Genomic DNA, 576,459 nt, shown 5'->3' with positions numbered 1-576,459 from the left:
TCAAAAAATATTTAACTGTTATAGTACTGCTGAAAATTGCGATAACAATTTTGATTATGATTTATCAACATTTTCAGGACACTCTTTTTTTGTTTAACACAACTCTCCCTGAGGCTTAGCTTCTCAGCCGCTAAATATAGGGATCCAATGTAGGCATTAGTGACAGTTGGCATCCATTCAAGTGGGTGCAATTTCGATATTCAACACATTGATATTGCGAAGATGATTACGATTCAATATATTGTGGAGATATACTTGGGATTTAATTTTCTAATCTAACTTTCCTTTAAGGTTTTCACTTAACTTAACCCCTGACCTGTACACTGTGTTCCTGTGATCTTGATGAAAAATGAATTCAAAAATGACTTGAACTTTGGAAATAGTTTTGTAAAACAAAAAAGAAACAAATAAAACAAAATCACCATCATATTTAAGTAAAATGAGACTGATTAATACGACAGCAGGTATTACACTGACATTTTCACAGCTGATTGTGTTTACAGGCAGACTCTCTCCTGCCAAGCTCCATTAGTACCTATTTATGTAATTCAATTAGCCACGCTCTGTTTCGCCCTGAGGAATAATGTCCTTGTCAAACCAGTTAAGCTGTTGGTGTTGTTAGCACAGCCGCAGCTCCTCCACTGATTCCTCCAGCTTATCTGTGCAACTGAACAGCAGTCAGAACAGCGTCGTGTGACCTCGTTGGAGGCTCATTTATTTAAAAGAATAACGGCTATTAAAAAACAGAAGATGTTATTTAAAACTCAACAATGCCTTTGGCACAATTATAATATTTCACACACGTTTTACAATGTGTTGGACGCGCAAGTATCACACAACTCTAATCTGTTCAAAGAGTGCGCTGTAATTTTTAAGCTTGGTGCCATTGAAAAATACCAATTATGGCAATTAAGGTTAAATACAGCTTTTAGCATAAATTGTGCCTTTTCTTGTTCTCTCACAGACCGCATGGAATTGTTGATTTAAATGATAGCTGATGGTGTAAGCTAATATGTATAATTGTGCAACAGTTAATAGAAAAATCACATATGACTTAATCATAACAGTGATAAAGAAATAATGGGTTGTTTGGAAATTCTCAGGGCACTGAAAATAACGAATTGATGTGGCTTTATGACTTAATCTTGCAGAAATAAATTTACCATGGATTCAGATTCGAGGCTCTTTAATAAAGTTTATCTAAAAACATTTTCAACAATGGATTCAGGTATAGTTGACCGTTCTACTAAAAACTCAATATCCTTCATGCTCTTCCTATTAAGCTGTAGATAGGTGTTTCTCAACCTATGGGGTGGGGATCTTCACAGGGTTCAGAAGATTATGATTGGGTTGTGAGAAGGAAGCATAATAAAACTTCATAACATCATTATTTATACGTTGACATTACCTGGAAATCTAATATAATTTGTGTTTGGATAGTTTAAAGTGTGACTCAAAAACTGAGCTGACTATTTTAAAGGACGGAGGAGCAGAGTAAATTTCTCTTCTGTTTTTGATGTGTGTAGAAAAACCGTGTGCTTCCATCCCTCCATTGTTTTCCAGTTGTCAGATACAAGGTGTAGGGATATCAGATATAGGAGGGGAAACCTAGACATCCCTTTCCCCTGTATGTATTTCCTAAGGAGAGGATCACAATGCTGACGGATCAATTAAAAGAGGAGCCTTACTTGTTGACTTATTTCTTTCTTCAGCAAGAGACACTGAAGCAGTGTCTGTGTTATTAATAATGGAGCCTCAATTTTTCCATCTCCTGCTCCATCCTAGCATCACTCATGAACAAAACACCAAGATACTGAAACTTTCTGACCTCAGTATCTTGTCAGAGACTGATCCCCAACCCAGAGGGAGCAATCCACATTTTTCAAGTTGAGAACCATGGACTCAGACTTGGAGGAGCTGACTCTGATCAACGGCAACGCATTCAGCTGCAAACTGCTCCAGTGCACTGAGCAATTTTAGCAATAGTAGCTACACAGAAGTTGCATGTAGTAATCTTTACAGGCAACCCCCATGGACCTCGGCCCACGAAGACAAAGACATGAGGGTGGATCCCAAATCGATTCATTAAATAAAACTTAATTTCAGTAGCTATTTTTTAATATTTATTTAGGTAGATACATAGAGAAATTAAAAACAAAATAAGATAGAACCAAGACTGAGTTTTTTTCCAGTTTCTTGCTTGTAATTAGGGGCAGCCAGTGAAGTCATCAACCTGCAGGTTCAAAAACAGTCACACAGTTAGGGAAGAGAGTAGCCAGGAGCCCCAGCTGATACACTCAGCATCAGTCAGCTGTTGGTGTTCATCAAACAGGCCCTGCGGGGACTCTGACATGTCTTTTTCTCACTAACCTCTCACTACACATCATCCACCTAACCTGTACTTGAGAGGAGGGCAAAAACACTGCAGCAAGCTCAGGCTGGTTTCTCCTGTCTTCTGCAGGGATTTAGGAAGTAGAGCAGATTTGAAAGAAAAATGGTTAACTGTGTAGCAAGAGAACATGGTTAGATTTTTTTTAAATGAGATGTTTTAATAATTTAAAGATTGTTTTTGTCCGTGGGGTATATTTTTCCTTAATTGCCCTGCAAAAGCATTCATTTTCTTTACGAGTATCTGAATAAGGTGGGAGAATAAATATTTTTCTGATTTTAAACTGAAAAAAATGTTAAAAACATATACCATATTACTTTGACTTCATAATTATTCTGTACTTTGTGTTTTTCAACTTTAAAATCCCAACAAAACACAGAAGTCGCAAACGTTTAAGTTGTATGAATATGCACTTACATTTTTTCTCATCTTCTGAACATTATTTTCTCTCAGTATCCCCTGATTTGACCTTCTCTCAAACAACCCCTTATCTTTGGTTTAGTGTCTGTCTCCTGTTACAGTTGCCAATAGTTACTGTAGCTACATACAAAAAGGGTGGCACATCGCAATTAGATAGCAATCGGTTGCTATGGTGCAGTTTCTGACTTAAACAGCCCTGGATTTTGTTTTTTGTGTCTCTCTCTTTTACCCCCCTTTATTTGCTTCTCTATGAATGATGAATTGTGCTTGTTGCCGCTTGCCTTACGGGAAGGCAGCAAGCTTTTCTGCAAAAAGTCCCATAGTTTGAAACATCACCATACATTGCCTGAGAGAAGAGAGAACCAGATCGGGGGTAGAGGCAGAGATTATAATCGTCTCATTAAAGTTGTGTGTACAGCTGTTTTTTAAATAACTCAGTGTACAGTGAGCAATAGGCTGTGAAGAGCGACAGCGCTGCTCCTATGTCTAACAGCAAACTCTTTGTGACTTGTTTTATGGAAATAGCCTGCTTGATTACACGCAGCCTAATAGTGAAAGCATTAAGAGGCAATTGGGCCAGGTCCATAAAAAGATTTGGCTGCTAGAATTGGATTCTAATGAGAGTGGAGGAGGAGATGATGATGTTGTGTACTTGAGAGGAGTAAACAACATCCCAAAGATGAGTTGACAATTAAGCAAAGAGTAGCAGTGTTGGAGCTGTCTTTGCAGTTCTGTGGGTTCAAGTTAGAGTCAATAAGATTTTCAGCTGGAAAATCAGTGATTTCAGAACTTTGGGATTGTAAATGGAGCTATGTGACACTGTGATTTATTTTTATTTGTTTTGCATGTGTAGAAAATGTTTTCATTTATATAAAAAAATGAATATAGTTAAAGTCACACAGAAACCAGGATAATTAAATGGGTTCTTTTAACTAACCAGAACTTAGCTCTTAAATTTCACACATTGTGTTTGATTCTGAATTAGATTGCAAAAAAATCACTCAAAAAGTCTGATATAAACAACGTAAAACATAAAATGTCCAAAATCATTGCAATTTTATGTAGAATATTTAGAAGAAAGACATTATGTATTATTTTTTTTTCTATACATGACTTGTGGTACAGAGGTATGGGATAATGCATGTAAGGCTCACACTTAACTTGTTAAGATCCTTCAAATGTTACTACACAATTTCCACATGTGAAACACGTGTTCACGTGTTCCTAGAAGAACATCCCTTTGGGATTCAACCACACGTGGAACGTTTGACGCCATGTTTTTGCCATCTGATCATGTGTCTCCACATATGACAAACATGTGAACGTAACACTGTTCTGATAATGTTCAAGTCAAATTTAATAAGATGCCTCTTTACAGTCCAATGTGAGGTTTGTAAGGACCGAGGCGGTGCAGAGGTACTGAGAGGTCACAGAGCAGAATTGGTGAGCAGGTGTGAAGTGAGGAGCAGCACAAGCAGTGCTACATTTAAACCAACAACTGGCTGATGTTTTCATTCATTTAAGCACGTTTAATCAAGTGGTTGGCTCGTGAGAGACGTTAGGCAGCTTAAAGAAGAGGCTATTTTAGCAGCCATACCATAAAACAAATACTGGTAAAACTAGGAATGCAGAAGACAGATTTCGTCATTGCCTTTAACAGCATTGAAGGTGACATATGAGGTTTTTTTAGTTACAATATTAGTAGTAGTTGGAGGAAAAGGGTAAGTAAAATCATTCAGACATTTAGACGCCCCGAGAGATTTGAGATCTCAGATAACTTTAACCCAACTCTCAGACTTAGCCTGTTTGGTTTATGCCTGGCTAAGAATAATTATTAGGAAAGACCAGGTGGTACAGATTTTAATTCTTTAAAAGAACTTTTAGACCCCAGAACAAACACGCAGAAGCCACAGGCATCCCTAAGTAAAGTCCATTAGGAGCTTTACTGAACTGAAGAACACCTCTATGGATAATTTAGCACGTTTTCAGAGTTGTATAGCTCTATGTGCAATTACACCTGCTGGAAAATTTACATGAAAAAGAAAAACAAATTTTCAGAGACCTCATAAACTGTATTTCACATGTTCTTTTATTCTGTATGTTTTGTTTTTAATGTACTACAAAAATAAATTTGACATTTGACAAGCTATAACAATGTGTTCCTCATATTAGCTTGAAAACTTCATTCAGAAAATACTGTAGATTTATATTAATCAATTGTTTACGTTTATTTAGATGTACATAATTTTGCAAACAATAATAGAGAGGTCATTAGTCATTTAAACAGAGAGCTCAATATGAATGTGCAGACGTCTGCAGGACGTAATCTATTAAAATGACTGCACAATATCCTAATTTAGTCCAAAACATTCAGCAAGTATGTATTTTACAAATGACAGTCCTTCCCAAAACTGGGGTTTATTATTTATGCTTAAAATCTAATCACCTCTTGCTTTTCATATTTTCTATCTATGTATAGTATTTGACCAAACTTTCTGTTTAACGGAAATTGATTTAAACCCCAGGAAACAGAAAGGAAACCTTGGATAGAGAGAAGAAAACATATGCGGCCAGTCAAAAGGAGAGGTGTGTGGGAAGGTCGGAACTGAGGTAGGCAGCCTTAGGGTTGTGATTACGGAGTGACAGCATCGGCGGCGCTCCTATGACTCCCTGGTAATTACAAGGCAAGGTGATCTTTGGAAACCTGGGCCGTCAGCATTTTCTGCACACGCCGCACCTACAAAAATAATAATAAAAAAAAGCTTGGTAAAGTTTAATAATCTCTCCGAACTCAAACAGACGCAGGACATTAACACCAGCTAAAAGCATTAACCACTGTCCATGAATAATAAACTTCTGGGGTTCTGGTGTGAAGGTTTTAGGTTCAAATGTAATGTTTTTATAAGTTATGTCAGAAACCTGAAGAGAAGTCAAAGTGTTACCATACTTTGACTCTTAGTCTTAACTGAACTCTGGCTCACAGTAATGACCCTGTAAGTATTTTCTGTAACTCGAGTCCCAAAATGGTGGCCAGTAACTGCCAGATAAGCATCCAGCCAGGTTTCGCAAATGGAGCATGCCGTTCTTACCAAATAATCATTAGAAACTGGCAACCCATACTGAGGCTTAATGGAGCTGAGGCACAGGGTAAGAGGAGGGGGAGAAGTGTGTGTGTGTTGTTGGGGGGGAGGGGGTGTATAGGAGAAAAAGGCAGAGCAGAGGGCAATTGGCACAAAACAGTACTTTAAAGGAGGTGAACATGGGAACTGAGACATGCAAAATTTGACTCACAGGAAGAAAAGATAAAACTGCAGATTTTCCTTTTTTCCTGTCTCTCTCTCTCACTCTCTCTCTATCTTCAGCTTTATGGGCTGTGGATCCGAGGCAGGCACTGTGGTCCAAACCAACACTTTCACAGCTACCAAATGATATAAACAGATTTCATGTGCTGTGGCTGGAGCCTCGCAGAATCGGAGTTCAGGAGGGTTTGATGTGTGTGTGGGAGCATGTGTGTGTGTATAGGTGTGTGTGTGTGTTGGTAAGATAAAGTGGCAGGCAGAGTGCAGTGCCAGCACTAACACCGGGGCCTCAGCCAGGATGAAAGGAGCTGTCATGATGGCTCGTGGAGGAAAAATCTATCCATTCACGCTTTTCCTCTCTGCATTTACCCTCTTTTCTCTATCTCTCCTTCCGCATCTGTTTTGGCTTTGCTTTTGGATCTTCATTAAATTAGCAACAGCTATTCCTCTCTAAAGAAAGTTAGCTGGATGCTACTGTTTATTATAAAACAGTAGCCTCCAAGTGTAAACTGCCATGCTAAAGAACTCTCTTCCAGGACTTCCCTATGTTTAGCTCCAACTATATTCCCATTAACTCTGACCAGCTTTCCTATCCTGGTGAGGGAACGCACCCCTTATAATGATTCTGCCACCGCCATGCTTTACAATTTGTATCTGAAAAGTTGTAGTTTGCTCTCATCTGTTTTTGGACTGTAGGAGGAAGCCGGAGTACACGGAGAGAATCCACGTGTGCACGGGGAGAACATGCAAACTCCATGCAGAAAGACCCCTAGCCGGGAGTTGGACCCATGACCTTCTTGCTGCAAGCTAATAGTGCTACCGACTGCGCCACTGTGCAGCAACACATTTTTGATAGTAAGAAAACCTTGAGCTTTTATTCTGTATTAGCATCCACACTGAAGTCTGTTGCTACTGCAACCTGGTAGTGTTTATGAATGGTGTGTTCACTGTTTGAAACAATGTTGGATTTTTACATTTCTGACTGGCTGATCACTGGTCAGGGCCAATCCAGCTGTACATGGTGTGATTCAGGTCCCCAGCAAATGTCTCTGTTCACGTTCAATACTCACTTTACTTTTTCCATTTCTCTCTTTCAACAAATTTAGAAATACAGCCGTTTCCATGTGCAACATTTCTTAAACATTTTCCCAGAACTAATAAGGTCAACTGAATGTGCCCAAGTGGAGTTAAACCCATAATGACTTGTGTATCCTGAAATATTTTGCTTTAGTGATCAGCATCAAAAGAAAAGTTGAGTGAAAGAGCTTCTTTCATTTACTCAGGCTCTGGCTACAAGCCTTGGAGAACTTGCTGTTAAGTGTGTGTGTGCATGTGTGCATGCATGCATTCCAGGTAGACTGTGACAGCTCAGTGATCAAAACCTATGATGGGAGTGTAGCAGGTAACAGACTGGTTTGAGGATGTGCAGTGAGGATCTCAGGTAACAGCCGTTGTCAATCTTCATCTCCTTCCTGAAAGTGTTGCGTACGTTTGTGCACCTGTATGAGTTTTGGTTTACACTGCGACTTTTGTGAGCAGGCACAGTGTTTGAATTTGCTCTTTAACATGTAATCTTTACAGCTTCCATCAACAAACAGTGACTCCCGGTCTCCAAACAGATCCACGTCTGTCTGTTGGACTGTCACAGGGGCAGCAGTTAAACAGATCTACGTGCCTTCATACTGTACACACTGTTTCTGTGCTGCACTGCATCATTTATATATGGTTTTGCTTCAAAATTCAGGATAATTACACTGAAATATTTAATGGGTGCAGTATCTGATTAAGATTCTTGGCAACATGTGACTGTACTCTTAAATTCCTGAGGTGAAACTAAGCAAAAATAGAGAAAAAGTAATCAAAGCCTAGATGTGTGGTTCTTAAATATGATCAGACATGATCCAGGGGTGGAAACATTTCCCAGCACCGTTGTCTTCGCTCAGAATCCACAGCACAAAAATCACAATGGTTTAGTTTTTGCCCTGGAATCTAAGGCCTGATTTTCCTATGCCTGGTTTTTGTTAAATTTATGAACAATAAGTATATCTGCCTTACTCTGTAAAATCAAAAGAGATGCTCATTTTAAATAGAACACAGGTGCTGATACAAAACAAGTATCTAGTTTACAGAATCATAATCTTAATAAACAGTTGCACATTCCTGTGGGATTAAATTAAAGTTGTAAATATTTCAACCCATTTTTCATCTGACTTCATTGCTATTTGTCCAATCTGCCTCAAAGTGAATATAATAGTTTTTTTTTTTTTGAATGTGCAAACCAGAGACAGTCTGAATGTGAGTCTTTTTCATGTTCTGTGGGTTAAAGTTAGAGGGCTGTATGGCAGCGCCACTCATGAAGGCCCTTGTGTGTTCATCTGGGTTTTTCCTCATCGGCCTTGGTTTGTTTCTGCTTGATATTTTAGAGAAGTTTATAAAAGCGCTGCAGGATCTTCTGTAGAATTTTGATGTGTCAGTAAATTCAATGCTTTTATCATCTTTTGGCTCAACATTGTTATTTCAGAATTTTTCTTAGAATTTCATTTTTAGTTTTTTTTTACCAATCAGAGGAAGAAATGTCAGTTTAAAAAATATATATATTTGTAGTTGTGTAGCTTGGGTAAGCCACAGCTGGAGTATCAAGAGACAACAATATTCTGCAGATATTGACCAACTGTGGTGGTTCTCAGAAGGACGCCACTTAGGGCAAGTACCTTTCCTGCAACCCCATCCCCAAAAATTAACAAACACACACCCACTCCCCAAATGAACACCATTAAAAAACATATTACCTAAGCTAAGAGACACATTAAGAATTAAAAAGGTATGGATCTGTTTGATACTAGTCTTGTGCTTTGCAAACATAATTTTATAGATGACCAAACTACACTTTTAGGTGAATACACTTTTAGGTGGAGTAGGGATAAACAGTGAACTAGCCCTGTTATTTAGTACCAGCTTGGTAGCTGTATACTTCTACTTCAGAATAATTTGCCAGCCATGATGCAAAAACCATTTTTTGTTACAGTGCTTACATGGCCAAATCCTGTGGAGTGGAGTACTGCTTCTAATGACTGGATATGGAATTAGGGAAATTTTAAACCTATTAATTCCACCCCTGGGCCAAGCCATGTCGTTCATAACAAAACCCTCCACTGTTGACAAATCAATGCTAGTTTTGTATAAAGATGCAACTAGGTGCCTCACCTATAAACCTCACTGTAAATGCTATTATGGAATATGTATGAATGCCAGATGCAGTACAGTTAGGTTAACAGGTTAAGTGCATAAATGTAACCAGTCATTAGCGTTAGAGCGTTAGACACAGCAGCCAATCTAAAAAGTAGAATGAAGATTGTACATCTGTGTGTGTGTGAATGTGCATGCATGTTCCTGCACACGCTGACTTACTGGGTGCTTCATGCATGGCCTTCTGGGAAGCCACACCCAGTAGCTGTGGTACAAAACCTGTTATTAAATGGTAAAATAATTTGAAAAAATGGGGGCTGTGGTACCCCTACTCTCTCTCCCTACTAGTTTTTTTCTCTGATTCAAACCAACACGCATGAGCTTATATACATGAACCACACAAACCCCACATCAAGTGTGGCTTCCTGCTGCATGCGTCCAGCCGTGCTCGATCCCCCCAAATGCTAATGAAATCTATTGATGTGGAGCGTGGGGGACATCAGAGCAACAACGGGAGGCAGAATGGAACAAGGGTAAAGAGAGGATCAAGTGAGCAAAGCTGCCTCTCAGAACAGGGGGAAAAAGCAGCCGAGTATAAAACAAACTAACCAAAAGTTTACACAGGCCTCAATTACAACCCAGAGGCAGACAAGAATAAACAAAATAATCAAAATACAGCACAATGAAATTTGGCCCCCTGCCCAGCCACCAGGCAAGAAGCACAAACACGGTTATTTCCACTAAGTCACAAACAATGTTAATAATCTAAGGCTGTTTGTGTGCAGTGCTGCTACACATTAGCACACAATAATACTCTGTTTGGAAGCTGGGAATAAGAGTTTTGGATCAGGAACCCTCATTGGGTTAAAAGTAAACCCCCAAAAATGTGTTAATATTTCTTTAAATAGCAAATAATCACTCTTCAAGGGCTTATATAGCTCATATTTCTCTACACATTTCCAGAGTTTATTTTTGACCATCTTAGTTTGCTGCTTATGCATTATAAAGCTCCCCACTCTTCAAAGATAGTGAAATGTGATGCAAGTGTTTAATAAACCGCTTTTCTAATCAACAGAATTGACAGGCCACACATAGGAAGTTGACAGAATTGCTTTCTCATGTTTGTTGGCTGTTGGGATCAAAGTCCAAAATGTTTTGTCACATCTCTGATTTTGAATAGCAAAACAGTACCTTGCAAAAAATGTTTGCCCTTGGAACCTTTTTCAAACTTCATTGTATTTATTATTTCACAATGTATTTATAGTAAAAAATCTAAATCATGTGGCATGCATTTGTATATATATTCAGTCAATGTAGAACAAAGCCCACACCTTTAATGCTTATTTGTCAGCCTCTCTACAGTATGTGTAAGTTTGTGACTGCTTGGTTAGATTTTTTTATTTTCTTCCCTTTTTTACACTCTTGCTAATAAGATACAAACTGATGTCTTGTCTTGACCTTGATGAAGGCCACATGCTGAAACTTGTTGGCCTGTTAATAATGTTGGTTTCTCAGGACTTCAAAGTGTTGCAACCCCACAGCATGACCTTATCAGTACTATGTTTCACTACAGGGATGGTGTGTTCATGGTGATGTGCAGTGTTAGTTTTTTACCACAATCAGAATTTTGTTTGATGTATTTCTCATCTAACCAGATCAGTGTCATCCACATTTTACAGTGTGCACTTCATGGCTTGTGGCAAATTGCAAACAAGGCATGTCATGGCTTTGTGTCAACATTGTCTTTCTTCTCACCTCATTTCCATAAGGGGCAGACTTGTGGAGTGTGTGACTAATAGTTAGGCTCTCCATGGGTCTGAGGTGTGGATCTTTGCACCTCCTCCATGGATGTCTCGGCTGCTTCTATGAGGACCCAGATCTCTCTTTGTCAAAGAACTTTAACATTGATTGCTTTATGTTTCTCACAGAAGCACAGATATTCAGGTTTCCTCTCAAGAGACTGGCTCTGTCAATCATAAAGCTTTTTTGTCATTTAATTTTTATTTCAGTCATTTTCCAAGCAGATAAAAATACTTATTATGACCACAAAACCAAAGTTACGAAAATGTGCAAGTTGAGGCAGTGTTGCAACCAAGATAGCTCCTTTTAAGTTTTCCTCAATATGACTCAACACAAACACATACATGAAAAACAGTTCCTATGCACTCTGCAGGTAGTCATTATTAATGCGTTGCTTGCCCTGAAAGTCCCCTGCATGCCAAACACTGTTTGGCATGCAGTGTGTCTTAGTGCCTGTGATGAATTTGTACAGGTGTGTAGGTCTAGACGGTCGACGCGGCTGCATTGTGACAGAGACCCAAAGGTATGTGGCCTCGCGTGTGACGTTCTTTGTCCCGCTCTCAAAGTCCCCAGTCAGTCGGCAATCACTTCAAAGAAGACAGGTCAACGCAGAGGTGAAGTCACACCGCCTACCTGTCCACACTAACCCTTTCTTCTCCTCTCTGTTCCCATTCCTTTAATTGTTCCGACCACTCGTTTTTTATTCTCTCTCTCATCTCAACTTCTCTTGAACAAAAATGCTGACTTGACTGACTGCAACTCATTTTCAGTTATGTAGGAAGATGTTTTTGCCAACTGATAAATAGGCCAGTTTATGTAAGTTTAAGTGATCCACGTTACTGAATGCACACATCAATCAGCCAGACATTTGCAGTAAATACTACTGAGCATCTCATAACGATTTAACATTCTTCAAATAAACTTCAAGTCCTGGCATTTTTACTTCGTGTTTTACTACGTGTAGCAACTGCCTGAACTTTATGAACCCCCACATGACAGCAATACCTCCAAGCAATAGTGTCATGGATCACAGTTGAAAGAATGCTGGTAATGCTGGAAAGTTTAGGTCTCAAATAAACACTAAAATAACTATGCAAAGGGAGGACAAAGTCAGAAATGGTGTGACCAGGCAACACACCGTTTGGTTGAAAAAGCTAAAACAAGGGCAGACAAGCAAGTCAGGTGGCAATGACAAGACTTGTACAGAAACATGGAGGGAAATCCAAAATGGGGGAAAACCCAATAAAATATCAACAGAGAACAATCTAAACAGTGTGTAACAACATTTTCTGATAAAAAAAAAAAAACACAACTCACCTCCATATCACAGTGTAGCAAGTAGAACCCCTCCTCGCGATGTCTCCATTCCTTTAACCAACGCCTTTTCTTTTTGCAATGTTTGTACTCTGTTAAAATTAGTCCACAAACTATCGCCATTGCTTCTTCCTTTTCAACCATGTTTATTTACTTAGAACTTTGATCTCAAGAGATTTTGCGAGATTTCCAGTCTGAGATCTGAATGTTCGTGAGTGAAATCTGTTTGTATTCGGTGTGTTGTGCTTGCTTTGTGGCTGTACACAACACCCTTTAGAAACCAAACCTGTTATATTCTCATCATGTGTGGGGTCTCTCAAGTTTAGAAAATCAACCGATAATTTGAAAATCTTGCCGAGTAAACCAGACATACCAAAAGTCTCCAAACTCACAGAAATAGCACCCAGGTAACAGTGAATGACTAAAATAGATAGGTTTGCTTAGTGAGTAATCACATGAGACTGGCTATTTACATCAACTTGTAAACAAACAAAAAGTGAACAAGTAAAATGCACAATATCCATCCAAACACACTTAACAGCACACAATGTAAAGACAGAATCAACAACAACATCCTTTGCAGCTAATTGCCTCTGTGCATATACTACACAATAATGCAATTCAATTCAATTCAGTTTATTTATATAGCGCCAATTCACAACACATGTCATCTCAAGGCACTTCACAACAGTCAGGTACATACATTCCAATTAATCCTAACAATTGAACAGTGCAGTCAGAGTTAGTTATTTATTCAAATTGGATAAAACGTTTTTCTATCTAAAGAAACCCAGCAGATTGCATCCATTCAGAGATTTGTAGCATTCACTCCTCCTGGATGAGCATGTAGAGACAGTGGACAGTCACTGGTGTTGACTTTGCAGCAATCCCTCATATTGAGCATACATGTAGCGACAGTGGAGAGGAAAAACTCCCTTTTAACAGGAAGAAACCTCCAGCAGAACCAGGCTCAGTGTGAGCGGCCATCTGCCACGACCGACTGGGGGTTTGAGAGAACAAAGCAGAGACACAAAAAGAACACAGAAGCGCTGATCCAGGAGTACTTTCTATGGGAAGGAAAAGTAAATGTTAGTGGATGTAGCTCCTTTAGTCGTTTCACCTAGAAAGAAAGAACAGATAAACTCTGAGCCAGTTTTTAAGGATAGAGTATGAAAGAGAGCACATAGAGTTACTTACAGTTAAGCTCAGTCAATTGCTATATCTAGCAGAGAGAAAGGGTTAAACACTGAAAGACAGGGCCATGTGGATCATGGGTAGAGGGTGAGCATTAAGTTGTTGCCAGCAGAAGCTTGGATGATGCCCCTCTCCAGAAAGGTGTCACAGGTAGACACAGAGTCAGGCCAGGTGTAGCTTCTAGGAAGAGAAAAGAGAGAACAAAGTTAAAAACTGAAATAACAGCAAATAATGCAAAATTGGAGAGTAGTGTGAGAATGTAGCGAAGAGAGTGAAAGTGGTCATTATGTCCTCCAGCAGCCTAAGCCTATAACAGCATAACTACAGAGATAGTTTCAGCTTATTTATTCATATGTGCTTATTTACAACAATGTCGTCTCATGGCACCCCACAAAGGGTCCGGCACGGCGCGGGGCTGCCGGGGAGGCCTGACCAAACCACCGAGTGCCAGAGCCTGGCCACCCCACGTGTAGGGGCACTAAGTAAAATAATAAACTGATAAAGTTTGTCCAACAAGAGCCCACTGATGGCCATTGTTATACTAAAAACCACAAGGATCGGGATACCTCTCTCTGTCTGACTGATTATAACCATTGGAAAAGAGAAGGGGTGTTACAGGTAGCAGAAATGGAGGGTGTGTTTGCACCTCAACCATAACTGAGCCGGTTTAGGCTAAACCTGACTCCCCCTTACTCTATCCAACAGGAAGGGAGGAAGGCGGAGGTAAAAATGCAGCAGGGTTATCTTATTTCTAAAGATATAATAAATATATAATTGAATAAAACATGTCTCAATGAAATGGTTCAGCACTGAAGATCATAAAATGAACATTTGTAAAATCTGTTGCTTCAACATTTCTTTAAGAAAGTAATTAATGTTGGTACAACTGTTTTGTTCTATTTTTTGAAAGGCCTTGGTAGCAGTACCTTCTACCTGAGGGTATCATAAAAGCATTAAGGAGTGGATGTTTCTGATCAGCAAGAATACCTTTTGCTTTGTTAAGGGATCTCTCTTTATTGATTTGTTCTAAGTTATCTAAAGTGTTTCACTCTTTTCCTCGGTGTTCATTTGTGCTTCTGTTGTGCCACTAAATCGGTACGTAACACAAAAAGCTAAAACACCCTCCACAGAAAGGCTGTAAAACATCTTACATTGTGTTTTACAGTCAGTCAGTCAGTCAGTCAGTCAGTCATTTTCTACCGCTTCTTGAATAGTGGGTCGCGGGGAAGCTGGTGCCTATCTCCAGCAGTCTATGGGTGGGAGGCGGGGTACACCCTGGACAGGAGTATTTTACAGTTAACATCAAATAAAAACACCAGTCTGTCAGGGTCAATATACACGGCTAGGCTGCTATAGCCAAACCTTTGGTCACTCATGCCAATGCCAAACGTTGGTTTCAATGGTGCAAGGAGCGCAAATCTTGGGCTGTGGACAATGTGAAACATGTATTGTTCTCTGATGAGTCCACCTTTACTGTTTTCCCCACATCCGGGAGAGTTACGGTGTGGAGAAGCCCCAAAGAAGCGTACCACCAAGACTGTTGCATGCCCAGAGTGAAGCATGGAGGTGGATCAGTGATGGTTTGGGCTGCCATATCATGGCATTCCCTTGGCCCAATACTTGTGCTAGATGGGCGCGTCACTGCCAAGGACTGCCGAACCATTCTTGAGGACCATGTGCATCCAATGGTTCAAACATTGTATCCTGAACGCGGTGCCGTGTATCAGGATGACAATGCACCAATACACACAGCAAGACTGGTGAAAGATTGGTTTGATGAACATGAAAGTGAAGTTGAACATCTCCCATGGCCTGCACAGTCACCAGATCTAAATATTATTGAGCCACTTTGGGGAGTTTTGGAGGAGCGAGTCAGGAAACGTTTTTCTCCACCAGTATTACGTAATGACCTGGCCACTATCCTGCAAGAAGAATGGCTTAAAATCCCTCTGACCACTGTGCAGGACTTGTATATGTCATTCCCAAGACAAATTGACGCTGTATTGGCCACAAAAGGAGGCCCTACACCATACTAATAAATTATTGTGGTCTAAAACCAGGTGTTTCAGTTTCATTGTCCAACACCTGTATATCAAGGAGGAAAACTTACATTAGTGAAGATGTTTTCAAAAAGGGAAGTGCCCCCCTTCACATGCTAAACTCTCTGATGAAGACAGATGAATAAAAAGACTAAATGTTACAGATTAAAATCATCACAATGAAAAGCCACTTTCTCCAGACTGAATGATCCTACACAACCAGAACTTGCACAAGAACATCTGAGTCAACATGAGATGCCTAACCAGCATCTAAAATACAATCTAGGCCTTTCCCACCAAAGTGGTTCCAATTCTGGAGATGAACTGGTACTTTCTTTTGTTCTTAATTGTTCCTAAAGAAAAATCAACTGTAAAGAACAGACTTTTTTTTTTTCCACAGCCAGAGGGCAACATTGAAGACACATCATGAGGAGATATCAACACATGCTCAGCAACAATTTTCTTCCATTTTTGAGATAAGATTCTATTAAGAGATTATTGTCATGTCCAGCCCGTGTTAGTGTTTTTGAGTTTGTTTTCCCTTTTGCTCTGCCAGGTGTTTTTTCTGTTTATTCTACTTTAGTTATTCTGTTCTGTGTAGTTGGTTACTCCCTAGATTCTTATGTTTCATGTGTAGATTCTATTTTCCTATTGATCTGTTTTTCCTTTGGTTTTGTTTTTAGTCTAGTTTCTTGTTTTCTGTTCAGTTCCTCATGACCCAGCTTTCCCTCTGCTCATTAGTTTTAATTAGACACATTCTCCTTAGTTTCCCTGCAGCCTGTTCCACACCTGTTCCACGTTTCTTCCGATTAACATGTCTCGCTGCTCATTGGTTCATATTCCACTTCCCTCAGTACTTAAGCTTTCTGGTTTTCATTTGTCGCCATTGGTTCCTCCCATTTTGCACTCTGTTTTCATCCCAGTACTATCCTGAGTTGTTGTCAAGTTCCTGTTACCGGTTTTGTGACCTGGCTTTCTGTCTGTCTACAATGCTCTGGCTGGCTATTGTAAGTTCCTGTTACAATTATTATTAAAAAAAAAAATACTTTTGACTCGCCATGCGACTCTCGAGTGTCAGTCTGCGCTTTGGTCCAACCAAACCACAACAAATCATGACAATTATGGCCTCTTTATTTAGCCTCTTTTTCTTTCTCTGAGAAATTTAAATGGTTTCATGATAAATGATAAATTTAATTTGCTTTGTAAAGGTACAACTAAATGACAGATTAAATGACCAAGTTATTGGTGTTTGATGTATGCTCACGCCTCACAGTCAAAGTTGTCACATGGAGTGAAGCGCCTTTACTGCCTTTTGAACCAACCGAACAGAAAATCTGGAGAAAAATTGTACTTTCAAACAAGGTATATTTCTGTGGATGTCAGAATAATGGAAATAATCACGAGGACAAAATATGGCGACAACAATAACTGGGAAACACAGCATAGACCAGCTAAATTGGTGCTTCTAGATCAAAATGTGTACCTTAAATCAAGGTACACTTGCCAGTGATTCATAAAAGATACAACCTCAAGAAATGTAAGTGCAGAAAGGAAGTTTTACTTGAAGGAAACAATTTTAAATCACTGTTTCGGGGGTTTCCAACATGTAGGAGTCACAAAGCTATGTTTTGTTAAATGTTTGTTATGATGCCTCCTGTCAGTTTTATCTTTATATTAAGTTATTTTGTTAACTATTATTAATTAGCACATAATTGCTGTAAAGTTCAGTGCTTATATTTCTTTTGAATTAAAAGAAATGGTGTTTTTCTCTTCAGTAGAAGATAGTTCTGGTATTAAATTTTCAATATTCTTGTCCATATCAGTGGTTGAAGGGATCAAATACTAAAATGCCTGAACTGCAACAGCATCAAAACCAATATCTGATGTTCTGTTTATTTTGAGGATAAACAAGTAGGAATAGTAACCGCCGAATACTAAAAACAGTAAAGAAATCTTACATTGATTGAAGGAAAACTATTTGTCCCCTGAAGCAGCCATTTATGCCCCAAAAATATGGAATAAGCTCCTTGTACTCTGCAGGAATTCTCCCACCCTGAGCTCCTTTAAAACAAGGTTAAAACAGTTTTTTAACAGTTTTTTATGTGTCTTATTTTAAAGTTTGTTTCTATTAACTCCTATCTATAAGCACTTTGAGTTGCCCATGGCCAAAATGTGGTATATAAATAATGTTGCCTTGCCTTACAAATTTCTTCTGTTTCTGCTTTTAACACATTCTAATATCAAACAACAATAACCAGAGTAAACAAAAAACTATAAATGATCATTTTAATCATTAAGGTAAAAAACCTATCCAAACCAACATGACTTAATGTGAGAAAGTAATTGTTTCTCCTTTTTTAAATCATAAATTAAGTTTGGTTTCACACACTTTAACTAAATTTAAGTGGCCTGACTTCTGAATGATCTGTTAAAAATTACTTCTATAGGAGCTGTTTAACAACATGAAGTAGGCTAAAAGATCTCAAAAGGCATCACATATTTAAAGGAATTCAAGAACAAATGAGAAACAAAGCCATTGACATATATAAGTCAGGAAATGTTTACAAAGGCATTTCTAAGGTTTTGTGAACCACTCTGAGAACCATGTTCCACAACTGGAGAAAACAAGGAACACTGGTGAACCTTTACCGATTGGCCAGACAACCAAAATTACTCTAAGACTGGATCGACCACTCGTCCAGCACGTTAAAAAAACATAGACCTTGGCCAAGATCACCGCTGACCAAAAAGAAAACAAAGTCCCCCCCCCCAATATTTACTAAAAAAAACATCTTTATGAACCCCAAGGCTTTTGGCGATAAATTCTTGATGACTTCCTAAAATTGATAGAATCATCAATTTTGCTATTTGGCCAGCGGTTCTTGACTTTAAGATCAAGCAGACTTGAGTTTTGCAGCAAGACAATGATGTGAAACACAGCACTTTTTCTCACAGGGTCAGATTAATTTGGATATTTTTGTTGACTCAATAAATAAAATAATCATTTTAATGATGATTATCCAATAGGAACAACAACTACAGCTCTAATCTTTTGTACTATTTAAGCATGCAGAAATCAAACTGCCCACTCTGTTGCATCCTACTGGTGATGCTTCGGTAATTTGGGTAAACTAGCCCTTTAAGTGGAGGAAGAGGAACACGAGCAGGAGATGGAGGAAGGGGAAGGAAGGGGAAATATTGTTAAGAAAGATGTATTTTGAGTTGCGGTGCCTTTGGCCTGTCAGGCGGACACAAACAAAAAGAACCGACCCAAGGCGACAGGCTTAATTAGAGAGACGGAGAAAGAAGAAGGGAAGGCAGACCCGTACCTCCTTATTAAGTTGTCTCTCTTGGGATGGAAGAATGAGGAAAGGGGAGGACTGAAGGAAGAGAGGAGGAGGAAGCGTACCAAAACAGTGGGGTGTCTGAAGCCAGAAACAAGGCCTAGGCACCACCCTTCACCCCTCCCCCTCCTTGTGATCGCTCCCATCGGTACTAAGAAACACACACGAGGATTTTCCCATGACATGCAGAAACGCATATGAGTTAGGATGAGACAAAAGCAAGAGATTAACCAAGAACAAGAACACTTCATTTGAAGCAGGGTGGGGAAATAAAGAGACTATTGTCCTTACTCTCTCACCCTTTTCTTATGAGGACAGCACAGGTGGGGGGCAGGTAGCCATACATGCAGGTAGGTGAGCAGGTAGGTGGTGCGGTGAAGCTATGCAGAGAACCAATGGGGTGTGACTCTTTTCCCCAGTGGCCTAGCCAAGAGTGAAGCTGCAAATAGACTCTGCAACCCAGACAAGGACAGGGTGGGAGCTTCCACTGCCCACCTGCTGGCAGCACACAGGAAATGAGACAATAAAGACATCAGTAGAGAGGTGGAGGACTATAAATCAGTCAGTCAACAGCTAAAGAGATGTTTGACAGGAGAGTTCTTGTAACATGGCAGAACACACAGAGAACTATTTCCGACCAGTAATTTATCATCTCACAAAGAAAAATAATAGACAAATAAATAAATTATTTGTCTCAACTGCTGAACTGCTGTTCTATACATCACTCATATCAACTAAATAAAAATAAAATAAAAATGTTCAAGCAAAGTTAATCTTGCTTGTTGAAGTAATGCACAGCTAAACAAGATATACAGTTAGGAATGAAAATGCTTTACAGCTACAGGGGTTGGACAATAAAACTGAAACACCTGTCATTTTAGTGTTGGAGGTTTCATGGCTAAATTGGACCAGCCTGGTAGCCAGTCTTCATTGATTGCACATTGCACCAGTAAGAGCAGAGTGTGAAGGTTCAATTAGCAGGGTAAGAGCACAGTTTTGCTCAAAATATTGAAATGCACACAACATTATGGGTGACATACCAGAGTTCAAAAGAGGACAAATTGTCTGCAACTCTTTATGATGTATTAAGAGCCACGGTATCTAGGTTAATGTCAGCATACCACCAAGAAGGACAAACCACATCCAACAGGATTAACTGTGGACGCAAGAGGAAGCTGTCTGAAAGGGATGTTCGGGTGCTAACCCGGATTGTATCCATTAAACATCAAATGACTAATCACGGCAGAATTAAATGTGCACCTCAACTCTCCTGTTTCCACCAGAACTGTCCGTCGGGAGCTCCACAGGGTCAATATACACGGCCGGGCTGCTATAGCCAAACCTTTGGTCACTCATGCCAATGCCAAACGTCGGTTTCAATGGTGCAAGGAGCGCAAATCTTGGGCTGTGGACAATGTGAAACATGTATTGTTCTCTGATGAGTCCACCTTTACTGTTTTCCCCACATCTGGGAGAGTTACGGTGTGGAGAAGCCCCAAAGAAGCGTACCACCCAGACTGTTGCATGCCCAGAGTGAAGCATGGGGGTGGATCAGTGATGGTTTGGGCTGCCATATCATGGCATTCTCTTGGCCCAATACTTGTGCTAGATGGGCGCGTCACTGCCAAGGACTGCCGAACCATTCTTGAGGACCATGTGGATCCAATGGTTCATACATTGCATCCTGAAGGCGGTGCCGTGTATCAGGATGACAATGCACCAATACACACAGCAAGACTGGTGAAAGATTGGTTTGATGAACATGAAAGTGAAGTTGAACATCTCCCATGGCCTGCACAGTCAGCAGATCTAAATATTATTGAGCCTCTTTGGGGAGTTTTGGAGGAGCGAGTCAGGAAACGTTTTCCTCCACCAGTATCACGTAGTGACCTGGCCACTATCCTGCAAGAAGAATGGCTTAAAATCCCTCTGACTACTGTGCAGGACTTGTATATGTCATTCCCAAGACGAATTGACGCTGTATTGGCCGCAAAAGGAGGCCCTACACCATACTAATAAATTATTGTGGTCTAAAACCAGGTGTTTCAGTTTCATTGTCCAACCCCTGTACATCCTTTAAAGGCATTACCATTGTGCTAGTTTAGAATAAGGAATTGAAATAACAATTAAGTTACATATTGGGTCAGTGTTCTAATGCTTTTGCTGTTGACAGACTTATTATTATTTGTTATGATTTTGACCTTTGCCCTGAAGAAATGGTCTAACCTTATTAGAACATTCTGCAAAAAGAGCACTATTTCATAAACTGAAAAGTGGGTCAAACTCCTGAACAACAATGAGAGAAAGATACAGACTGATACAGAAAACTACTTCAAGTAGTGGTTCTACAAGCTACTGAACTATGAGATGGCATCCTCTATTGTATTCTAAGTCCAAGAAAACTTTCCTTTTCCATGACTAAATATGTAGGGGGGAGAGAAATAGATGCTGCCCAGTGATATCAATTGTATTGTTGCTTAAACTTCACTTTCTGTATACAATGACGAAATCTATTTTTCCAGTTACTGATGGACCAGATGGGTGAAAAGTGAGAATCCTTCCAGCATCTCCACCAGTGAGAATAAACTATGTCCAAACAATATCCTTGACATCATCATCCTTGACCTTGTGTTTCTAGGACGTATGACAAAAACTGCAGGATTGAGTTAGCAGGGCATAAACAAACTGACACATGTAAAAAGAATAACAGAGAGAATGAAAAAGCAGGATAAATTATTTAAAAGAGAAAAAATAGAGAGGACTAGCAAATAAAGCTATGGAGAGAGCTCCAGTTAGCTGGCATCCAGCCCCTGAGTCCAAACCACAAGGGCCTAAAGTGGCTCATTGTGGCGGGACTGGCGTCTGTGTTGTGCTGGGCCCCTCTGCTTTCTCCCATTTGGCCCCAGCCTGGCCAAGTCTTCGCTGTAGCACAACTGACTGAGAAGGAAAAACTCCTCAGCTCATCTTACTGGATGTTAGTATGTTCTTCTTTCTTCTCCCTCTTGCAAATTGCTCTTGTTAGTTGCTTATTACACGCGACCTGAAGCATGTTTAACTTTCATCAGGTTTTCTGGAAGATGTCTCTGTTCATCCTAATGTCTGTTTAGTTTTACGTGTGTGGTTTAAGACTTCATCAACATCTCAGAAAGAAAGTCGAACAGTGCTTTGCCTAATAAATTATCTGTGACAGAAAGTTGCTTGCTAGCTTTGTTGAAACTTTAGTTTGAACTTCTGAATGTGACCATGACTGTTGAGTAGTACTGACCAAAGTTCCATTTCCCTCCAAACCTTGCATATTTTAGCTGACAAACCTGGTTTAAATCAGATAATTGAAACAACATCTGAACGTATTACGTTTCCTATTCATGCCAAAAACAAAAACACATTGTTTTGGATGAATAATTGCATGTGAACGGAAGGAATTGTTATTCCTAATGTTAAATCTTTGTCCGTTGTGACGTTTAGCTGAAGAGAATATGAGGAAGTGCAACATCTATTGATGTGGAAGAGGAAACCAACAAATGTTCATAATCTGTGCCTGGGCCAAGTTGTAGGCAGGGCTCCTTCCTCCAGCTTAACTTAAACTAAACCAACATGTCTGGTGAAGAGAAAGAGACAACAGAGAGTGAGACGTTTCAAGTTACTCTCAAAAGTTATTTGATCCATGTATCACCAAGTCCGTGACCTCCAGATCAATCTGTCTGATGTTTCACAACGATTATAGACACTTTTTGCCTTTGTTCACAGTGAAAATATAACCGCGTTCACAAATCTAGACCTTTGCTTCTATCACGTCATCCAATTATAACAAAGATATCTCATTTTTGGACGCCTTTTTCCTTAAAGCTCATTGAGAGTCCCAGAATTCCCAGGCTCTCAGCGCTCTGGGAATGCCAAAGCCTCACCCAACACTCTCCTGTGGATATTAGGGTTATTTTCACTTACATCTCTAATCAAGGGGAGTCGAGAGGACCATTAAAGTATCCCATTGCTGAGAAATAATAATCAGGTGGTGTATTGGGCAGGGGTTAGAAATTATGTGCACACTGGTCCAACCACAGAGCAGACTCAATAAAAGTGGGGGAATCTGAGACATACAGTTTTCTGCCATGAATCGTAAATGATGAAGACTGGGATTGCCCTTTTTAAGATAAACAAGAGGTCCAGTTGGACTTGGATGGAAAGAGGAATCTCAGGCTTTGAAAAAGAAAATGAAAAAGTCTGCTTTAGATTCATTATATAGACATTAGAGAAACCTTTGCTGGGATTGCTCAGAGTGTTTCTCTTAATAAATTAAATATGGGTCCCATAAATAGTCTAAAGCCAACTTTTAGTATTGCTCACGTTACTGATTCTCAAGTTGCGCAGACAATAAGATCATTTAAACCTTCCAAAACAAAGGATATATATGGTATGGATACATCCATGTTGAAAGATCTTAGTTCCAAATTGACAAGTCCATTAACAAAACTCTTAAATCAATCCTTCTCAGAGGCAGTATGTCCCAGTGTTTGGAAGGCATCAGCTGTCATTCCAGTCTATAAAAACTGAGATCCTTTATCCATCAGTAACTACAGACCAATTAGTATTATACCTACAGTCTGTAAAATAGCTGAAAAACTCATTTTTCAACAAATGATTACGTATCTAAACGCCTCTTCCTTTTCGCTTCACCCCATGCAATTTGGCTTCAGAGCTCAGCGTTCAACGGAGACCGCAAACTGTTTTTCTGTTGAAAATTTAAAATATTTATTGGGTAAGGGTGGTGTTGTTGATGCTGTATTTCTTGATTTGAAAAAAGCTTTTGACACTATAAATCATAAATTACTATTGATCAAACTAAGTAAATTCAATTTCTCCTTAGATACAATAAAATGGATAGAATCATATCCATCACATCGCTCACAGTCAGTTAGAATCGGACACTACATTTCATCTTCTCTGCCTTTGTCAACAGGTGTTCCCCAAGGTTCCATTTTGGGGCCATTTGTATTTGCTCTATACATAAATGACCTCCCCTCAGTTTGTCCTAATGTCTTTATTCAAATGTACGCAGATGATACTGTTATTTATACACATGGTACAAACATAATTCAAGTAGCCATTGAACTTACACAGTCCATGGCTAATGTATCGGATTGGTTAAACCAGTCCTGCTTAAAACTAAATGTAAGTAAAACAGTTGGAATGTTCTTTTCCAAATCAAAACTTCTAAATTGTGAAGCAAATATTTATTCACTGCAACTAGTGAATGAATGTAAATATCTCGGTATCATAATAGACTCAAAACTTACTTTTAAACCTCAGATTAAAAAAGTTTGTAATTATGTTAAATTTAGTATGTCCTTATATAGTATAAGTTAGTAAATCTAGTATGACTTTTTATTGATTGACAAATTTGTGTAGTTTACTCATTTTAACCTTGATTGTATAAGCTTTGTTTGTTTTTAGCAAGACAAATTGCGCTTTGTCCAGGGACATATGGAGGTAAATTTGTCTCAATATTATTCAATCAAACAAAAAACTAATTTCAATCAAAAAAATAAATTGTGGTCAAAACTTTTGGAATATTCAATCAAAAAAAACTAATCTCAATCAAAAAATATTAAGTTGTGATCAAAACTTTCAGAGTTGTAACGATTATTTTTTTTTAAATGGAATATTTTATTTTGGGTAGAAAAAAAATTGTTTGATAAAACTTTTTTTTTATTAAAATGACTCATTTTTTCTTACGAAGAGAAAAAAGTTATTTGCAAAACATAAACTTTTATTTGTACACGTCAAAAATCTTTGGTTACGAGTCTCGCTTTTTTGGTTTTGACGCTCTCAGTTTTTGGTTGAACTCAACAAATTTTGAATTCTGGAAACATGAACATCCTGGGCGGGGCCTAAAGACGAACGCTGTAAGACGTTTCCCTATTGATTAGCGCTGACTAAAGCGGCAGACTCTGATCCCCTCCACCTCTGAACTTCTGTTCAAACTGCAGGGCTTGCAGTGAGGAGACATCAACTGTACAGAAGAAAACTGCGGTCAAGTGAGCCGACAGTCAGAAATACGCGGTCACGCCAGCCGACACCAGCTCTCTCATAAAGATTAGCGTCACGCATACAAGGTGCATTACGGTAATGGAGCAGAAAGGATGCTGATCCTGGCAACGGTTGAGAAAATAAGAGGAAAACAGAAAAGTAACCTACAGAACATTTATATTAATTACATTTTTACAACTTTCACATTCATGTTTTATGTAAAAGAATAAATATTTAATATTTTACTGTACAGTTTTGGAGAAATATCTTGTCAAAATACCTCAAAATGCTCAACCATTATATGCATTTGTCCCAATTTATTTCTCCAAAACCAAGAGAGGTGTAATTTCACTGTAGGTTTCTGGAGAAATACACAACTATCCCAACAAAGTACCACAAACGCTTCTTTTTGGTGAGGTTCTGTGGGAAGTGGTCTGGACAGCTTAAAGTGCAAGAGCATCCAGATCTCCTCTGACCTCTCCTGGACCGGAAACGCCCCTCACCTGTTGAAGAAGGTACAACAACAGCTCTTCTTCATCTCCTCAGCTGCTTACAGATGTCTACAAGGCCACGGTGGAAAGCACTCTGTGTCTCAGCATGACAGTGTGGTGAGGAAACTGCACAGGAGAGGAAGTATCACGGGTTGTGAGGACAACACACAGGATTATGGGATGCTGTCTGCCCGACATGGACTCTGTTTTATACTACACTTGGGGTAGTTGTGTATTTCTCCAAACCTTTACAGTAAAATTATGAAATACTAATTCTGGTTATAATATAGATGACCCTCTAATAAAATCTGAAGATATTGTGTTGTTGCCTGTCATGGTTTTGGAGAAATAAATTCCTGAAAGTGGGACAAATGCATATAATGGTTGAGCATTTTGAGGTATTTTGACAAGATATTTCTCCAAAACTGTACAGTAAAATATTAAATATTTCTTTTACATAAAACATGAATGTGAAAGTTGTAAAAATGTAATTAATATAAATGTTCTGTGGGTTACTTTTCTGTTTTCCTCTTATTTTCTCAACCGTTGCCAGGATCAGCGTCCTTTCTGCTCCATTACTGTAAAGCACCTTGTACGTGCGACGCTAATCTTTAAGAGAGAGCTGGTGTCAGCTGGCGTGACCGCGTATTTCTGACTGTCGGCTCACTTGACCGCAGTTTTCTTCTGTACAGTTGATGTCTCCTCACTGAAGCGACGCTGCAAGCTCTGCAGTTTGAGCAGAAGTTCAGAGATGCGGGGGACCAGAGTCTGCCGCTTTAGTCAGCGCTAACCAATAGGGAAACGTCTTACAGCGTTCGTCTGTAGGCCCCGCCCAGGATGTTCAACCAAAAACAGAGAGCGTCAAAACCAAAGAGACTCGTAACCAAAGATTTTTGACCTGCGCAAATAAAAGTTTATGTTTTGCAAATAACTTCTTTTTCTTCGTGAGAAAAAATGAGTCATTTTAATCAAAAAAAAGTTTGATCAAACAATTTTTTTTATCCCCAAAATAATATTTTCCATAAAAAAAAAAAAAAATCATTACAACTCTGAAAGTTTTGATCACAACTTAATATTTTTTGATTGAGATTAGATTTTTTTGATTGAATATTCCAAAAGTTTTGACCACAATTTATTTTTTTGATTGAAATTAGTTTTTTGTTTGATTGAATAATTTTGAGACAAATTAACCTCCATAAGGACGACAGATTAAAAATTTTCTTTTGGCTCATTCTGGCGCAGATTGTTAATTAGTGTGCATTGTCCCTACCAAATAAATACATTTAAATTTAAATTGAAATACAATACAGACCCTAAATCCAAAGTTTTGAGGCTTTATAAAAAAAAGTCTAAATAAAACCCTGCTGTTGCCAAAGTTAATAAAGATGTATCCTTTTTTATAAGCAATGAATAAAGACTAGTACCGAAGAAGTGAAAGTTATTGTTTGAGTAGAAATCTGGAAACAAGACAGTTTACTCCAAGACTGAGAGGAAATTATGTGTTTGTACATGATTTTGAGTGTTAAGCAAAAACTGTGTTTTAGAATTAGATTCCATAAAGCCTCTTTATCCAAAGTCTAAATCCAATTTATTTATAAGTACATTTAAAAACAGCAATTTTGCCAAAGTGTTGTACATATTTAAATAAATCATAGCTAAAGCATGCCATCTAACACACATTTAAAACACATAAAATTAAACAGAGACAATATAGGGCATGTCAACTCACAACTGGCCAAATACTATTGAGAAAAGACGTGTTTTGAAAACAGACTTAAAAACAGGAAGTGAAGATTTGTTTTTTTTTTTGCAACAAAAATGACGTTTAAAAACAGTGTGTCCCAAAGTTTGGGAGCCATAACAAAAAAAGCTGAATCTCCTCTAAATTTCCACCTAGTTTTTTGGGAAAACTGAAAAGAGCTAGTCATCTGATCTATGCACCTGTAAAGGAAGATAAGGCTGGAGTAGATCCAAAAGGTACACGGGAGTAAGATTCGAGCATTTACAGTGCCTTGTGAAATTATTCGGCCCCTTGAACTTTTCAACCTCTTGCCACATTTCAGGCTTCAAACATAAAGATATAAAATTCTAATTTTTTGTGAAGAATCAACAACAAGTGGGACACAATCGTGAAGTGGAATGAAATTTATTGGATGTGTCAAACTTTTTTAACATATAAAAAACTGAAAGGTGGGGCGTGCAATATTATTCGGCCCCTTTACTTTCAGTGCAGCAAACTCACTCCAGAAGTTCAGTGAGGATCTCTGAATGATCCAATGTTGTCCCAAATGACTGATGATGATAAATAGAATCCACCTGTGTGTAATCAAGTCTCCGTATAAATGCACCTGCTCTGTGATAGTCTCAGGGTTCTGTTCAAAGCGCAGAGAGCATCATGAAGACCAAGGAACACACCAGGCATGTCCGAGATACTGTTGTGGAGAAGTTTAAAGCCAGATTTGGATACAAAAAGATTTCCCAAGCTTTAAACATCCCAAGGAGCACTGTGCAAGCAATCATATTGAAATGGAAGGAGTATCAGACCACTGCAAATCTACCAAGACCCGGCCGTCCGTCCCTCTAAACTCTCATCTCAAACAAGGCGAAGACCGATCAGAGATCCAAGAGGCCCATGATCACTCTGGATGAACTGCAGAGATCTACAGATCTACTGAGGTGGGATAGTCTGTCCATAGGACAACAATCAGTCGTACACTGCACAAATCTGGCCTTTATGGAAGAGTGGCAAGAAGAAACCATTTCTCAAAGATATCCATAAAAAATCTCATTTAAAGTTTGCCACAAGCCACCTGGGAGACACACCAAACATGTGGAAGAAGGTGCTCTGGTCAGATGAAACCAAAATCAAACTGTTTGGCCACAATGCAAAATGATATGTTTGGTGTAAAAGCAACACAGCTTATCACCCTGAACACACCATCCCCACTGTCAAACATGGTGGTGGCAGCATCATGGTTTGGGCCTGCTTTTCGTCAGCAGGGACAGGGAAGATGGTCAAAATTGATGGGAAGATGGATGGGGCCAAATACAGAACCATTCTGGAAGAAAACCTGTTGGAGTCTGCAAGAGACCTGAGACTGGGATGGAGATTTATCTTCCAACAAGACAATGATCCAAAACATAAAGCCAAATCTACAATGGAATGGTTCACAAATAAACGTATCCAGGTGTTGGAATGGCCAAGTCAAAGTCCAGACCTGAATCCAATCGAGAATCTGTGGAAAGAGCTGAAGACTGCTGTTCACGAACGCTCTCCATCCAACCTCACTGAGCTCGAGCTGTTTTGCAAGGAAGAATGGAATTTCAGTCTCTCGATGTGAAAAACTGATAGAGACATACCCCAAGAGACTTGCAGCTCTAATTGCAGCAAAGGGTGGCGCTACAAAGTATTAACGCAAGGGGGCCGGATAATATTGCACACCCCACTTTTCAGTTTTTTATTTGTTAAAAAAGTTTGACACATCCAGTAAATTTCATTCCACTTCACGATTGTGCCCCACTTGTTGATTCTTCACAAAAAATTAGAATTTTATATCTTTATGTTTGAAGCCTGAAATGTGACAAGATGTTGAAAGGTTCAAGGGGGCCGAATACTTTCGCAAGGCGCTGTATGGAAGGACGGATGGATGGATGAATTCTGATGTAATGTTTATCACAGGCTGTCCAGGGTGTACCCTGCCTCTCGCCCATAGACTGCTGGAGATAGGCACCAGGTCCCCCGCGACCCACTATGGAATAAGCGGTAGACAATGACTGACTGACTGTTTATCACAGGACTGAGAAATAAGTCTATGAAGTATTTTTCCAAATTGATAGTTTTTTTATACTAACCCAGTGCTGAAAAATCAATGTCCACGTGCTTTTACACTGCGTAGGAGCCCCATTTATTGTCTGTACCAGATAAGAAATCATACCTTTGAAACCTCAACACATTCTTTAAGATAACATCCACAAACCTCTGTGTATTTTATTTACATGTCATGTGATAGACCAACACAAAGTAGTGCATAAATGAGACATGGTTTTCAACATTTTATTTACATTCATTTAAAAATGTGTCTCACAGCAACAAATTTAAACTCATAAAAATGGTCCTGACATACAGGTGTTATTACCAAAGGGTGTGTTGCATAATAAGGGCATTTGTGATTTATTTTACCTTTACTTACATTAATATTGCTCTGTGACTTGGTTGTGAGTCACAAGTAGAAGTGCCAAAGCACATCAAGGACAGCAGCATAGAAAGTTATGGATTTTAAGAGGCCGCTTCAGTTAGTTGTAACTCGAGACGTTTTCTATTGTTGGGTGAAAAATGAACAGGTTGACTGCAGGTTGGCTTACAGTGGTGGAGTCAGCATTGTTTGACCTGCTTTATTCAAAGAGCAGCAGGCTGGGATTGTGACAAAGTCGTCCTACATTGGAGCCATTCACCCTGCTGAGGCTCAACTTACCCTCAAGGTATTCTCCCTGATTCTGTCTCTCTCTGTCTTACACACACACACACACACACACACACACACACACACACACACACACACACACACACACACACACACACACACTCTTGTTTTGCTATATGTAGTGAGGACCATGTGTTGACTCCCATTGACTTCCATTGATTTTCAGTCATTTTCAACCCTTTCTATGCCCTAACCCTGACAATAACCCTAAACCTAACCATTACCAGTGCATGCCTAACCCTAACCTGAACCTAAAGTCAATTCATACCTTAGTCCTAAACCTAACCGTTAGCAAAATAGGTCGTGAGGACCAGCAAAATGTCCTCACTTTGGTACAAACGGTCCTCAATTTGATGGTGAAATCGGGAAAATGGTTCTCACTGTGATGCCAAGACAGGAACACACACACACACACACACACACACACACACACACACACACACACACACACACACACAGATCTATAATTATGTGCAGGCAATATTCACAAGCACCTGAGACAGCTTTCTGAAACATCAGCAATATAAATAAACACAGACAATGATTTCTGTCTGCAGAGATCAGAGATCTTCATACAGTATTTTAATGTTATTTTAATGTGTTGTCTCCTAAACTCAAAGACATACATTTGACTCTCTCTGCTGGAATGACAAACAGGTCTTTCTGTATCTGTGTATGTTGAAACACAGTCTCTTGGCAGTCTAGCCTAAAACTCTTGATGAAAAGAAAGCTATATCAGCGACCTAATTCAATCAGTCAAATACAATACTACTATTCCAGATAAGTTTAATTAACTGCATAGACTGTTATGTCCATATTTTTTATTACAAAAACGTTTTATTTTTCAAATGATTCGTCTTAGAACTAAAGCTTTCAACCACAATACTTCATTGTCGAAGAAAGTTGTTTTAATCATTAGAAGAAAAATCTGATTCTTTTTGTGTTTCAAATTCTTACACTGCTGATCAGAATAAAACCCAAATTAATACGAAATGTTTGGGTTTCAGCTAAAGATAATGAATTGATACCTGAATTCGTTATTTGAACAGATAAATAATTGTTTGGTTAATTTTTAATACACTGTGTAGGAATAAATCTGTACAATATTAATCTTACCTTTCAATGCAATACTATATTTAATGGTTCATTAAATTATTTCATTTATGCTATAATTTTTCTTTCGTAATATCTTTATTTTACTATTACCTACTTTTGATTATCCGATTAATTTGTGCAATTAGGCTGCGGCTCAGTTACATAGGGCAACTTATACAGTGACCATAAATATTCTATTCTATTCTATTCTATTCTATTCTATTCTATTCTATTCTATTCTATTCTATTCTATTCTATTCTATTCTATATAATTACATAGTGCAACTAATTTTACAGTATGTTAGTGGTTTTTGGTAATATTAAACAGCTTCATAAGCCTCTTAAATCTGACCTATCACCCAGAGTGGTTGTAACCAGAATTAACACTTAGCTTTGTTTTGTACAGAAACACGGCTGTAGAAAGTAAAAGAACAACTGGAGAAGTTGAAAGTAAACATCTTAACTATTTTAAACAAAAATTAAATAAACAAAAAAGTAGCAAATTTAATTATAAAACAACATAAAGCACAATTCTAATTCCTAAAAGCTATAGAAAAACATTTGCTATGAACTGTAGCAAAGCAAGTATTTGATGGTGAGTTCAATGGGTTTTCCCATTATCTTCAGAATTACTTCATGTTGGTATGTTGATAATCCTTTAAGATGTTTCACAAAAAGTCACAATAAAGGCTTAGCAGTCCATTTAAACCAATAATGTCAATGAGAAAAAATGAAGGTGTACAAAGGACAGTGGTTGTAAAAGTCCACAGAATATTTTGCCAAATGTTCTTGGGATCATCAAGACATTTTTTGGAAGCGTGAGACAGACTTTTGCATTCTTATCGATCTTAATGATCAGCATCTTGAAACTCCCATGGAGGTCATTTTTTGCCCAGCCTTTCTTTTTATTGCATTATTAACTTTAACCTTACCAGAAGGAAGTAAGATCTGTAGTGCTTTTGATGGGTTATTTTGTGTTTATCCTGGATGAGTCCATGCCTTTTTGGAGTAATTTTGGTTGGCTGGGCACTCCTGGGGAGGTTCACCACTGTTAAACATTTTCTCCATTTGTGGATAATGGCTCTCACTGTGGTTCACTGGAGTTCTGAAGCCTTAGAAATGGCCTCGTAATCCTTTCCAGACTGATATACTGTATATTAATGATCTTGTTTCTAATTTTAATTTCTTTAAAATGGATCATGATGTGTTGGTTTTTGAGCTCTTTTTGCCTAATTCATTATGTCAGAAAGGTTCTATTAAAATGACTTCTTGATTCTACTGAAATCCTGGCAGCTCATGTCTGGAAAAGGTAATTTAAAACCAAGGCAAAAACGTAATTATGGGAGTGTCCAAAGTTGTGATGGGAGAAAGGGGAGGAACATCTACTGCAGATATAAGTTGGGAACGACTGGCATAGCACATCTGAATACTCGATTCTGAACTAAGACTTATTTGATAGTGCACTTGATTACTTAAATATTCATTACCTGCAGCCCCAGTCATGACTTCACCAAAGTCAGTGTCACCTTAAAGATACTTAAAGATAAATGTAAAACTGTTCTCTCATGTGGTCAGTAGGTTCTATGCTTAGTGTGCATTTGATGTCTGCATAAAAGATTTACGGTAATATTTTTGGCTGCAGGCATTTGCTGGACCATTACCATCGCTAAAAATCCAAATTACAACAATTTACTGCCACAAACTAATTCTGCTGTCATTGACTGAATTAACTTTTTATTAGAAGTCTGACATATGTTATAAGCTCCTATAACCCACTGAATAAGATGTAGTCATGATCTTCTATGTACTCTGAGGAGGGTCAATCAAAGTCATATTCTACAAATATCTTTAATACTTTTGCAACAGTTTGTTACGTGTGCAGCTTTGTGTATGCATTTAAACTCTGTAATACTATGTCAAAGACAAAACAGTGGCCCATAAGCACATAAGGAATTAATCAGGATTAATACGCATCTGTGCATGCTTGGCTGTATAATATATTTGAACGCCTGTTGCAGAATATGCCCACGGTACATGCAGATGTGTGCACAGTGTGTTTGCGGGCCAGGCAGTAGTACGTGGGGCTGAGCACTTGCGCTCCCCATGGGAAGCCTAATGATTCAGGGAGCGGAGGGTGGGATGGGTGGTGGCTGTGGAGGTCTGGCTGGCTCTGAGCTATCATGAGGCGAGCCAAACTGAGGCTCAGTTGCCCATGGTGGGAACACCCTATGAAGCTAAGAAGCTCTTGGCCTGGGTCGGGTTGGCTCCACACCCCTGATAAGACTTCAGATAGCATCATATGGCTACACTAGTGGCCCAAAGCCATGTGCAGAGAGGTCACAATGGTTTCACAAAGACAAGCAGAGAAGGAGAGGGAGTCAGAAAGCAAAACAAGGATGGGGGAAAGGACGACTTACAGCCAAGAACCAAAGAAAGGAATGAAAGAGAGCAAAAGGTTAAAACAGTAAGGAAGAAATGCATTTAAAACAACTAACATACAGACAAAGAGATATAGTACTTTAAAAGTGTTTATAGTCCTTTCATTTTTCACATTTTGTCAAATGACAACCACAAACCTCAATTTATGTGACACCACCCAAAGCAGCATATAAACATAAAGTGGAAAAATACATTGTTTTCAAAAATGTTTTAGCAGACTTATATTTATGATGCCCCTAAATACAATCCAGTGCAACCAACTGGCTTCAGAAGTCATTTAATTGGTATACAGAGTCCACCAGTGTGAACCTTCATCAGATATCTTTTGTGAAGGCCTCAAAGGTTTCTTAAAAAAATTAGGAAAGAAACAGGATCATGAAGACCAAACGACACAGCACACAGGTCAGGAATAAAGTTGTGGAGAAGTTTAAAGCAGGGTGAGGTTATAAAGCAATATCCCAAACTTCGGACATCTCATGCAGCAAGTCATGTTTGCAGTTTGCCACAAGCCATGCAAGGGACACAGCAAACATTTGGAAGAAGGAGCTTTAGTCAGATGAGCCTACATGCAAAACACTAAGTCAATCGGAAACCTAATTCCACAAATCACCCTGAGCACACCATCGCTAAAGTGAAACTTAATGGTGGCAGCATTATGCTGTGGGGATGCTTTTCGTCGTTGGAGACAGGGAAGCTGGTCAAAGTTAATAAGATGGATGGACCTGACTACAAGGCAGTAATGGAAAGTTTGACTATTGCTTAAATTGGACAAAAATGTCATTCTCTTGATTAGAATAAAAAATAATAATAATACTTGCGACTTAAGTTGATGTTTGTCAATCACATCAAATATTCCAAAATACATTTAAATTTGTGATTGTGAAGTGACAATACCAAGAAGGATTTAAGAGGTATAAATACATTTGCATGACACTGCACAGTATGGGATGGATCCAGCATGTCCTTTTAAATGCCACCTGGTAGGAGGAAAACAAGGAGACACGTTTTCGCCAAGTTTTTGCTAAGCACACAAACACACATAGCTTCATTATGTTGCAAATGTTGCAGGACTTAGTCAGGCCTCTGTGTATGTGATGACTGCAGATTTTTTTTTACCTGTAGAATTTGTTAATATAAAGAGTTATTTTCTCCTCTTCCACCTTAGCTGACCTTTAGAGCTAAGCAGCAGCCAGTTGAGAGGCTCTAGGTCTTTTAATCAGCCTCATGTTGTTGCCATTGAAGTAGAAGAAGGCGACCTGATGAAATGTGCTGCCCATTGCAACATAGGCAAGAAACAAGAGGTGTAATTTAGAAGCAACAGAATCACCCACATCAAAACCGAGCCTTGTCCTGTAGTCATGCATGTAGATATTATCATCAGAAAATTCAAGTGAAGAGAAACGGGACAGGTCAAGAGGAATTCTTGACAAACAACGCTGCCTAATCAGCAGCGTTCCTCTCCAACCATCGCTCCACGGGGAGATGTAAACTGGTTTCAACTGCTACTTTTTTCCCACCACGTGACTCGCTCTATCTCAGGGAGTTTAATTAACTGCGTTTATGAGGTGGAGGAAGTGGTAAAAGAAGAGAAAATATAAAAAAAAAAGGTAACAAATTAAAAATAGACTAAGTTTGCGAGGAAATTCCAGACAGACCACAAACATTTTTTTATGAGAATCCTGGTCCTCTTTTTATCAAATGAGCTTTTAAAGCTTATAAAGGGGAAGCTCTAGGTTGCTTTTTTAAAGAACCGTTGTCTTTAAATATGTTTGATGAATCTAGTTTATGTCAGATTTGCTGCCACTTTGAACGAGTCGAGTGAAAGATTTTAGATCTTCCCTCCACTAGATGGCACTGTTTGCTTTACAGACATTAACAGACAGGTTGCATGGTGCTCATGTCTGCAATGAGGAAATAAAAGATATGGCTTTGGGTGAAACTGCCCTAACAGGGAGACAATTTTGCAACTGTTCATATTTGTACAGATCTTCTCATGACGTTCAACTGAAAAGAAAGGAAAAAATGAGAATCTTTTAGAGAGGCAAAGAAGTGTGACGCTTAAAATTTACAATGTTTCGTAAGTGATTTCGCAGCTTGTGTTCTGCCATGATGCGTCCTTCAATGTGTCTGCGGAGTTTGTGGGAGTTTTTTTGTTACTAACCGCACACCGAGGTGTCTGCTCGGTGAGGTAAACACTGCAGAGAAGGGGAGAAAACGACAAGACTGGGGTGTTTATGAAATAAGGCAAGACCCGAACATTTTGGCCTGTAAGGCAACGACATGACGAAAAAAACATTGGAGTGGCCGAAACCCAGCACAGAGATGATGGTCTGTAAAGCCCCAGTCTCCATATGCATCTGTCTCTGTCTTCCATTCAAGCTGGCCTGCTCAGCTTTGACACTGCCAGAGAGGTTAGACTTAATGACACGTTGGGAGAACGACGGAGACACACCGAGGGGGAGGAAGAGGGGGATAGAGTGAAAACAAGAGAGAGAAAGGGTGGGTGAAGAAAGACAAAGAGCAAACAGAAAAAGTAAAGAATAGGAAGACAAATGAGAACCATCTCTGGTTGTGGTTGTGAAAAATTATCATAACTTTACACCTTTTTAAGGTAAAAGCTGGAAAAATGGTTTTCTGGCTAAACGCAGACAAGCTGGTGCACCAGTAATTTGGTTTCTTTCTGACATTTATTGTGCCTAATTTTACACCACATTTCAGTTAAATAAAGCTGTTTCAATACACACAATGTCCATATTTTCTTATCATCACCTCAACCTCCAAAGGTTTATTGACTTATTATTTTAAAGTTGACTCTGGCTTTGGTGGATGGCAGTAGAACAAATAGATGAAAAAAACAAAACAAAACACAGAGCCAAACAGATAAAACCTGCCATGAAGCCATTCCTCATTGTGAACGGCACATGCGGGCGGATGGTAACCATGAAGTCCAGCAGGGGGATGAAGCAATAGCTGCATCTCTTGTGGAGACAAGAGGAGAATGGATTCGGCTTTGGGTGGAGGTGTGAAATTGAACATATCACATAGAAAAACATTTAACATGCTTCCCTGAGCCTCTTCTCAGCCAGTGTTCATCCAAGCCTCAGACTCTCTTCTTCAACATCAGAATGCCTACTGCAAGGTTTCATTTGGTAGTTTGGATCTAACCCTTCTGATATTAGTCATTGTCTGGATACCAGGATCAGGGTTGCAAAAGGATAAAGTTTAAATTTTTTTAGCATCCAATTGCAACTCTTTAAATCCCTTTTAATGAAATGCCAGAGAAAGTGAAAAAGTGGCTGCTATAGGTTTTCGCTATCTGCATGGACTATGAGCTCAGCCCCTCCCGGAAGTGTTGCTGTGCACTGCAGATCAGGGGGCTGAAAGTCAGTTCCAAAATTACAGTCACAGGAAACTAGAAACACCACCCATCAATCTTAAGGTAGTGATGCTTTAAAACTACTTTTGGCAAGTTAGGTTATCTGGAGCTGATCTGACCCACTAACCAGCTGCTGAACAACAAAAAATTATAATATTCAATTGCCACTTGAAAAGAGCCATTAAATGTATCAGGTGTTTGGTGTACAGGTCTGTGTATCAAACTCAAATTCAGTTTAAGAGTTTGTGTGTTCATTGCATAGAAGAGAGTGACATTAGAATTTGATTATTTCCAGATAAATATCATCACTGAGGATGAATAACAAGAAAGCAGAAGCTCCCCCAAAGCTCACAGACTACATCATAACTAATCTATATTTTTATTATTTTAGCAGTAGTTTGAAGAATTGCTGCTTTCCTACTTTAAATATAACCCTGTGTTCAAAATTTTAGTTTGTATTTTTTCTCTTAATACAGTTATAAATAATAAAACTGGTATCTTTTACCATAAACGTGAGCATGTCATGCAGGGCCATGCTTAGGAGGGAATCATAGAAACACGCATAGACGTACACAGACATGCACACATGGGCAAGACAAGCTAATCTCCCAATTGCTCACTTTTTTTCGTCTCTCTTCTTGCTCACACAAAAGGTCCCTCTGGAGCAACAGCAGGCTGGTGGCAATGGGGACGGATCCCACAAGGCCTGTGAAATTAGCAGCCATTATCAGTACCTGCAACCACAGGTCTACGGAGAGTAGCTGTAAATAAACCTGCCTTCTTGTTTCCCCTGAATTGCAACAAAGAGCGAGGAAACGCCAAAGGACAGGGAGTATAAAAAAATGTGTTTTAAGTGTTTTAAAATGTAGTTAGAGGCTTTAAGGTTTGCCACCTGACTGATCTGCTATGTACAAAGGGCTAAAAAAAGATTATGTACTTTAACCCAAAGGGTTTCTAAAATATTTCATTATGTTTCCAAAAAAAAGCATATTGGTTGTGTTTTTGTTGTTTTTATGAGATTAAATTGATCAAACAAGTCAAGCAATTTCATCCTTAACTACATCAGAAGAGGAGTTGTTTTTTTTACTATTCAACTATCCAGGCTAGGGCCCAATGACAGAATAATTGATTGACAAAATAAAGAAAAAAAATTCATAATAAAATATCATTTGCTACATTCAAGAAAATGATAGGAAACCTAGGAGTAGGGGAGTGTTGGAAGATTTATGAATTATCATTGCTTAGTCTAAAAAGATTCTTTATCTTTATGATTTACCATTAAAAGACATTTTCATTTATTTAGTTTGGTGATAGAAGTGGTTTGAATACTTTTTAAATTTATCTTTGAAGTACTTTTATAAACAATTAACCGAATTGTCATCTTGTCTTAGAGTTGCATTTGGGTGGTTGCTATGCAGACTGAGCAGGAATTTGTGTGTGCGGAGGAGTTTGGGAAGCAGGCTGTTCGCACCTCAGCCAATCTACGCATCCTTGAATGCCAGATGTGGATGTGTGAGCTGTATCAGTATCTGACCAGAACCAGTTTTATTCAGTAGGACTTGTATTTGTGAAACTGTGTGTAGCCACACCCACGATGCTGTACCATGAGTGTTTTTGTCTTTCTTTAATCAAAGGCTGTGACACAGGGCAGCTCATTAGGGAATGGACTGTCTCTCCCTGGCCAGCCAAAGATAACTTTGACTCGCTTGTGTCTTCATTGCATACCTTCTCTGAGTTTATTAGTGTGTCTAACTCTGACAGGGAGTTAGGGAAGATTGCTTTTTCATGACATTTCCTTAGGACAATAAGTAAAGATAGTGAGTCAGTTCAAATGCAATGATTATCAAACTGTCCAAAGAAGAATGGCCTTTTTTTTCAAGCCAATCACATCGGAAAAAATATAATGCCTGGGGACCGATTAAATCTTGGCATTTTAGGATTGACTGATTCAGAGGGATTGTCATTGTTGCGCAAGGAAGTCTAAAAAAAAGTGTTATTACAGCAAAACAAAACCCTATGAGACTGTTACTTATTGTTTTGTTGCATTTGAGTGATATTTCACTGACAGCATAACTGATCGAACTCAAAATTTGAGGCACCCAAACACAGGGGGGAAAAAACTGAAGAAGAATGACATTTGCACAAAGCTAAGTGGAGTTAAAAAATATATAATAAAGACTAGACATTGCAACAAAAGAGCCTGGATTTGTTAGAAAAAACAGCAAATGTAGCAGACAGTGTGTGAGTAGGATCACCTATGTGAACAAAGATGGGGGGGGCGGGGGGTGGAAGTTGCAGGAAAGGAAATGAAGGAAGAGTCAGACACATGTAAATAACCCAAAAAGTTTATATATTTGGGTGTCAGCATCTGGAGAGTCGTCACTATCTTCTCTGGTGGAGACTCTTCGCTGAGGAATAAACTCTGAATAGTAAAGATGAGCTTCAAACCTACTGCTAAAATAAGGTGAAAGTAAAGAAGCCACTTGTTTTTCCCATTTACAGCCCGTGTGCATATTTAAATGTGTGTTTGGGTCCATCTGTGGATGAAAAAAAATGTGATCGGAGCTCTGAAAAAGCCATACTGGAAAACCACACGGAGCAACAAAACAACTGTGGTCCAAGCAAGGCAAAGTAGAAGTTTATGGTCCTCAGCCAGCTTAAAAACCTTCACGTTTGTTTCTGGGGCCTGGTTTTTATTTGGAAGGCAGAACGCATAAACTAGGGGGCTTAACACTGGCCAACAATAGACCACCAGGGAACTGAATGTGAATCAAAAAACACATGAAGACCCACCTCTGTGATTTAATTTTACACTTTACACCCTCCGCCTAAATTTAAACAATAAGGATGTTTCCTGCCTTCCTTGATTTTTGCTCTCATCTTACCAGAAGCACAACTGCCCATTTCCGTGTTTGCCAGTCAAACATATAATTGGGGCTTTCTAAAATTTGACTAATGCCACCAATTTACCATTTTGAGAGCATAAGAAACAAGTGGGACATGTAACGTCCCCTCTCAACGCATATCAAGCCCTCTGCTCGCTTGAATTTATAACACAAGCTTGGGCTTCTACGTGCCACTTCCCTGGACATTGGTAATGCCCGTGCCAGAGAAAACACTGCACTGACAGAGCGAACAGAGGCTTTGGCCGGCGTCCACGCATGAGACGAAGGGAAAAAAAATGCATGTAATTGGTGAGAATCTCTGGCTTCCATCAAGACAGTAATTGGTCAGAGAGAGCCCTTGTGAGAAATATGTGCCGTAAAAAACGTTTTCCCTGATAATCCCATCTTGTGAGCATCTGGTAGTGGCATGGTCAGAGGCAGGAAAAACAACAAACACATGAGGGAAAAACAGCAGAAAATAAAGGATGGGAACATTTGTTTTTGGGGGAGGGGGATCTAAATGACATGCAGACTGTGATGTGCAAGTCCACAATAAAGTCTTACAACAGCATCGTTTCTTTTCAGTAATAAATTATACATTTGAATCTCAATAATCTGCTTTGAGAAATGTTGGAAAGTGGAAGGTTGGAAATTTTCTAAAACCTCAGTAATGTAATCAGTGTTTTGACCAATTATTCTTGTCAAAAGTGCAGTCTTTTCCAGATGAGTATTTCCACAAATCAGGATAGATAGATGAATGGATGGATGGATGGATGGATGGATGGATGGATGATAAACAAATTATAACATCTAGGTAACTGTTGTTTTATTTCACCATTTATATTAAGAAGAAATATTCAAGAGAAATATCCCATAATACCATAAAATTCACTGTCTTTTGTCATTCATTAAACCATTTATCAAAAGCTATGAAAAATGATCAAATACAGGCAGCACAGGCAGAAAATGTGCATTCATAGCTGAGCAGTGAGTGCTGCTGGCTGCTGGCCTGCGGCTGTAAAGAGCTGGAAACCACTGACTGGAGAAGGGATGGGTGGCTGGGAGAGGTGGTGGGAGAGGCATGCTGTCAATGCAAAGGCACAGCATCCCAGGCCACAAATGCCACACATCTGTACTTCAGCTCACACAGGCAAAAACAAGCAAGGACACAAACACTTACATAAAATCTGATGCGCTGAGTTTGCATGCTACAGCTTGAAAGCACCTCACTACCAATATGCACATATAACAATGATCCAATATGCATGTACGGCTGCCCACTGTGTGCAGGCCATCTGGTCTAAGTTAGGAATAATAAAAAAGCTTATTCAGATACATGGTTAGTGTGGATGCAAACCTGGCACAGCTCAGGTCTCTCTCTCCCATCATTCCTCCACCCCTCCCTGCTAAGGCTTGATTTTAGTCTAGACATCGTATTGGAAAACGACACACATGCTACAAATATACAAGAAATAATCCAAGTGTTTCTATTTATGAAGGGAAAAATGTCTTTCTGCCTGCTTTCAGAACGCTGGATGTAGGTCGACTAATGGAAAACAAATACAGAAAACGTGCCAAGTACATAACCTCAGTGTTTCATTAATAACTAATTTCAGCAACATGGACGATTGTGTGTTTGAGTGAGAGAGCGAGAGAACATTCGACAGTGTTCACGCATGAAACACACCGAGACAAATACTGAAGGTTACAATTATATGATGAGACAAAAGCTAAAAGTGAGGATGAAGCAAAGCGTATGGGTGTATAAATGCTTATTTTAGTTCTGACTGCTACTACAATTTTTTGGATATGACTGCTGGCAGCAAACATAGTAAGTAGAGACAGAAAATGCCAACTTGGTGAATTTCTGTATTTAACATCGGAGGGAAGCTCCATGGAGTCAGATGTTTCTACTGTCAACAAACTGGGAACCTAAAATCCCTCCAAATAAAGGGTAAGTAAGAGATTTTATACTTAGTAAAAAAGTTAAAATTGCTTATCGAAACAGAATTACCTAAATGATGACTCTTATACAGCTTGTGGTACAAACACATCCAGATTTCATTGTGCATTGAAGCTGGTTGTTTTAAGATGCAAGACAGAATTAAAACTATCAAGGATAAAGGATGGGAAAGAAAAGAGAAGTGAAAGGATCAACTTCTCGCCCATGAAAAGAAACAAGGTAAACGTGCCGTGGCTGAGCTGCTTGTCTCTCTTAGTGCCGAAGTTCAGCCCAATGAGCCCTTATTTGAGGGAGATATGACAGTATATAGTGGTTTGTGTAAAACCTGTTTCACATCCTTAGCAGTGAAGATAAAAAGCAAAGCCTGATGTATTGGCGATTGTGTTAAATATGGAAGCAAAACACTAACATTGACTATGCTATTAAAAAATATTAGAACAGAATACTAACTACTGTGATGGACTGGCGACCTGTCCAAGGTGTACCCCACCTTTTATCCAATGACCACTGGAGGAAGGCACCACCCTGTAAGCATAAGCTGGAATCGACAATGCACAGCAAATCTGAAATCGCAAATTTAACACCCTCAGAGTTAAAATGAACACTTTCCCAGGGTTTATATGGGAACCACTGGCAAAGTGTTAAATTAACACTTTTTATTTAGTTAAAATTATTAACACTAGGCAGTGTTGTTTAACAAACTCTTACAGTGTTAAATATTAACACTACAGGATGACTTAAAATTATTAACACTGTGACAGTGTTGTCTAATAAACTCTTACAGTGTTAAATATTATCCCTAACCCCTAACCCCCTAACCCCTAACCCTAAACCCCTAACACTAACACCCGCTACACGACCGAGGACGCTTAGAAAAAAACATTTAAAATTAATTGGCTACTTAATCTAAATTGTTCAAAACTATATTTTAGAGAGCAATTTCATTTAACGTTAACCCACGATGTCTTAACATGACATGAAATAAATGCTAACGTTCGGGCAGGTCTGCTTAAAGTTAGCAAAAAACGGCGACAAAAACTTGTTATAAATGCCAATAAATTTTAATCTGTCCCCAAATTTAGAAACAACGAGTCAGCGTAAACACATTTTAATAAAAGTAGCAATGGCACGATGACTAATTTGTGAAATTTTACTCACCAGTCTCTCCTTCTCATGCGCCATGTGAGAAAATGGCTGCTCACAAATTCCTTCACGGAGGGTACCTGTCCAAGTACCCGGATGTTCAAAGTGTCACTCATTAGTGTTAAATACCGTCAACTCCGTGATTTGACACCAACACTCTTATGTTTCATTAGTGGAGAGTTGATACTACCAAAATCAACACCAATACATCAACACTTCACTCTGAAAAAGCCTAACACCAGCATTTTAACACTGATGAATTTGCTGTGTGGCTGGATGGATGGAATTCTGACTAAATTCCCTGTTTTGTTGTTGTACTTATAGTGTAATTTTATGTTAAGTCACACCTATACAATTTGTGAAGAAATCATAGAAAATGTGCTACCTTATTTTACAGCCGTGCAGTCTTGCATGATTTTGTGAATCTAACAAATTCTTCCTGGATTTTCCCTTACATTCTAAGTATTGTGTCCACCCTTAACAATGACATTCACAGAAAAAGAGAGACTGTGTTGGCTGCTGCAGATCCCGTCTATCATTGTCAGTTGACTGCAGCTGAAACACTAATCATTTAATTTTATGACATTTAATTCAAACCTCTATGTTTATGAACTAAAATCTTATGAAGATTTTAATTTCGGCTTCAGGTTTTGTCTGAACTAAATTAGACCTGAATTATCAGTAACTCATATCAAAACATTGAGCAAACATGCAAGCATTAGCCTGGCATTTAGTTTAATGTAAATGCATGAAAACAAGATGTTAGTTTTTAAAAGGGGAGCTGTATCTGGCCAGAACAAAAGGAAACTTCTGGTGGGATAAAATTAAGCTGTTGCTGGCAAGAGAAACCAACAATGATGGGACTTATGACTCTTTAAGCAGAACTGAACCTTCTGGATCCGTACTTCAAAGAGGCGTTTAAATAATCAGTTTTTGAAAATGTGCATATTTCAAAGAAGAAGCCATTTTATCCCCAATATAGTGTTAAATATATTAACTTTGAGAAACCTGGCATGTCTGGGTGAAATTTACAAAAAAGTTGAATCATCTGTATTAATTAAGGTCCAAAATAAAACCACAGTATGTTCACGCAAAATATCTTTCTTTGTGTGACTTGGCTGTCCTCCTTCTTCCCGCTGCATGTAGCCTGGATCAGCGTCGCAGCCAGATCGCATACAGTGTCACACGCGTCTGCCGCCATGACATGTGACGAAAACAGTGAGCAATGAGCAGGCGTGCTATATGCTTATACTTACCCTCCCTTTCCGTTTCTCCATTAGTCAGCTAAGTAATATAATTTTACTTGAAAAAGTAGCATTATAAGCAAGCAAAGTAGTAAAAAGAAGAACGCCTCTCACCAACTAAAACTTGAGTCCTATTATTTGAGGGAAAGAGCCGTTCAAAAGGATCGGATCATTCGCGAACGTCACATCTCTACAGACCAACACTCTTAAGCATTTGAATGGCATTGATGGATGTAGTCTGGAACTGAGACTTGTTAATTCTTATTTCTTATCTTAACTTATTTAAATTAATTTCCGAGACAAAATATCCTTATCTTAATAACATTATGAGATATTTTTAACACTTTGCTTGGATACTGAGACATTTTTGGTCATGTTAATGAACCAACTTAGATGTAGCAACTCTTACATCAACATGTCACAATGAGCTAGATCAAGAGACAACTATGATTCAAGTTAAAGTTGAAAATGTTTCTTAAAAATCAATTTCAAGATGAGATGATTAAAGTAAAGGGAAAAAAACTGTGTTTCCACCAGACACACTGACTGGTATTGCTAATCACTTTTGCAATTGTTTGGGCTGACTGTCCTTTCATAAGACAGGGCAATTCATTCATTTTCTTCTATTACTTCTGCAAAGAAAACCTTTAAAATACTACAACTGCTTCAGATTGTAGCTTACTTAATGGGTAGATAAAACATGTTCCTTTTATATGCAGTAGGGGGGCAATAATAAATACAGTCATTTTCAATAAATTCGAATATGCGTTCCAAAGAGGCTCTTTTATCAGATTAACAGTAACTTTAGAAAATTACAACCTTTAAGAAGGTAATAAACATACTCGTCATTAGGCTCACATTTCTGTATTAAAATGTTTTTTCACTGGTCTGATGTAATATTCTAATCCTAAATTTTGTGTTTTTAAAAGCTGCAGGTGGAAAATCATCATAATTAACAGACCTAAAGGATGGAAAACATCAGTCTGTGTGGAATTAATCTGTATTATGATTCAAAAACAAATTCACTGTCAACTTTTCAATAATATTCCAATGCATTAAATACTATACTATTGGTCAATAACAACAAAATATACTACATTCTTGTAATTGCTTGAGTTGATAAATTCACAGAAGAGACTTTCTAAATAAAGAACCACCTTTTTTTAGTTTATTCACAATTACAAAATAATTCTTATTTTAGGAGTTACCAATATTATTTATTTTACTGGGTTCAGGTTTTTATTTTGCACTAAATCATGGAGTCAATTGGGACAAAGTCTTCTCAGTTAAGCCTTGAAAAAAAAGCACATTTTCTATCTTTTGGTTATCGTAAGTAATTACTTGATTTAGGGAAAGCGGAGGGGGAAGAAAAAAAAAAAAATCATAGATTGTTTCTGTCAACGGCAATCTCCGGTGGCCAATTCAGCTCTGATTGAGCCTTAAGTTCCCTTTAAATCAGTCTTGAATGACACATGGCAGAACCTGTTTAAGATGTGTATGCTCCATACTGAAAAGCAAAAGACTTGTCTTCTTGCTTATGGACACTCTGCAGCCAGCGGAGTGGAGAGACACTGAACATGAGTCCTAAATTACAGCCCTACTGAAGAAACAAAAACAAACCAGTAGAGCGACCTGTTTCTTATTACCAAACAAGCTGAAGGAGTGGAGAAAGGGAAAGAGGGATTATTTCTGAAGGCAGTGAGGGAAATAGAGGAAAAAGGTGATATTTACTTCAGCTCTTACTTACCTTCTGAAGGAAGACAGCCTGTGTTGATTTTATTTTTACTCTTTAATGAGGCAATAAATATACAGCATTAAATTCTTGAAAAGACAGGCTCCGTCAGAGTGTGGCGTTTATATTATCAGCTTTTATAGACCTGTCAACACTCAGCACTCATTCTTTTTTTTTTTCTCGTTCTTGATTTTCTGGCTGAGCTACAATTGGAAGACATGTGCCAAGTTATGTTTTTATGAACTCAGCGTTGCACCAAATCGCACATTAATGTTTCACATGCTAAAATTCTTGAGCCGCCCGTACCTCTGATGCGAAGACCGCGATTATTACTGAATAAAAACGGCTTTACAGAAAAATGAATTGGAAAATAGGATTCAGTGATTGCGTATGAACGCAAATGGGGCTTTAATGTGACATAAGCCGTGGCTGTAAATGTTTTTAATAGGTTATGAAGAACAAGAGTTCTTTAGTTTTCTGCTTTGGCAAGGCTGTTCAATCAAATGAATGACAAAGTGGAAGAGAGAGCTCAGGGGGGCGAAAAAAATCAAGCAATATTCTGTAGTGTGTCACAATAAAGCAACTTTGACAAGTCTATAATCTCAGTCACAAGTTATTTGCTTTTTTGTGAAAAGATAGCTCAATCCTGCAATCGCTGTTTGTGCGCCATGTTTTTCATACAATCTTCCACTTGTGAACAATTCCAGTAACACATCACAGACACAGGGGGGTTATTTATTAACCTTTGGGAAAGGCAGAAAAACACCAGACCTTTTTAATTGCCACCAAGACAACATCACTCTAATTGATCCTTTTAAATATGAAAATTTACATATGTGCATATATAATCACCTGCAGCAATCTTGCACCCTGTCGACAGCAACAATTAAAATGAAATTCACTTTACTCTTTCGTGTTTTCCCGCAAGAGGGGGGTGGGGGGGTGGGGGACGCGCGTGCGCTGCATTTGAAATCAGGCCTAATGTGCCGATGCATCTCCCACACCTACAGAAAGCTGGCATTAGACTTGTTTAAATCAATTAGGCAAATGTGAAATGAGCAAAGAGTACAAATGTCTTCCCTTTTTCACCCCTAAGCTTCCAAGCATCAGAGTAATGGTGGCAATCACACACACACGTACACACATATGTACGGCCACCCACCCTCTCCTCCATCTTCATCTGCATCCTCTAGTTGCCTCTCCACCTCCAAGCCTAACCTTATCTCGGCCACGTACAGTATTTTTGTTTGTGGATAACAGAGTAGATGGGCTGAGGTCAGACCCCACACATAAACACAAAAAACTACTTTCTGAAAACATCTTTTGGGGCATATTTAAGAGGAGCGCAGTCAGGGTTGAGGTTAGTACTCTATCTAAAGTCTTTGGTAAATGTCATGGAAACAGGTGCGGTGTTCACATCTGAACTTTTATTTTAGTTTACATAATGATATCAGAGTAACAGCTCATTAGCAAAATTGTCACTGCTGCAAAGGCGGATTCCTGATTACGTTAATGAGTTGAATTTTTTCTGCTCGTCAGCTCGATTTACTCTCAAGACTTTTTTTAAAAATAAGAATGCAAAAAAACTTGGTGATTTCCCTCATAATATACAATGGCAATAAGAGGTTGGAGTATTTTTATGAAACAAGAATGCCACATATTTTAAATTAATTGGAGCTCATGATGTGTAAAAAGGCTTACATTGTTAATCATTTATTGCAGTGTTTTTAAAGAATTTATTATTTCTAAAGGTGAGATTTGGAGATTCTTATCTTACTCCTCTCTCTTTGTCCTGGCAAGTGAAACTTTATTCTCATCTAGATTAGTTCCAGTTGTTTTAAAGTTTTCAGTTATTTCTTTAACTTTAGGTACAGGCAAGTTCCAGATGCTGTTTCCATGACCCCATTTCCCAACTTATGAAAAGCCAACACATATATTGTTTTTACCTGAAATGTTCCCATAATGTTCTATGCCTTGACAAAACGAATCTATTTTGACCCCAGGGAAACAGGAGGCCAATAATCACAGCACCAGTGTTTTTTTAAACTCAATTATTTTATACATTGCTTAATAAAACACAGAAAAAACTGTATGCAGTTTGAAAATAATAATTGTTTGACAATGGGACCTGCACATTCCAACCTTAAATAACATTATGCAGGTAAACAGGTAAACTGATCCTAATTGCCAAAGCATATTCATGATAAATTTCCCATAAATTAATCACTTAAAAATTCTGTTAAGCTTATGTGACACATCAGATACCCAGATATCCATGTCTCTAAGGTTCTCAGTTAATTACACAGACTGGCTTTAAAAGCACACCATTCATCACTTCTTGTTACTAAAACAGGGATGTGTTTTATTTAAAAGTGTTCCTATTCAATGCAGGTATATAGTATGATCAAATATTAATTTTTCTATGTATTGTTGCCTTGCATCAGCAAACATATCTTTTAAAGTTTATTTTTAAATTCAATAAATTTACAACTAGAAACATCTGTTTCTATATGATAGACCAGCACAAAGTAGTGCATATGACTCTGACCAGCTTCCCTGTCCCTGCTAAAGGAAACCACCCCTGCAGCATAATGCTGTCATTACCATGTTTTGCAATGGGAAGGCATTGTTAGTTTTCTGTCACACAAGGCATTTTGCATGTACCAAAATGTTCAGTTTTAGCATCATCGGACCAGAGCACCATCTTCCATGTTTACTGTGTCTTTTACAGGACCTGTAGGAAATGTATTTTTCAACTGGGACTTCCTATAGCTTTTTGCAATAGCTTTCTCTTTTTAATTCTTCCGTAGAGGCCAGATTTGTTGAACGCACAACTAATGATTGTCCTGTCCCCAGATACTCCCACCTGAGCAGTAGATCTCAGCAGCTCCTCCACAGTTACCATAAGCCTCTTAGTTGCTTCTCCGATTCATGCTCTTCTTGCAAGGCCTCTTAGTTTAAGTGGACTGAAATGTCTTGGTGTGTTTGCAGTTGTGAAACGTACAGTGCTCCTGTACTCTAATCTAACATTGCTTTGATATCCTCTGCAACTTTTATACATGTCCATGTCTGACATGTTCCTTGGTCTTCATGATGCTGTCAAATGCTGACAGCAACTGAACAGCTCTTTGTGAGACAGTCTTCATTTTGACGAGAAATATTGTGATGTTTTAATTTGGAAAGATCTTGAGCCATGAGGTCTTGTCACACCCCAACGAGGCACTGCATGAATGACCAAGAAACTATGCATGGGAAAGAAAGACTACCAGAAGAATATTCTCTGGTGTTATTCCTGAAGAATAACGTTTGACTCGTTAGTAAGAGACCTTGGAGAATGCAGCTTGATTTGAATTTTAAGGTTTTTGGGACTTTTTTTGTTCTGTTTGGCAGCATGGTTACAGGTAAAACAAACTGCTTGAATGAGGTCAGGAAAAGATCACAGGTCTGGATTTAAATCCGCTGTGCCACAGAGTTAACTCTGCATGATGAAAGTAAACCATGATGTTACCCAATATGCTGCAGTCTGTTTCTAATTGGTCCTGGCAGTGGAGCACCATCAACTGGGTGTGAGACGGGGCTTGTATTTTATTCTGGATATCTCTTAAAGCACATTACGTGCTAATGGTGCTGTGTATCTGTAAAATCTGACTAGAGGAGATTAATCTGAAACTAAATCAGAGGATGAGTTACTGACTGCTTGTTTTGTTCCCAGCTTTGTAAAAGAGCAGGAGGGAACCATGAAGAGGATGTCTGGGCCAATGCAGCACTCTTGAAAGCAGATTAAGGTGAAAACCAGAGAAGAATAGAATAAAAGAAGTTGGACATGGTAGTAAAAATATATTTTCAGATGTTTAATTTAGCTACAGAGATTGATTTTCAGGTCCCCTGTATAAATATTTCACCAGCTGTGAATATTGAGTTTTTGCTATTAAATCAGCCACAAACACCTATTAAAAACTTAAGCCTAAATTGCTCTAATAAACTGAAATATTAAATTATAATAACAATCTATTCAAACCCTGTATTAAACTGTGGACTCCATTGTAATTACTGCCACGCAGTGGTAGCCCTACACACTTAGACAACCTATCAATCCGTGCTACAAGTAATTCAAACAGCCTTTTTATCCAGAGGCCCGTTATTCTATATGTAATGTCATAAACTTACTGAGTGTGACAGCGAGAAAATAAAACTTTTTAAAAGGCTCTGTGTGTGTTCCCGCTTTACACTGGCAGTTAGTACTGAGGAAGGCAGCTTTGCACCCAGCACAAAAGAAACCTAAATATAAAGTTTTAAACTATAGAGTGATGCTTTAAACAAGTAGATGTTTAAGGACTTTAGGAAGCCTAATGCAAACACTGTACAAAATTAGATTTAACATGTTTTTTTCCTTGTTGCTTAAGATGAAATCAGACTAAACCTTTAATGTATTAGGTCGGTTAGGATTACCAAAATTATTTCAGTTTTCTATTTGGCACAATAAAATACAATAAAATACTTTCTTTAAAGACAATTTACCTAATTTTGTAAAATTGGCTTTTAAACTGTATTACTTTCACAAACTTTTAACAACAGTTTGCTGGAATTTTGTCCCTTTCCTCTTGATAGAAGTAGTATAACCGAGGTCAGGGCTTTGTAATAGCCACTACAAAACATTGACTCTGTTGTTTTTAAACCACTTTGTAATTAATATGGTGACCAATTTTTTGCCAAGCGGTAATATACTACCTCCCTGCTTCAGTATTTTCACATAATGAACTTTACTCAGGATGCTGATGATCTATTTTCATTTTCTCTCAGTTCAATTCAGTTTATATATTGAATGCCAATCCACAAAACATGTCATCTCATGGCACTTTACAGAAAAATGTCAATTCAGTACAGTCATACAGATTTCAAATCAATAACATACATTCCAATTAATCCTAGTTAACAAAAAACTGTGACAAATTCAGTTTATTTTTTAAGTTGGTTTGCAGTTTTTAGTTTTATATCAAAAGAATCCCAGCAGACTGCATTTAGCCAGTGACTTGCAGCATTCACTCCTCCTGGACGTGCATAGCGATAGCAGACAGTCTCTTGCATTGACTTTGCAGCAATCGTCATACTGAGCATGCATGTAGTGACAGTGGAGAGGAAAACTCCTCATTTAAAGAAACCTAAAGGAGAACCAGGCTCAGTGTGAGCAGCCATCTGCCACAACTGACTGGTAGTTTGAGAAGACAAAGCAGGCAAAATAACAAAGCACTGATTCAGAAGTACTCTATGTTGAAGATAAGTAAAATGTTAATGCGAGCAATGGCTTATTTAGTGACTATGTCTAGGAGAGAAATACAGCTAAGCAGATAAGCTCTGAGCCAGTTTTAAAGTCTACAGGATGAAGGAGCACATATAAATACATGCAGTAGAAGCTCATTTAATAGCTATGTACAGGAGAGAGAGAGGGTTAAACACACGGCCAAGTGTATCATCTATAGAAGGAGAACATGATGTTGTTGGCAACAGCAGCTCAGGCGATGCCCCCCTCCAGGAAGGTGATACAGCTAAACAGAATACCAGAGCAGTTGTAATCTCAATGAAGAGGAAAGAAACAAAGAGGGAACATGAAGTTAAAAGCTTAAATAACAGCAAATAATTCAAAATTGGACACTAGTAGGAGAATGTAGCAAAGTGAGGGAAAACGACCATTATGTCCTCTAGCAGCCTAAGCCTATAGCAGAATACCTACAGAGATAGCTCAGCATAACCTAAGCCACTCTACCTATAAGCTTTATCAAAAAGGAAAGTTTTAAGCCTAGCCTTAAAAGTAGACAGGGTATCTGCCTCGCAGAGTAAAACTGGGAGCTGGTTCCACAGGAGAGGAGCCTGATAACTAAAAGATCTGCCTCCCATTATACTTCTAGAGACTCTAGGAACCACCAGCAAACCTGTAGTCTGAGAACGAAGTGCTCTGTTAGGAACATACATAAGCAGACCAATGTGTTTTGGCGCATGGCCTTCAGGGTCATTAAATATCACCACACAAGTTGTATTTAAATAAAAGGTACAATCAAGAAAAATTCAGATAAACAGATGTACACACATACACCAACTGACCAATCAGCTTACAGGGGGATGATACTTGCTGACTGGTTAAACCAGTGCCCAGTTAGGATCTGGCTAAAAACACTTTGCCTTGAAAGGGGACATAACCTCCCACACTTACAACAGCACCTCATTCTCAGAAATAAATTCAGCAAAAGAAATAAATCGGAAGTCAACAACTAACAACGTCTTTGAAGAGAGAGATCTTATGTTCAATAAGCCACATTTAATTGTTTTATTTTATATAATGACATTTTCACGATTTGCTAATTTTAGGTTAGTTTTTAATGTATTTGATTTTGGCCATGGGCGAGACACTGTCTCAATAGGGTAATGGGAGGATAACAGTGCAGAACATGCAGAGAGAAGTATTAAACTACGACTCTGCTTCCTGGTCTGAATCCTGGGTTGTCAGGGACTTGGAGTACTAAAATAATTGCCTGAAAGAAGAGCTGCTCCATGGGATGGATGTCATCTCTTTGGATCAGTCAAGGTTTTCCCCAAAATGTTCACCAATTATCAATGTAGCCCACATCGTTTTCAGGACCTAGACAGCCAGCGGTTGAATGACAGCATGCAGCTAAACATGTTGTCACTGGCCTTACCACGCCAAGTAAAACAATCTCAAATGTATAGGGGTTCCAAAATGTGAATTGCAGTAACAGAAAAATAGGTGTTTTGATGTGCCTATGTGTTAGAATAATGCAGAAATGTCACAGTAAAGAAAATTGAGATCAAATCGAGAGTCTGAAACACCCAACATCCACAGAGTGCAAACGTGAAAACCGGAAGTAATGCAAAACGCCTTACCCAATCACAGGAAAACTGATTATGTAAAGTGTGACATGGTCAAAGATCAGACCACACAACTTGTCTCCAAAAAAATCATTTGAATTATGAATCTTATAAAGCCACGATGTCATCTTTTTTAAAATCATAGAAATCTGACTGTATGTATACTTCGTTAAGTAAAACTCAACACAAATTATTCTGGCATTTAGCAAATTGAAATCTTTTTGGTAAACCTAACTGCCCTCAAACAGGAAACGTAGAATCTAATTCAATGTAAGACAATATTGAAAGAAGAAGCTATGTGTTATTTTATACAGTGCATGTAAATATCTGGTTTCATCTGAATTTTGGAGTAATATGTAAAAGTAGATATGTCAACATTGTATGGCAACTGAAACACAATTTTCTCATTTTCCTACCTCCTCTCATTGTAACTCTTATGGTCTATACTGTTATATATCATTTTTATCTATACAAACAAAAAATTCATCTGGATCATCAACAAAAACATTACTGGTACTAAGTAAACTCAGTAAGAGGCTCATTGGTACAATCCCACTGTGCATAACTGGACCATACGGCCCAGCCTTTATCTGGGCCCTGCTTCCCTGTTCCCTTATGTCCATTATAAATTTCACAAATGGATCTAATAATTACAGGAGGGGTCAGAGCTAATGAGAGGTCCCCCAAGCATTCATCTATTAAACCTATTTCAATTTCTGAGGGGGAGTGTGGCGATAGTGATGGGAGAAGGGGGTGTGATGATTACATTTTCCTAGTTGTTGTAATTAATTATGTTACAAATACAATTTTAGGCACTTGCAAATCAGACTTTTTAGGTTTGATTTTCTCATAATTTTTATATCAACACGTTCACAAAAAATGTATGGATAAAATACAGTAAAGGCAAAGTGACATTAGATTAGTTCCAGGTTCTGCCACCGCTGCTGTTGATGTTAGTTTGAAATCTTTTTAAGCTGGTAAGGTTCAATATACAAAGAAGGAAGATTAAAACAGCAGAGGAACAGAGTGTTTTGCTGGAAAAGGAGGTACTGAGTTAAAATCAGACGTTGCCTTCAGGTGAGGCTAATTGTTTTATTAACTAAGCACGTAGAGTGCTGCTAATGGCAGGCAAAAGGAAGGAGGCACAAAAGCACGCTGCGGCAGTTGTGAATTTGACGTCAAAAACAAAACCAATGCCGATGCCTTTAACACTGCTGGAATGTTTTAAACTCCCTAAAAGCCATCATTCAATTGAGCCAAAGGTAATATACTTTACATTTATACCTCAGAGAGTGGAAAAAAGTTTAAGCAGGGGCAGGCTGCAACCAAAAGTACTCAACAAGCATGTTCTATAATATAAACCTTAGCAAAGACGGTAGGATTTATTTCCTTCTTACTTGTCTTTCTCTTTTGCGTTGTTGCATCATTTACATGCAAACTGATCTTCATGTCTGTGTTTTTCTAGATGTGGCTAATCAACATACTGCTGTAACTGAGAGGGCTGTTAAAGATTTAGACATTGGGCCAAAGTTTAGATGGTGGGACTCTAGACAAGATGCAGGGGGCATCATGGGAGATCATATTTCAGGCTCCACTCAGAAGCTTGGGTTAAAGCTCATGATGGTTGGTTAGCAGTGCCATGAAGGCTGCAAAATGATTACCGTGACATAAGGAAAGTCAACGTTTTTGCTAAGCAGATGCAACCCATGTGATACACTCCTTAATCAATTTAGTCGAAAATATCTCCCAACCATCAAATGATGATTCCACAGCTCATCTTAAATAGCTGCAGTTTAGGATTACTACTGGATTCAAAGCTTTTGTGATACTGTATGGAGATGCGTAATTGCTCAATAGGTGACTGCTATGGACCAATTTTCAGCTTCAGCATCTATACTGGTAATAAGATAATCCAACTCTCAAAAAACTTTACTTTGTTTTTTCTCTGTCTTTGAAAGTATCATGGCTAGATGGTTAATTTGCACATCGCCACAGCTATCACATCTGCACTTGAATCTTTCCTGACATGGTGTAATATGCTATTTTTCTATAGAAGTGGGAGGTTTCTGCACTTGCATTCTTGCTGGGCAGGAGAAAATATCATCAAGGCTTTGAGGATACATCATCAGAAAGCAGGTAAGTGTTTTTGGTGTAGAATATGCACAAACGTTTACAAGTTTCGTTAAAAGGGATCATCAACACAAAATAGAAATTACATTTGTTTTACTAATTATTGTAAAATGTTCACAGTGGGGCTCTGAATCCTGAAGTTGTTTTTTTGAGTCATCCTGTAGCTATTGTAAAAATATACTATAAATCATGTAAACCTGTTTGTTCCTGCATCATCACTAAAAGCAATGCAAGAACTTCTCACGGCAGCGTGACAAATTCATTTAATATTTGAATTGCAGCCTGAAAAACACACAACTTCCCTCTGTCTCTCTAGATCCAGCATATATATATGCAGTGAGGGCGCTTTTCCCCAACTCGGTGGGTGTGCATTGCATGTGCATGGAGCCTAAGCACAGCTCTTTAAAATCTTGTATTTGTTTATTTATACAATTTCTACATTGTTTTATTCATTGCATAAGAAGTGGGGCTTTTTTTGTGTCAACTGCTTGCGGCAGTTAAAGTTACACATGGCAGAATGCCATATACAGGTCCTTCTCAAAATATCCTTCTCAAAATATTAGCATATTGTGATAAAGTTCATTATATTCCATAACGTAATGATGAAAATTTAACATTCATATATTTTAGATTCACTGCACACTAACTGAAATATTTCAGGTCTTTTATTGTCTTAATACGGATGATTTTGGCATACAGCTCATGAAAACCCAAAATTCCTATCTCACAAAATTAGCATATCATTAAAAGGGTCTCTAAACGAGCTATGAACCTAATCATCTGAATCAACGAGTTAACTCTAAACACCTGCAAAAGATTCCTGAGGCCTTTAAAACTCCCAGCCTGGTTCATCACAAAAAACCCCAATCATGGGTAAGACTGCCGACCTGACTGCTGTCCAGAAGGCCACTATTGACACCCTCAAGCAAGAGGGTAAGACACAGAAAGAAATTTCTGAATGAATAGGCTGTTCCCAGAGTGCTGTATCAAGGCACCTCAGTGGGAAGTCTGTGGGAAGGAAAAAGTGTGGCAGAAAACGCTGCACAACGAGAAGAGGTGACCGGACCCTGAGGAAGATTGTGGAGAAGGGCCGATTCCAGACCTTGGGGGACCTGCGGAAGCAGTGGACTGAGTCTGGAGTAGAAACATCCAGAGCCACCGTGCACAGGCGTGTGCAGGAAATGGGCTACAGGTGCCGCATTCCCCAGGTCAAGCCACTTTTGAACCAGAAACAGCGGCAGAAGCGCCTGACCTGGGCTACAGAGAAGCAGCACTGGACTGTTGCTCAGTGGTCCAAAGTACTTTTTTCGGATGAAAGCAAATTCTGCATGTCATTCGGAAATCAAGGTGCCAGAGTCTGGAGGAAGACTGGGGAGAAGGAAATGCCAAAATGCCAGAAGTCCAGTGTCAAGTACCCACAGTCAGTGATGGTCTGAGGTGCCGTGTTAGCTGCTGGTGTTGGTCCACTGTGTTTTATCAAGGGCAGGGTCAATGCAGCTAGCTATCAAGAGATTTTGGAGCACTTCATGCTTCCATCTGCTGAAAAGCTTTATGGAGATGAAGATTTCATTTTTCAGCACGACCTGGCACCTGCTCACAGTGCCAAAACCACTGGTAAATGGTTTACTGACCATGGTATCACTGTGCTCAATTGGCCTGCCAACTCTCCTGAATGAACCCCATAGAGAATCTGTGGGATATTGTGAAGAGAACGTTGAGAGACTCAAGACCCAACACTCTGGATGAGCTAAAGGCCGCTATCGAAGCATCCTGGGCCTCCATAAGACCTCAGCAGTGCCACAGGCTGATTGCCTCCATGCCACGCCGCATTGAAGCAGTCATTTCTGCCAAAGGATTCCCGACCAAGTATTGAGTGCATAACTGTACATGATTATTTGAAGGTTGATGTTTTTTGTATTAAAAACACTTTTCTTTTATTGGTTGGATGAAATATGCTAATTTTGTGAGATAGGAATTTTGGGTTTTCATGAGCTGTATGCCAAAATCATCCGTATTAAGACAATAAAAGACCTGAAATATTTCAGTTAGTGTGCAATGAATCTAAAATATATGAATGTTAAATTTTCATCATTACATTATGGAAAATAATGAACTTTATCACAATATGCTAATATTTTGGGAAGGACCTGTACATAGCAACCTTGGAGTTGTTGCAAACCCAAAGTTAGTCTAAGCTGTTTGTTCAGTGTAATGAGGCCTCCCCTTCTTCAAAATCTCTGATGAGTATCCCACGGTGTTGTCAGTTGGCCCCACATCATAGATGAGCTTCCCCTGTTGCTATCAGGCTTCAGGAATGTTGTCACCACAGTATTTAACCACCACCATCTCACACCCACCATTTAAAGGGACATTACAAGAAGTCACGTTTTCTCATTAGTCCAGAAAAATATTTTCCCAAATGTTTTTTGGGTTATTAAGATTAATTTTGGGAAATCTAGGATGGGCATTAGAGCTCTTGTTGGTTTCAAGGGATTTTTGCATTGGAAGTTTTTTATTTTTGCATTTTTTTGGATCATGACCACTGACCTCAACTAAGGTAAGTGAGGCCTGCAGTGCTTTTGATGTTTTTCTAGATTCCTGCAAGCAGAACAACTTGGAATAATGGGCAGGGAAACAAGGAATAATAGGAGGCTCCGATGGAGAACAATGAGGAGAAGAGAGCTTATGTGCAGAAGGAGATGTGGAGAATGACAATACAAGCCGGTGAGTAATCAGAGGACAGTGAGAAACAGCTGAGGCAGGAAGAAAGCTGGGAGCTGAGGAAGGGAGACTAATTAACCTGACTGGAGCAGAACAGAGATAATCTAAATGTACAGAGAACACAAGAATTAACTAAGAAACAAATACACACAGGAATTAACTAAAATGGGAACAACTAGAAAACATAAACAACAGGAAACAAAGAAAGGAGACACAAAAGAAACTCGAAACATCCAAGAATCAAAACAGTGATTGGGTAAATCCTAGGTTCCTGGCACTGTGCCTTATCTCACAAGGCCTTTTGCCTGTTTTAGTCAGAAGTACTTTGAATGACAATATAGGGAACATTTGCTTGTGATTGAGTTTTATATTATTTCTGATAATCTGATATACAAATAAACACATACCCTTTATGCTATTGTTTCAGCCGTAATGCATCCAAGTGCATTTTCTGAAATTGATTCCAGGCTTAAGAAATATACAAGTAATATAAATGCAAGGTTTTGGTTCAACCTAGAGGGGCCTAGAGGGGCTCCGATAATCACATGTCCCTGGCAGGTAAGTATTGCTGCTGACAACCGTCCACCCACCATAATTGTGCATGCATACACACATACCCAGGTGAGCGCTACCTGTCAGTATCGGTTTAGTTTTGCAGCACCCAACACCCACCAGTCCGAGCTCAGAATGCCCACTGCAGCTGGCAGACTGCTATTTTCCCAGCACGCTCCCTTAACAAAGTTTTTTGTCCCCTTTTTATCAAACCTCTAAGAGTCTCTGGAGGAAAAGTGTGTATTCTTCACACTTGAGCAGATGCTAGGAACAGAAAAGCAGTGACCAAGAGAGCTAAAAGCGTCACATAAAATGGGGGGAGCTCAGACTGTATTAAGGTTAATGAGTTTTGGAAGCAGGATCAGAGGAAATGAAGCAGTGATTAACAAACTGATAGGGAAAATCTTTTTGTTCTGAATGTCATCTCTCCAAAATGAAGCGTAGTTCTCCCTCAAAAGACCTGCCTCACTTTCACTCTCCCCTGTTCGACCTACCTTACTGTGTCTCACTGACAATACAAGAGTGTAATTTCCACATAACAGATTGTTAGGACTGTCACTGATTTACTCAGTGATGAAAATGGTGGAGGCAGGCAAATGCATTTCTACTGTTTACATCTGGCCATGACAAACAACACATCAAACCACTGAAGTAAGTAAAATCTTCCACACACATACAGCCTCCAGGTGGACTCCAGGGCAATGTGACCCCCTGCTAAATTCTATTACCCCCGACTCACCTAGCTGAAATGAAGTCCTATCTGGCAAAAACAGCAGCAGGCTTGCCAGCTTCAAATATATGGCACTCAACTAAATCCTATTGTTCACAGAGATATTTGCATGTGATCAGATGATACAGATAGTACATGATTCTTTTTAAATATTTATAACCCCTCTTTTTATCATATTTGCATAGATGAGTGCACCTGTCTCATATAGGTGCATTTCAATAAATTAGAATATCATGGAAAAGATGGGGCTGCACGGTGGCGCAGTTGGTAGCACTGTTGCCTTGCAGCAAGAAGGTCCTGGGTTCCACTCTGCATGGAGTTTGCATGTTCCCCCGTGCATGCATGGGTTCTCATCAGGTACTCCGGCTTCCTTCCACAGCCCAAAGACATGCCTGTTAGATTAATTAGTCTTGCCAAATTGCCCTTAGGTGTGTGCATGGTTGTTTGTGTGTTGCCCTGCGATGGACTGGCCACCTGTCCAGGGTGTACCCCACAAAAAGTGACCCCTTCATAATGAATAGATTTATAATGCACAAAGTGATAGATTTGAAGCGGAAATTACTATATGACAGAAGATTTAGAAGTATATGCACTCAATATTTGGTTGGGGCTCCTTTTGCATGATTTTCTGCATCAGTGCAGCAAGGCATGGAGGGAATCTGCCTGTGTCTTTGCTGGGGTCCAGGTTGCTTTAACAGTGGCCCTAAGCTTGCCTTGATTGTCTCTTATCATCCCCTGACAATACCCCCTAGAAGCTCTGTGGGGTTTAGGTAATACCAGTTTGCTGGCCAATCAGGCACAGTGATACCATGGTCATAAAACCAGGTATTTGTACCTTTGGCAGTTTGGGCAGGTGCTAAGTCCTGAAAATGAAATTAGCATCTCCAAAAAGCTTGTCAGATGGCTCCACTGACTTCATAAAACACAGTGGGCCATCGCAGCAGATAATATGTCTCACCCAATTCATCACAAAATGTGGAAACTTCACACTGGAGTTCAAGCAACCTGGGTTCTGTGAATCTCACTCTTCCTCCAGACTCACTGATTTCAAAATAAATGTAGAATTTCCCTTCATCTGAAAGGACAACTTTGGATAACTGGGCAACCGTCTAGTCCTTTTTTGATCCTTAGCCCAGGTCAGATCCTGCTGATGTTTTCTCTGGTTCAGAAGTGATTTAACAAAAGGAATGCTGCAGTTGCAGCCCATGTTCTGGACACGCCTGTGTGCAACGGGTCTTGAAACACTGACTCCAGATGCAGTTCAAGACTTGTGAAACTTTGCTTCTCTCAAAGGTTGCAGTCACCCAGTGATGCTTATGTGTATTCTTCTACCACACATTTTCCTTCCACTCAACTTTCCATTGATATGTTTGGATATAGCAATCTGTGAACAATCAGCTTCTTTAGTAATGACCTTTTCTGACTTACACTCATTGGTTAAGGCAAATGTCTGCCAAGTCAGCAGTTTTCCCTATGACTGTGTGTAGGCCATAACATCCAATAATAAAAATATATTTTTATTTAACTTTATGCAACAATCATATTTTCTTAGAAAGTGTGGGTTTTCAGTAAGTGTAATCTATAATCATTGAGTTCCTTCCTTTTTCGATAAGTTGGGGGTCAGTTTGTAATTATAGTCCTTTTCTTGGCAGAAATGTGATCAAAATACGAAAAAACAAGCATGATCAGTCAGTGTAATTAATCTATATAACGGAGTTTCACTTTTTAAATAGATTAATTGAAATAAATTAACTTTTCAATGATATTCTAATTTGTGGAGATGCACCTGTTTGCTCTTTGATCATAAGATGCAGGTCTGCACAATAATCCATTAGACTATTTGTCTCATAAAATCCTTTGATCATAAGGAGAGCAGTGCATCCCAGCAGGACCATCCTTAGACTTTCACGCATTTTAATGTTTTAAAAATATATAATGCATTTAGCTAGGGTGTAAAAAAGTGTTTGAGAGAGAGGAAATTTATGAAATGACTTATTTTTCATATATCTAAAATGAGGTTTAGATACAAAGCCAGGACTATGGGTTCCTAATAGATTTACCCCGATGGCATGGCCGCCATTTATCCTGCTCCAAAGCTGCACAATGCAATGCAATGGAGTGCTCCTGAATAGCATGGGCAATTACAGTGCGAGCGTGCATGCATGTGTGTGTGTGCGCACTTTGCTCTTTCTCCTTTTCCAATTACAAACCCCCACTACTCACTCCCACCATACTACACGTACACACACACCTTAAAGCAAATGTAATAACATGAAACTACGCAGCCATGTGCACTTTGCTCTTTGTAGAAGCCTAGTCAGTTACCATGGCGATGCATTTTTTCTTTTAATCTTTTTTTTTGACTTACCCCTAACATTTTATTACCCATCATTATGTATCATTAAATACATACATATTAATGATAAAAAACAGGGGTGGTGTTGATGGGAGGCGGAGTAAGTGTTAAATTAGGGGTGCATCTATAAAAGAGGAACACCTGAAAGGGTTCCTGATGGTTTGATGTGTCATGTGTGACCATCCTTCTGTGTATTCTTGCATAAAAAAAAACTCATAAATTTGTTTATAAAATGCAAAATAATGCTAAAAGAGTAGCCTTAGAGGACCAAAGGGATGCACATTTTCTGATTTTTGTTGTATATATCTTTCAAAAACTAATGAAGATTTTCCTTAGATACTCTACAACTCAATTACTAAAGGCTTTTACAACAAACATTCTCACCTCTCTTCCATTGCTCTAAATCTGGCCAGTATATGTGGAAATGTAACAATGACCTGTCATTTATTGGTCCAGCTCTCAACTTGTGTCCCTGGCAGAATGTTTGCACCAGCAGAGCAGTAAAACAGATGTAAAAAACAGACAGATACAAAAAGGTCATTCCACCCAATCACCATTTTGCAGTTTTAGTAATTGTGTTCTAAGTATATTTTAGGTACAAAAGGAAGCAGGTGGCCAGGAAGTGTTTCGTACCAACGTGTATCAATATAAACTCCCTCTTGGAGAAGTTTCATACCCACTTCGACATACAATGATTTAAAGTAATTTTCTGTAATCCATTCATAGTACATACATACATAGTACATGTATGAAAACGTGGTTCTGTGAATAACATTTCCAAACAGGAGGTTGTTTATAGGTCTTGTGGTTTGATCAGGGGTCATAATATGTTGTAAGTCAATAGGTTCAAACAGAACCACAATTACTGGAAACAGGTGTTATACAATTTTCTGAAAATAATATTCATATATAAATTGTAAATGGGATTTAAGTATGTGTAATATTATTTATCCAACAAATCATTAAAATTAAAACTACCAAACAAAATAAATCGACGGAAATGGTTACGGCTAAAAAATGGTTTGTTTCCATGAAAGGGAAGTAGGAAGAAACAAAATGGCAACACATGGATGAAAATAGAGATGCAAACTGGCAGAGACAAATAAATACAAAGATAATAAAACATGTTAAGCTTTAGAAAAATAACAAAAGCAATCATAAATGAAATATGTGCAAAATGTTTGTGAAAATAAATTTACACAAAAGATGTTACAGTGTTGTGACAAAAACATTACAAACATTTTTAAATTACAATATTATTTATTAAGAGAAAAAAACATATCCAACCCAGCCCAATGTGACAATGTATTTGAATATAGCAATTGCCTAAACAGAACCTGTATGACAACCTGAAGTAGGCTAAAAGATCTCAAAAAGCAATAAATAATGCCATAATCATAAGAAATCCAAGAAAAAATAAAAGTATAATGTCACTGCTATCTATCAGTCTGAAAAGGGGTACAATGCCATTTCTAAGCCTTTTGGGCTCCAGTGAACCACAGTGAGAGCCGTAGTACACAAATGGAGAAAATATGGAACAGTTGTGAACTTTCCCAGGAGCGGCCTGTCTACCAGAGTTATTCCAAAAGTGCATCAGCAACATAATCAGGAGCCCATAAAAATCCCCAGAACAACATTTAAACACTACATCTAATGCAGTTGATGTCAATGCTCATTTTTCAACGTAAGAAATTAAGGTTTGGGCATGGCTAAGTCAAAGTCTGGACTTGAATTAAATGTTTAAGGAGATGATGTAGTTTCATGAAACCCTGTCAGAAAGCCTGGTGGGAAGATAACCCAACACATGAAAGTCATGTTCTGGTGCGGTGAAATGAGGATGAAAGAGGATCAGCTATGCTGCAGGGAATGATGGATCAACAAGTGGAGCGCCTAAAAGAAAGGTTGCAGGAATCTTGCTAATTTCCCAGATTAAAAAACTATAAATACGTAAAGTCACCATTTTTGAACAACCATCATACCTTTAACCACGTCATATTCACACCTGTTCAAACAGCCACACAAGACCCATAAAAATAAAAATTCAAAGCCATTTGTCTGTAAAAAATACTTATTTGTCTAAAAGTTCTATGTGTTAACTTCTATTGCTATACTTTGTTCACTTTTATAGTGTATAATAGGGTTCCTTGTCTTCATGACAGACAATGACAGGAAACAGGAAGGCCTTGGATTTAGCTACATCCAACTTCCCATCATCTCTGACAGCCTCCATGTCCCTTCTGAATAAAAGCTTCTTCACAGCATCATGCTGCCACTGCAATGTTTCACAATGGGGATCATATCTTCAGGGTGATGGTTATTGATAGTTTTCCTCCACTCATAACATTTTGCATGTTAGTCATAAAGTTTTATATTGTTCTAATTTGACCAGAACACCTTCCTTCCCCCACATGACTTGTGGCAAACAGCAATTCTTATGAGTTTCTTTTAACATTAGTTAACTTCTAGTCACCCCTCCATTAAAAAACAAGCAAATGGAGTGCATGAATAATAGCTGTTCTGGCAAACAGATTATCCTACCTTAGTTGTGGATCTCTGCAGCTCCCCCAGAGTTACCATGGGCTTCTTGCCAGCTTCTTTTATTAAAGATGTTCTTGCCCAGCTTCTCAGTTTAGTTGTCAGCGATACAATTGTGCCATACTCTTCCCACATTTCAGATGACAGTCTAAACAGAATATAGGGCCTTGAATATAAAATGCATGCCATATTTTTCATGTTTAATTTGTTCGAAAGTTTTTCAAACCATGCATTCTCTTCTTTTCACTTTACAAATATGCACAACTTTGTGTTGGTCTGTCATATAAAACCCCAATAAAATACATTGTAGTTTTTGGTTGTAACCTGACAAATACTATTTAGTTTTGGTACATTTAAACATGATTACATAAGAATTTTTCCTTCCTCCTCTTCTTCTGAGGAGTAAAATGAGCACAAAACCCCCAGTTTTTCTCAAAGCTTTTCTCTCCTTGCAGTAAATAGTTCCTGGACTCTATTTCCAGCTTTTTCAGTCGGTCTGTGTTTTTGTGCACAAAGGGAAAAGGTAGAGAGCGAATTTCATGACTACAAAAGCAAAAGGTTAACATTACTCACAGCATAAAAACAATTTAAAAGGGAGCAAAAGGCCTCTAATGGCCCGACAGTCTTCAAAGAAAATGTATTTTGTGCTCAAAATAATTCATAGCTTTTTGCCGGTGGCTTTTCAGCTTCCAGGAGACCCAGCATGAACCACTGTATTTTTCCCAGCAGGCTCGCCGCTCCTCGCAAAATGGCCTTCACCGGGGCATACTTCGCATCCCCTCCAAATATTGACAGCACCAGTCCCATCGCTTATTGGAAAAATGACTGTAAGTAATGTTTTATCAGCCAATGTAATCTCCACACCTGTATTTTCTCCTGTCGCATGACAATATTTGACAAGATTAATGATTCGATCCGGTGGCATTTATTTTCCATTACTGTCAGTCTTGCGAACAAACAACTTGCTTGCCGGTGGCATTTAGTGTGGAAAGCATGTAGTAGAATTTGCCCTGCCTGTGTGTTATTTCTGAACAGCAAACTTTTCTTTAAGGCATGTAATAACAGCTTAGACATGAAACTGTGGTCTGTTTACGATTCTTTATAAATTACTCCCAGTTAAATGATTCCTGCTTGTCACGTTTAGACCCTATTTTTAGCCATCAAACCCACAGAGATTGTGTCAGCCACTAGAATACAAGTGAGTCCTAATAAACCTTGCAATCTTTGAACTTCCTTTGCTTCAGGGGTCTCCTGTTTACATCCCCAAGGACCCACGCGTCCTGACAGCTTGACTGATGATCAGCGGACGGTTGTCCCAGTGTGCCTCCTCCACCTATTTTTAACCTACACCAAACACAGAGCTCAGAATCTAGGTCTAAACAAATGATTAATAGGGCACTCGGGTCGCACCGATGACCTGCACTTCTCTTTAAACAGCCAATAATGGAGGCCCTCCAGGGTCAAAAGGTTTAACAGACTTTCTAATAAAAGTAACAAGACATGGAGATGTGTTTTTTTGAGGAGAAAAAGTTGCGCCTCAGTTTGAAATGCTGACAAGTTAATAATCCCTTCTCAAATGGCCCTACCACAGTAAAATGGCCAGTTTGTTCTTACTTTTATCGCTATCATCTGTCAGTCAATCACATCTTTTCTCTGCTCTTGTTTTTTTTTTGCCTTACTGAAAGTGGACTGAAAGAGCTAAAACAGCTTTACAGTAATGATCTGGCTGGGGCTTTATTCTCCTTCCTTTTCTCTCTTTTGGTTGAATCTGAATTCTTATTGTAGTTTTTGGCAGGAAATGCTTAATGGATTCCAAAGGATCTATTCACGACATGGTAATGAGATTCAGATTTGTAAAGCATTTTTACCTGAAGAAACAGGCTTTGTCCTGTTTTCCTCCACTCAAGTATACAGATTTTCAGTCAGTCTAGCTTTTCATAATAATATCTTAAAACTTACAATACAAAAGAGTGCAAAGGGTGTACTAAGAATACTCAGTTACTCACTTTATTATACTTGCAGTAAGAATCATCGGTATATTTCATGTATTTTTTTAAGATTAATATACTTTACTGTGCCATTTGGTACTTGTTTGTTTTCTAAGCACATTTGAAACTGATGGTAAAGGAAATTCTAAAATGAAACAAAAATACCAGTAATGTATTGTATTGTATAATGTATTGTAATAATCACATAAATAATCAATATTTATCTGTAGTATTTACCCAAGATTCACACTAATGCTTAATTACTTCTATATCTATAGTATTAAGAAATTACATCAATAGAACCTGTCTCATACAATGAAGTAGGCTAAAATACTATATCTCAACAAGCAAAAAGCGTCCTAAACTAAAGCTATTCAAGAACAATTAAAACAAAGTGATTGCCATCAATTAGTCTGAAAAGGGTTGCAAAACTATTTCTAAGGTTTTGGGAATCCAGCGAACCTCAGTGAAAGCCATAATCCTCAAACATAGAGAAGATGGAACAGTGGTGAACCTTCCCAGGAGTAACCGGCCTACCAAAATTTCTCCAAGAGTGCAGCAAGAATTCATCCAGGAGGTCACAAAGGTAATGTTCACATAATGATCCCGACAGTCACGACAGTCAAAACATAGTGATGGTGGTGTGATGGCCTGGGTCTACTGTGCTGCATCAGGACTATGACTACTTGCTGTACCATGAGTGCTGCTCTCCAGCAGACAATCCGTACTCCTTTGGGTCATTGAATTGTGATCTTAGCACATGAACACTTGGGATATGAAGAAGGACAATTATCCAAAGCACACCAGCAAATGCATCTCCAAATCACTCCAACTAACTAAAACGGTTTTGGAGTTGCCAAATCAAAGTTTGGACTTACAACTGATTGAGCTGCTTTAGTTTGACCTTAAACATGGTGTTCATGCTCAGAAAGAGTGGTCCAAAATAAATTCACCTGACGTAAAACACTCATTTTTATTTATCTCAAACACTTGTTGGCTGTTGTTGCTGCCTAGGGTGGCACAATCAGTTGTTAGGTTACAGTGAAATGTGTTTGGCTGTCGGAAACATTTAAGTGTGACAATAAGCAACATTAAGGGCGTAAAAACTTTTATATGTATATATAATTTTGATATGGCTCTCAACAAACTATGGCTTTACGAAAAGGATGCAAATGATCAAATGAGTGGAAATCCTGCTAGGACAGCTGAACTACATTTAATTTTTTTTACAGGATGGCTTTAATCAGTGGCAGGTATGAGCCAGAAAAGACTAGAAAAAAATTAACAGGGGTTAAAACATTGAGCTCCTGTGAGTATTTTGATAAATCATAGAGATTTTGATTATCGTAAAAATGCTTAAATCTTATGTAGAATGCTACATTATTTTTTTAAAGATCTTACATCCATTAGTCACGTTAGTCTCATTGGGAGATTATGACCCATTGATCAAACCAAAATATGTCTGACAAACCTGTAGTTACGTGACTAATATAAATTATTAGTCACAGAAGTACACTTCCTTACAGTACACTATGAGTAGATTATAGAAAATTACTTTAAATCATCGGTGGTCAAAGCGAGTACAAAACCTTTTTAAGGCAGGTATGATTTGACTCAATAGAATATACTGTGGAGGACTGCAATAGTGGATAATTGTAAATTGGCTAAATGACCTTTACAGTCATCTGAGTTGCTTCACTATCTACAGTGGAGACATCTGTTTAGTGTACTACAACAGTGATTTTATGAGGATTTCACTCTATGCTGATGACAAGGTGCATCACTTTATGTATTTTACTTGTAGTACCTGAGCTGAAAGGCATGAAGAACATGTGTCTACTTACGTTTTAATAATGGTCAGTGTGTTTTTTCTGTGGGATTAAATTATATATTAGAGCCAGGCTCTAATATATCAGATTTACAACCTGATCTTAGTAACTAATTACTTGTTTTTCTGAAATAGAGCAAACCATTCCTTTTTAGTCTGGAAAAAGATCTTGAATTTACCCAAATCTCAATTGCAGCTACTTTTTTTTATTTATTATTGCATTCTACTCAAGGACACATAAGCAATCCTACTGACAGACAGTGCAGTTGAAAATGTGCCACCATTTGATTGCAACCACTTCACTTCCCCTCTAATTAACCAAGTTCCACCCGAGCACAAAGACTCATGCCAGTTTCGTCAGGACTTTCTGATTTCTGAAAATGCAAGTGCGGAGTGAAAATGCTCCATTGTGCAACAAATAAACCGTTGCACTCGCAGAACTGTCACCAAAACCACACAGATGGAGCAGGGTGACTCAGACAAAAATCTGTTCTGCATAAAGGGCGGAAAGGTGGTGAAAGAAGGAATTATGTGACCAATTTTTATGAAATCAGTCTCCATCTAATATATGGAGTGTGCTGAATTTGCTTTAAGGTCTGTTTTAGCATTTTTAGGACTCAATAAAAAATATATTAATTATGTTTCTTCATCAACAATATAGGGAGCCCATTAGCAGGCTAATAGACACCTCTCTCATTGCTCTGACTCACAATTAAACATTACGTCTTATAATCTACTGACTTTACCCAAATCAGGTTGTCAAATAATATTCTTAATCATCACACATAACATGCAGTCAATTAAAGTGGCATTCTTGTAAACACCATATCTATAATAGCGTGTGACAGGCCGCCTTTGTTTACACCATAATAACTGGGTGTTTGAATAACTTCTCAGTTACTTTAAGTAACAAGCCAGACTCACTCTGCTTCCATTCAGCTGTAAAGCACGATAACCCGGACTGACATTTGGCACAGAAGGGAAAGTGGACAGGCGTATCGGAACATAGAGCCGGACAGACTTTTCACTTGCAGAAATGAGACACATGAAATGGTTTCGTAGGCACATATTTTTGAAATGTATGGATGCTGTGCATTTGTTTGCCAAGTTATGCAGATGCAATTATTCATGCATGTTTAGAAAATCAGCTTTAGTCATTGTCACATGCATGCATATGTTTTCTTTAAAGAGGTTTTGTTTCTCCTGCATGTTCCACCTTTTTTCCATCTTCTGTGAATTTCTCCTAAGCCCAAAACAGGCATGGCTTCTCCAGAGCTCCTAAATTAATCTGCTGAATCTTTCTCTTAGCTTGGATGAAGTGCCACACTAACCCTGCTTCACGGTATCTGGGAAGGACTGTGGACCTGGCGAAGAGATGTTAGATTTGAGATGGCCCAGATCGACTAGTGAGCAACAAGAACCCATACTGGGGTCTGCTCAGATTCTGCAACCTGAGAGGGCAAAGGGGTCCTACAGGATGCCTGGCTTGGGATAAATGAACCCAGATGCTTCCCTGCAAAAGGAGAACAACCAGTTTTAGGAAACGAACGGTTTGAAATGAGGCTACCCAATTTTTCTTCTTCTTCTGTCGTCTGTCAGGTTCCTGCGCTTTCTCATAACCGCTGACCACAAGGGCCTCCATGGAAGAAGCATTGTGGGGAATTATCTGAGGGGTGTTTTGTCTTTGAAGGAGAACGAGAGCAGTAGCAAATCTTTTTATTCCTTTCCTGTTCCTCTTCCTGCTGGCCTGCCACCTGGGTGAAGGCAGAGGGAGTGAGAGGAGGATGGTCGCATTTGTCTAAATGACTTAATGGAAGTTCAAGTTGGTGCAGGAAGTTTTAGGATGTAAGATGTGATTTGATGTGTTTAAATTATGCATCCTGCTGAATGCTGTCACTTTTCAAAGTGCTGCTGTTCTTGATCCTAGATGCTGAACTCTCATTTTGTATCACTCACTTTATTTGACTGTTTATCAGACTAATCACTGATTTGATTCTTAGTTTAGGTTAGTTTTGTTATTTCACTGTTTTTGCTAAGTAGTGCCGACTAGGCACTAGTAGTACCATTTTCCTTTATATTTTGATACATATTTGACAGAAACTTTTAAAGGACATGTGAATGAGGGAAACATGTTCAATCCAAGGACTTAAGTTTCCCAAAAAAAAAAAAAAATCAGAGTTGGAAAGCAGTGTTATGATAAAACTAAATTGCCTTCCATTTGTTCAGAAAACTTAAAGAAAACATATGCTTACTTCAAACAATGGAGCTTAACAGCATTTGGAAAAGGAGCAGCACTTGTTATATCTCTTGTTGTTAAAACTCCTTGGTCAGTAGTTACTCTCCACTAGCTAACGTTCAGTCTGCAAGGTAACTAACCATGCCAACCGATCACCCATTGGTAGTATGTGGTCGTCACTATTACACCACAGATCTAGGACAGAGATCATATGAAGCAAAACCACTGCTTTGTCGCCTGCATGAAAGCACGTCCATTTTGACTCAGAGATATGGCTATGAAACTGGCCTAAAACCAAATCCCACCAGTCTCTTAAGTCCATGTTATGTGCTGTGAGTGTACGTACAGGTGTAAATAATCCATTGGATTTTCTATGGGGCACACATTAGCAGAAAAAAGCTTTTGTTCATTGAGCCCTATGCGGCACTTCATTTACAGTTCTGCTGCCCAGCCTTCATCTCCAAGCATCATACATTCTGTACGTCCTCACTCGGTCAGCTAGCTGCCCCTCAGGAGCTGGCCATGCAGCATCTCCTTCATTAAAAATCAGAAGGAAGATTATCTATTATCTTCCATAGATCACTAAAATATATCCTCATCTCCAACAAAAACATTAGAAAACTAAAAAGATAAACTGAAAATATTTCTGGAGCAAGAAAGGCCTCTGTGGGCATCAAGCTTTATTATCAAACTACAGCAACATTCATAAATTTTGCTAAGTAAACTACTCTACCCCAAAAATTCTTAAATCTTTGCATGTATCAGTTACACCCTGACCAAGAGATGTTACTGACAGAACTTTCTCTGCTTTGTTTTTTTGTTGTTGTTGCTGTTGTTATTTTCAGAGCAATGGTGCTGCCCCATGACAGCAGGCTGCCCTTGCGTTCAGTCATATTGCTCACATCAAAAACCGACCCTGCTAACCTGAAAACACAGAACCCTGCTTGTATGACTATGTTATACTGCAAGAAGGCATCCCATTGAATATTTTATTGAATGTTATTTTTTTTAAAAATAATAAAAAAAGTGTTTTTCTTTAGTAAGTCTACACAAGAGGTTTTGAGGATTTGCCACTGCTATTGCCAAACCAAACTTGTGGCATCATAGTAAATTTACAAAACAGTTAAAGAGGGCATCCAGAAGTTGTGAAAAATGTAACTAGTTCATTTGCAATAATTCTGTCAATGATTTTGCCCATCTGCAATACCAAACTGCTTAAATCAGAGGTGGGTTGGCATGATGAAAACAAAACAATTGCATGACAACACAGGAGTGCTGCTTCAAAGCTCCTTCCTAACTACAAACTGCAACAATGTGTTGCTCACCAGGGACCTTGGGAGTAACCTGTGTCACGACTAATCTGGCTTGCTCTTCTGATGCCATCCAGATCCCTCATCCTGAAACACACACCGGCTTCTTTGTTTGCTTCTCTTGGGGTTTAGACAGCTTTTTTTTTCCACCGCGGGGGACATGCAGTAGCATACACACACATATACAGATGCATACAGACTTACAGCAATTCACAAAACAGACACTTTCAAGTCAACATAAATGTTTAGCCATATGCTCAGATTGAACAAACCACACATCCACATGCCTACACTCACAAACCAGCCCCCTGTCTGAGGACGATGCAGCAATAAGGAATAAATGACAAATTTCCTATTTCATTTCACCAAGTTCTGTCTGCTTTGGCTCACTCTTAACGTTTCCTGCCACCTTGGAAGGCCAAGAGTTAAATGAAGGAGTACTAAATTTCCTGACAAAAAATGACTGTCAACTTGACTTTGCTCAGTCATTTCAGAAAAGTAAAAAACAAATAGCAGTCTTTCCATTTTGTTTTCATGCTACTCACAGCAAACCGAGTGTGAAAACTCTAAAGGATCACTGACAAATAGTACAGATTCTTGCATGAATGTCACCCTGGGCGGGACCCTCCTTTTTTACAAAGATGTATTTTTCGCTTGCAAAAACTTAAATTTACATGTTATTTTTGAGAAAACGAAGGATACCATTTTTTTTCCAAATGGCCATTCCAAATCAAACCTACATTTAAAAAATGTGTTGTATGCATAGAATAATTAAGTGAAGGGTCTGAATAGTCTGCATTGCAGTTTTTATGATGGCCTTATTAGAAGATGATCCTGATTACAAAAATACACAAAATACAAGAAAGGCTTCACAATTCTCAAAGTGGGTTTTTAAATAATCTGTGTACACTAGAAGAATCCAAGGAAGGATTTGGAATATTTTAGATTTTTAACTTGAGATGATCAGATGCAGTCCAGATTAAACAAAAAAAAAAAAAACTTTTTCAGAATCAGATACCAACTTCAAGATAATTGTCAGGCATGCTGACCAAATATTTTTGCAGTCAATTATCCCAGCTGAATGGATATCTCAAAAAACAACTGAAAACCAGTTTAGGCCCAGCTGACAGAATTTTATTTTTCCAAAGAGCTTATGTCACCCACTGATAGAATGGTGCCCTGGGTGTTGAGCCATAGCGGCTATGTCAAAAATCAGCACTTCTTTCAAATGACTTAAGGGAAGTTGTTCATCTTATAAGATATGTCATCACAACATCCACCTGATTAGTATGACACAGCAGTAAGGACCTGTGAGCTTTCTTGCATCTGCACTGCAAAATCGAATTCCTGTCTGCTGTCCAGTATGTCCATGAGTTTGCATTAACGTGATTTCTTTGCATGTGGACTTTAACACTGCAAATGTGAATTATTTTCAGAGTTTTGAGAGTGCGTCTTTGTTCTTCTTCCCAATGTGTGGGAGTGTGTGAGGATGGGTACATGCCTGTTTGGTGTGCTGGCTCTCCTGCCTTCAAGGGAGATAAATGGCTGAGTGTTGTTGTTGTCCAGAGAGCAGTCGCTCAGACAGCAGATCACACATGATTAATTGTTTCCTTGTTGGGACTGGGACCAGTCAACTGTGGTTGCATGGGCCAAGGCCTCCCACCCAGGATTGCCAGACGTGTCTCTCTTTGTGTGTGCGTGTAAAACAGAGCGAAACAGTGATGAAATGAAAAGATGTTGATGAAAGCTATTTTCTATTATCTCAGTTTGTCTCTATTTTCCCTTTAGCCTTGCACACACTGAGATTTAAGTTTTTTCTGAATCTCTGTATTCACTGATGTAATTTAGGTGTTAAATCTACCCTGCAGTCTTTTCATGTGCACTTCCTCTGTTTTGTGCAATGTTAGATGTCTTCAATTGACTTTTTCCGGCAATTGTTTCCTTTCTGTGCAGATTTTGCAACGTGTAATTACTCATGCGGATCCACCTCAGAGATTTCACATAAATCTGGGCTGAACATTGATTTCACATGGGTCAGCACAGCTCAGGTTGATCTCCAAAGATTTTGGGTTTCATAGAAGTGCATGAGTGGACCTGATGACTGATTAATTACAATTTTTTACAGGCTTAATAATTCCCGATGTATAATAATAACATCAAGTCTGCTTTGTTGCTCTGGCGGAAAACTCTTCTAAATTGTCCCCCCACCCCTGGTTTAATTTCTCTTTCTTCTGAGTCCGGGCTCATTAAGTGCAGCAGGACAGGTGGATAGCTAAAGCATGTGCATTCACATTTTGAAGATTTGGGAGGGGACAGGGCTAAAATCTGGGAGCAAAAAATAGAAAACAAACTCCCTTAATTGCCAGGTGTTATGGGGACACACAGTAAGGAATCTCAGCGGGGGGGTTGTTGTTGCCAGAGACGTCACAGTTAAAAACATGCTGCCATCCTGGCAGGCCCATTTGGCTCGGTTGCACATTATGGTTTAATGATGGCACGAGGATGACTCACATGCAACACTGGTTCGTCTTACATTAGACCCCTAATTACAGCAGCTATTATCCACACTCTGTGCTCATTAAAGGACTGGACTGTGTAAAATAGACAAGAAACACTATCAAATGTTAGGCTCTTTTTGAAGTTTATATTTAAATTATTAAATTTGACAGTGTTGGCAATTGGAAACCTAGTAAACAGAGTTTTTTTTCATTATCAAATGGGTAATTGCTTTGTAACTTTATAAACTCTTTTATAACAAGTAACAGGTAACAAGGTCCTAAACAAAACCTTACAAACACATTTGAATCTAGATGTTAGGACAACAGTACTGTCAGATGTTATGGATTGTGTTTTTACTTTCAAGGATTGTGTATTTATATTTTTGTTGTGATTTAGTTTTAATTTTTAAACCTTGTTTTATCAAGCACTTTGTGTTAAATTTATGATTTCGAAGTGCTATATAAATAATACTTAACCTAATTGTGGGCTGCAAGCAGTTGGTAGCACTGTTGCCTTGCAGCGAGAAGGTCCAGGGTTCGACTCTCGGCAGGGGGTCTTTCTGCATGGAGTTTGCATGTTCTCCCCGTGCATGAGTGGGTTCTCACCAGGTACTCCAGCTTCCTCCCACAGTCCAAGAACATGACAGTCAGGTTAATTGGTCTCTCTAAACTACCCTTAGGAGTGAATGAGAGTGTGCATGGTTGTTTGTCCTGTATGTCTCTGTGTTGACCTGCGATGGACTGGCGACCTGTCCGGCGTGTACCCCACCTGCCACTCGTAGACTATTGGAGACGGGCACCAGCTCCATGACCCACTATGAAATAAGCGGTATAGGAGATGAATGAATTCATGAATTGAATTGTATTGAACATACTGATTGATGGATTGAAATTGTTTTGTATTTGTTAGGACTACTTTGTCCATTTTTGCATTTTGCAATTGAAAATCTAAGCAAACAAGCATCTCAAGCAGGGTTCCTCAAGGTTATATTCTCTGCCTATTTTTGTTAAACATCTACATGATCCACCTAGCTCTGACAATAGATCATTATTATAATTATTATTATTATAATTATATCTGAAACTGATGAGGATCCCTTGCTGATGCACACAACTTTATGTTTTTGTGTCACCACATTCATTTGATGTCTTTGGCAATCTGTAACTTAATTTATTGAGTTTTCTTCTGAATCGGCACATTATTGTTGGCTTTTTAAAATGGTAAGGTTTTACTTAATACCTTATAAACTCATTGGAAGCTACGTTAGAAAATTCTGGTAGAAAATTCTGATATAATTTCAATTGGCATCAACATAAAGATGATTTAACATTACCTCAACTCTCCTGTTTCCACCAGAACTGTCCGTCTGGAGCTCCACAGGGTCAATATACACGGCCGGGCTGCTATAGCCAAACCTTTGGTCACTCATGCCAATGCCAAACGTCGGTTTCAATGGAGCAAGGAGCGCAAATCTTGGTCTGTGGACATTGTGAAACATGCATTGTTCTCTGATGAGCCCACCTTTACTGTTTTCCCCACATCCGGGAGAGTTACAGTGTGGAGAAGCCCCAAAGAAGCGTACTACCCAGACTGTTGCATGCCCAGAGTGAAGCATGGGGGTGGATCAGTGATGGTTTGGGTCGCCATATCATGGTATTCCCTTGGCCCAATACTTGTGCTAGATGGGCGCGTCACTGCCAAGGACTACCGAACCATTCTTGAGGACCATGTGCATCCAATGGTTCAAACATTGCATCCTGAAGGCGGTGCCGTGTATCAGGATGACAATGCACCAATACACACAGCAAGACTGGTGAAAGATTGGTTTGATGAACAGGAAAGTGAAGTTGAACATCTCCCATGGTCTGCACAGTCACCAGATCTAAATATTATTGAGCCACTTTGGGGAGTTTTGGAGGAGCGAGTCAGGAAACGTTTTCCTCCACCAGTATCACGTAGTGACCTGGCCACTATCCTGCAAGAAAAATGGCTTAATATCCCCATGAACACTGTTCAGGATTTGTATATGTCATTCCCAAGACGAATTGATGTTGTATTGGCCGCAAAAGGAGGCCCTACACCATACTAATAAATTATTGTTGTCTAAAACCAGGTGTTTCAGTTTCATTGTCCAACCCCTGTAGATCACATGTGGGGTTCCTCAAGACTCTGTTCTCGGACCACTTTTATGCAATATATACATGCTCTTGCTAATTTATGGAGATAATGGAAAATTACAATATCTCTTACATACCTTTGATGATGACAATTTTATATTGCTGTGTCATCACACAGCCACAGTTTGGTACAGTCACTAAATCACTGTGTCCATATTATCACTGAGTAGATAAGCTAGAATTTCCATCAGTTTTATGAAGAACACACAAACGTTATTGTTTTAGATTATCAAAATACAACCCTTATGGTTTATATCTAGTGATTAAATGTTACTATTTGTTATGATTTGGGGTTGTTTGGTTTTTGGTTTCAGGTTTTTTCTTTATATGTTATTTCACAGTTGAAGTTTTGAATCATGTTTCTGTTTATTTTTCTGGTCATGTTTTAGTCTTGTTAATGTTTTGTCAAGTTTGGTTTTTGGATCTGGTCATGCTTTAGTTTCATGTTGTTCTAGTTTCTGTTAGTGTGTATTCAAGAGTCTGTTTTGCTCCAGCCACGTTTTGTTCTGTCTGTCAATTATCTTTATTCGGTTCACCTGTTCCAAGCTAATCTGTCTCCTTGCTCCACCTGGTTCACATTCCATATATACAACTCCGTTCTGTTTATTCCTTGCGGAAACATGTCTTGCTTTCTGGATCATGCCCATAGTTGTCTCGATCATGCACACGTCTTGTTTTTCTCGATCAAGTCATGCCTGTCTTGTTTGCCTCATCTGCCTGTTTTGATCCTGCCTCATCAGGAGTGAGATTTTTGTTAATTAAATCCTTTTGCTCTTACCGTCATGCTGCCTGCTAGTCTGCATTCTGGGTTCCTCCGTTGCTCTAAGCCTAACACTATCATTCTCTTAATGTATTTAACGTCTAGTGTTGACTGCACAGTATAAACCTCTCAATAATTGTAATTTTTCTATCCCTCTTTCTGTTTCCTTATGATATAATTTGTTAATTAAAAAAGAATAAATTTTTTACAAAAAACAGATTTCCTGCTACACAATGTACGGTAACATTTTTGTCAGTTTACTCTGGTGACTATAGATATACACTGTGGGACCTAAGGCTTATTTGTTGGTGCAAAAATACTGTGACGTATTACAATTACAATTTTAAGCTGCTACTGGTGTTTTATTGCAGTTTTTTTAAACCTTTTGATTTTCAGTTGTCAGTTCAAGCTTTAAAACTCAAATAAAATCCCTATTGTTGTTGAGACTGTGTCACAGAAAGTAACCAGCAACATACTTCTGTATAAAACATTACACGCATACTTGTAGTGATTTCATTCAACCTAAATTCAAAGAGGAACGTTATCTCTCATAAACATGTATGTAGATGTCTGAATTGAAATTGAAGAGCTAATGATTTCTGAAGTCCACTACACAACTTAAATATGGTTGTCTTTTAATTAATATGTATATTAGGAATATTACGATATTAGAAAGCCAGATTTAGTAAAAATATAGTTATTATAAACTTTTCTTTTCAAAGTTTTTCAGCTTTGAAAAATAAAACATTTTGGGGAAATTTCTAACAGAGCTCAACAGAGTGAGAGTAGTCCTAATCTGTTCTGACTTCAAACCAGAGTCTTGTGTTTTCACAGGGATCGGATTCAACTGAAACACGTCCATCTGTTTCTTCTTGTGTGGCACCACGTCAGACTGGGTTAAAATCTGGATGGATTTAAGTGACAGTGAGGCTGTGGCATGATCCCACGTTGTCTGAATTATCCAGTCTCATGTTCACATGCTCACATGAATTTATTCATATTTTAAGCTGCACTGCAATGGCATTCATAAAAACACTTAGTGGTATTAGAGGAAAGCATGAAATGCAGCCCAGATTTTGTATCTGTTCGTTGTATGTGTAACTAGGTGGAGTCAGATATTTCCATTTTAGATGCTCCGTTCAACCACAGCTTTGGAATCTTGGACCAAAGGAGCTCAACAATCACTCTAAGAGAGGTCTTCAGTTTTTCTGTAGCCTTAATAATGGCATAAGACTATTTTTTAGATCACAGCAAAGCAAAACAATAATAATGTTTGTCTTGACACATAAATAGATTGTTCTTTTTCTTTTGAATGAATAAATATGTCTTGTTCTAAACCATTTCAGTGTAGTTTCAGGTTTTTTTTTTTCCAGAATTGCCCTGTATTCAGCTCCATCTGTCTTTCCATTAACTCTGACTAGGTTGCCTATCCCTGCTAAAGAAAAGCATCCCCACAGCATGATATAGCCACCACTGTGTATCAAAGTGGGGATTGTGTCTTTAAAGCAAGAGTAGTCCTCCTCTCTGCCGCAGTGTTTTGCATGTAGTCCAAAAAGTTAAGCTTATGTCTATTCTGACTATTCCCACATGTTTGCTGTGTCTGTACATAACATGTGCATATGCTTTCTTTTAACATTGGCTTTCTTCTTGCCACTCTTCCATACAAGTAGGATTTATAAATTGCTCGACAGATAGTTATCCTCTCGACAGATTCTCCCACTTGAGCTGAGCCCACCTGGATCTCAGAAGCTCCTCTAGAGTTCCCATGGGCCACTGACTGCTTGTTTGATTAATGCTTTCCTTGCCCTGCCAGCCAGTTTAAGTAGATGTCCGTGTCTTAATGGGTTTGAAATTGTTCCTTACATCTTCCACTTTGATCAGTGCTTTGTGAGATGTTCAAAGCTTGGGATGTCAGTTAAATGAAGATAAAACAGAAATTATAGTGTTTTGAGTCAAAGAAAAAAGATTAAATGTATCTTTCCGGACTCCAGTTATGGATCCAGAGACCTGATACATCACATCACCCCCCAACATTGGCCAGACAGAGCCAGAGAACCCAGGTCCCAACAAGCAACCAGACCCACCATAAAGACACACAACAATGGACATTGTAGACTCATTCGCACTCTTCATACATACTCTATACATACTCTACACTCCCAGAGTACCTAGTACCTAGAGTATCTATTGTTCCAGGTACCGATACCCCAGAGGGGCAACCAGCCCCAGAACCCAGGAGGTGGTCCCCTTCATTCTTCTCTTTAAGTTGTTACAGCATTGTCTGAAAAAGATCTACTAAAATTAATTGTCTTTTAGGGGCGGAGTTCTCAGATAAATTAAATTTAAAGTTTTTTTTTAAATGGTCAGACAGGACAGGGTTTTGAGTAAATACTGTTATATTTTCACACTGGACTTTGTTTTGGCAAACTTACATACAGAAGAAATTGTTACGCTGATTGGCGTAACGAGGTGTCATTACCACCAGCATGACTTACAATCTTAAAGCATTTACGCTTATCCTTAGCCAGAAGTTTCAGGTAGGATTTAAGTATGATACTTTTCTAGGGACTATATAGTTGCTCTAACTGTAAACTCAGATGATTTTTGCAGACGTGACTAAAGGAATTACAATAAACACTGTGTGTCAATGTAACAAGTTGCTGGTTTCAAAGTACACAAATATTACATTTTAAAAAATTTGCAAGTTTGTATTTATACATTCCTTGAGCCCTCTGTAGGTTTGTATTTATTACCTTAACAAACGTTGTCCCTTTTCCAGCCCTTCAGTAAACCCTTCAACCTATTACACAAGACCTCTTTTAAATATAACAAGAAATCACTGCTGAAAGCATCAAATCAGAAAATAGGGGGATGGCTAAAGATGTTTATACGGTAAATATAGATCTTCATGAGCTATTAAGGTATAAATATGTCAGAGAGGGGTAACATCTATCACTTTGTAGGAAAAAAACCTGTTTTACTAGTGTTTTTTGGCATTGCTTCACAGCAAATATTTATTTGAAAGTTTTCTGTATGAAAATTACTCGAGAAAGCCAGTTTTGCTTGTTCCACAGTTGGTATTACCTTTGCATGACTTTGTACTGTAGCGTAGGTAGGCTGGTCTGATGCTTACTATAGATTTTATATGGGGAAAATGAGTAAGTAAAATTATATGTTGTAGTATGCAGGAAAAAAGAGTTATTTAGTTTATTACATGATCTCATCTGGACAATCAATAAGATAAACAGGATATTTATAAGAGATTTGCAGCTGAAGTTCTGAGACTGACCAATGTAGATGTTTAAATGATTTAGATGATTTTTAAAATAAATTTGGATTTCACTTTGTCCAAATTACAGATCTCATCCAAAGCTTTGCAAACCTCAAAACTTTACAGCAGATGGTTAATTGACATCTAGACACACAAAATTCATTCTCATCTTTTGAAAACACTGGCAATGAGGGTCTCTTCTGAAGATCTGATCAGAGAGTTAGCTGTAATTAAACCTTTACTTAAGAAACCTTCGCTTGATCGAGATGACTTGAAAAATTACAGACCTATATCCAATCTTCCATTCTTATCTAAAATTCTTGAGAAAATAGTTGCTAATCAAATGTGTGAGCATTTACACAGCAATGACCTGTTTGAAGAGTTTCAGTCAGGCTTCAGAGCTCATCATAGCACTGAAAAAGCTCTGCTGAAAGTCACTAATGATATTCTTATGGCCTCAGATAATGGACTTGTGTCTGTACTTGTCCTGTTAGATCTCAGTGCTGCATTTGATACAGTCGACCATAATATTCTCTTAAAAAGGCTGAAATATGCTGTAGGGATCAGGAGAACAGCGCTAGGCTGGTTTCAATCTTATCTGTCTGACAGATTCCAGTTTGATCATGTAAATGATAAATCATCTTTAAACTCCAGGGTTAATTGTGGAGGACCACAGGGTTCAGTACTTGGGCCAATTCTCTTTACCATATATATGCTTCCAATAGGTCAAATTATCAGGCAGCATAGCATAAATTTTCACTGTTACGCTGATGATACTCAGCTTTACTTATCCATAAATCCTGATGAGCCCAACAGTTAGATAGACTACAAGCATGTCTTGAAGATATAAAAACTTGGATGACTTTAAATTTTTGCTTCTAAATTCAGACAAGACAGAAGTTGTCGTCTTTGGACCGGAGTCTTTAAAAAAGAAACTGCAGTCACTGCAGTCAATCATTTAACCTAGATGGCATTAAATTGACCTCCGGTAATAAAGTAAAAAACCTTGGTGTTATTTTTGACCAGGACATGTCATTTAAAACCCATATTAAACAGGTTTCTAGGATTTCCTTCTTTCATCTCCGGAACATTGCCAAAATTGAAATATCCTATCCAGGAGTGACGCTGAAAAACTAGTCCATGCATTTGTTACTTCAAGGCAGGACTATTGTAATTCTTTACTATCAGGATGTCCACAAAATGCAGTTAAAAGCCTTCAGCTGATTCAAAATGCTGCAGCAAGAGTTCTGATGAAAATTGAAAAGAAAGATCATATTTCTCCTATTTTTAGCTTCCCTTCATTGGTTCCCTGTTAAGTCCAGAATATAATTTAAAATTCTCCTCCTCACATATAAAGCCCTTAATGATCTAGCTCCATCATACATCAGATATCTGATTGTTCCATATGTTCCTAACAGAGCACTTCGTTCTCAGACTGCAGGTTTACTGGTGGTTCCTAGAGTCTCTAGAAGTAGAATGGGAGGCAGATCTTTTAGTTATCAGGCTCCTCTCCTGTGGAACCAGCTCCCAGTTTTACTCTGTGAGGCAGACACCCTGTCTACTTTTAAGGCTAGGCTTAAAATCTTTCCTTTTTGATAAAGCTTATAGTTAGAGTGGCTTAGTTTATCAGGGAGGGAGCCTTCCTCCCTCCCTGTTGGATGGAGTAAAGGGGGAGTCAGGTTTAGCCTAAACCGACTCAGTTATGGTTGAGGTGCAAACATACCCTCCATTTCTGCTACCTGTACGACCCCTTCTCGATTCCAATGGTTATAATCAGTCTGACAGAGGGAGGTATCCCAATCGTTGTGGTTTTTAGTATAACAATGACCATCAGTGGGACCCTTTGTGGGGTGCCTTGTGACAACATTGTTGTAAATAAGCACCGTTTAATTAAATAATCTGAACTGAAACTATCTGTGTAGTTATGCTGCTATAGGCTTAGGCTGCTGGAGGACCTAATGACCACTTTCACCCTCTTCGCTACATTCTCACACTACTCTCCAATTGTGCATTATTTGCTGTTATTTCAGTTTTTAACTTTGTTCTCTCTCTTTTTTCTCTTCCTAGAAGCTACACATGGCCTGACTCTGTGTCTACCTGTGACACCTTTCTGGAGAGGGGAATCGTCCGAGCTTCTGCTGGCAACAACTTAATTCTCACCCTCTACCGATGATCCACATGGGCCTGTCTTTTAATGTTTAACCCTTTCTCTCTCCTAGACATGGCGATTGACTGAGCTTTTACTGTGACTAACTCTATGTGCTCTTTTTCAGACTCTAACCTTGAAAACTGGCTCAGAGTTTATCTGTTCTTTCTTTCTAGGTGAAATGACTAAAGGAGCTACATCCATTAACATTTACTTTTCCTTCCCATAGAAAGTACTCCCGGATCAGTGCTTCTTTGTTCTTTTTGTGTCTCTGCTCTGTTCTCTCTAACCCCCAGTCGGTCGTGGCAGATGGCCGCTCACACTGAGCCTGGTTCTGCTGGAGGTTTCTTCCTGTTAAAAGGGAGTTTTTCCTCTCCACTGTCGCTGCATGCATGCTCAGTATGAGGGACTGCTGCACAGTCAACGCCAGTGACTGTCCACTGTCTCTACATGCTCATCCGGGAGGAGGGAATGCTGCAAGTCACTGACTGAATGCAATCTGCTGGGTTTCCTTAGATAGAAAAACTTTTTATCCAATTTGAATAAATAACTAACTCTGATTGCACTGTTCAATGGTTAGGACTAATTGGAATGTATGTACTTGACTTTTGTGAAGTGCCTTGAGACAACATGTGTTGTGAGTTGGCGCTATATAAATAAAACTGAATTGAATTGAATTGAGAAACACATCTGACAGCCTGGCTGCTCTGAGCATAACCTAAGCTTGGACCAAAGAATTAGCAGAAAAATATATGGAGTTCAAACGAAAATTCAGAATGAAAGACTCACCCTCGCCGTCTCCACCATCCAATGACATCCCTGTGCGTCTCCCAGCCTTCCAATCAGCATCCTGTCCGCCTGATTCATCATCCAATCACCTTCCGACGCCTTGTTTTTTAAAGGACTTCGGCTGTGTTCCTCCTCGCTTGTCAGCTGAGCTCATCCCTCCTCCACCCCACCTCCACCATCTTCCTTCACATCTACTCCTGGCTTCCTCGTTCCCTGGCCGCCAATCCACCACCAGTGTCGGATTAGGGGGAAGACATCTCTAAATCTAAACCTTACAAATATTCATCTTAGCTCATATCATTCACAGCATTCATGTCTTCCTCCCATGTCCGAGCGCCAAAGATATAATAATTTAATTTTGCATCATTAAAACTTTTCTAATTGCCAACCCTCTCTTTGTGAGTCTTTTCAGATTGAATTTATTATTTCATGGTGGGTTACGCGTTAGATTATTCTTGGCTGCAACAAGAAATTTCTTGACTCCTATTGCTTTCTTGGCAAATGCTACTAAGAAAGACCCCTCTGACAAATAACACATTTCTGGCTGTACACCTAATTTTCTGTAATAAAGTTGAACTAATAGGAAAGAATGTGGAATTTATTGGGGTTTAGCTCCCAGTTAACCAGGTTTGGTCTAATGTGTCCCTTTGTCTCCCAGTCTTTTAGATTAGATGAACTATTCCTATGCTGTGTTTGGCTTGGTTATCAGGAAAACAAACTCTGTAGACTCTGCCAGGAAATGGATAAACATATTTCCCAATGTGTTTACCTTTGGTTTACCTAAACACTGGCTGTAGTGGTCGCTGATGGACAGTAAACACACAGTGTGAATAGCACCGGACATGGGCCGGATATCGGTATTAAGGTACACCAGGATTTTAAAAAGTTATGGTTTAAAATCCACAAACATTTTCCATCATTCAGTTTGTCCAGTTTGAAGTCCTTCTGAAGACTCAAAGAAGGAGCAAGATGGACCTGGGTTTTCTCTGGATGCATAGAGCAGTGCTGCCCCTCCTCCACATGTTGCTGGTACTGCAGGTCAGCTACCAAAAAGAAGGCTACTACACTTTTCCATACTTAACAGAAAGACAACTTAAGTTGTTTTAAAATATTCCCGGAGAGTCTTGGCATAGAAACTACTCGGACAGCAGACTCTACCCAAACAGATAGCCTGTCTAATATCATTTGTGTTACCATATGAAGAGCAGACCTGCAAACTGACATAGCATTCCATGCAGTACTAAACTACAAATACAATCAGTGGACATTTTGTTTTTTGCTAAAGTATTTGTATCAAAATCAAAATGGCAACTGAATGTTATATATACCATTGTTATAACTAATAATCAGTATGTCATATTTTTCAGCAGGTGTAAGAATAATCTTTGCTTTTCTGTGTTGCAACATTTACTTTATCTTATTTATTGAAACTCAATTAAGTATACCAATTTTAAAAAAGTACTATAAAAGTTCAAAATACCTCATGCTCTATGAATGGAGGACGTCTTTAGACTGTAATGTTTAGGTCAAATTCTCTGTTGGATCTACGTCTGGACTTAGCTCAGATTTTTCAAATGCATTAGGATGATTTGATCCAAACCATATTATTGCAGCTTTAGCTCTATGTGTAGAGTGCTTGCCCTGTTGGAAGGTGAACCTCTGCCCCAGTCTCAAGTCTTTGCAGCCTCTAACAGGTTTTCTTTCAGGATTGCCCTGTATTTAGCTTCACCCAGGTTCCCATAAACTCTGACCAGCTTCCCTGTTCGTGTTGAAGAAAAGAGTACCCACAGCATAATACCACCACCATGTTTCACTTTGAAGTTGATGTTTTCAGGGTAATGTGCAGAGTTAGCTCTCTGCCACACAAATCTTCTTGCATGTAGGACAATAAGTTAAAACTTGGTCTCACACGACTGAAGTGGCTAACTGCAAATAGGACTTCTCATGGCTTTCTTTCAACAGTAGATTTCTTCCTGCTCCACTGACTGTATATCTCAGCAGCAGTAAAAGAAATAAAAATAAACAAAAACATTGCTTTTTTGTTTTTATGAATAGCAGATAAATTGTTTTATAGGCTTTTTCTTTTATTGTTTAGTTTTTTTACTCAAGGTTTTCACATTCTAAGAATCTCATCGCGACTCATGCCTTTTTAACACTTTTTCAAAATAAGGTTACTGCTTATTCCTTTGACTAATATATCTACAACCACTAACTTTTTTCATCTCTTATCCATAAACTATAAACTTGCTTTAGACAGTATCCACATTGAAAACCATCTTCTCACTGCTTGCATAAATAAATAGATATAGCAGATGTTATTATTTTGCTTTTAAGAACTGTATTATGTGTTTCTTCTGATCTCATATCAGCGAAGACAACACAGGATCATTTTTGGAGCGGAAAAAGTGGCCTGTGGTCAGTCCATACTGGTTAATTGAGGCAGTTAGAGCAAAAAAAAGACTCAAAAGCCTAAGTCCCCCCTGACACTGATGGCTGTCCTATAAGGGGCTCTCAGTAGGGCCCTCAGGTCTTTTGATAGGGCACTCGCCATCATCCTTTGGGGCCGTTTCACCCCCCACAATAAACAGGCAGCCCTTTGTCACCAAGAGAAGGGGGGTCTTAAGGGTTCCTCCTCGTTATTATTTTCTAAAGTAATTATACCTTATTATCTGTGTTTACTTTAGCGGGGGTGCGAGTATGCAGGTGTGGGCCATTCTGCAATGGATTGGCAGTCTCTCTGGTAAACGCACTCCTGAGCTTCTAAACAAAAAACAACAAAAAAATCCTGAGTTTCTAAACAAAAAAAACCCCTCACCCTTCCATCTTTACTTGGTGATTTTTTGGGGTTTTAGTAGTATTGTAGCCCCACTGTTAAATTCAGCCCAACAAAAGAAACGTGCAATTATAGCTATTATAGTAGCAGCTGCACGATTCCTAGCTGTGCAGCGACAGCTTCATCCTCACCCCGGCACACTGGTGAAGGGATCGGAGAGGAAGGGGACAAACGGAAAGAGGGAGAGCAGGGCCTGTAGCAACGAGAGAGCAAGGGAGCTTGAGCAGTCACACTAGCCTGCAAAATAGAAAAAGAAAATATAGCCTGAGAGGCTGGTGTGTTTCTACAGTGCAGACACAGCAGGGACTCTCGCCCACAGGCTTGTGGGCCTTGAGAACAATGGATCTGCCATCTCCCAACATAAAGTGTTATGAAATAGTCTTCGCCACAGTTCCATTGGCTGCTCTCTTGCATGTAGTCTCAGAACTGCGTGGGCCGAGGGAAAACGACTTGCAAATATGAGAATGCTTATAGAAGACTCTGGAAGAAAAGAATCAGTTTGAAGCATTTAGGAGCTCAGTAATGCAAAGTTTCAGTTTTGCACCCATTTTCTATGGAAATTATTAAAATTATACCTATATAATATGTTTGATCAGTCACAGTGAGCCATTCTAGCCAAAGATAATCATGCAGGTCACGAAAAGGCAACTACAGCAACAATAGATGCAAACATTAAGGTTTTGATTGAATGAGAAAGAAGTATAGAGAGATTGACAGGCTTGCGGATCTTTGTGAGGCTGTACACTGATGGGCCCGTGGAGGCCCTCAACAGCATCAAACACAAGGGAGCAATCTTACGCTCCCAGCACAAACAAAATGGTCACAGGTCTTCTTCTGTTCCTCTCACTTACCGATTCTTTCACTCGAGTGACTCCCCTGCCCTTCGAATAATCATCTGAGCCCAAGTCCCTTAGTTTCATGAGTATAAGCAGATCTTAGCAACCTGCATGACTAAATCAGACCCAAAACACGAGACCTTACTTTATTTTCTGCAGCATGCTTCGACACAATGTTTATTTTGTTCATTATTATGTATTTCAGTGGCAGCTGGAGCACGCTGTATGGACTCTGTGCTCGAGAGAGCTGTTTGGGTGTGACATACAGATAATTGAGATAATAACTTGGGGTAAACAGGGATTTGGCATTTTCCCTGAAGAGAAGAGAGTCAGATGCTTGTCAACATGCTTAGACTTCTTCAGTCTTTCAACATGGGAAATAAAGCATACAGATTTCCATTTCCAGAGTTTTTAACCATCGGTACTTAATAGTTAAAAGTGCAGAATTACATTTTTCTTACTAGCATCTGGTGCAGTACAGCAATCGGCTCTGGTGAAACAAAAGCAGACCCTGAAGGCAGTGGAGAAAAATACACGCTTATTGAATTTAAATTGGAACAGCCATAAGTGATCAGTTTTTTTAATCTATGTCACAGTATGTTAAAGCATGTATATGTTAAGCACATATAAATACCTCAGTCTGGACTCGAGATCCAACAGTGAAGTCATCTACAGACCAGAGCAGACTGTACTTCTTCAGGGCGTTTGCAGCAAGATGCTGCATATCTTCCATGTGTCTGTGTTGGAGAGTGGGCTCCCTTCTTTCATAATCTGTTGGGGTATCATCATCAGAGTCGGTGACCTACAAAAGCTCAACAAGTTGATAAAGAAGGCTGGCTCTGTTCCTCTGGTTTTGCAAAGAGAATGTTTTTTTTTTAATAAAATGAAGAACATTACGGAGAACCCTTGGCATCCACATGGAATAATCTCTTTTGGTCTCAATGTCATAAGGATGTAATAATCAGAATTAGTAACATTTAATTGGTCTGGGTTTTTAATACTGCAGATGTAGTTGGGCTCATTTCTGCAACAGGAATCACAAAAATACTTGGCAAAATCCACAATATTAAATAGTCAATTAAAAATGTACACAACTTTGTTACTGAAGGGTCAAGTATGCCAGTTTTTCTAGGTTAATTGTTAAAGCTCTTACCTCTTATTAAGCAAATAAATTTGTCTTTTAACATGTTAAGATCTGGAAGACTTAAATAAAACAATTTTAAAAAAGGAAAAATGCAATTTAGCACAAATTATATCAAGCCTAATATTCCTAGGGTCCAGTAATCAGCTGCTAATCTGCCTCTCGCTCGATGTCAGTCTGAATATACTCTATCCCACCTCAGTGTTAGCACAGCTTCAACACTTTGGGTCCCAGTCCTAGTTATCCCTAACCAAAACCATTCCACCTCCATGCTTCTTGCTTAATGTGTTATTTTCCCTTGAAAATCTTTGGTATGAACTAAAGTCTACCTGGCAACAGAACTCTTTGATTTGACTGTCCTGACAAAACTGAAATGTTTACCAAACAGCCATTTGAGGCAGCAGGTTTTCAGACACATAGAGAATTTCTTGTTTTAGACTTTTTAACAGCAGTATGTTCAATGTTGTGTGAAAGAGCTGATATTCTATAATTGTGCTGACCTTACTGACACACCCAGTTCTGGATAATTGGTCAGTCAGTTTCTACCGCTTATTCCATAGTGGGTCACGGGAGAGCTGGCACCCATCTCCAGCAGTCTATGGGCGAGAGGCAGGGTACACCCTGGACAGGTTGCCAGTCCATTGCAGGGCAACACACAAACACCTAAGGGCAATTTAGAGAGACCAATTAACCTAACAGACATGTCTTACATGTCTTTGGACTGTGGGAGGAAGCCGGAGCACCTGGTGAGAACCCACACATGCACGGGGAGAACATGCAAACTCCATGCAGAAAGACCTCAGGCTGGGAATTGAACCCAGGACCTTCTTGCTGCAAGGCAACAGTGCTACCAACTGCACCACTGTGCAGCCAACTGGTTAATTGGTAATTATTTAATTTGATTATTCAATTTACACATTAGTTTCTTTGGGTTTTTGTGTGTGTGCATTTGGGGTGATTTTCTATCACTGAGATAAACCAGACAACTCAAAAGCAATGGAACTTCCAAGTACTAATAGGCAGTAGTATATTAAGCACTTTTAAATACATTGAGCTACAGAAACTACAGCTCTAAGGCAATCAGATGCTTTTGTTGAAAACACAAAAAACAAGTATGTTGAATTTGTTCCATTTTCTACTCTCCACAGTAAGTTTTCTATTTTGCCATGTAGATCTATCATGTCCTAATTACTTGTTTTCTAACATTTACCTCGATAGAAAAAAAGCTAACCTGACTTATGCGTAACTCTTTGATTTTCACATTTATTCTGTAAAACAAGCCTTTTTTTGGTAACTGCGGCATAAAGAATGTCAAAATACTAAATGTTCCTCAAATATTACTGTGGTACAAAAGTTGGTTGCACAAACTGAGAATGGATATTGTTTTCAGGAGGAAGCAGCCTTTGCAACCTTGGTCTTAGGTGGCATCCATTTCACCTCATTGGGACCCTTGGATCAAGAGTGGTGAAAACACAGAGAAAACATTTTGCCGGGGATAAATTAGCCTCTGGTTCAGTATGAGAGTCCCCGCTGTGTTGAGCAGAAAGGCCTGGCTGGCAGTAAGGGGCAGGCCCAGGCATGGCAGGCCCCATGCTGAGACCCCCTTCCTACCTCTGACAAACCCGGTAGTGGATAATCTCTCCTTCAGGGGCTCGGCTCAGCAATGTGGGTCTGAGAGGGGAGGGAAGGCGTTGTGCAGCCTGGCGCTGAGGAACTAACCCTTTTACTGAACCTTTTATGTACATCTCAATATTCTTGTCTCATACCTTTTGTTCCCTCGTTTGTCAAGCTGTCATTTCTTTGACAGTTATCAGTAAAAATACTGAAGCTGAAAAATAATAAATGTCTGCTCATCCAGCATTTCAGTCTAGTATCATCCACAAGACGTGTAATCCAAACTAAAGAACTCTGAGGAAAAAGCAACCTAAGCAGGCTCAGCAGAGGTGTCTTGGAGGCTTTTTTTTTAATAAGATCAACCTGTTTTACAAATGACTAAACTGTACGTATTTCAGCCCAAAATAGGGTTCTCTTCTATACCTACAACAAATGAATGTGTATTTACCAAAAAACATAAAAACTAATATTTCTGATCATTTCCATTTGAGCAAGCTAAACATATTAAGTCTTTAATTAAAAAAACCCAACTGACTACTTCAATTTAAAATGGATGGTAATAAGCTAATAAAATGCTAACATTTCTAATTAAAAATCACACCAGGTATAAGCTGAAGTAAAACCTGTTGGCAGAAAACAAAATACACACAAACCTTTTTCCCCCCAAAACACTTTTACAATCAGTTTTTATTACAAAAATGAATGAAAGAAATTAGAATCCTTTAAAGTCTTATTGTGGCAAATGGTCAGCCAATGATAATCAAAAATAAATGTCCATGTCCAGCGTCACTGAACACTGAATAGTGTGAGCCACTATGACGTCTCCATCTTGTAACCATGTTTTTCCAGCTCCGCTCTGCAGGAAGGAGAAAGAAAATAGAAAAGATCAAGTCAGCGGAGATGATTACTGGTGGGCGGTTGGGGCATAAGTACCCTCTGGTATTGATTGTAAGAACCATTAAGAGATGGAAGTAAAAAAACACAATTACATAAATATTAGATAATGCATGCAGCTATGGATTTGATGATTATACATACAGATGGCAGCTGTGCCCTTAAACAATAATGATATCTTTAACAACTTAATGGTAGGTTTATTGTATTGAACTAAAAAAAAAGAAAATAGCATATTACTATTACTATGTCCCAGGTGTAGTCAAATGTAAACACAGCCACACACACACTTATCTGTCAGTGGTTATTGATTATATGTGCCTTGAAAGCATTACAGATCTGAGGGTGATAACTCTGCAACTTAAACCCTGTTGATCAAAATTACTTCATTTCTTTTGGATATTCTGTATACTTTTGGCATGATATAAAATTCATGAAATATGCAGTAGTCCACTACCATTAATAGGAAACTGAACTATAGAAAAGTATGATGTCAAAAATAGGTTAGAAATGGTGGGTTGTTTACAAGAGTTTACATAAAGCAGGTTAAACCAAAAAGTGTTCATTTGAATTAGTAAGGGCTTCATTTCAAGCATAAAGAAAGACCCAGGTTTTAAAAAAAAAATAATCAAGATTTCATAACAGCAAAACAAACCCGTATCATACTTTTCCTGCTGTAGTCACCAAAGCTGAATGGAGCACAGAGTAAAGCAGTGATGCCTTTCCCCTTCTGTTGCCCCACACTGCTGGTCAGCTGGCTGAAAGGTGGGCACTTTATCTGTTTGTTCTATTATTTTGCCTAAATCCATGTATTAAATTAAGTATAATAAATATAGATGCTACATCATTGTCAACTGTAGCGGCAGAATTAGTAGTCATAAAAAAAACAATTAGATCATTGTGTACTTTTAATTTTGATGAAACATAATATTTTTACTCAAGATTATTATACCTTGAGAATCCCATACAGCCACTTAGTTTCAAACTAGATTAATCTCATTTTTCATGTTATTATTTGCAGATAAAAAAACTAACAATTTCAAACATCCTAGTCTAATTTAGACATGAACAAGACAAAAATCTAAGAGAGCAGGACAGTAAAGACCCCCACCCCTGACATGTTTCGCCCCACATGTATATTATAGTGCTTGATTGTCTGCTAGACAGTATGGGGGTGCAGGTGTACCCAATAGGTAGCACCCTGATATAATTTTTTGTTTTGGTTGGTTGAGAATAGCATGAGGCTACATTATTGGTTCTTGTATTTTGCTACCACATATTTCAAATCAACACTATTACACAAAACATAGACCACAGTCATAGCCATACATGTTGCCACATGCCACGCCTTCAAAATATCTTCAAAATATTATAAATCAGTGAAACAAAAGTTATCACTGTAACTTTACAGCAAAATATGGGTCAGGTGTCTTCCCTGCAATATTGTGCATACTGATATTGAAGTGAGGAATGCAATCAAAATATGGGTCAGCCCTAAAACAGACTAAAACTTTATATGTAAATACATGTTTTTGGGAGGGGTTAGGGAGTCAGTGTGTCATTCAGGAACACTAGGAAGAGAAGGGCTTAGGATGCAAGTCCAATTTATTAACAGACACTCGTCAAGAGAGACAGAAAAGAGATACAGGACTAAAAAAAAAGAACATTTACTCCCACTGTGCCATGCAACTTGGTATGTTGCTGTGCTTAGTTAGCGCAGAGCATTAATATAAGTGAACCTATTTGTAGTGTGTCATATTAGCATTACCTCAGCTGATTTGAGAAATCATCCTCTACGTTGTCATCATCCCAGTTGTCCTCCCAAACATGAGCATCTTCATCTTCATCCAGGCCCGTCCAATCTGACAGTTACAGCAGAAGTATATTTTATTTTAAACTCTCAGACAAAAAGTTGAACAGGTGGAGGCCCTAAAACACAGCAGGAGCCACAGTTTATGAATACCTCTAATAGGTGTGTTACTCTCAGCAAGACTGCAGCTGAGGTTTTTTGGTAGCAATTGGTGATTAAGCTACAAATAAGTCAGTGAGCACAGGCTTAATCAATTGCTGCAAAAAAACATTGTCTATGTCAAGCGCTGCAATTAATAGCATAAGTAGAGCTGCATGCCACATTCGTACCCTGAAACCACAGACCGTTTGACTGCTTTTGACAAAAACTGTAATGGTAATAATCCTAATCTTTATTTCAGAGTATAAATAAACAGTTTGCCTTTAATCAGGATTGATGCAGAATGCCTTTTTTCGATTCAGGTTTCAATGCTCTTTGCTGATGCTTTTAAATGTTGTATACTATATTATGTATGCTGTATGCAATATATCTATATAAATTAACATTTTGGCCTAATTTGGACCATTAGAATTTAGTTGATCGTTTATTATTTGCTCAAACCACTGAAAAAAGTAGAACATTAGCTGAAAACTTCATGGCAGCATCTAAGAAATTCTGCCTTATTTTTGTGATGAATTTTATGTTCAGGATCACAACTTTCACATCGTTTCACGTAAAAAATAAATAACCCCTGAATTTCAGTTTTTAGAATGCAGTACTTTTTATTTTAACCCGCTCACACATTTTTGGTATGAATTCTGTAATTTTAATCATATCCATTTAACTGACGTTTTTAAGTCGTTGTGACACACTGCTACTAGCAGTGCTAGCTGCGGTTAGCTACAGTATACATATTATGAACAGTAAAAACGAGAGGTGGTATCGCTGAGACACATTAGATGGACGTTTTCTGATACACTAGATGCCACATATCGAACATAATTGTAATTAATTTGGTTGAATAAATCAGTTTAAGTGGAGTGATTGTTTTTTGGTAGCTAGCGAAAGCTAATGCGGCTAGCCTAGCTGAGTCACTGTTCCGCTTCGCAGCGGCGTTATTCGAGCTACAGATAAGCTGTTGATGGTAAATAAAAACATTATTTATTCACAAGACGCGCGAAATATTTACCCTCAGCTGGGAATTCTTCAAACTCATCGTCCTCCTCCAGTAAGCCCAAGTCTACGGTTTGTTTCTTGTCTGACATGTTTGCTCTGTAATGAATGGCTCTCACACCGGGGAATTATGGGAAAATAAGGCTGTTCAGGCGGGTGGTTACTGCGCAAGACAACGCAGAAATCTTCATGCTCAATCTCGAGTAAACCCAGTGTATTTTAACATGACAGAGGAAGACGGCAACACAAATATTAAAAGCAATTGGTGCTAGAAGGCTTTTTTCTAAGTAATTTGTAAATTCACCATTTAGCTTTTAAGTAATTTGATCATTTATAAAAGCAGCTTATAGGATTTATTACTGCTCATTTAGAATTATTATATAACCATAGCTGATGTACAATGGATTTTTGGGAAATTATTGTCAAATTGAGGACAAAACAATAAAATTTTGGTTTAAATTATTGAATATTAAAGTTTAAAGTCTTTCTTTAAGCATTTAATTAAGTTAATTATGTTAGAATTATTGAATTTTTGCCAACTTTAGGTACCGAATTTACTAAATTTGGACAGACACTATAAGAGAAAGAGAAAAAAAGATAATAAAACAGTTCTGACTATGACAATTTTTGTAAATATAAGGTATTTTATTGATATATATTACCCCTAATGTTTCAGTGTTTCAAATAATCTGAAAGAACATACATTAAACAACTATTGTAGTATAACCTAATTATGTAAATAAAATATTTTTATGACGAAATTTGTCAGAAAAAAATATGTTCATGACAACTCTTTTTTGCAGTGTGAAACATTGTTTTACAGGAACAGAGTAGTAACTGAATTGTAATTTGATCATAATCAATGGACATTTACTAAATTTCTTCCTGACTTTAAAGAAAAGGTCAGAGAAAACTTTAAAGGGCATCTTTGAATGCATTATTTTTATAAAACATTTCTCATGTTTGATTTTTATTATTAAATTACAGATTATTTGATAATTACATGTTATTTGATAACAAATAAAGATCCAAATTTGTAATCTATATATTTTAATTGGACACATGCTGAGGAATTAGACATTGACAGTACTGAGATGTAATAAATGCAATGGCAGAATAAGCCTCTGCGCAACCTGCAAATGTTTTGTAAATGTTTACTTCCTGGCTGGTGTTTCGAGATGTTGCGTCAACATTTTCACATAATGTTGCCTCATGATTTAGCAAAATGCACAATACCCCTCAATAGCCTCACAACATGATGCTTCTTCTCTCTAAACCTTGCAAACTTCCCCCTTTATCCTCTAATGTAAAGATGATCATTATTACTAAACACTTCAATCGTAGCTACATCAGACCACAAGTCAGGTCTTTATAATTTATGGTATTTGTCCCTGAATTTATCGGCAAAATGCAATCTGTTTTTTTATGTTGCTTTTGGATTTATGACGACTTTATCACTGAGTGACCTTTCAGCCTGTGTTTGTACAGGACTCATTTCACTGTGGATGATGAAACTCTCTTACTAGTTTCAACCAGCATCTTAACCAGGTTTTTTGCTTTTGTTTTGAGATTGATTCACATGTTGATTCACATTTTGCACCAGAATGTATGAATCAAAAATGATTAAAAGTTTATTTATACAACATATGTTTATATCAGGTTTGAACTGCAAATGTTAATTCAATGATTTAGAATTCTAACCATTTTATTACAGTAAATTATAGTTAAATACATACATCGTCTCATAAATTGATGTATTTTTTAATGTTTTCAGCATGAAACAAATTCACGCCAAGTGGAAAAGGTGAAGAATATATATATGCAGACATTTGAATAAACAGGCATCTCTTCTTTGAATTTCTCGGTCCTTGTTTCACTCTTCCACCAACTGACACACACACTTTACTCCACACCACTATAGGCATTTTTCCTCTAAACAAACACACTCCAGTCATTCAAATTTCTGTTTTCATTTGGGAACAAATGCACTTTGTAACCCATGTGGCTTGCTAGAATAATGAAGCAGCAGCCACAGCTTAGGATGTATTTTAGATAAATAGGAGCGCACATTTACCACAAAACCACTCACACCACAATGAAAATTGCTCTACTGCTGTCACATGTTGACAGACGGAACAAACCTCAAACTTAGGCATTGCGTACTTATTCTATTTTCAAATTATTTTGTAATCGTCCTAAGCCTTTGCACATGACAATGCCACAACACACAGAGGAAGGTGGAGGAAGACTTGCAGAGGCTGGTGTGTTTAAATAGTGCCATCCATGTGGATGAAAAATGCATAGTAGCACATTGCAGGAATAAAACCTAGCCTTAAGCCCAAACTCTTTAATTTCATTATTATTTTCAAATTGAAAGATTAAGGAAAGAAAGCTGATATTACAACTGCTCTCAAGGTGATGGATGTCTTGTACCCGTTCAATTTTAAACCATTTACAGTGTCTTCGTATAAGTATTAATGTCCATGTTTCCACATTTCGTACTGTTACAGTCACAATTTCATTAAGATTTTAAAATCAACAGACCACATCAAAGTTTTGCATAATTGTTAAAGGGAAGCAAAGTGATATTTGGTTTTCAAAACTTTACAAATAAAAATATGAAAAATGTGGTGTTGCTTTGACTCAGCCACCCTGAGTCAGTACTTCGTGGAACAACCTTTTAATGCAGTCCCAGCTGCAAGACTGCATCATCTGCAGCTTTGCACATCCAGAGACCGAAACTTTTGCCCTTCTTTTTTTTGCAAAATAGCTCAAACTCAGTCAGCTTGGATGGAGTGTGTCTGTGCACATATATTTTCAAGTCTTACCACAGATTCCCTATTAGATTTTGGGCTGAACTTTGATACGACCATTCAAGCACATGAATCTTCCCTACCCTTTCTACTACAGCTCTTTCTGCACTTACTTCTATGCCTGTGCTCTACTTCTAAAGTTATACCCTTGTCAGCACTGACTATTGGTCTTCCTTCCACGTACTTTATTGTTAGCTTTGATATTAACTGAATTGTTATATCTTCATTTGTAAGCTGCTTTGAATAAAAGCATCAGCCAAATGCATAAACATAAAATGCAAAAACATGAATCTGCTTTGATCTAGACCATTCCAATGTAGCTCTGGTTTCATGAATAGTGTCATTGTCCTGCTGGAAAGTGAACATCAACCCCATTCTCAAGTATTTTGCCGCTTCAGGATTTCTTCAAGGTTTTAGCTCTATCCATTTCTCATAAACTTCTTGGGCCCACAGCATGATCCTGCCACCACCATAATTCAATGTAGGGATGTTCTGTTATCCTGGACCTGTCTGGTGTGTTCCTTTCTACTTCATGATCCTGTTTGTTCTCTAGCAAATATTCAAAGTCTTCACAGAACAGCTGTATTCATACTGAGATTAAATCACAGACAGGTGGACTCATAGACTATTTTATTTTAATTTTTGGCATCACATTAAATGGGGCATCTGCATGCCACAACTTTCTGATCTTTAAACTATGTTTAATTTTCTGATCACTGCACAATTCACTATTTTGTGTTCATCCATCCCATAAAGTCTTAATAAAATACATAGATATTTGTGGCTGTAATAAGACAAAGTGTGAAAAGGTTGTGAATACGTTTTCAACACCCTATTGTTTTGCATTTAAACTTGAGAAATTAACTGAAATATTAACTGACTGTCAGAATTAAACTGGTTTACAAAGAGCAATGGTCACATGAGAGGCATTTAGGTTCCTTCAGTAGATGGGACATTTCTGATAACAGACTAAGCGTGTGTCCCTATGTCCTTTTTTAAGACTAGAAGATTGAAATGATGGGATAAAATTTACTTAAAGTTACCAAAAAAAAAAAAATGCAGTTTCATTCACATCATCCGTTATGGAGCATTTAACTATGAATGCTGCTCTGTCTTGTGTTGAGCTCCCCTCCCTGAGGTATTGCTGAAGTCTGGTTCCCGTGTCACTCAGTCTCAGGTGCAAGTGAAGTCCTGGGAAGTGGCCTCAACGTCCGTCCAGCATACCTGAGACTGCAGTTACACTGCGCCTGGCGCCTGTAGTCTCTCTGCTCAGAATAAAAAAAGAGAAAAGGGAAGGGGGGTTCAGAGACCAGGAGATCCAACATGGCCACTGAAGACGGACTCCACCATGACTTGTGTCTGTGTAGCAGCATCACATTTCTGCCCTTTCACAAAGCCCTCTGGGAAAGGACAGGTCGGCAGACACAGTAAGTGCACCTACTGAGACAGAGGAAGACTCCGGCTGAGGCCTGCCCTTCCTGTCTGTCAGTCTGCACCCCTGTACTCCCAACTGAAGCCATGCTGTTTATCACAGGTCATGCTATTTGATGTATCCTTCAGGCACTGCGGGGGAAAATGGGAATGGATGGAACAAGGAAAAGAGAAAGTTGCTTCACCAAATAATGCAGATTACCTCCAGCATTGTCCACTTGTCAGAGAAAGTGACAGGGCATTGGGAGCCACCTGTCTGCTGTGCTGTCTAGTAAAACAGGCCCTACCTAGAGAAACTTATGATACAAGGCACGTTCATTTGTATATACTTATTTACACTCAAGGGGGTTTACAGAAAAATGAAGCAACAGCATTAAAGGCAATTACGTTAAGGACAAGAAAAACTTCAGGTGGAATAATAGCACAATTTAATATGTAAAAATGCATTTTTAAAACTGCAAATTTAAATCAAATAGCTACCTCAAGTATGACCAAAATCTGCTGATTAAGTAATATTTCACTTTTAGGGAAAATTTGCAATAAATAGTCATGTTTTCTGCTCTGATTTAAAGAAACTGACAATTTCTGCAGGTCTCAAGTTTTGAGAAAGTTGGTTCTAGAGCTGAGGAACATAAAAGCTGCCTCCTTCTTTAATTTCAGGAACACTTAGGAAGCAGGTCTCTAATGACCTGAGTGGTCTAGATTTTACCCTTGCAAATAACCCTAAAATGTACTTAGGTTCAAAACCCCCAGGTTTGAATTCAGATTCAGATTTTTTTTTATTTGAAACAAGAAAAATGTATAACAATGAAAAATTACAAGTGTCTGTTAATATACCAGATTGTAGACCAAGCCTAATTTTTCATCTGCTTTCCCTCAGCAGGCTGATGTTAACATATAACATAAAACATACATACATAAGACACTAGATATATGACAACAGTCCACACAAAAAAACGTAAAACAATAAAACACAAGGTAAAACACAGCTGACACAGAGCTCTGTGGTCCTCACCTTGAATCTTGTTGAGTGGTGATTGCTAATACTACCTACTGACTTCTGTCTTTTTTGCACCTAGCTGAAAAAAGTTGGACCCATCGCTTCACTGAATTTATTGACATACTGATCCAGTGAGTCTGGTGGACTATGATCATGTAATGACACAGACCTTTCATTAAAGTAATGTTGTGTGTCATCAGCATAGTATAGTAAGAGGTGTATTACTCCATAATCTGAGAGAGGGAGAATATATAGATGGTGAATAAAAGTGGCCCGAGGAGGCTGCTTTGAGTGACCCCAACATTTGTTTGCTCATATTAATAATTGCCTATAAACACAAAGTAGTCTCAGTCTGCCAAGTAAGACCTGAAGAACTCTAGCAAAGCACCAAACATTTCCACCCACTTCTCCATTCTATCAATCAGTATTTTATGATCAGTTTATGCTCCGTGTTGCCATCGCTCCTTCACTCTGAAATAGATGCTTCCTGTAGTGACAATCAAAATGTTAGATATAGATGGTGAAGTCGTCTAAGGTTAATACGACACTGTAGGGCAGTAAACCACAAAAGATTAATACAGCATAAAACATTAAAACGCTGTAAAGAAATAAATAAATGATCATTGTGGATTAGCAAGGTAAGTAATAAGGCAAAATCCCCTCCATAAAAAACCATGCATACTTGGATCCTATAGAAAATCTCCAAGCAACATGCTTCCAGGATATGTCTGTCAAGATCCTGTATTAAATTTAATCCCAGCCAGTCAGTGAGTCTACTCCATTGTGTGTTGTGTGGAGGTCCTGTCTCTGTTTTCATATAAATACATACGCCAGAGGAAAATAATGGATATTCGATAATTCATGAAGAAATTTGATAGGAAAGTCAATTAAACTCCAAAAAGAATCAAATAAAAATCAAAATACAAAAGAATGAGCCTTTTCAGGCTCGTTTTGTGTTCACATATCCATCTTTCTGGGGATCCCTTTCACAGAGAAATCTGTCATGATAAATTTAAGTTTCATATTTTTCCCCTCTCTCTGTCTTGAAAAGCTCTGTCATCTTGGGCTTGAGGTACAGTTTGCCAAAAGGCTAATGGCCCTTTATGACAGCACAATCTGATGCCTGTCCCGGCGAGCCTCCAGGTAATCCGGCCACCTCGGCAGCTAAGCCCTGCTCAGGTTTAAGTTGCATATTTTGTTTTTATCAGGATGCTGCTGATAAATGCTATCAGCGGGGCAGAAATGAAATATGGGGGGTCAAGCTTCATTGTGTCTAAGCCCCCTTGTTGGAACTCAAGACCTGATGAACAATGGCAACTCTATGGTTGGATCTTGAACATCTGGAATAAGAAAGATTTTATCCAAACCTTTTTGCATGTGCTGCAAAATTTCCCCTCAGGAGCTTTTGCAAACTATTTTAGCTTGTCAAATATCTTTGCATAAATGGATTATAATCCAAGCACTCAAAACACCTCAAATTACAATTATAGTAGCTTTACTTTTGGACCTCCAAAATATCATTTAATAAAATCATAGAATTACATGCTAATTTATTTCCAGTAATGCACGCTAATAGTGTGTTACCTCTGTGTCCATGGTCCATTGCTGCCGACCTATACTGTATGTGAAAAGCACTCACACACTCTTACCATAGGTGATAACCCCCTTGGTGAAAAGCACTCTTATGGGAAGTGCCCATTATCTCCAAAGTCTATCCTCACGCTGACACTAAGTCATTAGCTTAATCTGTCCTCGGTAAAATCATACTTCATTTCTTTGGCTTTTGGTGCAATATGAATGGAAACATTGACTGTTATAATGAATTACGCGAGGAAATACTCTCTACATTTTACTCTAATATGTGTTTAGATGTAATTTTTCAGTTGCACTTGATAGAGGTACTGCTCTTGATCCTTCATTCTTATGGAGCCTTTACTGAAATATAATGGCTCTAAGTAGCATAAAGATCCTACTCAAATTTTCAGATTTTTACGACTTAAAAACTTGAGACCTGTACAAATGATTTGTTTTTACATTTTTATTGTGACATAAAGTACCATTAAAATAAAAAACAAAAACAAATCATTTACAGGGAAAATATAAAAAAGGCGCTATAAGCTGGCAGCATAAATGTGCACACCCTCAAACTAATTTTGTCAAAATTTACTTTGATTCAATTTCAACACTTTTGTCTTCTTTGGTACTAGTCTGCAGATGTTTTCCACAACTATGAGATTGTAGGAACATCTCTTTTTTACCACAGTCTTCAAGTTACTGCACTGTTTTTCTCGGAATTAGTTCTGGACTTAGGATAAACTTTTCTAAAACATATATTTTTTTGCCCAGTGAAGTCATTTTTCTATTGTTGATTTGGACTTATTCGGTTGCAAAAAAATAAAATCCTTCATTATCTTTCAAGCACCTCTTCAGCTTTCCAGCAGACATCTGGAGTGTTTAGGTCAAAACTGAATACAGTTTCATTCGCCTTGATAAAAACACCAGATCCAGCTGCAGAAAAGCAGCTGCGAAGCATGATGCTGCCACATCTTTTACAGACATTTGACTGACATTCAAAACAACCACCAACACGCCAAGGTGTGGCCATCCAAGGTAGTTTATTCAAAGAGCACACCACAAGATGCCAGAGGAAATCTCTGCAAACCTTCAAATGTAATCAATGGACCTATAGCAAGGTGTTTGCTACGTTAATGTCAAATTGCATGCCTCTGCAATCACAAAAAGACTGATCAAATTTAACATTCACAGGTGTGCACATGGTGAAATTCTTTGCTCTATTAAGACCAGACTTCATTTTTATATTTTTCAACATTTCATTATTGTGTTGATAATATTGTTTAATTTTTATGCTGGATGCCTTTTCTACATCAGGCACAGAGACTACCAATGATAACTAGCCTGTTGTATCTGCGATTCATTACAGTACAGCTGAACGTATGTTTCACTTGGTTATTGATTTATCAGTGTTTGCTATCCCTTTTCAAATTCTAGAATAATTTTATATAAACAGTTTTGTCTAAAACTTAATTATATGGACATTAGAACAGAGGACATGTTTGACATTAGCTATGCATTCACAGAACTGGCTCATCACCCTAGAATCCACCATGAGTTTTACCAAGTATCAGAGGGTGCCTCAGGAAAATGTTAGACCATCTTTATACTTTAGTTTATTTCTTTAAGTTTTGTTTCTTTCTTGTTCTGTGTATGATGCACTTTATGTTCTGTTACATTTGCAAGTTTTGTCTTTGGTTAGATTGTGTCTTTGGATTTCTGTTATGTCATGTTATAGTCACCACTCCCTGTCAGACCTTAATCAGCTTCATTCGGTCCACCTGCTCCATGCCCATCACTCTCTTTGTTTTCACCTGTGCCATGCTCCATTTATGTCGTTCTGTTCTGTTTACTCCTTATGGGAGTATACTGTTTGTTCATGCCAAGCCAAGCCTGTCCATGTCCTCGACTGCTGCAATGCCAAGCCTTTCCATGTTCATGCCTGCATCTGTTACATCCTCCCTGCTAAGTGAGTTTTACCTTTTTTGTTCTTTATTAAAACCTCCATTTATACTCATCGAGCTGTTCCTGCCTGCCTGTCTGCATTAGGGTTCTACTCCAAGAGCCACTTCTTGACAAATGGTCTCATTTTTTTAAGTTTCACAAAGCTGGAAATGTTAACAGGGTTGTGTACACTTTTGACAGCCAATGTAGGTGAGGGGGCACTGATTGTGCTCCAAGATCTGCTACACAAAACAGCTTAGTGAAACATGATACTCATCATGAGCCTATGGAAATGTTCAAACTGCATTCATTTCTACCATTTTTACTAAAACAAGTAATATTCAGCCAAAATCCAGGCAAAACTTCTTTGCTTTAAGAGTCTGCTTCATATTTCAAGCTGATCAGTTGTGCTGTCTCTTCTTTCTCCTCTTTCATATCCTATCTGTATTTCACTATCTATCTCTATCAGAAACAGACACACCTCCCTCCCCCTCTCTCTTGTTATAGTCACATTATGTCAAAGTGTGCGTGTCCTACAAAGCAGTGGGGGGCTGAGTTTAGTGAATCGTTGACAAGACCTACCCAGCTCCTTTCTGACAGCTGTCAGCATCTTGTCTGTTACCTGTGTGCAGAGATGGAAATGAGCAGGAGTGACACAACATGCCAGAGGTGATGTGACAGCTGAACTCTCTCCATTGGTTTCTAAATCTGCTGCACATTGGCTCACAGCTTGTACACAGGCAGGGCAACAACAAATATCTGCTTTGAAGCTTCACATGAGTCTCATTTGTAATGCGGTGATGTCATGGCACTGAGGAGAAATCATGTAAAATCTACAGCATGTCTATCGGTTCTTTGGAAATTTTTAGGCAGCATATGATCATGAATTGATGTGGCCAATTTAGGGCAGCATGACTATTTCTTTTGCAAAGCTGCTTCTAAATTGTGTTGCAAACTGCAATTTATTGACTTGAATTTTATGTGATAGACCAACAAGCTTTTACAAATACAAATCAACACGTTTTGCATGCATTGGTATAAATACAGCTATTCCGTGAAGGTCTCAGAAATTTGTTAGAGAACATTAGTTAACAAACAGCATCATTAAGGCCAAGGAACACAGTAGAAATGTCACCGATAAAGTTCTGGAGAAGTTTACAGTAGAGTTAGATAATAACGCACTGGTCCAAGTTTTTTAATCTGGAATACCCAGAACACCCAAAAATAAAAAGATAAACCTACAAAGACAGGGTTGTCTACATAAATTGACAGACAAAGCAACCAAGAGACCCACTGTAACTCTGGAGGAGCTGCAAAAATCCACAGCTCACAATCACAGGAGAATATGTTGGTGCGTAAACTCTTAATTGTGGACTCTACAAATCTGACCTTAATAATGGAGTGGCAAGAAATAAGCCATTGTTTAAAGAAAACAGGGCATTCCTGAAAGAAAAACTCTTACAAGCTGCAAAAGAATTGAGAGTGGGACAGAGGTTTACCTTTCAGAAGGCCAAAGAAACTAAACATACAGTCAGAGCTACAATGGAATGGTTTAGATTAAAGAATAATTATGTGTAGTCCAACTAAGTATCAACGATTTTGCAATTGTCCGCTGTTCTCTGTTGATCTATCACATAAAATCCCAATAAACGTTTATGGTTGTAATGTGACAAAATGTGCAAAGATTGATGCTGTATATTCAAGTTGAAAATGTTATGGCACTATGTAAGCACCAAAACATAGCACTGCTCAGACTTTTTTCATTTAAAAGGTTTTCAAAAATGCCCGTTTCATGACTTTACATTATTTTCTAACCATCTAGTTCCCTGTTGCAATAGTTTAGCCTCTGCAGCTGTGTTGGCTGTCAAAGTTTAACTTTAAACCTAAATTTACATTAACAGGTAATACAAACAGCTGCATCTGAAGGGTAATCCAACTCTTTAACTGTTGATTTTGCTATAATCTCCAACCGACCGACTCCGCAATTTAGTTGTACTGAATTCCATGCAGCTAATCCCCAACATGTGGCTGTCCCCAGTCCCGGAAAAGTCTGTGATTGGTCTGATTGATAAATGGAGCCCTCCTTATGCTGGTGCTCGTCCGTTTTGAACAGGGCCTCTGCTGGTCTGGACTATGTCCAGGAAACCTTGGACAGCCACTTATTAAGTAGTTAGACCCTCAAGACAAGGAGGCAGACAGAGACTGCTGGTGGTCACCTGGGCTGGGATTTAGCTTTGCTATCCTTCAGCCATCAGTCAGGTCTAAAAGACTTGCTGCGGCCTCTTGTTATAACTGGGGCAACAGTAGTTGCTTTTTCTCTAAGGTGAAGCTTTGTGTGTTTGTTTAGCCAAGACAGAGCCAGAGGTTTATAAACTAAAAGTCAACTTTTTCTTCTTTTTGTTAACACTTTCACAACTCATCGTCATTAAGAAGATAAAAGGATCCAAGCAGTTGGTTATATTGAAGCTAAAATCTTTAGCAGATTTACTTGTCAACAGTTTACATGAAACTGAATTCCTTTACTAAGTCTGTTCCTCCTACTAGGAAGGTTAATGAAAAACAGAAAGCAGCCTATGCAAAGGAATCATTAAAATGTTTACTTCAATAGTCAAAGTGACTCTATTCTTCATTATTTTTTTAAAGTTTTAACAGAAAAGAGAAAATCAATTAAAGTAAAGTAAAGTAAGTGAGTGTGTGTCATTTTGCCCATTCACCAGTTTGTACTTTGCTTTGGCTGTTTCATAGCCAACTTTTCTAGAAGGAAAACTCATTCCAAACTTTGGGCAGTAATTTCCAACCCTTGTTAACAACTAAATATTTATGTTTATTCCTGTAATGTACAGTGTTCAATAAGCAGTATTAGTGTGTTTGAGTTTTCTCTGAAGTCAGACCTTGAATGTGTTCTAACTGCAATAAAACAGTGGGGTTTGCTAATTGTTAGCTACTGTTAGCAAAACAAGCTGATAATAATGTGTTTTTTTTGGTTTTCTGCATTCAAACACTTAACGAGAACATGTTCACAAATAGACTTTATACAGTACTATGTGTGCCACAGTTTCAATGAGATATTGTAGGCACAGCAGCCATATTAGAAAATAAACTCCAGGCTGTTCAGTGACTTTCTGAGTTGAAATGACAGCTTCTGATTTCAAACATAATCCTCCATATTTACTTTCAGGAAGTTGATCAGAGTTAATCTGGTTTGATCAAGTTCCATATACTCCCTTGCTTCATATGAGCCAGCTGACCTGAACAGGGATTAGAACCAAAAAGACTGAAAATGTGGTGCAATAGATGCTCTGCAGACTGGGTGGTGGAGCAGTTGGTATTGAAGTTGTCTTGCAACAAGAAGGTCCTGGGTTCAAATCCAAGCTGGAGCCATTGTAAATGGAGTTTGCAAGCCCTCCTCGTGCACACAAAAGGTTCTGTCTTCCTCCCACAGGACAAAAATACTGTTGTTTGTAAAAGTATTCATACCCCTTGAACTGTTCCCCATATTGTCACATTACAACCACAAACATAAATATATTTTATTGGAATTTTATGTGAAAGACCAACACAAAGTGGTATACAGTTGTGATGTGGAACGGAAATTATACATGATTTAAAAAATGTTTTACAAGTAAAAAAGTGAAAAGTGTGGTGTGTAAAAGCCCCCTTTTCTCTGAGTTCAGCCAATGGCCTTCAGAAGTTGCCTGATGATTGCTAATGACTAAATAGAGTCCACCTGTGTGTATCTAATCTCAGTACAAATACAGCTGCTCTGTGACGGGCTGAGAGGTTGGTTAAGAGAATATCGGGGAGCAAACAGCATCATGAAGTCCAAGAAACACACCAAACAGGTCAGGGATAAAATTGTAGAGACATTTAAAGCAGACTTAGGCTAATAAAAGATTTCCCAAGCTTTGAACATCTCACGAAGCACTGTTCAACTCATCATCTGGAAATGGAAAGGCTAAACTGTAAACCTACCAAGACAAGGCCGTCCACCTAAACTTCCAGGCCGAACAAGAAGAGCACTGATCAGAGATGCAGCCAAGAGGCCCATGGAGACTCTGGACGAACTGCAGAGATCCACAGCTCAGGTGGGGGAATCTGTCCATAGGACAACTATTAGCCGTGCACTGTACAAATTACAAATGTTATCTTTATGGAAGAGTGGCAAAAAGAAAGCCATTGCAAACGTGAGGAAGAAGGCGCTTTGGTCAGATGAGACCAAAATTGAACTTTTTGGCCAAAATGCCAAACGCTATGTGTGGCGGAGAACTAACACTGCACATCACTCTGAACACACCATCCCCACTGTCAAACATGGTGGTGGCACCATCATGCTCTGAGGGTGCTTCTCTTCAGCAGGGACAGGGAGGGTGGTCAGAGTTGATGGGAAGATGGATGGAGCCAAATACAGGGCAATCTTGGAAGAAAACCTGTTAATAGCAACGTGCATCTCAATTTTTTGATAAAAAAACAACAAATGCAAAAATTTCAATTCCTGTTTAAAAATGTCTTAATTTAGGATTTAGTGGAGAGGTCTTTTGAAAAGTGTGAGAACCACTACCCCAATCCCCACTGACCCAATGTACCCTTTTAAATTGCAGCACCAAGCACGATAACAGAAACTATTTCTATCATAGAAGTCCAGGCAGGCATTACACCATAAAATATTTGCTCCAGAATCCTGTTGTAAGTAGATTAAAGCCATCTCAGCTGGTGATGTGGTTCTGCAGAAAGGAAGCAGAACAACCTGGGTAGAGTTCAGATGAAACACTAGGAGGTGAAAGGAAAAGTGGTGATTTGTCATTAAGACTTTTCAAAACAAGGCCAGTGCCAAGGGTCCAATTTCTGCTTGTTATAATTTTGCCCGATCACTCCCTTATGTCCCTAAACACATTTTTCTTGCAAGTACCCAAAGAACACCATGGAAGTTACAACTTGAATGGATTGATTATAAGCAGAAATATGACAATACCAAATTGATATTTGATGCAAACCCAGTCTTTATTTTAGGTTATATTTTAGCGTTTTTTTATTAATTTTGATTATTAATTTAGATGCAATATATCCATCTGTATGTAATCTGCTCTGGCATTAAAATCCAAGCTGTTTTTGGGCTCGTTTATGCCGAGAGCAGGTTAGGAAAGCCCTTTTCAGTATGACTGCCAGGTACAGTTTCTCTTGGCCAGGGTAAAATTTGTAAAACATGCTTTGTAAAGCCAAAATCAAACGTGCCAATTCTTGAATGGGATGCTGGAAGATTATTCACAAGCAAATAAAGTTGCGTGCGACCGGCGAAAAAGCCGCCCAGTTTTTATGCCTGGTTCTGTTTAGCACAAATCATTTTCACTCGGATATTTGGAAGTGTCGGCTGTGATTTGCAGATTGTTGCTAATCCCCTGCACAGATTTGAAAGTTGATCTTCTAAATTTGACACAGCCTTTGCCTTCCACTGTTTGCAGCGTTTTATGTTTTCTTGCACATAAATTTTCATGTCTCGGTTTGTTGCGGCTGAGGACGCTTTACTCTTTTGTTTATGGGATTCAGAGAAGGAGGGGAACTCTTTGCGGCATACCTCCCTGCTCACACACACAGATGTGCATCGTCACTGGTTGATTGTGGTTGACCCTGGCTGATTGAACGGGTAGAAGGGGCAGCCAGTTGTGCAGCTGGGCCGGCTGTTCTAGCCGTCTGCAGGGTTGGGGCGCCAAGGGGAGGAATGGTAGCGTGACTGGGAGGGACTGTCAGGCTGCCATGCCGTGACCCCGGCCGACACACTCCCAAGTCAGTGCACTGTGCTGCACTTGTTCCCCCGGCAGAGATGGTGGAGACAAAAGAGCAAGGAACTTCCCCAGACTTTCATTTTGGCTGTTCGGACAACTCTGAGGCCTGCTCTGTGCCTCCAGGGCCCACTCAGCTGGCCTGTGGAGTCAGAGCGGAGCAGAAAGACAGCAAGACAGCAAGGCTGAGCAATTATAAGAAGGAGAGGAAGCCTGTATGGATGTGTTAGGATGGTATCCATGACATCATTCCTGGAGGGAATTTCTCAAATGCATTGCTGCAGTCAGATACCTCATTATGATTTAACCAAAAAAAAAGATTTTAACCTAAAAAAGCTGTGGTGTCTCGTTCATTACATATTGGTAAAGGGCAAAAAGTTGGAACATAAATTGCCTTGCAAAAGTATTAATATTCCTTAATTTTTTCACAATTTGGCCAGTTACAACCACTAACTTCACTGTATTTTTATTGGTATTTTATTGATAGATCAAAATAGATAAACACTAGTGCATTATTTAAGTTTTTAAATAAAACCCTGAATAATATGTTGCCCCCTTTACTATAATACCTCTAAATAAGATCCAGTGCAACCTTTTACCTTCTGATGTCATCTAAAAAACTATGATTTAATATCAGAATAAATCCAGCTTTTCTGTTAAGGCTTTAGAGGTTTGTTAGAAAACAATGAACAAACATCAAGATGACCAAGCAAGACAAGCAGACAGGTCAGGAAGAGAGCAGCAGAGAAGTTAAAGCTGACCATCCATGTAAACTGATACAGGAAACAATAATCAGAGAAGCAGTCAAGAGGTCCATGGTAACTCTGGAGGAGCTGTTGAGATCCACAGATCAGATGGAAACATTTATTGACAAGACAACTATTAGTTGTCTGGCCTTCATGGAAGAGTGGAAGGAAGATTTGCAGCTGCAGTTGCTGTGATAGGTGTATTTACAAATCATTGAGACAGGGAGGCTGAATCCATGTCAGACCTTTTAGATTTTTATCTGCCAAAAATGTTTAAAATCGTTTATCCTTTTTTTTTTTTTCTTTTCCATAATTCTGCACTACTTTGTGTTGCTTTGACACTTAAAATCCTAGTAAAATGAATTGAAGTTTGTGGTTGTCATGTGACAAAATGTAAAATGGTGTAAATCCATGGATGTGTTTGAAAGGCACTTTAAATCTTTCCTTTTTAATCAACCGTGTCTCTGAATTTTACAGACTGATGAAGTCTGTTCTGCTCTATTATTGCAACTCAACCGAAAGTATACCTAAAACTGAATACTTGAGCAGTTTGGGTTAGCATATCTAGGGTTTATAGGAATGTGACTCATGGTTTCTCCACTGCATGTTTACTTGTTTGTTTATATGTTGTCCATGTACTCTAGCACATAATTATCCAGTTCAGCTCAGACGTATAAAACAAACGAGGAAATATTTGTAATAGCCAAAGAACAGCTCATTTTTCCAGCGAAAGTAATGACCAAAATGAGGAATAAAGCTGGCTGCTAGTCCCCCCTTTTTTAACAGCAACACAAACATTAGTCAACGGGAACCAAAGTTAGCTTTGTTTCATGACTGTCCATTACTGCACAATTATTCTCATATGGAGAGACAAAAAGAAAACAAGCTTAAAACGTTTGGCATAGAGGCTTTTGTGAGTTGAGACATCAAGGCTTCAAGGAAGTCGTTCAGAAGGCTGAGTCAAAAAGTCATCAGAAGGGTAGAGACAAAGTAGAGAAAGGTTTGGGTGTAGTTACATGAACGCAAGTTGGCCTTGTTGGATGACAAATTGTACGGTGCTGGGACGGGACGGCTCAGCCAGCTGGTTGGCCCCTTCACTGGGTTGATTGATGGTGTTGATGTTCTAAATCGGCCGCCAACACGCCTAGTACAGGACTCGTAATAGCGCAGCCTTAGATTGGCCCTGGAGATAGCAGGAAGTGGATGGGGGTATATGAAGGGTGGGGGGGACTGCAAGGGAAAAAGGACACGTTCCCATGCAAGCATATGGGATATGGATGCATGGAACTGTGACTGCTAAATCCAGTCATCTGAGCTGAAGTTAGGGCAAGAGACCACAGAACTTTGTGAAAATCTCTCTTTAACAATTATGTTGGTTGCTGTACAAGTGGTGAGTTGTAGCAGTCCCTAACACTGAGGGATCTGCCTTAACTCACTTCTAGTCTCAAGAAAGCACATGCAGGGTCATCATCGCTTGGACAAAAAAGCTGGGAGTCAAAGTGCAATCATTACTGTCGAGGAGAGGTCAAAGCCAGTGCTCTCATGTCCACAGTTATCTGACCAATGTGCCAACAAGTCAGGGGAGAATAAGAGGGGAGGGGGCTGTGGTGAAAAAAAAAAAAACAACTTCCCCTTAATTGTAACAGGAACCCCTTTATCATAATTTGACTGAATAACACATGCTACCTTTGATCAAGAGAAAGGCAGTCTGGGATTGTGTAGGAAGCTCTCAGATCTCGACACACGCAAAGGGGAAACACGGGGCAGTCTGTGGGGTTTACTGGAAGCTTTCCACCATCACTGTGGGACAAAAGGGAACATTTTTGAAGAATTTCAATTGTGTTCAAGATGTTTTAAACAAAGATTGCTGTTCATTTGTTGCAATAATGGGTCCTCTCCACCTGCTTACAAAAAAACTAAAGTCACTCCATCTATGATCTGAATATTACTGTTTCATTACTTATTGTTCAGCTTTCCAAGAAACATTTGAGATTTGTGACTTTTTCATACATAAGAGGCTCGGTTTTTACACAATTCTCCTTCAAGATTATTGAAGGTCCTTCTAAAGATTTGTTTTTGCCCTTTTTAGTCTAGTCAAAAAACATTTTACAAAGATTGATGAACGGCCTTTACAATGACATATAAATCATTCAGGAACAAGACAACCGTACCTAACTCAAGGAATAAATCAATGATGTGTCTACAAATAACAGGCATATTTTGCAATTGTATGTTTAAGCACTTTGTAACTGGCCTTGTTGCAAAAACAGAACTATAGGTCTCATATCTTCGCTTGCATCTACGAAACCGTCCAAAGGTAGCACAGCTCAACAATGATAAATTATAATTTGGTAACTGATTGAGGGATTATGCAACTCTTGGGTCTTGTGTTGGGTATTTGCCAAGTTTTTCCTGGAATATGTTTGAAGTTACTGTTCATCTTCTATAATATATTTTTCAAACCTAGGTCTTCTTGTCCAGTTTTCTTATTTTTGTTTAACAACATTCTTCATAAAAATCGAATTGATCAACAACAGATGTGGCAGGTTTCTGACTATATAAAAAATATATTATCTTATTCCGGTGAAGCTGTAATATTTCCAGGCTTTTTCATAAATGGGTCAAAAGCAGTGAGCACTTAGAAAGGGAAAGGTGGAGTAAACCGTAAACAGGTCACCTGTCTTTTACAGCTCAAAAAAACACAAAAGACATAAGTGACAAACAATCATACATACTGTACATCCACTCACACTTTTAGGGTAATTTAGAGTAATCAGATAACCTAATATGCATGTTTTTGGAAAGTAGGAGGAAGCTGAAATGGGCCCTAAAAACAGCCTTGGGGTACCACGCATATTGGATCAGACACAATGTGGTTTATACAGACACTGAAGCTTCTAAGGTAAGCTCCAAACCACTCTAAAACAGTTCCAGAAATAAAATTTTTTTTAATTTAAATCTGCCAGCTGTATGTACAATTTTGGGCTTACCTTCATGCATCCATGCTGGCCTGGAACCCTGTGCAACAGCTTAGTTCGCTTGAAAACATTGCTTGTTTATATTAACTTTAAGATCAATCTGTTGGTCAAAGTGTGGCTTGCAGCCTTGCACTATACACTTAGCAGCTAAAAGGCTGAAAATATCTTCATTTAAAAACACTCTTCCTCAAGTGCAAACTAAAGTCATTAACACAATGCACTGACATTAACATTATTAGCATAATTTCACCATCTTTGCCATTTTACCATCCATTTGTTAATTCACCCTGTGGAAGAAGTTCAGTAGGGTTTGGTAAGGCTGTTGCATAGTCCAAACAGGCAGTTTGTTTTTATGCAGTAATTGGTCAAAACTACCCAGTTTTTGTGCTAACAGCATAAACCCTGCTTTTAGATTAAATAAATAACACAGCAAGTTTTCTGTGCAACTATCCCTGTAGCGTTGGGATAAATCTGTCCAGCTGTTGCAGTAGCAGTCAGGTTATATCTCTTTTCTATTTGTTTTAAGAGATCTTATAGATTGATACCACAGAGTGTCTTCTTAAAAAAGAAAGACTTGAACATATGGTGCAGATTTCGCATTTAGTTGTTTGTACATGGACTAAGTAATGCAGACTGCTGCTTGGAAAAGACTATCAGCAGCAGTACACCACCTTACAGCATGGTCTCTCATTTTTCACTAGCACCAACAGGCCACAGTATCTTAATAAAAACAGCCATGTAAAGCTTGTTTGTGTTCAAGGGACTCCCTGTCTGCACGGGAGAAGAAGCTGTGCACTGTGGTTTAAGAACATTATCCCCATTTAATCTACTTTGCCTTCTGCTGCATACAGGTGGACAGACAGCCAGATGGAGCTGGGTGGCACAAACACCAGCTTCTACGCTTAATTACCACAAATTATTTACCTCCAGGACAAAATCAACTAATTCACTCCGAATACACGTTGACAGTGCATTTCATCTGTTGCTTCTATACCCTCCTCTTCACAAGCTGTGATTAGGTGCGATTCTTTGCTCAGCTATGGAGGACCCTGACATACGACAACAAAAGCTGGACAACCAGGTACACGCACTAACTATTATGTTCTTCAGATCAATAGCAAACTTGCAAAATCTGTGATATAACAAATTTATATTTGAGTTGAGTTTTTTATGAATAGTGTTCTTCTAGTTTTAGCCAAATTAAGTAGCTATGATTACGTTGTGTTTTTCTTTATATCATCTTGGGATTTTCTTTGCATTTGTGGATGACCTGTACACAGTCATCTGAATTAGATTTTCCTTTGGGATTATTAAAGTGTTTTTTATTGTAACCTAAAATTGTACAATTAATCTAGAATTAACCTCTCTCGAGTGTCATTGGGCCATGACTGTGTAAAATCCACCTGGTGTTTAAGCATCTGCTCAAGCTGTGTTTATTCTTCATTGCATTATAATGTCTGACTTACAGTGCCAGTCAGGAGTTACATGCACTCATCATCTCCATGAACTCAATATTTATTTTGGTCCTTTAATGATGCATTTGAGAAGCTCTTTTCGTATAGCAAACGACTGCAATAGGATTTAGAAACAAGGGTTAGGTTTTAAAAGCTGGAATTGATTGAGGATTTGTTTGACAATCCCCACATGTTCAAATTTATGTATAGATGTTCAAAGTATACATACACACTCACCAATATTTGGATATATATACCTTAGCAAGTGGCAATAAAAAAACATGCTTTTTGTAGCCATAAACAAGCTTCAGACATAATTCTGCGTGGATATTTGACCAATAGTGAAGATTTTTTGAATGAGTTGGTTTCTTGGCTTTTATGCATAATCCACAACTACACAGCATATGAGATGCTATGAAACACTGGTACCACCCCGCTGGCCAGAAGGGCTTTTCCACCAGCTGCGCTTTATGGTGCATTCAAGTACAGGGGTTGGACAATGAAACTGAAACACCTATCATTTTAGTGTGGGAGGTGTCATGGCTAAATTGGACCAGTCTGGTAACCAGTCTTCATTGATTGCACATTGCACCAGTAAGAGCAGAGTGTGAAGGTTCAATTAGCAGGGTAAGAGCACAGTTTTGCTCAAAATATTGAAATGCACACAACATTATGGGTGACGTAACAGAGTTCAAAAGAGGACAAATTGTTGGTGCACGACTTGCTGGCGCATCTGTGACCAAGACAGCAAGTCTTTGTGATGTATCAAGAGCCACGGTATCCAGGGTAATGTCAGCATACCACCAAGAAGGACGAACCACATCCAACAGGATTAACTGTGGACGCAAGAGGAAGCTATCTGAAAGGGATGTTCGGGTGCTAACCCGGATTGTATCCAAAAAACATAAAACTACGGCTGCCCAAATCACGGCAGAATTAAATGTGCACCTCAACTCTCCTGTTTCCACCAGAACTGTCCGTCGGGAGCTCCACAGGGTCAATATACACGGCCGGGCTGCTATAGCCAAACCTTTGGTCACTCATACCAATGCCAAACATCAGTTTCAATGGTGCAAGGAGCGCAAATCTTGGGCTGTGGACAATGTGAAACATGTATTGTTCTCTGATGAGTCCACCTTTACTGTTTTCCCCACATCCGGGAGAGTTACGGTGTGGAGAAGCCCCAAAGAAGCGTACCACCCAGACTGTTGCATGCCCAGAGTGAAGCATGGGGGTGGATCAGTGATGGTTTGGGCTGCCATATCATGGCATTCCCTTGGCCCAATACTTGTGCTAGATGGGCACGTCACTGCCAAGGACTGCCGAACCATTCTTGAGGACCATGTGCATCCAATGGTTCAAACATTGTATCCTGAAGGCGGTGCCGTGTATCAGGATGACAATGCACCAATACACACAGCAAGACTGGTGAAAGGTTGGTTTGATGAACATGAAAGTGAAGTTGAACATCTCCCATGGCCAGCACAGTCACCAGATCTAAATATTATTGAGCCACTTTGGGGTGTTTTGGAGGAGCGAGTCAGGAAACGTTTACCTCCACCAGTATCACGTAGTGACCTGGTCACTATCCTGCAAGAAGAATGGCTTAAAATCCCTCTGACCACTGTGCAGGACTTGTATATGTCATTCCCAAGACAAATTGACCCTGTATTGGCCGCAAAAGGAGGCCCTACACCATACTAATAAATTATTGTGGTCTAAAACCAGGTGTTTCAGTTTCATTGTCCAACCCCTGTATATCAGATACACTAAATACCTAAATATTCAAAACATGTCCAAAATTATTTAAACCCTTTTTATAATCAAATGTCAGCATAGTCTGCATTCACCATTTTCGTGTAATTTATTGTTGTGTATTATCCATCTGTCCGTCTGTCCGTCCGTCCATCCATCCATCTGCCCCCTTCATAGGAAGATGGATGCATGTTGTACAAAAACGTATTAAATCTTAACTTATTTTGTTATTTTATATACTGCGATCATGTTTGATCAAATTTTAATCTTTATTTGTTATCAAATAATCTTTAATTTAATAATACAAATCTGTCAGTGCATCCTGAGAAACATCCTTCTAATTGCAGCATTAAAAGCCCAAAATTCATTGATGAGTATGTAAACTTCTGACTAGTTCAATACTGTGGTATTCATTGATAATAAAGTGTGTGCTCCTGCAATTTGAATTCAATAGATCACCTTTAATATTACATAAAACCTGTAGAATTACATAGTGTAAAAGAATTTGCATGTATGGGTAATGTGTTTTTTTTCTTCTTCAAATACCAAGAAAAAAATGTTTATTTTTGAATCATTGGTTTTTCATTTTTGATCTTTAGCGAGCGCTTTTGATGAAAAAGCAGCAAAAAAAGAGAGCAGACACTCAAATGGTGGTGGCCAATAGAGACGCTCGCCAAAAGAATCGAAAGCACAAAACTCTCAACTCAGAAGAGATGCCTCTGTTGATCTCTCAGTCCCTGAGCACCACATCTCTGACTGGTTAGTGTTTGAACAATGTTATATTGTTTGTGAACAAATATACAGTGCCAGGCACAAGTTCATACAGTGTCATATTGATTTTTTGTGTTCATAAATGCATTTTAAATGCATTGTAATTTTGATTGGTGTAAAAGTTTATATTTTATGAAACCTGGTGGCAGTTTTTTATGCATATAACTGCCCAGGGTAACATTAGAAAGAGGTGTGCATGAAATAAGATACCAGATAAAAAAAATTACATATCTGTCAGATCTTCCCTAAGCAGGTTTTCTATTGCTTAAATGCATGTGCAGTCGATGGGTAGTTGGCAACCGCATGTTTTGACTAGGTGTCCCCTGCTTGTTCGAACAGCTTACATGCAGCCAAGAATCTTTGATACTTTTCTGCATTTCAATTGGCTGGGAGGCAACAAGTGGTGAGGCTCACAAGACCCACCACTAATCAAGCCAACAGAATTTTGAAACCAAACATGCTGACAAATATACCTAAACCCCTCCACTATTTAGGTAAATGTCCCTTAGAAGATCTGTGGAAAAACAAATTATTTTTTGAAGCTAACAAGGCCCAAGCAAGATTCTCTCAGGATAGTCCACCACTTTTTTTGACAGGATTGGTAAAGTTTTTTGTTAAAATGGTTGGTTTCCTGGCATAGAGATGCAGCTTTTACTCATAATACATGAACTTGAATAGGGTTGAGGTCAGGGCATGCTAGAAGCTTAATGTCAGCATGTTTTATGTTTTCCAAACCCAGTTTTGATGTGTGTTTAGGATGACTGTCCCATTAGAACAACCAGCAGTGTCCATGTTTCTCTCACCCCACCAAAACTGTAACCCTCAGATAAAGGCAACAGAGTTAGGATGTTTAAGAAAATCCCAGGAACCACCAAGGCTCAGGACTATCATTAACAAGATGCCAGGAGTTTAACAGTTTTGTTGTTATTGTTTTTGATATGTTGTTATTGTTTCTGTGAAACTTACTAAAGAGCATTTATCCAAATATTGGTAGGTGTATGCAAATATATGAGCCTGTATTTATAATTTTGACTTTTTGTGGATTAGTAAAATCCAAAATAAATATAAAATATTAGTTTTTTTTTAAATCACTGAAGTTGTATCTTTAGTTCATCCTGAAAAAAGAATGGTTAAATTAAATCATTAAAGCCTCAGAAATGAACATGACGTCATGCTGATGATCAGCGCATCTACACTTCAGACCAACACTGTTGTTTTTTGTTTCTCAAAGATCAAGTAGAACATGCCCATGACAACCCCCTGGATGAGATCACACTGGGTGAGGGTGACATGAAGGCAAGCTTGGTCTCAGATGAAATGTCTCCAGAGAAGCCGGTTGCTCCCAAAACGATGGACTTAGAGGTTGACCAAGAGCCTGAGGTGAATGGTCAAGGAGAGAACATAGCTGTCGAGGAGGAAAAAAAGACAAAAAAGAATGATGTCAAAAAAGACAAACCGAAACGTAAGATTTTTCACAATTTACGATCTCACTGAGCTGATACTGTGCTGACATTTTATGCATTCCTATGAAAAACGTCAAGGGGCTTGTAGTAATTGATTATCAGTGGATATTTGAATATTTCAGTGGTGGAACAGACAGAAGAGGAGCTAGAAAAGGATAAAGAAAAGGAGAAGAAGGAGAAAAAAACTAAGAAAAAGGACAAAGTCAAGGAATCGGTTGACACACAGAAGAAGACCAAACAAGAACGTAAAAGTAACCAAGAGAAATAACCACTTTCATGCTATTTATTCTGTGATCTCGATGCTTCAACTTTGTATTATCCTGCTAAGTTAATTTTTAGTTTATTTTGCAGAGAAACATTTGCAAGAGGATTCAGTCCCTGAAATAAAACCTGAGGTGAAGGATGCAACTCTAAAGAATAAACACAATGAAAGCGACAAAGAAGATGGGGAAGATCCTCAGGAGCCCGATCCTCCCTCACCCATGAACAAAAAAACCCTGGATACATGTGAGTGAGGGTGTGATCTAATCTACTGAACAATCTACAATTATATAAAGCTAATAAAGACTGTTTTGTGGGAAAACTTACAGCTAGGTGTCAAATAAGCGACGAGAGCAAAGATGAGGAAATTGAAGAAGAATCCAAGCAGAAGAAGGACAAAAAGTCAAGAAAAGCAGACAAAACTCCGTCTAGTCTGGCATCATACAACTCCAACTCCAGAGAGACTTCATCCTCAGGCAGTGAACATAACGAAAGGGTAAGACTTTAAAAGTAGAATATTGTTCAAAATATCTTGGGGGGAAATAGGCACCAAAAACAACACTATGGGAATTAAATGCCTTTCCTGCTTCAGGTTACTTCTCCGATGTCCGTGGAGGACCTTGAGAAGTTCTCCCTCCGTCCCGCCCCAAGAGACGTGACAATCCAGTGCAGGGTAACCAGGGACAGGAGAGGCGTGGAGAAGGGCATCTACCCAACTTATTACCTCCACATGGAAAAAGAGGACGGCAAGAGGGTTAGCATTTTTGCAAGAATCTTCCTGAAAATGTTAAGACTGGTTTTAACACAAAAAATTATTTACGTCCTGGAGCTGTCCCAATTGTGGTAAATCTTTTTTTTGTTTTTTTGTCTTTACTGAAATCCATTCTTTATTGTTTTCCCTTGAAGGTGTTTCTGATGGCAGGCAGAAAGAGAAAAAAGTGCAAAACGTCCAACTATCTTATTTCCACTGACCCAACAAATCTATCCAGAGATACAAACTCCTACATCGGAAAACTAAGGTACAATTGAATGTTTAATGTCTAAAGGAAGGTTTATATAAATCATATTGAAGTTGTTTTATCATCTCCGCTAGTAACACTCACTTGTTCTAGTATTTATTCGGAACTGCTCAAAAGTAAATTGGTGTAATAGTGATGTAATGAATCCAGGCTGTTGTTTGGCAACGTCTTCTCTGTGAAAAACGCATTGTCTTGAAATTGGTCCAAAACCTGTATGCACTGCTCATTATTAATGATTCTTTCCTGGACAAACAAATTAAAGCAAAAAGGATGTTGGCTGTATACCTTTGCAATAAAAGGTCTGGCGCCTATCTCCAACGGTCATTGCTCGAGAAGCAGGGCACATCCTGGACAGGTCGCTAGTCCATCACAGGAGAAAAACAGAGACACACAGGAAAAACAACCACGCACGCACGCACACACTCACTCCTAAGGACAATTTAGAGACACCAATTAATCTAACATGAATATTTTTGTACTGTGGGAGGGAGCCAGAGTACCTGGAGAGAACCTATTCATGCATGAGGAGAAAATTCAAAGTCCATGCACAGGCTGGAAAATGAATCTGAACTTCTTGCAAGTCAACACTGTGTAAAGATACACACTAATGACGAAAGATGTAAAAGTCCATCCCTTTCTTATTTTTCAAATATTTAGCAAAAAACAAGGATTTTTAATAGGAAAGAATGAATCCCCATTGTTATTTGTAGTTTTAATTTATAAATTGCCATGTCTTCACAAGGTTTTACAATTATTTAAATCTTAATGTGCAAAACCACTTGCCTTATATTCTTTAGTGTCTTATTTTAAAGAAAAATAAAGAAGGAGCCAAATTTGAGTGGTATACCTTAATTATTCTGGATCTATACTACATAAAACTCTTAGTTTACACTTTGCAGAGGGTGTACTGTCTTTGCTTTTCTTTTTGTATGAAAGTACTGTTGGCTTAGTGCTTCTGTGTTTAACTGTGTTTCTTTCCTGGATGAAGCAATTGAAAACCATTAATGCCATTGACCTTGTGTAGTGTCTTTGTTTTACCATAGAAAGTACTCCTGTTTCCATACTTCAGAGTTTAGCTGCGTCTTTCCTTGATGAAACTATGATTAAACAATTGTTGCCATCAACTCTTTGTACACTTTAGATGCGTTTCATAAAGCAAACTTCTTTGTTTGTCTGTGTTTCATAACTGCACAACCTATTGAAAATTCTATTGTTTCTGTTACTATTCTGGACAAAGCTTTTGAATTGCTACTCCTGACTTTGGGTATATTTACCTTTTTCCTACAGAAAGTACCCATAGCCCCGTCCTTCTTTTAACCCCTAGCTGGTTTCAACAGATGGTCACTCATACTAAAACATGTTCTAATGGAGGCCTTTACTTGATGAAAGGGAGTTATTCCTCTCCACTGCTCGAGATAGGGAACTCTATGTACTGCTTATAAATTGGACCGTTTTGTCTTGTAAAGTGCCTTGAAATTACATTTGTTGTCAATTAGTGCTAAATAAATTACCTGAATTGAATAGCACTTCCATGACGTTACTGTGTTGTGGGATTTTCCTCGTGTTTTTTTTACCAGTTTTCTTCCATCTTCCATTCTAAAATGACCAAACATTTATCAGAGGTGTGATACAAATCTGATTTCTTATTAAAATTAAATTAAACCATGCTAAAATGCTCCAATACCAAATAGATTACTGATATGTCACTATTCAATGGGCTTGCAATGTCCAACTTATTCATTTTAGATTTACCTGGTTATAACATTAGAACAAACAAATAAAGCCAAATAGAAATTCCCAAAATGCCAAACCGAGTGCTCCAATGCCTGACATCCTCTTAGTATGTCCATCTGTTAAAATTGAGACCGTGGTGTGCTTTTGCACACATGTTATGGTATTACTTTTAAGACTTTAACTCTCAATTGCTTCAGGTCTAATGTTCTGGGCACAAAGTTTACGGTCTATGATGGAGGTGAAAACCCAGAGAAAAAACCTTTCATTAAAGAGAGTGAGTCAGTGCGGCAAGAACTGGCAGCCATATGCTATGTGAGTCCTAAACCCACAAACACACACACACACAGCGCTTTACACAATATAACAAGTGGTAAAACCTGCAAGACACTTAAATTTTTCTGTTCCAGGAGACAAATGTTCTGGGTTTCAAGGGTCCAAGAAAAATGACAGTGATCATCCCTGGCATGCTGGAGAACGATGAAAGAGTATACATTTGCCCCAAAAATGTAAGTCTTTGTTAAAAAAAAAACAATGTACAAAATCGGTCATGCAGATATTTCAGCTGAGGTGACATTCAAGTTTATTTCAGGAGCTTGAGACTCTACTGGTCCGCCATTCGAATGGAAACACAGACAAACTGGTCACTTTGGTGAACAAACCCCCAAGCTGGAATGAACAGACTCAGTCATACGTGTTGAACTTCCACGGACGTGTGACGCAGGCCTCTGTAAAAAACTTCCAGATTATCCACCCAGACAATGGTAAAATGATCACGCTACTCTCTTAATTGCAAAACTGCCCGATCTATTTGCCCTGATGTCTTCAGGAGCCTTTTAATGTCTCTTGCAGAGGATTACATTGTGATGCAATTTGGCCGAGTGGCGGAGGACGTTTTCTCCATGGATTACAGTTTTCCTATGTGTGCCCTTCAAGCCTTTGCCATCACTCTCTCATCTTTTGATGGAAAACTGGCATGTGAGTGACCCTGCCCCAAAGTGCTTAACAAGATGGGTAAACTACACAGAAAATATACTAGTTCATACTGAAGCTACAGTCATTGTTTAACACGGGACTATGTTTAATGATATCTAACACATGCAACATGCCACAGACATGGAAGGGGAGTTTTATTATAGGTCCTGTAATTGTTTTACAATTTTTTGTATTTTAATAAAAAAATAAGTTATTATATAAGTTCATGTCAGGTTTTCCATTTCATGCTTTCCAAATGTGTAAATGATTTGTGCAATTACACTAATAATGCTATCTGATCGGAAATAAGAGGCCAGTCTTTGAATGAGTATTACCATTTTTTTTTTAAATAGAAAAATAACACAGATGTCTGAATGTTTAATTTGATAATAAAGTCCTTGATCTTTATGTGTGCACTAGTTGTTTTTTCTCAGGCAGAGGATGTCCACTTAAAAATCACCTGTGGGACATATGAGCCCTCAGGATGTGGCATTTCATCTATTTTATCCTGCTTTCAGGTCAGGTGCAAAATTTCATCTTCAATATTTCAGTTTTAGTCAGAGTATTTGTATCTTTGCTGCATAAAAGCATAGACTTTGAGGACATCTGATGGATTTCTAGCTGGAGGCCAAAGTTTCTGTGTGTAATCTAGACTACATGTGACTGGCAAGACTTTATAATTGAAGTTTAGAGATGCTCTCCATCCAATTTGCCTGATTTTGCTCTGATGTTTTTTGGTATATAGCAAAGAAGAAAGGGTGGAAATGTAAGTCTGTAGGTGTGCAAAGCTGGTAGAGACACACAATTAAAGACTTGTAGCCTTGATTGCAGAAAGTGGTTCTACAAAGTATTCTCAAGGGGATTGAATATCAAAGCACGCCACCTTTTTTAGAGTTTTATTTGTTAAAAATGTTACATTTTCCTTTCTCTTTGTAGTGCGTAAATTCCACAATTATGCACCACTCTGTGTTGGTCTATCACATAAAATCTCAAAACAACACAGAAATCTCTGGATGTAAGGTAAGAAAAATAAATTAATTAGGAAAAACATAACAAAGGGTATGAAGGATGTTACAATCCCAAGAGCTTTATTAAAAAGCAACAGGACTTATTTTGTTTCTATCCTTCATTTGGTTCTATACTTTGGTCCACTTGACATCCAAATGTGTCACCTTACGTTACCAGCATGTGAGTTGCTTTGGTCACATGTCTAATGGTGTCAGTGGCTGTAAAACCAGCATGGCATCTATGGAGGGTAGGGTCAATGACTCATATGACCTTAATGGCCCCAGTAGTGATCCTAATGTCCCTATAATTTTGATCTACAATTTATAAACCTGAATCAATGTTTCAACTGAAGACGCCTTTTGGGTGAGAAGTAAAACATCTTTGTGAAACAAGAGAAGTCTAGTTAACTTCTATTTCAGCACTTAGGAAACAGAATGAATGAAAGCTATAGCCGTTAAAGGCCAGAGAACACAGAATAGTTCTGGTTGTCTGTCTGGAGAAGGATAAAGGGCCTGACTCCAAGGAGTCGACTGTGTTTGATGTTGTTGGGCTGACGTCTTTCTGGCCTTGGGCAGCTAAAAGTGGCGTCTAAGAACCAGTTCCATTGTTTATGCCTTACATGCACAGACACAGGCGTGACGAGATGCACAAAAGTGCGCAGCCAGTCATGTTTGCTTGCTCATTAAATACAGTGGCGCAAAACTCTGTGCTATCCCAGTCAAGGCGACATAGAGCGTCTAACTAAATTATTTATACCTCTTTCTACATCTTTATGTTATTACAACCTAATACTATTTTAAGTATTTCATACGGATTCTATGTCATAGGCCAATGCAATGTAGCACATATTTGTGAAGATGTGGAGACTGCTCCCCATAACATCATGCTATCACCACCATGTTTCACCATCCGAATGGTGTGTCCCCTACTTTCAGCTTTAAACTTTTCCAATGGCTTTTTTCTTGCCACTCTCTCATAAAGGCCAGATTTTTTAAATGCACAACTAATAGGTGTCCTGTCAAACCGGTTCCTCCCAGAGCAGGTCAGTTTATGTGGGTCATGTCTTGGTAGGTTTGGAGTTGTGCCATACTTTTTCCATTTTCAGACGATCTCTGAGATGTTCAAAGCTTGGTTCCTTGGTCTTCGTGATAGCGTTGGTTCCCTACTGTTCTTTGAAAACTTCCGAGGCCTTCACAGAACAGCTACATATATCTTGAGATCAAATTACACATGGGAAACTCTGTTTACTAATTAGCTGACTTTTGAAGACAACTGGTTTCACCAAATATTTTGGTGAAACCAGCTATTACATAAATTCAAATAAAATATTTATAAGTTTAGGGTTTTAACAAAGTGTAAAATTTTTGTGAGTGGCAAAATGTAAAAATGTTTAAAAAGTATTGCTAGTTTAATAAAGCACAGTAATTCTGCACTAAGTCTACAAGTTATGGTCTGATTCTGACCATGCAAATAAACCCAACCAGCAAAAAACACTGTTATCCATTTCCTAGGGGGCTTTGAACCCACCTGCTGTCTGATCCACTCTCAGGACATGCATACAGAGATGCAATTTTTACATTTCCCTCTGGCTATAGGACTCCCCCTTTTAAAAGACGCATGCAGGAACATTATACATTCAAACACCTCTGAATTTGTAGATATTTTTTGCCTTAGAAACAAAGCTAGTTATCATTGTTACAGAACTGCTCTGCTAAGACATAACCTACCTCCTGAGAAGTACTTACTGTAGTGGCACGCAGATGCAAACACACACACTTATTCACACATACCACCTACTGGTAGTAAAAAATTAAGACAGTGCTAACCTCACCATTTTGTGAGTTGGTGCATGTGTGTGCTCAATTGTCTCTGTCTTCTTTATCTCATTCTCCCCATGCCTCTTCCCCCCTTCTCCTGTCCTCCTCCTCTCAGATCCTTCTTCCTCTCCATGATTTCACAGACCTCCACTTACTCTATTGTGCAGAGAAACAAAAAAGAAGAAGCAGGAGAATAAAGAAACACAATCGCCTTGTCCTCTCTCTCATCTTAATAAGCAGCTCCAAGTTTGATAATTACACGTTCAGCGCGCCGCGTGAGTTCCTATGCAGTGTTCACATCAGGGAGAGAGCCATTGACTCCGCTGTTGAGGGGAGCCACTATTAGGAATGACTGACAACTGTCCCCCCGCCACTCCTAACTCCCCTCCCTTTTGGTCCGTGGAGGCTGTAAAAGCAAGAATAGATCCGATCAGTTTCATCTCCCCATCAGAGAACGTGTCCCTGAAAGTCACCATGTAACTGCCGGAGCAGCCGGCGGACCACATACGTTGCAAGGCCCCATAATCCATCCCATAACCCATCGCCATGTGCTGCCAATTAACAGGGTTTCTACAGAGCAAACGCTGAAGAGACGGCCAGGCTGAGGGTTTTCTTCTGCGGCGGAAGCCAATCTGTTTAGGATTAAGGGAATAACTGGTGTGGCTGACAATGGGGCATCCAACAAGAAGAAAGAGGGATGAAGAGAGAGAGAAAAAAGGAAGAAGTGTAGTGAATGTGTTGACAGGGAGCTGATTGTGTTTTGGCAGAGGTCCGGTTGCTGGTGATGCTTGGAGTCTCTTACTGTTGATTGTCTTCTGAGTCCATTGCTGCACGTGTGAAAAAGATCTTCTTTTCTTGAAATAAAAATTGACCCTATGAAGTTCAACTTTTCCTGATCATTACAACATCCGTTCATTCATACACGTAAATTGCCAGGAGTTTTAGCGTTTCATCTTATCTCAGATCAACAAAATAAAGGCAACACTGTTTTCTTGTGTCTCCAGTCTGTTTGAAGCAGAGACACACCTTATCTGTCTCCTCAGCACAGAGAGGCCTTCTTTTGTAAACCATCGGCTCACTCACCCATTCACCCATTATGATGGCAATCTTAGATGATTAAAGACCTGTGGAACAAACTGGGCTACCTGTTGCCATGATGTCATGTCTGGTCTAGAGCAACTGCAATGATTAAGATTTAGGGCCACTGGAGCTGTTTGTGGAAAAATATCAATTAGTTGCTGGCCACAGGGAGGCAGTTTATGTTTTGGATGTGAAGTGTGGCCTTTTACTGATCATTAAGGAGTACGTGTGAGTGCAAATGCTGACGCTTTTCAGTTGTTAATGTATAAGAAACAGCTGTTTCTTGAAACAGCCCTTGTGTTAAGACTTTAAGAAGCCATTTACGAGTCTTGGTCTGCATTATTATTTCATAGTACATGGCCATAACAATCGAACCACACCGTCAGAGGAATAGTTTAGATGAAGGCATACTAATTTGCTAGAATGGTCCAGCCAATGTCCAAATCTTAATTTTGATTTTTTTTAATCCAATTTTAAAAAGTGCCGTTTAGAGATGCAATCCATACAATTTGGCTGAATTTGAAGCTATTTTGCAAAGAAAAATAGGCAGCTGTAATCGCAGCAAAAGTTGGTTTTAAAAACTATTGATTTGGGGGTGTTATATGCATGCCACACTTTTCAGTTTTTATTTCTAAAAAAATATGTAAATCATCTATCCTTTCTTCATTTATCGTAGAAAGTAATTCAGTTCAATTCAGTTTATTTATATATCGCCAATTCACAACACATGTCGTCTCAAGGCACTTCACAACAGTCAGGTACATACATTCCAATTAATCGTAACCATTGAATATTGCAGTCAGAATCAGTTATTTATTCAAATTGGATAAAAAGTTTTTCTATCTAAGGAAACCCAGCAGATTGCATAGAGTGAGAGATTTGTAGCAGTCACTCCTCCCGGATGAGCATGTAGAGACAGTGGACAGTCACTGGCGTTGACTTTGCAGCAATCCCTCATACTGAGCATGCATGTAGCGACAGTGGAGAGGAAAAACTCCCTTTTAACAGGAAGAAACCTCCAGCAGAACCAGGCTCAGTGTGAGCGGCCATCTGCCACGACCGACTGGGGGTTTGAGAGAAAGAACAGAGACACAAAAAGAACACAGAAGCACTAATCCAGGAGTACTTTCTATGGGAAGGAAAAGTAAATGTTAATGGATGTAGCTCCTTTAGTCGTTTCATCTAGAAAGAAAGAACAGATAAACTCTGAGCCAGTTTTCAAGGTTAGAGTCTGAAAGAGAGCACATATAATTAGTTACAGTAAAAGCTCAGTCAATTGCCATGTCTAGGAGAGAGAAAGGGTTAAACACTGAAAGACAGGGCCATGTGGATCATCGGTGGAGGGTGAGCATTAAGTTGTTGCCAGCAGAAACTTGGACGATGCCCCCCTCCAGAAAGGTGTCACAGGTAGACACAGAGTCAGGCCAGGTGTAGCTTCTAGAAAGAGAAAAAAGAGAGAGAACAAAGTTAAAAGCTGAAATAACAGCAAATAATGCAAAATTGGAAAGTAGTGTGAGGATGTAGCGAAGAGGGTGAAAGTGGTCTGTATAACCTCCAGCAGCCTAAGCCTATAGCAGCATAACTACAGAGATACCTCAGGAAAACCTAAGCCACTCTAACTATAAGCTTTATCAAAAAGGAAAGTTTTAAGCCTAGCCTTAAAAGAAGACAGGGTGTCTGCCTCCCATTCTACTTCGAGAGACTCTAGGAACCACCAGTAAACCTGCAGTCTGAGAACGAAGTGCTCTGTTAGGAACATATGGAACAATCAGATCTCTGATGTATGATGAAGCTAGATCATTAAGGCCTTTATATGTGAGGAGGAGAATTTTAAATTCTATTCTGGATTTAACAGGGAGCCAATGAAGGGAAGCTAAAATAGGGAAAATAGGATCTCTCTTTTTAATTTTCATCAGAACTCTTGCTGCAGCATTTTGAATCAGCTTTTAACAACAATTTGTGGACATCCTGGTAGTAACAAATTACAATAGTCCAGCCTTGAAGTAACAAATGCATTGACTAGTTTTTCAGCGTCACTCGTGGATAGAATATTTCAAATTTTGGCAATGTTCCGGAGGTGAAAGAAGGAAATCCTAGAAACCTGTTTAATATGGGATTTAAATGACATGTCCTGGTCAAAAATAACACCAAGGTTTTTTACTTTATTACCGGAGGTCAATTTAATGCCATCCAGGTTAAGTGATTGACTAAGCAGTTTCTTTTTTAAAGACTCCGGTCCAAAGACGACAACTTCTGTCTTGTCTGAATTTAGAAGCAGAATATTTAAAGTCATCCAAGTTTTTATGTCTTCAAGACATGCTTGTAGTCTATCTAACTGTTTGGGCTCATCAGGATTCATGGATAAGTAAAGCTGAGAATCATCAGTGTATGAAAATGTATTCTATGCTGCCTGATAATTTTACCTGTTGGAAGCATATATATAGTAAAGATAACTGGCCCAAGTACTGAGCCCTGTGGTACCCCACAACTAACCCTGGAGTTTAAAGATGATTTATCATTTACATGAACAAACTGGAATCTGTCAGACAGATAAGATTTAAACCAGCCTAGGGCTGTTCCCCTGATCCCTACAGCATATTCCAGCCTTTTTAAGAGAATATTATGGTCGACTGTATCAAATGCAGCACTGAGATCTAACAGAACCAGTACAGACACAAGTCCATTATCTGAGGCCATAAGAATATCATTAGTGACTTTCAGCAGAGCTGTTTCAGTGCTATGATGAGCTCTGAAACCTGACTGAAACTCTTCAAACAAGTCATTGCTGTGTAAATGTTCTCACATTTGATTAGCAACTATTTTCTCAGGAATTTCAGATAAGAATGGAACATTGGATATAGGTCTGTAATTTTTCAAGTCATCTTGACCAAGCGAGGGTTTCTTAATTAAAGGTTTAATTACAGCTACCTTAAAAGCTTGTGGTACATATCCATTTACTAAGGATACATTAATCATATCTAAAATGGGGCTGGTAATCATAGGGTACACTTCCTTAAATAATTTGGTTTGGGATTGGGTCTAACATACAAGTTGAAGGTTTAGATGAAGCTAATATTTCTGATAACTCAGGAAGCTCCACAGGATCAAAACAGTCCAAACACAAATCAGGTTCTACAGTTACTTCCAATGTTGTCTCACTTGCTGAGGATAAAGTAATCATCTTCGGGAGTATGTCAAAGATTGTATTTTTAATAGAATCAATTTTATTTAAGAAGAATCCCATAAAGTCATGACTGCTGAGAGCTAAGGGAATGGATGGCTCAACAGAGCTATGACTCTGTGTAAGTTTAGCAACTGTACTAAAGAGAAACCTAAGATTAGTCTTGTTCTCTTCCATTAATGATGAGAAATAAGCTGTTCTGGCTTGGTGAAATGTCTTTTTATACAACAGTAGACTATTTTTTCAGATTAAATAGGAATCCTCTAGGTGTGTAGAGCGCCATTTATTCTCCAATTTTCTAACATTGTGCTTTAAAGTACACAGCTCTGAATTAAACGAGGGAGCTAGCCTCCTATGAATAATTACCTTCTTTTTCAAGGGGGCCGCATTGTCTAATGCACCATGCAATGATGAAGTAACACTATGAACAAGAGAATCACGGAAGAAACAAAATTATTGCCCTCCACTGTGTTTTTCTGTGACAATGAGGAAATTAAAAGTGGAACAGATTCTTTAAAGGCTGTTACAGCATTGTCTGATAAAGATCTATTATAATGAAATTTTCTTTCAGGTGTGGAGTACTTGGTTAAATTAAACTCAAAGGTTATTAAAAAATGGTCAGACAGGACAGAGTTATGAGAAAATATTATGTCTTTACACTCAATGCCATATGTCAGCACAAGGTCCAGAGAATGAAGACAAAGGTGGGTAGGTTTGTTAATGTTTTGAGCAAACCCATTTGAGTCTAAGATAGCATTAAAGGCTATATTTAGGCTATCACTTTTAGTGTCAACATGAATGTTAAAATCCCCCCACTATAATAACCTTATCTGTATTTAACACTAAATCAGATAAAAGGTCTGAAAACTGATCTAAATATTGAGAATTAGGGCCTGGTGGACGGCACAAAACAACAAACAGAAGTGGTTTTAGTGCTTTGCCATTTGGATGAGGAAAACTGAGGATTAAATATTCAAAAGAGTTGTAGCTATTGATTGGCCTGGGACTAGTCAATAAATTGGACTGAAATATGGTTGTTACTCCTCCTCGCCAGTATAGTAGGAATGTGAAATTTTAAATAATTAGTAGGAGGTGACTCATTTATAGTAGCATAATCCTCTTGCTACAGCCAGGTTTCTGTGAGGCAAAATAAATCAATCTGATTGTCACAAATCAGGTCACTAACTAGCAAAGGCTTTGAAGAGAGAGATCTTATGTTCAGTAAGCCACATTTAATTGTTTTATTTTTATTTTTAGTCTGAGTTGTGTTTATTTTTATTAGATTTTCCTGATTTCCTCCTTTTAGATTATTTTTTAATCTATTCAATTTTGGCTGTGGACGAGACACTGTCTTAATAGGGTAATGGGTGGGTAGCAGTACAGAAGCTGCAGAGAGGAGTGTTAAACTACAACCCTGCTTCCTGGTCTGAACCATGGGTTGTCAGAGTTTTGGAGAACTAATAAATTCGGCCAGATTCCTAGAAAGAAGAGCCGCTCCATCCAAAGTGGGATGGATGCCGTCTCTCCAGATCAGACCAGGTTTTCCCCAAAATGTTCGCCAATTATCAATGTAGCTCACATTGTTTTCTGGACACTGCCTAGACAGCCACCTGTTCTGGCCCCTGACAGACATTTGACTATGATCGCTGGTGTCTCTAGTGCCACGTTTCTGACTATGGAGCTGCCAATTACCAGAGTTGGCTTCTCAGTGGGTGTGTCGCTGAGCGGGTCAAATCTGTTAGAAATGCAGATGGGTTGGTGGTGACCCATGGAATGGGAACTAGGACAATGCTTTCTACGTACCGTCACCCAGCCGGCCTGAGGGCCCGGCTGCGCGGGCTCTGCTGAAGGACTGCTACGGGGAGCTACCCTCAGTGGCTCCCCCGTAGCAGCGCGGAGCCGGGCCTACAATTCCGACACCCTCGCCTCCAAAGTTACAAAAATGCTACATTTATTACACGTACCATTATCACTAAAGTAGGCAGAGGAGTAACTAAACATCTGACACGGAGAGCAGGACAGGAGAGTCAGAGAGAGAAACAGCAGAACGGGTTGTTATGGTGGAGTTAAAGGTAACGCTAAGCTAGCGACCCCTTATCACTGCTAGAAAAACCGTGTAAGACACGGAGAGTCCCCAAACATTAAATGCAGCCACAGAAAGTATGTGTTTAAACGTGCTTATGTATTATAACAAGTAAGAGATATCACAGTAGAGAGAAATCAGATCAAATGAGAGAGCCTTCACACACCAAACAATCCACCAAGTGCAACAGCGAAAATAGGAAGTGACGAATACGCCTTACCAATAAAATACCTTAAAGTTGGTTATTGTAATGTTGCAAATACGGAAAATATCAGGGAACAAGAATACTTTTGCAAGGCACTGTAATTCTGCGCAATTTAACTTGCAAACAGTTGCTACATACTGTACTTTAAAACAATCAGTATTTCAAAACTCAAAATGTTCTGTCACTACAAAGCAACTTTTCCACAGCTATAGCTCATTAAAGCTCCACTGAAGAAAAGGTTTTGCATTTTAAAGCAATTTAACTCATCGTTTTAGTTTTATTGGCCACATCTTTAGCGTTCAGAGCTATGCTTTACTCAGATAAGAAAAGGGTAACTCCCTGGTAAACACTGTGGAGCATTTCGCTCCTAAAGAGCCAAATACTTCTCTCATGAGTCATCCAAGACAAAAGCAAGTGTAACACTAGTCGGACAAAATCTGATTCTGACAAAGCAGAGAAATACAACTGTGTTTAGATCTGTCATATTTGCATGAGGAAAAGGTGCAAACTGATCATATGAGATCATTAACACCTACTGACTATTTTTTCAATGTGCCATTAAAAAAAACACAGTTTAAAACCTTAAAAACTATGAATGTTATTTTAATAATGAACCTAAGTTTGGAGCTCATACAAAATGTGTGCGGAATTTAACTGAAGTCATGTTTAAAATGTTATTGCGAGTCTACTTACACCTACAAGCTACGTAAAGTGAAAGCAGCTTGAGGGAAGCTAAACTAATTCCCAGTTTGAGTATAATTGTATATGTGTGTCACTGCATTAAAGAACTGTTAATTCGTACAGTTACTGCCTGCTGACATTGCTAGAATTGTTAATCAAAGCTATTCCCCCTACACATCAATTAACCGACAAAATAAATAGTAAAGAATTTTCACTATTTGTTGCTTCTAACTCCCAGTTCTCTTTACAACCAAATACAGCATTTAAAAACAAAGGTCTAAAGTTGTTATAACTGATCTTCTCATTTTAAATAAGGGCTGGGTTATGTGAATGCACTCAAGAATCTCAACCTGGCAAAATAATTTTTCACAGAGAAGAGCAGCTTATTGCATTAAATATAATATGTACAGTATCAGCAATCCTGTAGAAGAAGCAATAATATGGTAAGTCCAGTGAATGTGGAGACATTGATTATAAAAAGAAGAAAAAACTACATTTAAACCATGTTAGATAGGTATATTGTTATTTTACTGATGTCATCATATTCCAAATGCTTCTGTTGCACCGCTATATTTGAGGCACTCACAGTGATTAGAAAGGCAGTTTTTGGAATGGTGTTAAGATGTTTTTGGCACAGTATAAAGATAAAAATTAGAATAAAGCACCAGCTCTACCAACATTTCTGACTCAGTTTGGAGAAAAGAGAGAAGGAACAGTGGTGTGAAAAACAGCATTTAATTGGTAGTGAAGGTCCGTCTGAAATGACTGGTTGGAATTGGAAGTGAGAATTTCTCCTTCACATTGCAAATACAGATATGGTTACAGTTTTGGTCTTCTTTTGCAGTCCCTGTTCCTGAGAAGACATAAAGTATTTTAAAGACTAAATTTTAAATAAATAAATACAAGAAAAAAGAAAAGAAAAACAGCTATGTTGTGCTTGGCATGTGAGCAACACTTGAAGCACTCGAAACATGTGGAAGTATGCAGATCATTCATTGTCCCACAGCCCATTTTGATGCATGTTTTTGAGATTTCCCATGCCTCATACATGGGAATGGTCTACCTCTGGTCTGATGACATTTATACACAGTCTACAACATGACTCTTTAAATGGTATGTGTGTAAACAAACAAATAAATCTAATTTGTAACTTTGAATATTCTTTGAGCTTATCAGCCAGCTTATTAGTTGGCAACCTATGTCAGCTAATGTTCTAATACCATAATCAGGGATTTTTAAAGTAATGTTGTTGTGAAAATGTAGAGATTTTACTGGATAATGTTGGGTTCTTGACGTCTATCGTGCTGTTATAGCCACTATGATGTATCAGACCACCCCCTATTCTAAAAAACAGAGGCTTTTCATAATAATAAACATCCAAGCCACCATTTTACACAGTATCACATTAAACTGGGAAGTAGCTTTAAAGTGACAGGAGATAAAACAATCGGCTTCTGGTTCCGTCTACATGGTATTGGTTTTTGGTGAAAGTTACAGTTTCGGTCTTACAGCATTGGCATTTATGAGCCTCGGAACAATATCTTTTGAAAACAAGTTCTAGAGGGAAAACAATTTTTGATAATATCACTCCTCTGCTTTCATGTTGAGAAACCAATGCAGCTTTTTCAATTCAACTCAATTCAATTTATTTATATAGCGCCAATTCACAACACATGTCGTCTCAAGGCACTTCACAAAAGTCAGGTACATGCATTCCAATTAATCCTAATCATTGAACAGAGTAGTCAGATTCAGTCAGATTTTTAAAAATTGTGATGTCACAGCCCCACCATGAAAGCTTTAGGCCTTTACGCCTCTGAACCGCAGAGCCTGTAACATAATATTTTATCATTCTTACATACCCACTGGGATCCTCTATGACTCCCCACAGATGTGTACTTACAGCCCAGATTTTAAAGTAATACTCCCATTTAAAGGATGGCACCACACAGCATAAAAAGAAAACAACAGGTCAGTTCGTGTGCAGAAGAAGAAAAACAATGTTTTTAGTAACTACAATTTGGGGAGATCTGCAGCTTCCACCGTTTGGATAGGTTATTGCTCAGAGTCAACATCTACCTCTGAGTAGACAGTGTATAAAGCAAAGGCTGAGCTAAAAATAGTATGAATACTGGGGCATGCTAGTCAGTGAGGTCCAAGGGGCTTGCTTTCGAGGGTGCCGAGAGGTACGTCAAGGTCTTTATTGGAAGGGGTCTGAATCCAGATCCTGTACTTAGTACAGCTGCATTTGTAGGCAGACACATGTAAATAAGAAACACATAGTCTCCCTAGTGGGAATATTTTTATTTTGAATGAACTTTATTAAAAAAAAGATGTTGGACAAGAAGAGAAAAAGCCAACAATGACCAAAATGATGACGTTTTTCAACCTTACGGAAAAGAGAATTAGAGCCACTGTTAAAAAAAATATGTTCTTCAAAATTCTGACCTTTTTGTTCAGAGTTCTGAGAAAAAAGTCAGAAGAATATTTTTTTCCACATTGGCCCTAATCCTCTTCCGTACAACCTGCTCGGGAGAACTCCTGCAGCCATGTGCTTCCTCCACACCTTCTCCTCTGTTTTTGCCCTCGTTCTGTGGCAACATTACAGTGCCACACACAGGTGTGGCATAGTTACAGCATTTTGCACAATATGCAGTGTTTCAGTGTGCATAAAGAAATTTTTTTTTTAAAAGCAATGCCGTTTGCGCAGAGAATTATTTGAAATGATGAATGGAAAGAGTGTTTTGGAAAAAACGTAATTTTCGTGTGAAAGGAATATCAACAATCTGTTTCTGGTGCAATGACAACAGGTGCCAAAACAATCTACATTAGGCTGGAAACTTCTTCTATTTACCCATAAAAGTTTATAATAAAAGAAATGGACAAAGTACTTAATATTTAAATAAATAGAACTCAATCAAAGCTTAATTGTCACCCCATAGAAAAGATTTATATTTACCCATTTATATCTTTGTCCAGTGCACTACACCAAAAAAAACAGATTGTCCCAGACAGGACTCTAAAATTTATTTACTTAATGTTTTTGATTGAACCTTCCATGCCCTCCATTGTTACTTTTTACTTGGTAAAAAGTAACAATGGAGGGCCTTCAGTTACCTTCAGTTTCACAGCTTCCAGTGTCAAGCCTCATTGAAGATGAATGACGAGCCAAATAAAGGGTGTCATTGTTTTTCCAATAGATCTGACCCACATACAGAGAAACACTCCAAAGAACAAAATCAGTAAAAGGTTGTTTATTTAAAGGAAGATAATCAGGAACGTAATGGTCGAAACTCCAACTGTATGGAAGAAGGGGAAGAGAACAGGTGAGAACAGGGAATCGAAAAGTTAATGAAACTAAGAACGATAAACTAATATGATCGATAGTTCTGCTTACCAAGTAGCTGTGGTCAGGTCGCCAGGGGTAGAGAGATTCAGGATCCAGGTTAGACGAAGGTGAGTCTGTAGGAGGTTCCTTAGGTGCTGTTCAGTGTGAGCTCGGAGCGAACGGGAATTAGTTCGGTGTGCAGGTGTTTACGTTGGAGGGTGGACAGGTTACGCTTACGGTTTGGTGCAGGAGACGACGGGAGCAGGAAACTGCCAGCTTGATGTGAATCCAAACGAAGACAGGAGATAGGATATGAAATCCACAAAGCATACAGGTCCTTCTCAAAATATTAGCATATTGTAATAAAGTTCATTATTTTCCATAATGTCATGATGAAAATTTAACATTCATATATTTTAGATTCATTGCACACTAACTGAAATATTTCAGGTCTTTTATTGTCTTAATATGGATGATTTTGGCATACAGCTCATGAAAACCCAAAATTCCTATCTCACAAAATTAGCATATTTCATCCGACCAATAAAAGAAAAGTGTTTTTAATACAAAAAACATCAACCTTCAAATAATCATGTACAGTTATGCACTCAATACTTGGTCGGGAATCCTTTGGCAGAAATGACTGCTTCAATGCGGCGTGGCATGGAGGCAATCAGCCTGTTGCACTGCTGAGGTCTTATGGAGGCCCAGGATGCTTCGATAGTGGCCTTTAGCTCATCCAGAGTGTTGGGTCTTGAGTCTCTCAACGTTCTCTTCACAATATCCCACAGATTCTCTATGGGGTTCAGGTCAGGAGAGTTGGCAGGCCAATTGAGCACAATGATACCATGGTGAGTAAACCATTTACCAGTGGTTTTGGCACTGTGAGCAGGTGCCAGGTCGTGCTGAAAAATGAAATCTTCATCTCCATAAAGCTTTTCAGCAGATGGAAGCATGAAGTGCTCCAAAATCTCCTGATAGCTAGCTGCATTGACCCTGCCCTTGATAAAACACAGTGGACCAACACCAGCAGCTGACACGGCACCCCATACCATCACTGACTGTGGGTACTTGACACTGGACTTCTGGCATTTTGGCATTTCCTTCTCCCCAGTCTTCCTCCAGACTCTGGCACCTTAATTTCCGAATGACATGCAGAATTTGCTTTCATCTGAAAAAAGTACTTTGGACCACTGAGCAACAGTCCAGTGCTGCTTCTCTGTAGCCCAGGTCAGGCGCTTCTGCCGCTGTTTCTGGTTCAAAAGTGGCTTGACCTGGGGAATGCGGCACCTGTAGCCCATTTCCTGCACACGCCTGTGCACGGTGGCTCTGGATGTTTCTATTCCAGACTCAGTCCACTGCTTCCGCAGGTCCCCCAAGGTCTGGAATCGGCCCTTCTCCACAATCTTCCTCAGGGTCCGGTCACCTCTTCTCGTTGTGCAGCGTTTTCTGCCACACTTTTTCCTTCCCACAGACTTCCCACTGAGGTGCCTTGATACAGCACTCTGGGAACAGCCTATTCGTTCAGAAATGTCTTTCTGTGTCTTACCCTCTTGCTTGAGGGTGTCAATAGTGGCCTTCTGGACAGCAGTCAGGTCGGCAGTCTTACCCATGATTGGGGTTTTGAGTGATGAACCAGGCTGGGAGTTTTAAAGGCCTCAGGAATCTTTTGCAGGTGTTTAGAGTTAACTCGTTGATTCAGATGATTAGGTTCATAGCTCGTTTAGAGACCCTTTTAATGATATGCTAATTTTGTGAGATAGGAATTTTGGGTTTTCATGAGCTGTATGCCAAAATCATCCATATTAAGACAATAAAAGACCTGAAATATTTCAGTTAGTGTGCAATGAATCTAAAATATATGAATGTTAAATTTTCATCATTACATTATGGAAAATAATTAACTTTATCACAATATGCTAATATTTTGAGAAGGACCTGTAGATAGGCTTGATCATCCAGAGTAATTTCCGAAGACATAGTCAGTACACAGTGACGTAGATCCAAAGCTTAGGTTTCTAAATCACTGGTGGCGAAACACTCTGGCATCGAAGTGCTGGCAGCCTCCTGCTTAAGTACTCCTCAGCGTAATCAGTGGAATAAGTCACCCAGCACACCTGAGAGCTCCAGCACTGTCTGAAAATGAACACATGAAGCAGGCAAAAAAACACAAACACAACCCACATCCTGACAAAGGGACTGTCTATTTGTTTTAATCACCTCCTCATCTATCTCTTTTAGTAATTTTTTCTTTTTTGTGCATTTTTCTTCCCCACTTTCTGGCAGTCGGCTGTGCTCTGACTTTGCTAGCGTGCAAGTCTGATTTTCTCATCGATTAAGGCCTGAAGTAATCTGGGCGTGTCAGCCTCCAACCTAGTTCCAGACTCTTAAGGCAAACGTACAGCCACACTATAACACAAAATAAAAGAGCCTGTGGCTATTGGAACATAATTTTTTACAAAATAAAAATATGGTAAAAAGACAAAATAAGGCTTATAACACAGTGATTCATGAGCAAGCAACTTGGATAGAGAACACCACCACCATTCCTCCACTGTGGTGTTATTTTTGGCTTCCATTAGGAAATATGTCATTGAGGAGTGCGTGCAAAATCTGGTTAATTAAAACAAGCTCAAAGCAGGCATAAAAATGAAGGCCATATTTAGTAGGCTGCATTTTGAAATAAGTGCATTTCAGAGCCGTAAAAATTAATTTTGTATAATTAAAATAATATTCTACAACCATTTAATGCTACTCTCGAGTTCATAGATTGATGGATATTTTAATATTTTTTTACATAAACCCATTTGGAGTTTTGCTTTTTTTGCATTCTCTCAGAAGATGTATCCTTCTCCTTATACTATTTATTTGTCATAATCAAGGGTACAGAGCCGTACTTGTTTTGAACAGCTTGCTAGAAATGGGTTTTTTATAACACAAGAACAACACAGTAACTCACCAGAAGCATATGTTTCTGGGTAATAATTTATCTGGCACATTTCAAGGCAGTTGTTTTGAAGTCCTTCTTAGGTTTATAATGAAAGCTAATAAATCTCGGGGGCAGTGTGAGTTAGTGTTACAGTAACTTTTATTGTGATGAAAGCCAGTTTCACTCTGGAGGTGTTGATGGATACTGAATGTGTGTTGAAATTATATATTCCCCTTCACACGTTTCTTTATTTCTAAGAGGTTACAATGTGAGGTTGGCCGCGGTTTGTAGAAGTGTACTGTTATGATCTAAGGCCCTGTCCACACATATATGCATTTTGCAATACAGAACATTTCTGCAGTTTTTTTCTTTTGGTCAGACCAATTTAGATTTGTTCTTTGCAATATGTAAAGGTATAAATTAGATATCTGGAGAGGTTTAGAAGAAATTACAACAATGGAGCTGTATTTTCCACATACTCTTTGTCCCATTTTGTCTTGACCATGTTGAAAACAAACTTGAAAGGTGTCCTGAAAAAATTATTCATTTAGTGCAAAAGGGGAAATGTCACGTTTAAAATTATTTCTTCAAAACATTTTTAGCCAATCGCTGCTTTAAGGCCCATATATGTTCTGCAAGAATAGAAAAATTGTCATCGTTTTTCTAGCTGCTTTGACCCACATGCAGAAATAAACTCATGAAACAGGAAAGGTTTAATACATTTATTAAGAAGTGTAAGAATACTGGGAACTGGAACTCGCCAGTGTATGGAGAAGGGATAAATAGTGTGTGACTGATATTGCTGAGAGTTATAGATCTTGGTATAATTCTGCTTACAGTTGAAGACTTGAAGATCCGCCAGGGAGGGGGAAAGTTGGATGGGAACTCTGAAGTTGTGTGAGGTGAGTGAATTGGTCCAGGTAATCCTGTCTTGCTTGCTCTTGAAATGAAGGTGGAACCAGGTGGGTCTTTCTTGGAGGGTGAGCACGGTGGAGGGTGAGCTAGGTTTGTTTGCAGAGTAGCCTGAGGAGCCTTGGAATCAGAGTGTAGCCAACTGAGAAGATAATCCGTGAAGTTTTCTTGGAAAGAGCGAATCTGGGTTTTCTGCATAAGCAGACTGGAGACTGAGACTCTGGACTGGAGATAACCTGGGAAGGAGGACACGAGAAGGTAAGTACTCAGAAGTAATCACAAAGAGATTTGTGTTGGCAGCTTGGGGTTCTTATGCTCCTCTCCTGATGAGGCTGATGGAGAACACCTGTTGGCTCAGCTTCTACCGTGCATCTGGTGCCATCTAGTGGTTGGAAATGGTTAGTAGCAGGCAAACAGGTGGACAACAACTCCCAGAACTCCGACACTACTCCCCCCTCAACGGCCACCGCCTGGTGAAGAAGAGGTAGAAGGAAGAGAGAAGAGGTAGTCGGAGATGAGAGATGGATCGCAGATAAAAGATGGGGGCACCCAGTTACAATCGTCAGGACTATAGCCCTCCCAGTCAACAAGATACAGCCAGCCGCAACCCCGCCGACGGGAGTCTACAATCCGTCGGACCGCATAAACTGGGTGCACCAGTCCGTCCCAGGTGGGTGGAAGGGGTTCGGCCGGAGGGCAAGAAGGATTTGTGAAGACCGGTTTGACTTGACAAACATGGAATGTCGGCTGAATACAAAGACTCGAGGGAAACTTTAAGCGGACAGCTGAGGGGCTGATGACTGCCTCGATGTCGTAAGGACCGATGAACCTGGGGGCGAGTTTCCTGGACATTGATTTAAGAGGAATGTCACGTGACGAATGCCAAACCTTTTGGCCAGGTTGATATTTAGGAGTGGAACCTGTCTCTTGTCCACGAACCTCTTGTTCTGTGCTTCAATGAGTTTAAGGGCTTGTGAGGTGGCTGTCCAGATGTGCTTGCATCTACGTATGTGGTGACGAACTGAAGCGACAGAGATATCCTTTTCATCGGTGGGAAACAAGGGTGGTTGGTAGCCCAAGGAGGCCTCACAAGAGGAGAAACCAGTAGCAGCAGATGTGTGGGAATTGTGAGCGTACTCGACCGAGGGCAGGAATTGGCTCCAGTCCGTGGGGTTGGTTAAAGTTAAGCAACGGAGAGTGGTTTTGAGTTCTTGGTTCATGCACTCTGTTTGGCCGTTTGACTGTGGATGATATCTTGAGGTCAGGGACACTTTAGCTCCCAGTGCAGAACAGAATTGTTTCTAAACTTTTGCTGTGAATTGTGGTCCGCGGTCAGAGAGGATCTCCAGAAGTATGCCGTGGAGTCTGAAAACATGTTTTACTAGGAGTTGAGCTGTCTGGAGGGCAGATGGGAGTTTTCTGAGGGGGATGAGATGACAGGTCATAGAAAAACGGTTGATAATGGTGAGTATGGTGGTCATACCTTTCGAAGTGTGAAGTCGGGTGACGAAGTCGAGGGCAATGTGTGACCAGGATGCTGAGTGGTCGCAATAATCCCACAGGTGGTTGATTAGAGGATTTGTTTCTGGCACAGATAACACAGGCTTGAACATAATCTTTTACGCCCTTATGTAGAGACGGCCACCAAAACCGTCTGGAAATGAGGGCGATGGTTCGACTAGAGCCGGGATGGGCCGAGAACTTTGACGAATGGAACCAGTGGATCAGGCGGGACCGGACTGTTGATGGGACGTATGTCCAATTTGGGGGTCCAGTTCCGGGGTCTGGTTCAACAATGAGGGTCCACTATATCCCACGTAAGGGCTCCAATAACGCAGCTTGGAGGCAGGATGGGAGCCGGTTCCTTGTTTTAGTCGTCTGGGGAGAACTGTCGAAAAAGGGCATCAGGCTTTATATTCTTAGAGCCAGGCCTGTAGGAGATCGAAAGATTAAAACGGGAAAAGAAAAGGGACCAACGAGATTGCCGAGGGTTAATACGTTTGGCTGCTTGAAGGTAGGTTAGGTTTTTATGATCTGTCCATACCACAACTGGGTATTCAGCGCCCTCCAGCCAGTGACACCACTCCTCCAGGGCCAGTTTTATCGCCAGTAGTTCTCAATCTCTTACATCATAATTTTTCTCTGCCGAATTGAATCTGCGAGAGAAAAAAGCACAAGGGTGAAGTTTGTCATCAGAATCAGAGACTTGGGACAGCACAGCTCCTACTCCAATGTCAGATGCATCAACCTCAACAGTGAACTGTTTGGACGGGTTTGGATGAATGAGAATGGGGGCTTGAAAGAAACTGTCCTTGAGTCTGTGGAAAGCTGCATCTGCCTGAGGAGTCCACTCAAAGGAATGTTTAGAGGAGGTTAGAGCAGTTAATGGGGCAGCGGTTTGACTGTAATTTCTAATGAATCTTCTGTAGAAATTAACAAAGCCCAAAAACCGTTGTAGCAGTTTACGTGAGTCCACAGTAGGCCATTCGAGTAGAGCTTTTATCTTGTCTGGATCCGAATGAACCTGCCCACTCTCTAGGATGAATCCGAGAAATGAAACAGAGTTCTTGTGAAACTCACATTTTCAGCCTTTACATACAGTCTAGGAGATGTTGTAGGACCAAACGGACGTGTTGTTGATGTTCTGAGAGGTTCTTGGAGTAAATGAGGATGTCATCTAGATACGCAAAGACAAAACGATCGATGAAGTCCCTCAGGACATCATTTACAAGGGCCTGAAATACTACAGGTCAAAAGGCATGACAAGGTATTCAAAGTGCCCCTAGGGGGTCTTGAAGGCTGTCTTCCATTCGTCCCCCTGGACAAGATGGTAAGCATTATGGAGGTTGAGTTTGGAGAATATGGTTGCTTCCTGAACTGGTACAAAAGCAGAAGAAATGAGTGGGAAAGGGTATTTGTTCTTTACTGTTATTTGGTTGAGGCCTCTGTAGTCAATGGATGGACGTAGGCAACCATCCTTCTTTCCGACAAAGAAGAACCCAGCCCCCAACGGGGAAGATGAAGGGCAGATGATACCCGCAGCTAAGGATTCACTGATATATTTCTCTAGAGTCTGTCGTTCAGGGCGTGATATGCTATAAATCCTACTGGAGGGCAGGGGAGCCCCAGGGAGAACTTTTATGGCGCAGTCATAAGGTCTGTGAGGGGGTAAAGACAGAGCTTTGGTCTTACTGAAGACCTGTTTTAAGTCCATGTACTCTTCAGAGACTGATGATAAATCTGGGTACTCAGCTGCTCCAGGATCAGATTTGGGTTGCTTGGGAAAAACAGCTGAATGTAAACAGGATGAGAGGCAGCTAGTGGACCAGGAGCTTATTTGACATTTAGACCAATTAAGGAGTGAATTGTGTTTCTGGAGCCAGGGGAATCCTAACGCTAAGGGGTTCTGAGAAATGGGAAACACGAAGAAGGATTTGATTTCACGATGATTACCTGAGATTATTAATTCTACAGGTTTGGTCTTGTGTGTGATGTGTTGCAGGCTCTTACCGTCAATGGCAGAAACTAGGTGTGGGAACAGAAGTGGTTCGGTGTCGATCTGAGCCTGCTCCACCAGATGTTGGTCGATTAAATTCTGCTCGCTTCCAGAATCAATAAGGGCAGACAAATGGAGTGAGTCTTGGGAAAACAAGATTGTTGCTGGTATGGTGAATCTGTTATTGACAGGGGAGAGGTGATGGTCCATCAAGTTCCCCTCTACAACTGGCGGAGCCTCTCTTTTGGTCGCACCGGACATGAGGCGATGAAGTGTCCATGAGTTCCACGATATAAGCATTGTTTGGATTCCATTCATCGTAGGCGTTCCTCGGGAGAGAGTCAAGTTCGACCAATCTGCATGGGTTCAGGTTCTGGAGATGGTAAGAGTGGTGCAGGGCGAGGTGCTGCAGGTGAACTCAGAGGTGCCTGTGGTCTCACAGCAGTCCTTTCCAAATGTGAGCTTCTTCTATCTCTCAGTCTATTTTACTGGTCCTTCTCAAAATATTAGCATATTGTGATAACATTCATTATTTTCCATAATGTCATGATGAAAATTTAACATTCATATATTTTAGATTCATTGCACACTAACTGAAATATTTCAAGTCTTTTATTGTCTTAATACGGATGATTGTGGCATACAGCTCATGAAAACCCAAAATTCCTACCTCACAAAATTAGCATATTTCATCCGACCAATAAAAGAAAAGTGTTTTTAATACAAAAAACGTCAACCTTCAAATAATCATGTACAGTTATACACTCAATACTTGGTCGGGAATCCTTTGGCAGAAATGACTGCTTCAATGCGGCGTGGCATGGAGGCAATCAGCCTGTGGCATTACTGAGGTCTTATGGAGGCCCAGGATGCTTCGATAGCGGCCTTTAGCTCATCCAGAGTGTTGGGTCTTGAGTCTCTCAACGTTCTCTTCATAATATCCCACAGATTCTCTATGGAGTTCAGGTCAGGAGAGTTGGCAGGCCAATTGAGCACAGTGATACCATGGTCAGTAAACCATTTACCAGTGGTTTTGGCACTGTGAGCAGGTGCCAGGTCGTGCTGAAAAATGAAATCTTCATCTCCATAAAGCTTTTCAGCAGATGGAAGCATGAAGTGCTCCAAAATCTCCTGATAGCTAGCTGCATTGACCCTGCCCTTGATAAAACACAGTGGACCAACACCAGCAGCTGACACGGCACCCCAGACCATCACTGAGTGTGGGTACTTGACACTGGACTTCTGGCATTTTGGCATTTCCTTCTCCCCAGTCTTCCTCCAGACTCTGGCACCTTGATTTCCGAATGACATGCAGAATTTGCTTTCATCCGAAAAAAGTACTTTGGACCACTGCGCAACAGTCCAATGCTGCTTCTCTGTAGCCCAGGTCAGGCGCTTCTGCCGCTGATTCTGGTTCAAAAGTGGCTTGACCTGGGGAATGCGGCACCTGTAGCCCATTTCCTACACACGCCTGTGCACGGTGGCTCTGGATGTTTCTACTCCAGACTCAGTCCACTGCTTCCGCAGGTCCCCCAAGGTCTGGAATCGGCCCTTCTCCCCAATCTTCCTCAGGGTTCGGTCACCTCTTCTCGTTGTGCAGCGTTTTCTGCCACACTTTTTCCTTCCCACAGACTTCCCACTGAGGTGCCTTGATACAGCACTCTGGGAACAGCCTATTCATTCAGAAATTTATTTCTGTGTCTTACCCTCTTGCTTGAGGGTGTCAATGGTGGCCTTCTGGACAGCAGTCAGGTCGGCAGTCTTACCCATGATTGGGGTTTTGAGTGATGAACCAGGGTGGGAGTTTTAAAGGCCTCAGGAATCTTTTGCAGGTGTTTAGAGTTAACTCGTTGATTTGGATGATTAGGTTCATAGATCGTTTAGAGACCCTTTTAATGATATGCTAATTTTGTGAGATAGGAATTTTGGGTTTTCATGAGCTGTATGCCAAAATCATCCGTATTAAGACAATAAAAGACCTGAAATATTTCAGTTAGTGTGCAATGAATCTAAAATATATGAATGTTAAATTTTCATCATGACATTATGGAAAATAATTAACTTTATCACAATATGCTAATATTTTGAGAAGGACCTGTAGATAGGCTTGATCATCCAGAGTAATTTCCGAAGACGTAGTCAGTACACAGTACACAGTACACACGAAGTGAGTTTCCGTTGGACTGGATCTGGAGGCTATGATCTGAAAGAGTCCTCCTGAGTGTATCTGCTGGGTCAGATTGGCCTGAGTGTTCTGTCATCGTTTTTCTAGCTGCTTTGACCCACATGCAGAAATACACTCAGGAAACAGGAAAGTTTATTAAGAAATGTAAGAATACTGGGAACTGTTACTCACCGCTGTATGGAGAATGAATAAATAGTAAGTGACTGATATTGCTGAGAGTTGTAGATCTTGGTATAATTCCGCTTACAGTTGAAGACTTGAAGATCCGCCAGGGAGTGGTTGCAAGGGAATTTTTGGGAACATTAATTTGTGTCACATCTTTAAAGTAGGCACTGCTTTTGATGTCCTCTTGTTCTTATTACAGCATGTATATTGGGATGGAGGGTGTCAGATTCACAAATTTCAACTAGATCAGGACTGGTTATGTTACAACTGGCATGATGTCAGTGTCTTCTTTTATTTCATTACATAATTAAGGATCAAATGACTGTCTGGGAATGTAATTTCAATGCTCTGATGTGAAGGATCATTGATCATTTTACCACCCACATATGTTGAAGTGCAACAAAATTTACAGACTGCTAGTCAAATGTTGCAGCAGTGAACCATTTAAGATATTATTTAATTTCGTGCTACGATATGCAGATGCTCTCTCTGCTCTGATGAAGATTCACTCACTTCGGCATACCGAACACTTGAGGTGGTTTCAGCAGAACAGCAGTGTGATCCATTTTTAATTAATTGTGATTTGACCTCTGGGGGCCAAGCATAGACTGTGTATAATGCAGTGACATCACAGCAAAAGTATATTTCCCTGTCCTCATGCAGTTGTATTTTGTAAATCTTTTTTTCCCAATTCATATGCACTTTGCAAAATGTGTGTGCATCATTAGCAATACACATACTTTATAGACCTGTCAGATGGTGCCATGTTTCAATGTCATTCTTTGCAAAGATTATCCAGTTCTACCTCAGATCCTTGCAATAATGTATTTTAAGCTGGTTGATTTAAAGGTCTGGACACCCAGGCATCCACAAATGTTGCATTTGTTTAAAGAAGGGGTATAGACAGCTAGCTAGTTTTTAGATAAATAGCTAGTGCTAATGCATTGCAGTAGGTAACGTTAGAGTGTTAAGAATGGGGACAGTTAAACTTTAGATCTTTCTGAAAATCTTGAACAGAAATTTGATGATAAACTGTTAATTTGGCAAGACATAGTTCAGCAGGGTTTTAATTATCTTAATCAATTATTGTGTGACAACATGCAGCTCAGAGGTGTAATTCATTACATGTGTTTAATGTCAGCTGAACTCTGTGTTTTCATTAATAATGACTGTGTATGTCATTATATTAGACTCATGCTGTATTTTTGCATGTTTGCATGATGTCTGTATGCACATTATCCAGATCCTTCTGAGCGTACATGAAGCTACAATTTTTATTCTACCACTAATGTTTATAGAAATGCATTTAGTTGATTGAGACACATGACATTATACAGGAAAAATAATATTTTGCAGAGAATAAAATCAAAACATGCACTAAAACTGATAAACTAATACTGCCAATTTTTACACATATTTACACAATTTTTTCGAAGTTAAAGTAAACCAGTTTGTTCTGCAAAGTGTCCCGGAAGCTTTTTCTTGTTTTATAGACCATGCAGTGATCAGCACAGTGTTGTTTTAATAGACTTAGAAATAAGCAATTTCCTTCTTGCTAATGCATAAATGTGATTATGTTGAGAGCAGCATGACCTCTGAATGAAATTAAACATAGCTCTGCCACACTATTTAAAATTCACAACTACCTCTCTGAGTTTTAGGAGCCACCATTCAATGCTTCTTGCCATTGTCTCTTCCACTTTTATTCTATACCTCCTATAGCTTTGGCAATTTAGCATTAATAATCTTGTGATGGCCACACGCTTGACTGGAGAAATATTTTAGAAAAACTGTAACCTGAGCACCAAAAGTAATAGGAAGTTGGTGAAATGGAAAACACAACATGTCAATTTAAAGAGAAAATACATTGTGCCACACTCTTTAAACCTCCATGCATTTGGTTTAATACACATACTCTGACTTAAGACTTCTACTTGCTGTCTTGGCACCTTATTATTTGCTGGACAGCCAACCTGAGACCAAGGTCTATCCCAGTTCTCAGTAGTATCATATCCACTAAACATTAAGTTACTAAATCTTGTCTTGATTGCAAATTCATAAATGAATGTTCAAAATAATCTTCAGAGCAAAGCGGAAAGGTGATAGGATTTTGGTTAATATTGTACACGTCTGAAATTAGTAATCTCTTCCACATAGGTGTGCTGATTGATGCCATCAGCCAAACCCCTCCTCCGTTCTAGTTTGTTTTTTTTGGCTAAATAAATCTTTTCATCCAGGTTTATAAAAAACTTCCATATTTTCCAAGTATATTTTCATGAATCCCATTTAAATGTTTGTATGAAAACTGTGAAAAATATTTTTTATATTTGTGCTGGGAATTGTTACCTTAACTTACTAACATTAGGAATACAGCACTGAATAGAATATCTGACCTTCACAATAGTGTCAACTTTCTACATGTTTTTTTTAGATCTGGTTAACCTTATAATAGAACATCAGTGATTTACAGTATTTCTCTGTTTCTAAGGTCTTTTGTAGCAGAATATTAGAGGATGGCTACAAAAACAATTAATACAGAAAAAATCCACTGGTTTTCCTTTATTGTCAAAAGTCTTCTCTAGGCATGGGCCGGGTTCTCAGTAAAAGATTCTGCGTTGGTACGCAGTACCGGGAAGAGGGAAGAATGGATGTCTGCTATGAAGCCATCATCCAGAACCAGTTACGGCTGCAAAAATTCATGAGCACACAAAGATCAGATCCGCTACCAATAAGCATTCTAAAACACGACTTAATCTGTTTATAAATATAGCTATTTTCCCCTCATTCCAAATTGTTTCTGAACTGTTCTGCTATGCTGGAGCCTCAATGCTCTTGCTTTGCTTCTCTCCCCTCGGAGAATCAGAAAATTGTTTATCATTGTTTCATACATGGCAGTTCTTTAACAATTCAAATATATATATATATATATATATATTGTACATTGTTAAGTGATACTAATTTCTGCCTTTTACAGACAGTCTACAGTAAAGTAAAACATTGACACATTTTAATTAGTTTGAGTTCGGACTTTACTGAGACAGAGAGAGAGAGAGAGAGAGAGAAAGAGAGATCTCGAGGGGGGCACAGATGAGAGTAGCAATTAACACACACACACATTACATATATATATATATATATATATATATATATATATATATATATATATATATATGCCCCCAGTGCCTCCCCAGCCACCCCCCCCCCCCTCCGTGTAGCTCCGCCCCTAAGTACCGGCAAGAATTTAAAACTACTTTCACCTCTGCTTACCACCACCAGTTGTTGTACCCATCTGCTCGACTGACTACCACCCTTGGATAAAAGCAAGACAGTTTTTGCTAAACATTTTTCTTGTCTGAAAAATACCAATAAGATAGCGTCTTTCTTTGGATGTATGAGACTAGATAACACCTTCTACCTTCCTTTATGCCCAAGCAGCAGGGGTACCTGACCAAGAAATCAGCAAAATTCCCCGGTCAGCAATGTTTTACCACAGCCTGCGTTTGGTCTCCATGGTAACCAGCAACTGTACTGGCCAATAGGTGGTGGTAATCTCCACTACTTACAATAAGCATCTGAATGTGGATTTCAAAGCACAAGCTTTGTTTTGTTGTCTGAACAGAAAGATGTTACGTAAAATTAATGCATCTCCACAAAAGTGTTCATTTTTCACCTCTGGACCCGACATACTGTACATGTAACTGGCATCAGGTTAAGGGTAAACATGTATAAAGTTCAGAACTGTAATGTCGTAAAAATGAATCAGTCTTCTCAGGTCAGTCTTAATGACGCTCTGAAATTGGGCTCCTCAATTAACATAGCAAATACTTCAATCTGATTTTGGTTCACAGAACTCTGAAACAACTCAGCAGGACTCTCCATCATAGCTCCATTTGGTTTATGTGATTAAAACTTGTGGGGTTTCCATCAAACAGCAGCTTACCTTAACAATTATGCAGCCTCTCTATTTGCTGCAAGTCTCTTGCAAAACTCCCTCTCGTCCTAATTAATTTGATTAATTGATAACAAAGCAGAACTGAAGCTCGCAACATGTGAGTTGTTCAGCTCCAAGGTCGAAGACATCGTTTTAAAAGCTCTAAATGAAAAATGGCAAAGACACACGTTGGTTTGTTTTGGCTTGAGAGTCATGTTCCATTCTACAAAACGGATTTGCAGACTACTGGTGTGGAGCCTCTCTGTTTGAATTGACTATGTGGCTCTGTGTGAAAAAGGAAAAAATGGCTTTGTGTAATCACAAAGCAGACTTACGGTCTGAAAATGGAGAGAAAATGTTGGCAACTATTTTTGTGTTGAACATACAAAAACCGAGCATATAAGAGAGAGAAGGGGAATGGTTGGAAAGGGGGCAGGGGGAGACATTTTTGACCACAACTCATAAACTGCACTTTATTTAGACTGGCATGGACCCATTATTTGTTCACAGAGGCTTTCAGTCAGTCTGAGGGAAATATGTTCCAGCATCTGGGGATGGGAGTGAGGGGAGGAGGGAGTGAAGTGGGAGGGAAAAGTGGGGGATGATGGAGGAGAGAGAGAATGAACGAGAGAGGAGGTGGGATGAACTCCTGCCAGGTGTCGGCCGTTGCCATGGCGTTCCATCAGGCAACTCCATTGCGAGCTCATCAGTGACTGAATGCCAATGGGAGGGCGTTTTCACTGTGGAGGAACTGAAAGTGGCTCTAAAGCACTGGGCTCAAACCAGTTACCACCCACCCATCCCACCCGAGGGGAACGTATAGCATGGAACTTGTTTGTGTGATGTGTGATTGGCAGAGAGGAAGTCTATATACAGCAGCAGAGAGCACTCAGTGGCGACTTTCTCGGTTAAGTCACATGAACATTTTCTGTCACACGTTTACTGCTAGCTGAGTTTGAAATAAGGGCTTGATAATTCCTTTCAGATATGATTTGCTGGTGAGATGAGTGATGTTAAGACAGCTGGGGCATGCATAGAAACAATGTTCATGATTCAATAATAAAACAGATTGATTGCATCTGTGGGAGAATTCCAAAGTCAAAACCACTGCTGACCAAAAAGAACACAAAGGTCCATCTCACATTTCCCGCAAAAAAAAAAACACCACAATTTCGTGAACTCAAGCTCAAGTGCATTTGGGTTATGCAGCAGAAATGTAATCAGAAGAACACCAACAAGTCCACCTCTGACCAGCTAAAAAAAAGTTCACAAAAACTAAAGGAAATTAAAAGTACATAGCCTATTCAAAGTCTAGTCTTAAATTTAATTGAGATGCTGTGGTATGACCTTAAGCAAGAAATTCACACTCAAAAAACATTCAACACTGCTTAATATAAACAATGCTGTCAAGACGAGAGGGCTAAAACTCCTCCACAGTGATGTAAAAGATTGCTATGTAGAAGAAATGCTTGATGGAAGTTGTAGGTTGAAAACAAAACTTAATATTTGGCACAGAAACCTTTGTTTGCCATTAAAGATATTGGAAGTTTCCTGTAGTTCTTAATGAGGTTTGCACACACTGCAGCAGGGATTTTGGACCACTCCTCCATACAGATCTTCTCCAGATCCTTCAGGTTTTGGGGCTGTCGCTGTTCAATATGGACTTTGAGCTCCCTGCAAAGATTTTCGATTGGGTTCAGGTCTAGAGACTGGCTAGGCCACTCTAGGACCTTGAGATGCTTCTTACTGAGCAACTCCTTCGTTGCCCTGGCTGTGTGCTTTGGGTCGTTGTCATGCAGGAAGACCAAGCCATGACCCATCTTCAATGCCCTTACTGAGGGAAGAAGGTTGTGGGCTAAGATTTCCTGATACATGGCCCCATCCACCCTCCCCTCAATACGGTTCAGTCGTCCTGTCCCCTTTGCAGAAAAGCATCCCCAAAGAATGATGTTTCCACCTCCATGCTTCATTGTAGAGATAGTGTTCTTGGAGTTGTACTCATCCTTCTTCTGCCTCCAAACACAGCAAGTGGAGTTTAGACCAGAAAGTTATATTTTTGTCCCATCAGACCACATGGCCTTCTCCCATTCCTCCTCTGGATCATCCAAATGGCCACTGGCAAACTTCAGAGGGGCCTGGACATGCGCTGGCTTGAGCAGGGGGACGTTGCATGTGCTGCAGGATTTTATAATCCATGGCAGCGTAGTGTGTTACTAATGGTCTTCTTTGAGATTGTGGTCCCAGCTCTCTTCGGGTCATTGACCAGGTCCTGCCATGTAGTTCTGGGCTAATCCCTCACCTTCCTCATGATCATTGATGGCCCACCAGGTTAAGTCGTGCATGGAGCTCCAAACTGAGGGAGACTGACTGTCATCTTGAACTTCTTCCATTTTCTTATAATTGCACCAACAGTTGTTACCTTCTCACCAAGCTGCTTGGCTATTTTCTTGTAGTCCATCCCAGCCTTGGGCAGGTCTACTATTTTATCCCTGATGTCGTCACACAGCTCTCTGGTCTTGGCCATTGTGGAGAGGTTGGAGTTTGTTTGATTGAGTGTGTGGACAGGTGTCTTTTATACAGATAACGAGTTCAAACAGGTGCAGTTAATACAAGTAATAAGTGGAGAACAGGAGGGCTTCTTAAAGAAGAACTAACAGCCCTGTGCGACCCAGGATTTTTACTGGTTGTTAGGTGATTAAATACATGCAATAAAATGCAAACTAATTACTTAAAAATCACACTATGTGATTTTCTGGATTTTTGTCACACAGTTGAAGTGTAGCTATGATAAAAATTAAAGACTTCAACATGCTTTAATTCTTAGAATATTCTTAGAATATTTATTTATTATTCTTATATAATACAATATAGTTACTCTTTAAAGTGTGAGAAATTTGGACATGGAAAACAAAAGTTCCTAATAATCACTGGTAACACTTCATTTGGAATGGGTCGATTGTTTTGACCAAGTATAGAATATAGGCAAAATAGCAATGTATTTGTGCATGATAAATATAGTATTTACTGTCACAACAACAAAACACTAAACAGCAAAACCCCGCTGCAATGTTTGATGTATTCTGATGTATTACCACTGGAAAGATTATCTTTCACCATTTGCAAGTATAAAAGATAGGAATGCATGGTGACGAACTGTTGCAGGCTTCTTAACTATAAGACATCTAGAGGCCTATTGATATAACGTGCTTATATACAAGGAACCAACGACAACTGATAACATGACTGCTACTGTTGTGACATTGGATGGAGAGCCAAGGTTGGAGTGGACAAAAAGATTCGGCCAAGGTGTAATAAGGTGATAAACTGTAGTTTCAGCCATCTACAAATATCTGACCTTCTTCTTTCCTGCTATGGTTTGAATGATTTCTACTCTCTGCTCTTCATGATTTCGAGCCCTGTTTCATTAACATCATGCGTTGTGAGGAACGCACCATCATCATCGTTGATATACAAAACTGCTCTATCCCTATTCACCTATATTCCTGCTCAGCAACCACTCACTGAATAGACCTTGCTCGCTACAACTCTTAGCAACTGTTGCTATGTGTAACATTGTTGAACTGCACCTCTCGCTTGTTCTTCAAACATGAATGACTAATCCATGGCGGAGCACGCTGAAAGCTCTTCGGAAGGCCCCTGGAGCCGCTTGACGTCCCCCATGACCCTCTCCTGGATGTTTCCTCATTACTTTATAATGTATTCACGCTTACGCTTCCATGGCGCCCGCCCTGGCCTCGTAATGGGAGGAAGCAGCGAGCTGTTCCAATAAGCTCAAGCATAATTTGCACTTCATTTTTATTAACAAAAAAATGAAAAAAAAAAAAAAAGATAGCCCAGCTTCTGGTTTTGCCTTGCCAAAGCTCTCCAGGCTCCAGCGTGCACTGCCGACAAATTTCCTGCCATGTGACGACAGGATAGAATCTCTCAGCATCAGTGGGGTACCTCCGCTGGCCCCCGGGAGATGCTGTCATTATGCATGTTTGCAATCATGGAAGTTGAATACCTTGGCTGGTGGTGAGGGAGAGGACTGACGAAGTCAGGGGCGGGGGGTGCAGGGGAGAGAGAGAATGTTTCGGCTCCTTGTCTGTGTTTTGAGCTCTCTGAAATGCATGTGCTATCATAGGCAGTGTTGTGTTTACCGCAGCAGGAGGCAAACACAGAGTCAGAGAGGAGAGGCGCGGAAATGCCAGACACAGTAAAATGAGCAAAATACATACATTAGGACTCTCTGTATTCACCACACACAAGCAGAGGAGAGACGAAAACTCATTTCAATATAAATAGAAGACAAGCAGGGAGTGTTTCTCTTTATATCATCTTTTTTTCCTAATACTCGCCTCATGTAAATATTCAGCAGAAGCCCTGAGACAAGTTTTGCTGTGAAGTCAGGATGTCAATAATTGTCTTCCTGTTGCTAAGGAGATTCTCTTACACACACACACACACACACACACACACACACATACACACACACAAACACACACACAGACACACACACACACGTGCACACACACACACACACACACACACACACACACAGAGCCCTCAGTTCCTTCCCCCATGGTCACCAGGCTTTCAGTCAAAGAAGGCTTTCTGTTTCCAGTCGTCTCCTTGTGCAATCAGACACTCAGGAACATCTCTGCTCTTGGCTGCACTGTGGACCAGGAGGACCTCAACATCTGGGGGCTTGTATTGATTTCCAAAGGGGAAGGGTGGAAATGTCTACCCAGTGAGCGATTCAATTCAGCTTCTTTAAAATCTTCTGCTGTGTCTGTCGTGTGGTTTTTTTCCCCCATTTTCTTTCTTTTCTGTATCTCTTCCCTTCTCCTTTAAAATAAGAAAAAGCCTCCTATGGACAGATATTGCAAATTAGTATGTCTGCTAAAATGCTTAAAAACTATGGTTTATGCCAGTGTGTTTGTCCATTTTAAATAAACAAATAAATAATGTTGTACACTGCAAAAAAGAATTTTGCAGGTTATTAAATATTAGCAATTAAAATTATGGAACTTTTGATGAAGCATGTTAGTTTCTAAAAAGTAATGTCCAATAACAATTAAAAATCTAATTTACCAATTATATTTTAGAAACACTTTGATTAGAATTTAACTGAAAATGTTGGTCAGCCATTAATTACTCTCATTCGTCATGTGTGCATTCATAACAGACAACAATAAGACTTATTTGTTTAAATGGGTTGTATTATGACAGAAAATGTAAACTCAGTAAAAATTAGGAACTTTCACAAAACTTGTTATTGAGAACATTTCTGTTTTGGACCAAGAATTTAGGTTTACACCCAGCGTTAACTAGCTTAGCAACATTGCTAATGCTAAAGTCAAACATGAAAGCAAGCTTAGCTTCTTTATCCCGAGGCAGTTGTTGCCAAAAAGGAGTTCAATTTGGCTGTGATTGTCATTGAAAAGCTTAACCTTGTAAAAATAGAAAAAATGAAATCTAATTTTTAAATCTAAATTTAAATCTAGTTTTTACTGGCAACAGCACTAATGCTAAACTCAAACACGCTAGCAAGTTCAGCTTCTTTATCTTGAGGCAGTTGTTCCCAAAGGGCAGTGCAGCTTGGCTGTGGTTGTCAGGGAGAGGTTTTACGTGGAGTCTTGTTAGAATATATTTAAAAATTAACATCCAGCTTTAATTTGTTTACAGACAGTGCTAAGGCTAATACAAAAGCCAAACCTGATAGCAAGTTTAGCTTCTCATCTTTTAAGCCAGTCATTGCCAATGAAGGACACATCTTAGCTGTTGTTGTCAGAGAAAGGGTTTGCAACCTTGTTAGAATAGGTTGAAAAAGTTATTATCCAGCTTCAACTAGTTCAGTGGGAGCGCTTATGCAAGCAGATTATTACCTTAATCACAAACAACCTATAGTTCTTTTTCAATGTGGGAAGACAAAGCAAATCAGTAAAATGATCTTAATAATTACGCAGAATTTTAAAGAAATTTCTTTTGGTTATTAAACTTCCATAAATACTGATTATAATGTAGCCAAATAAAATGAATGCAAATTCTTACACCAATTGTATTAGGTAAATTCTAGCAGTTTGTCTTGTCAGTTTAATGTTCTGTGTGAACTGAGTCAAGTAGATGCTTGTATGATAAGGGAGGGTTTGATATAAGCAAGTAATTTAATGTCTTTATACCTCTCGGTGCCACAGACTTACCTGGTAGCCACATCAAAAATAAAACAGGAAATGTGTGGACAAGTTGGATGGAAAGCTTTGCAAAATGCTAAAGATTTCATTCTGTCAGCACCTAGTTAGAACAGGAATCCAGAGACACAAATAGCTGTTGTGTGGCTGCCTCAAAATGTTCCCTCTCAGCCTTTCATTGTCACCTTTTCGACAGGCACACCATGCTAACATCTAACACACCAGGCGCTCATAGGTTTAGATGATATGCTGTGTGGCTGGAGTTGCACTAACACCTCTCACCTCACTACGGGCTCTCATTCCAATTACATAAAATGCTTTAGGCTTTTGATTAACACACCTATGGCTCCACTTTTGCAGGTAAAACAGATTCATAGTTTTGCGGTAAAACATTTTGAAAGAGTGTGTAACTCTAAGCTCAAACCTGCTGCTACAGTAGTTCATTCTTCAGTTATGCTGTGGGGCTTATTTTGGATGCAGCCTTTTAGAATTACCGCTGCAAATTCAGGCGATTAATAAAAAACTGAACAATGACAACAGTTTGTGATCAGAAGTTAACTTTATTTTGTTTCAAGCAGTGAGATACAGTCTGAATGCTTCATTTGAAAAACACAGATTTAATTACACAATCATTACACAGACTATTTCTCTACACTTAGAATATCATTAATAAGTTAGGCTCGATTTCCTTTAGATACTGTTTCTTGTAAATATTAATACTGGAGCAGTTTAAAGCTTCATTTCACACACAAAACTTGTTTTATTTGTTTTCTTCACTTAAAAGAACATTTTGTGCACTTCCTTATATTATTTAAAATATAGTTCTAAATTAGTTAAAGATCATTACAGTAATGTACGGGCCAATAAATGTTTTAAAAATTGAAAAAACCTTCAGAATTTGTTAAAAAGCAAGAGGAATAAGACAGAACAAATCATAGATTGCAGTTAGAAGACAACATATTAGAAAGAAAAGAGCTCCAATACAGAAACATTTAAATATAGTATTGCATTAGATGATTATATATATATTATTTTAAAAATGTCTGCAAATATATATATGTATTTTTTCATGATCGCTTAAATATATCATTACAATTGGTTTAACACTTTTTTGTACCTTAAATTAAAGTCCATCATCAGCATAAGTGCTTACCTTGATCTGAATCAACACTTTTTCAATATGTGAAGCAATTCTTGTGTAGCAAACTATTGACATTGGTGCAAATACATTTTTCTCTTCATCCACTACTTTCTTTGATCTCCCTCTGAATTTTTGACAGTGACAAAATCAAATGGCTTTATTATGCATGCAGAACGCACACAGAATGTCAACGGCAGACTTGGCTTTAACATGGAAATTGGCCGAGCCCCTAAGACGTGAGTTGATGTTTTCTAAGTGCATACATGCTAGGAGATGGAGTTGTTGCAGGCTGAGGGCTAAACAGGCAAAAGACAAAAATGACAGGGATTTCACCGGCGAATCCTTTTAGCAGGCCACTGACACATGAATGGGGGGCAAAGAGAAAGAAAGGAGAGAAGAGGGAGGGGAGGGGAGGGGGGGGGGATAAAAAAGAGTAGACAACCAATTTGGGAGTAATGCAACTAAAAACTGACAAGTGTAATTTCATCCATCTGGGCCGATGTGTAAAAAGCGCTGCTCTGAACATTCCCCATGATTCCCCCTGATTGATCTTCCCCTGTTCTGAAACACCTATTATTAGCCACGAGCCTAATAGCACCAGGATGGCTCAGCGCTCTCCCAGGGGCCAATTCTCCGGTCATCTGCCCCTCACTCACCACAGCTGTGGAAACCAACCAGGGAGAGGGGTGGGAGAGCCAGGCAGGAGGAGGAGAGGGCCAGCGAGGAAGAGATGTGGCTGCCAAGAGTGGATGGAGGCGTACCTATTGGGGGTGAGAAAGGGGTGAGAGAATGAAGGAAAAAAATGGAGAGAGGTATGGGGGGGTTAGAGTTGATGGGGGGGGGGGGTCAGAGAGAAGGGGTGGAGTGGGTATGAAGAGGGAGATGGAGTAGAGAAGAGGGAACAGGATGGAGACCGGAGGCTGGACGCAGATGCAGTGTTGGGGGAGAACGTGATTAAAAAGCCAAGAAGAGCCTACGGAAAATGGAAACAAGGAGACAAAAAGAGACAGAATTACTCAAAGTATGCACAATCATATATGTTCTCAAAAAAGTTACATTGATATTTTATTTGATGATTGTATAAATTAACGACATCACACAAAACATCTCTGAACTTCCCAAAGCTGAAAAGGCTGCATCCACAGGCAAAGTGTAACTACCATCATTTTGATGACATGAAAGCTCCACCTCATCAGTGTTTAAGTATTTGAAACATATTTCAAAATTATGAGAGAGGGACAGGTGTGAGGACTGATTATGTTTTGAAGCTTACACCAGAGATGTGTGAGACAATTTGACAGCATTTTTTAATTGAACTCATTATCATGGACACTAGGATGACAAAACAAAAGGCATAAAATATAAATAGGCAATTACTCAGTGTGCAATAAGCAGCAACATGTGCAACAGATCCATTCTAAAGAATCAGAGAAGATGTAATAGGAGAGAGCCTGCGTTCGTTACAGAGTTTAATGCAGCCTTATGTTCTGAGTCAAATCTTTTCCATAAAGAGGATGAAGGTAAGAAGAAAAAGGAGGATTTCACAAGTTTATTCCATTTTGCAAAGGGATAACACTTTTCCAAATGGAATAAATAAAAGAAATTCAACAAAGGATCAATGTGAGCATCAAGGAATAATTTTACTCTAGCCAAATTCCTAAGTCACTTTTTCTACACATCTAGTATGAAGTTGCTTTATAAACGTGAGTAAAAGCCAAATAGATAGCTGCAGCGACTGAAAAAGCTCCCCACCTTGATTAGCATTTAATCTCAAGGAGCAGGTTGTCCATCAGAGCCAGCCCAAAACACAGGCAAACTATGCTGCTGCATAGGTCCCACAGGCCAGAGGGGCTTTCTCATATAATCAGCAAATGTAAAAAATCTTGAATTCTTTCCTATTTAATTTTTTTTATGCAGAATTTTAAAGAACTGACATGTTTCATGCACAATGTAACTGCAAACCAATCAATATATAAATGACAATTGGCCCCACTTTTCTGTCTCTACACTCAAATATTGAACTCCAGACACAACTGTAAGACTAAATAAATAATTCTGAAAAATAGTTCTGCTGTTCACACTCTCCATAATGTGGCCTTTTTCCCCAATAGGGGTTCGGTTTCACTGTCTAAACTAATTGAGCCTTCCTTAAGAGGGTACGTTTTAAAAATAAATGTCAGTACATGAAAATTAAGCAGCATTTATAATCAATCTTCTAAAAATTAATAATAATATTATTGTTATTGATCATTTAATTTCCCCTGTTGTACAGCAAATCTGCCTCTGACACTGTACAGTAACCAGACCCACCATAATGTTTACCTCAGCTGCCAAGAAAATTATTTATTTTGGGTCAACTTTAAAAGTATTAAACAGAATTAAAGAATTTTTAGCTATGCAAAAATCTGCTATTATGACACCCAACACGGTTTGTCAGCAGCAAGAAAGTTTGCAATATGAAGCCAAATGTTTCTCCCGGTTGGTTCTGGCTCTTTCGCACTGGATTAAGGTAAGGGGTCGTCGGTTAAAAGCCCATTCATCCTCTTTGATTGAGAGAGTCCTCAGGTGAGGCATAATGCATTTTCAAGGGCAGCGATGACAATAATTGGCTACTTTCTCTTCATTGAAATTTACAACGTCCTAAAAAGGAGAGTCTCTTCAAAGATTCAGATCTGACAGTTTGGGGCTAAATGAAAATAAAGGCACTAAGGGGTTCTGCAGGCAACAAATTAATAAACTGTGACATTATGAGGCCAGCTAGATCACTGACCCCAGACCAAATGTTGTGAGGCAACAAATTAGTTAATCTGGTTATAGAAAGCTGATGAGCTACTTGTTCGGTGAATTTTGTTCTTGACCTGTCAAGATATGCCTTTCATTTGTGGTTACAAAACGTTAGTTTTAATGATGCAGTCACAGATTACACTAAAAAAGTTAAATGGGCTAGTCTGAACACTTTAAAGAACGATAATTACTTTACTGTTATCACTTCATTGTGAGAGTCCAGAACAAAATTAGGCCTGCACTGTTTAGGATTATTCAAAGGAGATCAGATTTATTTAGGTGAACTCGCTGTACAACTTTGCTATTTATTTGCCATTTCTGTGCATGCGCATGTGTGTAATTTTATCTTCTTTGTGTTTAGGGTGTAATTAAAAAAGAATCCTTAAAGACAGAAGCCACAGAGATAAATTACTCAATATATTGAAAGCGACAACGTCAGAACTAAAATATAAATTAAAATATTCTGAGCTGTTAAAGGCAAAGTTGTGAAAAGATATATTTTAGACATTTTTGCACAAAAATTCAAGTCAAAATATAATTTTGCAACCTTCTATTTAAATAGACATGTTTTTTGTACCCGATTATTTGTGATGTCCATTTCAATGTGTCTGTACTGCCATTTACCATGCAAAACACATTAAATAGCCTTGACAAAAAGAGAATTGCTGCAACTTTTCTTTGCGCTTGAGAAGATTTACCAGCATCTCAACCTTATCTCAGCTTTTGCTTACAGGTGGGATACTTTCAAGGTGCAGAAGCAGCAGCAGACAAAGGTGCACAGGCGTGTCACCTGACCAACCCCTGCCACGCACATACTCATGAGAACCACAGCAGCATCTGAGAATGAGACAACCACCCTTTTGCACACAGCGTTTCACCAGGTGCGACACCTTTTCTCTTCGCTTTCTTTCCACATCACTTCACACTGAGCTCTTAAATTTCAGGCTGTTCCACTTTTGCAGGTAACCTTGTGGCCATTGTGTGTGTGCAGCACTTGCTCCAGTGAGGGCATTGATTGTGCGTGTTTGAGCTTTGGGCAACTCCTTGAGGATGCATGCTTTGTTCACTTTGATCAGATAAATCTCACAGCTTATTTTTGTCAGATTACATTGTAAATGTTTGAAGGTAGTTTGAATTATTCTGTTTTAATCTGAAGGCCTCTGAGGCATTAATGTAATTTTAGAATTACACCTCAAAGGCCTGTCATGGTGGTATTAAAAAACATTATAGAATGCATCTTGTTATTCATGAAAACATCAGGCCCTACTCCCCATTTTCATTGAAAAACTCCTGCTCTTTTATTTTGAGTCCATGACAGCGGTGTAACAGTGCCACAGATTGTATCATATGGCCACTTCAGTGACAGCTATTTGGAGGTAGTCTACAATTTATCATTTCCTCTCCAAGGGGTTATATTGTAACCCAGGTTTCAGGTGACATTTCTCCATCTATCAGGCTCCATATCACATGTGGCGCCCTCAGAAGCTTTTTTAAACCACCTGCTGGACAGTAACCACCACCCAGCATGGAAGTACTAGCAGGCCATGTGCTGGTGAATAACACTCACTGATAAATGAGGCTGTTATCATCCTGGAACATAAAAAAAATACTACCTATCGCCCAGAAAATAAGAAGTAATAATGACTAGATTTGCATGTTAAGATTAGAATGTCACTATAATTGTTGTTTGTATTTATTTATTTATTTTGATTGATTGCTATATTAATTGAATGTATTTATTTACTTTTAAATGTATTTATTTTTATGTTTGCATAATTCCACTTCATTTTCTTCTTTTTTTTCTTCTTCTTCTTCTTCTTCTTCTTCTTATTATTATTATTATTATTATTATTATTACTACTATTATTATTATTATTACTATTATTATTATTATTATTATTATCATTATTATTCCTGTTGTTATTTTAAGCAGAAAGTGCATTAAGAGTAGGACATAATGATAACTGTTGTGGTATTGTGGTTGTTGTTAGCCTTATTAATTAATTATTGTATTAATTTTCTTTTTTTTTTCTTTTTTAACTAGCTATTATTATTAATATTATTATTATTATTTATGATAGAAAGTCAACATTTACACGTTAGCGTCTCTTTATTGCAAAAGTGAGCAAAATGTTTTCTGCTGTTGTAGTCTTTATTTAAACACGTCTGTAATTTAATAGAAATACTACAACTAGTACTGCTGCTACTAATAATAATAATAGTAAGAACAATAATAATACTAGGAAAAAGAAGAAAACGAGGAAGGGGAAAAAGGATGTTTTGATAAAAACAAATATGGTAGATTATATCTGCTAAATTAATCAATATTAGGACATAATAATTTCACTAATAGTTTAATATTATGTTGCACCTTACTATGTAAAGCGAATAAAACTATTTGTTTCCTGTGTTGTGTCAGGTCACTGTTCATTTTTCTGTTAATGGTTAAACATTTCAGGAGTTCGCTTAATGCTCCTTGTTGTCAAGTATTCTTTTCTAATTTCTGCCTTTCTTCCCTCTCTCTCTCTCTCTCTGTCAGATGAAAAGCTGCTCTAATTATTCAGGGAGGTTGGGAAATAATTGATTGGCTTTGAAGTAGGCTCGGGCCTTGGACTACATTAGAAGCCAACCATGTGATTTGCAACTGCTGAAGTAAAATCCGTCATTCTGCTGCAGCAGAGCAAGAAAAAAATAAAGGGAGAGAAAAATCAAGAAGGATGGATTCTCGGCAAGAAGGCAAAATTGTATCTTTGTTTGCTCCATCTTCTGTTTACCAGGAGATTTTTCTCATTTTCCTGCCCTTTTTTGTCTTTTTTTTTTTTTTTTTACTAATTCATTTCAATGGCTTTTCAATCTGGAAAATGGAAATGTTGCTCCTGCCCTCTGTCTCGGCGGCAGCGTCCTGGCAACAGAGCAATTTTCTATCATCAGGGATAAACGGCATCGAACAGTACATTCTGATAAAAAAAAAAAAAAAAAGAAGCCCATGATTGCTGGCCTTCCTGTCTGTCATATAGCGACCAAATCCTCTCCTTCAAGACCGACCACTGTGCTGTCAGACCTAATAATGTCGCGTATTAAGTCGAGAGGGGGAAATGGAGGACTGTGCTGCACCGCCGGCCTGCACTGCTCTTATTTGTCACCATGCAGCATAAAATTCAGATCAGCTTCCTGCATATAGAGTCCTTTGTTTGTAACTCGGTGCATACCATTTTAGAGTTTCAGGCTTGGATGCCGCATATTATGTTCACTTAAAACCGTTTAAAGTACTTAAAGGTTAAATTACGGCTGATAAAATATCCCAAACAGCCATCTTTATTGTCTTGTTCTTTGATATAAGAAAACCCAACATTATCGCGCCTATTCCTCTTATTCTTCCTTTCCTTTCAACATTTTAAAAACATACGAGGAATATTATGAGTAATTAAACACCACATAAAAGGTGAAAGAAAGCGAGCAGCGCATCCAGGTGTATCCCAGCATGCAACAGAGCAGGGGCGCGCTCCGGAAAATTCTCAGAGGGGTGGCCAGACATGAGGGGAGGCGGGCGTGTGGACACTAATTTTGGATGGGTACACAAAAAGTAAACACTCAGAACAGAATTTCAGGAGTTTTAAATAAATGAATGGATAATTACAATTTGCATTGTATGAGGGACACAAAAAATGATATTGTCAATCAATTAACGACTAACAACTACAGCCAAGAAACAGAAAAATCATATTAGAAAATTCTGCTAGAGAACACGAAAAGGAAAATTACAAATAAGAGAATTGACCGACAAGTGAAATGAGCAGCCTTAATTAGAGCACGGTCTACCCTGAGTGAGACCAGCGCAGCTTCAGCCGTGCCAAATTAAACCCATTAGTCTAGGAGGGGCTGTGAAGACTCAGGGGTGCAGGCCTCGCTGCTTATTTTGTGGTCATTTACAGCTCGTCTTCGAACATGCTACGTTGGGTCCATCTGAAGGCCCCTCTCCTCTCGCCTGCACCTGGGGCCATGCACATGCCAATTTTGCTATTTGCTTACGAGATAATGCCAGGAGCACATTATTTATGATGCAAAACTTATGGTAAACAGCCTTCTGCCGTGGGTGCGCTACGTGGCTTGCTTTATGACCAAACCACACTAATTCTCCTTGGTGTAGTTGCACGCTTTAACAAAACACATCAAAGCTTAGTGTAACTGGATTTGCACCAGTGTGCCCTGCGTAATTTACTTACTGCATAAAGGAGAAAAAAGCCACCATTTGTGCATGGATTGGTGAAGATTTTTTACTCGCTGCATGTGGGTATTTTAGGCGTTTTACCTCAGAGTCCTGTCTCAAAGATCCACGTACCTAAGATTGCATAGAGGGCCTTGGCAGAATTTGATTTGAGGCCCCAAATCCAGTTTACATCATTTATTAATGTAAGTCACAGTTGTCCTTAATTTTTTTTTATCAGTTTACAGATTAATTGTGCATAAAACTTGATTTTTTCATTAACACAAAGCAGACTTGATAAAAATAGAAGCATTAAAGATATTATTTGGGGTTATTTGTGTCTACTGACAGTAGCTGGGTAATGAGGTATGAAATTTTGAAACAGTAAATTACAAAATGCATTTATTAAAATAATTTTTACAAACTTTTGGATTTGTGCATATGTGTATCGATGGCATCATATTAGGCAGACGAATAAACTGATCAGCTAGTAAAAACAGAATACAGGTTAAGGAGGAATTTGATTAAAACATGTAAATAAGTAGGGAAATTTAAAACAACTCTGAACCTTTCCCCTTTTGTGATGTCACCAGAGGCATGTGCGCATGGAACCTTTTTTTCGGAGGGTAGACTTCATCTTCAACAGACAGAAGAACTGACCAAGATGTGTAGTTTGATAGGTGACAAACTATTTCTAAAGTGGCCCTTGCTGAGTTTACAAAAGTCTGGCAAGTAGCTTTAAATGATGACCACACATTATGAATGTTTTTCTTTGTATACTAACATTTATAAAAGCATATATCAGTATAAACACATGAATAAATTTGAAATTCAAAGGGAAACTCCTAAAACTTCCCCGAAATATGCTTCTTGATCAATCTAACAACAGACTTAAAGTTTAGAGATACGTTCCCTTGTGCCTTGGGCCGGTTGACCCATATTACGGTGAAAGCTGTGTTGCGGTGTGCGTTCTCGCCTTTTGCCTCCCTTCTCTGGCCAGAGATGGGGAGCATGTAGACGCCTGTGGCTTTGCGCTGTGAAAGGAAAGAGGACACGTTCATTAAGCCCGTCCCGGCCCCACAGAATCCGGGGAGAGTTTGGCCCGCTCAATAGCTGTCACTGTGACCGCAAACGCGCAGCCGCTCGTTCCAATTATGACCCTCGTCTCTGCTGGATCCATGTGTTAACTTTCACATATCATTAACACATGTGGCCAGATGCATTCAGAAAGGAGAAAATGACACACAATGGATTATTCAGGACTTTTTTTTATATCTTGTGTTTTTTACTGAACATGTACATAAATCTTTCTCCTTAACCGCCCATCTATAAATCATTGCATCCATGTGCGTGCTGACGTTTAGGCTGTCTGTTCCATTAATCCCGACACAACGCGACGTCGTGCAGGTTTCACTCCTAAATGTAAATACTCTCAGTTTTTATGCGTCCCGTAGCAGACAGTGGGTGTCACGGAATTCCTGGGGCCTGATCCGGCCCCAGCAGTGGGATACAAGAAGTGATTTCTTTTAGAGAGTCATTCATCAGCGTTTTCAGAAGACAGCTGGATATGAAGACCACTTCTATCAAACCACCGCGGGCACTGATTGTTTTGAAGGTCAATCATCTACTTAGGGACGGAGTGATTTTTAGATCTGCAGCGGCTGATTTTGTGATTGACACTTTGACGTTGCAAACTATGAAATAATGTTTCTCCGTGGAGGAAGCTGTGAACTGTTATAATGCAGGATCATTAGGAAGGTAACAACAGGAGGCAGGATGCGACAGGTGAGGCGTGGACTGAGAGCATACAAGCAGAGGCGCCACCAAGGGTGGGGGCAGGAGGGCTGGCAGTGGCACTGGGCACTTATACATAAACTATTTTTTGTATCACTATTAATTTGGGACGCTAGAGTGTAGATTTCAGTAAACTGGAACCCATCTATTTATTTATTCGTCTATCTATTCTCATGTCAGTATTTGTGAACTTAATAGTCTGCTATTTAATAAAAACTGATATCCAGTGGGCCAGGGGGGCAATGGCCTCCCATATAAATAATATTCCCTTGATTTAAGTGTTGGATGGCTTTCGGATTTGGTGTGTCACTCTTAGATTATTAGTGCCCTCCACACCTTTAAAAACCTTGTGGAGCCGCACCTGAATAAATAGCCAGACTTTCTAAATTTAAAAGCAAAAACTATGTATTTGTTCTCTAAATATTCTTTATTGATGTATTTATTTATTGTTGTTTTATCCTTCGTCCTTTTCGTCTTCCTATTCTTAGTGGTACTATTATCGCTGCAGTTTTAACAACAAAGCTGAACATTTATTTTCATTATTAGATGGTGGGTAGGCTGTGTCATGATGTCAAACCAAACCCGTCCTTTCATCACTTCACCCTTAATCTCGGTGTTGCACAAGAAACAAATTCTCGCAATGTAATAATCCCGCCTGGAGAGCGCAAATGATGCAGCAAAAAAATACAGGAATGGGAAGGTCTCGTATCCTCGAACCCCGCGTTTTTTTAAACCCACAGGGAAGCAAAGGAAGCAACATCGCTGCAAAGCATGTATGTCTTTGTAGAAGCACTCAAAAGGCGATTAGAAAGGCTGGAGGATCTGGTTTCTCCTCTGCGTGTCCAAGTGGAACACGGGCACTAGGGGGAATTGGCCACTGTGTTAGATCACTGAGGGGTGACCGAGGCGTGCAGACGTCTACAAGGCCAATGTGGCTTTGCAAGCCTGAATTGTCAAACGCAATCAAATAATTTATCAGTATAGTTAGACGTTAAGAAGGTAAATAAAAAAAACTCCCAATGCAGGGTCTTACCTGCAGCCCTCCTGAGTTCTTGGATTCAAATGAAAAGAATATAAAAGAACAACAAATACAAATCCATCTGCGTGTCTGCTGCACTTGGTCGCCTCTGCGCTCCTCTTTGGGTCCGCTGCGCTCAGGGAAAATGATTATCCGGCTGGCTTGCGCACTTTTTAAATCCCACAAAGTAAATAACAACCGTAGCATGACGATAATAGCAAGGTACCAAGTTCTTGTTTCAGGACAAAAAAAAAAAGGGAGAAAATTGAAACTAAACGCTGCATTTAGACAACCATTTTTGATAAGAGGATAATTGAGGCCACACTGGCGTATAATTAGGGGATAATTTATGCTATATCCACTTTTATTCCACCCTCCCCAAAATAAATCCAAGTCCATAATCATTACAGGCGAATTGTTCTTAATTTTATAGCAGCAATTTTAGTAAAGTGTTACCCGCTAATCAAATAGGTTTCGCAGTAACCTGATTGCTGGCATAATTATTTTTTCATCACCATTTTTCCTTCTTTTTCTTCTGGTAAAATCATAAATGCAGCAGGAAAATGCTGAAAATGGTAAAATAATAATAATAATAATAATAATAATACCTACTACACCACTAAAGAGGGAAATAACATCTTTATCCCTATTTTTTTATTTTTTTATCGAACATCACAGCCCAGAGACGCAAAGTGTATAATTTACATATATTGAGGACCCTATCGGGCCTCATGTTACAACGGGGATAAAAGACACTGTCAGTTTATCTGGGGATCCAGCCTTCCCTTTTGCAAAAATAACCTATTGTACCTCAGGCATATTGTTGTTTGATGTGTCACATGTGCTGCATTTTGAATCATTTGAGGGATCTTTAATCATATGGTCAGTAGCTCCTGTTATAATATATGTAGGTTTTGGGGGAAAGCTGGGGGGCGTAAAGAGGGGACCGCTCATTTTACGACATCAAAGCAGACTGTCTTAAAAACAAACAAAAGAGAAACAATTATAATAATAATAAGTTTTAAAAAAGGTAAATACATCTCTTATAAAAAAATATACGTGTATAAAATATACGTTTTTAATTAAATGTTTATTTAAAGACCATTTATTTATAAGACTGATCTCCTTATGTGTTACATGAGTTATTTTGTTCCTTATAATATCCTAAAGTAAGGTGATACCTTCTCGTATTTTATTAGTTCCTTGATCATTGGGGACCTAACTGAGATGGATACATACATTCTGCTACCCCATCTGACTTAATTAAAGTGCGCTCTCTGTTACGCGTCGTGCGTAATTTCCATCTACGGTGCCAAAGAAAAAGAAATAAAGAAAAACATCGCCTCTGCGCATCCACCGGAGCTGTTTTTTAAAGTTGTCTATAGGAATTAGGCGTCTTTCCCAACCACATATTGTTTTCTCCCCCCGCATTTGTGGTGGGAGCTGGTAAGGTGGGTTAACTCCAGCTCAAGTCTCCGTAAAAGCGCAGAGCACTGATGACGTTGGGCCGGATGACCAATCGGGAGGCGCTGCCCTTTGGAGACAAACCATTTTACTTGTAGTGACTGCATCAAGTCTGCAAGCGAGGGCTCAATTTTAACAGAATCCACCTTAAAATCTCTCCCTTAACTTATGCCTACCTTCCGCCACTTTGAGTGAGAATACCGCAGGACAAGAGAGGTGGGGGGAACAAAGACGGCATCGGGAAATTTAGGGTGTTAATAGGAGAAAGGGGGGAGGAAGAGACAACAGCACAGCGAGAGAGCGAAAAACCGATTTGGTCTTGAGAGAGGAGGGGGTGGGGGGTGAGTGCTCTCAAGGCAGAAAATTCGATGATGACCATGACAACGATGGCTGACGGTCTGGAGGCTCAGGACTCGTCCAAGTCTGCGTTCATGGAGTTTGGGCAGCAGTCGCACTCGCAGCAGAGCTCCCCGTCGATGGCCGGCGGCCACTACCCACTGCACTGCCTCCACTCCGGCTCGCACGCTCACCACCAGCACGACAGCACCGCGTACCCCGGGACCAACACCTACAACAGATCGTTACCTTACCCTTACGTGAACCATCCGCACCACAGCCCGTACCTACCGTCCTATCACAACAACGCGGGAGGACAGACGCGGTTAGACGGCACAGGTAAGAGACCCCCTCCAGCCTTGTCCATCTAATTGCAATTAGCGGCATACCTGTTTTAAGCTCTTGCGACCCGGATCGACCCTTTTTCTCGACGATCCGACGCATGGAGCGATCTATTTTTCCAGCCGTGCGTAAAAACGCACCGGATGGATCCAGGAGCAACCTTGTTCTCCTGCTTCTTTGTTGCTTCTTTGTGTTTTTTCAGAACTCCCCTCCACAAAACCTCTGATTTAATGCCCTGGGTGTGATCATCGTAACCACGCAATCCTCACCAACTACTCGTGAAAATTAGGCAGCCTGCACGCCTCAATGTTGTAATTAGCATTTAATTGACATGTCATTACCAGCAATATCCTAAATATGACAGCGCATGAGGATTGTTAGCTGCAACAAAAAGACAGAGAAAGAGAGAGAGAGATGTGAATGTTTTGTAAGCAGCAATTTCTCAGTTTCTTGCACTCTGATTTTTTAAGACAGAAAACAAAACGCATAATCCTGGTTTTATTGTGTGGCCTTTTTGGATTAATAGCATTGTTTGTTTTTGTTGCAGAGCAGCAGAAGACGACAGTGATTGAAAACGGGGAGATTCGGTTTAACGGGAAGGGCAAGAAGATACGCAAGCCGAGGACGATCTATTCTAGTTTGCAGCTCCAAGCGCTGAACCACCGTTTCCAGCAAACCCAGTACCTCGCTTTACCCGAGCGCGCCGAGCTGGCGGCCTCTCTGGGACTGACGCAAACGCAGGTAGGGCGCATATTACTTCATTTACTATCATTTACAGCTGCGGCATGAATGGCCTTTCCTTTTGCTTCCCTACATACAAACACACAACCCCACTCCGCTTTGGTTGAAAAAATAATACATTTTTAGTGGAGATGACATTGACTGATCTAGCAATGTAGCAAGGGTTTTAACCATCATTAAAATTGCTCTTGCTGCATGTTTTTTATTATAATTATTATTTTATAAATCTAAACTTATTTTTATTGCAAAATAATCCAATTGAGCTATGACCAGTGTAATTTAGGAACCCTTAGAACTAGAGATAGTCCTTACAAAAAATATCTGGTGTAGCCCTTTCATTCACTAAAATCATAATAAAAAGATATAAATCTCATTTGTTCCGCCCCATCTGACTCGATGCCCTGGGCAGAAAGCCATGTGGCCTAAACCAAAAAACCACCGCTGATAATTTGCTATGCTGACTCAATAAAATTATATCCTCTCGTCCTGCAGGTAAAGATCTGGTTCCAAAACAAGAGGTCGAAGTTCAAGAAGCTGCTGAAGCAAGGCAGCAACCCGCACGAGAGCGACCCCATCCCGGGCTCAATGTCCCTATCCCCGCGCTCACCGACCATCCCTCCGATCTGGGATGTCTCGGCCTCTTCCAAAGTAGTGAACATGCCGGCCAACAGCTATATGCCCGGCTACTCTCACTGGTACTCGTCTCCACATCAAGATTCAATGCAGAGATAGACTGGCGAGGGCCAAACAGAGGGGTCAGTAAAGCTGTCTGCATGGAGACCCTTTTCTGCGGGATCTGCTTACCGTGCAGTACTTTATTCGCAACGTAGCCTACAATTTGGACGCTGGGGAAGAGCGAGAAGGTGCTGCTCCTTTGCTGGAGGATTAAACCAGCCAAGCCTCGGTGCGGGGACATAAAGAAGGGGACTTTTCATTGTTTTCAAGCGTACATGGCTGTTCAGTTGGCACGTTTTTGTCATGCTTTCATTCATGTCTACATCTGAATATACCAAATATTACCAGTGACATTTTGGTGGCCACATTGGAGGGAAAGACTGCTGACCATATACGTGCGCCATTACGCACAGAAAACATTTTTCTTTTGTTATAACACCCCCTGACTGCATTTTATTTTTTATTTTCCAACATGCAAAACCAAGCAAAATTGTCTGTAAATATATTCTGCGACTTTAGTTGTACATACACTTTTTATGTTTTGTCAGAATGAGTAAAACCGTGACTCAAAACAAGACGCCTGCTGTTTGCATGATTTTCACCAACAAGAAAAAACTAAATGGTATTCATCTGAGGCCTTTTTAATGGTTTTATATTGGGCCAACATCACATCAGCGCATCACACAAGTTTATAACACGGTGCTCAGTGGAAAAAGAAACATTTAATCAAAAATTTTAAATAAACTCAGTGGGGTGACGAAAAAAAGCCAGTATATAGAATCAAATGCACTCACTCAACGCCAGAGGAAATTAACTTACCCCGAAAGACATTTGCTCCAGGTCCAGCTCATCTCGTCGCTTCACCCTCAATTATTAGAAGTATTGACAAAATGTTTTCTCCCTTCCCTCCGTCCTAAAATGCCAAGCTCCACAGGGATCGATGCTTGAACAAAGCAGCCAGCTGCAGCGGCGTTCAATATGAAGGAGATATTTGGGACAATTTGTGGGTTTTTATCCAAGTGAGTCTTTTTTTCTCTTTTTTCCACCCCTCCATTCTCATAAATGCAGGCATAATTAGGGTAATTTTTGATGTAGCCCCGCTGATTACAGCGTTTTTACCGTCAAAGATAATTACCTGTAATTTTCTACCACTTTTAATACTAAAAAGCCATCTTTATTTGGATTTGAGGTAGCAACGGATGGAACAAAAGGGGGGTGGGGGGGGGGGGATTATTCGGTTATTCATATACAAATTGTCAGAGAGAGGAGAAGGCGCACGGCTCGGGATATTATCTGAAATTACGACTCTTGGAAGAAAAAAGAGGATCCATGCAGCTGTCAAAGTCGCGGATGTCCCACTGGTGCTCATTCTGCTTCTTTTTACCTGCATGGGGGCCTCCACGGATGGGTATGGGGTCCCTACAACCGGGCTGCATCGAGCCAGTAGCTGCGGTCGAGTAAACATCAACACAGCTCATAAAAAGACTGGCACATTGAAAGAAATTCAAACAAAATCCGTTTCTGCAGAAACATGTGTTGCACGATGTTTTATAGATGATAGATGATAGATGATAGATAGATAGATAGATAGATAGATAGATAGATAGATAGATAGATAGATAGATAGATAGATAGATAGATAGATAGATAGATAGATAGATAGATAGATAGATAGATAGATAGATAGATAGATAGATAGATAGATAGATAGATAGATAGATAGATAGATAGATAGATAGATATATAGATAGATAGATAGATAGATAGATAGATAGATAGATAGATAGATAGATAGATAGATAGATAGATAGATAGAGATAGAATGCACTGATGGGGTGAGGGTGCAGCCGATGGGGGTGTGGTTGCACAGAAAGATGTGTCACATGCATCTGGGGCTCCAGCAGCAGCTGATGCATTACAGCAAAAATCTCAACGGCTGAAAACTGAACATTTCCACCTCAATGTAGCCTCCTATGGGCATGCACAACCAAATAGTCGTTTTATAATAAAAAAAATCCATTAGATATTTCTGGGAAGAGTTCATATCCCCCCCTATGAAGCCTTGCTTGGTTCTTCAAATTCCACAGAACTGAGATGAGGAGGAAAGCTGTAAAATTCATGCTTACCTTTCTTCGCTTCTATCCACCACCAAACAATAAAGAACCCCGCACTGCGCTGCTTTACGGCTGCTGGTTGAATAAGCAAAATCCAGGTGAGAAAGTGTGTTTGCACACCCTGGTAAGCTCTTATATATATTGCCTGCAAAATTAGCTGTTATTACTGTCACTGTTTGGTGATGGCAAGCTCGAAAAAAGAGAGCCCTCTCTGCAATCAAGAACCAAGCGCATCTTTGCAAATTATAGGTAATTGTCAATGTCCAGATTATGATAATGGAGGCCCCCCTAATCCTGCAGAATAATTATTGTGGAGTGTTACAGTTGAAGCTGTCCAGTAAAGCTTAACTGTCATTATTTAGACTCGATTTGCAAAAACTGTGGTGGGGGGGGGCTGAGTGGAAAATGTTTGGTTGGAAATAAACGGGGGAGCCCTTCGGTATAATGGCACATCTAGTTTGCGCGTTTGAGAGCGTGTGTGCGTGCATGTAGGGTTTAAATTTCTGCAGTGACCCCTATGGAATTGCTGGTGACGCTTTACCTGACCTGCAGCAGAAATAAGGGTAACAGAAAAGCACCGCAGGGCTTTAGATTAAGGGGAAGCATTGTCTGCAACACTTTGCATCAGTGTGCGTGTGCGTGCATGTAGGCTGCAATAGGAGGATTGTGTATCAGGTGGAACATGCACAGGTCAACGGGATGGTCAGATGCTGTATTGTGTGTGCGGTATTGCATGCATGTCCACCTGCAAAAGCTCACGCATGTAATCATTGCGCACATGTTCCCTTAATTTCACTTACACTCTCAGTACCTCTCATTCTACCCATTTGCATTGCTTGTTTTGCAAACAGTACTGGTATTAATCTCTGCAAATAAAAATCTAGCATCTGTCCCTTTTTTAGTCTTCTTGTTTCCTCCCCCCGGAAGGTGGGCTGAGTCCGCGGGAGTGGCGCAGCGCTGGAGCCGCTCTACCCCCACAGGAATGCGGATTGTCTCAGATCTCCGTGCCGCCCCCTTCTCCCCTCGCCTCCTCTCCGCCATTCAAAGCGAGTATAATTGTGGGGGAACACAAAGCGAGAGCGGCTGCATACGGTCTGCAGCGACGAGGCCACTTTCTTTAAACATGGGCGCTGAAAATAACTTAAAGAGCCCCAATGAGCCTCTATAGTGAGACACAATAAAATACTTTTTTTTAAATAGATAAATTAATAATAATGTCAACTAATTCAAATGATCGCTACAATTAAAACAAGTCACGCAAATTCTGTCATTATCATTATCTCAACCTATGGGTAATGCTATGGGAAAATTAAATGCTGCAGAAATCACCGCAATTCACTGCTGTGAAAATCCGTGAGAAATGACTGTTGGGTGTCCTCTATAATTCCTTTATAATGATGATTTTTGATCTTGCCAGAAATTTGCAAACCAATTCCAAAGGCATGGATGTCCTCATTTGGAGATATATTGAAAATAGCATCGAATTTTGTGTACTGACATCAGTAACGCACTTTTAGTGAATTTACTAAATTACATAAATAATGGAACAAAAGAAACTGAGTTTAATGGCTACATTGTAAAATTTGTTGCAGGTGAGTTACGTTTAAATGTATCCCAAGCGCACGACTTTTATCAATGTATGAGGTGCTTTTTGTCTTTTTTCTTGATTCATTGAAATATACCATGTTTGAGGGAAAAGAGATACTGAAGGGAGACGTGATGTTTCAAAGCTCCAATGTCCATTTAAACGTTTAATATTCTTCCAAAATGCAATAAATTACATGCACACATTTACACATTTTACACGTTTCCTCTATGACTGCCATCAAATACATTGCATATTCCTCTGAAATGTGAGCACGAGTCCCATAAAAGGAAATAAAAATAATAATAAAAAACAACAGGAGGGGTTCTTTTGTTTCTTTTTTTTCTCTCCCTCTTTTCAATATAACGTCCCAGCTCCGAGAGCCAACGAGTGCTGTATCGAGGTCGGGGTCTGAAGGTGGGGGGGCATGGAGCTGGCGGCTGAGGAGTACCAATTCGAACTGTTGTCCAGAAAGTTAGAGGCCGCCGCGTTGATGCTCTGCGGCTGTAAGCTGTGAGACCTGGAGGGGCCCTGCGCGTCCCACACGGCCGGGGACTGGGGCGAGTTGCAGGCCATGGGGTCGCTGGAGCTGGGGCTGTGCTCTGGCGGAAGCTCGCCGTTTTTCATGATCTTCTTCATCTTCGATCTGCGGTTCTGGAACCAAATTTTGACCTGGGTATGAGATTTGAAAAGAAGGCTTGTTGGCATATAATAGCGTCGAGTTTCATGGGTTATTTTTATGCACGGTGCGTAAAAACGAACCATAAGCAGCAAACAAGGAATAAAAACGTTATTTTTCTAACCGCAGAAAATAGTTAGTGTATTATCTATGTTTTTCTTCAAGTAAAATAAAACTAAAATCCCACCTGTGTTTGCGTGAGTCCCAATGAGGCTGCGAGCTCGGCTCTTTCCGGCAGCGCCAGATACTGCGTGTTCTGGAACCTCCTCTGTAGGGCGGCCAGCTGGAAGCTGGAGTAAATGGTACGGGGTTTTCTCACTTTCTTCGGCTTCCCATTTACCATCCTCACTTCAGGCTCGCTTATGTCTTTTTCTGATGTAAATAAAACAAAACTGAGTATGTAAATTTGCCAGATTGCAACAATTTGAAAGAAATTGCCTCAATAACTTAAAAAATCGGTTTCATTTAATAGTTCACATTCTTAAATTATTTAACTTGCCTTTGGATCATTACAAAAATAATTCAATAGTTTTCTTTTAAATTATATGGATTATTTTGAAAGGAAAATGCAGGACAATGAACAGTTGATAAGATTTTTTGGGGTCATTTTAGTCCACTTTTGCGCAAACGAAAAACCATTTAGGCCCGTACCTTGTGGACTCGGTTGGGTTTGCACTCTGCTGTAAGCCCCGGCATACTGGTGGTAGGCGGGGGTCGTGTACGAGCTGTAATCACTGTAGGCTTTTGTCGTGTAATTCCCTGCAGATCCGTTCACTCCGGGGTACTGGTATTGATAGGTGTTCAGGGGCTTCCCGTACGACGACGAGGAACTGGGCGAGCAGTAGCCGTGAGGGACCCCACCAGCAGGGCTGTAGTATCCAGAATCCGTGGCCGAGGATTCCGGTAGCGTGGGGGATTCCTGAGACGGATGGTGCATGCTGGAGAGTTGAAAGGAGCTCTGGAAATCGGTGGGCTTCACACTCGGGATCCTCCGGTCGAAAACTCCGGTCATCGTTTGAAGGATGAAAAACGCGTTGATTTGTGTTATTCAATCAACAAAAAAAAATAAAATATGTATATATATATAAATTAAGTCTGGCTCCAAAACGGTGTGCAGTTTACACTCGCATTGCTTCGGGAGGCTCTCAGGCCGTCGGTGCTCTGGTGAAGACTGCAGCCAGCCCCGCAGCAAAGACTTGGTTAAATCCTGAATCGCGCTCTTACGCACTGCAGGGAGGATCTGGTTCCATTGGCCAAGGCGCACACAGACACAGCTACACCCAGTTCACTCCGCCAGCTTTCTTACGAGGGGGGCAACCACTCGGCATAAGTAGTAATGTTGTGTTTATATATTATCAATCAATGGCAGCAATTAAGGCCAATTATTATTTTATGTTTAAACATCTAATGTCCATACTACGAAAAGTAACGCTTTTCTGTATTTCAAATATATTTTTATTAAAGAAGATACCTTAAATTAATAATACATTTGTTGTTTGTGATTTCCGTTTTTACTTGCAGGGTTCTGAAAAAAAAAAAAGGAACATCATCTCAGAATGCAGATGCATCATCAGCGCATTTATTATAACCATGCTTATCATGCGGTCACTAAAATGTATTTGTACAGCGTGTTAAGTTTAAATCTACTCCAGGGCATACAAAAGCCAAGGCCAATCAGTCCATTTAGTGGTGAAGAGCGCCCACGCGTGGAAAAATACGGTGCTGCCAGTGAAACTTAAACTAGGAGAAAAACAGATTACTGATTTTTATTTTACGTCTTTGTAATAACAGCATCTCAACATGAATGATATCACTTCCCTTCCAGTGTGAATTCCGAGAAAAACATGCATGCTTCTGTTCAATGAGGTATTGAATATCTGATCACCTGAACCCAACACCAATGTAAAAGACTTGCGGACAGCATGCCAACGTCACTAAAACTCAGGCTGAAATCATGGTTATTTCACTAAATATTGCTTTCTGACTTCTTCCCCAGATAAACCATAAGTATCATGCTGTTCTTTTTGTTATTCTATCCATTTATTTAAATTTTTTGCAAATAAATGCTCTAAATTACAATGTTTTTTATCAAAGAATTCGTGAGAAATGTGCTTCATAAAATGAAACAAAAATGTACTCTAAAACATACTTTTGTTCAGTGGTCTTTCATATTTTTTCATAATCATTTATGATAAAAAAATCTCATAGTACCACAAAGCCTTATTTTAATTTCAGTTATTTAGAGTGGCAAATCACAAAAAAAAGTCATTTCAATGCACTTTGCATAAACCAGATCAGTCAAACATAAGTCCAGTTATTTAATATTCACTCCAATATATGGATTAATTACAATGCATTTCCAAGCAATCAGCTATGAAATCCTGAAGTGTTACCAGTAAACTGTTGTCTGTGTATGGAAATAGGGAGTTGTTCCTTTCCACTGTCGTCACACGTTTGGTTAGAAGGAGAAATTGCTGCAAAGTCAACGACTGGATGCAACTGACTTGGTATCCCATTAGATTACTTTCTACCAGTCTAACATTGTAAACAGAAATTGACTACACGGTATTACAACTAAAATCAAATTGGATTATCGAATTAGAATCTGTCTATATAGCTGGATTGTATTTGAAGGAGTTCATCAAGGTGGGTCTGGTTGCCGTGCAGAGTCAGGTCAGATTTGTTCTCACAAAATGTGGAAATGAGATATTCCTTCTGTTGCATAATCATGTATTTATGTACAGTTTTTTTCTCAATTGTTAAGACATATTTCTTGAAAGCTGCTCCCCTTTTCTCCAAACTGTGAACACAAGACCCATTTTTCATTTTTCACTACATTCACAAAACCTCAGACTCTTCTTGCAAAACCAAATTATCACCTCAAAACAGTTGAATCTGTGCTCAAAACTGAACTTGTTGTCAAATTGTACACCACAGACAGTGCATATGTGTGTTGCAATATTTTTACATAGTTAGGCCCGAGCAGGAAGCCTGCAAGGGCCTATTGTAATCGTAGGAATTCTTATTATTCCGTTGTGTCTTTGCGGGGCAATGTGGGGACTTTGCCATGCACCAAAACTCACCAAATTTTACCCAAAATTGTCCCCCGCGTGAAATTCTTGATCCTTAATGTCGTCGTCAGTGGGCGTGGCCAAACCTCTTAGCCACGCCCCCAAACGGGAGAGAGGCCGAATCGTAAGTCGTAGAGATCTGAAATATGGCACACTGGTAGAGCTCCTCAAACCAAGAAAAAAAGTATCTTGGAGATATGCCCTAAAATGCACAGGACGTCGCCCATTTTGGGTCAAAGGCTGATTTTTGGCCGTTTTTTATTTTACTCACCTCGAACTTTAACAAACTCCTCCTAGGGATTTTGAGCTTTCGGCTTCATATTTGGTCAATATGCAGATAAGACATGGGGGATTAAAAGTTATCAAAATCCTGAGTTTTCGGCCATGTTTAGAGGGCGTGATCGGGACACGAACTTGGCATTCGCGCCTAAACTAAAAATATGCAATAACTTTCCCAAAAAATGCCAAACCACACCAAAGTTGCCATGAAGGAGGACATTCGGGTTCCCCACGATCCTATGGGGTCATATGCTGACATCAACAAAGCCACGCCCCCTCAGAACAGGAAGTCACTTTTTTCACTTGGAAATGTGCCTCTCTGACCCTCTTGACCCAATCAACTTCAAAGTGTGTCAGAAGACAGATAACTAGTGGATCTAACTTCGTTTGAAGCACAGTAACTTTTCATAAAAGGGCGTGGCCATGGTGGCGCGGCGAAGTTGGATGTCATGGCAATACATTTTGGCTCTAATTTCCACATAGATCATCTGATCTGCACCAAATTCAATGTGATTGATCCTTGTCCAGTCCCCAACAACGATCTGATGACATATTCGGTGGGCGTGTTTGATCCCCTCCACCTAATCAACATGAAACTGTCCCAAGTGACATATAACATTATCGTCTAAGTTTGTGTCTAGTACTGACTGGTTTGGCTGGAGCATGTGGCTATGACGGCGTGGCGAATTCTGATGTCACACCATGGCCATACGTTTGGCTGTCAATTACACATGCATGGTCCGATTCGCTCCAAAATAAATATGGTTGATCTTTGTCAGCCCCCAAACACCTCTATTGGATTACATTGAAAAATGGATCAACAGCGCCCTCTAGGACACTTCAAAGGCTATTTCTCCCTAATGCATCATCAGATCCACTTGAAATTTAGTATACATCATCAGGGATCAATGCTGAACATGTTGCCACAGTCAGTTCATGACATCATTTCAGCCCCGCCCACTAATAAAAAACTCAGTGCAGCTTCCATCAGGAAGGTCGGATTTCCCCCAAATTTTGAATACTTCTCCCCAGAACAGAATTGTGCATGACTGAAGATTATGACATGATGCTCACAGCACCACCTAGATGCGACATTTGGAATTGAAAGGTGGCTTCGTTGGTGGCGTGCAGCGGGCGATGCCAGGCTCCCGCAGTCGCTGCACAGGCCGAGTTGCGCTGTGGTGCGAGGGCCTTCGAGGCTGCTTGCAGCTTTAATTTCTTTTATACTCGCAAACACAGAACACACAAAAACAGTTTATCTTATATACTGTATAGTATATTTTATTTTTCCCACAAGAAAATTACATCCAACCAACACAAGGTTGTACACGAAGCTACACGTACGGAAAAACTGAAATTTACTGTACATGTGGTAAAAGCAAAAAACAAACTATGCTGCATCCTCTTGTCTGTTGGGGTCTGGGCACAGCACCTCATCCACGTCACGAGCAATGTTTTCCCTGGCTAAGCAACGGGGGAAATATCTCCTTGCATGGCGAATTTAGCCATGAAAGCATAAATGGCTGCATCTCCATATGCATCTTCCATAGCCTGGAGATGGGGCATACGTGTTTCTGGATTTCCGTAATATACTTTTCATCTTCATGTAGCAAAAAATTCCTCAATAGGATTGAGGAATGGAGAATATGGAGGCAGACAGTGAACCAGTTATGAACCAGTGCAGCATGGTGGAAACCTACATTGTCCAAAATGACAACGTACCTCAGCACAATATGAGAATACTGAAATGTGTAATCAATAATTTGTAGTTTTGAGAGTTAACATCAATTGTGAGATTGTATAGAACCTACTTGCACACAGATATATCGCAACTCTTTGATTCTTTCTGAATTGCATTCGAATGGTATACTGTAAACTTTGTCCTCAAAATCTTTCTGCGCAAGACATACGGTTCAATGTTTATAAGCTTACCATATCAATAATTTGAAATAAATAATTGTTTTTAATTATGTTTCTTTGTATTTGCTGTAATGTTATGGCATTATTTTCTAGGACCATGTCTATAATTGCAGATTCCTGTTTAGGAATGTCTCTACTAAGCCGAGTGGAGCGGTTTTCCCGGTCTGAGAGAACGACAACAGGAGCCGCATCCCGTGGTAACGTACACTGTGGCCAGCGGACAGAACGAGCCGTCTTCCAGCCACTGTTCCGGAGGTTAGCTGGAAACTGACTATTTGTTCACAGAGCGGCCGCACCTTAGTTTTCAAGCTAGTAAATAATAGTCCCTAAACATTATTTTACTAAATCTGATAACTAAATACCATTAAGCCCCATTTCTCCAGAAAGATTTGGCTCTTTTCCAAAATATTCCCTTAATAATATTTCTTTAAATATTTTAATAAATAAAGGCAGCTAATGAGACCCCGTTGAGAATTAGTCATCCAGACGGTTGGTTTTATTCAGCAGATCATTCTTAAAACGTTATTTTTATTAAAATAATATTTTATTTGATCTTGCATTGTGAATGGTTGTCTAAGTTAGTTCCAAGACTATCTTCACGTCACTTCCAGATTCTTCAAAATAATCCTTGGTTCTCAAACATAAATAACATTGCATGGTAATATTGCATCACTCTTTCGATCATGGTTCTCAATCATCTTTAATCAACTTGTTTACACTGTACATAGCCCATGAGTCTTCGTTATTCTTTAATTCTGCTTGATAGTTTAGTTGGATTGTTTTAGCATAGTAAAGAGTTTGTTGATTGAAATATGTTTGACTTTGAGTTCATTTATTTTTGTTAATAAATTCTCGTATTTTAAGAAATTGTTTGAATTCATTCCATGTGTGTGCAGAGTTTTGCTGTTCAATAATGTCAGAGCTTGGCTCACACCTTTCTATTTTGTCCTAATACCATCGCCTTACTGGGCTGGTATTCACAGGATAACCCTTAACAGACCGAAATATTATTTGATAAAATACTAATATTAAATATTAAATAATATTCTCAGATTCATAATCACAACACTAGTAAGATACTGTAAATACTGAGTGGGAATATAAACAAGGAGTACATTTCACCAATATTTGAATCATACTTTATTTTTACAGTCTTACATAACAGTTCATATGTAATACTGTACTACTGTATAACTGAGTACTGCATTGAAATGCACTACAGCAATTTCCTAGTGAAAGTAAATGTCTCACCTGTTCTCATTTCGGAAAGTCCGGATGATGGAAGCCACAGTGTACCTGCTCAAATTTGGCTGTACTCCTTGCCCAGCCTCCCTCATTATTAGGCCATGGTTGATTACATGGTCAACTAAAGTGGCCCAAATGTCATCAGAGATTATGGTCCTTGGCCTTCTTTTTCCTTGTCCACATCGTCTTCCTCCTCTTACTCTCATTCCTTGTCCTACCTGTCCTCCTCCTCTTACTGTCACTCCTCTGGCCCTACCTATGTTTCTAATGTTGGCCTCCATTCCACTAAAACAGAAGGTCTCACCTGTGGCCCTTTTCTGCTCAAGCTCTGATTGCTAATTGTAAAACTGTGTGACAGGTATTTGGCCATATGATGGGTCATGTGCAAAGTCGGGCAATTGCTTTTAGAATTTTGAATGACAGTGTGATATAGATATCGTTTTGCAGGTGATACAGAAAAAGTGATTTAGGCCATTACAGTGAATCACTACTTACAGTAATCAACACTGAATGTGTCGTGATATATACCAACTTGTACTGGAATCTTTGCTCTTTGACTCCGTCTGAGTTGCAATCAAAGGGCACTTTGTACAGCTGTTTCATGCGCAGTCTGTTGCGCTTGAGACCACGATCAACAGAGGCTTACACAGTTGATAACCTCAAAATGTACATGGTCCTCAATGATCTTCTGCTTAATTTCACACAGTTTAATGGTGTTCTCACGGACCATGTTGACAATTAGGGTCTCTTGGGGTAGGGAGAACATACCTGTCCTCCCACCCCCATGTGGCAGTCTTTCAATTCTACAAGAAGAGAACATGTGATTACAAAAATATCTGTGCACCAGGCCTACACACAGTTAGACAAAACCCCAATTACAATACTACAGTACATTGGCAGAGTGATGTACTGGAACATACCTACAGTATACTGTGGCACAGTATAGAATAGTCATACAGTAATTGCTGTCAACATTTACATACTATAATATCAAAAAGGTAAATACCTGTCCTCTTCTCTAAATCTTTGAATTATGGTGGACACAGTAAATCTACTGATGTTTGGTTGTACCCTTTGTCCAACCTTCCTCATGCTTATACCATGGACAAGAACATGGTCAATCACAGTAGCTCTGTTTTCTTTAGATCTTCCTGTTCTTTGTCTTCGCTGACCACCTTGACCACCTCTCACACGAACTCCTTCTCTCAGATTTCTATCCATTTTAGTGCCACACGAATCAGTGCTCTCTGAACTGGTTCGTACTGTATATGTTCCCTCACACCATTGGCCATAAATGTGATTATTTTTGAGTTGTGTTCAACCGGTGACACCTGTGCTTTTTTTTTTTCAATTCTCTTTTTATTAAAATTATTTATGGTTTACATGTTTGTTCACATCACAATTTTACAATATCATCCCCTCCTCTGTACATTACAGTCAATTTACAGTACATCACCTCGCAAACATTATTTCACAACCGTTACAGAGAGGGAGGGATGATTGGTTCTCCCTAAACAATATCAAAGGTTTATTTGTGAAATCAAAACCTTCTAGAACAGGAACCTTGGCATGTACATTTGTCGTACCAAAACAAAAGGAAACCAGACGGATATGAATGGATACAGCAACCTAAAATCAGACAAAAGATGGTCAAAGTGGTGTAACAAAACTAATCCATCTTTCCCATCTTTTCAAGAATATGCCCTTTATGGCATAAGAGATTCTTTCCATCTTAAAAATATCATAAGTGATGTCAAACCATTCCTCCACTGAAGGCCTCTCGTTTCAACCATTTCCTCGTTATGGCTTTCCTACACGCAGCACTCAAGATTTGGAATAAATATTTATCACTGAAAGAGACATTTCCTAATGGTAGAGCTCCTAGATATAAAGATACAAATTCAAAAGGAACCCCCGTTTGGAATTCTTTTCGCAGAATCTCACATACCTCTTTCCAGAAAGGGAGTAATATTGGACACGACCAGAAAATATGAAAATGATTCGCCTTGAGACATCTACACTGTCTCCAGCATATCAGAGAATTGGTGTAGTGACTCTTTTGGACTGGAGTGACAAAATATCTAATTAAGGTTTTCCAACAAAACTCTCTCCATACTGTCTAGTTTGATGTTCTCCATTGAATCTCGCAAAGATGTTTCCAATCTTCTCTTCTTATTACCAGATTTCCTTCCCTCTCCCATTTCTGTTTTACCTGCATAGAACTCCCGTTCATCTGTTGTAAACCTCTATATAGCCTAGCAATAGTTTTTTTTCCTGAATTTGAAGTGTATGCATCCATAAATATTTTCAATATATCACTGTCCCAGTGTTCTCGTTTAATCTCTTTCCAGATTTGCTCAATATGGTGACGAACCTGTAAGAATCTATAGAAATCAGCATTAATTAAATCAAACTGTCTCTTAAGGCATTGAAAACTGTTCACCGACCCTTTACACAAAAAAGTACAATACGCTGTTAAACCACGAGTTTTCCAACTTTTAAATCTTGTGTCTATGTTTTTAGGCATAAAGTCTGGATTAAATAAGCATCATCTCAATAATTTTATCACCTCTGTCAAATGATTTGTTTTTATTACCCTTTTCCATGTCTTAATTGATAGACCAATCCATGGGTTCCCCAGACTAATTAGCTCATACATCATTCCCTTATACCCCAATGCTGCTTGAATTGGAAACTCTGCCATTATGGCCCCCTCTATCTCCATCCGTCTAGCCCAATACTCTGGATTGCACCAACACACTAATGGTCTGATCTGTGCAGCTGTATAGTAGTCTTTGAAGCAAGGGAGCGCTATACCGTCCTCATTCTCTGCCAACTGTAAATTCCAAAATTTAATTCTTGGTCTTCGTCCCTTCCATATATACCTCAATATGAGTTTATCCCACTCATGAAACTGTTGATCAGGCATATCTTTTGGAAAGGACTGAAAAAGATAAAGTAACCTCGGCAGGATTATCATTTTAACAGATTCAATACGGAAACCAAAGTTGAGAAATGGCATTGAGTCCCATCTTCCTATGTCTTCTCTAATTTTGTTGTTCAGGGGGGAGACATTAAGTGAGTATAATTTTGTCAAGTCTTTAGGTATATTGACCCCCAAATACCTAATGAGTTCGGCCTCCAAGGTTCAGTTTGTACTTTTCCTTCAAATTCTTTGAGGGACTTAAAACCAAGAATCTGTGTTTTTGAAATATTTAATTTGTATCCCAAGAAAGATCCATATTGATCCAGAATTGAAAATAGCAGAGGGAGAGATTGTTCTGGACTAGACAATTGTATCAATATATCATCTGCAAACAAGGAAATGTTTTGTTCTCCACCTTTCATACAAATTCCTTTAAAGTCTTTGTGCTGCATAATCCACTGACTTAAGGGCTCAATAAAGATTGCGAATAGGAGGGGACTAATTGGGCAGCCCTGTCTTGTCCCACGCTCTAACAAAAAGGATCCAGAAACAACTCCATTAATTTTGATTCTAGCCTTTGGGCTATCATATAGAGCCTGTACTGTCTTGATAAATAAATTATGAAATCCAAACTTTTCCAGGGCCCTAAACAAAAAAGACCAATTTACACATGTGACAAAGTGGTTCAGTTTGTGTTTACCACTTTTCCCTTATTCTTATTTCTGATGTATTTACTTTCGGTAGCTGGTCATAAAGCCTAAATTTAAACATTGGTTTGCAACTTTGCTTCACTTACTATCCCGGGTTTGTTTGAGTTAGCATTATGTTGCAGTTTACATCTATTTATATGTTTGGGTTAAAGTTATCACTTCTGGACTATTGGTTGAATTTGTTTATTTTGTTTCAAAGTATATTCATGGTATTTGTTTTCCTTTTTATTCTCCATTGTTTGTCATAGTGTTTCCTGCTTGAATGGCTGGATGATGTCACTGATTACCTTGCTGGGTTCTACCAATTAGAGGGTTTTCTTTGGAGTATTGCTTTGTTTGTTTTTCTTTAAAGTAACTTTTGAGTTAACTTCTATTACATGGTATATTTTGCAGATCCTTTCATTATGAAGATGAGTTTGTAAATTAGATTAGTAATTTTATTTTTCTAGTTTCTCTGTTTAGATTTGGGTTTTTTTTTTGGGGTTTTTTTCCTGTCTAATTGTGGCTTGGTCCACACAAGGTGTGTTGCCAACTGGCTATACAAACCAGTGGGTGCTTGGAAGCTAGAGGAGAAATTAGGGAAAGGGAAAGAATTTGAATATATAGTAATTGAGATATGGGAATAAGAAGGTAAATTTAAAATAATAAATTTTTATAATCCATGTAAAACATTGTCAATTGAAATAATGGAGGAGTTAAATGAATATTTGGAAGGGAAAGTAATTTGGTGTGGAGATTTTAATGCAAATAGTACATTGTGGGGTAATTGTAATGATAAAAATGGACAGGTTATAGAAGAATTAATGGAAATAAAAAATCTAGTATGTATTAATGATGGGAGGGGAACAAGAATCAATGTAAGAATAGGGATGGAATCAGTTATTGATTTAACAATGGTTTCAAATGGTTTAGCTGGTAGTTGTGAGTGGGGCATTGATAAAAAATCAACAATAGGTAGTGATCATTATCCCATTACAATAAGAGTAGGATTAACTTTAAATAATAAGAATATAAATGTCAATAAAAAACTACATTTTAATAAGGTAGACTGGATTAAATTGAGATACTTGAGTCAAATAAACTTAGAGAAAGTAGATATGAGAATGGATATAAATGATGTAAATTTAAAAATTTGTAAGGTAATCATGGAAGCAGCAGATAATTCTATAAAGAAAGCAGGGTGTAAAAGTAATAATAAAATGGTACCATGGTGGACAAATGAATGTAAAGAAGCAATCAAGTTAAGAAATAAAGCATTTAAGGTACCGTATTTTCCGCACTATAAGGCGCACCGGATTATAAGGCGCACCTTCAATGAATGGCCTATTTTAGAACTGTTTTCATATACAGGTCCTTCTCAAAATATTAGCATATTGTGATAAAGTTCATTATTTTCCATAATGTAATGATGAAAATTTAACATTCATATATTTTAGATTCATTGCACACTAACTGAAATATTTCAGGTCTTTTATTGTCTTAATACGGATGATTTTGGCATACAGCTCATGAAAACTCAAAATTCCTATCTCACAAAATTAGCATATCATTAAAAGCGTCTCTAAACGAGCTATGAACCTAATCATCTGAATCAACGAGTTAACTCTAAACACCTGCAAAAGATTCCTGAGGCCTTTAAAACTCTCAGCCTGGTTCATCACTCAAAACCCCAATCATGGGTAAGACTGCCGACCTGACTGCTGTCCAGAAGGCCACTATTGACAACCTCAAGCAGGAGGGTAAGACAGAGAAAGAAATTTCTGAACAAATAGGCTGTTCCCAGAGTGCTGTATCAAGGCACCTCAGTGGGAAGTCTGTGGGAAGGAAAAAGTGTGGCAGAAAACGCTGTACAACGAGAAGAGGTGACCGGACCCTGAGGAAGATTGTGGAGAAGGGCCGATTCCAGACCTTGGGGGACCTGCGGAAGCAGTGGAATGAGTCTGGAGTAGAAACATCCAGAGCCACCGTGCACAGGCGTGTGCAGGAAATGGGCTACAGGTGCCGCATTCCCCAGACCTGGGCTACAGAGAAGCAGCAATGGACTGTTGCTCAGTGGTCCAAAGTACTTTTTTCGGATGAAAGCAAATTCTGCATGTCATTCGGAAATCAAGGTGCCAGAGTCTGGAGGAAGACTGGGGAGAAGGAAATGCCAAAATGCCAGAGGTCAAGTGTCAAGTACCCACAGTCAGTGATGGTCTGGGTGCCGTGTCAGCTGCTGGTGTTGGTCCACTGTGTTTTATCAAGGGCAGGGTCAATACAGCTAGCTATCAGGAGATTTTGGAGCACTTCATGCTTCCATCTGCTGAAAAGCTTTATGGAGATGAAGATTTAATTTTTCAGCACGACCTGGCACCTGCTCACAGTGCCAAAACCACTGGTAAATGGTTTACTGACCATGGTATCACTGTGCTCAATTGGCCTGCCAACTCTCCTGACCGGAACCCCATAGAGAATCTGTGGGATATTGTGAAGAGAACGTTGAGAGACTCAAGACCCAACACTCTGGATGAGCTAAAGGCCGCTATCAAAGCATCCTGGGCCTCCATAAGACCTCAGCAGTGCCACAGGCTGATTGCCTCCATGCCACGCCGCATTGAAGCAGTCATTTCTGCCAAAGGATTCCCGACCAAGTATTGAGTGCATAACTGTACATGATTATTTGAAGGTTGACGTTTTTTGTAGAAAAAACACTTTTCTTTTATTGGTCGGATGAAATATACTAATTTTGTGAGATAGGAATTTTGGGTTTTCATGAGCTGTATGCCAAAATCATCCGTATTAAGACAATAAAAGACCTGAAATATTTCAATTAGTGTGCAATGAATCTAAAATATATGAATGTTAAATTTTCAACATTACATTATGGAAAATAATGAACTTTATCACAATATGCTAATATTTTGAGAAGGACCTGTATAGGGCGCACCGGATTATAAAGCGCATAGAATAGAAACTACTACAGTCAAACGTTTGACTGGGGTTGCGTTATGCATCCACTAGATGGAGCTGTGCTAAAGAGAATGTCAACAAAACAGTCAGTCAAACTTTATTAATACACTACAAACCAGCGTTCTGATAACTCCATTCACTCTCATGGTAAGGTCTCCTCTACATAGAAATCTATTGAATAGAGCCAACCGCACGTTAGGAATGCATTGGAGTCTATGAAGTTGAAGTTGAAATCAAACGTTAGTTAAAACGTGAAAGGGAACTTTTCCCTGATTCAGTAAACACGTAAAAGAAACAGTTTGATGCACTAAATCAAACGTTAGTACTGTTAACCTTTCCTGTTTCTGTCCCCTGACCGTAGTCTGATGACACAGGGGAGACGCTTTCTCCAGGGCCGAAGTTACTAGTTTCCTCGGGGTTAACTCACTCACTCATACGTTGCTGAGTTGAGCATGAAGAAACAGCATCAAAACACTGAGTTGTTGACCAGATTTGGGGTTCTTTTTAATGACTTTGCAGCACGTAAAAACACAGGGCTTACAGACTCATACACTGCTGCTCCGGTCGCCGTCTCTACCCACCCCACACACACAATAATACCGACGTCACTCCTTCACTCTTGATTCTCAGCTACGGCAGCACACAGCGCCACCTCTGTCCGGAGGAGTAATGTCAACATCTTCCATACACACACACGAAACATACACCCCACACACTGAGCTTCTAATCACATATAGTTCAGGCAATTCCTGCAACAGTACATTCAAACGTTATACACACACAAGTGGTGTTGGACTAGGAGTAAGCACAGTACAGGTGTTTACCGCTATTACTTCGGCGACACCCCTGACTACGGTAGCCGTAATGCTGCAAGCGGTGCGGCTTTGTAGTTTACCAGTCGTACTGAAACATTTTGACAGAGCGCCGTGTACAACCAGTATGGATCAACCAATTAACCAATTGATCCATATATAAGGCGCACTGTCATTTTAAAAAAAAATTAAAGGTTTTTAAGTGCGCCTTATAGTGCGGAAAATACGGTACTAAAAGGAAATCCAATTTATAAGAATTTAATTGATTATAAAAGAAAGCAAGCAATAGTAAGGAGAACTATTAAGAAGGTAAAAAGAGAATATTGGAGAAATTTCTGTAGCACAATAGGGAAAGAAACAAAAATAGAAAAAATTTGGAAAATAATTAAAAGAATGAATGGCATAAAGAGAGAGTCTGAATATCCTATATTAAAAATAAATAATATAAATATAGTAAAAGATGAAGATAAAGTTGAAATATTGGCAAGAATATTTAGTAAAATTAACAGTTCAAATAATATTAGTGAAGAGGGAAGAAAAGGAAGAGAAAATACAAAACTTATATATAAAGATGTATTACAGAATGATGAAGACACAAATAATCTGTTAAATGTTGAATTTGCAAAAGCTGAATTAAATTATGCACTTAGGAAGACAAAAAATACAGCACCGGGTAAAGATCAAATTTGGTACAGAATGATAAGGCAACTTGGTGGAAAATCGAAAGATATAATATTACAATTATATAATAAAATATGGGAGGAGGGAAAATTACCACTGAGCTGGAAGGAATCAATTATAGTACCAATAGCTAAACCAGGAAAAGATAAATCAAATCCAGGAAATTATAGACCAATAGCCTTAACATCAAATCTATGTAAAATAATGGAAAAAATGATTAATAGTAGACTAGTATATTATTTAAATAATAAAGGATATATGTCAAAGTATCAAAGTGGTTTTAGAAAAGGGAGGAGTACTAATGATCCAATGCTATGCTTAAAGCATGAAATTAGAAGAGCACAGGTAAATAAAGAAAGTGAAGTGGCAGTATTTTTTGATATAGAAAAAGCATATGATAATAATAAAATTACAAATACTGGGCATTAAAGGGAAAATATTTAAATGGATCAAAGATTTTTTAACAAATAGGAAAATACAAGTTAGAATTGGGGAAGTGATCTCAGGAAAATATATAGTAGAAAATGGAACTCCACAGGGGAGTATTATAAGTCCGTTATTGTTTTCAATTATGATAAATGATGTATTTAAAGATATTGGAAAAGTAATGGGATGTTCACTTTTTGCAGACGATGGAGCTGTTTGGAAAAGAGGAAAAAATGTAGATTTCATTGTAAAGAAATTACAAGAGGTTATTATTGAAATAGAGAAATGGGCGTTACAATGGGGATTTAAGTTTTCAGTTGAAAAAACCAAAGTAATGATATTTAATCAGAAGAAAATAAGCAAGGAAATAAAATTAAAATTATATAACCAAGAATTAGAGCAAGTAAAGTATATAAAATTTTTAGGATTATGGTTTGATGAAAAACTAAAATGGAATATACATATTCAAAAAGTTGTTGATAAATGTAAGAAATTTTTAAATATTATGAGATGCTTGGCTGGCAGTGACTGGGGAGCAGATAGGAAATCACTAAAACCGATTTACACAGGAATGATAAGATCTAACATAGACTTTGGTTGTATAGTTTACGGTTCAGCAGCTAAAACACATTTGGTTAAATTAGATATTATCCAACATCAGGCATTAAGATTATGTACTGGAGCATTTAAAACTACACCAACAGCAGCAATAGAAATAGAAATGGGAGAAATGCCATTAGAGTTAAGAAGAATAAAACTAGAAATAAATTATTGGTTAAATTTACAAGGTAATAACTTGGATCATCCAATTTGGGAAATTTTAAATCCATGTTGGGAAAAAGAAAATAAAGAAATGAAGAGTTTTGGATGGACAATTGAAAATAAAGTAAAAGAATTTAAAATGATTGATTTAGAAATTAGTCAAACATCACCAATATCAATTATACCACCATGGATTCTACCAGAAGCAACAGTAGATATGTCAATAATGAAAAAGAAGCAAGATAAATCTTCTATAGTAGATAGTTATTCAGTACAGATACATTTAAATAATTATTATAGATATATTCAAATATATACAGATACATCAAAAATAAATGGAAAAGTAGGAATAGCTTTTGTAGTACCAGAATTCAATCTAAAAATAGGAAAACGAATTACAGACGGCTTATCAGTATACACAGGAGAAATGTTGGCAATATTATTAGCTTTACAATGGGTAGAAGACATAAAACCATTAAAAACAGTAATTTGCTCAGATTCAAGTTCTGCATTATTAAGTTTAAAATATAATCAATCAGATAGTAGGATGGACATTTTATTAGAAATATTTCATACATTATACAGAATACAAAAAATGGGCTTGATAGTTATATTTGTGTGGGTTCCAGCACATATTGGAGTAGAAGGAAACGAGAGGGCAGATAAAATAGCAAAGAGGATAATTCAAAATCCTATTAGTTTTATAGTTAAAACAAATAAATCTGAGGGAAAGAGTATTGTTAAAGGAAAGCAGATGGAAAAATGGAAAAAAAGGTGGGATGAAGGAAAAACAGGAAGATGGTTTTATAAAATTCAGAAGATAGTAGGAGAAAGAAGAAATGGAAGACGAAATAGAAAGGAGGAAAGAGTGATAACAAGGTTGAGATTTGGGCATACAGGACTTAATTATACACTTTTTAAAATTCAAAAGCATGATACTGGTAAATGTGATTACTGTGGAAAATATGAAACAATAGAACATGTTATATTAGAATGTCATAAATATGAAAGAGAAAGAAGATATATGAGAAGAGAGTTTGAAGGTATTAAGGAAAAGGTTAATTTATTAGATATTTTGAGGAAGAATTTAGGAGTAAACATATACAAATAGTGATTCGTTTTTTAAAGAAAACAAAATTATTTCATAGAATTTGATTATAGTAGATAAAATTGTGAAAGTATGGAGGATATAGAAGGGTAGAATACAATGTAATGTGTAAGTATGTCTATTTGTATATATACATATAGGTAAGATATATTTATTTATTTAATTTGTAGAATTAAATATATATATATAAATAGATAGACCGACACGAACCACATTCCATACCAGTAAGTGGCGGTAATGCTACTAAAAGTTTGTTGCCAACCGCCAATAACACCAACAAGAAGAAGAAGAAGCTAGAGGAGAAGAGTGGTCAGAGTCAAGAGTAACAAATAAAAAGTCAACAGAAAAATCTGAAACCGGGGGCTGATGCTGTTTTCTTGTTCACCTTGCTGCTCCTTGACAACACTACTTCACAAATGGTGGCAGTAATGATTCCAGGCCGATAGGAAACATCAATGCAGCCAGGTCAAAGAGGCATCAGGGGCCAGTGGAGTGTTCCACAGAAGAGGTTCAAGATGATGAAAACCTGCCAGAAGCTTTTGGTGAGCAGTGCTCTGATGCACAAAGTTTTTCTGAACTCTCAGCTTTATTGAAAGGCCTGATGCAGCAGCATGCTGACCAGGAAGAAAAATGGGAGCAGGACAGACAACGCCAAGATGAATGGTGGAGGAAAATGCAACACCAGTTCAGTCAACTTCAGCAGGAGGTCCAAATGGAGCGCAGTGAGCATCAGATGCAGCTGGAGGGTGCAGTAGCTGATCTCGGAACGCTTCCCGGTCCTGTAGTAAGACCAAAGGTGCCACAATCAGTACAACAGAGAGGAAGCCTTCCCAGCACATCTGAGGAACTACAAGCATTCAATCTGAGATCAACCAGTTGGAAAGGTCCAAAGATGCAGTGTTATGGTGAGGATGAAGACATTGAACATTATTTAACAACGTTCGAAAGAATTGCAACCAGATGTCAGTGGCCAAGGACAGAATGGGCCTTGCATCTGGCACCACTTCTCAGTGGTAAAGCAAGAGCGGCTTATGTAGCTATGGACACTGATGACACAATGGACTATGACAAGGTAAAATCTGCTGTGTTGGAAAAGTTTGAAATAAGTACTGAGACTTATAGAGCGAGGTTCCAGGCCACGACGGTGAAGGACAACGAGACACCCAAAGAGCTGCGAACTCGCCTTAAAGACCTGTATGAAAAGTGGATGATTCCAAAGAAAAAGACAAAACAGCAAAAAGGAGATGTTGTGGTGATGGAGCAGTTCTTGAGAGTTCTCAGCCAGGATCTTCGAACTTGGGTGAAAGAGCGCAACCCCACCACTTCAAAAGAAGCTGCAGAGATGAAAGAGGCATTCCTTGCAGCCCGTCGCCCACAAAAAAGGTACATGACTTTGAAACACAGTTCAGCCCCTTTTACAGTGGGTAAGTCAGGGGGAGGGAATGGACACAGACCTAAATATTCCAACAAAATTTCCCCAATCAGTAGCAATAACCGTGTTAGGGAATTTAAACAAAGGGGTCCTTTGGTTTGTCACTCATGTGGCCAAACTGGTCATTTTAAGGCTGATTGCCCAAGTCAGCAAGTCAGTAAGACTTACATGTGTTTTTCACCAGAGAGTTTTGATTTGCTAGAGGAAGAACCTGTGTCTGTTGTACCCTCCAGTGCTCAGGAGCACACCATCTGTGTTTTTATTGAGGGAAAGCCTTGTGTCGCCCTATTAGATTCAGGCAGTAGCCGCAACCTTATTAGGCAAGATTGTCTTCCTAGAGACACCGCATTTTGTGGTAAAGTGAAAGTCTGGTGTGTTCATGGTGATGATGTTGATTATCCCATTGCCAATGTTGTCCTTCAAGTTCATGAACAGGAGCATTTACTTACAGTAGGAGTGATGGATAAACTTCCATACCAGGTTGTATTGGGTCGGAATATGCCAATCTTTGGGGACCAAAAAGAGAGAAAAATCTGGATATTTCAGGTGAAGGTATGTTAGCCGTCACTAGGTCTAGCTCTAAACGGTCTCAGTCAAAGCCATGTTTGAGTGAGTTACCTTTTGCTAACGCTCAAGTTCCTGGTGTTGGGTTTATGATTATTGATTGACTAATCTTGATCAATAATTATAATTACAAATCATAGTCTGACAAAATCAATTTCTTAACCAAAAATCCTAATTTATGAATCGAGACCAGAGATGTTTCTGGTGTTGTAATTGTGGCTCAACGCCTCTGACAATTACAACCGTTAAATACTCCGTAATAATTAATAACTATTGCCGGAGATGTCACTGTTTAATCGACCGTTTCTGCCGAAACGTGTGGAACTTGAACCTTATTTTGACTGACACGTCACTTTTTGCACACAATGAAACACCAAACGCTCTCTCTTTATCTATGTGAATATTTATTAATTTTCACCTACTCAACATGCAAAATTCTACAAACACAGGGGTAACACATCTAAATAAGCAAAATCAACAAACGGTAGTGGGTATGTATTGAGCCAACCAGCAGTTTATGGCCCTACAGACGAAGGAAGATGGGAATATGAGTGGTGGGGGTTGGAGCGCAGCTCCGACTGTCCTTATGGTCTTCTGATCATAAAACTTCCCCCTAACTCCTGAGCACAAAGGATTCTAACTTTTGGCGGCAAGCTAGCACAGTGAGATTGAAGACAAAGGGAAATGGAGAATTTTACCATGAGGTTGTTTTAACAGTCCAGTCTTGTAACGCATCCGCGTTGACTCTCAGATAGTGACACAAGCAGCTCTAGGACCGCGGTGGATCCCGATATCAACATAACACATCAAAGTTTCAATAAGCAAGGTTACATGCACATATTATTCAGAACACATGAGATCCTAACCAGCTATTCTGATCGCTTCTACAACCTCTGACCCTGCCCAGGCCTTCTAATAAAGAAATAAAAGATAAAATGAAAAGATTGGTTTTACTTGGTGTCGTCTTCTTCCTGAGTGAGGGAATTCGAGCGAGGAAAAGTGGGTTTAAGTTAATTGTGCGTCCACAATCAACTTCAGGGGAACGGTCAGTCTTCGTCCTTTGGTCTTCTTGACAAAAAGGAAAAATGTGATCTGACCATCAAAGTCAACTTTAAAATGAAACACGATAGCAGTTCGTCTCTCCAAAACTCCGTGTCCTCAGTTACGTGTTAACTCACGTCTTCGATCGGCAAAGTGAAATCTCTGGCCTTCTTAGTCCAAAAACCTCAGTTATGAATTGTTCGTTGTCCAACAAGAGAGAATGAATGAACTCTGCGAAGAGCTCTTCTCTTAAAGTGGTGCGCTTCAGTCACTAGACCGGTTTTCTAGCAGAAGGCAAGTTTTCAAACATGAGCGCCTCCTATATAGCGCCCTGTGACGTCAGACTTGGGACGCCCAGTCATATCAGTCGCAATGCTTGATGGGATATGTAGGAGCGGGCTGTCCTGGGTGCAAAATGGCCGATGCCATTGGAGGGGCACAGTGACGTCCAACAACGTGCAGATAATCCAATACTCAGCAAACAAGTGGTCTAACACTGGTGAGGAGAGTTTAAGAAAACACTGCCCAAGAAAAAGCAGAATGGAAAAGAGACAAGATAAAGTAAAGGGGACAAAACTTGCTGAGTTACTTTCTGAACCAGAGATTGATGAGCTACTGGTGGTCCCGAGCAATATTGTCCAACTTCAACGGCAGGACCCCTCTTTAGCACCTCTATTTGCTAAGTGTTCTCAAGAATTAACACGGATTACGGAGGGAGTTCAGGAAGTTTTCATTGTAAAGAATGAACGCCTGTATCGTCGGAGTAAAGTGGGTGACCAGTTAGTAGTTCCCACAAGCTTAAGGCCAATAGTTTTACAGTTGGCCCATTCAGTTCCTTGGGTGGGTCATTTAGGATATGTGAAAACGTTTTCCAGAATGTCTAATTGTTTTTTTTGGCCTCAACAGTTTTCAGATACTGTTCATTACTGTAAATCATGTCCACAGTGTCAGTTGACAACTCCGAGTAAGAAAGGTGACAGAGCCCCACTTATTCATATGCCTGTAATAGACATCCCTTTCTCTTGTATCGCCATGGACATTGTTGGGCCATTGGAGAGAAGTAGCTCAGGGCATAGATACATTCTATTGGTGTGTGACGATGCAACAAGGTACCCCGAAGCTTTTCCACTGAGGAGAATTAAAGCCCGCCAAATAGCTAATTGTCTGATACAGATGTTTTCAAGGGTGGGTATTCCCAGAGAAATTCTTACAGATCAAGGATCAAACTTCCCTTCTAATCTATTGACGGAAGTTTATAAACTTCTGGGAATTAGTGGAATCAAAACAAGTCCCTACCATCCTCAAACGGATGGACTTGTTGAAAGGTTTAATAAAACTCTGAAATCCATGTTGAAGAAGTTTGTAAAAGACTCAGGGAAAGACTGGGATCAGTGGTTACCGTTTCTGCTTTTTGCTTATAGAGAGGTACCTCAATTGTCTATGGAAGCAAATCGTTACCATATTTCAAATGAAAAAGCATTTCTGAAAATGCTTTTTCATTTTAAGAATGTGGCTGCATTATTTGACCCATAAATAAAATTAGTAATCAATCATCCAATTTGCATTTGCATTTTCTTCTTCACAACTGCTCATTCCTTCACTAAATTAAAATGTAAAAGACATTTGAGATTTATTTTTCAAAATGTACCCCAGCAAATAGATACCAAAATTCAATTTGAATGTAAAATTTGAAAATGAAAAAGCATTTCCAGAAATGCTTTTTCATTTTAAGAATGTGGCTGCATTATTTGACCCATAAATAAAATTAGTAATCAATCATCCTATTTGCATTTTCTTCTTCACGACTGCACATTTTATGCCATAATCAAAAAGAAAACAAAGCAAACATTGCTTTTTCGTTTTTGTGGTCTGCCCGCAAAGTACTGCCCAGAACTCGAAAACGAAAAAGAGTGACGTCAGCAGCCACTCTTCCTCAGCTCCCTGCTGACCGAGCTACCCATCTTGTTCGGTAGGGGGCGCTGTGCACGTCTGCATTGCATTACATTGCAAACGTGCCGAGAAATTGATTGAATTGCAGCAGGGCCGAGCTCAATTTGTGGCAGTGGCAGAGAGAACTGGTAGTTCCGGTGGCAGCCTTATGGCCTGGGACATCCAGCGTGTTTTTAAAAATTTATTTATAATTTTCTGTAAGTGACAATTCAGAATAGCCGCTCATGCTCTATAATAAACCGGCTGTTTGTGCAATAAATCTTCGTCATCCTTTCAACACGTCACACATACATATAGTGCTATTTATTTTCCATGTCAAGTAAATACAATCACCTTATGTTATGGGACTAAAGCAGTTTATTAAATAATAATCAATAATGAAATCATTATGTAAAGGTAACAGGCTATAACAACAATGACATCCTGTTTGCCGATAATCAGCATTGGCATCACTTCCGGTGGCAGCTCCACAGACACTATTAACAATAATGACAACCCATTTGCCGATAATCAGCATCAGCTTCCATAAAAACAGCCCCGGTCTGGCACCTTCTGGCATCCTCGCGGAATCCCCTGCCACCCTGCGGCAGGCTGTGGCAGTTCCGGTGGCAGGCTGTGGCAGTTCTGCCACAGCCTGCCACCGGAACTACCAGTTCTGCCTGTCACTGCCACAAATTGAGCTCGGAGCCTGCTGCAATTCAATCAATTTCTCGGCACGTTTGCAATGTAATGCAATACAGACGTGCACAGCGCCCCCTACCGAACAAGATGGGTAGCTCGGTCAGCAGGGAGCTGAGGAAGAGTGGCTGCTGACGTCACTCTGCTGCGCCCGCAGCTCGGAATGCTTTTTCGTTTTCGAGTTCTGGGCAGTACTTTGCGGGCAGACCACGAAAACGAAAAAGGAATGTTTGCTTTGTTTTCTTTTTGATTATGGCATAAAATGTGCAGTCGTGAAGAAGAAAATGCAAATGCAAATAGGATGATTGATTACTAATTTTATTTATGGGTCAAATAATGCAGCCACATTCTTAAAATGAAAAAGCGTTTCTGGAAATGCTTTTTCATTTTCAAATTTTACATTTCAAATTGAATTTTGGTATCTATTTGCTGGGGTACATTTTGAAAAATAAATCTCAAATGTCTTTTTCATTTTCATTTTAATTTATTGAAGGAATGAGCAGTCTTGAAGAAAAAAATTTAAATGCAAATAGGATTATTGATTACTAATTTCATTTATGAGTCAAACAATGCAGCTACATTCTTAAAATGAAAAAGCATTTCTGGAAATGCTTTTTCATTTTCAAATTTTACATTTCAAATTGAATTTTGGTATCTATTTGCTGGGGTACATTTTGAAAAATAAATCTCAAATGTCTTTTTCATTTTCATTTTGATTTATTGAAGGAATGAGCAGTCTTGAAGAAAAAAAGTTAAAATGCAAATAGGATTATTGATTACTAATTTCATTTATGAGTCAAACAATGCAGCCACATTCTTAAAATGAAAAAGCATTTTTGAAATGCTTTTTCATTTGAAATATGGTAACGATTTGCTTCCATAATTATCTACTGGGTTTTTTCCTTTTCAACTCTTGTATAGTCATACTGTTAGGGGTCCACTAGATGTCCTCAAAGAGGCTTGGGAAGGGGCCAGACCTGAAGAACAGTGTACATCACTCTCATATGTGTTGAAAATGAGGGACAAGCTTGAACAGTTTCAGGAACTGGCTCATAGTCACCTAGTAGAAGCCCAGCAGCGTCAAAAGCAGAACTATGATATAACAGTTCAGAGGAGGACCTTTAAGGAAGGACAAAAAGTGTTGCTTCTTTTGCCAACTACTGAAAACAGCCTCTTAGCCAAGTGGCAGGGGCCTTTTATCATAAATAGAAAAGTAGGTCCCGTTACTTATGAGCTCAACATGCCAGAGCGACGTAAAAAACAGCAAATTTTTCATGTTAACATGTTGAAAGAGTGGATTGACCGGTCAGTTCCATCAATGCAGTTGTGGGCTCGTGCTGTAATTGACGAACAAGAGTTTCGAGAGCAATTCCTTCCATCTAACTGTGGGGAACAGCTTTTGCCCGATGTAAGCCATCTATCTCCAGAGCGGCAAGAGGAACTGCTGGTGGTGTTGCCAAAGGAGCTTTTCAGCAAAAAACCAGGCTACACCCAGCTCATTAAGCATGACATACAACTTCGCAGTCTCAATCAACCACCTTTCAGGGATACAACCTCTAGAGTTTCAGCAAAACTCATGCCTGCATTGAAACAGGAGATGGGAGAAATGCTGGATATGGGGATCATAGAGCCTTCCAGAGGTGAGTGGTGCAGCCCTGTGGTGCTTGTTCCCAAGAAAAATGATTCAAGACAGAGATTTTGTGTTGATTTCCCAAAACTCAATGCTGTCTTTGTTTTTGATGCTTATCCAATGCCAAGAGTTGATGAACTTATTGAGAGCTTGGGGAATGCCAAGTACCTTACAACACTCGACCTCTGTAAAGGTTATTGGCAAGTGCCACTAACTGAGTCCTCAAGGGATTTAACTACTTTCAGGGTTCCTAGTGGACTTTATTGTTTCAGAACTATGCCTTTTGGACTTCATGGAGCTCCAGTTATATTCCAGAGGATGATGGACATGGTTTTAAAAGGAGCTGAGGGCTATGCAGCAGCGTACATCGATGACATTGTGGTGTTTAGTAAGACATGGAAAGACTACGTGAAGCATCTGACAAATGTCCTACAAAGAATCAAAACAGCTGGATTAGTCATCAACCCTGGAAAGTGTGACATTGCAAAGACTGAGGTTGAATACTTGGGTTATGTCATTGGAGGTGGGGTTATACGCCCTCAGGTGAGTAAGGTTGATAACCTTGCTGCTTGTCCTCCTCCCACAACTAAGAAAAAGTTAAGATCTTTTCTAGGTTTAGCCGGCTGGTACCGTCGTTTCATCCCCAACTTTTCCACTAGATCAGCCATTCTTAGTGACTTAACACGTAAATCTTGCCCCAACAAGATTAAATGGACTACAGAGTGTGAGGCTGCATTTGCAGATCTGAAAAACTGTTTGTGTAATGAACCTGTGTTGCAGTGTCCAGACTTTTCACACCCATTTACTGTGCAGACCGATGCTTCAGGAGTGGGGCTAGGAGCTGTGTTGCTGCAAGGTGATGGAGGCGACCAAAGACCAGTGCGATATATTAGTCGAAAGCTCTTCCCCAGAGAAATGAGGTACTCTACAATAGAGAAAGAAGCTTTGGCAATAAAATGGGCTCTTGACATTTTAAAGTATTATCTGCTGGGTGGTGAATTTGTGCTTGAGACAGACCATCGAGCTTTACAGTGGATGCACAGAATGAGCGAGACCAGTGCAAGAATCACCAGATGGTACCAATCATTGCAGCCTTATTGTTTCAAGATTCATTATAAAGCAGGAAAGAAGAATGTTGTGGCGGATTTCCTTTCCCGTGCCCATGATGACTGAGCGATTTAAGGGGGGGGAATGTGACAAAGTGGTTCAGTTTGTGTTTACCACTTTTCCCTTATTCTTATTTCTGATTTATTTACTTTCGGTAGCTGGTCATAAAGCCTAAATTTAAACATTGGTTTGCAACTTTGCTTCACTTACTGTCCCGGGTTTGTTTGTGTTAGCATTATGTTGCAGTTTCCATCTATTTATGTGTTTCGGTTAAAGCTATTACTTCTGGACTATTGGTTGAATTTGTTTATTTTGTTTCAAAGTATATTCATGGTATTAGTTTTCCTTTTTATTCCCCATTGTTTGTCATAGTGTTTCCTGCTTGAATGGCTGGATGATGTCACTGATTACCTTGTTGGGTTCTACCAATTAGAGGGTTTTCTTTGGAGTATTGCTTTGTTTGTTTTTCTTTAAAGTAACTTTTGAGTTAACTTCTATTACATGGTATATTTTGCAGATCCTTTCATTATGAAGATGAGTTTGTAAATTAGATTAGTAATTTTGTTTTTCTAGTTTTTTCCTTTCTAATTGTGGCTTGGTCCACTCAAGCGCAGGTGTGTTGCCAACTGGTTTTACAAACCAGTGGGTGCTTGGAAGCTAGAGGAGAACAGTGGTGAAGGCTTGCAACTTTTCTACATAGCTCACCGCTTTGCCTGCTCCCCCACGGTTCCCCGCTCTTCCGCTTGTGCGCCATGTGAACTTCTGAATCTGCTCCAGCAGGGACTCTGGTTGTTTAATAACTTTCACCGGAACACTCCTCTTTACCATGTCCCCTGTCGCTTCTTCAGCTGATCCATATATCACTGTCCCCTCCGGGTAAAACACTCTTAGCCGGGCCAGGAACGGGGTTTGAAATCTGATTCTCTTCTCCGTCAATACTGACTTCATTTCGGCGTATTCCATTCGTTTTTTCAGCACCTCTGGTGCTAATCATGATCAAGGTTAACATTTTTCCTGTGGAGTATAAATCCCTGCTTTTGCCAGGCCAATTTCAGTAATTCCTCCATCCTGTAGCTTGCCAATTTAACCACAATAGACCTCGGCGGGATTCCCGTTGGCAGCTTCAGTGCCAGGGCACGGTCCGCTCTCTCCACTCGTAATTCAAAAGAGCCTTGGAGAGCCAAGCCCTCCCGCAGCATACGCTCAACAAAAACTATCATTGACGAAGAACCCTCTTCTGTGCCTTCTTTAACACCGTGGATTCTGACATTATCTCTTCTTGATCGACTCTCTAAATCAGTCCAAGTGAATGTGTAGATTCAGTTCTGCCACTTGAATCCTATTTTCAGCCGAGCCGATCCGATTTTCAGCCTCCTTTATTCTCGTATTTGTTTTATTTATTTCTTTGCGAATCTCTTTCATTTGCTGACTATTGTCATTCCTGAACTCTCTTATTTCTTTCAGGATAAGGCCCAGTCCTGCGTCTTCTATCTGCTCCTGACCGTGGTCTGAATCCATGTCCTCCATTTCTTTGCTAGCCCGGGGCGTCTGGCTAGCTTCTTCTCTCTCTGTAAACTCCGACTGCATTGACTTTTTCAGCTTATGCTTAGGCATTCTCAAGGCCCACACTCTTATAATCACCTATACTTTCGTTAGTTTAAGATTCGAGTTACTGTGGGCAATTTTCTTCACTAAATGTTGGGAGCTACTCTCCTATGCTGCCATCGCCTCATTCTTCAAACTGGAAGCCACCGGCACCTGTGCTTTAACTGTGTTTGACTGTGCTCACCATTATGCAACACAGGTGCATCACAATGAAAATGTGTTGGCAATTTTAAACAGGTGAAAAGTGCTTGTGATTTTCCCAAAAGTGACTGATTCAATCATTGGGTTCAGCCAACTGACCATTTGGTTCAGACAATGGGTTTAGTGTTTTAGCAATTGAGAAAAACTGTAATGGCACTACAGACAGTATCCCATTAAGTGGACAGGCCTCAACGATTATAAGGGGAAAAGGAAGCACGCATGTGGTGACAGTGGAGAGGGACGACTCCTTCTTAAGAACAAAAAATTTGCAGCAGAGCCAGAACCATCGACTGACTAAGGGTTTAGAGGACAGGAAGCAACAAGCAAAAAGTGGCAGTGTAAGAGAAAGTCCTGAGATGTTTCGTTTGCTGTTTGCCTATGGAAATGCTATGACAAAAAACTAAAACTGCAAATCATCCTGAACACACCACCCCCATTTTATTTATATGGTGGTAGCATCATGTTAAGGGAACACTTTCTTTCAGCAGAGTCAGAAAACCAGCTTGGAGTTACTGAGAAGATGGTCAAAGCTAAATATATAGAAACTCTGAAAAAAGAAGCTCCAAAGACTTGATAAAGGGGTGCAGGTTCAGGTTCCAACACTAATTATACAGCTACAATTAATCATTTTACACCAGCTAGACTCCTCAATAACTGCAGCATGTTGAACCAGCTAAAGAATTTTAGGGAGTTTTTATAGCATTCTATTAATTAAAAGAGTTCACTCTAGAAGTAATAAAAGAATATACTAGTTGTACTAGTTTGTCGGTTTCCAACTATCCTCCTATCTGTTTAAACTTAAGAGACAGGTACTTTCTATTATTAAGTTTCTTATAGCAAATGAACAAACCAAACTAGTCCGAATGGCTTTAGATCAACAGATTCATGGATATGCTTCATAATCATGCAGTAGGTTACATAATCTAATGGCAGGATCAAATAGTGGATAGCTGACCTCCAGAATTATAAAGTATACATATTGTAAATTTAATGGTTTTACTGTCTATATGTGTGAGTGTTTATTCATGGAAATGTATTTAAAATAAATTGGGCTAAACTTTGTTTCAAGCAAGTGGGTTTTTTCTCCTAAATTGTATTTTGTAATTTTAAGTCATTCATTTCTTAGTTTAATTACCTAAACTGCAGTGGTTGCTTGTGATTGTGAAATTGTTAACAAGTTATTAATTAACTCTTCTATTTTACTGCAATTTAATGCTCAAAGCCATCATGAAAATGCAACTAGATTACTCCCTTGATTAAATGTTTAGTAGACCATATCTATTAAAATCTAAATTAAACCTAAACAAAAACAAGGAATTCTATTCGCAGCTCATTTGATTTAATATCCTAGAAATACCTCCTTTATTGAAAACGTTAGGATCTTACTCTAATTGTCTTCTTTAAGTCTCAATATTAATAAAACCTGTGAAAAATATAGATGAAATAATGTATCCCCTCTAATTTGGCTTCTTTTCTCAGTGAAAACAAAAACAGGTTTGTGGTGCTTACTGTTCAGTTTTTTCAATTCAGTTATATTTATATAGCACCAATTCACAACACATGTTGTCTCAAGGCACTTCACAACAGTCAGGTACATACATTCCAATTAATCCTAACAATTGAACAGTGCAGTTGGAGTTAGCTTTTTATTCAAATGGGATAAAAAGTTTTTCTATCTAAGGAAACCCAGCAGATTGCATCCAGTCAGAGATTTGTAGCATTCACTCCTCCTGGATGAGCATGTAGAGACAGTGGACAGTCACTGGCGTTGACTTTGCAGCAATCCCTCATACTGAGCATGCATGTAGCAACAGCGGAGAGGAAAAACTCCCTTTTAACAGGAAGAAACCTCCAGCAGAACCAGGCTCAGTGTGAGCGGCCATTTGCCACGAACGACTGGGGGTTTGAGAGAACAGAGTAGAGACACAAAAAGAACAAAGAAGCACTGATCCAGGAGTCCTTTCTATGGGAAGGAAAAGTAAATGTTAATGGATGTAGCTCCTTTAGTCATTTCACCTAGAAAGAAAGAACAGATAAACTCTGAGCCAGTTTTCAAGGTTAGAGTCTGAAAAAGAGCACATATAATTAGTTACAGTAAAAGCTCAGTCAATTTCCATGTCTAGGAGAGAGAAAGGGTTAAACACTGAAAGACAGGGCTATGTGGATCATCGGTAGAGGGTGAGCATTAAGTTGTTGCCAGCAGAAGCTCGGACGATTCCCCTCTACAGTAAGGTGTCACAGGCAGACACAGAGTCAGGCCAGGTGTAGCTTCTAGGAAGAGAAAAGAGAGAACAAGGTTAAAAAGCTGAAATAACAGCAAACAATGCAAAATTGGAGAGTTGTGTGAGAATGTAGCAAAGAGGGTGTAAGTGGTCGTTATGTCCTCCAGCAGCCTAAGCCTATAGCAGCATAACTACACAGATAGTTTCAGTTCAGATCATTTAAACGGTGCTTATTTACAACAATGTCGTCTCAAGGCACCCCACAAAGGGTCCCACTGATGGTCATTGTTATACTGAAAACCACAACGATCAGGATACCTCCCTCTGTCAGACAGATTATAACCATTGGAAAAGAGAGAGGGGTCATACAGGTAGCAGAAATGGAGGGTGTGTTTGCACCTCAACCATAACTGAGCCGGTTTAGGCTAAACCTGACTCCCCCTTACTCCATCCAACAGGGAGGGAAGAAGATGGAGGTAAAAAATAAGGAAGATAACTCAGGATAAACTAAGCCACTCTAACTATAAGCTTTATCAAAAAGGAAAGTTTTAAGCCTAGCCTTAAAAGTAGACAGGGTGTCTGCCTCACAGACTAAAACTGGGAGCTGGTTCCACAGGAGAGGAGCCTGATAACTAAAAGATCTGCCTCCCATTCTACTTCTAGAGACTCTAGGAACCACCAGTAAACCTGCAGTCTGAGAACGAAGTGCTCTGTTAGGAACATATGGAACAATCAGATCTCTGATGTATGATGAAGCTAGATCATTAAGGGCTTTATATGTGAGGAGGAGAATTTTAAATTCTATTCTGGACTTAACAGGGAACCAATGAAGGGAAGCTAAAATAGGAGAAATATGATCTCTCTTTTTAATTTTCATCAGACCTCTTGCTGCAGCATTTTGAATCAGCTGAAGGCTTTTAACTGCATTTTGTGGACATCCTGATAGTAAAGAATTACAATAGTCCAGTCTTGAAGTAACAAATGCATGGACCAGTTTTTCAGCGTCACTCCTGGATAGAATATTTCTAATTTTGTCAATGTTCTGGAGATGAAAGAAGGAAATCCTAGAAACCTGTTTAATATGGGATTTAAATGACATGTCCTGGTCAAAAATAACACCAAGGTTTTTTACTTCATTATCAGAGGTCAATTTAATGCCACAATACTCCGCAATTAACACTATGTTGTCATGGTGCTCAAACTTGGGTACAAGTACCATTGGTGGCCCTTTAATTTTGCTCAAAAGAAATCTTGGTATAAATTATTTGCAAGATAAATATGACCAACTATGAGGAGGAGCTCCTAAATACCAACAGCCACACAAAAAGGAAAACAATTTCAAGCACAATGATTATAGCATGGGTTACATGGTGGTGCAGTTGGTAGCACTGTTGTCTTTCAGCAAGATGGTCCAGGGGTTAACTTCCAGGCAGGGATTGTTCTGCTTGGAATTTGCATGTTCTTCTCATGCATATGTGGGTTCTCTTTGGGTACTCCAGTTTCCTCCCACAGTCCAAAAACATGACTGTTAGGTTTAGTGGTTTCTCTAAATTGGCCTTAGGTATGAATGGTTAATGTGCATGTTTCTTTGTTCTGTGTGTTGCCCTGTGATGGACTGGCAACCTGTCCAGGGTGTACCCCGCCTCTCGCCCATAGACTGCTGGAGATAGGCACCAGCTCCCCCGCGACCCACTATGGAATAAGCGGTAGAAAATGACTGACTGACTGACTGTTTACCTTTGCCTTGGGCCAGCTCTGGTTAATTGTATTCAGGCAAACTTAAAGTGCTGTTTATTTTTTCTTTGTTTCAATGAAATTGCTATAAACTGATACCTCCAAGTTTTGTTGTACAACAATTTTGAAAATTAAGGTCATAAGTTGGTCATTAGAAAACGCTGTATTCACTCGGTGGTAGTTATAAAACGTTTTATGATCACTGCACCATTCTCTTTGAATTCTGATCCACGCACAGAGAGCGCTGCTTGCGTCTGACGTCACCGATAACATCATCTAGCAAGATAAGTCCCCCCATCTACATAAACCTTTGCCATTGAAATTACAGTTCTTGTAATGGTTAGAAACTCCACACATTTTTTTAGGATGGATGGTGAGTGATACGTCGATACAGATGATGTATTATAGGCGATCTGTGTATCAGTGTATGAATGTGTGAGCGTTAGTGAGTGCTATTGGGTGAATGTGGCTCTAGTGTAAAGCGCGTTGAATGGTCTGTATGACTGGAAAGGCGCTATATAAGTTCAGTCCATTTACCATTTATAATTTTTAAGTCACAAAAAGCAAACTATTTTCAATGTTTTACACATTGTCCTATACAAGTATATGTCTAAAATATTTCTTCCCTTCGCAACACCTCAAACTAAAGCAGTAATGAGATATGTATGTCGCGGTAGAAGGAAATACCTTTAAGTTGAAAAATGTGGGCATCTATTTAAGCGCCCTGGGGGCTAGCAGGAAGTTATAAACAACGCAGGCGGAAGTGGAAGGGAACGACCTCTCTTGCCGCTCATCTTTTCTCTCTCTGTTCTTTCGTGTTTGTGTACTGGGGGGATGGGGTCGTGTCGAGGATGAGAGGCTCCAAATAGTTATCTCTTGGCTAACTGAGTATATATTTTTCTTTATCAAGTCCAAAAGACTTGATAAAGGGGTGCAGGTTCAGGTTCCAACACTAATTATACAGCTACAATTAATCATTTTACACCAGCTAGACTCCTCAATAACTGCAGCATGTTGAACCAGCTAAAGAATTTTAGGGAGTTTTTATAGCATTCTATTAATTAAAAGAGTTCACTCTAGAAGTAATAAAAGAATATACTAGTTGTACTAGTTTGTCGGTTTCCAACTATCCTCCTATCTGTTTAAACTTAAGAGACAGGTACTTTCTATTATTAAGTTTCTTATAGCAAATGAACAAACCAAACTAGTCCGAATGGCTTTAGATCAACAGATTCATGGATATGCTTCATAATCATGCAGTAGGTTACATAATCTAATGGCAGGATCAAATAGTGGATAGCCGACCTCCAGAATTATAAAGTATACATATTGTAAATATAATGGTTTTACTGTCTATATGTGTGAGTGTTTATTCATGGAAATGTATTTAAAATAAATTGGGCTAAACTTTGTTTCAAGCAAGTGGGTTTTTTCTCCTAAATTGTATTTTGTAATTTTAAGTCATTCATTTCTTAGTTTAATTACCTAAACTGCAGTGGTTGCTTGTGATTGTGAAATTGTTAACAAGTTATTAATTAACTCTTCTATTTTACTGCAATTTAATGCTCAAAGCCATCATGAAAATGCAACTAGATTACTCCCTTGATTAAATGTTTAGTAGACCATATCTATTAAAATCTAAATTAAACCTAAACAAAAACAAGGAATTCTATTCGCAGCTCATTTGATTTAATATCCTAGAAATACCTCCTTTATTGAAAACGTTAGGATCTTACTCTAATTGTCTTCTTTAAGTCTCAATATTAATAAAACCTGTGAAAAATATAGATGAAATAATGTATCCCCTCTAATTTGGCTTCTTTTCTCAGTGAAAACAAAAACAGGTTTGTGGTGCTTACTGTTCAGTTTTTTCAATTCAGTTATATTTATATAGCACCAATTCACAACACATGTTGTCTCAAGGCACTTCACAACAGTCAAGTACATACATTCCAATTAATCCTAACAATTGAACAGTGCAGTTGGAGTTAGCTTTTTATTCAAATTGGATAAAAAGTTTTTCTATCTAAGGAAACCCAGCAGATTGCATCCAGTCAGAGATTTGCAGCATTCACTCCTCCTGGATGAGCATGTAGAGACAGTGGACAGTCACTGGCGTTGACTTTGCAGCAATCCCTCATACTGAGCATGCATGTAGCAACAGCGGAGAGGAAAAACTCCCTTTTAACAGGAAGAAACCTCCAGCAGAACCAGGCTCAGTGTGAGCGGCCATTTGCCACGAACGACTGGGGGTTTGAGAGAACAGAGTAGAGACACAAAAAGAACAAAGAAGCACTGATCCAGGAGTCCTTTCTATGGGAAGGAAAAGTAAATGTTAATGGATGTAGCTCCTTTAGTCATTTCACCTAGAAAGAAAGAACAGATAACCTCTGAGCCAGTTTTCAAGGTTAGAGTCTGAAAAAGAGCACATATAATTAGTTACAGTAAAAGCTCAGTCAATTTCCATGTCTAGGAGAGAGAAAGGGTTAAACACTGAAAGACAGGGCTATGTGGATCATCGGTAGAGGGTGAGCATTAAGTTGTTGCCAGCAGAAGCTCGGACGATTCCCCTCTACAGTAAGGTGTCACAGGCAGACACAGAGTCAGGCCAGGTGTAGCTTCTAGGAAGAGAAAAGAGAGAACAAGGTTAAAAAGCTGAAATAACAGCAAATAATGCAAAATTGGAGAGTTGTGTGAGAATGTAGCAAAGAGGGTGTAAGTGGTCGTTATGTCCTCCAGCAGCCTAAGCCTATAGCAGCATAACTACACAGATAGTTTCAGTTCAGATCATTTAAACGGTGCTTATTTACAACAATGTCGTCTCAAGGCACCCCACAAAGGGTCCCACTGATGGTCATTGTTATACAAAGGTGCCTATTTACAACAATGTCGTCTCAAGGCACCCCACAAAGGGTCCCACTGATGGTCATTGTTATACTAAAAACCACAACGATCAGGATACCTCCCTCTGTCAGACAGATTATAACCATTGGAAAAGAGAGAGGGGTCATACAAGTAGCAGAAATGGAGGGTGTGTTTGCACCTAAACCATAACTGAGCCGGTTTAGGCTAAACCTGACTCCCCCTTACTCCATCCAACAGGGAGGGAAGAAGACGGAGGTAAAAAATAAGGAAGATAACTCAGGATAAACTAAGCCACTCTAACTATATGCATTATCAAAAAGGAAAGTTTTAAGCCTAGCCTTAAAAGTAGACAGGGTGTCTGCCTCACAGACTAAAACTGGGAGCTGGTTCCACAGGAGAGGAGCCTGATAACTAAAAGATCTGCCTCCCATTCTACTTCTAGAGACTCTAGGAACCACTAGTAAACCTGCAGTCTGAGAACGAAGTGCTCTGTTAGGAACATATGGAACAATCAGATCTCTGATGTATGATGAAGCTAGATCATTAAGGGCTTTATATGTGAGGAGGAGAATTTTAAATTCTATTCTGGACTTAACAGGGAACCAATGAAGGGAAGCTAAAATAGGAGAAATATGATCTCTCTTTTTAATTTTCATCAGACCTCTTGCTGCAGCATTTTGAATCAGCTGAAGGCTTTTAACTGCATTTTGTGGACATCCTGATAGTAAAGAATTACAATAGTCCAGCCTTGAAGTAACAAATGCATGGACCAGTTTTTCAGCGTCACTCCTGGATAGGATATTTCTAATTTTGTCAATGTTCCGGAGATGAAAGAAGGAAATCCTAGAAACCTGTTTAATATGGGATTTAAATGACATGTCCTGGTCAAAAATAACACCAAGGTTTTTTACTTCATTATCAGAGGTCAATTTAATGCCACAATACTCCGCAATTAACACTATGTTGTCATGGTGCTCAAACTTGGGTACAAGTACCATTGGTGGCCCTTTAATTTTGCTCAAAAGAAATCTTGGTATAAATTATTTGCAAGATAAATATGACCAACTATGAGGAGGAGCTCCTAAATACCAACAGCCACACAAAAAGGAAAGCAATTTCAAGCACAATGATTATAGCATGGGCTACATGGTGGTGCAGTTGGTAGCACTGTTGTCTTTCAGCAAGATGGTCCAGGGGTTAACTTCCAGGCGGGGATTGTTCTGCTTGGAATTTGCATGTTCTTCTCATGCATGTGTGGGTTCTCTTTGGGTACTCCAGTTTCCTCCCACAGTCCAAAAACATGACTGTTAGGTTTAGTGGTTTCTCTAAATTGGCCTTAGGTATGAATGGTTAATGTGCATGTTTCTTTGTTCTGTGTGTTGCCCTGTGATGGACTGGCAACCTGTCCAGGGTGTACCCCGCCTCTCGCCCATAGACTGCTGGAGATAGGCACCAGCTCCCCCGCGACCCACTATGGAATAAGCGGTAGAAAATGACTGACTGACTGACTGTTTACCTTTGCCTTGGGCCAGCTCTGGTTAATTGTATTCAGGCAAACTTAAAGTGCTGTTTATTTTTTCTTTGTTTCAATGAAATTGCTATAAACTGATACCTCCAAGTTTTGTTGTACAACAATTTTGAAAATTAAGGTCATAAGTTGGTCATTAGAAAACGCTGTATTCACTCGGTGGTAGTTATAAAACGTTTTATGATCACTGCACCATTCTCTTTGAATTCTGATCCACGCACAGAGAGCGCTGCTTGCGTCTGACGTCACCGATAACATCATCTAGCAAGATAAGTCCCCCCATCTACATAAACCTTTGCCATTGAAATTACAGTTCTTGTAATGGTTAGAAACTCCACACATTTTTTTAGGATGGATGGTGAGTGATACGTCGATACAGATGATGTATTATAGGCGATCTGTGTATCAGTGTATGAATGTGTGAGCGTTAGTGAGTGCTATTGGGTGAATGTGGCTCTAGTGTAAAGCGCGTTGAATGGTCTGTATGACTGGAAAGGCGCTATATAAGTTCAGTCCATTTACCATTTATAATTTTTAAGTCACAAAAAGCAAACTATTTTCAATGTTTTACACATTGTCCTATACAAGTATATGTCTAAAATATTTCTTCCCTTCGCAACACCTCAAACTAAAGCAGTAATGAGATATGTATGTCGCGGTAGAAGGAAATACCTTTAAGTTGAAAAATGTGGGCATCTATTTAAGCGCCCTGGGGGCTAGCAGGAAGTTATAAACAACGCGGGCGGAAGTGGAAGGGAACGACCTCTCTTGCCGCTCATCTTTTCTCTCTCTGTTCTTTCGTGTTTGTGTGCTGGGGGGATGGGGTCGTGTCGAGGATGAGAGGCTCCAAATATTTATCTCTTGGCTAACTGAGTATATATTTTTCTTTATCAAGTCCAAAAGACTTGATAAAGGGGTGCAGGTTCAGGTTCCAACACTAATTATACAGCTACAATTAATCATTTTACACCAGCTAGACTCCTCAATAACTGCAGCATGTTGAACCAGCTAAAGAATTTTAGGGAGTTTTTATAGCATTCTATTAATTAAAAGAGTTCACTCTAGAAGTAATAAAAGAATATACTAGTTGTACTAGTTTGTCGGTTTCCAACTATCCTCCTATCTGTTTAAACTTAAGAGACAGGTACTTTCTATTATTAAGTTTCTTATAGCAAATGAACAAACCAAACTAGTCCGAATGGCTTTAGATCAACAGATTCATGGATATGCTTCATAATCATGCAGTAGGTTACATAATCTAATGGCAGGATCAAATAGTGGATAGCCGACCTCCAGAATTATAAAGTATACATATTGTAAATATAATGGTTTTACTGTCTATATGTGTGAGTGTTTATTCATGGAAATGTATTTAAAATAAATTGGGCTAAACTTTGTTTCAAGCAAGTGGGTTTTTTCTCCTAAATTGTATTTTGTAATTTTAAGTCATTCATTTCTTAGTTTAATTACCTAAACTGCAGTGGTTGCTTGTGATTGTGAAATTGTTAACAAGTTATTAATTAACTCTTCTATTTTACTGCAATTTAATGCTCAAAGCCATCATGAAAATGCAACTAGATTACTCCCTTGATTAAATGTTTAGTAGACCATATCTATTAAAATCTAAATTAAACCTAAACAAAAACAAGGAATTCTATTCGCAGCTCATTTGATTTAATATCCTAGAAATACCTCCTTTATTGAAAACATTAGGATCTTACTCTAATTGTCTTCTTTAAGTCTCAATATTCATAAAACCTGTGAAAAATATAGATGAAATAATGTATCCCCTCTAATTTGGCTTCTTTTCTCAGTGAAAACAAAAACAGGTTTGTGGTGCTTACTGTTCAGTTTTTTCAATTCAGTTATATTTATATAGCACCAATTCACAACACATGTTGTCTCAAGGCACTTCACAACAGTCAAGTACATACATTCCAATTAATCCTAACAATTGAACAGTGCAGTTGGAGTTAGCTTTTTATTCAAATTGGATAAAAAGTTTTTCTATCTAAGAAAACCCAGCAGATTGCATCTAGTCAGAGATTTGTAGCATTCCCTCCTCCCAGATGAGCATGTAGAGACAGTGGACAGTCACTGGCGTTGACTTTGCAGCAATCCCTCATACTGAGCATGCATGTAGCAACAGCGGAGAGGAAAAACTCCCTTTTAACAGGAAGAAACCTCCAGCAGAACCAGGCTCAGTGTGAGCGGCCATTTGCCACGAACGACTGGGGGTTTGAGAGAACAGAGTAGAGACACAAAAAGAACAAAGAAGCACTGATCCAGGAGTCCTTTCTATGGGAAGGAAAAGTAAATGTTAATGGATGTAGCTCCTTTAGTCATTTCACCTAGAAAGAAAGAACAGATAACCTCTGAGCCAGTTTTCAAGGTTAGAGTCTGAAAAAGAGCACATATAATTAGTTACAGTAAAAGCTCAGTCAATTTCCATGTCTAGGAGAGAGAAAGGGTTAAACACTGAAAGACAGGGCTATGTGGATCATCGGTAGAGGGTGAGCATTAAGTTGTTGCCAGCAGAAGCTCGGACGATTCCCCTCTACAGTAAGGTGTCACAGGCAGACACAGAGTCAGGCCAGGTGTAGCTTCTAGGAAGAGAAAAGAGAGAACAAGGTTAAAAAGCTGAAATAACAGCAAACAATGCAAAATTGGAGAGTTGTGTGAGAATGTAGCAAAGAGGGTGTAAGTGGTCGTTATGTCCTCCAGCAGCCTAAGCCTATAGCAGCATAACTACACAGATAGTTTCAGTTCAGATCATTTAAACGGTGCTTATTTACAACAATGTCGTCTCAAGGCACCCCACAAAAGGTCCCACTGATGGTCATTGTTATACTAAGGTGCTTATTTACAACAATGTCGTCTCAAGGCACCCCACAAAGGGTCCCACTGATGGTCATTGTTATACTAAAAACCACAACGATCAGGATATCTCCCTCTGTCAGACAGATTATAACCATTGGAAAAGAGAGAGGGGTCATACAAGTAGAAGAAATGGAGGGTGTGTTTGCACCTCAACCATAACTGAGCCGGTTTAGGCTAAACCTGACTCCCCCTTACTCCATCCAACAGGGAGGGAAGAAGACGGAGGTAAAAAATAAGGAAGATAACTCAGGATAAACTAAGCCACTCTAACTATATGCATTATCAAAAAGGAAAGTTTTAAGCCTAGCCTTAAAAGTAGACAGGGTGTCTGCCTCACAGACTAAAACTGGGAGCTGGTTCCACAGGAGAGGAGCCTGATAACTAAAAGATCTGCCTCCCATTCTACTTCTAGAGACTCTAGGAACCACCAGTAAACCTGCAGTCTGAGAACGAAGTGCTCTGTTAGGAACATATGGAACAATCAGATCTCTGATGTATGATGGAGCTAGATCATTAAGGGCTTTATATGTGAGGAGGAGAATTTTAAATTATATTCTGGACTTAACAGGGAACCAATGAAGGGAAGCTAAAATAGGAGAAATATGATCTCTCTTTTTAATTTTCATCAGACCTCTTGCTGCAGCATTTTGAATCAGCTGAAGGCTTTTAACTGCATTTTGTGGACATCCTGATAGTAAAGAATTACAATAGTCCAGCCTTGAAGTAACAAATGCATGGACCAGTTTTTCAGCGTCACTCCTGGATAGGATATTTCTAATTTTGTCAATGTTCCGGAGATGAAAGAAGGAAATCCTAGAAACCTGTTTAATATGGGATTTAAATGACATGTCCTGGTCAAAAATAACACCAAGGTTTTTTACTTCATTATCAGAGGTCAATTTAATGCCACAATACTCCGCAATTAACACTATGTTGTCATGGTGCTCAAACTTGGGTACAAGTACCATTGGTGGCCCTTTAATTTTGCTCAAAAGAAATCTTGGTATAAATTATTTGCAAGATAAATATGACCAACTATGAGGAGGAGCTCCTAAATACCAACAGCCACACAAAAAGGAAAGCAATTTCAAGCACAATGATTATAGCATGGGCTACATGGTGGTGCAGTTGGTAGCACTGTTGTCTTTCAGCAAGATGGTCCAGGGGTTAACTTCCAGGCGGGGATTGTTCTGCTTGGAATTTGCATGTTCTTCTCATGCATGTGTGGGTTCTCTTTGGGTACTCCAGTTTCCTCCCACAGTCCAAAAACATGACTGTTAGGTTTAGTGGTTTCTCTAAATTGGCCTTAGGTATGAATGGTTAATGTGCATGTTTCTTTGTTCTGTGTGTTGCCCTGTGATGGACTGGCAACCTGTCCAGGGTGTACCCCGCCTCTCGCCCATAGACTGCTGGAGATAGGCACCAGCTCCCCCGCGACCCACTATGGAATAAGCGGTAGAAAATGACTGACTGACTGACTGTTTACCTTTGCCTTGGGCCAGCTCTGGTTAATTGTATTCAGGCAAACTTAAAGTGCTGTTTATTTTTTCTTTGTTTCAATGAAATTGCTATAAACTGATACCTCCAAGTTTTGTTGTACAACAATTTTGAAAATTAAGGTCATAAGTTGGTCATTAGAAAACGCTGTATTCACTCGGTGGTAGTTATAAAACGTTTTATGATCACTGCACCATTCTCTTTGAATTCTGATCCACGCACAGAGAGCGCTGCTTGCGTCTGACGTCACCGATAACATCATCTAGCAAGATAAGTCCCCCCATCTACATAAACCTTTGCCATTGAAATTACAGTTCTTGTAATGGTTAGAAACTCCACACATTTTTTTAGGATGGATGGTGAGTGATACGTCGATACAGATGATGTATTATAGGCGATCTGTGTATCAGTGTATGAATGTGTGAGCGTTAGTGAGTGCTATTGGGTGAATGTGGCTCTAGTGTAAAGCGCGTTGAATGGTCTGTATGACTGGAAAGGCGCTATATAAGTTCAGTCCATTTACCATTTATAATTTTTAAGTCACAAAAAGCAAACTATTTTCAATGTTTTACACATTGTCCTATACAAGTATATGTCTAAAATATTTCTTCCCTTCGCAACACCTCAAACTAAAGCAGTAATGAGATATGTATGTCGCGGTATAAGGAAATACCTTTAAGTTGAAAAATGTGGGCATCTATTTAAGCGCCCTGGGGGCTAGCAGGAAGTTATAAACAACGCAGGCGGAAGTGGAAGGGAACGACCTCTCTTGCCGCTCATCTTTTCTCTCTCTGTTCTTTCGTGTTTGTGTGCTGGGGGGATGGGGTCGTGTCGAGGATGAGAGGCTCCAAATATTTATCTCTTGGCTAACTGAGTATATATTTTTCTTTATCAAGTCCAAAAGACTTGATAAAGGGGTGCAGGTTCAGGTTCCAACACTAATTATACAGCTACAATTAATCATTTTACACCAGCTAGACTCCTCAATAACTGCAGCATGTTGAACCAGCTAAAGAATTTTAGGGAGTTTTTATAGCATTCTATTAATTAAAAGAGTTCACTCTAGAAGTAATAAAAGAATATACTAGTTGTACTAGTTTGTCGGTTTCCAACTATCCTCCTATCTGTTTAAACTTAAGAGACAGGTACTTTCTATTATTAAGTTTCTTATAGCAAATGAACAAACCAAACTAGTCCGAATGGCTTTAGATCAACAGATTCATGGATATGCTTCATAATCATGCAGTAGGTTACATAATCTAATGGCAGGATCAAATAGTGGATAGCCGACCTCCAGAATTATAAAGTATACATATTGTAAATATAATGGTTTTACTGTCTATATGTGTGAGTGTTTATTCATGGAAATGTATTTAAAATAAATTGGGCTAAACTTTGTTTCAAGCAAGTGGGTTTTTTCTCCTAAATTGTATTTTGTAATTTTAAGTCATTCATTTCTTAGTTTAATTACCTAAACTGCAGTGGTTGCTTGTGATTGTGAAATTGTTAACAAGTTATTAATTAACTCTTCTATTTTACTGCAATTTAATGCTCAAAGCCATCATGAAAATGCAACTAGATTACTCCCTTGATTAAATGTTTATTAGACCATATCTATTAAAATCTAAATTAAACCTAAACAAAAACAAGGAATTCTATTCGCAGCTCATTTGATTTAATATCCTAGAAATACCTCCTTTATTGAAAACATTAGGATCTTACTCTAATTGTCTTCTTTAAGTCTCAATATTAATAAAACCTGTGAAAAATATAGATGAAATAATGTATCCCCTCTAATTTGGCTTCTTTTCTCAGTGAAAACAAAAACAGGTTTGTGGTGCTTACTGTTCAGTTTTTTCAATTCAGTTATATTTATATAGCACCAATTCACAACACATGTTGTCTCAAGGCACTTCACAACAGTCAAGTACATACATTCCAATTAATCCTAACAATTGAACAGTGCAGTTGGAGTTAGCTTTTTATTCAAATTGGATAAAAAGTTTTTCTATCTAAGAAAACCCAGCAGATTGCATCTAGTCAGAGATTTGTAGCATTCCCTCCTCCCAGATGAGCATGTAGAGACAGTGGACAGTCACTGGCGTTGACTTTGCAGCAATCCCTCATACTGAGCATGCATGTAGCAACAGCGGAGAGGAAAAACTCCCTTTTAACAGGAAGAAACCTCCAGCAGAACCAGGCTCAGTGTGAGCGGCCATTTGCCACGAACGACTGGGGGTTTGAGAGAACAGAGTAGAGACACAAAAAGAACAAAGAAGCACTGATCCAGGAGTCCTTTCTATGGGAAGGAAAAGTAAATGTTAATGGATGTAGCTCCTTTAGTCATTTCACCTAGAAAGAAAGAACAGATAACCTCTGAGCCAGTTTTCAAGGTTAGAGTCTGAAAAAGAGCACATATAATTAGTTACAGTAAAAGCTCAGTCAATTTCCATGTCTAGGAGAGAGAAAGGGTTAAACACTGAAAGACAGGGCCATGTGGATCATCGGTAGAGGGTGAGCATTAAGTTGTTGCCAGCAGAAGCTCGGACGATTCCCCTCTACAGTAAGGTGTCACAGGCAGACACAGAGTCAGGCCAGGTGTAGCTTCTAGGAAGAGAAAAGAGAGAACAAGGTTAAAAAGCTGAAATAACAGCAAACAATGCAAAATTGGAGAGTTGTGTGAGAATGTAGCAAAGAGGGTGTAAGTGGTCGTTATGTCCTCCAGCAGCCTAAGCCTATAGCAGCATAACTACACAGATAGTTTCAGTTCAGATCATTTAAACGGTGCTTATTTACAACAATGTCGTCTCAAGGCACCCCACAAAAGGTCCCACTGATGGTCATTGTTATACTAAGGTGCTTATTTACAACAATGTCGTCTCAAGGCACCCCACAAAGGGTCCCACTGATGGTCATTGTTATACTAAAAACCACAACGATCAGGATATCTCCCTCTGTCAGACAGATTATAACCATTGGAAAAGAGAGAGGGGTCATACAGGTAGCAGAAATGGAGGGTGTGTTTGCACCTCAACCATAACTGAGCCGGTTTAGGCTAAACCTGACTCCCCCTTACTCCATCCAACAGGGAGGGAAGAAGACGGAGGTAAAAAATAAGGAAGATAACTCAGGATAAACTAAGCCACTCTAACTATATGCATTATCAAAAAGGAAAGTTTTAAGCCTAGCCTTAAAAGTAGACAGGGTGTCTGCCTCACAGACTAAAACTGGGAGCTGGTTCCACAGGAGAGGAGCCTGATAACTAAAAGATCTGCCTCCCATTCTACTTCTAGAGACTCTAGGAACCACCAGTAAACCTGCAGTCTGAGAACGAAGTGCTCTGTTAGGAACATATGGAACAATCAGATCTCTGATGTATGATGGAGCTAGATCATTAAGGGCTTTATATGTGAGGAGGAGAATTTTAAATTCTATTCTGGACTTAACAGGGAACCAATGAAGGGAAGCTAAAATAGGAGAAATATGATCTCTCTTTTTAATTTTCATCAGACCTCTTGCTGCAGCATTTTGAATCAGCTGAAGGCTTTTAACTGCATTTTGTGGACATCCTGATAGTAAAGAATTACAATAGTCCAGCCTTGAAGTAACAAATGCATGGACCAGTTTTTCAGCGTCACTCCTGGATAGGATATTTCTAATTTTGTCAATGTTCCGGAGATGAAAGAAGGAAATCCTAGAAACCTGTTTAATATGGGATTTAAATGACATGTCCAGGTCAAAAGTAACACCAAGGTTTTTTACTTTATTATCAGAGGTCAATTTAATGCCACAATACTCCGCAATTAACACTATGTTGTCATGGTGCTCAAACTTGGGTACAAGTACCATTGGTGGCCCTTTAATTTTGCTCAAAAGAAATCTTGGTATAAATTATTTGCAAGATAAATATGACCAACTATGAGGAGGAGCTCCTAAATACCAACAGCCACACAAAAAGGAAAACAATTTCAAGCACAATGATTATAGCATGGGCTACATGGTGGTGCAGTTGGTAGCACTGTTGTCTTTCAGCAAGATGGTCCAGGGGTTAACTTCCAGGCAGGGATTGTTCTGCTTGGAATTTGCATGTTCTTCTCATGCATGTGTGGGTTCTCTTTGGGTACTTCAGTTTCCTCCCACAGTCCAAAAACATGACTGTTAGGTTTAGTGGTTTCTCTAAATTGGCCTTAGGTATGAATGGTTAATGTGCATGTTTCTTTGTTCTGTGTGTTGCCCTGTGATGGACTGGCAACCTGTCCAGGGTGTACCCCGCCTCTCGCCCATAGACTGCTGGAGATAGGCACCAGCTCCCCCGCGACCCACTATGGAATAAGCGGTAGAAAATGACTGACTGACTGACTGTTTACCTTTGCCTTGGGCCAGCTCTGGTTAATTGTATTCAGGCAAACTTAAAGTGCTGTTTATTTTTTCTTTGTTTCAATGAAATTGCTATAAACTGATACCTCCAAGTTTTGTTGTACAACAATTTTGAAAATTAAGGTCATAAGTTGGTCATTAGAAAACGCTGTATTCACTCGGTGGTAGTTATAAAACGTTTTATGATCACTGCACCATTCTCTTTGAATTCTGATCCACGCACAGAGAGCGCTGCTTGCGTCTGACGTCACCGATAACATCATCTAGCAAGATAAGTCCCCCCATCTACATAAACCTTTGCCATTGAAATTACAGTTCTTGTAATGGTTAGAAACTCCACACATTTTTTTAGGATGGATGGTGAGTGATACGTCGATACAGATGATGTATTATAGGCGATCTGTGTATCAGTGTATGAATGTGTGAGCGTTAGTGAGTGCGATTGGGTGAATGTGGCTCTAGTGTAAAGCGCGTTGAATGGTCTGTATGACTGGAAAGGCGCTATATAAGTTCAGTCCATTTACCATTTATAATTTTTAAGTCACAAAAAGCAAACTATTTTCAATGTTTTACACATTGTCCTATACAAGTATATGTCTAAAATATTTCTTCCCTTCGCAACACCTCAAACTAAAGCAGTAATGAGATATGTATGTCGCGGTAGAAGGAAATACCTTTAAGTTGAAAAATGTGGGCATCTATTTAAGCGCCCTGGGGGCTAGCAGGAAGTTATAAACAACGCAGGCGGAAGTGGAAGGGAACGACCTCTCTTGCCGCTCATCTTTTCTCTCTCTGTTCTTTCGTGTTTGTGTGCTGGGGGGATGGGGTCGTGTCGAGGATGAGAGGCTCCAAATATTTATCTCTTGGCTAACTGAGTATATATTTTTCTTTATCAAGTCCAAAAGACTTGATAAAGGGGTGCAGGTTCAGGTTCCAACACTAATTATACAGCTACAATTAATCATTTTACACCAGCTAGACTCCTCAATAACTGCAGCATGTTGAACCAGCTAAAGAATTTTAGGGAGTTTTTATAGCATTCTATTAATTAAAAGAGTTCACTCTAGAAGTAATAAAAGAATATACTAGTTGTACTAGTTTGTCGGTTTCCAACTATCCTCCTATCTGTTTAAACTTAAGAGACAGGTACTTTCTATTATTAAGTTTCTTATAGCAAATGAACAAACCAAACTAGTCCGAATGGCTTTAGATCAACAGATTCATGGATATGCTTCATAATCATGCAGTAGGTTACATACAGGTCCTTCTCAAAATATTAGCATATTGTGATAAAGTTCATTATTTTCCATAATGTAATGATGAAAATTTAACATTCATATATTTTAGATTCATTGCACACTAACTGAAATATTTCAGGTCTTTTATTGTCTTAATACGGATGATTTTGGCATACAGCTCATGAAAACCCAAAATTCCTATCTCACAAAATTAGCATATCATTAAAAGGGTCTCTAAACGAGCTATGAACCTAATCATCTGAATCAACGAGTTAACTCTAAACACCTGCAAAAGATTCCTGAGGCCTTTAAAACTCCCAGCCTGGTTCATCACTCAAAACCCCAATCATGGGTAAGACTGCCGACCTGACTGCTGTCCAGAAGGCCACTATTGACACCCTCAAGCAAGAGGGTAAGACACAGAAAGACATTTCTGAACGAATAGGCTGTTCCCAGAGTGCTGTATCAAGGCACCTCCGTGGGAAGTCTGTGGGAAGGAAAAAGTGTGGCAGAAAACGCTGCACAATGAGAAGAGGTGACCGGACCCTGAGGAAGATTGTGGAGAAGGGCCAATTCCAGACCTTGGGGGACCTGCAGAAGCAGTGGACTGAGTGTGGAGTAGAAACATCCAGAGCCACCGTGCACAGGCGTGTGCAGGAAATGGGCTACAGGTGCCGCATTCCCCAGGTCAAGCCACTTTTGAACCAGAAACAGCGGCAGAAGCGCCTGACCTGGGCTACAGAGAAGCAGCACTGGACTGTTGCTCAGTGGTCCAAAGTACTTTTTTCGGATGAAAGCAAATTCTGCATGTCATTCGGAAATCAAGGTGCCAGAGTCTGGAGGAAGACTGGGGAGAAGGAAATGCCAAAATGCCAGAAGTCCAGTGTCAAGTACCCACAGTCAGTGATGGTCTGGGGTGCCGTGTCAGCTGCTGGTGTTGGTCCACTGTGTTTTATCAAGGGCAGGGTCAATGCAGCTAGCTATCAGGAGATTTTGGAGCACTTCATGCTTCCATCTGCTGAAAAGCTTTATGGAGATGAAGATTTCCTTTTTCAGCACGACCTGGCACCTGCTCGCAGTGCCAAAACCACTGGTAAATGGTTTACTGACCATGGTATCACTGTGCTCAATTGGCCTGCCAACTCTCCTGACCTGAACCCCATAGAGAATCTGTGGGATATTGTGAAGAGACTCAAGACCCAACACTATGGATGAGCTAAAGGCCGCTATCGAAGCATCCTGGGCCTCCATAAGACCTCAGCAGTGCCACAGGCTGATTGCCTCCATGCCACGCCGCATTGAAGCAGACATTTCTGCAAAAGGATTTCCGACCAAGTATTGAGTGCATAACTGTACATGATTATTTGAAGGTTGACGTTTTTTGTATTAAAAACACTTTTCTTTTATTGGTCGGATGAAAAATGCTAATTTTGTGAGATAGGAATTTTGGGTTTTCATGAGCTGTATGCCAAAATCATCCGTATTAAGACAATAAAAGACCTGAAATATTTCAGTTAGTGTGCAATGAATCTAAAATATATGAATGTTAAATTTTCATCATGACATTATGGAAAATAATGAACTTTATCACAATATGCTAATATTTTGAGAAGGACCTGTAATCTAATGGCAGGATCAAATAGTGGATAGCCGACCTCCAGAATTATAAAGTATACATATTGTAAATATAATGGTTTTACTGTCTATATGTGTGAGTGTTTATTCATGGAAATGTATTTAAAATAAATTGGGCTAAACTTTGTTTCAAGCAAGTGGGTTTTTTCTCCTAAATTGTATTTTGTAATTTTAAGTCATTCATTTCTTAGTTTAATTACCTAAACTGCAGTGGTTGCTTGTGATTGTGAAATTGTTAACAAGTTATTAATTAACTCTTCTATTTTACTGCAATTTAATGCTCAAAGCCATCATGAAAATGCAACTAGATTACTCCCTTGATTAAATGTTTAGTAGACCATATCTATTAAAATCTAAATTAAACCTAAACAAAAACAAGGAATTCTATTCGCAGCTCATTTGATTTAATATCCTAGAAATACCTCCTTTATTGAAAACGGTAGGATTTTACTCTAATTGTCTTTTTTAAGTCTCAATATTAATAAAACCTGTGAAAAATATAGATGAAATAATGTATCCCCTCTAATTTGGCTTCTTTTCTCAGTGAAAACAAAAACAGGTTTGTGGTGCTTACTGTTCAGTTTTTTCAATTCAGTTATATTTATATAGCACCAATTCACAACACATGTTGTCTCAAGGCACTTAACAACAGTCAGGTACATACATTCCAATTAATCCTAACAATTGAACAGTGCAGTTGGAGTTAGCTTTTTATTCAAATTGGATAAAAAGTTTTTCTATCTAAGGAAACCCAGCAGATTGCATCCAGTCAGAGATTTGTAGCATTCACTCCTCCTGGATGAGCATGTAGAGACAGTGGACAGTCACTGGCATTGACTTTGCAGCAATCCCTCATACTGAGCATGCATGTAGCAACAGCGGAGAGGAAAAACTCCCTTTTAACAGGAAGAAACCTCCAGCAGAACCAGGCTCAGTGTGAGCGGCCATTTGCCACGAACGACTGGGGGTTTGAGAGAACAGAGTAGAGACACAAAAAGAACAAAGAAGCACTGATCCAGGAGTCCTTTCTATGGGAAGGAAAAGTAAATGTTAATGGATGTAGCTCCTTTAGTCATTTCACCTAGAAAGAAAGAACAGATAAACTCTGAGCCAGTTTTCAAGGTTAGAGTCTGAAAAAGAGCACATATAATTAGTTACAGTAAAAGCTCAGTCAATTTCCATGTCTAGGAGAGAGAAAGGGTTAAACACTGAAAGACAGGGCCATGTGGATCATCGGTAGAGGGTGAGCATTAAGTTGTTGCCAGCAGAAGCTCGGACGATTCCCCTCTACAGTAAGGTGTCACAGGCAGACACAGAGTCAGGCCAGGTGTAGCTTCTAGGAAGAGAAAAGAGGGAACAAGGTTAAAAAGCTGAAATAACAGCAAACAATGCAAAATTGGAGAGTTGTGTGAGAATGTAGCAAAGAGGGTGAAAGTGGTCGTTATGTCCTCCAGCAGCCTAAGCCTATAGCAGCATAACTACACAGATAGTTTCAGTTCAGATCATTTAAACGGTGCTTATTTACAACAATGTCGTCTCAAGGCACCCCACAAAGGGTCCCACTGATGGTCATTGTTATACTAAAAACCACAACGATCAGGATACCTCCCTCTGTCAGACAGATTATAACCATTGGAAAAGAGAGAGGGGTCATACAGGTAGCAGAAATGGAGGGTGTGTTTGCACCTCAACCATAACTGAGCCGGTTTAGGCTAAACCTGACTCCCCCTTACTCCATCCAACAGGGAGGGAAGAAGACGGAGGTAAAAAATAAGGAAGATAGCTCAAGATAAACTAAGCCACTCTAACTATAAGCATTATCAAAAAGGAAAGTTTTAAGCCTAGCCTTAAAAGTAGACAGGGTGTCTGCCTCACAGACTAAAACTGGGAGCTGGTTCCACAGGAGAGGAGCCTGATAACTAAAAGATCTGCCTCCCATTCTACTTCTAGAGACTCTAGGAACCACCAGTAAACCTGCAGTCTGAGAACGAAGTGCTCTGTTAGGAACATATGGAACAATCAGATCTCTGATGTATGATGAAGCTAGATCATTAAGGGCTTTATATGTGAGGAGGAGAATTTTAAATTCTATTCTGGACTTAACAGGGAACCAATGAAGGGAAGCTAAAATAGGAGAAATATGATCTCTCTTTTTAATTTTCATCAGACCTCTTGCTGCAGCATTTTGAATCAGCTGAAGGCTTTTAACTGCATTTTGTGGACATCCTGATAGTAAAGAATTACAATAGTCCAGCCTTGAAGTAACAAATGCATGGACCAGTTTTTCAGCGTCACTCCTGGATAGGATATTTCTAATTTTGTCAATGTTCCGGAGATGAAAGAAGGAAATCCTAGAAACCTGTTTAATATGGGATTTAAATGACATGTCCTGGTCAAAAATAACACCACGGTTTTTTACTTTATTATCAGAGGTCAATTTAATGCCACAATACTCCGCAATTAACACTATGTTGTCATGGTGCTCAAACTTGGGTACAAGTACCATTGGTGGCCCTTTAATTTTGCTCAAAAGAAATCTTGGTATAAATTATTTGCAAGATAAATATGACCAACTATGAGGAGGAGCTCCTAAATACCAACAGCCACACAAAAAGGAAAACAATTTCAAGCACAATGATTATAGCATGGGCTACATGGTGGTGCAGTTGGTAGCACTGTTGTCTTTCAGCAAGATGGTCCAGGGGTTAACTTCCAGGCAGGGATTGTTCTGCTTGGAATTTGCATGTTCTTCTCATGCATGTGTGGGTTCTCTTTGGGTACTCCAGTTTCCTCCCACAGTCCAAAAACATGACTGTTAGGTTTAGTGGTTTCTCTAAATTGGCCTTAGGTATGAATGGTTAATGTGCATGTTTCTTTGTTCTGTGTGTTGCCCTGTGATGGACTGGCAACCTGTCCAGGGTGTACCCCGCCTCTCGCCCATAGACTGCTGGAGATAGGCACCAGCTCCCCCGCGACCCACTATGGAATAAGCGGTAGAAAATGACTGACTGACTGACTGTTTACCTTTGCCTTGGGCCAGCTCTGGTTAATTGTATTCAGGCAAACTTAAAGTGCTGTTTATTTTTTCTTTGTTTCAATGAAATTGCTATAAACTGATACCTGCAAGTTTTGTTGTACAACAATTTTGAAAATTAAGGTCATAAGTTGGTCATTAGAAAACGCTGTATTCACTCGGTGGTAGTTATAAAACGTTTTATGATCACTGCACCATTCTCTTTGAATTCTGATCCACGCACAGAGAGCGCTGCTTGCGTCTGACGTCACCGATAACATCATCTAGCAAGATAAGTCCCCCCATCTACATAAACCTTTGCCATTGAAATTACAGTTCTTGTAATGGTTAGAAACTCCACACATTTTTTTAGGATGGATGGTGAGTGATACGTCGATACAGATGATGTATTATAGGCGATCTGTGTATCAGTGTATGAATGTGTGAGCGTTAGTGAGTGCTATATAAGTTCAGTCCATTTACCATTTATAATTTTTAAGTCACAAAAAGCAAACTATTTTCAATGTTTTACACATTGTCCTATACAAGTATATGTCTAAAATATTTCTTCCCTTCGCAACACCTCAAACTAAAGCAGTAATGAGATATGTATGTCGCGGTAGGAGGAAATACCTTTAAGTTGAAAAATGTGGGCATCTATTTAAGCGCCCTGGGGGCTAGCAGGAAGTTATAAACAACGCAGGCGGAAGTGGAAGGGAACGACCTCTCTTGCCGCTCATCTTTTCTCTCTCTGTTCTTTCGTGTTTGTGTGCTGGGGGGATGGGGTCGTGTCGAGGATGAGAGGCTCCAAATATTTATCTCTTGGCTAACTGGGTATATATTTGGACGCACAAACCGTTTCAGCTTCGTATGAGGCTCGGCGGAGTTTGTCCTCTGTAAAGTGGAGTCCACGATTCGCTTAAGAAAGTCGACAAAATGTATTCTGCAGGAGGTAAGTGCGGCAGCTACTGTTAGTATCGGCTAAGTGATGCAGATGGTGAAAATAAAAGAAAACGTCTTGGTGCTGGGGGGGTTTCTGACGGTAGCTTGCCTCTTACGTTATTTATGCAAGTGAATAAAAACTAATTATATCACAAAAAAGATGTGTTCTTGCATCTCGGCAGACGTTAGATTCAGGGAAAAGCTTAGTTAGCTACAACTAGCCGTTAGCTAAATTAGCTTTAGCTACACCTCGCTTTTGTTAACTTGTTCACTGTTAACTATCCTCAGTATTCACAAGAGCTGAAATTCAATTTCTGAATTAAACTACAAATGCGAACGCGTGCATTTTTATCTTTGTTTATCATTCCGTTAAACACCAATCACATCCGTTTAGCGGCCGACCACGCTTTCTAATCTGATCCCCAACCCATACAGTAAGTCCGATAGTTTACAACCTGAAAATGAAGTGAAGTTACCTTTGAGGTTTACATGCGTTATACTTTTAAGCTGACAAAGGTCATATGATACAGTTTTGATTCAATTTTTTTTTATTTTTTATTAAAGAGTGTAGGTTAAATATGTATGTTTAAAAGGATGGAAAGTTTTGTGAAGTGCAAACAAAACTGAATGCAAATATTGTTATCACATAAACCTTATACGTAAAAGTAGAAAGCTATCAAATGATTAAAACTGAAAAATGTAATTGTTTCCGGAAAACAATTCATTTTTACTTTACAAACGGCAAGAAATGGTGGACTAAGGGTATAAACAGAACTGGAGAACATCAGACATACAACTATGAAGGCGGACCGAAAAACAAGGACGACTATTAGTTTTTGCTCATGAAACCTGAGTAAAGTAGTAGTTACTTTTACTTTTAAGACACTTGTATAAACACCTTAGAATGTCTTGAGACTTGTTGTCATTTTTAGGATCTTAGTTAGCACAGCTCAAAGAATGGAAATTTTACCCTGTTAACAAAGCACCTCGTAACCATGTGCTGAACCATTGCATATCTGTTTATTTCTCATCTTAGTTCAGTATTTTTGATTGATATTGGGAGATGGACAGTCATAACAAAGTTCAAATCTTACTCATTATATGGTCAGATTTCTGCAGAAGTATAAAATGATTAATGAGCGAGACAAACGACACTCACTATTGCAGATAAAACGTGCTCCCATCTTTGTGTTGTTTTTGTTTTAGGTTTTGCTGGTATCAAACTCAAAAATGATCACACACCCTGAAGAGAACAAACAATATTAATGAGACTATAGGCTTTATATGGTCTTAGTACTGTTTTTATTTCAAGATATTGCAGATCATATGCTTCTGTTTTCAATAGAATTAAATAAACTGTGGAAACTAGATCTCTACCAGCATCTCCTAGTTTATTTTAAGACTTAAGTGAAGCAGTATTTTCAGGCAAATGGGTGGATTCATTCATTTGAGGTTGCCAGCTTGGTTCATGGCTTCTGTTTGTTGGCTGATAAAAGTCTCTTCATCGTGAACTATGGTGCAGTGGAAGTGAATGCATTATATTTTCAAATAAACAGATTTAAAAATGAGCTGCGCTCTATATCGTCTTGCAGCAGGCTATGTAAATATGTTGATCTAGATATCTCTTGCGAGTATACATTTTCACATTTTTCTTACCTGTAAGTGGATTTTTATGTGCTTATAACATGTCATTTTTGTCCTTGTAGCTGCAGAGGTTGTGGAAGGACCCCGTTCCTCTGGGTCAACAAGCTCTGGTAAGCTTACTTAAAAGATTGGTTTGAACTGGTTTCAGCTGTAATGTGGTGATACAGGAAATATAATTTGTTTTTTATAGTATAATGGAACGCACTCTGCTGATTTTTATTTATTATTTTTTTTCGCACCAATTAGAAAGAAGTCTGAAAAACGGGTCACAGCTGAGCCTCAGGCACTGAGAAAACAGTGTTATTTTTATCCAGGAGCCATGTTTTTTGCGGTGCATGGAATTGAATTTATTTCCGAACAAACCATTATAGCTTTAGGTTTACAGGATCATACTTTTCTAAAACATTTAAACTTCATTTTGTCAAAAAAACTGCTGTTTTTGTTGTGTCCATTGGAGCTTATTTCAAAATGTCAGACCACCTTTCAGGGTGATACATCTTCATCTTTACAAATTCAACGTGTTTGATGTTAAGTTCCTGACAAATTAATGAGACCTAAGAGTTCCAACAGAACAAGCGGCATAATGTAGTTTGGGGTTTACAACATTGACAGTGTTTCCAACAGCAGACCTTATGCTCGATGTGTCGGGGCGTTTAAGGGAGTTTGTTAGAACGAACAAAGCTGGAGCTCGGAGATAAGGCGATAAATGGATTGGTGGTCCTCTGACGGACTGAAATATCAGAAGCTGCATATGTGGGACATATTGGGCAAGCAGTTGTACTGGCAAATAAGTCACATCGACATATCTGAAGGGTTTAGAGACAAAGAAGGTTCTCAAGTGGATTTGGGAAAGCCAAAATTGTCATCTTATGCTCATTGTATTCTTAAAGTTTGGGTTTTGATGACATAGTTAAAGGGAATAAACCCAAAAGCATTCAACTGCTTTTATCTGGACCCCACATTTGAATAATATAGTCAGTCATTTACTGGAACAGGTAAAAAATATAGAAATAGAGTTGTTATAGAATGAAAATGGGAGTTATTTCCTTGTGGGATTAGCGGTGGTTAATATTGCAAAAATATCATCACACATTAAAGTCACAATCACTGTTCATCACGATTTTTCTATATACCCCTGGAAGTAAGATCTCTTATTGTTTTTCTAACAAGATGTTTTCATTTCATCACAGGTCCGTTTAGGATCTGAAACTACAGATTTGCTCTCTAAAAGCTTTCCTTAGCCTTTGTGATCCCATTTTAACTGTTTATGTTGCTTCCTTTCATTTGATTCAGATCCGCCATCTTCCCCGTTGCCAGAATATGTGTTCAAGCCACCTCCGAGGCCGGATTTTGGCACCATGGGCAGGGCAATCAAGCTCCAGGCCAACTTTTTTGAAATGGAAATTCCCAAACTGGAGGTCTATCACTATGATGTTGACATTAAGCCAGAGAAATGCCCCAGGAGGGTTAACCGGTGGGTCCCAACTGTTTGTTTTATCTGCACATAAGTGGGCAGGGATTAACCTTTGGCATTGTGGTGATTAATTTTCTGTTCTTCTCAGTGAAATTGTGGAGCACATGGTCCAGTATTTTAAAACTCAGGTCTTTGGTGATCGAAAGCCAGTGTATGATGGAAGAAGGAACCTCTACTCTGCCATGCCTTTGCCCATAAACCAAGACAAAGTATGTATTTTACTTCTCAGCCTCCATAAGATTTCCTTATTTCTATTTTTGAAAAAATTTAAAATAAGGATCTCAACAGGTGGAGCTTGAAGTGACAATTCCAGGTGAAGGCAAAGACCGCAGTTTCAAAGTGTGCATCAAATGGGTGTCTTGTGTGAGTCTACAAACTCTGCATGAGGCGCTATCAGGGCGGCTACCAAGCGTTCCCTTTGAAACTATTCAAGCTTTGGATGTGGTCATGAGGCATTTACCTTCTTTGAGGTTAGATTTCCGACTGATTGATTTTTTCCCCTTTATCTTTATATGTTCTTCAAAATGTCGTCAAATCTTTTCGTAATGCACACCTATTTTTTTTTTTTTTTGCGAGGCGATCACAAAGGGAGGCTCTGTTTGGAGCTTCGTCTAATTATAAATTCTTTGCATTTAATTATTTCTAAAAGGATTCAGATAAATCGCCACCTTGCCAGAATCTGTGCGACAGACATTTGTTTCATACCTCACATCTATTGTGTGATGCAGGTATACCCCAGTGGGGCGCTCCTTCTTTACTCCCTCAGAGGGATGCTCCAACCCTCTCGGTGGTGGCAGAGAGGTGTGGTTTGGTTTCCATCAGTCCGTCAGGCCTTCTCTCTGGAAAATGATGCTCAACATTGATGGTAATGTACACATTCTATATTAAGTCAGTACAAACTTGGCTGTTTCCACGTGTCTAACTTCTGTGTGCTTCTGTTTTTCTTGCAGTTTCAGCCACTGCTTTCTACAAGGCTCAGCCTATAATTGAGTTCATGTGTGAAGTTCTGGATTTTAAAAGCATCGAGGAGCAGCAGAAGCCTTTAACAGATTCTCAGCGAGTGAAATTTACTAAAGAAATCAAAGGTAAGTTCCTATTGACACCAGCTTAGATCATTAACAAAATAAGCTTCCATATATTCCTGCAAAACATTTTTTTTCTCTTAACTTGAGTTAGTTTTTTGTTTTTTTTTCTGTTATTTATTTATTTTTTTAAATTCTTGACAAACAGATTTTATTGAGACGGCGACATTGCTAGCCACTACAGACATGCTTTATATGTGTGGAGTTTTAAAATAGAAATATTTTAAGAACCTGTTATTTGTCTGCTTAAAGAAGAATTTTTGTGTCTCAATGCCATTTAAATTCGGTCTGTTTCTTCATTTATTGCTGAGCTTCTTTTATCTTTTGATTCATATAGGCCTCAAAGTTGAGATAACACACTGTGGGCAAATGAAGAGAAAGTACAGAGTTTGCAACGTGACCAGAAGACCAGCCAGCCACCAGACGTAAGAAGGCTCTTTCCTGAAATCTTTCAGCAATTTATTTAAATGTTGCAATGCATACCTAATGTTTTAATGGCTGCTGTGAGAGCTTTCTCTTTGTATATGTTAATGTCCAATTTGGATCGGTTGTCTTCTTTATTGTCTTAGGTTTCCCTTGCAACATGAGAATGGCCAAACTGTTGAATGCACAGTAGCACAGTACTTCAAAGACAAGTACAAACTCATCCTGCGATACCCTCACCTCCCATGTTTACAGGTAGGACAGGAGCAAAAGCATACCTACCTACCTCTAGAGGTAAGAACCTTTTAACGCATCTTATTTTAATCAAGAAAATGGATACAGTTTTGGGTTTCTGTTAATTTCTTGTCCACACACACTGTCTGCTCAGGTGTGTAACATAGTGGCAGGACAGCGCTGCATCAAAAAGCTGACCGACAATCAAACCTCCACAATGATCCGTGCCACTGCCAGATCAGCGCCAGACCGGCAGGATGAAATTAGTAAACTGGTACGTCATAAATGTTTCCATTTAAAAGACCCAGCAGGCATCTGCACAAAGAAATCATAATAAGTTGATTTCAGAAATAGCTCCGAACAGTTTTAACAGTTTGTGGTTTAAAAAATGACTTGTAAATGTTATTCAAGCAGGAAGTATAACTTGTACCATTTGTCATATACCAATAAAGGTAGCATAATAAACTGATCAGATGGTATGCCGAAATGACACATAAATTCACGTTTTATTTTGTTTTTATTCCAGATGAGAAGTGCCAACTTCAACACCGACCCTTATGTACGTGAATTTGGAGTAATGGTGAGGGATGAAATGACAGAAGTGAACGGCCGCGTCTTGCAAGCACCTTCAATACTTTATGGTGGCCGGGTATGTTTATTGGTAGTTATGCTGGATTTTTACACATGTACTTCTAAAAAGAGTTGCATGAAATGGTAACAAGCATTAAAACACAGGTATATACTGATATTACATTTTTCAGAGCAAAGCAATAGCAACACCGATCCAGGGAGTGTGGGACATGAGGAACAAGCAGTTCCACACTGGCATTGAGATCAAAGTCTGGGCCATCGCCTGCTTCGCACCGCAGAGACAGTGCACTGAACTTCTGCTCAAGTAATGGAGATTTGTACAATGAATCTGCTGCAGGGTGTTACGATCTCATACATACGCACCATTACTCAAAATAGTCTTGTTGACCATTGGATAAACTCGTTTATTTGGCAGAGCTTTCACAGACCAGCTGAGGAAGATCTCCCGAGATGCAGGGATGCCCATTCAGGGTCAGCCTTGTTTCTGCAAGTATGCCCAGGGGGCAGACAGCGTCGAGCCAATGTTCAGGCACCTCAAGTATAGCTTCCAAGGCCTGCAGCTGGTGGTGGTCATCCTCCCTGGAAAAACACCGGTTTATGGTGAGGAACCCGTTATTGTCACAGCTGTGAGCTGTGTTAAGTTTTTCTTTAAATAAAAATCTTCTTATCCACCCATTTGTTGTTTCTTTCAGTATATCCATTTTATTCGCCTTAGTTTGTTATTGCCACCAGATGAGACTTGCAAAGAAAAAACTGTGGATTTAACATTTAAAATGTTGCTTATTTCTTGTCGTCTTGTCGCATATTTATAGCTGAGGTGAAGCGTGTTGGAGACACTGTACTTGGATTGGCCACACAATGTGTCCAGGTGAAGAATGTCCAAAAGACAACACCTCAAACCCTCTCCAACCTCTGTCTGAAGATCAATGTCAAGCTGGGTGGTGTCAACAACATCCTGCTCCCGCAGGGCAGGTAGGTGGACATGCTTGCAGTAATATTTAACGGGAAAGGTCCAGACTATAAGCATTAGGTGACTCTCTTGGAGTCTTCTTAATCTGGATTTATACTAAATTAAGAGGTTATCTACTACAGGTAAGAGATTAACACCCTCTAAGCTTTTAACAGAACCTCTCTTTAAGTAAAGAAAATTGAATTCTTCTATCTTGTCCCAAATTAGAGATTAAAGCTGCATGATGCAATAGAAAAATATAATTATTGCATGTAATACTAATATTGCAAAGGAATGCAGTGATTGGCTAATTCTCATAAATCCACCCTATTGAATGGTGTCTCCATGCAGTAGAAAGCCTACACCTGCCTCAGATGAAAGTAGCTGTGTGCTTAACACACACAGATTAATGAAGGCACGCAAGAAAGATGGGAGTGAGCAAAACGGATTTATGGCAGCTGACATCACTATCTCAATATTGCCCAGACAGCCCTGCTAAGAATATGTTGCTGTTCTATATAAACCTTCGTCCATGTTCACACTGTGCACTCTTGTCCAGGCCGTTGGTGTTCCAGCAGCCAGTGATCTTCCTTGGTTCAGATGTGACTCATCCACCAGCAGGAGACGGAAAGAAACCTTCCATTGCTGCCGTGAGTTACAGGACAAAAATTAATTTCCAGCTGTAATTTTCTTTTTAAATACATTTTCGATATAAGTATTGGATTGTAAAACACTTTTTTTTTCTATTCATGTACTGTTTAAGTTATAAACTGGTTTAACTGAGCTGAACAGTTAATTTTACTAGGGGGTTATTGGGGGTTTCCTTTAATTTGAGATTTTGAAGTTTTAATATATCCTGTGGCGTCTTAGGTGGTTGGTAGCATGGATGCCCACCCCAGCCGATACTGTGCCACAGTGCGGGTGCAGCAGCACCGACAGGATATCATCCAGGACCTGGCCAACATGGTGCGGGAACTGCTCATTCAGTTCTACAAGTCCACTCGCTTCAAGCCCACCAGAATCATTTACTATCGAGATGGCATTTCTGAAGGCCAGTTTAACCAGGTAACATGATGACTCTGAGGCAAACATTGGGCAGAAAGGTGTTACCGTGGTGGTGGGACTCCTGAATACAAATCCTATGCATGTTTTCTTGCTAACGCTGTGTCTCACTTGCTAATTCTCCAATCGTTTTACTTTATCTGTAGGTCCTTCAGCATGAGCTGCTGGCAATCCGTGAGGCTTGCATCAAACTAGAGAAGGATTACCAACCTGGCATTACCTTTGTGGTTGTACAGAAGAGACACCACACAAGGCTGTTCTGTGTGGACAGGAACGAAAGGGTCAGTATTTTGTTGTTAACAATCGGGAGATATTCACAGGCAAAAAGTTAAATCATTAAAGAATCAGAAAAGCTTTATTGGGGACGATGACTTCAGGGTGTAGGTTGGAGGTGCCAAGGCCCCTCTTGAGGTGGGGGTGGTGGATTGTGGCTGCAGCTGTTGGGGGGTGTCGTGGGGGATGGTTGCAGGACTGTCCCTTTGTCTTTCAAAGCGGCAGTAGAACTCATTCAGGTCGTTGGCGTCGGTCGTTGATGGAGTCGTTGATGGAGTCGTTGATGGAGTCGTTGATGGAGTCGTTGATGGAGTCGTTGGTGATTTGCTTGAGCCCTTTCCAGACAGACGCTGAGTCGTTGGCTGAGAACTGGTTTTGGAGCTTCTCAGAGTACAGTCGTTTGGCCTCTTTCACTGCCTTGCCAAACTTGTACTTTGCCTCTCTGTATATGTCTTTGTCCCCACTCCTGAAGGCCTCTTCCTTATCCAGTCTTAACCTTCTGAGTTTAGCTGTGAACCAGGGTTTGTCGTTGTTGTAACTCACCCTGGTGCATGATGGTACACAGCTGTCCTCACAGAAGCTGATGTAGGAAGTCACAGCCTCTGTGTACTCGTTCAGACTGTTGGTAGTAGTCCTGAACACATCCCAGTCTGTACAGCCTAAACACGCCTGGAGATTCTCCACAGCCTCACTGCTCCACTTCCTTGTCGTCCTCACAACAGGTTTGCAGAGCTTTAGTTTCTGCCTGTATGCAGGAATCAGGTGGACCATGATGTGGTTGGATTGGCCCAGTGCAGCACGTGGGACGGCGTGATAAGCGTCTCTGATGGTGGTGTAACAATGATCCAGAATGTTGTCCTCTCTGGTCGGACATTTTATAAACTGTCTATATTTGGGGAGTTCGTGGGTGAGATTACCTTTGTTAAAGTCACCAACGACGATTACTAAGGAGTCCGGGTTGGTCCGCTCCACACTCAGTATCTGGTCGGCGAGCATGCGCTGTGCGACCTGCACGTTAGCTTGCGGCGAGATGTAAACACCGACCAGGATGAACGAAGCGAACTCACGGGGGGAATAGAAAGGCTTACAGTTTATGATGAAGGATTCCAGGTCTGGAGAACAGTGCTGTTGAATCACTGTCACGTCGTTGCACCAACCACTGTTGAGGTAAAAACAGATTCCTCCACCTTTTGCTTTGCCGGAGAGTTCCGTGTCTCTGTCCGCTCTGTAGAGCTGGAATCCTGCCAGCTGCAGCGCAGAGTCCGGTATTAATCCACACAGCCACGTCTCCGTGAAGCACAAAGCTGCCGATGAATAAAAGTCCCTGTTTTTCCCCAACAACAGTTGTAGTTTGTCAACTTTGTTGGGAAGTGAGCGCACGTTAGAGAGAAATATTCCAGGTAACGGTGTTCGTAGTCTACGCTGGCGAAGACGTACCAGCACCCCAGCCCGTTTCCCTCTCTTCCGGCGTTTCACCGCGTGAACAAAGGTGAGCGGAACCTTTGACCAGAATGTCCAAATATTCCAGAGCAGTAGGCAGAAAAGTTGGAAATAACTCCTCTGGTGTAGTAGCCATGATGTTCATGAGTTCTTCTCTGGTGAGAGAGCTCCGGGTACCATCACAGAAGACCGTTTTAAAGCAAAAAACAAAACAAAACAATGCGCACCAACACGCCGAGGCGACCATCTGCGGCATCATCTTAGTAGGTTTGAAAGGTAATTATTAAAAGTTCAAGTAATAATATAGGGACAAACAAACAGTAATTGTTTGTAACCCTAACCTACTGCAATGCAGGGTTGGAGCTGCACTCGATGTCATGAATTTGTTGAGAAAATGTTTATTTTAGTCATACTTGAGGTTTAACTCAGTTGGGGCGAAAGAGTTGAGACTTGATTTGGACTTGCCCCTCTAAGACTTTGTAAGCATATCTGCCCTCAATATGTTTAGGGTTGTTTCTCTAGTAGTTACCATGTTTCTTGTGTGACCTTCCTCTAAATTGTGCTTCAGCAGTCAAAGCACATAAAAGTATTATAACTTGGACTTTATGCAGGTCGGAAAGAGTGGCAACATTCCTGCGGGGACCACAGTGGACACCAAAATCACCCACCCATCAGAGTTTGACTTCTATCTTTGCAGTCATGCAGGCATTCAGGTAAGAGCTGAGCTATGTTCATCTGTGATTGATTGGGGTAGTCGTCTTAAGGCTCCCATGCTACCGCAGGATTTTGTGGCTTATTTTCAATCACTTATCCATTTATACTGTTTATTTTTTATTATTTAATCTCTTTCTCATATAGGAATAGATATAAGTATAGCCTCTGCATCCTGCAGTGAGCAGTGGCAGAAACTACACTGCTGGTGTGAGAGAGCAGTCACTGTAAAACAATGTTTTATTAATATATTAAAGCCAAGCCCTAATGCTGAGCGTTCTTATTTTGAAGATTAGCAGAGGTAGCTGGGCTAACATTAGTCTCCATGTGTATTTCCTGGAGAATGCAGATCCTTCTCTAGTCTCAAAAAAGCTATGAACACTAAAAATGTTCCATGACCGACTGAGGTTGAAAGCCCAGAAGGATAAAACAGACCACCTTTGTTTCACTCTGTTCAGCCTTCTTATTATTATCTCTTTTCTGCTGAAAGTCTTGCTCTCTGCTTGAGTGAACCACAGACATGTTACATCTCTGTGCATCCTCTGACTTCTTTTTATAACACCTCACTGACTTATTCTGCTTGTATTTGTCAGACAGAGGTCTGATATTTGGGTTTCTGAGTGGTCACTAGCTGAAGTTCATCCATTTCTAGTTGAAACTGACATCTTGGAGCATCTCTACTTTTCTGTTTTTGTCCAAATAAACATCATCCATCATCCTTCTTTGCAGGGAACTAGCAGACCGTCTCACTACCATGTGCTCTGGGATGACAACCACTTCTCATCAGATGAACTGCAGGTCCTCACCTACCAGCTTTGTCATACCTATGTGCGCTGCACCCGGTCAGTTTCCATTCCAGCTCCAGCCTACTACGCCCATCTAGTGGCTTTCCGGGCTCGCTATCACTTGGTAGACAAAGAGCACGACAGGTAAAGACGCGGGTGTACATTCAAGATGTTTTTCTGTGCCTTTTCATAACCTGTATGGATTCATCACGTTTATTTATTTTTATGTTTTTGTAGTGCTGAGGGCAGTCATACGTCAGGGCAGAGCAACGGGCGGGACCCCCAGGTGTTGGCCAAGGCTGTTCAGATCCACCAGGACACCCTGCGAACCATGTACTTTGCTTGAGAGCACAGAGCCCTGATTGGTGTGGGTAAAACCCCACTAATGAAACAAACGACCCCCTTCACCTATCTGTGAGCTGCAAATACCATCAAAGGGCTTCACACCGTCTTTTCCCAGGCTGGCAAACCGGTCACATGCTCATACGTCTACAGTTGAGCTTCTCCTCCTAAACACACCTAAATTAAGCCATCTGCTAGAGAAAAGGGCAAATATAGCTGGAAAATTGATCAAGATGCATTTAATCCTTTTTAAAAAAAAGCTGTATTAAAAAAATACCCTTTTTTTTCCAAGGTTTGAAAAAGAAAACGATAAAATAAAAGAAAGTGGGCTGTTACATTATGCACCAGATTTTTTTCTGTAATCTGGAAAAAGTTTCCTTCTGGTTCTCGTTTTTGCTTGATTGGATCCCGGTGCTTAAACAGAGAATCAAAAGATTTGGGAGCTCACTTTCTGTTTATATGCCTAAACAACTTCAACCAAACCTTAGCTAATCAAGAAAGGTGCATTGACCTGGATGGGTACTTCAAGAAGTACAACAGTACTTCATATATTGTGAAATATTTTCATTTTTTTTTTTCCTTCAACATAGGTCATTATTTGGTTTAAAAAGTGCCATTTGGGAGTTTTTTTTGTTTTGTTTTTTTGGTGAATTAGTTTAGCCCATGGTTGGGGGTTTCTGCATTTTTCTTCAGATTCAGATCAAATTATTTTATGCCAAATCTGGTGACGGTGAAAAAGACAGTTTTCATCTGATTTGTTCATTGTTTGGATTATCTACTGATGGGGGCTTTCGGTACAGCGGAGTTTTTACATTTGAGCTGATTTTAAAATATTTTACAAGAACCTCTTTAGTGTAGAGGATGCTTCAAGAACCGTAAGCGGTCATCGCACAAAGGCATGGAGTATGGGGGGTCTTTTTACTAAGCAAAAATCTTCCTAACAAGGTATATTTTAAATAAGCTTTCAGTAGAAACTGCTGAAAAAGTTTTTTTGGTTCATTTTTTAAATAAGACCGGCCCACATTTTGTCTAAATTATCTCTATTTGTATACACATTTTAAATGCAATTATCTTGCCTTCTAAGACTCACAATTTTACTAATGGTATTAATACGTAATAAGATCCTACGCTCGTGAATGTTTGTCTTGATTGAAGGCAAGTAGGGTAGATTTTCTAACTATGCATCCTTTTTAGCATTGAGATTTAGGCGTTAGAGGGGATCCCACATGAAATTGGATCGTGTCTAGAGGTAGACAATCGGATTTTTGTGTCCTCTTTTACTTTTAAGTGTTTTGCGTTTAGTACCGTTTCTTAGTGCTTCTGAGCATCTTCATGCGTTTGTAATAGGATAAAGTGGTCATTTGTGACATTGTAGATTTTACAGCCTAAAAATGAGTGTATCCTTTATAACATCCAATCTTTCATGGCCAAACAAGATTACAGATTTTTACATGATTATTATTCAAAAGATATAAAAGCACAAAAAGGCATTTTTGACTCATGGTGCTAGATGTTTTCACTGTAAATTACCTTAAGTCCTCAATGATAGATACTTTGTTATTTTTATGATCCTTCCTCTCATTTTAACTACAAGATCCCCTCTTTATTTCTTTTTTTTTTAACTCAACACCCGTAAAGAAACTAGAGATCCGACTGACTGTGTTTGTGGGGCATTTTGGGGGAGAAAAAAAAAGAAATCCCATACTTGATATTTACTGTTCTGATGTCAATATTGTTCTTATCGGTGCTGGTCTCACAACATGTAAATTTGGATGCACTTTTGATAGCAGAATTATGGGTATGACTTCTGATGTGTTTTTTTTTTTTTTTTTTTTTTTTTTTCCCATTTAATCAGAACCGAAGGCTCGGCCATATTGTTCGACACTGGTGTAATTGCATGGAAATGGTCGTGTGTTCTACCTCTTGTTACCTGTTGATGTGTTATGGTAACATCACACCGCTGGCCATTTCTGTATAATTACCCTCAGCTTGGTTTGTGACATGTTGACTTTAGAGGCTTGGTGAGCATGATGGTGGATTCTTTGTATTTTTTTGCGTTTTAGGTATTGTAGTTGCCTGATTTTTATATTTAGTTTTTTGCAAACCGAAGAGACAAAACATGTTTGCGTTTAAATACTATGACCAAATGCTTCTAGTGTGTTTTGTACACAACTCTCCCTCTTTTTGCTCCTTTTTCTATGCACCACTAAAATGACACTTTGATCTAACCCATGGCTCTCTGCTCAAGCTGTGTAACAAAGCAAAACTTCTTCTTCATCAAGACAAAGTCAATGTATCTCAGTGGTGCTATCATTAAGAAGTTTCTAAGATAATTAGGAAAGTAGAGATGCCCCGATTTCTGAACACCGGTTTTAGTACAGCTTGGACCTGCCAATGTGGATTTTAGCCAGTTATGCTCTCTATAGCTATAATATTTTAAAAAATATATTTTTTTAGGAGCCTGTATGAAATATCTCTGTAGAGAATAGTTTCGTTTTTTTAAATAACATCTTATACAGCTCTTCTAGTTGTCTTTTTGTAACTTAGAGTTTTCTTCCCGTGGTAACAATTTCCACACCGAAAAGTGTTGCTAGGACGCCCTGTTGATGCTTAAGGAAGCTCCGATTCCCACCAGTCACTGACTCCGGTCACCCCGGTAGAAAAGTGACGTGTAGCGTCTGGTTAAGTATCGGTAAATTCGTTCTGAAACGATGGGACGGGAAGCATCAGACGGAGTGAAGTGCACTGCTGAGTTTAATTGACTTTGTCTTTGTGTGGATGCAGGCCTTTGTGATATTTCAACACATTTAATTGTCCACTTCTCAGACGCTGTCGTTACTACGTATTTGTAAATTTGTTCCCTTAATTTGATTTCCTTCATGGAAAGTGGAAGATGGAGGCTTCAATAATTGTAACAAATAGACTCTAGAAAAAACAGTAACTTGAAAACATTTAAGTGCTCGTTACGGAGATAGCTTTCAGATTTGTTGTTACTGCTTGTTTTTTGTGTGAGTTTTACGTTCCCTACACCAGCACCTTATAAAACCAGATCAAAATGGCATTGCTTTTGCTTGATATAAAAAAAAACCTCCAAAACGTACATTTGCACTAAATAAACAAAAATAATTTTGTAGCTACTCATGCATTAACAGCACAAACCTGCAGCCACTTGTTCTTTAATTAGTGTTTTCTTCCTATGCCATACTTGCTGTTCAGAGGGAGCATTCCATCTAGCCAATCACAATTGAGATATTCATTTTTTTCAAAAATAACCTAAAGCCTTTAAACAACATTAATAAGAGCGACATTTCGGGTTGAGTGGGTGGCCTTTTGTATAGAATTGTTGTGCATAGATGTGTTTTCTATAAACCAAACAAAGGTTTTTAACAGAGCTGATAAACTGGGAGTGGGAAAATTGTGAGCCAGCTTGTAGGATGCCAAAGCGCTACATGTCCTGTTAGGTAAACGGTGTGCTACAACCCTTCCCAAGTAAGACCAAAAACAAACAATGAAGCAAAGCTCAGAGGAGTTTTTGTCACTTCAATTTTTCCATCTTCTTCTTTTTTTTTTATTGAGTTCGATCCAGGATGTTTACAGCAGTGACAAGTTTTCCTGATCTGGATGAATGTGGCGTTATGTTGTAGATCTCGGGGTACCTGTGGTGGTAACCCTGAGCACCTTACGGAAGACTTTATTTCTCTTGAATGTGTTAAATTCACATATGTTAAATTTATTATTTTTTAAAGGTTTTCTTGTTGGAAATCAAATCCTGGACCAAGCAGGTACCAGAAATAGCCAATATTAACTATAAATACCATATCAAAGTATGCAATACAATAGAATAGTTATCTGTTTTTTGTGTTTAAACTTCTAATTCAAACTGACTGTTTTTCAGTCTAATATTTTACGTTTTCATGATTTTTGGATTGAAACTATTAGATGATTTATTTCCAAATCATTCCCATCTGCATAGTCATTTCTCCTCCATCTGAGTTGCTTATCTTTGTTGTTTAGCAAAACTGTTGCTTATATAAAGTTATGTTTTTAGAGTAGAGCCTGTTTTCCACATCTTCAGATTGTAATTAGTCTGTTAGGTTTGTAATTTTGAGCTCTGCTTCTGTACAAAACATTTTCTTTATGATTGCTGTGTGGCTCTGTTCTTATGAACAGAAAATTGTAGACTTTGTCAGCAAGGATCTCTGAACTTTTCATTATCAGCTGATTTAGAGAGCAGCAGGTGTGAAGGGAAGTTGTATCTTCAGCTTGTGGTTTGTCTAAGGTCTGCATCTGTTTTTTTATTTTATTTTTTTTTAATTTGGGAGGATTTCTTGTTTGTTGTAAGATTTCCAGCTTGTGCTTTAGCTCTGGGCCTGGTAATCCCACATGCCCCCTGTGGACTTGTTCTGTAATGTTTGAATTTTTTGACAGACGCATGTATTTTAACCTCTTGCCAGCATATAGTTGTTAGCAGCTGGGCGTGTAAAGTGATGATCTGTTTTGCAGAGCTTCACCAGGTATTATTTCTGTTTGTATATAAACCCTCTGAAGAATCAGTTTGTTTCTGGCAGTCATTGTAACCATGTCCATCTAGTTACTTACAGCCGTGTGACAGCAATGTACAAGATCTTTTCTATTACAGCATGAACGTATCTAGCAGCATCACTCAATCTTGAAATGTTCTTCATCTTCATATCATGGTTATTGGTCTTTTAAGATGAAGAGCACCTTTACCTACCCTGTGTGGCAAAAGACTTTTTTTTTCCTCCCCAGTTCTGAAGATCTCCACAAATATTAGAGCAATTTCCAGTCAGTTTCTGTGTAAAAGGCCTCAAGGATGGATGCTGACATGTAGGGGTGTGATGATGTACTCGTGTCCCATTAGAGTAAAGTTTGTCTGGCAACGTTCTAGCTAGTTGCTGTCTCAGCATTATTTTGTCTCATGAAATAAATGTATTGGTTCTTGGAAGGGTGTCACATCTGAGGTGAGGCCGTTGTAATCAGAAAGGCAGCAGTTGTTTCCAATGACCAGGCTACCTACTATTGGCAATGCGAACTCAGATCGGAGATAAATACATTACAAGCATTCGAACAGTAAAGGTACTTGTTCAGACACAAGTTGTCCAACATTTGCTATCAGAACTCCTGACTTTATGGGCCGTTCTACTTTATTTCTTTTCCTGCCTTGGAATTTGAAAAGTTAAAACCATAAGAGCCTTTTAAAAGAAGTGGAGTGCTGCATTTACATTTTGACTTTTAGTTTGAAGTAAGAAAGGAAGTGGTTCTTAAGTTGCCTGGTTGTGTTGACATTATTGACTAATTAAAACTTCTCACCGGATTGGTTGACAACACTGATTGCATGCTGACATTTTTACGATCAATTTGTTAGCACTCCAAGAAATTATCACTAAACTGCAGCTGCGTAGAAGTTCGTAGCTTCTTATCAGCGCCAAAAGGCTACTTCTGTTCTGTTTATTTTAAGGAATCTCCACATTTGATTACCTCTAGTTTAATATCTAAAATACTTAAATCAAACATGAACTGGACTTATCCACACTGAATGGAAAAGTAGTTCTACGAAACCGTCACTCTCTTTTAACTCCTTTTCTGTTCTCAGTGTTTTACAAGATTAGGACCAGCATAGATTGCAAGCATGAAAACAAAATGATTTTTTTACACTCATTACTGATTCCTTAAAACACTGTGTTTTATGAAAATGAGGAGTCTTGCTTTTCCCCCATAAGGTATTAAAATCTTCTTTTGGTTTCCTGAACCAATTATTGTGTATCGTCTCGTGAACTCTAGTATCGTTGCACCCCTTCTAGTCAGTTTAAAGAAGTTTACATTTTTAATCATCAGTGGGGTTTAGTGTGCGTCTGCCAAATAAACAAGTATTTGAATGGCAATAAGGACACGAAATCCTCACTTCATCCAGTTTGTGTCATGGCAGTTATTAAAACTCTTCAGGCAGAAATGACCAAGCCCCATCCACTATGCTTTTTAGTGTAACTGCTCCTCTAAATGACATCTTTAGTGAGAACTGTTTGGAAATCCTGCACACATCCTCTCCTTCCAGGCAGTCGTTTTTAAAAAAATATCCCATCTCGACAATAACATTTTAAAATTCCTTTTTTTTTTTTTGGGTTGTTTTTGGATCCACCAGCTTGTAAAGAACTACCTCAGTGCAGCGTCTGGCGCTTGCTACCATCATCCCGCATGTTTATGAGAAAGGTGGCAAAATGAACTCACGTAGTGACCAAACCGATACAAGCCAATATTGTGTGAGTGCTTTGCTGTTTTCAGAACTTTTAATGAACGGAGTTGCCGTGCTCTGATACATTTTTAGGGGACCAAATTTATTTATTTGTTTTGGTTTGTTTGAGTGAGTCGGAGAACCCAGCATTAACTTTTGGATGTCTCTGTGTGATATAAACCATAATCATGACTGGATCTTTCACATGTGCCATTGTGATCCTGATTTTCTTGGTGATCATGAGGGTCCTTTGTTTCAGCAGCAAAGTTGTTGTGAGACGCGGTTGCGGCGATGTTTCTGTTGGCGTGTGGGTTGACGATCGTTCGTACGTGGGCCTTTTCTGGTGTGACGGCCTGTTTGCTGCAACACGTCTTTTTTGGGGGGGATTTCAAATCAGTTGGATTCCATATTAGTTTTTACCAGAAAGCCAAAACATTATGGTGTGACATTTCTGCCTTTCTTACTAGTTGTTACACTCAGCATCCCCCTACGTTTGCTCATTAAAGGGAATAAGCATGTTTCAGCCCAACTAACAGCGTATCAAATCATTCGACCAAAGGTACATATGAGCCAGTAGACATCCAGCATGCTCACTGTTGATTTTTTTTATTTTTTTTTTTTATTATGTGCCTTTTGTCGAATCTCTCCTTCATCTGCTCCAGCATTAGGTTTCGAGCCCCGTCTCATCGCAAAGGGTCGGCAAAAAATCAGCAGTGCTGCGTAAGGCACCCTCTCCGTTTTTAATAACCTTGCGTTTAGATGCTGCATAGAACGATCAGTATTTCTGTTTTGCACTTTTTTAAGGCAGTTTCTGGAAGAAAAAAACAAAAAAACCATAAAAATAAAAACGCCCGTTTTAGCTTGGGCTGTAAGTTAAACAAATAACTGACGAGGTATTTATGCTATCAATAGGAACTATAAGGAATAATGAGTTAGAAAAGCTTTTCTAAAAAGGTCGATATATCTATCTATATATATTCATGAAGTACCTCATAAGCCTGATATATGCTGCATTGACTCTGTTTTGTCCTCTTTAAGTGTATTGTCCAACGCTATATTTTTGAAATTTCCCCTAATGGGAGGTTTGAATGTCACGACGAGCTGCACACCCTGCGCCTCACCCGATTGTTGGCCAAACCCACTTGAACTTTATCCAAGCGTTCCTCCACTCATGTTAACTTTCTTTTTGCCATTTAATGAAAAGCTATTTTGTAGCCTAAGAGTTGATGGTGCACCAAGCGTCTGTGTTTTAACACGATTTGACTCAGGTATCACCATGGAAGGGCTGTATCTCCTCACCCTGTCCCTAAACAACCCAACACACCCCAGCCCTTACACATTTGTCTTAAGATAGCCTTAGAGCTACATGAAAGTTCCCATTTGGCCTTAACGTGATAGAAATTATGCACTACAATATTCCCTCCCCCCCATCAACATTGTTGTCATCACCATGTTATCTACCTCCTGTGAATGTAGAGCCTGTCCTGGAGATGTAGTTGACAAGATTTTCCTCCTTTTCTTTAAAGGAGATGAATAACATAAAAAAAATTAACCAACTGGTTTCAGGACACTCAATTCTCCTTCATGTCCCGCCCTTTTTTTTTATTTTTATTAATTTCATCCCATCAGCATTTCCATAGCAACCAAAGTGTTTTGGCAGAGGCAGCTCTGCGAAGCTGCGTGAATTCAGACCTCCCTTCACTTCTCTCCCTCTTTTTCTTTAAAACCACCGACATGCCAAAAAACTGAGTTTGCTGTCCTTTCTGTTCTGGTGAGGGTTCTTCATGTTGCTGAATTTCATTTGTTCACATCCACTGCTAAGCTCCTTGTTTGTGGTGATTTTGTAAAGATGTAAGCTTTCTGTTTCACATTTACTTTATTTTATTTTTGGGTAATTATGCTTGCAGAACATAAAACATGCTGTAAACCCTGTTAGAACATAATGTGAATACGTATCACGTAATATAGTTCACACTTTTGGCTTGACTGTAAGTTGCGTTAATTAATAAAAAACGTTTAAAATATTTTGTGTGGTGGTTATTTTAAATTCAATTCAATTCAAACATACTTTATTAATCCCAAAGGGAAATTAAATGTTGTTGTAGCTCATATTATGAAGGTTTCTTCAAAGAGCCGTTGTAGATGCTGATGGTTGTGGGCAGGAAGGATCTCCAACAACATTGTTGTTGTAGGACAGTCTCATGAAGAGGATGCTCAGGGTTCTCCATAATGTTCTTCATTTATGAATAATCTTTCTTTCCACAATGATCTCCAGAGGTTCCAGAGGAGTCCCCAGAACAGAACCAGCCTTCTTTATCAGCTTGAGCTTTTTTAAGTCCCTGGCTCTGATGCTGTGCAGGACACACAGAAGGAAGACCACCTTTGTTCCTAAAGCTTTTCTTCTTCACTCTTAACGCTCCTCTCTCCCACATATTTATATAGATGGACACAAGGATTATGGATGTATGTATGTGAATATGTTGTCTCATCTGAAGATGTTTGGCGGTATGTATGTATATGTTGTATGGACATAAGTGTACTTTTTAACATTTTTAATGTGTCTAAAAACATGCATGCTTGGGACATGTCAAGTTTTATTGAATTGAATTGAATATAGTTTTTCTTTCCAGTCTTAACATGTGTAAACACATTGCATGAAGAGAAAAAAAAAACTCAACAGCAGCTGGAGGTTAAGATTTAATAAGTTTTATTAAGTAGAACTTTACTAATAAAACTGTAAAAACAAACACAATGGGTCGATGTGGGGACCTTTCAATCATGCAGCAAGACTGATGCAAAGTGTTACTGTAAAACAATGAGGTAATTTATCTCTTACCTAAAGTGCAGGAAAATTCCTAAAAAAAGTTTAATTTGTTGTTTTAATATTTAAATATGGAGATGTGGAAGTATAATGCTACAGTTGACCTGGTTTGGCTTCGCTGGATGCGAGTAGAATTTGACTTTGAACCAGTTTGTCAGATTTTGGGGGTTTAGTAAGGAGCGCTGACATTTAGTGACACATAAGGACAGAATGAGCCACATTTACAAAAATACAACAAGAACAGGTTGGCTTGTGAAGACACTGGGTAATTACAAAGTGACACGCTTCAGATTAAAAAAAAAAATAAAGATGAAGATCAGGTCTGATTCAATTCTACACGCTATTAATCACCACACTGATAGAAAAGAAAATCTTGACACATAACTAGACAAAATGAAGTGTTTGACCTTTGTAAAGGGAAGTCAAAAAATGTTTTTTCCTTCTTAACTGCTGGAGTAGTTTGTACCCTTGATCCAGCTGGAGGACGTGGACTGATGATTTGAGGTCCACCTACTTAAAAAAAGAGAATTTCGGTGGAGAAAGAAACAGCTACAGTTGTCCAGATGTGGCAATAACTGCTCAAAGGTCCATTTCATCCTGGGGACTTTGGTCCCGAGGAATCCTGCATGTAATGGAAGGAGAACTGGCAATATAAAACCATTTACAAGACTAAGAACTACAACAATAAATTAAATGGAAAACAAGCTGGCCCAAATACATGACAATATGTTTGAATAATTAGCAGTTTTATTCCACGTGGGATATAAAGATTTTTCATTAAAAAAAGTTATAAAATACATAAGCACTCTTTCCCTTTGAGTTTGGAGTAGAAAAGGAGTTGCACAGTGTGCAGGTCTAGGAGGAGAAAGAGCAATTAGATATTATCAATATTATTCAGTAGTATCTCCTCCCTCATGTCCTCTTCATTCGCCATTTTTGGTCAGAAAACGCATAAGATCGGCTAGCAATGGTTTGTGGAAGCACAGGTTCTGGTCCTTAATACACCCAGTTCACTGGGACCCACTGAGGCTCAGTGCACAGTTTGTCCACGGCGGCCTGTAACGTCTCAAAGGCTTTGTCCAGGTTGTCGTTGATAATGGTCAGGTCGAAGTAGTGGTTGTAAGCCCTCTGGATACGGGCGCTCTCATCCACCGTCTTCCTCAGGTCCACGTCCTGCAGAGACATGAAGGAACAGGGTCAGATTTGGAGACATGCACGGGATGAACCGCAGTAACAATATTTGCAGCAACAGAGAATGAAAGGGACTGAAAGATTTGGGAAATGCGTGTGACTGGAGGTATATTTGATGTTATTGAACAAGATAAGTATTTGATTGAGGTATTGTTCTGGTCTGGATAAGCATGGAAAAAAGTCTGGAAAAATATTTGTATTTCAGACTTTTTCATTGTCTAATAAATATCTTGTTTAACAGTTCCATCACCCATTCATCCATCCATCTGTTCATTGGTCCATTCGTCCTTTTGATCAATTTATCCAATTGTATTTGCACCTACTCATCATATGCCCCGTAAAATATCTGCCCCCCATTAAGAGCTTTAAAATATGGGTACAAAGAAGTCTGGAAAAGCATAATAACTGGAACTTTGACAAACAAGACTGAACAAGGATCCAATATTATCTTGCTACCATACAGTGAGCAGGAGGGTAAGGAAGGTGAAACCAGAATTGTTTGAGAGGCTTCTACAAAACACTCTGTCATAACATTACCAACATTACCAAAGTAAGATTAAGCTCTTTGATCCTAAACATTTTAGGTGCACCTTATACCACTGCTAAGTATTGTGGAAGATCTATGATGCTGTGGTCCTTTCTTCTAAAAGGACCTGGGAATCTTGATATAATGCATGGCATCATAAGCTCATTGAAATACCAGCATGTTTAAATGAAAATCCAGTAGAGTCCGACAGTGGGTCGAGACTAAGTCTTTCAATAGATCAGTCAAACTGATCAGAACTGTTGTGCAGGTCAAGTAGTTACTTACAGTGAGCTGTTTTGTTGTGAGGCCTGCATCCACCACAGCTTTGTGCATGGCCTTGAGTATGTCAAAATCAGGCGCTGCAATGAAAACCACATAGGGCATGAACTCTGCCGTCCTGAGTACCTTCAGGGCCTGGAGAAGACATCAAAGCACAAACCTGTTTACACTTTTATCTTCAACTGCAGTAGATTCATTGTGATGTACTCTGTAGTTCTCTTCCTGCTGCCTGTTATTTCCCAGTCTTTTAGAGAGGAGAATTGTTTGCTCCGTACCTGGGGGTTAACATCCAGGATGCAGGTGCGTCCCGCGGCAACCACCTCATGGATGGAGTCGATCTTTGTGCCGTACAGGTTGCCGTCGTACTCGCCGTGTTCCAGGAATCGGCCAGCCTTCACGTCCGCCTCCATCTCCGTCCGTGAGGTAAAATGGTAAGTGTTGCCCATTAGCTCTTCATCACGGGGCCTCCGTGAGGTATCTGAATGTAAGAAAAATTTTTTTTTTGCTATAAATAGTTTGCAATATTTACAATTATTTTAACATTCCAGGGCCTTGAAAAGGTTTTCATACACCTTGAACTTTTTCATGTTTTGTGGTTTTGGGGTATATGTCTAGATACTTTGTATTACTACAAATCTTTACCCATTATTCATGTCAAAATAGCTAATTGTGACATAGATGTAATGAATACTGTCTGCAAACAGTCAGTCAGTCAGTCATTTTCTACCGCTTATTCCATAGTGGGTCGCGGGGGAGCTGGTGCCTATCTCCAGCAGTCTATGGGCGAGAGGCGGGGTCACCCTGGACAGATCACCAGTCCATCGCAGGGCAACACACAAACAACCACGCACACACTCATTCATACACCTAAGGGCAATTTAGAGTTACCAATTAACCTAACAGGCATGTCTTTGGACTGTGGGAGGAAACATCCATTTTCAATTCTTCAGATTCTCAGTAAGCTTCAGTTCTGAACTTTGACTGGGCCGTTCAAAAACATGAATATTCTTTGATCTAAATCATTCTATTGTACCTGGGGCTGTTTGTCCACTGTCCCGTCAACTTTGACCCACTTCCATCTCCTTGCACAAGAAAAGTATCCCCAAAGCATGATGCCACCACCGCCATGTTTCATCGTGATATGATCAGTGTGAGGTGCAGTCTTAGTTTTCCACTACTAGCCTTCAGTCAGATTAGAGGATTATACCTTAAAAGTTGAAGGTATGAATACTTTGTGAAGCACTGTGTAAGATAATAGGAAAATAACATACATGGTATGGTGGTGCCAAAGCGTGTGGCGTGGAGGACCATCAGTCGGTTCTTCAGGCTGCGACGGCCCACCCCCTGAGCACCAATCAGGACCAGCGTCTTCCTCTGGAATGGAGGGACTTTGGCTACTTCCTCATAGATCTGCAACTCGTGTCTGTCAAACTCTATTTAAAAAGATTTTAAAGTTTGGAAACTAAAAACAAAAATAAAAATGTCAGATGTGAACAAACAGTGAGAAAAGTATTTAACCTGCATTCTTGGCGGTTAAATACATCATCTTCTTCTTCTTTTTCCCAGCTAAGGTGCCACAGAGGATTCCTAAAAAGGAAAGAAAAGAAACATTTATTCCCTTGTACTTATTTGCAGTTGCACCATTTGCCCAGATGGAGGCAGGCATGGACTGATTTGTGAGTGCTGTATTTGTGGTAGATTGGCTTCTGGTCTGTGAACTGGCTTTGTAGCAGACTTTAACCTACCCAACATCAGCATGTTTTAGCAGAGAAACATGGAGAATTGAAACATTTGTATAAACACCATGGTCATACATAGTGAAGCTTTCCCATTTTGATGTGCAATACTAGTTTGACTCATCGGCGTGAATGTCATTCATTTGTGGCTTTTGTGATGTATTTAAACCATTTAATACAATATACAACTTCAATATATAAAAAAGAATTAGGTGTACAAATTCTAGATTTTTAGGTATTTTCTCTAAATAAACATAGGATCAAGGTTTTACAGACTCACAGGTATACATCCTCCCCCACTAATATTTGGTTAAATCTCTTTTAGCAGGTAGCAAACACTTTGCAGGCATCATGGTCTTGGGATATTTCTGGATGGATATGGGGCCGTTCTCCATACCAGAATCTGTAGAGAGTAGTTGTTTTTTTGGAACGAACCCAGCTTTCAAGTACAGTCCAAACATTATCAGTAGGTTTGAGGCTGAATCCATTTGAAGTTTAATGTTAGCCCACTATAACCATTTCCAAACCAGTTCTGATGTGCATTTGGCATCTTTCTCTTGTCCAACCATGTCTAAGTTTCAACCATCTAGCTGCTGATTTGAGGTGAGTTTAATGAATCAGGAAGTAGTTCTCTGTTATTGCATCCACTTTGTTATGGCACTGGTTACCATGTCCAGCAAAACAAGCCCGCAATATGATACCACTGTGCTTTACATTTTGTACAGTGTTCTGGGTTTCAAAGCCTCACCTTGACCTTCTCCAAGCATAATTGTTGTCACTGGGATCAAACAGCTCAACCTTTATCTCAGCTGACCATAAACATTTTCTCCAGAAGGTATTTGGCTTATCCCTGCGGGTCATTTCAAATTTCAGTTAATCTGGAAAAAGTCAACTTCTCACTTCATATTAAGAGTGATGGTGGTTTTCTAGCTTTTTTTTATGTGTTTGATAGTTTTGAGTCCTCTTAACCAATCTCCTTTCACCTCAAGGTACATTTTTGGATCAGGTGGTTGAAAAGTGAGCAAAATGACAATCTCTTCAAGGTGGCCAACAAGCTCCAACCTTATCACTGTTGAAAACCTGTTGACTATGCTTAAAAACAGGTTTGTTAGTTAGGGTATTGCAGCATTAAAAACTGAAATTAATTTTACATTTATGCTCATAGTTATGGTCTGAAGTTTAAAGACAGTCATCATAACACCAGCCAGAGGGAGCAGAGACAAACCTGATCCATCAAACTCTCTAGGGACAAATGCTTTTCTCTTCTCCTCCAAGAACTGACTCGGTATTAGTCCTGTGGCACCACCCACTACATGACACGCCTGCAAATACAGAGCAGCTTTAGATTTATTTGCCCTTGTGACCTGTGTGGACACTTAGTCAGAAACAACAAATAGAGGAAAGCTCACCTGCCACCAGTTGGGATCCTCTCTGTTGACAATTTGAAGGATGTCACCTCTCTTAAAGGCCATTCCTGCCTCTCGACACGGGATCAGGTTGTCACTGGCCGGATCGTAGTCAAAATAGGGCCGCACATGCACCTGTGGGGTCAGATGTTCAGTTGGATGCCTATAAAGCAACTAAATCTGTTTTTGTTTCACTTTCTGTAATTAGAAGAAGACACTGATGTAAGGTAAGGTTGGAGTAAAAAGTGACAATAGAATCTCACAAGGCACCCAGTACTGGTCTTCATGATTGACTAACAGCGGAGGCGTTTGCCAGGAAGGCCAAGTGCTCTGGCTGATGTATTAGATTAAACAAGGAGGCAGAGGAAGCAATAAAACAAGCCAGTAAAGTACACAACTCAGGATGCTCAGAGCCACAGAGCCGGTTTGGGACTTTGCTTCATTTTTCATTTGCCTTTACTTCTATTCATCAAGTTTACGCCACCCCCACCCAGCATTAGGTCAAAAATGCGAAAAGGTTCTTTTTTCATTTTTATTTCAGCAGCCATGACCAAACAAGAGAAAATAAGGATTTCATAATCTACTGTACTTTCCATGAGACGATGCATGCAACTACAGGAAGCATGTGTGTGTGTGTGTGTAGGAGGCAGAAACAGCAATTCTGACCTAGATAGCCTGTGGAGTGTTATTAATAGGGCTCCCATGGTTCACATCATGCACAGAGGATTGAAGGAGGACCAGATTACCAGGCCGGTGCTACCATCCAACATCTGACGCTCTTTACGCACAGTTTCCTTACACAAACACTTAAGACTGTTGTTGTTTTACCTGTGGAGGTGCAGGAGCATCCCTGTAGCTGGGGAGGATCTTCAGCGTGATCCCTCCGCTGCAGTTTTTCAGCATCTCCTGCAGCTCTGTGGGGTTGTTGCCGACATCCTTGCCATTCACCTCTTTAATGATGTCACCCACGTGGAGCAGGCCCTGTCTGTCAATCATACCGCCATGGAGGATCCTGGCGATGACCAGGTCATCTTTCTCCACACGAAAAGTAACACCCTGCAAGGAAGATAAATGGGAATGGAAGGTATAGCTTTGGATGGTTCCCTCAATCAATAATGTACAACAGCAACATCCATATGCAGGCACAAAAATAAAGTTAAAAACACATTTAGTCGGCGTTCATCTCGGCTCACCAACGGTTCACCGGCCTTCTTTCGTATGCCAATCATGCGGACGGCATCGGCCTGCATTAGCGCGCTATTTACCGCTGCATCGTTGCCCATCTCAGGTGGCGGAGGTACTTCATAGCATTTTGATGCCACCATGTCATGTGCCTCCAAAAGGGACTAAGAGAGAGAAAAGTGATGTGAAAAAGGAGAAGTAATTCTGCTTTGTGTTGGACAAAAAATGCACAGTAAATGTGATAACTATGAATTAATTGGTCTGAGAAACCTGACTGCCTATTGGAGCCCCCCCACTCATCCTGAACAGAGTCGTCTTCTGGCCAACCGTCTGAATGGCTTCTACTGCAGACATGACAAGAAGCTATTCACACCTCAAATCATCCCCTCCACATCCCATTCAGGAACAAATTCCTCCCATAAAGCAACCAACCCCCCACCATCAGATCCTCTGCCTGCACTAAAGATTTCCGAGGAAGATGTAAATAGGCTCTTTCAGCGCATGAAAACAAAGAAAGCTGGAGGAGCTGATAACGTCTTCCCATCATGTCTGAAAGCCTGCGCATATCAACTTGCTCCAATCTTCACAAGGATCTTCAACAAATCACTGGAGAAATGTGAGGTCCCCTCCTGCCTCAAACGATCCACCATCATCCCGGTGCCCAAGAAACCCACCATCGTAGGATTAAATGACTACAGGCCTGTAGCCCTGACGTCTGTAATCATGAAATCCTTTGAGCGGCTGGTGTTGAAGCACCTGAAAGACATCACAGGACCCCTGCTGGACCCCCTGCAATTTGCTTAACAAGCAAACAGGTCGGCAGATGATGCTGTTAACTTAGGTCTACACTTCATCCTGCAACACCTCGACCGTCCAGGGACGTACGCCAGGATCCTGTTTGTAGACTTCAGCTCGGCCTTCAACACCATCATACCAGACATCCTCCACCAGAAGCTCACACAGCTCAACATCCCAGCCTCCACCTGTCAGTGGATCAACAGCTTCCTGACGGACCGACAGCAGCAGGTGAGACTGGAGAGCATCTTCTTCAGATCCAGATCAATAAGTACTGGTGCCCCCCAGGGGTGTGTTCTATCCCCACTCCTCTCTGTACACAAATGACTGCACCTCATCGGACTCGTCCGTGAAACTCCTTAAGTTTGCAGATGACACCACTGTCATTGGTCTGATCCAGGATGGTGATGAGTCTGCATACAGACAGCAGGTGGATCGGCTGGTACACTGGTGCGGTCAGAACTACCTTGAACTGAACCCACTCAAGACTGTGGAAATGGTGGTGGACTTTCGGAGAACACCACCCCCATACACCCCCCTCACCATCCTCAACAACACTGTATCGGCCGTGGACCACTTCAGGTTCTTAGGAACCACCATCTCTGAGGACCTGAGATGGTCTTCGCACATAGACACTGTTCGAAAGAAGGCCCAGCAGAGACTGTACTTCCTGAGGCAACTCAAGAAGTTCAACCTTCCACAGGAGCTGCTGGTCATCTTCTACACTGCCATCATTCAGTCTGTCCTGTCTTCATCCATCTCAGTGTGGTTTGGTTCATCCACAAAACAGGACAGGTCCAGACTGCAATGAATAATCAGGACTGCAGAGAGAATAATCAGGGCTGACCTTCCCTCCATCCAGGACTTATACAGGTCTAGGGTCAGGAAAAGAGCTGCTAAAATCTCTGCAGACCCCACACACCCTGCACATAAACTGTTTAGAGCTTTACCTTCAGGCCGCCACTACAGAGCACTGTTCACTAAAACCAGCTGCCACAGAGACAGTTTCTTCCCCCAGGCTGTTTCTCTGTTGAACATTCAATAGAGTACAAAACAACAGCATACAGATGTTGCAAATGCACCTTTTTATTATATATGTGTATATTGTACATTGTAAATATGTATATTCTGTAATACAAAAACGAAACCAAAACAGCAAAGTGTACCGGAGTCAAATTCCTTGCTTGAATGTACGAACTTGGCAATAAAGCTGATTCTGATTTATAGCTAATGCTTGGATACAAAATGCTTTTGGGATAGCAGCTGTTGTTAGGTACTTTTAGCTAACAAGTTACCATTAACAAGATAGCATTTTCAGTACTGCTGGCTGGGCATCAACTTCACTCAAGCAGCTTCAACCCTGCTGAACCCTAACCGTTGCCAAAGGTGGGGTTGGAGCTGGAACCCAAGTTAGGTGGGGTTAAAGCTGGTTCTGCAGCGAACACCACTTGATTTAAGGTGCTGTTAGGATAGCAGAAGATACTTGTAGCTATACAACTTTATAAACATTGATGAAAAACATTAGCAGGCATAATACAAAGTCATTACAATCACGTAGTGTTAAAAAACGAACAAAATTTAAACCAAACAATTCACATATTGAACGTAAAGGTTATGGGATCTAATTTAACAAATTGACATTTCTGAACAAAATATTTTCCACATAGACTCAACCTATTTATTATACATTCTTGGATGTATATTTGCACGATCCAGCCCAAACATTATGTTGTTGTATGTTAAGATAGGAATAATATTTTTAGATTACAGCCAACATTAATGTTGCCAACTGTCCTGTATTAGCTGGGATGTCCCATACTTCTGTCCAAATTAAGGTTTCTCAACAGAAAGCTCTGTCTCCCATATTTTGACCGCAGCTTGCAAATTTCCACTAAATAGCACTCCTCTCCTTACGTACCTTGACCTAAATAACACAAATGAAATGAGATGAAAATGTTTGCATCTGTGACAGTAATGGATTCTTCCAGAAGCTAGCCAGGAACACAATTTATTTTAGAATGTATATGGATAAATCTACAAAGGAAACGAGACTCTGCAACTATAAAAAGGAACGGGAACAAAATAATTTGTGGTTTAAACCTGTCAGTAGTGATGTGATTAAAGCTTTTTGCAGTTTATGCCTTTGGGAGTTTTCAATTAGACATGGGGGTGATAACGATTTATCTCAGCATGCTTCCACGGAAATGCACAAGAAAGCCACAGCTTCTAAAGGTGCTAGCAACATTTGCAGAGAGAATTTTCTCTTTGATGTACAGTCAATGGTCAGACTCAAGAAACAGATGCAGCTGATCAAAAATGAGCAGCAAATATCTGTGAATTGTCATGCCAGAAATTCTTCCAGGTTGTGCAAAAAGACAAAAAGCTGTTGGAACCAGGGAGAAGCAGTGAGAAATATCTGTGGAAATGTATATTTTCCAGGTCTCCCTTGCAAAAGGGATCATTGATCTTAGTGAGACCTAGCTGTTTAAAGGTTTTAAATACATTTTTTTTAAAATGCTCGTACTCGTCGTCTCCCGCTTCATCTGGAACGGGTCACAGGGGCAGCAGACTTACTAGAGGGATCTCGTTCTTTCCGTCACGACCCAAAGTTTATGGGTCTAGATCTTGGCTAGAGGGAGCCAGCAGGACCACGTCATCTGCAAAATGAAGAGACGAAATCCACTGGTCCCCAAATCAGACCCCCTCTGGCCCTTGGCTGTGCCTAAAAATTCTGTCCATGAAAGTTACGAACAGGATCGGTGACAAAAGGCAGCCATGCCGGAGTCCAACATGCACTGGGAACAGGCCTGACTTAGTGCTCCGACTTAGCCTCCAACTCTGTACTCCTCCCAAGAGGGTCATACCAGGGAGGCTAAGGAGTGTTATCCCCCTGTAGTTGAAACACAAGAAGACAGTCCAAACTCTCTTGAGGAGCTGGGTTCCACAGCCCATGCTGCGCGTGTAGGTGAGCCTGATTATTTCAAGCCAATATCTCTCGACATCCCGCATCGACACATCCCTAGAGCCAGTTTAAGCATCCGGAGATCCGGTTGTCGAGGTCTCTTCTGTCATCCACTGCCCGACCCTCTTTGCACTGGTCCCTCATGGTTCCCCCTGCAGTTGGGGGGATGGCCTCACGTCTCTCGATCGGGCTTAGCCCAGCTGGGTCCCACATGGAGCAACCCGGCAACCAGGTGCTCACCAATGAGCCCCGACCCCAGGCCTGGCTCTGCCGTACCGGGCGACGTCACATGCCTCGTTATACTAGTCAATCTTGCTTTAAAAACAAAATCCTTCTGTTTACTTAATTCATCATCAGCTGTCAACTGTGTAAAGAATTAAAAAAACACCGTGGCTTAAATCATTCTCCTTCATCCATCATGTTACATGTAAACAACAGAAACAAGATTGAATCTTGTTTAGGTGGATGTAACTCCTATGTTGAGAAAATCAGTTATTGCTTGGTGACATCACAATTGACAGATTGTGGATTAAATTTAACATATTTTAAATTGCATCACATGAATTTTAAGGGGGAGGATTATAGAAATCTAACACGTCTAAATTCTGAGAATATCCTCTACTATGGCCATCTAATGGTATGTTTGTTCCTTCAAACTGTGGTCCTCGCGAGAGTTTGATGAGCTCAGCTAGAAAACCTGTAGTTTGTGACCCCTCAGCAGGTCCAGATGTTAAGTGTGTGATCCCCAGCCTTTCAGTTGTGAAACATAAACCAGTCTGTTAGAGTTAACACTTAGTCTTTTTATAATCTGTGATGAATGTAAAATTTATGCAGTGTGTCCCTAGGTGAGCTCATCAGCTTCTGCTATTAGGTATGCTTGAGCTGTACCTTGTCAACAGACTAATTTCTACAACGTTTTGCTCTTCTAATGTTTCTGGTAATTTCTGCTCTTTAACATGTATTACTGCTTCACGTCAACAGAGAGACTATTTAATCCTGCAAAAAAGCATCCATGTGGTATTTCTGGACCAAACAAAATTCTGAGATGTAAATTTTACATGTGAATTTAAAAAATAATCCTAACCCATTAACTAATGGATCAAAAATTTGGATTACCCTCTGAATCTCATCACTTAATTTTTGTTTCACTCATCATCCATAAACAGCTTCCCTTCAGTCCTGAAATTACTGTCACTTGTCCCTAAAATATTCTACTCAGATGATCAACAACTGCTCACCCAGAAACTCACATATTCTTCAAACTGCCACATGCTCAGTGTGTGATGTAATATCTGTTTCCCTTTTCTATCAACCAAGCATTTCCTATCCTCTCTTCCTCATTAGGTCAACAGGGTCTTAACTTCCAACAAACAGCTCGGAAATCTCTGATTGGTTTAGAGGCCATGCTGGGGATCAGAATACAAACTCCCATTGGTCCAGCTTGTGTAAAGCTGTTCATAGGTCCAGGAATGGAGGTTAGTGTAAGAACAGGGCCCAAACATCAAATAACAAAAGATAAAATATGAAAACAGTGCACTCAGTTCCCCATTCAATGCAAGACAACCTATTCATTTTACACATTTGTAATTTATGAATCTACACATTCACTCTAAAAGAGCTCCATCACTGCATCCAGAATGTTCTGGGTATGGGGGATTATAATAGCTCCTAACATTATTTTCCTGTTTTTCATCCTTCCTGACCATGTTTGTGTTTACTCCGTCTCACCTGGAAATGTGGCTCCTTGAGGATCCTGGACAGTTCAGTCGTGCTGTCATCTTTCACCTTGAGGTTACTGATGTCGCCCAGGATCTCTGTCACCAGCTCCATGTTGTTGTCCTGCACCGCTTCCAGCTTCACATCCTCCTGCTGCTCCTGAGCCTTGAGGAAACAAAAAAACTCAGGGAGGGCAGGTGCTTCTCACATATGTGGAGAAAGGGGAAATACTTCTAATCAATGTTTGTTGTGCATGTTTTATGTTGCCAGCATGAGGGTAAATTATGTACTGCTACGAGGCAACGTTTTGCTGTTTAGCCTCGTGTTACAATAAACACGGTAATGTTGTTTTTACACATTTCAGCACTGTAGGGAACAGGTGCAAGGTGGAAAATTGCAGCTTTTCTAGTAGGAACTACTGCACATCAGTGCTCAAAACAAACTTACCATGCAACAGATTCACACTGCAGTGAAAATGTGTTAAAGCAAATAATTTGTATTTTAAAAAAGTAGTACAATGCATGCATAGTCAGTAAAACAAGCCATAGCAGTGCAAAGCTGCGTCCTTTTCTTACTGGAAGTGCATACGCATCAGTTCTTCTGCAGCATATCTTTGTCAAAGCCTTACTGTACTTAAGCACCTCAGCCAGAGCAAGCAAAGGGTGCAGAGGGGGTCTTCGAGTTGACTGCAGGTTAGTCCACTCACAGTTTCTAACCCCCGAGCTTAATTTGCGTGTATGCTACCTGAGGATGGGAGCGTACAATTGGACTTTCCATGATGCCGCGGAGAAAAAGCAAGTCGATGTTTTTCACACCAGCAGAAGTGGGACCCTCGCTCACATTATCCTCCACCTGCTGCATGGCTGAAAAGATAAAACAATTTAGGCAAAAAAATGGATAAGAGACGATATTGTAAAATTCAGTTAAACTATAGACAGACTACACATTGCTGAAGGAACATCTGGCAAAAACATACTGTAACAGGACCAGTCGAGCAAAAATACCTAAATCTCTGCTTCACACATTTTCTATGCACCACATTTCAAAACCCGTATTGCTCACAGTTTAGAGCTTCAGAACTCATTGCCGCAAGAACCTACAGTTTATGCATGCTGAAGCATAAAAGCTGCTGAGATTCAAACACTGTCAGAGAAACAAAACAAAAAACAATCTTAGCGGTTTCAAATCTGTCAACACAAACAGATAGAAGGAAAGGTGTGGATTGTGTATGAGGCGGTAATGCCAGGGTCTCAAAGCCAACGCAAGCCAATTTAACCCACTTAGAGCCCTGAAAATGTGTGTCACTGTTTAAAAGCCTGTGTCAGTGTGTCATTATGCGCTTGTGTGGGTAATAATTATGCTCAGTCAGCATTTTTAGTCTTTTAACTTATGATACATTCCTCTGGATTTTGCTCTGCTAACCCACTATTACCCTTTTCACCCCAATCATGGACATGGACTTAAGCTACAAGTTTGAACTGCAGAATTAAAAGAAGCATCAAACCAAAATTTTTGACATATTTGTTTGTTACATTTTTACACATTGTCGGATTTTCTTTACGTTTACGTTTTTGAAGGTCACACGACTAGCAACAAACATTGAAGGCATCTTACTGCATACGAGAAAAGACAAAACAGAAAACAAAAGACAACCACTAATCACAAAGCCCAGTCAGACTACATCAACAGCAAGCTCTGTGCCAAAACAAACCTTAAATATTTATGAATGGCAAATACGCCAGGGATGTTAAAACTGCACTGCAGACTGTTAGGCAAAGAAATATACTTGTACTGAAAAATGAAAAAGAAGCGCCAATCTACAATCCAGTTTAGCTCCAGTGTATGAACAATGTAGTAGGTTTCCGTGGGGACCACACACAGTCTTTCAGAGCAGAACTGTAGTTGCAGAAACAGCCACACACACAAAACCACAAACTACACCTTGATATCATCTCCTACAGTCAGTCACAACTCTCCATAAATCATAGTCAGTAAGTTAGACATTCTATTTGTTATAAAAGAGAGACAAATAAAACAAAGTTGGAGCAAAACACAATACTTTAGCATTTAAATTGGAAACTGTGAAACCAGAAGCATCAGAGGAGAAACTAAAAACCTGAACTGGAGCACATCTGGAAGCATCTGGCTATGTATTCACATGTTTATGGGGTTTACTGCTCTCTGTGTTGACCTTTACCCACTCACTGAGATAAGTGTTGTGACGTCCTGGACCACAGGAATGTTTGCTCAGTTCGCAGCATGAGTCCACAACCCATCCTGATGAGAACTCACAAATCTGTTTTGTCCAATGATGAAGCAAAACTAGGAAAAAGCTTCATGCTTAAGCCTTTATATTCCCTTGAAATCTAAGCCATAGCTGCAAAAGGCTGTGAAAGGTGAGTTCCAAGTCTGAAATGGGTCATTTGCCACAACAGATTCCCAGCAGATGCATTTATCCACATTATAAACAATTTTCTTTGTGTGCTTCAAATAATCCTTTTCTACACATACGGTGAGCACTGAATACTAATGCAGAGACTGTCAGCTGAAGAATCCTGCATCGATTTCTTAAGGATGTAAGACAAATCACACAAGAAAAGACTCGTCAACCTGTATTCCTGTCACAATATTTAATTGCATTGTTAACAGGAGAGAGCTAGATATATTTAAGAGAAGTGCCTTGACAAATAATCTATCACTAACATATTTTAATGTATTTTTGTAGTAGTATAGCTTGAGAAATGGAGGAGCTGATCTTCATCCCAGCCGCTTCACAGTCGGTTGCGAACCGCCACAGCGCATGCCGTAGGTCTTGATTAGAGGGGGGCCAACAGGACCACATCATCCACAAAAGAAGAGACGAAATCCACTGGTCCCGAAACCAGACCCCCTCCGATCCTTGGCTGCGCCTAGAAATTCTGTCCATAAAAGTTATGAACAGGACCGGTGACAAAGGGCAGCCCTGCCGGAGTCCAACATGCACCGGGAACAGGTCCGACTTAGTGCCGGCAATGCGGACCAAACTCCTGCTCCGCTTGTACAGAGACTGGATGGCCCCTAATAAAGGGCCCCCGATTCCATACTCCTGGTGCACCCCCCACAGGGCATCACGAGGGACACAGTCAAATGCTTTCTCCAGGTCCACAAAACACATGTGGACTGGTTGGGCAAACTCCCATGAACCCTCGTGCACCCTGTAGAGGGCATAGAGCTGGTCCAGTGTTACATGGCCGGGACGAAAACCACACTGCTCCTCCTGAAGCCGCGGTTCGACTATCAGCCGGACTCTCCTCTCCAATACCTTGGCGTAGGCCTTACCAGGGAGGCTGAGAAGTGTGATCCCCCTGTAGTTGGAACACACTCTCCGGTCGCCCTTCTAATGAAGGGGACCACCACCCCAGTCTGCCAGTCCAGAGGCACTGTCCGCCACCGCCACGCAATGTTGATGAGGCGTGTCAACCATGACAGCCCTACAACATTCAGAGACTTGAGGTACTCAGGGCGGATCTCATCCACCCCCAAAGCCCTGCCACCACGGAGCTTTTTAACCACCTCTGTGACTTCAGCCTGGGTGATGAAAGAGTCCAACCCCGAGTCCCCAGCCTCTGTTTCCACCAGGGAATGCGTGAAGGCAGGATTGAGGAGACCCTCGAAGAACATGGTCCACTCGGACTCTATGTCTCCAACATCCCCCGGAATCTGGTCAAAGCTCTCCCGCAGGTGAGAGTTGAATACATCCCTGGCCAAGGGGTCCGCCAGTTGTTCCCAGCCGACCCTCACTATACGCTTGGGCCTGCCAAGTCTGTCCGGCTTTCTCCTCTTCCAGCGGATCCAACTCACCACCAGGTTGTGATCAGTGGACAGCTCAGCCCCTCTCTTCACCCAAGTGTCCAAAACATGCGGCCGAAGGTCTGATGATACGACAACAAAGTCGATCATCGACCTCCTGCCCAGGGTGTCCTGGTGCCAAGTGCACTGATGGACACCCTTATGCTTGAACATGGTGTTCATTATTGACAATCCATGACTAGCACAAAAGTCGAATAACGAAACACCACTCGGATTCAGATCGGGGAGGCCATTCCTCCCAATCACGCCTCTCAAGGTGTCACTGTCGTTTCCCACGTGGGCGTTGAAGTCCCCCAGCAGAATAATGGAGTCCCCAGGAGGGGCACTATCCAGCACCCCCGACAGGGACGCCAAGAAGGCCGGGTACCCCGCACTACTGCCTGGCCCGTAGGCCGAAAAGACAGTCAGAGACCTATCCCCAACCCGAAGGTGCAGGGATGCGACTCTCTCGTCCACTGGGGTAAACCCCAGCACGAGACGGCTGAGCTGGGGGGCAACAAGCAAACCTACACCAGCCCACCGCCTCTCCCCGTGGGCCACTCCAGAGTAGAAGAGAGTCCAGCCCCTCTCGAGGAGATGGGTTCCAGAGTCCACGCTGTGCGTGGAGGTGAGCCAGACTATTTCTAGTCGATATCTCTCGACCTCCTGCACAAGCTCAGGCTCCTTCCCCCCCAGTGAGGTGACATTCCACGTCCCTAGAGCCAGCCTAAGTCCGGGGATCGGACCGCCATGGTCTCCACCTTCCCTTCGTCTGCCCCCCAATCCTGTTTGCACCGGTCCCTCACGGTTCCCCCTGCAGGTAGTGGGCCCACTTGGGGATGGTCTCGCGCCTCCCCTTCGGGCTTGGCCCGGCCGGGTCCTGTGAGGAGCAACCCAGCCACCAGGTGCTCTGTGACGGGTCCCGACACCAGGCCTGGCTCCAGGGTGGGACCCCAGCTCCGCTGTACCGGGGCGACGTCATGTGCCTCGTTTGTTTAGTCCTCATGAGGGTGTCTTGAAGCTTCCAAGTCCAAGGCCACGGTTCTCGACCGGAAAAGGGTGGCTTGCCCTCTTCAGGTTGGAGGGGAGTTACTGCCCCAAGTGGAGGAGTTCATGTATCTCGGGGTCTTGTTCACGAGTGGGGGTAAATGGAGAAGGAGATTGACAGACGATCGGTGCGACTGCTGCAGTAATGGGGTCACTGTGCCGGTCCGTTGTGGGGAAGAAAGAGCTGAGCCGAAAAGCGAAGCTCTCGATTTACCGGTCGGCCTACGTTCCTATTCTCACCTATGGCCATGAACTTTGGGTCATGACCGAAAGAACGAGATCCTGAATACAAGTGCCTGAAATGAGCTTCCTCTGTAGGGTTGCCAGGCACTCCCTTAGAGATAGGGTGAGGAGCTCGGCCTTCCGGGAGGGGCTCAGAGTAGAGCCGCTGCTCCTCCACATCGAGAGGAGCCAGTTGAGGTGGCTCGGGCATCTATATCAGATGCCTCCTGGAAGCCTTCCTCGGGAGGTGTTCCAGGCACGTCCCACTGGGAGGAGGCCCAGGGGACGGCACAGGACACGCTGGAGGGACTATGTCTCTCGGCTGGCCTGGGAACGCCTTGGGGTCCCCCCGGAGGAGCTGGAGGAGGTGTCTGGAGAGAGGGACATCTGGGTGTCTCTGCTGAGTCTGCTGCCCCCGCGACCCGGTCCCGGATAAAGCGGAAGTACGACGAGTACAAGTACGAACTTGAGAAGTGAAGTAGCTCTAATTGAAATGGGGAACTATTAAGGCTAAAGCTAAGCTAGCCCAATGAGAACACCCCAAGGAGTTCCTCTCAAAAGTCTTCACACCCTTGTGAAAATACCAGGTTTTTATGATGTAAAGAAATCAGAGAAGGATTAATCATTTCAAAACGTTTTGCACCTTTAATGTGACATATATCCTGTAGATTTCAATGAAAAACAAGCAAATCTGGTAGGACAAGAACCATATAAACAAAATAAGGTAATAACCGATTTTAAGTGTCCACACTATTAAATTAATACGTTGTTGAAGCAGCTTTTGATTTAATGTCAGCAAAATACAGTTCAACTGTATCTTTGCTTATTCAAAGTTGCCACCAATTCGAAATGTATCTTTGACTCAAAAACAGAACTGAAAAATGATTAAAGGAAGATCAAATCCAGAGTAAGACATAGTGGTTGCAGCATCATGATCTGAGCTGGAAGGGTTCAAAAAGGGTTCCCCACAGTTTCAACTGTTCTTCTGACTGTTTTTTTGCTGAGGTGAATGCAGTCATGAACAGTTCCAAATATTAGTCAGCACTGACCCCAAACCTAGGTGTCCACTAGAAAGCGGGACATAATAGGGACATAAAATCCACGTTATTCTTTTTTCAGTCTGTTTTTTTCAACCTGATTTTTTTTTTTTTTTTTTGCTTTCCTATCTTAAATAAATGCAATTACATCCTGAAACATACATTTAGGCTCCATGCATCTTTTACTTTTTGAGTAGTATCAACCACAGAATCAGAATCAAACCAAATAACATACGTTACTTTGTGTTTACTGAAAAAAATAGCACAACTTTATCTATGTAACACTTAGGCCTTTATCTCACATAGCTGTGGGGATAGGTTGCTGAGCAAAGCAACGGTAATCATCAGATACATTTTCTGCCCCTTTGTTTGTGTTGCCTTCCAAGTATTACTGCTTTAGATCTGCACATATTTAAAATGAACCCTTTTTGATCCTTTCCAGCCCCTACAAACAAAGACCATATCATCATAGTGAATGTACCAGCCCACCTTCTCCTCCCCCTTTCCTCACCTCCAGACATCTCTGCTCCCTGAGAGGACTGCACAGCTGTGGGCCTCTCTGCTGCAGGTTGTCCTGAGGGCATCCGCTCCTCCTGTACCCCATTCTGACAGGGATCGTCCATAGTTGTGACCATAGCCAGGTCCTCCTACTTTCTTCTTTTCTGCAACTGCCACAAGTATGTGAAGGCAAACCACTGGTAAACCACCAGTGCACTGCTGAGGCACTAAAAAAATCTGAAAAAATAGGAGAAAGAATATAGGGGAAAAAAGGGTGATTATGGATAGAGGATAAAAAAAATGAGACAAAACAAGTAAAAATCAAATTGGATTATTTTCATCCATAGACAAAAGAGGAGAGCAACGAGGAAAAGGCATGATGACTAGTTCAGTGTTTGTCAGCCCGCTACCTCTACTCTGACTTTAATACCTTCTCACACTCAACTCCACCTCCTTTTTTTGTAGATCACACACAGAAACACACATACACTAATAATCCCACAATCCTCTCCTGCTGCGATTGGTTGAGTACCCTTCCTCTTGGATCCCCCACCCTAACCGAAGTCAAGTTACCCTTCTCGTATTGACTTAGGCACGCACAAACACACACACACACCTGCATTGAATTTGTCATTATGTAAGTAACCTTACATAAGTGTAACTGAAGGGGGGATGACCCTACATTCCTACTCCTTTCCTCGTTTTCTTTCATTCATACTCAGAGTTAGGGCTTGCTACTTCCAAGTGCAAAAACTGTGTCCCAAATATATTCTGTTAGTGGTTATCCACTTCCATAAAAATAATGTTTTCTACTAAGCACGTTTTTAATTTATGAAATATGACATGCTGACAGAATTACATACAGTTTACGGGCTATGCTTTAAGCTGCTCCAACCCCTGATCCTAAATATTTCTGGGCAAGACACTCACTGTGGAATGCTTTTATGACATATGCTTATTCCAGATAAACATTTTTTCCTATTGGTGTATTTTAATGAATGACAACTTCGTTATAATGATCTAATTACTTTTACTTTAATCACAAAATTCCTACTGCTGCCCAAATAATATAACAAATTACGACACAATAAAGTTACATTGTTGTTATCTATAACATTTAAATTGTATGATGCATAGAACAGTCCATTGGATCTTTTTCTTAATTTCATTTCTTTATTGTAACGCAAGCATTTTAGCTGGTTAATTAGGTCATTTGCCTGTTTGGCCAGGCTGCAGGCTGCTGTAGTTTTAAAACAGTTAGTGAGAATGATGGGTGGTGCTCTGTCAATTTAGTATAATGTTGTAGCCTTCCTTCAGACAGCTGACTGACAGCGCACTGCAACAGGATTCTGCAACACTGTTCTCCATGCAGGTGAAGATATCTCCACTCCTTCTGAATGAACTTTCTCTAGTATTAAACCTCATTATTTTGCGGATGGAACTTCAAAACCTTGTTTTACATTGATACTGTATTAGTACCTGGCCCTAGCCAATCATAATTAGCTTCTCAGTAAGCATTAGCACATCCTTAATGCTAAAAAAGGGTGGCAGCTTAGTGACAAAGTTTGCCAAGTTAGTCTCGCATCTACCAATTTTACCAAGAGAGCTTATTCCTATCAATCCATCCGTTCACTGTCTTTTGGTCATCCAGAATCAAGTCACAGGAAAACAGGTCCACCAGGGAAACCCGGACATCCCTCTCACAAGCTACACTCCTGAGTTTATTCTGTGGGGATCCCAATGTGTCCCAGCCCAGAAGGGATAAAGTCCATTTGTGGAGTTCTGTGTCTGCCCCAGGGTCTCCTCCAAATGGTATATCCCCATCCTGATAAGATGCCAGAACCACTTCTATTGACTTTGTTGTGGAGAAGCAGCAGCTGGGCAGTTAATCAATAACTTTGCTTATTGGTTCAGCTCTTTCTTCACCATGACAAACCTTTGCAGAATCCTGTTTTTTTAAGCTAAGACCTTTATGAACAGGAGACTACAGAAAATGGCAAACCTCGCCGTGACTAGGATGACTGAGGCACCTTCCTGGACTATCATGGTAATGTTGATCAAATCAGGTCAGGAGAACTTTATCACTTAAAGGGGAATTGTTAACAGCCACTTAGTCTATGCTAGCGAACATAAAACAGTTAAGTTAAGGTTGCTACTTTGTTGTAAGCTCCTTTTTAGCATTTAGCACATCCTTAATGTTAAAACAGATGGCCCAGATTACAAAGAACATATACACAGATATACATTCAGCACAATTATTGCTAAATTAGTTGGCAAAAATGTAAACAGTTCAGCATATCAGTTTACCATGCCTCTATTTACCAATAACTATTGGCATAAAGCCAGTTCCTTAGTTAGTAGTTAGTTGGTTAGCTAGTTAGTTACATGGTTGGATAGTTTGCTGATCATTTTGTTGTTTGGCCAATTGATTGGTTCATCAATTGGTCCAGTTGGACAGATCAATGATTAGTGGGCTATTTGGTCGGTTGTTTGGATGGATGGATGGATGTTGGTTTATAAGTTAGTATGTCCTCTCACTGGTTGCTTGCTCAGAAACTGCAATGCAGATTGTACACAAAAGGCAGTCATTACATCAGTTTATTCAGTACAGATATGCATATTAAAATTTGAGGCTTGGAGTATCCCACAGCAATTAGGAAAAAAGTGAGAAGAATCAAAAACAGGCTCCTCCCTCCCAGAATCCACCATGCTTCTGCCACATTGACACAGCTGTGCATCCAGCAGATTAGTCGGCTTTAATCCAGCCCACCCTTAACCCTAACAGTCAACCCCTCCCCAGTCTTTGGACGCAGGGTTTTAATCAGGCCATGCAAACGCAGGATTACAGTTTCTGTCTCCCCCTCTTTCGGCGCTATGTGTTGGTAAAACGTCTCTGCCACTTTGGCCTCCTTCAGCAGACCAAATTACATCTGCAGGAAAATAGGGATGCAAGCAGGCCATGAGTATTCCATGTTACAGCACACATTTCCTGCTCAGGTACATGCATTTCAAATGTAGCTATTCCCACACAGACACACACAAACAAACATCAAGTCTCGAAGCAAGACTAAACTGTTTTATTACCTACTTTTCGTATGTAGACTGATAAAAGAGAAGCCTGCATGAAAAATGGCTCTGTACCCCAATCAGTCTTAAATATTTATTAGCCAGTGAGGCTTGGGTAAACGTTAGAGGAATATTGCACATAAGAATTGACTCTTTGAATGATAAACACTCTACTTTGCTACAACAATAAAGCAATTCTTGGATTTGTCATGGTAAATAATTTTGATCATTACCCACTGATTGGGGGTTGCAGGGATTAATATGTTTTAACTTCAAACGCCAGCAGTTTTCCCACTGAACTGTCATAATATGTCTGCTTGCATTTATTCCATAAGCATCCGGTATGTTAGCACTGATGAAGCTGTGTTTACCTGTGACAGTTGGTGCAGTCCAGTCCTACAGGCTGCTCATCAGTACACGGCGAAGATCTGCAGAGAGAGACACATTGTGTTGTATTCCTGACATACACTTACATGAACATTCAGATATAACCGTTAACCCCACCAGACAAACACAGCAAACAAATGATTTTGCCTGTGGATTATCATCAAACAGATATCTCAAGCAGCTGGCTGTGCTCAGCTATACAAGCATGCCTGCATCATCAGCTGGCACTATTTTCTGGAAGTAATGACAAAGCAGTCCGGTTTTGTTTCTCCTCCAGTAAGGCTCGGCTTTTGTTTTCAGTTGCAAACTCAGATGTGAAGTAACTGCTTCAAGAGCATCAAGCAGAGATTAATGAGTTTGAGGTTAAAAATATTTTCCAACATATTTTTTTATTTTGCCGTGCTCACTGAGTGTGCAGCATACGTTTGAAAAATTACTAACATTAGATGCAGCACACACCTTCTCATTCAAAGAGTTGTCTTTATTTTCATTACTATGAATATTGTAGCTTCACACTGAATGCATCAAAACTATGAATTAACATATGTGGAATTATATATTGAACAAAAAAGTGTGAAACAACTGAAAATATGTCTTATATTCTAGGTTCTTCCAAGTAGCCACTTTTTGCTTTGATTACTGCTCCGCACACTCTTGGCATTCTGTTGATAAGCTTCAAGATGTAGTCACCTGAAATGGTTTTCACTTCACAGGTGTGCCCTGTCAGGTTTAATAAGTGGGATTTCAAGCCTTATAAATGGGGTTGGGACCATCAGTTGTGTTGTGCAGGAGGTGTATACAGTACACAGCTGATAGTCCTACTGAATAGACTGCTAGAATTTGTATTATGGCAAGAAAAAAGCAGCTAAGTAAAGAAAAACGAGTGGCCATCATTACTTTAAGAAATGAAGGTCAGTCAGTCCGAACAATTGGGAAAACTTTGAAAGTGTCCCCAAGTGCAGTCGCAAAAACCATCAAGTGCTACAAAGAAACTGGCTCACATGAGGACCGCCCCAGGAAAGGAAGACCAAGAGTCACCTCTGCTGCGGACGATAAGTTCATCCGAGTCACCAGCCTCAGAAATCGCAGGTTAACAGCAGCTCAGATTAGAGAACAGGTCAATGCCACACAGAGTTCTAGCAGCAGACACATCTCTAGAACAACTGTTAGGAGGAGACTGTGTGAATCAGGCCTTCATGGTAAAATAGCTGCTAGGAAACCACTGCTGAGGACAGGCAACAAGCAGAAGAGACTTGTTTGGGCTAAAGAACACAAGGAATGGACATAAGATCAGTGGAAATCTGTGCTTTGGTCTGATGAGTCCAAGTTTGAGATCTTTGGTTCCAACCACCGTGTCTTTGTGCGGCGCAGAAGAGGTGAACGGATGGACTCTACATGCCTGGTTCCCACCGTGAAGCATGGAGGAGGAGGTGTGATGGTGTGGGGGTGCTTTGCTGGTGACACTGTTGGGAATTTATTCAAAATTGAAGGCATACTGAACCAGCATGGCTACCACAGCATCTTGCAGCGGCATGCTATTCCATCCGGTTTGCGTTTAGTTGTTTCACACTTTTTTGTTCAATATATAATTCCACACGTGTTAATTCATAGTTTTGATGCCTTCAGTGTGAAGCTAAAATATTCATAGTCATGAAAATAAAGACAATTCTTTGAATGAGAAGGTGTGTCCAAACTTTTGTAAAGTCTGACAACAAGGGGAAGCATTTCATGGTCAAGTTCTGACTTAAATCCCATGATGGACTGACGATCTGTCTGGGGCGTACTCCACTTTTCGCTAGAGAGATAGGCAGCAGCAGCCTGACGGCCCTGACATGAGTGAGCATGTTTAGAAATTACATGGATAAATGGAAGTCCTGACTTTCCTTACAGACCAACATTTTCCAAGTCTGCAGATCATAGCCACACAATGTTTATATATCCACAGATTACAAAGACTAAATACTGTTTACCAAAGAGCACTGGAGTTCATCACAAGCTACAAAACCACCAGAGATCATTGTCTGTTGCATTTGGGTAGGATGATAGACAAAAGGTTTTTATTTATAAATCCATTCTCATTATTCTCCCACCTTCATTACATAAAGGTAAGAAAATTCCCAACCTGTTCTGTTTTGGCTTGAGTGGTGCTGAGGCTTATCCCAAATGTAGCTAGCAAGTGGTAGGGTACATTTATAAACATCACTAGTAACTAAGTATTTACACTCCAAACCTAATAACTGGCTGTGCCACTCTTTTGAATCTTTTTAGTCATTCAGAGGTGGACTCGTTCTCAACAACCAAGGCCATGGAGGTGTCATATCAAGGATACACTGCCACTGTTGCCACCACACACTACCCAGGACAAGGATATGCTCCCACCAATACGATAGTAAAATAGTAGGTTATATGTGATGCTGTGTGAATTATGTACACAACTATGTGAAGTAGACCAGAAAGGACACCTCTGTTTACTGGACTCTTATTGCCAAGCCAATTATTGGCAGCCACAATAATCATTATATAACTGACTTAAAACAGTCAGTCCTAAAAAATAATAAAGTTGTAGTGTTAAAACTCAAAACTACAAAGCATCGCTTGACTGTTGCAAATGAGCTGTTTTCTGGAGTCAACATGCATACTAAGGATGGTACATTGTTCAACAAAGGATCATATTGGCTGTTTGTAATTTTACTTTTGAAATTATAGCCACATCTTCTCATTTTGCTTGAACAAACAGGTCCCCTGCTTAAGAAGGTAAGGGGTTCGGCTGATTACAAAACAAGGATTAAGATCAAATTGGGCAAGCTTATTGGAAGTGAAGTATATCCTGTAGAAGAATGTTAATAGAGGCAGAAACCACAAAACAGTTCCTCCTCAAATCATCCGCTCCACAGAGCAGGAGCCAGGATGAACTAGTCAAAGGTCGAAAAGAAGAGATAGGACCAAACCTTAGCAGAGAAAGAGGAAGGAAGGGCAGCAACCCATTGTTGAGCAGTGAATACAAATGGGCAGAGGAGTTAGGAGATTTTCAGTCAGCAAGTCAAGGGAGAGATTCAGAGAATGAGAGCAAGGAATACATAAAAGGCAGCCTAGAAGAAGAGGAGGGAACAATCCTTAAAGATTAGACTGGGTTGAGGGAAAAGCTTCTGAAGTCCCAGGAGGATGAGAGGGAAGACATGAGAGTGTCTTGAAAGAACAAAGAGCTAGGAGTGATGACTGAACAACTTTGTAATCGGTTTCTACTTTTAACTACACCAGCTAAAGCATTTTGCTATCTGAATTCCCAAGCAAACTTTGGGGGAAATTAGCTTTCCCTGCAATAAATGCAACATATTTTGTGAAGGAACAAATTTTCATGCAACATCTACCGGAATTAAATTTTAACAAGCTAATTCATTTATTTTCCACAGTGCCCGGTTGCTGGAGATCCTCATATCTTAACATAGCTTCTGTTGGATCCTCATACCTCCTCCTGGGACAGAGATAGACAGAGGGAGGAAAAAAAACCAGCATTTGCAATTCTGGCTGCCATTGGCTGAATGAAGAAGCCAACGAAAGCCCTCTGAATGCCCCTGGTTGCCAGGCGTTCAGATGACGGACAGCTCATGGAAGAGGGATTATGAGGGAGGATCAGAGAGTTTGTTTTTGTACAAAGCATCACTGCTGTTTAGCTCAGGTTGGCGTGTGTGCATGCATATGCACAATATTAAAGGAAAAAACCCCCAGAAAAATCAATCTCTTAGTTCTCACAATTGGACTAAGCATTGTTTGGTATTAATAAAACACACACATGTACATGGGCAATCATATTGATTTATACCTTCAGTAAATATGTAAAAAGCTCTAAAATAAACCCATCTTTCTCTCAGTAACATAATCCAACATTTCCAAAGTGTTTGGAAAACCCTACTTTTAATTTGACAATTTTTTATACAGTAGCGAATAATCCCTTACTTGGAAATACTTTTTAAACAAAATTCTGAGTGGCAAATCCCCTTTAAATAAATGTTATTAAAGCATTTTTGGTAAATTTATATTTCATTTTCTTAGGTTTACCTGGGAACTTTTTAGTAACCATGACTTTCTGTTTTGCTGGGGTATAAATATAGCCTGTCACTGAGCTCCACTTCTTTTAGGCACAGACCACTTCAAATCTCTAAATCCCACTGCTAGAGGAGACGGTCTGCATCTCAGGGTACCCAAGTGTCCATAACATCAATTAGATACCACATAAAGACCAACCGGTGATGTTAGGAAAATACTTTTCTTTTCCTAACATCACAAATGTAAACATGTGACGTTTGCTCACCTCTACTGGGACTTCAACTGGAACGGTGTGCAGGGGACAAATAAAATTAGGATTGTCCGTCATAGCAACAAATACGCCAGAATGAATATGAAAAGCACCTTATAGACACTGTTAAGCACGGTGGAGGAGCTGTGGCGCTGTGGGCCTATTTCTCCACCAAAAAACCCTGGGGACCTTGTTGGTGTGCATGTCATCATCAACTCTTTTAAATACCAGATATAACTGTTAACATGGGACATTAAATAGATGTGCTCAAATCAGAGGTTGGGTTTTTCAATGCAGAACGGCTGCAGAGAAAGATTAATTTATTTTAAAGCCTTTTGTCTTCACCAGGGATGCCAACTAAAGTGGACCTCACTTTATAAATTCCCCAAAGGGTAATGCCGTCTTGGATTCTCTACACAACATGTCTACTGGTATTTGTTTCCATGCTCTGCCCTGGGATTTATAATGTATACAACACTGAGAACAGCAGTCACTTTCAATTCTTCCCAAAGGCTTGATAATCACAAAGAAGGAATCTGGACATTCGGATGTCATCCGTGGCTGCCTCTGTTCTTGAGCCCTGAGGTGTAAAGTTTATAGCTTACAGTTGAATGCAGGAAGAGTATAAAATGTATTTATTAAGGCACATTGCATTTGTGAACATATCATTCTGGCTGGCTATTCATATAAGCACTCATCCCCCTTGGCCAAGCCCTTCCCATCATGCCTCTCGCCCATCACCCTCTGCCTCCTGTCAAACCTTATGTAGGTCACTCTATGCGTTACCATAGCCGCTGAATAAGAGGATTACACTGCTACCTTTAAGACGGTTATCTTAGCAGATCAATATCGACATCATTTTCAAGAATATCCTCCAACCAGCAGTTAGCCCATTATTTCAGCTGCTGGCTACTGGACAGTTTCTCATCAATCTATCTGAAATAATGAGAATCCATCTCTGTTTAACCTTCTGTTGAGTCATTATTTGACACAGAAATCTAAATTAACACCATTTACTCCAATAAATTTCTTTCCATTAGCACACTTCATGCAAAGACAACCCTGATTTCCTGCCCGGTAATGTCCCAGCCGGTGGGATATCAGCTGGCCAAAACCTTTCAGCGGCAGTCGCACAGCAATCTTAATAATGTGCACTGTATGACATAATCTAAGCCGCCACATGGCGCTGTCTGCGTCTTCCATGGCTGCGCGGCTACCTGTAAGTGATCATTAGTATAAAAGAGAAAAGTAGGGGGAGGGAAGGGCGCAGTGATGCAACAGCACTTAACATGACTGCAAAGTTTAAAGATGAGGAAAGGGATTTTCTGTGATGTTGGGCAGTAAAAGGAAACAGTAAGGGTATTGGGAAAGACGAAATAGAGGGAAGAGATGACACAAATAATAAATGAGTTTGTCTTTTATGGGTATCTATTTAGTCTGTCTGCTTGAGTAGAGCCTGATATGATATGCTGTTTTTTGCTGATCAGCCATTATTTACTTAAACCTCTTGGTGAGAAAACAACAAGGGATGGATAGCGCTTCATTTGTTTCCACACCATAACTGTGTATTTCACTACCAAAATATTTCCCGACACCAGAATTTGAATTTGTATTTCACAAAGGACCAGCAGTTTGCAGCAAAGTGTGGGGGAGGGGCTGCACTATATTACTTTATGCCCCATAAAGCTGTAGTGGTTTTAAAACTGTAATCATTCAGACTTTGTATACTTTGATACCAGTAACCAGGACATACCTACTGCAATACTATGGTGTTTTGACTCAGATTTATCATACCTTGAGATCCTCCTACCAGCCCATGCCAGTTTGACAGAAATTCAGTCTTTTAAGAGTCTGAGGTTGCTCCTACACCTTTTGGTGAAGGCTTTGTATGACGAAAGAAGGGTATAATCTAATGCATAGGTATACTATGTAATCTTTCATCTTGATCCCTCTATTTTCAGAGAGTTGAGTAGGGTATTTAACTTCCATTTTCCTGTATTTATGTCTAGGGAGGACTAAATGATGGGTTTTCTATGTAAAATCAAAACAGTTTAAAGGCCTACATACAATTTTATTGAAAACCTGCAGTTACGCTGCTTTGTCAATGGCAACACAAAGGAAATGGCCAGCCCAACAGATTTTCTAACCCCACCCGCACTGGCCATAGGATCTATGCCAGCGAGCCCCTAAAGTTTTACACCCAATTTTAAAATTTCTCTCCACCGGGATTGGTTATTAGGTTGATTTTCTTTTTTTTAACTATGCATGTGTTCTTAGTATTTACCACTATGATTGTAAAGGTAATAAAAGCTACATAGCTACAAATGGATATCAGTAATACCAGAAAACATAAGCTAAAAAAAAAAATCAATCTCTACATCTTTAAGTTTTGATGTGCAATCTCTCTTACTAGTGGCCCCCAGCTACCCCCTTAAAGACTTTCTGAAGGCACGTCCCTGTATTGTTCTAATACTGATAATACTGATTAATGTAACTGAGTGAACTTGGTGCTTAGCCTGCAGCAGTAACTGAAGAAGACATTTACCTTCCTTTTTCCTACCAGCAATCCTGACACACAACTCATCAAAACATGAAGTTTATAACTTAGCTGTTTGTCTTCTCGACAGCTGGTTAAGTAACAGCTGTTATTGTAAAAGTTTTGAGTTAATAGTTAGGAAGAACCGGGATGGTGTTGGACAGGGGACATATTAGCTCTCTTATTCATGTTGTCCCATGTCTGGAAGGGTTTCGCTGACTTCCTCCTCCTCTTTTTCACTGCCCGTCTTCCACAGTATGAATAATAGAAGAGAAGAATCTTCAGCGTGTTGGATATGGTCTCTGACTGGCTCACTCCCATTTGTTCCTACACAAGTTGAGGGCATGTCTCCAACTTGAAATTCGTGTTTTTCTCCATCCTGCTGACAGGAAGGAAACACATAAGGGCATGGGAAGGCTTGCTCATCTTACTTTGGCAACAATAAAGGTCACTGGCTTCTGAGTAAGAACTCTCACTGGATATTCAACCTCAGGGACAGGAGAACTACTCTAATGCACTGGGCTGGTTCAGTCTCCATATCCTTCTTTTGTTTGTTATAATAGAATAAACAAATCTGGTTATGAGGGACAAAAATATCAAACCAAATTTGGATGCAACATGATCCACTCTCAGTGGTCCTTCAGCCTGGACAGTTCCTTCAGGAAGGATGTCCAGGGATGTCACAGTACGTCCAGAGGCTTCCATCCATAATGTGCCAAAGGCTAAACTGCTTATAATCCCAACCAAGTGGCACTTTGTCTTCTCTGAGTAACAAGGACCTGAGATTCCTTGAGTGCTGCTAGAGGTATGATAAGCTTGACTACAAACTTTATGTTTGTAGTCAAGCTTCAACAACAAGCCTGCTTTTAAATTTGCTTTAATGCTTTTTGGTCAGCGAACTTAAGAGAATATTTTAAAGATTTGATAAGTGTTGAATTTGTAATCAGAGGAGGGCGATAGTAGCAGTCATAATACAATGCTGCTTGGGTAGTTTAATCATTTCAGCTGCTTATATCTGAACTGGCGTTATAATTCATGCACAATGTAACTGCATACAAATACATTCACACAAAAACTCCATGGTATATTGTAGGCAGAGCAAGGGCTTACAGTGGCAGTAGCTTGGGACCCATTATCTTAGGGGACCCAAAACTTTTGGTTTTAAATAACATTTTTACGTATTTCCTCATCTGATATAGGCCTGCCATAGCTTATTTATGCTTTTTTCCAGGTCATTTTTTCACATGGATGAAAACATTTCTAGAAAAACATGTGTCCCAGCGTTTATATGAACGATTTTTAAAAATCACAAATACAAACTTCTATTTTCACACAGGCAAGTCCAACAATTCCAGAAGATGATGTACTTAACTATCAATGTAAAGTAATTTGCATGCATAAAGGGATCTCGTGTGGGTAGGGTACTAAAACTGGCTTTCGCCCAGGTGCCCACATCCTCCTAAATCTGGCCTTGGGCACAATTTAGTCAGTAAAAGTTACAGACTAACCCTCCTCTCTTTCTTGACTCTATTAGTCAGTACTGAAGTGTTGTGCACCAAATACAGCAGCTAGACCAAATAGGAAAGTCAGAAAAAAGCCCTATCAGCACAATGTAATTACAGTTGTCATCTTTTAAAGCCCTTTATCTCAGGTATTATCAGTTCAATAAATAAAGTAAGATGACATTCACTTTCTGTTGTATAGTGGATTTAAGGAACTTCCATGTTAGCTCCCTAGGTGACTTAAAAAGATCTGTTAAACAATGTGCACAAAAAAATAGTGTAGTGTAGTCAAACACAATCTAAAACAGATGTTGGTGATGGTGTGGTGGCTTGTAAGGAGGTGAGCTATATCACAATTTAAACAACTTTTTAATCAGGTTAAGACCTCTGGCTCACAATAATTATATAAATTTCCAAGTTTAAAATCAAGGAATATATAAAAAAAGGTATTTAAAAAAAGCAAGCAGTAGGCAGCCAAGATCACAGCCAAAAGTGACCGATTTAAGTTACCAATTCTGGGCATTGCGTATATATATATATATATATATATATATATATATATATATATATATATATAGCTAAAATAATCATACAGAATCTGCAGTCAAATGTTGTTCTTTACACCACTCATTTGCAGCTACCTCTTGTAAAAGGGATTTTATTCTTGAGTATTTTACTTGATTAAATAAAGGTTTAATAAAATAAAAATTTGTTTTAGACACATAGAAAAAACCTTCATGGGGAACTTTAGACATCAGCAGATGTTTTGTGCTGACAAAGGGCACCACTAAAAATAAAAAACCTGATAAACCTTTTAACTGTTTTTTTTAACCTGACCTGAAACTTTATGCTCACAAACAACATCATTGGCCCTTACGACAGGGTGTCACTGAGACATTAAAGGTGTTGTGTCCCCACTCCTCAGCTTCGGGGTGTTCCTCTCCTTAAATCCAAGGTTTCAATTATTTTGGGATCCTGAGGCAAAAAGGTTTTCAAATGGAAAACCTATTTTTGGTGGGTATGGATCATCTTTCCTAATTTTGGAAGGAAAGCTGCTTGCTGCATCAATTTTCTGTAACCCCACAGCCACATATCTATTCTAAATATTCCTGGGAAATTCTTGCTTTAGTTAAAAAAAATTTATCTGTACTCTGATTACTGTGAAATATTTCAAGATGCTGCTGTTTAGAGATGCTATGTATCTATCCATATTTGATAATGACGCATCCGGTCTTGGGGGTATAACTTAAAATGCTTGAGTATTTTTCCTTTCCATTTCAGAAAAGTAGCATTAAAAATTAATTATCTGTTCTGAAAACCAATGGAAAGGCTTTGATTTGGTTTATTTGCATTCTGTGTTTGCAAGAGGATTTCTGGCTCTAAATTATATTTTACTCAGATAGAGGGCCCACAAATTGAAATCTGCTGTTGGCCCAATCACCCTTTGGCCAGTTCTGGGTGCTGCAGTTATGTTCCCATTAACTGCCCACATAAAAAAGTGTCTGATATTATTATTCAGTACTCGTTTGCTTAAGTGGAAGAAAAAAAATCGATATGAGCATCTGGCTATGCCACAGCCAAAGCGTGAGTTCTTGTACTGCTCAGCCTTATATGACCTGACCTGCCCTGTTTATTTCTCACACTACTAGTGGAGGTAGTCTCGGGACAGTTCCTGCCTTCTCGTGTCGTGTGTCCCGCAGCTCTTTCCTCTGATACCTCTGTCAGGAATCTATGACATCTCTGACGCACGGCAGAGCGCTGGAGCCGTGCGCACAGATCCGTGCCAAACGCTTTGCGCCGTTTTTCGGCTGACCAGACCGCTATAGCCCACGCTCACACTGTTTTTGCCTCACGTGCGGCCATTTTTTTGTTACCCATCCGAGCCCATTCATTGTGGCGCGCGTACACTTCCAAACCGTGCGTCAGATCCGTCCCCATTACATGGAAGAAGAGGGGAAAATGACAAATCCGACACAAGATCTAAGAGAAAACGTGTTCTGACAGCGCAGAGAGGGTCTGCCTCTGTCAAACTATGCTGCTGCTGCGCCTCTTAACCGCGCCAAGTGTCTTTGTCTGACATTTCAACACCAATTTATGAATGAGTTCAGAAGCGTCCACGAGACGTTACTTACCTATGAGTCGTGCGCGTGAGTTCACGGCGATCGACCGATTGTCCCGGTCGGACATTCAGATCATCCCCCCCCCTTTCAGCTGTCTGTCCTGGTCCCGCAGCAGACTGCTGAGAACACTGTGCCAATCAAACAACCAGGCTCCGCCCCAGCATTGACGTCACGTCCCACAGACCAATAGCAGATGTGACTGATTACAACCATTACAGATGTAAATAGTATTCAGTTTTTATTACAATACAAGGCACCGACCATTCACATAAACACGCCTGAGCGAAACTAGAATGCACACCAATTATGAACTAAGATTGTTGGATTGTTAAGTTAGAGAGTGCATCAGGAAAATAAAATGTGCTCTTAAATATGACATTTTTAAAGCAGCTCATTTTTAAAACGTCCTGAGAGGGAACAGAGAACATACATTATTTCAAAAATATTTTACTTCCCTCTTACCCTGTTTTTGCGAAAGTATTATCACCTATTCACAGATTGTCACTTTGCAACCACAAACTTTAGTGTGCTTTATTTGGATTTTATGGATCGTACCAACACAGAGTAGTGCACTGTGAAGCTATAAGAAAATGATATACGTTTATAGCAGGGTTAGGTTGTAAAACAATCTCAATCTTTGAATATCTCTAGGTTTCTCTAGGTTTAAACTGAACCCTTCGGCCGACTGCACTGCACATGAACCTGAACACACTATCCACACAGTTAAACACGGTAGCAGTTGTTTTTCTGTTTGAAAACAGGATTGTGTTCAGAATAATTTTTAAGTGGTTTATTGTGAGACTGTGTGTTACTTTTTTAAGTCACTTCATTATGATTGAAATTTGTTTCTATTATATTTGATGAACTTAGGATCAAATGTGCTATCAGTGGTTAAAGGTACACTAAAATGAATTCTGAATATAAAAGACCTGTGAGAAAGGAAGTAAAGAAACCAGGAGACTTTAAGTGAGATTTGTAGTGAAATGTTGCACCAGCAGAGCTGCGCAGGGTAACCCCTGAATATTTCTGTTCCAGGTGGCTGTTACCTGTACCTTTTACTGTCTAGAAGCCATCTTGCATAACCAGAATAGTAATTGCACTAGAGCACTGGAAATTAAACATGTTCCTATGTTAGAAGAGGCACTTACCCCTCAGGCCACAAGAGGACGCCATTATCTGCCTATCTGAGACAATTGTTGGACCCTATCTACAAAAAATTCTTCATTTTATGTGATTGCCAGAGCATATTAAAATGGGTTTTGGTGTATTTTCCTGCTAACTACACAGACAGGGTCAACTAGCTGTTTTCGAGTAGGAGGCAAGGTGCGGCTGTACAGGTCTAAACTTGATCTCAAGAAGACTAAGGAGTGTCTGAAGATGAATAATAAACTACAGACACCAGCCAACCCCCAACAACCGCCCCGACCCGCCCCAACAACTTAAAATAATTTCATATGACAAAAGCGACATGGTGAATGCTCTAATCTAACTCCATATTCTTGTACCAGGGCTGCTCGGGGTTTTTCGGATCATTATCTAATCCACCTCATCCCAACCTACAGACAGAAACTAAGAGCTTCCAAACCCAAGGTTCACACTGTTAAGAAGTGGACTGAGGAATCAAAGCAGATGCTACAGGCCTGCTTTGAATGCACAGACTGGACTGTTTTTGAAACCTCAGCCACTGACCTAAACCAACTAACTGATGTGGTGACATCATACATCAGTTTCTGTGAGGACATGTGTGTGCAGACCAAGACCTTCTGCACCTTTGGGGATAACAAGCCATGGTTTACTCCACACCTCAGGAATCTGCGCAGGGAAAAAGAAGAAGCTCACAGCAGTGGAGACTGGGCGCGGTACAGGCAGGCCAGGAACAGACTAACAAAGGAGATCAAAGCAGCCAAGAGAAGCTACAGAGAGAAGCTTAAGAACAGCCTTTCTACTGGTGACACTTCAGCTGTATGGACTGGTCTGAGAAACCTGACTGCCTATAGGAGCCCCCCCACTCATCCTGAACAGAGTCGTCTCCTGGCCAACCGTCTGAATGGCTTCTACTACAGACATGACAAGAAGCCATTCACACCTCAAATCATCCCCTCCACATCCCATTCAGGAACAAGTTCTTCCCACAAAGCTACAAACCAACTACCTTCAGATCCTCTGCCTGCACTAAAGATCTCAGAGGAAGATGTAAACAGGCTCTTTCAGCACATGAAAGCAAAGAAAGCTGGAGGACCTGATAACGTCTTCCCATCATGCCTGAAAGCCTGTGCATATCAACTTGCTCCGATCTTCACAAGGATCTTCAACAAATCACTGGAGAAATGTGAGGTCCCCTCCTGCCTCAAACGATCCACCATCATCCCGGGGCCCAAGAAACCCACCATCCTAGGATTAAATGACTACAGGCCTGTAGCCCTGACGTCTGTGGTCATGAAATCCTTTGAGCGGCTGGTGTTGAAGCATCTGAAAGACATCACAGGCCCCCTGCTGGACCCCCTGCAATTTGCTTACCAAGAAAACAGGTCGGCAGATGATGCTGTCAACTTAGGTCTACACTTCATCCTGCAACACCTCGACCACCCAGGGACGTACGCCAGGATCCTGTTTGTAGACTTCAGCTCGGCCTTCAACACCATCATACCAGACATCCTCCACCAGAAGCTCACACAGCTCAACGTCCCAGCCTCCACCTGTCAGTGGATCAACAGCTTCCTGACGGACCGACAGCAGCAGGTGAGACTGGGGAGCATCTTCTCCCAATCCAGATCAATAAGTACTGGTGCCCCCCAGGGGTGTGTTCTATCCCCACTCCTCTTCTCCCTGTACACAAATGACTGCACCTCATCGGACTCATCCGTGAAACTGAGACTGTACTTCCTGAGGCAACTCAAGAAGTTCAACCTTCCACAGGAGCTGCTGGTCATCTTCTACACTGCCATCATTCAGTCTGTCCTGTCTTCATCCATCTCAGTGTGGTTTGGTTCATCCACAAAACAGGACAGGTCCAGACTGCAATGAATAATCAGGACTGCAGAGAGAATAATCAGGGCTGACCTTCCCTCCATCCAGGACTTATACAGGTCTAGGGTCAAGAAAAGAGCTGCTAAAATCTCTGCAGACCCCACACACCCTGCACATAAACTGTTTAGAGCTTTACCTTCAGGCCATCGCTACAGAGCACTGTTCACTAAAACCAGCCGCCACAGAGACAGTTTCTTCCCCCAGGCTGTTTCTCTGTTGAACATTCAATAGAGTACAGAACAGCATACAGATGTTGCAAATGCACCTTTTTATTATGTATGTGTATATTGTACATTGTAAATATGTATATTCTGTAATACAAAAACGAAACCAAACAGCAAAGTGTACCGAAGTCAAATTCCTTGCTTGTATGTACGAACTTGGCAATAAAGCTGATTCTCAGAATCAGAATCAGAAAAGCTTTATTGCCAAGTACGTTTTTGGACATACAAGAAATTTGTTTTGGCGTAGTCGGTGCAATACAGTACAAATTAAACAGTATAAACATATCTACAATAAAATATAAATATATGTGCACAGTTTTAAGTGAGTGAGAGTAAATATAGAGCAGTATAAGATGCAAGAGCAGCTCCTGAAAAGTTTGTTGACGTCCCTCTCCTGGATGGAAAGAGCCGTCCTCGGCGTGGGTAGGGGGCTGGTGGGGGGGAACTTCAGGGTGGGGGTTGGAGGTGCCAAGGCCCCTCTTGAAGTTGGGGAGGTGGGGGTGGTGGATTGTAGCTGCAGCTGTTGGTGGGCGTCGTGGCGGATGGTTGCAGGACTGTCCCTTTGTCTTTCAAAGCGGCAGTAGAACTCGTTCAAGTCGTTGGCGAGGCGTCGGTCGTTGATGGAGTGGGGAGTTTTCGGCTTGTAGTTGGTGATTTGCTTGAGCCCTTTCCAGACAGACGCTGAGTTGTTGGCTGAGAACTGGTTTTGGAGCTTCTCAGAGTACAGTCGTTTGGCCTCTTTCACTGCCTTGCCAAACTTGTACTTTGCCTCTCTGTATATGTCTTTGTCCCCACTCCTGAAGGCCTCTTCCTTATCCAGTCTTAACCTTCTGAGTTTAGCTGTGAACCAGGGTTTGTCGTTGTTGTAACTCACCCTGGTGCATGATGGTACACAGCTGTCCTCACAGAAGCTGATGTAGGAAGTCACAGCCTCTGTGTACTCGTCCAGACTGTTGGTAGTAGTCCTGAACATATCCCAGTCTGTACAGCCTAAACACACCTGGAGATTCTCCACAGCCTCACTGCTCCACTTCCTTGTCATCCTCACAACAGGTTTGCAGAGCTTTAGTTTCTGCCTGTATGCAGGAATCAGGTGGACCATGATGTGGTCGGATTGGCCCAGTGCAGCACGTGGGACGGCGTGATAAGCGTCTCTGATGGTGGTGTAACAGTGATCCAGAATGTAGTCCTCTCTGGTTGGACATTCTGATTGTATGTATTGCAGGTCTTTTGTATTAAGGTTTCGGATTAAACCCATCCACAAATGTCAAGGAAAGATTGGGCCTCTAATTTAACTTTTATTTGTGACAACTAATTATTCTATGATACATTTCTATTTCTTTGCACCCCTTCTACCTTAATCCTTGGTCATACTGTATCTCTTTATGGTTACATAAGCAATGATAGAAAAAAAAAATTCCAAGCCTTTCTAGACTTATGTAAAAATAATTACCCCTCTTTAAATCATGAATTGTCTGTGATTGACCAGATAATTTTTGGTTTGGTTTAATTAGTTACACCCTGGCCTGATTACTGGCAGACATCACAACCTGTCTGACAACATGAAGTAGGCTAAAATAATCAAAGCCTGATCAAAACAATTTTCAAGAACAAATGAGAAACCAAATGATGGGACTTTAGCAAACCACAATGAGAGCTGTTAACCAGAACTGAAGAGAACATGGAACAGTTGCGAACCGTTCCATTAGTTGTAGGAAATCAAAATTACTCAGAGAGCGCACTGGTGACTCAACCTTGAGGTCAGACTAAACCCTGTTTAGATGGCAACTACTGTGTCACATAGGGACCAGTTGGTTTGGGGGATTTTTTTCCTTAATAAAAGAAATTATCATCTGAAAATGGTGTTTTGTATTTATTTATGTTAACTTTGACATTAAAACCTGCTCAGTGATCAGAAACATTTAGGTGTGGCAAAATAGCAAAAACAGAAGAAATCTGTAAGGAATTAGTTTCTCATAGCACTGAACATATTTCTGTAATAACACCAATGACTCACTGAAGTGAACTTGTGGTTCACCAATTAATCATTTTGTATGCATGTACCTAAAATAAAAACAGATTCCAAAATGCTTTTATTCAAACAGTGATTGTTTAATAGCACAAATATACAATACAATCAACATGCCCCTCCTCCATGTTCTATTGGGGTTCCCAGATAATGACTAATTAAACTATTTACAATTTCATGGTTCAGACTGTACTGTAAGCTGTGTTAATTATAGCCTATACACAGACAGAGGGTGAGATAAGCTATGTGACCATTCAGACAAGCAACCTATGCAGAGACAGAGTGGTGATGCAGAACAGCAGGAACTGACAGACATATACACATGAGAGTATCAGAAGTGACCGAGGCGGAGGGCGACTGAGAGCCATCACCACAATGATGGATCGTATCTGGGGAGAGAACAGCAAAGATAAAGGTCAGCTTTCTGCTACCTCCTAAGGAGAACTTAAACACACATAAATCCATACATGCCTTGACTGTGGAAGTGTGTCTCTGCTTTCCTTCAGCAGCAGCTCTGAGACCAGTGTGTCCAGAATTTCAGGACTGGACCTCTTTCCATACCTGAAACACACAAGCGACATTAATTCAGAATCCAAATTGTTAGGCACCAGTGTTTTTATACGTATTATTATTTTTATTTACAGAATTTGGCAAAAAAAAACAAAAAAAAAACAACACGAATTATTTCCCTGCCCGTCTTTGTGTCATCTGGCCTATGTCTAATTATAAGCTCAATAACAACTGAGCACAGTCAAACCATAATCTAGGGAAACAGCAACACGAGCTGCATCACAGGAAGTTACATCTTCCCTTTCTGTGCTTTTGATGATAAGTCATATCAGACCACAGGTAACCTGGAGTGGCTAATCGCCTGCAGAGGCTTCCAAATCCCCGACATTCAGAAGAACACTGTGGGGGACTTGACAAAAAATCCTCTCAGTGATGGCAATTCGTGACAATAGAATAGAATAGAATAGAATGAAAAAGATTCTATTTTATTCAGTTATACTCAAAATGAAAATGAATAAATAAAACAAATCTGTAAAAAGGCAAATATTTTTTCCTGGCATTGTATTTAGAAAGGAGATTAATATTTGAAGAAGATGTGAAGTGACTTATTAAAATAAAAATAGATGATTAGATAGATAGATAGATAGATAGATAGATAGATAGATAGATAGATAGATAGATAGATAGATAGATAGATAGATAGATAGATAGATAGATAGATAGATAGATAGATAGATAGATAGATAGATAGATAGATAGATAGATAGATAGATAGATAGATAGATAGATAGATAGATAGATAGATAGATAGATAGATAGATAGATTTTTATTGTGTTCTGCTCTTCCTTTGCAAAAGGTAATTAACAAAATTGTTGCCAATATTAATTTTTATTGACCATTCTATTCTATTCTATTCTATTCTATTCTATTCTATTCTATTCTATTCTATTCTATTCTATTCTATTCTATTCTATTCTATTAATTAGTTCACCTCTGTCTTGTGATGAGGTTGATGTAGTGTCTCAGGGCTGAGTAGTACTTGGCCAGCTCCTCCGCTGGAGCGTCCTCCCCGGGGTTTTCCGGTTTCACCGGGTACCCCTCCGTCAAGGCTCCCAGGCAGACCAGCGCCCACAACAGGAACCCCAGAGTCCCCAGACAGCTCACCAAGTTGGGATGCATCTGGCACAGGGAAGAAAGAACCAGCCTGCGTCATATCTAAATACTCCTGCTACTGTATGTCCCCCTCTTTTTACGTGACAACTGTTCTGCAATTTGATTTGTGCTCAAAGAAGTTTAAGGTAGTGAATAATAGAATGCATGTATTTAAAAAAAAGTCGAAATAACAACAACAAATGCCGACTTTTGTTAATTTCTCAGGAAAAACTGTGAAAAATTTAAAATACTTACATTTCTCAGAAGGTCTAAGTGAGATTTGCGCGCTGCCCTGTTGTTTCTTCTCTGCTCCTCTGCGCGCTCGGTGCGCGCCATGGGGTTTATATCAGTGCGCACCAGACGCGCTGCAGAAAAAAAACAAAACGTCAGAGATCCACTCTGTTTGGCCCTGGTCTTTGCCTTCCTTCATGTGAACGTCACTGCTGATGCTCTTATTAAGGTGCGTATGTGTAGTTTGTACTAATATAACGAAAAAGCAAACTAAAAATAGAATGAGCTAATAAGCCTTGTTTCAAATGAAAGCCTGGAAAGCAAGCAGTTGAAGACAGATGTTAGTATACGAACATAATAAGGCATTTTTGCACAATGCATATATACTGAATTACACAGGTTGATAGAATTAATGGAAAATGTAATACTCCATCTTTTTCCATGTTTAGTATGTGCACGGCAAGATGCACTAAACACATATACTGAATCTAATCTTTTGAAGCTTACTGAAGTTCCTTCATGGAGGAAGCAAGTCATAAATTATTTCACAATAAGATTAAATGAGATCAATCCTCTAATCTGAAGTTGGAAAAGAATGCCAGTAATGCATCACTTTGGGCCCAGTTCAAATGGAACTTCTACACATGGCCTCCTCACCAAAAGCATACGCCCCAGGTGGTTTGACACAAAAAGATTTCAAACCGGCTCACATGCACAGCACTGAATTAGTGCATTAATTTCGTTTTGTTGCTCATTGCATCAGATGGAGAAGGAGAGAGACTGTGGCTCTCGACGTGAACAAAAGGCACAAATGTGAACATGGAGATGCGTCAACGAAGAGCCCAATCTCCATGAGACCCACTTAATAAGAAAACCCAAATAGCATTCGCAGTGAATCTGTATCACCAAGAGCTTCATTTACCTCCCATTCATAATCCTTTTGTGCAGCCATTCGCAGCCATGTAATCTGTCAAAAATCAACATTCTTAGGCAATGCTGCTTTCTAACTCTCTCAGAGGATGTGTTGAGTGCTTTTCTTGTATAGCACAGGATGCAAAGAGAGAGATGAGGAGTGTGACACAAGCGAGATTACGTGGAGCGTGGAGTCATGACTGACTGACAGGAATTGGAAGATTTACTCCTCTTCAGGAGACACATGCGCCCTTGAAGAGTCTCTTCAACAGGTATATCATCATTCACAAGGAAGCAGCATGAGCTTGCATAGATGGCTTACATGGGATTGAAGCAGATGTGCAAACACGGAGAAAAAAAGCTGAAAGATCAGAGAGCTTTGATGGAAAAATTCATCTGACGAAAGACTTTTATTTAGTTCCAGCACTTTAGACAGAGGTGACCAAATGCATGTCCTCTGAATGCACAGCTCAACTAGCTTTGAGGCAGACACGTTAAAACAGGAGTCCTTCTATGCAAGGAGTTGTTAGTAATACTGGCAACTTTGAGAAGCTGTACTTTCAAGGTACAGTACCTTGCAAAAGTATACAGATCCATTGGACATGTTCATATTTTGTCCTGTTAAAACCAAAAACATCAGTGTAGAATGGATATAAAAAGAATGTGCCTGCTTAAGTAAATGATTTTATAAATCTTAAACCCATTCATACCAGTATTTAGTAGATACAACATTGGCTGCATACCTCACGCTGAGTCTGTATAGATATTGCATGTGTTAATCATGCTAGCCCATCTGGACACAGCATTTTTCTCCATTCCTCTTTACTGACAGCTCCAGCTCTGTCCATCAAGAAATTCTCATAAGAATTGAAATCTGGGCTTGATTTGGCCAAAACAAAGCATTTACCGTCTTGTCTTCGAACCAGGTTGTCGTCCTGGACAGACAATATTTTTCTGCATTTATTTTCCGCTCTACCTTCACAAAGCTTCCTGGGCCTGCTGCTAAGAAGCATCCCCAGAGCATGATGTTGCTACCATCATGCTTCATGATGGAGAAGGTGTGTTTCTGGCAGACTACAGTGTTTGGTGTCCATCAAACAAACCGTATGGTCTGATAACCAAGCAGGTTAATTTCTGTTTCATCACACCAAAGAACCTGCTTCCTAAAGTCCCCAACATGTCTTTGGGTCATTATAAAGCAAGATTTCATGTGGTTTTTTTCCCACCCTTCCATACAGCTTTGATTGACCAACTTCTTCAGGTTGATTTTAGGTGAATTGGTGGCCTTTCTAACCCTTCTTCTTGCCCAGTCACTCAGTTTATGAGTACTAGGCAGATTAAAACAGATGCTATACATTCTTTAAATTTTGAATTTCAAAAAACCCTGTGAAATGTTCAGTGGGTTGGAAATCCTTTTGTAGCCCTTCCCTGACTTATAGTTTTCAGTGATCTTTTCTCAGAGTTGCTTTGAGAGTTCTTCATACTGTAACAATATCAGGAATCCTGATAACCCATAAACCTTCAAGAGACAAGTGTTGACACTGCTGGCATCAGCTAGGTGGTTCTTTGTTGAATTAGAACAGTGAATTTAAAGGGGGTGAATATTTTTGCCATTATTTATCTTATACAATAAGTAGTAAACACAGTTTCGAGTCTAAGTTTTAATCAGAAGAAAACAAATCTAAAATTTCCATTGAAATTAACTTTACACCAAATTACCAGAAGTAATCCACACTTGCAAAGAAATTGCAGCAAATGAGTCCATAATTGGGTGAAGGTATGGGTGAAAAATTGGAATGACACAGGTAATTATTGGAAAAAACAATTATGTGCAAAAGGTACCATAAACCAGCCCTAGCCAGGTGCCCTTTGTTTTTGAGATTTATAACGTGGAAACAACAATCAAAATAATATTCGAAAGAGCCCTGGAAAAGGCAGATAAAGTTTTTCCCAATAAAAACAATAAGTAATGGACTCAACCCCAATGGCCTCTTTGCAACCTCACTGTGCAAGACTTCACTGCTGAAGAAATAGCACATTGAAGCTTGTTTAAAGTTTGTTGCAGAGGATTTGGACAAACCTGTGAAATACTAGGAGATTATGGTCTGGTCAGACGACGCCAAAGGTAAATTCTTTGAACACCATGTTCGAAAAAAGAGTGGTTCTTGACATCACCCTAAAAAAGCCATGCCATAAAAATGATGTGTTCAATATTTATTCATCTGCTGTGTATATTTTAGTCAATTGATGTTAGTTCATAAAAATGCGCTTTAATGTTGACAATGGAGAATATTTAATGGGAAATACTTGTCAATAATATCAAAGTATATTGACCATTTCATTTATGAAAGCACTACAATAATCCAGACTTTTACATATGAAGTGGTTCATTTGTGTCCCTTTGGAATATAACTGAGCAGAATAGAAGTGTCTTTATTTCCAGGGGCCTTTATAGGATAAACCAACACAAAGTAGCACAAAATTGTAAAAAGAAGGAAAATTATACATGTTTTTCAAAAATGTTCTCGAGTTCAAAAGCGTCATAGTTTGCCCCCTTTACCTAAATACCCCTAAATGTAACCATATGCAACTAATTGCCCTCAGAAGTCACCTAAGCACCTAATAATTGCAATAATGGTGGTTCCATGTTCCATTTTTCCTTCTACTGTTGTTCATCACTTTGTTGGTCTGGTCAACAACATCCTAATAAAACACGTTGACATTTATTGTTGCCATGTAATAAAATATTGTAGATTCTCTATCATAACAATAAAAATGCAATAATACCTACAAACAGCAGAAGTTTTTCCCTAATGCTGGTGGTAAAATTACACAGACAAAAAGAGATTCACTGTTTACTGCGACAGCTTGTGCAGGCTTGAGATTTAAAGCCCCAACAGAGTTTAGTTTAATGAACCCTGAACAAAATACGCCTGTCACACAGCAGATCAGTCAACAAACACACTAACTCCCAGAGAACAAAGCAAATTGTTGCCATGCAGCCATACATCTTTGTGTCAATGTGCTCTTACAGTTTGAAAGAAGCTGTTGTCAGAAGGGCAAAAAACATAAACAGGCAAAAGGACTGATTTCATCAAATGCCACACACAGACATAGGAAAGAGAAAGCTTACATGTCAGCCAAGGTGGGCAAGGAAAAAGTAAGTACTCCCAATAATTTAGTAACTTGTAGAACCACCTTTACAAGCGAACCACCTTTACAAGAAATAATCTAAATTGGGGTTTTTCTTCGTCTTTATCATTCCCTAACATTGTTGAAGGAGCCCACTGTTCTTGAATTCACTGAGGTTTGCAGGTATTTGTTTCTGCACAGCCAGGGTCCCATCGCAGCATCGTAATCAGGCTAAGGTCTGGACTTTGACTGGGTCATAGCAACACCTTGACTGTTTTCTGTTTCAGCCATTCTGTTGTAGATTTGTGTCTGTTTGAGATCATTGTCCTATATTTCAACTGTCGGACAGATGACCATTTGACTATAAAATAGTTTGGTAGAGTAGTTTATGGTAGACACAATGACTGCAAGGTGAGCTGTGGTGGTAAAATAACTCCAAATCATCACCCCTTCACTGCCATGCTTGACAGTTTTTATTAGGTGTTTGTACCAATAAAATGGTTGGATGTCATGTACATGTTGTGTATTATGGCTAAACATATCTATTTTGATCTCCTTTGTGTGCCGCTAAATTATTTTTACAGGGGTGTGATGTAGGTCTTGGATCTTTTTGAGCATAGGTTGAATTTGTTGCTTCTTCCTTTCCTGGGAAGATTACCAGATGTCTTAAATGTCTCCCACTTGTGAATAACCACCATCACTGTAGAATGCTGCACTTCAAATGCTTTACTAATGGCCTTTTAACCTTTCCCAAATTGATGGGTAGTAATTGCTACTCTAAGGTGATTACCAATGTTTTTCCACCTTGGCATTGTATTAACATTCACCTGTATGCTCCAAACCAGAAAACTGACAAAACTCCAGGTTTTATATTGTTGGCACAGCATTCTCGTTTCCTCTTAAATCCAATGGAAGGAGCGGGGATGTAATCAGTTTCTTACATGACTAAATTCACATAAGGTGATGGATTTTCCCCCCATTTGATCATACACTGTTCAGTTGATGTAATGAACAAAAACTATGTACTGTAAAAATAGCTGCGGCCTCCTGTGATAGTATTACAACTCAAAATCTTTCTTGAAATACAGTTTGTATATGTTCATCTCAATAAATAAGAATACAATCAAAAAGTTAATTTCTGTAATTCAATACATAAAGTGAAACATATTTAGATTCACACAGTGGTTTATTTCAAGTGTGTATTTCTGCTTATTTTGACTGGTTATGGTTTACAGCTAAGGAAAACCCAAAAAATAGTTTCTCAGAAAAGTTTCTCAGTATCACACAACACCAATAAGAAAATGATTTTTTTACACAGAAATTTTATGTTATGACCCACACAATGAAGGGGCAAACTGTTGACCTGACAGTTTTACAGCAGACGGTCTCTGTGAACACCTTCCAGAAGGAGGGACAGTAATTTCTAAAATATAATTGCTGAAGAAGCTAAGTTTTCACAGAGTGCTGCATTCAAACACGTGTATAGTAAGTTTACTGGAAGGAAAAAGTGTGGTAGAAAGAGGTGCACAGACAACACTGCAACCTTGAAGGGACAAATCACATTCAAGACTCTGTGGGTCAATAATTAAATAGCCACCACATGCAGACTTATACAACACATGGGTTACAATAAGGACATTTCTTATGTTAAGCCCTCCATGGCTAGAAACGTCAGGTTCCAGAATCTGAAGAGTTGAGAGGTACAAAAATTCAAGTTGTTTGAATCAATGCTAAATTGTCAAGCAGAAAATGAGATGAGCTGAAGGCTGCTATCAATGCGCGACTTTTACTTTTTACATTTTAATTTACTGGTATGCACCTTTGTTCACATTAGGGGCTGCAGGAGGTAGCGTAAACGTGGAATATCACCAGGATATACAATCCAGACAACATTCATCAGATACTCACAACAAATTAAATTATTGAAACAAACTCAGAGAAGGTTTTTAAAGGAAGTCTGCTACATGTTCATGTACATCAAAAAAGAGAACGATGGTACAAATTTTAAACATACTGAGAGAGAAATAACAGGATGACAAGTAAAAAAACAGAATTGAGTAGAAATGCAGTCATTGGGTTTAATCAGCAGTACTGCTAATGATGTGTGAAGATAGCAATTATCTCCAGTATTGTCCCATGAGTTGATTAGATATCTCAAAATGCCCCAACCAATTTCACAGTGATATTCCTTCCTTTAGGTAAGTAATGCATGCATTAATCCACTGGTTGAAGATTTAACCTCATCAGAAATCAGTTCTGTGGAGACCATTTGCTATTGAGAGCAAGGTTTTTTAAATGCAAATGTGCCTTCCCCTCGTCTCATCAGCCTCCTGGTTCGTACAATAAGTTCTCCAAAATGTGTTAAGATGAAAGAACCCTGTAATTTTCTGCCACCATGAATCACACATTTCAAATTTACAGAGTCATCAAGTAGAAAAAGGAAATAGTAACATGCTGGCAGAATCTTTCTTCTCACCCAGGCAGTTGCATCCTAACAGAAAAAGAAGATAAATCAGATAAAAAGCCAACTTTTCTCTTGCTTTCTTTGGTTATCACCAATTTTGCTTCAAGACTTGACATCTAAATTGTTACTTAGTTCTGTAAGCTATTGTATTAAAGTGACAATTCGCCTACTTGTGGTTGACAAGAAGTACTGTTTGTGAAAGGAAAAGGCCATGCTCCTGAGCATGTTCAAGACCTGCTTACTTCACCGCCTTTTTTTACAATCTCACCTGAGCACCAAAATAGTGACCTGACCCGACACCCTTAAAACGTGTGTTGGCTCAGTGAAGAGGTTCGGATTATGTCAGACATAAATCTGATTGATCTGCTGAAAGGAAACAAACTGGGCTTTTTATGAGGAAAAAAGTGCAGATGAAGACTCTAACTTCTAATGATGACAAAGTCTTCACAGTGGGACTCCTGTTGTTCCAGCTTTTCTCTCCAAACATAGGCATCACTCCCATATTTCTTGGTCTCCTACAAAAAAGAACAAGGATTTACTTTCAGAATGGAGTTGTTTTGGTTATCAAATAAACATTTTTAAATTTTTATGGCAGTGCAAAGTAGATACAATGCTTTGCAGCAATTATTAGAACTGAAGTTCTGGTCCTCGTAGTTGACTTTGAATCTTGTACAAATTCTCTCAGACTCGTCTTTGTTTAAAATGCAAGGTCCAGTGGAGATGGGGCATCTCAAACTAATTCCATTCAAATATGCACATGTTCCAGTCCTGGTGGCTGTTTTAAAATCAGCTTCCCCCACTTACACTATATTGCAAAATGTACCCTCTCGTCTGTCTTCACACACATGAATTTGGGCAGCATCCCATTTGTAATGCATAGGGTTTAATATGATGTTGGCCCACAGGTTAAAGCTATAACACAAGGTTATAGCTTTAACGGGCTTTCCAGAAGGTTTAAGAGTGTGTTTGTGGGAATTTCCTACCCACTCCTTAAGAAGCACATTTGTGAGGTCAGACATTGATGTGGGACAAGAAGCCTTTGCTCATAGATTCCACTCCAATACATCCCAAAGATGTACTGACAATTTAGACTGTATAGACTCTAAGCAGACAGTTCAAGTTCTTCCACGTCAAACTCCCTCACCTATATCCTTATGGACCGTCATTTTCCACTCCTGTCCCGGTGTGCCTCAAACAGAAACAATGTCCTGCATTAGACTGCGTCAAATTCTGATAAGTCAAAAAACTATTCGACTGGAGCTTGAAATATAAATAAAGCAGAGCTGCAATCATCATCACAGAGCTGCATCAGCTGTCAATCAAAATATGCAGCAGTGTCACACGTCATGACCACTAACTGGGTGCCACGATGCTAGGAAAACAGAACAAGAAAAGGATTTTCTTGTATAGTTTACCTCAGTAGGCTATACAGAATATAATGGAAAGTATGTCATGGAAAAGAAAATGCAGCTACATCAAAGACTGGGAACTGATTTATAACTTGGTGATGCCAGTGAAAGGTGATCTCTAAGGGATTTTTATGAAGTTTGCCAAAGTAATTTTTCAATTTCACATGAAAGGAACCAGAATGTGAAGCAACACTGTAAAAGTGAGTTGCACAAGAAAGGCACAGCTTAAAAAGCCACCTGCTAAACTATGGATTCATTTTTACTCATACCCAGAGATGACTGATAGACAGCCAAGGTAACAGCAGCTGAGATTACCAGTGTTTAACTTTAAACTTTAAAAGCTTGTAAAGATTTTTTCAAACTTGTGCTAATTCATTGTTTTGCACTAACTGGCAAAGCAGAGATTGATGAATGTGAGATCTTTTTTATAATAAAAATTTATGACATCATCATCATAGTGTTGGTAATGTGTGCCACAATGTTCCTCATAAGCATCCTTATTGTCCCGCAATTGATGTTTTGATATCTGGTCACCCTATTGTCATGTCTAAACAGGAAGGGGTCACTCACAAATTGTTCTCACGAAATTGGGAGCATAAAATCATCCAAAATGTCTTGGTAAGCATCGGTTATTGTACAGGTGGCATTCTAACATGGTACAACACTGGAATTCACTGAGGTTTGTAGAAGCAGTCTGTATGCCGGGGTCCTGGACCTGTGCCATGTCATAGTTCTGCCTCAAGGAGCCAGGAAGTCATGGATTACTAATTAAAAGTTCTAACACACTCTGATTAATCTAAAAAAACAAACAAACAAACATATAAATCAGAAGAATGATTCATTAACAACAATTTTAGAAGTATTGTTAGGGTTGCACCCTTAGTTGTCATTGTGTGTGTGCATGGTTATTTGTCATTTGTGTCTCTATTTTTGCCCTGTGATGGACTGGCAACCTTTACTGCAAAGGAAATTATAGACACTGTATAGTTGAGAGCTGAGAGATGCCTTCCCATCAGAAAGATTAGAACAACATAATGCACAAGCTTATTTTATTTTTTTTCTGCAGTTTAATTAACTTTCCACATAAGCAAGAGGTATACATTTTGCTCTTCTCTGAGCTGGCAACACAAGCATGTCCCCAAATTGTTGTTCTTTGTTGTGGCTTCGACTTTAACAGACATAATGAAAGCAATTACAGAGGCACACAACAAACTTCCTTCTGTTCTCAGTTCACAACAGTGCAAAGTCCTTAGTGAGGAGTCAAGAACTATGTTCTTTCTTATTTGTTTGTCACTTTCTCCACTAAAACACCCACTATATAAAGAGCTACATTGACTCATCTTGGTTTTTATCTAAGCTGTCTCTGCTGCTTCTCTCAGTGTTTCTCACTGTCTCTTCCAATTTGTCTGAGCGCCTGCCTTTCTCTATAGGTGTGTTTGGAAAAGTGTCTCATCTGTGTTTGGGGTGGAAATAGCACAAATGTTGTGTCAAGACAACGATCATACATGCTGCTTTGATGGACAGATTAGCTGAGGGTCTGGCCACCGCGCTGTGGCAGGCTGGGTTGGCTCAGGTGTGCAGGTCAAAGTCCATAGCCTCGATATAAGGGAGCCTGATGAAAGTTGCAACTACATCAGTGTGCTAAACTTTAGTTTGATGTCGTGACCTACGCCACTATAGTCCTAATGCGTCATTGGTATGCCTGCAGTACACTACAATTAAATTGTAGTCTTTGTCACATCTATATGTATGTTTTAAATGTGTAAAATGGCAAATATAACCTTGAAATGTGCTCTACACCATCCTCCACACTTATGGCCATTACTGGTAAATGTTAGTTAAAAAAAGAATTCAGCAGTTATTGCAGTGCTGCAATAATCTAACCCTGAACATCTTAAAACCAGCTCTTTATTTTGAGCATATTTATTCAGTAAGTGAAAATTAATTGCTATGAAAATATAATTAACCAGAATTACAGGCTCTGCAATTTTTGGTAACCTAAACAGTTCTTATAAAATAAATTTAACAAGCATTTTTGTAGATTACTGTTTTAAGTTGATCAGATATTTAAATCAGTAATTTATCACGTCATGTTTCCTGGGGTATAATTATGGCATGACAGAGACCCATTTCTCTTAGTCTCTTTTAAAAATGGGAAAGGCAAGAAAACATGTCATTCAAGTAAGTCAGATATGTGTTATTTTTAATGAGTCAGAAAGTGGCTTCTAGAAAATAGCTACTCTGCTAAATGTGCCCATATTTACTGTCAAACTGATGATTAAAAATGTTAAACCAGCTGAAACTGTGACTAACAGGTTTATCGTGCCATCACGCACAGTGTGCAGGATGGTAACTAAGCTAAGAAAAATATTCAAAGCTAAAGAACTGTACCAAAGAGTTGCATCTTGGGATCACAATCTCCATAACTACCAGTAGATGATGTTTCAAATGCCAACCAGTTGTTTGTAATGCGTGTCTTTTTTCCAACAGCCATCACAAATAAAAACCTGTGGTGTCTGCATCAAGCACTCCACTGGGGACTGCTGTAAATCAAATATGTGGGAAAGCACCCCATTTCCATTCTTAAGCATGGAGGAGGTTATGTGATGCTGTGGTACGGTTTTAATTCCATAATTCTTTGCAACTCTATTTAAGTTCACGGTATCAGAAACTCTTTAAAATAAATCAAGATTTCAAAATAAAAATCCTATAGCTTCTACCACAAAAGCATAAATGGATCACCATTGGGTCTTTCAAAGTGTTGGGACTACAGCCATGGATTTCAACATTAAAACTCCGGTACAAACTTTTCTGGAACTTTCAAAATAAATTGCATTTAACCAACTTCCAGCACAACTTCAGAAGGGGAAGGGGGGTAGCAGCGGACTTCCCATGATGCCACTGGCTTTATAAAAGCACCCCCTTTCCAAGGAATCTTTCTCTTTCACACCGGGGATCATTGCGATAATGGAGGCACAGCGCGCTAATGTCTCTTTGCTGGCAAACAGACATAAACTCTTCAAACTGGATCCAAGGGGGTCATACAATCATCTATCATATGCACTAAGTTAAGTACGGATGAATTACTGTTTGTGTATCCGGTATTCATTCATAAAAAGGGGAAATTAAGGTATAAGCATTGCTTTACATTCTCTCTGAGGCCTGCAGAAGCAAACTGTGTTCCAGAGAATTCCCTGCAGAGACGCTGTCTATACGAAGCCGAGTGGAGCGGTTTTCCCAGTCTGAAAGAAGCACAACAGGAGCTGCATCACCGTGGTAACTTGCAGCTTGGTCGGCCCGACAACGAACTAAAGAAAAGAATACATATGGTTAAATGTTTTTCCCACATCTTTAGCAGGGATGCCTGTAAGTGAGGAGGCGCTGTCAATGACTGTAGTCAAAGACAACCAAAGTCAAAGAAATAGAAGATGTCCTATTGACCAAAGATACAGCTGCTGCACATTTTTAAGAGCATTTTTCCTAACTTTTTAACATGCTGCAATTCTATAGAGCATGTGGCAACCACTGGCTCGCTCAGGTTGAATCAACACATGATGTAAAAGACAGTCAACATTAATATGACTTCTGATAATGGAGGGTAAATGTATGCTACAGGCAATCTGACTGATGTAAATGGAAAAATTAGAAATCATATAAATGGGCTGACTCTTAAAAGAGCCAACTGCCTTCATAACTGAGCACATTTAAGTCCATTGACAGTCAGCCAGTGTGTCTAAATACCTAGTCTGTAAACTAAAGGCACTTACACAATTAATGGTATTAATTAAGAAGTCGTTACAATTTTGCATAGAATTACTTTCTGTACATGACGAAGGTATACTAAGCACAATGCTGCACAGGAAAAATGAAGATATTTAATATAAGTGTAGGTCTGTGACATAACACAATACAGATGTAGAATATCTAAAGGATTCTGACCGTTTTTTCAAAATGACCTTTATCCCCTCAATTTTCCTCATGTTGTTGTGCTACTCACAACACTCGGTGTATTTCATTGGGATTTTATGTGATCTGTCAATGCAAAGTAGCACCTAATTTTGAGGTGGATGGAACAAGATACCTGCTTTCTCAGCTTTTCCACAGATTAACTGAAGTTAACAGACCTAACCAGTGTGTATTTTAATACAGCGGTTCTGTTTAGGCTTTAAGTTTGTTAAGAGTAGAGTAGAATAGAGTAGAGTAGAGTAGAGTAGAGTAGAATCAGAGAAGCTGCATGAGGCACGTGTTAACTCTGGAGGAGATGTAGAGATCCATAGGTCAGGTGGGAGAACAAGTTAAAATGGCAACTGTTAGTCGTGTTCTCCGCAATTAAGTGATTGTTGAGCCTAAGCTATAAGATGTCCCATTGGCAGTTTGCCACAGGCCATATAAGGGCTGCAGCAAACGTGGAAAATGTGCTCTGATCAGATGAGACCAGAATTTAACATTTTGGTCTACATCCAAAGTGCTATATATGGCTGAAAAGTAACACCACACTTTGAGCTGAACACACCATCCTCGCAGTAAAACATGATGATGGCTTCATCATGGTGTGGGGATCCTTTTCTTTAGCAGGAATCGGGACGCTAGTCAGACCTAAATATCATTGAGAGTCTGTGCCAGGATTTAAATATCTATGCTTACAGATGCTCTCCATCCAGTGTGACTGAGCTGGAGCTATTTTGCGAAGAAGAATTGGTAAAATATTCTGTTTCTAGATGTGAAAAGATGGTACAGACACTTGCAGCGTCAACTGAATAAAATAGTTTTCAGATTTTGTTTTTAAGAAATAATGTAAAAAAAAATAAACAATAAAACAGTATCATTATCCTTCCGCTTCACGATTTCTCACTTCCTTGTGGTGTTTTTTCCACATAAAATCCCCCCAAAATACATTAAATTTATAGTTGTAACTTGATAAAATGTAAATAAAAAAATAAAAAAAAAAGCTCAAGAGGTGTGAATGTTTTTGCAGATGCTGTAACTATGGGTTCAGCTCTTGATCCACCTGATTAACTATCATTTAAAAGGACCAAAATCCAGCAGCAATAACACTAGTCAACTTTTGTTTGTCAGAAAGTGTTCTTGGAGTGGGACCCAAATGCATACAGACAGGCAGGAGCAGAACAGTGAGTAGAAAAGGATTTAATAAATAAAAGGCAAAAACCTACAGGGAGGCATGAGGAAACGAGGCATGGAGCATGGGCAAAAAACACAGGCATGAACATGAGTAGACTTAGCATGAATAGAGCAGAAAAAACAAACAGCAAGAAACAAACAGAACTGAAGAGTATATTTAGCGCCATACACGGGTCCGACAGGGAGACTGACTGGCATAGAGCTGGTGGACTGAATGAAGCTTATTATGGTGGCAGTGGCCGAGAGTAGAAATAAAACATGATTGGAACTAAACAGAAATACAAAGACACAATAAAACCAAAGGACAAATCTTAGAAGAAGAAACATAATATAAATGCACCAGAAACAGAATAAGTAAGAAAGTAAACCTAAAGGAAATAACTAATAAAGCACCACCTGGAAAACATAAACAGTAACTTGTTTGTTTTATTAACAACTTTAATTGGATACTTATGTGAATTGGGAAGTGAAATTTGAAAACCTGTTTAATTAATGTGTCGGTCCCTCTTTATGCCACCAGACAATTTAAGGCAGCTGCTTCAAATGCAAACAATTTTGCTTTCAGTAGGTTATTTTAGTTTAGTTTTGAGTTTCACTACACTTTGTATGGAATTGATCGATATTTTCTTGTGTGAAACATTGTCTCTTTTTTATTCTAGTACTTTATACTGTATTTTTCTTTTTACTCTCTTTTGCGAACAAATTAGATGTTTTCGGTGATTTCTCTAAACCCTTTCTGCTTTGAGTTTATTTCTTTGGAGAATTGACGTGACGTTGTCTGCAGTTAAATCCCTGTTTACTAACCATTTCTGCCAATTAAGTGTTTCCCTCTGCTCTAATTGCCAATTTAATTGTCTCTGCTCGTGTTTTTATTTATTGAGTAAAAGATGTCAATCAAGCAGGGCAGGGTTTCCATTGGGGAAGAGAGAAGTGTTGTAGTTATTCCCTTCAACCAGTGTGCTAAGAAAATTACCTGGGGCCTCCTTTTACAGCGTTGCTATGGAGAGGCAATTACCCTAAATTGTAATTGTGCGAGACTAATGTGTTATGGCTTTACCTCTTAATTTAATTGACTTTTTTACTCTTCTTCATCTTTCCCCATGTGCCATGCACAACACTCATTGCTCACCTTTGTGAGCAAAACTGTTTAGGAGTAAATGGAAGAAACCAGTAGAGACATGGCAGATATCCTAACCTACATATGCAGCCATGATTGCTTATGTTGCGGCATTCTGAAATCTCGGATCACAGGTATACATTTGTGTTCTAAATTTCCAGATATGGTTGCCTCCATTTGGTTCCTTTTCAGCACTTGGAATCAGAGACACAGGTGCATCCATGCAATCCTCTGGGCAAGGCCCCTGCTTCTTCGCCCTCAAGACCACCTGCTCAGCTCGGTAACATATTAGTCCACATTTTGTCACATTACAGCCACAAATTTCAATGATTGTTATTGGGATTTTATGTGACAAACCAAAATAAAGTAGCCCACAATTCTGGAGTGGAAGAAAAAGGACGTGTTTTTAAAAAATTTTTTCATAAAAGCATCTGAAACGTGTGTGTCTTTTACCAGCTTTAATTATTCATGGACAGAGATTTTTGCCCATTCTTGGTAATAAAATACCTCACGCTCAGTCATATTGGATGGGTAGCATATGTAAATGCCATTTTTGTCTTGCTACCGATTTTATATTATATTACGTGTGAACTTTCACTGGACCTTTCTAACACACAAATAAACTAGCTTTAGCAGTATGTTAAGTGTCAACCTGCTAGAAGATAAGCTCTCATCCCAGTCTCATGTTTTTTGATAAATCACACAGTTGTTTTTGTATTTAGCTCTAAACAACTTCCCATTACCTCCAACCAGCTTCAATGTCCCTGATGAAGACAGGCACCCCCAAACCATGATGCTGCCCCCACCGTGTTTCATTAAAGGGATGATGTGTTTAGGGTGAATATGTTCACTGTGTCCCCTACATGACTGGTGGCAAACCTTAAACAGAATTTTTTATGACTGTCTTTCAACCATAGCTTGAGTTACGCTAGTGAATACTTTTGCAAGGTACTGACAGCTAAAGACGTAGCACTGATTTGCTGTCTTTAGAGTAGGAACATTCGAGTGGGAGTAAATCCTCACTTAAATCTTCTTTAATTGTGAATCCTGTTTAAGATGCTGGAAACTGGGCTGCCAGTGGAGAAAACATGATCGTCAATCTGCATTCACAGCGTGGAATAATTCAGCTCACATCACCGCTCATCTACCATGATAAATGGGATTAATCAATCGAAGACAGCACATCTATCCACAAATTAAAAGCTGCGTTCATCACTGAACACTGAGCTATGTGGTTGTGGTGTTATTTTGGTTACATGTTGAGTGGGTGGATTTCTCACAATACGGACACAACAATCAAGCAAACCTTGGACAAATACTCAATTAATGAGCGGTTCAGGAAAATATGACAAATATGTAGAAAACTGCAGTAAATAAAAGTGATGGTCTGTTGGTTTATTCACTGACAGGGATCCTTTAGGGATCCTTCCGTGACATTAGTTTGACCATCGTTCATTGTCTTTGCACAGAAAAAGAGAAGTTAAAGTGACCTGAAAACTGCAATGAGGGGTAAAACCTGTAAAATTCATTGCAACAGATTTTAAACCAGGGTTAAATTCATAAAAAAAGAACCATTAGTGGTTATTTACAGTCAGGTGGAATTTTTTCTCTTAAACAAACCAAATATCCTTTGTCTTCACCAGCTTATTGATAAAGCACTTTAAACACCCACCGGTGCTGTACACAGAACAAATGAAACAGGAGTTCCATAATACAATAATAAATCGATAACTGAATTAACATAAATAAACATAAATAAAACAGCCCTGTATTAAAATAATAAAATAGTCACACAATCAGTCAGAATAAAGTAAGATAAAAAATAGGAGAGATAAAAAAATAAAGTAAAAAATTATTTTTGGCTTTATAGGCAAATAAACTTTAAAAATTAATCCTAAAATGTACAGACAGCCAGTGCAGGGAGACTAAAATAGGGGAAATAAGGTCAAACTTTGTTGCCAGTTAAAAAACATGCAGCAGCATTCTGTAACCTCTGAAGCTGAGACATACAGTAACCACTGATTCACTAAATCCTGTCTTCTGCCACCCAGGCGACGGTTGCCACGGTGGCGGGTGTGGTAGGGGTTTGTCCTATGACCGGTGGGTTACCATATCGAATCCCTGTTCTGTCTGTCTCAGTCGTTGTGTCTTTGGGCAAGACACTTTACCCTCCTTGCCTGCTGCTGGTGGCCAGAGGGCTCGGTGGCGCCGATTGTATGGCAGCCTCTCTTCTGTCAATCTGCTCCAAGGCGGCTGTGGATACAATGTAGCTCACCAGTGTCAGTGTGTGAATGTGTGGATGGGTGGATGACTGATTATAGTGTAAAGCGCTTTGCGGTCTCTGGGGACTTGATAAAACACTATACAAGTGCAGACCATTTAAAATGTGTTACAGTAATCCAGCCGAGTGGTAACAAAGGAGTGGATTACTGTTTCAAAATGCTCCTGAGAAGGAATTGGCTTTACTTTAGCCCAGTGCCTCAAGTGGAAAAAGATGGTTTTAAAACTGCTCTGATGTGACTTTCTAACTTCAGTGCAGCATTCACTTTGACTCCTAGGTTGGTAACAGTTGGCCTGATGTACTGGGCCAACATATACTTGGGGGGTCTTAGTGGAGCCACCTCAGTATTTTTGTCATTAAACGATCAAAAAGTTCACAATCAGACATGAAAACGCAGGGCTCAGATAGTTGGAGTCATTTATCTTTAGTGGGACACATATTTGGGTATCTACTGCATAACAATGAAAGGAGAGCCCATATTTTCTAAAAATAGAGCCAAGAGGTAGCAGGTACAGCATGAAGAGGAGAGGGCCTGAAACTGAGCCCTGCGGGACCCCATACAAGAGAGGAGCAGAGGGGACCACATGGTTACCAAGGCCGATGCACAAAGTACACTCAGCTAAATAAGACCTAAACCAGTTTTAGAGCTGTAAAACTGATGCCCCCTGCTCCAAGCAAGAAAATAAAATCCTGTGGTCCACTGTGTCAAAAGCAGCCAATAAATCTAAAAGCATGAGGATAACACGGTCACCAGAGTCAGTTGCAAAAAATGTATTACTAAAAACTTTCAAAAGGGATGATTCTGTACTGTGTAAAAATTTTAAAACAGACTGTAAAACCTCTAAAATGTTATCTTCTTTCACATATGCCAATTGGTTGCAGACTATCTTCTCAAGGATATTTGAAAGAAATAGCAGTTTAGAGATTGTCCTATAATTAGCAGAGGGGTCAAGAGTGGGCTTCTGAATCAGAGGCTGGACATGCATTTAAAATTTCAAGGGACCACACCAGAGGACAGACCGCAGGCCCTACAGTGAGGAAAACCTCATCAAGGAGGAATAGAATCATTTGGAGAAACTGTTGGCATTAAGTGACTAACCACCTATATGCATTTCAGTGTTTGTCAGTATGCTTCTTGCAGACACCAGAGCTGGTTGCTTTGGCAGAGGTGTTGAGCTTCCTCTCTGCTGAGCTCCTCTGTAGGCAGACATCTTCCCTGCCTTCATCTGAAAAGGAATACCGCATCAACTATGAGAATCAGACATGACAGAGGATGATGTGGTTCTCACAGACCTGCTGCACCACTAAAGGTGAACAGTGAAAATACAGCTGAAATCAGTGCTGGACGTACAAAGGATTTATCAAAACTATCATGAGTAAAACCAGAGATGGATTGGTGTTCGTTAAAGATAAAAAAAATTTATATTAGGTTATAAACCTTAAAATAAAAATCACAAATACATATAACACATAAATGACACATGTCTTGAATTATCCTTTGATTGATGGACACCAAGAGAGCTAAATGTGCCAAAATACAATAAATAAATAAGTAATTTAATAACTATATAAATGTGAGATAATTGAAGTAAAAAAAAATTATAAATTAAATTAATAACAGAAATAATGAAATATTTGTTTCAAAGAATTTCTTCAGATAAGGAAAACAGTAAAATTCGGACTTGAATTATTTTACTTATTATTTATTTATTTCATAGTCCTTGTGATACACTCCACAATGAAATAAGAACTTTAATTGTCTTTCTGCATAGAGTTTGCATGTTCTTCTCGTGTATGTGTGGGTTCTCTGTGCGTACTCCGGCTTCCTCCCACAATCCAAAAACATGACTGTTAATTGGTCTCTCTAAATTGTCCTTAGGTGTGAATGAGTGTGTGCATGGTTGTTTGTCCTGTATGTCTCTGTGTTGCCCTGCGATGGATTGGCGACCTGTCCAGGGTGGACCCTGCCTCTCACCTGTAGACTCCCCGTGACCCATGGAATAAGTGGTATAGAAGAGGAAAGAATGAATGAATGAATAATATCAACATTTCTGTAAATATTGTTAACATATATGCTGTTGCATACATAATTATTTAATTAACAACAAATATTTATTAATTTCTATCTAATTTAAATTCTTTCAAGATTTTTTTAACTTATTGAATCAGTGTTCTTAAATACATCAGAGCAGATAAAGGTCAGTCAGTCCGTCATTTTCTACCACTTCTTCCATAGTGGTTCATGGGAAAACTGGTGCCTATCTCCAGCGGTTTACGGGTGGGAGGCGGGGTACAACCTGGACAGGTTGCCAGTCCATCGCAGGGCAAATCAGATAAAGGTATGGATATGAATTGTTGCACAGATTAACCACTGAGATGTTACGGTCTATTTGATGTGTGAAAGTGAATGAAACTATTTTATAGTAGCTCGAAAGTTATCAATCAATTAAGATTTAAAGTTCTTATATTGAAAAACAGTCCATTAAATTATTGATTTGCACTTGGTATTATTTGTGTTTAATCACTTATTGTTTATTGAATGTATTTACTTCCAGTTCTATTTAAATAATCATGTCTCTCTATTTAATTAATGACATATTAATTTAGGAGTTGATTTGTGTTACTTTTAGCTCTCCACAGAAAAGAGATACTAATTATTTTTCCTTAATTTGCAAAACTATTATTTGTTTGGAAAATCTTGAAACTGCTAGAAAAAACACAGACAGAGCCAGTCCTCCATGAAGCAGTGAGGCAGTCCTGTTACAGTCTGGTAGACACTGTATACTTTTGACCTTTGCAGAATCTTGCTCTTGCAAACATGCTTCATTCAACGCAGGCAATGTGCTGCTCTTTGCCGCCCTCATATGCCTCTAAAAGGAACTTTCCCTAGCTCTAATGGAAAGACTCTACTCCCATCCTCTGTGCTGCTGTAGTCTGACAAAGGTCATGTCACTAAAATATACAGCTCAGTAGAATAAAAGAGGCTGGAAAGGCTTTAAAATTGCTTGTGTTCATGGAGAGAGACTATGTGTCAAATGTTTACAGATGAACTGAATGCCCCTGACTGTAGAAAAAGGATCTACTTTTAGTTTCAAATAGAGGGAAAAGAAATAAATTGTTACCTGTGCAGGAGGCTTCCAAAGTGTGGTAACCATCAAGCAAAGAGCTGAACCCTGTCAGCCCCCCCATGGCTGCATAAGGAACATCTCTGCCAACAGGCTGGCCTCTTGCCTGCCTCTCTAGCTTTGTCTCAACCTGTAAAGAAGGGAAAAAGTACTATAAGTATGGGAAAGATGGTCCATTAATTTAAGCTGTTATTGTTTATAACCACTCACCAAGGTACGGTGCTCAAACAAAGGCCGACCACATCCACAAGTGAAGGGACTGTTGAACCCAGAGCAGGAATTGCCTGAAAAGCATTTATTAATATATACAAGTTGGGAAAAGGGCTTTATTTGGGTATAGTGAATATTTTTTTTAAATGTAGGGTTGTCTGACTCACACTTTCTGCACAAGTGGCCTGTGGCCTCACTGTGATCCTGGGGTAAATGTTTACACCTGCAGCGCACCGGGTTACATCCAAGCCAAGGAACGTAGGTATAAGCAGAACAGTGACATCCCCTGACCTTGCACGGTAGAGCAAGGGGTCGCTCAGAAGGAACCACCTCCAATTCTGTCTGATGCTGCTTGTATCTGGTGGAAATTAATTCACTTGCGTATAGTACATTGCAAATGTATTTATACCCCTTGAACATTATACATGGATATGCATGCGTATCATGGACGAATGTCTTACCTGTGTTCACAAAAGCACTGTGTTTCAGGGCCAATCAGCTTGCAGTCAATACCCCCTGGTACGCCAAAGCTCACATAGAGCCTGTTTTTCATACGCAGAGGTAGAACCTTTCTCTTGTACTCTTCATATTCCTCTGGAGTGAAAAGTTTTCCTCCATCATCTTCACCAACAATCCTTAAAAAAACTAACTATCAATAACAACCAGAAAGCAGGTATACCACAGCCTTCAATGCCAAGTACAAAAGACCTTTATGCTATATTTAAATTTCACTTCCTCTGTTGTAGTTGCTGCTCTAAATATCATAGAACGGGTTGTCAGATGGGGATTTGCTCAAATTCATGGAAAACTATTTAAAAGTAAGTCTGTAGACAACTATGTGTTGGTACATATACCTTCTGTACTCGCAGTAGTCGTCTACTGCTTCCAAGGCCGGTTTATCCAGATTTATGGCGTCCATTATCTAAAAACGTAAAGAAATGCTGTGTAATTGCAATTCGTTTATAGCTCACAGCATAGGTTGCTATGGAGATGGTTTTAGAGGTCCCTCTAATGCTCACAAAGGGAACTGCAGCAAATATGTTAACAGAAATAAAATACAATTTATGTGAATAAAAACGAGAACAGTGAAGCAAAAACACAAACACAGGTAAAAGGGAAACAGTAAAAAAAAACGACCTTCAACCAATTATCAAAATTAGCTAAAAAACTTCGTGATTGCGAACAACATGCTTCCGCAAGGCCTATATGAAAGGATAATAATTCTAAATAGCATTTATATTTACCCGACCATATGCTACTTGTTGTCGTTCACTGATTGGACAAAAGGCGAGAGTAAAATAACGTTCGTTTCAACAGCACGACAATAAGAATACATTTCCCACGATGCAACGGTATTGACGTAGCTGAATACGTTCCGGGAGATCCATGACAGTCGTTACACAGTCAGTCGTATGCCTACAAGTACAGCTGCAGCTGCTGAATTTGGGTTGCTGTATCTGAGGAGGCTGACGCCACATTGTTGGCGGAGGGATGAAGCCGAAATAAGCAGCCAAGCGTTGTTTATGTTATGGTTTTTTTTTTGTTTTTTTTTTTTACGGGAAATGGTGGTATGCCAAAGACATTTCTCTAGCGATAGCGAAAACAGCCGCGGGGCGGCGAATAGCAAGCATCATCCCTCTGTGTCCGCTGAAGCTCGTCCTCCGGTCCCAGCACCTCTGCAGTTTGCAAGTTTCCTCTTAGGACCCAAGCTGTCGCCTCAAGAGACACGGTGGGGTCATATTTCTGTTTTTGACTGGCTACACATATCTGCTGACAAGTGTTTTTGTACACTGCGTTTAGGGAGCTTGTGAGCTAACACGTCGATCTAACACTCACAGGAGATGTTGGTGAGAGTTGGAAACAGGTTTAGATCAGTCCTAAAATCTGTATACAGTGAATTTGTTTCACTTTACGTGTTCGGGCTAAGTAATTGTAAATCAGCTACTGTCTTTACATGTTCTATAGTAGATTTGGGTATTCTGGAAATGAGTTAAGTTTAAAGCAAACTTGCCAGTGAGCTATCTGTTCGTGGGAGTGCACTGACATATGTGCTCCTCCGCCTTAAGGCTATTGACTTTTCAGTTTATATGTTACAGTTGAGCTAATTAAGTCAGTTGGTGGTCTTGTCAGTTGTAAAATAACATCTGACAGCTGTTGTGGTCAATCGTTAACTTGACTTGTTTGGTGTGCCTTATCATTCTGTCCAGCAGAAACTGCATTTAAGCTGCCTTCCTTATCTATTTGTGGTGTGTTTCCATAACGATGTGGTTGGATCAATAAAAAGGATGTTGGTAAAATCTTCAAAAGAGGTGTATGTCAAAACTAATTTGATCTGAAAGAGCAATAAAATAACTTGCAAATTGTGCTCAGATCATGGACATAGGTTAAGACAGCAGCAGTGTTTTAAAATGTTGAAGTCAATCAAATTACATTGAAGCTTGTGAAAAGTTGTGACCTATAATCCCTGGATCAAGATTATAATTTCTGGGGACGCAAGAGCCAGTTACCAGTATAAGGGTGTTGCAGGGTTTAAGAAAGCTGCAGTTTCAAAAGCTCTCTGATTGTACATCATACCATTTTTACAGTTTAAAGTCATTTTAATGAGATGTCAGAAAAGAGTTACAGGAACCCCTCCCCGCCACGTGTTACTGTGCACTGCGGGTCAGGTGTCTGAAACATGGCTGCTACACTTCGCCCTGGCTTTAAAAAATAAACAGAAACTTGAATGATCCGACATGTGGCCACGAAAACCATGAAGAGTGATGGTGTGGAAACTACCCATCCCTCCCACCCATCCCTCTTAATAAAGTTATATTTGTGTAACTTTGTAAAGTGGGAACGGCAAAAACCATCAAGGCTGGAAGATGCTAGTACACCATTGTCATTGTCGACAGTGATACCAGTTTAGCTTCAACATGGATGGAAGAGGATGCTGACCATGAAATAAGCCCCTGCTGTAAAATCCACAACTTCAAGCTCTTATAAAATCCGCAGCTGCCTATATGGACAAGACACATGCCTTCTGGAGAAATATTTTACAGTCACACAAGGCAAAGGTTGAGGTATTTGATGACAATGACAAAAAGTAAGTTCGGAGGAGTCAAGGTGAGGCTTTCAAACCTTCAAACTGTACCAACTGTCAAGCAAGTATGGTGGTGGGAGCTTTATGCTGCGCGTCTTTCTATCTCCCATTGGTAAAGGGGTATCGCAGAAAGTGGATGGAGTAGTGAACAAGGAGTACCTCCTACCTTTTTCCAACATAAGGTTCTCAAACAGACACTGAAGCTGGTGTTAGAATGGACAAAGCAAGCTAACATTAAGGTTCTAGAATGGCTCCAACCTTAATCCAACTGAAAATATGTGGACTATGCTTAAAAGCCAGGTCGGTTAATGTGATCCTGTGTGGGTTACCATAAAACACCACTATTTTATTTTAATTTTATTTTTTTTAATGAATCCTGATTCAAATGCCTGTTTTCACTGCCGAAGATGAATGGTACACAGTGTATGTCAACCTTCCACCAGCACTGCAACCTGCAGAATAATGCAACCTGAAAAGCGTGTTAGACCTTTCTTGCTATGTTTAAGCAATCCCAAGGTAGGAAGTGCTTTGTCATGCTTCCAGTTTCATCAAGGTTTTTGTTTCACCAAACCTTGTTTTTGCTCTTTGCATGTCTGTTTTTTTTTTTTTTTTATCTGCCGAAGCCGAGTTTATACACAGATCAGAGAAAAGGAGTTGTGTATGTACGAAGCTTCAGTTTAGATTTAGATTGTTATCTCATCTTTTCATAATTTACTTATTCAGTCTTTGTCCCCTTTCAGAACCTGAACAGAAAGTGACACTCCCACACCCACAAAAACCCCCTGAGAATTAATTTAGCGACAAAGTTGTGAAAATTGAGAAATGATCACCCTGCATTTGCACATGTGCCTCTATAGCCCTTATTGTCTTCATTTCAATAGCCATTGTATTGGTAAAATGAGAAAAAAGAATGCCCTCTATGATTGGTCTTCTGTATGGAGCTACAAAATGGGACTGTTATGGAATCTAAACTTGTAATTGGGTTTCTGGGCTAAGAGGACTGAAAGACATTAGTCAGAGTGGACTATTGTGAACCCAGACCCAAAGCAGCTAAGAAATCTCTCTAATAACAGAAAAGTAGCTCAAGAATGAACTTTCATGCTGCCTCCAGCTCCTTTATAATACGAATCAGAAAAATGTCACTTTCCTTTTCCAAATCTTCATGCACTGTATTCGCATGCCTTTGAACTTTATTAACTTCTTTTTTTGTGTATTTCTTTAGCATAGGTAAGCATGCCTGTGGAGCCCGTAGGCCATGACTGCATAGATGATTTGGTGTTGGAGATCTTGCAAGCAAGCACCGCTTCCAAAAGCTCCTGATTGCTGGTTTTTAAGGGTGTCGACTTTCTTCTGGTTACACTTTCTGGCTTCTGCTGTTCATCGCTTCCTCACCTCCTCCATCCGAGGCAGGATGTTGGTACCTTTTGCAGAACTCTGAACAAAAGCAGTTCACTTTGAAAGACTGCATAATCAAGTCTTAACGTCAAAGACGACCTCTTTGGCCTTTTTAAAAGGCACCTCTGCCTCCCCTTCACCCCCTGCCCAGTGCCATGCTGGGTGCACTCTTGCTGCGGAGGAACATGTCCCAGAAGCTGAGTGTGCTGCTGCTGGTATTCGGGCTGGCGTGGGGACTGATGCTGCTGCGCTACACCGTGCAGCAGCCTCGCCATCAAAGCAGCGCCGAGCTGCGCGAGCAGATTCTGGAGCTCAGCCGGCGATACGTGAAGGTCCTGACGGAGGAGAACCAGAACGCACCAGGGGGACCACAAGGAACGTCCATGGCAGGATATGGTAAGCAGTTTCTGGCACAGTTTGAAAATACTGTAGTACATGGTAGAAGTATTCAAACCCCTTGAGCTTTTTCAGATTATGTCACATTACAACCAGAAATGGTCTACTGTAGCAGCCAATATATTTTTATTTTATTGGGATTGTTAGTGATAAACCAACAAAAAGTTGTACTTGTGAATCGAAACAAAAGTGAAAAATTTACCTTATCAGTAAAAAGGGCTCTCAATTTATCTCAGTATAAAGGACTGTTCTGTGGAGGCCTCAAAGGTTTGTTGCAGAACACTCATGAAGACCGAGGAACCTTATTTTAAGCTTCTTGTGGAGAAGATGACGTTGCATCATTTCCCCCCTCTTTATTTATGTACTATTTTGTGTTGGTCTATCACTGAGGTGTTGAACTGCAGTCCTTGAGGGCCAGTGTCCTGCAACTTTGAGACGTGTCCCTGAATCAAATGGCTACTCAGCATGTAGTCAAGTTTCTGATTCCTTCTATTGACATAAATGTTTGATTCTCATCTCATAAAATACATTGAAGACAATGGAGGAAACATGAGGAAAAGATGGAAAGGTTTCAGTGGTATGAATACTTTTACAAGGCAGTGCAAACGTCACAGATGTTAATTTATTGTCTTTCTTGTGCATTTGTTTTTATATCCATCTGCTACCCTTCAGCGGACCTAAAGAGGACCATAGCTGTTTTGCTGGATGACATTCTGACGCGGCTGGTCAAACTGGAGGGGAAAATCGAACTGGTGGCAAATTCCTCTTCAACAAACACATCCCATGCGGCGCCAGCAGGGGGCGTCCCTGCTGCCCTGCAGAAAGCTTCAAAGCAGGATTCACCGGGGAGCCATCCTGGGATGCTGCGTCTTCATCCACACATCCCTAAAAGACCTCGAGCACATTAAGGAGGAGTTCTTATTCTCTTGAAGCACCTCTCCATCAGTGACTGAGTAGCGATAATAGATATTCACAGACATCCAGAATCCTAAAGTGCTGGATGTGAGAATGTAGTCCAGCTGGAGAGAGAAATGAAGGGCTTCTTTTATCTCCTGCATATCCTGCTACTTTGAGACTGTCCTGTTCATAGTTTATATTCGTGGTGCAGAATCATTTTGCCTATGTTTCTTCATGTTTCTCTTAACCTTGCAGCTTTGAATTTGGTGACTGTTAAAGTAAATGCAAAGAAACCAAAACAAACAAAAAACTGGATAGCTAATTAGAATCTGGTTAATATGCCTCACAGTTGCTCAACCATACACGCCAGAAAATGAAGAATAGCTATATTTTAGTGTTTTTAAGAGGCACAGTTAAGAAAGATGATTATTTTAGCTTGTGATTATTAAGCATTAATAAAGTTTGCTCTTAAGAAATAACCCAAAGAATATTTTTTTAGCACTTCATTCAAGGCAATATAAATGTGTATGTGTTGTTTTGCTCTGGGAGTTTGTGTAAAATGACCGGATGATGCCTGGTCGCCACTGTAAACATCTGTCTGACTGCGTGGGCTTGCCATATCTCTGTTGAAATCGAATGAGTCCCATGTGTCGCTTAGAGCTGTTTTAATTCAGATAATGGAGAACATTGAATGTACTGCGCCATCTGTAGATCTATATTGTTTAGGGTCCATTTTGCACTGTGACTATAGAGACTTTCTAAATATACTGTTTCTTCTAACTTCTGCTTTAGAGATGTTTGAAGGGGAGGAGAATATTCTGAAATGTTCTTCTGGTTCTTCTGCTCCTTTAATTGCTATTTGTGATGGTGATGAACTGGTAATAAAATACCTCACCAGTTCTCTAATTCACTGGTTTCGAAGATGAGAGCAACACCTAAACCGACGGTATTTGGGAGTTTTGTGTGACAAAGTCAATGTGGATCAAAAAGAAGATGTAATTTCAAAAGGCTTTGCTTACTTTTGTTGCTTGAAAATGAGCTATATTGAGCTAAAGAGGCTTAAATTATTCAGTGGTGCTTTGACAGAGATGCTGTGATGCTTCATGACCTTAAAGTGGTGTCCGTTAGATCAGCCAGCCACTTTGAGAAAGATTTCCTAATAACTTCGTAGAAATCAAATGTTTCCCTTTTTTGAATCAGTTTTGGGCCAAATTCATCCATGTTGTTTTGTCACACAAGGTAATTACTCAGTTTCTTTTATATTTAGATGGTTTGTAGTTAATTCCTATTTAAGTTTTACAGTGCAAAAGTATTTGCCTCCTTCGGACATCATCCTTTAACAACAAACTTTAGTAAGTTTTATTGTGATTTCATGTGATGAACCAACTCAAACCAATTCATAATTATGGAGTGTTAGAAAAATGGTACGTGGTTTTCAAAATATTTAAGAAATAAAAATTTGGTTTCCTGAACCACCTTTTGCTGCCTTTACAAAGTAGCGTGGCCAGTTTAAACGGATCGTGTCTTTGAGCATCAATATTCAAATCTGACCACGGATTCTCAATTGAAATTTGACTGGACCCGGAACATTGGTTTAGCTAATTCATTCTCCAGTAGTTCCGACTTTGTTTTAGCTTGTTGTCCTGCTGGTAGTTGAACCTCCATCAATGTTGCAAGTCTTTTGCAGTCTCTAAAAAGCTCCATCCGTCTTCCCATCAACTCTGGCCCCCTTCCTTGTCTGTGTTGAACAATGTATCCCCACATCATGATGCTGCCACCAACATGTTTTACCATGGGGATAATTTGTTCAATCTGATGTGCTTTGTTACTTTTTCCACCACACAGTTTTTAGTTAGGAGGCCAAAAAGTTCAATTCCACCCTGCACAGCTGGTGGAAAACTCTAAAACTATAAACAGGGGTTTTCTTCTTGCCCCTCCTCGATAAACACCAGGTTTATTCAGTGCTTGATTAATAGTTGTCATATCAACAGATTCTTGTATTTAAGCTTTGGGTCTTTGCAGCTCCTCCAGAGTTACCGTGGGGATCTTGGCTGCTACTTTGTTCTCCATGCTCAGACGGTCCATTTAAATAGGTAGCCACATACTTGCTGGCATGCAGTAATGCATGTTAACTTTTTCTCTCCACTTCTTCAGTATAGCCAATTTCTTTTATAAAGTCACATATAGGAATACTTTTGCAAGGCAATAAATACAAAAAAACCTGAAGGTCTGATGTCGAAAGAGAAGATATGGTTATTAAGGTTGGCAAAAAAGCAGCAGAGTAGATTTTTTAGGTTCTGAAGGATTGTTCTGGTACAGTCATATTGATATGTAAGTTTAACCCTCTTTGTATTTTATGTAGTCAAACTTTAAAAATGCTGTAAATGTAAACTGGAGGGGACTCTCTCCCCATCCACACCCCACAAAGAAGCTTTTAAGTACCCTGATTAATAACCATCAGGGGTTTTTGTGTCATTATCATCAAATCAGGAGCTGCTGAGATTTCAAGCTGTGGTCGAATTTGTGATTTTTGCTAACTAATTAGAAATTCTGTCATCATTATCATCTGCAACGTTTTTTGGGCAATTCCAAATCAATAGCATTTTACACCAGAGTGGTAAAACCAGAAGGAACCAAATTGAATGGTGACACTGGCTCAGTTCAAGAAACATTTTTAAAAGGTTTACATAAGGGTTTGTTGCATCATGTTTTAATTTAACAGCACTGTAACTTTCTTTAGCTCTCTAGTGGGCATTTGGATTTATCAGACCATAAGGTGCTTTTTTTCCACTTAAACATAATTTTTCTGAACTCAAGCTTGGAAATGGCAGTCATTTTTGGATCATCTTGATGGTTTATTCTTTACAGGTTTTTGTTTATTTTCTTCTTTGTGGATCCAGCTATGTACTTGGTTTCCACCAGAGTCTCTGTGATTTCCTCTCGCGATTGTTTTAGCAGTCCTGCCCTTTAGCGGGCTTTCTACTGGCTCTCATTCATGTTTCTCTAAATAGCTTTCAATGATGAAGCTTAAAAAAAAAATTCATTACAATTTTATGCTGAGGAAATATTTGAAATTCTTGGATTGGATAATAAAATCTTCCTTGAGTACACTGGGGTCTTCTCCCCCAGCTTATCTTATTTTTAACCCCCATCACTCTTTTCATTTAACTAAATTAACTGCAAGAGATTTTTCTTTTACAGAAATGATTTAGTCATTTTGATTCTAATTTCACCATTAGTTACAAGATTCATATATATTTGTGTCTTTGTTATAAATTGACTTTAAGCTGTTTTCAGTTTATTTGTAGCAAATGAGATTTTGTCTTTCTTTAACAACATGGAGCTGTCCTCAAAGTGACATTTATGCTGTGCAATACAGTGCTGTGAAAAAGTATTTGCCCATCACAGATTTCTTCAGTTTTTTGTCACACTTTTGTTATTAGACAAAAATAAAGCTCTCTAGTTGAACACAACAAGCTGTTTTCAATTGGTGATTTAATTTATTAAAGAAAAAAGTAGCAAAATTCTGGTTAAATCTTGAGTAAATGTGACTAAACAAATTTTTGGTCTAGTTGCACTCTTTTTAATCCTCTTCTGTTCGTAACTCTGGAGAAAGCTGTAAGAAAAGCCTGTATCTCAACCTTTGTTCACAAAACAAGATTGAGAACGCACAATTGACTTTACTTCCTACTCCCTTCTGAAGACTGTTTGCTTCTAAATTATTTTGTGTCTCAACTGATAAATAACAGTAGATTATGAGCAGCTTTAGAGTTTTACAGTTGATTAATTCCTTCCATTATTCATTACATTTGCACTGGATCCTAAGCAGGTAAAGTTTAAATAATTATTTTACATTTATCTTTTACCAGCCTGCATTTGGCTAGAGTTGCTACTTTACAACTGCATGATTCATTTACAGTAACTACTAAACACTGATTAATAAAACGTATCTTTCCTATTATTAATCTCTTATTGGTCAAACTGACAGAACAATATGTTCTTATTTCATGAAACATCTTAGTAATCCTAAAGACTTTTAGGAATGGATAGACCGGTAAATTCTGCTCACAGCCCAAAAAAATCCTGAAGAATGACTGGCCAAAAAAAATAAAAATACATTACATATATATATATATATATATATATATATATATATATAGGAGCACCAATCACTCCATTGATAAGCAGGTATAGACGATGGATGGATGAATGGTTCCTTGAACACTCTGTTTACATCCTACAATCTAAGCTATTGAGTATTTACCAGTAAAAATGCTATTTTAAATGTATTAACATTGTCATTTTGACGAGTAGAAATGCTATTGTTGATGTCTAAAGGGTTTTCTTGATTATATGTTATAACTACTTGCCATAGAGTCGGTGTGAACATGGTGCGGAGCCATTCACAGCCCAGCGTTTCGTTGTTGTTATGATATACTAAAGCACAATGTAATCAGACCCAACCTACCGTATCCACCAATCACAGCAGAAGGTTTCCTCCCACTTTGTCGCAGGCTCATCCACGTTTTTTTCACGGAGAAGGTAACTGCTTTGTGTTTTTAACACGAAGGAAGTCGACTGTTCCGTCGCGAACAGCTATATTATAGCCTGCCCACCGCCATGTTTTTAGGGTAGTACTTAGGAACCTGTCTAAGGTTTGAAGTTGATGTATTATATATTGTTTTTGACCTCCGTTTCTGATTATTTTATGTTACTACGCAAAAAATTACAAAGTGACTCCAAAGGAAGAAATGGCAGACGGGTAAGTAATTATATGCTTCACATTTTCTATCTTTTTTATGTGTGTGCTTTCAGCTTATTATGGGTGACAAAATAAAACGGTGATTTAGATGTTATCAGGACTCTTTAAATTTGCGCCCCCTGGAGGTAACTACTCATTTGATAGGAAAATAAACTTCCTCCGGAAAGGAAGGAGCAAAATCCTTGTGTCAACCATCATACCGCCCCAGGTCTCCCTACACACTGAGAAGGTGTTAGTTTAGCCTGCTTTAGCATTTAGAGATGTATACTGATGGATTAGAATATCAAAAGGTTCATCTGTTTTAGTAATTCAGTAACACTTGAAACTATATTAGGACTGGCAATGGTGGCCTTCAGCTAATAAAAAACCCATAATTAAGTTCAGAATATTTTGATAATACGTAAGACACAGTGCTACTATGGTCAGTAAGCTGTTGTCAGTGTGAACAGGCGACAGGTCCTGCTGGAAAATCAAATCAGTACCTCCAAGCATGTCATCAGAGAGTACAATTTCCTGGTAGACGGCTGCAATGACTTTGGTCTTAATAAAACACAGTGCACCAACACCAGCAGATGTCATGGCACCCCAAATCATCACTGACAGGAATATTTACACTGGGCCTCAGGCAACTTGGATTTTTTTTTTCTCTCTCCACTCTTCCTCCAGACTCTGGGAGCTTGATTTTTAAAAATAAAATTCACAATTTTCTTTATTCTGAGAAGTTTGAACCACGGAGCTTAAGTAAATAAGACACTTCTTAGATTGTCTGTGGTTACAGAGCAGCTTGGGCTTTGCTTTACTATCTCAATACAGTAGTGCACCGTTTCTTTTTACCCCACTTTTTCCTTCCACTCAACTTTTTATTAATATGTTAGGTGTTTTAGGATACAGCACTTTGCGAACAACCAACCTCTCTACCAATGACCTCCTCCTCTTCGTGGAGGGTGTCAATGACTGCTTGCTGGACAGTCTTAGGTGAAATTTCATCCTAGATTTTTGTTTGACTTATTGGATTCTTAGCTTTTCTTGCTACAGGGTTAAAATTTCCCATATGTTTCGAATGGGCCAGTGAAAACCGCCAAATAGAATAAAAATACTTTGTGCTTGCCATCTTTAAAGTTATTCATTATTTATTTATTTACCAAAGAAAAAATTGAAATCATTTAATATATGTATTAACAAGTTCATGTTTATATCTGTAAGTGAATGTCAAGTCAATTAAAATAAGAATTTTAAATGTTTTTCAGTTATATTAAATATTTAAGAAATTAAAGTGAAGGCTGCACGGTGGCACAGTTGGTAGCACTGTTGCCTTGCAGCAAGAAGGTCTTGGGTTCGATTCCCAACCGGGGGTCTTTCTGCATGGAGTTTGCATGTTCTCCCCGTGCATTTGTGGGTTCTCACCGGGTACTCTGGCTTCCTCCCACAATCCAAAGACATGCCTGTTAGGTTAATTGGTCACTCTAAATTGCCCTTAGGTGTATGAATGAGTGTGTGCTTGGTTGTTTGTGTGTTGCCCTGTGATGGACTGGCGACGTGTCCAGGGTGTACCCTGCCTCTCGCCTATAGACTGCTGGAGATAGGCACCAGCTCCCCTGCGACCCACTATGGAATAAGCGGTAGAAAATGACTGACTGACTGTATTTATTTCCAAGTGCTCCAAATATACTGGCTAGAATCAGACGTTTCCTTTATAGGTTACTGGAATGTAAAATGTCAGGCTTTCTTAATACTTGTTTTTCTCACCACCTTTTATTCAGCTGTAATGATATAGGTTTGCCACTAGATGTCAGTGTCGTCTTATATACTTTAACCAAAGAAATGAAGCGTCCTCTGTCAAAGGATTTTGCTCTGTAACCCATCAGTCTGCTTTTTGACGTTAAATGTTTACTAAAAGAAGACGTTGCTTCTCATTTCTCTTCTCTTCCCCAGACAATGAAAGCTGGAGCTGTGAGAAGTGTTGGAGTAGATTATTCCATGTCCTGGAATCCCTTGGAATAAATATACAGGGGCCGACCAGATCAGTAAGATCAACGATGATGTCAAGCCTTCAGAGTTTCCTACACATATTTTTTGGGATAATGATCGCTGTTTGTCTTTAATGTACAGTTGAAAATGTAGACAGTGCAGTGTTTTCAATCGATAAAAAGTCTTTACCCCTCTGTTTCTCCACAAATAGGCTGTAGAAGGACTGACAACTGTGGTTATAGCATATGTGACAAACATAAACAGAATTTAGATGAGCTGTGATTTGTGAGTACAAACTTAGCAGTATGCTTCGTTTAAAGGGAAATTTTCCCTAATTGTCTACCTTCTGCTGCAGGGGCTCTCCATCACCATCATGATGATGGCTCTCTTTTACTATCAGAAAAGTTTAAATAGAGATCCTTTCTTGTATATTTTGTGATGCTGCACCATTATTAGCTATATTTGGACATTTGCATATATGTGTAATACCTGATAAAGAACGATAGATTTTATTTGTATTCTGCAGCATTAAACCAGTACATTCCTCATTCCTTCCACTCAGAGTTCAAAGTTCATCTTCTCTGATTGCTTGTGTGATGCTAAAGGGAAAAACTTTGAAATCTGCAAGTCTATATTTACAGAGCTTTTAAAATTGAGCTTTATATTCATTAGATGTGTTGATTTTCCAACTTTTTGCTGCAGTCATGTTTTGAATGCTTCATTCTCAGGCTCATAGATTTTTTTCCACCTTTTTTTGCAACAGATTTGACTCCTTTTTTGCTTACTGAAGATTATGCAAAATGGTTGTACTTTCTGCTGTTGGCTAACAAAGAGGAATAAATGGGGACACTTGATTTTTACAGCCTGTATCAGGTGAACACTGTGTGTAACGGTGAGGGTTACAGATTTATCTCAGTGTTACTTTGCTCTGACTTTAACAGTTTACTAGGCTGTAAAATAAAAGGTTTTGAATCAGCAGCTTGGTTTTTATTCTAATTTAGCTCCTCTTTAAAATGAAGAACTTCTCAAAAAGTGTTTAACATAATATCTTATTGTTGTGGTCATTGTTTTTTATAAAACAAATGAAAGAAATTATAAAATTGTATATTTCCTTTTGTTGAAGCCAGACTTTTCTGTGAAATCAACCAACCTCGCTTTAGATGCAGTTTGTTACCTAGAACACTATGTCATGATGAGACTTGCTTATTTGTTTTGCAATTTTGCTGTACAACCTTAATTATTCAAGGTAAACTTTACAATCCCTAAAACAGGCTTCTAGGCACGTGTCTTGTGACATCACAAAAGGTATAGGGCAACAAATCAGACTACTTTCCACTGCATCCTTTTATATTTTTCATGTACTTTTATCCTTCTTTATCAGCATGTTTTTAAGCAAATTCCTGCTAGAAAGATGTTTACTTGTATACTGTCCATAGAGTTCACTGATGCTAGCTGATCAGCCTGATTCTTGTGTCTTTTGTGATGTCATCGCCCTAAAGATTTATTTTTCTTCAGTGCACTTAATAAAAACTGTATTTCGCAAAATCCTGGAGTAGAAATCCATACTTTATTACTTATTTTCAGCTTTCTTGTCAGTATACATTTTTCAATACTCCCAATAAGTTGGAAAACAATAAAAACATGCACAGAAGAAGTTTGGTCAACATTTTATTAAGAGTTTTCAGGCACAAATATAACAAGATGAGTATTATGCTGTATTTATGTCACTGAAGATCAAAATGCAGCAACTTTTAAGTGTTTTAAACAAACTTCTACCTTTTACAGTGATATAAGTTGATAAAATGCTACCGATGATTAAAATAAACATGGCTTCTTGTTAAATAAACTATATCGAAAGAGATGAATCAACCTTGCAGGTCACATTTAGAGCTAAAAGCATCTTTCCAGTGAATGGGCCAATTAAACAGGTTGACCCTCAAGGTACGGAGGCCTCTTTATCTGTAGACCTTGCTCCACTCAAAGGGAGTCAATGATCACTGCTGACACGTCACAGGGGCCCCTCAGGATTATGCATTCATTCATGCAGACTCAGAGATAAGTCTTAAGGTTCCAAGGTTGTTGAAGTGATACAAGGGTCATATGGTGTGTTTTTCAATAAAGATTTAATTTGGTCTTTATGTGTTCATTTGTGTCTCTTCCTAGCTTTGCGGCTGCTGATACTGAGCTTTCTTACACCGTCACCGTTCCTTAACGGGAATTCTGACATCATTCTGACACATGAAAGAAAGAAAAAAGGCAGAAACTTGTTTTGATTTTCTGGATAAATGTTGTTTCCTGATCTGGATTTTTTTCTTTCCTTTAGGTTGCTCAGTGCAGCTGGTCTGTTGACAGTAGTTGTGCACCTATAGACTGGAGTGGAATGTTAAAAACTGGGAGGGGACTTGCATTGCTGAGGGTTTATGTAGAGATTTGATCCAATGGTTAATTAAAACATTCACAATTGATACAATTTGAATAGCTTGACGCTCAGACGGGAAGGAAAAACAAGGATTCCAAACTAAATCAGTTCATTAAAAATTTTTACATTGAAGTTATCGCCCATGTTTTCCAATTTAGATGTATTACAGTAAATATTTACCATGCATTTGTAGTCAAATAGAAGATAGCTACCAGGACTGTGTCTGACAGTTGGAAGCCATTGAAAATGTCACAAATGTTGGTTTAAAACAAAAACTGGTGAGGGATAAAGGCTTAAAAACAGGTCTTCTGATCTGATTATGTTGAAATAGTAAGCATGGGATTCTATGTGCTTTGCTGATTAACAGAAAATACAGATGACACGCAGATACAAACCAAAATGTAACATTTTTTAACATTTAGTATAGGAATTGAAAGTGTTTCATGAAAACTAGATATTGGAGGGGGTTTATAGGATATTTATTCACATTAAAGATGATTCCTGAATGCATCATAAATTCAAAATTGTGTCAGTCTGAGAAATGAATTTACTATAAATTTGAAAATATCCTCATATTATAATTATTTCTTGCAATCCCTAAGTGGTAAAAAAAAATAAAAAATTAGCACAACATATGACAGCTTCATTGATCCAAACAAACTTGTTAAAATAGTCTAAATAAATGCTTTTTTATCACTTAAGAATAATGTTAACAGGTGATTACACTTAAGACTTTTAAATATTATTTCAGTTTCAGATGCTGTAAGTAAATGCTTTATAAAGAAAAATTACTAAACACAAAGCAAATTCTTTAAATGACACATTTAAAATTACAATAATCATTGAAATATATTTGGCAACTTGATGCAAAAACACATTTAGTTTTTTTTTTACTTCTTTCATGCATGACATTGCAAAACTTGATTACATTTAAGGTGTTTAAAAAATGTGAAAACAAATTTAGCTCATCAGTCAAAAATGAAAACTGTAAACAAAAACAGAAGCTCAGGCTGCAGGAGGAAAGTTTTCTAACCAGAGCAGCACAGAGATGCATGCCAATGCATGGCCGTATATAGGCTACACTGTGGCTGTAATGTGTGACTGCCTGCAAATACCCATGTGACCCTGTGAAAACACACACTATACAGCAGGAACGTGTGCTGCAAAATAGGGCAAAAAAACAGGAAAATACAGATTTCTTAAAAGGCATTTAAATAAATACACTTTGATATTAAACTGTAAGCTATAAATGTGGTAAAATACAATTTTAAAACAAGTATAAGTTGTCAAATGATTATTTTACACCCCATGCTGCGCAGGCTTTGCATCAGAATTGGATCAGATCACAATTAAAAGTTCAGGAAAAATTAATACAAACACTTGTTGCCCTTTGAATCCAAATAATACTGTAACGGTGTGTTTGTAGCTCCTGTGAGTCGTTTTAAAGCAAACTAAAACATTGTTTTTATCATAATAAAATAGGATCACGTGTAAATAATCGTTTGACTTGCTATAGATCGATTAAGTCACTCTTCTCCAGCCTTTTGGATTTGTTAGGAAGTGGTGCAAACAACAAAACGTACAGATTCTTGGCTGAAGCTTTAAAGAAACAAAAAAAAAAAAAAAAAAAAACAATGCAAAAAGAGAAAAGCAGAAATATAAAAACAATTCGAGCAATTTCTTGCAAGATATCGATTTTTGCTACCATAGAGGTGTATGCCCTTGCATATATTTTTGAATGGAGGGGAGGGGAAGGGTGCAACGCCCGCCATTTTCTAATGAGATGAAGGGTATCATCCCACGGCAGACTGAGCAGAAACTATCTTCTTTTTTTTTATTTTTCGCCCTCCTTGTAGTATTGTGAAACACCTCCGTGCCATAGAAAACATCTGTTTGCACCTAAACAGGAGCTGCATTAACGCAAAGATTGTTTGTATCAATGCTGTTACTGGAAGGCTCTCCCTCAACATGGCGTTCACAGCCAGTATTCCCCCACTCTCTGGCTGTCCGAAGCGGTCAGTATGGGTTTAAATGGTGTTACAGGAAAAAAATTGCAAAGATAATGATTTTGTTTTATAAAGATCTGAAAAATATACATAAAATTAAATCAGTCTCACCGGAAAACAGAAGCTCTGGGCTCACTGGTGCTTAATGGGGGGGGTTGCGATTTGGAGACGCAGACTGTCTTGGGGAGAGGCCAATAACGGCTCAAAGTTGGGCTATAAGCTGCGCTTTACTTAAACAATCCACCTCCCCCTCTTTTTCCTCATCCCTCAGCCATTCCCCTTTTAGAAATATCCCCCAAAAACAAGCATAAGCGGCTCGATCTTAGTGTCAAATTTACACGAATCGCACAGATCTTCCCACGTAGGATACAGATTTGCTCTGAAACTTTATATTAGTTTGCACCCCCTAATAAATTTACCCTGAAACCGGAAGAAGGAGACATGGGGGAGGGTTGGGAAGACTTTTTCTGTACATTCCTCAGCGATACATTCACTACTCCTCCTGCAGAGTTTGCACACACACACACACACACACACACACGCCCCCTCAGTCTGAGAAAGGCTGCAGCCATGCATCAGTTCATCTAAACAGACATGGCAAGGAGAGAGCGCAAATGGCTGCTGTGTCTATACATCCTGGAGCTACACAAAAAGCACAATCTGACACTCTTCGACCGACAGAGCACCTCTGTGTGGGCTCCATTTTTGGGGGGTAGCGGTGGAAATTATTAAAGCGTAACTCTTTGGTTAATACGAAAAAAAAAAACTGCATTGGCCAATTTTGCTTAAACGCCACTTAAATCGCTTAAATACAGCGACAGAGAATAAATGTCTCAATTAGTGTTTTGGTTAAAAAGTTATTATGAGACTTTTTAGGAGATGAAACTTCACCAGATACTTCCTGGATTCAAAATGTTGAAAAGGATGTTTGATTAAATGTGTTCTTTTTATTAAAAAAACAAAAAAACAAACATATTTATGAAAGCAGTCCCAGTAAATGTAAAGGACGAGGAACTTCCTGAAATGTTGAGGACCGTTAGAAAGCGCCTCGGATCTGGCGTGTTTCGTTACATCCTTATGGTTTGCGCCGAAGCCGAGCGGAGGAAACACGGCCAGAGACGCACAGTTGGCGCGCTGATTCATATAGGATAGTTGAAGCTGGGGAGCCAATGAGCAAGCGCGGCTGAGGCCCAGTCGGCAGCGGTAATACGAAAAGGCTCCGCTCCGCTCTGATTGGTCGGGCAGGTTAGCCAATCGGAAGGCGGGGGGTGTTTGCTCAGGAGCATGGAAAGGAGGGGGAGGAGTACCCACTGAGACAGACATTGCCCCCAAAGTCGGAGCTGGTGGATGAAGGGCCCACTGAAGCAACACTTCCCCTTTGTAACCTGCTTTTTTATGGGTGTGCACACGGAGAGCTGTGCGTTGATAAACACTGCAGGGATATACAGTGGCTCTCCAAAGTCTACACACCCCAGGTTTTGTGATATACAAGAACAATCATCATAAATAGCTTCAGGATTTTTCCGCAAATAGTTTGACATTTACCCTGTACAGTTTAACTTAGAAACAAACAAACAAACAAAAAAAAAAAACATGCAAAGACCTGGCTGTATAAGTATACAAACCCTTAAACTAATACTTGGATGAAGCACCTTATATTTCAATTTCAACATTCTTCCTTCGGTATGAATCTATCTCTATACTCTGCAAAATTTCTACAAATCTTTCAGATTGTGAAAACATCTCATGTCCATAGTCCTAATACAGGACATTGTCTGGGTAATTTAATTCCAATTTGGATGCATATTTAGCTACACCATGAAGATAAAAATGCAATCCCTCTTCATCTTCAGCTTTTTGGTAGACACCTGAGGTTTTGGGTCAAACCTGACTGGTTTTCTGACTCGTCTATAATTTTAACCAACTTGACATAAACGTCTGTTCTATCTGAAGAAAGGTAACCTCAGATTATAATGCTGCTATGGCCATGTTTCACTGTGGGTGAGGAGCCATTGCTCCTCTCAGTTGTGGCTTGAGAGTTCAAGCTTGGTTTTATCAGACCTAAAAATGTCCTGCAAACGTTTAGAAAGTTTTTGCCAGGTTTTGATGTTTTCTTTGTAAGAAAAGACCAGTGTTTTACAGCCCCACTTAGTTCAGACATGTGGAGAACACGAAACATTTTTGTCACATATAAATAAAACTGTACTATCCTGTACTTTCTGCATCTTCATCCGGGTTGCTGACAATCTCTTTCAGTTTCAGACTGTTTTTATCCTTTCATTCATTTTGAGGAAACCTCCAGTTTCTAATAGGTCACTGTTTTCCCATAATTTCTTCAATTGTGAATGAGTCCCATGGTATTTACATAATGCTGTGGCTGTTTTATAGCCTTGATCTGACTGATACATTTATACAACAAGACACTTTTGTCCATTGTAACCTCAACAAGGGATACGAATTAGCAGATGCCACAGATTCTACTGGGACAGCTGAGCTTTAATTCTGGTAAACGAGATTCAACAAATTGGGGTTTGGTGTGTAAAAAGTAAGACTAAAGGCTGTACTAAAAGGCGGTTTTAGTTTAGTGTAGTTTTAGTTAAACAAATCTGTACATTTATGTAACCAGGTTGTTGCAACTTTTTTAATGAAACTTTTTTTCTCCTAATACATTTGTTAGTTTTTCAGGTGAATTGAAAATAATATATGTTGAATTGAAACTGGGAAAATCTTTTGAAATTATTTATAATGATCTAATTTTTTACATCACAAAAACCTGGCATTTTATCAAGGGGTGCTGATCATTTATTGTTAAACTGACAGTAACTGAAGCTTTAATATTACATCAAGGGGCTTCCTGGGACAATAGCCCTTGGACCTTAGGTTATGAGGATCCCAAAATAGTTTTTTTTAATATAATTTACTAATGAATAAATGTTTTGCAAACCATATTTTATACATCTTCAAAGAACATTTTTAAGTGCATATCAAGTGAGGTGGGTGAAGTTGTTGGATTTTTGTGCAAATAAACAGTACACAACTATTTTGAAGTGCCGCTTCGAGCACAGCAAACGTAATAACAGCATTCTTTAGGAGCCTCTTTCTTTGGTTTTGGTGTATTTCACTCGCTGTGTGACATCCCCACGCACAAGCCTGGCGTAGCTGCTTTACCATTTTGTTCTGTTGTAATGGATGAAGACATGTCAAGAAATTAAGAGTGTTTTTTAAAAAGAGGTTTTTAATAAAGTGCAAATGCAGAGTTTGTTTCCAAAAATCTTTATTTTAGTGAAGGCTATAAAACCTTGAGGTTTTTTTGTATCAAAGTATGTAATTAACAATCAATCTGTTGTAATTTGCATACATGTGTGAGTAGGGCACCAAGCACAGGGGCCTAAATCCTCTTAATTCCGGCCCTGAATAGACCATCTTTACTGTACAACTTAGTGAAACAGTTTTTCTGTGAAGTAAAACAACAATCTTACTTTTATGTACAATACAGTGTTACACTGTTATAAATAGCTACTGTAATTAACATTGGAGTTGTAATATACAGCATTGTGCATTTATACAGTAATGTGTGTTTTAGCATAATAAATTATAAAATTAAAATATATTCCAATTGAAGAACAGTTGCCTGTTTTACTTAAATCTGGCAACCTAGCTGTTTTCCCACCAGTAAACATTACTCTAATTTAAATTACAGTACTGTGGGAATTTCCCAGAATGCATTGTAAATCTGCAGTAACATGATCTAAACAAATTAAACATCAGAGAACTGCTGACAATACAGTAGTTTTACTTTCAAAACCACTAACACCACAGTGACACACATTGCATTGCTTTAGCAGTAAACAACTTTTGTGAATATAGTAATTTTTACTGTTAAAACAACATATATGTATATTGTGTATGTAGCAGTGACATAGATCTAGTCTGAAAACAAACAATGTGAAAGTTAATGCTTTTTTCTAGTTTATGTTATTGCAAATTTGGAGGCAGTCTGTTGGGTTAATATGCAACACTGTTTTAGACAGATTATCTCACCAGCTTGCAGTCTTCAGGGGTCATTCCAATATGTTTAATATCGCAACTGGTAAAGCTGGCTTTGATGCAGCCAGGTGTGCCTGCGGAAAGATGTGGGCCCCTGGGCTACAGCCAGTGTTTGGTGCCCTGCTCATACATGTTTGTTTTTTTTGCAAAGAAAAATAGATTTAAAGGTTCAGACCATAGATCTTTTGTCCACATGAAAAAAAAAATTCTGAAACGATCTTTGTATTTTTTCTTTCTAAAAAGGACAGCAAACCTAGAAATGTCTTCATTGAGACAAAAAAAATAAATATCTAGAGCATTAGAGTAACCATGTAAGTTTTCTATGTGGCGATGTGATGTGGTTATTGAAATACACCTACATCAAAGTTGAAGGCATGGAACATAGACTTAAAATGTCATGTTGTTATTTCTCATATGCTTGAGTTCAAGGGTTAGATTAGAGGTGGGATCTCAAAACATCCATTCATTAAACAAAAAAGAAACCCCACCCCAAAAAAACAACCTTGGGGCTCAGAATGCCTGTTCTAAAATTCTAAAATCTGGCCATAAATGCCACATTTAGTAGGGAATTACAGTTTAAGTTCCCTGCGTTCACTCTTTGGATGCCAGTTTATTTGGACAGTTGCATGATTTCTCTCTGGACCCTGATGCCTCCATCTGATATGGATTTTCGAGGCCGAGATGTTAAAGCCCATGGACAGTGGTGGTGAGATTGTGATAATGTAAAGAGAATTAAGAGCAGGGAAAGTTTGGATCAGTCGCAACTGATATTGTGTCCTCAGTATATAACTTCAATACTTCAAGTGTACATAGCCACCAGCGCTTATTCTTGGTTAATTTGCGTAATTTATTCATTCATACATTCATCTGTGCTGTAATTCGTAGTGTGAGTGCTCAAATTGGTTCTTCACTGCACATCTGTTTGAGAAGTTTCAGACGAAGTAAAGAACAATGTGATATAATAACTCATCCTTTTGGCTGCTCTACACCACAATTATTTCCTTCTTGTTTACTTTATGCCAGCATTTCTACTAAATACCACTAGTAGTACCACTAGTACCACTAGTGGTACTAGTGGTACTACTAGTGGTGCCACAGTTTGAGAACCACATGTTAATATAAGACAGTAACAACAATTGTCTAAATAGCAGAGACAGAGCAGAGCATGATACAGTCCAGTTAGACTCACTCTTTGCTACCATCCCAGCAATATTCTACAAATCTGTGTTTGAGAGTTTGAGAGTGTAGACAAGATACCACAGATGTTATAAGTTGGACAAGGCTGCCCTGCAGAGGATAGTGAAGGGATCTGAAAGGTTTGTTGGAGTTTTCTACACAACGTCCACAAATGGGGGTTGTGCTCACAGCCCAACACCGTGCAGGACGCTTGGCATTTGCCAGAGAACACCAGGATTGGCAAATTCTCCACTGGCGCCCTGTGCTCTGCACAGATGAAAGCAGGTTCACACTGAGTACATGTGACAGACGTGACAGAGTCTGGAGACACCGTGGAGAGCGATCTGCTGCCTGCAACATCCTTCAGCATGACCGGTTTGGCAGTGGGTCAGTAATGGTGTGGGGTGGCATTTCTTTGGAGGGCTGTATGGCCCTCCATGTGCTCGCCAGAGGTAGCCTGACTGCCATTAGGTACTGAGATGAGATCCTCAGACCCCTTGTGAGACCATATGCTGGTGCGGTTGGCCCTGGGTCCCTCCTAATGCAGGACAATGCTAGACCTCATGTGACTGGAGTGTGTCAGCAGTTCCTGCAAGATGAAGACATTGAAGCTATGGACTGGGCCGCCCGTTCCCTAGACCTGAATCCGATTGAGCACATCTGGGACATCATGTATTGCTCCATCCACCAACGTCACGTTGCACCACAGACTGTCTAGGAGTTGGTGGATGCTTTAGTCCAGGTCTGGGAGGAGATCCCTCAGGAGACCATCCACCGTCTCATCAGGAGCATACCCAGGCGTTGTAGGGAGGTCATACAGGAACGTGGAGGCCACACACAATACTGAGCCTCATTTTGACTTCTTTTAAGGACATTACATCAAAGTTGGATCAGCCTGTAGTGTGTTTTTCCACTTTAATTTTGTGTGTGACTCCAAATCCAGGCCTCCATTGGTTAATCAATTAGATTTCCATTGATGATTTTTGTGTGATTTTGTTGTCAGCACATTCAACTTTGTACAGAACAAAGAATTCAATGAAAATATTTTATTCATTCAGATCTAGGATGTGTTATTTGAGTGTTCCCTTTATTTTTTCGAGCAGTGTATATTATCAACTTTTGGGGTTTTATGTGTTTGCATGAAAAACAATGTCTTGCTTGTCATAAACTATTTGCCCCCTCGCCTCCCTGTGGCCCTGCAGATTAAGCAGGTATAGCAGATTGAGGGATGGATGGTTGAATGAATGAAAAGATTTTATTTGATTTAGCAGCACAACTGACAAGGCTTTTCACAACGTTACAGCTGTCATGGTGATTGGATTGATTTCAGGATTAATCTATCAAGTTCTTACTTGATAAGTAAAGTTTGTATGCCCTATAACCGCCCCCACTCCCCTCTCATGCTTCAGTGCTATTTTGCAAAAACACACCATAGCTATTTCTTATTTGGGCCATATAAAGTGTGTGTCTTGCAGTTAATTAAAGTTTTGAAATTTTTGTGCCTATTTTTGGTGACTTTTTGTTAAATTACTTTAATTGATCAGGCATGTCATGAAATAATTAAATGGATTGTGTGATTTATTTATTGGTTTTGTATTTATTATTTTAATAAAAAATAAAAAAAAAATTGGGAAAAAAGTTTAGTTTAGTTTATTTAATTTAACAGGGACAGTTTCGATCAGGTAAATGTGCCAGTTAGCCAAAAGGCTATCTTGCATCTGTTGTCCTTGGATGGGTGTTAAGTCACCCTAAAACCAAAATACAAACAACCAAAACACCAACACAAAATGTGAGCACACAAATACTAATATAAAAGTTAAACAATATTTAAAACCTAACACAGTTTCATGATTTAGAGTTTTCCTTTCATATTAATTACTGTTAGCAGCTTAAAACACAAGGAAATCATGGCTTCTTCTGGCATTATTATAAGCAAGTAACTGTGGAAGGGTGGGGGGTGAGCCGTTATATTTTGTTTTCAGGAGCTGGTTATTTTAGCGATAATATCAAACTGATCACGTTGTTTACAAAGAAGCTACTAAAGCAGCAGTTAGTCCAGCTGCAATATGGCAGCAAGAGTGCCCTGCGGAAGATAGTGAGGGAAGTTGCATGGGTTATTGGAGCTTTCTCCCTCCCTGCCCTTATTATTATTATTACACTTATATCACGTGTGCCATCAATTTATATGTTTTTACATATCTGTGATTTTATAATTTTTATCATTTTTCACACTGATCTGTTGAATGATCCAAGACAACGAGATCTTGATTCATACTATGCCTTTGGCTTTACAATAAAATGAAAACAAGTTGATTAGTAAAAACAGTGCAACAAAGTAGTTACAGCTTTTTACAAAGATTGGACTTACTGCAGGGATTCATCCATGTCTTGGCTTAATTTGAAATATTCATGGGTTTTAATCATTACAATCTCACTCAAATAGATAAAAGGGCATTTGCTGATAATATGCAGTCATTAATAGTTGAAAACCTTGGATAAGACATTATATTGACCCCTGGCCATGAGTAGAGATGATTGTTGTGGCTCTTTCTCATAAAATGGACAATATTCTTTCCTGTCCCACACAATTTTCAGTCAGCCCATGTAGGGTATAGGTTTACATTTAACATGTGACTGTATTTGCGTTACAAGGGACGCTAGGGGAACACTAGAGTGGGAGACCACTCCCCTCATTCAGTGATTTTAAATTCAGGCAGAAGGGATTTTCGTGTGTCTTCGCTCCGCATGGCGTACTGGTTGCACCAAGCAGTCTGATAGATAGATTTAAACAAACAGAAATGATCCCGACTCAAGCAATATTTTTTTCCTGTGTGTGACCACGACTAAATGGGGCCTGCTATTGGACTTTGAGTTGTGGATCAAAGAGGGCATGGCTCCACGCTATGCTGGAGAAGATGGATGCCGCCATGTGGGTAGTAGTAGTAGACGTGTCATTCTCGCATTGCATGAGGGCCCAAGGGTCCTCCCATGCAGACAAAGAGCCCTAATATTAAATATTGCCAATGCCAAGTCAAGAAATAACATATAGTGCAAAAAATCATATATGACTGGTCCCGCCCCCTTTATCATGCTCTTTCATTCAACTGTGTCATCACTACAGCGCACTTATGCGCACAAGCCCCCGCAATATGAGCGTCTTCCTGCTATGGGCGTGCGTGTGCTTCAACCGACCAATCAGAAGCCAGGCTTAGCAGAGAAAGGCACCGCAAATGTGACACTAGTAAAGAGACACTAGTTTGCACGGTAAACCTTTACGCATATAACTCTCGATGCTTTTTTTCTCCCTCTCTCTCTCCTCCAACCTCAATCCACTCTTCCCCTCCTTCTTTTCGCTTCACTCCCTATTCTCTGCTGTCTCCACCCCAGATTCCCGTGCAATTTTCCCCCAATCCCCCAAACACTTAATTGAGCAATTGGGATTCCTCACGTGTGGGCTGATTTGTAGTTTGAACACGTGGCTCATTCAGAAAAAAAAAAAAAAAAAGCCGGAATAGCGGAGGATCTTTTTTTTTTTTTTGTACTCCTCCTGCCCTTTCTTCTTATTCCAGGCTGTAGACTCAGAGGCGGGCACCAGCCAGCCTTACTTTGTGTGACATTCTCTGTCTCTTTGCCAAAAGGGCTTTTTGGAGGAAGACACAAAAGTAGTTTAGCCTCCTTTTTTCCCCATCGCCCGACCCGCCATCGTTTTTGGAGAGAGGCGAGATTAATAATTGAGCATTTATTTATTGCGCGACAGTGGCAGAGGGGGGCGAGGGAGCGCAAACGCACTGTGGAGGGGCTGCCAGTGTAAATCTAGCTGTGGCTCGAACCGACCGGGAAGCACGCCACAGCCGCTCCGTATAGTAGTTGTAAAAGGACTAGGGAATAAAAGAAAACAAGGCGATTCGGGCGCACGTCCGTGAGAGAGAGCGAACAACTGTCTCTTCTCCACCTCCACCTCTCTCCGGCGTGAAGATTGTCCCGTTTCGGCGTGGAACATGAATAAACTATACATCGGCAACGTGAGCGCTGAGGCGAGCGAGGAGGACTTGGAAAGTATCTTCAAGCAGTGGAAGATTCAGCACAGCGGTCCGTTTCTCGTCAAAACTGGCTATGCGTTTGTGGATTGCCCGGACGAGAAGACGGCGATGAGGGCCATCGATGTTCTTTCAGGTGAGATCTTTTATTGAAAAAAGAATAAATTAAAGTGAACAGAAGAAATACGCTCGGGCTTGCTACATGTGTTCAGATTGCTTTTACAAGATAGCTGTGAGAAATGCATGTATAGTCCTGGAGGGTGGGGGTGTATCCAATTGTTTCTTTACACACATACACACACATACAACCTTTGCGTGGCCTTTTGACACTCTGGGTTCGGGGAAATGACTCCAACCCCCCACATGTTGGAGTGAAATCCCTGTTATTTCCATTGATAAAATGCTAAACACAATCAAGAGGATATGAAGACCTAACGCCTCTTCAGAGGCAGCGAGGCTATGGAAGCCGTGGAGTAAACGTGGAAGGCTACCTTTCTTTTCCATTTCCAGCTTTCAGTTTGAACTCAATCTTTTTGTTAAGGTTTTAAAGTGTAGGCCTTCGACGTGAAGCCACTTCGTCCATGCATGCTGACACACCAGGTGGTTTAATTGTGTTGGCGAAAATGTAGGCCAACATACTGAGCCACACTCTGCTTTTGTATATTTTCCTTGTCTCATACTTGGGGTTAATATTACTTTCACTTAACTCGTAACTTCACACAACATGACGTAAGGTGAAACGCATTATCCTAATATCACTTTATTTTTTTATATGTACCACACTGCCATGTTTACGTACTAGTTGGCATGAAATAACAAGGAGTAAACGAAGGAGAAAAAAAAACATAAAGAGGCTTAAGTTGAATGGAGGTAATGTGGCGAAAAAAATTTAAGTTGCTATTTTTATATTTTATTTTTTTTTTTTTAGGTAAAGTTGAACTTCATGGGAAAGTTCTGGAAGTGGAGCACTCTGTCCCTAAACGGCAAAGGTAGGCCAAGTTTTGTTACACCCAGTTTTGTGGAGTAGCTTAACTTTTTTAACCTAACAGCAGCCATTTTTATTTACAAGAAGCGATGCTGTATTTTAAAATAAGACTATTGTATGCTTGTGTTGCTGTTAAATACGCTTATTTTCCAAGATGTTGCCCTTTTAAAATTATTACGTGTGTTTTCGCCCTTAATGTCCAATGGGGTCAAATAAAAGGGGTATACCGTTGTGTACTGTACCCCCTCCTTTCGCCATTACTGCAGACTGCTTCTATACCGCTGTGAATATGGCTTCATTTTGTACTTCCACCATATTTGTTTTCTTAAACACGCATACAGTGACTCAAGTGTGAGCTAAAAGCTCAGGGCGTCTGGTCAACCCTCGAAACGATGTTTTAAGTGTGAATGCAGGCTGAATTTGAGGCACACGGGCCCTCGTCGTCCATTTGAGAAGGAGCTGCGCGTCATTCTTCCCTGTCTGCCCCACGCTTCCGCCCTTCCTCAGCACATTGTACTGCTGTTGCATGAGATGGACTCCCAAACACGAGTGGAATTGGAGGTTTTGGGCCCCAAGTCGCGAAAAAACCCTTCAGTGTCAAGACTAGGATTTCATATTCAGGCTTGGCGGTAGCGTGTTTTGTTTTCGGTGGAATTATAGATTTTTCTCGTATAAGCAACGTAACGTGAGATGCGTCAGCCAGTTGACTGGAGTTTTAAAGTGTGTGCTGTCTTTTCAGTGGTGAAGCAATTTAACCATAATTAATCCAGTTTAATATAATTACCCAGGTTGAATGTGTAACTGGAAGTACTACGAAAATGCACATTTTAATAGGATAATGGCGGAAGAGGGGGACGTTGTTTTATACGTTTTTAAATAAACTTGAGTTGATTGGTAGTTTTTACTCGACATTATTAAATATCTCCCTCTATATAAATTATAGATATGCATCACGAGTGCTGGCTCGTAATGCATATCTATCTTTATTTATTTTTTGTAATTTTAACAATTATCCATCAATGGCACAGATCTCAGAAGCAGCTTTATTGCCAAGTTCCTACATACAAACAAGGAATTTGACTTTGGTACACTTTGCTCTCTGGGTTTTGTTTTTGCATTACAGAATATACATATATACAATATACACATGTATAAATAAAAAGGTGCATTTGCAACATCTGTATGCTGTTGTTTGGTACTCTATTGAATGTTCAACAGAGAAACAGGCCACAGGATCTGGGGGGCATTCAAAAAATGTCAGGAAAAAGGTGACTATTTCAGATAAACAATAGGTTTAGAAGTGGATTATACTTATTGTACTTTAAATATAAAACATTTGAATTAGAAAATTCTTTTTGAAAATTAAATATCCTGTGTATGAGTAGCAAAACAAAAAAACTATAGCTCTTTATGCATATAATAAAGCCATAAAACTGAGAACAGACACCAGTCATTTTTTTTTTTTTTTGCTCCTAGGTGCTAGTGAGGCAACCAATCCCAGCTGAGCTGTTGACAACTGTTTAAACTAGCTACCACATGGCTTTAGCTTGTGAGTGAAAATCTGATTCAAAGTAAATTACCTTCAGTTTTTTTAATAAGTGCCTGTTTTTTTTTTTGGGGTATGACTAACAGATGAAAACAAAACCATAAAAAAGGGACTAGTTTTGTGTGTTCTGCAAAAAGGGCAGACTATAAGGTCAAATGTGTGGACTCAACAGAATTTCACATGTGTGTGACTGTAACAAGCATTGTGAGTGCCTACCCTGGAGTGCCCTGATGTTTAAAAAACTGAGCATACTGGAGTTTTAAGCTCTTGACGTGGAATTTGGGTTCATGTTTCTCTGGCAACTGGTGGCGTCTAGTTTAAATATTCAGGCTGCTTTCAGAAACCAGGTGAGCTTAATTAGAATTTTGGAGCCAAGTGTCCTTGATTTTGCTGTCTTTTAGAGGACCCTGTAGTGTCGACTGGCTGCACTAAAATCCAGTTTTTGTGTCGCTTTGTTGGAGGGAGGAGGGTTAAAACGGGCTATCCCCGCACCATATAGGTCTTTGCCATAGTTGTCGGTGGGAATAGTACTCAGTATAGGCTACACACATACTCGCATGCACACACTTGTACTATGAGGGCCCCCCTCTTTGCATTCCAGCCTGCACACTTCAGCTTGGAGGCTTGGCCAATCATCACCTTAACCTTTGACCTCCTCAGGAAGAGGAGGTGCTACACCAGAGATCAAGGTGGGGTTGCTACATCTGAGGGGTTCATAAGGATCATTTGTAAAGTAGTAAAATTTGAATTTGACGTGATTCGCTGTCTAAATAATTCTTTCTAATGCATTTAGTAAAATATCTTGGTTTACAAGCAACGTACAGACTAATGTAATTTAATGCATAACTGAAAACACATGGTGGTTGTTTTATTTCAAACCTCTAGTCATCTGAAGGACACCTATTTCAATTTTTATGATCTTTAAAATTGTCAGTCAGTCAGTCATTTTCTACCGCTTATTCCATTTAAAAATGACACTCATCAGTCATGTGCTCTTGGTCTTTAAAACCTTCAAGGAAGCAAAGCATTTCAGTGTTTAAGATGGGTTTACTTTAAAAATCAACATTGTCAGCAATGTCTGATACTGCACTTTTTTTTGCAAATGTTTTCTTGTAATTAAATCCATATGAATAAAATGAACAAAATAGTTGAAACTGAATGCCTCTTCCAGAATTATCTGTGTTGCTTTACTTCAAAAAGAAAAAAACCACATGTAATTCTTGCAGAGATGGAGAAAAATGCTATGACACGATTTGTGTGTGTGTGTGAAAGAGAAATGGCAAAGAAATGGCTATTATGTTAAAAGGTGTGCAAAGCTTTTTTTTTTATCGCAAAATGTAGGAAAATAATTTCACAGATTTTTGTAAAGTTCAATTTAGCTAATTAAACTATACAATTTAGCTTTCTTGGAATGGTTCTCCTAAGTCCAAGCTTTTTAAACTAAATATCTATATCCTATCAGGTGGATTGTAGAAATGATTGCTTTGTCCTGCTTAAAAAAAAAAATCTCGGTTATGGGATGACTATATGGCCCACCTATGTGGAGAAATGACTGTTATGGCTTAAGCTGCCAAATCTCTCTATATGATCACTTGGTTTATGCAGTAGGTTGGCAGTGGCCATAAGGGGGGTGGGGACATATGCTTTGTTTGTAGTTGGATCAAGACTGAAATGTTTAAAAGTTGGCTTCTAAACATTGATTTTTTTTAAATGCATTTCATTGGATGATTTGCATAAAGTGTTTTTATTTTTATTTTTTATGGGAGAGTAGTTAGCATGAGGTCTGTGAGGATCATGGGATACCTGACGATGTTGAGTCACTCAGGACCTCTGCATACGGCAGTTAGTTGATGTGAATGAGCGTCGAGCACAGATCTAGTGTCCCAGGTTAATCACTTCTGTATGGCTGAATCATTAAGAAATGGAGAAAAAACAGGTGCTTTGAAAGATTGCTTTACTTGTGAAGCCTCTTGTGGCTTTTTGGATGCATTTGTGTGATTACTTGTGTGTCCGTACACCCACTTCTCCACCACATGGAACCATAGGTCTAAAGCAGGCGGCTAACTTGTACAATGTTGGTCCATTTTTTTTGAAAGTAAATAAGGAGCCCAGCCTCCTCCTGGCCATCACATGACGAGCCAACCCCAGTCACTCGTGGGCCTCCTCTCCTTCCCTTCCCCTCCCACTTTTAACCCTGCTCTACATGTTCCTGTCAGTGGACTTGTCCGTGTCCATGGCAACAGGGCCCCACCCCCACGGGGCAGAGAGGGCCCTTGTTACCCTTGCCTAAAACAGGGCTTTCCCGCACCCTCCATACCACACCCCACACATCCACACACCCCTCCCAAATGAAAGGCTTTGGCTTGGAATGTATATCCCCACCACCCCAAGCCCAACGTATACCCTGGCTGACTGCTTGTGTGTGCGCAGCTATAGGTTAATCCAACTGGAAGTACTTTGTGCGTTTGCACATCTCGCATGGCGCTCCCACCGCAATGCGGAGCGTTGGGAAGCATGCAAAGGAAAGGCGCTAGATGAGCCAGGAATGGCATGGCGGAGCGGAAAGGGTTGAAATTCCTGTCGAGCTATTTTAGAATTTTCTTTACGATTTGCCCATTGGCAATTGGGTAGTTTCCTTTTGTTCAATATGTCAAATTGAACCAGTTTGCTAGATTGCTGTAGCACTTGCCAGGAGAGGAATTTCATGAATTGTGGCTCTTGTTTAGCAAAAATGTGTATATATATATATATATGTGATATTTAAACCTTAGTTTTATGCAAGGTAACAACATACTTGCCATTTTTACATATTTCTTTCCTTTTTTAAGTGTGATTAGAGGTCAAATGTGTTTAATTAGCAGATGAGCTGTTATTCAGAGGAGCTTGAAAGAAAATGTTGCCCTGAAAGATTTTACATCTACTCAAAACAAAACAAAAAAAAGTCAGCATACACCTTTTTATGTTAGATGTACAAACTGTGGCATTATTGCAACGCTGATCTTAAGGCTGATTTGGGTTCAAAGTTCAAGTCTTCATGCTTCCCCCCCTTATCTATACGTATTGTTCCCTTAGGTAGGTGTGTGCGGAGTTTGAAATGACCTATACTTTTCTCGCCTTTTAAAAAAAAAAAATATATATATATATATATTTTTTAATCCAACTAAATCTTACAGTCTAACAGTTGTGGAAGTCAAAACACTGATTTACTAGTTCCATTGTCTGTGTGCAAATCAACACATAGCCAGTGTAGTCCTGCAGTTGTGCATGAGTATATGGGGTTAATGGGGGGTGGTGTTTAATGCTAAAAGGAATGAATTGGAGATTTTTGTCCTTGTTGTTTCTGGTGACATAGCACAGCAGCACCATTGTAATTGCTGGTCTCCACTTGCTCTTGCTGTATGCACACTCTGTGTGAACAAGTACACGATTTTGACTTGTCTTAGCCCAGATTCCTGTTGGTTTATGGGGACATTTGCGTTTCCCCTCCCCTAGCAGTATTTGACACCACAGCTGGGTGCTCCTGCATAAGGGTCTGTTTGGGTGGAAGGTTTGGGCTAGACCTTCAGAGAGTCTCATTTAGCGCTACAGAGCACATTACTTTAAATGTATGGATTGAAAGTAATGTTTTTAACATATCTGGCTGTTTTGTTATTTTATTTTTTTTTGTACAAAGGTGTGAGACGTGTGTTTTTGTTAGGACACGGTTACAACTAGTGACATGAAGTGTGTTGGAAGGGAATACTGTGTATTTAAAATGTTAATTTTAATATTGCAATCCTTGATTGAGTAATAAAGTGGCTTATTTCATGTCTTTTTTTCTTATTTCTGAAGTCTTACATTGAATATGCAAATGAATTTATAACAGTTTGGGTGTGATTTTAAGTTGAACACAACAGAAATAAAGACATACTTTTTTTTTTTTTTTTTTTTGTCTGTATTCTTATGCATCCATCCCCCAACCTCTTGCTCTCTTGTTGTCTCTCCAGGAGCTGTAAACTGCAGATCAGGAACATCCCGCCTCACATGCAGTGGGAGGTGAGTGCTACCAGGCAGCTAACCCCTTCCAGGGTGTGGCTCAACTAGGCTCTCATTTAATGGCCTCTGGAGTCACCTTGCCTTTGGATTTTAATTGAGCATGCACTTGATGATTTGTCTGAATCGGGCTAGAGCCGGAGTCAGTACCAGTAGTGCGACTTAGATTAACATTGGGGGGCTTTGGTAGCTGAGGATAAGTCATGGAAATTCCCAACTGTACCTCTTTCAGGCTTCTTAGGATTGGCTATTGTTGCCTTTTAAAAAATAAATAAATAAAATAATCTGGAGTCGCAAAAGTCAGGTTTACTTGTGTGCTTAAAGTTGGTTTTTCAAGCCTACAATTAGACAGTGGACCGATAAGAGACTGTCACGGTGTGATAATTACGAATTAAACATAACATGTTTTAATGGTATTTAAATATGAGCTTTATCACTTTTTATATGAAACAGAAAAGAAAAAAATGCTGCTGCCAAAATAGTGCAACACTGATTCATTTATGACATTTATGTTTTATTACAGATGCACTGAGCAGGCTTTGCCCAGCTAATACCAGTTTCCAGTACAAATTGGGATTTATTTTCCTTAATGACTATAAAATATAAAAAAACCATAGAATGAAAGAATTTAAATAAAATTCCCATTTGTGCATTAATGCATATCTTGTATATCCTCAAAATTAAATAGTTTTGATGCTGAGTTGCTTTTTGCATAGATTACACTGTTACGCTCTTTAGAGTTACAACTATAACCAGCTGATATTTCCTCATTTATTAATAAAGCAATCTGCTCAGGTAGTTTTCCTTTAGTAGGTTGCTTAACAGACCTGCGGCTCATAGCTAGGTGGCTTTATCTTTGTAAAAAAAAAAAAAAAAAATTGAGTGGAGCTTCTTAAGATTCCAAGCCACTGCTTTCTGGAAGCTTTTTATTTATTTTTGGCCAAATTTGTCTATGTGGGTGAAAGTGTGGAGCCTTTCTTCAGCTTACTGGCAATTCACAGCAACAGGTGGGGGAGGTGCAGTGCAAGGTACACTGTGGTCCACCCAGCTGAAGAAAACTGCTTGTATCTTGTTAAAATTGCTCTAAACAGAAGGAATGGGGCAGTGGAAAGTTTCTGAAACCATAACTTTAAAAGCCTGCTGGACCTTAGGCATTGGCTGGTACCGGTATTATCTACATTGTCAAAAGTGGATATATGAGTTGACTTGCACATGGAGAACAAAACTTTTCACAATTTAAAACTGTCCCTTTCTCCATTGTTCACCCTAGCGTCGTAAAATGCAGTAACGTTTAAGGAGCACATTAATTACTTATAAAACTGAAAGGTAGTGTTTGGATTAGCTCTAGGGTTGAGGTAAGCCATAACCTTGAAAGGTCTGAAATTAGAATGTGAACTTAGCGTAATGTAATTTTTCTTCTGTCTTAGAAGTCAGCCTGTGTATGTATTTTTTTTTTTTTTTTTTGGGCAGTCCTCAGGAAAACATGCCTGATTTGACCATGTGAAACTGTCTAGTTGCGCAAGTTCATTGGATGATCTTCAGGCAAATTTCTACAGCAGATTCAGACAGCTCTGAAGAGGGCAAAGCGGCTCTCTGTCTATGTTGCATGTGGGTTGTTGCTCCATTAAGGGTTAACTTTGTCAAAATGTATATGACTTGTAGTAGGGTCAGAGTTCGCAGCTGCTGTCTGATTGGCAAAAACCTGAGGTTTGGGGCTCAGTTGTGTGTCTGTCATGTTCTGCCTTGTCTTTAAGGTGGAAAAAGTAGTCTTCACTCACACACAAGTATGCTGCATTAATCAAGACTTGGTTGGATATTACGAGCCCATTAAAAAAAAAAAAAAAAAATCAGTTTGTTTTACAAAGAAATCTCTTGGTTTAAGCACACTGTGCGGAATTTCAGGCAACTGTATGTGACACCACCCCCACCTCCACCCTGCTTCGCAGAGGTTTAACAGTGATAACTTGATAACTTGTGCTTACACCGTTCCCTTTATCTTCTGCTTCATAAGCACAAACAAAGCCAAATGAGAATTTTCTTATTGCACAATCCGTGCTGGGCTGTTCCAAGTCTTGGAGGTTAATGCACGGCTTTAAAATTTCAGTGTGATCCAGAAACTGATCAAATGGCTGCAGACGAGCCCAGGTTTGTAATGGTGGACTCGCTTATCCTACGCACGTCCCTTTTAATGCAGCTCCAGTGTGTTCCTTGCATGTAGCGAGGCAGCTTTTTGCTTGGTAAAAGGTAAAATGGAAGGGAAAAAACCTGTAAGCTGCAAGGTAACAATCACCAAAATAGTAAGCCCTTTGAATAAAAAGGTCTTGTATATATGTAGTAAGGTATACAAGTTGCTGAGTGTGTGTGTAGTTCTATAAAAAGGGAGAATGGGGACTGAGTAGTGGTGTGTTCACAAGCTGTTGTGGGTGGGTGGGCCTGGACTATTTCCCCTTCCCGTCCATGTGCACTGATTCACAGAATGTGTAGCATGAACCCACACCCCTCCCCCTTAGCTGCTGCTGCTGCTTCCTGCTGGAATGCACCCCACCCTTTCCTGAATGGCCTGGATTTCCATTGGGCCCATCAGGCGAACGGACGGGCACACAAGCCAGCCAGCGAGGCTTGGCTTTAGGGGACATGTATCAGGAGCAGCCAATGACGGGGGGCACAGATGGCAGGGAGGCGGGATGTCGTCTGGTTGGTGGTTTATTAGAGTTATGGAGGTGGGGGCAGGGGGCCGCAGTCTTGTTGGCTGGAAAGTGGGGTTGAGCTCTCGGGGGGGTGTGGCCATAAGTTCCACTGAGTATGATCAGAGGTCCTAGCTTAGCTTAGAAGCCTGCTCTGCTTTTCACCAACACATAATCACATCCATGAATTAAAATTAAAAGCATGTGTTCTTCCGATTTTGGCAGGTGGAAAACTCATTGTTTCCTTAATATTCCTATATATTTGTACCTTGTTTTTAGCCATAATCACTTGTGTAGTTGCATTTGGGTTTTTCTACTAGTTATTTTTTTTCTTTGCCATAAATCTGGCGTAGATCACAAATCTGAGTCATAGTGTGCCATTTAAATATATTCTTTGAAAATGTTCTGTCAATTAGTTTCTAATTTTATAGTTGCTTATAGATCTTGTTTTGTAATTTTTATGTTTTTATTTTTATAACTGCTCTGATCACAAATGTAGATCAGCATTGTATTTTTTTTTTTGGCCATTGGTTCCTTCGCTTCATGTAGATGCATAAAGTTTGTTTTTCTAGCTTTTTATTTTGTTTTTTGCAATAAAGGAGCTCCTAAATCACAAATCTGTACAAATTGTTTTGTACAGAAGCTTTTCAAAAAAGCAACAAATTACTCAAAATACATTTAAATTATTGGACTGAGAATGTATCGGTTTTTTATCCGATTTTTTTATGGACATCTGCATCTTAACTGGTTGAGTTTAAAGTTGTTGGGTGATAGAGGTTTTCTTCACTTTTCTTTTCCAGGTTTTGGACGGTATGCTTGCGCAGTACGGCGCTGTAGAGAGCTGTGAACAAGGTAAATAGCTCTGATATTCCCCCCAATACATTTTTTAATGACTTAAAACATTTAATCGTGGCCTGATTTCATTTCTCTATTGCTTGTTTTGCCATGTTAACTGTGTTTATATAGCATTTCCTGAAGAAAATGCGACCTACAGAGCTTAAGTGGATTAATCTGGAATAACAGTTAAGAATTGAATAAAAAAACAAACTAAAATATTTTATTTTAGCTATTTTTTTATGACAAAGCTCAGGAAAAAACATGTTTTTTTGCACTCAAAATTTTTTGTAATCCAAAATTAGTAATGGTTACACACTGGATCATAGAACTCCTGTAGTTCACAATTTTTCATTCCTTCTCACAGCTCTAAAGCAGCTATAGACGTTCCAACACTGAACACAATGAGCAAATTAAAGTGTTGATTTGTCCATTTATTTCTACAGACATGTTTTCAGTTGTACATCAGTGTTGTGACATTTTTCATTTCCATTTTCTCCATACTCCTTTCAGAGGATGGGTCAGGACTTCATCTAGGACAGTTATTACTTTATTTTCTGCAGCAATGCCTTTTTAAAAAAAAATGTGGGCAGATTGTGGCTTTTGTGTTTTCTTGTTTAAAATATTTGTAGTCTTCATGAGCTACAAGTATTTGTACAGGAGCCACCCAGAGCTGGATGTAAATTTTAGACAGAACGCATTGGGGGATATTTTCATATGGTTGTGTAGAAAAGCAGCATTTGAAGGCTTTAAGAAAATATGGACAGAGGTCCTCCAATTTGTCAATGAATATATAAGAAATTGCTAAGAATGTTGGGCTGTAAAGAGCAAGGAAATTAGTTTGAGCTTAACAGTTGGGCAAAGAGACAAATTCAACCTAACTGGGTGCAGTAGAGTGTGAGGTTTCATTTAAAACAGCCATGGTACATTCTACACTCTATTTCCTGAGTGTAGTAAAACAGGTAAGTGTTTGGTTTGAAAGGAAATTTGTGCCTTTTGCTCAACAATGACAAATGAGTCACATGAGTAATCAACAAACTAAAAATTCAGTCTTTTATTATGACTGTTTAAATATCATTTACTCTGATTGTTGAGGCTACATTAGAGTATAATGAAATCTATTGGCAACATTCCTGGCCTTCACTGCATTTTCATTGATGTAGAGATCTGCACACACAGTTGCACAATGCTGTAGCATTAGTCGGTAAGTATTTCACCTTTTAAAAGTAAAGCACTTAGTTTGTTGAACAGAACAACTCTTGTTTTGCCAACATACAATTTGAACTGAAACCATCAGAAGAATGAGCAAAATCGTCAGAAGATGGATTCTTCTGAAGACCTTCTAAAGCTCCACTGGCTGTCCTAGAGATGAATGATAAACTCATTTTTATGAGATGAGCTGTTAAAACATAATGTAAACACATTCATTGTTTAATTCATTTTAATCTCAATACACATTTCTTTTCTAAAAAGGTTTTTATTTGACCTGATTACCATTTTTTTTAATAAAGCCTGGTTGTTTTGGAAAAACAAAACTGTTTCTGGTTGGAGCTATGTGAGGATAGTCATTTTATCCTTTTTTTTTTTTTTTTCGCATAAAAATGTGAAGTACTCAAGGTTCTGTGATGAAATGAAATGGATTTAAGTATAACGATTGGCATTAAATGAAGGCAAACAACATGGGTTTATTGTCTAGTGAAATAAGTGAATGTTTAACTTTACATTTTCTGTACCTTTTCTTTTCTGGTTTTTGGGTTGAGTGATAAAGGGCCACTCCTTTTGAACATCACTGACTGCATGTGTCTTTCCCCCCACAGTTAACACTGATATGGAGACTGCAGTAGTCAATGTTCGATATGCAACTAGGGACCAGGCAAGACTGTAAGTATACATTTGTCTTGATTTTTGTTACCCTTAACTTGCTCCTATTTTTTTTATTTTTTATTCCTCCACTGCACCATGTTTGTGCTGTGCCAAAGTCAGTTTAGCTAAATATGACATTCAATAAATGGCAAGAGGTGGTGTGCAGGTGTTGGAAAAGGGATTAAATTAACCATCTGGTGCCCCCTGGTGTACATCAATTATACTACATTGCTGTGCTTCATGAAAACCTAAATCCTTGAAGCAAATGTGGGATCACTGACCATTATGAATTCTGTAACTTTCCCCAGAGCAATGGAGAAGCTGAATGGATCAATGATGGAGAACTATGCCTTGAAAGTGTCATATATCCCAGATGAGACAGCTGCACCAGAAGGTCCTCCTTCAGGTGGTCGGAGAGGCTTCAATGCCCGTGGACCTCCTCGTTCTGACTCTCCGGGTTTGGGCGCACGTCCCAAAGTGCAGTCAGATATCCCGCTGCGCGTGCTGGTACCCACACAGTTTGTAGGGGCAATCATTGGCAAGGAGGGTGCTACCATACGGAACATCACCAAACAGACCCACTCAAAGTACGTACACGGAGGTCAGGATTTAAACTGAACCTAGAAGATTGTTTGTTAAACGTGTAATTTTGGCTAATATGGTCACATCTACTCGACAGAATCGACATCCATCGGAAAGAAAATGCAGGAGCAGCAGAAAAACCCATTACAATTCACTCCACCCCTGAAGGTTGTTCAAATGCCTGCAGAACCATCATGGATATCATGCAGAAGGAAGCAGTTGACACAAAGTTGTGAGTTCACTTAAAAAAACTAAGAAACTGAATACTGTTTGTGATCAAGTTTAATTTGTTTGATCCTCTGCCTGAAAAAGCTTGATGGAGACCCCTGCTTTAGATCAAGCCATTTAAAAAAAAAAAGAATTTGACCAACTCCAGTTCTCAAGAGTTGCTGTCCTGCACCTTTTTAATAGTTGAATTACCACCTTAGCATGTTATCAGATCATGCATAGGCCTGCTAATAACCCAGTAATTAGATTCAGTTGGTGGGTCACACTGAATAACCACAGACCACTATATTAAAATTCATCAGTGTCTGAGATTCTCTGAGAAAATCGTGCAAATACAAGAATTATTTCTTATTATTACTGGAGGTATTGTCTTTGTTGTTATTTAATTACATTTCTCGTGAAAAATAAACTTCGTAGTAAGGGCAGTCAAAGTTTGACTATAAAACTAAAAATGATACTTTTACTTGATGGCAATAGTTTAAAACTAATATGGAGTGAAAAGCTGTGCCTGTACTTTTTTTTTATTTTTATTTTTTATGATAGCCTTTTAGGTTTCCAACTACTCCTAATTTTAATTACGACTGTGAGTGTCCTGGCCTTTGGCAGTGTTTTTCTGCCAAGGGCCATGTGTCTTCAGACAGTTTTTAGTACCTGAACCAAAACCTTCTCAATTACTTTTTGTTCGAGTTCCATGTGATTTGGCCGAAAAATTGTAATACTCTTGATGACAAATAAAACTTAAGCAGTCAAAACCATGTTTGTTAGCGTTTCAAATACAAATACTTAAATGCATACTTGAACTGTAATTATTTTAATATGAAACGTCCTTGCGCTAATAAAAAATTAGATGTCTGAAACAAATTAATGTTGGCGATTAGGTCTGCAACAAGTAGTCAGTATAATCAGGGATGTCAAGAGAAACTGTGAAAAATTTAATTGAAGCGACTGTGTAACCGTTACAGCTAGAATACACTACAGGAAGTTGTGGGGACAGTGTCTTTGTCTGTCAGCAAGCTAAATGCAGACAGCAATACAGGCCCTTCCTTCTGTGGTGGCACTACTGCAGCATTCTAGCATTTACCACACAAGCACTGTAAAGTCAATGAACGCTCCCCTCTGGGACAGGAGTCTGTAGCTGCCTCAAGCGGAGGAGTTTTGGTGTCTCGTCTTAATGAAGAGTGAAACGCAGCCGATATGTGAGCAACAGACTGCTGCGGCTGCAGGTGTTTTACTGTGAAAAGATTAACTTTATTATTAGCCAGTTATGGTGGTGGTTTGTGGGCTGTTAATGGCTCATAGTAATGTGTTCCTGTTAGCCATAGCTTCATTATAATGACAAGAATGTGTCTCCAAATAAGGCTAAGAAAAATAAATAACTTGCCTCCGCTGTCCTCTCGTTAAGCTAGCTGCGACATTACAAGGACACTTTGGGCTAAATGTCATTAAAAATCACTTGCTGTTCTGTTCGTTCAGAAGTTTAGCACTTATTCATTTACTTACTACACTTTGCTTCGTTCATCTTTATTTGACCCATTTCTGATTTTATTCTCATTAATTCTACTTTTGTTCTTTTTAACACTTTTAGTTGTAGCACTTTGAGATTTAAAGTGCATTATGTATAAAATAGTTGAAATTTATACCTTTTTTTTTTTTTTACTTAAACATTGTTGATTAGAATTATGAACAAAGGTTTTAAATGTTGATTTAGAAAACATTTTTCCAATATTATTAAAAATCCTCTTGCTCAAAGTGAACCATATTTAGTGCAATATATAGTGGAGTGGAATGGTCATTACATATAATTTAAAAACAAAAATAAAATATTGGATTCAGCCAGAAAATAAATATTAACAGGTTTTAATCCCCCCGATATCAATTTTCAAGGAGCATAAATCCTCATTTACAGGTCCTTCTCAAAATATTAGCATATTGTGATAAAGTTCATTATTTTCCATTAATGTAACGATGAAAATTTAACATTCATATATTTTAGATTCATTGCACACTAACTGAAATATTTCAGGTCTTTTATTGTCTTAATACGGATGATTTTGGCATACAGCTCATGAAAACCCAAAATTCCTATCTCACAAAATTAGCATATTTCATCCGACCAATAAAAGAAAAGTGTTTTTAATACAAAAAACGTCAACCTTCAAATAATCATGTACAGTTATGTACTCAATACTTGGTCGGGAATCCTTTTGCAGAAATGACTGCTTCAATGCGGCGTGGCATGGAGGCAATCAGCCTGTGGCACTGCTGAGGTCTTATGGAGGCCCAGGATGCTTCGATAGCGGCCTTTAGCTCATCCAGAGTGTTGGGTCTTGAGTCTCTCAACGTTCTCTTCACAATATCCCACAGATTCTCTATGGGGTTCAGGTCAGGAGAGTTGGCAGGCCAATTGAGCACAGTGATACCATGGTCAGTAAACCATTTACCAGTGGTTTTGGCACTGTGAGCAGGTGCCAGGTCGTGCTGAAAAATGAAATCTTCATCTCCATAAAGCTTTTCAGCAGATGGAAGCATGAAGTGCTCCAAAATCTCCTGATAGCTAGCTGCATTGACCCTGCCCTTGATAAAACACAGTGGACCAACACCAGCAGCTGACACGGCACCCCAGACCATCACTGACTGTGGGTACTTGACACTGGACTTCTGGCATTTTGGCATTTCCTTCTCCCCAGTCTTCCTCCAGACTCTGGCACCTTGATTTCCGAATGACATGCAGAATTTGCTTTCATCCGCAAAAAGTACTTTGGACCACTGAGCAACAGTCCAGTGCTGCTTCTCTGTAGCCCAGGTCAGGCGCTTCTGCCGCTGTTTCTGGTTCAAAAGTGGCTTGACCTGGGGAATGCGGCACCTGTAGCCCATTTCCTGCACACGCCTGTGCACGGTGGCTCTGGATGTTTCTACTCCAGACTCAGTCCACTGCTTCCGCAGGTCCCCCAAGGTCTGGAATCGGCCCTTCTCCACGATCTTCCTCAGGGTCCGGTCACCTCTTCTCGTTGTGCAGCGTTTTCTGCCACACTTTTTCCTTCCCACAGACTTCCCACTGAGGTGCCTTGATACAGCACTCTGGGAACAGCCTATTCGTTCAGAAATGTCTTTCTGTGTCTTACCCTCTTGCTTGAGGGTGTCAATAGTGGCCTTCTGGACAGCAGTCAGGTCTGCAGTCTTACCCATGATTGGGGTTTTGAGTGATGAACCAGGCTGGGAGTTTTAAAGGCCTCAGGAATCTTTTGCAGGTGTTTAGAGTTAACTCGTTGATTCAGATGATTAGGTTCATAGCTCGTTTAGAGACCCTTTTAATGATATGCTAATTTTGTGAGATAGGAATGTTGGGTTTTCATGAGCTGTATGCCAAAATCATCCGTATTAAGACAATAAAAACCCTGAAATATTTCAGTTAGTGTGCAATGAATCTAAAATATATGAATGTTAAATTTTCATCATGACATTATGGAAAATAATGAACTATATCACAATATGCTAATATTTTGAGAAGGACCTGTATATTTCTAATAGGGTAAATATTTGATAGATTTTTTTTTTTTTCAAATCATGTAAAGCAACTTTTACCGTTTTTAGTTTTGGATATTTATTAAATGTGTAATAGATTAAAAGGAACTGTTAATAAAATTATAAGATTGAAAGATAATTAAGTTTTTATGTAATAATTTAGACCTAAGGATAAACTTTTATGGTTTGGAAACCTAACCTACAGCGATGCAGGGTTAGAGGTGACCTAGATGTCGGGGATTTGATGAGAAAATGTTTATTTTAGTCACTCTAACTTGCAAAAAATGACCTGTGAACATCTCTTGCACATGATTTTTAATTTGTTTTGGTGGTTTGTTTTTTGATTAGATTTAAAAAAAAAAATTATTTTAAACTCTTCATGTTCCAGCGAGTAGTTTCTGCTGCAGTCACATCCTTTGCTTTTAATATTTGTACAATAATCTTCAACTTCAAACGGCTAATGACCGATGGTTGAATAGTGACTTCTGTTTGGCTGTCTATTTTTGCTGCATTCATGCTTGAACCAGTTTCAAGTGGTTTACAAGGTAACATGGCTTGGAAATTATTTTTCACTCATTGAAGAATGTGTATTTTATAAATTCGACCTGCTCAAAAAAGGAATTTTTCACAAGTCGTTATCTCTGGGAATTTCTGACAGAGAAATCAGGGTGAAATAAACAGGTGTGCAAACCTGAGAGGAGAGGATGTACTGAGCACGGTCTACTTGCAGAAAGCAGAGATGGATTAAATTGGTGCCTAATCAGAAAAATATTGACCTATTAATCAACTACCAAAACATCCATTAGTTGCAGCCCTGTTAGCAGGACGGGTCATGTTTCTGTTGTGTATTTGGTTGTTCTGTATTTGTAAATGTAACATGTCATCTTTTACAGCACTGAGGAAATCCCACTGAAGATCCTTGCACACAACAACTTTGTAGGAAGATTAATAGGGAAAGAAGGCCGTAACCTGAAGAAAATCGAGCAAGACACTGGGACCAAGATCACAATCTCACCGTAAGAAAGTTTGACATTGTTCACTGATGGCTCTTGTCTTTGTTCATGTGCGGTAAATTCACAAAGACGGCAGTCAGCACAGCATTAACTATAAATGTTTTTGTTGCTGTTGTGCATTGTCGTTATTTGACTGCTTCTTCAGGCTCCAGGATCTCACTTTATACAACCCTGAGCGGACAATAACGGTAAAGGGTTCCATCGATGCGTGCTCCAGAGCTGAGGAGGAGGTGATGAAGAAGATCAGGGAATCCTATGAGAGCGACATGGCTGCTATGAATGTAAGAATCTTCAACAGCAGGGTTCTGGCATTTGTATCCTTATTGTCAGCCAGTTTAAGTTCAGGTCACACTGTTAAAGCTCAATCTTCATTGTTCAGCACCTAAACATATTGTGACATGTCTACTTCATTTTTTGTTATTTTACAAAATAGGTGTTACAATTCATAATGTCATGCAGCAATACTGTATGCCATCGAGTTGCATTATCTTTGTTCTACATAATTGGTTCTAATCCTGCTTTCTTAGCTCACAGAAACAATATTGTAGTGTGACCAAACTCTCAAACTACATCTAGGTGTCCAGAAAACAAAATGAATGTAAAATTTTGAAAATCTCTCCATTAAGGCTACAAACTAGATTATGGTCACTTTTGAAGCATTTCAAGGTTGGTGTTCCTCTTCAATAAAATCCTGATGGCGTTTAAATTATGCAATTGATTGGCTGACTTTTTTTAAAGACAGAATAGCTTTTTAATGATGACACAAAGTTGTGACCAATTCAGCATTGTGATGAAACTTCATTTATAGAGGCTAAGCCTACATGCAAACCCAAAAAAGGTTATAGGCCTATGGGTGGGTTGATGCGTACACCACTGTAACAATGAAGACTTTGTATATAAGTACATTAACTCCAGAGGTGTTTATGTGGTCAATCAAGCTTTTTTCTACTTACCAGTAGTTGTATTCATTTTTGAGCAGTCCATCTTTTATATCTGACAATTTTCCAAAGTGACGGTCTTTAAAAAACAACTGCAGCGCTCACAAACTGTTTGATCGTCACACCTGCCACCTAATTTAAAGTTCCTACCTTGCATACAATATTTTCCTAAACAGAAAAGTGACACCTAGAGGCAAAACTAAGGGAATAAAAAACACTAAAATAGCTCATGTAGCCTTAAATAAAGCTTAGGTCACTTGTGAACAAACTCGTTTTACAACAATGCTTATTGGTGGTTCTTAGTAAATGTCACCTTATTAATATAAAGAAACTGAAAACTATATTGGCTGTACATACTGTTCAATTTATCCTTGATTTTATTTCTTAAGTTTATATTTATGCCTATTTGCTTGTACGCTGTGAGCGTGTAAAACCAAAATTCCTTGTTTGTGCACACAATCTTGGACGTTAAAGCAGATTCTGATTATGTTCTCATGGCGTATGAAACCCCTAACTTTGTGGGGGAAAAGAGACGTAAGTTCTTGTTTTGGGAAGTAAAACACTGAGTTCCTTTTTATAAGTGCACATCTTAAACTCAACTGCTATGGCAGCACATTCATATCCTGAATCTTCATGTGAAGACATGAATCCAAACTCATATAGGCAGCTCTTACAGGACTACTGTATATCCAACTTTGCCTAATATTTCTTTTTCCGCAGTTTTCAGTGTTGCAGGGCAAACTGTGTAAGGTTTAAAATAATGCACAAACTCATTGGTTTTGCTCTCGGCTGTAGTTGAACAAACGTAAAGCAATTACCTGAAGATGTTTTTATAGCTGGAAGTGGTTTGCAAGAAAATGCATTACCTGAAATGTAGAAAATCTAAGGTGGTGGTGTTAAATTTTTATTTATTTTTTTGCTGTCAGATTATAAATGCAATATTTTATCAGTAAGCTGACAAATGTATTTGAATTTCACCAATTAAAATATGGACATTTTATTTACAGCTCCAATCCAACCTCATTCCTGGCTTGAATCTGAACGCTTTGGGTTTGTTCCCCAGTGGCGCTCCAGGCATGGGTCCCTCCATGGCCAACGTCCCGCCTCCTCCTGGAGCTCATGGTGGATGCTTGTATGGCGTAAGTGGCAATCTGTTTTGCTATTAAAGCAGTCTGCTTTATATACTATAAAACCCAGAGCTGTTAACTTGGTTTTCTGCATTGAGTCAGGTCGGTGAAGTCAGCAATTGCAACGAAAGCAGAAATCAGTATTGAGCAACTGTGTTTCATTTTCCTTTTTCCCCTCTAGTGCAGCCCTTATGGGGCTGAGGGGCCATTTTGGGCTTCTATGCTGTCTGCAGGCAGCCAGCCGCTTGCTGTAAGTCACTCATCCCAAAGTGCTTTGCACGACTTGTGGCTGCTTGCTGCGAGATCAGGGGTTTGGGTTTGCTGCAAAGTTCTCCTTTATTTCCCTACATATTGGGATTTAGGCAGGCTCTAAATACTGAGTGACAAGGAGGAGCTCCTCCAATTTGATTCATTATTTATTGTGATCTTTATGGTTTTCCTGATAACGCTGTATACACAAAAACAAATCAAATGAATAGTTTTTGTACACTTTACCGAACATCTGTATCCCTGAAAATTAAGAGTAGTTTTGATGTTAATACCTGTGTTCTATCAAGTATGAACAGTCATCAATGGCTTCAGTGCCTTGCAAAGGTATTCACACTCTTAAACTACTACCACAAACCCCAGTGCAAGTTATTGTGGTTTTTATTTGTTAAAGTGCATAATTATGAAGCAGGAGGAAAAGTACACATGGTTTTCAAGAATAATTAGGTGGAAACAAGCGTGATTTTGCCACCATATTTCACAGGGGAGTTGCTGTGTTCAGGGTGATATGCACCACTGGTTTTCTGTCACATTTTGTAAATTGGCCAGAAAGTTCTTCTTGTTTCATCTGATCAGATCACCAAATTTCATGTTTGCCACAAGCCAAGTAGGGGCCACAGCAAACTGCAAAAAGTACTACTCGTGTCTTCTTTGTTCCAATTTCTTCTTGCAACTCGTCCACAAAGGCCAGATTTGTGGAGTGTGCAACTGTTTGTTTTTAACAGATTCTCCCACCTTAGCTGCTTATCTCTGCAGCAGCTCTAGAGTTACAATAAACCTCCTGAGTGCTTACTAACTGCAGCTCTACTTTTCTGGCCTGCTGGTTAGGGTGACAGCCATGCCATTCAATTTCCACTCTGGCTGAAACTGTGCTCTGTTTAATGCCCAGACACACCTTACCCCGGTTAAAACCCATGCAAATCCCGACCTGTACTGCTGTGTTCCTTGTTTCTCATGATGCCTATTGCTCACTAATTGTCACAAATGCACAAACACTTGAAAATTCCAGAAGTGTGAATATTTCTGCAAGGCATTGTATCTCAGAATGTAAATGAGTGACTTGCAAGCACAATGAGGCTCTGACAACCTTTGCAGAATCCTATATCTGGAAGCATCCACTTTGTATAGTCTGGAATTCTTAGTTTAGAAATCACACCTGAAACCGGAGAGCCTCTTCATGTTAAACTTTTCAGCCGATCAGTTAATCAAACCTTTCCCTTAAGTGCAATTAGTTTCCACTACCCTGTCTGGAAATCATACTGCAGCTTTTATCTTGACACCAATCACTTCCCTACACGTTTGACATGTTTTAAACTGATCTGGTCAGAAAACAATTTATCTTTTAGAAATCAACACAAACAGTTTAGAGATAAAGGTAATTTTATCTTGTTTTGTTCCTTCTGGATAGATGCTCTTCTTGATCAGTTGTTAATTTCAAGTGTCTACATTGAACTCTTACAGAATAGAGCAGCTTCTGCTTGATCCCCTATCCGGCTTTGCACGTTAGTTGCTGAAGTATTGGTTCCGTTTTAAGTCTTCTGGTCACATTTGTAACACTTTGTTGTTGCTCAGCAGGGCCAGCCGGAGTCTGAGACTGTTCACCTGTTCATTCCTGCGCTTGCTGTGGGAGCCATTATCGGAAAACAGGGTCAACACATCAAACAGCTGTCACACTTCGCTGGAGCCTCAATCAAGGTGAGGAAAAAGTTGTAAAGCTCATTTTTACAAAGATGTGATGTTGGCTCTGATAGAAGACGGGTGTTAATGCTGTGTTTTACCTGGTTTTAGATTGCTCCCGCAGAAGGTATGGATGCCAAGCAGAGAATGGTCATCATTGTTGGACCACCAGAAGCTCAGTTTAAGGTGAAACCTTCAAACTGTCTGGTTGATAGCTTGGAAGTTGTATCTCTTGCATTTTGGCTCTTCCCATATAACACACCTCAGTTGGAAAGAGCCAATGCTAAAATTAGTAACTACAGTTTGGTTAATCTCTGCTTCAACCTTTTTGTTCTCCAGGCACAATGTCGTATATTTGGAAAGCTTAAAGAAGAGAACTTTTTTGGGCCGAAGGAAGAGGTGAAGCTGGAAGCACACATCAAAGTTCCCTCCTTTGCTGCTGGACGCGTCATTGGGAAAGGTGGCAAAACGGTAAATGTATCTCTATAAATTGCTGCTCTCAAATGTTTACAAAAATGAATTAAACCAAAATGGTGCACCAGTAGCAATTTTTTCCTTAATGTGGCTGCAGGTGAATGAGCTGCAGAACTTGACCTGTGCGGAAGTGGTGGTGCCCAGGGACCAGACACCTGATGAGAACGACCAGGTCATAGTGAAGATTAGTGGACACTTCTTTGCATGCCAGGTTGGTCATGGAAAGCATGGATGTAGAATGTCAAAATTTTCAAGATATGCAATTATTTCCCTCAGATTAAAGGAACTATTCAAAGAATATTATGACCAATTGTATCTCTAACAGGCTAACTTGGCAGCTTTGTACATCTGGCAGAAAATACAAAATCGTTGCACCTAAAACAAAATGATAAACTATTTATTTAAAATCTAGCTTTATAAAACTTCAATTTTAAGGTCTTAAATGTGTTATTGGCATTGTTTTCCATAGTAAGTTGAAGAAAACTTGTGGAATCAATTAATAATTCTTTATTGCACCTCCTCTGGCTTGAGACATCCTAAATTCTCTGGATTTCACTTATTAAAACTAAGATTCTTCATCATTAAGGTTTAAGTATCCTCACGTAGTAGCTGAGGGGCCAGCTTTGTAGAATGTAGCCTTAATGCACATTTTACCCACCAAGGTCTTACCGTAAATTACCCACAGGCTTGAGTTTTTGTTGATAGCCTTGTCACTGAGGTTATCTGGCTTTTTAAAAGAAAAGGCAGATAAATAACTGCCTGAAAGATTACTACTCATTCCATCAATTTAGATGGAGTCGCAGGAGAAAAGCATCGTACAGTTTAATCCCTGTTAAGTCGACCAGATCCGTAACAACATAATGTGGGACACAGATCGTTCAAAATGTTAATTTCCATCTTTGGAATATGAGAACACTCGCTGTGCATGTTGAATCAAACTTCTGATATCACAAAATTTAAAATATTTTCTTTTTACACAAGTTTGATTTCTCCGTTGCAGGCAGTAATTCTCCCTCTTGTCTGTGAATCTGACCACTCTGCTTAGAAATGACAGAAATAATTTAGCAGTTATTGAACTTGTGACTTTCTGTCTCATACAAAACATTTAAGGCTACAGCCAAAAATGTCTGTCGAAAAAGATAAAAGCAGTATGTAGTAAGTAAATTTACTATTCAGTTGGGATTTGTTACTCCTCAAAATGTCACAGTGGGTTTCATGCTGTTGTACTGGTACAATTTATCAAGAGCCGTGAATACTAACATAATTTAAACAGAACAAGCAGCTAGCATTTATTTTTTTTATGCAACTAATCCAAATCCAGCTGCTTAAAGAAAATGCAAACAAATATTTTCTAGTAAAACAAGTTGATGCAAACAGCTGGGAGGCAAAACCAACAAGGCAACATCTTTAAAGAGTAACTCCAAATATTCGCAACAGTATTTCCTCTCCAAGGAATAACACCCAAACAGTGCCAGCTTTACTTCAAAGTCTTGCCCTGATTTGCCTCTAGTTTTTCATACTACACATGAAACAAATTGTTTGATCACCTTATTCTCATGCTTTTGTGCTTGCTCAAGTGTGCAGCTTCTAATGAAACAATCTATGTAGAATTTGTCATGCCTGGACCCACAGTTATGCTAAACTTGTGATTTAGGTTTGATTTTTAAGGCGTCTGTTCTGCAGGAGGTGTTTTTATTAATCGTTGTTCGAAAAATATTTTGTTTTGCATGCTGCAGAGTTCCTTAGTGCTCACTCTGCTTGTGCTCATGAAGTTTCTCCAGATTGCCCAGTTAGGTGGAGCTCAAAGAGGCTAAAGATGGGAAAGGTCTGACTTACTCCTTACCCTACATGGCTCTATTTTACTGACTGCAAAAATGGCTGCTAATACAAGAGCCGTTGGATACCTTCAGTCATTTGATTCAATGCTAAATAAAGTCATGCAGTTTTGGCTTTGGAAAACCGCACTGGTTAAGGGGCTAAAAATGCTGTGCAATTCTGTATAGAGTGGCACACCTGGTCACCTAAATCACCACTTGTACATTTACTATCTTAATGCCTTGCTTCTGTATCCAAAGTGCAGTTGCATATCACAAATGACTGGAAATTTGTCTTCCCATCTTTAACTGGGATGGCACCAGGCTTACAAACAAGCATTACCCCTCCTTCAATAGAGATTTAGGCTCTACTTTTACCCTCCAATCATCCACAATCTTTGTTTTATTGCTGATTTTATAGTTTAGGAACAGGAAAAATTAACCCTGTTTATTTCTTTTTGTTTTGTATTTTCCTAGCATACTGCGTTGGGTTTTCTGTCCTATAGCACTGTCTACCAATAGGTTTCCTTTACGACCTTGAAGTTTGTTTGGGCTTTGCATTTTAGGCTTGGCTAACAGGGAACAACGGACAATATTTGTCACCTTCCATGTTCATTTAGCGTACTAAAGGAGTTTTACAATTCCTTACATTCTTGCATCTGAAAGGTCTCTTTTTGGGGCCATGTTCCTGTCAATCAGGTATAACAGCTCATTGTGGCCTGCAAGACCTGATTAACTGCAGACTAATTTGTAGAACTTGACTTTTACAGTTGTCTGTTTTTAGAAATGCAAATTTCATGGTGATTCCACATTTTCCCCCTGTTATCTTTGGAAAAATACAATAATTTCAACATTTACTGTTTTCGGCTGCAAATGAAACTAAACATCCTATGAGGAGCGGGATTGTAGATTGAGCCATATGTGCAAATGAATTTTAAAATTGCAATGTAGTGTTTTGATGATACTCATTTTTGTCTGGTTTAGTTGGCCCAGAGGAAGATTCAGGAGATCCTGGCTCTGGTGAGGAGGCAACAGCAGCAGCCCAAACCTCCATCAGGAGCCCAACCTCAAATCCCACGCAGGAAGTAAAGGTCCAGCAGATCTGGAAGAACAGTGACTGGCTCCATCTTGGAACTCGAAAGGTGGACAGATGCAGATAAGCTCAGAGTGGGGAAAGAAAATGACAGTGGATCCTAACGCACATCTCAGGGGTCGGGTCATCAGAACCAAACATCCACCCCTCTCTGAACAACTTGATGACTTTAAAGTGGGGTGATAGGACCTTACACCTCTAAAACTCCACTCACCTCTCTGCATCAGCTGTGAGAATGTACTTGAGGAGGACCCCCCCCCCCCCCCCCTACCCTGGGTGTAGTTATTTTATTTTGTTCTTTTTACACTAAAATCGCAAAGAAATACGGAACCCCACCCCTCCCCTATCTCCTATCACCCCCTATGGTATGGTACCTTAAAGAAGTTTAGGTTGTTTAGTTTTTCTAAATTGGTTGAAGCTTTTTTTAACGAGTTTTTCCGTGGGAAAGAAAAAAAAAAAAGGCATTGCTTGGTCCTGGTCGGACCAACAGAGGTTTATTTGGGGGGAGGCTTGGTTCTGGCTGGGTGGGCCACATTTAGGGGAAAAAAATTCTAGTTTTAGGACAGGACCCCTGTGAAAGGGTGGAGTATATCAGGCGTCCTGCCGTCGGAATGACAGTGGCATTTTTAAAAAAAAAAGAAAAATTTGGATGCATTTTATAGATAAGACCTATATGAGTAGATCAATATATAAATATAAATAAATATATATATATATTTAGTGGAGGGGGTAGCACTGCAACTGACACTTCTGGGGAAAAGGGTGCCAAACTGCTGCTGCTGCCCTTAACCAATTAAATATGCATTTTGTTTAACTACCTCAGGATCTAGTACCTCAGAAGAGAAAAAAAGATTATATGGAGAAAAAAAAAAGTTCCTTTCTTTTTATTTTGCTTTTGTGGTATTTTGTATACTTTATAAAGCTGATAGTCTTTGAACACTTTTATTTTTTTAAGAAAATTTAAAATGTCTGGGTCAGCTGCCAACTGACCTTGCCTTCAACTTTGGTGCTTTAGGCAGCATTGTACATGTGGATGTGTGAACAAAGATGACCCTGTACATAGTTTATTTGTACATAGCAGCCTTGGAGCAAGAGTTGCCCAACACCCTCCCACCCTCAGCTGGCGGCTGACGGAGAAGTATATAGAGAAAAAAAATTGCTTCAGTTTCCCCCCACTCCCCTTCCGATGGTCCATCTTCTGGAAGACAACAAACAAGTACAGAACAAATCACATCCAAAAAATGCCAACCGTACATGTTTGCAGCAATGCCATTTAGTTTGGGGTTTCGTTGGTAGTTTTAATGTCAAGTTCTTTCTTTGCCTTCCTATGGGGGCTGCGATGGATCCTCCCTGTAGCTGTTGTCAGAGCATCTTGTTTTGTTTTTCTTTTTTCCCCTTTTGGTCTGTTTTATTTCTGGGTCATCTGCCGCTGTATTGATAATGCTGTCCTGGTAAGGTCCAAACGCTGCCATAGTGACATGGCCATCAAGTCATTTATATCCTCTGCATGGTGAGAGTAGGGGGAGTGGGACAGATGGATGCATTTTTATGTTTTGTGCTTTAAGAAAGTGAGCTGACCTGTTTTGCAACTTGATTCGTCTTTGTTTTTTTTTCTCTTTTTTTTTTTTTTTTGGGTCGCTCATACAAGTTAAGTCACATAATTGTGAATGAACCCCGACTCGGAAGGAAAGCAACGATCCAAATCGTAGTCCATTAATTTCCTTTGTTTCCATGCCGAATGTAAATATATATCAATTGTGGTAAAAGTGCTTGTGTATCCATGCTTCCACAGTAGAACGCAGTCTACCTCAGCTAAGGGGGTGAGAGGTGGGGGAGGGAGTTGCTGTGGCACTGAACGCCTCACCCCGCCCCCACTGAGCGCCAGCGCGCACCAATACCTCAGTACCCCGAACACTTGTTTCTACCTGGGCGCGCCCTCCTGACACCATGCTTAACTGAGGGGCACAAGTGATACTTAAAATGATCCTCCTGACACTCACTCTCCCCTCATCCAGTTTGTTTTTGATCTACCTCTTTAGACACATATTTGAATTAGAGGCATTCTTCCATTTGTTTGAATCCCACCCCCTCACACACACCTTTTGTCCACCTCCCCAGAAAAGAAATGAAAATTTAAATTCATTAACTTTGTAGAATTGAGAATAATGGAAAGTAATGGAAATGTTTTCTTTTGACAGTGTTTATATTTATATATAATTCTTTTGGCTTTATTGAAATCCTCAATGGTTATTCCTTTCTGCTTTCTCTTTTTGGTGGTGTGGCTTACATATATTCAAACTATTGCTATTTTTTCTGTAAGAAGTTCTTGGATTGTTTTTTTTTTTTTTTTTTTTGCTTTCAGTCTGATACAAAAAAGGACCTGTTTTTTTTTTTTTTTTTTTTTTCATCTTTCAGATTCATAAGACTTGGAGACAAGAAAATGCAAGTCCCTTTTGTCTTTCACAAATGCTACTCACTTGCTGATTTAACAGCATTTTTTGGTTAGCATTTCTTGGCTGTGTAATGTGGAACATAATTTTTTTTTCTTGGTATGGGACAAATTAGAGGGACTGAATCCGTAATGGAAAACTGATTACTTTAGCATGATATTCCCTCCTTCCCCTTTCAGCAACCATATTTGTGCCCCTTCACCTCCCCACAAATGCACAGCTCCACTTGTCAAATGCCTCTGAATAATAAAAAAAGGAATAAAAAAAAAAAATCAAAGTTTTATTTTTTTTAAGGTTGACATGAGACATAAGATGGTCTCTGTGACCAAACAAATATCTTGTATAATAAGAAATGCTGGTTTCTTGGAACATATTTTAAAGGTATTGGCCAGATTTAAATGTGAAAATAGGTCAAACCAACTTCAGATGTAGTTTATTTCCTAAATAACCAAATGGCACATTTGGTTTCTCTAAACGTAGCACAAAGGAAGGGACATTTGTTCTTTGGTTTGGCTGTTTCATGGTCATAAGTCTTATGCCAGGAGAAAACTTCAATATTTGCCAGTTGGCGACTGGTGCCTATTACTCCAGAATTTGGGAGTGGGGGGGATTAAATGGCCTGCCTGCAATCTTTACCACAGCCCTGTTGTTAGATCAACTTGGGTGTGTTGTTCATGCCAGATTGACCAACTGACTTGTAGCAAATGTTGCCTGAAGTGTAGGATACAAGATGGTGTGACCAGGTTGAGGAGGAGGGGGGACCTTGATGTTGTGACTTTGTACAATTCTCCCATGGAGGTCCCTGTTGGTTGAAAGGTTAAATTAATTTGCCAAGACGTCTTGTTTAATAAACGACACCAAGAAAGTGCAGATGGCAGAAAAAGCTGTATGGAATTGGTCTTGAAAATTTGGCAAGTCTTTCATATTTGCATTTCCCTTATAATTCTGACATCATTTACAAGGGAATAAACAGGCTTTCCTGTGGAACTAATTTCACCAAAATTGTTTGCTAGGCAAACGCTTAAAATTGGACTCGTAAGAGCACACCTTTCATTTGCAGTCCGTCCTTTACCATCGACATCCTTCCAATCAGCACCAGAGTAAAGTAAAAAAATATTCAGATTGCTGTGATACTGTGATAGATATTTTAAGCCAATTATGTTACAAGTGGTGATTCAGTCGGATAACCAAATGGGAATAGGAACAGATTTGTTACGGTTAAAGTTCTGAAGACCAGTTCAGATTCACCATCCACATTAATATTGATCATGACACAAGGCTTACTGGAGTAGACACTGGCCCAAACGCAGAATTTTGAAGTACTTGCATACTTTATTATCCAGTTGTGTTGTCATTTTCAGTGTACTTTGCTAGCAAAAAATACAGTACTGCATAGTTTCTTCAGGAAAGTAACAGATGCATTTTCTTTTACTGGATAGAAGAAAATGGTATGGGATAATATTTGAGTTGCCAGATATTACTGCTTTTTTGCCATTTTCTAAAGCAACTTAAGCGATTTGTAAAAACAAAAACTGATCTTTAACCCCGTAACTGCTGAATATGAACTTCAGTGTTATTTCTTGATCTGTGCTGCATACATACTCGGTGCCGATATTTCATACTCAAATCGGCTCTTTTGCCTGCATTTTTCTGTGATTTGCACATCATAAAGGATACAAAAAAACCTGTTGTCACATTAAAACATGCAGTGTACTGTCAGGAGGCCAGATGTCTCTCCTGTCATCCTTCCATGTACTCTCAGCAAACATTGAACATGATTTTTCATCTACTCCATTTAGGAGAGCACTAAACAATCTTTATTGGTCATAAGAACCCATGAATTAATTACATTTGAAAAAAAGGTATGAAGCAGACATTAAGGAGATGAGTGGTTAGACAACTTTAAGACATTATGCTTTTAAATTATTTGGGACTTGCATTTTAATGTTTAAATGGTTAAGAGTAATTTAAAAAACGTGAAGGTTTTATTAATTTGAGGAAAAAGGTGTAAATCAATGTTAAAATTCCATATATTCCTTTTAATCAAAGGTACCAATATGACTGATTGAAACCTCTCTACGGCAAATGGAATCCAAGCCCGCACTAAGTTAAACAACCTCTTTAGTATATCCTTTCATCTGAATAGCATTAGGTTTGGCTGAAGACAACACACTAGACAATCTAAATTAGGACACAACGTGCTGTTAATATCAATTGGCTTCACTTCAGTTCACAAGTGATAATCTGTCTTTTTTATTTTAAAGTACAAGAGGAAAGCTTATTCAATGCAATACCCAAAACACTACAAAGAGTGTCTTTCAGTCAGCAGGTGGCGGCTCTCCTCGCTGGAGCGGGAGAGCACCTCCCTCAGGCGAACCATGTGACCTGCAGCACCAGAACGGGCACAGGCGTCCTCGACCACTGACCTTCGGATGGGCCGGTATACCTTGTGACGCCTAAAAAAAATTAAGAATTAAAAAAACCTTGACAGGGTCGTGATTCTTTGCCTTTGTTTTGCATAAGAAGACATCTCTTACCAGTGATTACGTGGGGCTGTAAACATCAAGGTTTGCAAGTACCACCATAATGCTAGACATTTTAAAAATGTTTTACAACAATTAAATTTTATAGGAGTGCCATGTCATAAAACACCCATTCATCTTCTGTACCTGCTTAATCCATGCAGGGTTGCTACTGCCAATTTTCTCATCTGATTGGTAAAAGGCTGACTCCACAGGACACCAGTCTATCACAAAGACTTGGAGGAGACAAACTCTCACACTTGAGGGCATTTCAAACTGGCCCCAATCATCCCTGCATGCATGCTTTAGCACTCTAGGAGGGAACCAGAATACCTGGAAATAACAGGTGCATCCACAGGAAGAAAACACCAGTTCCCTGCTGAAAAGGGATTAAAACCCAGGACCGCGTTGCTGCAAGGCAATAATGCTAACACCTGCACAACCATGCAGTTTTCTTAGTTTAAAGACAGAAAATAGCAACTTATACATCAGCAATATAAAAATGGTTGAAAAGTACATTTAAATTAGTGTTCAATCTTTACTCAACTTTATATGTGCATTTTTTTACTTTTTAAAAATAAGAGAAAAGTCCTCTTAAGTCTGAATCAGAAGGCTGGAGGATTGTTGCCAGTTATGCTATCAAAATCCAAAATGGCTGACTTGCAAAACTTGATATTGTTTGCACTTTTAAACAGACTCTTAGTAAATATGTTGCCACATTGTTTACATATTAACAAAATCAGGGAAATACATTGGTATTAGCCTGTGTGACTATGGTTGGACTGGTAAATGAGCAAATCCCACTGATTTCTGATCATGGATAGAAAAAAAGTTAAATTGGGTTCAATTAAACTGCATCAAGGATTTTTATTTTAGCTGTTGATTTTTTTATTTTATTTAGCTCAGCTTCACAGGTAATTTGGATACCAAGATCTCTTCTAAGAACCACCAAGGGGAGCCTAAATACCACCAGTGGTATTTGCACCACAGTTTGAGATCCAGGACCCTACACTCTTTGCTGAAAATTTTCATTGCCTGTTGTTGTGTTATCATTAATTTACAGGATGTACTACAAGAATAATTGTGTAATTGTGACACACTCACCGGTAGATCACGTAGGCAATAATTGCAAAGACTGCCACCAGCACGGCGCTTGAAGTAAGAACCACCAGGGCAGTGCTTGGAGTTTTAGGCACTGGGATGCACAAACAAAGCAACAGAGACACTTTTCATTTTCCTATATTGATTAATAATTAATTAAATACTTGAATAGGGCATTATTGTTCTAGAACACTTCTCTAACCAACCGGGTGCATCCCAGGACTTGCTGATGGTGATCGTGGTGCTGGCAAGTGCCATGCTGCTGGAGTTCTCCAGGGTGATGTTCACGCAGTAGGTGCCGGGTTCCAGAAACCTTCGCTGCAGATGCACCACACACTCTGACGACGGCGGCACATCATCGCACATGATGTTGTGCACCTGAGTGCAGCTGGGGTCTGACACAATGGTGCAGGTTGAAGTGGGGATGCTGACAGGGAGCAAGGTTAAGGTTAGTTGGTCCTTTTTTCTCACAGAATTGTCTCACATGTTGCTTTTTACAACAGCAGACCACAATTTTACAAATAAATAAAACTGATGATTTAGGCTCTGTCACAACTCAACACATTTAAAGTACCTTATGTCTAATGACATTCTTATGTTTGACAATTGTTCAGTATTAATCTAAAAGATAACTTAACATCAAATATAGAGTTCAACCACATCCTAATATTGCGAATGAAATGATAATTCCAGATGCCAATATGGAGACAAACATATAATGAAAAATAAAGTTTTTATATTTTATGTAAAATAATTGAAAACTAAATGCAGACCTGCCCAGACATTTCACGTGGAAGTTGACATCAGTGTTGGTCATCCTGGCAGCCGACACGCCCACAATGCGACTGTCTAGCCGGTTCCTTAGTGGGTGCTTTGGCTCTGCGTAGAACATGAAATTACAAGACGTTGGGTGGTTTTATGGCTCTAATTAATGGAGCTAATGCAATTATGAAAAGATAATGGCAACATCTTCAGATTAAGAATTGGAAAGAAATGAAACCTTTAATCCATGTTCAACGTTTATTTCAGTCAATGAAGGCAGTGCTACTTTTAGTGCTTGAAACCTTTCAGATATTCTCCTAAGTTGCTCGGTTTGGTTGACATGTATCAGTCTGGAAAGGAGAGAACATTTCCACCTACCAACTATGGTGATGTTGCCTGAAAAGGTCCCGTAGGCATAACGGAAACACTCGTTGCTGTTAAGACCCCTGCTTCGGAGCCAAGGCAGGGTGGTGGGGTTGGTTTTGGTGGCACCAGTAGAAGGAAGAGGCTCTGTTGTGGAAAAGCCAGTCGTCACAGTAGAGGAAGTGGATGAATTAACAGGCTGGCTGGTCTTGGGTGGCACTGAAAAAGAGAAGAGGGACAAATAAAAGCATTTAAACTCTTCTTTTCAGAAGAGAAAGAGAAAAATGGATCCCAAACCTACAAGGAAACTCACCCAGTGTTGTCTTGCTCTTGGTTGTGACAATGTGGGTCGCTGGAAGAGTTGTGGGAGCCACTGACAGAGAAGACCCAGATGTAAAACTTTCAGAATCATAGCTGTCTTAATACTTGATTACATTATATTTTAGGATATTGTGTTCCATCAGAGGCGATTTAATGGTGTGCAGGCAAAACTCTTAACACATATTAAACCCTTCATTTCACACTTATCGGTCAGAGCCACCAGAAAGATGGTAGTGATGAAGAAAGGAATGGGTGGAGAATCAACCAGTCCAAATCAGAAAGGTTGGCTTCATTGTGGATGCATTAGGACCATGCAAAAAACTTTGACTTTTGAGTTTAAGGACTGAAGTTTAAACCAAATATTAACATACACTGTGTAAGAAAAAACATAACATTTTTATTTTTTCTTACTGACATCAAATTGAACTAATGTTTTAGCTCAGTCACAATTAGAAAAATGATTTCTATTTGAGAGATTCTAGAATAATAAAAGAGATCATTTATTTCACAACATTTGAGTTAAACGGGGGCACAACTGTAGATTTATTCTAAGGCAACAATAAAACAATACAAATATCAGCCAAGATGTTAGGAAGAGAATTATGGAGACGTTTGGTTCATTCCTGATTACAATTTCCAGACGCCTGAAGATGCCACGTTCATCTGTTGACACAATTGAGTTTAAGCAGTGTATGAATGTCCAACCATCATACCAGTCAGAAAAGAGACCGGTTCTGTGTCACAGAGATGGACATGCTTGGTGCGACATTTGCAAACAGACACCAGCACCAAAGTAAAAGACCTAGTGAAGATGTTGGTTGAAGATAGTAAGAATATGTTATCTGCAGTGAATCCTGTGACGACATGGGCAGTGAGGAAGAAGCCATTACTCCAAAAGCAACATAAAAAACAAAATTACAGTTTGCAAATGCACTCCATATCAAAGACCTCCTTTTTCCTGATGAAACTAAAATTGAAGCATTTGACAGTGATAGCCTGTGTATTTGGAGGAAAATGGAGAAACTTGAAAGCCTCAGAACATCATCCCGTCTGTGGAGTACGATGATGGCAGCATCATGTTGTGTGGCTGTTTTGCTGCAAGAGGGACTGATGCACTTCAAATAGATGGCATCATGAAAAAAGAACATTATGTGGAAATATTGAAGCAACATCTCAAGACATCAGCATGGAAGTTAATGCTTTGAACAACTGTTTTCCAAATGAATAATGACCCTAAACCCTAATAGAAAATTAGCAGACAGAGCTGAAAAGGTGTGTGTGAACAAGGTATAGCGTGGTCTACAAACATGACTCAGTTACACAACTCTATCAGTAGGAGAGGGCCACAATTGTAACAATTGTGAGAAGCTTATGGAAGGATACCTAAAATCTTGAACCCAAGGCATTGAATTTAAAGGCAAATCAGAAAAACATAAAGGAAATGTATGTAAACCCACAATATTGTAAGAAAGATATTTAAAAAATCTCTAACAACCTCCTTGCTCATTATTCAGGCATTTCTACGGAAACCGTGGGATTTCTTTACATTCTGCCAAGCCAACCAACTACAGTGCTGTAAAAAAAATATTGACCAGCGTACAGATTTTTCCTGTTTTTGCTTTTGTGTCACACTGATATGTTTCAGATCGCTACACTCAATTTTTAACACCAGACATACTGCAGTTGCTTCATGGACCTCAAACAGTTTGGTTGTTCAAGTAGAAAACAGTAAAAAACATTGTACCATTGAACCAGGATCCTTCTACACGTGCTTTTTCGTGCCTAGCTGTCTCAGTTGAGTACCTGTGAGAGGTGGCAATGTGGGGCGCCTTGGAGTCGGAGTGGCAGAAGTGGGTGGACACTCCTCAGGAAATGCAGCCTCCACCACCAGCTTCACATTCATCGTCCCCAGTGTGCTGTAGGTGTGTGTGGTCACCTCGCGGTGTGTTACGAGCTGGTTGCCGTCTCTAAAGTCCCAGATGTAGTCCACTGAAGCAGCTGTCTTTAGGTAGCCGCTGGGGTCATGGAGTTGCACCTTGAACACAATCTCCTCTCCACGGATGAAAACACCGGCAGTCTTGTTGACTGCAGACCTCTGGGAGATTTCAACTGCCAGTGGGATCTTATCTGAGGGCATGTGGGGAGCAGCTGTTATTTTTTAAAACTTTTTGATTGTGTTCTGTCTGATAGTTGAGCTTGTAAATATGTCTCCACCTGTGACTAAGAAGACGGTGTTATCATTGGTGAGGGGGCTGTACTTCCTGCGCTCACGCTTCCTGTAGACCATTACCTCCATGACTTCTGCCCCCAGTGGGATATTAGTGGTGTTGATGGTCACACTGGAGGATGAGCCATCGCATGTTTCATAGTACTGGCCTAGAATAGAAAGCAGAGATTAAAAAGAAGGAGTCTCAGATTTTGGTCTGTTGGTTGTTGTGGTTGCTGGTCTGCAGACTTATCATGCTTGCCCATTGTGTGCCAAACATAGACGTAGCTCTTGCGCCTCCAGTCATTGCTCTGCGGGAATGGCTTCCCATCAGGGAACACATTACATTTTGTTGTGTCTGTGCACTTCCCAAAACCATAATCATCCAACCAAGAAATCCAGTTATACACATAGCCTGAACGAAGCTGTCCGTTGGCTGTAAAAGACAAAGCAGTGGATGTCTTGTTAAAAAAATAAGGACCGACCTACATTAGTTAACATTATTATTATGTTCACAGGTAAATTAGATTCAGGGACCTTTATTATTCAGTGATTTTAAATGTGAAAATGTGGCAACTAATGGAAGGATTATATAAAAGGTTAAAACTGTGTTCAGCAAATTCAGTCTTAAATAAGCAAACATTTATTTCAATGGATCTTTCATTTTATTTGGATGCAAACCCCTATTTATGTATTTTTTTACCTGTTGGTCCAGTGGATTTAATGGGTTGTCTCTGACAGAAATAAACAGCCAAAACAGAACATGTGCCTCAAATTGTCTTTTTGGTTTTGTTTGTTGGCAATCAATGCGGTGGAGTCACAAATGGTACACTAGGGCCAATAAAGCTGCCAGACACTGACTCTAGGATGTAGATGGAAATCTTCAGATAAAGATCAACTCTGTACTGACTTTTAGCCATGGGAAACTCTGCTTTTTTTGTGCTAAATTTAGCAGGTTAACTTGAAATTATTTCCTTCAACGATCCACATATTAAAAACTGCTGAATGTTTTACATCCAGTCTTCATCAAGCTGTACATTGTTTTTCTATTTTTTTCTCCACTATGCCTGAGTGGTTAAAAAAACAGGTATCATAGCTTTTGTAATTTTCCAGACTGATAGTTTTTCTGTGTCATGCAGGTGTGATGTGCCATTTATGCCCTGGCCTGGCTTCCTGGCAGCACCTGAGGCCTCCAGCTCCATACCATCCTCGCAGTGCTCATCCCAGACAAGGTCCCCGTTGGCGTCTTCCTTCTGGCACGGAGGATACTCCAACTTGGCAGTAAATGTTATACATGAGCCATTGAGTGCCGGGCTGTCGCTGGTCAGGCGGACCTTTGGTTTACCTGCAGTGAGGTGCACATTACTGGTTAACGACCGAAAAATAATCAGCAGACATTTTGAAGTTAAAAACAGTAACACAAAACTAATTCACCCCTGTGATGCATGAGCTCTCTTGACTTTGAGTTTAATGGTGGGTAAAGGTAATCATTCCATGGATTGGTGTCAGGCTCCCATCCAGGGACTGTCGGGACTGGAAACGGAAACTTGCCAGCTAATGAATGCTTGTGGGGGAAAACATCACGATATGCTAGAAGGGAAGACAAACACAAAAAGAGTGGTCTGAAAAAGCAAGAAATTCAAGCAAGGTTTTTACACAGTGATTTTATGATGATTTATGTTATAGTGATTATAGTGTTATAGTGATTTTGTGTCATAGACCTACTCAAAACAGCACATAATTAAAAGAAAATCTTTTTTTACAAATAAAATGTGAAAAGTTTGATGTGTATTTGTATTTTGCCCTTCTTAGTCAATACTTTGAAGCGCAATCTTCCACTGCTGTTACAGCCTGAGGTATATTTCTATCAGCTTTGCAAATGTACAAACTGAAATTGTTTGCCCAATCCACGTGTTTTAATAAATATCTCAAACACAGCCAGATTAGACAGACAGCCTCTGTGAGCAGCATTTTTTAAGTCTTGTCACAGATTCTGAGCTGGATTTGATCAACTCTGACCTTGCGTGATGCTGCCACCACCATGTTTCATAGTAGGAATTTAGTGTTTTTGTGCACAGTGTTTGTTTTCACTATGTTCAAAAGTTCAAATTTGTCTCATCTGACGAAGCACTTTCTTCCTCTTGTATTGTGTGACCTCACTGCTTGTGGCAAACTGGGAACTCTGAACTTCTGATGGCTCTTTTATTTTGTTACCGTGGCTTTCTTCTTGCCACAGAATTCGTGGAGTACACAACTTATATTCTCCCGGCTGAGCCGTGCATCTCTGCATCTCTTCCAGAGTTACCATGGACCTCTTGGCTGCTTCTCTGATTGATGATATCCCTGCCATTCAGTTTAGCTTCAATGATGCTTTTTAAGATGGGATATTTTTTTAAACTTAATCCTGCTTCAAACCTTTCCGCAGCTTTGACCCCTGACCTGTCTGCTGTGTTCCTTAGTCTTCTTGATGCTGTTTGTTCTCTAACACTTCTGAGGCCTTCATGGAACACCTGATTCATACTGAGATTGAACTACACATAGGTGGACTCTATTTACTAATCGTGTGTTTTCTAAAGACAGTGGTTAGAGGATTATTTTACGGTGGATCCGAGAAATTGAGACTAACAACAAACGTTTGATACACTTTTCTTTTTTTTTTTTTATGTGAAAATTACTTCTACTTTACACTTACTCCACCTCGGGTTGATCTATCAAATAAAATCCTAATAAAAAACATTGAAACTTGTGGTTTTTATGTGACATGTAAATGCGACAGAAAGTTCAAAGTAAAAACATGACTCTCGTTTTGAAAATAAAAACGGTGAACCTCTCTAAAAAAAAAAAAAAAAAGCAAACCAAAAGCCAAATTCTTCTTTTCAAATTCTTAGATACTCCGAATAAATTGACATGAAGATAAGTACCTAATGAGTAAAAATCCACTTTGGTTGTTTAAAATACAAATTATAGACAAAATGTGAGTAAAAAGTTATCGTGATAAAATGATTCGTTTCCGACCAAACCTCTACATGCGTTTTGGTTTGGGTTTTATTTCTTTCTTATCAGAATGATCCGGTCCAGAATTGTTACCTAAATCATCTAAATTTAGCCTTGGTGACACATTTTAAATGACAAATCTGGACGGAGGGCAGACAAAAACAACAAATTCCATCGATCTAATGTGATTTGAGGAGAAAATCACTCGAGTATCAGCAGGCAGACATGGGTGCGGACAAGCTACCCCACTGCAATCAAACCAAGAGAATTGTATATTAATGTCATTTATTTTGTATGCTCAATTGAACACGCCTTTGGAATTTATTAACCCGTTATTATGTATGAAAGTTAAGTAATTCGTTGGCGATTTAGTAAAAAATGAATAGTGTTCTTGGAGATATTACATTATTTGAGGGATGACATTTGATCTGTGATTTGAAGCTTGAGCATGCGCCTTAATTAGTTTCATGGGACTGACTGCAGAGAGCTGAACATAAGACAGCTATTATGGAAACTGTGGGATGGATCATTAAGCTTCTAAGTTATAATAGTTAAAAGATAACATTTAAAGCAGGCAAATTTCTGTTTGTTCAAACAATTTCGTTTTCACTAAAACAGGTTCAAACTTACTTTTTCGCCCATCAGCTTGGTAAACACAGCAGGCGCAATAAGCCAAGAGAGACAAATTCTGCAGGATGCCCATGACCACCAGTCCAGAACAGGGGAAGCAAATTTTCTAATCTTAAAAAAAACAATAACTCAGTTTTACAACCTGCGAAAACTGTTTCTGACCGGACCGATCCAGCTTGTGGTTCCCTCTCCTCGCACAGCACCTTCTCCCCTCCTGTCTGCAGGGATGTCCTCTAATTTAACGGTGTCCTCTGAGCGCACTAACATGTGATACCTCCTAATAAGGAGCATCGCATTACTCATTAAGACTCACCATGAGGCGGTGCGCATGCTCGTTTTCCTCTTCGACAAACAATATAAACTATTAGATAAATCCGTTTAAAAAAATATTTAAAAGACAGTGGACGCTATTGTGATTATTTACTGATTACTTCATTTTAGGTTTATTATTAAGTACAATTTTCTAGTCTGGGCTATTTTCTGTGGATTTAATACACCCCTTTGCTAAATAATAAACGCCTGCCTTTTGCGTAAATGCATTTGCCTTTTTTAAGATTTCTTTTTCGATACAAATATTACAGAATATATATACATAGAATGTGTGGAACAAATTTAATCAGTGTGAAGTTTTAAAATGACATGATAAAATCCAATATAACAGAAAACATAATCTTTTCGTTAAAGTAGACATCTGATAACACTAAAACAAAACACGCCTGACAGGCCCCTACATGACTGAATTATTCCTAACTTTTTTTTTTTTATCGCGTGGAGCCGTTTGATGATCTCTCACGCACCCCCAGATGCGCCCGCAAAAAAAAAAAAAAAAAAAAGCAGAAGGAAGAGGCATGATACCCGGTGCTGTGCGTGTTCGTTCTTCCTCACCATCTAACATGTGATTATAATTTTGTTGAAGTCCTCTGCTGTCACAAGGAGGTTTGGAAACGGTGTCAAAAGGGCGTCCGTAGAACTGAACAGAACTGAAGCTTAAATGTCTGTACAGAAGTCAGGAGGAGGGCGTTCTGCTCAGTCATGCAACCAAAACCTTTCATCCATAAGCATACAGACATATGATTTACATCCATCTGAAGTGGAATGATGAACACATCGCTTTTATTGAAAGAAAACGTTTTTGTTCTGCCATGCCGATCGAATCCAAAGTGATGCGCAGATAACATCAGCAATTAAATAACACCGAAATCTATTACTATAATAATAGTGAAAATAATTATCTCATTGTTTATTGACTTAATAAATTGCTAGAAGAAAATCTAAACCTTTTAACTAAATAACTAGACTGTTGTATTAAACTGAAATTTCTTAAATGAAACCAGCAGGTTTATCTCTTATTTACGGATGTCAGATTAAGTCAGACGATAAAAAGCAAAACATTATTACAATTTCCTGAACTACAACTATTGTATGAAAATAAAACATAGAGGGAAGCGTCGTCTTCTTTTATTCTATATTAGACCACTGCAGACTAAACTGAGTAGAGACTTCAGGATAATGCTGAAAACATCAGCTGAAACCGAGACTTTTCTATTTTTTATTTATTTAACTTTTCTGTCTTTTTCCCTTAATTGCATGCATATACACTCACCGGCCACTTATTTAGGTACACCTTGCTATTACTGAGTTGGACCCCCTTTGCCTTCAGAACTCCCTTAATCCTTCATTGCATAGATTCAACAAGGTACTGGAAACTTTCCTCAGAGAGTTTGGTCCATATTGACATGATAGCATCACACAGATGCTGCAGATTTGTCGGCTGAACATCCATGATGCGAATCTCCCATTCCGCCACATCCCAAAGGTGCTCTACTGGATTGAGATCTGGTGACTGTGGAGGCCATTTGAGTTCAGTGAAGTTATTGTCATGTTCAAGAATCCAGTCTGAGATGATTCGTGCTTTATGACATGGTGCGTTATCCTGCTGGAAGTAACCATCAGAAGATGGGTACACTGTGGTCATAAAGGGATGGACATGGTCAGCAACAATACTCAGGTAGGCTGTGGCGTTGACTCAATGCTCAATTGGTACTAAGGGGCCCAAAGTGTGCCAAGAAAATATCCCCCACACCATTACACCACCACCACCATCCTGACCCGTTGATACAAGGCAGGATGGATCCACACTTTCATGTTGTTGACGCCAAATTCTGACCCTACCATCCGAATGTCGCAGCAGAAGTTGAGACTCATCAGACCAGGCAACGTTTTTCCAATCTTCTATTGTCCAATTTTGGTGAGCCTGTGTGAATTGTAGCCTCAGTTTCCTGTACTGTTGCGTTTCAATGGGCTCAAACCAGTCTGGCCATTCTCCTCTGACCTCTGGCATCAACAAGACATTTGCGCCCACAGAACTGCCGCTCACTGGATATTTTCTCTTTTTCGGACCATTCTCTGTAAACCCTAGAGATGGTAGTGCATGAAAATCCCAGTAGATCAGCAGTTTCTGAAATACTCAGACCAGCCAGTCTGGCACCAACAACCATGCCACGTTCAAAGTCACTTAAATCACCTTTCTTCCCCGTTCTGATGCTCGGTTTGAACCGCAGCAGATCATCTTGACCATGTCTATATGCCTAAATGCTGCCATGTGATTGGCTGATTACAAATTTGCGTAAACAAGCATTTGGACAGGTATACCTAATAAAGTGGCCGGTGAGTGTAGATGTGAACAGCAATGCTCTCTTTGACCAGTAGAGGACAGCCTCCTTTCTCAAATAAAATTAGAGCTTGATTTAATTTGTTAAATTAGATTGATTAAAAAAAAGAGACAAACAAACACGATAAAGATACGAAATAACATTTTTTTAAATGATAAAATTACTTTAAAAAAAATCTTGGACTAGTTTTGTTTGTTCATCTTGTCAATTTTTTGTCCGTTTGCTTTCAAGCTTCCAAGCATGTTGTAACCAAATAAGCACAGACCTACACCCAGAAAGTTTATGGTAAAGTGAGACAGGTAGGATGTACACAGCCTGATCCATTTTCTACAAAATCCTTTCTTTTCAAACCTGAGACATTTAACACCCTCCCACAAGAACCAGGATTCTCCTTTCATTTACATACATCATCTTGTAACACCTTCATCTTGCTCTTTAAAGACGTCTTTCTGACTTCTTAGTGTCTCTCCCAGTGTGCATTGATGTCCTCTCATTCTATAAAAATGATCACCCTAACCCATTTTGAGCAGAGCAGAGGCGTAATGGGAGGAGCGATAACCTCACCGACTCATTTACACATAGGGGCTGACAGAAAGTCACCAACAACTAGAGTCACAAACATTTTCTGTTGTTGCAGCCAAAATGACTTTTCACAACTTCTGTACTCCACAAAACAAAAGCAGTGCCACTCCAGACCAGAAGGGGACGCCCAACAGAACTTGACCTCAAATCTTCACATTTGTAGCTAAGTTTATCCATAATCAGTCTATTTTCAAGTTTGTTTTAGAGGTTTATATACATTTAAAGGAATTTAAAAATTTTCAAAATGTATTTTGAATTTAAAAGAACTAACTAATGTGTGAGTTGTAATCCTACAGAAGTAAAAATGTATAGTTTGATTGTTATATTCATTCAATCCTCTTTGCTGCTTGTCTGTGCGGAAGCCATTTTTCATGGATGTCACTGCCAATTTATCAATAAGTTAATAAAACTTGATCCATCCATGTCCACCCAATTAAGTCTGCATTGAGGTCTTGACTCAGTGTGATCAAATGAATAAGTCAGAGAAATTATCTTGCCTTTACGATTTATTTTTATTTTTTGCTTATTATTTAATAAATAGTCTGGACTGAAGCTGGAGTCCCAAACTGAATTCTGGATTGGGCCCCACAAGTCTTGGGCCCTCTCTGGACTGAAATGAAACAAAATGTATTTAATTTGTTCTTAAATTATAATAAAAAGGTAAACATTTCTATATGATCTTTACATGACCAACATTTAGACCCACTAGCACAGGGAAGATCAAAGCTTCCACCAGGTCTCTAAAATTGTGGCTAAAAGTTTGAGACTGTCAGAAATTGTATTTTTTCACAAACGTTATTGCTTCATTGTTGTTAGATCTTTCAGTCACTGATGTTTGTGGTATACAGAAGTTTAAAAGTTATTTTAGAGATTTTCAAAGACCTTTATTGAAAACAAGTGTATGTTTACTGTTGGTCAACCTTTCTTTTTTAAGACCTCAGCTTCTGGGCCAAAAACCACTTATAATAACCCCAATGAAATGCAGAGGTAAGAGAAATTACATCCAATTCAGGCAGATTTTGATATCGATATATACATTTTGTCTGAATTTGTTAGACTGAACTGACATAAAATATTCACGATTTAACAATGCATCAAAACCAACATGTTTTATTAAAAACTTGTGTTGACATTTTTTTTATCAGTGGATTGTCATGACTAAATATGGTGTGGTCAATTGGGACAGCAGGTTTCAGGAAAGTTTGGACACCATTTAAAGTGCATAAAATGTAATCTATCACTGATGTATGCACATAAAACCTGATTAAATATTAAAAATGAACAAAATATACATTCATTCATTCATTCAACTTCTATACCGCTTATTCCATAGTGGGTCACAGGGGAGCTGTTGCCTATCTCCTGCAGTCTACGGGTGAGAGGCCGGGTACAAAGATGTAAATGAGTTAAATTTGTATGGTGCTTTTCTAGTCATGCTGACCACTCAAAGCGCTTTAGACTAGAGCCACATTCACACAATCGCACTCACAGGTCTGCAACCTGAGGTTAAGTGCATTGCCCAAGGGCACATCAACATGTGCCAGGAGGAAGTTGGAATGGAACCGGCAACTTCTGGGTTGCTAGACAGCTACTCTTCCCACCTGGTCAGAGCCACTTGCACAGCTGTGTCTGTGTGTCATTACACAACCATGAAAATCTCAGCTTTTTGTAGCAGAAGTAAGAGAGTTATTTCTAAACTCTCAGAATTGTGTTACAGGTTACACTATCCAAACAAGTTTTGACAAATGAGTTGTGTACCATAAATACAGTGGTTTGTAAAAGTATTCATACACTTTGAACATTTGCCCATATTGTCACATTACAACCACAAACATAAATATATTTTATTGGAATTTTATGTGAAAGACCAACACAAAGTGGTATACAGTTGTGATGTGGAATGGAAATTATACATGATTTAAAACATTTTTTACAAATAAAAAACTGAAAAGCGAGGTGTGCAAAAGTATTCAGCGCCCTTTACTCTGACTGCAACCAGTTGCCTTCAGAAGTTGCCTGATGATTGCTAATGACTAAATAGAGTCCACCTGTGTGTATCTAATTTTAGTACAAATACAGCTGCTCTGTGACGGGCTGAGAGGTTGGTTAAGAGAATATTGGGGACCAAAAAGCATCATGAAGTCCAAGGAACACACCAGACAGGTCAGTGATAAAGTTGTGGAGAAAGTTAAAGAAGGCTTAGGCTATTAAAAGATTTCCCAAGCTTTGAATATCTCATGGAGCACTGTTCAAAGCCATTGTTAAAAGAAAACCATAAGAAGCCCCATTTGCAGTTTGCTAAAAGCCATGTTGGGGACACAGCAAACGTGGAAGAAGGTCTTGCTGTTTTACAAATAGGCAATAGGCAAACATTTCAGTCACTGGGTGTGCAAAGCTGGTAGAGACATACACTAAAAGACTAGCAACTGTAATTGCAGCAAAGGGTTTATTTTTATCACACCAAATTCTGTTAATCGGTGGGGGGAAGCATTCTAAGCTTGATAGCAGTGTAATTCTACACAAGTCATGTTGATCCATGCAGGTTTAGCCTTTAACTGTGCAAGTTTTCCAAATTTTTCTTTTAATACAGTCAGATACAGGATGAAAGTGTAGGAACGGTAGTAAAAAACAGGTAACAAACTTAAGAAGAGTTACAAGTGAAGAGAAAACAGAGTAAAGGCAGCCACTGGGATCCATAGGGGAATGGAGATAACAGACTTCAGCTATAGGGTGTGGGCATTATCAGATCTACTCTACAAAGATAGCTTAAAGGTCCTATACAGAATAAAAACCCATTGCAGACTGGAGAACCATCAAATAAAACAATCACGCTTACAGCTGAACCTAATAAAACTGTGTCCCAAATTAGGAGCAGTTTTGTTTGTGTGATCTACAAGAAATTGGTGAGCCACAGGAAAGGAAAAGCAAGTTCATTTGTAATGCTCACTTCAGATAAGAGACCTACATCACAAGCAAATCGTACATTTAAAGAATATTAGTAAAATTCATCATAAAAGGAAAAAAAAAACTTTAAAATGCAAATTAGAAAACACATAAATAGCAAAAACATTACACTTTTTATGAAATATCTGACACACTTTATTTTTTCACTTAAAGTGAGCTGACACGTTAAAGAATTCATAAATATAAATTTGATAACAAATCCAATCTCAGGAGATGCAATGACAATAAAACCTCCCAATATACCAAAATAACCCTGCATTTTAATAAATAAATAAAAAGACAGATTAAACTAGAATAATGAAAGCTCTAAAGCCTCTTGTATTTAACGCTTGAAGTTTTCACCCCATTAATAATATTCCATCATAAGCCTGAAACTCAAGAGAAATATCTGGACGCCACAGACGCATCTTCAGTTGGCGTGACGGGTTCCGTTTGTGAGCGTCAGAACCTCAGGATGCGTGGACAGCACAGTAAGATGTTAAAAGTTTGGACTAAATGTTAAGCTCTGTGAATTTCACTTATTTCTCTGAAGAACATGGTGCTTTTTGATTTTTTAACACTTTGTGAAGATAAAATTAAAGAATGCGCAAATCGGTGTAGCTGACATACTGGGCATCAGGATGAAGATGTGCAAAGGAAGGAGGAGGATGCTCTGCCTCCGGCTGCTGCTCCTCAATCTCAACTTAGTTATGACATGGCTCTCCTTTAACCTCAGAGGAAACCGAATAACGAGGTGGTTCTGCAGGGATCAATTAAGGACACCGCTGCTGCCAGAACACAGAGGCCCAGGGGTGCAGCTGCGCGACTCTACCTGGAGGGTTCGCAGCAGAGACAACATTTCACTTCATTGCAGTCTGTAAGTGCAGGGCTTGTAAAACTTTTCTGCATTAGTAGAGGAAAATTGTGAAGTGCCAGAAATTGTTTCGATTTTTCTTTTTTACAAATACAAATCTGAAAATGTGTATTTGTATTCAGTCCCCTTTATTTTGATACCCGTAGATAAAACCCGTAGATAAAACCCAGATTTAACTTTTTTGTCTATATGCAAAACACCATGCATGGTGGAATACTAGTACTGCACATTACCCTGAACACACCGTTCCCATAGAAAGACATTAGTAGTGACAGTGTCAGGGTATGGGGTTGCTTTTCTTTGGCAGGGACATGAAAGCTGGTTGAAAATTGGATGAAGCTAATTACAGGGTCATCAGTGAAAAAAACATGTTTGATACTGTAAAAGACTTCAGCGTGGCTCAGGGGGTCAGTCTTTAGATGCACGACAATGCTGATTCCTACACCAAAAGTCCTGAACCTGAATTTGCACGAAAAGTGTTTTTACCTTTTTCATGCAAATTCAGGTCAAATGTAAACCAGTGTTGTGATTATTAATCTGAGAATATTATTTAATATTTAATATTAGTATTTTATCAAATAATATTTTGGTCTGTTAAGGGTTGTCCTGTGAATACCAGCCCAGTAAGGCGATGGTATTAGGACAAAATAGAAAGGTGTGAGACGAGCTCTGACATCATTGAACAGCATAAACTCTGCACACACATGTAATGAATTCACACAATTTCTTAAAATACAAGAATTTATTAACAAAAATAAGTCAACTCAAAGTCAAACATATTTCAATTAACAAACCCTTTACTATGCTAAAACAATCCAACTAAACTACCAAGCAGAATTAAAGAATAAGGAAGACTAATGGGCTATGTACAATATGAACAAGTTGATTAAAGATGATTGAGAATCATGACCAAAAGATTGATGCAACATTACCATGCAATGTTTATGTTTGAGAACCAAGGATTATCTTGAAGAATCTGGAAGTGAAGTGAAGTTAGTCTTGGAACCAACTTAGGCAATAATCAGCAAACATTTAGACAAACATTCACAATGCAAGATCAGATAAAATATTATTTTAATAAAATAATGTTTTAAATAATGATCTGCTGAATAAAACCAACCTTCTGGATAAATAATTCTCAACGGTGTCTAATTAGCTGCCTTTATTTATTGAAATAATATTTGAAGAAATATTTTGGAAACGAGCCAAATATTTCTGGAGAAATGGGGCTTAATGGTGTTTACTTAGTTATAAAATCTAGTAAATGATGTTTAGGGACTATTATTTACTGGATTGAAGACTAAACCTTTCTGGGTAAATATTATTTAGCACCAGATTCAAACACACACCTTTAAAAATAGCGTTAATAAAAGGGTTAAAATGCATAAGCGCGGACGGCGCGTTACGATCAATCTTCTGTTTAAAATCACCCTTTAAATAAAGTTGGTCTTAACTTTAAAAACATACAAAGAACACAAACAGGGCACGTGTGCTGCAGATAGCCTGCTAGCACTAAGATAGCCGAGTTTCACACAAACAAAACCAAACTTCATAAAATAAAAACGTTCAGATCATTTCATCCTAACTGTTAATCTGCCCAAACCTACCCTCTGACCAGGGTGAGGAAATGTTGTCCAAGGGGCGAAGTTTGAAGAAACGTCCACAGTCAACAAGCGGTTAGCTTTCAGTTAACCTCGGTAACTTCACGGGGGGGTTGAAGGTGCGTTCTCTCTGTGAACAAAAGGGTTAGCTCCGGAGCTGTAGCTGGGCGGCCCGTCTTGTCCGCTGACCACACGGGTTAACACGATGATGCGGTCTCTGGTGTCTTCCTTCCAGACTGGGAGACCGCGTCTTTGCAGGGGCTTCTCTCGAACACCGTTTGCTTCTGCAGGTCTCGGAGAGAAAGTCAGCAATGCTTATACCTTAATTTCCGCTCTTTATGAATGATATCACCGGGTACACAAACAGTGCTTCACTCATACTTAACTTGTGCATATGATCGCGTGATCTTATGACACTGTTGGATCCAGTTTGAAGAGTTTATGTCTTTTTGCCAGCAAAAGACATTTGTCCCCCTCCTATCCCACTGAACACCGGTGTGGAAGAGGTCGGCTTGTTGGAGAGGGGGTGCTCTTATTCAGACAGAGGCATCATGGGAAGTCTGCTGCTACCCCCCTTTCCTCAGTTGCTGGAAGTCAGTTAAATGCAATTTATTTTGAAAGTTCCAGAAAAAGTCCGTACCGGAGTTTAATGTTGAAATCCATGGCTGGGTCCCAACTACAGATACTACTAATATACTAAATACTTGTATTAAATGTCATTATTGGAGAGTTTGTCTTATTGTCTATTGTCTATCTATCTATCCATCTATCTATCCATCCATCCATCCATCCTATATTTACACATTCCAGGTGACCTAAGGATTCTTCTTAGTGAGTATGTGTCTCATCTGGATGGGGTGCGTTTGATTCGCAGCCATAGACGCTTGGGCATTGGATGGTGCCTTAGAGTGGGTGCCATCAAGGCAATAGGGTAGGTCCTGGTATTCATGCCCTTGCACTGTGAATGCCAGAAAGTTTGGCTGGAAACACTCCTGGAAATAGTTACACAGGACAGGTATCTGTTCTCTGTCATTTAAAACGAATGATGTGCACCCAATGTTCCAATGCTATGATTTTTCTCAGTTTTCAGTCGCTTCAATATATTTAATCAAGCTGGACAGAGATTTTTGATATAGGACAAACTAAGCACAAGCAAATCCAACCCTATGCTTAAACCTTTCTTCCTCTGAGGATAAAGGGTATTCCTTTGTCTTTACTCATTATAAGTAAAGCAGCTGGTTAGGTTGTGTGTGTTGTGTATCTAAGTCTTACCTTTCATAATCTGGCTGTGGTCTTCTGTCAGACTGCCCGCAGAGTGCCTCTAATTAGACTGGGTAATTGGGCTGAACTCTCAGACCTTGAATCTGCAGCAGCTTATGTATTTAAATGACATGTTTGACCATTTTTTCCCTTTTCTTTTTAGTCCATATGTTGAATTTAATGTGAACATCATGCCCACTTACACTTTAAAACACAAATATGAAAGATATATTGATTTTTACTGCAGTGCCTGAAATACATGCAGATCCATACATCCACAATAATACAAAAGGTTGCCCAGATTTTGACTTAGTGCACTTTAATATCAACATAGGTCACAGGTTTAATACATATAAATTTGAATATAGGTTCACAAACAATGTCTTAAACAGAACCAGAGCTGTCTTCCCCATCATGGATATACAGGGGTTGGACAATGAAACTGAAACACCTGTCATTTTAGTGTGGGAGGTTTCATGGCTAAATTGGACCAGCCTGGTAGCCGGTCTTCATTGATTGCACATTGCACCAGTAAGAGCAGAGTGTGAAGGTTCAATTAGCAGGGTAAGAGCACAGTTTTGCTCAAAATATTGAAAAGCACACATTATGGATGACATACCAGAGTTCAAAAGAGGACAAATTGTTGGTGCACGTCTTGCTGGCGCATCTGTGACCAAGACAGGAAGTCTTTGTGATGTATCAAGAGCCACGGTATCCAGGGTAATGTCAGCATACCATCAAGAAGGACGAACCACATCCAACAGGATTAACTGTGGATGCAAGAGGAAGCTATCTGAAAGGGATGTTCAGGTGCTAACCCAGATTGTATCCAAAAAACATAAAACCACAGCTGCCCAAATCACGGCAGAATTAAATGTGCACCTCAACTCTACTGTTTCCACCAGAACTGTCCGTCGGGAGCTCCACAGGGTCAATATACACGGCCGGGCTGCTATAGCCAAACCTTTGTCACTCATGCCAATGCCAAACGTCGGTTTCAATGGTGCAAGGAGCACAAATCTTGGGCTGTGGACAATGTGAAAACATGTATTGTTCTCTGATGAGTCCACCTTTACTGTTTTCCCCACATCCGGGAGAGTTACGGTGTGGAGAAGCCCCAAAGAAGCGTACCACCCAGACTGTTGCATGCCCAGAGTGAAGCATGGGGGTGGATCAGTGATGGTTTGGGCTGCCATATCATGGCATTCCCTTGGCCCAATACTTGTGCTAGATGGGCGCGTCACTGCCAAGGACTACCGAACCATTCTTGAGGACCATGTGCATCCAATGGTTCAAACATTGTATCCTGAAGGCGGTGCCGTGTATCAGGATGACAATGCACCAATACATACAGCAACACTGGTGAAAGATTGGTTTGATGAACATGAAAGTGAAGTTGAACATCTCCCATGGTCCGCACAGTCACCAGATCTAAATATTATTGAGCCACTTTGGGGTGTTTTGGAGGAGCGAGTCAGGAAATGTTTTCCTCCACCAGTATCACGTAGTGACCTGGCCACTATCCTGCAAGAAGAATGGCTTAAAATCCCTCTGACCACTGTGCAGGACTTGTATATGTCATTTCCAAGACGAATTGACGCTGTATTGGCTGCAAATGGAGGCCCTACACCATACTAATAAATTATTGTGGTCTAAAACCAGGTGTTTCAGTTTCATTGTCCAACCCCTGTAATAGACAGGCAGACCTCGCAGTATAATGACACCCAGTGGCCGATCAGCGGAATGTTCAACTGGGGACTCGACTTTGATGGAATCAAACGCTCAGCTTCAAAATCCAGACCCAGAGCTGGCTGTTCAGCCGGCGCCATGAGTTCACAGCTCCCTCATTTATGTGCAGTGCCTTACAAAAGTGTTCCTTAAAGTGCTCTTTCATGTTAAGTCATTTATCAACCACAAATGTCATTGTATTGAATGAGGATTTTCTTTGCAGCACCAAGTAGTGCATAATTGTGAAGTAGGACAAAATGATTTGTTTTACAAACATAAAATCTATTGTATGGGGTGAATTTGGGTTCAGATGACTGTAGCAATACTTTGCAGGAACGGCTTTTGCACCAATCACAGCATCCTTTGGAATATGTCTCTACCAGCTCTACACATCTAGAAACTGAACCTTTAGTCCTATGTTCAGTCAGATTAGATGGAAAATGTCTGTGGGCCTCAATCTCTAAGTTTTGCTAGAGATTCTTAATTAAACTTAATTATGGACTTTGACTTGGCCCTTTTTTCACATATGCTTTGTTTTCAACCATTCTGTTGTTTCTCTGGTTGTAAGGTTAATATCTGTCTCAGTCCTAAGTGTTTTATCCTGCATTTAGCTCCATCCATCTTCAAATAAACTCTTCCCAGTTTATCTATCCCTGCTGGAAGTTTAAACACATGGATGATGTATTCAGGGTGCAGTGTTAGTTTTTTTTTTAACCACATAAAGTGTTTTCCACGTAGGCCACAAAGTAGAATTTTGGTCTCATTTGACAAAACATTTATACTAAAATGTATTATTGTTTTCTGCTCAGGGCACATAACACATCCCTGCATTTTCTATCCTTTTGTCTGTAACAGGAGTCCAGAGAAGTGGTGGCCATCAACAGACAGCTTTTCCAAACTGTGTGAGCGTACGATCCGGGGGGGCTGCAGTTGAGGCCCGAAAAAACTGAGATCTCACTCAGAGTAAAAGTAAACATCGGACAGGAAATTCACACCCTGACTTTATTTCACAACTTAGTTTGGAAATATCTTCAAAAACCAAACCTGCAAATTGTGGACAAAAAACCCCCCTAATATTCAGGTTTCTGGATTAAATGACGTTGAGCTTTAGTTAGGACTCTCCTGATCAGGATCTGCTCCCCGATCCAATTTATTTAAGAATGGGCTTCTGTCAGTACTCAAGTCCAAATCTAATACTGGATTAAAGTTGATAATAAATGCCATATATATGCTTAAAAAGCAGAATAACCTTTAAGTGTAGTAAAATAACAAAAGCTACTATATATATCCTGTTTTAGAGGATCTAACTTAGCATTCTTAAAAAAATTCACATTTTGCTGCTACTAGAAATCTTCTCTTGTAAAGAATTTTTATGAAATGCTAGGCTTATCTCAGCATGTTTACTCTCTGTTTTGATATGACTCACTGATAATTTGGTTTGTAGCAGATTTCAGTTTGTCTGTGAGGATGAAACTTTCTGCTTCAAAAATCTTTCTGCTTCCTAAACAGCTTTGGCGTTTTGCTTTGAATGTCGTAAAATATCGATGATCAGTTTTTTTTAGCAGCGTAGAGCTGCACAAACCAAAAACTTTGGTTCTGTGTGGCTCACCTCACCGCCTGCCGTGCAACTTCCCTGAGCCTGATGTTCTTCTGAAGAACAAGATCAGAGTTGCTACAGTACCTGGATGGACGCTTACAGAAAGATCTACTACAGGTGGGACACACTTGCTCATTTCATCAGCAGGTGTGCGTGAGAGTTAGAAGATTTTGACGAAGAGATCGGTGTATAATCAGTGGATGTATCATAAACTGACAGTCTTTTCGTGCCGTTTGAGAGGCCGAACATTACTGAGTGACAGCAAATTACAGGGAGTCTGGACTGTAGGAGATTCCATTGGCTCCTGTCCACAGTCTATCCTCAGCTATACATTCCCCAGGGCTGGGCTGCACTGTGGGGCAATGTAAAACACGCTCACACACACTGACACACACATGTCTGGTTGCTGCTGTACAAAGTGGGCATGGGCCGCTGTTCGGATTACCCCATTGGGCAGAAACAGAAGGGTGGACCTATGAAGATAGCACCATGCAGTGGAACAGGCAGTCAGGGTAATTTGGCAACACATTCATCAGCAATGCAAGCACTAAAGAGTCAGATAGTATTTAGGTGAATTTATTTCTTCTGATGTTGCAGCACTGTGAGCTAAACTTGGACGGCAAAGTGTGATGGGGGCCAATAGTATATCTGTGTTTGTATGTCAAAGGAGACAGGGCTGTCCTCTTTCAGTGTCCCGCCCAATGACCTATGAAGAGCACACTTCAGTAAAGGTTTAATAATGGAAGTCTGATATGCAACAGTTGTGAGAATTCCTATGTTCTTTGAATGCTTTTTGGCCAATTTTCTACTTTTGTTTAGTTTTGCTCACAGCATAGCAGCCAGCTCGTTCAGCAACAGTCCCAGTTGTGTGACAGGGTGTTCCTGGCCGAGTGCATGCATCACCCAGACAACAGTGGTACTTTGAGCAGCTTGTCACTCCCCTGAAATGTGAAGCCCAGGGGGGCCTCTGTGTTTGAAAGACGTTAAACCTCGGCCCATCACCGAGCTCCATCATGTAAACAATATGTGACAAACTTATGTCTCTATATTTGTGAATTGGGATTGTACAAAGCTGCAAATATTTCAATACTTTGCCACTTGGCTTTTATTTTGTTCCTATTCTAAAGACTTTATTCCTTTGTAAAAATATTTGTTTACATAACTGCAAATAGGACAAAGATACATATCTCTAACCTGAGTCATAAATGATAGAAGTGCTTGACTACCTTCTATAATTATATTTTAAAAGTAATGCTTAAAGAACACTATATATCTGAGTTGCATGGAAATGGAGGTCCCAAAGTGCCACAATTGAATACATAAGCAAATAACTAAATTAATATTTAGTTATATCATTTATTACATCAATACTAAGCAAAGACAATGATAATTAATTACAAATATAAATAAAATATTTATTTGAATTGCAAAACAAATAATTTTATCAATCCCATTAAAGTCTGTGGGCAGTGCTAACACCCCTGTGGAGGACGTGATTGGTCTGAAACCAACTTGCTGACATGCCATTAACAAGGCTTATCTCATTTGGCGCCGCAGCACAGGAAACATGATAGAATAAATATAGAAATAAATATATCTGATTTTAAGATATAATTATTTTCTTCATATTGAATTTCACATTATCATTTGTTTATCCCTACATCCATTGTCTGTACCCTCTTTTCTGTGTAGGGTCCGTGAGAGTTGGAGTCTATCTCCAGCATTGGGCAAGAGGTGGGGTGCACACTGGGCAGGTCACCAGTTCATCACAGGGAAACACAGAGATGTGCAATCAGGGACACACACAAATGCAATTTAGAGAGACCAATTAACCTAAAAGTCAGGTTTGTTTAGACTGTAAGAAGAAGCCAGGGTACCCAGAGACAAGCCACACATACAAGGGGAGGACATGCAAACTCCATGCAGAAAGACCCCAGGCTGGGATTTGAACCCAGGACCTTCTTGCTGTAAGGCAACAGTACTTCAAACTGCACCAATGCATTCTCATTTATTCATGTAGACAAGAAATAATTGAGTTATGTTATCCCATATGGACACTTCTTAAGTCAGATTCATTTATTTTCATGATTTATTTATTTATCTATGACTCAATATTTTAAAAAAATACCTACTTAATTCACATGAACCAAAAACAACAGATGCTGAGGCACACTGTTTTCAAACAGATACTCTAAATTAAAATAAAGGAACGATAATTTATTGCTCTGCTCTGTTTACCTGCCCGACACAGCATTAAATAATGTTATATTTATATTTTCTGGTGTTTGATATCATTGTTGTCTCATTACCTTTTATAGAAAATTCCATTATTGTGAAAATAAACCAGTGTTTTTGTGCCTTCTCAGTTGTCAACAGCAGGGGGAGCCATCGGTGCACAAGATCAACCAGTGCCAAGTGCTTAGTGTGTCTGTTGTTTCCTACACAAACAACCACAATCATTCATGAAAAGAAGAGATAGTTATTGTTCCTGCATGACGGTTAAACAGTTTTATCTGAAATTGCATCTGGCTTAAAGAGTTAGGTTGAAGGAGTTATTAGAGGGTCAGCTGGGAAGAGAGATAGCAGAGAAGATGATGTTTTATAAGATTGGAAAAAAATCTTAACGTATAATACTCCTCTTCAATCATTTTGCCCTAAATGCAGAAAATCTTGGGAATTAATTAGTCAAAAGCTGTCTAAAGCTTTTAAACATAGATTAAATACTGTTAGCGATTAAAGTATTACCTTATGTTTTTGAGTTACCATAGAAATAAAGGGAGGATTTATCTGCTTTAGTTTAGGAGGTAATAGTAACAAGTTGCAAACAATTTGTTAGAAAGATTCCTGTAGAAAAACAATTCAGGTTTTAATAGAGAAGGGAAAAGATGCAGGTTCTTACATTCACTTTCCTTAAAAAAGACAAAATAGAGTTTACAGTTTTATAAATATGTACATTTTTATTGTTGTTGTTTTACATTTGAAGCAGTTTTGTTTGTGGAGCATAAACTCAGCAAGCTTTTTGTCAAAATCTCTACAATTTCATGTGGAACTAAAAAAGCACCCATTGAGCGCAGACCTCTGCCAAGGCAAAACGGTCATTGACATATGTCAACTTTTTTCTATACTGATGAACTATACTCTGGATGACTACATCGCACCATGGTCTGGCAATAGTAAAGAATCCTTCAAAAACATCCAGGATCCAGGTGGTGCTCCGCATCACCATCAGAATCTAATCATATGTTCCTTGTCCTAATACGCACCTTGTCTGAAAATTTCATTCAAATCTGAACCTTAAAATAACCTACTTGGCGGAGGTAATAAAAACAGTTTAAATCAGACACACTGCTTCCTTGTTTGATATCACAGAGGAATCAAAACAAACCAAGCCACATATCAGAAAGAAAACTGTGATCGTCCTTAAGTCTGGTTCATTTTTGTGTACAATTTCCAGATGCTTGAAGATGCCTTTTATATGCAAGTATAAACACTATTGAAGTGTCCAGTCGACCTACCTTTCAGGGAGGAGATGAGTTCTTTGTTCCAGAGATTAGCATGTTTTGTTGGGAAATGTGTGTATCAACCCCAAAAATTATGCTTACTGAAGCTGGTAAGAGAGCGACATTATCCACAGTGGAACCTGGCCTCTACCAACGTAGGCTGAAGGGCCACTCAGAGAGGACAAAGTCATTACTCTAAATACAACGTAAAAAGGCAGATTACAGTTTGTAACAGTATTCAGGGACAAAGACCTTTATTTTTGGACACAGATCTGCAACATGGCCATAATTACATTTTGAGAAAAAAAAAAAAAAAGAGAAACTCCTAAGCACTAGAATACCAAAGCAACTGCAAAGTATGGTGGTGGCAGAATCATATTGTGGTAGTGTTTTAATGCAGGATGTACTGGTACACTTCAAAAATAGATGAATTATGTGGAAAAAGCAATATTTCAAGGCATTAGCCAAAGCATAATACTAAACTAGTTACAAAGCTTTAGAGTTTGTGCAGACTTCTTTTAGCATCTTGTGGTCTGCTATCTTGGTGAACTTGCTTGGACAATCTGACCTGGGAGTGACATCAGTTGTTTTGAAAGTCTATTTCCAGGGTCAAATTGAAATTCTGATTTTAAATTCTTTAAACAGGAAAAATCTCCAAAATGCAGAGTTACAAAATTTGCCTATGTGTCATTTGAGCTATTTTAAGTGGGAATAAACTTGAAAGCGTCCAAACGCATCTCTCACTAGAAATTGCATTTTGTTTTGCATTTTACAAATTAATTTCAAAGGTATGTTATTCAATTTTTAAAGTTTGATTGTATCACTTTATGTTTTCACAACTGCTAAAATTTCAATTAAAAAAATCACATGTCCAAAAATGTTAGAAAAACACATAGGCTGTCATGAAGAAACTTCTTCCAGGGGTTGCACAAGTAGTTAACACAAAGTTAGAAAAGTTAGAAAAGACTGATGCAATATAAACCAATGAGAATGTTTTAACAGAACTGTGAACCAGAAAATCACAAAAATATGCAGTTTCTGTTGTAGTTGGGTGCAACGTTTTGCCTCCCCTCATTGCTGTATCCTGCTGGCCCCATCTTCCATCTTTTCTCCATGCTGAGGTGACTGTGATAAACACAGTGAACACCCACAAATGCTGATGGCTGCCAGGCATGTCATATTATCTCTGCACACACCTCCCGGGAGAACCAGGTGACTCATGTGGATATCAGTTGCTGCAGTTGGGTTGGGGAGCAGCCTCCTCATAAAGATCCATGGATGTACTGTATCTCCACAGAGGGAGAGGTGGTTGTATAGGTCCTGTGCAAGCTCCAGAGAGCCTTGGGTCCTCTTTTTACACACATAGTGCTGTTTTTCAGTGATTCCTAATGTGCAGTTAGATCTTTGTGGATGAGCCTCTAGAGCAGAGCTGACATAAAGCAGAGATTAACAGCAGTGAAATGAGACAAAAACTTGACTCCCGGCAGCAATTAGGGTCAAACACAGCTAGTTGTATGTTTTGTTAAAAAAAACATTCCACTTTCCTACAGCTTTTTGAGCTTTTAAAAAACTCTATTGCTCTATAAGGGAAAAACAACATCTACAATTTGTTATAGAGAATGTTTAAAATTATCCTTAAAACTAAAACTCAACAAAACAAGGTCTTTATTTTGTTCAACTAGAAAGAAAAACACACATTTATCCTAGTTGTGCAACTGAATGGCCTCTTACATGAATTTTTAAGATAATCTTGGTTTGCCACGATAATTTAAGAAGAATTGGTGGACAAAAGCATTCAGAGAACTTTTCAGATGTGGAGAACACCTGGCAGAGAAAAACAAATAAATCCCCATAAAGTTCTTGAAACTATGTTTCCGACTAAAGCTATAGCCTTAATGTGTAGGTGGCAGCTCAGCATATTCTAGGAATTATCTTAAAGATAGGATTTTTTTACATGATTGTTTTTGTTGTTGGAAATAAAAAAGATTTCCGATTAAAGGTAATCCCTGATAAATCTCCCAAATAATAAAACATGAAATATTTTTTAACAAGCCATTGAAAATAGACTTTGAATTCAGGCTTACAGGTCAAGCAAATGCTGAGACATCCCTAGACCTAATCCCATTAGAACGTTCCAAATTCTTGAAACAGCAAAGTCCATTAAAATGGAGAACAAAAGATGTTATGAAATCTGATTTTTACTCCTCAAAATCTGCAGGCACACAAACATACAGCACAGAAAAGTACATTTGCCTAAAACTGTCTGACAAGGTTTTTTAATGCAAGAAAAAGCTGCCATGTGTTCTTTCTTATTGTATACATTCTAGCACTTCAACAAGGACACTTACATCAGCGTTACCTCAGCCCAATGGAAGACAGCTCTATCCTGAGAACTCCTTGTGAGGATAATTCTCCAACATTTGTCGTAAAACGGCTAGACGCTCTTCTCTGATAGGCAAACAACAAAAGGAATTATTTAGTCGCCGTCCCAGAGTTTTTTTTTTCACCCATCTAAGGAAAGAAGCTGCCATTAATCTCCTCTTCTGACATGCTCATTGTTCTGCTGTCCCTCCCATCGCTTTCACAGAAGCACCTATAGGTGCAGACACTAATTTATCAAAACAAAGGATGTCCTGCAAGGCCCTTCTTCCCTTTTTCTTGCTTTACACCAATGCAAATAGCAGCTGCTGTCTCACCTAGAGCGGACCAGATGAATATGGGCTCCCATACTGAAAGCCTCTCAAGGCCCAGTGCTTATTGGAAGCAAAACATGTCAGACAAATCATAAAACTGGTAGAGCCTAATTTGAATGTAAGGACCATGATAGGCTAGCAGGTTTCTGCATATATCCATCATGTCCGCTGAGATGAAAGCACTGCTGTTTATTACTGAAAGAGAAGTTCTCACCTCCAACAAAGCAAACTTTTTTTAGCATGACATTCTGGGGCAAAGGACAAGTGAAGTTGCTCCTTTCACTAGAATAAAGTGTTCATTTGAATGGAAGAACAAAATCTGTTCAGATGAAAGAAGTCGACAGGGAGGAATTGGTGCATTTGGGTCAGGGCCATCACCAAATAATATGATTCGAGAGGATTAAAGTCGAACGCAATCCAAAAGCAATATGTGGATTATAAAAGAGACGGTGAAAAGTGCGCTAAATTTGAAGATGAATGCTCAGGTGTTAAAAAGAATCCCTTCTGTAGAGCTTTCCCACATTCAATCCAGAGAAAAAATGGAAAAATAAAAACTGAGAATAGAACTGGAAGAATATAAAGCAGCAAGCCAGATGGGCTTCAGTTGGGCTAATGACAGATCAAGTGGGAAAAGTGGTGAATTAAAGATGAGTTTGCTGGCAGGTGGATAAAACTATGCATAAGCAGCGAGGGTGGGATTGTCCGTACACCATTAAATATGATTCCAGGCCAAATGACAACATTCCCAGATGTGCTGCTAAATGCACAAATAATCATTCTCAGTGCAAAAACATCATGTAAAGCACTCTGGAAAGCCTGACCTCTATTTTCCATTATGGCTTTTGCACACAACTGAGGAAAGGGCGACCAATTCATCGACACACTGACTTAATTTTGCAGATGGAGATATCTCAAAATATTATACTGAGACACTTTTGAAAGTAGACAAAACAAAACACCACCATCCTGTCACAGCACCTCATGACCCAGTTTTCAAGCATTAACAGCCTGTATAGCATAAGTCTTGAGTTTGAGAGCACAAAGTGATGGTCACACATTATCCTTCAAGATTTTCCAGGTAGAGAGCAGGGTTCATGGTTCCATGAATTATGGAGAGTCATCCAGGTCCTGAAGAAGCAAAGTAACCCCACTCTACTCTATGTTTGACTGTTGATATGATGGCCTTTATCTAAAATGCTAAGTTAGTTTACACTGAGCTTGACTGATGCAAGTGAGGCCTTAAGTGCTTTGGATGATGTTGGGACATTTTGGGTGATTCGCCAATGCTTTCTTGGAGTGATTTTGGTAGACTGACCACTCGTAAGAAGGTTCACCTCTGTTCTATGCTGTTCATTCATCCATTGGTGGATAATGGCTCCCAATGTCATTTCCTGGGTCCTAAAGCCTTTGTAACCCTTTTTTAGATTGATAAATGTTAATGGATTTGTTTCTCATCAGTTCTTGAATTTCATCAGATTAGGGACAATATGTTGCTTTTTCAGATCTTTTAGTCTACTTTATGTTGCCAGGCAGGTTTAATTTAAGGGTTTCCTACTTTTTGATAACTGTATAAATTATAATTTGAAAAAATACTGTATGTACTGTTTTTTTGATATATATTTATAATAATAATAAAAATAAATTTGATTTAAAACAGGGACAATATACACTATACATTAACCACAAGAGGAGAGATGCACTGTGCCAGGCTATAGCTCAAGTTATAGTGCTAATTTCCACCTGTAGTCCCTGACCCAACTGGTACAAACAAACAACACAAAAAATAAATATATACATAAAAACAAAGCACCATCAAATATACAATACAAGAACATACACATATATCCTCTGTAGTCAATCTATAGCATCTATACTCCGAAGACTTTACCACAGGCACCACTCACTCACAAACATCTGCTCACATTTAAAAAAGAAAGAAAAACTAAATTAAAACAGGCTGACACCATTCAACAAAAAAACAATACACTATCAGACAGATAAACGTAATCTCTATACAATAAGTCATCACATTCATACTCTCAAAACCTCAAACAGGCGCCTCCACTAACATCAATTTATATTGTGTGAACAAGTTTGATTTAAAAGAAGCAATTTTTTTGTCATGTGTGAGAACCTATAAGAATCTGTACGTAGCAATAGATCTGTTGGCAAAGTATACCACTGTTGTGTGGCCACACTTGAGAATGCTGATTTCCCAAAAGACGTTCTATGTTTGGGGATCCTACACTCACTGCGTCTAGTCGAACGAGTGACTCGAGATGTTTTCCTTGTACTGAAGGATCCAAATTTTTTTAATGGAGGGGCATCAAGCCATGAATAATCTTAAAATGCAGACATATGTTTGTGTACCTGATGAAGTTGTCCAAACCGAGAAAATTATACTTGGAAAGAATATGACATTGATGAAACGAACATGTCTTTTTATCATGAATCTTGAGAGACCGTTTTTATAATGACTCCAGTGGCTGTAAGGCAGCTTTACATCCCTGAGACCAACTTGTCAAGCAGTACAAAAAATATGGAATTATCAATGCATTTGAATACATATTTGATGCCTTAATGGTCAAAGAGCTCCTTATGTATCTAAAGTTTACTAAATTAAAATTTACAGCGTTTGTTAACTTTTTTATGTTTTTTTGAAGCCTAAATTTGAATCCAATATAACACCTAAATATTTGTATTCACTGACGTTTTTTTCATTTCTGACCTTCTATCAAAATATAAGGACAAGTTTGTATCTTGTATCGATTTGTGAAAAACATTGAAACAGTCTTTTCAATGTTTAAAGTTAAACAGGAATTTCACAACCAATTTGAAACCTTCTGCAGTTCTTCCATTAACTATTGAGCAACTTCTTCTACAGTTTACCCATGATAATATCACACGGTATCATCAGCATACATAACTATATTTGCCTTACACAAAGAGGGGAGATCATTGATGTAAAGAGAAAAGAGCAGTGGCCCTTGAATCGAGCCCTGTGGGACCCCCATAGGGACCCCACCTCCCTACTTTCAAGGGAGATGTCACGTTTCTTACCATTACACACTGCTGCCTATCACTAAGATATGATTTTATCCAATTTTGTGTGTTTATATTTAAAGAAGGGTTAGGGGTTAGGGTTAGTTACCTTTTGCTTCGTTAACCCTAACCCCTCATGCACCATCTAAGCTAGATTTAACATCTTCTATCAGGTAGCAGCAAGCAGTTTCAGTGGAGTGTTTTTTTCTAAACCCAAATTGAAACGCGGTTAAGACTGTGGTAGATTCAAAATGCTCCACCAGCTGCTCCACTACCACTTTTTCAAAGATTTTGGAGATGGTTGGGAGGATACTATTTGGTCGGTAATTGGTGACCTGAAGTTCATCTCCTGCCTTGTGCACTGGTTTTACTAGGGCTCTAGGAAAAATACTCTCATCTATAGACTTATTGATCACTTTTGTTATCAGTGGGGCAAGAATATCTTTATGGTCTTTCAAAAAAACTGTGTCAATTCCAAATATGTCTTTGGCTTTACTATTTTTTTAAGTTTGAGATAACTCTTAAAATCTTCCCTTTGTCTATGTTATGCAACTTAAAAAAATCATTGAAACCAGAAGTATAAACACAATTTGGTTTTGGAAAAACCTCAGCCAATCCAAGCACAGTTTATGAAATAGTCACTAAAATGTGTTGCCAGAACTGTGCTATCACTTTAAACAACATCGTTTATCTTAAGTTGTAAATTATTATCATTTATTTTGTCCTTTACCGGAAGTTTATCCATAGTCCTCCATAAAAGTTTATAGTTACCCTTTGCTCTGTTAATTAAGAAAAACATTTGCTCAAGCCTTTCTCAGCTGAATGGTCACTTTATTTCTCAAACCTCTGTACGTAATGGTCTGTATTTAGCCTTGATTTCAAGAACTTTTTAAGAGCACTATCCCTTTGCTTCATTAAATCCCAGAGAGAGTTATTAAACCACAGCAGTGTTTTTTTTACACGATTTCCGTCGTTTTGGCTGTATATATTTTTAAATATTTTTTTTTAAAGTTAACATTATGTTTGATCATCAATTTTATAACTCCAGTCAATTAAGTTGAATTCAGTCAGTCATTTTCTATACTGGTTCATCCATAGTCGGACACGGGGAAGCTGGTGCCTATGTCCAGCAGTCTACGGGCGAGAGGCAGGGTACACCCTGGGCAGGCCGCCACTCCATCACAGGTCAACACACAAACAACCACACACACACTCATTCACACAGCTAAGGGCAATTTAGAGAGACCAATTAACCTAACAGGCATGTCTTTGGACTGTGGGAGGAAGCCACATGCGGAGAAAACCCACGCATGCACAGGGAAAACATGCCAACTCCATGCAGAAAGACCCCCGGCCATGAATCGAACCCAGATCCTTCTTGCTACCCACTGTGCCGCCGTGCAGCTAAGTTTATGGCTGCACGGCCAAATTCCTCAAAAAAATCGTATTTGTCCTAGAAATACAAGGAATTTTGCTGTTATGTGTGATTCTTTGTTGGGTCCTATACCTCATCTTATTAATTTTTGTACTAATTATTGTAAGATCATAATCTGACAAACCTGTAATTAAGTTATATGTTTTAGTTATCCTATTGGGTTTATTTGTAAAAATTTTATCTATCAATATTTGAGAACTTTTTGTTATATCAATTGGGTCATCTGCAGCAAATTTGTGATTTCCTTAAGGTTTTCCCTCTGTGTTTTGTCAAGCCTATTTATGTTTAGATTACCCATTAATAAAATATCTATATCCTCATATTTTTTTTATATTTCAAATAAACCATCATAAAATTCATTTGTTGCATTTGGTAGACGATAAACTACAAACACAGTAAAAGACATCTGAGATGACAGTGTTATTGTGACCCCAACACATTCCAAAGTTTGGTGTGTAATTGTTAATTTGATGACTATCAGCGCTGTCTTTGACATAGATTAAAACCCCGTCCCCTCTTCCCCTTTCTCTGTCTCTTCTATATATGTTGTACCCAGGGACTTTAAACACAAAAAAGGGAGTGTGGGCAGTCAACCAAGTATTTTATGATATGAAACATTCAACTGGGACAAAAAAAACAACAACAAAAAAAAAAAAACAAGATGCTCTAAATTATATGATGCACAAAAATAGTTAATATTGTGGAAGTATTTCCTCTTTTGTACCTATGGTTACTGGAGGGGGATTGTCTGGTTTGAGCAAAACGTTAGATAACTTCACACATTACCTAATTACCTCTACAACAGGTCACGTTAGTTATAAACAGCTACTAACCTGACTTTCCATATGCAAAATAAAAGCTTAAAACTGATCAGTGTGCTCCAGCCATCCTTCCCCAAACTCTCATTTATCCCTTTGGTGAACTCAAAACAAGAAAGCCATCTCATAACAGTCATGTTTGTTTTTTAATAGCATATGAGTTTATCTGATCAATATAAAAAAGGAAAAAGGTCTTTACAGTACGTTCCATTTGCAGAGGATTATAGTCACACCCACAGGAGTTCAAATGACAGGACCAGATCTGTTGGATGAGTTATGACCTTATTCCTGGTATAAGGTTGCATCAGCTTATAGCAGAAAACAGCACTGCCATAACTTCCTTAACAGGTGTATTGTTTATGGCCATTGCACACATCTGAATTCTCTGAAGTAGAAAAAAATACATATTTAATATGGATACATTCATAGATATAAAAAAGTGTCTTTTTTCCCCATTGTGCTTTATGTGGGAATATTGCCTTTGTCCTAACAGCTGAGTGAAATGAATCTCAGATCTGCTAACCCTGGGGATCAATCAGGGAAATGTATTACAGTGTCGCTTGTGAAGCAATTGAAAAGCATTTGCTCCAGGCCACTTTACAACTGGGGCAACTACCTTGTGCCTAAAACAACCCTTGCTTAAACAGAGCGGACTTCTGCTAAATATGCATCAGTAAATGCCAGGTTTAGCTGTTGAAATACCAGACCATGTTTCCTTTAAATAGAAAGGTAAATGGCAAGCTGGATCTCCACGGGGCGACATGCAGCATGTTAATGTGTCTCTACAGGCACTACTGAAAAGGTTTGGAAATGCATGCAGAGAAAAACAGGGGTGGGGGGTGGGGGGGGGGGGAGGGGGGGGGGGGGTAGTATGTGGAAAGAGAGACAAAGTAGGGGGGCAAAGAGTCCCTGTGCTCAGTATGGCAGACCACGGCAGGGGTTGTGTTGCTCAGGGCACAACATGAGTCCCCCGCCACAACCAGCACCATTTCAACAGTAGGTGGGTAAAGAGCATAAGACACCCCATCTCTCTTTGAACAGTCCTATTTCCAGATTCAACCGGTCATACATTGTTCTGTCGCAGCCAGAGGACCCAACGAGGATCGAGTGAGCAAGGAAAGAAGGGTTAATTGGCAGAACAAGAGGAAAAAGGAGAGCCAAGACCATGGCTGTCTTCTCCGATGTTATTGTCTCATTCTCCATTACGGCAGAATCCTGTTCAAGGGGCCTCAAGTTGCAGGAACAGGGAATTAAGGATCACCCTTACCCATAAATCTACCACCCTAAAACTCCCAAGCTGACTTAAATCTCTACATGCAATGTAAGGACACTACATTTTTATATGTTAAAGCTAATACACCTAAACACTCAGTTCCTGATCTCATGCAATTGGATTTTTAAAAGCTTATGAAACAAACAGAACTGCTTGTTGCATTCTCCTACTGTGGATGCCTTGCCGTGATACTGGAGACCACAGCTGAACTATCTCCTATGTAGTTCAGGAATATCCCAAAAAAATGTCCTGGAAATTGTCCTGGGAAGTCCAGGGAAGTTCTACGGAAGATTGTTATAAACCCTGGCTTGGATTTGGGTAGAGACTTATGGATCCAGTTTGAGAAGAGCATCCAGGGCTCTTATGAGGGTCCTTATCCCCCCCATCCCGCGAAGGTGAATTGTGTACCCTTAACCTGATAGAGCCAGAAGGTGTCGGGGGTTCTGGGATGGCGGAGGACAGCTCTGGTTGCCAAGTTGATAAGTCTGGAGTTAAACAAGGAGTTGACCTGGGAATAGCTGGATAAACTAACTGGGCCTGTGCGTCAAAGAGTCCGCGTAACACATCGCGGTATGCTGCTGGGAGATTGTGAGAGATGAGCAGGGCAATGGCATGGGTGGGTCTGTCCAGATTGAGGCAGCCTTAGATGGTGAATGGCAGGACTGAGGAGGGGATGGACAGTACAGGTATGTGTGGTGTGCTGGGGAGTACTGCGTAGGACAGATTATCGAAGGTTGGGGCACTGATGGCGTGAGGTTCTCCATTAGTGTGGCCATTCTCTTCATGACATGCCCGAGGTCGGCTACCTCCCTTCGGAGGGTGCTCACCTGCAGACACAAACAGAAATCATCGATGAAATTAAATATTATGGCTGATATTTTACCAGTATATTTTGGGATACATTTTTATTATTATTATTATCTTACAGTGTTTTATCACAAAAAACATTCTCTGAGCAAACGTCTTGTTTCTAGTAGTTCGCTGCAAGCACAAAATATGCATTTCTTTACATAATAATCTTAATAATTAGGTAATATGAATAAGTAAGGAAAGACCTGGCAGAGCTATATGTCAATTTAAAATGTTTCATGGTTTTATGGCATTACATATATTTCTTTGCTGTGTTAACCCACATAAGAAGCATTTCAACTACAAGAGTCTGGCTCTATAATAAACATTGCATATGAAAAGTGTTTTTAAGTTAATATCCATATGATAAAATTATTTCATAGCATTTAATATCTTTTGACCGTATGGAAGCTTTTGTTGGTTGTAGGCTTTACCTGCACAAAAGATTTTCAGCACTGAATCATGTAACCCGAAGCAATCCCACCTCAGTCATTGCCGTTTCATTTCTTTTACATCATAGCTTCAGCTGCCGCTGATGCAAACTGAAATGTCTTTCTGCAGCTGCTTCCCATTAAAAGCAGTCAAAACATAGAGGTACATTGTGAAACACTACAAGAAATACAGTTTGCTTTCCATGATGTGTTATAAAGCCCAGGTCCAACCCCTATGTATTTCTGCACAATATACAGGGTATGACTGGCCAAAGAATATGTTCCTGGCATGTGTTAAACAGCTGTAGATGCCTCAGAATATTGCATTAGGTATAGACAAACACATTTGCCCAAATGCTTCCTGCAATCAAGACAATAAGCAAGATACAATTCTAGCAGTTATTAAAAGATTTGTGAACCTTTATAAGAAGATTTGACAGGCAGGAATAAGAAGAAAGTATAGCCATACATATATGAGCAAAAGAAACATAAAAATGTTTCCACTGCTGAGCTGGTGATTGATACAAAGGGACACCTCCAAATGTTCACCCAAAATTTATATGTTGTGTTTCATTTGTTACCGTTTTTTTTTTATTGATTTCATACTTTAGTACTTTAATAATTCAGAGAGGGTTAGGATGTTTAAACAGGGTCCCTCTGACTCCTTGAAAACTCCAGATTTTGTTTCCCTTTCACTTCAGCCACTATTACTCTGATTTTTGTATCTTCGTAGTGACAATTATAGATGATTTGTTTTCAAGAAGGAGGACAGCTAGCCAAGTCGACGTTAAAGGTGCACTAGGAGAATGGGTATTAGATACACTACCCAGGGGTGCCCATGTTTGAGGTTCCATGTGCTACGATGCAGGTTTTTGCTATTAAGGGACACTAGAATAAACTTTGAAGGTGTAATGAAGGTTTTTAGAGGTTTTATTATAAGGCAGGGGTCACATGGCTAAATATTAAAAGCAGCTAAAGCAGCTTAAGGTCACAGGCTGGACAGTAACCTTGCCAGGCACGGTTTATAGCTGCAACATAATTTTCTTATGTGCAGAAAAAGAAACAATAACTGCCGCATGGACAACTTGTATGAAAAAGCTAAAAAAACCCTCAGCATCTAACTCCACTAGCAAACTATCTGGATTTAAAGCTCAATGTGTTTTTGATCAATTCTGTCACACAAACACAGAAGCTGCAGTGTGAGACCACACTGGTTATCAAGTGAATCATAAAAACATGCTGCTATTTTCCTGTGACTGAAATCAACAAACTTGAACCAGTGAAGTTGTTCATTTCAAAGCATCTGCATGAAGACAGACTGATTCCCATTAGGAATTACTTATGTATGCAATCATATTTAAAAGCACTTTTATGTACACTTATTAAATAAAAATACTAATTTATTTAACTGCGCATTGAATTTATAATTTGCACATCATTTAACTGAGGTTCCAGAGCTGGGCTATTTCTGCCTGATGAATTTATAACATTTTAGATTCAGGTCATTTCCATGCAATCATCCTTTATCAAAAGCAGAAAGAACCCAGGATCAGCCACCTCTCTTCTGTTTAGCAAGTAAAACCCTGCTGCTGAAATCATCCATTACATAGATGGCGGCTGGTGATTAGCTGCTCCCTGCACATGGCCTGTCCACTGAGGGCACGTCGTGAAGCCCTGCCAATATGCCATCTGTTTCTGCCAGTCCCAGCGCTCATGACCATTCATTTGGGCAATGACGCTCATCATTACAACTGGATGCACATCAGCTCTCAACAGGGCCACGCAGCTCCACATAGGAAGTGCTCCAATCGCTGTGTGAACGTGTCAAGAGGTGTTCAGGCAAAGCGTGCAACTATGTTATGATTGCAGCCGACTGAATCAGACTGGGCACTCCTATTCCCACTTTGCGTTTTAAGCAGACCTATTAAAAGGTGGACAAGCTACACATGATAGACTTGTAAATAAAGATTACAGTGTAACAATTAGTTAAACAATGCATAGTTTTTTGCTGCCAAATGTTAAGAGACAAAAATATTCAGCCCCTATTTTGACAGGCTCTTGTTTCTTTTCTTTGTCACTCATGTGGTTTGTGAAAACCTGGGTGGAAATCATGGCTCTGATAAAAATAGAAAAGCAGAGAGTGGCAGGACAGTTCAATCTGACACGCCGTCAACATGATTCCTGGACTCCCATATTTGAGACAACCTTCAATGGTCATGCTCAGAGAGAAAACAGCAGCCAACCAGAACAAACCCACAGCCACAAGTACACTCTAAAAATAATGATATGAAAATCCTAATAATCATAAAATTCTAATTATCTAATCTAATTATGTATACATGCAAATATGTATTCAGAAGAAGGATTGCAACTCCATATTCAAGTCTATCATAATTTCTTATTATTAAATTTGTGGATTATCTCCTGCCATGACTTGTTCCAACAACCAGTGGATATTACTGCCAAACCCAACCATATAGTGTTGCATGACATGGAGGCCTAAGTGTGGAGACCCGAGACTGACCAAAGCAGTTGTAATACGTCTGTCAAATAAGCCACCCTGATATTGCCTCCCTTAAAAGCATTTTATTCTAATTTTTTATTGAGTCTGTGAATCAGTACCAAATATTTTTTAAATAAATGTTAGAAATAATATTATTTTATTAGGAATAATGTTATTTTAGTGGTAGTGAAATTTCTTTCTTTTTACTAAAAACTGAAGAAATTATAAAACTTTTTTTTGGTAATACTGTAAATATATGAAACCCTGGTATTTTAATCATGGTCATCATACCGTAAGAATCTCTTTATCTTGTCTAAATCCTGTTGCTGTGGTTTTTAAAGTACAGGTTTGTATTGCCTTTGGACACGGCATTGACTTTCCAATCTCTGTCTAAATATGTATTTCTGGCCTTAAATTCAAAATGTGCACACAAGCTTCATCAGTTCTATTTTGTTTTATATTTATATTTTTGTTGGAAAGAGTGTGTATACAATTTACTGTAATGGTTAATGAGAAAATCTTTTCATTACACATAAATAATGAGTATTCCTATGTATCATTAGAAGGCATTTGATTTCATTTTGATTTATTTGTTTGAATGGGGACAGTGCAGTTCAATAAAACCCATGAGAATTTATGAGTTAAAAAAGCCTGAATTGGCCAAAAGGCTAATTTCATCTGTCCACAGAGATACAACATAGTTTGCAGTTAATAGATATTACGACTAACTTTATGAGCATACTTTTTAACTTCATGACAAGAAAGTTTGACTGGCATTTACATTTTGTTGTAAAAATGTAAAAGAGTTTAAAAAAAATGTTGTGAGCCACCATCACCCCGGCTAAGCAAGTAAAATAACTAGAATTAGTTGTATTTCCTGCAGTGAAATGAAAACATGCAGTGTAAATGGTGTGAAGATATCATCTGCTTTGATTAAGAAGCAAAGTTTTGTGAGACCAAATAAAAATGCACATCTAGTTTATTGCAGTCTGCGCAGTTCGTACTCTATTAAATATTTGTCTTTTGTGTGTGATTTAAAAAATAATAGCATGAACATGAACAGTTTGTGGTTTACATTGTTTTTCATTCAAATTAAATCTGTGTTGCATTTTAGACACACTGTTGCTCATGAACGAAGCAAACTATAAAATTTGCCCTTTGAATTTCTAACTTTGTTGATTGCACCAATTTAAATAATTTGAGCAATAATTAGAGCAAGAATAATTGTTTTGTGTAACTGGTGCAAAAATAATCCACAAAAACAAGTGATGTACTCATGCACTGATATGGTGTGTTTTTGTGTATGTTGAAAATCAAACAGGTTTTTTCACATCCTGCTGTGAATATTGTGGTTGAATCCAAGTGTGAATTAACAACCAAAGGGTCCATGCTGGAGGCTTTGGTGCCAAACATTGGTCACCCACCGAGACACAGAGCTCAGCAAAGCGCTGATATTGTCTTTTACTCTCATCTGTTTTAGGTGTTTATTTCCCACTTCGGTTTTCCACATACCAGGAAAAGAAAATGGCTGAGGTCTTCATCTGTTTCCCATCTTTCTTTACCTCATCCTTTAACTTCTCCTTGCTGGGATAGTCGTCTGAGACTTAGCAGGAGAAGAAAAAAAAACCACCCCCCCTCAGCTGCCAAAGTGTAATGTCAATTTAGATCCCTGCCGAACAAACCATAAGATACATTGTGAGAGTCTGAATGTGCACATATGGACAGAATATTTTAAGCCCCAACATAGACCATTATAATCAATGATATCCAGTAAGACTCAATCCCTGTGTAACATACAGATGGAGAAAGAAATACCTTAAACTCCAATCTGTGGATCAAAAATTTATAACTTTTGGTTCATTACGCCTTTTAATCCTTTCATCCAGCTCAGGCTTTACATGCCAATACAGCCATATGGCTTGTTCAGACTGTAGCATACCTATCTAAATCTTTCTCTCTACTTGCAGAGCCATTTTCGTTTTTAGGTCATAAAACTGGCTGACTTTCATTTCCAGAAGCCGAGCTGCAAACTTTTCCAACTACCTCTGTCTAATTCCTCCCCTTAGAACAACCCTTCAAACCCAGTTTTAAAAATGTTATTTATATTATCAGAGGGTTTTTAATTGCCAGCAATATATGTGTCATCCAAAAATATGCATGTTACTAAATTGTACCTGCTGGTCGAGGTGTCGCAGTTGTCCCCTGGTCTCCTCTGCTTTTGCTGCTAATTCTGTTGTGTTGATGTGAAGCATATCTGTGTTAAACCAGTAAGTAAAAAAGCACTCAAAATTTCACATAGAAAGTACATAGTTCAGCCCTCAAGTTACAAGAAGACAGATGGAAAAAAGTAAATGCATGGAAGTATATTAATTATTACTCCAAAATACTAAGGTTTTTGGGTATGGACACTTTTCAGAGCGATTGCAATAAAATACCGGAAATAAACAATATACTGTGTTAGGAAAATTAACCTCGGGTCGACGTTGAGGTACTGGTCGGTTCACTGACAGGACAGCCAAGGCTGGTGGAAAAGGAGAATTTCTGGGAAGTTTCTGTTCCCTCACTGTCTTCAGTACCATCCACTATCCTATAGAGACACAAATGAAACATTGGGGTAACATCTAGCCTCTAGAGTTCTCCTGTTTACCTACCCTGAAAATACAGTACAGACCAAAAGCTTGGACCCACCTCCTTATTCAAAGAATTGTCTTTATTTTCATGACTATGAATATTGTAGCTTCACACTGAAGGCATCAAAACTATGAATTAACACATGTGGAATTATATACTGAACAAAACAGTGTGAAACAACTTAAAATGTGTCTTATATTCTAGGTTCTTCAAAGTAGCTACCCTTTGCGTTGATTACTGCTCCGCACACTCTTGGCATTCTGTTGATGAGCTTCAAGAGGTAGTCACCTGAAATGGTTTTCACTTCACAGGTGTGCCCTGTCAGGTTTAATAAGTGGGATTTCAAGCCTTATAAATGGGGTTGGGACCATCAGTTGTGTTGTGCAGGAGGTGGATACAGTACACAGCCAACAGTCCTACTGAATAGACTGTTAGAATTTGTATTATGGCAAGAAAAAAGCAGCTAAGTAAAGAAAAACGAGTGGCCATCATTACTTTAAGAAATGAAGGTCAGTCAGTCCGAACAATTGGGAAAACTTTGAAAGTGTCCCCAAGTGCAGTCGCAAAAACCATCAAGCACTACAAAGAAATTGGCTCACACGAGGACCGCCCCAGGAAAGGAAGACCAAGAGTCACCTCTGCTGCAGACGATAAGTTCATCTGAGTCACCAGCCTGAGAAATCGCAGGTTAACAGCAGCTCAGATTAGAGAACAGATCAATGCCACACAGAGTTCTAGCAGCAGACACATCTCTAGAACAACTGTTAAGAGGAGACTGTGGGAATCAGGCCTTCATGGTAAAATAGCTGCTAGGAAACCACTGCTGAGGACAGGCAACAAGCAGAAGAGACTTGTTTGGGCTAAAGAACACAAGGAATGGACATTAGACCAGTGGAGATCTGTGCTTTGGCCTGATGAGTCCAAGTTTGAGATCTTTGGTTCCAACCACCGTGTCTTTGTGCGGAGCAGAAGAGGTGAACGGATGGACTCTACATGCCTGGCTCCCACCGTGAAGCATGGAGGAGGAGGTGTGATGGTGTGGGGGTGCTTTGCTGGTGACACTGTTGGGGATTTATTCAAAATTGAAGGCATACTGAACCAGCATGGCTACCACAGCATCTTGCAGCGGCATGCTATTCCATCCAGTTTGCGTTTAGTTGGACCATCATTTATTTTTCAACAGGACAATGACCCCAAACACACCTCCAGGCTGTGTAAGGGCTATTTGATCAAGAAGGAGAGTGATGGACTGCTGCACCAGATGACCTGGCCTCCACAGTCACCGGACCTGAACCCAATCGAGATGGTTTGAGGTGAGCTGGACCGCAAAGTGAAGGCAAAAGGGCCAACAAGTGCTAAGCATCTCTGGGAACTCCTTCAAGACTGTTGGAAAACCATTTCAGGTGACTACCTCTTGAAGCTCATCAACAGAATGCCAAGAATATGTGGAGCAGTAATCAAAGCAAAAAGTGGCTACTTTGAAGAACCTAGAATATGAGCCATATCTGTACTGTACATCACATCTGCTACGTGTGCGACCCCTTCTCTTTTCCAATGGTTATAATCAGTCTGACAGAGAGAGGTACCCCCAATCCTTGTGGTTTTTAGTATAACAATGGCCACCAGTGGGCTCTAGATGGACAAACTTTATCAGTTTATTATTTTACTTAGTACCTTGCACATAGCCTATTCTAAAATGGCCAAACTCTAACACTAGTTTATTCTAACCTCCCCAACAACCCCGCACCATTCCAAACCCTTTGTGAAGTGCCTGGAGATGACATGTATTGTTTTGGCGCTAAATAAATAAAACTGAACTGAATTGAATTATATTAAATGTTACACAATGAAGACGTGTTAGGCCCTGACAAGACACTCTATTGATGTGAGAACCAACGGCCATATAGATCTTTCAGTTGTTAGAGGATGAAGGTCATTTTTGTATTTTACAGCATTTCATGCATTTTTCCTTCCTAATTTTGGTGCATACAAAAAACCACCTGCCAAATGTTCCTACTGACCATGTGTCAATTACCCTTCATGGGTATGTTTTGTACTTGCATTGATAACTATTGATTCATTTCTGGATGATTAAGTTGTTCTTTTTCATCTACTGTAGATTACAGTAAAGAAATGTATCTGACCCCGATAAACAATATCTCTGAGCTCAAAGTTCATTTTGATTAATAAGGAGTCATGATTTTTCATTTTTCATAAAGGTTGACTGGCACAAACATGGATCAGATCTTTATCAATGGATATAGGGGGTAAGATATAGACTTTTAGAAAATAATATGCATATAACTTAAAATATGAATTATGTTTGAGCCTTTCTGTGATAATTTAGAGCCATTATTCATCAAAATACTTGGATCTGTATCCACAGAAGGCCAGCATAAAGTTTTACAGATGTTATTTTTACAGATTTTACTTGTTTACAAAGGAGACATGGCCAAGAAGAATGTACACTAAACAAAGGTTACAAAGGTACAAGCTAAAACTTTGACATTAACATCAAAATACACTTCAGATAAAGAGCTTGAAAGGAGTCAATGTACTCCTGGGTGAATCCATGCAGGTAAAGTCAGACCTCCCTATGTGCTCTACACATGCTCAGTATGCCATGTTTCCAAGCATTGACCTGGAGTTGCAGATGTTTCTGAAACAATAACAGAAAGTCATACCTATCATAACATGCAGACCGCTCCCCTATGTGTGTTTGAGAGAGACAGTAAACCAAATAAATAAACTTGATCATTTGGGTGATTATACTTTGATTGCACTGCGTGTTAATGGTACATGGTAAACCCACCTGGGGCTGAGGTTAGAATGGTCTAGTGTAGTTGGTATAATTTCCTGTTGGTTTTTCTGAGACCGACCCGAGCTGTGCGTGATGGTCTTCTGGCGGGGCTGGCAGAGAGGAGACTTCCCAACACTGTCCCCGAGATTCTCAGCTCGGTTGTGCTCCATCAAAAGAGATACAGACTCCTCCTCGTCTTCATCCTCCTCATGTTCTTCCTGGGCCTCAGTAAGTGTAGGATGGCCCTGAACCACGCGCCCGTTTCTTCTTACCCCAGACTGGAACAGAAATGATACAACAAATGATCAATCACTGATTTGTAAACTTTTAAAAATAAATGGATATAACCATAAAGAAAGCATTTAAATACCCCAGTGATAACTAAACTAGAAGATCTGAATTTACCTAATGATATGTTTCTAGTAAGGGCTGTGAGTTATCTTTCACAAGTAATAATACAATTATTATAAAGGTAATGGCTAAGACAGGTCAATTGATTGTCCTATAGAATATCTCCACCGCTTCCCTGCATAGAACTTTTCATAGCTCTCTGTCCTACTGCATGAAAACTATTATAACAGGATAATTGTGCTAATAATAGGAGTGAGGGAGGATTTCTGCTGAGTCACCCTAAAGAATTATTTTAAATATTTTGAAAGTTTTAATTATTCAAACTTTAACTTAGGCAGGGCCTTGCAAAAGTATTAATGCTCCTTGAACATTTTACTAGCTTTGCACATCCAAGGCTTAAGCTCAGTCAAACTGGGTGGAGTACATCTGTGAACATAAATTTTCAAGTCTTGACAAACATTCTCAATTGGATTTAGCTCTGAAATTTGACTGGGCCCTTCTGAATCACAAATATCCAGTGATCTGAGTTTCTGATTGTAGCCTTGGCCTAACCATGCCGTAAACCTCTCCACAACTTTATCCAGGACCTGTCTGGTATGTTCGTTCCTCTTCATGATGCTGTTTGTTCACTAATATTCTAATCTCCAAGGCATTTGTAGAATAGTTGTATTTAAATTGGAGTTTAAATTACACAAATGTCTAGTAATTATGTGACTTTTGAAAGTAATTTGTTGCAATGTTTTTTTATTTAGGGGTATCAGATGAAAAGAGGCTGATTTAAAATCAACAAGTTTTTCAGATTTGTATTTGTAACAAAAAATGAACCCATGTATATTTTTTCTTTTACATTGGATTTATGCACTACTTTGTGTTAGTTCATCACATAAAATCTCAATAAAAGACAGTTCAGTGTGTGTTCATAAAGTAACAAACTATGGAAACGTTCAATTGTGTCACAGAAGAGGTGGATGGTTGTAGAGAACCCAAATGCAGGCAAAAGGCAAGGCAACTTTATTTGTGTAGCACATTTCAGCAACAAGACAATTCAAAGTGCTTTACACGATGAAAATATAAGAAAACACACATGAAAAAGTACAAAGCATTGGGATAATAAAGTGTTAGATAAATGTACATACATTATTCAGTTTTCATTCTACATTACTTATTTACTATCTAGATGTGCTGTTTATATTACTGATTGAGAATGGTTGTTATCTCCTTATGCATAGAGGAATATGATGTTGCAACATGAGCACAGGATGTGAGAACAGTCTGTTTTCACATTAAGATAAACTCCCTCAGCAGTTGAAACCTCATGTAACTAGGGCGTTCCTTATCCAATAAAAGCATGAAGAGCGGAGACTGTCTTCAGAGTGTGTTTGGAGGATTGTAACTGAGACAGTCTCCGGGACACTCTCCTTGCAAGTTAAAACAAACTAACTTCTCTGTGTCTTTCTTTGTGCAGATGTTGTAATGAGTGTTGGGGTTTGAACCTAACATTTAAATGGTCCTTTCGAGCCGGAGTCCAAGATACCTGACGATCCCAGCGGGTGAGAGAGATCCAGGTAAAACTCCGTGGCCACGGTAAAAAGACCTTTTCCGGGACTGGTTCTCCCTGGCAAACTGGGATCCAAGGGTTGACGGAACTCCAAAGACGCAGAGAAGTGTGAGTAAATCTTATGATTAAAAAGAGGGATGAATGACAAAAGAATAAAATAGTAAAACCCTGACAATTCTAGACACTATCAGGTACAAGAGAAGAATACAGTTAAATTCCGCAGGAGGGTAGACTCCCTTAGTTGAAATAGACTAATTAAATTCTACGTTAAGGACGGCGGAGTCCTCTGTTAGGAAACTAAGAAGAATACAGTTAAATTCCGCAGGAGGGTAGACTCCCTTAGTTGAAATAGACTAATTAAATTCTACGTTAAGGACGGCGGAGTCCTCTGTTAAGAAACTAATAAAAGGAGCGAGTGAGTGTGAGAGTGGAAAAATAGCCACCACTAGGTGACTGTTTTTCATATAAATTAAACAAGGAACAAATGGTGAGCCGTTGCGGATGCATGTAGGCAAGAAAATTCCACCTTAACGGGTTGAAGTGAATTTTACCGCAACAGGTTAGTTGATCACCATCTTGTTTAAAAGGTATTTCCAGTATTTAGAACACACCAGGTGTTAAAACCATACTGGAACTAAAAGTCGCCTAAAAATGGGTAAGGGACAAAGTAAAGAAAAACAAAAGTTACTTGATAATTTATCATGCAAAGATTGGAAAGTAGTAGAAAAGGAAGAAACAACAGCTGTGGAACCATTGTTACTGGGTAAAACATTATAACTTTAATGGAAAGTTATCCACGGCTGCCTTAAAAGACTTACAAGGTAAAATAGCTAACAAATGTAAACAAAATGAAAAACAAATGAAAAGAAAAAGAAATAATGTTTCACCGAAAGGAAGATGATGAATATTCAGGTCCTTATGCAGCCTTACAGCAACAATTAGCCCAACAAGATGAAGAGGCGGCTGGGGAAGATGAAATAACTGAGCCTATGGCTCCCCCTGTCGCCCCAGTTCCCAAAAATCCACCTAAATATACACTAAAAGATATAGGAAGTAAGCCTAAATTACAGAAAGACGGTGCAGTAGGGAACTGGTCAACAACCCTATCTGGGGACTTTAATAGTGTGTTAAGCCCTCCCAGGGAACCTCAAAAGTTACTAAGTTTTGAGGAAGAGGGACTTGAAGTACAGACTTTCCCTCTGATAGAACTTCCAAATCCACGATCAGGACAGAATGATCCGGCTGTAATAAGGGTATATCGAACATGGACACAAGATGATATTAAAAAGGCAGTAGAGGGCATTCCCCACCCTAGAGAAGATGTTGAGGAATGTTTGAAACAAATGGAAGACCTTAGACGTTCTTATCACCTGAACGGAGCAGAAGTACAACAGGTGTGGATGTGCAAGTTAGGCCCTGACTGGTTTCATGTTAAAGGAACTTATACGCCTACTCAAGCAGATGGTACCAACCGAGTTGCTGACAGTGATGATCTGACTGAACATGTGAACCCCCTATTGGAAAGAATTAAAGCTAAATATAAAAAGAGAGCAAATTACACTGAAATAGGAAGGTGCCGACAGAAACCAGATGAACCATTTGATGAATATAGAGCAAGAATGGGAACGGTGTTCAAGGTTCACAGTGGTCTAGAACCAAGTGAAAATGTAGACAGTGCCTTCCAACAACAGTTAAAAAATGCACTCCATTCAGGTTCGTCACCTGAAATACATGGCTGGGTAAACCGCCATTACATGGGAATGAGTGGAGGCTTATTACAGGATTACATCAACCATGCCCTGCATGCAGAAAAAGTTATAAAAAGTAAAAAGACCAAACAAAAAGACACAGTGTTCTACCACGAGGAAGAGACAGCCTGTTTTGATAATGCAGTTTATTATCAACAAACACAAGGCAGGGGGCGTGGTAGAGGTTGAGGAAGAGGTAGAGGCAAAGGACATTTTGGAGCACAAAATCCAAGAGCATGCTGGTCCTGTGGAAAAGAGGGACATATGGCTAGAGACTGCCAAAGTAGCTCTGCCCAACAAAACTATAGTGCGTGACTAGCACCAGAGCCGCAGGGGAAACTGAGCAGACAACCCCTTGGTGAAATGACAGAAAGGGTACTTTTGACTGAGGAGGGAGAAAATATATTAAATCTGGAAGAACTGTTCTATGTAGAAAAAATTAGACCAGAAATAACATTGATAGTACAAGGCACACCTATCAAGTTCCTTTGTGATTCTGGAGCATGTAGAACCACCCTCAGAGAGACACTACCACATGCAAAGCCTAGTGGAAATTATGCTGTGGTCAGAGCAGCCCAAGGAGTGACAAAAAGGCTTACTGAGACTGAACCCATATGGCTCAGAGACCCGGAAGGAAAAACATGCCAACTTTCGGTACTGATATTGCCAGAATGTCCAGTAAATCTATTAGGTAGAGATGCAATGGTCGCCTTACAACTAATCATATTGCCAACTCCTGATGGATTAAAAATAGCTAGGGAAAGGCCTGAAAATGTATATGTAATGCAGGGAGTGGGAAGCCCAAACTATTACTATACATTGGACATCCCAAATAAAGCACCAACTTCCACGGGGTCATTTCTCGTAGATGAAGGAAAAAATTCCATACAAAACCCTCAGGATGTAATGTCACCTGATGACCTACATGTTACAATGTGGTACACAAACAAACCAGACACCAAATACAAAAGCGAATTTGACAAAATCACTCCAGTAAAAATAACAGTGTCATATGTGTACTCAGACGTGACGGCAAATGCCGCAGCTGCAGTAATACTGCCAGATACAGTCAAAAGGTTGTTTAGACAATACTCAGAACCTCATATCTCACTGTGTAAAGAGACAACTGAAGAGTGGAAAAACTTGGGCCAATTAGTAAACAGTGGTGAAAGAGCAAGAGATTGGGTTGCAACAGGTGTAAACACCTGGTACAGTCAATCAACCCTGATGACAAAAAAGGCATTGTTTTGGACAGTGACTGTCCAATCCAGAGTGCATCTAGACAAAAAGGAAAAGTGACATATCTTCTTTACTAAGGAACAAGAGGAACTGTTGAAGCTGGTTCCTGAAAAACTATGGTCTCAAGGGCCAACAGATGTTGGCCTAGTCAAAACAGCGCTTCCTGTTGTAATTAGACCCAAAACAGAATATAGGCCTAGAGTGAAACAATACCCGCTAAAACCTGATGCAATGATAGGAATTGAACCAGTTATTACAGATTTGAAAAAGGCAGGAGTGTTGATTGAATGTGCTGAGTCACCCTGTAACACTCCTATATTCCCTGTAAAAAAGGCACCTCCATCTGTAGGGTGGAGGATGGTTCAGGATTTACAAGCAGTTAATAACACAGTCATTCAAAGATCGCCGTGTGTAGCAGATCCACACACACTGTTAAATTCTCTGAACCCAAAAGCTACGTTTTTCACTGTAGTGGACATAAGCAATGCATTTTTCTCTGTGCCACTGCATAAAGACAGTCAGTACTGGTTTGCTTTCACATTTAAAGGAAAAAGGTACACCTACACAAGGTTACCTCAGGGATATTGTGAGAGTCCAACAATCTACTCTCAAGTTTTGACCTCCAGTCTGTCCACCTTCGAGCCTCCACAAAACAGTCAACTATTAACATATGTAGATGACATACTGGTGGCATCAGAAACAGAAGAAGCATGTAAACAGGACACTTTAGCTCTCCTAACACATCTAGCAGGAGAAGGCCATAAAATAAGCAAAAGCAAGTTGCAATTTTGCAAAGAAACAGTAAAGTATTTGGGTCATCAATTAAGTTCAGGAGGAAGAACAATAATGGAAGAGAGAAAAACAACAATATTACAAGCACCAAAACCAATAACAAAAAAGCAAATGATGTCTTTTCTGGGTCTGGCAAACTATTGCAGAAGTTGGGTGCCCAATTATGCAGAAATAACAGCACCACTGCAAAAACTTATGTATCAGAAGGAACTTAAAATGTCTGATGCCCTGGAGTGGGATCTTGAAGCAGAAAATGCACTTTGCAGCTTGAAACAGGCCATGGTAAGCAGCTGTGCATTGGCACTACCTGATTACCAGAAAGAATTTGTGCAAATGGTGGATTGCAAAGGACATTTTATGACATCAGTTTTGACACAACTACATGAAAACAAATATAGGCCTGTGGCCTATTTTTCCACTAAAATGGATGCTGTTGCTTGTGCTCTACCCCACTGCGTGAGAGCAGTTATCGCAGCATCTCTAGCTGTGACATCAAGTGCAGACATAGTACTTTTCCACCCACTGACATTAAAAGTTCCCCATGCAGTATCAGCTCTGCTCTTGCAAACAAAAATGAGTTTCCTATCACCAGCAAGACATCTGTCATGCATGTCTATCTTACTGTCACAACCACATCTAAAAATAGAACGTTGCACAATCCTGAATCCAGCAACACTGATACCAACAGAAGAAGATGGTGAAACTCATGACTGTGAAACATTAGCTGAAGAAACAGCAAAAAGCAGAGCAGATTTAAAAGATACTCCTCTACAGAAAGGTGAAACATTATTTGTAGATGGTTCCTCTAAAAAAGATGAAAAAGGGAAGACAAAAACAGGATATGCTGTGGTCACTCATGATAGGGTGTTGAAAGCAGAAGCGCTGCCTCAACACTACTCTGCACAAGCTGCAGAGTTAGTGGCTTTAACTGAAGCATGCAAGTTAATGAAAGATATAAAGTAGCAACCATCTACACAGACAGCCAGTATGCTTATGCAACAACCCACACATTTGCACAACACTGGAAGAACCGAGGTATGATAACATCAACCGGAAAACCAGTCACACATGCAGCATTACTGACAGAACTGCTACACGTTGTGCAATTACCAAAAGAACTAGCAATATGCAAATGTGCAGCACACACAACAGGAACTGACCCAGTTTCAAAAGGCAACGCCTTTGCAGACAAGATAGCAAAGGAAGCAGCACAGAAACAAATACAAGTTCTAATGATGACAGGAGCTGATTTACAAAATGAAACATTAAAAGACATGCAACAACAATCACCAAAGCAGGAACAACAACAATGGCAAAGAAAAGGGGCACAATTAAAATATGGTATTTTCACCTGACCAGAAAATAAACCAATCCTACCAAAAAACCTATACAAATGGGCAGCAATATTGAGTCATGGTAAGTCACATGTCTCAACAGGAGGGATGACAGGATTGGTAAACCAAGTATACACAACCTATGGATTCAACTCCTATTCAAAACTTTTTTGTAGAAGCTGCTTAGTATGTGCAAAACACAATGCCCAAGGGAACTTAAGGCCAAAAAGGGGACAATTTCCCAAGGCCAAATACCCTTTTCAACATATCCACATGGATTTCATAGAACTAAACAACAGCGAAGGGAAAAAGTATTGTTTGGTAATAATAGATTCATTCTCAAAATGGATAGAACTATTTCCAACAAAAACACCAGATGCATTAACAGTGGCAAAAGCCTTATGCAAAGACATAATACTAAGGTATGGTATTCCAGAGAAAATCTATAGTGACAACGGTACACACTTTGTTAATCAAATCATTCACAAAATAGGACAAGCCTTCCACATAGACCTAAAACACCACTGTGCTTATCATCCACAAAGCGCTGGGCTAGTAGAAAGAATGAATGGGACTATAAAGAACAGGTTAAGAAAATGCATGGAAGAAACTGGAAGACCATGGACTAAATGCATGGATTTAGTAAAACTCTATATTAACATAACTAGCTCAGATGGATTAACACCATATGAAACTGTGTTTGGGAGACCTTACAGACTGCCATATTTTAAAAATATGTGGGAAACAGATGATGAAAGCACACTGGCAGATTATATGAGAAAGATGTTACAACAAAGACAGCAAAACAATGAGAAAACTAATGATGATGGAACTTCTGTGTCTACGCAGGGAATACCGTTAGTTGAACCAGGTGTCTGGGTCCTGATAAAAAGCATAAAGAAGAAGTATTGGCATTCACCTAAGTGGGAAGGGCCCTATCAGGTGTTGTTGACTACTGGAACTGCGATTAAGATTGCAGAAAGGAACTCATGGATCCATCTAACACATTGTAAAAGAATAATAGAACATAACTAAAATAAATTTCTCAATAGCAGTGTTTACCCTAACTATCATTGTTTGTGTTGTAGTAATAGCATTGTGGTATCTGTTGTAGCATTGTAGCTCTTCATCTGACCTTCAGAGGTAGTCCGGCTACAAAGGGGGCTGCAATTATAGTTTGCAGTTGTCTCAAACCGGTGAAGATTGTCCACAGCTCTGCTACAGGTTTTTAGGAAGGGCTCCAATCTACAGAAAGATGTTCACCCCTACACACAAAAAGATATTGATAATAGGGAGCATCATCTCAATCATAGTTGTAAGTGCCCTGTTAATATGGGAAAGAAATCACAAAATGCAAAAAAGAAGAACAGGGTACTATAATCCTAATCGATCCAAAATCCAACATGAAATATTAAAAAACCCCTGTAATACTACAGATGGGGATAGCAGTAGAACAAAAGAACTGTATTTACCAAGAGGGGTCCCTGATGAATATAAATTAGCAGATCAAGTAGCAGCAGGCTTTGAATCCACCATATGTTGGTGGTGTACAATCAATAAAAATGTAGACAGAATCAACTACATCCATTATAATGTGCAGAGATTAGGAAACAAAACTGAAGAAGGTTTCTCCGCTATCCATGAACAACTGTCAGCTACCTCACTTATGGCTTTCCAAAATAGAATTGCCGTTGACATGCTCTTAGTTGAGAAAGGGGGTGTTTGTTCCATATTTGGTGGTCAGTGTTGCACTTTTATACCAAATAACACCGCAGCTGATGGAAGCCTGACTAAAGCGTTGGAAGGCCTTAGATCACTCAACGACAAAATGAAAGACCATTCTGGAGTTGACACCTCAATGTGGGATGGTTTTGGGGAAATGTTTGGAAAATATAAACAACTAGTGTTTTCAATATTAATGTCTATTGCTGTGTTTGCAGCTATTCTCACCTTATGTGGATGTTGTTGTATTCCTTGTATAAGAGCCTTGTGTTCTCGAATAATCACCTCTGCTATACAACCAGTTAAAACAGAGCTCTCAGAGATGTATGCCCTTATAAGACCAGACGAGGACTCAGATGAAGACCCTGATGAGACAAGCAACGAAGAGACGTCCCTGCATTTTCCAGACTTGTATCCAGACCCTGATGGTTATTAGGGAGGTCCTCTGAGTGTAACTTTTTATGCATTGCAATGATTTCATGACTGAAAATCTGAAAAGAAGTAGTCACTGAATGATGTTTAAAATTGATATAATGCTAAACTGAATAAACAGGAGGGAAATGTTAGATAAATGTACATACATTATTCAGTTTTCATTCTACATTACTTATTTACTATCTAGATGTGCTGTTTATATTACTGATTGAGAATGGTTGTTATCTCCTTATGCATAGAGGAATATGATGTTGCAACATGAGCACAGGATGTGAGAACAGTCTGTTTTCACATTAAGATAAACTCCCTCAGCAGTTGAAACCTCATGTAACTAGGGCGTTCCTTATCCAATAAAAGCATGAAGAGCGGAGACTGTCTTCAGAGTGTGTTTGGAGGATTGTAACTGAGACAGTCTCCGGGACACTCTCCTTGCAAGTTAAAACAAACTAACTTCTCTGTGTCTTTCTTTGTGCAGATGTTGTAATGAGTGTTGGGGTTTGAACCTAACATAAAGAAAAGTAAAAAAAAAAAAACTACAACCTGAAATTAATGATGTTTCAGTTTAAGCCACAGGCAACTCTAATGGGGTTTTAGCCTAGATTTAAAAGAACTCAGGGTGTCAGAATTTTGCAGTTTTCTAGAAGTTTTTTCCAGATTAGTGGGGCAATGTTACTTCTCCATGTTTGGTTCTGATTTTGGAGATGCAGAGTAGACTTGAACCAGAAGACCTGAGTGGTCTGGAAGCTTTGAGTCCATCACTACACCCAGATCTTGGGCCTGATCGGTGGTTTCTAGCTGTAGTAACTACAGCTGTGTGCTGACTCTTGATTACTCCTCCTTTGGTATAATTATTTCTGTTTGGTTTTTAATCAACTGAACAAAATGATGGAACATCCACAAATTCGCAACATCCACACAAAATATTTGTTCTGTGCATCCAGCCAGTGTCTGAATAGGTTCAGAGTCACCTGGTGACATTGTAATGTAGAGCTGTGTGTGATCTGTGTAGTTAACTTATCTTGCTGTTTGTTATTATTTGGGCTAGCGGGAGCATGTAGATATTAAATAGGAGGGGTCTCAAGATGGAACCTTGGGGAACCCCACATGTTATTTTGCTCAACTCCAACGTAAAGTTACCTATTGAAACAATCCTTGCCCTTCAAGTAAGAATAAAACCAGCCAAGCACTGTACCAGAAAGTCAGACCCAGTTCTCCAGTTGCTCCAGTAATATACCATAGTCACCAATGTTGAATGCTGCACTGACGTCCAATAATACCAGCTCTGTGGTTCTTCCAGACTCTCCATTTATGCAGATGTCACTGAACACCTTGACAATGGCAGTCTCAGTGTTGTGGTGAGTGCCGGACCCTAACTGGAAGACGTCAGAGCGGCTGGTCATTGTTAAGAGGGTGCTTGAATGCTAAAGCATGGCTTTTTCAAAACTGAAAATCAGGGTTCAAAAATGTGACCTAAAGATCATGAAACCTTTTAAATCCAAAAAGAAACCAGGAGCATGGAGGTGAGGACAAAATTACACGAGGGAGACCAGGGTTGAATAGTGTAGAGCAGGTGACCCAGCAAAGAACAGTGGCAACCAATGAGTTTCTATACTGAGGGATGAGTGGAGAATGACATTAAATGCAGATGAGTTAGTCAGGGGATTAGGAACAGCTGTGGAAGAAAGCAAACGACAAACTTAGGGAAGGTGAATAATTAACACAGAGGAAGCTGAACTAGACACAAAGAAATTACAAACCAACACTAACACTAATACATGAGAAATAAATCCAAATGCACAAACAGATCACATGAATAAACAAAGAAACTTTACACAAGCAAATTACCTAATATCTCAACACCTTTCTAGCACTAATGAACACAGAGAAATGAACTGAATAAGGCAATACCTTTTAAACAATAATAACAAATTCAGAAGTGAACCAAACTCGAACACAAATTAAAATGAAAACCAAAATCCAGACACCCAAGAATCATAACAGACTGGTGTGAATAATGTTGCACGGCACTGTAAATAATGAGTTGGTACGTGAGACTCCTGTGCTGCAGTTGACAGTCTGGTCTTTACCTGGAAGACAGCGAGAGAAGAAATGCTTGATGCAAGGAGCAAACAACATGTTGGTCTGTATTACAGCTTTTCTGTTTGGGGGAGAAACTCTACAGGGTTGTATGGTCACTAATTTTTTAAACTTAGAAAAATGTAACAATTAACTGCACTACTCACAGTGAGGCAATACAGGAAATTTATTCACCACAATATACTGGTGCCTTTATGTAATAGCTGAAGAGTAAACTCAACACCACAACTCAAACGGTCCTCTATCCTCAGGTGCCTCCACCTATCTTCATTTACTCAGTGCTGAGATTTAGGCTGTCCCTCTGCAGATGAGTTTCACCTAAAAGCCCTGCAGCATGTATCATCTAAGTGTGTATTTGTGTGCACACGAACCCAAGTGCCAGTTATGTTTGTGCAACACCTGACAGTAATTGCAGAAACAGAGCAGCAGAACAGAGTCGAATATCCCAGCTACTTCTCCCTTTTTTCTTGTACAGCTACCTTAACTGGGGCATTGCCCTAATTTCTGTCCATTAGGCTCAGCCAATAACCCAAACCATAATCTTCTGCGCAAAAGTACACACACACACACACACACACACACATACACACACACACACTCTTGTTTTGCTATATGTAGTGAGGACCATCTGTTGACTCCAATTGACTTCCATTGATTTTCAGTCATTTTCAACCCTTTCTATGCCCTAACTCTGACAATAACCCTAAACCTAACTATTACCAGTGCATACCTAACCCTAACCTTAACCTAAACTCAATTCACACCTTAGTCCTAAACCTAACAGTTAGCAAAATAGGTTGTGAGGACCAGCAAAATGTCCTCACTTTGGTACAAACGGTCCTCAATTTGATGGTGAAATCGGAAAAATGGTTCTCACTGTGATGCCAAGACAGGAACACACACACACACATACACACACACACACACACATACACACACACACATGCAGGGAGAAAGAGAGACTTTTAATTGATTTCCATAGATTTTCTATTCATTTCTATTGCTTAACACTGACACTGACCCTTCACCTAACCATCAGCGGTACATGCCTAACCCTTAACCTAACCTAAACTCAATAAACACCTTAGTCCCTAACATAACCCCTAGCCCAAAAGCAGCACTTCTTCTTATTGGGCCCAGGCTTAAGGCACCATAAGGAGCAGTGGATCCTCACAACGTATTTGATGGTGAAATCGGGAAAATGGTTCTCACTGTGATGCCAAGACAGGAACACACACACACACACACACACACACACACACACACACACACAATTTCACACCCTAAAGAAGTTGCCTATTTTAAAGCTTTATTTTTTATGAGGTTTCATTACTAATAGAAACTGACAAGTGCACATTAATTGGTTATTTGGCATTGTGCTCCACTGTCTTTGTTAATTTAAAACATTAATATTAACAATGGTAGAAAAAACAATAAAGAACTACTACTATATGATGATTATGTAAACAAGTTCTATCTATCTATCTATCTATCTATCTATCTATCTATCTATCTATCTATCTATCTATCTATCTATCTATCTATCTATCTATCTATCTATCTATCTATCTATCTATCTATCTATCTATCTATCTATCTATCTATCTATCTATCTATCTATCTATCTATCTATCTATCTATCTATCTATCTATCTATCTATCTATCTATCTATCTATCTATCTATCTATCTATCAATCTATCTATCTATCTATCTATCTATCTATCTATCTATCTATCTATCTATCTATTTGTCAGAAAACCTTTAGTCTCCTTTCAGATTCAACATTTTCCATGTGGTACTATACTACAAAATACTCCCACAAATGTGGACCATTGACGACAAACAAGATTTGTTCATTTGCACACACAAAAAAGCTATTTTCCTAACAAATTCATTAAAGTCCATGTTGCAGAAATGACTACACCCCAAATAAAATCTTAGGAGAAAAGCCAAACTTAAGACTAAAAAGTTCTAATTAACAATAAATCAACCACAGGTGAGTCTAAATTTAAGAGGTGTCCAGCAGACAGGTGACTATAAAAGGGCCTCACTTAACAAAGAACGCCTCGACAGGAGTGTGTTCTGATGAGAAGGATTGGAGAGTATCGCCATGCAAGTTCATTGCAGTTAGCTAAAGAAGTAGGAGAAAGAAAGAAAGAAAGTGGAGTGGCTGTTTCCCATGACGCCGTACAGCACACACTGCAAAGGAATTGTATGCATGGGTATCGTCCATGAAGGAAGTATCTCCTAAAGCCCAGGCACAAAAAAGCATGCCTAGAATTTGCCAGGGCCCATGCTGAAAAAGATGAAGAGTACTGGGACTCTGTACTCCAGAGTGTTGAGACAAAGATAACAGTTTTTTTTTTAAATCATGGCTTCAAAGCTGTCGTATGGTGTCGCAAAAGTGAGGATTTTAAAGAAAAATGCATGGTTCCTACAGTGAAACATGGTGGTGGCAGTGTCATTATGTGAGGCTGCAAGAGGCTGGTGTCGGGGAGCTGCATTTGATTGATGGAATCAGGAACTCACAGATCTACTGCTCTATACTGAAAGGGAAGATGCTACCATCACTCTGTGCCCTTGGTCATCATGCACTATACCAACATAACAATGATGCAAAACACACATCTAAAGCTACTGTTGTGTTTCTGAAGAAGAGCAAGGTGAAGGTGATTGAATAGCCAAAGATGATTGAATGGTCTCCTGATCTGAACCCAATCGAACACCTATGGGGAATTCTGGAGAGACAAGATGAGCATCACTCTCCATCCAGTATCCAGGCTCTAAAAAAGGTTGTTCTTAAAAAATGGAAAAAGATAGATGATGCAGTCTGTCACCAAATTGTTCATTCAATGCCTAGAAGACTTGGTGCTGTCCTTACAAATCACAGCAGTCATACAAAATACTAGATCTGGATTTTTTTGTGGGGTCCATAGATTTTTGCTTCAACTAATTTAGTAAAACTGCAGATTTTGTGATCCAAGTTATATTATTACCCTTGATTTCATGTTATGGAGTTAAACAAGTTTTCTATGAAACTCAGTATTGGGAAAAGTTTGGAAATTGTTCTTGCGTTTTTTGAGATAGCGAATAAAATCGTATTTTTCGAAAGGGGTGTACTGCAATATATATATATATATATATATATATATTGCATTTAATTTGAACTGTTAATTACCAACAAAGTCCCTCATGTACAAATTCTCACATTTGGGGTGTGCATCTTGCCCTTCTAATTCAAATGCCTGCTGGTTATGTGGACTCACATGTGTCTCATGTCCCTCCCTCAGATTGTATGTGAGGTCCAGCTGGATGTCCTGGACAAAGTGGTGAGAGTATTCAGGGTAGAGGTCCAGCACCTCATAGAGCCCTTTCAAGTTGATACACTGCAGGTCACAGTAGGTCAAGGCTTTCACATCTGCGTTGGTCTTTATCACACGGTTGTCTAATGACAGGTTCGCTCCAATCAGGTCACCTTTACCTGCTCAGAGAGAGACATTAAAAGAGGGTTAGGAATGGGGACCACTTCAAAATGTTTTTACTCTGATAAAAGGGGTTGAAGATGCAGGCTCTCTAGCATTAATGCTAACACTTGTGTATTTTAGTGAAATAATATTGAGGCATCATAAAGACCACTTGCATGTTCTAGATTCAACTGAAGTCCTCATGCCAGCATGCAATATGTTCTGGTTATGATGTCTAGTGGTGAGAGAAGTGTACCTAAATGCAGAGTTTACAGGCATGTGAAGACTAAAAATAGATCTCAATGAGTTTGCTTAAATGATGCAAAACAGAGGATGTTGCTAGAAATATAAAGAGGTGCACAAAAAAGCTAGAATCCAAAATCTGTATTACTGAAAAAAAGTGGTAAAACACACAAGGCAACAGCAAAAGAAGAAACCAGAAAGAAAATGAAGAGTTAAGCATGAGGGAACAACAGATGTGGTTAGTAGAAAGTAAAAATGGTTTAGTAGCAGTAAAACACAGCAAAAGAAAATGGCTCGTTATTAAAACAACAGATAGTAAAAAACACTGATATGCAGCAGGAGAACAAAATACAAAGGAAATACAGAACAGCTACAGTACTGTCCGTCCATCCATCCATCCATCCATCCATCCATCTATCCATCCATCCATCCATCCATCCATCCATCCATCGTTTATACCCACTTATACTTGCAGTGTCGCAGGGTGGCAGTTGCCTATCTCCAGCCCATCGTAAGTCTATCACAGGGCAACGCAGAGAAACACAAACAACTATACATGCACACATTGAAAAGGTTGCATGTCAGTCAGTCAGCCGTTTCTACCGCTTCTTAAGCTATCTCCAGCAGTCCATGGGCGGCGGTGTACATCTTGGACAGATTCACCATTCCATCGCAGGGAAAAGGTTGCATTTTATTTTCAAAATATTTTGAATGTAAAAATCAGAAAAGTGCAGCTTGCATACTCTGATACCCCAAAACAAATCCTGTGCAAAACAGTAACATTCAGAGGCAGACGCGGAGCCAGTGTCACATTGCAGAGGGGACGAGGACTTGTAGTGGGCCTTTATAACTTTTTGGCTATTTCACCTGCTAATAATTCACATTATGGATCTGATCTGAGCTGTATTTGGTCGCTGCCAAAAAGGGACTGAATGAACGGCTTTAGCTTCAAAAATAAAAAGCAACACACTTTGAACCATCAGAATATGAAATAGAATCATAGATAAACAAAGACTCTCAATTTGCTTTGCAAACAGCCAAATATTACATACGTACAAATCCAACATTAGACACTGTGCAGTGACAGCCTGTATGACACAGCTGATCAATTAGTAGCATTAATAATTGGAAACGGTAACAAAAAGGCAAAATGGAGAGAGCGTGGATTAGGTTGAGCTATTTCAGCACCATGGACATTGGCATGGATTTATCATTAAACAGCCAACCGCTGATAATCTAGCACCACAACTGCCAATAGGGTTTTTCAGTACCATGGTCACATTACCGCTTAATCTTATGTCAGAAACACTCTGATCTTGTCGGAGTCCGGGATTTTGTGTGTGTTGTTTCATGCCTGCTATTAACAATCATTCACCACTAGATGGCTGCCAGAGCCTCTGATTATGTGTACACAGGTGCTAAGATGAGCAGGTTCTGCCAATCTTCATTGTTCTGGAGGTGTATAAGAAGGCTGGGCTGTCTGCACCAGTGTCAATGTTAGGCTTTGTAGTAACCTCTCCTGGCCAGTTTGTTTGCTTGTCTCTAGTACTTTTGACTCCAGTTTGTCTTACCTTGTTCTGTGCTCCTTCTCAGGTGACTTCCTAGTCCTGGCTCCAAGCTCCTGTGAATCATTTGTGTTGGCTTCAAGCTCCAGTCAGCCCCAGCCAAAAATCAAGACTTCAAGTCTTCAAGAATTATTTTGGATCAAGTTCCAGCAGACAGCCCAAGCCCTTCGACTCCTAGGATCTCAGGCAAGTGAACCCTGCTCACCCTCCACCTGTAACTCTACATCAAGTCTCAAGAAACTTCTCCAGGTATTCTATTTACTGAGAACTGTTGTGTGAGAATTGAACTACCTTGTGCTAACCTGACTCTTCACCAGAGAGCTCACCACTTAACTGGATTCAAGCCCTGATTCTAGTCCTTCCAGGCTCCGCATCATTCTCCCTCAGCCCACGACAATTCCTTCATCAGTAAGCAAGAACTTATTCTCATTCTCTGAAATTCTACTTCGAACCTCAAGAGTAACTCACCTGATCTCCCTTTCCACGCAGTCTTGTGTATCCAGTCATGGTTCCAGTTCCATATCCACTACCTGTCAAATAAACTTGTTAAACTTTCCTCCTGTCTCCTGAGTGTCATTCTGCATATGGGTCAAATCAGTAAAGAAAACCATGAAAAAACACTCAGGCCACTCTGACCCAGCAGAGACACTCAGGAGGACTTTAGCCGAACACAGTCAATAAATTCAATCACATGGATCTACACTCTGCAGCCTTCTAGAACAAGGACAGTCAAATCAACAAATGGATCAGATGGCCACACTCCTGCAACATGCACTAAACGTCCAGACACCCCAAGCACCAGGGGGAGCTTCTGAGTCTCCTCCGGTCTCACAGCAACGTCCGCATTCCCGAGATGTCACTTCCCCTAACCTTGAAAAGTGCTGCGGTAAGGTCAGTGAGTGCAGGGGTTTTCTCCTGCAGTGCACTCTAGTATTTAATCACTCCCTGCAGTCATTTACCCATGATGATGCTAAGATCTCTTTCATTTTAGGATTACTCACTGGCAAAGCACTCAGTTGGGCAGAGGCCAGGTTTACAAATTGCAACCAGTTCGGATGTACTTTTGATGAATTTATTCAGGAATTTAAACAAACATTTTCTACTGATTCAGATCAAACTAGCACGGCTCGTTGTTTCTGGGCTTTACAACAAGGAAACAGATCAGTTTCAGACTTCTCTATTGAGTTTCGCATGTTAGCAGCAGCCTCTGGTTGGAACTCCAGTGCTCTTAGCGGCCTATTCCAGTCACTAAACAAATCTTTGGAAGATGAACTAGCTTAGTTGGATGAACATGAGACCTTAAATAAAATGATAGCATTAGCTACCAGAAAGGATAATCGCATGAGGGACAGGAGAAGGTACTGTATAGAGCAGACTCGGTTTCAACCCTCCCTGTGTTATACCTGCTTGTGTTTTTGTTATATTACCTGGTTCTTTGTTTTCTGTCTCCCTGCACCCCAAGCCCACACCCGTTCTGTGTTTTCCCCTGATTGCCTTGTCACGTTTGTCATTGGTTCCCCCTGCTGTTCAGTTTTTGTATTTAAGCATGTTTGTTTCCTTTGTTCACGGCTGGTTCCTTATGTTTTGTGTATGTGCGATCTCGTGTGTTGGCTACCCTGTCTGTGTCCTGCCATGGATAACAAAGACTCATCTTACCTGAAAACCTCGTGCTTCAGGAGTTCTTCCCTGCATTATGGTCCATCAAAAACCCACTTTCTGACAGAAGGAACCAGCCAACGGGACCAAGCGGGAGGAATGGTGAGGGAATTCAAGAGGGGTGAGATTCTGGTCAAATTCTTTTCCCACCTTGTTACCTCTCCCAGCTCCCCATGGAGGAGGCTGGAGATAGCTGGCAGCCTCCAAGACTGGCTCGAGGCGAAGAAGGATTTTTTTCCTGATCCTCGGATTCACCACATCATTGAGGCCGAGTGACAAAGGGCCCTGGGAGAAATTGCTGCTTCAGTGTGGAGGCCTCCTGCCCCCTCCTCCGCTCACCTCTTCACTGAAGCTGGAGGCAGCTTTCCAGTTCATGGTTTAGCCCCTGATCAGCCATCGCCGCTGCTTCCGACTCCTAATCCTGTTCCTGGTTCTGTTCCGGAGGGGTCCCGAGCCAAGCCGCCCTCACACATTGTTCCTGTCCGTGAGGGGCTTGTGGATAGACTGCCTCCACTCCCTGCTCCTGTTCCTGGTCCTGTCCTGAAGGGCTCCCAGGACGAACTGCCTCCATCCCTGGTTCCCGTCCCGGAGGAGTTTGTGGAGGACCTGTCTCCACTTCCTGTTCCTGTCCCTGAGGGGTGCGAGCACGCACCCTCTCCGCCTGCTGTGTCTCTGCAGCTCTGCCGCAGATCTCCACGGCCTCACCGAAGGTCCCAGCGGTCTCCGCACCGCACCTCTGAGCTCCACCGTGGGTTCTCCTGGTCCTGCCGCCAGCCGTCAGATCATTGGCTCATACATTGCTGGCCTGCTGATCGCCTGCCCCTACGTCGCTGGCCTGCTCATCCCTGTCTCTACGTCGCCGGGGACAGCCGCCTGAACTCTGGATCTGCCGGGGACGGCCTCCGGGCCGACCGCCTGAACTCTGGATCTGCCGGGGACGGCCTCTGGGCTGGCCACCTGAACTCTGGGTCAGAACCCATGCAGCTGGGTGGAACCCGGTTAACCCTGGAAGAGAGGCAACGGCGTAGGCAATCCAACCAGTGTTTGTATTGCGGCTCCCCAGACCCCTTTTATTGCAGCGTGCCCTGTTCGGCCAAAAGAGAGGGTCCGTCTTCTTTAAAGGGGGAGTTGACGGACCAAAAAATATACCAAAAAACCCCTAGATTAACCTTGCCTGCAACCATCCTTTTTAATCAGGATCAGTTAAACCTATGCGCTCTAGTTGATTCAGGCTGCGAGCAAAACCTCATCGACCAATCACTAGTCCAGCAAGCAAACATAGTGGTGGAGCTGCCAATACCTCCACACAAGTACTCGCCCTGGATGGGAAAACTCTTCAACTCTTCAAATCAGTAAAGAAAACCATGTCAGATCTGGATTGATATTTCCCCATGTTTTACACTTACTTTTTATCCTTACAAATACAGCAGTAAGAGACTGTCTTTCCAGCTTTATTTTTTTTTGTTTTTATCACCATCAGTCTGGTGGTGGGTGGCGTGGGTCCCTTTGTAACCGTGGACCCAGGACAGCCGCACCCTCTGGCCCCCCGCCGGCTCCACTACAGTTAAAAGGACAATTGGTCCAGAAATGTGGAAGAAGGTGCTCTGTTAAGTTGAGATCAAAATGTGACTTTTTTTTGGCCTATATGTAAAACACTGTGTGGCAGAAAAATAACACTGAAAGCATCCATGGTCAAACATCGTGGTGGGAGCATCATGGTGTGGGGACGAGATATGAAAAATGCTCTTGACTAGGGTGAACAGAAGTCACAATTTTTGTGGGACTGCCCTTGTGTATCTCAAACAGAAACATCGTCCTGCAATCGATGAGGTCAAATTCTGATTAGTCAAAAACACATTCAACAGGCGCTTTTCTGAAATGTAAAGAAACCAATGCCGCAGTCATCATCACCGAGCCGCACAAGCTGCCAATCAAAATACCCACTTATCCTCTTTCTCAAAAACTTTACTAAAGTTTTTTTTAAACTGTTTTGTTAAACTTAAAAAAACTCCATATTTGTGCTAATTCATTGTTGTGTACTAACGGGCAAAGCAGAGATTGATTAAATGTGTGATGTCATCACAGTGTTGATAATGTGTCCCACAATGTCCCTCATAAGCATCCCTGTTATCCAACATTCGTCTTTTTGAGGTCTGGTCACCCTAATCTTGACCGATGTTAGCATTACATTCTGACTGAGTTTGATCTATTTATTAAAGCTGGTAGACATGTCCCAAAGGGTTTGCAGTTGTAATTGTGTGGAAAAGCATCGCTTCGGGAACTGAATTGAAATGCATGAGACCCTTTCAGATTTTTACGTTTTGAAAATCATGTATATTTTCCCTTCCCCTTTACCACTATGCACTTATTTTTGTTAGTCTATAACATGTTATCCCAATAGATTTGAGTTTATAACATGAGAAAATGTAAAAAAAAAAAACAAATGGATATGAACATTTGCAAGGCAATGTACAATGGAAGACAGAGGAAAGCAACAAAAATTTTATACATTTCTGTCAGATGCTAAAAAATAACCAAAACATAATGTCCTAAACATAACATATAAAAACATCCTGAAGGTTTTGCCAACTAGGTCCCCTTTTCATCTAAAGTATGTCTCCAGGTCTTTAGTCCCATTCCCCCCCCCCAAAACCAAACAAAATATTTACTTTATTAGCTGCACTGAGTACTCATTTAGATGTTATAATTTTTGAATTACAAATGTTAATTATTGTTAATTATTACTAATGTCTTTAATCAGTATTTGTAAAGTGCACTCATCCACGATACTTTTATAAAATGTTGCAGTTTGGGTGAAGAGGCTGTGACAGCTGTTTCTGTACAAATGGGCTGAAGCCGAGCACACTGTCAGTGGTAATGTCCCATAAGAAGAGATAAATGATTCATTAGGGTCATTGTGAACTATGAGGGTTGTTAAATTACAGTGCAGCAGAAGGAGCGAAAGTCGTGACTGTTCTTATTTCAGCCCACTCTGTCCTTCTGTCTGTCAGATCATTAACTGTCATATCTCTTCACTCATTCTTCTTTCCTTTCTAAATCTTTATTACTTCCTCCTTACATTTCACATTCTTGTTTTCTTTTGTTTGTTCTCTTTTAATTTTTGGGCTTTTTCCTCGGTTTGTTTTCTCAACTATTCTATTCCTCCTTTTTGTTTGTCATTCTCTGAGTTTTCCTTATATCTATTCCACCCTTTTTCCTTCTATCATTTTTTACTTCTTCATCCCTCCTTTTCCTGACATCATTGTCTCCTCTTAACCCGTTTCCTGGTCTCTTTTCCAGTAATTTTATTTTTATTTTTTATTTCTTTCTTCTGCATTATCTCCTGGCTTCTGTGTATGCTTTAATCTTCATTTCCCCTTTTAAACGTTTTCTGTTTTTTCATATCTTTATTTGGTAATTCATCATCATCCTCCTGTAATCTTTTCTCAAGTTTATCTTTAATTTTTTGTTCCTTCCTTTCTTTCTTTAAGCTGTTCTTTTTGTCTTCCTTGTCGATGTATTCCTTCCTTCCTTCCTTCCTCTCTATTAAGTTTTTTTTAACCATTTCTTTCCTCTGATCCTCATCATCATTTATGTCAGACCATTTTTTCTGATGATCCATTACATACAGTTTTTCCCCTTTGATGAATTCTCGAGTCTCCTTTTTCTTGCTTATCACCATAACCCCACCTGTCCACGCTCCGTCTCCATTACAGATCTGATCTGTAACTATGGACTTTGGACAAAAACTGGAAGGGAAGGAGGTTAAAAGAAACCTACACATACTCATGGAAAGTGAAACAGGCAGAGAGACAAAAAAGTTGCTTTGTGCTTTGGTGAAACACTCAATGTCACTCCAATCTTCTGCACAGTCAGCAGACAATGCTCTCTGCCTGTCAAATCTGCACACACATGCGCCTCCACCCACCTAATCAAATACACACATGGAGACACTATCATAAGACATTTTGTGGACCAGCAGTCAACTCCACCTATCAGATTCAGACAAATATCCAAACACAAGCACAGTTTCTTTCCCCACAGGTATACAAACATGCATGCACTGTCAGAAAAGCACAGACAAGAATGTGGCAAATACAAGAAACAAATAAAAATAGAGTGATGGAGTTTCACACTTAGATGCAATACACAAACTGTTGCCAGATTGCTGTGTAGCCATGTTCAAAAGGTCAGAGAGCAAAAAGCTGTCACTCAGAACGACAGATTGTTTAACACAGATCCAAGTAGTCCAGGAGAGGGTCTTCCTTCTTTGCAGATTTATCGTACACACAAACAAAGACAACTGAACAATGGAGCAAGTGGAACAACTGCTCCCCCATTATTTACCCAAAGAAATATGTTTGATCTCTGCAGTCCAACAGAGGCCTACCTTCTTTGGTCTATTATTGGATGTTGAGGGGGCTTTTGAACACTAGATTTTCAGTCCCTCTGCCTAGCTCTTTCCCTGTTCTTCAAAATTACCTTTGTGCCAGAAAACTCCTAATTAAACCTGAAAAAATAATCTTCCTCTTGAGAACCACACAGATACTTCATGAGTTCAATTTAGGGTTCCAATGAGTTTTATTCATATTTATAAGCTTGCCTTATTTTACTTGTTACAAGTAATATTATAAGCCATTACTGTTTAGTGATAGATAGTGATTGGTTAGTATTAGATGTGATATTTCTCCTTGTAATTTTTAGCAGACTGTTAGATTTTGTTTGTTTATGACAATCTATCAATAAATATAAACATTTAAATAACTTTTTTTTTTCTTTCTGAGTTTAGTTTAAAAATTGTAATTCATGTTTCAAATGACATAAACTTGATGAGAAATCAAACTAATTTAATTAGTTTTATCTCTCTTTATGTAAGACTGATAATTGCTTCAGGTTGGATGTTTTCTTTGAAAAGGTCACTTTTCTTTTATATTTACTTTATTCATTTATTTTTATTTAGATAGATAGTAACACAATAATCATAAACATTATCTTGGCATGTAAAAGGAACAGGGTTACAAACAAAACTTAAAAACAAGGACAGATTTGAAATTATAATTTTTAAATTTTTTCTACCATGATCCTGTGTTTTTCCCTAATTTGGGATTTCTTCATAAGTGTTTAGGAAGGATTCACGCTGCATTTGTATAAAACCTACAAAACTTAAACTTCATAAATTTTTTTCCAGATTGCTTGACTGGAGATTTGCAGGTCCTTTTCTTAAAGGCTTATTTGCTTTTTTATTTTATTTTTGGTGCATCATCCTTTGCTTTGTGCAAGAGCCCTTTGAGAATTTGAGGTAGAAAATATATTTGAAAAACAATGACATATAATTAAAGTTTTTTTTTTTTTTTTCTGTGGTAGGTAAATAATCCTGAATATTAACCATAGTCTCTAGGGTACTATACAGTTTTTTTTCTTTCATTTAGTTAAACCTTTCAAAACATTCAGCTTATTTAAAGAATTTAGTCTTAGGGTTTTTCTTATAATTACACAGAAAGATTTTTGCTTTCTCCTCCTAATAACAAGACCCCTCACATTCACTTGAACCTACCCAGGATGGCTAACACCATTCCGTCTTTCAGCACTTCCATGGACCCCGAGCAGACAAAGAAGACGGCCTGGAGAGCATCGCCCTGTCGGAGGAGGTACTCCCCTGGGGTGCAAAAGGAGGTCTTAATGTGCAGTGACAGCGAGCGTAGGCAGCCGCGACTTGCGGAGGCAAACAATGACAGTTCCAGGATCTCCTTGTTAAGATGCATGGTGATGTCGGATCGCAGCTCATCTGGAAAGTCCTTTAGCAGCTGTGGAGATGATGGGGCGGAGAAAGGTAGAGTAGGGGGGAAATAAGAGTGGAAAACAAGAGAAAGGAAAGAAAGTGTGACAGTTGCATGAATACTATTCTGCAACTCGGTAATTGAATTTTTAACCTTTGCTGTTTTGGATTCCTAACCTTTAAACACAATTTATACAGCTCCTAAGCAAACAATGTTGAGTTACCTTGTCTAAGAACAGCCAAAATTGCATCGCATCTATGTGTTGATTGTCTTGTCTGGGACAGAAATCTTTAGCTCCCAGGGACGTAGATTTCCTCAATGAGTCATCAGAGCCAGGCTTACTTTAATCAACAGGCCCATCTATAATTCATCTGTCTGGGATTCATCAGCTTCCCTCCATCTCAGCTCTGGTCAGGATTCTGACAGCTGTCTCGCAGGCCCACACAGCCTGGAGGGAGGAGCTACTATTAGAAAACTGACAGGTTTCCATATGTTTGTCAAGTAAAGGTGTTATTTACTACTTGGGTGGTGGAATTTCCTGTAAAATACCACACTTGCTAATCTAACCTTATCCATGCTTGTGTTTTGCTTGGCAAGAAAGATAAAAATGACACATAACTGAGTTCATTCAATGAAAATCTAAAATAAACAAGAGCTGGGTTCTAGGCAGAACCCATCACATGTCAACCCTGATGACTCAGGCAGACAAGCAAAGTTGTCACAGCCTAAAATTTGCCAATCTAGAGAATCATGTATGCTGCAAAAGCTCCCGTGCTGAGAACACTGTCTCACATTGAAGTATTGATCACATTAACACCTTTTTCATGAGCTTTAATGTGGTCTCTATGTGAGAACCATATAAATTCAGTCAGTCAGTCATTTTCTACCACTTCTTCCATAGTGGGTTGCGGGGAAGCTGGTGCCTAACTCCAGCAGTCTAGACGGGAGGCAGGGTACACCTTGAAAAGGTCGTCAGTCCATCACAGGGCAACACAGACAGGACAAACAACCATGCACACACTCATTCACACACTTAATGGCAATGTAGAGAGACCAATTAACTTAACAGTCATGTTTTTGGACTGTAGGAGGAAGCCCAAGTACCCGTTGAGAACCCACGCATATATTGGGAGAACATGCGAACTCCGTGCAGAAAGACCCCCGGCTGGGAGTCGAACACAGGACCTTCTTGCTGCAAGGTCAGTGTACAGTGCTATCAACTGTGCCACCGTGCAGCCCTATAACCATATATTTATCTAATAAAATATTAATCCTGATATGTTATGTCACCTGTGTCTAGAATTAAGCCTGGAGATGTTTGAGCAGTTTTCAGTAAATTTAAAGTAAGGTTTTCATAGGTTTACACAAAAACGCCACAATATTGGTTGACTAATTTCAACCCTTATATGCAAAGACTTAAGTTTAGAGCCCCTAAAAGTCAATTTAACTGTTTTTTCTGCTAAGGACTCATTTTCTAAGTCAGTACTAAAGTTTTTCTCATTACTTTAAAAGCTACCTGCAGAAATAAAAAAAAAATATTTTTTTCCATTCAGCTCAGAAAACAAGTGAGAAAGTCTTTCTTTTTTAAAAATGCATTTAGAGCATGGTGTAGTGGTCCTAAATTCAGCCCTATGACCATCTATTTTAGTAAGCCAGCAGTCAGTTGAGCTACATCCAAGCCCGAAAGGAGGATTACAAATGCAAAGTCTTACAAATACAAAAATTTGCCCCTCATTTGTCTGTTAACGCTATTAGGTATTCATTTATTTTTTTGCTTCTCAGAAATAAAAAAGAAGAAATGTAGAAAGTCAGAAAGACTGAAACATATGCAAAAAAAAAAACAGCTGATTAGAATTAGGACATCACTATAATTTAATTTTGTGTTTTCCTTGCCTTTCAGGGCACAAACTTGCCTACATTATACAGAAAAAACAAAATAAACTTAAAAACTTAAACTGTCATTGTCCCTAAATGCAAAGTCTGATCTATTTCAGTAGGGCAGCAATCAGTCAAAGCCAGTGGTGCACTTCAATGACTCTTGTGGCAGAAAATAATATCTCTACAAACAATACAGACAGAGGAGCCTTTGAGCTAATTTCAGAAAACAAATATAAATACAGTACAGACCAAAGGTTTGGACACACCTTCTCATTCAAAGAGTTGTCTTTATTTTCATGACTATGAATATTGTAGCTTCACACTGGAGGCATCAAAACTATGAATTAACACATGTGGAATTATATACTGAACAAAAAAATTTGAAACAACTGAAAATATGTCTTATATTATAGGTTCTTCAAAGTAGCCACCTTTTACTTTGATTACTGCTCCGCACACTCTTGGCATTCTGTTGATGAGCTTCAAGAGGTAGTCACCTGAAATGGTTTTCAGTTCACAGGTGTGCCCTGTCAGGTGTAATAAGTGGGATTTCAAGCCTTATAAATGGGGTTGGGACCATCAGTTGTGTTGTGCAGGAGGTGGATACAGTACACAGCTGATAGTCCTACTGAATAGACTGTTAGAATTTGTATTATGGCAAGAAAAAAGCAGCTAAGTAAAGAAAAACGAGTGGCCATCATTACTTTAAGATATGAAGGTCAGTCAGTCCGAACAATTGGGAAAACTTTGAAAGTGTCCCCAAGTGTGGTCGCAAAAACCATCAAGCACTACAAAGAAATTGGCTCACATGAGGACCGCCCCAGGAAAGGAAGACCAAGAGTCACCTCTGCTGCAGACGATAAGTTCATCTGAGTCACCAGCCTGAGAAATCGCAGGTTAACAGCAGCTCAGATTAGAGAACAGGTCAATGCCACACAGAGTTCTAGCAGCAGACACATCTCTAGAACAACGGTTAAGAGGAGACTGTGTGAATCAGGCCTTCATGGTAAAATAGCTGCTAGGAAACCACTGCTGAGGACAGGCAACAAGCAGAAGAGACTTGTTTGGGCTAAATAACACAAGGAATGGAAATTAGACCAGTGGAAATCTGTGCTTTGGTCTGATGAGTCCAAGTTTGAGATCTTTGGTTCCAACCACCGTGTCTTTGTGCGGTGCAGAAGAGGTGAACGGATGGACTCTACATGCCTGGTTCCCACCGTGAAGCATGGAGGAGGAGGTGTGATGGTGTGTGGGTGCTTTGCTGGTGACACTGTTGGGGATTTATTCAAAATTGAAGACATACTGAACCAGCATGGCTACCACAGCATCTTGCATCCGGTTTGCATTTAGTTGGACCATCATTTATTTTTCAACAGGACAATGACCCCAAACACACCTCCAGGCTGTGTAAGGGCTATTTGACCAAGAAGGAGAGTGATGGGTTGCTGCGCCAGATGACCTGGCCTCCACAGTCACCGGACCTGAACCCAATCGAGATGGTTTGGGGTGAGCTGGACCGCAGAGTGAAGGCAAAAGGGCCAACAAGTGCTAAGCATCTCTGGGAACTCCTTCAAGACTGTTGGAAAACCATTTCAGGTGACTACCTCTTGAAGCTCATCAACAGAATGCCAAGAATATGTGGAGCAGTAATCAAAGCAAAAGGTGGCTACTTTGAAGAACCTAGAATATAAGACATATTTTCAGTTGTTTCACACTTTTTTGTTCAGTATATAATTCCACATGTGTTAATTCATAGTTTTGATGCCTTCAGTGTGAAGCTACAATATTCATAGTCATGAAAATAAAGACAACTCTTTGAATGAGAAGGTGTGTCCAAACATTTGGTCTGTAATGTATATATTTTAGAACATCAGACAGACAGAAACATAAGAGGAAAAAGTTGGTCATACTTAAAATTGGTACTTTAAAACACTGTTTTATTAAAGAGGTAAAAAAGCACACAATACTTTGTTTCTAAGTTGGACCTAAAGTTTTCTCATAACTGTAAAACGTATCCACTGGTTAGAAAAAAAGTAAAGATGGTTTCTCTTGTATTTAAGTGTTTGACTTTCTGAAGTACTTTTCTGAAGTATTTTTCAGAAAGTCAAAAGGATGATAAAAAAAGTTTTCCATTCAGCCCTGAAAGCTGTCTCTCAATAGGCCAGCAAAGTCTGGTGGATGATGTTCATGCCTCTTGTGGCAGAAATAAGTATAAAAAAAACAAATCCTTCTCTTGTCTTTGTGAGAGCTGATCATTTCGCCCTTTCTCCATTTAACACATTTCACCATATCTGATTGACAAAATGGTGCCTATCTTCTGTGGGACCAAACCTGGCATCAATTTGTACCTGCCAGGGGGACCTTTTGTGTATGCTTTATATTCTTATCATGTCTACTGACCTGTAAGGAAATGTGGCTATAGGACATTAGTAAAAACATTCTAGCCTCTCAAATTTATTTTTGCTATGTATAATATATTATATAATTCATGACATTAGGTAACTACAGCAAAAATGAACTCACATTCCATGGATTAAGCATATGGGTCTGGAGTGTTTTTTTACAGGTACAAAATGGAAATAGAAAGGGATAAAATGGCAATGTGTAGGTAAAAAACAGAGCAACAAATTGGAAAAGAGGTGAACTGACCTGGAGCCTTTGTACTGTACAGATACAAACAGCCTCTCAATTGCCTTAAGGGGCTGAACAATAATTTCAAGGGATCAGCCAGCTTTTTGTTGCATCGTTTTGCTTACCTTTTTGGTTAAAATATCTTATAATCTTAATTATTAAAAAAAAACTGAAAGAGCTTTCACTTCAGAATTTTTTTTTATGAGATTATGAGAAATAGAAGCTGAGTCACACAGGAAATTGGTAAAAAAAAATATATGTTTAACTGGCCTTTAGGATTTATGTAGTTAAATAGGAAGTTACCTAATACAGACAGGAAAATAACATAAATACCTTACATTGTCCAAACTTTGTGCTTACAGTGAATGCATCAACTTTGGGATCAACTGAAAACTGCTTTGCAGCTGACTTCAGTTTTTTATGTGGGGGTCTTCTGATCTTAATTTACCTTTTGGTGACTCATTTGCACAGAGGCCCGGTACAGATCAGCAGGATGACTCAGCTACTGCCGAATAATTTGAAAATTTCTGGGTCTTGAGTCAATTATTCAACTATTTTTGGTCTCTGTAAAAAGAAGGTTCAGATTAAGAAGGTGGAGTTCTCAAAACCTTCCTCGGAAACCTTGTTTTAGTATAGCACTATAAAATACTTGTTAAAGCTAAACCACACAAATAAGTGAGACTATTCCTGTTTTATACCTCATTACAGTCAATTCCATTATTGACCGACCAGGTCGTCTGAAAGTACTCGAGCATTCGCTGCTTGAGGCTCTGAGGCAGATGATGGACACGTATGAAATCCTTGAGGTCTTTGGTCCTGGTGTGGTACTGAGACCAGCGGGAGTACATCCTCTGGATAATGGCTGTCACATTGCCAAAGACTAAGGCATGCATCAGTGCTGTGGGTAGAAGGATGGAAAAGAGAAAAACAAAAAGGGGAATTGAGAGTTAGACAGGAAGCAGATAATAGAAAACAAAAATGGCTGAAACATCTGGAAACTGTCATCAATTTTGCAGAATTATTCCAACTAAGCCACACTGAAGAGTTTTTAGGCATAAACAACCTGTTTAAGGTCATCCCACAGCATCTCAATCAGAAGTGGACTTGGTCTGCTTCAGATTGTTTTACTGCTACACAACGCAATTGTGCTTCTTCATGGTTCAATCAGTGATAGTATGTTTTCGATTCCTGAAGCAGCAAATCTTCGCCAGAGCATCATACTAGACGCACCATGTTTCACTGTTCATTTTCTAAAATGGTGTTAGTGTTATGCAAGATCTAACATGAAGAACAGCTTCTGGGAAGTTACACTTTTGTCTTTTCAGTCCACAGAAAGAACCCTAAATTCTGGGGCAAATATGATCGGCCTTTGTGTTTCTTTCGGTTAGCTGTTGTTGTTCTAGAATGTTTTGTGAACTCCTTGATGTGCTCCAGGATTAATTTTGGCAAGCCACTCCTTTCCTTTCCTTTCTAGACAGATATATGTCAGTTACATTGTTTCCCGTTGGTTCTTTAATTTTGTTTAGATCGGGGCATTATGTGTTGCTTTGTGAGATCCTATAGCTTACGTCATGTTGTCAGGCAGGTTCTACTTAAGTGATTTCTTGATTCTACAGCTCTGGTGGTAGTCAGGCCTGGGTGTGACTAATGAAACTGTACTCAGTGATTAGTTACAGGCAACTCTCTATCTAACCTGTTTACTTTCCACATAAGGCCAGGTTGGTCAAGATAGCTTATTTTTCCTAATAAACAAAGTCGTCATTTTAAAACATTTGTTTGATAATCTGAAATATTTAAGTAAAAAGGAACAAAAGAAGAAATCTGTCAAGAGATCAGAAATACTTTTTTACAGCACTGTAGATGCATAGCAGGAAACATTATGAGCTTATTTGGAACAACAGAACTTAAATTGTCAGCTTGTAAGCTTCCATGCTTCATGTATTAATTTTATTTATACGATGAAATCAAATGAGAGAAAAGCTAAATATTAAATTTACATTTATATCTTGCATAGAGGAAGCTCGATGTCAGCACAGCAAGGACCTTATTTGATTGCACAGACAGAAAGGTGCCCTTTCTACACCTACAGGTGATCTGTTCTCCTGATCTCGAGTTTTGAGCTGCACCACAGCTTTGTCACCAAAGGCTGGACATTATGGAATAATCCTTTTGGCCAAGTCAGTTTTCTTACAAAGTAAAACTGCAGTGACATATTTAAGTTGGCAACCTCAATAAAATACTATTTTACTTCTATAAAGGTAACCGAAAAGGGTGTTTCTAATGGCTCTGAAATATTTGGATTCATTGTTGTTGTTAAGCCACTTAATTCTGACCAATGAGTCATGCTGTCCCCACTGCTTTCATCAAACAAAAATAAAACACTAAACACAACCCAGTTTATCACATGTAAAGTAGAATTTTAGTATCAATGCTATGATTGCCAAAGAGATACGAGTTGAAAACTTTCCATACAGTAAAACTAGCTGAAGAATGATGGATCTCTCAGGTCCTGTATCAAATATTTGCTGAGTTTCTTTTGTATTCCCTTACATATCATTAATTTGTTGCATCTAGCTTTATAGACTTGACAGTTTGTCATTTTTCCAACAGTTTTATACTGTTCTCACACACCACACAACATGGTGTCATCATCGGGCGAAGTCCAAACCGAAGTAAAAGCACAGAAGATCTAAAGAAAACCTCAGGTTGGTTCTCATTATGACCCTGATCAAAGCAAAATAACTCTGACTAAATTCCTCTTAGTACAAATTGTTTACCAGAGTCATATCCCACATTTATTTACAGTACATTGTGAGTATATTAGAGCCTCGTTTGTCAAAATGGGTACAATGAGCAAGAAGAGCTTTTCTTTGCACCATTTGAACATATCAATTGGCTTCCACATCAGGTATCAGTGTTTCAGACTGTTTCCAAGAATGAAAGAAAGTGTCACTGTAGACTCTTTAAGCTAACGTATTGGAACGTGTTTGTGATTTATGTAGCACATTTAGAATTTATGTTATTGTTTATTGTTTTTCATATCTAAAACTGCACTCTAAAAATAATTCATGCACTAATTCATTTTCATTTTTTAAATAGGGTTATGCTCTACAATAAATATGAACAGGTACTTCAGATTAGTTTTCACTCCATGTCTGCCTCATGGGAATGGCGTGTATGAGAGCAAACATGTGGATGGTTTGTGTGTCTGTGGCTTCTTCTGCTACTGCCCTCCGGCAGCCGGGGACATTTAGCATTTAGCTGAAATAGAGAGGGGGGAGTATCCACTGGGAAAACCTTGCAAAAATAACTTCTGTTCACTGCCAAAAACCAAACTTGCTCTGTCTGGTTTAAACTAGTTCAGTCTACCCTGCAAAGTTTGACTTTAGATGGTTTTATTATGGTAAAGAGAAACCGAAAAAAAAAAAAAAGAAATCCAATTATGTGCTTTTAAAATTTTAACTAAGCCAAGATGAATTACTCCTATTAACTTGGTTTTACCCATTACTCTTCAAGATAAAGTGTCATTTTAAAATTAACTTTGAAGACACAATGAAGGAGTAATTTCCAAAATACACTGTCTTCACAGTGCTTTAGAGTATTCAAACCCCTTAAAAGTAACTGTGAAATGGAAGAAAATAAATTGTAAAATTTTCCTTTACAATTTAAAATCTACTAAATATGTACTTACCAAACTTTGCAGAAGCACCTTTGGCTGCAGTTACAGCATTTGGGGGTATGTCTCTACCATCTTTGCACATCTAGAGACTCCTATGTTAAAATAATTCCAACAGATCTATATCATGTGATCCAAACCATTCCATTGCAGCTCTGGCTGGATGTTTAGGGTCGTTTTCCTGCTGTAAGCTAAACCTCTGCCCCAGTATTTCGCAGCACCTAACAGGGTTTCTTTCAACATCGTCCCACATTTAGCTTCATTCATCTTCTCATTACCTCCGCCCAGCTTCCCTGTACCTACTAAAGAAAAGCGCCCCGATAGCATGAAGCTGACACCACCATGTCTCCCTTTGGGAAAGGTGTGTTCGGGGCAATTTACAGTTTAATTTTCCTCCACACTAAGTTTTACATGTTCGTCAAAAGTTTCATTTTGGTCTCATCGGACCAGAGCCCCTCCTTCCACATGTATTTTGGGTCTTCTAAATGGCTTTGTCAATTTTTATTCAGACTTCTATAGCTTTCTTTCAACAACTATTCCATAAAGGCCAGTTTTTTTTAGAGTACATAATGGTTGTGCTGTTGACAGATTCTTACACCTGAGCTATGGTTCTCTGCAGCTCCTCTGGACCTCTTGCCTGCTTCTCTGAATAATGCTCTCCTTGCCTGGCTTGGATACTGTTTTCTAACCTAACCTACTGCTTTATATTTCTCCACAACTTTTTTCCTGACCTGTCAGCAGTGTTCCTTGGTCTTGCTCTCTAATGTTCTCTAACAAACCACAGGCAGAACGGCTGCATTTTTACTGAGTTTCTATTACACTTCTTGGAGCTTGTCTATCACTTAAAATTGCCCCAAAATACATACATTTTTCAGGTGTTAACATGATGAAATCAGAAAAAGCTCAAGAAGTACATATACCTTTACAATGTACACACTGAGGTGTAAAGGATGCTATGTATTGTGTACCTCCAATGAGCATGATGCAAACAGAAAATATCTTCTCAACGTCAGTGTTGGCAGACACATTGCCAAAGCCCACACTGGTCAGGCTGCTGAGGGTGAAGTAGAGTGAAGTGATGTAGACGCTGCGGATGGAGGGACCACTGCCAGTGGTGTTAACTTCTGCTATGCCCCCGTAAGGAGCCTCCAAACGCTTCCCAAGCTCATGGAGCCACCCTGTTGAGAAGATGATGACAACTGACTTTCATTACTGAGATAATACAAATGTATGTTTTATATCAGAGGTTCCATATCCCCCAAATTCTTGAGAGGCTTACTGCAGCAGAGCTAAATGTGGATACAGACCAACCCAAAAGTAAGTTTAGCTCTCACTTTTGCAGTATCCTGAACAAAGTGAGAAAATTCCTGAGACAAAGCATATGCTTGGAAACCAAAGACAGTCAGTACAGTGTGGATCTATGCAGCTGATCCCACGAGACTCTCTCGCTGACACTGATGAATGGTAATTGGAAGGAAACACCTTATTCCTGCTTCACTTAAACACCGACATCAGCGTCAGAAGTAAATAATTAGGACACAATGCATTAATCCTGCCTCATGCATGGGCCCGCTACTTTATGACACTGAAAAGCAGTAATTGGTATAGAGAAATTTCCGAAGCTCCTCTGTGAGTACGAGCACTGCAGCGCATCAATACTGACCAGATATCTGCTCGGTGGGGCTCATTACATGACTGACCCAGAGGCTGAGGGCTAAGCCATGAGTGTCTGTCATTAATTATGAAAAGTCAAGAAAACCACACGCAGAGCAGTTATTCTCATATGTTTCACACTCACATATGTTTCTATTTAATGACCACTCAGAGATTTAACTAAATGGGGCTTTAATTGAATTATTGTTGCTTGAAAAAGGCACAGTTTATTGAAGCGTTTCAGGAATTATGCAGTGTAGACTTTTGATCAGAAACTGTTTCCCTATAATGTGTAAACATACTGAAATGTGAATCCATCCATCCATCTATCTGATTACCAAAACAAGATGTTTTAATAGTTTCCAAATTTATTGAACTTCTGTCCTTTTTTCAGATAATCCTTGCCTGCAATCCTCAGCAGAGTGCCTTAAACATGTTCTCTTGTTTTTTGTTTGTTTTATATTTGTCTTCATTTATTAGAAACCTCATTGTGTTTAAGCTTAAGTACAACTTGTTAATTGGTCTTCATGATGCTGTTTGTTCACTAAGGTTGTCTAACAAACCTTACCTAAAAGAAAAACAAACCTGCACCCATTAATGTGTCCTGATGCAGGTCACAATTGACATGGAGAGTATTGTTTTTTATTGTTGATTTCTTGTTTGTTGTTTTTTATGTGTGTGTGTGTGTGTTTACTGCTCTACATTTATTGTACTGAGAATGTATATGTATATGTATTTTATTGTATAGTATAATGTAGTTTTAGATAATTTGTAATTTGAATCTGATTGTGTTGGTTATGTAAACGTTCAGCTAGCTACAAGAATTAAAAATTAGCAGTAATTCAGTTGAATATCTGTTTATTCATTTAGCGCCGCCAATTCACAACACATTCCGTCTCAAGGCACTTTACAAAGTCAATTTAATCAAATCATACAGACAGAGTCTCCAAGTCGAGCACTTACATTCTAGCTGATCAGATAGCTATCAAACAATGCAGTATAATTCAGTTTAATATTTAAATTGGTTAAAGAGTTTTCTATCTAAGGAAACCCAGTGGATTGCATCGAATCATTGACTTGCAGCATTCACTTCTCCTGGAGGAGCATGTAGTGATAGTTGACAGTTGCTTGCATTGTGTTGTCCACTCTGCAGCAATAACTGTAAACTCTCTGTAAAGCACATCAGCTGCATTCTGTGTACTGGAACTATGTCAAACTATAGCTGTCATAATCTGCCTGTGTTTGAGTTCTGTCTGTGTTAGATGTTTTAGTTTGTATTTCCATGTAGATCAGGTTCCTCCCTGATTATGTTTCTTTGGTAGTCCCATAGTTTACTTATTTCTGTTCACCTAGATTTCTTGTTATTCCCTGGTTTCTTGCTCATCTGTGTTAATTAGCCACCCACCTTAAGTTGCCTGCTTTCTCTCTCCCACCAGCTGCTCCTGATTGCCCTCTAAATAGCTCCCCTTGTTCATTGGTCCATTCTCCACCCTACCTCAGTATTTATACTCCCTGGTTCTATTATTCTCAGCTGGTTCCTCCTGATAACTACCTACTCCATGTCTACCAGTTTTGTTGGTATTATTATTAAAGAGATTCTGTAACTCACCATACAGCTTCAGCACTCTGCTCTGCATGTTGGTCCAGCACAACCACAGCACATATTGACATAAAAGAAAATCTATTCTATTCTATTTCGAATTTTCTGTATATTTTGCATTATCTTCAGAAATATGCACTACTTTGTGTTAATATATCACATACAATTAAAATAAAATAGGCTAAAGTTTCTGGCTGGTATGTGACAAAATATAAAAACAATCAAAGGCCCTGCACATTGAATTCCTTTAGACATATTATTCAGCTTCCCATCTTTTATAATAATTATAATTTAACCTTTTTGGCAGTAAAGTGTACCCTGAAACAATATTCTAAAATTGCAAAGTTTTGTAGTTTCTTTAAATGTCATAATTATTCACATTTTGCAGATTCGGTGTGTGAATAAACATAATTTATATTGTTATTGACAGGGCCATAGTAGTAAAGGAACAATAGTCTGCTGTTGATTCTAGTTTAATTCCTAAAAGCATTCCTGCAGCACTGAAAGGAATGAGTTTAACCTTTAAAACAAATTATGCTTGCTTTAACACCTTAGACACCCATGGGTTTCATTAAAGCCTGACAAGATTTTCCCAGCATTTACCGATATCCCAGCTGTAGGCATTGGCCTCCATCTCCATCTTGCCGATGATGTACCAGATGCAGGCCATCCAGTGGGCCAGAAGGGCGAACATCGACATGAGCAGGGTGAGGACCACTGTGCTGTGCTGCGAGTAGCGGTCCATCTTCTGCAGGAGCCTCAGCAAGCGAAGCAGACGGACGGTTTTTAAAAGGTGCACCACGGATACCTGCAGGAACGGTACAAACCACCGAGAATTTACCTGAACATGCACAACAGGTGATGCCAGTTTTTACATGTCAGTCAAAATGTTTCACAAAAAACAAAACACATGAAAAATCACTGCAATTGCTCTTTGACAACCTTTAATCATATTTATGGTAACTTAATATATACACTAGACATTAATAATTGTTTTTTTTACAACTAAGATGAAAAAAAGACAAAAAAATAATTTTTATATGGGAAAATCTGTTACAATGAGGTTTGTGATTCTGGATTAAAACAAGTAACAGGACCTCCTTCAATAGTGAAGGTGAAACCTCTACTAATAGGTCTGCCATTCAAAAGAGGTATACCAAGACATGATGAATTCTTAACATTTTCAGTAAAAAAACGGAGAACACGCATTGTCTTTGCCTTTTGCATCAAATTCACAAACCACATTGGACTAAATACATACAGATGTAGAAACATTGATAAATTCCAGCAGATGGGGGCAATCTGTGCCTATTTTACTGTCAAATTGCAGTTTTTAACCACAAACACAAAAGATACTACAAAGTGATCATAGTGAAAGAGTGAAATGTTTTACTTTATTGTTAATTAAATTAGCAGGCAGGGCATAACTCAAAAAATTAAGGGTTAGGGTTATGCTCATTATCACTGTTAGAAGATATATCTGATAGATAATCTGCCTTTACTCTGACATAAGTATGTTGTGAAGTAAGTGCACATGCGTAAAAAAACATTACATTAACAAACAAAAAGTTGACATTCATTAGAATGCTCTCTACTGTAGTAACTTGTTTCATTGTAATGTAATTGTATTGTAAAGAAACAGCAATATATATATATATATATATATATATATATATTTATTTATTTATTTATTTTTTTTATGTCTTTGACAACTAAACAGTAATCTGTGGACGTACGTTAATTCAGATCCTATTTGCATTGTATCACAGACCCATCATAAGTTCAGAGTTGTGTGTGTAGATAGGGGAGGCTTTTCATTCATATTTATGCAGATGGTGCAGTTTCATGAGCTTCTGAGACATCATCATATGGATAAATGAGACAACACTGAAAGTTCTGGCAAGTAACATCAGCTCTTTGTTTAAATAAAGCTTTCTAATAAAGAGCATTTTATTTACAGTTAAACAAGAAAATGCATTTCTCTTCTAGGGTTTTAGGTTGCATCTAGCACAGGTTGGCTTGAATCTGGGCAGGTTAAATAAAATGTCAAGCCATATAAAGCGGAAAGTGTCAGAAAGCCTGATCTCAGTCAAATGTCATGAGTCCTCCAACAAGATAATGACCAAGAACAAAAAGCTAAAGTACAATTTACTCTTGTGTTTTAGCTGAAACATGGGCTGGGAAGAAATGACCCTTCAAACTTGAGACAGCTGGAGCAGTTTATTAATAAGATGTGAGCCAAAATACCTGGTCCAGCTGCGAAAAACTCAGAAAATGACAGAAATCACTTATCTGCAGTGACTGCTTTAAAAGGTTGAACAAGAAAATATGAAGTTATGAGTTACATCCTCTGTCCGCAGGCCACTTTAAATACTACTATCAATTTTAAAATGATAATATTTGCATGTCTTCATTATTATTTGTTTCAGACTACAATTGTCAGTTTTACATTATTTCAATACCCAAAACTGATTGTTTTCTAAGTTTTCTATGTTCTATTTCTATGGTATCAACAATTTATCACTCCCACTTGATTTTCCTCGTCATTTCATGTTACGTTCATGCAATCAGAAATTCACTTATCAACACACCCATGATGAGATGCTCATCCAATCATGTGCTGCGCTTGATTTCGCTTGTCCAATCGGTGAAGGTGTTGGACAAATGCCTTAATTTAGATACTCCTACTCTGTCTGCAGAGGTAACTACTTGGGCCATTTGTGCAATGCAAGCAGCTAAGTTTACAATGTTCTTGCTCTGAGTGTAATTTACATAAATATACATAAATATGGGTGGATATTTACCATAAATACCTGAAAAATGCCTTTTTTAAATATGGGCAAACTAGGCAGAGAGACACCAATCGCTTGGTGAAAGTATTTTAGGAGCAGATCCGCCTTTGTCTGTTGATTCAGAATTGGAAGGAGGTTCAGCACCCACAAATACCAAGGTGAATTAGCATGTTTGGGTCTGAGGATTGGAAAAACAAATCCCTGAATGAAATACATAAATCTACTGCAAACATGACCCCTTACTGCCAGTTTGTCTTGGACTGTAGTTTTGCCCAAGACCAGATTGTGTAAACAAGTTTTCAGATTTCATGACAGGATCTTCAGATAACTTGATAATGGTATCAGTCTTGAAATGTTTATCTATGCAAAGAGGCTGCAAACAATAGGAAAAATTCCAGTAAAATTAAATCTTTTTGGATCAAAGATTTTCTGACTGCCCTAAGGAGGAAGCTCATTTCAGCCGCTTGTATCCGGGATCTCGTTCTTTCGGTCATGACCCAAAGTTCATGGCCATAGGTGAGGGTAGGAACGTAGACCGACCGGTAAATCGAGAGCTTTGCTTTTCGGCTCAGCTCTCTCTTCACCACAACGGACCGGCACAGCGCCCCCATTCGTGAACAAGACCCCGAGATACTTAAACTCCTCCACTTGAGGCAGGAATTTCCCTCCAACCTGAAGAGGACAAGCCACCCTTTTCCGGTCGAGCTTCCTCCGTAGGGTGGCTGGGCACTCCCTTAGAGACAAGGTGAGGAGCTTGGTCATCCGGGAGGGGCTCGGAGTAGAGCCGCTGCTCCTCCACATCGAGAGGAGCCAGTTGAGGTGGCTCGGGCATCTATACCGGATGCCTCCTGGACGCCTTCGTCCGGAGGTGTTCCAGGCACGTCCCACCGGGAGGAGGCCCAGGGGACGGCTCAGGACACGCTGGAGGGACTATGTCTCTCGGCTGGCCTGGGTACGCCTTGGGCTCCACCCGGAGGAGCTGAAGGAGGTGTCTGGGGAGAGGGACGTCTGGGCGTCTATGCTGAGTCTGCTGCCCCCGCGACCCGGTCCCGGATAAGCGGAAGACAACGAGTACAAGTACGAGATTTTCTGACTGTCTTATTCAAAAGAAGAAGAAATGCATCAACTCAAAGACCAGATTGATTCCCAGTGAAATATAGGTTAAGTGTAATGACAGTTGCTTTGCCTCTAAAGCCTCTGCAGTATACCACTAGTCTCTGCTGCAGCTGGACCTGTTTGGATCACTGCTAACTCTGCTTGGTCTGTATGGGCTCCAGCTGCTCTGTACATGGCTGCTGCTTCTGCTGCCAGTCTGGTCTAACTAAATTTTACTCAGCCACGCTTCACTCCAGCCCATCTGCCAGGCTCTGAAAAAATTCATATTCACTTTCACAGAAACAAGGTGCTGTCTGCAAGACTCCACAGTGTTCCTCAGGAATCCTTTTCAAACTTCCTGGCCAGCCATGGCCTATTTGGATCTGCTTAGCATAGCTATAACCTTAACTGAGAAGCTTTTTGAATTACATTAAAACATCCCACAAATATCAAGTTTAACTTTTCTGCATTCCCTAGTGATTTATTTAAATTTCCAAAACTAAGTTTTGACTTCTTTTTCAAGAGAAATTTAAAATATTCACCAGCTTAAAAATATATTTTTGGTCAATCTTTTCTTCAAGATTTTGTCAGAAACTGTATTACCTCACCTGAATACCCCAGAGCAAATAATAGCTTATTTTTCTATATTCTCTGTTAAACGTTTTAAACTGACTTTGGCACTACACCATACAAGACACAAAGTATATCATCACAATCCAATGCATCCTGCCAAAAGAGACCTTGCATTTTAACATATCATTTCACTGGTTTTGACAAAGTTGCATTAAAATAAGTTGACCTTTCAAAGCAATATGTCCAATTCTCTTGCTAGGCTCAGTCAAACATGTAAATGACAGCAGCAGAGTGCAGCCACTTCCTTTTTAGATATGATAAATAAGCACAAATCCAACTTTTTAAACAAACTAAAAGACAAAAGCAGCTCAGACAAAACAATAACTTTTCAACTGCTACCTGGATCTTTAATTAGAACTTGAGAAATGGTTGTACATTTCTACAGCTTGATCTATATGAAGACTTTTTCTGATGGAGGACCCTTATAAAAAATACTAATTAGAACAATCAGGCACTTACTTGTAGGAGTGTTTGTTTGGTTTCTTTTTTAATTTATATCCTCACCGATCTGAATTATTTAATCAAGCTACTTTGGCTGATGTCTCCTGACACTTTATGATTTAGACAGACAGGTCTTTTTAACCTAAATTCCAAGTAATGTCTGTCTCAATGCAGCTGCTTCTCCAGTCTACATTCTTGCAGAAGTAATCACATCCCTTCAACTTTTTTCTGTTTTGTCACATTACAACAATTTATTTCATTGCGATTTAAAGTACTGCATAGTTGTGAAGTAAAACGAAAAGGATTCATGGAATTTTTGACATCAAAAACTCTGAAATGTGCAATGTGTCTTTGAATTCATCCCCCTTTACTCTGATTCGACTAAATCAAACACACTACGACCAGATGTCTTCAAAAGGCACTTCACTGGTAAAGAAAGTCCAGCTCTGTGTAATTTAATCTCAGCATAAATGCAGCTGTTCTGTGAAGACCTTGGAGGTTTGTTAGAGACCCTTAGTGAACAAACAGCCACATGAAGACCATAAAACAAAGCAGATAGGTCAGTTGTGCAGACGTTTAAAGCAGGGTTGGATTACAGACTAATATCCCAAGATTTAATCATAGAGCACTTGTCAGTCAATTATCTAAAAATAGAAGGAGTATGGCATAACTACTAAGACATGGTTGTTCACGTAAACTGACAGGGTGGACACAGCAGAGCGTATCTCAAAGAAATAACCAAGAGGCCCACAGTAACCATAGAGGAGCTGCAGATTTCACCTGCTCAGGAGAGAGAATCTGTTGACTGGGTAACTATTAATAATTTCCCCAAAAATCTGTCCATTATGGAAAAGGGGCAAGAAGATAGCTATTGTTGAAAGAAAGTCATAAAAAGTCTTGTTGTGGACCCAGCAAACATGTGAAAGAAACCTGAACCTTTCAGCCTAAATGAAATTGCTGTATGTGTTAGGAAACAAACAGGGCATATCACTCTGAATGAATGATTCTCACAGTGAAGCATGTTAGTGCCAGCATCATGCAGAGGGGATGCTTTTTTTCAGTAGGGACAGGGAAGCTGTTCAGCTGATTAGAGGGTGCAAAAGGCAAACATCACCATTTGCCATAGTTATACAACAGACAAAAGCAGTTGTCCTAAACTGAGAAAAGCATTATAATGGTGCAAAGATAAGAAAAATTGAATTATGGTGCGCTCAAGTGCAGATATAACAACTCATAGAACCGTAAGCATGGAACTTATGGTTAACAGCATTACAGGTGATTTTAAATCATTGAACCACAGAACGAAGATGAGCTAATGTGAAGAGTTTTATCAGTTGTTTGTTCAGATGTCTCCAGCATGCGTTGTGGTATTTTTTACTGAGAGAAACAAAGGACAAGCACAGCACGACAGGTAATAAAGCCTCCTACTGAGCCAGCGGGAGAAGCTCCATGTCTCCTCCACCATCTATCACCACTCTGAATCCCACCTATGGAGTGAGCAGGCTGTGCCACATCCCATTCTCTCCCAGTAGCATGACAAGCATGCAGTATAATGTACCAGGAATGCATCATGTAAGACTTATCTTCTTCAACTACCCTCTGTCACGTCTATCCCACCCTCTATTAATACCTTCATTTCCTTTCGCTTATCAGTGTGAAATTTACTTTTAGCTTCCTGACTGCTTTCTTCTTCTGTGCTTTTAAGACTGCATCTACACTGTCAAGACTTTAGAGAAACTCTCATTATTTCTCACCCTGCAGCCATGCCTTTAGACATACAGGTGTGCCAAAACAGCACTATGGGTCAAGTTTGTTTTTATTTATTCAACAATTGTAGCTGTATTGGGCCAATAAACCTTGAATTGGCTAATACTTTTCTCCAGACCCAAGGGACACAACAATGTAAATGTAGGATTCAATATGTTGGCATCACTAAAGCTGCCCTCCCTAAAACATCCTCCATCGATAGCGGTGTATTGGTCACATACTAGAGCTTAATAACAATCTTATTTTTTATTTCTTTCCATAACCAATACATAAAATCCCTTTCGTTGCCTCAAACCAATCAGAGTATCAAACTATTTTCTTACTGAAATGTTGCAGTGAAATGGTAAAATATTTAAAACTTATCATTTATAAATAATAATAATAAACTAGAAACCTGCAAGCAGCTTTGAAGGCCCTCGCACCCCTCAGCGCAACTCGGGCTGTTGAGCGACCGCAGAAGCCTGACATCGCCTCCTACACGCCACATACGATGACACCGCGTCACTTCAAGTGCCAGTAGGTGGCACTTTGAGCAACATGTCATATTATCTTCGGTCATACAGAGTCTGGCAAAAAGCATTCAAAATTTCGAGTAAATCTGACCTTCCAGATGGAAGCTGCACTCACTTGTTTGTTTGTGGGTGGGGCTAAAACGTCATCATCAATTGACTGTGTCAAAATGTCCATCATTAACTCATTATCATGTATACTACATTTCAAATGGATCCGATGATGTATGAGGGAGATATAACCCTTGAAGTGTCCTTGGGGGCGGTATTGATCCAAATTTAAATGTAATCCAATAGAGCTGTTTGGGGGCTGACAAAGATCAAGAATATTCAGTTTGGAGTGAATCGGACCATGCATGTGTAATTTAGAGGCAAACGTATGGCCGTGGCGTGACATCATAATACGCCATGCCATCATAGCCACACTCTCCAGCTAAAGCAGTAAGTACTGGCGACTGTCTAAGACCATCATGTTATCTGTTACTTGGGACAGTTTCACATTGATTAGGTGAAGAACATCAAACACTGATTCTGTAAAGGAAAACGGGACACTTTCTGTTGTCAGGGGGCGGGGCTTCGATGATGTCAGCATCTGACCAGTGAATATTGTTCAGGCCTAGAGGCAGATCAATACCAGAAGGTTTCATTTGTCTGTGACTTTCCTTGTAGGAGCTATATCAATTTAGTGCTTTATGGCGAGGAGTAATATTTTGAGGCGTGGCCACGCCCACACGCTTTCATGTATCAAAAAGCTTTTGATAACTTTTAATCCCCAATCCCTTAAGAGTATACTGAGTGATTTTGAAGTCTGTAAGTCAAAAGCTGTAGGAGGAGTTCGCTCAGATATGCTTGCTAGAAACGGTCAAAACTGGGTCAAAATGGCAACTTCAATCCAAAATGGCCGACTTCCTGTTGGGTTTGCACCAATGCTCCAATAGAGTTTTTTGTAGGTCCTGAGAAGTTACATATGTGTAACAAATTTCAGATTCCTCGGTCAAAGCATGGCTTGGGGCTGATTTTTTCTAATTTTGTAGGGGGCGCTGTGGACGAATTAGGCCACACCCACCAAATATGTCATCAGATCTCTGTTGGGGACTGAAGAAGGATCAATCACATTGAATTTGTTGCAGATCAGATGATCTATGTGGAAATTAGAGGCAAACGTATGGCCATGGCGTGACGTCTGAGGGGGCGTGGCTTTGATGATGTCAGCATTTGACCCCATAGGATCGCCGGGAACACGAAGGTCCTCCTTCATGCCAACTTTGGTGTGATTTGTATTTTCTTTGGGAAAGTTATTGCAATTTTTCACTTTCGGCGTGAACGCCAAATTCGTGCCATGGCCACGCCCCCTAAACATGGCCGAAAAGTCAGGATTTTGATCACTTTTAATCCCCCGTGCCTTAACTGCATGTTGACCAAATATGAACCCGATAGCTCAAAATCCCTAGGAGGAGTTCGTTAAAGTTCGAGGTGAGTAAAATTGAAAAACGGGCAAAAATTGGCCTTTGACCCAACATGACCGACTTCCTGTGCGTTGTAGGGCATACCCCCAAGAGACTTTTTTTCTTGGTTTGAGGAGCTCTAGCATTGTGCCGAATTTCAGATCTGTATGATTTACGGTTCGGCCTATCTCACGTTTGGGGGCGTGGCTAAGTTGTTTGGTCACACCCACTGATGACGACATTAAGGATCAATAATTTTCGTTGGGGGACAATTTTGGGTGAAGTTTGGTGACTTTTGGGGTATGGCAAAGTCCCCGTATTGCCTCGCAATGACCAAACGGAATAAAGAACTAGAAACCTGCAAGCAGCTTTGAAGGCCCTCACACCCCTCAGCGCAACTCGGGCTGTCGAGCGACCGCAGGAGCCTGGCATCGCCTCATACACGACACCGACGATGACACGGCTGCACTTCAACACGTCATCACTAAGTGGTACTGTGAGCAACATGTCATGATCTTCGGTCATGCAGAGTTTCGGTCTGGCAAAAAGCATTGAAAATTTGGAGTAAATCGGACCTTCCAGAAGGACGCTGCAGTCGCCTGTTTGTTTGTGGGCGGTGCTAAAACGACATCATCAATTGACCGTGTCAAAATGTCCATCATTATCTCATGATCATGTATACTTCATTTCAAGTGGATCCGATGATGAATGAGGGAGATATAGCCCTTGAAGTGTCATAGGGGGCGCCGTTGAGGCAAATTCATATGTAATGTAATAGAGCTGTTTAGGGGCTGACAAATATCAACCATATTGAGTTTGGAGTAAATCGGACCCTGCATGTGTAATTTAGAGGCAAACGTATCGCCATGGCGTCACATCAGATTTCACCACGCCGCCACAGTCACACCCTCCAGCCAAACCTGTCAGTACTGGAGATGAAGTTAGATCATCGTGTTATCTGTCATTGGAGACAGTTTCATGTTGATTAGTTGAAGGAGATCAAATATGGCCCACACTAAGTGAAACATGACACTTCCTGTTCTGAGGGGGCGGGGCTTTGATGATGTAAGCATCTGATCAGTGAATATTGTTCAAGGCCGAGGTAGATCAATCCCAGAAGGTTTCATGTCTCTGTGACTTTCTTTGTAGAAACTATAAGAGTTTCGTGTTTCATGGTGAGAAGTCAGATTTTGAGGCTTAGCCACGCCCACATACTTTCATGTAGCAAAAAGCTTTCGATAACGTTTAATGCCCAATGCCTTAAGACTATGCTCATTGATTTCGATTTCTGTAAGTCAAAAGCTGTAGGAGGAGTTTGCTCAGATTCGACGTGTGTAAATGAGACAAAATGGCGGCTTTGATTCAAAATGGCCGACTTCCTGTGGGGTTTGGACAATGTGTCCAAGAGACTTTTTTGTAGGTCCTGAGGAGTTACATAAGTGTACTGAATGTCATGCACCTCGGACACAGCATGGCTTGGGGCTGGTTGTTTTAGTGCTCCTAGAGGGCGCTGTTGAGCAATTAGGCCACGCCCACCAATTTTATCACTGGAAATCTTTAGGGGGCTGGACCAGTATCAATCCTATTGAGTTTGGTGGCGATCGGCTTAGAAATGTGGAAATAACAGGCAAACGTAAGGCCATGGCGTGACGTCTGTCATCGCCACGCCGCCATGGCCACACCCTCCCGCCTAAAGTCTCTGTGTTCCAAACCAACTGAGACCATCTTGTTATCTGTCACTAGGGACAGTTTCGTGTTGATTAGGTAACAGGGGTGAAATAAGAATTCGAGCGATCACAATAGGCCCTTGCAGTTTTCCTGCTCGGGCCTAAAATGATTTAATCAAGGTAAATATTCGAGTTAATCATATGACTTCTTTACATTTTTTTCATCATTACAAATTGGCCTACAATGATTACATATTAACTGATTCTGACTGCATTTAATTGGATTATAACTTGATTGACCTGAGTGTTTGTAAAATGAGTTAATCCTAACTGAACTGAACTGGTTTGATTATACAAAAACAGGGATTTTTAATTTGTTTACTACCATGCGCCCAGTGTTTTAAGGCCTTTTCCACTATTTTTCAGTGGGGTTAAAGTAAGAGGCCATTTTGAAAATCAATGTTAAAAATGTCATTAAAGTGATCAGGACTAGTTAAGGAACCACCAAATGTCTCAAAGCCTGCCGCACAATTGAAATGCAGCGTGGAAGTCTGCGATGAATTTAATGCAATCTTACCATGGAGAGGGTGCCAACCAAAAAACATTTAAGAATGACTGCAAGGTACAGCATCCCCCATTAACCAAAAATGTGAAGCCATCTACAAGAAGGGACAGAGCAGACTGTACTTCTTGAGGAAGCTTAGGTCCTTTGGTGTTTGCAGCAAGATGCTGCATATCTTCCATAAGTCTGTTGTGGAGAGTGTGATCTCTTCTGCCATCATCTGCTGGGGAAGCAGCATCAGAGCCAGGTACTTAAAAAAGCTCAACAAGCTGATAAAAAAAGGCTGGCTCTGTTCTGGGGACTCCTCTGGAACCTCTGGAGAACATTGTGGAAAGACGGATTCTTCATAAAATGAAGAACATTATGGAGAACCCTGAGCATCCTCTTCATGAGACTGTCCTACAACAACACTGTCTTCAGTCAGAGGCTTCTTCAGATCTACTGTAAGACGGAGCGCTACAGGAGATCCTTCCTGCCCACAGCCATCAGCATCTACAATGGCTCTTTGAGGAAACCTTCATAATATGAGCTATAACAACATTTAATTTCCCTTTGGGATTAATAAAGTATTTTTGAATTGAATTGAATTGAATTGAATGAACAAACAAATCTCTTTCTGGAGAAAGGTTTTATGTTCAGATGAGACAAAGAATTAACTATCTGGCCACAACAATAATGTACAGAAGGGTCAAAGTGAGTCTTTAGGACCTGATAACACTGTACTATCAAGCATGATGGTGGCAGCATCATGCTGTGGGACTGTTTTGATGAAGGTACTATTGATGGACACAATTGGGTTTTCCAACAGGACAATGATTCTAATCACACATCCGAACTGGTTTTCTGATGGATAAAGTCAGCTCAATTAACCATCCTGAATTGCAGAATCCTCTGCCACATTGAAAATATTTAGTACATGTTTTAAAGTATTGTATGTGCCAGGAAACCAACCAATTTAAATTCAAACACATAAAAAACTGATTTAATAAAGTAAATTTTTTCAGTCATATCATATGACATAATATTACTGGCAACCATATGACAAGCTTTTTAATGGTTACAATAAACAAATATTGCCTCCAAAAACCATGTGTGTGCCATTTTCAATAACTATGTGGGTGCCATTTTCAATGGAGATCTTTAGCTAAATATTAGTTGAGGCGTACATCACTGTGCAAAAGTATTTGCCCCTTACAGATTTTATTTTGTTTTTGCTTTTTTTTCCACCTAAATGTTTCACATCATTAAACCAATTTTAATATCAACGTAATTTTAACATTAAGCTGTCAGTTTGAATCATTAGAGAAAGACAACCGTAAGTCTCACCCTGTCAATAAACAATTTACAATATATAAGTGAAAAACTGCTTTACAGTAAAAAAAAAAAAAATGGGGGAAAACAACTTCGGGTGGCATTCATTTTTATGGCAGGCTTTAAAACATACAAGGAAGAAATAACAAAATTCACAGATCAGAGACGGATGGCTGGTGCTGATGCCCTGTGGCTTATTGTAAATGAAACATTGCTTCAGTTTTTGAACATAACATTGTGAATTCTCCATCCTTGAAGGGGAGATCACGCAGAACCTTCAGCAATTATACCCAACATCCCTGTTCTCCCCAGTGGCAGTAGACGTTCCTATGGCCCAGTAGCCCTACACATAAACCCTTTTCCACTGGGTATCAGTGGTATTTCCATTAATAGATTCTGAAACCAAACTGGTACCTTTGCCTGGAGCAAAGCTTGCCTTCCTTCAATAGTTAAAAACAACATGTTTTTCCTTGCCTACCACCACTTTTCCTGTAGCAAGTTATTTCAAATTAAAGTGAACAGAATTTTAAAAGCTTCTTAATATTTTTAATTATTCTTACATGCCACTCTAATAGCGGTTTAGTAAAATTCATACAGAATGCAGAGATTATAAAATCCTTAAACAATACTTAAACAATACGAAAGAATGGCTCTCCATGTGAATTGTAGGAATTTCTCTGTTACTAAATACTCGACAGTCAACTCTTAATGGTATTATGACAAATGGGTTATCTGACTGCATTGTGTCAGGCATAAAGTTTGGTGGAGTTATGCTGTGGGGCTGTTTTTCAGGAGTTGGGCTTGACTGCTTAATTTCAGTGTAAGGAACTCCAAGTGCTTCCGCTTACCCAGACATTTTGAACAACTTAATGCTCTTTACTCTGTGGGAACAGTTTGAGTAATTTAGTTCCAACATGACTGTCCACCAGTGAACAAAGTAAGATCCATAAACACATGGATGAGTGAGTTTGTTGTGGAAGAACTTGACTGGCCTACACAGCCCAACCTCAAGCCGATACCTCTGGGATGAATTAGAGTGGATGTTACTTAAGTTCATATGTGTGTGAGAGCAGATGAGCAAAGTCTCTATGTATTATTGTGTAAATTCATGTAAAACCTGAACATGGGCTGATCTGTGGTTTTGTTGCATGTTCGTTTACAGCTTAGCTTTAGGGTTGCCACATTGTATCATTGCTTTACTTTTAATAGTTTTTTTAGTTTATTCCCACAAAAATCCCGCCTTGTTTTCTTTGCACCTGATCTGGCCTGTTTCTGTTCACATTTCACATGAACTTTCCATACTGCAAAACCTCTTCTATTAACATCCTTATCCTTTATTTTTATATGAACTGTTATAGGTTTCCTTCTTTGCAGCCTCCTTCTTTGTATATTTGATAAAGTGCCTATTTATTCTAAATCTTTTGGCCTCTTTTCCAAAGTGTGCTCCTGGGCCCTCTAATTAGAAACCATGACTGCATGTATCATTCAGAATTACTGCTGCCTACACAGATGGGTAAGTTGGCAGTGTGATCTGCACAAAGATCTCCTATATTATCACAGATGTTGGCTTTTAAACTCAGTTTAGGCTCTTAAATGTCTTGAGATTGAGTCCATCTTAAATGAGCCCTATGGCCGAGAAGGTGCAATAATTCAGAATTTGGTTTATAGAATATAATATTTTCCATTTTTTATGTTACCGCTTTAACTCTCAACACTTAAGATTGCAACCAATTCACATTTGCCTGGTCAAATGTTCTTAATACTTTGACCATAATCTCAGATTATAAAATATTTAAATTATTTGGTATAAAAGCTATTTTTGATTTGTATGAATAAGTCAACTAAGCATCCACACAGTCTTTCAGAGCTGTGCAGTACACGCTGGGTCAACATTTCTTCTCTTTTTGCTTTTTTGTCAAACTTAATTGTTTCTAAGAATCAAAACATTTTAATATCGACCAAAGATGATGGGTGTCTGATGGCAGATTAGATTTTGAGGCCTCGAGTTGGGCTTGGAGCACTTTTTAAGCCAAAGCTATATGCTGAAAGTGACAAGAAAATGCAAAAGTCGGAGTTGTGTGCTTAAAGGTAACAATGCCAAATGTGGGAAACTGAGTGTGCTGTTTAAAATGTTTATAGAAAGGGGCTAGGTTCATAGTTCATTGGGAATTCATTTACATTCTGCTTAAAATTCCTCCAGATCAGTGCACAGATTTGTTATATTTGATGTGGGCCTGGTTGAAATAAAATCTTCCTTTGTTCAGCTAAGACTTTCAACAGAGTTCAGTGTGCCCTAGAGCATAGGGATTTTAAAAGTGACCAAATCCCAATTAAATATTGAATCACTAGTGATTAACCACATGCTTTGGAAAACTATATTCAATTTCACTGGCCACCCCCATGAGCCTATTGACCAAACAGAATGTGTCTGACAACATAAAGTAGGCTAAAAGATCTCAAAAAGCTAAATATCCAAAGAGTTAATCAAGATATTTTTTGGCAAATACGGTCTGGACATGGAGAACATTAAAGCTGATCCATGCAATGAATGAAACTTCCAGATCCAAACTCTTTTAGGCAACCTGCCTCTCCTCAGACTAACAAACCGTATATAGATAAAGTCAGCATCATAAATACAAATAATCCTTCTGATTATAATAATTATAACAATTAATCTAATTATTTATAAGGACTGGATGCCTGTGTGCATCCTCCCAGTACTGCCTTTTGTTGTCTAATGTGTTTTTTGATTCACTCTGCATTAAATAAAAAGCAGCACGCAGCAAAGTCAAAACTTTTTTTTTTTTTTTAAATTAGGGACCAGAAAGCAGAAACTTCTAAAGGCAGCGATCAAAAGCTCCTTGTAGTGCCATGTTTTGACTGGCTAATATCTGTCAACCAGGGGTAAGACACAACTCTCTTCCTAATTGCTCCAGATTTATTTCATCCTGCTCTCAGCTACTCTGAAGGGGGCCACGTTTTTGACTGAGGCAGGACAGAAAAAAGTTTTAACGATGTGGGGCTGATCGTTCGGCTCAAGCACAATGCAGAATCAATATGCCAAATCAAAAAAAGACTCTGGGGCAGATCTGGGAAAGAGCACAGTTGATAATTCTTGAAACTGTGTTACTCTTCTCAGGGACGGTACAGTTAAAGGCTGCTGTTACTGGGTAAACACACTTGCCTGTTTTTAATTGAGACAGAGCAGAAAATAAACGGGTCAAACAGCATCCAGTTGGTTACTTACCACGCTGACTTTGACAGCATAGAGCAGGTCAAAAGGCAGTGCAGCCACCAGGTCGATGATGAACCATGTTGTCAGGTAATGGATGCATATCTGCCGAGCATCAAAGATTACCTGGCCGGACTTGCTGACGAAAGTGGTGCGAAAATTGAAAATAATGTCTGGTGTTAGAAAACAAAAAAAAGTAAGAGTTTGGTTATTCTAAAAACTGCACACAAAATTATCAATAAACAATACTAAATGGTTAATGATCTGCAACCAACCTATGATGAAGAGAATCTCCACACCAATATCGCTGACAGTGGTGCTGCGGGTCAGATCATCATCATCGCCAATAAAACACACATTATAGGGCACTGTCACAGCAACGTAGAAGGTGGCGAGCAAAATCAACCAGTCCCAACCTGCTTTAAATGAGCTGTAGTGAAGCAATATAAATTTGGACTTCTTGGCATCTGCAACCTTATATTCTGGTAGAGCAGGTGGGTCCCCAAACACATTCTGAACAAGACAAGAGAAAATGATTAATATCCTTTTTTTTGTGTTGAATTGGTAATAACTACAGAATTCAACATGTAATAATACTCTGTATTGTTTTGACGAGTTATTACAGCAGCACATTATCAAGCAAAAACATATTGAGGTCAGTGTTTGAATTGGCATTGCTTAATAAAAGAAACCAATACAAATAATCCAGATTCCTGTCTTAAACTCCTTAAAGGGAATTTTTGTTTTTGTTGAGGTGGGGCTGTATGTACTAGGAATATGCAGTCAATATCTTACCTGCAGCAAGCAGAATAATTTTAACTTGGAAAATTTATTAAAAAGTACCATGTAAAACAACTCGACCTCATAACTTTACTTCCTTACTTGGATAAGATCATTGTTTACAGTGACACCTTTGTGTATATGTGTTATGATTTGGGGTTGTTTGGTTTTTGGTTTCTGGTTTCTTCTTATGTTTTTCACAGTTAAGGTTTTGACTCGTTCTTTTGTTATTATTATTCTTAGATTTTGAATCACGCTTCTGTTATTTTCCCGGTCATGCTTTAGTTTTGTCGTCTTGTTCATGTTTTGCCAAGTTTGGTTTTGTTTGTATATTAGAGTCTCTGTTTTTGCCGCAGCCACGTTTTGTTCTGTTTGTCAATTAAGTTTATTCGGTTCACCTGTCCAAGTTAATCTGTCTCCTTGCTCCACCCGGTTTTCACTCCATATATACACACCTGTTCAGTTAGTCGTCGTGGAAACATTTCTCATGTCTTGCTCTCATGCTCATGTCTAGTTTTCATGCTCAAGTCTTGTTTTTTGATCATGCCATGCCTGTCTTGCCTGGCCGTTTGTTTTGTTCCTGCCTCCTGCAGTGAGTGAGTTTTTTTTGTTATTAAATCTTTTGCACTTACTGTCATGCTGCCTTCTGGTCTGCATTCTGGGGTCCTATATCTCACAAACCGTAACAATATGTGTGTTTTGTGCTCTGAGGTTGTAATTCACACTTCCCTTGTAGGTATTTTACTTATTCTTTACTTACTAAAAACAGACACATATATGTAGACACAGGCTTTTTAAGATATATTTTAAATGTACAAACAAATACAGCACATCTCTCTGTTATTGAACTTTTCAGTACATGATCAGGGTCAGTAACATAGTCACAACTAATTGTGACAGAAAAAATAAAAATCTTAATTTGCAAGATGCATATAAACTGAATTCTTAAAATCTCCAATTTGTAAATTGTTTTCCAGAGTCTTACTTTGCATACATTATATCTAGGAGGTGTAAAAAGAGAAAAAGCTACTTTTGCTAAATTTGTATTTTAGAATGGTCCAATTCCTTCAAAATAGCTACAGACATCAAAACACAATAATAGAAAGTAAAGTACTGTTTTGTAGAAGACCAATGTGGTGAGAGGGGTAGAAGTCAGCCTGCCTCTGCAACACCCTGACTTGAATTTACAGAAAGAGGAATAAGAAAGTTAGAATGTGACGCACTTGCTCAACAAACAACAGGATCACTACACCAAGTTTATTCTTTTTGCACAGGCAAATTTTAAAGTAATAGTTTTTAATTGTTAAATTTAGCACTACAGGTTTTTCATCCAAACGCTTAATTGCTGTTTATGGAATATCTAACATACTGACCTGGCCCTCCCCTTCTGTCTCACCTGTCTGTCCTTGATTTTGTCATCTGTGCTTCAACAATAACATCAATGCTTCCTTTTCTCCATACAGTGGCCCTCTCCCATGTTTGACTGATCATTTCCCACCCCGTTGTTTGAACAATGTGTTGATACCTTGTTGATTTTAATCTTGCTCTTCTCCCTGCTGTGGAGGTGACCAGAGATGTGGTAGAGCACGGTGCTGCCTCGCAGCCGAGCAGAGCTGAATGAAGAGCCGGTTTTCACCCTGCCGCGTCGTCGCTCTGTAAACACATACACACAAAATGTTGCTACACACCCATCTACAACAACATCTACCCCCCAAGGTTAACTCTTGATGACTGAGTCAGTCATTATCCTTGATGAAAAACACATAATATTCTGTCCTATATAGGAGAACATGAATATGCAAAAGGGGAATAAGCGGTTTGTTTATACCTACACGAATTGTGTTAGAGATGTTCTCTTTGTATAGATTCAACAGTACATATATGAGTTTAGTCATACAGTACTTGTTGTAAGTTTTAATTATACCCTGCTAACTCAGTTTTCTGCTTTTAGGAAAGCGGAAGTTCAGTATATTGTGTTATATTTAGTGTGAGCAATTACAGGTGTGTGAGCTTGCAAACGTGCCCCTGCGTGTCTTTTGTTTTAAGTGTATTGCAGTAGCAGATACACAGATTATGCAGGAGTGATGTGATTGCTTGGAGGAGATAGGTAATCACGGAAAACACATTATTGCCGCAGAGTCCTGGGCCCGTTCTTTACTGATGTGAGGCAACAGAAAGGGACTAAGGCCAGATTGGTTTGAGAAAGTGGGTTTACAGACAATAACATCGCCAAAGAGTAAAAGTAATAACTGCTTCCAAGCATCCCTTTAGAAAGTCTGTGTGCTTCATGCGTGTTTTGTGTGGACCCCAGATGAGGCAAGCAGACAGGGCCCATCCATAACACGGCGCAGCCTTGGGGGATGCGACGCTGCAGGAACATGGAGACAGAGACATGCTTATTTTTAGATCTAATGGATTTTCCTGCACTCCTATAGCCATTCATATGGAAGGGGTTGAGGAGAGGACTGAGTGTTGTGTATGAGGAGCCAAAGACATTTAAGAGTAGAAAGCTGAGGTGAGAATGGACAGTTGCTGGAAACAGCTGAAACAGATGAGAAAAAGAGGTGATGGAAGAACAGGTGAGTGGGGAAAAACAAAAAATGAATTAGGTAGCCAACAGTGAAAAGGTATGATAGAAAAGGAATTAAGCCAGTACAACAAATCATTGCTGACTTCAGAGATTGAGTTTCCCTCTGCTAAATGTCCAGAGAGATAGCTAAGTGGGTCATATGCAAGGTGTCCCCAGCCTGGGTGGAAATGCCCTACTTATGTCAATTTTGCTATATGCATCACCTAAAATCCCTGTCCCAGGTCCCAGGATGTAAAAACGCAAATAATCACAAGAAGTTTTTTATTCATATTTCTAAGAATAATAAGAAGATGAAAAAAAAGAAAAAAGGGAGTAGAAAAACAAGAAATAGTAATGACCAGCCATAACATTGCAACACTCATAATAATTGATGAGCTCAGTGATGTGGTCAGTCATGTGAAAAAATTAGAATGCACATATTTCTCAAACATAGAGTATTTTGGAATATGGATATGTGAATTTTAACAACACTGAAAAATTCAAGTAATGTAAATAAACTCCACAATCTTTAAATTGTTTAGCAAAATTACATAAAAAAGTTATTCCTGATGATGAATAAATTGGGACACCCCCACCTTTATTCCCACTGAAATTTTTTTTTTTTTTAAGGATATTTTTTCAGCACTAGTGGCCTTTATTTTTCCATTTTTTGACAGTAGGTAGACAGGAAAGAGGGGTAGAGAGAGGGGGAGACATTCGGTAAATGTCGCCGGGTCCAGGACTCGAAGCCGGGACAGCCGTCATTCGAAGACTGTAGCCCTGTATATGGTCGCGCGCTTTCGCCCCTACACCACCAGTGCTGCCTATTCCCACTGAAATTTGCTAGAATCACACATTTTAGCAACTTATGAGTCTAGTCTAGGGATTTAAAGAGGTTTCAAAAGAATTTCCATTCTGTCATTCCACTGTGCGGAGAATATTAAGTGCTAACATGTCCAGGTCAGGCCCTCCAATTAAGTTCATACTGAGAGCAGACCACAAGATGCTAAAACAAGTCCCAAAAAGATTAATTGTCATCATGGGATGACATGGGATGCATCATCTGGTCCGCATTCCTGTTTAGCCAATCATCTCTCAAGGCTTCGCTTTAAAAGACCTTCATACGCAGAATCTCCTGCTCTTCAGCCGAGCTTCGACCCTCCTCCACCCCATCTCCAAAATCAGGCTTCAAGCTCCTTCCGACTCCCTTATCTCCTCAGGTCTTCACTCCACCACCAGTATCAGGGGAAGACTTCTCTAATTCTAACCCTAAGATGTTCATTCAAGCTCATGTCATTATCAGCATCCATGTCTTCCACCGGGGTCCGAGCGCCAAAAGAAAATAAACACCAGCTAATAAACTTCTCTAATCTCATGTGTTTCTCTCATTTGTGAGTCTTTTCTTGTTGAATTTACATAGATTCTCAATGAAAGCATAATAAACAGTGAATGAACACATATGGAATTATGTAACAAGCCAAAAATTTTTAAATAATTTTAAATATATTATATTTTAGATTCCTTAAAGTAGCTGCCCTTTGCTGTAATGGCTGAATTTTAAACCTCTGGTTGTCTCTTAATGAACGTCTGGGAGGTTCTTTCAAGACTCTTTGGAAAACCATTTCAGGTGACCACCTCATAAAGCTCATGGAGAGAATGCTAAGAGATTCAAGCAGTAATCAAAGCAAAGGGTGGCTATTTTCTAATAATCTAAAATATAAAAATGGTAAGAGTTATTTCACACTTTTTGTTTACCACATAATTCCATGTTTGTTCGTTCACAGGTTTGTTGTCTCTGGTGAGAATCTACAATTTAAATAATCATGAAAATAAAGAGATCCATTAAGTGAGAAAGGCATCCTTAAACTTTTGAATGTACATCACAACCAATGTCAGCTTTGACCATATTACATCTGTCAAAAATGAACAAAAGTTAGGATATAAAAAAAAACAACTATTATTTAAAAACTCAGAGCCCAGCCACTGGGTTAGAACAATCAAAAAACATTGTATCTAAGATGTTAAAAGAATTAACCTTTTAATACAACAACTCTTTGACAGTATAAAGACACAGCATATAATGAGGTGTAGAGCATAAAACGATAGTATCAAGTTTCTCAAGGTCTTTCCTTCTACACAAAACTTATACACTATTCATGTAGTTAGAATTCATGTATGCATGCTTTGAAAGACCATACAGTGCATATAAATGGACAGATTCTGAGAAAACTTCTATTAATCATCCAGTTTCACATCTCCACCTCAGTGATAATTAATAATACTATTGGAAGAAAACCTTATTATTCTTGACCAACATGTTAAGAGCTCCAAATGAAAAAAAAAACAGCTATATGCACGAACATTTAGAACCTGATCCAAAAGAATCTTTTTCTTCTGATAGCTTTATTAATTGCAATATGTGGTATTATGGCTTATATCTGATAGTGTTGATATAATCTGAACTGAAAGGAACTTCCAGCTAATAAAATATCAAGATTTAAAGTCTATAAATTATTATAGATTGCTTCATGCCCATCTTTAATAAAGTCATGGGACAAAGAATCTGCCATAACTAACAGTGTCTATGGAAAAACTAAGTACACCCCTGCTGCTTTTAAAAGACTTAAAATGGAGAGTAGCAACCAGACATGTTGTCACCAATATAAAACTTTTCTTTTTTGCAATTTGCAGGTAAAGAGCATACAAGTGATTTTCTACACATCAAAGAGGAAAGACCACATAGTCACCTTAGAGAAGCAATTGTTACTGGTAAGCAGTCTGGGAAGTCTTACTAGGTCATTTGTATATTATCTGGAGTTCATCATTCTTCCATGGGAAAAAGTATTCACAAGGTAAACATATTTAAATGAGTCATCAGTCCTCCCAGGAGTGGAGGCCCAATCTAATACAAAATTGGAAAATAAACCAAGGCCAATATCTTGGCCTGTACTGGCCTATGTTGGCTTGTTAAACATTAAAGTTCCTGATAGCACAATTAAAGATTGAACCGTTTGGCTTTGTTGAAAGAGGGACCAGAAAACAGTCCCTGCTCTCTACAAAGAATATAACAGAACACCAAAGTGGCACCTGAATGAAAAACAATGGTTTATTCATTGTCCTCGAAAAATGTCCTTTTTTAAGACTAAAGAGGAGATGTTTGGCAACAATGCACAGCGCAATGTTTGGAAAAAAGTGAAAACACAGAAAATCAACATATAAAGTCCCATACCAACTGTCAAGCATGGTGGTGGGTGTGTCATGATATGGGCTTGTTTTGCAGCTACAGGACATGGGTACATTGCTGTCATTTAGTTGGTTATGAACTCGTCTGTCTACCAAATATATTCATTCAAAGTTAATGTGGTTCGTGCAACAGCTAAAACTTTGTCCAGTCTGCCACATGGAGCCAAGTACACCAGAAAGTCTACAACATGGCCTGAAAAGGAAAGAATTCAGGTTTTGTAATGATCCATGAAAGCTAAGACCTTATATATCAGATTTTTAGGAAGGTTGCACATAAAAAGATTAGCACAAACCTCAATTAAGACTAGATAGAAATTTTGAGAGTAGTTGCTGTACTGTTAACTGTACAACACTTGCTGCCGTTTACAGAGAACCATCCACCCCAAACATTTGCCTACTGTATAATTTGGTTTACATTTACAGGTCCTTCTCAAAATATTAGCATATTGTGATAAAGTTTATTATTTTCCATAATGTCATAATGAAAATTTAACATTCATATATTTTAGATTCACTGCACACTAACTGAAATATTTCAGGTCTTTTATTGTCTTAATACGGATGATTTTGGCATACAGCTCATGAAAACCCAAAATTCCTATCTCACAAAATTAGCATATCATTAAAAGGGTCTCTAAACGAGCTATGAACCTAATCATCTGAATCAACGAGTTAACTCTAAACACCTGCAAAAGATTCCTGGGGCCTTTAAAACTCGCAGCCTGGTTCATCACTCAAAACCCCAATCATGGGTAAGACTGCCGACCTGACTGCTGTCCAGAAGGCCAGTATTGACACCCTCAAGCAAGAGGGTAAGACACAGAAAGAAATTTCTGAACGAATAGGCTGTTCCCAGAGTGCTGTATCAAGGCACCTCAGTGGGAAGTCTGTGGGAAGGAAAAAGTGTGGCAGAAAACGCTGCACAACGAGAAGAGGTGACCGGACCCTGAGGAAGATTGTGGAGAAGGGCCAATTCCAGACCTTGGGGGACCTGCGGAAGCAGTGGACTGAGTCTGGAGTAGAAACATCCAGAGCCACCGTGCACAGGTGTGTGCAGGAAATGGGCTACAGGTGCCGCATTCCCCAGACCTGGGCTACAGAGAAGCAGCACTGGACTGTTGCTCGGTGGTCCAAAGTACTTTTTTCGGATGAAAGCAAATTCTGCATGTCATTCGGAAATCAAGGTGCCAGAGTCTGGAGGAAGACTGGGGAGAAGGAAATGCCAAAATGCCAGAAGTCCAGTGTCAAGTACCCACAGTCAGTGATGGTCTGGGGTGCCGTGTCAGCTGCTGGTGTTGGTCCACTGTGTTTTATCAAGGGCAGGGTCAATGCAGCTAGCTATCAGGAGATTTTGGAGCACTTCATGCTTCCATCTGCTGAAAAGCTTTATGTAGATGAAGATTTCATTTTTCAGCACAACCTGGCACCTGCTCACAGTGCCAAAACCACTGGTAAATGGTTTACTGACCATGGTATCACTGTGCTCAATTGGCCTGCCAACTCTCCTGACCTGAACCCCATAGAGAATCTGTGGGATATTGTGAAGAGAACATTGAGAGACTCAAGACCCAACACTCTGGATGAGCTAAAGGCCGCTATCGAAGCATCCTGGGCCTCCATAAGACCTCAGCAGTGCCACAGGCTGATTGCCTCCATGCCACGCCGCATTGAAGCAGTCATTTCTGCAAAAGGATTCCCGACCAGGTATTGAGTGCATAACTGTACATGATTATTTGAAGGTTGACGTTTTTTGTATTAAAAACACTTTTCTTTTATTGGTTGGATGAAATATGCTAATTATGTGAGATAGGAATTTTGGGTTTTCATGAGCTGTATGCCAAAATCATCCGTATTAAGACAATAAAAGACCTGAAATATTTCAGTTAGTGTGCAATGAATCTAAAATATATGAATGTTAAATTTTCATCATGACATTATGGAAAATAATGAACTTTATCACAATATGCTAATATTTTGAGAAGGACCTGTATATATATTACTTCAGTCTTATGTATGGAAAAACAAAATCCATTCAACAGTATCAGCATTCATATTTTTGTTTACCTTCTTTTTTGTCCTCTTGGATGGCTTTGGCTTTAGTGTCGGTGATGTCCTTAAATGAGGCCAGAAACAGCACCACATCACCCTTCTCATTCTTAATGGGCACAATGTCCAGGAGACACCAGAACAGAGCAGCTGAAAGGGAAGAACAGCCTTGTTAACAATAATAAACACAATCTCTGGTTACTTTCTGAAAGGATCTACTGTGTGTGTGTGTGTGTGTGTGTGTGTGTGTGTGTGTGTTCCTGTCTTGGCATCACAGTGAGAACCATTTTCCCGATTTCACCATCAAATTGAGGACCGTTTGTACCAAAGTGAGGACATTTTGCTGGTCCTCACAACCTATTTTGTAAACGGTTAGGTTTAGGACTAAGGTGTGAATTGAGTTTAGGTTAAGGTTAGGGTTAGGTAAGCACTGGTAATGATTAGGTTTAGGGTTATTGTCAGGGTTAGGGCATAGAAAGGGTTGAAAATGACTGAAAATCAATGGAAGTCAATGGGAGTCAACACATAGTCCTCACTACATATAGTAAAACAAGAGTGTGTGTGTGTGTGTGTGTGAGAGTGTGTGTGTGCACAAAGCAACAGTTCTATACATACCTGTACGTGCTAATGAGCCTGTCTACAGCTGGAAGTCACAAGAGAGCGAATGAACCTTTAAATAGCCCGAGCCAGTGTTCCCCAGACACATCAGAAATGAGCCTATCTCAGAGGTCCCATTCCTGTTGAATTGCAATTGTTGTGTGTTTCTGTAAAAGCTTTGGAAAACCAGTGCTAAATATCATATCAGGTAACAAGCTCATTTTGGACAATTGGGCTTAGGAAAACTGATTTTATGGAAAGTATAATTAGGGTAAACAAAATGCATGCTTTCCATAGACAGAAAGCAGAAAAAAATAAATGTTGGTATTTTCACATTCGACATGATCTACTTGTGCTTGGGTCTTGGTTTTCATTTTTGTTTGTGTTCTGATCGTCATTGATGCCTAGCCATATTCAATTCATTTGTCAGTGTTATTTATTATTGTTAGAAAGGTCTTGCCATATCCAGTTTATTATTGTCATTATGTTTTGTCCATATTAGCTTATTTCTTGTGTTTAGTTTTTTATTTACTTCTTGAGCTCTTTCCTCTTTGTGTTTTGGTTTATTCTCTTAGATTAGAGTCGGTCTTTTGCCCCTCAGTTTGTTGTTGCTTTTGTGTTTTGATTGAGCTCAGTCTGTGTTCTCTGTGTTTATTAGTCTCCTTCCCTCAGTCCCCCTGTTTAGTACCCTCAGCTGTTTAGCATTCTCCTGATTAGACTCACTTGGACTTCTTGTCACTAACTTAACGTCCTCTGTATTAAAGCTCCCTGGTTTTTAATTGTTCCTTGCTGGATTATTAAATTATGCTGCCCTTGTTCCATATGCAGCTCTACCTGTGTCCTCCCTGTAAGCCTGCTCAGTTCTCTTATTAGATTCTGTGTTTATTCACCATCTGGCTCCAAAACCACTGCCTGCAATTTTGTCGTGCTTCCATCTCACACTATATGACGTTAACACTGTGTTTCTCAGCTTTAAGAAGCATTTTAGAGTTTTTCAGCTCTTTGTTTTCATGTTTTAATCTCAATACTTTTACAGCTCTTGTGATGCATTTCCACAGCATCACCAAGTTAATTTCAGCTATGGCCAAACCACTAAACACACTGGCTTTTCAGAACCAATCAGCTTATTGAATGTCTTTATTGTTTGAAAGTTTTTGTTTATTATTTTAAAGTTAATTTACCATATCAATGTAAACATCTTTAAGCAATATTATTAAAAAAACAATCTGAGGCATGTGAAAAGAAATACAGCTTTCAATTTCAATTTCTACTTTGAAATCATGCAATGATCATTGTAATATTGTCATATTACAGGGTCCAGTTCTGCTTCAACTTTATTTTTTTACAAATTGTCTCACATTTTTTTTCCAAGCACCCTCTGATATAGGATATATTTCATGGTGGATTTTATGATGGTGAGCTGGTCACATCCTGCTACAGCAATGCATCCCTAAATTATGGCATTTCCATCTCAATGCTTCACGAGTGGTATTAGGTGATTGTCCTGAAATGCTTCTCCTAGAACATTCATGCCTACATGTCCTCTGTTCTGGAGTCCAAATATTTTCATTTTGGACTCATCTGTCCAAAAACAACAAACGTCCTGGTTTATGGGGTAAGAACGCTGTCCAAAACAGTATGTATGTAAAGATGGAAATGTGTGCATATTAGTCAATAATTGTGCGTAAGTAAAATCCAAAAGAGGTATTGTATATTTTCTCTATAAGAATACAAAATAAAATGTTACAGCTTTAATTAATTACAAACACAAAGTTCAAGTTTACAGGTGTGGTTTATTCTTTATGAATACAATATGCTATAACAGTTTGTGAATACGATTTATTTTCTATGACAATACGAATTTACATCAGCGAACAGAGGGGAGATAGGGGGGAAATCAAGAGTATTATAAATAAAGCATTGTTCTTATTTTTATGAAATACAAAACTAAAACATAGAATATAGTAGGTAGAGTTATACAATGATTTATAATACTCTTGATTTCCCCAAACCCCCCCCCCCACCCCCTCCCTATCTCCCTTCTGTTCCTAATATTCCTTTTAGACTGAATTATCTCCCATTGCCTTTTTCCGTCATCTAATCCTGGCACTACATTTACTGGTGGTGAGGAGTGTGACAGCGCATGCGCAACGCGAATCGACTAACTGCTCCACTAACCAGCCTGAAATCACGTGACACCAAGTCGCTGATGTAAATTCGTATTCTCATAGAAAATAAATCGTATTCACAAACTGTTATAGCATATTGTTTTCATAAAGAATAAACCACAACTGTAAACTTGAACTTTGTGTTTGTAATTTCTTGAAGCTGTAACATTTTATTTTGTATTCTTATAGAGAAAATATACAATACCTCTTTTGGATTTTACTTATGCACAACTATTGACTAATATGCACACATTTCCGTCTTCACATAAACATTGTTTTTGACAGCGTTCTTACCCCATTCTGGTCTTTATACATTCCCTGTAGCAAACCGGCCTGGCCTTCATGTTTTTTTAGAGAGCAAAGGTTCTCTCCTTGAAAGTCAAATTTGAGGAATCTCATACTGATCTCAGTGGCATCCACTTCATATCATTAGTAGCAAAAGACTTCAGTAGGACATTTTAGAATTTTTAGAGACTTATTTTTAGCTTCTTGTGGTCTGTTTTAGGGTAAATTGATAGGACGACCAGACCTGGGCATGTTGACAGTTGTTTTGAATGTCCTTCACTTCTAAATTACATTCTGGATGGAGGAATGGCTGATTTCAACTACTTTGGATACCTCTTTAAATCCCTTACCAGATTTATTTGATGTTACAATTTCTTTTCTGAGGTTCCCAGACATCTTACTGATGTGTTCACTTTCACTTCAACAGTCAGGGGCACACCACTCTAACATGAGGTTTAAACTGGGCAAACATCTTTCAAAATAAGTAACAATGTTCTCATTATGTGAACCTGAAATGGTAGATCTGTGTGTGATTTTAACCATTTTAAGTGGGAATAAATCAGGGAGTGTCTGAATTTATTTCTCAGCAAAAATTGCAATTTTGATAGGGAGTTTCTTATTTTCTTATTGTTTATTTATAAAGCTGGAATGCATTGTTAACATCGATATTGAATATCTATAAGTCCAAATATGTTAAAAAACACTAAAACTTTCATAGGGTGTCCTATTTCTTTTCACGACATTGTATCCCCACAGGATCCTGCTTTATTTCTTTCATTGAGGATGTTAAAATGAATTCCTAATCAAGGGATTTCCCACGGAGTTTCCTCTCATTACTCCCACTCACTAAATCCTCCTTGCAAGGTGATAAACACAGTGTTTTGGTCTTTGCATGTGTTGATGCAAGTGGTAAAGTCTGCCTGTCTGTGAAAGAAGGCGGCACTATCAACAACACAGCACGAGAAGGAGCTTCCCTGATTGCACTCTTTTCTTTAGAGCTACAGACAGACAGATGGAGGACAAACTGATTCAATCAGCCTCTTTTGCTTTCAGGACTCTGCTGTGACAGATGGAAATAGAAGGGGATGATGAAACAAAAGAGCAGTTGAAGGGATAAGAGCCAGCATGGTGGGTGGCAGATAGATGAATCGGCAGAACCATGTGGAGGTGCGAGCACACAAGAGAGAAAAATAAAACAAGAGTAATACACCAGTGACTGAAAGGAAATCTTCTGTGATGGTACTAACCAAGGTGTGTGTGTTTGTGTGTGTGTTCTTGCATTGGCTACAGTTTAAGGCCCATTTTTCCAACATATACTACGTTGTGAGGATCCACTGCTCCTTATGGTGCCTTAAGCCTGGGCCCAATAAGAAGAAGTGCTGCTTTTGGGCTAGGGGTTATGTTAGGAACTAAGGTGTTTATTGAGTTTAGGTTAGGTTAAGGGTTAGGCATGTACTGCTGATGGTTAGGTGATGGGTCAGTGTCAGTGTTAAGCAATAGAAATGAATAGAAAATCTATGGAAATCAATTAAAAGTCTCTCTTTCTCCCTGCATGTGTGTGTGTGTATGTGTGTGTGTGTGTGTATGTGTGTGTGTGTGTTCCTGTCTTGGCATCACAGTGAGAACCATTTTCCCTATTTCACCATCAAATTGAGGACCGTTCGTACCAAAGTGAGGACATTTTGCTGGTCCTCACAACCTATTTTGCTAACGGTTAGGTTTAGGACTAAGGTGTGAACTGAGTTTAGGTTAAGGTTAGGGTTAGGCATGCACTGGTAATGGTTAGGTTTAGGGTTATTGTCAGGGTTAGGGCATAGAAAGGGTTGAAAATGACTGAAAATCAATGGAAGTCAATGGGAGTCAACACATGGTCCTCACTACATATAGCAAAACAAGAGTGTGTGTGTGTGTGTGTGTGTGTGTGTGTGCACAAACACATTGAACTGCCATCTAAATGTAATTTAAAAGGTAATCTAGTACATGCACAGAAATACAGTAAATCATAGCCACAGTATCCTCATGATGGAATTAGCCGTTTTCAGATACCATGCAGCATCATTAAGTCTTTACAGCAATACAACAATAAATAAAACAAATCTCTACTCAATCACACTGATATTTTTTTCATTGACAGTTGGGTTTTCTTGGAAAGTCATAAGATTCTTATATCCTTTTCATACCTTTAAACAAACCTGTTTATATACAGGTCCTTCTCAAAATATTAGCATATTGTGATAAAGTTCATTATTTTCCATAATGTCATGATAAAAATTTAACATTCATATATTTTAAATTCATTGCACACTAACTGAAATATTTCAGGTCTTTTATTGTCTTAATACGGATGATTGTGGCATACAGCTCATGAAAACCCAAAATTCCTATCTCACAAAATTAGCATATTTCATCCGACCAATAAAAGAAAAGTGTTTTTAATACAAAAAACGTCAACCTTCAAATAATCATGTACAGTTATGCACTCAATACTTGGTCGGGAATCCTTTGGCAGAAATGACTGCTTCAATGCGGCGTGGCATGGAGGCAATCAGCCTGTGGCACTGCTGAGGTCTTATGGAGGCCCAGGATGCTTCGATAGCGGCCTTTAGCTCATCCAGAGTGTTGGGTCTTGAGTCTCTCAACGTTCTCTTCACAATATCCCACAGATTCTCTATGGGGTTCAGGTCAGGAGAGTTGGCAGGCCAATTGAGCACAGTGATACCATGGTCAGTAAACCATTTACCAGTGGTTTTGGCACTGTGAGCAGGTGCCAGGTCGTGCTGAAAAATGAAATCTTCATCTCCATAAAGCTTTTCAGCAGATGGAAGCATGAAGTGCTTCAAAATCTCCTGATAGCTAGCTGCATTGACCCTGCCCTTGATAAAACACAGTGGACCAACACCAGCAGCTGACACGGCACCCCAGACCATCACCGACTGTGGGTACTTGACACTGGACTTCTGGCATTTTGGCATTTCCTTCTCCCCAGTCTTCCTCCAGACTCTGGCACCTTGATTTCCGAATGACATGCAGAATTTGCTTTCATCCGAAAAAAGTACTTTGGACCACCGAGCAACAGTCCAGTGCTGCTTCTCTGTAGCCCAGGTCAGGCGCTTCTGCCGCTGTTTCTGGATGTTTCTACTCCAGACTCAGTCCACTGCTTCCACAGGTCCCCCAAGGTCTGGAATCGGCCCTTCTCCACAATCTTCCTCAGGGTCCAGTCACCTCTTCTCGTTGTGCAGCGTTTTCTGCCACACTTTTTCCTTCCCACAGACTTCCCACTGAGGTGCCTTGATACAGCACTCTGGGAACAGCCTATTCGCTCAGAAATGTCTTTCTGTGTCTTACCCTCTTGCTTGAGGGTGTCAATAGTGGCTTTCTGGACAGCAGTCAGGTCGGCAGTCTTACCCATGATTGGGGTTTTGAGTGATGAACCAGTCTGGGAGTTTTAAAGGCCTCAGGAATCTTTTGCAGGTGTTTAGAGTTAACTCGTTGATTCAGATGATTAGGTTCATAGCTCGTTTAGAGACCCTTTTAATGATATGCTAATTTTGTGAGATAGGAATTTTGGGTTTTCATGAGCTGTATGCCAAAATCATCCGTATTAAGACAATAAAAGACCTGAAATATTTCAGTTAGTGTGCAATGAATCTAAAATATATGAATGTTAAATTTTCATCATTACATTATGGAAAATAATTAACTTTATCACAATATGCTAATATTTTGAGAAGGACCTGTACATTCTATTTACTTAAATTGTTTTAAGTATTTTTACTTTTATCAGTGATTCATATTCACAAACTTCATCAAATATTACACAAATTGAACTTTTTTGGCAAACATAATACATTATTTTCACATAATATGGCTCTGATCCCATTTTAATCAGGCAACTTTATCAAATACGACAGATTTGGATCCCAAATCAAAAATACATAAATGAAACACTAAAACAAATGTCTTGGTATTGTTATTGATGACAAACTAAACTGGAAACCTCAAATATGTTCAAAATAAACTATATCAAAAAGCATTTCTGTAAGCCATACATCATGGGAGGCCAACTCCAGTCCTCAAAGGCCAATGTCCTGCAACTTTTGGACATGACCTTGGTCCAGCACATCTAAATCAAATGGCTGAATTACCTTGTCCGTACACAGTCTAGTTCTGCACAGTTCTGTCAGTTCTGACGATCAGTTTTGCTCATAACTTTAAAAGACAAATTCATAACAGGCCTAACACTTTTATATTATTTTCCCTTTTCAACTGATCAGACTCAATTTTGCCAAAAATTGTAAAAAAAAAAAACTTTAAGTAAAGATGCCAGACCATACAATACCATATTATATCACAGCAAATAAGGCATCTACAGAGAGAGTGTGCTCATCATTTTCATTTTTGCTCACTGGGTAACGGCCTAATCAGAGAGTAACACAGCAAACGACACACCACAGCTGGCAGGGCTTAATGTGCCTGATAGAGACGAGGTTGAGCAGTCAGGAGTTGACAGCTAGTGAAATTTTAATGTTTCTGGGAGTTAAGCCATAAGTCCAGGACGTTTTTCAATTATGACTTTGGTTAATCGCTGTTAAATGGTCACAGATCAATAAAATACATTTTAAATCCTTTTCTGCCTTAATTAGTTCATTCATCCATCAACCCATATCCCAGTCTAAATGAAGCTTCCTCAGATATAGTCATGGTAACACATTCACAGGAACATAAAAAAAGTCCCACATTAAAGCGACTATTTGCATATTTTCTAATAGATTTCAAAGCTTGTGGCCCTGCCTTTGATTCCATCTTCTACAGTGATTCTGTGTAGTGCCTTGAAAAGTATTAATACTCAACATTTAACCATGCACTCCAGAATTCTACAAATGGAAAAGTAGCAACAAGAAAACCATAATATAAATCATAAGATATTGAAAGAAAGCCATGAGATGTCCTGTTTGCCTTTTGCCAAAAGCATTTAGGAGACACAACAAACATGTGGAAAACACACTCTGATTTGATAAGACAAAAAAAAACTTTGTGGCCTACATGCAAAATGTTGTGTGTTAGCAAGTTAGCACTGCACAGCAGTGTGACCATACTATCCTCACAGTAAAACATGGTAGTGGCAGCATCATGCTGCTGGGATGATTAACCTTAGCAGGGACAGGGAAACCGGTCAGACTTAACAGGAAGATGGATAAAGCTTAACACAGGGAGATGCTAAAAGAAATGTAGCTTCTAGAACCTACATAATACTTGAGATTGAAGAGAAGATTCTAAAAAATATTAGCACACATCATAACGCAAATACACAACACACCTTTCAGATTTTATGTTGTAGAGAATTTAAAAAAACATTCTTAGTTTTTCTACAGCCTCACTAAAGCTGTGGCCACACCACACAATTTCTTGCCCGATTTTACCCTCGATTCCCAGTCTGGAAAAAGTCTCCGCCAGTCTGCGCTAGGTGTGGACAGTTGGTTGGGAGACTTAGCACAAAAATCTGTTAGTGTGAGAGGAGAGGAAGACTGGTGTCTGCAAGTGTGTGAGCGGAACTGACTCAACCTCAGTCGCAGTCAAACAAACATGTTTGATATTTTTGAGGCTCCTCTGGTCCTATTTAGGAAGTGTGAACTGATGACCAACCCAACTGCAAACACATGTTGCTGACAGCCAATGAAAAAAGAGAGGCTTGGACACTACAACAGCTGAGAGTTGACCTTTTAAAAAACTTTATTTGTAACTACACAACATTATGAACCTAAAGGCAAAACAGCACTGGGCATAATACAAACTATAACCTAAGTAGTTTCGATAAGTAGTGATGAAAACAATTTAGAAAACAACAGACAAACTCAGACATTTAAGACTAAAACGTGATAAATAATGAAAGACATTATTGAAATAAATCAAACAATTCACATATTGAGCAAACAACCCAACAACTTCAAATAAATGTTCCAAACTCTTAACATGAAAATAACAAAGAATACAGTCACCACTATCCAAATCATATATACTTCAGGTTTAAACTTATCAGCTTTTCAATTGCATTATATTCCTTTTATTAGGGAGCATAATATCTTCTAATACCGCCATCTACTCGTATGTTTGTTCTTTCCAACAGTGGTCCTCGCGAGAGTTTTGATGGAAGTTTGATGTGTTTAGTTGGTTTTAGTCGGTCTGAAATATCCTATTGCAATAAATATCCTATGCACTACTTTGTTTTGGACTATAACATAAGGCCACAATAAAATAACATGTTGGAGTTTCAGGTTGTAACATGACAAAATGTGAAAAAGCTCAAGGGTTGTGAATACTTTTTCAATGCATTGTTTCTGTAAACATGAAACAAAGTCAAAATAAAAGGAATACCAAAACTATTGAGCAAAATACATTTTACCTGTCTTTGTGTAGAACATGATCTCATCTTTAAATTCCTTACGCTCCTCCAAAGCCTCATCAATGCTCAGGATGATGCTTTCACTGCTCTCAGGCCCATACAGGAACTTACAGGCACAGCTCTTCTGCATGACCTCTGTCCGAGAAAATCCTGTGAGTTCACAGAAGCCATCAGAGCAGTAGACAATGGGAAAGCCCTTTGACATCTGTGCATTGGCCAGGATGAAGTTACTGTCTGCAAAAAATTAGGACAGAAAATGGAAAGTAAACGAGAGCCAAAGCGTGAACCTTATTTTTTTAAGTTCTGGTCAGTATATTTCCAAGAAATATATGTTGACTTCAGTTAAATACCTTTAGAGCTGGATGCAAGAAAATAAAGATATCCAGTTTTGTGACTAAAAATAACTTCATAAAGGAACATTGATGAAGAAATCTTTGTTAAAGTCCAGTATGAAACACATTCACAAAACAAAAATCAATGGTAGCAATAATGCCTAAATGATAAAACCATAAATATAGAAATGTTAACTGTCTTCTTTTGGTCAGTATTTGAGGACACTGTAATGTTAAAGCCATGAAACAAGGGAAAGTAAAGTATAAAGAAGGTTGGATAAGTAAATACTGCTAGGGGATGATGCTTGATCTTTTTTTTTTTTTTATCTAAAAAACTATTTTTGTTACATTATTTATTCCATAGTTAGCAATGACTGAAAAGTTTGCCCCAAATATGCTCCCTGATAGAGACATTAAGGAAACCTAATGAACATCTTGGGATAGAATCAGATATTCAATGTTTTTTACTCATAATTTGAATGTAAAGAATACCTAATGTTGGATATGATGAAAGATACTTGTAGATGACAAATAATAATCCCATTTGCCATCCATTAAGTTACACATTACATTATTCTGTAAGCAATGGTTGCTGAATTAATTAATTTATCATTACCTAAGCATTACTTTCCTCTTTACAATATCATCTTTGGCTTTGTTGAATAATCAAAATTCATAAGCTTTTGCATGGTTATAAAGCTGTAGATAGATGATAGCATTTCTCATTTCATCTTATTGTTAATATTAAGTAAGCAATTGATCCCTGATTCGCTCCTTGCTCATTTGATACGTTTCCATCCATTAAATACCATTAGAAAATGATTAATTGATTACCTAACCATTAGCATTCATTAAATAGTGGTTAACAGTTAACCATCAATCAGTTGTTAGTTATTGGTTAATTAACAATCATTAGATAATGGACAACTGACTTTGGCATTAACTGTCATTAATTGATGTGAGCTGCTTGTTGACTCACCGTACACTTTTCTTGGTTAATATGTTCATGTTTTCTGTTCAACTGCAATGTAGGAAATAAATAAAATAAAATAAAATAAAAACCTTAAATAACCATCAACAGTAATTAGACAATATTATCTAATCATTTAAAATCATTAGATAATTAGCCGTGAACTAACCATTAATTAAACATTAGCTATTTAACAAAACGTGATCACATTTTGCATATGTGATCACATAACAAAATGTGATCACCCTTCATAAGAAGGGTGACCTGATGGATCGGTGCGGCTGCCGCAGTAATGGGGACGCTGTGCAGGTCCGTTGTGGTGAAGAGAGAGCTGAGCTGAGAAACGAAGCTCTCGGTTTACCGGTCGGTCTACGTTCCTTCCCTCACTTATGGCCATGAACTTTGGGTCATGACCAAAAGAACGAGATCCCGGATACAAGTGACTGAAATTGGCTTCCTCCGCAGGGTGGCTGGGCACTCCCTTAGAGATAGGGTAAGGGGCTCGGAGTAGAGCCGTTGCTCATCCATATCGAGAGGAGCCAGTTGAGGTGGCTCGGGCATCTTTACCAGATGCCTTCTGGACGCCTTCCTCGGGAGGTGTTCCAGGCACGTCCCACAGGGAGGAGGCCCAGGGACAGCCCAGGACACACTAGAGGGACTATATCTCTCGGCTGGCCTGGGAACGCCTTGGGCTCCCCCTGGAGGAGCTGGAGGAGGTGTCTGGGGAGAGGGAAGTCTGGGTGTCTCTACTGAGTTTGCTGCCCCTGCGACCCGGTCCTGGATGAAGCGGAAGACGACGAGTACGAGTATGATCAGTACTCCATCATTCGGGAAAACTTCACTCTTTTTCAAGTCCCCTGGGCTAGGTAAACGGAAGTGAGGCTGCCATGCACAGGCGCCACCAAGCCCTCTGACCTACATTAGCAGGCAAGGTGGGTGAATTGTCTTGCACAACAACACAACGACTAAAAACGACAGAGCAGGGATTCGAACCGGCAACCCACCAGTTACAGGACAAACCCGTACCACTGCTTGAACCATCGCCCCTAAGAAGAAAAACGTTTCTCTACTTTTATTACCAGAATCGTAGTCCATGGGTTCTTACAATCCAAATGTATGCTTATTGATCTGATTGTGACCATAGTCTTTGTGTTGAACTGTACATTCATTGTAAATAAAAAAAGTACACCATTTGTCTACACTAAGATTTTAATGCAGAAATAATCTGCAATGACCAAAACCTAGATATGAATAAAGCCCTAGAATCTCATTTCATGTGACCTTATTGTTTACTCACGTTTACTCTCCTCTCTGTAGAGTGGAAAGGAACTCCAGGGACCCAGACCTGGTTTTCTCACCACCCATGTTTTGAGTCTGAATTTGCATTTGGCTTAAGGCACTTCACCGTGCTTCTCATCTTAAGAGTCTCCTTCAGATTCCTTGAACCTGCAATCCCACAGAAAGCGCTAACCTCTCCTATGGATCACATGCCCACAAGATTCCTCCCTGTCCACCCTCCAACTTCACATACATCTTCTGGAAGAAGATCCGAAGGAACAATGACCACCTCACCTGTCAAACTCAGTCTGCGAAGTGTTACTTGGCTTCCCCTGGAAACTCCACTTTCTCCTAACAAGTAAGACCAGCCATCAAACATTTCAAATCACACATTACCACCAGCTACCTGTACTCACTTACCTCTCTTCTTCAGTGCCCCAACCAGCAGAACCTGCATTCCCTGATGACTTTGTTGCATTTTCCTGTTTATCATAAACCTGTTAAACTCGAACTCTGCCTCCATAATTGTTGCTCGCACCTGGTTTTTCACTGTGACAGAACAATTTGACCAATCAGACTCTGCCGCACAATTACGGGTGGCCCTCACTCACCCAGGGCATTTTGCTCGGGCAGCATGGAGATCTCCAGTCAAATACCTAACAGCAAACCACCACATTACAAACACTGGCCGAGATCTCCCGTCAGCTTCACTCATTCAGCTCCAGATTACCTCCTGCACTAACCAATCCTTCTGTTCTTCCTCTTACCAGTCCCGCTCCCGCAGCAGCTGACCCCACCTGGAATTACTTCTCCAACTTTGGAACCTTTTTCAGGGGAGTTGGAAAAGTTCATAGGTTTTCTTCTGCAATGTGCTCTTGTGTTTCAGCGTTCACTTCTTTCCTACCCTGATGACACCAGTTGGATTTCTTATGTCCTTGGGGTATTCCGAGGACAAGCTTTAAGGAGGGCAAAAACCCTGGTGGATGAGACCACAATCCTTTTCTTTTTCTTTGACGAAATCCTTGATCAATTTAAATTAATATTCTCCCTAAGACTGTTGGGACCACAGCCATGGTTACAACATGAAAGGCCAGTACAAACTTTCCTGGAACTTTCAAAATAAATTGCATTAGCCTACTTCCGGCACAGCCAGGAAACCGGGTAACTGCGGACTTCCTGTGACGTCACTGTCCAAATGAAAGCACCGCTCTTGCTACATCCTGCCTCTTCTACGTGGGTCACACAGGGACCTGGACAGAGAGACCCAGCGCACAAATGTCTCTTTGCTGGCAAACAGACATAACTCTTCAACTGGATCCGAGAGTGTCATACGATCATCAATCATATGCACTGAGTTAAGTACAAATGAATCACTGTTCGTGTATCCGGTAGATTCATTCATAACGGGATAATTAAGGTACAAGCCTGGCTTGACTCTTCTCTCTGAGGCCTACAGAATCAGGCTGTGTTATAGAGAGTTCCCAGCACAACGCCGAGTGGAGCAGTTTTCCGGTCTGAAAGAAGGACAACAGGAGCCGCATCACTGTGGTTACGGTAATGTGCAGCTTGGTTGGCCCGACAGCGATTATTATTATTATAATAAATAAAGGCAGCTAATGAGACACCGTTAAGAATTTATCCAGAAGGTTGGTTTTATTCAGCAAATCATTCTTTAAAACATTATTTTATTAAAATAATATTTTATCCGATTTTGCATTGTGAATGGTTGTCTAAATGTTTGCTGATTATTGCTTAAGTTAGTTCCAAGACTAACTTAACTTCACTTCCAGATTCGTCAAGATAATCCTTGGTTTTCAAACATAAACATTGCATGGTAATGTTGCATCACTCTTTTGGTCATGGTTTTCAATCATCTTTAATCAACTTGTTTATATTGTACATAGCCCATTAGTCTTCGTTATTCTTTAATTCTGCTTGGTAGTTTAGTTGGATTGTTTTAGCATAGTAAAAAGTTTGTTGTTGGAAATATGTTTGACTAGGAGATGACTTATTTTTGTTAATAAACTCTTGTATTTTAAGAAATTGTGTGAATTCATTCCATGTGTGTGCAGAGTTTTGCTGTTCAGTAATGTCAGAGCTTGGCTCACCCTTTTGATTTTGTCCTAATACCACCGCCTTACTGGGCTGGTATTCACAGGACAACCCTTAACAGACCGAAATATTATTTGATAAAATATTAAGGTATTAATATTAAATATTAAATAATATATTCAGATTCATATTCACAACAAGACAAAGTGATAAAGAAATAGCCAAGCAGCTATGGAATCCGAGACAGAACCACAAGTCCGTCGCATGAATGACTATAGAGTTTTGAATTCTGGTGGCTGAATCAGTCTAGAATCCTCCAGCCTTTAAAGGGGCATTCAGAAACGCTTTTAGTGAGAAGCTAAAAGATTAATTAGCCTGTGCTGATGAACCAGAGACTCTATGACTTAATCAACCAGGCTATTCATATCGATAACTGCCTAAGACAAAGAAAATTAGAGAAAAGGAGGTTAAAGCTGTCCACTAACCTGCTGTGACATCATCAAACACTGTAGCTCAACCCATTTTTTCCCACGGTCAGAATGAACCCATGCAAATAGGCAGAGCTAGCCTCACAATTCTGTCACTTCTGTCTGCATTGCTTGGTGCTGTCAAAAGATCAAGCCAGTCAGTAATTCAGGGGGTAATGGCGGGCGCAGTTCACCACCCCAATTATCCTCACCTCCAGCTCCATCCCACCATCTGTGTTAATCATGAACAAAATCCAGTTTTAACGCTAGTTGACTCTGGCCTTAACAAAATCGAATCAATCCTGAGCTAGTTCATAAATTGCAAATACCGGTCTAGGATCTTCCCTCTCCTGTCCGCGTTTCTGCTTTAGACGGTAGAGCTTTGGAAACCAACAGACACAACCTTTACGCTTCATTACTTCAGGGAACCATCATGAACTTATTTCTTTCTTTATTTACCTCAGCAGAGAGGCTCATGTAATTTTGGGACACCTGTTGCTCAAAACCCACAACCCACACATAAATTGGGCTGAATCATGCATAGAGTCCTGTAGCCCATCGTGCCATGGTTACTGTCTCCGTTCTGCCGTTCCTCAGAGCTGCACCAGCTCAGACAGCCCTGAGCGGCCTTCTGATCTTTCTAATATACCCCCCGGGTAGCATGATCTTCAAAAGGTTTTCAGTAAGGACTTAGCCCTGTCACTTCCTCCTCATCAAGCCTATGATTGCAGCATAAATCTCCTTCCCGGTGTCAAATATAAAACAGTTCGATGTGGAGACTTTTTCCCATCCAGCAGTTTATTGTGTGGCACCACGTACATGTATGCGGTCCCACACACTCAAATTGAGCTTTGCATGGACATGTCTGTAGGATGTCCTACAGACGTCCGCTTTGAGTCCACGCCCGAGAAGTCAATAACGCGACTATGTTTTGCCCTTCATGAGTTTTGGTTTCGTTGTCATGTGTACAAACTGCTGGGCGTGGCCAGATACAGTTAATTAGCTTAAAAGTGACAGAGCCCTAAAACAGCTCATTCTGAAAAGAGCTCAAAAAAGGGAAACTGAGGTGGTGAAATCTTAATTTTTTTAAATGATTTTCTGCAAACAATTTTGTATAGCCCATAGATCTATCCCAAATGTTTAAAAGGAAGTATAATAGGTCACCTTTAAGAAAAGGAGACTCAAACCATTTTTATGCTACATTTTAGAAATATGTATTTATCCTTTAAATTTTGACATTTGAGAATGCTGCAAAAATTTATATTTGAACATGGTGTCTGTGGATATTGATACAGCATTATAGCTACCATTGAGCTGCCATTCTAAAAGCAGTTATTTTGTTCACTATTGTATCAGAGTTTTATTTAGTCTTGAAGCTGGCAAGTTGAAGGTTGTATTTAGCTTCTAGAATATTTTTTAAAGACTGAAATGCAGTTTAAGGATAAAAAAAAACAGAATTTGTTATTTTTGTAACCCCTTGGACTCATTGTCAGAAAAATCAAGGATGCAGCTATGGTTATTTTTCAGCTAAAGCACATAGAAGCTGCACAATATGAGCACAGTGCACAAACTGAATATTAATCACCATCTTTAGAAAGTGAGCAGCCAACAAAACTATGGCTTTGACACAGCCATGCTTTAGCCTCACAGTTCCAATCGAAAAGCCACCAGCTTTTAAAACTTCAAAAATGGTAACAAATGCAGCTGGTCAAGTAGCACCTCTTTAGCTCTTTGAACAAGTTGCTCTCAGTGGACGCTGGACTGATGATGTGACTTTTAATTCAGCGATACACAGCATGATGGGATCTTCAGCTCAAGCAGATGAAGGCCCGTGTGGGTCGAATGAATAGAGGTCATGTGCTTTGGTGAGCTTCTGATTTATGTGCACACTGAAGAGCAACAGAACCCAACACATCATACTTCCTTTCACCAAGAAACCAATCCTATATTTTTAGAACTTTTTTTGCTGATTTCCATTAAATGTTGTGAGATTTTTATAGAAACTTTAGTTCAGATTGAAGATAATGATTGGAGAAGATTTGAACTGAGGGAAAGGTAAAACTGTAATGTTTATCACAATTAATTAACCAATTAAGTCTCATTCTGGATAACCAGTCAAAGCTGAGCAGCTGTTTATACCTGAATTTACCTATGATAACACACACACACACACACACACACTACACTAACAGACACTCACAGTGCCACAAGGCTGAGCTGTGCTGATGGGCAGCTAATGTTTCCAGCACAATGCCCATTACACACGACGGTGGACAATGAAGGTTTGACAGATTGCATAGTGTGTGCTTGTGGATTTGAGTGTAACTTGCTGCCATTTATTAAGCAGCCAAACAGGGAATCCTGGCCAATAAATTAAACAAGCACACTAGAACATTTGACACAGTTATTGCAGAACAGACATAACTTTTCAAACATTTGTATAATTGCAGTAAGTGAATGAGTCATGCACACATTTCTAGACATTCACACACCCAAACACACACAACAATATGAGACATCCAGCAAGATGACTTGTTTCAATTACACTGAATTGCAAAAATATATTTTCTACATCAATAATATTTTTTTTTTTAGCAATCTGGTTGTTTAAATTGCTTAATTTCCCATGTCAAGCTTTGTTGAGTAAAAACTACCTTCATCTTGAGTTGGAAATACAAAATCAGAGGGCAAGGATCCCGTATCCAGTCCTCAAGACAAATCAAAACTATGCTTGTTTTCTTGATCTCCTTTCAGTTGGAGACACTTAACTTTGTTTAGGCTGTTGAAACTGAACAAATGAACTTGAGTTTTAATAATATTTTTGGAATGATAAGCATATTATTGTAAGATATACTCAACTTACACTGTAACTGTGTCCATTCAAGGCAAAAAGACACACCAAGATAAGTCAGTGATGCTTTGACAGGACAACACAGACAGCAGCAGGTCTCAGTATAGGGACCGGCTGTCAGGGGCCACTGAGGCCCCTGACAGCCAGAAAGAAAGAGAGACTGTTGCTGTTACCAGTGCCACAGTATACCCGAATGAAGGCCTAAAGCTTGTCCGGTACCAACTCCCACGGCACAGGAAGATGGTGTCAACAGAAAAATAAGGTTTACAAAGACATACATTAGTATAGTGATTATATTGCAAGGGTTACTGAGTTAACATGTGTATTGTGACAGTTTTTCTTGAGGGATAAATGAGACCCAAATTGATACCACATAGCTTATACTTTTTTTGGTGAACTGGACCATTTTTTAAGTGCAGGTCGAACAATCATCATATTTGTGTAAAAATCATGTTGATAATGTATAAGATATACTTAAGCAATAATTTACTAATGTAATTTCCATACATAAAATATCCTCAGATTTGATAATTTAGCCATTTCTGTTTTGTGCTTGAAAGTATGCAACGAGAAGATTACTTTTCTTAAGTAGTTTTCTTTTTTCACTTAATTACCTACAGTACTGCAAATATTAAATTTTTTGTACTTGTCGTCTTCCGCTTATCCAGGACCAGGTCGCGGGGGCAGCAGACTCAGCAGAGACACCCAGACGTCCCTCTCCCCAGACACCTCCTCCAGCTCCTCCGGGGGGAAGCCCAAGGCGTTCCCAGGCCAGCCGAGAGACATAGTCCCTCCAATGTGTCCTGGGCCGTCCCCTGGGCCTCCTCCCGGTGGGACATGCCTGGAACACCTCCCGAGGAAGGCGTCCAGGAGGCATCCGGTATAGATACCCGAGCCACCTCAACTGGCTCCTCTCGATGTGGAGGAGCAGCGGCTCTACTCCGAGCCCATCCCGGATGGCCGAGCTCCTCACCCTATCTCTAAGGGAGTGCCCGGCCACCCTACGGAGGAAGCTCATTTCAGCCGCTTGTATCAGGGATCTCGTTCTTTCTTTCATGACCTAAAGTTCATGGCCATAGGTGAGGGTAGGAACGTAGACCGACCGGTAAATTGAGAGCTTTGCTTTTCGGCTCAGCTCTCTCTTCACCACAACGGACTGGCACAGCGCCCCCATTACTGCAGCAGCCGCACCGATCCGTCTGTCGATCTCCTGCTCAATTTTTCCCCCACTTGTGAACAAGATCCCGAGATACTTAAACTCCTCCACTTGAGGCAGGAATTCCCCTCCAACCTGAAGAGGACAAGCCACCCTTTTCCGGTCGAGTACCATGGCCTTGAAGGACTTGAAGGAGCTGATCTTCATCCCAGCCGCTTCACACTCGGCTGCAAACCGCCCCAGCGCATGCTGTAGGTCTTGGCTAGAGGGGGCCAGCAGGACCACGTCATCAGCAAAAAGAAGAGACGAAATCCACTGGTCCCCAAACCAGACCCCCTCCGGCCCTTGGCTACATCTAGAAATCCTGTCCATAAAAGTTATGAACAGGACCGGTGACAAAGGGCAGCCCTGCTGTCCAACATGCACCGGGAACAGGTCCGACTTAGTGCCGGCAATGCGGACCAAACTCCTGCTCCGCTCGTACAGGGACCGGATGGCCCCTAATAAAGGGCCCCCGATTCCATACTCCTGGAGCAGTTTTATTTGTGTGATTTTATTCTCAGGGTTATCACTTTACAGAGGAAACTGGCTAAACAAGATGCGTTCAAAACCAAAAGATAAAAGAAGACCCATCAAACCAGCTCCTACCTAAACCCTAACACATTCTGCTGAAAACAAAGACACATCACTCAGGCTCCAAGAAAAGTGAAGATAAATGCTTTATAATGCACTGTAGAATGTGTTTGTCCCATACAATGTACATAAACAATTGTTTTTACAGTCACTGGTTTCCACAGAGAAAAAGTTTACATTAATGTGTACTGTTGTGATGGAAATGAAAACATGTATTGGATCCATTTATGGATGGCTGTAGTGTGGACCAGATGAAACAAGCGGGGCGTAGCAGGAACCCCTCCCCCACACAACTGGAGTACAAAATGTTTTGTTGTACAACCTCTATTCCACAGTGGTTCGGTACTGCAAATTATAGACTCAGATAGCTTGTAGGTTTGTGCTCATTTTAATCCAAATGTAATTCCTCAATTAGATTTTTACATATCTTTAAAAAAAATGTATGTGTCATGTGTTTGTATTTCAGGAAATACAAACACAAATACATAACCCTTAATAATGCTCATTAATGTCTTCTTTGGCCTTTTTCTAAAATATACTCATCTATCTTTCCCCATTTCCTTTTGCTGTCTTACTTTCTCCTTCCACTTTCCTTTCTTCTTTGCTACCCCACCAGCAACATCTCCCACCATACTCACCATCACTATCTGTTTTATACCTTTGCTCCACCATTTCTCCTTTTCTCAATCTCTGCAACTTTTCAACTCTCACCTATTAACCTTCACTTCCTCCTTATTTTTCCCCCTCATCTGTTCTTCATGTGCCATTCCACCATTTTGGATCACTGTACCTAATTTCTCTTCATCTTCTTCAAACCTTGGATTTCAACCAGACTCCATTAATTTGCTTCACTCCATGGCTGCCTTCACCTTCTTCCCCCAAAACCACCCCTGTAAAAACATCATCTGTCTGTGTTTATACTTTCTTTTTTTATCTAGACGCAGAACCTTTAATTTTATCCTTTACTTTCCTTCAGTTTGTTTTCAATTTCCTGTTTTCCAGGTTGGTAGCCATTTACCTCGAAGTTTTCCTGTTTCTTCCATTCTGATATATATATATTTTTTTTTGTTAATTGCTCTACAGTAGCAGCCAATAGATCATCTCAACATGTGCTCACGCTGCTGTTTGGCAGTTCCTGAAGTAACCCTGCTGGTGCACACAGAATGAGGGGAGATGGAGATACAGATCCAGAAAAATAGATTAGAAACACAGACAAAAAAGAAAGTAAGATAAATGCTGTGGTTCTGGAAAAAATCCAAAGTACTTTATAGGACATCAAAGGAAAGACAGAAGGAAAATAACAAAGCATAAGTATAAAAGCATTGCATAAAAGAAAAATATGTTAAAGGCATAAAAGAAACAAATGTTTCAAACTGTTTGTGAGTCAGATTATTAACAAAAGCTGCTGTAAACAAAGTGTTTTCAGTCCTGATTAAAAGGAACCAACAGTTTCTGAACATCTCAGGGAATCAAGGAGTTTGATTCAGAGCTCAGGAGCAGATAATCTAAATTGTGGCTCACCTTGTTTACTAGTCCTGGTAACACTGCAGGTCACTGAAGCCCTGAGGGGTCTGCAGTACACAGTTCGTAATTGAAACGTTTTTCAGCCCAAGACCATTTACTGCTTTATATATCAGTAGCAGAATTTTAAGATCTATTCGATACATTTTCCTGGTGTACAGATGTGAGATTGTTTTTTACACAGACCAGTAAAGACAGTTTTGCAGTAATTTGACCCTCTGAAATCAAAGGGATGCACCAGTTTTTTCTGTGTCCTGTTTGTACAGGAAACCATTTATTCTGGCAAAGATGATAGTAAGCTGATTTGGTAACAGATTTTATGTAGTTCTCAAAATATAGATCAGAGTCCAAAACAATGTCAAGGTTTCTTTCCTGCTCTGCAGTCTTCAGCCCCATTGAGACTAGTTGAGGAAATTCTGACCAATCCACCCACTGACATTTTGGACATATTGAGTCAGTGAGTGTAGTGGACTAGAGTCATGCAGTGACATGGAGATATATTAAGTTGTGTCATCACTATACATATGGTAGGAGATGCTTTATTACTCTATAATCTGAGCTAGTGGGATCATATAAATGTTAAATACAAGTGTCCCGAGAATTGACCCATGAGGAACCCCAGAATTCATTGTTGTCCACCTTGATTTATATTTACCAAATGACACAAAGTAATCTAAGTCTGCCAAATAAATTCGGAACCGGTTTAGCTCAGGACAAGACAACCACACCTATTTGCTGCAATTTAAAAAGTATACAGGCACAATATATTTACATTTACATTGATCTGCACAAGTTTGTAGGTGAAGCAATTTTACTCAGGAGCCTTTTTGCTGCTTTACGTCCTGCCCATTGCTCTGCTATGTGCACCTGTCTCATGAAACAAGTACTTGAGGAGCACAAACATTCTCCAGCTCATTGATAGCCTCCTTTACTTCCTGAAGCACTCTGTGGGCTATTTAGGGTACAGGATTAATTCCTATTGTGTGTGGCCGAGCACTGGGAAGCAATGGACACTGACAAAGAGTGAACAGGAGATGAGAAAGTGATACCAGCAGAGCTACACAGCAGGAAGAGACGTATATGAGAGGGAAAGAGATGTGGAGCAGGTGGACAGGTAAGGGAAACCAGCAGAGAAGGTTAGGAAATGTACAGAGAAAGACAGATGAGGGTGTTAGGATGGTAGAGGGTGAGGGGGTGACACGAATCACTAAAAGCAAGTGGGATGGAGGAGCAAGAGGCAGAATGATGAAAGATGGAGGAACTGTGAGGAGAAAGTGAGGAGATGGATGGACAGACCTATTCCCTTTTTTGTCTGAATTTCTGCAGGTCCTCTAAGAAAACAGCTACAAAGCAGTTACATAACCACAAAAAAAGTCACTTTTTAGTTGCCACAGTAACCATCGACACACCATGGAAACCAAGGTTACGACTGTACAAATTTCCTTTTGCATACACACAGCAACAAGTGGAAAACAAAAATTAAATGTCCGATTTATCACTCTATGTACAGCACAAACAGATTGGAGTTTATGAATCTGTTGTCTGGATTATGTGTTGGATGCAGAGGAACAGATCACATCAATGCAAAACCACCACAGAAGCAAAGTGGTGTGAATAAGTATTTGCCCCTCTCATCATTTCTCTGTAATTTAATTTTGTCACATTTATTTTAGATCATCAAACTAATTTTTTGTATATTTTTAGTATTCACCTGAGTGAATACAAAACCAGACTATGAGAAAATATAATCACTCCCTTTGTTAAATCATAATTTTACTTTTTTGTTCTTTTACTAGCCACACCCGTGGCCTGATTAGTGCTAGACCAGTAGTATTAAGGGATTACTTAATAAAATCTGTCTGACAACATGAAGTAGGCTAAAATATATCCAAAAGCACCACATCTTGCCACAATCTAAAGAAATTAAAAACCAAATGAGAAACAAAGGCATAGAAATCTATCAATCTGGAAAGCCGTTCGTAAGGCTTTGGAACTAATGTAAACCACACTGAGAGCCATACACACAAATGGAGAAACAATAAAAAAGTTGCAAACCTTCACAAGAGTAGCCAGCATACCAATATTATTTCGAGAGCATCAATGACGCATCCTTGAGGTCACAAAATAACCCAGTACAACATCAAATGGCCTCAGTTAAGCTTGCTGTCCATGATTTAACAATAAAAAGAGACTAGACAAAAATGGCATCAATGGGAGGGTGGTATGGCCACAGTCACTGCTGACAAAAAAGAACACAAAGGTCTAACTCACATTTCCCCCAAAAAACTCTGGATGATCCTGAGGACCTTTGGGAAAATATTCTGTGGACTGACAAGATGAAAGTGGACATTTTTGGAAAGTTCTTGCTACATCTGTATTGAAACTAATACAGTATTTAAGAAAAGAAACATCACATCTACACCCAAACATGATGGTAGCAGTGTAATGGTCTCAGGCTGCTTTGCTGCCTTAGGATCTGAATGACTTGCCATAGTGATTAAACCATGAATTATGCTTTTGAGCAAAAGAGCCTGAAGGAAAATGTTCGGCCATCAGCTTATGACCTTAAGAGAACAGAAAATGACTCTTTAGAGTGGTGAATCAAAGTCTGGACTTTAGAATGATTGCTGGTGTATGATCCTAAACAGGCCATTCCTGCTCAAAAACCTTCCTATGTGGCAGAATTACAACAATACTGCAAAGAAGACTGGACCAAAATTGCCAAACAATGATGTAAAAGACTGATTGCCAGTTATCGCAAAATCTTGATGGCAGATGTAGTCACCAAGGTTGGATTAAAACAACTAAACTAATTATTGAATCATCATTTGAAAACTGCATTTTGCATTTACTTAGGTTATCTTTGCCTCACATTAAATGTATTTGAAGATCTGAAAGTGTGACAAGAAAGGAAAATTGGGAGACATCTTTAATAGGCAAAGACTTTTTCACCAAACTGTGAATAGTAGTAATCCTTTCGTTCCATGTAATTGAAAGAAAAAATTATTTCTCAAATCAACAGCTTTAATCACTCCTCTCTGCTCTTCATCACACATTCCCCAAGGCTCCCACCAAATGAAACATTACACCAGCCATTAAATTCCTGTTGTTTGCAGGCTGCAATCAGCTATTCCCTATCTCTTCATCAATAAATTCTTTATTCCTTTCCCTGAAAACCTCCCATCACGAGGCTGCCCTGTTTTTCTCACAAAACCATAATTAACCTGGTCTAAAAATGGGAGAACTTGGCCCAGGCTAGCTCTGGTGAAACCTGGCTTGCCGATTGTTTTAGACAGTCCATGAGACATGCTGATTGGGAGAGGAATCTCGCTAATTAGGTAGTGTAACAAGGCAGAACAATCTTGGTGACGCATAGGCTCTCATTCAAACATTTTGCAAGTTTGATGGAGCGGAAAGTGATGCTGACCCCCATTAAATTCACAGTAACACTCCTCTCACAGTGAAGAGAAGGCTTGCTGAATCTAAAGATGTGTTTTTTAAGAGGATATTTTATAGTCCTATTTAATCAAGGAAATTGTTGCCCTGATGCCACAATTTGAACTTTATTTAACTAGGTGATATCCAATTGAGATTAAAAACCTCTTTTCCAAGAAAGACTTTGCATGTTTTCTCTCATACAATATAAGTGTGTGGCAGTTCTTGTTTGAAATTAAGATTTAGGTTCCTTTTATATATAACTCCAGAAAGGAGCTTGAGTAAGGACTGTATCAGGGCACGACGGGTAGAGCTCAACCTTCCCTTTAACCTTAAGAAAATACAGATTTCACATGTGAGTCATGTGAAAAAAATCAGGATACCCTACAATATCCTGGGTGTTTTTCTTACACATTTGGAAATATAAATATTTAACATAAATCTTAGCAATAGTGAAATATTTAATGAAAATAAATAAACAATACAAACTAAATAAAACCTTTTTTTTTTCAAGTGAAGAATAAATTAGGAAACCCCAACATTTATTCCCAGCTAAAATAGCTAAAATTACATACAGTTTAAGCTGAACAGGGCATTAAACTAGACATCTAGATTATTGAACACCTGACTGCTAAAGTGAACATAATGGTAACATTGAAGAAGCTGTCTGAGGCCATCAAAATGAAGAGTGTAGCAGCTCATACATCTGATAACACATTCAAAGAGGTCTCAAAAGAATGTGATCTTAATCCATTACACTGTACAAGAATGAGTCTACAAGCTAGGTCCCTTAGAAACAACTGCAAACATGACCAGCTCTGGTCATCCCAACGATCCTCAACCTAAAAACATCCTAAAGACATGTAGGAAAATCTAGTATCTCACCAGCTCACTTCCACTTCCACCATGATTTTCCCTTTGTAGCACATGGGACTTCAGGTAAACGTGTCACCATCTATACAAAATTAAAGCTGAAGCAGAACTGTACCGTGCAACATGACAAGGACCAGTAAACCCACCAGTGACCGTGAGAAAAATTCTGGGCTGAGTCAAGGACCAGATCTTGGACTTTGACTCTTGGGCCGTATGCAGGAAAGCCTGTCATACATCTCACAGCTGAAAAGGAGAAGTGGGGCAAACCTTCCTCTGACTGTTAGAGATTGGTTGAAGTTGTTTTAGTCAACCTTAGCTATTAGTGGGTTGAATGTCAGAACTTTTTCCTCTGCTATAAAAAACCGCTTTGTTGACCTCTTTTGTTTAATGTGTAAAAAAATTTTAATTCTTCTTGTTTAAGTGCAATGCATTTCCTTCTTTCCAGAGATAATAAAATGACAATATACAGGTCCTTCTCAAAATATTAGCATATTGTGATAAAGTTCATTATTTTCCATAATGTAATGATGAAAATTTAACATTCATATATTTTAGATTCATTGCACACTAACTGAAATATTTCAGGTCTTTTATTGTCTTAATACGGATGATTTTGGCATACAGCTCATGAAAACCCAAAATTCCTATCTCACAAAATTAGCATATCATTAAAAGGGTCTCTAAACGAGCTATGAACCTAATCATCTGAATCTACGAGTTAACTCTAAACACCTGCAAAAGATTCCTGAGGCCTTTAAAACTCCTATCCTGGTTCATCACTCAAAACCCCAATCATGGGTAAGACTGCTGACCTGACTGCTGTCCAGAAGGCCACTATTGACACCCTCAAGCATGAGGGTAAGACACAGGAAGAAATTTCTGAACAAATAGGCTGTTCCCAGAGTTCTGTATCAAGGCACCTCAGTGGGAAGTCTGTGGGAAGGAAAAAGTGTGGCAGAAAACGCTGCACAACGAGAAGAGGTGACCGGACCCTGAGGAAGATTGTGGAGAAGGGCCGATTCCAGACCTTGGGGGACCTGCGGAAGCAGTGGACTGAGTCTGGAGTAGAAACATCCAGAGCCACCGTGCACAGGCGTGTGCAGGAAATGGGCTACAGGTGCCGCATTCCCCAGGTGAAGCCACTTTTGAACCAGAAACAGCGGCAGAAGTGCCTGACCTGGGCTACAGAGAAGCAGCACTGGACTGTTGCTCAGTGGTCCAAAGTACTTTTTTCGGATGAAAGCAAATTCTGCATGTCATTCGGAAATCAAGGTGCCAGAGTCTGGAGGAAGACTGGGGAGAAGGAAATGCCAAAATGCCAGAAGTCCAGTGTCAAGTACCCACAGTCAGTGATGGTCTGGGGTGCCGTGTCAGCTGCTGGTGTTGGTCCACTGTGTTTTATCAAGGGCAGGGTCAATGCAGCTAGCTATCAGGAGATTTTGAAGCACTTCATGCTTCCATCTGCTGAAAAGCTTTATGAAGATGAAGATTTCATTTTTCAGCACGACCTGGCACCTGCTCACAGTGCCAAAACCACTGGTAAATGGTTTACTGACCATGGTATCACTGTGCTCAATTGGCCTGCCAACTCTCCTGACCTGAACCCCATAGAGAATCTGTGGGATATTGTGAAGAGAACGTTGAGAGACTCAAGACCCAACACTCTGGATGAGCTAAAGGCCGCTATCGAAGCATCCTGGGCCTCCATAAGACCTCAGCAGTGCCACAGGCTGATTGCCTCCATGCCACGCCGCACTGAAGCAGTCATTTCTGCCAAAGGATTCCTGACCAAGTATTGAGTGCATAACTGTACATGATTATTTGAAGGTTGACGTTTTTTGTATTAAAAACACTTTTCTTTTATTGGTCGGATGAAATATGCTAATTTTGTGAGATAGGAATTTTGGGTTTTCATGAGCTGTATGCCACAATCATCCATATTAAGACAATAAAAGACCTGAAATATTTCAGTTAGTGTGCAATGAATCTAAAATATATGAATGTTAAATTTTCATCATGACATTATGGAAAATAATGAACTTTATCACAATATGCTAATATTTTGAGAAGGACCTGTACATCAATCGTGTGAATAATACCAAAAACTGTGAACAGCTAAACTTATGAACTTTTGAACAATTTTGCTTATTTTTGTTTATTAAAGCCGTATTAAAATAATTTATTTAAAACATTTACTATGATTTTGTACAACAATGTCTCAGAATTCCATAACATTGCATCAGGTTAACCCCCCTAAGACCAACTTTATTTTTTCCATCATAGATAAAACTTTCCCAATATTAATTGAGCTTTGGAGAAAATTGGAACAGTGGTAGCATTTCACTGCCAGTGAGTGAGAGACCTCCTGCACCCTGCAGCGGTACAGTCTACGATGATTGATTACTCCGTCAAAGTCTTATAACTACTCTCATTATTTCTTCCATTCTCTTACTCTAACGGTGGTCTACAACACACTGGACTCATCGCAACTTTGCATCATTTTATTGGAAACCACCCTGACACTCTCCCCCCCCCCCCTTTTTTTTTTTTGCTGACAGGACACTTGTAACCCGTAACTCTATGCGTTACATTAACGCTCAGCTTGGACTCCTGCTTTACTTGCACAATGATCACCTGCACTGTTGTATTGCTCTTGCATCTTATACTGCTCTACTTTTACTCTCACTCACTTAAAACTGTGCACATATATTTATATTATATTGTAGATATGTTTATACTGTTTAATTTGTAATGTATTGCACCAACTATGCCAAAACAAATTCCTTGTATGTCCAAAAACGTACTTGGCAATAAAGCTTTTCTGATTCTGATTCTGATTCTAAATAATAAAACACTAATAAATTCTCATTTAGGGATTTTAAGGTGTGCAGTTCGGTTTTGGTTTTATTTACTCTGGTAAACCTCGCTAAAACATACATTGGGCATGGCCTCCATGGTCTTTCATACTTAGTAATTATCTCTTTGTGTCTTCCTGGAGGGGCAAAGGATTGATGGTTACAAAAAGTAGCTAGGACACCATCCTTTCCTCTATTGTGTGACTTTCTTAATTGGGTTTTTAAATGCCCATTTGAAAGCAAGTGGTAATTACAGTGTTAAACCACTTTGGAGAAAGTCAGCATATAAAAGTGTTAATCAGCAGTCAGGAAAACTGCCATACTATTTTAATATTATCAGACAGCTGAGTGCACACAGACACAGTAGGGAAACCACACACATGCTCTCATAAATATGAATAGGAGGAAGTGCTACACACACATTCTGCTTTTTCTGGCTCAACTCCATTCCTCCTTTCTTTATGGAACTGGGACTATTGTGTATTGGAAGTTAGAAAATGGCAGTCTGAATGGCTGGTACAGAACAGGGAGCAAGCAACACACTGGAAGGCTTTACACTCTCTGTTACAACTGAGCCTCTAAAAGGACCGTTAAATTTGACAAGAAGACAGCAAACTTTGGCCCATTTCTCCTCAATGATGGACTTCACCAGTTATCTGAACAGTCAGCAAGTGTTTTGCAAAATGTGGCTCAGAGCTGAAAAGCAGCTCATCTGGTTAAAGGAGTGTCCTGTGTGCTGGAAGCTAAAATATGCATTGTTGCTCAGGTTGTAGAGCTCATCTGTAACCATTTTTCCCATGTAATACTCCTCTCATCCCACCAACGTTCCTGTCATCATGATGGCTTCTAGAAGCCACCAAAACAAGGTTAATTCAGAGGTACCAATTAGCATTAAATGAGTATACAAAAATTATGGATGAATATTATATGTGGTTAATGGTCATGTCTATTTAAGAATGAAGGAATAAACTAATAACCATATTTCAGTACAAAAATAAAAATAATAACAATAAAATCCAACAAAGAAAGGTTTAAAGTCACTACTACAGGGCTTACAATTAACCTTAATTAAAATCTTTTTTTAAAGGAATATTGTAGGCCATACCAGCATTGAATGCCTGACGTTTTGTTACAGTTTCTTTTTTATAGTAACATGTTAATATTTTTAAGTCTATTTTTGGTGTCCAGTAAAGTTTATTATTTATATAGCCAACGTAAGAATTTTTGTTCAATGTACTAATTAGACTTTAGTGTTGTTTGACCCTTTAAGTGTTAAATCAATGACAAATAATATCTGAAACACTGCCAAGTCTTATGATTTGTTTGTGTTTTCATTAATCAATTATTTTCTGAACCCTAACCTTTGTGAAACAAAATAAGCATATTTGCACTACCACAGCCTGCGCTTTTTTATTTTTTATTTTCTGTATATATATAAAAAATGGCTGTACATATACATATATGTACAGTCTGTTCCTTTATCTTTACTTTATTTCTCTGAAAGTTTCTATATTTATATGAAATGCTTGAAACCGAAGTCAAATTCAAATTCCTCCAATTTTTGGCCAATTAAGTGGATTCTGAGTCTGATATCAATCATTATCGATCATTATGAACACCTTTTTGACAACTCTTTTCATTTATACTTAACTTTTAACAAATTAAAATTGTATATCTGTATATCTAAAACATGCATGTTTTAACATATTGGTTGCAAGACACATATGATTTAAATAAATTACTTGTGTCCCAGCACTGAGCCTTGTGGAACACCACTGGTAACTTTCAGGAGTTTTGATTCTGTATTATTGATTTTTACAAACTGAAACCGCTCCCAATGTTCTTTACCAACAACAATTTATATTTTCTGCAAATTACAGCTAAAGATGTACTCTACTGTTTTATAACCATCAATCAGTAACTAATCAACACATTGATTTCCTAACATTATTAGTTTAAAGTACAACCCCAATTCAAATGACGTTAGGATGATGTGTAAAACACAAATATTTACTCATTTTTAATTTGATGCTTGTGACATGTCACAAAAAAGCTGGAACAGGGCCATGTTTACCATTGTGTTACATCACCTTTCCTTTCAGCAACACTCACTAAGCTTTTGGGAACATGATTAATTGTTGAGGCCTTGTAGGTAGAATTCTTTCCCATTCTTGCTTGATGTACAACGTTTTACCTAATAGAGGGGAACACTGACCTTATTTTGACAGACAAGCACTCTTACACAAAATAAACACAAACGCCGTCTCTGTGAAAATTTATTAAACCGATAGTCCCTCTTACAACCAATTATTCTGGTCAACAGCTTTCACCTAATTAAGCATGCACTATTCTACAAAAGGAGTACATTAATAATTAAAAACAAGGATGTGTGCTGAGGGTAGATGGAGGTCAACCCAGCAGTTTATGGACAAATGAGAATAATGCAACAATTTGGATTAACTTAGAAAGTGGAACAGAACCACTACACGGTGAAGCCTTTCTCCATTGGTGCATCTTGACAGCAGCTATCAGCTGGTAGAACGGTAGGGCCACTTCCCAGACATAGAGCATCAACAAATCTTAAACAAAAGGTTGTAAAACTCTGAAGTGGGAGTTCGATGGAAAAACCCTAAGAGTAATAAAATGATGGAACAATGGGGTGGCCCGGCAATGAGGCCCAGACCGCAGACTGCAGTCTGCTTCAAATGAAAAACTTCTACAAATTCAACTTTAACTCCTGGCTGATTGGCAATCAGACTGACAAAAGCACCCAAACTTTGTTCAGCGCAACCGCGCTTCACAGTTCAACAGAATTCAGACAGCAAATCAAAACAGTTCAACATAAACACTTAAATCCATATTGCATGCAACAGGTTAGTACGTTGGATTAACTAATGGTGATCCTAATTCACCTTAACTATGCCTCACCCTGCCCAGGCCTCTAAATACACCCATCCAATTTAACACAATAAGAATTAAATTACTTTAAGGAAACAAGAACAGAGTTCAGGCGGGCGACCAGGAGGTCGTCCCCAGCATGCACAGAGTTCAGGCGGGCGACCCGACCTGCACCAAAGACGTGGAGGCCAACAGAAGCGTAGAGACTGTGGCGGCCTGCAACGGGAAACTGCAGGTAGCTCAGGAGGCCGACTGAGCAGAGTAGAGGACCTCCCAGAAACTCTGTGGAACTCCGGAGGCGTGGAGCCTGGCAAACCCTCAGAGGCTGAAGCAGAGCCTGGCGAACCCTCGTCTCTGGGTTCAAAGGCCAGAACGAGGACAAAACGTTCCTTAAACCCCTCAGGAACAGGGTTCGGCGGCACTTCCTCCTCGAACCCCTCGTCGCAGGGTTCAGAAGCCAGAACGAGGACAAGTTGCTCCTTGAACCCTTCAGGAACAGGGTCCGGCAGCGCTTCCTCCTCGAACCTCTCGTCGCAGAGTTCAGAAGCCAGAACAAGGACCAGTTCCTCACTGAACCCCTGCAGGCTAGGAACAGGAGCTGAGGCGTCGCCGAGACCCTCAGTGACGTGAGCAGGAGCTGAGGCCGAGGCTGACTTAGGGTCTGGCCTGGAGTCGGGCTGTGGTGTGTCTGGCTGTGGTGTGTATGGCTGTGGTGTGTCTGGCCTGGAGTCAGACTGTAGACCTGGCGTGGGCTGCTCTGCAGCAGCAGCTCCCTGGAGTCCTGGTGTGGGCTGCTCTACAGCAGCAGCTCCCTGGAGTCCTAGCGTGGGCTGCTCTGCAGCAGCAGCAGCAGCTCCCTGGAGTCCTGGCGTGGACAAAGGTGGGCGGCAGTAAACCAGCCTTGCTGCAGTCTCATAGTCCCTCTCCACCTGCCTGATTCTCTCCATCAGCTCCGGAGAGGAATACATGAGGCTGGTCTTCCTTAAGCTCTTTATATGGTGAGCAAAAAACCTTAACCGCTGCTCCAGCTCGTCAGGTGTTGCCTCAGAACACCGAGCTGGAGCGAGCGAAGACGGCATGGGCAGAGCTGCAGCGAGCCTGGCAGACAGTGCTGTGGCAGGCAGAAATGTGGGCTTACTTGCCGCAGCGCTCACGTAGGCTGGTTGGGAAACCACCTCCTCACCAGCCGAACCACAGGAAGGTGCTCCACGCTGGCGTTTCTTGCGGCAGGAAGAGGGCGAGGGCTTCACTGCAGAACGGCGTAGTGACTTCTCCGCCTCCCGAGACAGGAAAGTAAAGAGGTCCATGGAGCTAGCCTGATGCTCATCCGCGAGGTCCATTGTTAGCGGAAACATTCTGTTAAGGTTTGCGAGATATTGGACCCCAGAATGCAGACGAGCAGGCAGCGTGACGGTAAGTGCAAAAGATTTAATAACAAAAAACTCACTCACTACAGGAGGCAGGAACAAAACAAACGGGCAGGCAAGACAGGCATGGCATGATCAAAAAAACAAGACTTGGTTTGAGAACAAGACATGATCTGAGAACAAGACATGAGCATGAGAAATATTTCCGCCATGACTAACTGAACAGGTGTGTATATATGGCGTGAAAACCAGGTGGAGCAAGGAGACAGATTAACTTGGAGCAGGTGAACCGAATAAACTTAATTAACAGAACAAAACGTGACTGGAGCAAAACAGAGACTCTTGAAAACATGAAGCAAAAGCATAACCAGATACAAAAACCAAACTTGACAAAACATGAACAAGACGACAAAACCATGACCAGGAAAATAAACAGAAACATGATTCAAAACTTGAACAGTGAAAAACATAAGGAAAAAACCCGAAACCAAAAACCAAACAACCCCAAATCATGACATGGACCATTTGCTCACACACTCGTTCACAAAGTGGTTAACTTCGCCTCATCCTTGCTTGTGAACTACTGAGCCTTTCGGGGATTCTCCTTTTATACCCAATGATGTCACTCACCTGGTTAAAACATTGTTTCAAACAGGTGTTTTTTTTTAGCATTCCTCAACTTCCCCAGTCTTTTGTTGCCCCTGTCCCAGCTTTTTTTAAAAACATGTTGCAAGCATTAAATTAAAAATGAGTGAATATTTGCAAAAAACAAAGTTTTTCAGGTTGTACATTAAATATATTGCCTTTGTGGTGTATTTATTTGCATATGGGTTGAACAAGATTTGCAAATCATTGTATTCAGTTTTAATTGCATTTTACACAACATCCCAACTTCACTGGGATTTGGGTTGTAGGCCACCTTCAACACTAAACTGCTGTATTTCAACACAGATTACCCAAACAAGTTAAAAGATCTACAGCCATTTTGAAATTCTATAAACACCTAAAAGTTACCTGTGATGATACAAAACAGAAAAAAAAGCCAGTGTTGTTTGTGGTTCAAAACAGGAAACGTTTGTTGGGACCCCAGCCATGAAGTGGACATGGATGAACGTGGACTCTGAACTGTACACACAGGTCTGAATGAACCCCTGCACCTTTCAAAATAAATCGCATTAACTTACTTCCAACACAATCCAGGAAGAGAAGGAGTCCGAGCTGCAATATCTGACCCAAGGGCACGTTCCCCTATCCGCTTGGTTTTATTCCGGCTGCGGACTAATGAAGGGACCAGAGCACGCGTCAGTGGAAGCCTTGAAATTCGTGGGCGAGTTAGCCTTTGACTTTGAGGAATCCTTGAATCCAAAAGTGACTACTATCATGCCGATCGTATACAACAAAGTTAAGTAATGATTTTACTTGTTCGAGTACCCGGCATTCATTCATAAAAACGGTGTAGTAAGACAAGTGTGACTTAGTTTTTCTTCAGAGGTCTCCAGAAGCAGCCCTAACCCAAGTGGATTTTTCCCACACCTCCTGGAGAACAAGGCATGTGGACCGCAGCATCACACGCCTTCCTGCGAGAGAACCACCCCCACTGAAGTTGCAACACAAGTCCCTTTAAGGCCCACACCTGGATGACCGGATATCTTCGCTTCTCAACTCGTCGTCCAGGATATCTTGTCTTCAGAACGGTTCATGCAAGAGATAGTGTTTGAGAAGATTAGTTTAACTTGAAATAATCTAAATAATGTTCGTTTAATGACATGTTTTGTTTTTTGTTTGTGTTGAGAAATCTCAGCTAAGTGCTAGAAGACTAGCTGTGTTCTGTGTTGTGTTTTTAAAGTTAAGTCAAACTTTACTTAAAGGATGGTTTTTAAACACAGATCAGCCATAATGCGCCATTAATGAATATGCATTTTGCTCCTTTTATGATGGTATTTTAAAGGTACCTATTTTATTTTAAAGGGATGGTAAAAAGCTATAAGCTTCTTTTTTAGCTTCAACTGCTAATTTTTTAAGGTAACACGTGACTCTTGAGTCTATTAAGAATCATTTATTCAGAAAGGTTGTCAGTTTCCAATCTAGGAAAATAATATTTCCCTAAACTTAATTTCACTAAATGTAATAGATAATTAAACACAATTAAGACTAATTTATCCAGAAAGGTTTGGTTCTTATTTTAAATAATATTTCCTTAAATATTATTTTAATATTTCCTTAATAATATTTCCTTAAATATTATTGTACTAAATAAAGGCAGCTAATTAAACAGCATTGAGAATTAGTCATCCTCGAGGTTGGTTTTATTGAGTTCTAAGTTAGTTCCAAGACTAACTTAACTTCATATCCAGATTCCTCAAGATAATCATTGGTTCTCAAACATAAATAACATTGAATGGTAATGTTACATCACTTTATTGATCATGGTTTTCAACCATCTTTGATTCACATGTTCATATTGTATATAGTTGTCCTTCCTTATTCTTTCATTTAATTGGTAGTTTAGTTGGATTGTTCTAGTATAGTAAAGTTTGTTGATTGAAATATGTTTGACTTTAAGTTACATTTGACACTTACTTTTGATTCTTGTATTTTAAGAAATTGTCTGAATTTATTCTATGTTTGTGCAGAGTTTTGCTGTTCAGTAATGTCAGAGCTTGGCTCACTATTGTCCTAATACCACCGCCCTTTTGGGCTGGTATTCACAGGACAGCACTTAACAGACCCAATTACTATTTAATAAAATATAAAAAATATTAATATATTAATATTGAATATTAAATAGTATAGTCATAATAACAATCACAACACATTCTTCAAATTACCATGGTAATTGCCAGGTGACAACATGACAACATTTATGACAAGCACCACTCCCACACCACACTGTAGCAGGGATGGATAGGTGGTGACATTAGTCACCTGGATGGTGCACAGTTGTAAGGTTGACAGGAAGTGTCAATCTCACACTGTCTCCACACAGTACAGCTACTCATGTTTCTACACATTTGTAAATACTATATAATATATATTCAGTAATGCACGGATCCTAACAACAGTGTTCAAATTTAATGGTGTATTAAAAAGTAAGTTAACACAATTCCCGGTTATATACGCACAATGTTATGTTTACTTATGACATGACATCTGTTGAAATCTATGCCAATTTCATTTACCCTATGGATATTATCCTAAATTGCTACCTGCTACCTCTTCTGAATATAAGAAAATTATTTCCAGACTGAAACGTTTTAAAAAGGTAGGCACAAACCCACTGTATTCTAAACACGCTAAATAGACTTGATCTTTAAACAGTGTCTGTAGACTTGGGTTACAAATGTGTCAACATATTTTAAACAAACTTGCTGAGGCGTGAAAAAGGAGCACAATAAAACTTACTGTAAGCATGAAAACAAACACCCTCCATTGAAGTTCCACCAGTAAATATATGACCCTTTCTCTCAGTACAAATGAGATCATGTTAAAATAGTTGCCTGCTAGAAGGTTCACCCATTTATCACTCTCTCCAACTCTAATCTGGGCAATGTATGACCTCGAAGGGGATCCCATAGTGAAAAACCTTAGTTTTTCGCTAATATTTGCTCTTGACCAGGTTATCAGACCTAATTTGTACTGTCAGGCTCTACTGCCTCCAGGTCGGCTCCATCTAGCACTTCAGATCCAGCGTTAATTTCCTCTACCTCACAAACTCAAGGACAGCAGCTTACTCTATGGAGCTTGACAAAGTACTTGTGCTGCACAGAAGCACTCTAATTCTCTTGTGTAGGAGCAGAACCCGTGCCCATGCAGGCAGCAGACGCTTTTTTTAAGTTTGCCACTAGGCATACTGTACACCAGCCTCCTCTTACTTGTACAGTGAGGCTGGATGAACAGATATAGGGGCAGAGATGAAATTCTCTGGTTATTATCAAGCTGCTCTGGGTGTTAGAAACATATTTCAGAAGGCTGGATAAAGGGTCAGGTGAGAGAACAGTGTTGTTATTACCATAGCTGTAACAATTTATGTAATAAGATACCGCCACATAGGAAACAGGTAGAAGATGATTTAAAAAAAAAAATTTTAGGTTTGTGGCAGATTTAAACTAGTATATAACAAAAAAAGTAGAAATATTGTGTGTATTTTGACAAAATTAGCAATTCATATAAGTCTCTGCACAATTTCCAGTGCTTTGCAAAAATACCCATTGAACTTTATCAACTTTTTTTCATGTCACAACCACAAACTTCAATGTATTTTACTGGCACTTCATTTGATACACCAAATACAAAGTCAAACAGAATTGTGAAGTTAAAAGAGAAAAATAACTTAATTTGATAATAGAGTCCATCTGTGAAGATATGCAGCATCTTGCTGCAAACACCAAAGGACCTAAGCTTCCTCAAGAAGTACAGTCTGCTCTGTCCCTTCTTGTAGATGGCTTCACAGTTGCATCTCCACTCTAGTCTGTTGTCCAGATGAACACCGAGGTATTTATACTCCTCCACCACCTCCACTTCTTCTCCCATGATAGAAATAGTGTTTGACTTATTCTTGTTTCTCTTAAAATCTACAATCATCTCCTTTGTTTTAGTCACGTTCAAAATGAGATAATTGTTTCCACACCATGCCACAAAGCGGTCCACCACCTTCCTGTACTCAGCTTCTTGTCCATCTCTGATCCACCCCACGACTGCAGAATCATCTGAGTATTTCTGCAGATGACAGGAGTCTGTCTTGTACTGGAAGTCCGAGGTGTACAGAGTGAAGAGGAATGGTGAGAGTACAGTCCCCTGTGGTGCTCCTGTGCTGCTGACTACCTGGTTAGACACACAACCCTTCAGTCTCACAAACTGGGGTCTGTTTGTCAGGTAGTCTTTAATCCAGGATATTGTTGAGGCCTCCACCTGAGTCTTCTGGAGTTTCTGACAAAGCAAATCAGGTTGGATTGTATTAAATGCACTGGAGAAATCAAAGAACATGATCCTCACAGTGCTACTGGCTTTGTCGAGATGACAGTAGGTTTCTTGAAGCAGGTGTATGATGGCATCTTCAACTCCAACTCCACAGCGATAAGCAAACTGAAGGAGATCCTGATGGTTTATTGTTTGCTTACTCAGGTGGGCCAACAGGAGTCTCTCTAGGACCTTCATGATGTGAGATGTTAGGGCAACAGGTCTATAGTCATTGAGGACTGATGGGTGAGTTTTCTTTGGTACCGGAACAAGACAGGAGATCTTCCACAACACTGGAACCTTCTTCTGGGCCAGGCTAAGGTTGAAGAGTTGCTGCAGAATCCCACAGAGTTGCTCTGCACAGGCCTTCAGGACTCTAGGGCTGACATGATCTGGACCTGCAGCCTTATTCCTATTCAGTCTCTCCAGTTGCATCTTCACCTGACTTCTTGAGACACACAGGTGGAAGGGGGAGGCAAAGGGAGCATCAGCATCTTCTGATATGGTTGAAGGTAAACATGTAGAAGCAGAATGGTCCATGGCTGAGGTGGAAGATAAAACATTTGAATTATGACAGAAAAGCTGTGGGTCAAAGGAAGGTGGGATGTCTGTTTGGCTGTGAGCAGGAGATGAAGATGCTGAGCTTGTTTCTGAACTGAACCTATCAAAGAATGTGTTCAGTTCATTGGCTCTGTCCAGACCTCCATCGGTCTGGGCATCCTTCTGCTTGAAGCCTATGATCTTCTTCATCCCTGACCACACATCTCTGATATTGTTTTGCTGAAGCTTGCTCTCCAGCTTCCTCTTGTACACCTCTTTGCTGTCTCTTATTTTGACTTTAAGTTGCTTCTGTATAATCCTCAATAATTATCTGTCTCCCTCTCTGAAGGCTCTTTTTTTTTCTTGTTAAGCAGGTCCTTCAGGTCACTGGTGATCCAAGGTTTATTGGGGAAGCATCTCATGGTTCTGGTGGGGATGATGTTATCCACACAGAAGTTTGTATAGTCGGTTACACATTCAGTCATGGCATTGATGTCCTCTCCATGTGGCTGGCACAGTGCGTCCCAGTCTGTAGCCTCAAAGCAACCTTGCAGGGCTTCTTTCTCACAGTCCTCTTTATTACAGGTTGTCTCTGAACAAGGGGCTTATATTTCGAGCAGAGAAAAACAAGATTGCAATCTGATTTACCTAGAAGAGGTCTTGCTCTAGAGATGTATGAGTCCTTGACATTTGCATAAAACAAATCCAATGTTTTGTTTTCTCTGGTAGAGCAGCTGACAAACTGTTGAAACGTTGGAAGTGTAGCAGAAAGTGAAGCATGGTTAAAATCACCAGAAATTGCCACAAAAGCATTAGGGTTTTGTGTCTGTAGCTTAGCAACAACTGAGCTGATGGCATCACATGCAGTGTCGGCAACAGCGGAAGGTGGAACGTACACTGTTGCCAAAATAACACTGGTGAACTCTCTGGGTAAATAATATGGACGAAAACTTACTGCCAACAGTTCAATATCTGGACTGCAGAGACGACTCTTCACAGTAACATGTCCTGGATTACACCATCTGTTGTTCACAAGTACTGCCAGTCCACCTCCTTTACATTTGTCGCTCCTCTTTAAATCTCTGTCTGCTCGTATGGTTAAAAAGCCCAGCAGAGAGACGCTGGAGTCTGGGATATGATCCTGCAGCCATGTCTCAGTAAAACACATAATACTGCATGCCCTGTACTCTGGCTGGGTCCTTTGTAGGGCTTGGAGTTCATCCAACTTGTTTCCCAACGATCTCACATTGCCCATCATAATCGACGGAAGAGATGGTTTGAACAGGCGACTGTGGCGACTGTGGCTCAGTAGGAAGAGTAGTCGTCTTGCAATCGGAAGGTTGTGGGTTCGATTCCAGCTTCCTCCTGCTGTTTGTCAATGTGCCCCTGGGCAAGGCACTTAACCTCAAGTTGCCTACCGATCTGCATATTGGTGTATGAATGTGTTAGTGAGTGCAATTGGGTGAATGTGGCTCTAGTGTCAAGCGCTTTGAGCGGTCTGTATGACTGGAAAGGTGCTATATAAATTCGGTCCATTTAACTTCCTCCTTCTCACTCTTCTCTTTGCTCTTGCTCTGCATCCACGGCGTCTCCTTTTCAACTCATCAGGGATTTGGGGTTGTAGTTGAAGTATTATTTGAGCTTTTGAGATATTAATCAGTTGCTCCCGGTTGTAAGAAACAGCCCTGTTGCCATGGCAATGCATCATAACAAATTTCCAAAGGTAGAAACGTATTAGGAAAAATCCTCCCAGCTGCACAGCATCTGACACCAGGGAGGACAGTCATCCAAAAAAAAAAAAATCAACTGTATCCACCTCAAGGGAAATTTGAGTTCCCAAAAAGAATCAATCAGAATGAAAAGTAACAGAGCTACTCCAACCTGCTGCCACCTTGAGCGGCACAATTCTAGAACTTAAAAGCAAGTTAAAAAAAAGCAAGACAAGAAAAGCAGCCAAGAGGCCCATTGAAACTCTGAACCACAAAGCTCAGATGAGAAAATCTGTCAACAGTTCCGTACTACACAAAACTGGTCTTTATGAAAAAGTGGCAAGAAGAAACCCATTATTGAAAGAAAGCCATAAGAAGTCTAAGCACTTTTTCACAAGCTATACATAGTAAGCACAAAGAAAAGAGGCATGGGTCAGAAATTGAGCTTTTTGACCTACATGTTAAACAATATTTGTAGTAAAAATCTAGAACTGCACATCACACAGATCACAATATCCCAATGGAGACATGGTGGTGGCGGCAGCATCATGCTGTGGAGATACTTTTACTCAGCAGTGACACAGACGCAGATCCATAGAAGTTAGAACTAAGCAATGACCCTAAACATACACCCAGAGCAACAACTGAATAATTTAGATCAAAGAATAATAATGTGTTAGAATGGCCAGATCAAAATCCAGCCCTACGTCTAGTTGAAAATCTTTGGAAAGACTTGAAAATAGCTATTCAAATGTGTTCTCCAACCAATCAGTCTGAAATAGATTGATTTTGCTAAGAAGAATGTCTACATGTGCAAAGTAAGTTGATACAAACAGGAAAAGACAACTCACAAATATAACCTGCTTTTTGTCGATTAATTTCATAAATCCCAAAACAGACATTAAAATATGGTTATAACACTGCAACATGTCAAAAAGTTGAATACTTTTCTCATAAGTTTGAAATTTACTTCAGAAACTTCAACAAACAATTTTTTAAACTTTTAACAATGCTAACAATCTGGTTCTTAGAAGTAACAAAAAAATCTAATTAGAGGAAGTACTATAAATCAAATAGAAACAAACACTGAAGAAGATTTTAAACAATTAAAATACTTTAAACAATATATATAAGATAAGGATTCTTAATTAAATCCACCTAGAGCCTAAAGGACAGAGAACTGAAGGTAATTGCTTTTATTTTTTTGTTGTTGAGTGGTAAACTTTGATCACTGTGGATTTTGTTTTAAGGCCAGACATGACAGGAAAACAATACCCAACAGCTCATTTAAGTTAAAAAGAGAGAATAAATCTTACCTTGGATACAAAATCAGGTGAGTTATTCAAACATGCTGACAAATAAATGCAATTTATTAATAACACAGGCTGAAACTTTTAAGGAAATCCAGTAAGACAAAGTTAGACGGAGGGACCGCCCAGTCAACCCTTATTGTCGCTGTCCGAGGTGCTGAAAGCTCAGCATCAACAGACTGACCTTCTTCATGACTTTAAAAAATAAAAAAACATGCCTCGGTCTATTATAAGTACAGTTGAAATATGTTCCAGCAAACATTTGGACCCAATATTTCTGCTGCCTCAATGTCACCAAACTGAATTGATGACAACAACAGGATTTTGTTTGTTCAAACTACAGATGTGCTGCTTGCCAATAAGACCCCATCTGCGTAACCATAGATTAAGCTACAGTCTGCTCACAGCACACCAGCTAACAAAAATGACTCGAGTTCTCAATAAAGAAATAAACAGTTTAGTTCAAACTTACGAGTGCCATCAAACCGTGTGGCTATAGTGTCCAGAAACGTGTTCTGTGGCGCTAATAATCCCTTCATCACAGGCATTTTCCCTGCTTAATGTCGAGGTCCCCATCAAAGTTACTGAGGAGAGGGCGCAAGTCGTCCAAATGTGTGAGGCGCTGTCATTAAAGGCTGCCGAACCACCAGGCAGGCAACCAGTCAACTCAGCACTACGCGAACCCTGACTGGGAAACAGTGCACGTCATGCGCGCACCCGTTTTACAGCGGCATGAGTTGAGGAGGGAGAAAGCTGAAGCCCACAGCTGCAGATCACATCGTGACAGAGTGAAACTTTCTGTTACGATGCGATCTTTTTTTTTTACCAGTTCTGCACTGCGCTCTGCAACAACAGGTGCGAATATAATCCCAACGAAAATAAGGTTTTATAGAAGAAAAAAAAATCCATCCGGTCTTTTTAAAAACGACCAGTTTCAGTATTTTACCCTCCACGTGTTCAAAAAATCTTTTCATTATTCATTACATCTAGACAGTAAGTTGTATATTTATGACTTTAGTACAGTAGGAAGAAAGTTGGGCCAAACCATAAAACAGTTAAAAAGAAAGGGTTTTACATAGCAAGAGAAAAAAGAGAGTGAAAAACATTCCTGCACATACATCCCACATAAACAGGTTTTACATATAAGGCATTAAATAAATTCAACAAACTCCATTTGCAAAACAGTTACCATTGTTGTATTAATGTTTCTCTCTACCAGTCTTAATGGGAATTCCGTGAGCTTTTACCGCCACCTGCTGGTTATTTTGATTGGTGCAGTATTGAATGACTCAAGAACGCTTAACATTCAAGATTAGTTGCACTATAGTGCCCTCGTGTGAACAAATGGCTGCAGAGACAAATCCTAATGTAACCCTTTCTTTGAAGAAGTGTTACAGACTGACAGACTTATTGAAGGTTTTGCTTCTGTGTCTCATGTAAGCAGATATAAATATTTCAGCATACATTATTTTCATGCTTACTAAAGAAGAACAAAAATAGTTTTGATTTAATGTTCTTGAGCAAAAGGATTTCCCTCATACTTCCTCAATGCAACTCAAATGTCTGCATGATCTGTTTTACTGTAGATACAACTTGTTCCCAGCAGCAGTGGGAATTATTTACAGTTCAGACTTTCTGTTACTATTCCCTCGTACACATAATGCTGGATGAATGGACAATCTGTTCCAGATGATTTCTTCTACATTACAATCTAGAGACTCCTACCCTTCCGAGGCATTTTCTGTAAGGACTCCAGATAGCTAATTAGATCTTGGTCTGATTATAACAAACGCTAATATCAGAGAGGGCAGCTGTCAAGGTTTGTGAGTTAGGAACTGGACCAAAGTGCAGACATAAACTTGGGGTATGCAAGGTGAGTTGAAATGATTTAATATATATACCACAATACAAAAGCTTACAGTCTGACATAAGGAACACAGGGACGGAGAACTGGGCAAAACAAAGAGGAAAAAACAGGCACCGTAATGGAAGGATCCAGTAACAAGCAATAAGAATACGAAATTTTATATTTCGAGGTTGGGTGGAGAAACAACAGGCAAATCAGATTAGCTAATCAGAGGAAATGAGTTGCAGCAGGAGGCAGAGAGAAAGGCAGAGTAGCTGAAGGAGGGAGACTAATTAACCAAAAAGGTGCTAAACAGAAACAAAGAAATCCAGGAAAGAATCTATGTAGTTCCTCCAGAGCAAGTATCTGGGCTGCTTATCTGATTAATGCTCTTTTTGTCCAGCCTGTTATCTTAGATAGATGATCTTTTCCTAGTCATTTTTTAATCGTCCCATACACTATCTGTAAAAAAATAATAGAGTAAACAGCGCTCCGTGAGATGTTCAAAATTAGGATAGTTTTATAACCTAAGCTTACGTTAGACTACATTGTTTTCCTGCAACTTTAATCCTGACCTGTCTGATGTGTTCCTTGGTCGTCAAAATGCTGTATGTTCACTGATGTTTTCTGAATGTTTACAACGTCAGCTCACCTCTGAAGGAAACAGCTTGCATTGGATTTTATTTGGAGGCATCAAAGTAAAGGGGGGCCCAATTTGCATATTTTTATTTGTAAAACATTTTGAAAACCTGGTATCCTTCTTCTTCCACTTCACAATTATACACTATTTTGTGTTGGTCTATCTCATAAAATCCTAATAAAATAAATGTAATTTTTTTGTTGTAGTGTGTTGCAGGGTACTGTAATAAAAAAATTCAGCAAATATTAAGAAACTTTGTGGTCTAATGCAAAAAACCATTCACATATGCTTTCAAAATGTGACACAACCAACCTCCAATGAAGATTAGTGGCACTGTTACAGAAAGCAACCAACCTATGTGCTTCCTACTTAAATCCTCCAGAAAAAAAAATCTGTAACTGCGGTGATGTCAAAGTTTACTCATCAGGTGCTCCGAGGCTCACCACGGTGAAGCAAACATCCACTAAGTGACTTCAGATGAGCTCACAAACATTCAAACAAAACCATTCGGGATGCACAGTTAGAAATGTGTGACTCATGTCCCTGAGGTGAGGCACTAAGGAGTAGTTAAGCACACTGAGTTGCTTCCATAAACATGGCGGCTAAGAAGATTAAAACTGACAGCCAATAGACAAGGATGCTTCACCTGAATAAATAAATAGCTAATGCATCATTTAATCCTGATCACTGTTCCAAAACGCCTCATCTGTATATGTGTGCCATAATTAGGGTCAACTGTAGGGAAAGTTGAGTCAAAGTTAGTTTCTGTTACCTCAGCAGAAACTTTGTTAAAGCTCCACAAATCATAGTCTGCTTGCTGCAATAACTCTCTTCTTTCAGCCAAAGTATAGTTGAAATACAATTTAAAACCACACTTAAATGGATTTCCAGTACTGTCTTTGTTTTTAATACACTGACCTGAAATCATTAATTGGATTTTGTTTTTTACACATTCCTTGTCTTACTTTTTCTGAAAATTATAGGTTCAAGTTCCAGTTTTAAATACATTTGGGTGATTTCACTGTTGGCTCATGTTCTTTTAACTGCTGTAGATTATTTATTAATTAATTGTAGATTATTTGTGTCAATGTAAACAGTATCAACTGCAACTGTCTGACATTTCATGTTAAAAAAAAAAACATTTGGCAGAAAGAATGATTTTAATGAGTCACCTTTTAAATTTGATGTCTATACTAGAGGTCACCAAAACGTAAAGTTAATCAATCATACTCTGAAAAATACAAAAATATGTAGGTAGAATCGCCTTCTTTAAAACGGTTAGGCTTATTTAAAGAAACACAACTTATTTAGGTTAAAATCCACTAACTCTAATCAGGTCTTGCCATTTGGGTTTGCCCTGTGTGGCAAACATTGTTGCAGTCGGTGTTTCAAACAGGCCATCATGTAAACTAGTTTTTTTAATGATGACCTCAGTTAATATTCACACAGATGGACCTGTGGTGTCGAGGCAGGGCTACTTATGACTTTCGCACAATCAAACCTGTTTGTAAAAAGTTATAGAAGTTCAATTATACCATTGTAAGATTGTAAACACTCCTGTTGTCTTTACAACCCTCTTTTGCCAATAGGACAACACCTAGTGGAGCATGACGCTGTAGAACTAGAGGGGAAACTGCTGTACAAAACATTCTGGTTACTTCTTTTGAGAAAAGGTTCAATCTTTTATCATTAGACACTAGACATGGAGATATACCGTAGGACTTGGGGTTTTTAAGTGTGTATGTAATGTGGAATAACTCTGCACACATTTTCACTTGTCTGTTTATTACTTGCATGTATTTTACACAACAGCATGCAAACAGATTTGAAACATTTATGTGTGAACATACTTTTGATTAATAACTGCATGTGAATGAAAGAAAAACCAAAATGTGGAATTCAGAGTTGTGTAAATCCATATCCCCTATAACGTGCCAACACGATCCCTCCACCCATCTAACAGCAGCAGGCTCACTAACCATATCATGAGTTTATAATAACCACATCACATCCAAGGCGAATGAGGTGGAATGAAAATCTAACCTAATTTGGGGAGATACACGGCTGTGTAAGTAGTAGGGTGTCCCCTGAGACGGGGCTCCAATCGAGGGAGCCGTGTGCTACGCTGGTAGCATGCTCTGTGAGCGTGTAATGGTCTTAATTATCATTTAGCGTGCCAGCCTCATCGACGCTGTATTGAGCCAGTGATAAAATAGCAAAGCTGAGGGTGACAGAGGGAGTGCAATTCGATCATATAAGAATGTGAAAACAGGGGCACGCACTGAGCAGCAGAAGATAACTTTAGAACACACTGAACTTAAACAGCAGCATACCTTGAGGTGCACGTGGGAAGATGCAGACCCAAACACACAGATGTTGCCAGGCTGCTGACTGACATCACTCTCACTGAATTAGTCACGATGAGTGATGTGTAACCAGCCGTGACTCGTTCTGGCTAGGGAGATAGTTTAATTCACTTTGTGAAATTAGTCAAAAGTAGTAGAGTATTGGCTGCTCCCTCTCCATAATCACTCACTTTATGTTGCTCAGCATCTGCACATCTGTGGCAAAGACAGACCTGTAGTCACACCTGCTGGAACTTTAGAGTGCAACACTTTGACTCCTATCTGTCGGAACAGAGGAGCTCTTAACCATCAGTTTTCTTCCACCCAGCACACATTTAACACTTGTGGCTTTTGGATACTTTCATAAGGAATTCTTTGGATCATTTATGCATCACAGTTTCAGAGGGAAAGTGCATTACGGCCACAGTGAGCCACAGTGGGGACTCCTTCTGATGTGTGGCTGAAGGTTGTTGGCTTCTGCAAACAGGAGGACGAAGAAGAAGCTTTTCCTGTGCAATTTAGTCCATCTTTATGAGGTACATCAAAGAAAAATCATGTTTTTAAATCTTTTATGTGGATCTAAAATTTCTCTTTGAAGTACTTTATTTTCACCGTACCATCTGTTCTGTGCTGCTGTATGATTATGCAATACATTTAACTTGGATAATGTCAGGGATAGTTTAAATGTATTTAGTGATTTAATAGTTATATCTTTGGTGCATTGGTACATAATGATATTTTGGGGGGATTTGTTATCTGACCTTTCATGAAATTTCAAATTTCATATTTTATGTGTTTTCAGATCTGACATTTTGGAGCATGACACAAGCAGTAAAAAGAAAATGAAAACTGTCAACTGCAACCAGAACACATTTTCAGTTGTCATTTCCATGCCTAGTCATTGGGGAGCGGGCGTCCTCTTGTGTGAACCGTGTAGACACCGTAGGAAAATTAGGCTATACACTACAGATGGGTGGTGAAGCTGAAGTGGGGTATCTGACAGATGTGTGGACTCAAGTCAGGTCACTTAGAATCGAGCCAGACTCAAGTCACACATTTAATGACTTTAGTCTAGACTTGATTATTTCATGAAAGACTGTGCTCTTAACTTGGACTTCCACACCAGTGATTTATGACTTCACTCTGGCTTAAACCCAAGGAAGAGACTTGATTTCTTAAACCAAATAGAAAGTGTGTTAGAAAGAACAAGGGCTCAACCGTGGAGCCGTGCCATGCACGCAATCTACCCCGCTGTTACACCCTCCTCCATAATGCAGTATATCTTCCTCCTGTTGGTAGAAGGACGCTGCATCTACCATACTGTTTACCTGCTTGTCTTCTGCATCCTATAATGACAGCAAAAAATGGCATCACTCAAACAACATGCAGCTTGACTTTGTACAACAATTTTCAGTCACTTTCAGTAATATTTCTAATCCAGACAGAATCAAGTGTCTCAGACCAACTCTTAACTGCAACCCTGGAGACAGTGATGCAAGGGCTGCCAGAGGGTGTATCGATGTCAAGTACGGGGTGCCAGAGTTGCCATAAATGTATGGCCATTGTGTTGGGTGATGGACTCAGCGTAAAATGTTTTAAGAGAGAGAGCAATGGTGATGTCTTCCCTGAAGTCAAAATGGAAGTGTTTTTTCTGAAAAATAATTATAAAACAAGACAAAGCAAAACAATATTTAAAAGTTTTAATATTCCTTCTTCCCCTTCATGTTAGGCAGGTGGGTCATCCATAGTAAATGTGTTATTTGTCCTTATTGTTCAGGTTTAATTAATATGTCATAAAGGCAATGCTTGCAATGCTTCAATGTTATAGGTTTACTGACACTGTTACAAATACTATATTTTATTTATTTTTCCATGTGCGACCTTCTCATGTGCAAATTTGCCAGATGCAACACACGTTTAAATTAAATTATTCTTATTCATATGATCTGCTATGTATAAGTATGACTTCAATCAGTTAAATCTCCACATCTAAATCAACAGAGAAAATTTCTATATGATTTAATTTGTTGTACAGACTGTAAGGTGATCAAAAAGACACATAAGTTAGGAAAACGTGGTCTGAAAATTGTCTGGAGAGAGGCAACAACATCTAACATTTGTGACATATAAACTTAGACAAAGAATGATGAATCAGAGCTACTCCAGTAACTAAATTATGCTTGAAGTGATTTAAACATGGGGCCTGAAAAGTCACAAGTTCTAATGTGCATACAGCAAGTCTGTGCATTCATCCTGAAACCATGAACCAAGTAAATGCATCAAATCTGGCAGATAGCACCATAATCATGTCTTATAAAATCAACTTGATCACCAAATGCATGTTTCTATAGCTGTACAAATAATGAGTTGTTGTTGAAATTCAGCTCTTCATGCTGGTTGTTTTGGAAAACTAAAACATCTTTAAAACCATTTAAAAATCTCAATTATTACTCTGATTAAATTACATATTTGGTCAAATGACTTGCCTAAGACTTGACAATAAAGGTTTAAGACTACGACTCCACTCAAGACTTGCACGCCTCGACTTTGGACATGAAGTGGAATTCTCGTTCCTTTACTTGGGACTTGACTAGAGACTTGGATGGAAAGAGTTGTGACTTGCAATACAATGGCTTGATCCTTGGACTTGGCCAGAACTCAATAAGATAGTTCCACACTGAACAGCAAGAGACTGAAGGAGACTTAAGGGGCGGGGCACAAATCAGGACAAATACAAGTCAGGACGGACTCCTTTGCACCTTTTCTGAGGGATAATCAACACTGGAGTGACAAGATATCTTGAATGATGTGCCAAGTACAGGACCTGTGAACAGATGGGAGCAGTAACATAAAGTCAACTGGAAGGACCATTTTAACGGTCGGTTTTAAGGTCGAGGGCTTCCCTGGTATTGTCCTCGATCTTCTCACGGCAAGAAAATAAAGCATAGAAATGAGGCATGTTGTAGGTACCAGATCTTTTGGATAAGAAATTCCACCCTTCAGAGGCACAGACTTCCAGCAAACTTCCAGCAAACTTCAAACTAGGATCTGAATGGACCCAAACTGGTACCTTAAAAAATAGTATGGGTTCTTGGAATGCTGCATCATTTTCAAGTAACCATGAGAATGGCCTTTTGACTGAGTTTAGAGGGAAGAGTGAGGCTGCAGTCTGCTTTTTCTATGCTTGGATTTTGCATGTTTCCACTGATATTTTCACGTTTTATCTTGGGAGATCCAAGTCTTAACGTTTGGAAGGCCTCTTTGCCATCACCCTAATCTTTAACTCCTTAAAACATTCATCACGGATACTCTGATTGGGCCGCTCCAAAACGTCAAAATTACTTCCATTCAAAATAAACATGTTGGTAAAATAAAGAAAACTATTTTAAGGCTAAATCTGCAAGGTTATGAATAATTCTGTGTTTAACTGTATATTAATCGGCTTTCAAAAGTTACGTTAAAATCCACTCTGTCCCCGCTGCAGTTTGTTACCATGGAGAGCTCCAACACCCTAAAGACAATGAGAAGTGCGTGAACAGCATGCTGCAGAAAATAATAAATAGATTTATGCGCAAATGTCACATTTAATACAGTTACAGCTCGCGCGGGTGAATTCATTATTACACCATATGTTAATGCAGCTGCTTTTGTGTATTTCTGGGAGTCTATGTGAGTGTGTGCGGAAGTGGGAGGGGGCATGGGGTCTCTCCCTCTCCTTTCTTTCTTTCTTTCTTACTTTCTTTCTTGCTTTCTTTCTTTCTTTCTCCGCGTATTCGCGCTTTGAAGTAAACCAACAACTGCTGTCCTGGAGTCAGCGGGAGTGAAGCCTTGTGCATGGTAGGTGGGTCGCAGGAAGCTTGCGGTGTATTGTTTCCTCTTCTGCAGCTTGATGCAGGCGAGGAAGAGCAAGTCCCGGTGATCTGGATGGGTGATGGGAGGTCGCTCTGAACTTGTACCGATCCCAATTTACCGTTCAACCGAAGAGCACGGCGGTGCCAGGGAACAAGGAAGGGACATTATTCTGCAAGCATGGGAATATTTCGATGTTAAACCGGTTATTATCTGATCTAAAAGAAAGAAAAGGGACGCATGAGGAGGAGAGTGCAGCCGGGAGACGCGGGTCTGTTCCTCATCTGGAGATCGGTGGAAGCGACCAAAACACATGGATAAAGATGTTGCCTGCAGGAGCGGGCTGTTGATGAACATCGCACCTCGGGTCGTGCAAAAACAGGTTGGTTTTACTTCGATCAAACTTCATCTGAAGCCAACAATCGGAGCTCATCGAGGTGCGACAAATGTATCTGGATTACTGTCGGTTGCAAAGCGACGCGCCTGGTGATGACGGCTGGGTTTATTACTGGAAACTTACCGGACTTTAGTCGGATATAGAGGCTTTTCAATAGGCGCTACATCAGATTGAAGGTCATAACCTTCAGTGAAAGGAATATCCCTTCCGAAAAAAATACTTAGATCTGTCCACGAATCTAGATTTATTATTCAAACGAAAACAGAGGACGCAATACTTTATTTCAAAATCTTTAAACTCTCAATGCTGCAGGGTACCCTACTAAAAATACGCCTGATACAAACAAATCTCTGGAAATTTTACTTAAAAACATGGACTCAAACACAATGTTTGCTTAATCAAACTACACATATATTAACATATCAAACACACATAACCGGCTTTCTCACATTAAATCACCTTAAACCTTTCCCGTTTTAGGTCAGTTAGAATTGCCACATAAGCTTCTTTCCACGTGATGCCATCTATTTTGTGAAGTGCACCAGTCCCTCTTGCAGCAAAACATCCTTACACCATGATTCTGCCACTCCCATACTTCACAGTTGGAAGGGTGTTCTCAGGTTTGCAATCTTCCCTCTTTTTTCTTCAAATTTAAAGACGGTCAATATGGCCAAACCCTTTAATTTAGTTTAATCAGAATTTACTTTGGATATGTCTCCAAAAAAACTAAGGTATTTGTTTCTGGGTACCCCTGCAAACTGCAGTCTCCTTTTTTATGCTGCTTTTGAAGTAATTGCGTGTTCCTCTCTGAGTGGCCTTTCAGCCCATTTTGGTTCAGGACTCTTTTCATTATGAATAACACCACTGTCTTTCCAGCATCTTAACAAGGTCTAGTGCTTTTTATTCTGGGGTCGATAAGCTTATTGTGCATCCAAAACATGTTCATCTGTGGAGCACAAAACCCATCTCTTTCCAGAATGGTAGGATGGGTGAATGGTGTTTATGTCATGATCTGGAGGCGTTTGGGTTTTGATTTTCTTTTGTGTGTGTGGTTTTTTTTTTATCATCCCTTTGTTGTTATGTTCATATTCAGTTCATTTCTCTGTTAATTTTTTATTAGAATGTGTCTGCATATTAGTTTATTTATTTGTGTTTTGCTTGCCAGTTTATTCTTGTGTTCCCTGCGCTTTTAGATTTATCCCCATTAGATCTCTTTTAAATGTTCTCCTGGGTTTCTCTGGATCTCCGTTCAGCTCTACTCATGTTAATTTGTCTCTCTCCCTCTGCTTCCCTATACTTTCCTTCAGACTCTGCAGTTCTCCATTATCCCCTGGTTACCTCACCTTCATTCAGTGTCATTCTCATCCATCAGTATTTAAGCTTATCGTTTGTTATTGTTTTCTGCTGGATCCTCCCATTTTTCCCTGTTTCCATGCCGGTTGTTTCTGTCCATGCTCCTACTCATGTTCTCCTTGTGCTCCCGTGTATATTTTTTACTTTTCCTTATTTGATAAAATTTCAGCATGTTAATCAAACATTCCAATCTGCACTTGGATTCGACTACAAAACCACAAATCATGACAGTTTATATTTATATATAACTGTTTGAACAGATGAACGTGGCACTTTCAGAGAACTGGAAATTATAGAAAATAAATAAAACCAGCCTTGTAGAGGACCATAATTCTCTTCCAGATATCTTGGCTGATTTCTTTTGATTGTCCTATAATGTCACACGGAAGAAATGTGCATGAGATGTATTTGTTTTTAGAATATCCACTGATGTGCCTCCATTTAACAAAATTTTTGTAAATGTACCAGTCTGAAGCTTCCAAACATATATTGTATATCTCCTCATGAAACTACAAATAACATTATAAGGATAGAATGAGAAGAATCTTACCGACTTTTGAGCAATAAGAATACTGAATATAAAGCTACATTCAAAGATTCTTATGTTTAAACGTCTGTGTCTCAGAAGTGTGAAATCACAGATGGATCCACCGTGTGATGGAATTGGGAAAACCGAGTCCAATGACCCATCTGAAAACCCTCGGCCCCCTCCAGCAAAGATAGCTCGACTGGAGCAAAACAAGATGGGACCCTCAACCCCAGAAAGGGCGAGACAAGGGAGTCCTGTGCCCAAAAGTCCCTGCCCAACCCAGAAACCTACTACAGCAAGCTGGCATTCCAAAGGTACCTGGTCAGATCAAAAAATCATAACAGTAATCATAATAATAATAATAAAAACATCAAATATAGCATATTCCTAAACGGAATAATCTCTCTGTAAACTCATGAGCTTCTCATGATAATACGATAAATAAGATAATATGCATGTATTATCTGTCTGGTACCCCAGGAACCCTGCTGCCTGTGTTCTGTGTGGTAGAGCATCAGGAAAGTTCTTTGGAAGTAGAGGGAAGAGATGAGCATGCTGAGTTTGTGTTGGTCAAACGAGATCTGCTGTTTAATCAACTGACAGAAATGGCCCTGCTGACGCTGGGATACTCCCACAGCTCTGCAGCCCAGGCTAAAGGTAGGCAATACCACACACAGATACACACAAACAAATATTAGAAACACATCTGTGAAACGTTAGATTTAATCGGTTTTGTTTTTGATGGTGTGTGTGAGTGTATAGGCCTGATCCAGGTCGGCAGGTGGAACCCAGTGCCTCTGTCCTCTGTGACGGATACTCCTGATGCTACAGTGGCTGATATGCTGCATGATGTTCACCATGTTGTCACACTGAAGATACAGCTTAACAGGTATAGAAAAAAGATTACATTTATCTTCTTTACCAACTGCTATTTACATAGACAATCTCTTAAATAAGATTGTGGACAATCTTAATTAAGAGAACCTAATGCTTTGAGACAGAACTAACCCCAAACAACCCACCCCCACCCTGCTTCTCCTACACACATACTCTATGGTCCTTGCTTGACGTCACTAGGAGTACTGCACACATGGTGAAATATTTGAAGCTTTTATAGATGATTGAGGCTTTCAGCTACTGAATACCCGCAATTCTGTTTCAATTAGAACATTAAAAAGACCAATAAAAACAGATGCTTCATAAAGAAATGTGGGCGTACAAAAAATATGTTCATGTTCTGTACAGTATATACTCAATACTTGATCGGGGCTTCTTTAGCATGAATTTAGCACCAGTGAGGCATGACAATCAGCCTGTGACTCTGCAGAGGTGTTAAAGAGGCCCGGACAGCTTTAATAGCTCATTTGTGCTCAACTTCATTGTTGGATATCATGTCTCTCGTCTTCCTCGGTTTACATGCAAAAGATCATAATCTTTACACCTGCACAGAAAAGAGCTGGCTGAGCCTGCAACACATGAACTTTTGTTCACCTATTTCACAGTTTAAACACATATTTCACAGATTATATTTTGTACTTTACAGTCCCCTTTACTTCACCTGCTCCAGAACTTCAGATCAACTGTGTGCCTTTAATATACACTCCATGAATTACACTTTGGGGTATTCTTTATTTCATTTGCTTTTATAATCAAGTATAAGAGGTTTACGATATGTTGCATGGATTACATGGAAAGATCTCACTTTATTTTGACAAACTCCATAGGTTATTTTTGAGATTTGGGTCAGGTGAATCTGTGGGCCAGTCAAGCACAGTGATACCTTGGTCATTGCAGTAGGTATTGATACTTTTGGCAGTGTGGGCAGGTACCAAGTCGTGCTGGAAAATGAAATCAACGTCCCTGTATAGCTTGTCAGCAGAGGGAGGCATGAAGGACTTTAATCTTTTCTGTTTGATGGCTGTGCTGAAGTCGGATTTCAAAAAAACACAGTGGACCAGCACAAGCAGATGAGTTGGGAAGCCAATCAGTGAAAAGTCATCAACAGATAATTCAACAAAATAGTTGCTTTTGTGTATTTTACTGTAGCAGGCTACAGATTGCACAGAAGTCCAGCATCTGGGGGAGTTGCAACCAATTCGAACAATTATCTCCAGACATTTGGAAACATCTTGCTGTTCATACCATCATACTCAGCCAAACACAAGCCTGCATTTCTAATATGTACACAGTCATCAGACAGAGCTGTAACCAGATGGTCACAGGACAGATGTTGGACCAAAGGAGACAAAACTCTGATATGATGCCCATAAAATATCTGGTTATGAGAACCCATAACATGTCAGCTAATACAATTTGCATAAAAGTCAGATATTGAATCCTAGAAAATTTCAGTGTGTACTAGCGTGTCCAAGATGGTCTATAAAGCCTAATTCAGCAAATAAATGTCCAGCTTTCATCTGCACATACCTCCCAAAATCAGGATGGAAGCTACTTGATTTTTGCATCTCTTCACTCTTTCTGCAGATTCTCAAACAATGATTTCCAAATGAAATACAATAGTCACGTCTGTGTGTGCTGCCTTTTAAAGGCCTGAATTTAGCAGCAGTCTGTGCCTTTTTATGTTTTTATTTCAACTTAATTTCCCAATAATATGGTTGAATACACTGTACAGCCAGCTTCCTTAGCAATGACCTTTTGTGGTTTAACCTCCTTGCAGAGGGAGTCAATGGCTGTTTCTTGGACAACTATTAAGTCGGCAGTCTTCCCCATGATTGTGTTGTCAATAACATAACATTTCTGTACAAAAATCTCTTTTTTATAGCCTCATATAATATTTTCATTTTCTGAGAAATTGAATTGTGGGATTTCATTAGCTGTAAGCCATCATTAATATTAATAAAAATAAATGCTAAAAATATGTTACTCTCTGTGTAATAAATATGTATGAGTTTCACTTTTTGGATTGAATTACTAAAGTAAATTAGGATTTGATGACATTCAGATTTATGGTGATATACCTGTATGTTAAAGAGTAGATCAAACTTTGCATTACAGTCGCTGTTGTAAAAAAATAAGTAAGAATTAAGACATTTCTTTAATGTTTACTAGAAATAATGCTGTTGTAAAACAATAACATCAAATAATACACTGAAGCATATCCCCACATTTTTATGGATGCATGTATGAATATGTGGGGGTAAATCATATCTTGTGTGAATATAAACATTTATATTTGGTGGTTGTTTAATATTAAGGTATGTTACCAAAAAAAGAGAAAAAGAAACGCAGTAATATATAGAACTCATATTTACATAGACACTTATTTACATACAAACTGCCATGATGTTTGTAGCGGTGGGATCCCGAAGGCAGAGTAGAAGTGAAAGGCGGACATTTATTGAATAAGGACTTAGATAAAACAGGAACAGGCACAAGGGGAACTGGAAAGCAACTGACTGGAGCAATGATGCAACAGGAGCACAGGAAAACCGGCATGGATGGAACGCCCAACAGAAGAATCTGACCAGGAGGTAATAAAACAGACTGGTTTTAAATTGTTGGGGAGGTGCTTAAATGACATGAGAACAAGTGGTTGAGGGACTAAACTAAGGAACTGAGGGAAAGTGACTGAAAAACAAGAAGGAACACAGAGGGAACTAAACGAGACACAAAATGAATCTCAAAAAACCAAAGGCTAAAGATAAACCCCTAAAATGAGAATCTAAACAGATACACAAAGAACAGAACACAAGAAGGAACCAAGAGTCACAGAACTAAAGAATGATCCTTGTATAGAACACAATCAGTGAAGAAAATAAACCACCTAATATATTCCACAGTGACCAACAAAATACAAAAATCCACAGATCATGACCCAAACCAAACCAAACTATGATTGTTGTGATGACAATGAAATAATGACAAATGTGGAGAGAGGTTTTGGAAAGCCAGTCAATGAGAAGTCAGACGATGATGGTTCTACAAAGAGAGTTGTCTTTGTGTATTTGTTATGCTTTAACAGCCTGCTAGCTTGCTCAGAGATGTGAAAAAATACAGTTTCTCTAAACATTTTGTGGAACCAGATAATTTCCTGCTCCCTTTCTGATCTATGTACCAACACAGCTGCAATCGGAAGGTCATCGGAGGGTGGCAGACGAAAGTCAGACAGGCTTATAAATTGTCAAATAATAAATCCCCTAAAAAGGCAGATAATAAATCCAAGAAATGTTATCATGTACCAGCGAACCCATGGGCCTAAATCTTTAAATACATTTTAGCTTTCCCCTACACAAAAAATAGTCTGAAACACAGCCCTGAAACTATCTTTATGTGAAGCACTAGATACCCACAAATATTCCCCATCACCATACCTAAAGATAGATGGAGACCCTAACCACCCAGCTTGAATGTATAAAACAAATGTAGGAGGATTGGCTAAACTGGCATTCAGCTGAAGACCTAATGCAAATAAATGGTAGGTGTTAATGTTTTCACTTACAATAGCTATTATAATTTATAATATAGTTATATATAATGTAGTAATTTATAATATAGTTTATATAGTTATAATTGTCTTCCAAGGACTCTGTCAGCAAAGCATTCCTATTGGACTTGTAGAATCGACGTATCTTGGAGATGCACAGGCTTGCTTTTCTTTATGGCCCCATTTGAAGAGAGGCTGTGACCTTATATCAGTCCCCCAAATCTTAAATCTTTAAGTGATCCCTGGTTATAATTGTGGGTAAGATCCCATTTAAATTTTATTTTTGACAATGAGGCCAAATGTTCTTATGCTGTAACTGAAGGATCAATCAAAATGAAAAGTGGAGCAAACAAAAGGACATTAAAAAGCAATATATTGACACAAAAAATATGTGGAAGATGCTGCATTTGATCTTTGAATGACTTCACAGTAAAGTTGATTTGCAAAATGTTCTGGAGCCATTATTAGTTATACAAGCTGACATCACCATGTTTCTCTCCATTCAGCACATTCAAACTATCCGAAAGAGCAAATATAAAGTTTATTGTTGCAACTGTCATGATGTTTTATATGCGTAACAGTGTTATTGGACGTTTAAGTCAGGGTGTCTTGGAGATGATAAATTTTCCTTGTTGAAATTTTTCATCAATAAGCCTTGTTTGATTCGTCCGACTTCCGAGCAAAGATTTAATTTTTTTTTATGTGGTTTTCTCTCTTTTTAGGAGTTGATTGTAAAACCTAAGAGTTTTTTCTGACAGCCCAGCATACAAATTTAAACTGTAAAACCGTGCATTTCACTGTTTTTCTTTTGTTTGTGTTTGTGTTTTTTTAAGTTGTCCCAAATTGGAAGACTTGCCAGCTGAGCAGTGGAGTATCTCCAATGTGAGAAATGCTCTGAAAGAGCTTCTTAAGGACATGAATCAGAGTTCCCTGGCCAAAGAGTGTCCTCTTTCCCAGGTAGAGCACACAAACACACTAATCACAAGTGATCAAAGACCTCTAAAACCCTCATCCTAAGTTAATTTTGTAAGTTTTGATTTGTTAAATCATAATCATATTATAAACACACATGAGACAAACCCAAGCCAAACACAAGGAAAAGGACAAAATGAAAGGAATATGCATGTATTGTCCTTGGCCTTCTTGTTCTGTCTTTGTTGGTGAGGCTGAATTTATAAGCTTGTATGTGGTGCAGTAAATTCGCAGGAAGTTGAGATGCTGAGGTTGATAAGGTGTGGGGGCAGGGTGCAGGGGAGAGAAATAGATAAAGAAAGATGTCTATCTCTTAAAAAGCCATACTGCCCTGGCTGCTGCCTAGCTGAGTCTATTGACTGCAGGCGAGTCTGTCTGTCTGTCTGTGCAGCCTCACCAAACAGCTCGCTGTTCATCATTTCATATGTATTTTTCTGTGCTATTTTAAACATTTTCTGCATTTAATTTAGCACAAACAACCAACAAGAAAAAAGCACGTATCTTTTTGTTATTTGGTAAAAGTATCATACACATATGCCTAATTATTATCTTAGTCTATTATAAATTGCTAAAGGGAACAGAGTCTAATTTAAAAGAGCTATCGATTTTAAATCCTTTTCTTCTCTGCTGCCTTAAAATCTGATATAAACCGTTTCCTCTTCCCCCACATCTCCCATCACTCCCTTAACACCCCAACTCTTACAAGTGAGTGACAGATTACATTAAATATGTGAAGATGAAACATGTAATCAGATCTAAAGAATGCATGGGATGTTCTTAAGGGAAAAGGTACATCAGCTACTAAGACAGACATTGTCTCTGATGACCTCTAGTGTTTTGTTTGATTACACACACATGCTTGAACACATACATGTTTGCATGCCGAACTCACGCGCTAACACACTCATCTGTCTTTATTATGCTATTTACATGGGGGTCTTTTTAATAACACGGATCTGAGTTCATTAATATCAGATGTGTGAGCAGCTGAGGCACTCAGGCCGCCCAAAATGTAATAAATACCTTTTGTCCCCCCCACCCCACCCCCCTGTGTTTCAGGGAATGATTTCATCGGTTGTAAATAGCACTTACTATGCAAATGTCTCGGCTGCCAAGTGTCATGAGTTTGGTCGATGGTACAAGCACTTCAAAAGGTCCAAATGCCACAAAGGTATGAATTTTAATTATCCTGATAAATATGAAATGTGGATTTTTTTTATCTTAATTTGTTTACAACAAATTTGAGGTACTAATTTCAATTATATTTAGAAAAACATCCATTTGAACTTTACATTTTAGTAATTTCAGAGTTTTCAATCATTCAATTATTTTGATTTAGTTTTAATAAAACAGTAAAAGATACATTGGTTGCAAAAATCTATGTAAACGTCTAACCTTTATATTATGACAATAAGAAAATATCTAGTTCAGCCAATAAAACAAAGTTAGAGCTTTTCAGTAGCACACTATGGTTGTGCTATTTATTTAAAACAATTGCCTTTTGCTTTAAACTGTGCTTCACATTCTAAAGACATTGATTGGAAGGGAAGTGGTGAATTTGGAACCTCAAAACGATTATGGCTTCTTTGTTCTTGTTTATGATAATCTTCAGCAATGAGCAAATTTAAAAGCCCGTTCAACTCAAAAGGAAGCTTCTTTAAAGCGTGTTCCATCAACAGCTTCGTCCAAGCAGCTGCTTTAAACGAAGAACAAGTTTTAACAGGATATTTATGGTTTTTCGGAAAGAGTTTTCCTGTGTTTATGTTGTGGTTTAGATAGTTCGCAGCAAAAATGGAAGACAAACAGTGCTCTGTAAAATAGAAGAAACTTTAATTAAAGTACAATAACACCAGCACAAATAAAATCATTGAGAGAGCTATGAAGAGATTATTTCTTTTTTCTCGCAAGCTTACAAATGCAGTATTATAAGCTGAAGATTAAAGAGCAGCGGCAAATGTTGTATCCAAAATGCAAAAGACACATCTGAAAACATTCCTAATTTCATGATTGGAACTGTAAATCAACGATGAACTACTCCACAAAAAGTCTAACCTTTCCTATGGTCCTGACAATCCTAAGACCAAGTGTCATAGTCTGAGGATGTTTCAGACCAAATCGCAGACAAGAATTGGGCAGCAGCATGTTCAGAGAAGATCAGTTTTAATAAGGCTTGAAATCAGCACTTACAATTCCACTCCATGAGCACAAAAGCAGGGGAACACGAGGAGCTCGAGGAGAGACGGGACATAACACACACAAGGAACCAGTGGGGAACAAAGAAAACAGACCAACTAATATACAGAGAGAAACAAGTGTGGAAGAATACACAGGTAATCAATGAAACAGGAGACAGGTGTAACATGGCTAGCAGGGACGCTGAAAGACAGGTGACACTAATTACGAAACTAAACCATGGGATAAGGGACTAATTAACAAACTCTGAGAAACAGATCTAAGAAAACTATAACAACCTAAGATATAAGAACCTGGAAAATAGGAATTAGCAAAAGAAACCATAAAGGAAACCCTAACTAAAAAGTAAACAAACCCAAACAAATACTGACTGAAACTAACTGGAAAGGGAGCAGAGAAAGCGAAGACTAGAATAAATGTAAACAATAACTATAAGCTAACATATAGAAGGAACTGAAACAATAAAGACTAACACGGGGAACTAAACTAGGGATAAGGCTGGGAAGAGCTACAAACATAAAGGGAAACCAACACTGAGTAATTAATAACTGAAGGGGAACTAATGACAAGAGGAGGAACAGGGCAAAGAAACTAATAAACTAGAAGAGTGCAGCAATAACAAATAACTTAATAATAAACAAGCACAGAGACACTGAACGGGAAACTAAACTAGAGAACCCAAGGAAGCAAGAGAACTGTAATAATAATAATAAAAATAATAAGGAGAAAACCATTCTAAGTAATAAATAAATGAGAAAGCAACCACGAAGGGAACTATGGACGAGGGGAGGAAGAACTACTAACACTAGGAGGCAGGAGGGAGAACAAAACTACCAGGAAAGAGAAGGAATAAACAAACATGACTAATAAATCCAAAGAAATAGAAACACGTAACTGGAGAGTAAATAAACACAATACCAAAACAAAGTCCACAATGGCAGATCCTGACACCAAGACCTAAAAAGCAGTGAATGTGTGAAAACTATATAGTCCTGCCATTAGTCTTATGCCACCCTGGGCAAGCCCTTCATTCTTCATAAAACTCTAAATAGTTTTCAACTTTCCCTGACACACCAATGGACAATGCACAATATTAAATTTGCACTACAAAACATGAAGAAAAAAAAATTGTACTACATGTTTGACCAAAGGAAGTATCCAAGTTTTTGCTTCTCCAAGTAGGTCTCACAAATCCAAAACACATTTGTATAAAAGTGTATTGTATAAATTAATTTAGTCCAAGTTTGACCAGTGTGCTCGTAGTTTTCCTGCTTGTCTCAACTGAAGGTTATTTTGACTTGGGCAGACTGACAAAAAGACAATTGATGGAAAGTTTAGGGAGATTTTGGATGTAATTTGGGTTCTCCTTTGGACTTCCAAGGGCTTTCTTTCCTCAAGTAGAACATAATTTCCGTAGTTTTTGAGGACATTTTAATGAATGATATCAGAGTGGATCACTTCTTGTTGCCAGGTAGAACTAACTGAAGTATCAAGACAACAAACATTAGATTTGGTTTACAAGGATTTTATGCAGGGGTGCATGGTGGCACAGTTGGTAGCACTGTTGACTGGCATCAAGAAGGTCCAACTCCTGGCTGGGGCTCTTTCTGCATGGAGTTTGTATGTACATGTACGAGTTCTCTCCGGGGACTCCGACTTCCTCCCACAGTCCAAAAACAAGACTGTTAGGTTTATTGGTCTCTCTAAATTGCCCTCAGGAGTAAAAGGTTGTTTTTCCTGTTTGTTGCCCTGCAATTAACTGTCCAGGGTGTACCCTGTCTCTCGCCCGTAGACTGCTGGAGATAGGCATCAGCTCCCCCGCGACCCTGTACGGGTATAGAAAATGGATGATTGGATTTAATGCAATTTAATCTTTCCTTCTTTATTAATGGTTCCAGTCAAAGCTCATATGTTGAGCAAAGAGACATGCTAAAGAGAGCTTGTAATAGTCATTCTGACTTTTATGTTTAGTCTATAGATTATTATGTCCCTTTTCTAGTTTTAGTACACCACATAAGTCCATTCATTTGTCTTTTCTTCTTCACCAGAATTAGACAGCTTTTCTGAGCAGTCCGCAGACATTACCCACACCCAGCAACCAATCCAAGGCAACTCAGTGGATCAGAACTCAAACCTTCTTTTCCCTCATGGAGCAGTTGCCAACATCTGTGGTCGGCCATCGCTTGGTCTTTGCCCTCCTGGGTTGGTCCCCCAGCCTCTCAGCTCTCAAATGGTGAACCAGCAGCTGATGATGACCCAGTTTCTTAACCAGCAGTATGCCGTTACTCGCATGCTAGCTGGCCAGGCTCTCTCCTCTTCACCACAGCAGTATCTCAACCACCCCCCTGTGGGAAGGCCTCCTGCCAAGGCCTTTTCTATGGCTCCTGATTCTCAAGCATCACAGCAGGCACACTGTGGTCCGGTGGGATGTCCAGCATCAATGGCACAAAATCAAAGTGGGGCTACAGCATCTTCAGTCGCACCGACAGACGTACCGAGTGACATCTACCACAGTGTACGAGAGGAGCTGAGAAGAGCGGGCATCTCCCAAGCCATCTTTGCCCGAGTGGCTTTTAACAGAACCCAGGTATTGCAAGATGGATGTGCAGAGTGAATGCTGACATAATTTATTGTTATAGTTCCTTAAAAATGCTATGACTACTTGTACTTTTCTACGTTTTGGCTCATTGCACAATAAACAAAATTTAAATCTTTATAAACATAAAAAGCTAAAGAGTACAGCACAATCTCTAACCTGCCAATCAAGACTTGGCCGTCCACCTTAACTGAAAGGTCAGGCAAGAAGGACATAAGTCATAGAAGCAGCCGAGAGCTCCATGGTAGCTTTGGAGGGGCTTTAAAGATCCACTGCTCAGGGGGAACAATCTCGAACCGAGACATTCCAAAGAAAACTACAAAAACTCATGCTCTCACTTTGCTACTCTCTCTGTTTATGAGACAGAAAAGGCATGTGGAACAACAGGAAGACTGATCAGAGTTGATGGGAAGATGGGTGGAGCTAACCAAAGTGTTAGTCTGCAAAAGCCTTGGAGGTTTACCTTCCAGAAGGACCATATCCCTAAATAATACAGGCAGATATACAATGGGATGGTTAACATCAGGGCATGTTCATGTGTAATAATGGCCCAGTTAAAGTCCAAAAAAGAAAGGATAAACAGTTCAGTCTCTAGATATGCAAAGCTGGTAGAGGCACCCTCCCCCCATCACCCCAGTACATTAAATATGCCAAAGTTTACAAATTTTTATCTGTTTGTCACATTGGGGTTTGAGGTTGTAATGTTCAAGTTCCAGAGGTATATCCATTTTTGCAAGGTTCTATACTTGATCTTCTGCTGGTGTTCCAGTAATGGGTTTGATTTGGTTCACACACTGGTCTCGCCTGTGCTTCACTAACCCCCTCCCTTGGTGAATGTGTGATTCTGTTTATGCGTTTGTGCCAGCTCTCTGCAGCATGAAGCTGGTGCCAGCAGTAAAGCAGCTGTTGGGCCAACTAATCACAACCCCTCAGAGAAAAGTTCTCTCACTCCCTACCTCCTGCTCAATCTCACTATCCTTCTATTGTGCCACCTTTCTCTACCACAAGCTCTCTGTTCTCTTTATTCTATATCTCCAACGGAAAATCTATCTTTTTTATCTTTCATTTTCTTTGCTTTCTTTGCCACCCTCTGTTTGTTTCTGAATAACCCTCCCCCAAAAGCTTGAATTACCAACTGCACCAAGACCGTTGAATTATTATCATTATTACTATTGTTATTATTACATTGTTTACTATCCACCCCCATGTTTCCCTGTTGCCAAGGGTGCTCTCGTGCCAGCCATAAGCATTAGGCATTATGCCAAAACCTTATCTTGTAGTAAAAGGCACATTTATCATTTGACAATTTACACAAAGACCCCCTTCTGTTTGGAAGCTGGGGTTAGCTGGGGGTCTCTGATATTGATTCATTGTTTGAAAAATAAGGTTCTTTTGTTTCATGCCTTTTTTTTTCTTATTGGAAAATCAGACCTGTAGTTTATGCGCGGGGTTTGATAAGTACGGTACTACACTTGGCACTGACTATGTTCTAGCTCTGAAACAGTAAATTGCAGGATATGTCTTTAAAAATTATTCAGATATGGTTATGGTCATATTAATTTTTTAAGCTTAAATAAATTAGGCTGATCACAGTTAGAGTCTACCACGACACTGGCAATTATTGTATCTTTTATTAATCTCAGGGGAAAATTACTATGGGGGAATGTCTAACATTAAGGCTACAAAAGAGTAGTTTAAACCTGGATTGCTAAACAATTCATATTTGGTTTAAAGTGAATTACTTATTTTTAGCTCAACCCTACAGTACAAATGATCCTAAATAAGGAAAACAATCTCAAAATGTCACTTTTTGACACTTTCTCGGCAAATCTGCCACTCAGTACAGTTAAGCCCAAAATATTTATAGCCCGGGCAAGTTTGGATTTTAAATAATATTCTTGTATCCAGTACTGTTATTTCGGATGGGAATTGACTTAGGTTTCTCCCAAAAGATAATAAGTGTGTCATTTTTGTTATTATTGTAATCACTATTTTTTATTTTACATTTAAGGAAAATTGGCTTGTCAAATATTAATTGCTCCCTTCTCTATGAATCATGGAAAAGCCTTAATTGATACTACAGTTATCAAACCATTTTTATAATTGCTGAATTATAATTGTGCATGTTTCCATTGGTAATGTGACAATTCATCTTTGAGCTCCAAGTCTTTGAATTTGGAAGGCCTTCTTGCCATTACCCTAATCATTAGCTCCCTCCAGAGATTCTCTGTTAGATTCAAGTCGGGACTCTGGTTGGGCCATCCTGAAACATTAGTGTTACTTCCCGCCAGGCAGAAGAAACATGTTGGCTGTGGCGGCTGGTGAAAAATATTCTTGGTAGGGCTGATGTAACAATACATTTCTCTACCTACTCGAATTTATGAAATGGAATCAGCAGTGAGACGACTTACGGATACAATTGAACAGCAACCCTTTCATCACGCCCGCGCAATGCCAGTTCAAAAGTGCCACAAAACAGTCAATGAATTTAGATAAAATATGACAATTCTAATCAACCTCTTCATTGTGCCTTCTTACTGCAACACGGTGTCCGTCATCCAGCTAGCTTGACACAGTTTTCCATATAAACTCTTGATTGTTCATGCTTCTTAATGCGTTCGGAGAGATGCTTCAAGTTGGTTTGTCTCCATGTTAAATCACATTTGGCACTTTTAAAAATAATGCAGGGAAAACAGAAAAGTGCATTTGCAATTCCACAGCCGGTCAGCCACGACTTGCGCTTAAACCAACTCTTGCAAAAACTCCGGTTGTAGCCTTAATTTTTCTCCTTGGTCTGTTGGTTGATGATAATGTCGGGCTTGTCGGGTCCCAGCTCCTTAACCCGGATTTTCCCCTCCATTGCCCTTCTTGCGAACAAGTAGAAAAATAAGGATCTCACCAAATTCAGTGGAAGCTGCACCTTGCTCGTTAAGTTTGCTATCATCCCTCTGATTGACTGCGCCACACAAGCGTTTTTTTGTTTTTTTTACCCGTGAGGGCCAATATTTTCAGTGCCCCAAGCCCATGAAATTCTGTGACACTGATTGGCCATATATATTTATTAATTTGCCCTGGCAACTGCACAATATTGGCTATTCGGTGGCACCGTTGGGGCAGTCTGAACAGTTCCCCGTGATATAAACATACGAGGCTGCCTGTGGGAATTCACTGGTGAATGAATATCAGTACCTGGGAAATGTAGTTTATATATATTTCATATTATACAGAGGCACACTTTAGTAAGTAAAACTGACATATATATATATATATATATATATATATATAATTTAGAATAGAATTTGTAAAAATATATTTTACATGTCCTCCTCTTTTATCAGAGGTCACCGCTGGCCGCCACTGCATGTTGGTAATAATTAAACGATTACCTTTCATCTAAATCTGCCAGTAGTATGAATAATTTTGGTCTCAACTGTATATAACTCAGTATAAAATACTGCCTGCCAGTAGTAGGTTTACAACCAATTCTTTGGTCAAAGTGTGAAAGTAAAACATAGCTTTAAAGAATAGTCTAAAATGGCGCTCTATGAAGAATCTCCTTTGAGTCAGCTCTCTAACCCAAAAAACTAGGTCACAATTTTTGACCAAGTGTTTGGTTAAAATATTCTGTATATGTAGCATTTGGGTTAAAGAAATAGCCCAGTATGTTCTGTGTGTACTATTTATGAATGTTTCTGAGATAAAAATCAACCTTAATGCATTTTTACTAGGGTTTACTCTCAGAGATCCTGCGGAAGGAGGAGGATCTAAAACATGCCTCCCAGTCTCTGCTGGTCAACCTACGGGCCATGAACAGTTTTCTGCAGCTTCCCGAGGCTGAGAGAGAGCGCATGTACCAGGAGGAGAAGGAGAGGAGCATGACCGGCTTCCCACCCAGCTGTAACAACACACCCCCAAGATCCACGCAGGTAAGCCAGTGCAGAGACTGTAAGAAATGAAAACAAAAGCCAGTCTTGCACACATACTCTGAGAGTTTCCACCTTGCAGTCATAATAAAAATAAGTGCACATTCTTCTAATTTAAAGGCTTTATTTTTAAGGATTTAAACCCTTTATGATTTAGGTGAATTATGTAAATGCAGCCTCAGATGTTTTCTGCAGCTAAATTGCAGAAAGATTTATAAAATAGTGTTCTTTCAGGTTTGTTTGACAAGGGAAGGCTACTAAACAGAGTTGGCCATGGTTATACCAACAGCCCCTAGATGATAGATAGCTGTTTAATAGTATGTTGGATGCAGATTCCAAATGCAGCAAAATCTCTGCATTCCCTTTGACTTCATTTCTCAAAATGCTGATTCTGATCCCTTGTCATGTGTTTCTGAGTAATGCAAATATATGCATTTAAACATGTCTATACACCCGTATTTTCATTTAAAACTAGTGTTCATTCTCTCAATTATATTCTGTGTCCAACTAATCCTGTGGTTCTCTTGCTTTAAAGCGACATTCAACCATTGTGCTATACTAAATTTACCAATAAAGCCTTATCTGACTAAAATTTTATTCAGTTTGATCCAGTCATATAGTTAGATTTAGACCTGCTTAAATATATAGTATACAGTTCAGTGCTATCCAGTGCCATTTGGTAAAAATTATATATAAGTCCAGCTAATTTACTGAAACACTGATTTTGCAGCAATCACTCCTAAGCAAGCATGTGGTGACTATACAGGTCCTTCTCAAAATATTAGCATATTGTGATAAAGTTCATTATTTTCCATAATGTCATGATGAAAATTTAACATTCATATATTTTAGATTCATTGCACACTAACTGAAATATTTCAGGTCTTTTATTGTCTTAATACGGATGATTTTGGCATACAGCTCATGAAAACCCAAAATTCCTATCTCACAAAATTAGCATATCCTTAAAAGGGTCTCTAAACGAGCTATGAACCTAATCATCTGAATCAACGAGTTAACTCTAAACACCTGCAAAAGATTCCTGAGGCCTTTAAAACTCCCAGCCTGGTTCATCACTCAAAACCCCAATCATGGGTAAGACTGCCGACCTGACTGCTGTCCAGAAGGCCACTATTGACACCCTCAAGCAAGAGGGTAAGACACAGAAAGAAATTTCTGAACGAATAGGCTGTTCCCAGAGTGCTGTATCAAGGCACCTCAGTGGGAAGTCTGTGGGAAGGAAAAAGTGTGGCAGAAAACGCTGCACAACGAGAAGAGGTGACCGGACCCTGAGGAAGATTGTGGAGAAGGGCCGATTCCAGACCTTGGGGGACCTGCGGAAGCAGTGGACTGAGTCTGGAGTAGAAACATTCAGAGCCACCGTGCACAGGCGTGTGCAGGAAATGGGCTACAGGTGCCGCATTCCCCAGGTCAAGCCACTTTAGAACCAGAAACAGCGGCAGAAGCGCCTGACCTGGGCTACAGAGAAGCAGCACTGGACTGTTGCTCAGTGGTCCAAAGTACTTTTTTCGGATGAAAGCAAATTCTGCATGACATTCGGAAATCAAGGTGCCAGAGTCTGGAGGAAGACTGGGGAGAAGGAAATGCCAAAATGCCAGATGTCCAGTGTCAAGTACCCACAGTCAGTGATGGTCTGGGGTGCCGTGTCAGCTGCTGGTGTTGGTCCACTGTGTTTTATCAAGGGTAGGGTCAATGCAGCTAGCTATCAGGAGATTTTGGAGCACTTCATGCTTCCATCTGCTGAAAAGCTTTATGGAGATGAAGATTTCATTTTTCAGCACGACCTGGCACCTGCTCACAGTGCCAAAACCACTGGTAAATGGTTTACTGACCATGGTATCACTGTGCTCAATTGGCCTGCCAACTCTCCTGACCTGAACCCCATAGAGAATCTGTGGGATATTGTGAAGAGAACGTTGAGAGACTCAAGACCCAACACTCTGGATGAGCTAAAGGCCGCTATCGAAGCATCCTGGGCCTCCATAAGACCTCAGCAGTGCCACAGGCTGATTGCCTCCATGCCACGCCGCACTGAAGCAGTCATTTCTGCCAAAGGATTCCTGACCAAGTATTGAGTGCATAACTGTACATGATTATTTGAAGGTTGACGTTTTTTGTATTAAAAACACTTTTCTTTTATTGGTCGGATGAAATATGCTAATTTTGTGAGATAGGAATTTTGGGTTTTCATGAGCTGTATGCCACAATCATCCGTATTAAGACAATAAAAGACCTGAAATATTTCAGTTAGTGTGCAATGAATCTAAAATATATGAATGTTACATTTTCATCATGACATTATGGAAAATAATGAACTTTATCACAATATGCTAATATTTTGAGAAGGACCTGTACATAGGAACCTCTCCCGTTCTAATAGAAAGGAGCCTCCAGCAGAACAAGCCCCAGTGTGTGGGGCTATCTGCCACAGTCGGCGGGCAACTGAAAGAGATGGAAAGATCCAGGAGTACTTTCACCAAGTTAATGCAGATATATATAATATCTTTCTGTGGCTGTTTGCAGGAAAGAGACACATCAAAACCCAGATGTAGTGAGCCAGGAGTGCCCTCTATAGTAAAGAACAGTAAATAAAGTTAATTGTAGAAAAAGCTCTGTCAATATCTTCCTTGAGGAAAGAGACCTCTGAAGAGAATCACTCAGTGAGGTGTAGCTTGTATTAAAAGAAAAATCTGAGATCAGAAGTTAATGGCAGGAATAATTGGAAATAAGGCATACATGGAGAGCAGAGAGAGTGAAGGCAGCAGAGTGAGAAAATGGATCAACAAGTCCTACCACAGTCTAAGCCTAAAACAGCATAACTAGCTAGGTAGATAGCTCAATAGCAGGCTTACATTAAAAGCTTAGTGTTGTCACATTAAATATTACACATTAAAAAGATAAGAATCACTGAGATCATTGTATGTACCCATAGTTAGATTTCTAGTTAAAGTAGCTTTCTTTCCTCTGCTGATTATAACACAATCCTATGTTGTAAAAATCAGCTTAAGCATTGCTCTGCAATTACAACATTTTATCTGCTCCTTATTTCTAGATTAATCTAACTCCCTGTTATTTAGTGTGGATTAAAACCCAATCCTCCTTGCAACGGTTTTCTGTCTCTTCTCAGGCGAGGCTATCACCAGTTACAGCTGACAGAGGCTTGAGGACTGACAGTTGTGTCCTTAATGTCAATGCCTCTATTTATGAGGAAATCCAGCACGAGATGAAGAGGGCCAAAGTGTCCCAAGCTCTTTTTGCAAAGGTTTCCGTCTCCAAAAGTCAGGTATGGGCATTCTTGGTCATTACCTGTAAAAACCCATGAACTTTTCAAATCCCTAACTTGTGCATATTTTAGCCACTTATTTTCATTGCTTGATTAAATGTTTAAATTTGGCATTTTTAGATAACTACATGTTCTCATTTGAATCAGAAATAGCTAATGTGTGTGGAGAAAAGCCCAGATAATCATCCAGCAGCTGTGCTCTGCAGAGGACTATCGTCAGTGCATCGGACTGCTATTGTGTCCTAAATTATCGCTTTAATAGTCGGCATGCACACACTCACAATGCCTACTTATGCACACAGACATACTGCAAGGCTACTAACACACAATTGCACAAACAGGCACACTCACATAAATCCACTAATACAAACACACGCGGGCATGATTCGAGTGTTTATTGTTCTCATTTTTATAGCGGCCCCATAAGCTTGTTATTGCCTTTTGTTTTAAGGATAATTTCCCTTCATAGGAAGAGGGGATTTTAGCTGTCTCGCTTTCCCTCGTTCTACATCATCTACATTTCCACCTTTCTTTCTTTCTTTCTTTCTTGAAAGGAACTCTATTCATTTAGAGGTCATCCTGTGGCCTTGCATGCACAAGCAAGGGGTCCAATATTTTGTTTTTTTTCCTCCTTTCTCTGCCCCTCTTCTTTTTTTACTTTCACTTTTACTTTGTGCAGTTTGCTACCTCTTTTGCTTGTTTTTCCTTTGCTTTCTCTCCTCTTCTTTTCCCCTCTCTAATTTACCCAGTTAGTTGGCAGACAGAACCATGCTCAGTCTCTCTCTCCTATCTGGACTGTGCATCTGGATGGCTTTCAGTGCTGAAACTGGGCTTTAGCCAGGTGTGTGTGTATGTATCTGTGTGAGACTATAAGCCTGCTTCCAATCATGCTGCCGTTCATAAATATAACTGGGCTTTATGCCCCTCATTTTCCTCAATCTGCCACTCACTCAAGTTTCTACTCCTGTGATGCCGAAACAATTAAAGCAGATAAGAGATTAGTGGGTGAGGCATCAATAAATTCACCTTTTTGCACATTTCGTAAGTAGACAACAAACACTTTTCAGTAAATGCATAAAGAAAATGAGAAATTAGACCCAGGAAGTGCAAAATATTTTAGTCTTCCACCCACTTACTATTACTTTAAAAACTCGCCTTATGCCCCTAACTTGTTCACATTTTGTCGTCTTACAACCACATATTTCACTGTTAACAGGATTTTATGTGATGAATAAACACAAATTAATGCTTAGTTGGGAATGAAAGGAAAACCATAAATGATTCTTAAAACGTTTTACAAATAAAAATCTGAAAGGTGTGGCATGCATTTGTATTCACTCCCTTTATTTTGATACCCCTTAATAAAATCCAGTTGAACCAGCAGCCTTCTGTCATTTTGAATGGAACACGTCTGTGGCCTTAAAGGTCTGTTAGAGAATATTAGTGAACTAATGGCATCATGGGTACTTTGGAGCTCACTAGACTGGTAGTGTTAGGTTTTGACAGGACAGTTATTAGTCATTCAATTCAATTCAATTCAAAAATACTTTATTAATCCCAAAGGGAAATTAAATGTTGTTGTAGCTCATATTATGAAGGTTTCCTCAAAGAGCCGTTGTAGATGCTGATGGCTGTGAGCAGGAAGGATCTCCTGTAGCGCTCCGTCTTATAGCAGATCTGAAGAAGCCTCTGACTCTGTTGTTGTAGGACAGTCTGATGAAGAGGATACTCAGGGTTCTCCATAACGTTCTTCATTTTATGAAGAATCCATCTTTGTACAATGATCTCCAGAGGTTCCAGAGGAGTCCCCAGAACAGAGCCAGCCTTCTTTATCAGTTTGTTGAGCTTTTTTAAGTCCCTGGTTGTGATGCTGCTTCCCCAGCAGATGATGGTAGAAGAGATCACACTTTCCACAACAGAGTTATAGGAGATATGCAGCATCTTGCTGCAAACACCAAAGGACCTAAGCTTCCTCAAGAAGTACAGTCTGCTCTGTCCCTTCTTGTAGATGGCTTCACAGTTGCATCTCCACTCCAGTCTGTTGTCCAGGTGAACACCGAGATATTTATACTCCTCCACCACCTCCACTTCTTCTCCCATGATAGAAATAGAAATAGTTTTTGACTTATTCTTGTTTCTCTTAAAATCTACAATCATCTCCTTTGTTTTAGTCATGTTCAAAATGAGATGATTGTTTCTACACCATGCCACAAAGCGGTCCACCACCTTCCTGTACTCAGCTTCTTGTCCATCTCTGATCCACCCCACGACTGCAGAATCATCCGAGTATTTCTGCAGATGACAGGAGTCTGTCTTGTACTGGAAGTCTGAGGTGTACAGAGTGAAAAGGAATGGTGAGAGTACAGTCCCCTGTGGTGCTCCTGTGCTGCTGACTACCTGGTTAGACTCACAACCCTTCAGTCTCACAAACTGTGGTCTGTTTGTCAGGTAGTCTTTGATCCAGGAGATTGTTGAGGCCTCCACCTGAGTCTTCTGGAGTTTCTGACAAAGCAAATCAGGTTGGATTGTATTAAATGCACTGGAGAAATCAAAGAACATGATCCTCACAATGCTACTGGCTTTGTCCAGATGACAGTGGGTTTGTTGAAGCAGGTGTATGATGGCATCTTCAACTCCAACTCCACAGCGATAAGCAAACTGAAGGGGGTCTGATGGTTTACTGTTTGCTTACTCAGGTGGGCCAACAGGAGTCTCTCTAGGACCTTCATGATGTGGGATGTTAGGGCAACAGGTCTATAGTCATTGAGGACTGATGGGTGAGTTTTCTTTGGCACCGGAACAAGACAGGAGGTCTTCCACAACACCAAAACCTTCTTCTGGGCCAGGCTAAGGTTGAAGAGGTGCTGCAGAATCTCACAGAGCTTCTCTGCACAGGCCTTCAGGACTCTAGGGCTGACACCATCTGGATCTGCAGCCTTATTCTGGTTCAGTCTCTCCAGTTGTCTCTTCACTTGACTTCTTGAGACACACAGGTGGAAGGGGGAAGCAAAGGACGCATCAGCATCTTCTGATATGGTTGAAGGCAAACATGTAGAAGGGTCTAGGGCTGAGGTGGAAGATAAAAAATGTGAGGTGTTACTGGACAGCTGTGGGTCCTGTGGGTCAAAGGAAGATGGAATGTCTGTTTGGCTGTGAGCAGGAGAGGAGGATGCGAAGCTTGTTTCTGAACTGAACCTATTGAAGAATGTGTTCAGTTCATGCACTCTGTTGTAGGAAAGCCAGTAGATGTCTCACCAGAAATTTTCCACAAACCATATAGGAGAAACATCAGATCATGTAGAAGATGTAAAAAGTTTGGCATACATACAAAACGCTATGTATGGTTGAAAACTGTGCATACCACACTGAACACATCACCACAAGTATTAAACACAGTGGTGGCAGCAAAATATGTGGGAATACTTGTCTTTGGCAGGGACAGGGGGGCTAGTCCGAGTTGATGGGGAAAATGAGGACACATGCACACCACACTTTTCATATTTTATTTGTAAAGTTTGAAATGATATATCATTCTACTTCCTCTTCCTAATTATGTGCTAGTCAGTGAACACTCAAGAACAGATGAGAAATTGTGTCTTTATTATGCTATAGCATGTTTCAGATTTGTCAGAAGTCTAGTATATGCAAAAGCTGTTAGCACACGTAATAGTTCCCCTGGATGTTTAATTAAACAAGAAGTGTCCCCTGCTCAAACCACCAAACTAAGACAACCACAGCGCCCCCTCTCTCCCAACCTCCAATCTGTGTACAGGCCTCAGCACAGCATGCTCACAGACCCAAGCGAACAGGTCACAGGATAAATGTCAAATAAATGTCAGATATGAAATTCAAAACATGTCAGATATGAAAACCCATGAAATGTCAGATATGAAATTGCCTTAAAGGTCAGGTATTAAATCCCAAAAATATCATTATGTACCAATGTACCAAAGATATGAAGAGAATGTGTAAATCACTGGATACATTTTAAATTCACAATGATAGTGCTACTATGTAATTTTGTCACATAAAATTCTCAAAATACATTGAAGCTTGTGGTTGTTACATGAAATAAATGTGAGATCATCACAAGGTATAGACTTTTGCAAGGTGGTGTCCATGGATTGAAAACATTGTTCAGTAACTCAAACCTGACCTATGCAGGGTGCCCTCTGCCTCTCTGCGACCCTGCAAGGATAAGTGGGATGGATGGATGGATGGATGGATGGATGGATGGATGGATGGATGGATGGATGGATGGATGGATGGATGGATGGGTGGATGGATGGATGGATGGTTAATATTATAACAAAGTGGAAGCGATCCGAAATGACAATAACTCAGCCATGAAGTGGTAGGCCATGTATAATGACAAAGTGAGGTCAGCGGATTCTGAGGCTCACAGTACCTAGAGGTCGGCAACTTTCTGCAGGGTCAAAAGCTACAAACTTAATGTGTGTTATTTGGCCATATTGGATTTGAGTTCGGAATCAGAATTCTGACATCAAAGACTTCTCCATTTGCTTCCACTGCTTTGGAAATAAGAAATTGTGACGTCAAAGTACAAACAGACACACCATTAAATATGATTCACACAAAATAAATAATGGTTTATATTAGGCCAAGAAAAAGAGTTTGAATAAATATTTGATTATCCACACTACATTGCCAAAAGTATTGTGTCAAACCACCAAATCAATGAATTACAATCACTTCCATGGCTGCAGGTCTATAAAGTCTGGTGTGGAGAAACTTCACTGGCCTGCACATAGTTCCTACCTCAACCTTCTTGAACATGTTTGGGATGAATTAGAGCAGAGACTGTTATTCTTCTCATCTAACTATGAACACACTCCTGAACCTTGTGGAAGATGTTTACAGAATAGTTGAAGTTCCTATTGCTGGCAACAGTGGGTCCATAAACAAATTAGACCTTATAGGTTAAGAATAGGATGTCATTAAAGTTCATGTACATGTAAAAGTAGACAGTCAAATACTTTTGGCATTATAGTGTATATCATCAGTGTATGGTATTGTAGGGCTGGCTGTGTGAGCTTCTGCGGTGGAAGGAAGATCCGTGCCCAGAGAACCGCACGTTGTGGGAGAACCTGTGCATGATCCGTCGATTCCTCAGCCTGTCCCAGATTGAGCGGGATGCCATCTATGAGCAGGAGAGTGGCAGTGTGACTTCACAGTACTGTGCTGACAGGTTCACAGTACTCAACAATGACAGCGTACTGGTAAGGCTATAAGAGGAGTACAGTATTAATGCACACACATTTTCCAATTCAAGTGAAAACAAATTACTACAGCAAAAAGTGTTAATACCGTTCCCATAGTGATAAATGGTGGTGGCAGCATCATGCTACTGGGTTACTTTTCTGCATATGCAACAAAGATTTTCATCAGGATGGATGAAGTTATAAGCAATTCCAAATACTAATTAGTTTAGACCTAAACTTTTAGTTCTCTGCTAGAAAGTTAGCATATACCCCGATCACCTAAAGAAGAATGACTTCATGACAGGATAATGAAAGTACTGTATGTTACATTTGAGCCAGACTGCAGAACTCTATCGAAAAAATCTGTGGGGTCACCTAAGGAAGGTTCTTGGCAATAAATCCCACAGAGCGAACCGGTGAAGAGTTTGGCAAGTAAGAGTGGGCAAATACTGTGGAATGTTGATAGACGTCTTCCAAAGTATACTAGATGCTGTAATTAAATCAAAAGGTCCTTAAACAAAGTATTAGTTTAGAAGAGTTCACAGTGCACACTTTTTAAATTTTTTTTTTTTTTTCTTTGTATAAATTTGTTTGTTTTTTAGTGGAATTGTACAGGATAAATGGTGTGTTTTTTACACAAAATCCTTGAATTTTTTCAGGGATATGTACACATTTGAGAACCACTGTATGGTTCTGATCAGTGCATAAGTGTGTATTTTTCTTTTCTATTACTACCTATTTGTCTCAACAGCACCAACGCAACTTAATGATGTCTCAGCAACACCATCTTCAACCCCATCACCCGCTTCAGCCTGAGCCAGGGCTTGACCTATCTCCACCCCAACCATGCACTGCATCACCTGCTGAGTCTGAGGCTGGGGGTGCCTGGGGGCGCTTCAGAGCAAATTTGCAGAGCAGACCCTGCTGGGATGATGAAAGGGGAGACAGTCCGGAATGGGTTGATGGGGAAAAAGAAAACGCTAATAATCTATTTGTAGAATGGGGTATTACTGGAAGAGCGGGGTTCATTGGTAGAGAAAGTGATGTTCAAAAAAGGGATGGGAACATAGAGCTGAGAGGCCAAGATGACATCAGTCAAAACAGCCAATGTGAAAATGTAAGGAATAACGTGTTTGTGAATAGGTCTACTGTCAAGATTGAGAACAACAGCAGAGTTGGGGTTTGTTCAGAGACAGATAATCAAACAATAGCTAAACAAGACGTCCAAGGTGATAGGTTAAAGCTGTCTAATGATGCTCTGGGAATCCTGCAGAGCTTTATCCGGGATGTTGGCCTCTACCCGGACGAGGAGGCGATCCACACACTCTCTGTCCAGCTGGGTTTACCCAAAGACACAATCCAGGGCTTCTTCAGCAGCCAGGACTTAGAGCAAAGCCAAGACAACAGCCAGAGTGCAATGCACAGGCATGACAACCAGCAAGTCTGTTCAAATCCAGACCTCTACGAGCCAGATTTAACCACACAGGATCCTGAGGTCACTGTAAAGGCAGAACAGAAAGAAACTAGGGTGGAGAAAATTGTTAGAGACACAACAATTGAGGTTCCTATTTCAATGGAATCAGATGTTGCCACGCAAACCCTTCCCCCAATTAAAGAGGAGCAGGACAGTTACATCTAAGACTAACACATTCAGAACATGGTTAGAACAAGCAATATTTTCACTGTGAGCTCCTACCAGAAGGTTTTTTCCTCTCCTATCAAATTCAACGTTGATCTAATACAACTTAGTCAGTCCTGCATATTCTTCCAATGCAGGTGACTGTGTTTTGAGGCAGGGTAATAAGCATCTGCTGTTAAACACAATGGTAGAATATACCTCTGACTGTATAAGGTATCATTTCAAAAACTAAGAACCTAAGACCCTTTCATGCATGAACATGTCTGGAAAGTGCATGTGCAGAGATGTGTGTCTGAATATTCTTTACAGTTATTTGGTGAAACATGCACTGTACATCTGGATATTCTTTTCTTGCAGAGGGCTTAAACAACAAATACCCCAGAGTTGATAGTAAGCATTTACTGTGGGGCATTGAAACATGTTAAAAAAGCTCTGCTGTGTTTATACATGTTTTTTCGGTTACAATTTGTAGTGTTATTGATGCAGCAGTTGGATAAATCCGCACTACAAGATGTCAAAAAAAAAAGCTGTGAATACTTTTCTGTTCTTGCACTTTCCTGAAGTATTTTAGGACTGTAGTTCGTTTTTAGAAACTACTTCCAAATTATGTACAGTCATGGTTAAAGCCAAGCATTGCCTCTTTTAGTTCTAAGGTTTCATGCCTCAATGTAGTAAAACGTATTGTGGTCTTCGCCTATCAAGGACCAAAATGTCTGTATTCAATACATAAATAAGTAGTCGCAAAAATATTTGTTTATGTGGGACTATATACAATAAATAAATAAATGACTCATCAATTAACCCATCAAAGTCAGTGTTTGAAGCTGACTCCACTTAAACACAAGGTGATTAGTCGTCAGTTGAGTTGCTGTGCAGGTTGTCCTTAGTGCCATAGTGGCTGTTTAAACAATTGAATGATGGACATTGGTGCAGGAAATATAAAATAAATAAATACTGAAAAAACATTAGGTATGGCTTTTACATAAAATCCATTTCAGGTTTAATATGCGATTTGCAACAATTCATTTTCTGTTTAATTAATTACTGAAAAACCTATATGTTTTTTATTTATTTCTGTAATTATCCATTACAAGTATATATAAAGTATCTTACATGTATTTTTTTTATTTTATAAATTATTTATTTATTAGTGAGTAGGACTTGTGGTCTTAGATATTCACCAGGTCTTTAAACAAAGGACAAATCATTACTCATGGTACGTCACAGTGTGATGATATTTGTGGAGCAATAGATTACTTTAACGCTAAAAGTCATATCAGCATTTATTAAAAGTATGAGTTTATTCTTTGTGTCAGTCCAGAAACTCTAACAGAAATTAAGAGTCAAAAAAGCAAACCAGAGATATTTTTGACTTAAAGTGACAACAACAACCACCTCCCTACCATGCCATCCTGTTAAAGTGTAAGGTTTGTAATAGTGCAGAGTTTAAAGTAGGCTTGTTTAAAAGGGTTGCAAGGAATATCCTCTTCTCTTTAGAAAAATGCCCCACGACTATTGCATCAACTTTCAGGTGTGACCAAATTGGTTAGGTTGGACTACAACCATCACAACCACCTCATACCAATTTATTAGACAAGGGGTTGGGAGAATCATGATTTGCACCTGATTTGTAGCCACATTAAATCAGAATTCAGGTCTTGTGTAATTCAAGAGAACACTACAAGACCTCCGGATCAATGTTTAAATGAGACCAAAAGGGAGATGTTGCACTACAGTCATCACAAGCAACACCTAACGCCTACTTTTCAAGCACGGAGGTGGGAGAGTCAGGATTTGCACTTTTATGGCAGCCACATTTCATTCAAAGTCCTGCGACAGAATATTTAATAATGAAAAGTGAAGCTGTCCAACACCTAATGAAATGTAAGAAATGTATAAAACATAAAACAGTATAGTTCTACACATTAGTAAATCAAGGTTTGTCACTAAATAATTAATGATAGTGTCATGTTAGTAAACAGAAAATGTATTTGCTTAATTAATTTTAATAAACAAGAGGTTTCTTTTCATGTCATAAATGAAACCTTGGAGTGATCTGGCTGGGAAATTACATTTCTTTTGTTAATACATTTATTTAAGAAGTTCTGTGTTTTATTTTGCATCCCTAACACACTTGAGACAAAGTGTACTGTTGTTTGTGAGTCACGTGTGTATATCTGTTGAATAAGGGAAACCAATTCAACAAATCTGAAGTTCCTAGTGTTTAAAAGGAGTAATTGTAGCTAGTTTGTTGAGAAATGTATAGGGACCAATAATGCCTTTTTGAAAGTGGCACTGCCATTCTATGTGTTTGTCTTTGCTTCTTAATTATTTACTATCACAGTGAATAGTATTAAATTTAAAATTACTTTTTGTGGGTTGGCTTTGGTTTGTCTAATGTATTCAATATTATTCTTGTTCATGTTTCTCTCGTAATATGTTAACTGACACAATAAAATCAAAGCAGACGTTATCCATGAGGTTGCAGAATAAACATTTTATTAAATAAAGATGGTTGAACATGTATGAGTAAATCAATACAAAGCAAGCATGAAATTGTGCTGCAGTGTGTACTGACTGGTAGAATTTAAAAATTATGTAAAATATCCTTCCTGAATCCTTTCTGATGGCCTCTTCCTCTTTTGTTGTGCATTTTAAGGAACCTGTTTGCTTGTGAACACATTGTAGTATTTATATCCATGCACGAATTTACAAGTCTTTCAAATTAGGTAGTAACTAGGGCAAAAGCCTTGTTTTACAATTTTTAACAGAGGTCATTTAGTTGATTGTGAATAAATGACAATTACTGAGACTAAAGGTGAAAGGAGAATAAATGTTTTTGTTTAACTCATTCATTGTTCAAAGCTAAAGACATGCTGCGTGCAAGACTTATGTAAAGTTGAAGATTCATATAGTAAAGTTTATTCATTATGATCTCGTTGGCCTGATTTAAATGAATGTTTTGTTGGTAACACTCTTTTGCGTCAATAGCTAGTGGAATAGAAAGCAGAAATTGTTCATACTTTTTCAAAGTCTACGGTCAATTTATATGTTTGCCTATAAATTAAGGTTCATAACATTATAGAGCGTCGGTAGATTTATTTCATAAATTTGATGCTATCCCTGGTAATAAAACACATAAAGCTATACACCCTAGAGATGGTAGTGTGTGAAAATCCCAGTAGATCAGCAGTTTCTGAAATACTCAGACCAGCCCGTCTGGCACCAACAACCATGCTACATTCAAGTCACTTAAATCACCTTTCTTCCCTGTTCTGATGCTCGGTTTGAACTGCAGCAGATTGTCTTGACCATGTCTACATGCCTAAATGCATGGAGTTGCTGCCATGTGATTGGCTGATTAGAAATTTGTATTAAAGAGCATTTGGACAGGTGTACCTAATATATATATATATATATACATACATTCACAGGCCACTTTATTAGGTACACCTTGCTAGTACCGGGTTTTGCCTTCAGAACTCCCTTAATCCTTCATGGGTTTGGTCCATATTGACATGATAACATCACGCAGATGCCGCAGATTTGTCGGCTGAACATCCATGATTCGAATCTCTTGTTCCACCACATCCCAAAGGTGCTCTATTGGATTGAGATCTGGTGACTGTGGAGGCCATTTGAGTAACGTGAACTCATTGTCATGTTCAAGAAACCAGTCTGAGATTATTTGTGCTTAATGACATGGCGCGTTATCCTGCTGGAAGAAACTTTCAGAAGATAGGTACACTGTGGTCATAAAGGGATGGACATGGTCAGCAACAATACTCAGGTAGGCTGTGGCGTTGACATGATTCTCAATTGGTAATAAGGGGCCCAAAGTGTGCCAAGAAAATATCCCCCACACCATTACACCACCACCACCAGCCTGAACCGTTGATACAAGGCAGGATGGTGGTGGTGGTATGTCGACACCAAATTCTGATCCTACCATCCGAATGTCGCAGCAGAAATTGAGACTCATCAGACCAAGCGCAGTCTTTTCAATCTTCTATTGTCCAATTTTGGTGAGCCTGTGCGAATTGTAGCCTCAGTTTCCTGTTCTTAGCTGACAGGAATGGCACCAGGTGTGGTCTTCTGTAGCCCATCCGCCTCAATGTTCGACGTGTTGTGCATTCAGAGATGCTCCTCTGCATGCCTTGGTTGTAACGAGTGGTTTTTTGAGTTACTGTTGCCTTTCTATCAGCTCGAACAAGTCTGGCCATTCTCCTCTGACCTCTGGCATCAACAAGGCATTTGCGCCCACAGAACTGCCGCTCACTGGATATTTTTGGACTATTCTCTGTAAACCCTAGAGATGGTAGTGTGTGAAAATCCCAGTAGATCAGCAGTTTCTGAAATACTCAGACTAGCCCGTCTGGCACCAACAACCATGCCACGTTCAAGTCACTTAAATCACCTTTCTTCTCCATTCTGATGCTCGGTTTGAACTGCAGCAGATCGTCTTGACCATGTCTACATGCCTAAATGCATGGAGTTGCTGCCATGTGATTGGCTGATTAGAAATTTGTATTAAAGAGCATTTGGACAGGTGTACCTAATATATATATATATATATATATATATATATATATATATATATATATATATATTCTTTTCATATTGTTTCTGGATTATGTTCTACTATTCCTATGTTTCTTAGGTTTGATTATGTTTGGGTAGTATTTAGTTCCTGCCATGTTTTGTTTTTACTCTCAGTCTCTGTTAAGCAGTCAGCTTCATTCGCCCTGCCTGCACCATGTCAATCGGCTTTTGTTTTTCACCTGTGTCTCGCTATACATATACACCCTCATTCTGTTCATTCCTTGCGGAAACATTATGGGTTACTTCTCTCTGTCACCTGTTTGAAGTCCCCCAGCAGAACAAGGGAGTCTCCTGGATGGGGTGCTCTCCAGCTCTCCAACTCCCCCTCCAAGGACTCCAAAAAGGGTGGGTAGTCTGAACTGCTGCTTGGTGCATAAGCACAAACAACAGTCAGAACCTGTCCCCCCACCCGTAGGCGGAGGGAGGCTACCCTCTCATTCACCGGGGTGAACCCCAATGTACAGGCGCCGAGATGGGGAACAACAAGTATGCCCATTCCAGCTCGGCGCTTCTCACGAGGGGACACACCAGAGTGGAAGAGTGTCCAACCCCTCACAAGAAGACTGGTTCCAGAGCCAGAGCCGTGCGTCGAGGCGAGCCTGACTATTTCTAGCCGGAACCTCTCTACCTCGCACACCAACTCAGGCTCCTTCCCCACCAGAGAGGTGACATTCCACGTCTTAAGAGCCATCTTCTGCAACCGAGGATCAGACCGTCAAGGTCTCCGCCTTCGGCCGCCACCCACAACACATTGCTGCCGAATCCTTTGGCCCCTCCAACGGGGGTACCCACGCTTACTCTTCGGGCTGTGCCCGGCCGGGCTCCATGGGTGAAAGCCCGGCCACCAGGCGCTCGCCAGCGTGTCCCACCTCTAGGCCTGGCTCCAGAGTGGGCCCAGGACTTTTCTCTTACTCTCGGTGGAAGACACATGCATTTTCTCTCTCTCCCTCCCTCCCTGCTGATCCCTACTTCTGCTTTTTGTCTGTATTTTTCTCAGAGCCTCGCTTTGCATATCCTCCAAACTTGTAAATTATGGATTTGGTCAGCTGGACTCTCAACGTAATTGATCAGTTCTTTTTTTTTTCTATAGGAAGACAGGGTAAAGGAGACCCTCTTGTCCAGACAGGACGTTCTTCTCTGGATACACAATGGATTCTTGGCAGCAGTGGAAGATTGTGTGCCTGACTACGATGTCGGTTGAGGACATAGAAAATGTGTACATATTTGGACTTTTCATAACAGGATTTCTGCTTTTTGGAGTTGGTTACGTGGCTTATCGAGTGATTCGCAAAACGTGGGCGGCTGTTCAAAGTATTCCAAAGCTGCCTGCGATGTTAGATGGAGTCTGTAGAGCGATCAACACTCAGACTGGAATGTTAAGAGAACAGAATCGCAAGCTGGACACTATTCTTGAACAGAATCGCAGCCTGGCAGCGGTTGGACTCAGAGGTTAAAGGATATAATCTTGGAGAAGTTGTACGCTCGAGATCTGCAGAAAGTACCAGAAATTTGGCTATTTGGATTCACATACCATTAAAACTCTTAAGGTAGTTGGAAATTCACAACTGCCTGAACCACAACATTTATTTTTTTTTCTAAATCTGGCACCCCAATGTGGCCTTGGCAACTTCTGCTAACTGGCTATCAACAAAATATCTCCTGGATGTTATATAAGCACGACGCTCTTCCCCAGCACTCCCCTACCAGCTGTGTGCTGATAGGACTATGCGGCCAATTGATTAAACGTCCACCTCTCTTCTCAAGGACAATGGCGCTTCTATCAGTGTTGACAGTCTAATTCTTGCAAACAAACTCAGACTTATACATTCACACCCTCAAGATTCTACCGTACCCTTACTAAATCTTTACTTGTGTGTGTGTTGCTCACCCCTGCTGAGGTTTTTTTGTACTATTTCAGACTGTATTCTGCTAAGAATACAGTCTGAAATATGATTTTTTTTTCTCCTATCTTTCTTTACCTAAATGTGTCATTTCATTACTTTTCATAGATTTTCAGATTTCTCAGAAGGATTACCAGCAAAAGCCAATTATTATTAGTATTTCATTACTTTTTTATTGATTTTTAGTTTTATCTGAAGGATTGCCAGCGAAAACCAAATATTATTAGTAATTTGGACTTTAGCTGCTCTTACACCAATGACCCAGCTTTCTTAGTTAGACTGCAATGGACTGTTATTACTTAGTTCAACTTCAGTACCAGTAAAAGCAATATATTATTAGAACCTGAAAATGTGGATTAAAGCTGTTTTGTACCAGTGACTCAGCTTCCCTAGTCAGAATTCAGTGGAATTATGAGACTATCAATATTGTCATCTTCTTTTAGCATAAGATGCTTTATTATTAAGAGTGGCTTGGAACCAATTTCTACCAGTAAACCTGGAAGGATTATTAATTATTATTACTCCCAAGGACTATAAGTGTCAATTGATTTGTTTTTCTGTGTTTATTTTCTTTGTGATTGTATTGTAATTGTTCTTCCTCATGTACAGCGTTTGAATGTCTTATTACTGAAAAGCGCTATATAAATAAACTTACCTTACCTTACGTAAGTGCAGCCGAGGGAGCACTGTGTCCATTTTTGGCAATCATCATAAGGGGTCTGTGGGCTACGCTTTGTCTGATCCCTCACCTAGGACCTGTTTGCCTTGGGTGATCCTACCAGGGGCATAAAGCTCTTGACAACATAGCTCCTAGGATCATTGGGACACTCAAACCCCTCCACCATGTAAGGTGGCAGCCCAGGGAGGCGGAAAAAAAAAAAGACAAGTATACATTAAAAAAAACTCCAGCTACATTTATTTTTAAGAGTCTGTTCGTAGCACAAATTGTGCCACCAGGGATTTTTATTTTGAAGCAAATATCTATAACTAAGGGATTTTTTTCTCCACGGAGCATATGTACTCATATTAAATAGTGGATTTTTTTTCAGTGTTAGATTCTGCTGTTACAAAAAGTGTGCATTTATTTTATGGTTGTTGACACATCTTTACCAGAAAGTGCAACAAATCTATCCTGGTTTGTATTTGGACAGATTTAAGATGATGTAAAGAATTGAAGCGCAGTCTGCAAGTCTAACTTCTTTGATCACTATACAAGTTCATTTATCAGGGACTACTTTAATTGTGCTCATAAAGATTTACTGGGGATTTAACTGTTGGATAGCAGGCTTACTTGTCTGCTGGTTTCTCTGTGAATTGGTGTCATTGTTTTCAGTCATTAAACAGTATTTGTGTTTCTCCAGTCACATGCCCTTCAGTGCCTTCCGTGTTTTCTCCCTCTTAAGTCTCTTGTTTCAAGTGTTGTAACAGTTATTTTATTCTTGGGTCATTTTCTCCACTGCTGCCCCCGACTCTCACACATCTCTCCTTTAGGCTTTCCGCATCACAGCTCCTTTAGTGTACAGAGACGAGAACAACATTCAAGCCCCATTTGGTCATAAATAGCTTCACAGAGTAATTCAACAATGCTGTGCCCCTTACTGTTGTCTGTTTCCATGACAATACGTTAGGAATGGCCTACGAAAGGCCATGGAAACCTCATCATCAGTAATATTAGCTGTAATAATGATGATAATAGCACTCTTGAACTGCGTTGCCTGTGATAATGATGGCAATGACAATGATGGTTATTATTTTTGCTTCTAACCACCATGCAGACCACTGGAAAAAAATGTAAGCAGTAAAGATGTGTAACATATTCATCTATATAAAATATCCCAGAGATTTTAGTTTTGTCCTGTTATGGTCATTCACTAGTGTCCTTATGCCTGGGGACATTATTTGATAAAACTGTTTATAAAAAGATGCATCAGGCTGACTGGTCTGACCTCAGAAATTGCTGTGATTAAGCTGACCCAAAGATACCGGTTGTTTTGTCGGATGAGTGCTGAAAGCAGACCTTCCTCTGAGTGGAAAGTAATCCTTCTTAATATACAGTATTTTTTCCACTTGTGCAACTACATTTCTCACTTGCAAGTAAGGCCTATGTCCTGGAGGGGGTTTAAAATAACAAAGGATTTTATAGAGATCGAAATACTCCAATTATTGTCGAACTTCGGATTCAAATGGACCAGTGACAGTTTCATTTTGACTGTGGAACTGAGGGCCAGATCTCATTCTTCCACAATTGACCTCTGGTCATCATGTGTTTTTTGAATCTAGGGAAGACATTGTCCCTTGAAGTATTTTGTGGGAGTGCTGATGGATTATGGGGTACCTGGGTGACTTTTATGGGCTATCTGGTTCATGCATGCCCAAACCAAGAACTGGTAACCAGTCCGGCTCAATGTCGACCTTGTTCCCAGTGCGTGTTAGACTCCACTATGGCTGCCCCTTGTTACAAATCCTGCTTGCAGTGTACGTGTAGTTATGAAGAGGTGACTGTCTGGTTTGTGAACCTCAGGGTTGTATCTTTTCTTTTTTGCAGATGATGTGGTTCTGTTAGCATCCTTAGGACATGATCTTCAGCATGCCCTGAAAAGGTTTTCAGCCATAGGTAAAATGGTTAGGATAAGAGTCAGTTCTTGTAAGTCTAAGGCCATGGTTCTAAACTGAAAAAAGGATGATTTACTCCCTCCAGGGGGTTGGTATCTGCTTGAAACACAGAACTTAAAGTATCTTGATTTCAAGTGAGAGCAAAAGATGGAGTTGAAGATGGACAGAAGGACTGGGGCTTCTCTGGTGTAAATTGCATGGTCACTGGTCTGTCTATGTCCCAACCCTTACTGTTGGTGATGAGGTCTGGATCATGATTGAGAGAACAAGTTTATTGATAAAAGTGGCTGAAATGAGCTTTAGACATAGATATAGGTTCAGAATCAGAATCAGAATCAGCTTTATTGCCAAGTTTGTACATACAAACAAGGAATTTGACTCCGGTACACTTTGCTCTTTGGTTTTGTTTTTGTATTACAGGAAATATACATATTTACAATGTACAATATACACATATATAATACAAAGGTGCATTTGCAACATCTGCATGCTGTTCTCTCAGTAGTTCTCTCATCCAGAAGGAGCTCAGAGACAAGCCAAAAGGAGTCAGATGAGATGGTCAGGGTATCTGATCAGGGTGCATCCTGGTGCTTTTGGAAATTTTCTGGGCTCAATCCACTGGGAAAAAACCTAGAGGAGATCTAGAAAATGCTGAAGGGACTTTATATCCCATTTTGGTCAGGAACAGCGTCAGAATCCCCAAGAATGAGCTGAGTAACCGAGGAAGCCCAGTGATGCTCTGCTGAACAACACTGTGTATCCTGGGATGGATGGATGGATGGATGGATGGATGGATGGAGGTAAATAACCTTGGTTTGTTATTGGTTTGTTATCCAGGAATTTCTTTAAATAAATGGCCGGATTAGGGTCACTTACTATCTTGAAGTGACACACAAAACCAAAACCCACAACAGAATATCAGTAGATGTATTGTGCTATTTTTAGACCTTTAGTCTGCAGGAAGAAAAAAAAATCTATTTTGGGATAAGACAAAAACATAAGTTTTCTGACACTTCACTTTAACATTAATTGGTCTGGACAAAACGAACAACAATATACAACCTACGAAATATACATCTATTCTTTTTTCTCTTTAATTTATTCAAAAATATTTAAGAAAAAAATGCTGCACGGTGGTGCAGTTGGTAGCACTGTTGCCTTGCAGCAAGAAGGTCCTGGGTTCGATTCCTAGCCGGGGGTCTTTCTGCATGGAGTTTGCATGTTCTCCCTGTGCATGCGTGGGTTCTCACCGGGTACTCCGGCTTCCTCCCACAGTCCAAAGACATGCCAGTTAGGTTAATTGGTCACTCTAAAATTGCCCTTAGGTGTGTGAATGAGTGTGTGCATGGTTGTATGGGTGTTGCCCTGCGATGGACTGGCGACCTGTCCAGGGTGTACCCAGCCTCTCGCCCATAGACTACTGGAGATAGGCACCAGCTCCCCCGCGACCCACTATGGAATAAGCGGTAGAAAATGACTGACTGACTGATTTAAGAAAAAAATGTTTACAGACACCTGTTAAATCTCCGTGAACTAACTTTATATGTGTTTGCACTTGTTTGAGTATCAAAATCAGATCGAGTAGTGTAATCAACCTGTCTAAAAAGTATTAAACTATCATTTAAACCATTTTAAATATGCAAAACATCAAACATCTTGCTCTAAATAAGAGAACAACTACGAATTTCCTTTTGGCTGCGTAAAACATCACAATTCGTGAGCTTCTCTCTGCTGGTCACATGACCAGTCAGCTGATATTCAGCACATCCGCCTGACCTGCTAGTGTTTACAAATCAGCAGTCAGTCATCAGAATGAGGGTCCCTGCATGATCCAGACTGGTATGTGAGCAACATTTAAACGTTTCTAACTACCCACATTATTTTTCTGCTAATGGCTGCGCTCCTGCTGACGCGGGCTCGCGCCAGGAGGAAATGCCTGTGGTACAACTTCGTCTTGTGTCAGTGTGTCGGAAGTAACGACAGGGCCTTTCCACTGGCTCGTTTACCTGCTAAAAGCCTAGCTAGCGCCATTAGCTCTCATGTCATCTCAGTTCATGTTCTGTTACAGCTGACAGCTACAGTTGGCAGTGTTAAGGCCATTTCTTTGGTTTAGTCTTCATTTTAACAGTTAAAGGACACATGTTAGCGAGCACATGGTTTTATAATGTCCGAGTGATGGCTTCGACTTTCCCTTAGCGTAAAAGGCGAACTCTGAGAGCACCCTATGCCCAATGTTTATTCTTTACTCGTTTTTGTCATGTTTAGGGAAAATGGGCACTCTCCTGACAGCATGTCTTGTGGTGCTGTGTCGTGGGACTGGGATGGGTTCAGCACTGTATGAACGGTTTAATGCGGTTTTATACTGGTTTGCACATGGCCTGTGGTGTACACATGAAGTGAACTCCCTCTGTTAAATAGGCAACATGTTACTGACTGACAAGTAGTAATGGTGTACTGAATCGGATTGTGTTGTGTTATAGTTGGATTGAATTGAAACTGAACTGTGTACTTGAGTTTGTAACTAGAAGCTGGGTGTAATTGGACTGAATTGGATTTTAATTTGTTCTGTTGTAAACTGTCCTGACATTATTTTTTGTTAAGTGTATTGAGATGCACCTGTCAGGGCTTTTCTGGTCCACTGGAATTTTCGTTTTTCTTTTGATATTCCAATTTTGACCCAATTCATTTTTCTTTATTTTGTCCTCTAAGGACTATACCACATAAAAGAGAACATCAGCTTCAGATTCTTTGATATAGTAAGTAGTTTTGAATCCAAGGAGAAATTAAGGAACAAAATTAAGGAAGGTACAAATATTTCCCCTATATACACTTCAAAGCATATGTTCCCAACTTTATCAAATTTTTCTTAAACGCAAAAATCTCTACATCAAATCTACTATTGACCAAAAATTGTAGGAATTCTTGTTTTTGATGCATTTAATGAATGGGGTAAAAAATCTTTATTATTCCTTATGTGACCTGCTGATACCTGATCAAGAGAAAATCTTCCAACTCCAACTCTGGCCTATTGATTTATGCATCTCTAGCAGTGGTGCTGTATGAAAGAACTGAATAGATTTTTATTTGAAGCCAAAGACTGTTTCGGTTATTTACTGTAAGAAGCAGGGTTTCTGGCCCATGGCTGAAACCTATTGTGCAGTGTGGTCTTTACCTCTAATTAAAGTAAAAACTTGCTTTTGGTCATTAACTGACCTTCAGCCAATTTTTGGTATCTTACAAAATGTTTGTTTCCTTTCTAGAAATATCTTCCACTTGTTGTGGTTCATCTGACCTAATTTGTAAACACTACTCTGATACTAAAAATGGCAAGGAAAACTCTTCACTTCGTAACCTCATCCACAACGAAGAGCGTTATTGTCAGCACAAACTGTTGCCCCTTAATTATGTTGCATTGACTGATCGAAAAAAAAAAAATAGGATATTTAGTTTCTGACCAGCCAATCAATCAGGGTGGGTGAAGGGTAAAACTGGTCACCGGCTGATTTCTGGGTACCTCTTTAGTTCTGACCTGTGGCAGGTTCTCTCAGTTGGTCTCTCAATTTGCTGTTGTATTGACCTGTATGGTGTTTAATAACCCTATTCTTGTAGATATGATTACGGTACTAAGTAATGGTTTCACTTGTGCGTGCAGGTTTTAAGTCTGTTTTGCTTTTTTACTGTTATTCTGAAGTCGTTTTTCAACCACAGCTTGTGATGCGGATTACACAGCATTTTCAGTAAAATAATCCTTTCATTGTCCCCTTTACACAGTACAGACATAATTAATGTGCCAAAACTTTCTAGTAAACCCTAACAAAGTAGTGAAGATAAGAGGGGGAAAAAAAACCCCTGTTTAGGTTTGTTTCATGACCTCTTGTGGGTGTTCAAACCCCCACCTTTCCCGCTAGTCTTCAAATTCATTTTTAAAGAGAGATGTCTGCTAATTAAGTCATTCAAAACTTGTAAAGTTCGTGGTATTTTGTAAAGGCTATGATTCTGGGTATATTCTCAGCTCTTTGCAGGGCATGTGACTGTAAAGGCTTTGAGCTCTCGCTGTGTGCTGAACTAGAGGCATGTGAGTTTGTTTAGCTTCTCTTTGACCGAACTACAGGCTGCCTTTTTCGTTTAACCGGCTTCTCTCTTCATGACGCCTTCTTTACCTGCTTTCATTTTATTGCAGACTACTCTGATTAAATGGGATCTCATATTAGACCGACGGACTTTCTCAGTGTTTCTTTTCTTTTTCCATTATTTTAGTTTAAATAGGCGTTCAAAGCGATGGTAAAAGTTTTGGAATTGCCAAAAACAGATTTGAGGTCATTCATTCGGGTGTCTCCAAACACACAAAACATTGCACACAATTGATCTGGGTGTAGTTACAAAACGGTTTGGTCTTTGTTTCTTTATGCCAGCAAAGAACAAGCTTTTCTTTGTGTTTTTTTTTATTTTTTTTATGTAATAGCTCCTCATTTATGCAAGACTTTTAGCTTGTAGGTTTTTTTTTTTATCAGCATCATTGTATGTCGTTCTCTGCTGTTTCAGTCAGTTTTTTAATTAGTTAGGTTTTTATTGTTGGACATCTCATTTCCTGTTGCTCGGTTAGGGCTCTGGAGTACTCTCCTGACTTTAAAGGATGTGATACTGCTGACCTTTGCGGTCACTTCATGGTAACTACACACTGCACAGTAGTTATACCAAATAGAAACGGCCTTGTAGTGGAAATGTGGATTCTTCTAGGAAGCATCTTGTGAGAAATGTTCTCTTATTTTACTGTTTATCACTTTATTTTTTTATAAAGATTTTCTTTTAAAGGCAAGCCTGGGGAAATTATTCGAAACAGCAAATCAGGCAGAGCACTTTTAAAGATCTATTTTTCTATTACTTCCGTAAGAGAAAAAAAATTTTTTTGACTTGATTTAGCCAACATTATATTATTTTATTACAGCATGTAGTGCATGTCCATGCACAATGTTTTTGTGTGTTTTGAGATGATTCTACACTGGGGATGGCCCGGCATGAGATTCATACTGTGTGATTATAAAGCTACCACAGGTTCACTCTATTATTGGTATTTATTTAAATCTAAAACAAAAATCTTTAACATGGTCTAATTCAATTTATTTAAAGCAGAAAAATAACGATTATTCCCACTGCTCCACATTATAAGAACATTTTCTTTATTGCGGGTATGATGATGTTATTGTTATTGTTACTATAGTTATATTCAAGAAACAGGAGTATGCGTTCTGATGGAGTTTGTCAGATTAAAACCCACGTTTACCTAAAATCATTAAAATTAACAGAAAGGAAAGCTTGAAAGCATTAGTCTTTGAGTAAATAATCTATATAATGTGTTTCACTTTGTCGTGCAGTTGCCGCAGCAGGTACAGTATAAAATCAGAAACAGTTCTTGTTGAGTAAAATGATTATATCTGCCTTCTCAGGCAGCGTACGAGAACGTTCTGGACAGATGCGTGTCTCCTGCAGCGGAGAACACACGTTCACCGGGTGTAGAAGAAGCTTGAATGCATGAATATGAGAAAACGGGGTCTGACAGCCTTTCGTCGGTTCCACCACCATCCAGCAGCATCTTCAGACATAATTTTAAACCATGTTATGCCTGGATGCCAGGAACTGGCCCAGGCCTATTGTAGAAACAAACTGCAATCAACAAACCTTAAGATTGTCAACAGGAGGTTCTTTCCTGTTCACACTAAAAACTTAGCTCAGACCAGGAGTTTGCCTTTCCTTTGTCTCCTGCTGTACAGCCACAGATTGTTGCTAATAAATCCAATTAATACTTTCAAAATGTTATAACCCATCCATAAACCCTGGCCTTCATTATGGGATTGCTGTGCTGTTTTCTTTCTTTGTTTTAAATTTTATGAAACCCTAACCTGATTTTTTTTCTGGCAGTTTCATAATAAGTCATTAAAAAGACAGAGAGAGCTTTATTAGTCTTTTTTCCTGGTGTATGGATATTTCAAGTTTAATAGGAAACTTCGTGACCGAAGTATGATCGAACCTTTTAGTTTGGCTCACTGTTTTTTGTTTTTTCTTCTTATCTGTGATTTCAGACAACAACAAAAATACGGTCAAGCAAAGAAATGTTTAAAAGCAGTCCTTCGTTTCCCTGTAGACTAATGAACAGTAAAGCACCGGAATCTGGATAGTGCATTTATACATTTCAGGAACAGATGTACCTTGAAACAGTTTGACTTTTGATTTATTCATGCATTTCATTATGTATTGATTTGATATCTCATTGAAGATCATTAATTATTGAATACTCCAGTTGCTGAAGATTAAATATTACCGAGTCTTGAGCTGAATACTCCAAAGTTTCCTATCTTCAGTTGTCATGTTTCTTGCAACTGTAGGAAGTATTGATTAATACAGAAGAAGCTTTACTTTAAAACTGGATTGTGGCAGAAAGGCCTCAAGTCTTTAAATCTGCATCTTTCACCCAAGCAAAAAGGCTTCCACAGATGCAGGCAAACTTTAGACAGACTATTTTTGGAGAAAATGAAAGGAAAAAGCTTGATGTGTGTCTGAAGACTGGCCTCTTGGGAAAAATATACCTCTAAATATTTCTCTTATGGTTTCTGATAAAAATCAATATTCTTTGCTACAGGACTAGATTGTTTTATACCTCCAGCCACTTGAGCAACTTTAAAGTTGTCATGTTGTATTTTCTAAATAAAGCTAAGGAAAAAATGCCAATATCAGAGCTACTTATTCACATCATTCCTCTCTTTTTCTGTAGTTGTGGATTAGTTCTGATTATTTACTGGAATAATGTCACTTTCAAGAGAGAAGGGAGGAGACAAATAATTAGCCGACTCAAGGAGAGCATTAGTCTCTGAGTAGGACAGATGTTTCCTAACAAACACAGCCATGCATTATTCATATGAAGTCATTTCTGTTTTCATGGCGTTTCTTTGCCAATCTGTCGACCAGTGTTTCGTCTATGGTTAATAGGTTTTAGGAGGCGTCTTTGAGGTCTGGAACTCGAGTCTCATAAACAATCTGTATGTAATCATGGAAAAACCGGCCAGTTTGTGACTCAAATACAGCAGCTCTGACAGCTGAAAGGGTGCACTTGATTCATTACCCAGCAATATTTGTGGACAATGGGCTGTTAATGGTTTATAACCATATGTTTGTTAGGTTTGGCTACATAACAATGATAACAGTTTTCTTTTAAACTGAACTCTGTATTAAATGATTTTCGGTTTTTCTCAGGAAAACAAATAACTTGAGCTCAGCACACAAAGGGATTTCTAAAATCTTACAGAAATTGGAAAGGGTCACAGCTTGAGGCATCAACATCTTAACCTCTAATAGTTTATAGGTTATAACCTTTTATAGCTGGGCAAAAGACAATAATCAATCGTCGGTCGCAGCACCAGTCATGCTGTGGGATTTTCTCAGAAAATTGCTGACCCTTCTTGATATTTTCCCTGGTTATCTTTGGTTGGAAGAGAGCGAAATCCTCTGAGTGCCTCTGTCACACTGAATGACCGAAGACCAGCGATTCAAGAGCATCATCAGGATTTTCTCACAATTGTTACACAATGAAAGATTTTGATTGAGACAACTTTTGTGTGCATCTTATCTGACATATTATTCTCTCACCTCTAAGCCAGTGTTATTACAAACAAACACACTTCATACGTTTTCAAATATTAGTGTTTGCTTTTATGGTTTTTGCCTTTTCTGGCAATAACTGCAAACAATGCGCCTCACTCTTTATTTAGCTAAAGCATAAGCATACATGGTTTCCTAAGAATGTTGCAAACTGTCCAGCAAGAAGGAAATCTCCTCCAACCCCTATCTACAGGACTATCTAGATATTAAGGCGGTGAACAATACAAGCACAAGAATGAACGTGTTAAATATGTCTTCACAAAGACCCTTCAATCAGTTCAATTTTTAAAATAACTGACAGCAGTTAGAAACAATTGTTGCATGTTGTAATAAATCCCCTGAAAAAGACAACTTTCATGTGTTGAGATTAAAACGGTGCACAATTTGAATTTGTGGACATCTGAGATATACTCTGGGTTTGGACAGGATATTTGTGTGTTTTCCAGGCGTCTATCTGCAGAAGAACACAGAAAAGAGCATCAGCTTCTAATGAGATGCATGTTGGCCTCTGAAGATCATGTAACTTGGAGTGCAAAGTTTGCATTCTTGCATCCCAGACACACCAGGTTTATTCAAAAATATAAATAGACAGGTCTGATGTGTGGTTTGAAAAAGAGAAAATCCCCTCAGTTGGGCCTTTTTACTGTTTAGAACTGCAACCTTAATGAAAAGGTAATATCCATCTGTTCATTATAGCTCTTGGGAAAGGGAAAATTCCAAGGGAAAAATCTGAAATTTCTATTAGTCAAAAATAGTCATAAACTGGAAGAAGTCTCTATAAGAAAATTCCAGGTTATCCCTAGAAAGTGTGACTTGTAAGCATCCAGACATCCATTTGTGTCCAAATTTCAGTAGTACCAGTGAGATCATAGCTGGCTCTCCACAAATGTGTTTTCTAACCAGTGAGCAGCATATAGCAGGTCTGCCTAAGGCTCACCTTCTGTTTGGATGTGACAAAAACACCACAAGGAAGTTTTCTCCTGACTTATTACCCGACACCTCTTTAATGATCTAGATTATCTCTCTATGCTTTAAAGCTGCTATTGCCATAATCTATCTGATCCTGTGATCCTACGTGGCCTGAAATACAGAAGCTCCTCCACCTGAGGCCAAAGGCCATTGTTACTTTAGGGTTCGTCTTAAAGAAGTAGTGTGTAGAGTTCTCAAAAACTGACCTGGTGATCATTTCTTAGTGATTAGTAATTTGATTAAGTCTGACTATAGGCCAGTTTGGTACCTGGTTGACCCCAAATGGAGAAGTTGTGCTCAATGTTATATCTAGTTACATTTTGAAGAACAGGGGGAGGGGTTTGGATTCAGCTAGAACGTTTTATGGTTCTCAACTATTCAGAAACATCTCGGTTTATTTTCTATTAGAAGGAAAGTCAGACATCAATGTATTTAAGTGATGCATTCATGCTTTTCTCATGACTTTATTAGATTTGTTGAGTCTCTTCGTATATCACTGTGAGCTCATTCTTCACGGACCACAATCGGTGTCCGGGTCCTGTCACGTCCGTATCGATACTGTTTTTTTTGTTTGTTCTCTTGTGTTGAACGTGTTATGTTTTACTGATGTGACCTTTTCCTCCTGCAGAAACATCCTCGCCTTCCGGGTCTTGACTTAGGAGAATCTCGCGGCTGTGTCCGTAAGTGTTGAGATAAAAAAATCAAACAATTAAAAGGTGATGGGTTTTTGTGTAATCATTGCATGTCCTAAATGTTTCAGCTTTCCTGTCAGTTCTGACATTACAGACATAAACTTAAATGTATTTTATTGTGATTTTTACCTGATAGACCAGGGGTTCTGCAACCTTCACAATGCAAGAGCCACTAATTTTACACGACTTTCTGAAAATAGACAACTTGTAATTTTCTAAAAATATCTACTATAGGAAATTTATATTTTTTGAATAACCTTCATTTTATTTCTGTTTATAGCTTTTAAACATAACCCAACAAAAAACTTTAGCAAAAAGAGGATGAATACATTTTTTTCCAGTGGGATGTTGATATTTGTGGAAAATGAAAAATTTATTATTATTACATGAAGAAAAAAAAAAAAAATGTTATCAATTATATTTAAAACATATTTTTTCGTTCTTTATTACTTCAATCTGCCAAAGTTCTGAAGAGCCGGTGTGGAAGGTCCAAAGAGCCACAAGTTGCAGACCCCTGTCATAGACCAACATATGGTAGAAAAATTGTGAAGGGGAAGGCAACTTACACTCAGTAGTTATGTTTTTTTTTAACAAATGAAATGTGAAACATGTTGCATGTATTTGGATTCATCTCCCCTTTATTCAGATACTAATACATAGTCTAATGCAGCCAAAAGGCCCATGGTAACTCTAGAGCAGCTGTAGATGTCAACAGATCCAAACATTTATATAAATGCCAGACTTTACATATTTTTCTTTGCAGAAAACGTTGGAAACCATGTATAATTTTTCTACATTCCCAGTTATGCAACACACTGGGTACTGGTCTATTACATTAAGTCACAATAAAATACACTGAAGCTCCAAGTTGTAACATGACAGAACTAGAAAAGGTTTTTAAGGGGCATGAATACTTTTGAATGGCACTGTAAACCAGATTTTTATTTACTCTCACTGCCTTGTTTTTCTTTATGTTTCTGTTCTTTTGGTCTCATTTTTACATGCTCTAATCCAGCCAGGCCGCAGCCATGCAGCACCCCAACTTTGAGACCCGTCACCCACTACAGACAGATGAGCAGCAGGAGACCGGTTTCGACCCGCTGTACAATTTCAACAAGAATCGCAGCAGTATGTCCACTTTGTAATGATTTGATCTCCTGCTAAACTGACAGACGCCTAATGGAGTTAACCAGTTTACGTTTCATGACAAATGTACAAGAAAAATGAAGTTGAAGCTGACTGAGGTGTGAGTCACAGACGACACAGGGTGAGCCTCGGGGCGACGGCTGTTTTTATGTTTATGTGGGAGAGAAGGAAAATATTGTGGAACTGATGAATATTCATTGTGAGCGTCTCTGTGGAATGATCTACTCCTTTAACTAATTCTGATAGACAGCTCTCTGACTTGAATGCATGTTCACCTGCAGGCCAAATTAGATTTATTACCGCCAATAAAGAGCAAGAGGCAGTTTGCCACTTTGGTTTTTGTCATCACTTTCTCTGCTTCTGGCCTTTTTCTGTTCCACTGACTGTTGCAAGGCCAATCAAAACGAAAACAGCTGGTCATTTGGAGGCAGCAACATGGCCCGTTTCTTTATGGAGTTATCGAAAGTTACAAAAAATAAAACCTCAAAGAGATATTCATTTTGTTTCACTTCCTGGGACTAACATCTCCCTCTCGTGGTTCTGTTCACTATACTCAGCAGGATCTCTAGACAGCAGCTCCTATTCCCAGCCTGAGTCCACCTTCCTCTCATACAGGTCTGGTCTTACATTCCATTTTTCAGTTTTATTTGAACTTTTAAATTCATTTCAAGGCAACACTTCAGATTAGTAATGGTTTTAAATTTAGGTTGAACTCTGATCATCCTTCTCTGATGTGCAGAAAAGAATGGGACGACTTGTTCCTCAACAGTAATTACCTGGCCAGGATCCGGCAGGCTGGTATCAATGGTTGGCTGAAGAGTAGTCGCTTCCGGAGCGTCTGTTGGAAGGTAGCTGTCGAGTAGATGAAGCCTTCTGCTGGTTCTTTTGTATTAAATTTGGCAAAACCCTTAAAGTACTCTTTAAGTTTTGCGGACGTAGGAGGTCAATGTTAACTTGTGTAGGGCCAGATTTCATGTCTGAGTGATCAGCGACTCATCAGTTTCATGTGTGTCTGCAGTTATACCTGGAGGTCCTTCCTGAAGACAAGGAGCAGTGGATAAAGAGGACCAAGGAGCACCGGGCTCAGTATGAGAAGATCAAGGAGATGGTGGGAGGGCCCTTCTGTGCAATATTAGTTGATTTTTTTACTATGACAACTATACCACTACATACTGTTTTTTCCCCTATCTCTAAATTCATGGCACAATGTTAATATTTAAATTTGCTTTATATTTCGCTTAAATGTGGAAGATGCATAACTTTAAGTGGCAATCCAGCATCATCTTCAGTACTGTAGTGTAACCAGTCTGACACCTTCTAGTGACCCTGGCTAGTGTCTTGAGATGTATCTTTAATATCTGCACATAATGTTCTTTCCTCGTGATACTATGTACTTCATGAAGTGCACCAATCCCTGCTGCAGCAAATCACCCACATAGCGTGATGTTGCCACCTCTGTACTTCAAGGTTGGGAGGGTGTGCTTCCCCTTGGGAAGCTTAATGATGGTCATTATGGCCAAACACTTCAACTTCAGGTTCACCAGACCACAGGACATATCTCCAAATATTCAGATCTTTGTGTTCATTTAAAAGCTGTAATCTGGCTTTTATATTGCTTTTGGAGTGATATCTTGTTCCTTGTGGATGTTGGTGCAGGACTTGTTTCGCTTAGGATAGTGACACTGTCTTAGCAGCTCCAGCCAGCACCATAAGGAGCCTTTTTTTGATGTAGTTGATACATCCATTTTACATCAAAAGATGTTCCTGGGAGACGAGACCCAGGAGCTGCCCCTGTTTCCTGGAATAAAACATCTAACAGGTATAGGGCCTCTTGGTCTATGTAAAGAGTGTCGAACTTTCAGTCAAACATGGACAGACAATCAAAATATAAAAAAAGAATAAAAACAGTAGTAAAGTCGTCTATCAAATCCAACCAATTTACTTTCTACTGCTCACTCTTTGACCAGCCAATGTCATGTTAAGTGAAAATAAACTTATATCAGGCCTCAGCTGCGGAGACGAGTGTCATAATGTGGTTGGAAAGCACTGTAGTCCTCCACTTTTGAGTTCCAGACTTTCATTTTTTTTATTGGGCGACTGTGGCTCAGTAGGAAGAGTAGTGGTCTTGCAATCAGAAGGTTGTGGGTTCGATCCGAGCTTCCTCCTGCCATATGTCGATGTGCCCCTGGGAAAGCCACTTAACCTGAAGTTGCCTACCGATCTGCGTATCGGTGTATGAATGTGTGAGCGTTAGTGAGTGCAATTGGCTGAATGTGGCTCTAGTGTAAAGCGCTTTGAGTGGTCTGCATGACTGGAAAGGCGCTATATAAGTTCAGTCCATTTATTGTTCATTTGTCACAGCACATCACTAACCCCCGCAAGGCTGCAGGCCAGCAGGACCTGGTGGTCAACAATCCGCTGTCCCAGGATGAGGGGGTGAGGAATCATGGTTTTCTTCAGTTTTTGCCTTAGATTTCAATAAGAGAATACACTTTTTTTTTTTTTTTAACATGTGCTGTCTGGCAGAGCAGCGCTCAGAATTGTTGAATGAGTCTCAAGAAGAAGCCCAACAGATTTACTTTCACAGCTAACTCTATAATGCTCTGCTTGAGATAGATAGATAGAGAGATATATCTAGAGATACACTGCCTGGCCAAAAAAAAGTTACCACTCTAATATTTTGTTGGACCACCTTTAGCTTTGATTACGGCACGCATTCGCTGTGGCATTGTTTTCGATAAGCTGTAATGTCACTAGATTTATTTCCACCAGGCGTTGCATTAAAATTTCACCAAGATCTTGCATTGATGATGGTAGAGTCTGACTGCTGTGCAAAGCCTTCTCCAGAAAATCCCAAAGATTCTCAATGGGGTTAAGGTCTGGACTCTGGTGGCCAATCCATGTGTGAGAATGATGTCTCATGCTCCACTCTTTCACAGTTCGAGCCCGATGAATCCTGGCATTGTCATCTTGGAATATGCCCGTGCCATCAGGGAAGGAAGAGTCCATTGATGGAATAACCTGGTCAGTCAGTATATTCAGGTAGTCAGCTGACCTCATTCTTTGAACACATACTGTTGCTCAACCCAGACCTGAGCAACTGCAGCAACCCCAGATCATAGCACTGCCCCCACAGGCTTGTACAGTAGGCACTAGGCATGATGGGTGAATCACTTCATCTGCCTCTCTTCTTACCCTGATGCTCCCATCACTCTGGAACAGGATAAATCTGGACTCATCAGACCTTATGACTTTCTTCCACTGCTCCAGAGTATAACCCAGTGCAACATTTCCTCTGCTAAACTCTTCTCAGCAGTTATGATATATTCTTTTATCAATCTTCACTAAAAGAATGGGCTTTTGTTAAACAGCTAATTTATTCATTTAGTTGTTATTGCATCTTATTAATGTGACTGCAGCACGTTTATTTCTACTCCTACAAATTGCTCAAATCACTGATTTTTGTCGTGGTTTCTACCTCCTCGTCTTCTCCAGAGTTTGTGGAACAAGTTCTTCCAGGATAAAGAGCTGAAGGGGATGGTCAAGCAGGACGTTTTTAGGACGTATGCACTTCTCTGTCTGTTTTAATCTCACGTTTGCTGATGTTAAGATGAAATCACACCATTTGTTCTTCTTCTACCTAAGATTCCCTGAGATCCGTTACTTCCAGAACGAGGACGTGAGGACCAAGCTAACCGACATCCTTTTCTGTTACGCCAGAGAGAATGAGCATTTACTCTATAAACAGGTATTACTATATGTTTTCTGTTTTTAACAGTCATAGTTTTGATGGTCATGGCCCTTTTTGGTGTATGTGAGCATTAAAAAGTGTAGAATGCAACTAATTTATTGATCTAAATAACTACAAAAAAAGAAAATATGGACTAGTATTTTAATTTTCAGTTTTTACTTCCTATTCCAATGCCAAAGGGTTCCATCTATCCAGTCCTTTTGTATATCACTCCCTCTGTTTGTCCATTAACCATCCGTCAATCCAATCTGTCTCTCAGTCAATTTATTTCATTATCAACCATTCATTCATTCATCTATGCTTTTGTTGAGCTGTCATCCATCCATCCATCCATCCATCCTTCCAGTTATTCATCAAACTTGTCTGTTTCAACATCTGACTGTTTTATCCATTTTATCATCCATCCTTTATTCATTCCATCATCCATCCGTTTCATCTGTTTGTTCTCCATCCATCCATCCATCCATCCATCCATCCATCCATCCATCCCTAGTTTTTACAGGTCTTGTATTTATTCCCGTACAAATGCCCACAAACACACCGTGAACACTTTCAATGTTTGGTGAAAATCTGTAGTAATCCTGGTCTCTGTTGAGGCACTCAGTGCTTGAGGAGTTCAGACCAAAGAACAAAATGCCTCCGTAACCTGATGATTATCAGTGTCAGTAACAGGTGCCAATGAATAAATAGATGGCCGGTAAAACATCTCCTTTCCAAACTGGAAGTGACACATGGTGGGGCATTGACTAATAATATCTAAATTAAAGCTGTCATCAAGGATTAGAAACCTCGTGCATCATTATTAAAGAAAGACTGACCACAAATGAAGCATGTTCCTCTATCTATCGCTACCCTTACAGGTCTGTTTCTGTGTCTGCAGGGGATGCACGAGCTGCTGGCTCCCATAGTGTTTGTGCTACACTGTGACCATCAAGCCTTCCAACACGCCAGCGAGACAGCCAGCCACAGGTCAGTGTGTGCTTGCCTTGAAGCTCAATTTGATTCCTTGTAGTTCCAGTTAACATCCGTTTCCCTGCAGTCAACAAATTTTCACAGCTATGAGATACAAGAAAATTTAGGATGTCTGCTGTTTTTTGTTTTTTTTTCTTTCTGTCCTGCAGCGAAGAGATGAAATGTCTGTTGAACCCTGCGTACCTCGAACACGATGCCTAGTGAGTACAGCTCTAGTACATTAGGCTTTTGGATTGCACAGCTGAAAATCGGTTTCATTTTGTATTGTTTTCTCATTACCTCCCTCCTCTGTGTCCACGCTTCACCCATGTGCTCAGTGCCATGTTCTCACAGCTGATGGAGACAGCAGAGCCGTGGTTCTCCACCTTCGAGAGGGAAGTGAGGAAGGTCAGTTGATTGCGCTTTTTAGACCAGCATTAAGTAATGATCCTGAAGGTTTCAGGCCTGCCTGATTTGAAGACGCTTTGGCCTGTTGCCGTGGTAACAGTAAATACAGCTTGATGTGTGAGCTAATGGATGACGAGCAGCTGCTTTGTCAGACATAAAGACTAGCCCTATGTGTATCCAATATCTGACACGCAGAAATGGGATTGCTATACAAAGGGGTTCATTTTTAAATGATTTCTTGAAATTTACAATTTTATTAACATGGCCATCTATACAGGCTACACTGATGAGGGGTCAGTCTCTTGACCTAACATGTTTCATGTGACTTCTTTCCTGAAAAACATCTCTGCCAGCCTGTTTTAATTCATTTGATGTGAACTGTTTGCACCATTTCTAGCTTAATTCAGGTCTTACTTGCTGCATAGTTGCATACAAAGCCATCATGCTCATTTAGTAATGTAGTAATGCCAGGCTGTCCTGCTCAAAAGAAACACTATGCTTGCAAAGGTTAATCTGTGTAAAATTATAAGTAAACATGCAAAGAAAGATATTTAGCAGTGGGTAGTAGCATAGACGAGATTTAAGATATAAATATTAACGCCCCACATCTCTCTGGGCGCACCATCCCCATGGTGAAACATGGTGGTGGCAGCATCTTGCTTTGGGCTGCAGCAGGGACAGAGAAGATAGTCAGAGTTGATAGGGAAAACAAAGCCAAATACTGGACAATTTAAAAAAAAAATCGAATTTAGCCACCGACATTAAAAATAAGGTCAGTCTAATGACGAATGATATACCAATTCAAAGATTGAATGAAAGTCATAACTGATTAATTGCCCTGGTAGCCTCATATAAATAATGTCAACGTGACAAAATGAGAAAAAGTTTAATTGTTGTGAATTCTTTTGCAAGGTGTACTGTATTACATGCAGTTTGTTCATCAGCATGTTGATCTGCTGTTATTTTTTAGGGTAAGGAAGAGATACTAACCAGCATCCCCTTCGCTCGGCCCCAGGATGCTGGCCCGTCCGTCGCCGTCGTGACCAAAGTGAACCGCATCCAGGACCAGCTGGTGAAGAAGCACGACATCGAGCTACACATGCACCTGAACCGGCTGGAGATCGCTCCGCAGATCTACGGCATGTCAGTAACTACTCCTTCAGCTTGTTCTTAATCCTTTCTCAGCTCTGTACAGATCCATTTACCCTCTCTTTTTTGCTTCCCCCCCCCCCCTCGGTCTCCTAGCCGGTGGGTTCGCCTGCTGTTCGGCCGTGAATTTTCCCTCCAGGACCTGCTGGTTGTGTGGGACGCTCTGTTTGCTGACAGCATCACTCTGGATCTCGTGGACTACGTCTTTGTGGCCATGCTCCTTTACATCCGAGATGCTTGTACGCTCCATTTATTGCTCCAATAATCCAGTGAAGCCATGTTTTGGCCTTTGTGGCATATAATTTGATAAGACACTTCTGAGCTGAAGAATGAGATTTACTCTGCTTCATTTAATCAGATGAGGTCATATTTCTTGAAGCAGAAGACGATACGTTATTTTCTGCCATACATACAAGCTCTAATGTGAGCAAGTGCATCTCTCCTTTTATTCTAAGTAATCTACTATTATCTGAAGACGTGTTGAATTTTTATTTGTACATATAAAAACGGATCAAGAAACTATTCTGAAATCTGCAGCACAGATAGAATTTTGTTTATTACAGCTTGTACATTTTTGTAGTTACTTAAACTCGTCTCAAGGTTGAAGAAATTGATGATCATTATGCTTGTCTTTTTTTTCAGTAATCGCAAGTAACTTCCAAACCTGCCTGGGCCTACTGATGCATTATCCTCCCATAGGAGACATCAACGCTTTACTGCAAAAAGCTCTGTTTCTCCGAGATCCCAAAGTAAGCTAACAATATACAAGAAAAGTCAAGTTTTTGTCAACTTTTCCTGTTTGTTTCCCCAAGTCCTGTTACATTGCCACCCAGATTCATTAAAGAACAGAGGGTGAGCGACGTTGAAATGTATGTGAAGTGTTGCAAGTTCTCAGAGTCGAGGCTATGTCTTCCCCTGCTCCTGTTTCTGCTCAGAGTGATTTGCTCGACTCTTCCAGCAGTATAAGGAGGAGGCTTGCCAAAGCGAGTCGCTCACATGCAGAGCAGTGGGTGGAAATCCTCAAGCAACAGTCGCATATTGTATCCAAAAAGACATCTTGTTGTGCTGTAACTCTGTGAGTGATAAGGGAGGAGGGGGGGAGTAAACATTTGGCAGCATTTTTATTTCATCACACTTGAGCTGTTGGGTATTATTGACCATAAGGTTGTCACACTGAATACATGAGGCGCCGGTGCAGCCACTGGAGACACTGTAAACTGTATGGAGTTGCCTGATAATAATATATACTCATAAACACGAAATACCTCTGGTTCATAAACACATGTATTATTTCCTTAGTGCATGGACACTCGTAAGTGGTTTCATCTGATGTCCATCACTAATTCAGACAGATTTACTGTTTCTCTTGCAGAATAACCCACGCCCTGTGAACTACCAGTTTCAGCAGAACCTGGATTACTACAAAACCAGAGGAGCCGACCTGATGAACAAGACACGGTACAATACAGACACATTTCTCTAGAAAACTGTGTAACCAGTAAGATTTTAAGTGGTTTGTTTTTCGCTCCAAATATTTAGAGTGGTGCTTAACTTTAATGTCAGAGTTTAGTTTTTTTTTTTATGGGAGTGTTATTAAAACTGGCTTCTGTAACTGGTTTCTTCTACATTTTTTCCATTTCTCTAAATTAATTCTTAAATCGGTCAGTTTGTTAGGGTTTTTTGCCACGTTTTGAGGCCTTTAGTTGATGTGAGAACTTCTGGTCTGACAGTATTGTATTTTGAAATAGAAGCTTTTTAAAAATGCACCGGACTACTAGAAGTAAAACCTACTATAGTAACCTTAGTAACTTGATTAACAATTCTAGACTCTATCAGCTTATGTCACTTCAGTGCACCATGATCATAAATTTTACTACAGCTACTGCAGGTGGTAACGTCTGTAGCATCTCCATATCCCAGTCAGCAGATTGTCTTTCAGCAATCATTAAAAACAGCTTCAACTGAGAAATAGGTATGATGGAAGTTGTTTGTTTATGTATTTTCTATTTTATAAGTTGGCTTAGTGTCACCACACATTTTTTTTAGCATCCATTTGTGATGGCATGATAAAGTTATTTACATATTTGTATCTCAACCTGCCATGTACTTAATTCTGTCTGCAACCTTTTGCCACTGTTGATTCTCTGATTTGCAAATGTCACATTCATTTTAAAACTCCTTTGTCAAATTGTGGTAAGAAACTGCTAGGCTATTTGTTTGAAAACTGACCAGAACTGCTAAATCGGGTTCAGTTTTTGAAATGATCAGTTATTAGAAATATACCGATGGAACAGATGGATTTATTCCAAAATCATTGAAATGTTTGGGGACCAATCATGTTTTCTGAAAATACAAACTGAAGCATTTGACGTGGTCTGTAATTAGCGCCAAAAGCAAGTGGCAGATAATGACCTTTAATGCCTCCATGGAATTATGGAAAACATTTATACTGATGATAAAGTAATCGATTTGCTTTATTATTAGTCATTCAGTTTTCTATGGATCCTGACTGACTGGGGATCTGTACAACAGATACTGGAAAATCGTCAACTTTTCTGTTATTTAAGGTATCAAAACGGAACTCCCCCCTTTTCTCAGTCTATAAACATGTCAACATTCATTCCTAGCTCTGGTTCTACGGTAAAGGCTGCTCCGCTCAACATCAACAAGGTGTCCAGCAGCCTGCTGAGCTTCGGCAGAAAGCTCATCGCTCCGGCCATGACTGGCGTCTCCAGCAGCGTTGCCCCAATCAACAGTGAGGTGTACTCCTCATCCTCTTCATATTCTTCCTCTTCCTTGACACCCCCTGCCTCTGCGCCTGCACCCACCCTGTCTCACCCTCTCGCTGAGCCCTCTGCTCCATCACAGACACACATCCAGGCCCAGACTCTGAACTACCGTCTGCTGAAATCTGAAAGTATGCCAGTCCACCTCAGCAAAGGTGAGTAGCAGAGCAGAGGAACAAAGCAAAATAGGAAAACTAACACATCCTGCCTTTTTATTAATGTGTCGCGTTTTTTGTGCATGTCCTTTTTAACACTGATCTCCTGAATGTGTGCAGCGACTGGTTTATGTGGTTATGGCTACATCAGCTTTGACTCTCCTGTCTGTTAGATGGAGTTTCAGGTGGAGTGTCTCAGGGCTTTCTCCCAGAACAGGCTTTTACTGACACCCAAGGTAACTGCTACCACGGCAACCGCTTGTGTGTCAAGCATTGCACTTTACACCTGGTTTGTTTCCTCCTGTGCTTCTGTCTAAACCGCAACATACACTACTTACAAAAAGTTAGGGATATTCCGCTTTCAGGTGAAATTTCAGGATGAACCAAAAATGCACTATAACCTCCACAGGTGAGCTTAAAGTGACCTTCTCTAAACCTTTGAATGCACGTTTCCAACAGTTCAACAAGGAGCTTAACGCCACAATTCACAACAGGCGGTTGATCCGGTAATCAGCTAATAAATTTCCTGGTTCAATCAGAATGGGCATTTAAACAGTCCTCTTTATCATGCTGTTCACATTTTGACATCATGGGACCAAGACTTCAACCAAACAAGTGATCAACAATCCCTCACCAATGAGAAGCTTCAAACAGGAAGTGGCTACTGAGCTTAGAGTTTCACAAAGTGTCATCAGCAGGTTGCAACAGAGATGCAGAGAGATTGGAAGAGACACTGAAAGGCATTAAAGTGGACTCTTTTGGCCACATCCTACACTGATTACTGCTTCATTTTGAACAGTGCCCTGCAGAACAAGATGACTGATGCCACTCAACTTCAGGCACATTTAGGGGAGGTGTCTGGCACCCAAGTGTAGCGTCAGACCATATGAAACCATTTACCGGTCTGCCTGCTAGACAACCTGCAAGGTTACCAGAACACACCACCAGGCACAGGCATCATCGTCTTGCCTAGCCAGGGAGCATCTACGCTGGACGAGGGACCAGTGGACCTCAGTGCTGTTCTCTGATAAGTCAATTCGCATTGAGCAGAAATGATGGCCGCCAACAATGTTTGAGACATCAAGGAGAGCTCAATGCATCAGCCACTGTTCTCACCAGACAGGCCTTTGGTGGTGGTGGTATTACACTGTAGGCAGAAGTGTCTAGTCAATACAGAACTGCCCTACACTTTGTGAATGTTACAGTGAATAGTCCATACTACCTGAATACCATCATTAATCCAGTCATTGTGCCCCTGCATGCACAACACAGGCTTCATTTCATCTTCATGGAGAACAATGCTCCAGCTCATCAAGGTCACATCATTAGGGTACGGCTGCTGGAGATTGGGGTACCTCAAATGGAGTTGCCTGAACTTTCTCCAGACCCGAATCCCATAGAAAACCTATGGGCTGAGCTGAGCCGTGGTCTAGAGGCTCATAATTCTCTACCCCAGAACCTTAATGACCTGAGGGCTGCTCTTCAAGAAGAGTGGGATGCCATGCCTCAGCAGACGATTAGTCAATTTGTGAACAGCATGAGACGTCGTCAAGCTGTAATTGATGCTCAACACGTTATAGAGACATTGACATTGTTTGTTGTATTATACCCAGTAATGTTGTTGGCTTTTGTTTCAAAAAAAAGTTTGAGATGAAGAATTCATCGTTGCATGTTTCTATTTAAATGCCTTACTTTCATGATAAAACGTCACTGTAGCATGACTGTTTAATGTTCTCCATAAATACCACCTGAAAGCCAAACGTCCCTAACATTTTGTGAACATATTGCTGTACAACACACTTGACAGTGCCCTGCATGTGGATGTGACTGTAAGCTTAGACAAGCAGAGGGCAATAACAGCTCAAGTGTGATGGATGAGTTTTTAGCTGCAATTATAGCACATGTTTTTAATGCTGGATCTGTGTCACACAGCTGTAAAGACGTGTATGTGTTTACAGGAACTCTGATTCATCTGAAAGTAAAAATGGCTTCAGATGTAGGTAACTGTAGCTGGCAGTCAGAGTTCTGTTAAAGCTACTCGGATATGGGGAAAGAAATCTGTTATTGAATTTGAAAACACATTTATTGGACGTAAAGAAGTACTTGGTTACATCTCAGTAAGTTAGAATATCGTCAAAGTTAATGCTTTTTCGTTTTCATGCTTACATCAATGCACATCCAAAATTCTGTTTCTTTGAACAATAGAATATCACATAAGACCAATCAAAAAAGGTATGTTTATGTAAAGTTTGTGCACTTCAGACTTGGCCAGGCTTCTCTTGGAGGACTTACTGCATCAGCATGGAGGGCCATGGATGCGATCAGCCTGTGGCTCTGCTGAGACTTCAAGGAAGATCAGGTTGCTTTAGTGGCAATTTTCAACTCTTCTGGATTATTGGGTTTGGTGTCTCTCATCTTCCTCATAACAATATTTCAAATATCCCCTACTGCTTGAAAAACATGGAATGCAACATTTGCAGCACATGTCTTGGATAACTTAAGAGTTTGCTGGCTCTTGAAACACTGTCTGCATTTGCCGTCCATCTCGTCCAGACTCTTGAATGGGATGTGCTTCACGGTTCTCTCAAAATTCTGATTAGCCCTGTTGGTTGTGCACCTTTTTCTATTGCAATTTTTCCTTCCACTAAACTTTCCCTCAATATGTTTGAACACAGGACTGTGACAGCCGCTTTTTAATCAGTAAGCCTTACCATTGACTGTCTGCTGGACAAGTGTCAAGTAAGCAGTCTTAATGAAAGTGTAGGCTACAACATAGCCATGCTATTCATCTAATGTATTAAAATATATTGGTCTTATGTAATAATCTATTTTTCTGATTATCTAAATTTTGGGTTTTCAGTCTCTGTAAGCCATAACTAAATAAATGCTTGTAATATGTTACGTTGTGTGTAGTGTGTCTCTATATAATAAGTTTCCCTCTTTGAATTAAATAAAAAATGATAACTTTTTGTTGATTTTTTTTTTTTTTTTTATATGCACATGTCAGGGAAGCTCCTAGATTCATTTGATCACATCCATGTAAAACAAAATTCAACAGTATGCCAAATTTGAGATTGATTCCTCTACCTGCATTTTCCCCATCATTCAAGTCAAACAGGAACCAGAATGTTGCTGAATAATTTCAATGTGTTGATATTATAAATTATTATTATTTTAATTGCAGTGATCATTTGAAATGCAAATTTAAACACCAATTCCGTTAACTCCAAAGCCCTAAGTCTGGGACTGGTCATTTGAAGAGCAGAGTTAGGATTTGATTAAAAACAAAAACCAGAATAGTTATTGCTAAGTTTTTTTTTTTCATTTAAATACAAATGTAACCAGTTTTCTTATGTATATTTGAGACCCTGACTTTTAATAGTTAAAAAGTCAGCAGGTACTTAAATGGCTATAAAATATTTACGTTTTGTTTGAAGATTTCCATTTATAATTTGGGTAATGACATAATTCATCTGCTGTGCTTCGACTGGCCACCCAAGAATAAAAACTTTAACACTCTTTACCAAAACGTATTCCTGTGTTTACTGTTCAGTTTGAGGAATGAAAAGATCAATTAGTTGGAATTTACTTTTTTCCATCTTTCAAAGGCCAAACCTCGAGGACGGTCAGTTCCTCCCCCAGCATAGAGAGCCTGTCTGGTGGGCGGGGCCAGTTTACCGCCTCCCCACCTCTGCCACCCTCCAGAGGGAGTGACGTCAGCGGCTCATCTCCTCCCCTCTCTGCAACCAAGAAGGAGTCCTTCTTCAACATCACACGCTCTCGTTCCCACAGCAAAAGCATGGGCAAAAGAGAGACGGTGAGCTGTTTGATCTGTTGTGCGTACCTCTTAGCAGCAGCCTTAATTCCTCATTATTATAGTTTTTGTTTTTTTCTTGTGCATCAAAAGGACGAGGATCTGGAAGCCCAGGTATCCTTTCTGCAGGGCCAGATTAACGACCTGGAGGCCATGAGCAAGTACTGCGCTAAGATGATGAATACACACATCTGTGAGTTCAGATACGGCTCCTCGAGTTATTTATTTTCTGAATTTAAAAGCAGGAGAATAGCTATCACTAGATCTAGGCTCTTTTGGTTGTCCATTCAGCGGGGTTAGAAATTTTTAGTCCTGGTAAAAAAATATATAATTTGGTGGCTTATTAAAAAGTAATTTCTCTGCAGGTAAAATCCAGGAGGTGATTCTCCAAGAGCACGTGGAGAAAGAGGATGAAGTCCTAATCTCTCTAGCTGGACTTAAACAGGTGGGTGAGTGTGTTTTACAGCATAGCTCCTACTCTTTGAATCTGCTGGCTTCACCTTTTTCTGTTTGTTTGTGATATAAAATCCCATCAGATCAAAGACATCCTAAAGGGAGCGCTGCGCTTCAACCAGAGTCAGCTGGAGGCAGAGGAGAATGAAGAGATCACCATCGCTGATGACCACTACACCTCCACAGCAGCAGCATCTGAAACCCCTCTGATCGGCATGCATCAACATGGTGAACCCCATCAGGGAGCAGACAGCAGGCGGAGCAGAGACTCTTATTTGGACGGGAGCGCTAGCACGGACGAGAAGGAAGGGGAAGAGCCAGTGACGACCCCACCTGAGCAGCAGGTTGGTCTCGGCAGCTGCAAAAGTATTTATACCGCTTGTACTTTTTTAGGTTAGAACAGCTTCGGTATAACTATGTAGAATGGATGTAGAAAGGGTGCATGGTCTTCAGAAATGGACAAAAATATAAAATTTGAAAGCATGCATTCGTATTCAGGTCCCCTGAATCAATACATTTAAGAACCACTTTTTACTTCAGTACAGCTACAAGAGCATCTGTGTACAGTAATGTTAAAGTCTGTAAGATTTAGGTAAGAACTTTGACTGGGCCATTCAAACTGTGAGCAGCTCAACTTGGCCTACTTAAGGACAGTATCCCCGCAGCATGCTGCTGCCGCCACCATGTTTCATCAAGGCGATGTTGTGTTCAGGGTGCACTGTGCTTTTCACCACATATAGCGTTTTGCATACAGCCTAGAAATGTTTAGTTTTGGTCTATTCTGTCCAGATCTCCTTCTTCCACATGTTTGTTGTGTCCCAGCTTGTGACAAACTTTAAACAGAACTTATAATGTGCTTTCTTTCAGCAATGGCTTTCCTACTGCTTGGCCCTATAAAAGCCAGATTTGTACTGTACAGTAATAGTTGTCCTGTCGCAAGGCTACCACCTGAGGAGCAGTCCTCATGCAGCTCCTCCAGTTACCACTTTACAATTATTCTCCAATTTGTGTTGGTTTATCAGATAAATCCCTGACTGATGTTAATCATGAGGATTCTTCGCTTACAGGTCATAAAAACATAGCTTTTAATTTCCTAAAATATTAATATCTTACATCAGACAACAATAAAAAAACAAAACATTTTCACTACAGAAATTTGAGCTTAATAAAAAGTATGTTTAATCAAAAGGTACTTTTAATCTGACAAACCAGCCTCATCGGAGAGCATATTTTATTTTATTGAATATGACTGTTTGTGATGCCGTCCATTATATCTTCAAGGTGGCGTCATCTCTGGGCTTAGAGGGAAAGAACTGGGATGATTACATCCTCGTGTCTCAGGACGGAGACCTGCTAGCCGAAGGAAGAGAAGCTGAAGGAAAGCATCCACTTCCAGTCAGGCGAGGGCGTGATGCCGTGCGAATGGAGCCCGAAGGCTCATCTGGGACTTTTCACGACCCCCTGATGACTGGCACTACGTCAGGCTCCTCCAGCCCAGAGGAGGGCTCCACCAACAGCAAGGACTCAGAATTTACCATGGTTAACCCAAATGACCTGTGAACAAGAATATACTTGAGCTCTCCTTCTCTAGTACACATTCTGTTTCATATCCCATTCAGGGGGGCTGATAAAACTGACTTTAGAGGGTAGAGAACCATCTGTTGTTGGTGCAACGCCACTAAAAAGTTGCACATATGTGGACTGCGACATGGAGAGTCACAAAACCCTGATGCTTTGTCTCTTTAATCGTCATGTGTACCATGCAAGTCCTGTCTGAACTGATGCTGTGAGCTCTCTCATCTATATAATGCCTGCTCAGCCTTTTTTGGGTTGCTTTCCCCCCGTTCCTATTATGTTTGTTGTAGTACCCTTATCTGCAGAGAGAGGGTGCTATTGGACTGCTTACTTTGTCACTACACAGATATTCTGAAGGACTTTTTTTTTCCAGGAGAAAAATCTCTCCTCCTGTGAGGATGTTTGTATGAATGTGGAGAGCCAGCCATACTTCTGTCTGTGTTATATATGCGTGTCTGTCCTCATAGGGGACTCCCTCTTCTCTGATACTGTAACAAAAGAAGGATGAGGTCCTCCCCGTCACTGTCGAGGGCAGCTTTCTCCTGCTTCTAAACCAGTGCCTCTGAACATGCTACTTCTCTCAGCCAAACTAAACCTAACTCTGTGATCTTATCCTATGTTTTTGTTAGCTTTTTTTTTTAAATTTAGAATGAATATTTTTTTAACCCATTAGATTAATTTTCAAGATAAAGTGATTAAATTAAGGAATGAGTCTGATTTACTTTTGTTTTTAGATCTTATCTAGTTGTAAACATTTTAATGTTATAATTTGGTTCTCAAATTGGATGTGGGTTGTTCTCTGGTTCTGTGCAAATTATGTGCGGCAGCACGCAAAGAATGTCCATCTAGCTGCCTGTTCGGCATAATTAAACCTAGATCAATAAAACTATATTGCTCTTGCTACAAGCTGATCTCTGTCTGGGGAGTACTTCTCTTGCTTTTAAAACTCTAAAACATTTTTGTCTGGATTTGTTTTACCCAGCTGTACAGAATAATATACAAATGTCTATCATACTGTTTATAACATTATTCATGCAGAAAAGAATAGATACCAGTCCTCAAGAAACCATTAGGACAATCTTGATTTTAAAAGAGAAATAAAACATTTATCTCTTTTGTTCTCAATTGTAGCATAGTTGCAAGAAAAGGTATTGGACAAAGACAGACTTGTCCTTGTTCCTAGCTTTTTATTTATTGTATTACTAACAAATTCAAAATGAGTAAAATAGATATAGTAGGGCCACCTGAGGACAGGAGACTTCACTGGACTCCAGTGAAAAGGAAAAGCCACATCCTGCTTTAAGGTGCAAAGCCAGTAAAATTCATTATTTTTCAGTCAGCATTTCCAACACATCCATCCACACTACTACCAGAGCAAGATTTAAAACCTGAAATCTGAACCCTCACAAATATATTACAACTCAACTGAGTTGACAACCAGTCTTCCTGAAGACAACCAGATTTTAATTTCCTGAATCAGTCCTGTCTGATTAAATCGATAAATCAGTAAAATGAAGGAAAGAACAAAATGAAAATTACGTATGTAACGATTCTATGAATCCTGGATGACCGCCACAGGGCGTTGCTGAAAGCACTGAATGATTAATACCAACCATGTCATGAGGAATCCTGAGCACATACCTCACTGAGAGGGCCCTGCGGAGCCTCGCAAAAGAACCTGGCCCAGGGGATGAGGGGCGGCCACATTAACATTTTAGAACCTGGCAAACGTGCTTGGGGAAGCCCATGATGCAGCAGCACATATGGCCTCCAGCGGAACCCCCTCATAGCTGCCCAGGAAGCAGAGACGCTCCTGGTAGAGTGGGCCTTTACACAGACCGGCAGCGGACGGCGTCCTGCACTGTAGGTGTGGCATAGGACATTCACAATCCAGTGGGAGAGACGTCTAGAAAGAGGACAACCCAGCCTGGGACCACCATAGCACATTAAAAGCTGGTCTGAGCGTCTAACAGCTTCAGTGGCCGCAACGTATGCCTCCAGTGCCCGTACTGGGCACAATAACTTAGACCCATCCGTCGTTGAACCTGACTGAGGCCGAAACCGAGCCAATCTCAATGGCTGGTTACGGTGCAAACTGGACAACACCTTAGGCACAAACGCAGTGTTAGGCCACAAGGCAACACCAGGATCATCTGGACCCCATCGGGGACATGAGTCACTGACAGAGCGTGCATCTCACCAACCCTCTTAGCCGAAACAAAAGCTAACAAAAAGGCAGTCTTATATGAGAGCCACATGAGGTCCACCTGCACCAAAGGCTCGAAAGGGGAGCAGCACAAAACTATGAGAACCAAGGGCAGATCCCAATCGGGCACTCTCCGAACCAGCGGCGGGCGCAACTTACGCGCACAGAAATAGTGGGCACCGGACAAGAAACCGGATTTTCATTGCGGGCAGAACACCACTGAGAAAAAAGACGCCATCTGTTGTCATATGGCTGACGAGTAGAGGGTGCCCTAGCACTCAATATGGTGCGCCTGACAGAGTCCGAACACCCAGTCAGCCTTCCAGTGGCCATGCCCACAGCTGGAGACGTTGAGGGTCGGGGTGCCATATCCGTCCCCCCAACTGGGACAGCACATCCCTCCTAGTTGGAAGACACCATGGGGTGCCGTGACACAGACTTCGAAGCAGCAGAAACCACAGTCATGCTGGCCATAACGGAGCCACCAGCAACAACATGTGGCCCTCTCCGAGAATCCTCCGTAGAGTAGGGCAAATCAGCGAGAGGGGCGGAAAAGCATACAGGAGAACCTGAGGCCAGGGATAAGCTAGCGTGTCCTGGCCCAGTGCCCCTGATGCCCCTGTTAGGGAATACCACACAGGGGAATGAGTTGACTCCTCTGTGGCAAACAGATCCACCTCCGCCTGACTAAAGCGGCCCCAGATCAGGATCCCGGGTCTATCTAACTGGGCGGCGGACTGGCTGACGAAAGTCCCTGCTGGGTCTCTGCCGCACCTCTCGGGGATAGAAACCCCCAGATCTATCACCATGCTGAGGTAGCGGCCGAGCACTCGGGCTAGGAAGGATGGCTCGAGCACTGAGGAGGAGGAGGGTGCATACTCCCGCGGAGGCCAGAAAGCTGCTGGCTAGTCTGGCACGCCTGAACAGTTCGCTCCAGCGCCTCCACAGCTGCTGATCCGAACAACTCCCCCGGCATGACTGGAACACCCCTGAGGGTCCGACGGCATGTTTCGGTCAGAGGAGACTTCGCCAGCCAGACCTGTCGACGAGCTTGGACGAGAGAAGACATGACACGGCCGAGCTCTCTGGTCATCAGCGCAAAGGCCTGCAATGCTGCGTCACTAAACCCAACTGCCACAGTTGCACCACCAGTTCCTGAAGGGATGCAGAGAGGACAAACATGAGATGTGCCATGGAATTGCCAAGGCGGCCAGCAAGCGCTCCTGCATTCTATGCTTAACACAGGAGATCATCCGTAATCCAACATTGAGTACATGGGCATCTGACATCAGGACGCAGGGCTTCATCTGGTGACACGATCAGTGAAGCAACAGCGGGTTCAACTGCTGGCATACGGTCCAGGCCTGCCTTGACTGACTCGTGCATGGCAGCCAACACTCGGCCGTCTGTGGAGAGACGTGACAACGCTCTTGGGTCCCGCCAACAGGCGTCCAACTCCCTCAGGTACTCCTCTGACGGAGGGACAGAAAAGGGAGTAGGAGCCCGTCCATGCCTGAAAAAGGCACTTCCGGAGGCAGACTCCTCTCCTAGCAGGAGTTCCAGCTGCAG

The 576,459-nt window shown here is 39.5% G+C and overlaps 13 protein-coding genes and 4 long non-coding RNA genes across 31 annotated transcripts; 8 read left to right on the top strand and 9 right to left on the bottom strand.

Annotated features, from left to right (window-relative positions):
• Positions 1 to 2,119: 2,119 nt before the first annotated feature.
• On the bottom strand, positions 2,120 to 2,917 carry LOC124879935. The gene is made up of 3 exons (XR_007041175.1): positions 2,807 to 2,917; positions 2,371 to 2,455; positions 2,120 to 2,233 (listed from the first exon to the last, which is right to left on the bottom strand). It is a non-coding gene; the product is annotated as an uncharacterized LOC124879935 (long non-coding RNA).
• A 1,963-nt stretch (positions 2,918 to 4,880) lies between these two features.
• Positions 4,881 to 12,540, bottom strand: LOC124878700. The gene is made up of 2 exons (XR_007040841.1): positions 12,412 to 12,540; positions 4,881 to 5,546 (listed from the first exon to the last, which is right to left on the bottom strand). It is a non-coding gene; the product is annotated as an uncharacterized LOC124878700 (long non-coding RNA).
• Positions 12,541 to 101,815: 89,275 nt separating this feature from the next.
• si:dkey-220f10.4 (tubby protein homolog) lies at positions 101,816 to 121,143 on the top strand. The gene is made up of 13 exons (XM_047384282.1): positions 101,816 to 101,833; positions 112,158 to 112,387; positions 115,115 to 115,274; positions 116,518 to 116,748; positions 116,872 to 117,000; positions 117,101 to 117,256; positions 117,340 to 117,506; positions 117,603 to 117,764; positions 117,917 to 118,029; positions 119,961 to 120,075; positions 120,171 to 120,269; positions 120,353 to 120,524; positions 120,613 to 121,143. Exons 2-13 carry the CDS (start codon positions 112,346 to 112,348, stop codon positions 120,744 to 120,746), a joined length of 1,680 nt encoding a protein of 559 aa, XP_047240238.1. The 5' UTR covers positions 101,816 to 101,833; positions 112,158 to 112,345; the 3' UTR covers positions 120,747 to 121,143.
• A 33,324-nt stretch (positions 121,144 to 154,467) lies between these two features.
• LOC124879693 lies at positions 154,468 to 169,535 on the bottom strand. Its single transcript, XR_007041090.1, has 2 exons — positions 169,246 to 169,535; positions 154,468 to 156,041 (listed from the first exon to the last, which is right to left on the bottom strand). It is a non-coding gene; the product is annotated as an uncharacterized LOC124879693 (long non-coding RNA).
• Positions 166,380 to 169,003, top strand: dlx6a (distal-less homeobox 6a). Its single transcript, XM_047384404.1, has 3 exons — positions 166,380 to 167,007; positions 167,558 to 167,751; positions 168,244 to 169,003. The coding sequence occupies exons 1-3, from the start codon at positions 166,701 to 166,703 to the stop codon at positions 168,481 to 168,483; spliced, it is 741 nt and encodes a 246-aa protein (XP_047240360.1). The 5' UTR covers positions 166,380 to 166,700; the 3' UTR covers positions 168,484 to 169,003.
• A 2,725-nt stretch (positions 169,536 to 172,260) lies between the features above and the next one.
• On the bottom strand, positions 172,261 to 174,015 carry dlx5a (distal-less homeobox 5a). Its single transcript, XM_047384403.1, has 3 exons — positions 173,456 to 174,015; positions 172,992 to 173,176; positions 172,261 to 172,797 (listed from the first exon to the last, which is right to left on the bottom strand). The coding sequence occupies exons 1-3, from the start codon at positions 173,814 to 173,816 to the stop codon at positions 172,483 to 172,485; spliced, it is 861 nt and encodes a 286-aa protein (XP_047240359.1). The 5' UTR covers positions 173,817 to 174,015; the 3' UTR covers positions 172,261 to 172,482.
• Positions 174,016 to 223,645: 49,630 nt separating this feature from the next.
• Positions 223,646 to 243,116, top strand: ago2 (argonaute RISC catalytic component 2). The gene is made up of 20 exons (XM_047383742.1): positions 223,646 to 223,842; positions 225,539 to 225,586; positions 226,770 to 226,950; positions 227,039 to 227,159; positions 227,239 to 227,420; positions 227,679 to 227,815; positions 227,901 to 228,035; positions 228,370 to 228,457; positions 228,602 to 228,749; positions 228,844 to 228,963; positions 229,216 to 229,338; positions 229,451 to 229,584; positions 229,696 to 229,880; positions 230,093 to 230,252; positions 230,789 to 230,879; positions 231,100 to 231,294; positions 231,438 to 231,572; positions 233,616 to 233,717; positions 234,445 to 234,644; positions 234,738 to 243,116. Exons 1-20 carry the CDS (start codon positions 223,827 to 223,829, stop codon positions 234,844 to 234,846), a joined length of 2,610 nt encoding a protein of 869 aa, XP_047239698.1. The 5' UTR covers positions 223,646 to 223,826; the 3' UTR covers positions 234,847 to 243,116.
• Positions 243,117 to 243,782: 666 nt separating this feature from the next.
• On the bottom strand, positions 243,783 to 276,393 carry pals2b (protein associated with LIN7 2, MAGUK p55 family member b). Of its 4 annotated transcripts, none has more exons than XM_047383699.1 (14): positions 276,256 to 276,393; positions 265,776 to 265,832; positions 262,352 to 262,575; positions 256,451 to 256,569; positions 255,719 to 255,871; positions 250,245 to 250,397; positions 249,880 to 250,107; positions 249,055 to 249,186; positions 248,871 to 248,967; positions 247,428 to 247,496; positions 247,181 to 247,342; positions 246,185 to 246,387; positions 245,916 to 246,044; positions 243,783 to 245,086 (listed from the first exon to the last, which is right to left on the bottom strand). In XM_047383699.1, exons 3-14 carry the CDS (start codon positions 262,473 to 262,475, stop codon positions 244,910 to 244,912), a joined length of 1,746 nt encoding a protein of 581 aa, XP_047239655.1. In that variant the 5' UTR covers positions 262,476 to 262,575; positions 265,776 to 265,832; positions 276,256 to 276,393; the 3' UTR covers positions 243,783 to 244,909. The 4 variants fall into 4 exon arrangements, with proteins under 4 accessions (XP_047239655.1, XP_047239656.1, XP_047239657.1 ...); XM_047383700.1 differs by having other exon boundaries at positions 255,719 to 255,865; XM_047383701.1 differs by having other exon boundaries at positions 256,469 to 256,569.
• Positions 276,394 to 281,570: 5,177 nt separating this feature from the next.
• npy (neuropeptide Y) lies at positions 281,571 to 283,570 on the bottom strand. The gene is made up of 4 exons (XM_047383747.1): positions 283,442 to 283,570; positions 283,026 to 283,213; positions 281,995 to 282,084; positions 281,571 to 281,912 (listed from the first exon to the last, which is right to left on the bottom strand). The coding sequence occupies exons 1-4, from the start codon at positions 283,520 to 283,522 to the stop codon at positions 281,891 to 281,893; spliced, it is 381 nt and encodes a 126-aa protein (XP_047239703.1). The 5' UTR covers positions 283,523 to 283,570; the 3' UTR covers positions 281,571 to 281,890.
• Positions 283,571 to 289,492: 5,922 nt separating this feature from the next.
• On the bottom strand, positions 289,493 to 304,585 carry fam221a (family with sequence similarity 221 member A). Of its 3 annotated transcripts, XR_007040990.1 has the most exons (9): positions 304,456 to 304,524; positions 304,061 to 304,128; positions 303,668 to 303,841; positions 303,374 to 303,564; positions 303,207 to 303,280; positions 302,994 to 303,126; positions 300,974 to 301,097; positions 290,350 to 290,440; positions 289,493 to 289,952 (listed from the first exon to the last, which is right to left on the bottom strand). XR_007040990.1 is itself a non-coding variant. In XM_047383745.1 (7 exons), exons 2-7 carry the CDS (start codon positions 304,123 to 304,125, stop codon positions 300,985 to 300,987), a joined length of 750 nt encoding a protein of 249 aa, XP_047239701.1. In that variant the 5' UTR covers positions 304,126 to 304,128; positions 304,451 to 304,585; the 3' UTR covers positions 298,971 to 300,984. The 3 variants fall into 3 exon arrangements, 2 of the variants coding, with proteins under 2 accessions (XP_047239701.1, XP_047239700.1); XM_047383745.1 differs by lacking the exons at positions 289,493 to 289,952; positions 290,350 to 290,440 and having other exon boundaries at positions 298,971 to 301,097; positions 304,451 to 304,585; XM_047383744.1 differs by lacking the exons at positions 289,493 to 289,952; positions 290,350 to 290,440 and having other exon boundaries at positions 298,971 to 301,097; positions 304,456 to 304,521.
• A 53-nt stretch (positions 304,586 to 304,638) lies between these two features.
• Positions 304,639 to 312,449, top strand: ccdc126 (coiled-coil domain containing 126). The gene is made up of 3 exons (XM_047383746.1): positions 304,639 to 304,935; positions 307,511 to 308,079; positions 308,752 to 312,449. The coding sequence occupies exons 2-3, from the start codon at positions 307,839 to 307,841 to the stop codon at positions 308,985 to 308,987; spliced, it is 477 nt and encodes a 158-aa protein (XP_047239702.1). The 5' UTR covers positions 304,639 to 304,935; positions 307,511 to 307,838; the 3' UTR covers positions 308,988 to 312,449.
• A 981-nt stretch (positions 312,450 to 313,430) lies between these two features.
• Positions 313,431 to 316,681, top strand: LOC124878892. Its single transcript, XR_007040885.1, has 2 exons — positions 313,431 to 313,738; positions 315,671 to 316,681. It is a non-coding gene; the product is annotated as an uncharacterized LOC124878892 (long non-coding RNA).
• Positions 316,682 to 328,707: 12,026 nt separating this feature from the next.
• igf2bp3 (insulin-like growth factor 2 mRNA binding protein 3) lies at positions 328,708 to 356,792 on the top strand. Of its 5 annotated transcripts, none has more exons than XM_047383226.1 (16): positions 328,708 to 329,527; positions 330,320 to 330,380; positions 335,909 to 335,957; positions 339,439 to 339,490; positions 341,290 to 341,353; positions 341,644 to 341,922; positions 342,015 to 342,149; positions 346,561 to 346,683; positions 346,826 to 346,961; positions 348,626 to 348,757; positions 348,927 to 348,995; positions 350,585 to 350,707; positions 350,801 to 350,875; positions 351,029 to 351,160; positions 351,261 to 351,374; positions 353,962 to 356,792. In XM_047383226.1, exons 1-16 carry the CDS (start codon positions 329,353 to 329,355, stop codon positions 354,064 to 354,066), a joined length of 1,824 nt encoding a protein of 607 aa, XP_047239182.1. In that variant the 5' UTR covers positions 328,708 to 329,352; the 3' UTR covers positions 354,067 to 356,792. The 5 variants fall into 5 exon arrangements, with proteins under 5 accessions (XP_047239182.1, XP_047239183.1, XP_047239184.1 ...); XM_047383227.1 differs by having other exon boundaries at positions 328,709 to 329,527; positions 350,588 to 350,707; XM_047383228.1 differs by lacking the exon at positions 348,927 to 348,995 and having other exon boundaries at positions 328,709 to 329,527.
• Positions 356,793 to 357,832: 1,040 nt separating this feature from the next.
• gpnmb (glycoprotein (transmembrane) nmb) lies at positions 357,833 to 367,656 on the bottom strand. Of its 2 annotated transcripts, none has more exons than XM_047383224.1 (12): positions 367,420 to 367,656; positions 365,230 to 365,385; positions 364,979 to 365,140; positions 364,058 to 364,231; positions 363,804 to 363,965; positions 363,393 to 363,716; positions 361,582 to 361,641; positions 361,284 to 361,487; positions 360,917 to 361,022; positions 360,350 to 360,570; positions 360,147 to 360,237; positions 357,833 to 358,976 (listed from the first exon to the last, which is right to left on the bottom strand). In XM_047383224.1, the coding sequence occupies exons 1-12, from the start codon at positions 367,490 to 367,492 to the stop codon at positions 358,823 to 358,825; spliced, it is 1,887 nt and encodes a 628-aa protein (XP_047239180.1). In that variant the 5' UTR covers positions 367,493 to 367,656; the 3' UTR covers positions 357,833 to 358,822. The 2 variants fall into 2 exon arrangements, with proteins under 2 accessions (XP_047239180.1, XP_047239181.1); XM_047383225.1 differs by having other exon boundaries at positions 365,000 to 365,140.
• Positions 367,657 to 393,039: 25,383 nt separating this feature from the next.
• Positions 393,040 to 503,398, bottom strand: kcnh8 (potassium voltage-gated channel, subfamily H (eag-related), member 8). The gene is given in 16 exon segments (XM_047384298.1): positions 393,040 to 393,970; positions 393,973 to 394,264; positions 399,395 to 399,474; positions 399,692 to 399,807; positions 402,664 to 402,929; positions 417,196 to 417,410; positions 426,412 to 426,661; positions 431,842 to 432,041; positions 435,788 to 435,997; positions 438,676 to 438,880; positions 453,542 to 453,699; positions 453,802 to 454,039; positions 455,832 to 455,959; positions 462,183 to 462,314; positions 471,615 to 471,848; positions 503,290 to 503,398. Coding segments are annotated over 16 exon segments (3,039 nt in total). The 5' UTR covers positions 503,366 to 503,398; the 3' UTR covers positions 393,040 to 393,731.
• A 5,973-nt stretch (positions 503,399 to 509,371) lies between these two features.
• On the top strand, positions 509,372 to 541,200 carry satb1a (SATB homeobox 1a). The gene is made up of 11 exons (XM_047383069.1): positions 509,372 to 511,879; positions 513,873 to 514,090; positions 514,257 to 514,433; positions 514,539 to 514,665; positions 519,054 to 519,177; positions 520,252 to 520,363; positions 523,434 to 523,972; positions 527,710 to 527,907; positions 531,053 to 531,208; positions 536,248 to 536,448; positions 537,182 to 541,200. The coding sequence occupies exons 2-11, from the start codon at positions 513,889 to 513,891 to the stop codon at positions 538,067 to 538,069; spliced, it is 2,724 nt and encodes a 907-aa protein (XP_047239025.1). The 5' UTR covers positions 509,372 to 511,879; positions 513,873 to 513,888; the 3' UTR covers positions 538,070 to 541,200.
• Positions 541,201 to 548,930: 7,730 nt separating this feature from the next.
• tbc1d5 (TBC1 domain family, member 5) lies at positions 548,931 to 573,595 on the top strand. 5 transcript variants are annotated; one of them, XM_047384063.1, is made up of 23 exons: positions 548,931 to 549,024; positions 556,433 to 556,484; positions 557,512 to 557,624; positions 558,203 to 558,257; positions 558,382 to 558,490; positions 558,661 to 558,750; positions 560,004 to 560,078; positions 561,138 to 561,205; positions 561,288 to 561,390; positions 562,274 to 562,362; positions 562,515 to 562,565; positions 562,683 to 562,752; positions 563,723 to 563,895; positions 563,998 to 564,140; positions 564,544 to 564,650; positions 565,274 to 565,359; positions 566,529 to 566,842; positions 567,016 to 567,078; positions 570,451 to 570,659; positions 570,750 to 570,849; positions 571,022 to 571,101; positions 571,193 to 571,453; positions 572,391 to 573,595. In XM_047384063.1, exons 3-23 carry the CDS (start codon positions 557,525 to 557,527, stop codon positions 572,667 to 572,669), a joined length of 2,625 nt encoding a protein of 874 aa, XP_047240019.1. In that variant the 5' UTR covers positions 548,931 to 549,024; positions 556,433 to 556,484; positions 557,512 to 557,524; the 3' UTR covers positions 572,670 to 573,595. The 5 variants fall into 5 exon arrangements, with proteins under 5 accessions (XP_047240019.1, XP_047240017.1, XP_047240022.1 ...); XM_047384061.1 differs by having other exon boundaries at positions 558,200 to 558,257; XM_047384064.1 differs by having other exon boundaries at positions 548,947 to 549,024; positions 557,516 to 557,624.
• Positions 573,596 to 576,459: the final 2,864 nt, after the last annotated feature.

Source organism: Girardinichthys multiradiatus, chromosome 13 (assembly GCF_021462225.1).
Source record: "Girardinichthys multiradiatus isolate DD_20200921_A chromosome 13, DD_fGirMul_XY1, whole genome shotgun sequence".
Lineage (NCBI taxonomy): Eukaryota > Metazoa > Chordata > Actinopteri > Cyprinodontiformes > Goodeidae > Girardinichthys > Girardinichthys multiradiatus.
Note: the sequence above shows the minus strand (reverse complement) of the source record. Positions and strands in the feature narration are given on the sequence as shown.

Coding starts and splice junctions, on each gene's coding strand:
- ago2 (XM_047383742.1), top strand. Junction 225,587..226,769: donor CTCTGGGTCAACAAGCTCTG/GTAAGCTTACTT, acceptor CATTTGATTCAG/ATCCGCCATCTTCCCCGTTG. Junction 229,339..229,450: donor CAATACTTTATGGTGGCCGG/GTATGTTTATTG, acceptor TACATTTTTCAG/AGCAAAGCAATAGCAACACC.
- ccdc126 (XM_047383746.1), top strand. CDS start 307,839: ATGCTGGGTGCACTCTTGCTGCGGAGGAACATGTCCCAGAAGCTGAGT. Junction 308,080..308,751: donor AACGTCCATGGCAGGATATG/GTAAGCAGTTTC, acceptor GCTACCCTTCAG/CGGACCTAAAGAGGACCATA.
- npy (XM_047383747.1), bottom strand. CDS start 283,522: ATGGCGCGCACCGAGCGCGCAGAGGAGCAGAGAAGAAACAACAGGGCA. Junction 283,214..283,441: donor ACTTAGACCTTCTGAGAAAT/GTAAGTATTTTA, acceptor TCCCTGTGCCAG/ATGCATCCCAACTTGGTGAG. Junction 282,085..283,025: donor AACCTCATCACAAGACAGAG/GTGAACTAATTA, acceptor TGTGTGTTTCAG/GTATGGAAAGAGGTCCAGTC.
- si:dkey-220f10.4 (XM_047384282.1), top strand. CDS start 112,346: ATGGAGGACCCTGACATACGACAACAAAAGCTGGACAACCAG. Junction 116,749..116,871: donor CAAAAAAGACAAACCGAAAC/GTAAGATTTTTC, acceptor TGAATATTTCAG/TGGTGGAACAGACAGAAGAG. Junction 117,507..117,602: donor GCAGTGAACATAACGAAAGG/GTAAGACTTTAA, acceptor TTCCTGCTTCAG/GTTACTTCTCCGATGTCCGT.
- gpnmb (XM_047383224.1), bottom strand. CDS start 367,492: ATGGGCATCCTGCAGAATTTGTCTCTCTTGGCTTATTGCGCCTGCTGT. Junction 361,023..361,283: donor AGGCAACATCACCATAGTTG/GTAGGTGGAAAT, acceptor TGTTCTACGCAG/AGCCAAAGCACCCACTAAGG. Junction 358,977..360,146: donor ATTGCCTACGTGATCTACCG/GTGAGTGTGTCA, acceptor AATTTTTTTTAG/GCGTCACAAGGTATACCGGC.
- dlx5a (XM_047384403.1), bottom strand. CDS start 173,816: ATGACCGGAGTTTTCGACCGGAGGATCCCGAGTGTGAAGCCCACCGAT. Junction 173,177..173,455: donor AACCCAACCGAGTCCACAAG/GTACGGGCCTAA, acceptor TATTTACATCAG/AAAAAGACATAAGCGAGCCT. Junction 172,798..172,991: donor TGGGACTCACGCAAACACAG/GTGGGATTTTAG, acceptor TCTCATACCCAG/GTCAAAATTTGGTTCCAGAA.
- pals2b (XM_047383699.1), bottom strand. CDS start 262,475: ATGGTCACAACTATGGACGATCCCTGTCAGAATGGGGTACAGGAGGAG. Junction 246,045..246,184: donor TCCTGGATGTTAACCCCCAG/GTACGGAGCAAA, acceptor TGTCTTCTCCAG/GCCCTGAAGGTACTCAGGAC. Junction 245,087..245,915: donor TCACAACAAAACAGCTCACT/GTAAGTAACTAC, acceptor ATGTCTCTGCAG/GACGTGGACCTGAGGAAGAC.
- satb1a (XM_047383069.1), top strand. CDS start 513,889: ATGGATCCACCGTGTGATGGAATTGGGAAAACCGAGTCCAATGACCCA. Junction 514,434..514,538: donor CTCTGCAGCCCAGGCTAAAG/GTAGGCAATACC, acceptor GTGAGTGTATAG/GCCTGATCCAGGTCGGCAGG. Junction 536,449..537,181: donor TCAACAATGACAGCGTACTG/GTAAGGCTATAA, acceptor TTGTCTCAACAG/CACCAACGCAACTTAATGAT.
- tbc1d5 (XM_047384061.1), top strand. CDS start 557,525: ATGCAGCACCCCAACTTTGAGACCCGTCACCCACTACAGACAGATGAG. Junction 558,258..558,381: donor TCCACCTTCCTCTCATACAG/GTCTGGTCTTAC, acceptor TCTGATGTGCAG/AAAAGAATGGGACGACTTGT. Junction 564,141..564,543: donor CCTTTACATCCGAGATGCTT/GTACGCTCCATT, acceptor CTTTTTTTTCAG/TAATCGCAAGTAACTTCCAA.
- igf2bp3 (XM_047383226.1), top strand. CDS start 329,353: ATGAATAAACTATACATCGGCAACGTGAGCGCTGAGGCGAGCGAGGAG. Junction 329,528..330,319: donor GGCCATCGATGTTCTTTCAG/GTGAGATCTTTT, acceptor TTTTTTTTTTAG/GTAAAGTTGAACTTCATGGG. Junction 346,684..346,825: donor ACCAAGATCACAATCTCACC/GTAAGAAAGTTT, acceptor CTGCTTCTTCAG/GCTCCAGGATCTCACTTTAT.
- fam221a (XM_047383744.1), bottom strand. Junction 303,565..303,667: donor CAGTGCTTTTGTGAACACAG/GTAAGACATTCG, acceptor AATTTCCACCAG/ATACAAGCAGCATCAGACAG. Junction 303,127..303,206: donor TGTTTGAGCACCGTACCTTG/GTGAGTGGTTAT, acceptor CCTTCTTTACAG/GTTGAGACAAAGCTAGAGAG.
- dlx6a (XM_047384404.1), top strand. CDS start 166,701: ATGATGACCATGACAACGATGGCTGACGGTCTGGAGGCTCAGGACTCG. Junction 167,008..167,557: donor GACGCGGTTAGACGGCACAG/GTAAGAGACCCC, acceptor TTTTTGTTGCAG/AGCAGCAGAAGACGACAGTG. Junction 167,752..168,243: donor TGGGACTGACGCAAACGCAG/GTAGGGCGCATA, acceptor CTCGTCCTGCAG/GTAAAGATCTGGTTCCAAAA.